Consider the following 552,145-nt stretch of genomic DNA (forward strand, 5'->3'; position numbering starts at 1 on the left):
GTGTTATGCTTTCATACGAGAGCATGTGCCTAATGCCTAATGTGCAGTGGATGGTCGGACAGGAGAACAGATGATAATGCAAAAATGTTCCGCCAACAATGCTGACCGGCTCTCCGAACGAGCGGAAACTCTTTTAGAAGTTTTAAAAGGATTAATTTAATTAATTGTTTAAGCACTAAACAAACATTGTGTTGTGCAAAATAATGATAATTTTGTTATGGAAACATATATGATATACGCTTTTCTAGGCATTCATTTTGTCTCTCAGTGGATTTAAGTATCCCGGGTATGGACAAAAAAAAATATTAAAATTTTATGACCCGATTATAAGCATGATTACTCGATGGCAAGAGTTTTTTTTGTATTCCAGCTTGCTTTTCAATGTAAAATAGATCAACGGTTTTTAATAGTATTCCTAAATTAAATACTTTTCTGTTTTAATATTAGAAACGGACATTTACGATTTTTTTTTAATTTTGAACGCAAACGTAGCAGTAATAAAAATCTTTTTGCGGTGATTTTTTCTTGTAATTATGTTTTTCACTGTAAAGTAATCTAATTTACTATTATTTGACTCCAAAAAACTTGTTTTGTTAGTTACACAAAAGTATTATAAAGGTTATTGTCATTTATCACTTTATTTTACTAAAAAATGGTTTTGTTCTGATAATAGAATTATATAAAATTATACTGAATTGTCTGTGCTGTCTATGGTAAACTTTTGAAGAAAAATAGAAAGAGTCATTTTGCGTAAACGCTATAGGTACTCTAGCGATCAGTTCTACATAAAATTTAAATACTTTATGTTCGTCAAAATGACATAAAAAAGGTTATTATTCAGGTACCCAAAAATCTAGGAAATCTTGATAAAATTGATCACAAATATATCACAAGAAGTCACACCCGAAAGGATCTCGTGGTCCCAGGGAGCATTACGGCAAAGTATCAAAAGTCGTATACATATCTGGGACCGAAATTATATAATAAAATCCATTAAGAATTAAATATTAAAACATGCAAAATGTCCTACATCGGTTCAATAATAACTAAATGGCTTGGGGAGGGTGAAGTCTGAAAAACTATAAAAATATGTCACTTAAAATTTTACATGGTTACCTTTTATTGTCTCATTTATTAAATACTTAATATATATTCCATTTGAATATTCAATTTTGAGAAAAACAACAATTTTACAGAATAAATTTTTAGCGATTTTAACAGCATTTGGTTCCTTAGAACGGGCAATCTGCCTAGCTAGGAACAAATATCTGACATATACATGTATCTAATGTAATGTAATAAATAAACTAAAATAAATATATTACAGAAAAAGAGATAAAACTAGTTTTATTAGGGTGTGTCATTTGGTGACATATATAGCATTACGTGACCCTAGTCAGAGTGATAACGACTCTCATTAAAAAAAAATTCTTGTCGAGCATTTAGACACGTGATGAAGAAGGCGGTATCTCGTATTCACTATTTAAAGATCCAAATTTTCAATTAAGTAAGGATGAAATGAGGTTTTAAGCTAATGACATCAGTTCCAACTGTTGCTTCTGCTGCCTTACACTGTTGAAGGTGTTGTTTCATATTTAATATGAACAAAACTTTTGAAAAAAAACTGAAATTATGCCATTAATTATGAAATATTAATCATAGAAGCGTTTTTAGCTCCAACCGAACAGAAACGCTGGTTATAGTGGTAACGGTGACCGGATAAATCATCACAATGATAATTCATCACATAGTTTATTTAATTTTTAAATGATAATATCTCAATAAACACGTACAAAAATCCATTTAAATGATCTTTCAAAATAAGATTTGAAGTTCATTATGAAACTTGTTAGTGACAGCCAGATATGTACATACATATTTATTTTAATCGTCTTTTTCCTAAAAGATAAAAATCATATTTTCCGGCTAAGGAATAAATGCGATTGAAATATTTGTGTGATAAAATGCCAAGAGATAGTTGCGTCGGGAGTAAATGAAACAGGACAAAAGAGAATATCGTTGAATAATACATTGTTCCCGATCTACACATATCGGCAGTCTGTCAATTCTCGCACCAAACCGCAGATACAGCAGTTATAGTCTTCTGTACTATAGTCATGTTCATATTCTTCATGCGTTTATTGTTAGACATATATATAGGCAAAGAGCTTTTGTAAAGTCCTCATTCTAGAATGCTAGTTCATTGTCATATTTCTCATTTCCTGAACAAAAATACGGGTGACTTCAAATGTAACTTAATTCCAAGAGAGAGCAAATTAGCAATGTTATCTTCTAGAGATAAATCTTTGTTATCTGTAACGATTCTCGACAGACTTATTATTACCTGTCGTAGAACAAAGGAAATAAAATTATTTACTGATCTTAAATAGCATTTCCACTCTATCATTTTCGTATTCCAAATCAACAGTCCATTAAGCAATTATTGTTTTGATTATATTGAGGGCCATTAACACAAATTTCACTATACCTACTTTAGCGCAGTTTGAATAATATTATTTACTATTCTTTGGGGATTTCAAACCGAATAACAGTACAGATAAGCCTTATTACAGCGTTGTATTTTATGACAGGAACATTAGCAATATATATAGATGATTAAACTTTTGGTGTTAGACATTTGAACACCGTTTTGAATGGAAATTTCTTAACATCTTGAGATTTTTGGCTAGCAAATTCTCAGTCAGACTGGAACTCGAAGATAAATTCTTTATTATGGACCATACATAAATTAAAGATAAGGATTATTTTACATAATAAAGATTTCTTAGTTTGAAGGGTTCCATTTTATTCATGAAAATTTTAATGTGTTCTGTAGAAAACCTTTATCATCCTTACGATTTGTAGGCTAAACATTTTCTTAATGTTAGGTATTATTAAAAGGGGTGGGGGGTCAGAGGGAAATGTCATTAGACACATTATGTAGTTACGATTTACATACCGGTAGAATTCCTTTGACTGGAATGTAGAACCATCAATTCAAATGTATTCAAAACCACCCCTGGTGCAAAAACAGGGCAAGATACACAATTCAACCCTTCGAAGCATTTTCCTCGTACGAATGTCACATCTGTGTTTGAATGGAAGCTAGCCAACTGGCGATTCATTTCACTGTGAAAATAATTCTCACCTGTAAGACTGACATGTAAATTAAAAAAAAAACTGAATATGAATTATGCAGCTTCAAATGAACTTACAAGTACAAAGTATTTGTAAGTTCATAAACTTGAAAATAAAAGGTATGGACGGGAAACGGGATGACTAATCACGTACCACTGTATCTCTACAAAAGAGCACACAACATTATCACAATATAGTTAGTTCCACCGCAATACCTTGATGTAATTGTTCCAAAATTCAATTTGGAACAATTATTGAAATTCGGAACAGTTACATAAGAATGTATTTAACATTTTTACATAAAACATTATCACAATATAGTTAGTTCCACCGAGATACCTTGATGTAATTGTCGCCACAACAAAACGAACGAGTACTTAAAAAGATGTTATGGACTTTCAAGATAGTCGAAAGTACTTTTTTAAATTTTTTATTAAAGGTATACTTGTGTTTACAAGACAAGGTTTTAATGTAAAGCAAAAGAGATAACAAATTATTATAAGCAATAATTAGTAGCCTGAAACACAAATATCAATTGAAAAAATTTTCCAGGTGAAAAAAAAAAAAAAAGCAATAATTGTTGAATGAAATACTAGTATATATTGAATTATTTGGTTTAAATTATAAAAATGTGGACCTAGCACAGTGGTTCCGTGCACCAGATCGGCAATCAGAAGATGCGGGTTCAATTCCCGACAACATTTATGTTTTCTCGGAAAATATTTTCAATTTATATTTGTGTTTCAGGCTAGTAATTATTGCTGATAATAATTTTCTATACCTTTTTTTAACTTAAAACAAGATTACATATACTAACAACACAAACATCTTACTTCCAAGGTAGTCCGAATCCTTCTTCTGTTTTCAAAACAACAGCACTCGAATTTGCACAAAATTTTTGAAATTGTTCCAAATTTCAAATAGTTTTCTGGCAAGGTGATAGTTTTTTTTTGGTTTTAGGCATTTCACCCTGAAAAGAGTGCTTTGTGCCGGTAACAGTTAAAGTGGATAAAAAATTCGGTTAATCTATTGGGAGAATAATAAAACAAATTAAATATTGGACTCATTTAGATCACTAAAACAAATTAATTGTTGAATTCATTCAGTTTAATAAATTTACATAAAGCTGTATGAACACGAGAATTGTTAAGAGATAAAAGGTATGAAATGTTAAGGGAGGACTGGTGTGTGATTTTAATAAGCCGGCGGTATATGTTCTTGAAAGATGAATGGTTTTTACAGTTAAAGAAAACGTGGTCGAGGGTTTCCTCTTCCACACCGCACTGGCAGACCGGATCATCCAAAACCCTAATTCTAGCCAAGTGAGATGCAATTGAACAGTGACCAGTTCTCATTCTCGAAATACATGAAATGAATCGTTTTGAAAGTTTTTTACAGTGAAACCATGGCTTAGCAGGGATATGGTTTTGAATTCCAGCATAGAAAGATCCAGTTCTTATTTCGGAGACTGCCCAATTTTCTTCCCAAGGTGATAGTTACCGAGAGGCAGGAACTGGTTAAATGATATTCCGGTAGGAACCAAGCATATTCTCGTTTCAAGACCCAGCAGTAAGCCTCGTTTAAATGTATGACTATTATTACATTCTTCATAAATATTTATTTAAGAAAATATTAATGTCAGAATTTTTTTAACTAAAACTTTAATAAATTATTTGATAGTCTATTTAATTATAATCCAATGAATTTCTTTGGAAATCATACATTTGAAAATATATTTTTAATATACTTCTCTTGCTCTGAGAATGATAACGTCAAATTAGTCCGTAAACCAATACTTAGTTTGCTGAACCTTCATAATTGCCGGATTTCGTGTCAACGTCTGAGCATATTTTAGTATTAGACACGTATGAGAGACCTCTTTAGAATAAGTAATATGAACCAGGCTTTGGGTTTATATAACAAACCCTATTTTAAAAACATCCTGAATTGACACAAACCACACGAGCGAAAAACAGGGTTAGTATTTGAATAAATGATGTTTTAAATTCACCCCCATACGTTTGACGTGATTTGGGTTGCAACAAATTTGAGATACCTCATGTTTAACGTGCCCATATCGCGTTATCAACAGGGTTTAGGTATCAAATATGTGATGTGTATATTGGAATTTTATTTTATATTTGTATTATATTAGAAACAAACAGTACAAATGAGTAAACAGTTTATTGGAGGTATTAGAGATTGGTACCAATGTCCTGTAGGTGATTATATACATTTTACAGTCCGGTGTTAGTTCTTTCTAGGGAATGATTGGAGGTGAAGATATAATATTTAAACATGTATGTCGTGGAGTTAGTGTGTGTGCTCGAATGTGTGTACCTATGTGTCTATGTGGATGGTTATGAGTGCGCATCGATTAAATTAGTGCGTGTGTGAAAGTGTATGTGTAACTATGTGCATACACGTGTATGTGTGTCTACACTATGTTATGCTGTGGATGGTTAAGAGTGCGCGTCGATTAAATTAGTGTGTGTGAACGTGTGTGTCTGCATTGTGTTACGAAGTGGATAGCTATGTGTGCGCATCGATTAAGTCAGTGCCTGTGTAAACGTGTATGTGTACCTATGTGCATACACGTGTATGTGTGTCTACACTATGTTATGCTGTGGATGGTTAAGAGTGCGCATCGAGGTTAGTGTGTGTGTGAACGTGTATGTGTACCTGTGTGTCTTTATTGTGTTATGAAGTGAATAGCTATGTGTGCGCATCAATTAAGTTAGTGCGTGTTTGAACGTGTATGTGTACCTATGGGTCTGCATTGTTTTATGTAGTGGATAGTTGTGAGTGCGCATTGATTAAGTTATAAGTAATGTTTTTCTTAAATGACGGTAGGGAGTCAATGCGTAGATAATTGAGTTGGGACAAACATTAATGAATGCTTGGAAAATACGGGAAATTGGTGAGTATTTTCTGCAGCGTTAGTTTTGTTCTTTAATATATAAAACAGTTTCGGTTTGGCGGGTATGTTAAGGTTAATTTTTATTCATTTATTTATTTATGTCTATTCTTCAATACACATTTTACAAATGATTACAGTGGTTTATATTGTAGTACAGTATTGTAGAAAAAAGTACAGAAAAAAGGTATACAAAATAAAGAACATAAGTTGATGTAGGTAAAACTGTGTGTGGGTGATATTGTATGTTACGTGAACACCTCACTACGAAAACCTGTGCCGAGGTGTTAACGTGTTTGTGATGAAGTGTGACATGTATTTATGTGTTGTAGAAAGTAATTTTTTTTTTCACAGACATATATTGAAACATGAAACGTGTAGGTATGTGTAGATTATTTAAATGCAGGAGTTCACAACAATCGAATTTAGAGTTCAATAATTTTAATAAAAAGGTTAGGTCATTTATTTTTCTTCTATTTTCTAATGTCGGAATATTTAAATGATTCAATAATGACTGGTAATTTATGTGTTCTAAAGGGATGTTAAGTTTAAAATTGACGAAGCGTAGACATTTTCTTTGAATTCTTTCAACATTATGAATATGTACATTGTAGAAGGGCGACCAAACTGTGGAGTTATGTTCTATCAGGCTTCTAACAAGGGATATGTACAATAGTTTTATGATTTGTAAAGATTCAAAGTTTTTAATTGTTCTTAATATAAAACCTAATGTTTTCATACCCTTATTCACAGTTTGTTGAATGTGGGCCGTAAAGTCTAGTTTCTCATACATTATTATGCCAAGATCTCGCATTTCCTTTACTCTTTCTAAATTTGTTTTATTTATTGAATAGCCAAAAAATTGTGATGTTTTTTTTCTGGAAAAGGTCAAAATTTTGCATTTTTCTACATTTAAATATAAATTGTTTTGTTAACACCAGTTATTTAGCATGTCTATATTAGATTGAAGAACTTGACAGTCGTTTAAAGAGGTTATATATAGTTATTTGCTGTACGATCCAGAGTGGAATATACACTTTACACTCGGTATCACCCTTGTTTAAGAGCACCATTCAGAATTGAAACGTTGCTTGAAATGGCTTAGTACATATTTGGTGACCAGATCTGAATAGTCAGATACTTCCTCACCTTCCTATTTTCCACCTCCTTCCCTTCCCCGCTACATTCAAAACATATCTCAATTTAGGATGCCATAGTCTCACTGGCTCAGCTGAGAGTCTTGTACAGTTTTACATAAAAAGTGACATTAGATCTAAAAATATTAAACGATGGAGGATTTATAAATGTTTAATCCAAGATCTTAAATTTTATTCTTTCGTAGAAACGCTTCGCCGTTTCTGCATCGGAATTATGCAAATCGTACAAAAGAGTTTATTTAGCAACTCAATTTTCACCTCAAGTCGACAAAATCCGACGCCTTTGTGAATGGCACTGTAAATTAACCCCCGTGGTCCCATTCCAATAATGTACACCCCTATGTAAAGTCGCTCGCCGTCAGGTGGGATAAACCTCGTGGGTAAGAAACGAGAAATTTAAATTGAAATTCCCAATAAAGTCAACGTATTGTCGAGTAACGTCCGAGGAACGACGGCGCCAATAATTTCGCTGGCATTCGGATCGCTTAGCCAACGGAAGCCTTTTTTAACCGTTAGAATAGGTTTTCTTTATGCCGTGAGAATTTATTGAGATAGAAAATACTTTACTAAAATGGTTTTTATTATTCTGTTGTGACCTCGGGACATGAAATATGGGTTGCGTTTGTTAAAATGACAATATGAATTCGATTTTCGAAGAATGCGAATTGCAAATATGTGTTGAAATTTGAAATAATAAATGATTTTTTTACATTAATCCCACACGGCAGGCCCTGAGGAAAAAAAATCATCTTTGGGATGCTGTTTGGAGGGACGTTTTAAGAAAAAAAGGAGAGCAAGTTATGGGAAGGAAAAAGGTATGAGGGATGGGTAGAAATCTAGGGATTAGTGTATCCAGGAGTTGCGGATGAATCTATCTATATCTCTATCTATATCTGTTTATTTATTATTATTTATTTATTTAACGCCTAGAGGGCTTTTACACGGTTGGTAGTATAATTTTAATTTGACAGATACTTTGAAACATAAAAAATTAGAATAAAATTAAATTTAATAAAAGCTATGCAACAAGTCATACAAACACAAGAAACAAAAACAGAAAATTACAGCTATTTGTAGGTTTACATGATGTATTTAGGAGTATTGTTGAAATAAATGTTTTAAATGATCCACAAAACTTGCCAAATTGGTATTGAATATGTCAACATCACCCAAGTAATGATTTCCCATGGTGTGAAGTCGTTGTATCGGAGAGTGGGCAATGTAGTTACGCTTATGTGTGCTGCTGTAGAATATTGTGTTTTGTCGTGTTGTTACTGTGCGTGTGTGTATGTTTATAAGTTGCAGGAGTCGAATTTAACAGTCGAATTCAGTTTTAAGTATTTTGAATAAGAACGTTAAATCGTTTATTTTACGTCTATCTTCTAATGTATGTATTTTTAGAGTATTTTATAAGAAATTGTTTTTTATGTCTTCGACAGGGATATTTAATTTAAATTTTATAAAACGTAGAAATTTTTTTTTGTATTCGCTCAATGTTGTTAACGTGAATTTTGTAAGATGGAGACCAAACTACTGAGTTATATTCAATTAGACTTCCTACTAGAGATACGTATAACAGTTTAATGGCTTGTAAAGAATTAAAGTTTTTAGTTGTTGGATTCATTCAGAATTGGAATTCATTTGAATAAATTGACACATTTTACACGTATTTGATATAACTCATTAAAATTTATAACTGATAAAATAGAATGAACAAGTTTATTTGAAATAAAGTGCCAGGTCGGGAGAGGCTGGTTTGGGGAGACCCTTTAACCTCTCCAACTGGCCTCTCGACCCATCGCCTTACGCCGCAGTGGGAGGGATATGTTCACATTATGTCCGTCACTTCTGGATAAACTGATCCCTAGATTCCTACCCAACCATCATACCTTTAACTTCTCCAGAACTTCCTCTCCCTCCTTTCCTTAAAAAAGGACACCTACACAGCATTCCAAAAGATGACCTGGGCCCTGAGAGAAATTATTTTCCTCAAGGCCTCCTGTGTGGGGTTAATGTAAAAAGAAATAGGTGAACAAAATCTAATGAGCCATAATTGTTGAGTAAAAATATTAGTAAACGTTGGATACTTGGCGGGTTTAAAATAAGCCAACGTAGCGTAATGGTAAGCGCAGTTGACCGACAGTCAGAAGGTTGCGGATTCAATTCCCGTGGGTGGCATTTATTTTTCAAAAAACTGTATGAGTGTTTGATTATAAAATAATCTTCGTTTAATAAATGTGTGATGTTACAGGTAGGTTCGTTTCAAAGAGACAATAATCACTTAAAATGATTATGCGTCTTGGAAAGCGAACCTCACACCAAAAATGGAGAGTAGATTAAAAAAAAAACAACTTATTGATCGTGAGTCGTCCGCAAGCAAAAATCTAATGGAAACGAATATCTTGAATAAACTTTCTTGGAAGATGTCTGAAGGGTTTTGATTTCATAAAAAAATGAGTGACAAATAGCCAAAGGCTAACACCGGGAAGCTTTTAATTTCGTCATTGAAAAATTAATTGATTTCGAATTATTTTCCCTTTGACTGGTCGTTAGCGTCATCTACTGATCTGAAGTTTAATTTCAATTAAAAATATCTCAGGATATCAAATTTGGGTGAAAATGTATAAAAGGTTCTTGTGCGAATTTAAAAGAGTTTTTGGTCGTTTGTTCTCATTAATAATTTAATATATTTGATTTCGTAAATTAAATAAATATCGAATACGTAATTGAATTGAGTCCATTTCGAGCAAGCATATTAATCAATGTCAAATTTTGTAAATACCGTAGCGAAGCAAGTTCGAAATGAATGTCTGGCCATTTTTTACCTCGGCACTAAGCGCTCGTTTAATTTTTATTTACTTCATCATCAGGAGCAAATTGCTTTAGCATTATGAAGTTTCTTTCCTCGGGGAAATCACTTGTACTCATCGCGTCTGGCGGCCAGCCTTGCATTATTTATTGTGGCAAAATAACCCCCCTAGTCCCATCATCCCACAAACACAGGGAAATAACATGATTCGCCTAAATTAATGTTTATTAGGGTCTACAGCTATACCTGTACACAAGTGTACAAACTCTGGTCTGGCGATGACCTCTCCACCTTAATGTGCATATTTGACGCTGGAATGCATATTTACATCTTTTTTACTTTGTTAGGAATATTTAGTCGTTCTTGAACATATCCATACAGACATTGTATGGATTTGTATAATTTTGGACAGGGCATCAATAACATAATTATGTTAATAAAACTTTTTATCTAATCGCGCTTACAGGGTTTTCCTCAAGATTATTATCATAACGGTATATTTCATTCATTAAGTTAAGCGCGCTTAACAATGGAAAAAAATAATAATAAAATTTGATTCACCCCTCCCGCTGTAAAATAAAATCGTATCTGGTTCTCAACTCCTTATGTTATCCTATGCTTGTAAAATATAATCATATTTGTTTCTCCTCGTTACAATTTTTGTGCCAAATAAAACTGAGTTGAAATTAAATAGACTGCGATCAAGGCGGTTACGAAGAAAATAAAAAAAACAAACACACAAAAAAACTAGTAATTATTGTACCTACAGCGAGGTACGGTTGTACATAAGATGTGTGTATTGTAATGGTGCTGTGTATTTCGTATTTATGTTTTAATATTTTTGTAATATTGCCGTTTTTGTTCATTAATCTATCTTTTTGTTTTGTCTATGAAGTGTTTTGGTTTTCCTCGCTTTTTATGTCGGGTGGAAGATTGTTAAATTCTTTTATTGCCTGGTATTTGTGGCGTTTTAGTCCAAAGCTTGTGTTTACCGTCGGAGTTTTAATGTTTTGTTGTACGCTTTTCTAATTAATCTGTTTATAGTATATATATATATATAGCCTTGGTGTTTGTTGAAGTTTGTTTTTTTGGTCAAAAAATTTGTACTTTTGTGTATAATTGGCGTATATCTAGTATTGAATATTTGTTCGGTGTTCATTTTTCATTTGTTTTAGTTTAAATATGTTTCTAACGTTTAGGAAAATTTGAATTGTTTTGAGGTGTTTATTTAGACGGCCTCCATGGTCAAGAGGTAAGGCTCTTGACTAGTAAGCAGGAGGTCAAATCCCGACGTGCGAAAGTAAATTTCATTTGATTAATTTGTGTTATTTTACAATTTATTCATTTAAAATAATAGTAAGTACCTGGTGTAAGACCAAAATTTAGAATTTAAAATTTGCTTGAAATGGCTTTGGCCGTGTTTAGTGACCAGATTTGAATATCCAGTTACTTCCACACCTACCTCTTTCCCATCTCCTTCCCCCCACTACTTTCAGTCTCACAAAATACCCAAATTGGTGATGCCATTGTCTCACTGGCTCCAGATGGTTAGGAGCAGTTGGGACACTTGTGCGGTTTGACTTAAATACACAAAGATAGTGATTTGTTTGATATGAAGTTTCCATGTGAAGTTCTGGTCAATTATGATTCCTAGATATTATATTTGTTCTGTTTTTTCTTAAGAAGGACAATCGCAGATGTAGGTGTTTTCGCGTATTTTTATGGTGTTAGTAAAAAGTTTTTAGTTCTTACTTGGTGAGCTTATCAATTGAGGAGTGGCTTTTATTATAAAAGTTATGATGAAATATGTTTTTAGTGCCAACTTAGTGAACTTTGCAACTAAAGCGAAGTTTTTCTTGTTAAATATATGATGAATTATGTTTTAGTTCCAATTTAGTGAACTTAGCAATTGAGGCGTAGTTCTGCTTGTTAAATATACGATTAACTTATGTTTTCAGTGCCAACTTGGTGTACTTAGAAATTTAGATGTTGTTTTTATTGTAAACTAGCTGTACCCTAATACGCGTTGCTGTAGCTCAGTCTATCTGTGCAGATAGAGAAACATTTATATAATACGGGTATGTAAAACAGACGCGTATTCAAAATTTGTGATAATTTTAAAATAATCGTTGAAGAACTTTCGAAGATTTAATATTTTATTTATATAGATAGATAGAAGATATGATGATGTACGTTTTAAATGCAAACATAATTTAATTTTGACGAATTTAACTGAGACGTGTAATCTAAATTAATTTATGTTCTCAAGGAAATTGTATTAGATTTGCAATCCTGATGTTCTGAAAAAATTGTCACTTTATGTCCCCGATATCTTCACCAGAGTGAGGCAAAATAGGCTGTTTATTTTTCCTAGAGGCAGGACCAACCTACCAACGATCATGCCTCTGGGGAGAATGACCTCACTATTAAACCTTTCTTCTGAAATTGACATTTTTCAATCGAATCTCAATCATTTCAAGAGCGAAATAATGGTATTCTTTAGCACTTGTCATTATTAATGTACCTATTATATTATATAATTAATGTTATTATAATCAAGCTATTAACTACAATTTGTGATATGTAATTGGTTATATATGTAAACTGTTTTTCACAGTAAAAAATTAAAAATTAATAATCATTTGAATACACAGGTTTACACACATACCAACATTCCCCCTAAAAGCCCCTTCGCATAAACTTTGTTTCCAAAAGAATGCATCATAACTTGAAACAAGATCCGAGATACGGATTCACTTAGCACACATTCTGAATGTCTGAAGAAAACTTGTCCACGGGTATTATAAGCTTAATTCGCCGTGAAGAAGAACGGCTAAGCATTTTCATTCATAGCATTGTCTCAGCGAATTGCTGGATTACTTTGTCCCAGCGCCGAGGGAAACCTGTCACAGCTACATGATCGAATGACTCAAGAAGCTTCCCGGCTGGCTTGTTGTATCCTGGCCTCCTCCTTTTACAGCGATTATTTAAAGTTTTAAATAAAAAGCTTTCTTTTTAAATAATAAGTCATATTTAGAGTTTAGGGGAGAAGTGGTATGGAAGAGCCGTTCTTTACCTAACATTTATGTTTTTTATGAAAACATAATTTTTTTTTGCAAAAAATATATTAATTTTTTCAGCTTAAATATCTTAAAAATATTTTATGTTAATCTTTTGGAAATAATAACATTTTAATGTTTCAAAAAACATCTAAATTTGGCTCTTTCATAATAAACGCATAATGAAAGAGTCACATGAAATTATCCACAGCAAGGTGTTTGATGGTTAAATGGTGTTGATTGCATTAATGAAAAATATAATTGTAGAAGGTAGATAATACTAAAAAATCTAAGCAAAACACGACGACACCATCCAAGTTACAAAAAAAAATATTTAGAACATTGTAATTATTTAAAAGTATGGGAAAAATTAGATGCAAGATAATAATGTCAACTATTCTGAATTTGAAATATGAGATCGACAAAACTGACGTATAACAATCAGGTCACAATGGACAAGTGGTTAAAGACGTTATCCTGGTAAGACAGAGATCCTGGATTCGATTCCCAGTTGACACAATTATCTTTTTATTTGTCTGTGTCTTGATATGTTTCATGTTTTGTTTAGATTATTTAGTATTATCTTCTTCTTCAATGATGTGTTACATTAATGGGTATTAACTTCAAAAGTTACTAAGGAAAATTTGTAACACTAAAAAATTGATACAAAATAATTGATACAAAATAATTATTACTTATTAGTTTACTTTAAATAAACAAACGAAATCGCTTCATTAGTAATTACGCAGGTAAAATAAAAACTATTTTAGCGAAAGTAGCCCTTTAGCAAAAATAACCTCGATGAGACGTTCAATTATTTTATAGTCACTATCAAATGACAGAAGATTTTCTATGGACAGTAATGCTACATAAAAAAAGCAAATTCATCATCCAAACTGCCCAGTTCGTAAAGGTAGCTACTGGGTCCTTTAGTACCCGGCTCCTCCATCCACTTAGTTTTGTTCATAGAATGCTGTCACTTTCTAACAGCGCACTTCAATACTATAAAATGCGAAAACCTTTCTAATAAAAAATAGTGTGATATTTTGGCGACCTGGGTGATGTCAAATTTGAACTCACATGTAAAAATGAAATTCCAGGAATTTCATTACTCATCGCACTTTACGCCTTCGGGCAAAATATAATATTGCAGGTGACCTTGAAATTATTTTTAATAAATTTTATGGTATGAAAAATTAAGACATGAAAAGTGTATCTAGCGGAAAGAAATACAATTCTGACTTTCCTCTGGTCCTTTCGATCGATATTATGGCCTTAAGGGACACTGTATGTTATTACTGCACAAGCTTTTGTAATAGACTCGAATTAAACGCACTGAGGGAACACTTAACTTGTACACTGCACAAGTTTTCTTAACAGACTGGTTATGTATAATAAATTGATAAAATTCACTGATGTAGGTATTTCACAATGTCAGACAGGTACAGGTAGTTGGGTGGGGGATTTCAGGACTATATGTTAAAGGGAGATGCATATAATTGCGTCGACAATACCTTTGTAGTTAAGTAATCAGAAGATTTGTTTCAACCCTTGAAAGCTCTGACGCTTGGCATCGCGTTTAAGAAATGTTGATAAATGCTAAATGCTAAATCACTATTTAGATTAATCTTTGCTACGAATCGGTATACATTATGAATACCAAAAAATATACTATGCATAAATTGAAGCTTTTTCTTTCTTTATTATTGATCAGAATTAAAATAAAATTATTGGTTGCGTTACAAAAAATATAAACGTAAACCACTAATAATTTTGTTTTTTCTTGAGGTAGCTAAGAACTCATATAAGAAACACCTTTAAAAAAATACCGTTTTATGGCTAAGATTATTTTTGATAATTATTATTGACTAACTTTTTTTCATTCATATAAAAATATTCAACAAATAAATAAAACTCACTTTGGCGCTTACGTCAAATATATCCAGACTCCGCTGGTCAAGCAATTGTCGCCTCTATTCGTGGTGATATAAGACGCAAACATTCTAGGATCTGTACAGAAGTCCGCGGAACGTGGCACGGAACGGAAGTCGGTTTGTGACAGTTTTTTCGACGGTTTTTTCTTGTCGGCATTATTTTGGTTACGAGTATTATTAGTTCTCAAACGGTGAGGGAGTTTTGTGTGATATTGTTATTATTCATGCCCAAAAATTATATATATTTTTTTATCTCAAAATACTTTTGAATGTATAGTTTTATTAATTATTTAACGAAATTAATGATTTACTTCTTGCGGAAAAAATGCTTTCCGTTTACATTTATGTTGACTAATAATGCGTTTTTACAGGTCCATAATTTATTGAAGATGGGGAATAAAACGAAATAATTTTGTAGAGAGGTTTAACGGAAATTTGTAGGTGGAAAAAGGATAAATTATTCCAATAAGCAATCTTATCAAGGGCGATGCTATGCAGCGGTTGTATCCCACAACTCTCAAAAACCACTGTATACATTACATAAACAGCTTTTAGGGAAAACTCCTGGAGGCAGACTAAAAAAATCAAAAGAAAACATACTAGCGACATGTCGTCTTAGTTTGCGATATTTTGGGAAGTAAAATCGAATTCAGCGACACATGATTTCAACTCTATTGATATTGAGAATGTTATATCATTTGAGAAATTTTAGGTTTATGAATATGCTACATAAATTCACAGTATAAGTATTTTTTGTTTTTCCAATTTTTTTACATTATAATAAAAGCAGGTATAAGTACATTTTTTTTAAATACATGTAAAGCTAAAATGTTCTAATTAGTGGTAATAATACCTCCCTAGTTGAGAAATTATCGTGATTAGAGAGGGAGTACTATCACAAGTTGATATTTCATTATATATTTAATAGTTGCTACAATTAACATGCATGTAGAATTATATACTCATGCACTATTTTTAGAAAAAAGAACTTAAGAATATTGTTCCTTGATAAATTCTAATACTGGATATTTGTTTGGTAATTTGATTGTTCTTCAAAAATTATTTGTAAATTGAATTTAAAAAATATATTAGCAACATAAATTTGATAAAAGTGTATCTATTTTTTTTTAAATAATAATAATAATACTTGGATGACTTGTATAGCGCCGTTTTTGTGCAAAAACACCTCAGGGCGCTAATATATGTAAGTGACATTTCAATGTAACGTATTATTAACAAATATTTTATACGTATTGATAATGCATACAAATAAAATCAATAAAAAAATATACAGTTATTATTAAACATAATTATTATATTAATCACTAATATCCCCACAGTTTGAGTCCATCCGGCAGTCATAGCTCTGCCGCTGTTGTCAAAATAAGATTGATAATAATCGTCCACCAGTTAAAAAGGTATTAGTAGGTATACCGAAGCATTGGCGAACGGGGAGGCCTGGTCGGGCGCTTCCTACGTATTGCAGGTACATAGTACGCGGCTACTGCAATTACTTGTCTCGTGCAGATAAGACCAAAAAATGTGCACATTTTATATTCTGTTGGAAGGGGTAGAAACCCAAATATGTTTGGCGTTTATATTCGCCTTAAAAATGAAGTTGGAAGAGAATAGCAAATATGCTAAAGGAAGATCGGTATGAAACTCACTTTTCTAGTTACTTAACCCTTGGAAAGCCAGCGAATCCGTTGCGGACTTCCTGGGGACTCACTGCACTTGTCTCGATTTTATGGTATTTTAAATCTTGAAAAATTTTAATACCATACAAAAAAAATGTTTTATCTTTTGCAAAAAAAATGTAACTCAATAATTCCGGATCAAATGTAATATTTTTTTCATTTTGAAAAGTCATCGTATTGTATCTATTTACAGGAAAGACTCATGACTATGAGAAATATGAAATATCTTAAAAATATTTTGGTACGTATTCATTATGATATATTTTAAGTAATCGAAAAACGACATTTAAATTCAAGTTAAAAATATCCCACAGCCTTTAAAATTGAAAAGTAGCCACGAAGAGGTCCTCGAGGTCGAGAGATTATCTGATGGGACTGAAAAGAAAACAATTTTTCATTGAGAGTTTTCGTATTTTTCATTCCAAAAGAACCATCGTAAAACGTGATATCGCCACAACGAACCAAGATGAGAAAGATTACAACAATGTATTCTATCTTTCCCTAACGAGATGACCATTTAGAATAAAAAATGTAATGATATCTGATTTTCGTGCTTTTTTACGAGCTATTGTTCGAAAATAACGAGTTTAAGATAAGGGAACTTTAAGAACTGTTCAAATTATTCAGTTGTTTCCGATCTTTTTTTATAAATGTATAAAATAAGAAGTATGTATCTGTTGGTTTCCAAGAGCGCATCATCAATCGCCTCTCCGCAGTGTCTTACTGAAAAAACAATCTTATATTATACCTCCTGAAATAACTTTAAAGGCGGGTTGTAAAAATCATGATATCTTGGAATATTTCCGCCGCCAAAAGTTATTCCTTCCTTTGGGTTTAATAAAGAGGTATCATTTTTCATTTACAAATATCACATTTCCACTTACAATTCGAATTTTCGAGCCGTTTCTACCGTTTAAGATGGCATAATAAAAATAGAATAATGGTCCCGAAAGGTGTCGACAGGTTACAAGACCTTATAATGATGTCTGTGGGAATTTCCTACACCGTGGTTAACTTGCTGGGGAAATTGGTTATATTTTCGGAATGAGAAGGCTATCAAGTGGTTACATAAATATCTCTGAAGGGGGATAAGTTATGATGAAAGTAGGGGAGGGGGAGGGGGAAGTTACCTTGACTGTTCCTGGTTAATTCTAAAAATATATTCATTAAATTGCGATGCGAGGTTTGTTGCGAGGCGAAGAATTCTAATATGAAATTAATGCCGCAATTATTTGGGTAGAAGTATTTTGTTTCGTTTCTGACTTAATCCAATTATTATTGGTCATTGCGGTCTTATACAGCATTATCACTAATATAACAAAATAAGGATACTTTATTAAGCAGTTGTCCTTTATCATTTTAAGAATCATAATTTGCAAGCTTAATAAGCTTACAAAATATTTTACAAAAATAAAACCATATTATAAAATATATAACATATAACAAAAGCAACGGAATTTATATAAAACTGACATAGGAACTCCTTCTAATAAAACAGGTATGGAAATAATAAAAAAAATATTGTGAAAATTTTGTTTTGTTCGTTTTAGTAAAAACTTTCGAATGGTTAGCTCTGGAGATTTGAAATTTGGAAAGCTTACCCATCTAAAATTTCAATTTGCTTCATATTTTCATAGAGAACGATGCAGCTTTGGGATAATCATCATACTACAAAAGAGTGGTGAAACTCGATGGAAGCCTGGTTGTAACTGCTGGTCATATTAGTATATTCTAACATTTTTTGTACGCAGAGCTCACGCGAGGACAATGTTGTCCCGTCCCAGCTCCGTGAACAATCACGACCGCACAGGACTGGACAATGGGACCATACAACAATTCGACCATAGTTCAAATGCGGAACCCTGCGAAAGTGGATCCACGAAGACCCAACGAGCTACTTGCTGGTTCGTGAAAAATATTATTTTATTCAAGATGTATTAGAATTGTTGTAGGACAAACTAAAAAATAAATTAGGAATTGGATGGGTCGCCGATCTTCACCGAGATTGTCTGCAATAATCCTAAGAGAATTACTAGAGGAAGATCCTCAGGAGTATAAATTGTACACGAGGATTTCACCAGAGCATTTTGAACTCTGCCTTACTAAGTCTCTTTTTATAAAAAAAATCATCGCGAAAATATGTTCTTTAGAAGTGTTAAGAATGAGTTAAGAAATCGTCTGAATAAAGTAATGGCAGATTGCACAAAAGCTCACTTAGTTTTTCTAGTTCAGTGTATTCCACATACATTCAGAAGTAGTTATGGATTAATCTTTCTAATTTTCAATCCACTGTGACAATTTTTCAGCATCGTGCACAATGCGTAATATTTTATTTTACTTAAATCTGAACAAGTGTTATTATATATTGTCAGTATGATATTAGTTCCTAGCAATTAAGAATGCTTGCTCTAAGGAACCAAATGCTCATAAAAATTGCTAATGACCTACGCTATGAAATAAAAAGGTTTCATCAAAACTATCTACTGAGTTTTTACTAAGTGCGTCATTGATAAGCAACTACATATAATGTTTATACGTTATTTAAGAGGTTTTCATAGTCGTCTCTACCTAAGCCAATAAACCAATTAGTAATTAATGGATGGATGGAGGACATTTTGAATGTTTTAATATTTAAATATGTGGGGATTTTATTACATTATTTCGGTCCCAGATATGTATATGTATTTTGATAATTTACCGTGTTGCTCCTAGGGAATATGGGGTCTTTTCTGGTGTGACTTCTGGTTATATATTTATGGTCAACTTGTTTGACCAACTGTAATTTTAACTGATAAGTTTGTTATCAAATCAGTGTTTTACCAAATCAGTTGTTACAAAATCATTTTGTTACCCAATCAGTATTTAACACATTTATTTGTTACCCTATCAGTATAAACCACATAAGTTTGTTACCAAATCAGTTTGATACCAAATCAGTTTGTTACCAAATCAGTTTGTTAAAAAATCAATTGTTTTAAAAAAAATATTAATCAATTCAAGAGTCTTGGGACGTTTTAAAAAACATTAAAACTTGATAATAATACTCAGCAAATCCTCTTTTTTCGATTCCAACAATTTACATTATTTTGTCGAAGTAGATGAAGTATGAAGTATTTATGGGCGGAAAACAGTTTGGCAGTATCGGCTTATTGAGTCAAGGCGATACGAAGGTGTCAGAGGTGTCATAAAGTTGGCTAGTTTTACGCCTGCTAACTTCAGATCACTCGTAAACTAGGGTAATAAAGGGCTATTCCCATTCGTCATCAACATTTACAATACAAGTTAACTTTACCGAAGATAATGAAAACGTAGCTATAAAAACTTCCTATTTTATTACGTGTACGGTTGTTCAAAATACACTCAAATGAGAACCAAAGTATTTTCGTTGACCCGACTAGTAATAAACATCACAAAAATACATCAAAAGTTTTATTTGACTTCGTGCTTTAAAAGAAAAGTATAATGCTAAATTAAATTAATAAATCGTAATTTTTTATTGTCATTTTAATGTAAACAATGTAATTTCTATTATGAAGCACTTTTGAATTTAGAGAAACAAACTTCAGCCAAAACATTAGACCGCAATATAATAACTAAACTTTGGGCATTATCAAATCCCTAGAGATAATTCTGGCCAGAATTATGAAATATTCAAATGTTAGAATATAACGAGGTCAGTAAATGAAGAAAGACAATGTCAAAGGAGTGCATAATTGCCTATTCTGAAAGCATTCTGGCAATGAAGTGTATAAAAAAATCGTAATGTTTTGATTTCTCGAAAATTTTAAATATGTTACGGTATTCAGTAAGCAATGCAATGTTTGTAAATATTTTCTTGTAAGATTAAAAAAAATGTTTTTAATTTTAAAGTTAACTTAAAGGTCAACATTAACTCAAATACAGCGATAGCAAAAAAATTGTATTTCATAGAAATAGGCAACTTGCATTAATTTGCAATCGTATATTTTTGTGAATAAGATGATTATTGAAACATATTTTTATTGTTGATACTGACAACAACTTACGATGAAATTCTATTATAACTTGGATAAAAATTATACTTGTTTTTAAATTATGCGTCGTGGCTTTTTTCTTTATTTTTTATTACATAAGCTCCACAAAAATCTCATTACACAAATCTACAGTAATATTCAAAGTTTGATGAAATTTTGCACACTTGACCTTCAAAACAAGAGAAATGTGACTGTCTATACGAGATCTCGATAAACCACCTCATTATTTTTTCCCATCCTTTAAAACAGAATCTTGAAACTTGATGAAATTTTGCACACTTGACGTTCAAAATAAGAGGAAAAGTAAAGTCTACACATAATTTTTAAATAACTCTGTATAAAGCCCGAGTGACGCCGGAGACTTCAACAAGTTTATAAATAATGAATTGCCTAAGTTTTTGCCACTTTGCACATTTTAATGAAATTTTCATTTTACCCGGTGTTCTGGAACCTTTTCTTAAGAGGACAACACAAGAGTCTTTCAGTCACTTTCTTGATATGTTATTATTCATAAAGAATATTTAAGAGACAGTAGATGCCAATGTCTTGTCACTCCCTCGACCCATATCCGAGCAGTACATCAGATTTTAATGGAAATGTTACGAAAGAAACTGATTTAACATATCACAAAGGTATTCACAAAAAGGTGAAATGGGATGACAGTGCACATGTTTTACATGAGTAGTATTATACTGCATTAACACAGATCATTTCTCTGGACATAGCAAGCTTTGCATCGGATAAAAGCGGTGTTTTTCTGGTGAAAAAAACTGACAGTATTTATTTGAATTCTTCCAGAGAGGCGAAATAATAGTCAATGAATTCAACCTTTACTCCTGTCACAACCCAACAAGATATTACTATTATTACCAGTAACTTTGTCTGTACTGTATCTCTATGAACCTTACAACTCTTGATCGATGCCGAGATATTAGAGATCTAGTCACGCGTTAAAAGATAATTACCAATTTTATTGATAGTAACCCGCACCTATTAAAAAATATTAATTTCAGATAAAGAGTTACTCGTTATCCATACACATTTTATGTTACTAAGAGCAATACTAATTTTCGTCAAAATGTATTTATAAGAAAAAGCTGTATCACGTTTAATAGATTACGCACAGGCAGCGATTTATTTAACACGAACGTCACTAAATTCATAACATTTAAAAAAAATGATTGAATGTGTCAGAAAACTGAGTATATTGATTATTTTTTTACTTACATTTTCTCTCTTCTAGTTTTGCGTTCAGTTTGAATTGAATTAAATATGTTTGAATAACAGAAAAACAGCATAATTGAATAACTGTCAGTTTAAATTGAATAACCATGCTTTAATTTATTGTTGTTATTGATACCCATTAAATGTTTAATTGTTAACCAAGAAAATATTAAAAAACACACACTTTTTGCACCTGTAAATAGTTGCATTTTATCATAACTGCTTATTTAATATTGTTGTGTTTTTTTCTATTTTAATTTGATCTTCAATTTTGAATGTCGTTATTTTATTGCTCAGTGATATAAAAATTCCTAACATTGCAAAATACGAATGTATAAAGGTAATAAATAAATAAAATAAATGATAACGCTCTTAAGGTTATTGTCTATTAAAACGGCGCTGTTCAAATTTAATTTATAAGTTATTATTATTAATGCATTTGTACAAAAAAGCCACGCCCAGTCAGTTAAATAGTTTGTCATGTTTGATTGAACTTGAAAAAAAGGAAGAAGCCAACCAAATTCGCATCGTATTTCAACATATGTACAAGGGCACAAAAGTTATCGAAGATGGTATCTTTTTGCAAATGTCGTTCTTATTTTGTCAAAGAGTGTTTCAAAGAAAAAATAAATTTCAATCGATCCATTGATATGAGATCGATTTGCAAAAATGAGAGCATCTTCCGATTGAGTGATTACTTTTGCCCCACCTTATAGGTAGTCAATACGGAAAAATCGTATTTACATCTGACATTTAGTAAAAGCAGAACATTGTATGTTAGCTAGAATATGTATTTAAATACGTTTTTTCAAATAATTTACTGGTACGTCAAAGAAAATAAATCTACCTACAAATTCATCAATTAAAATGTAATATTATTTTTTACATCATGCAATATGTTTCTCAAATTCTGAAAACCGTAACTCTTGCTTTCATGTTATAATTTATTGCTTGGAATGTTGTGTTCTTTTTATGCCGTTTGCTGAAATCTGTAAAGCTTTTTTTTTCGGCGAAATCTCGAGAATTTTAGAATTAGGGTCGGATGTGAAATGAGTATTACGTCTTCAACTCTGTAGCACAAAAAATATTTTATTTTAGAATATTAAACAGGGTTAGTAGATAGTCGAATTGAATAAATATTTCCTCTTTCATTTAAGCTTTCAAGGGGGATATTGCCTTGACAACTTCATTCATGAGATACGCTGCTTATTCTGCCGCTTATTCAGCGCTGATTTCTGTGGTATGTCAGGATAAACTCATCTTGATGGTATTAGCGAATTATTTTATTTATATATTTTTACTTTAGCTCCACACAGGAGGCCCTGAAGAAAAAAGATCCCTTAGGACCTATATCATCTTTGGGGATGCTGTGTGGAGGTGTTTTTAGGAATGTGAGAGGCGTGGGTAGGAATCTGGGGGTAATGTGTCTAGGAGAGACGGACGTAAGAATGCATCGCTCCAACTGCGGTGCAAGGTGATGGGTCGAGATAGTCCGGCTGGAGAAGTCGAAAGCTCTCCCTCAACCAATCTCACCCGATCCGGCCCGCTACGCAGTAGGTGGGCAATACCTAGACAAACCTTTCTCCATGAACCCGGGCATTCCTGCTAAGTCACCAAACGTAGCAATCCACTCGGGGTGACCTGCGGAAATGGTGTTGGTTATCAAATAAATTATTATCGGGGCGGCGGTAACCATATCTGCCTCTCAAATTTAAATATCTACTCAGAAGCAATCGATTTATTTTTATTTATCTTGGAAAGCTACTTATCTCGACACAGGACAGCCTTATTGAGATGAGTGGCTTATCTTTTACTTTGGTTCACTGAATAAAGAATAACACTAGAAATGCCTACCATACGTATTTGAATTAAAACCAATATCGCCACTATCTTAGTATCGTTTGGCACTTGCCATGTCTCTCTTACTTGTTTGACTTCGTACATCGCTATCCCACATGACTTTAATAATGATAGTGAAAAGCAGTTCTTTATATGAAATTAGAACAAAGATAGTCAGACTTTTACATCACGAAATCTATCCATATATTTTAATATTTTTTTTTTACTTTCTTCTATTTCCATTTATGTAGTCACAAAATTATATAACAAAAGGAAAGAATAAAGAAGAACGAAAGAAATTTCACGTGGGCGTTGTACGATCAGATGTACATTTAAAGAAAAAAACATTATTTAGTTATAATAAAAATTCACCGGCACAGTGTATTCACCATAAATTTTCAAGAGTTAGAAATGCTTTTTTTACTCTCAATACTCAATAAAAATAGTGTGAAAGTGTGTGTGAGGAATACTGCTAAATAAGACATAGTGGATGGGTAAGTTACGTATTTTTTTGTTATTTTTTTATTATTTTAATATAGATCATAGTTACATTAATACATACATATTTTGCAAAATATAATATTTAGGTTCATAATTGGTCATGTATACCTTATCAGAAAAGAGGAGCCTTGTGCCTGATAAGGGAGCCACGATTCTTACTTAGATTCAATGTTATAATATTATGTTATGTGTAAAATATAAATATAATATATATATATACATATATATTTTTTTAATATAAGTTTTTTTGGAAAAAAAGTTTGATTTTATTTATTTGTTCTTGTTGGTTCGTAATACAACGCAATTCGGAAGGGAGATTATTGTAGTTTTTTATGGCTTGGTAAATATAATGGTTTTGCATTTGAGTTGTTTTAAAGATTGGCGTAATAAATTGATTTCCATTTCTCATCAGTTTGTAAAATTCTTGATATTCTGTGTTATTTTTTTCTTTACACATTTTTATAATTGAAGTTTGCTTAAATATATCATCAATATTTGGTACTGGAAACAATTTAAAAAGCAATTTTGTTGGGAAAATAGAGTTTTTTTTAAAGTATTACCTTTATAATAATTTTTTGCAATAAAATAATAAATCAAAATATTTATGTTCCTTCGCATGCAATACTGGTATAAAAACAACTTAAATTTAAAAATTACTTATCTTTTTTGACCTTTTGACCTCACCAGTGAGACTTCCTCGCCCCAACGCGTTACACTGCAGTGGGAGGGATGGATTCATTTTTTCCGTCACTTCTGGACACATTAAACCCAAGTTTCTATCCACCCCTCGTATATTTATCCTTGCCAGAATTTCCTCTTAATCCTTTCCCTCAAAAGACCCTCCACACAGTATTCCCAAAGATGACATAGGCCCTGAGATAAATTATTTTCCGCAGGGCCTCCTGTGTGGAGTTAATGTAAAAAAATATATTTTTTTTTCCGTTTGAAAATATGAATTGCACAATTCGGGGTAATTTTGTTCATTTTAAGATTTTAGAACTTTTTATTAGATGTTTATAACGTTGCTTAAGCCTTTTCCAATATTTTATTCCATAAAAAAAAATCATTTCCTTTAGCAAACATGGTAATAAAATATAATTCCAAATACATTAATAAAGATCCCTTTACTTATAATATTACGAAAGCTTTGATGCTGGCCGAAGTTTTCGGATTTGTGAATATGAATGATTGAAAACAGCTGAGCAGTTCCATATTGATCCCGTAAAATTGTGCGCGGCATTCCGAGGATTACACCCCCTGAAACGATATTACTTCTCAAGATTTAGAGTCCCCAAACGGAATAGGGCTGAGTCCAGCTCGAGACCACTAAACTTTCATTTTGTAGGTCCGCAAGGAGACAAACATTAGTGGAAACTAAAACATTTTGCGAAACCTGATCTTAACTCTGTAGAACTTTGAACTGCGCTCATGTACACAGATTTTGTGTAGCAAAAATTATTTTATTTAGGAATCAGCACAGAAAATTAGTTTCATTATCCAACTTCGACAGGGGCTAAAATAAAATATAAATAAAATATTTTTTAATTCTTTTATTTTAAAAATATCGAAATTATAATATTGTTTTTAGGATCTAAAATAAAACCTTAATTAATAGCAAAGGTTTAAGATACCGGTTTCGCTTGTACAAAAACTATACCAGGGGAGAATCTATAAATATATATTTTTAACTCCTTTGAAATATAAATCAATGAAAGCCGTTAAGGCGATGCACTACGTCGTGTAATATTTTAAATTGAGCCGCTATCAATAACAACCCTTACGTAGATGGCGATAAGGTTAAAATTCCCGCTTAACACCATCCGCCTGTTTTGATTTATGCAAAAAAAAACATGGCCAAAAAGTACCTTTTATTTTATTTTGTGGATGTTCAGGCATAAATATTTAATTTTTTCCGATAATTTTATAAATAACTTAATTTGCCACATTATACAATAAAATCATAACCGAAAATGGGTTCGTAAGTAGGAGATTTTGAACTTTAAAGCAGTTTTCATATGCCTATAAATTATTTTTTTCTGGGCTTATAAAAAGTACTCGATTATTTCAAAGGTCAAGATGTGTTCTAATCGTAGTATTTAATTAAAGCATCTGAAACATTTCTAGGCGACCAAATTTTCAAACCAAAAACACATGATTTTGCATTACATGCCATTATGTATGACATCGCCTTAACGTGTAAGTTCTACGAAGGTAAAAAATCAATCAATAATATTCTTTATAAGTATACAATCTACAAATATACTTACTTCTCTAGAGCTTTATCGTAAAAAGATCACAATATTCTTATCTTTTCGACGTTCTTTTTGAATTTAATAAAATAACTTCGTAAAACGATCCTCTTCAATATTATCATAAAAGCAAAGCAGCATTTTCCTTTAAAACCTCAAATACTAAAAAAGCAATAAGGAAAAACGTTCTTCATGTTTGTCAGCAGAATGGTCATGGAAAGAAGAATTTAATATTTTATGTGAAAATATAATATCGTTTTCGTCTGACCACTGCTTTTAGTAAAACACAAGAATATAACAAGATAAAGAAACGCCTTTCCAGGAAAAGTCTTTTGTTATGTTTCGATATCAGATACTAATGGACGTCGAAGAAATCAGCTTTTAACATACTTTTATAAAAGCTATTTGTAGCTTGCTTTTTCTAAAAATAGAATAGAAACATTTTTATCCTCTGGTATTTAAGAATAAAAGATTCCTGTTTATAAAATAAAGGAACATGCGAAAATATTATTTTGATTATTTATTATTTTAAGTTTTTGATTATACAAAGTTTCGGCTGACAAAGCCGACAAAGCTGACAAAGTTTCGGGCATGCATGTTTGTTATATGCGTTCATAGACGGCGTTAGTTTTGGTTATTTTATGAAAATACACTTTTCGCAAGTAATCCTTTAAAATATTAAGACAAATTATTTTTTTGCATGCGTGCGTATGTAATACGAACATGAATAAATAGTTTTGTCCATATAATAACATTCAAGAAAGGTAAAAATACAATATTGTGTTGAATCACCGATTGAATGTACTTTATGTTTACCTTAACATAATTTTTCCGTCTGTTATTTCTGGTTCGAGGTGTCTGTTGATCGTTCTGGTTGATCTTCGAAATGTCACTTTTATGTCAAAACCTGTTTTTTCTTTTTTATTTGTACTTGAAATACAGTTACGTTTTATAACCTATTTTTAATACAACTAGTACACTGATAAACTGAATATGACACAATATTAGTAAAACATGTAGCAGTATCATCAAATCATATAGAAAATCGAACAATACTTCATAAGTAAGACAAATCACTAAAACTACATTACCAAAGCTATAGTAGCTTTTAATTTATAGGATTCAACAAAGTACTGTCATAGATTACGCTTAGTTCTGTAAATCTAGTCAGTAAATACATTATATTCCCAAAGTTGTTGCCTAGATCATGCATCCTGTTGGTTAGTGAGTGTCTGATAGTTGGTTGTGTATGTATTGCTGAAGAACTTTACATTTAGTTCTTAGTCGGCACATGGAATTTAACAGTGGCAACGATGGCAGGACTGTTAATTAAGATGTAAATGACTCTGTGTTACACAACCAGGTCTGACATAAATAATAGTAATATCTTAAAACTATGTTTTTGTAGATAGGCCCCTGTGATCCAAAACCCCGGTATGTAATGCCATATCTGAGGTCATATTTGTTGGGTAATAAGAGAGGTTGACTCTGGAAATACTGAATGGTCAATTAAACAGTAAAAATTGTAGTAGAGTAGGTAATCTCTCACATACCAAACTAGTAAAGACGTTCCGCAATCCTTGAATTCGGTCAAATAAACATAAAATTAGTATCCATATCGGAGTAATTATTGGAACTAGCTGATCATCCACACGCAGTTACACACAGTACATACTTAAAAATATTAGTGACATATCAATTTATAATATTTTCAGATGGCTAAATAGTTACTTTAAAATAGTGATTTTATCTTGTCAAATTATTTAAAAATGAAACCAGCATTCCTTTAACTCACTGACTATATCTGAATCCAGCTAAGGTTTTTTCAAATGAATGTGGCAATGTTTATCACAAATTGAACAATTTTTCTATTTCATGCCAAGCTTTTTAAGTTACAAATTCCCATCTTGCGAAAGCAATTTGTTGAATTTACTACTACGCTTTAAAAAACCCCTTAAAATAAAAATATCTTTGTGCTCTAACTCTACATATCTCTCCCTTCCTATCATGTAAAACATATTTGCTTTATCCATGTTCAGACACCGTCTCGTACAAGTACAAAATTTTTTGCTATTCTGACACTTGACATAATTCAACCTGATAATTAATTATTGTTTCACGCAAGTGATCAATCGTTTCGCATCTTCCTTGGACTTCTTTTTCACCAATATATTAATTTTCTCTGTCCCCTTCTTAATTTTACTCACTAGTCAACTATGCTCACATCGATCTCGCATTTCTTTAGGTTTTCCCGATATTTAACCTTCACGAAAAACAAAACTAATTTTTGACATGAGGGGTGACTCAGTTACCCCACGCAGTTCGCCATGTTAATGCCACTTTTTAAATTTATTCACAAATTTAATGCAAATTGCCCTTATGTATTAAACATTGAATGTGTTTTCTTGAAACTAGTAAATTTTATAAAAAAACCTATTTATTTATCAACGAACATTGATGATTCCAGAAGGCCGGGCCGGGTTGGTTAACTTACCGCGTTTATGAACATTTGGTACCTGCTTTAGCTGTACCCCTCACGCAGCTTTGGTAATTGCACGATTATGGGTATGCGCGCAATAAATATTGTTAGTGGTAAAAAAGTATGTTTTACTGCATGTCTATCTCTGTAGAGTCTGTGGTACCAATACATTTCAAAATATCGATACACAGGCTGTCCCAAATATCAACGTTTTCCTTTGGAGGACTAATAGGCCAACGGACTGGAATGTAATAATATGAATTTGAGCAAAAGTTCGTTAGTTTTCATTGAGTTATATAGATAGAGCCAACATTAGCGTTAGAAGTATGGGCCACACACATCGGTTCATTGACTGCTGTGAGCTTCCACGGGCTTCAGTCGGTTACAAGTGTTTGCCCGGCACAGGTATCCGACGGTTAAACGCCGGCGGTGGCGCGGCGAGCGTTCACCGACGACTCAGCCCGTTGAGTTGGTTCGCGGTCGGAAGGATTCGGGTGACATCGACAGCCACCACACCCACTTCCTACTTCTGCACGGGATTATACTGTTTTTGCTGGGAATATAAATCAGTATTAGTTTAAGAGATATTGGCACTCTTATGAATTTCGTGAAAATTGAAAATTGAAAACTTAGATCAGTTTGTCAAGTGCCACTGCTACAATTCTAAGATTATTCTAAGATATTTTTTATCACGCAAACCTAAATAGCCCTGCTATTGATCACGGCCCAAAATAAAAGTGGACACATCTTTGGAAAATAAAAACATTTTTGCCCGATTCACGAGTACTTTTTATATTAGCTTACTACCGTAAAAAAATTATCTGAGCTAACTTGGCAAGATAATACAAAAAACGCTCATTTAGTTTAATTTTTTTTTTAAATAACACATTTCGTATGCGAGATATTGTTGCTATTTTACTTCAAAACGAGCTAATTGTGAAACAAGGTTGTTTCACAATATGCTTTGACATTTTAATAAATTAAAAGCTTAAAGCTAATGATGAAATTGACAATGCGAGATTTATATATTTAAGTTGAGATATTGGAAAACTGCACAGAAAATATGTGTGAAATTCACGATGTCGGAGCTCACAGTTTGAGCTTTTTTGCTTCTTTCTACCAGATTATGGGTAGGGTTCGTAACTTTTGGGTGCACTAGAGTGCTAATATTTGAAAAAATGTCAGTATTCGTATTGTTGTTTTTTTAGGAAATCGGTGCAGTAAACTGCCAAACTGAAATTTCTCAAAAATCTTCGTCACATATAAAACATCATCAGAAATGAAGAATTTTTCAAACTTATCACACTGAAAAGTCACGAGCCGCCACTTGCGTCTTTACTGACTCAGTAAAGACGAACGTGCTCACGGGGCTTACAATGAAAATAGAAAACCACTTACTAATATAACAAAAATATTATTATACTAGTCGAACTTCCCGGCGTTGCACGTGTTTTACGCAGAGTTTTTCCAAATGAAATGTACAAAATTTCATCAAGGAATGTCAAAATTCTGCTCTAAGGGGTGGTAAAGGGAGATGGAGGCTGTTTGTTGAACTCTCGTGTAAGCAGTGACCTTCCTCTTGTTTTGAAGGTTACTGCAAGATGTAAGTGCAAGTGTGCAAAATTTCATCAATTTTAGAATAAAACTGTAAATTTATTTGAAAAAACATATCACACACTCACACACATACACACACACATACGAGTAAACTCTTTTTGATGTATGTATAATTTGGATATGTTGGTAGATAGATAGAATTATGTGAATCTTCACGTACGTCAATACTGAATTCGCGGTGCACGTATAACACTCGGCATGTATGGTATGGTATGTGTGTCGGTATGTATTTTAAGTAGTATATAATGACCATCTCCAGGATGGTATGACCGCGGCGAAGTAGCGGCCTCATTACACCCAATGCTCCGACCGGAGGAGCGGCTAATGGCCGCCCCCAGATCTTTTTGCCGCAATTAGTTTGTGAGTAGTTGCCGCCCGCCACCCGGGTCAAATGACAAGGTGGCTGCTTGCCGACTACCGAACGCCGAACGCCGAACGCCGAATGCCGAATGCCGACTGCCAGCCAAAGGTTGAAAGGTATTTACGTTTTTTCTCTCGCTAATCTCCCTTCGGAAGATATATTATTGGTTAGTTGAGCGTAGCCGTTTTCTTTGTGAAATTCTTACCAGTATTCGGTTGAAGACATTTCCTGGACTTATGAGGATTGTTATCGGTAGGTATTTAGCTTTAATCTTCACTTCACTTTTGTGGCCACTTTATTAGGAGAAAATTGAACTTACTGACTTAGTACTTACTGTAAGTACTTACTTATAACTGCGGGAGGTGATTCTACATGATGGTAGAAGTATAAAAGACAAATAACTTTTTTCGAAAATTTAATGTTTTTTCCAGTACAAAAATATTTTTCCATAGAAGAATATTTATTTTCCTATACAAACAATTCAACCTTTTTACCTAAAAACTACCATAAAACATTGGAATTTGGAAAAAAGTTATCATCTCTTTTACTTTTAAAATCATGTAAAATTACCCCCCAAAGTTAACGCGCTTTAACCCCGGACACCCTGTTTTAGTATCTGCTTAGGTGGTGGGTAATATTTCAGAGTATGTACCTAAGTATGAAAACAAATTAGTTTATCACAGAGCACCCACTTGAACATCATATTCTCACTTTTACAGTAAAATAACGTTTAAAACGATATTTCCAAAATTTGTTCACCATGAATTTGTTTGTACCTAAAAAATGTTTCAAGGTAGTTAAACGACGTTCTGAAAACAATAACTGATAAACCAATCGTTAATTTTTTTCATTTGTCTATCATAAATTGTACTCGTTGTCCTCTTGAAATAATATTTTTGTTCTACCAACACGACTCTTTTTTTCCAAAATATCATCTAACCCACATATTCTAATAAAGTAAATTATTTGATATAAAGCTAATTATTATAACATTATTAACTAATTTTCCTTAAACAATTTAATATATTTATTATATAATCCTTAGTTATTTTTTTGCTATTATCATTTTTATTGAAATTTATAAAAAATAAAATAATATGATCTAAGGGATGTTATGAATTGAAATTATTTTTATTTTTTTATATTATTATTTATCTAAATTTCACATTATCAATAATTCAAGTAATTGGAATAAATTTTTTTGCTAATAAAATAAAATACTTTTTTGTTTTAAAACCACGATATTTATTAATTTAAGAACCGACCGGTTTCGCTTTACTTAAGCATCATCAGGGTACAAATTAATACTAAACAAGAAGTACATAATGTGTGTATATATATAACAAAATATAGAGGGAGACAACATGATACAAATATAAGCAACACAAAGACGGTCATAAAATACATTAACATAAGTGCACAAGTAATGGAAAAACCGCTAGATAATTATGTAGACTAATGGGTTATATCAATAAATCGGGAGAAACAAAGCATCAACTGGCATGGTGGTAAGGAGGTAAGGAGAACTGGGATTTTTTTATGGGTTTATTGGAAACAGACCTAATATTGGACTACTTGATATGTCTAATTGATTATTAAGTATCTGACTTTTGGTTTTTACAGCTTTTTTAATTTCTAGTGCCTCTAAGTTGTTTAGTCTGTTACCATGCCCGTTTTTATGTAAGATGTTAGCACCGGTGCTATGACAGAATGTATGATCTTTATCGATCAAATGATTTGCGAATTCAGAAAACCCGTTATTATTGAGGCAACGAAGATGCTCCTTTATCCTAATATTAACATTACGTGATGTCTTACCGATATAGAAAGCCGAACAATTATTGCAATTTAATTTATAAATCCCCGAATGACTTAATTTATCGTCCTTATCTTTAGAATTAATTAGAAATTTACCTATATTGTTATTAGTATAAAAGGCCGGTTTGACTTCAGAAGGAAGGTTTTTTACACTTAAGGTAGAAAAGTGATTAATAAATAAAATTCGCCGCCATTGATAATTAATATTATTATCATTGATTTGAGGACAAGGACTAGCAAAGAGGAAGCGATTAATGGCTATTTGTTTTAGCTTTTTATTTAAGATTAAATCTATAAAATTTGATTCATAGCCATTATTTACTGCTATGTTTTTAATTAGTTTTAGTTCACTATCAAAATTACTATCGGACATTGGAATTGTGACTAAACGATGGACCATTGAATGGAATGCGGAGTGCTTATGTGAAATAGGGTGATTGGAGGTGCTGTGTATGACAACGTCAGTATAGGAGGGTTTACGAAAAATGTTAAAATTAATTCTGTTATTAACGATCGATAAGGTAAGGTCTAAAAAATTTAAGGTTGAATTTATGCCTATTTCTAATGTGAATTTAATCTTATTATGAAAAGAGTTTATAAGTTTGAGGAAGGAATTCAGTTGACGCTTAGTCCCTGTCCATATACACAAAACATCATCAACGTATCTTTTCCAGTACAAGACATTTTTAATAAGATGCGAGGTACTAGATAAAATTTTATTTTCTAAGTTATCCATGAATATATCAGCAATCAGAGGACTGGTAGGGCTCCCCATAGCTAGGCCGTCACGTTGCTGATATATAACATTATTAAATTGAAAATAATTTTGATTCAGGCATATATTAAACAAGGAAGTTAAATCTTTTATAAAATCTATAGAGAGATCGGAACTATTTAATAAATCAGAAATTAAACATTTACTCTCTTCTATGGGAACATTGGGGAACAAATTTACAACGTCAAAAGAAATTAGTGTAGAATTACTAGGGAGAATCATATCTTTCAATTCTTCTACTAATGAAAAAGAGTTTTTAAGGGTATGTTTAGGTGAAAAAACATTGGTATTTTGAAACAAATTAGTAATAACGGATGATATTTTAAAATTTGGGGCGTTACAACATGAAACTACTGGCCTGACGGGGCAATTATTCTTGTGTATTTTAAGGAACCCATATAATTTAGGAGTTTTGGGATTTTTAGTTAAAAATTTAACTTTGTGATAAATTTTTAACTAAATATTAATTAATATTTAGTTAAAAATTTATCACAAAGTTAAATTTTTAACTAAAAATCCCAAAACTCCTAAATTATATGGGTTCCTTAAAATACACAAGAATAATTGCCCCGTCAGGCCAGTAGTTTCATGTTGTAACGCCCCAAATTTTAAAATATCATCCGTTATTACTAATTTGTTTCAAAATACCAATGTTTTTTCACCTAAACATACCCTTAAAAACTCTTTTTCATTAGTAGAAGAATTGAAAGATATGATTCTCCCTAGTAATTCTACACTAATTTCTTTTGACGTTGTAAATTTGTTCCCCAATGTTCCCATAGAAGAGAGTAAATGTTTAATTTCTGATTTATTAAATAGTTCCGATCTCTCTATAGATTTTATAAAAGATTTAACTTCCTTGTTTAATATATGCCTGAATCAAAATTATTTTCAATTTAATAATGTTATATATCAGCAACGTGACGGCCTAGCTATGGGGAGCCCTACCAGTCCTCTGATTGCTGATATATTCATGGATAACTTAGAAAATAAAATTTTATCTAGTACCTCGCATCTTATTAAAAATGTCTTGTACTGGAAAAGATACGTTGATGATGTTTTGTGTATATGGACAGGGACTAAGCGTCAACTGAATTCCTTCCTCAAACTTATAAACTCTTTTCATAATAAGATTAAATTCACATTAGAAATAGGCATAAATTCAACCTTAAATTTTTTAGACCTTACCTTATCGATCGTTAATAACAGAATTAATTTTAACATTTTTCGTAAACCCTCCTATACTGACGTTGTCATACACAGCACCTCCAATCACCCTATTTCACATAAGCACTCCGCATTCCATTCAATGGTCCATCGTTTAGTCACAATTCCAATGTCCGATAGTAATTTTGATAGTGAACTAAAACTAATTAAAAACATAGCAGTAAATAATGGCTATGAATCAAATTTTATAGATTTAATCTTAAATAAAAAGCTAAAACAAATAGCCATTAATCGCTTCCTCTTTGCTAGTCCTTGTCCTCAAATCAATGATAATAATATTAATTATCAATGGCGGCGAATTTTATTTATTAATCACTTTTCTACCTTAAGTGTAAAAAACCTTCCTTCTGAAGTCAAACCGGCCTTTTATACTAATAACAATATAGGTAAATTTCTAATTAATTCTAAAGATAAGGACGATAAATTAAGTCATTCGGGGATTTATAAATTAAATTGCAATAATTGTTCGGCTTTCTATATCGGTAAGACATCACGTAATGTTAATATTAGGATAAAGGAGCATCTTTGTTGCCTCAATAATAACGGGTTTTCTGAATTCGCAAATCATTTGATCGATAAAGATCATACATTCTGTCATAGCACCGGTGCTAACATCTTACATAAAAACGGGCATGGTAACAGACTAAACAACTTAGAGGCACTAGAAATTAAAAAAGCTGTAAAAACCAAAAGTCAGATACTTAATAATCAATTAGACATATCAAGTAGTCCAATATTAGGTCTGTTTCCAATAAACCCATAAAAAAATCCCAGTTCTCCTTACCTCCTTACCACCATGCCAGTTGATGCTTTGTTTCTCCCGATTTATTGATATAACCCATTAGTCTACATAATTATCTAGCGGTTTTTCCATTACTTGTGCACTTATGTTAATGTATTTTATGACCGTCTTTGTGTTGCTTATATTTGTATCATGTTGTCTCCCTCTATATTTTGTTATATATATACACACATTATGTACTTCTTGTTTAGTATTAATTTGTACCCTGATGATGCTTAAGTAAAGCGAAACCGGTCGGTTCTTAAATTAATAAATATCGTGGTTTTAAAACAAAAAAGTATTTTATTTTATTAATTATGTCAAACCACAAAGTGATTGCTTTCTACAATAATTTTTTTGCTATTTAAAAAAAATAAAATCACACGATAAATAAAAAAAAAATAGTACCTATACGAAAATCAAGTTTTCATTGCTTGGAAATATATATGTACGTGTTTTTTGTCGTTTTCCACAAAAAGAATTACAAAATATTGTTAAATTTCCTCCATAAACCTTAAAAACATAAGTATCCATAATATTATTTTTTGAACGCGTAGTCATAGAATAGTAACTATTCATACAACTACTACTATGTTAGACGGGTAGTTAATCAGAATTTCAACAAATTCAAAGTAAATATTCAAGTTCTGTGAAAGTTCTATTCAAACTCTGTTATTATATTACTATGGACCAGTTTTTTAACAATTTGAAAAAAAAACAGAATTTGAATAGAACTATCACAGAACTCTAAAATTAACTTTCAAATTAGCTTATATTATACCTTTCAAGGATTAAATTATTTTTATAAAAACGACAAGTCTATATTTTCAAACTCCTTCGAATCGAATATATTGCTTTGATTATCAACATATTTCGGTTATGGTCATTAAAAGCCGGAACGACAAAGACACACGCGAACCCCTCTTAGTGTGCGTAGCCCATTAGATGGATTTAGTTTCGGGCCCGGATTAAGCTTGATGCTCACTGCTTACTGCTCGTACTAGAGATGGTCGATTCCCATATCCCGCTTACAAGGAACCGGTTTCTTTGCTGTCACTGGAACTGTCGATATTATTTCTCTGGAGTTCCAAAATTAACTGGACAAAGAACCGGTTCCACATCTCCGGTAACTAGAAACGCAGTGCTAACCCATTTCAGGAATTGAACCATCTCTAGCTAGTACGACGCCCTACCGCACATTTTGTCTAATGATTCTCTCAGTACCGTTACGCGGAGCCAGTGGCGTGCATTTCAAATGAATAGAATTCGTTCTCATGCTAACTGCTAACTTCCCCATTACCAAGTCCAGCCAGAGTACAATAACTACCAGCCGAGGATTACGTCGGGATGTTCATTTGCTTATTCACCAAAATTCCTAATAACTTTCATTGATTTTCATTTGCAACGTAAAACAATTATTATTTCCAAAGGAAATTTAAACAATATAACTTTGTTTTTGAGTAGGTAGGCAACATTTTAAAATGCAACGATACCTAATTCTTATATTTTCAGTAGATGTACATACATATTATGAATTTATCTCGCCGTTCTTACAAGAGTTGGGTGGTGTAATGGTCGGCAAAGTTTCATCTCAAGGGCCTATGTCATATTTGAGGATGTGTGGAGGGTCTGGGAAGAAAAAAAAATATGAGGGATAGGTAGGAATCTGATGGTCCAGGATTTATCCAGGAGTGACGGACTTATGAATCCATCCCTCCCACTGGAAGTCCGGCTGGAGAAGTCAAAAGGTCTCCATGAACCAGTCTCTCCCGTTCCGGCCCACCCATGCAGTCGATGGGCAAACGCATTCCCTGCCCGGGAACCCCTGATAAGTCACGAAACGTAGCAAACCACTTGGGGTGAACTATGGATAATATAATCAACTAAGGATGCTGGTCATCCAATAAATGGTTTCCGGGGCAGCGGTACCCCTACCTGCTTTCTAGATTTTGACTAAGGATCAAACATGATTTTGGTTGTAAAAAGTAACAATTAACCTAACCTAACCTAACGTTCATAATATACTTACAAATATATTGGCGTACATAAATATTATATTCAGACATTCTTTGTTATAAACTAGCTGTGCCCCGCCACGCATTGCTGTGGCTCTGTCTGTCTGTGCAGATAGATAAACAATAGCGCGTGTTGCTTTTATGTCCAACAAATGGCGGTGAAGAACTTTCGGAGATTACAATTTTGAGGAAACGAACATTTACAATTTTATTTATATAGATAACAGTTATTTTATAAATAACTAGCTGTAAGTCCACGGCGTTGGCCAGGCTCTACACAGAGTTTTCGAAATCAGACATTTCCTTTTTTTAGCTTCCTCTTGTTTTGTAGGCAATGAGTGCAAAATTTCGTCGATCTCGAAATAAAACTGTAGATTTATATAAAAAAAAACAATTCCGCGCTGCACGATCGTGTCCGCCACAGACACTCTTCTTCAATTAATTTAAATAAGTGGATGTATAAAATTGATTTATTTAAGTAGTATTCATGGTAGAACAGATTTCATTGATGACTTTGTCCGGCAAATAAAGGTGGTTTTAGTAACCTAAAGGCCAGTTGTTTCACTGAATTTCAACAATTTATCAAATATCAAAAATTTATTCTCAAGTTATGTTAAAGTTCTTCTCAAGTTGTGTTATCATTTCAGTTATGTGAAACAACTCACCAATAATTTTATCGAAACTCGAATAGAACCTTTACAAAACTTTAAAATTAACGAATTTTTAATGAATTTTTCAAATTTTGTGAAACAAACTGGCTCTTAATGTGCCTTATGGAGCTAGTTTAATTATCTTGCAGTAGTTTAGAAAAAAAATAGTTAAGTTTTTATTTATTATTGAAATGGTCCTTGTTAAACTCTTGAGAATGTGTAAAAGAATATCGCATTTACTTTTCCAGAATGGAAGCACGACACGAAATGTTTAATTGGGCTTGTAGACATTGTAGACCCTCCGCGGCTAGCGTGGGTCATCCCTTACAGCAGACAGCAGCGGTCAGGATCATCCCTTATGGAACAGCTCTCAGAGATAATAATATTAGCAGAAGTTTCACGAAACGGACAGAGAAGGGGTGAGCTGACCACTATTGCAACAAGACTCAAATTAGATATCGGTGGATAAGAGTTACTCGGAACCACAATGCTATTACAGGATGAAAGTCTCTCAAATGAACATACCTACTTACTACATATGTACAGGGCTTTCGGACAGGGGCGGAGCTACTTTGTTTTGAATTTGCGGAAAGTATAAATAATGGAACCCCACTAACCCAACCCACGACTCCCACTAAAAATTGTCTGAAAGTAACTACTTTTTTTAACAACACAATCTCTAATGACGTTCAATATGAATCTGAGATTAAATAGTGATAATAATTATCAAAACTCTAAAGTTTCTTGTCGAGATATAAAAATATACCAATATATGTACATGATTGGAGAAAACTATGAAAAATATACAAGATTGGAGATGAGTATGAAAAATAGACCAATACACATAATTGGAGATGACCATGAAAAATTTGCCGATATAAATGGGTGGAGATGACTATGAAAAATATACCAATATACAAAATTGGAGATGACTATGAAAAATATACCTATTTGTATATTGATTGGAGATGACTATGAAAAATATACCAATATACATGATTGAGGATGACTATGAAAAATATACCAATATACATGATTGTAGATTATTATGAAAATATGTATGTTAGCATTGATAGATCAGTAAAAAAAAAACACATTGTCATATGCATAGATCCACACACCAGGTACTCCGTCAGGGAAAGGGGAACAAACCAAGTTACGAGGAGCGGATAAGGTGCGTGACCATCTCCCTTTAATAATAAATAATAATATATTTATAATTTGTATAGCGCCGTTTTTGTGCGAAATCACCTCAAATTTATCAAAAAAGTAATTTAATAGTAAACAGGCGACTCTCATTGTAATATCACCATTTAGTCCGCGAAAATAAAATTTGCTTACGAATGACTAGTCCTTTTTACAACGGTGCACAAATTGGTGGCTGCATAAAAAACTTGACGACAAATCCAAAATCGAGTAAACATAAGTTCGGGCTTCTTTCCAAAATTTAATATTTTGTTACAATATTTAGTTAGACACTTTTACAAATATGTTGTCATTTTAGAATCGCTACGCAACCCGATTTGAAGGCGGTTTGATTTTTAATTTTTTTTAAAAATACAGATCCTCCGTAGAAAAGTCCCACAATGGACTGCGCTGCAAACCATTGTCTTATTTTAGCGAAGTTTATTTTTCTGCGCAGGGTCTGATTATTTCAATATGCGCTCTTCGGCCGTGAACGTGCTGATGGAAACGTACAACGTAATTTATTCAAAGCATTCTCGAACTCTCCTGGTGTCGAAAATATAGGATCACGTTGTTAGACTCCAGCTCATCGAAATGATACCCAGATTTCATCTTAGGGCAAGTCTATCAACTTGGATATCTACAGTCTTAAGTAAGTAAAACCTTTGGTACCCGTAAACCATAGAATGTTTCTTATTCCGACGTGGACCTAAAAAGTCCTAGACGGAGCAATTCGTGAACAATTGAAGCCGCGAGATAAGGAGAAGATATATGGAAAATTACAACTCCTACTTAAAATTTGTGACGTACAACTGCATTAACAAAACAGAAATAAAATAATAAGAGTTCATTATGCATCACTTTGCATGCCACTCAGTACAAAAGTTAGTCATACAAGATGGTTTCCAGGCAAGTTCTCCTCACCCTGGATTTGGCTTCAATGCCATTCATATAAAATCGCACTAATGCTCTGTCCAGTGCTTTTTAGGTTATGTTATATTCCAAATACCATTCAGCGACGCAACTGACAAAGGAATAATAAAAAGCACATATTTTATTTTCTCCTTCAAACCTTCCTTTTCTGAAAGTTGGACACCTGATAAGATAATATACAAGAAACCTAACTTATTGGACATTTCTCCTAGGAAATAATGATTTATATCCATGTTTATTTTGGTATCCCGTCGTGCGTAGAGGTTTTTTAGTTGTTACGAGAATTAATAAAAAAAAATCTGATTGATCGACGGTCCGCATTGCGACATAGCAACATCTCGACAAACGACCACGGAGGTTAAACATATTTATTTCGTCCCTTTTCACCAATCAACACTTAGCGAACGCCAATGTTAAAATGTACTTAATTTAGATTTAGTGAAGGATTAGGTACTCAGTAACTTTTTTTTGACCGGGCGGAGGCGTTCGCGCATGCATAACAAACTCTACCAACTTTCACCCGTTTTCCAATGGGTTTGATTGGCAACAAATTACGCGATTGTCTCTTTCACGATTGACGGGTTTTTGTGCGTGTCTCCTTGAACAAAAATTACCCTCATTCGTATTGGTGGCATCGATATTGTAAATTTGTGTGAAATTTAATCGCTTAATAATTGGTGAAAGAGAATTGCTACAATGAAGGTTGTAATATTCGATTAAACTTGACATTCATTGCACACATTAACGATATAACTAATAAGGCTTTAAAGATGCTTGGCTTCCTTTGGAGAACTTTAATTAATTTTAAGTCCTTAGATTGTATGAGAACCCTCTATATTTCATTAGTTAGAAGTAAGTGGAACATAATTCAACCATTTGGTTGCCTTTATATAAAGTTTACTCTAACAATATAGAACAAGTTCAGCAAAGATTTCTTAGGTTCATAAAAATTAACCTCAAAATTCCAATTGAATACATTAATAATGTTAGTTTGATGTACCAATTGCATTTAATGAAGTTGTCTTTCAGAAGAGTTGTGATAAACAGATTCATTAACAACTTAATTGACAGCCCTGACATCGTCGCCACTATTAAATTCCAAGTGCCGACTAGAAACACAAGACAAAATGAAACATTCTACTACAATACATACAAAACCAACTAGACACTCACTAACCAATAGGATGCATGATCTGGGCAAAAAAATTGGGGGTACTATTGATATATTTACTGAATCCATAAAATAAGCGTAATCTATTGCAGCTCTTTGTTGAATACTACACTTTGTAGTAGCGTTTGTAATTTGAGTGATATTGTATATAGTATTGTTCTAGTTTCTATATTATTTGATGTTACTGTTACGTGTTTAACTAATATTGTTCCATATTCAGTTTATAATTATTTATAACTTGAAAGTTATTTCACGCTTTAAAAAACTTTGGTATATTCTGGTTTAAAAATCCATGTAAATGTCCGACAAAATAAATATTTTAAAATATTTTGTCTCTGCCAAGATTGATATATTGTACATTATAAGTTAATGACTCATTGTGATACCACTTTATATTACCAGATATTATTAAAAGGTTTATTCCAATCTTTCCATGATCTTCATCGTTTCCTTTTTTCTATTTTTAAATACATCTACTTATATTTAGATTTTGTTTTCCTGGTTGAATGAATGAATGAATAAAACGATATCTTGGAAATTGAAATCAACCCAATTCTCGTTATCCGATCGAACTGAAACTCGGCAAATAGACTCTTTGTAGATGTCAATTAATTTTGCCGCACTCATACATACATACGCGCGCACACACGTATTTGTATTCAGTTGGCACTTAGGTCCTTAGTCCGTTTTTAAATTTTCCAGTCCATTTTTTACTCTCAGTTTAACCAATTTAAAAAAAAAAAACACACATTTAAAATCTTACAGCAGTTTAAGAGCCAGGACCTGGGGAGGAAGTTTCAATCCTCAGTCAAACCAAAAATAAACATTTATTTTATTTGAAATTGGCTATTAGCCAGCACAAGAGATGACGCAACTAGGTCAAATATAGATGTATTATGTAAAAAAAAATATAAATGTAAAATGTATAAAAAGTTTTTTTTTGCTACAAAACATTCGTATTGCCAGTAATATTACAGTCCTAGGTTACAAACTCTGAGGAACTAGCGTCATTGATCCCTCCGGCACCGGTGCGTAGTCGGGATACACGCCAAACGCACGCCCAACATTTGTACACGGTTGACATTTTTCACATGAGAACGGGTCGCTTCTACGATTCGTTCTTAAGTTCAACAGCTCGGCTATGGAACGAACTGCCGGCCTCTGTGTTTCCTCCCTCCTACAACATGGGACTCTTCAAGACCCACGTTCACTCCTTCCTCTCCACAAAAAGACCCTCCACACAGCATCCCCAAAGATGACATAGGCCCTGAGGGAAATTATTTTCTTCAGGGCCTCCTGTGTGGAGTTAATATAAAAATAAAAAAAAAATAAACGAGGCGATACTATATTGAAGTTTCTTATACATGCAGTACCTGTAACCTACAATATTACTTTTGTGTCTGCATACAGTTTTTTATGCAATACGCTTGAAAACGTTGCATTTGGATAAGATTCTCTCAATATTATTATTTATTAGTGCAGACTCGTGAAGAAATTTTGAATTCTAGACACATCAGTTCCAAATTTGATTTTGACAATGAAAATAATTTTCTGTAAAAATATTATATTACATGTACTATATTGCTTGTCGGAAATCTTAACACGAGAATTTTCAATTTTGAAAATGCCACTTAAATTCAAAGCAAATCCGAGTTGATCATATTCACAATCACAAATGCACAACTACTGAAATTGGTATTTTTGATACTGACGAAGTAGCGTAAAATAATCAAAGTCTTTCCTAGTCCAGCGGTTGTATAATTTTCTTCCGTAGACTCATTCCATAATAATTTCCTATACACCCGACTCTGTAACTTGTGTACTTTTATACAGTCTACTTAGGGAAGCCTCGAAAATCTCATCTGTGCTACAATGTTAATGAATATAAAAATGGTATTTTTCTCTGGAATTTTTCCATCTAAATTTCTACGAAGAAGCAGATGTTGTTAAAACAGATATAATTAGAGATTGACATAGTAACTACCTTATTTAAGTTCAGAATTAGTCTTGTCTGAAAATATTTTAGTACCTACGTATTTGTGAAACAATAAAGAGATTGGTTACTAAAAATAAACATGCTGTACTGGTAAGAAACAAATTTATTGTTTTGAATATGACTTGACGATAGACTTTTATAATTAAAGGAATTTCAAGAAAGGTTAATGATTTTATGGTTGAAAACATGGAGTGGTTGTGGTATTATCATTATGATAATTTGACAAACGGTATTTTTTTTATTTTTTTTTATGGTGAATACCTCACAAGAGTCCCAACTGCTCCCGCCTGGAGCCAGTGAGACTATGGCATCCCCAATTGGGGGATGTTGTGAGGCTTAGGGTAAGTGGGGAAGGGAAAGAGGAAGGTGGGGAAGTACCTGGCTATTCAGATCTAGTCACTAAACACGGCTAAAGCCATTTGGAGCAACGTTTCAATTCTGAATGGTGGTCTTACACCAGGGCGATACTGGTAGTATCTTCCACTCTGGAACGTGCCGCAAATATACTATATATTATTTTAATTAATTAATTGTGAAATAACACAAATTAATCAAATAAAATTTATTTGTGCACGCCGGGTTCGAACCCGCGACCTTCGGAATGGCAGTCCAATGCGTTACCACTGGACTATGCCGGCCGTCAAAGATATGTACCTACATACATATTTATTTTAATCGTCTTTTTCCTCAAAGATACAAATCATATTTTCCGGCTAAGGAATAAATGCGATTGAAATATTTGTGTGATATAACGCCAAGAGATAGTTGCTTCGGGAGTAAATGAAACAGGAAAAAAGAAAATATTGTTGAATAATACATTATTCCCGATCTACACATATCGGCAGTCTGTCTTCTTAACAATTCTCGCACCAAACCGCAGATACAGCAGTTATAGTTTCCCGTACTACCTTCCTACAGAGACATTCGTGTTGTTTCCTAGGATACGGTTAATATAATAAGCACAGAATATTATTGTTTGATATCTTAATATAAAAAAAAGGAATTCGTGTTCAAACGATTTTTAAAATGCGAAAGTAAATCAAAATATCTGCTATTTAATTATTTTAATGTTTATTTTTTTAATCTTCATTATAAGCACCCGGTAAACTGCCGAAGCAGTTTGTCAAGAGGCCAATTTCACAATATTAATTTTAACACTAGAGAAACCACATGATAGAAAATAGGTATAAAATACAAAGACAGATAGATATAACAAAGATAATATGCTCATAGGCATCGTGGTCGAGGGGTAAGAATCTCGACTAGCAAGCGAGATGTCGCGAGTTTAAATACCGGTGTGCGCAAGTTAATTTTATTTGATTAATTCTAATTGTTTCGTTAAATACAAATTAAAAATAATATATACATATTGTATTTGCGGCTCGTTCCCGAGTGGAAGATACTCTCAGTATCGCCCTGGTGTAAAACCACCATTCAGAAATGAAACGTTGCTCGAAATAGCTTTGACCGTGTTTGATGACCAGATCTGAATAGTAAGGTACTTCCCCACCTTCTCCTCTACATCTCCTTTACCTCCGCACTACCATCAGCCTCAAAAAATACCCAATTGGGGATGCAATTGTCTCACTGACTCGAGATGGTTGGGACTCTTACGCGGTTTCACATAAAAAAGGCACATAACATACTTAAACACACTCTTAGATTACGTCCATACAAATCAATGGATACTAATGAATTAACATTCTTTAAGAAACAGATGAATATTTACCACCACAAAATTTTTCGTGTTTAGATTACAATAATATTAGCAGAAAGATTTATTATTCAAAATGGTTTGACACCGCTGATACGTTTTATGTACTTTAGGATCGCTTTAGTATTTGTTAAGAAAAATATTGTGACAATATTTTTTTCACTCTAGTATTTTAGCCTGAGTTCAAACAAGAATCTATACCTACTTAAAATACTGAAAAATAATGTATCCACAATAATCCACATATGTCACTATAACTCGCACATACTTTTCAACAGTTTACCATATTTTTTTATTTGCTTACCTAGTAATAAATACTCATTTTGATGCTATATGTAAATAATTTTATTAACTTCTTATATATTTTTTTCCTTCTTTAAATTCTTTTCTTTTTTACTACATTTTAAACTTTTTTAATTCTCTTATATTCCAATCTTCTGATATATTTTTTCGAATTATTTTAATGTGTTTCACAACACTAACCCGCACATATAAAATATCGACAGTTATTTTTTATGGTGGCCGGATAAATCATAACAATGATAATTCATCACATCTTTAAAAAGTTATATTAAGTCATGGAAAGTGATGAAACAAAAACTTTATTAACTTTGATAAGTAGGTTAGGTTAATTAGGGTAATTCTACGGAAGGATCAATCCCGATCAAGTCTTCATCTAGCGGGCCATCGGCCTTGGACGAATCGGCAGAAGGTACAAACTCATCAGCATCTCCGACAAATGAGGAATATCTCGGGAAATCTAACCCGGACGAAAAAATAAAGAAAAGGAAACCAAGAAAAAATAAAGCTAAGCCACTGAATGAACCAATCAATTCTAAACACGTTGATTATCAGAGTGAGTGGCAGGTGCAAGCACGAAAGCCGCGACATCGTACATCCCTCATAATAACGGGCACTAAAAAAGAAACGGCGTTGCGAGCAATAGAGCGAAAGCATTATATCCACGCTTGGCGCTTTAGCCTAGATACCGATAGCACACACGTGCACGCATTTCTCAAAACCATTGAACCGGACTCCGAATTTGATATTGTCTCATTGAAGGCAAAAGGGAACTACACCTCCTTCAAAATAGGTGTCCCGGAAGAAAAGAAAGATACATTACTAGATGCCGCCAACTGGCCGGCAGGTATCGCTGTGTCTAAATTTAAATTCTTATCACCATCAAATAAAGAAGGTGGCACACAATCAGGTAAATCTTTACCTACCTAAAAATGGCAAAACTAGCGTTGAAATACCAAAATGTGCGTGGTCTAAATACGAAAATAGGTGAATTTTCGAACAACGTTATTTCACAAAATTCTGAAGTTATTGCTCTAACTGAAACATGGTTGCAAACCTCTGTATTCAACGCAGAACTGTTGTCCACCAGCCAGTACACAGTACATCGCCGGGACCGAGAGGGGCAACGAGGGGGAGGGGTACTGCTCGCAGTACGTAAACCGTTAAATTCAATAAGAGTAAGGGAGCTAGAAACAGATGGCGAACACCTCTGGGTAAAAGTCTGTAAAGATAACTTCACTGTGTTTATATGTGTAGTGTACTTCTACTGCACAGATGACAGCGAAAATAGACGTATTTTCTATGAACATTTAGACAATAAAGCCAATATATTATTAAATAAGAACATAATAATTTTGGGTGATTTTAACTTAAATAATAAACCCGAAGACGTCTTAACTGATTTTTCGTATTTCACAAACTCGAATGGACTGACGCAGTACAATAAAGTGAAGAACAGTAGCGATAACATTCTCGATCTTATCCTTAGTAATATAAATGTGTGTGACGTGATGAGAAGCGAGGAACCACTGGTGAATGAAGACCAGCATCACCCGACGCTGGACATTTCCGCGCGCCTATCAAGAGCGGTTCGGTGCAGACGAAGACCCCGCCAAAACGATCGCCGCACCCCCCGCGGGCCCCCGCCTTCGCTCCACAATTATAATTTCCACCAATTTAATTATAAGCGAGCAAACATAGAACTGTGCAATAATATTCTTTCGCATTTTGATTGGACATTTTTGTACACCATAAAATCTGTAGACGAAGCAGTGAAATATTTAAACAATGTACTGTTTAGTATTTTTGAATTATGTATACCAAATAACAAACCCAACATCACAAACGATGTATATCCGATATGGTTCAATAAGAGCATTATAGATAAACTGAAAAGAAAGGAATCGCTCAGAAAAAGATATCTATTGCACAAAAAGCAATCCGATTATCTGATATTTTCAGCGAGTAGATCCGAGCTAAAATCTGAAATAAAATTTGCTAAAAAACAATACATGGAAAATGTTCAGAATGGGATCAAAGACGACATAAAATTTTTCTGGAACTATATTAGGTCACAAAAAGTTAACCCAACCTCACCAACATGCTTGATTGAGGAAGGCGTAACTTTTACTAACCCTAACACAATTGTAAATAAGTTTGCTGACTATTTTCATTCCGTCTATAGTCAAGTAACCCCTAAACTTGAAACCAATTTCCCAACAGCATCACCCTGGAACGTTGGAGATATCTCACTCGGATTGACCAACATCCAGGAAATAGAAACTTGTATCCGGAATCTCCGACCTGATAAGGCTACTGGTCCGGACGGTATTCCTCCTTCAATAATTATAAAAATCTCTCCAAATATCTGTGTTCCCCTTGCGTACATATTTAATCTCTGCATCATGTCTTCCACATTTCCACAGTGTTGGAAACTAACGAGGGTCAGCCCCATTCACAAAGCTGATGAAAAGACTGACGTCAGAAATTATAGACCAGTTGCAGTACTGTCAACAATTCCAAAAATTTTTGAAATGATTATCTGTGATAAAATCAGTCCACAAATCACGCCTTTCTTAAGAGGTAATCAACATGGCTTCTTACCGAAGAAATCAACGGTAACCAACTTACTCTCTTTCTCTCGACGGGTAGCACAAAGCCTAGACTGTAGGCATCAGACGGACGTAATTTACACGGACTTCGCAAAGGCATTTGACCGAGTAGATCACGATATTCTAATAAAAAAGATGCATAAAATAGGTTTTAATCAACCCTTACTGACATTTTTTGCGTCATATTTAAAAGATAGAAGTCAGTATGTAAATATAAATGGATACGACTCCCATAAGTTCGCAGCTCTGTCAGGAATTCCTCAAGGATCGAATCTCGGTCCCATGTTATTCCTCATTCTGATTGATGACATTCAGGATTGCATACGTCACAGCTCATGTCTACTATTCGCAGATGACATGAAACTGATGAAGGAAATCGAATCAGATTATGATTATTCGAAACTGCAGGCCGACCTCGATTCAATCATGATATGGTCGGTAGAAAATAAACTTAACTTCAATATTAAAAAATGCGTTGTTATGACTTATAGTCGTTCACAAAATCCGGTATTCTGCCAGTATAGAATGAATGGTGAAGTACTTACACGCGTAAACATCATCAAGGACCTTGGGGTGATCTTTGATCCTAAGCTGACATTTTCAAACCACATAGTCCAGCTTACCTCGGCTTGCTCCAAAACTCTTGGTTTTGTAATTAGAACTTGCAAACAATTCAATAACAAAGAAGCAATGACCTCCATGTTCAACGGAGTGGTCAGAAGCAAGCTGGAGTACGCCAGTACTGTCTGGATACCTTATCAACTTAAATACATAAATATGATTGAACAAATTCAAAAAAAATTCCTAAGGTATGTTTACATGCGATCATACGGAATATATCCGAAATTCATGCATCACGTGGAACTGCTAAAGGAGACAAATTACCAAAGCCTGGAGACTAGGCGTAATGCCGGACTCATGGTATTTGAATTAAAGTTACTAAAAAACCTTATCGATTGCCCATATCTCCTGTCATGCTGTGGATTATTCGTTCCTGATAAATACTGTCGAAATCGTAGCCACGACCTATTCTGTATACCGCAGGGTCGGACAGATGTCATTGCCCGACATAGCATGACAAGAGGTATGACCTTACTAAATGCCCTACCAGCGGATATAGATGTGTTTAATATCACTATACCATGTTTTAAAAAATATATGTACATGTATTGTTAGTTTTTATAAAATTGTACCATAATTGGACTTACCTGTCTGTCGTACAATAATAAAAAAAAAAAAAAAAAAAAAAAAAAAAAAGTTAGATTAAAAAAAAATTTCATCGTTTCTAATGACTATATCACTTTTTAAAAGTGTGTTGAATTGTCACTGTGTTGAGTATTCATTTTTTTTTAAAGAAAGACAAACATTCCCGGGTTACGAATAACCTGACAATATTTGGAAATCTCCTACTACCACCACAGTAAGCTGAAAATGTTGCTTGTGTTGTGATGGAGGACTTAGCCAGCCGAGAAATTGAACACACTACCCCCGAGTGAGACCCAAGCGCGATGTCAACTCGGCCACCGACCGAGTTGGAACCATTTTTTATATTCTCCTTATATTCTTTTAAATTATATACTTTTTGTATTAATTTTAATTTCCATATTTTTCCATTTTTCATACTTGATTTATAATTATAATGTACTGTATATATAATCAACCATCACATCACGGGCATGTGCCTAGTTTGATGGTCTTAACACACCCAGAAATTTAAAAAAAAAAAAAAAACACTGAATAAAGAAAAAAATATAAAAAATATACATATTTAAATATCTTGATTTATTAACTATTTTGTCAGCGTTTTTTTTAGTTCAGTGCTGCAATCAGATTCGCTTTTTATTTGCATCGACAGCTTATTAATTTTAATTTTTGGAATGGACATTACTTCATTTTGACTAAGCCTTGAATTGTATGTATAATCTACATCGGTTGTTTGTATATATTATTACGCTTTAATTGTGTTACTAATAAATCAATTCAACCGTTGAACTAATCAGAATTAAATTATATTAATACAAGTAGTCTACATGAGAAAAAAAAATGAAGCCCAAATGAAAAATCAAAGAGAATGATTCGATTTGTAGATGAAACGATTAAGAATAATGAATTGCGTATGAGGACACCACTCGCATTAGGATCCTCGAATCCATGTTAAATGTACCTACATCTGCTAAGACAATCTTGCGGACAGTAGGGCTAATGTGAACTTTTGCTAGAAGATTGGACCTTCTCTCATGTTTTCCCACAACAGACGTCTCTAACCTTTCACACGGTTAATTTTTTTTCATATTTTATAATGATAAACTAATGTTTATAAGGATAACAAAAAAATATAAGCAATAATTATTGTTGGTTGAAGTACTAGTTAATTAAAAAACACTCTTGTTTTTTCAAAAATCTTCATAATAATAATCTAAAAACTTACCTTTTTAAGCTGTCGTACCCTCACGGACGTATATATAGCTTTGATAAGGGGGGGGTCCGCAAATTAAAAAAAAATATATAAGGTCATGTTTTCGTGAAAAAAATAGTCAGTCTTAATTAATCAGCCTTTATTTTTAAATATTATATATATAAATCATTCAGTCTCTGATATTTGAACTAAAAATAAATATAACATAATTATCGCTCCTTATTTAAATAAAATCGCTTCGTTTATAACATAAAAAAAGAAATAACATAAAATAAAAGGTGGAAAACAAAATAACTTTTTTTTATACCTAATTTGTTAAGGTACACTAAACAAAAATACTTTTTCATCTTAAGAACAAATAATTTGTTTTAAAATTGAAACACCTTTTATTTAATCACATAACCAAATAATTTATTCTAAACTTTGGTCATATTATAAGGCACTCTTTTTAATGAACTACAATTATAAAATTAAAATCAAAAAGTATCATCCTACCTACAATAACAAAATATTTTTAATGCAAATAATACTTAATGTATGAAAAAAATAAGCGTTTTCTCTCAAGCTAAATGAAGAGCTTTCATCTTAAGAACAAAATAATTTCTTTTAAACTTTGGTCGTATTATTATGACACTCTTTTTAATGAACTACAATATAATTAAAATTAAAAATTACCTACCTACCTACAGTAACACTAACAAAATATTGTAAATTCAAGTTATACATGAAAATAAATGTAGTTTTCTCTCAAACAAAAAAAACTGACACGAGATTCATTGTTTTACAACTACTATTAATTAAAAATTATCATTCCTTATTTCAAATAAATGGTTGTGCTTTTTTAAATAAGTTATAACTTCTTCGTAAATAATATAAAAAAATAAACAGTATCTAGGTATTACCTGTGTGAACATTATTAACGAATAACATAAAATAAAAGGTAGAAAACAAAATTACTTTTTTAGGTGCACTAATTTCTTTAGGTACCTACCTACACTAAACAAAAAATACTCTTTCATTTTAAGAACAAAATAATTTCCTCTAAACTCTGGTCATTTTGTATGGCACTCTTTTTAATGAACTACAATATAATTAAAATTAAAAAGTACCATCCTACCAACAATGACAAAATATTTTTAATGCAATAATACTTATTTGAATATAATGAAAATAAAAAGTGTTTTCGTGGCTCGCAGTTCAGTGCACCGAACATGTCCGACCGCAGGACGAAATCTCCCGAATTCAGTTTCGGTTTCGGCCGTAGTTTCGGCTGGATGGCGGCCGAAACCGAAACTAAGCCGAAACTCGTTTTTTGGCCGAAACTAGGCCGAAACCGAAACCGAAAGTTCGGTCGGACACTACTTTAAAGTAATACATTTAGTCTTTTACGTTTAATTGCTAACTGATTAATAATTTCTTCGGAATCAAGTTGCACCGCCAGATCTCGGTGTACGCTCATTAAAGCCAGACCAGTAAGTCTTTCGTCGCCCATTTTATTTCTTAGGTAAGTTTTTAACCTCTTTAATGTAGAGAAAGATCTTTCAGGGGTTGCAGTGGACACTGGGAGTGTGGCTAAAATAATTAGAAGCTTTTTTATTAAAGGGAAAAACTGATCATCGCAGTTATCGATGGTGTCGATCACAATTGCAGGTTTTTGTGCTACAGATTTCCAGCGATTGTGCCATATCTCATATTCACTCAGAAATATTGTGCCTTTATTTTCCCCACCCAGAAATGTTTGTGTAATCTTGTTAAGATTTTCTTTTATCCTGGAGTCATTACTGGTTTTTTCAGGTAGCAGCATTTGAATTCCTTCGATCGTCGATTCATGTGGTTTAAAACGAGTTCTGTAATAACATGATCAATGAAAGGGTAAAACACATTTCGTCGGTAGTATATTTCGGCAGTTTCTGCTGCAATATTATTGCGCAGGGTTTGCCTTCCAGTTATTCTTGGCATTACTATATCGCTTGAACTCATCTGCTGTGCTTGCTCAAAAAGAATTGCGAACTGACTTTCGTTCCGAACATTTAGTAAAGTCGTTTTTACATTTTTTGTATATTCGCAAATGTTGGTCAAATCGACATTGACTTTCTGCATTGCTTTGTTAAGGTTTGCTGTATATGAAAAAACTTTTCTCAGTATAACTAAAGAAACAATAAACTGGCTGTTATCCATAGCGATTTGAAGATGGTATGCTTGAGTAGCGACGTCGCTACTAGCAGCATCTTGAAGTGCCCCAAGTGTTTCGCATATAACGGGAACCATTTCTGCAAATCTTTCGACAGCCACGTGTTTCTCGGTCCATCGTGTCTCACAAAGAGAGATAAGCGTTGAATGAGATGAATTAATTTGATCCGCAATTTTCTTCAAAAGTCCGTCGCGAAACGGTGATAGGAGAAAAAAGTTTATTACGCTCTCAATGGTTCAGATACAGTTACGTATTATTGGTATCTCACATGAATGCGCTAAAACTAAGTTGAGAACATGAGCAACACAGTGTACGAATTGCGCTCTCGGGTATTGCTCTGCGATTATTGTTCTTACGCCCCGTAACCGGCCGCTCATCACTGCAGCGCCATCATAGCCTTGACCAATCCATTTATCCATATCCAAATTATATGATAAGAGATGTGATATAATAGTCGTTGCCAAAGCTTGAGCTGAAACATCTTCTACGTGGATGAATTCTAAAAAATCTTCCCGTATAACCGATTTCCCAGATGAGCAGTGTACGTATCGTAAACATAACGCTAATTGTTCTCGCCGTGATATGTCTTGTGTTTCATCAGCAAGTACAGTAAAAAAACCAGCCTCTTTGACCCTATTAAGTACTTGCGCTTGAATAGCACTACCACATAGTTCAATCACTTGATTTTGAATTCCTGGTGACGTATACATGGCTCTACTGTGAATGTTTTGTGTTAGTAAATGATTTTTAAGTGCTTCATCGCCAGATCGCGCACGAAAACGAAGAAGTGCTCTAAAACTACCATCATTATGTTCGGGTTCATTTATCCCAATTTCTCCAAAATCACGACTTCCTCTTAGTGCTATTTCTTGCCTTCCACAAAGAATAATTGTTTCAACAATGGCTTTCAATCTTTTTCTGTTCTCTTCGGCAATTTTACTGTTTTCTGCATTCATGCACTCTATAACATCAAACGTTTTTCCTTCCATGATCCTTGCAAAATTTGCTGCCTGCTCAACAGCAAATTTATGATACTTAGTATCTGCATGGTGATCAAAGCTCTCTAAAGCTTTCTTCCAGTAAGTAAATGGCTTACTAACCAAGGCTCCAAGTTCTTGCTGACCACGACCGCCATGCTTTTTTCCAAATAAAACACATACTTTGCAAAGTGCTCCCTGCATGACGTTTGAATATACAAGCCATGAGTACCTGGTAGTCCAATGGCGTTGAAAAGAAAGTTTCTTTTTACCAGTGATAGTGACTGGAAATTTAAATGTATCCGGAGGTGTCCAAAGCTCTTTTAATGCTCTCAGCTTTTCCTCGTCATTGCTTGGAGGATGACATACGTAGAGCGCAATATCATAACCCGTCCTGGCTGCGGCTGCGGACGTAGCCGAACACAAATCCATCCTGGCTGTAACAAAGACATATTTGACTAAAACAAAACAACAGCACATACCCATCTTCAAACAGCTTTTTGGTCATATTTAATTGTAAGAATAATAATAATAATTTGTGACTCTAATACTCTAATCCATACTATAATTAAATCGTAAGCGTTCCGTTTCTGTAAGTACATAAATATTTACAAAAAAAAAAACAATTCATACGCACTATAATTATGTTACTGAGGTCAATAAAATAGTTATTAAAATTTTTGTCTGTTTGTCTGTGCGTTTGACCACGCTAATCTCAGAAACGGCTTAATCGATTTGTATGCGGTTTTGTTTAACATTTTAGTCTATGTTTCATTCCAATCGGTTCATAAACTAAAAAGTTATGTTAAGAATAGGAATTTTCAACTAAAAATTAAGTCTACGCGAACAATGTCGCGGGCACCAGTTAGTTGTTAGTTAAATATAATTGTATTTCTTTCTGTTAAAAGGCGAAATGATCTTATAACACTTAGGTACACGTCGCATATACACTGAAATTACCATTTGTCAAATATTTTATGCTCACGGCAAAACATTTGTTTACAGAAATTCTCTGTGAATAAAAATAAGAGCAGGATAAAAGTTTTTAAAATTCTAGTAACTGGGTTCCTTCCTAATAAAATAAACAAGAGACTTACCTTTCTTCACTTCATCGTCATCAGTATCTGTGGATGGCCCCGCTCTATTTATTCCTACTTCTTCAATATGACAGGATTCCACATTGTCTTTTGATAAAAGTTCATTGGGATTTGGTCTCTCTTTCTTAGAAAAAAAACTCAAAAGAGATACCTGATTTGATCGTTTCATACTTTTTAAATGCGACACTTCTTTCTGTATTAAAACAACTGACAACTGCGCAACGCGAAGAGACAAAATAGACTAAACTAGATTCTAGCTTGGTATGGTGCGCGCGGCCGAAACGCGGGCGGCGGCGGCGCGCCGCGGCGGGGGCACTGCCCATTCCCCCGCTCCCCGCACTGTGGCGGACTTAAGAAACTATCGTATTCTACAATCGGCGCGGTGCAATGGGGGGGGTCCGGACCCCCAAGACCCCCCCCTTATATACGTCCGTGCGTACCCTTAAATTAAATATACCATTCCTAAGAGAAAGTCCAGTTATATTCAATTTTTCAATTAAGTCTTAAATCCTGTATCTAAATTTCGCCAATAAACAATAATTAGATAATGTTAATTAAGTGTTAATCTCAAGTGACCTACCAGGTAAGTATTGTACTGTATATTTTCTATATAAATAGTTAAGTAATAACATAGATCACTGTAAGAATGTATTATAAGTTTGTACAGCGCCCTTAAGGTGATTTTGCACAAAAACGGCGCTATACAAGTCATCCAATTATTATTATTTAATTATTATTATTTAATTATTATTATTATATTGAATTATTTGGCGTGGTCGAAACAAACCGAAGTATCTGAGTGATCTCAGAGCATCTGACCGGACAAGAGAAGGCAAGTGTTCAATTCCCGTCGGCGGCATTTATTTTTACTCGTGAGATATTTTCAATTTGTATGGATATTTCAAGCGACTAATTATTGCTTATAATTACACATTTATTCATGAACAGTTTTAAGAAAGTGCGTTTTCAGATTCATATTTGCGTATAGCACTATACATTTTTATGGTTTTTTAGAACTAAAGAAAAAAAAGATAAAATATTCGGTATAATGATGAAAATTGCGTAAATTACATTGTAAAATACTGTAGTGACATTGAATAAACTAAACTCAGAAGAAATAACTCAACGAGGAACGTGGAGATATCATTAATTAAAAATACACTCTTGTTTTTTCAAAAATCTTCATAATTATAATTTTAAAAAATATATCATCTCAAAGAGGCTTTAATCAACAAAAATTTAAATTATCTGTAGTTCATTTACCTCAAAAGTCTTAACTGCCTAATAATCTGGGTATGCAAGGAAATGAGTGTAATTTTGGAAGAATTCATTTTTTAAAAAGCAGTTTTTTTTTCACAATTGTTTTTTTTTCCCTAATTGCACCCCCTGCAACCCCTATGGACAGTTCGCTTTTCTACACTAAAGATATATTAATTTGTTAATGTCTCGCGCTGTAAAAGGCGGCTTCGAGAAAACGATGAGCGGAAAATCAGTATTGGGTATCCAGTTAAAAACAGGATTGCAGGCCATTCCTGATAAACTTTTAGTCAATTCCTAATATCTCGGGAGGCGAGTTTGAGTGTAACCATTTATTGAATAACCACCCTTTTGGTGACTAAGCAGGTTTGCCGGGTTCATCAGGTGAGGTGTGTTCATGATGCGACTGCCCACCAGCTGCGTGGCGGGCCAGATCGGAAAAGGCTGGTTTGGGGATACTCTTTGACCTCTCGACCCGCAGTGGAAGGGATATATTCATATTTCACACTGATCCCTAGATTCTTACCCAACCCGCATACCTTTTACATTCCCAAAACCTGCTCTCCTTACTTTTCTTAAAAAAGACCCTCCACGCATCATACCAAAATATGACATAGACCCTGAGGGAAATCCTGTGTGGGGTTAGTGTAAAAAAACTAAAATATATCGGAACACACGCTCATGTCACCGTCCGATGTTTTTTTCCTGCTTTGACATCACAGCCACTCTGATCTCCGTTTAAGGGCTTAGATTTTTAACTCTACACGGAGAAAAATAAGTAATACTGACTTATTAAAAATATCTTCAAATTATTGGTAATCCTGTTAAAAACAAGACTGCAAGCTGCTTCCTGATACAGTATTAGTAAATTTGTAATAGTATCTATTCACCATCCACCTTTGTCTTAATAATTTACAATGACGAAATGCGAAAATGTTAAAAAACACGTAATATATTGGTAGTTTACGTTTATCAGGAAACCTATCAATTCATTCGTTAAAAGCCTGCAATCCCGTGTTTAACAGGTTTACGAATAATTTGAATTAGATTTTTTATAAATTAGCAAAATTTCTAATCAATAAGTTTTCTCCGTTGATGTGTGAATGTAGGTATGAATTACCACCATTATATTCTTACGTTAAGTTGGTCCTGATTGCCGACCTCTGCTCCATACTAAGGGTAACCGAGTTATCTGACATAAGCGATTAATGAAGCGTAACAAGACGCAGGAGGCAATGGAAGGTAGTTTAGCCCTTTATTACTCGAGCGGCGAGCGACCTCCCCACCTACAATAAGGCCTGGATTATGGGATTTAAGGAACCCGGACTACCAACCTACTCAATAATCAACTAACCACGTAAGTAAGCTGATTCTCAACTCTAATTATTGAAATTATTTCAATGGCTAGCGAATTTACTTCGAAATTCTAGAACGAATCTAGTTGCTATTATTTTTCGATTTTGATAGATGAGCTGTACGTAACATTATATTGATTACATCAAAGCTACGCGGTGAAAAAAGATCCTGTTAAAAAAGTGATAGCACGCGCAATTCCTGATAAAATATTAGCCATCCCGAATAAATCGAGAACACGCGTTCTTTTTTCTAATAAACGACAATATCAGTACGTCAATATCAATACCAGTATTTGTATGAACACGTATTCCACAGTCTTCATCAAACATTTGCTTTTAACTGATACTTTGTTAGGAACTCTTAGGCCTGCACTCCCGTTTTTCACAGGAAAACGAATAATTTGACCAAATATTTAGAAAATCAATAGTGTTTTATATCAGTCAATCAAGTTTTCTCCACGCATAAATGGATTTTTCTTGAGCTATCATTAAATACTGGAATTTTTTTTAGAATATTTTTTTCTTATAACTTTCCATCTTATGCAGCAAAAAAGTCGGAAAAATTTTCTTTTATTTTTCTAGGAGAGTAACTATTTTTATAATAAAACATGAATTCCGTCCAAAAGTATGGAGCTTCGTTCTAAAAAAATAGATGGAAAGTTAAAGGGTTTATTTAAATTTTTCAATTGTTCATTGAAAAAACATCTCGTAAAATTGAGAACTGGAAATATTTTTCTAGAACATAATATTTGCAGAAAATAAGCAATAAGAGTAAGGCTCTTCATCCACGGGGATACGCAAGTATCCGATACTCTATGATTCAAGTATCTTGGCGTCTACCGCGGAAGTTCGTGTTAACACTCGTTGCTAACCAGAGATGTGCTTTATTTCAAATAAATCCATTTCAAATGGAAATGCAAAATGCAAAATGGGTATTTTCCATTTTGCATTTTAAATGCTTCTCTAAAAACCATTTTGCATTTTGAATTTTAAATGCTTTTCTTAATGCATTTTCCATTTGAAATGCTTTTTTGCCACATTCTTCGTACTATCTCCACTAATTTTTTTTCATAAGCCCCAAATATCAGTCGGTCCTTAACCTCGCTATGAGAGATAATTTACATTTGTCACGTTGCTTCCTGGTAGGAGCCCTGGCAATTGAATGATACCATTACAAAAAATACTGAACATGAAGCCATGAAGCTGTAATATTAAATGTTAGATAGCAGTTTCTATGTTTTTACGTTGGCAACATTAGTCCCGCGCAAATTTTTTGTGGTTTCATAATCTGTAGTCGTGGTGTTTTTGGATTTACCATCATGTAATATGTTTGTTCTACATTGATGTCCATTATTAAATGACAAAATTGTTTAAAAAATCTATAATTATTTTTATTGTTTAACCTGGGAAACCATTTTGCATTTTCAATGCATTTTGAAAAATGGTATTTTGTATTTTGCATTTGAAATGCTTTTCTAAAAACCATTTTGCATTTTGCATTTTCAAATGGAAAAGTTTTGACCCATTTCCATTTTGCATTTCAAATGGTTTTGGGTACCCATTTTCCACATCTCTGTTGCTAACCAGCCGGGCGAGGTTATTTCGTCGAGATCTTAAACATGACGTCACCTGTGTCAGACATTTTGAAACAAGCAATGTTAGAAACAAAGCTAGAAACAAAATAGTCAACAAAGAATGACAAGAATTAAAAATGATAGCTAAAGCCAATGCGAAGAAAATGTACTTAACAAGGTTGGCTCATACAGGCAATTTTCGGAAAAAAACTCATCGAAGCCCGGATGGAATACAAAAAGAACAATCTCATTTACTTTTCACTAGGTGTATAACATTGTTGAGAAGTGAGTTAGTTAAGAGATTCACAGATGCACTCATAGAGGGCAGTGCAAAAAGCTTGGAAGTCCGTAAGATGGCAGCTAGTGGCCTGTAGTCGCCAGGGCCAATGAGAATGCTCCCAGACAAACTTACTGTTCCCAGATCCCATTTAGCCAGTTTCTACTTAGGTCGACTATCGAGTCACCATTGTAATGCGCAGACTATTAATAAATTCCTGATTTATCACTAAGAACCAATTATTTTTAAATCTCCTTCAACGACGAGTTGGAGAAGTGTTTGTGGGAACACAACAAATTTTATTTATTGGTAGATGTAAGTTAATTTCCTTGCACTTATGTTTGTAAATACGAATAGAAATAAAGTCGATAAAGTTTTACTTTTTACCAGTAAAAATGTGGCAATCAGTAGGGAATGGAAGAATAGTTGGGGACACCCGAGGAAGAATAAGCGCTTCATCTCTGCACTGGAATGACATACGGAGTCGGATTAAAGTTGATTTAATGTATTTTTAACAGTTGAAAAATAGTGTACGATGGTGAAATCTTGAAAAATTTATGGAAAAGCAAGGTAAAATTAGGCTAATGTAATGACGGGAGAAAGGGGTATGAAGAAAATTTATAACGTGGAAGTGAATGGTGGAAGACGTCGAGGACTAGGAAGACATGGCGCAAACAAGTGAAATAAATAATTTGAAAAAAAAAATTAATTCTCAACAATAATATCACGTATTTCCACCTAAACTACACCCAGTTCACAGGTGCACTAGAATTCACATCCTCAAAACTTTACTCCAAAACATTCATAACTCCGAACAACGACGGGTACACGTCATCTATTATATATTTTTTTTGGTATATCTTTCTATGCACTCATGTTGGTTTGTACATACCACTACATACTTTAAAAATATCACCAATATAATAATACTTGTAACCACTGTTCATTTTGACAGCAACCTCTGGTCTGGAGCCACGAAAGAAAAAACTTGACTTTAGTTTACATAACAAGTATGAGAAGGGGAAATTAATGGGGAAGAGAGAGATGGAAAAGTACCTGACTATTCACACTTCTTCACCAAATACGGCTAAAGCCAATTCAAGCAACGATTCGATTCTATTTGGTAGTATTTCACGACATTCACCAACGCGATGCTGATAGTATCTACCACCACGATCGACTCTCTGTATAAAACAATTATTCTAAATATTTTCCCTGTCATATCCTTATAATGATAGTTTGATAAATTACACTTTCAATCTGAAAGTCTTTATAGCCAATATTTACAAGTCGCTAATAAATAACCCAAATTCTACATCATCAATGCATAAGTAACATTGCAAATATTTCTGGGATTTTTCCCTTTTACACCGAACATTATGTTTAGCATAATAATTAGTATTAGAATATATATTACCAACGCATAGCAAATAAATCATGGCAAACGCATTCAGAGTCGTCACATATATTGCAGAGCATTCAAATCTCCCAGTGAAAAATGGACTTTTAGCTACGTCACGACTTTCCAGCCAATTACCCCTCTACCCCCTCGATAAGCTTTGTTAATTATATTTTGTACCTTAAGCTGAAGCAACTGTTTGTTTGTGAGTGAGGTTATGAAATAATTCTAGTATTGACTTTTCTTGATTTCAACAATTTTTATTGGTGGCGGGTCTCGTGATTTTAGTAGCGATGTGAACGGAATGCGCGCGACTAGTTGTGGGCGACGTGAGTACACAACATAAGTATCGGATATTTGCGTATCCTTGTGGAGGAAGGGCTTACACTTAAGGAAAGATATAATAATGAACGTATGAAACATGCAACTGAGCATGAATGATATAGCACGATAGTGGGTACGCGAATAAAATAGTTGCCTGTTGTGTTTCGTATTACCCTACTTTTCTAGCGTGTAACTTCTTTCATACATTTACTAGTTAAACTCTTATTATAATTCTCTACCTATAAATATTGTTTTATTTTGTGTGGTATTTATCGCCACCAAACCAAATTTAAGAAAAATAATAATATTTCGATGATTTGTATTGCGCCGTTTTTGTACAAAATCACCTCAAGGGCGACCACATTAACTAACTACCTACATACATACACCAGAAGACGCATCGAACGTAATTAATACATCGTTTATACACTAACATCAGGTTTCCCGTTATGTTAATATTGAATTATCATGTGATTATGACATCTGAGCGAAAAAGTTTCTCCTTCTTTTACTTAAAAATATCCTATATACAGCATCCGAAAGATTAGATAGGCCCTGAGGGAGTTTATTTTCCCCAGGGCCTTCTGTGTGGAACTAATGTAAAAAAAAACGTTAATAAAATTTTTGTAATTCCTATTTGAGCAATTTGAAATGAACCTTTTTCATACTGCTATTCGACGGCATTTGAATAATTTACTACCAAAAATGCCCGAATGGATCGCAATAGTAACCTTACGCTAAAGCTATATGTAATACAAAAAAGTGCTACGTTAATTTAGAATATGTCGCTTTTACAATTAAATGCCTAGGTTTATCAAAACAAGTAGATGTAATAACTTTCGGTACTTGTGAGCGAAAATTGCACTTAGCCGCTTTGCTGACATTTTGCGTTCGAGTCAAATTTCAACTAACCGTTTTAAAAAAATATACTTTGACCAATAAAAAAAGGAGAACTTCAATAGACTACAAAAAAGCGGTTTATTCATGGGTTTCATATAATATAAAAAATCTAAATTAAAATAATATTATATTTTCTCAAAAATTTTGCTTTGTCAACAACGCACTTCCGTCTTTATCTAAACAATATTTGTTTGTGTTATTCTATGTAAGAAGATTGGAATCATAATGTAATACACAATAAATAAAATCTCTCCTTTGTACAAGTCAAGGTTCCTGCATCTACATTATAAAAAGTGTTCACAATATATAATCAGAAGCAAAACAAAATAATCTCATTTCACGCGAAGAAAATATCATGATTACCTGCCACAGAAACACTGAAATCTTTGTCAAAAAAATCCCAAACAAGCAAAACGACTGCGAACAAGGAAAAAAAATTTACAAAAATATTGTTGGAAAATCAAATGTGAACTTTCATATTACATGTTTCACATTACCTTTTGACAAATTTACCAAGATATTTCCATAAAGCTTCGCTAAGTACCACGTGAGGTATGTTGGTTCAGAGTTCAGATAGCAACAGGTAGTATGAAAAATAAATAGATGATATCACATTCCAAGAAGCAACATGCGAAGGTCGCTCGAACGAATTCCCGGAATCTTAACGGAAACGGAAAATAAACATGGTCTTTTCATTACGCCGGATATTGGATGAGTCGGATGAAGTGAATATCTCATTTTATTAACCCATAATTCTATGAATAACATGCAGATACATAGTACGTGAGACGACAAAGCCTGCCAGAACAATTTTTGTTATTGCGTTTCGTGAAAAATACTATTAAAAAACATTATTACACATATTTCAAATTATTGTTTGAAACCAGCTCAATTACGGCGTGCGTATAATATTTACTGTTCATAAATATAACAGCGTTGTTGTTTTAGGACGCTGTTATTATAAACATAATGAAATAATACAATGCAAAAACATAACGAAGTATCAACACGGACGATTTAACGATATTATAGTACACTTTTAATGGTTTCTGAAAAGTTAATTGATCTGAATTGAATAATACATCGTCAAAATTATGATTTCGATCAAAAAAATTTCGAAAGAGTTTACGAATTTGCGAAATAAACAAATTATTTTCATTTTAATGATAAAGTAATGTTTAGGTTTTTATGCATAGCACAAAAGGATAACACATTATTGTATATTATTCCTGACAAAGAATAAATGCCGCTGACAGAAATTGAACTGAGAGCTGCTCTAACCATTAAACTACATCGGGTTATTCCAAACCTGCCAAAAACTTCGTAAGTTTAAATGTTGAATGAAACATTATTTAAATTACTTATGCCTGCCAAAGTAAACTCGATTCTAGCCTTCTCAAAAACTGAACGAAAGTAAGTAGAGAGCCGCCGGATATGTTAGCGAGGAGGCTAGAGTCGAGTTTGCTTTGACAGGCAGTATTAAACTCAATAACCCCAGTTATTAGAGTATTGTGGCGTCGAAGTAATTGTTTACTTTGACGTTTGAATGCGGCTAATCTGTTAATCCGAAACGCAATACGAAAGTCTCCAATCTAGGAAAAATGGGACCCTTCGAGTAACAGCTTTTAAAATCATGAACTATTAAATTGACAACCCATACCTATTGGAATGCTATAAATTGTTTGTACCGAACGACTACCGTCAGGGACGATGCCACGACTTGCTCTGTATTTCACACGGAAGAATGGACGTTATGGCCCAGCATAGCATAACAAGAGGTATGGTGCTGCTAAATGATACCTCTAGGTCTCTTGACATTTTCAACATTGGCCTTGAAGATTTCAAATCGTTTTAGGCCGGAACTCTAAAATATCGTTATTGTTAAATGTTTCATTTAAGGCTTTGTATATTTTATGTGTATTGTAATAAGATTAAGTCTATCTGTAATGCACAAAAAAATAATAATAAATGTTTACAAAATGAAACAAACACTTAGTTTTAAACCACTTTATTTTGAGATATATTCGTCGACCGGTTTCGATTGGACTCAATCTTCTTCAGGACAATAAAATATAATACTAAATTATAATAAAGAGCAAGGTATAAGGTAAACATAAAAGAAAGAGAAAGTATGTAGTAGAGGGAGAGAACATCAGAGACTGGTTGGAGGAGGGGGTGGGAGAGGGGGTGGGGGTGGAGGAGGGGAAGGGGGAGGGGTTGGGGGAGGACGAAAGGAAGGGTAGGGGTTACGGGTTAGGTTGGAGCAAGGAAACAACTTTAAAAATCGGGCTGTTGGTTAGATCTATCTGTTTATTTAAAATTTGGGAATTATTTTTCGTTGATTTAGAAATTTCCAAAGCTTCTAAGTTATTCAGGCGTATTCCTATTTTATTTTTTATGAATTATTTGGACTCCCGTATTTTTATTAAATGTGTGGTTAGTATTGATTAAATGTTCGGCAAATTCTGAGAAACCTGTGTTTGAGCAACTGATATGTTCTTTAACTCTAATATTTATATTTCGCGCAGTTTTACCTATATAGGTTGCTGGGCAATCGTTTCAATTTAGTCTATAGATGCCAGAGTGGTTTAATTGATCCTCTTTGTATTTAGAATTAATTAAAATTTTTGGTAAGTTATTGTTAGCATAGAAGGCCGGCCTTATTTCTGAAGGAAGTTTAGATATGCAAAGGGAAGACAATTTACTTATTTACAAAATTCTACGCCATTGGGTGGCAGCATTATTATTATTAATAGTTGGGAGGGCATTATATAGGAATTTATTTTTTGTGATTCGGCAAAGTTTTTTTGAGAGGATTTTATCAATTAGACCGGAGTCATATCCGTTGTTTATGGCTATTTGTTTAATTGTAAGTAGTTCATTAGAAACAATTATTTTTAGATAAAGGGATAGTAACAAGCCGGTGAATCATGCTGTGGAAAGAGGAGTGTTTGTGTGACATAGGGTGGTTGAAGGTATTATGTATTATAGTGTCGGTAAATGTAGGTTTTCTATAAATGTTGAAGCTAATTTTGTTGTTAATAATGGTTAAAGAGAGATCTAGAAAATTTAAGTTGGAATTTACGCCTATCTCTAGTGTGAACTGGATTTTTGAGTGGAAAGAATTAAGGAGTGATAGGAAGGCTTTGAGTTTACGGTCTGAGCCCGTCCAAATACAAATTATATCGTCGAAATACCGTTTCCACAAAAGAACATTTTTTAACAAAGGGGATTTAGATTCAAATATCTTGTTTTCGATATTATCCATGAATATGTCAGCTAATACCGGGCTGATAGGCGAGTATATAATAAATATTTATTAATAACAATAAATTTTTATTCCGGTATGTGGGGAGGTTAGTGCAGTCCGACACATTCCATAGAGATACAAAAAAAATATGATCAAAAATAAAAAAATAGAACAGGAAGACAAAGAAAAAAAAACAGATGAATTGAACATAAAATAGAATAAAATGATAAAAAAATAATAGAATAATAGAGAGTTGAAGCTTTTAGGGAGCCGTGACTATATTAGGCGCTAGAATTTTTCTCCAGTGCTGGAGGATCTTTAAAATCTTTCCTCTAAAAACTTAAATAATTGTTTAAGAATTGCTTATAATAATTCTATTATAAATATTTAGATTGACTGAGATATCGTCAGATCCAATAGTTGATATCTCATACAAAAAAATTAAATATTTTTTTATAAGGTAAGAAGAACGTCAAGATGAAAGGTTATCAGCTTACTTCTTTCTAAAATAACGACATATTATTACAATATAAATAGTTTAATTTTTAAAAGTTGTCAATAACTGTCAGGGTGTCTTCACGGAGAAAGCTTACTGATATAAAATATTATGAATTTATTAAAAAACTCTTCAAATTATTAATATTTAAATATCGAAATATGATTAAAAACGGGATTGCAGGCCTTTAACGTATGAATTAAAAGGTTTCCTAAAAAACTTCAGTAAAACACGAATGTGTTTTCGCGATGTAGGAATATCTGTTCTTAAAAAATGTAATAATTTCGCAATTCATCAATATATAATATCAGAACAAACACAGGTGCCTCAACACATGTTCCTATATATTATGAACGTACTAAAAGCTTATTGGAAAACCGCCAGCAGTCGTTTAAAATAGGATTTTAATTAATCAACAATACTCGTTTTTCTTCGCGCACGAGTGATGAACGCATAAATGAATCCCTCGCACTGCAGTGCAAGGTGATGTGTCGAGATAGTCCTGCTGGAGATGTCTAAACTGTCAATAGTCTCCCTCAACCAGTTTCTAGCGATTGCCGAGCCGGCTCGTCACGCAATCGGCGGGCAAACGCATCCGCCTCTAAGAACTAGACAAACCTCACCCTATGAACCTGGGTATTCTGCTAAGTCACCAAACGTAGCCAACCACTTGGGTTGACTTATTGCAGAGGTGTTTGTTATTCAATAAATGGCTTCCGGGGTTGCGGTATCCATGCCCGCATTAGAAATTGAAAATTGTGTGTGCTTTATTATTATTATTTTTTTTGTGGTACTTACTTAAAATAAATAAAATAAAACACAATAATAAGTAGAAACTCGTAAGGTTTATATAACACAAAGCACGATATATTTATTAAGAACAACAAAATTTGTTAAAAATAATAATAATTGTAATCAAACATGCTTGAAAATAATTGAAGTCTTAAAATTGTCAACACCAAATATTTATATCGACAAGTTCGCACTGTATTCGCAAGGCAATGAATCCTTGGAATTGGTAAAAAAATTGAATAATTAATTAGTATTGAAGTTATTCTTACATTTTCAAAGATATCTATGGGACACATATTGAACTTTCTACAAGTCAAGAATGAATATTCAATTTATTGGAAAAACTTTTAAAGGTTATGCTGCTTTGTAATATCATTGGCTTATATCATAGAATAAAGAAGAAAAGTTCTTTATTCTATGGGTTAAACATATACACAATCGACGTATCTAATCTTAAATCATTGAAGATGAAACACAACAAGACGCACATGGTATAAGCCATGGCATGGTAGCACGGCCCACTCATATACAGGATGTCCCAAAAAATATTGTCAAGTGGAAGTACATAGGTAGGGGAACCCCTAGGGGTGACTAAATCGCCCCCGTGTATGTTCCGCGTTTTTTTTTTAGTTTTCGAGTAATGATTTTTTTTCGTAGTTTTTTGTGAAACCTTCACTTACATGAGTTTATTGGTCACAGAGATATGCAATAATTAGATACATTTCTTATTAGGCGAATGGTATGTCTTGGCGTAGTGGTATAATTGTGGGCAGATCTGATACCATTGCGCCATAAAAAATGTTAAATCACAAAACTTATTAAATAGCTTGGAGCACAAGGAATTGCGAGGCATCTAACTTGAACTCCATCGATTTCTTCATCTAGGGTTATTACAAACAGTTAGTTTACACCATAGAAATTATAAACTTTTATTGAATTACGATATGTTCATACAACTAAAGCAAAACTTTTTAAGAATATGTGGGGTTTGTGTTCAGCACCAAGGTCGTCATTTTTGTAATTTTTGTTGTGTTTCAATAATAAACAATTAGTGAATATTTTTATATAGTTTTATTATTATGCCTTCGAACAAATTTTATATATAAACAGATAATGAAATTGGAAAGCTTAAAAAATAATTCTGAGCGTAATTTTTGCAGTGACTTTTATTTAAACCTTTCAGTACTTTCAGCACGTTTGTTCAGATTCCAATGTATTCTGTGTATTTTAAATGCGCTATATACATTATATTTTTTAAATATTTTTGTAAAAATTATATTGTTTTAGAAATGAGATAAATTTTACCTTTATGTATTTAAAATATACACTACTTTTTCTAAATAATGATGTTTTAATATCAAACTTCAAAACGCTAAGAACATTTTTACTAGAATCGTAGGAAAATTGAGAGAACTTGATATTTCCAAAACACATTCGTTTTTTTTTGGGAAATTTGTAAGAAAACTGTAACTTCACCTATATTTCGTTCATGTAATAAAAAATAAGAAATAATTTTTAAAGTTCAACCGATTGTTTATTCATTTTGGCTATTTTTAGGATTTTATTAATGGCGTCCAGTATAAATATTTGAGACAAACTGGAAAGAATTGTTATTTTCCTTGCTAACGTAATAAAAATTACGTATTGACGCATGATAGTAAAAAAGATAAAAATATATTTTTTTTAAATGGAAGACCGGTCATACATGAAAAATCATCGGAACATAAATAGAGGGGGTGATTTAGGTACCCCTAGAAGTGTTCTATCCCTGGTCCTCAGCTTGAAACTGTTTTTTCGGGACAACCTGTATAAATATATTTCTTTCTATTGGCGTTATTATTTGTCTGCACTCGGACAACGGGCTGTGGGCTGTGGGCGTACTGCGGCATTCCGGAGAGACCTTTCCTCTGAAGGAACGCTGTAGATTTCCCGGGAGATCAGTCGTATGTTATTATCAAACCCATCTTCTTGCCGCGGTAGAGAATTCTATAATCAAACTGCGCTTTTTGAACCAATATTAATATTTTTCACATTTTTTTCCAGCATATTAAGACAGGTAAATGTTTGCTGTTTAGACACACTTTTAATAAGACTAATTACTAAATTTCGTTTAAACTTAATTGCTGTAAGAAAAATACACGAAAAGGAAAATATTGCATTGAAATAGTGATATAATCTTTTAATTCCAATCTCGTTCTATTTGGCAGTACCTACCGCCAAGTGTCTTTTCCAAGTGTGTTTTCTACGATTATTTTTGGAGAACTACATATGCCGTGTTACGCTACGTACTTCTTGTAATGTAATATAATGCTGTCCAAAAAGTTAGTTGAAGTATCCCAAAAATTAACCACTATTAGACGGAAAAATTGTGAGTATAAATTTGAACAAAATCGCAATTTACGAGTAAATCAATTATTTTCCATTTCCGGTAATTTCAATATCAGTTCTAATAGTAATTTAGTTGAAACGAATTATTGTTTTTGTTAATGATGCGTGTACAAGATTCTCTAAATATCAAATATTTACCAAAAAAATCTTACCAAAATTAAGCATGATAATAATTGTAATCAGAATTAGATATTACATGTAGTTTAAATAAGCAATTGCCAAACTAAATTCAAGACGTCCCCGTAAGGAACAAAATAAAACCTAGTAACCAATTTCCAACATTTTTTTTGGGCATGTCTACCTCTGCTTAATTTACATTCACACATAAACGGAAAAAACTTTTTGATTAAGAATATTGCTAATTTATTAAGAATCTCTTCCAATTATTCGTAATCCGGTTAAACATGTGATTGCAGGCCCTTAACGAATGAATTGACATGTTTCCTGATAAAATTACGAGTAAAATACCAATGTGTCCATTTCCATTTTGTCATTATATATTACTAAAACAAACGCAGGTGCATCAACAAGTGTTCCGACATTATTACAATTTTACTAAAAGTTTATCAGGAAGCGGCCTGCCGTCCCGTTTTAACCGGAATACTAATAGTTTGAGATTAATAATTCTCAAATTTTTCGTGTACTCTTCTATAATATCGAGTCTTGACTTGATCCAACGCAATGAATTCCTGGGGCGTCCAACTTCTTCATCCATCCACCCTCACATCACATCCGAAATCAATTTTAGAATTCACAAATCAACTTGTTCAAACTAGGAAAGCTTAATTTTGTTTAGATTGGTCTTAAAATTAAAATTCTTCATCAACAACCAAAGTCCCTGCTGAGCTCAAGACCGATAGGGAGAAGGAGCCTGGGAAGGCCAAGGTTAAGATGGAGCGACAACGTCCTCAAAGATTTGTCTGTCTTGGAGCTTCGAAACTGGAGAGAGCTGGCACGGGACCGAGATGAGTGGAGGAAGACTCTTGAGGAGGCCAAGACCCACCAGGGGTTGTAGAGCCAAAAGTGATGATGATGATGATGGTCTTAAAATATTATCTAAACTCTCCCATTAATCAATCTTACGTAGTTTGACTACACGTGCTTCAAAAATCTCGTTTCTACAGAATTAGGTCAACGTATGTCCTTTTTTTACCGGTTCTATGCCGCACTGTCATAATACACAAAGACTTACCATTTTGCGAATACCCAGTCTGCCTCCATGGTCGAGGGGTAATAGTGCAAATACCGGCGTGCACAAGTAAAATTTATTTGATTTATATATGTTATTTCACAATTTACTCATTTAAAAATAATATGTATTATATCCGAGACACTTTTCAGAGTGGAACATACTCTAAGTATCGCCCTGGTTGTAAGACCAAAATTCAGAATTGAAACTTTGCTTGAAATGGGTTTGGCCGTCTTGGAGCCAGGTAAGTACTTTCTTCCACATCTCTTTCCACAAGATACCCCGATTGGGGATTTCATACTCAGTGGCTCTAGACGGTTGGGACTCTTGTGCGGATTCACATAAAAAAATCTAGAAATATTATGAAAATTTATCATGTGCAGGCGGATAATAAAAAAATAATAAAAACTGTAAATCAAAAAACTTGAACGGAATTTTCGACAAGATAACCTACAATATATCATTTCGAACATCCTATTAACCATTTGTGGAGCAGCATAAATAAATAAAAGGAAAGAGCTGAGGCATAAAATATCAACATCCCTGTAATCTTTATGACTATCATTCCCCGAGTAGAAGTCCTTATTTAGGTCAGAGAGAGGCACTAGATAACGGACCCTTCCGAGGAAACAAAGAATATCTCCAATTCTGACTACATTCCGAATTCCTATGAAAGTAACCGTCAATTCCTTCGATTTCCTTTGATCTTTTGATCCTTTTTTTAATTTTGACCATCAAAGATGATTAACTACCATATCAAGATATCACTTAAAATATTCTCGTGTGATAGAGAACATTACCAACCAATAAAATATACAAATTGATCAAATGTAAGTTCAATCATGTATATCTACACTTTAACTTATTTCCATCAAATCTTTCATCCTATCCAAACCAACGTATTTTTCTGGTGACCAGTAGGTTAAGAAATGTATACATTTTTGCTATATTTTCGATTATTTTAACGGAATAAGTGTAGGTAAATAAATATCAGTGGCGCTCCGTAAATTTTCAGTGACCTAGAGTGAAAAGATAAATACGTACGTCATTAATAATTTTTATAACATTCTTTTTTTTTTCGAAATTTCAATTTTGTCTATGAAGATTTTCAGTTTGGAAAATCGTAGGATGTTGAGTATAGATATTGGTATTGAAAAAAAACAATGTTATTTTAAACATTTTACAGTTATCTTTGAAATTAAACCATCTCAAGGCGAAACTCTTATTACTTGATTTACCACAGGTAACCGTATTACTCCCTTTTTACACAAGTTTTTTTTTGCAAGTGGTTAGAAGTTCTATCACATTTGGTGTCATCGAATCGGCAATTGGCGCTATTCTGATTTTCGTAATTTTACAGCTGATTCTTGTTCCATCGGCGTTTGATTTAATTTTGATAACCCTTAAATCACCGGGTGACCAAACAAGACAATGTAAAATTTGACACAACGCTGATGTACTCGAAGTAAATTGATAATTGAGGACTGTTCAATTGTCAACAAAATTTAAAATGGAGGCGATTTTAAGTGCGAAGATATAATAAAATTCCTGTACCTTAGTAAAAACGTCTCGGGGGCGGTTATAATTCCAGACTATTGAATGCATTTTCCACGTATGTTTATCTGGTGCTATTCTCACACTCTTCTAGCGTTCTACCACCCCCTTGCCCCACCTCATAAGTTTTAGCAAAAGCAATTTCTCTCGATTTTGAATTTGTCAAACACTCGCGGTCAATGCGCATGCGACGGTGTGAGTGGATTAAATAATTGATATGCTCGTTTAAATCAAATCACCGTAACCTGTCGCTGACACCCGCATGTAAATACTAATAGATTTATAGTATTTATTTCGTTCCCGTATGTATGTTGAAAATGCACTGCCGCATATCAATTTTCCGCATGTCAGCGTTTTGATAAATTCTACGGAATGCGGTCACCCAGCTTAAAATTTGGGCATATGCATTAATATTCGGTTTGGGGCGAGTGGACCAAAGCATCAGGTTAGATTTTTTTAACATTAAGGCGAAGCTTAATGCTAGAGCACTATTTTGATGAATCTTTATAACGAATTAGTGTACATTATGAATACCAAAAAATATGCCTCAGATAAATTGAAGGTTTTCCTATCTTTTCCCTTGAGTAGAATACAAATAAAAAAATAAATTACTCGATAAAAAATAAAAATGAAATAAAAAAAAATAAAAAAAAAATTTCAATAGAAATGTATAAACGCGTAAAGGAAACAACTTTAAAATATACAGTACTATGCTTAGATTATCTGTGAGAGTTTCCTTTAATAAACTTTCTTGCTTTCTTATATAATTATTTATAAAAATAAAAAAACACACTTTTGTGCTTGAAATCGAACGTTTGTAGACTTTTTTGCCTATGATTTTAATGCCTATTACCTAAATTTGTGACAATATAAGGCATACCAAGAATATTCACATTTTCGGCTTGTAGCTTCCTCTTAAATCAATACAGGAGGCCCCGAGGAAAATGAATTCACTCAGGACCTATGTCAACATTCGGGACGCTGTGTGGAAGGTCTTACTAAGGAGACGAAGGATGCTGTGTGGAGGGTGTTTTTAATAAGACGAAACAAATAGGCTGAGGTGTTGAATTCAGGAATTTGTTCGAAAATAGAAACGACGTGTTCTCCATAAAAGTTCAGGCTACATTAACAATTTTAAATAATGAGAGTAGAGAGGATTGAATTGATTTCTGTTTATTAAAAAATGTGCGCAAGTAAATTTTATTTGATTTATTGGTGTTATTTCACAATTTACTCATTAAAAATAATGTATAGTTTATTTTGCGGGACGTTCCAGAGTGGAAGATTTAAGTGGTAGTAGGAGGGGATGGAGATGATGAAGAGGAATATGAGGGATGTACCTGAAAATTCAGATCTGGTGAGCAAATATGATTAAAATCATTTCAAGTAATTCTGATTCTGAATGTTGGTACTCGTATTTCATCAGTGCGATACAGTATCTTCAAATCAAATATACCACATTTTTACCTACTTTATTATTTTTGATGGTGTTTGTTATAAAGTGGATAATATGTACTCCCTCGGTAACAGACGACAATTATTCAGACCGGCGGCCTTGTTTATAAAATATGGTTTTTCATTCAGAATAGTCAGGAATTTACCTCTCAAATGTCGGTGTATCATTTTCTTACCACTCTGACGAAATTACTTAATATTACTGGCTGACAAGTAAATATTACTAATTTATTAAAAATCTCTTCAAATTAAAAGTAATATGCTAAAAAACGAGATTGCAGTCCTAATGAATGAATTAACAGGTTTCCTAGTAAATTACGCATATATTATCACGATGTCCGTAACGTTGTTCATGAATACGTGCATTATTTAAATCTTTATATTTTCGTAAACACGTGTTTCTAATTTACTAAATGTTTATCAGGAAACCTTTTAATTCATTCATTAGGCCTGTAATCCCGTTTTTAACAGGAATACCGATAATTTATTTTTAATAAATTAACTTCTTCATTTTTCTCCGTTTAGTGGTCCTCTGAGTTTAAACTAAAAACAGATGTCAGTTTGTTATTTTATAGTATTTTACTATGCGAGGTTTTATGAATTATTACAAAATTAAACATTTCCCTACCACATAAGGTTGCGGTAACAAGCATTCCAGATTCCAGAACCATCAACATAATTTTAAAGCACCCGTTTCCATATACACACTACTACTTCCTAACCACTAGTAATTATACTCTCTATTGTACTGGTGTTGCTATCACGTACTGCATTCAATCATGTTTGCACATTGCTCTTTTGAAAGTGGTGTTTTCAAACACGTTACGTTTACCCATATTAAATGGCTGTTTGTTTTCATGTTGGTAAATGGCCCTTGAGCTTTTTAAATCATTACAAATTCATTAGTCATCATTTTTTGCTCTATCATTTGTTCTGAGACATCTTTTATGTATTTCATCGTACGCGTCATTGTTCAGTTTTAGTTATTATCTCTAAATAGTATAAAACAAAGTAGTTAACCGCGTCTTTATATGTTTGTGCGCTTAGTTTTATTCTAAACTACCCAACGAATTTTGACAGGGGTTTCTTTATCACTTTCTTCTGTATTCGAGTATTTCTTCCGAAAAGTGTATATATAGTATACATATTAAATTCATATTATATCAACAGAAAGTAGAGAAAAGTCGAGCAATGCTGGGTACACATCAGCTAGTCAATGATATTATAAGGTAATCATTAAAAAATAAAAGTATTCCACCAGCTTTTCTGGACGGTAAGCTTTTGCAAATAGAAGAATAAACAAGGTATTTAGGATACATCGTAGAGCTGACGGACGACGATGACATCAACCCGCAAAGACGAGCCCCAGCGTAAAGTCGAATATGCTCAGTGGAAGGTTCCAGCTTCAAACCTAATACTAATTCTTACATTTTATGCATCCTTTTATATGTTTGAGTTTTGGATCAATTTTGAGAAGAGGAGCATGGAAAGGCTACGCGTGCAGTATAACAACGCCTATCGCATCATGTTTAGCATTCTCAGACACTGCAATGCTAACAACATGCTCATGGAAGGGTAAAAACCAGTGGTGATGATCTGGCTGGTAATAACACATACCATAAGGGATTATTTTTATTCCCTATGAAAAAAATGGATTGATATTGAATTCACTCTACAGGAGAAGCAACAACTTATTAACCAGCCACCAAAATACATATAAACAGAAAGACTCACCAGAAAATACCACTCGCAATTGAGTTCCACTCCTTGATCTTCAAATTCGGCAGCAGAAGGCAAATCAGCACAATAATATATTTGCATTCGCACTATGAGATTATAATATGTCAACCAGCTCTCAAGAGAGTAGAATTTTTAATAATGATAAATCAGCACATTGTAATTCAAACGCACTGACACATTATTGTGACAAAAAATATTTCAATCATTTTAGTCTTCAATAGACCTCTTTTGACAAACGATACAATCTGGATGAATCCATTTGATCAATGCAAAGGTGACTGTAATTCGTTATCACTCACCTGCAGAGCAAAATCTATCCAAAAATGACCAGAGATGTCTCTTTCGTCCATTACTTTCAATTTATAATTTTAAAATTTAATTAAAACCAATTTCACGTCGATTGCTTATCCAACCAGATTTTGCAGCCCTTGGAAGAGCCCGGGTAGCAGTTTTAAGGAAGAGGGCAAATAACTCCAAAAATGTCCTTGTCATGGAATTCCACCACAGTCTATGTTCAAGCATGATAGTGCACTGGAGAAAGTTATTGGCCCCATCAATCTAACGCTTTGAGGTCTTTTTTTGTTTTTCTTATAAAAAAAATAATTTTCTTGCTTGTACATTCTTATTTTTTACGTGTATGTATATTATTGCAAATGCTTTATGAGATGTTATTATTTTAATATCATTTTACTTTTGTTGTATATGCTTTATAGGATGTTTTAGATTGGGAATAAAAGCATTATTATTATTAAGAAACAATAAGGAAATACTGTTGCTCATTTCAAACAAGAGGTTTCTTTAAAGGATCATTATATACCTTACTGATTAATATTGTCAATTGTCACCCCCATTCCAGTTTAAATAAAATTAATTCCCATATCTGCTTCTTGTACTTCATTAATTCAACCTATAAATTTACACGCAATTTACCTATATATAATAACAATGTGGCAAAAACTAAATTTCGTTTTTCATATTGAAAATGATGTTTATAATTTGGTGTTCAATTCAACATTTTTTCCGAGATATGGCTCTATCATTGAAAGATCTTTTCACATTTGTGATTTGAGAAAATACATATTTAACCTCTTTCCAAGTAAACTAACAGTATTTGATATAGTCTGTTGCTAATGCATTATTTAAGACCTGTGCTCTGAATATTGCATTGTGGTGTCATATCACGTATTGTGAATTAATTACCATTGTACATATATAATTAATTACCATTGTAGATAGAGGTATATAAATAATTGATTCAAACAATAATGTCCAACACAATAATACTAAAAATTAATAGAACAGCTTGTTGTCATCGTTCACAGTGCTTTGTGTAAAAGTCCCGTATGGTCACTATTTTATATAAATGCTTACTGTAGTTTAATATTCTGTTTAGAATTGTCCTTTGTTGATTTTGAATGAAAAACAATATTGTCATTATAATGTATCGTCATTGATAAAAAATATTTCTTTACGATGATGTTTTAGATAAAACAAAATATAATGGGTACTACTGCCCATCTTAGAACAGTCATCATATAGATTAGACGAGTAATGTATATGTATTCAAATTCAAAGTCAATGAATGAACTCTCGGGTTATCGGCGATGAAATAGATTTTTTTAGGAATACTAGTTACTAAATTTGTGCAATAACTGTATTATTATTATAGTGACGGCCGGCATAGTCCAGTGGTAACGCATTGGACTGCCATTCCGAAGGTCGCGGGTTCGAACCCGGCGTGCGCAAATAAATTTTATTTGATTAATTTGTGTTATTTCACAATTAATTAATTAAAATAATATATAGTATATTTGCGGCACGTTCCAGAGTGGAAGATACTACCAGTATCGCCCTGGTGTAAGACCACCATTCAGAATTGAAACGTTGCTCCAAATGGCTTTAGCCGTGTTTAGTGACTAGATCTGAATAGCCAGGTACTTCCCCACCTTCCTCTTTCCCTTCCCCACTTACCTTCAGCCTCACAACATCCCCCAATTGGGGATGCCATAGTCTCACTGGCTCCAGACGGGAGCAGTTGGGACTCTTGTGAGGTATTCACTATAAAAAAAAATAAAAAAAATATTGTTTAATTTAACAAAATTTGAAAACAGAACAGACTTTGTCTAGTGAGGCGGGTAAAGAAAATTACATGTAACGTATTAAAGTCAAACATATTAAAAATTTAATTATTAATCAAACATATTAAATCACACATATTAAAAATTATATATATAATTATGTACATTTTTACAATCTAATGCTAATTTACTTCTTTCTCCTTTCTAATTTCCATCTTCTACTTTTTATTACAATTTTTCCAAAATTTTAGCTTCACTATAGTTACTAATTTCATATGTTTACACTAGATTTCATATTTCATACAAATTAATTACACTCAATTGGTCACCATGAAACAGGCAGCCGCCTAGTATGGTGATTCATTATATCTACTTTATGTAAATTTCATAATAATGTAACATGTATTAAATAAATAAATAAATAAAACGTAAAAATAAAATTAAAAAAAAACTAAATAAGAACACTAAAATAAAGGCACTGATAATGAAAAAAACTGAATCTGTAAATTTTCGAGAGTAAATGTCAAATGTGAAAACAAAAATTTATATGATTTAGCAAACAAAAATTGTGCATCATTTAGCAAACAAAAATTGTACATGATTTAGTGAACAAAAAATGTACATGATTTAGCAAATAAAAATTTTATGTGATTTAGCATACAAAAAATCGTTAATACATTACCATCCTTTCCGTTATGTTACATTTATGAAAAATATATACCCAGGACTATAGTGAAGGTATAAAATACTCTAATAAAATTTTGGATTTCAAATGATTTAATAGGTTTCCAACAGTACTATTTTTTATTTATTGTTATCAAGTTTAATTTGTAGGACGCCATTTTAATTTTAATTTTTTATATATTCAATAATATTGTTATTGGGTTTATAAAAACTGTTTGTTTTTTAAACTGTTTGTTTAAACAAGTTCTGCTTTGTAATTATTATTACGCGTGACAGCTGTTTTGCCCTCTGAAGGCATTATCAAACTGTGGGTAGCCCACTTACAGATGATACATTTACATTATTTCTAGATAGGTATTTTAATTTCAATTACTGATTTCCTAATTGATTTTAGAGTAAAATGTTAGAAATGATTAATGGTTACTACACCAGTAAAGTTTCCCCGATTACTGTAATGTTTCAATTTGACTGAAGGTCTTTATGTTAGTTATTCCCAAACGATGACTCATAGGGTTATTTTAATAGCATAATTAAGTACTTCATAATGCACTCATATTTGCACTAGGTTTGAAGATATCTAGTAGGGGTGAACTAACAAACAAAAGTAATTCGTTCACCCCTACTAGATATCTTGAAACCTAGTGCAAAAAAGTAATATTTTTAATCTTTCATAGGAAAAAATCACACTGTGGTTAGACATATTTTTGTTTGCTAAATCACGTACAATTTTTGTATGTGATTTAGACATAATTTTGTTTAAAAACGCTTTGTTTCTAATATTTTTACGATAGTGTAATCTCCCAAAAAGCCCCAAACTAAATATTACACTAATTGCTTAATTCTTCAGTCGTTTCTTTTTTGACTGAAAATGCCTCATCACTTTATCGATAATGTAGTTATAGATACCTGTAGTATGATGGTTGATGGAAATGCTCCCACTTTGTTGAGATAGGTAGCCTTCCCTCCTCACACTACCACCCCTGCAGCCACCCGTGAGAAGCGGGTAATCATTTTCTTTTTGTTCACCCACCTGACGCCACTGATCAAAAAATATAATTCACTACCGAGGAAATAAATCCATGGATAAACAATGCAAGGTATATAATGTGTGGCGATGTAGAGGCAATAAAGAAAACACTCTTACCTGATAATTTTCCAGACGAAGTTTTACAAATATCGCTCCGTATTTTATTTGGTTTAAGCTAAACGCATAAAACATGATCAATTAATCATGAAAAGATATATATAATATAATTATCTTATCGAATAAAACTGAAATTTCCCAGTAAACCTCTAATTAATGAATCTTATTATTAGCGCTTCGCTTTGGTTCATAATTAATTAAGACGCGAAGAGAATACGCATAGAGAGCCTTAATTACTTACGTGTTTCATGTTGGGGTACTCGTACATCATCTAACATTAAAACACGATGGCATCGTTTTGGTTCGGTCATTTATTTCTCCGTGTGCACTTAATATAAAACTCCAGTAATGACTTAAAAACCATAAAATAACCCTTTAACCGACCTTTAAAGGTTGATCAAAAACGGTTTGATTTGTAATGCTGAACTGGCAGAATGGAAAAGGATACGAACTTATCCAACTAAGCTTAACGAGAAAACCCTTTTCGAAGCATTAACATATTTGGGAAACATTTAAATGAACTTTTTTGAGGGGTCAAATAGATTTCTCAGCAAACCTTATAACAAGATATATAACACAGTATTTCTTTCATTCAGAATTTCGTGCAACCCGTAACACCTTCCCTTTTGTTTAAATGATATATTCAGATAATTTAATGTGTTAATTATTAAATGGATTGGATGTTTCATGTGATAAACATCAAGACCACAATCAGCTTCTAATATTTTTTAAATTTATTATGTATTTATTCCCGCCTTGAAGACTTTTACATTGTAATTATAACATAAAGGATCTGTGCTAGTGATAACATATTTTTATTGTCTTTTTCAATATTTTGTAATTATAACATGACAGATTTGTGCTATTGATAACATATTTTTATTGTCTTTTTCAATATTATATACATCACTAGCACAAATCTGTCATGTTATAATTACAATATTTTATTACCGCCCGAAGTTCGCACATGTTGAGTAAACTTACGAAAATCGCGTCCTGGTCAGTTTCTCTATAAAATTATCAAAGCAGTTATTCTTCTGTAATACAAATAAATAAAAGTACATTTTTCCTTACCAACCTGTCTTTTTGTAATGAAAACAAAGATTTTAGATATTTTTTTTACCTAAATGACACCGGTCAAGAAAAGACCGCTGGAAAATCGGAAAATTTCAAAAATACTAAGCAAAAAAAAAAAGAGTTTTTTCTGTTCATCAAAATGAATATAGAATACATAAATAAAACCGCGTATCGTTAAAAAAAAGTTGTCCTATAAAGGGTTAAGCGCCGCGTAATATTTACACCACGTTTTTTAGTAAAGCTGTTATATATTATTAAAATTAATATGGCTGAATTATTGAAATCCTGCTAAAGACGTGATTTCAATTCATGTCCCAATAAAATATTACTTTATTCAGAAGATATTGGAACAAGAGTTCATTTTCTAGTGACCTTTTCCTAGTAAGTTTAAGGACGAAATGTTTCAATATTAAAATTTTTTCTCCTAACGACATATTCGTGGTTTACCGATAGTTTATTAGGAAACTTGTCAATTATTTCGTTTTTTAACGAATAATTTAAATCCGGTTCTTACAAGAATACGAATAATTTGACCAGATTTTTAATAAATTAGCAATACTTTATTTCAGTAGGTTTTCTCAATTGGAACAACCTCCCAGTACCAATGTATTCATGTAAAAGTCTTCAAGGCGGGAATAAATACATAATAAATTTAAAAAATATTAGAAGCTGATTGTGGTCTTGATGTTTATCACATGAAACATCCAATCCATTAAATAATAAACACATTAAATTATCTGAATATATCATTTAAACAAAAGGGAAGGTGTTACGGGTGTGACATGTGTTTTTGTTTTAATGTAACCATTGCCATTTTAACTAGTAATAATTAGTATTTCCATCTTTTCTTCTATTAACCTACCGTTCCAGTTTAGATTTGAGAAAATTCTAGAATTTCAAAAGGTTACAATTTCAAGAATGATAATTCATTAGTGAGCATCTTTAATTATGTTTTTTTTTTAAAATTTATTGTTTACTATTTTTTTAGTTAAAAGAATTATTTCCAAATGATTTCGCAGGTTTTTCGATTATTATTGTAACAACTGTTTCGGTGTTCAAGGCAATTATCAAATTGCCAACTGATAATCCAGTTTAATAATGGCTTTGAACACTAAAACAGCTGTAATTATAGTTGAGAGTTGTGATTTTAGATTACGCATGTTGATTCTTATAAATCAATATCGAAATCCAATTTTCGATATCATCTTTTAGGTTATTCCAAATATCATTAACAGTATCAATAACAGATTTTGCTCGAGTCAGGCTTTTAAATTTTTTAAACCTGTTTTTGGGTATGTGCTACGGGAATAATACAACTTAAAATAAAACTTTCTTTTGTATTCATAAAGAAATTTAAAAACATTCTGGCCTTAACTAATCCAGTTCATTATTTAAAATGCCTTGAAAACAAATACTTAACTTTTACTTTCCTTTTGGGATGTTTTTCCAATTTAAAAATGTGTATAGACTTTCTTAACAAATTTATTCATAGAATTTTATACAAACATTGTTTTTGATTATTCTGACCGAATCAATTGGTTTAAAATCGCACTTGAAATTTTGTGCACGTGTGAAATAATTCGATGGTACAAAGGTGGCGCCGCTGATACGATCTGCTCTCAAAGCGAAACGAACTCAAAGTAGAATGTCCCTTCTCTAATCGAGCGTAATTTCACATATTATACAAGTGCGGGTCTTAGCTAGGCCAGTTGAGAGAACAGAGCTCAATGCAACGTCACGGCTATAAAGTCAAACAATTCAAGTGAATTGGTCAAGAATCACCTTTGCGTGGCGCTGGATCGCTATCCAAATGGGGGGATTATTTCCAAGATCACATATTGTACAAGTTCCTCGAATGGATAAAGTTTTATTCACTGCTGAAGTGAAATTGAAGTCGTTTCAACACGGTTAGGAAGGTTTTTATTTTCGGAAGAAGGAAATTTATTTTAAAGGTTACATTTTGAAATCGTAGTAATGGTGTACTATGTAACTGATTGATTTTTTATTACCATACACGGTGTGTATAAACTCGTAGTAAATACGGGCAAGTGGTAAAACTACATCAAATATAGAACCAAAAAAAAATAATGTCCTAAAAAGGACATTATTTTTAAAGGAGTTAAAATGTATCGGAGCAGAGTCTACGCTTCTATGTATTTTAAAAGGCAATCGACAGGTGATATTTAACGAGCAGATTAAATTTTCTTGAAATTTTACCGAAAAATTCCAACTTCTGGCTCGATTTCACCGGTTTCCGTTTATACTACGAGTTTCCGGACACCATGTACATAGGTATTTTTTCTCGCACTAAATTTGATGTAAAACGAATAGTTTATCTCAGCAAAAACTCATGAACGGTAAGCACTGGGGTCATAAAATTTATCGAGTTTTTTGTTTTGATTTTCCACAACATAATTCTTTTAGAAATGTTGTTCCCACCCACCATAAACCATAGATTTTTATTCATAGTATTTTCGTACCGTTCAATCATTGGTAGTTTTGTGGGTCACAATGGTATAGTTTTCGTGCTGCCTAAATAAACGTAGCCATATGTGGTGTTGATGCATTTTAGAAATCTTTTTTGCTGTCTTTTAATTTTTGAAAAATATTTAATATTGGTTCCACGATAACTTAACACAATGACAATTCAACACACTTTTAAAAAATGATATAAAGTCAATAAATGCGAAAAAACTAACATATAAACCACGTAACCTTTTTATCTAGTTTTTAAAATCACTTTTCATGACTTTATATTAAATTTTATAATTTGTGTTGAATTGTCATTTCGATGAGTTATCCTGTCACCAGGCAAAACATATTTAAACAAAACATAAATACGATGTACCTAAACCGGTAATAAATAAACAATTATGGTTAGCAACGTGTGTATTCTAACAACGCGTATTATAAATGGAATTACATGACAACACATTAATTTGGCACTAGAAAATTTATCTTACCTCTTAACTCTTAACTCTTAACCTCTTAACACTTTCAATTCATTGTATTTAGTCAATATCTGCGTCTGTAGCCCGGAGCCGGTTGACACAATCTTACATTCACATTATTTAGTACGTTATTCCTCTTCATTTGAGTACCAACTTCGGCTTTTCATTCGACCAAAAGTAGAATTTATCACCATACTAAAACATTTATTTCCCAAAATAAAAGACATTATTAAGATTCTGTTGTTTTGCACACTTCATCTTAAGAAACGAGAGAAAAAACAATAAACAAGAAACATCGTTAAAAGACAGAAAGTGTGGTCGTTAACTGGAACATCAGAAAAAGTACTTCACGAAATAAAAAAAAAGCTTTATTTGCATTGTCGTTAGTTGGTTTAGATGCCCTTGATTTATTGTTTTTAATGTAACCATTGCCATTTTAACTAGTAATAATTAGTATTTCCATCTTTTCTTCTATTAACCTACCGTTCCAGTTTAGATTTGAGAAAATTCTAGAATTTCAAAAGGTTACAATTTCAAGACTCACATTTTCATTAGTGAGCATCTTTAATTATGTTTTTTTTAAAAATTTATTGTTTACTATTTTTTTTAGTTAAAAGAATTATTTCCAAATGATTTCGCAGGTTTTTCGATTATTATTGTAACAACTGTTTCGGTGTTCAAGGCAATTATCAAATTGCCAACTGATAATCCAGTTTAATAATGGCTTTGAACACTAAAACAGCTGTAATTATAGTTGAGAGTTGTGATTTTAGATTACGCATGTTGATTCTTATAAATCAATATCGAAATCCAATTTTCGATATCATCTTTATTTACCTACTATATCATGTGCTAAATTTATTTATTATTGTTATATTATTACTATCTACTTAATCAATTTATTATCATTTTTTTTTTTTTAAACTTCCGATTTAGTTGTCCGGGTTAAGTCTTCCCCAAAGGAAAAACTTAACCCTTCCACTCACTTTTCCACAAATGATCAGCTAGTCAATCAACACTATGTAAGTGCATTATATAAGTAAAATAAATACAAAACAATACAAGAACTACAACACGTCAAATCACCAGATATCAAATGGGAAAAAAAAATTCACCGTCTCCAGATATTTTCATATCAGAGGGTTCGGCTCGGTAGAACTTCTAACAGGGCCTATAAATCCTACTGATCCCTCAACATAAATATTTAAAAAATCTTTTGTTATCCTACATGTATTCAAAATGACCGACTTTTGCATCTTTATATATAAATTTTTTGATAGATCTAATACGCCTAAATTTTTAATTAGAGAGCTAGGTATAATGCCAGTAGCCGAAATAACGAATGGTAATATTTTTATAGTCTGAGAATGCCAAATTCTTTTTATTTCATTTCCTAAATCTGTGTATTTTCTTATTTTTTCACTAACAGATTTTTGAATATTACAGGAATTTGGAATAGCAACATCAATGATATAAGTTATTTTTTCAATTTTGTCATGTAAAACTATATCGGGTCTATTATGACTAATCGCTCGGTCTGTTAGTATAGTTTTATCATAATATATTTTATAAAATTCGTTTTCTAAAAATGAATTTGGTTCGTATTCATAATATGGTACTACATTACGGCAGTCAATCAAGTTATGTTTAATTACCAAATTTTGGTGAATTATTTTTAAAACTTGATTGTGCCTAAATGTATACTCGGACGGTGCTAATATAGAACATCCCGATATAATATGTTCTATAGTTTCCGGAAAAGCCAAACATTTTCTACACAAATCATCAATTTGATTTGTATCTTTGATTATGTGCTTTCTATAATTTTTAGTATTAATGACTCTATCCTGAATTGCAAGCATAAATCCTTCTATTTCTGCGCTCAACCTGTTATTAGCTACCCATTTTCGCTTACTTATTAATACGCACTTATTGTTATTTTTTTAATTATCATTGCTATCCCTATTGTCATCGTCAGTATGGTCCCCATATTATTGTGGCTGATAAGCCAATACTGGTACTTTGTAATACTTATTTAGTTTACACTGGAATGGTTTTGTTTTCGTCTATAAATGTATTCTATTTTTGGAATAACTTAATGAGTAAAACCTCAAATTGTCCCATTAGCTCTATTGGTAGAGCGGTGCCCAGGCAAGGCGAATTCTGGTGTCGAATCCTAGATGCGACCGTATCTTTTTATAATTTCTGAAATTCCGTTTAAGAATCGCTAATATTGTATTCAATGATTGTAAATGTGTTTGCCCAGCTGTATGTTTTTAGTTTGATAAATGCAGTGTTTATTTTTTGTGATATTTTTATAGGTTTATAATTTTTATGTTATGTATATTGAGCTAATATGTATTTTATTATTTACTAAAATTGTAAAGCTGCCCATCTCAACACACAAGACTGCGGCTCTTTGCACAGACGTTTGCGGCTCTTCACAGATCAACTTCAATTTCACCTCCACTCAACCAGCCGCAATGAGATGGAACCGCCGAACGTACATAGCTCTTTCAGAGCTATATTTAGCTATAAATCTAAATCATCAGATCCAAAAAATGGTTAAGCTAGATATTCAAGCTCTTCATTTTATTTACAAGTCTGCTGACCCCTGGTCTAGTGAGATGAGCGGCTTAGGATTTTATTGTGTTTTACTATTTTCTGAATAAATAAATAATGAAAACTAAAATACTTAATGCGAACATAAATAAATTTGATTTACTGTACCTAAATAAAAAATTAAGTTAGCAGTAGTTAATTTTGATACAAAGCAAATCGAAGTTCATTTTATCGGCAGTATGCCCCGATTCAGATGTGGTAATAAATACGAGATATGTTAAAATATGCACACCTCTTACATCCAAGTTGAGAGCAACCTTTTGAACTTTGTCCAACAAGGCGTAGTTGACGTAACGGGGAGCAAACAACAGGAGTTCCTTTATAGCAATAAGATCCTTTGATCAGTGCTTAAGTTCAATCTTCATTTCCAAGAAGTAGGGAGGTAAATTAAAAAAAGGTGTATACCAGCGACAACCTCACGCCACTCTTGTAATTTCCTTTCATTAAAAAGGTCCTGGGTTCCCTTTTACGCCGAGCGCACTCTCGAACAATGGCGGTGCACGGTAGTTGAGTCGGATTAAACGCATTCACTTGCATAAGTCCCGAGGAAATCGCGTTGCAATTTTCGAGTAATATGCAAGTCGCGTGCCGCCTAAGTGAGAGAACCTACAACCTACGTATATTATATTCCAAGGCTCTGTTTTCTCACGTACTGCAAATTTAATTCAATCCTCGCAGGTGGTGTGTTGACGGTAAAATGCATACTTTATGCCACTTTACGGGAACGGAAAAGTTAGAATATACTTTCGACTGCTTTTCCACTTTTTAGACTATGTAGATGATGGAAGATTTCGACAGTGTGATTTTATTTTGCTAATATGCTAATATATATAAATTATATGTATAAATTTAACTGATTTTAAAGTAATATTTTCAATGAATTCCTTTGTATTGAATGTCATTATTTGAAAGTAGGTTAAGCCTTCTTAGTAATACCTGCGTTGATATGTTTATTTTCCTTCTTAAATCAACCCAAGTTGACAGTTACGGGGGTAAGTTTAGTGATTTATTCAACCTCACACGAAAGGAAATGTTCCGCTGAGAGATGTAAACTGTAGCATGATTTATGAACGAATACACGACGTTCTAATAATAACATTATGTTGATGGGTGCCCCGTAATCATTAACTGTTTCAGGAAACAACTACTATTATTTTGTGAACGAAGATTTACATTTTGCAAAAAATTCAGAGAAACAGCCGTTGCAATGTCAAACCAAATCAATATTAATGTATGATTTAGGTTAATTTATAACTGAATGCAATAATTTTTTTATGAATGAAGCGCACTCAATAATTAGTACGCTAAATCAGAATAAATTAGTAATTACCAGTGACTAAATAAACTATTTTTTTTTACATTTAATGGTTAATACAACTGTTAACAACCGTTACTTAATTTTACGTATTTTTTAAAATAATTTTCTACATGTTTATAAAATTTTATGAAAGTATGATATGATTATAGATTTTCACAGCAAAACGTACTGTCTTTATTTATTTTTGGTTAAATTCACTCTTTTTAGGAGGAATAGCCTCCTTTTTTTATTTATAGCTCTTTCGTCACATTTGTCTTGATGATGGACACTGTCAAGTAAATCACGATAAAAGTATATCTATTTTAAGTTTTGTCTTTTTAGCAGGAATAGCCTAATTTTTTAATGGCAGCTCTTTCGTCACATTTGTCTTGACGATGGACACTGTAAAGTAAATCACGATAAAAGTATATCTATTTTAAGTTCTGTCTTTTTAGCAGGAACAGCCTAATTTTTTAATGGCAGCTCTTTCGTCACATCTAACTCGATAATGGACACTGTAAAGTAAATCACGATAAAAGTACATTTATTTTAATGTTCTGTCTTTTAGCAGGAATAGCCTACTTTTTATTGATAGTTCTTTCGTCACATCTCTCCTGATAATGGACACTGTAAAGTTAATCAATATAAAAGTATATTTCTTTTAAAGTTCTGTCTTCTTGGCAGGAATAGCATTTGTTTTTTATCAATAGCTGTTTCGGCGTTCGAAGCTATTATCAAACGCCGGCCAGGCAACGTTGACTCGTCCATAAATACGTGCATAATGATAGAATATTTTTTGTTGATGAACATGTATAAAATGAGAATAAATGTATCAGAAGGTACCTTTTCATTTCATTCAACATGGAGAAGAAAAAAAAGAGATTATTTATAAAAACATCGTTTTATTTCATTGATAAAATCTTACATCATTCTATGTCTACATACATTATAATATTACACGATATGAAAATTCTAATTATTTAAATCATATCCTTTAAGAATATTCAGTGATATTCAAATCTATAGTGATTCGTTTCACTCGAATTTAAGGCAATAAATTAATTTAACAATAGATGATATGAAGTCGTTCCGAAAATACACATAATTATTTTATACAAACATTTTTATGAGCCAGTGAATAAATATTTTCACCGTTAATGAATTTTCCCACAATTTTAATTCATCAATTATCAATAAGCGAAAAGCTTTGTCACAGATGTTTGAAAAAAGCCAAAATTTTTATGATAAAAATCGTTCACAAAACGCTGCGTTGATTGTGCTCGTGAAACAGTATTCCTCTAAACCGACAAAAACTCATCAGTTCAGTGAAATATGCTCTACAAAACTCAATTAAGGTCAACATGCACCGATTTTATTACGAAATTTTTAAGTTGATTAATGTTTCACTCGAGCACTTGTGTGTGTCAATTCATAGCAATTGCGTTGTTGCGTCGGTAAAGTTTTCAAAGAGAATTTTTATCAGTATTTTAAACTCGTTTTACGCGGGTGTAAACAAGGTAATTTAATTTCATAAATTATTGAACAGATTAACGGACAGCATTTTCAATCCGTACTGTGTACGATTTTTGGCACTTTATTTTTACGGGATGCCGAAATATATGAAAAGTAAAAGAGCCACTTTACAATATCGCTTCGTTGCATTAAAGCATTCCCAATCATAACATCCTGAGTTCAGTGTCCCTATTAACGGCATCCCGTTTGGCGCAATATCAGTGTCTCACAAGTCCCAAAGAATTGGCTAGCTGGGTGCACTTAGCCATTACTTCTTCTTGGACTAAACTAAAGGACATAGCTATGAGTACCAGACCAAATACCAGATACGCACAGCACGCGAACAAGTGAACATGTTCATTTTTACTAGAGTCTGACGTTATTTTGGAACTATTTTGGCCGGGAGCAAAGTCTCCAAAACCTATCGTGGAGATGGTGATGAAACAGAAGTACACTGAGTCTAGGAAACTCCAGTCTTCCCAGACGGAAAAGATGGTAGCTCCGAGGCCCAGATAGGCTGTCAGGAATATCAGGACGATGGCCACCGGAACCGGTGGGTGGTGGAGATTGTCTTGCGCCTGGTGATGGGAGACACTTGCCGGGGTGCTGGGGCAGGACTTGAGCTGGTCGTCCTTGCTGGCTGCTTGGTGACCAGTTTGGGACCGCCAGATCAGGGGGATCTTTGATGGTGTGTCGTGGGTACAGTTGCTGGAAATACAAGTGGTATTAGCAACATGAAAACAATTAGAGAGATTTCACAATTTTTTCAAATTTGGACTGACAAAATGCAGTTATGCTAGTAATTAAAAATTCATAAAAATTATGATTCACAGTCCCTTGTATCTCACGTAGGTATATGCGATGACAAATAAATACCGAAACGGAATTATTTTTTATGTACTTCAAATGTCTTATTTCCTAAATCTTGACACCGTTAACTTAATTGATATCCCCTTTTTTAATAAGATTTACTAAACAAATTAGGGATGTACATATAAAATAGTATTTGCATTGTGTTGGTACATATTGCGAGACTTGTGGTTGGACGAGAAGTGTACCACTAGCAATATATTTTTAATTTCGTGTAGTTTTGTAGCACTATATTTTTGATTTTTTTATTTATATAAAAATAAAATACTATTTACACACCACTATTTATTCAAAACGAAACGACTTGTTTCGAAACCAATGGTTTCTTTGTCAGGAAAAACATAATATAATAAAAAGAAACTAATTTATTTATTTTTATCAAGTTTCATTTGTAGAACTCCATTTAAATTTTAATTTTTTTATATATTCAATAATAAGTGGGCTACTCACAGTTTAATAATGCCTTCAGAGGGCGAAACAGCTGTCACGCGTAATAATAATTATACAGCAGAACTTGTTTAAAAATAAACTGTTTTTATAAATCTAATAACATATTATTGAATATATAAAAAAAGGAACTAATTTGTTTATTTCACCACTAACATTTTTGATTTTTATTTTCGTTGTAGCCCAATGGACGAATACATAATGTTTTGATAAAAAAATAATAAATAAACAAATAATAAAACCAGAAAAATATGGCTACGTTTATTTAGGTAGCACGGAAACTTTACCATTGTGACCCACAAAACTACCCTTGGTCTCAAATAACAAAGGAGATTTCGTTACACTTCCTAGGAATACTAAATTACTAATAAAAAATTCACCATTCCCCGTCGGAGTCGTCCGTGTCCAGCGCGTCGTCCACGGAGTTGAGGTCTCCCTCGGGGGGCCCGCGGCCCTGCCCCCTCCCCCGCCCCCCTTGTCCTGCTTGGACCCCTCCGGCCCCCCCGCCCGTGCAGCACTTGCGAGGGGTGCCGGAAGCCGAAGTAGTGGCGGTGATCTGTGACTCTGCTGGAAAAGAAACAAAATTAATGGTGCGGTCTTATGAAGCAACCTTGGGTGGGTGTTTCTTGTATTTAGATCATTCAATAATAAAATACGTTCCAAATAATAATAATAACATGGCATTTATATAGCTCAGTTAAGTGTCATTTCACTTCAAGTGCGCTTAACTACTCGTATAACAAACTTTAAAAAATGGTAATTCAGTATTAGTGGTTCTTAAAAGTACTCCTACAGTGTGCCTTACCCAATAAAAATCTAATATTATAACACTAAATACACTGTTTATACAAAGTGATGACAAAACTTAGAATAACAATAACAGCAGGACAGGACAAAACACGAATATTAAAACTAAAACATAATATAAAACAGGAGGCAGTTTGTGCTCAGAAATGAGAATTTTCTGAGCATAAACTCTCCAAACCAGTGGAGAGAGAAATCGACGAAAGAGTTTCTAATTTTTAACTGGAATTTTAATATAATATTACGATAATTTATGAAAGTTTTAAAATCATAAATTATTAATATTACATGCATAGTGAGTTGAGAAATATCGAAATTCTTCCTTAAGTAGATAATACCTCAGGACCACATGTACAGCCTGCAACAATATTATCGACGACTGTCCTGTTTAACTAATAAATAATAAAATACCATCCAAAACAACTAGTTTCAATGACTTATTCTACATTAGACGGACGCGCACAAATGCTGGTTGGTGTCAGGGATCCAAACCGAATTGTTAAATCAAAATCAAAACCTGAAGGATTCCAACATATTTTTTGTTACATGCAGCACTAATATGGAGAATTATAAGCTGTTTTCCTATTAATCTATCCTAATAATTGCCGCTGCTTTTAGCGCGATTTCCATGGTGTCGGATAAGCTGTCAATATCCACGAACTTTTGGATAGTATCATTCGTTATGCAAAATAACTGGCTTATCAATAAATGGAGGTAAACTAACTAAGCATTTAGAATTGAAAAAAATATATACACGATCCATAGACGTAATTAATTCATTCATTCAAATTGATTCCGCTCCAGTCGGGAGAAACGAAAGTTGTTAGTTATCATGACTCAAAACCTGATGAACTAACTAACTCTCCTTTTTGTGTCAAAATGACAGAACACGTCTGTAGAATCATATTTGGATACCGAAGATACATTAGCGCATCGAAAATGTTCACGGAATTAGGACTAAATGGATTTGCCGGCCTCATGAGACACTGGAGCACTGGAGCCAGGATGCGGCTAATGGCCTCCGCCAACACGGTGGTGACCGCAGCCTACCAGCACCAAGTGCCACTCCTGAGTGAGCGCTGGGCCCAAGCTCACTCAAAACCACGCCCTACATAGTTGTCTTTAATTGATCATTTATTTTTCTTTGTAAAAATTCTTCATTGTAAAATAAATGTGTTTATCTTTATGGAACGTGTGGAATTGCACTACATCCTGGAATAAAATAAATAAAATTAAGTATGTATGTTAATTTTGTTATTTACATTTGATATTTTTAATTTTTACGTAGCCGTCTCACGTCCAGGAATGTTAATTTAAAGAAAATATCTTCAGTTATTGCACTATCGATATCGATCGTTTTGGCAATCAACAGCGCGACTGTGCTCGGGAAATCAGTATATAATCATCGGTAGTTACACCTATTGATCCGATATTGTATAGTTATCGATTTCATTGTGCCGCATTAATCTCTACTAGTGTAATCTTTCGATAAAATATTCTAGCTTTAAAAAAGAGCACTTTTAATGATTTGGGAAGCAAACGCTGAAATTATGAAAATTGTAATAACTAAATCTAAATCTGAGACGTTAAGGATTAATAATTGAAATAAAGTTCGTATTTACGGAGAACAATGTATCGGATAAGCTGTGATGTTCGCCTATTGGGTTTCAGGGTGTGAGATGCGAGTTGAGAAGGTCAAACTGACAGATAAACCTACCTATGAAAAATGTTTGATAAATGAAATAATTTTATTTAAAATTATGAAAATATGTAAAGAAAAATAAATAATATCATAATGCAATATCAACCAACATACTAATTCCGTGTGCGTTATTCCTGTGAGAAATTGTTCATGCTCAATGAACTCAAATTTGCTTTGAATTTAAATGCCTTCATTTCCAAATTTGGAAATGCCTGTATGAAGAATAATTCAGACATTCTATAAAGTAGGTCTATACCCACAATATAATATTTTAATAAAAATTGGAATTGCTATATTCCGTTATTACTAGCAGATCTGCTTTAGTATTGAAGAAAAACCTTCCTCTCGCTTAAATAATGTAGGCTACTAAATAAATACGGAAGTTATGAGGAATTCAACTGAAAATAATATTATGATTTTTTATAAAATAAAACATAAATTTGATTTCATTTACTCATAAAAAATTACAAATTTACAACTAATTACATCAACAGCGTGATATTTTTAGAACTCATTAAAATATAATTAGAATGAAAATACGTTTTAAAAAATCCCTAAAACACCCCTGGCGTTCGTTAACCTATTCGAATCGGAACGCCATCGTTGAGTATTGCGTAGATAAGAGACGAAAGAGCCCGTTTTCCTGATAAAATGGGATTTACATGAAAACTGCCATATAACATACGTAATATGAGTATTATATAAAAATCAATTTTTATACAAGTTCAATTACCCTTCAGTAAGTTTTCGAGATTACATGTAAATATTATTACTTCTATTTTCTTTATACTTAATATCTAATTTTATCATTCAGTTTAACTTTCCATTATTGTATTTTTTTAACTATTGGATAATAAAAATACCATTTTATTAGTTCTTAAATGATGTGTAAAATAACATTAAAAATGTTACTATCTTCGGTGATTTTAACTTTAACCCAACTGACGTTTTCCATTAATTTTGCTCAGTTTAAAATCTAACACAACTGAACACCGTTAATAACATAAATACACAAATGTTAAACTAAGTATTAAGTTACATAAAATCATTAAATGCTGTTATTTGTCGCCATGATTCTCGATTATACCAGTCAGAGAAAATATTAATCACCCTTCATTAACATTAACATTCGATTACACAACTAAATCACTTTAAAACAGATATATTGCCTCCGACCATAATATGGGTTGTATTTTCCAAGAAACCTCAGATCAAGCTTGATAATTCAGATACTACTTTCGTAGCTAGCTACTTACACAATCATTGTCGTCACTGTCGTCCGTTACTAACACCATATTTCTCACGAATACAATATCAACTCCGGGATTCCCCAGGGATCGAACTTAGAACCTCTTCTCTTTCTTTTATTCATCAACGACATCCGCAAGACCATTAACCGCTCAAAATATCTCCTCTTAGCTGATGATATTAAAGTTTTAAAAGCTATTAAAAGTCACATCGATTCCATTCTTTTGCTAAATGATCGGAGCTGAACAACTTACCCTTCAGCATCCATAAGTGCAGTGTCGTCAACTTTACAAGATCCAAAGATACAATTGCCCTAACATATTAATAAAGATAAAGAGAAGAGATTCGAGACCTTGGAGTGATTTTCGAAGTAAATCTCACTTTCAAATCCCACATACCTAACATTGTCTCTCGCGCCAACAAAATGCTTGGATTTGTTCTTCGTAATGTGAGATCGTTAACTACCGGAATCGCAACACGAAGAACATATTCGCAGTTCGCAGTATCCTAGAATATAGCTCTATTAATTTTTGAACAAAACCATGTCCTAGGAATGGTAAATGTACAAAAGAGGTTTATGTGTTATCTATAATGAAAGAATATACGTACTAATCATTCCTATATCCATCCTTGTTCTTAACAGGAATGCTCGATTGCAACACTTTAGAAGCACGCCGAAAATATGTTTAGTTAATATTTTCTTAAACTAGTCACTGGAACTATACTTAATCCACTTATATTAAAAATGGTTGACTTTTATGTCCCTAACAAGTATACACGTGGAAGATCGCATGCACTTTTTCACACTCCGAAAGCGAGAACTTCTGCCTATCAGAACGCGCCAATCAACAGAGCGACTCAACTGCTTAGCGATTCTGCATTGACCATAGACATTTTCAACGTCACTCACAGACAGTTCAGCAAACTATCTTTTGACATATATCTCAAAATAGTAAAACTGCCCCCATGGCCTTTTATATATATGTACCTCAAATTTGTGATCCTCTCCGTAATATATTGGTGCATAACCGTTAATGGAGAACATAAATGAATGAATAAATTAATAATAATTTAAACCATGATATGAACATGAATATAGACTAAGGATTGTTCTTCTTTATTTGATGGGTATTCTGCTTAAATTGTAAAATATTATATTTATTAAAAATACCACACATGTAGCATTTAAAAAAAAAGTGTCTTATTCCCCTCTTCTTTTCCCAACCGGATGATGGGAGATGTGTCGGCTCTTCATTGAAAGCCTAGGAGTGGTTATTTAAGAATTTTTTTTATTTTTGCTCAGTTTCAACTTACCATCCAGGCATTCCAGGCTCGCGTTGTGCGGAGTTTGCCTTCCACGTGCCAACGTGCCCGCTCTCGGGCTGCTGGGCGCACGCTGGAAGACGTGCGCGTATCGCGCTCCACCCGCCACGTGCACGATGTGCTGCTGCGTGGCCTGCGCGCCTGGCGTGCCCGACCCATGCCCACCCAGCTGGCTGCCGCCGACCGGGCGTGGGTAGCGCGATGGGGGCAGGAGAGAGTGCTGCTCGTGGAGTTGGAAATGGTTGTCCATCTGGTGAGAAGAAAAAACAATGAATTTAATCGAAATATTTTAATTTTTATCAAAGACAACTATTACGCTTTTTTTCCTTCAAACGGTCTTCGGAGCTTTTATTTTTTTTCATCTCGATAAATAAAATTAATGCAGGTATTTTGAGCATAATTAATGATAGTAGCGCAGACCCTTGAAAAATCGCATAATAGTATGAATTCTTAAAAAATCTGATCCAATTTGAAAAATAAGAATTAAAGTTATTTTCTGTATTAAATATTTTATTTTCGGTAATCCCACAACCAGCTTCAATTTTGAAAATAAAAATTACACTTAAATTGAAATCAAATTTGAGTTCACTGAACCAGAGTTGACCAGGACTGACACAAAAGCAAGATAAGTATTTTTAATTAGGTGTTTTTTTTATGAAGGGAATGTACGCATACCTACAAAAAATCCAAATGACCTGTTATTCACTCTGAATCGACGTAATAATTAAACATAAATGGATAATGTATCAAGCAGTATAAAGTACCTAAGTACTTGAAAACCCCTAACAATTAAGGAATTAAAACGTTTATTAAACGAGTCCCCACGGAGCGTCAAGTGCGTACCTACTACCTCACTATTTATTTAACGGTTAACCAATAAACAGAGCTTTACCTTAAGTACATACCACACACCTGTTAGCTATAAATTTAACGAAAGTCTATTAACGAAATGGCACGATTTAACTTATTACTACCGTCATTGATTACACAGATAGTGAATACGCTCCACATTAAAACTTCCAAAACATTAGAAAATTGCAAGTAAACACAACATAAAGTGTCGAAGTAGTTAAATCACTTCATCTTCGAAATATTCAATCAGTTAGATTTTTAAATTATCGTGTGTGCTGTGCAGTGCTGTGTTTTAAAAATATTAAAATAACAATTTTCAACTGGTAAACATACCAAACGCGCAGGCGCATTATCAGTCCGTCATTACTATCGCCATTGGTCGAAAGTGTCGTCACTTTTGAATAGTGCTAAACAGTTTGCGGGAAACAGGCGTTTGTGTATAAACTAATTACGAATAAAGTTAACATATTTTTAACTCTTTTTAAATAAATTTTAATATGGATTTAAACGAGAACTCTCTTAACTATATGACCAAGGCCAAGGATCTACTCTGTTCGCTGATAAAAATTATTAATGACCCCGGCAACAAATTTACGAAGGAGCAAATGGGTAAAATTACCCCGATAACAACGGATCTGTTAGGAACCACAGGATTGATGGCTGTTCGTATGGGAATGTTGGAAGGAGAATTGTCAACATTAAAAAGTGTAACGGATACTCAGTCTATTGTTACTAACCCGACAAATACTTCATCTTCAATAAATGATTTGCTCGCAGAGGCCGAGGAAAGAAAAACCCGGTCAAAGAACATTATTTTATTTAATGTTCCCGAAAGTATTTCAGAATCAACAACAACAATTATTAAAATGGACAGCGATAAAGTAGTTTCAGCGATTAGTGATATAAATAATGAATTAATACCGAGTGTGGTTAAGTCGTACAGACTTGGTGTAAAAAAGTCCAACAAAATTAGACCGATTAAGGTCGAATTCAATGACTCTGTCTCGGCTCGTGAGGTTTTGACCAGGAACGCAAAACTGAAAAACGGTATAAAGGCCAGTAACGACCAAACACCATTGCAGAGGACTCAACTTCTAGATTTACGCCAACAACTCGAGACGAGGAAGAACAACGGTGAAACCAATATAACTATCAAATATGTGAACTCTGTACCTAAAATTATTGAATGTGCGCCAAAAAACTGAAACAACAAAAAATAAAATGCTACTACCAAAATGTGAGAGGGATCCGCACTAAACTTCCCATGTTGCTGACTTCGGCGGCAACTATCAGCAGTGATATCTTCATTTTAACCGAAACATGGCTCGACTCAGGAATCAATTCCGCCGAATTAGGCTTCCCTAATTTCAACATCTACCGTATGGATAGGAATTCTAAAACAAGTGCCAAAACGAGAGGAGGTGGTGTAGCCATTGCTATCTCAAAAAATCTCAGTTCTTCAAAAATATCCACAAAAAACACATCCATCGAGCAACTATTTGTCAATGTGAACACTTCTAGAGGTAAAATAATAGTGGGATGTGCATACTTACCTCCGAATTCTGATGTCCAAAGCTACAGCAATCACTGCGACGAGGTTGAATCAATTTGTGCTAAATATCCTAATACTAAACTACTTCTAGTTGGTGATTACAATCTGCCACATTATGATTGGTGTAATATGAATTCTGTCAATTCTTGTTCTAATGTTAATATTCGTGTTATTAGAGATATGGCACTGTTCTTAGGTCTAACACAGTGTAATAATGTTCTTAATATAGGAGGTCGTACGTTGGATTTGGCACTGTCAAATGTGTCTGACATCTGTGTTGTGAGAAGTACCGAAATTCTATTACCTGTCGATGTTTACCATCCACCACTAGAAATATGCATGTCTAATCTTAAACCAATTCCTATCGTAAAAAAGGTAGTAGAAACTCGAAATTTCAAAAAAGCTGACTATGTTAAAATTTCAAATTTCCTTAAACAGACTGACTGGTCATTCTTTGATAGCGACGATGATATTAATGTACACCTTAAAAATTTTTACTTCATCGTTAATTCTGCAATTGAACAATTTGTTCCTTTAACGACTTACAGAGAAACTCTATACCCAAAATGGTTCTCAAAAGACCTGATAGACTTAATTTACCTCAAAAAATTATCTCATAAGAGATTCAAACAAAGTCGCCTGGCCATCGATTATACTGCGTTTCAAAAATTGAGGGCAGAGTGCAATAAGCTCTCCGCAAAATGTTACAAAAATTACATTAGTGATGTCGAAGGCTCTATCATGGACGACTCAAATTTCTTTTGGAAATATGTTAAATCCCAAAAAGAAAATGGTACTTACATACCTAGTAGTGTGTCATTCGATTCTAAATTATCCCAAAATCTTCAGGAAACTGTTAATCTTTTTGCTGATTTTTTTAGCGGCGTTTACATTAATGCAAGTGAAGACAGCAATATTTCGTGCTTTGATTTGGTTGAAACTCTTGATATATCTGACTGTAATGTAACCATAGACGATATTATATCTAAGCTGAAGAGTCTTGATTCCCGAAAATCCGCAGGACCTGATAATGTTCCGCCCAGGTTTTTAGTAAATTGTATGCATACATTGTCATATCCTATTCATAAGTTATTTACAAAGTCACTCTCATCAGGTGTATTCCCGGACCTTTGGAAGTTTAGTCTTTTAACGCCCATTTTCAAAAAAGGTAATAAGAGCGAAGTAACAAATTATAGGCCAATATGTATAATGTCTACTTTACCCAAACTTTTTGAAAGCCTAGTACTAGATAAGTTGATATCCCGAATCAATCGAACCATCTCTCCCCTTCAACATGGATTCATTAAAGGTAGATCTACTCTTACCAATTTGATATTGTACACGAATGATATTGTTAATGCCCTTAATGCATCACATCAAACTGATTCCATATATACTGACTTCAGTAAGGCATTTGATAAAGTAAACCACAAAATATTATTACGTAAACTAAAATTGTTGGGAATAAGAGGGAGCATGTTGGAATGGTTTAAGAGTTATCTATTAGGAAGGTACTTAGCAGTCAAGATAGATTCGTTTACTTCTTATACATTTGCTGCCTCGAGCGGAGTACCACAGGGATCTCACTTGGGCCCAATATTATTTTGTTTGTTTATCAATGATATTGTTAATATTTTTACTAATGTTAAAGTCCTGTTATTTGCCGACGATCTGAAGATATACAGAATAATCAAAGACGATGACGATCGCGCAATTTTGCAGTTGAACCTTAATAAACTATGTGCGTGGTGTTCTGTCAATGATTTGCAACTAAATTTAGGTAAATGCCAGATTATCAGTTTTTACAAAGGCAAAAATCCACTTAATTTTTCCTATTTTATGAATGGTGCTAATCTTCTTCGTGTATCACAGATTCGTGATCTTGGTGTTATATTCCACGAGAGTCTACAGTTTAACGAACACATCGATGAAATAACAAGCGATGCGATGAGAATACTAGGTTTTATTTTGAGAATGGGAGCAAATTTTAAAAGTATGTCAACATTAAAACATCTGTATTGCTCGTTAGTACGAAGCAAATTAGAATACAATTCCACCGTATGGTCACCGTACTACAAGGTCCATTCTCAATCATTAGAAAAGGTACAAAATAAATTCCTTCGGTACATTAATTTTAAAATGAAAATTCCAATCGAATTTATAAATTACAATAACTTGCTTGCTGAAACTAAACTTCTTAAATTATCTGATAGAAGAGTGTTAATTGATTTGCTATTTTTATTCAAAATTATTAAATCTTTAATTGACAGCCCTAATTTGTTGGAACTTATTTGCATTAATGTTCCTGCTAGGCAAACTCGCAGTAAAGATACTTTTAAATTTAACAAGAACCTCAACACTAATTATTCTATTTTTTCACCAATTCCTAGAATTCACAACCTTGCGAATAAATACTGTGAACTTATAGATATGTTTGGTTTTGACAATTTTGTGAGCTTTAAAAGGCAACTTATTTCGATTCTATCGGCTAATAATTAACTTTTATAGCTTTAATAATTTTATTACATCTTCTCCCATTCGAAACCTTTCAAGTAAATTATATCCATATTTGTTTGTTTTTTATTTGCTCTACTATACACTTATAATTGTATGCATATACCTACTAACTACTTTTTATACATAACACTATGTTCCATCTCAGATCTTATTATTTCTTATTCATGTCGATATTGCTAAATTCTATTAGTTTTTGCTTTTTACAGGTGCAACTCTTATTTTGTTATTTTTTTTTTTTTTTTTTTAAATCTCTGTTATAATGTTCTTTACCTCACGAGTAAGTTACACTCTAATTTATATTGGTTTATCGATTTGTTAAACTCACAATTAATACTGGGTTTAAACACACCCACTTACTTACTTTTTATGTTGAACTTTCTTTTACTTACTATTTCATGCTTGGGTATATTTTATATTGAATCCATCTTATTAGTGTTTTGCTAATTTGCACAAAATTTTATTATATGTGTTGCTTTCTTACAATTAACTCCATTTATCTTCTTATGTTCAATTATTGTAATCAATGTAAATGTATATTTTCATGTAAAAGCCCATTAGGGCGTAAATAAAATAATAAATAAATAAATAAAAATAAATAAATAAATAAATAAATTACTACAAGTTATTTCACCATCCTATTAAAGCCATGAACGTTTACCACAACAGGCTGCCTTCAGTGGAATATTACTATGACGTGCTAAAACGTAAGTACCCCGTCCGTACACGTAAGAACACCTTGCAGAATGGTAAATGGAAAACGACGGAATTAGTGTTTGTCCATGTCAGCACGTAAAAATATTACGTGAAGATTTCTCCCCGATAAGAAATATCTAGTAATACAATATTAGTTTTAAGTACCGTATAAATGTGTTTATGTAAGGGTATTGGAACAATATTAAAGATATCGATTTTCTTGCCATGGAAAATAAAGGTGCGATAGAAAACATTTATAAAGTGACCAGAATATGAGCATCGTGATCTTTTGCAATCTGGGCGATTATTCTAACGTCTAAGGGCCGAAACACACTGAGCGTATCTTGCACAACTTATTTTACGTCGTGTTACGCGTATACATCGCACTTCATAAAAATTATCCTTCATAGCCTCACCATGCTTATTTATATTATACGTCGTTAGGCCAAGAATAATAGGGCCTAGAATTCTCGCGCGAACTGGCTGGCCTTTTTATGGAACTTATGTTATTACGCGTATTATAAGCGGCTACTGCCAAACTTAAGGCGATGCACTACGTCGTGTAGTATTTTAAAGTGAGTCGCTATCAATAACAACCCTTACGTAGATGGCGATAAAGTTTAAATTCCCGCTTAACACCATCCGCCTGTTTTGATTTATGCAAGAAAAAAACATGGCCAAAAAGTGCCTTTTATTTTATTTTGTTGATTTTCAGGCATTAATATTTAATTTTTTTCCCGGTCATTATATAAATCACTTAATTTGCCACATTATACATAAAATCATAACCGAAAATGGGTTTGTAAGTAGGAGATTTTGAACTTTAAAGCAGTTTTCATAGGCTTATACATAATTTTTTCTGGGCTTATAAAAAGACTTATATAAAAAAAAAAATACTCGATCATATCAAAGATTAAGATGTATTCTACTCGCAGTATTTAATTAAAGCATCTGAAACATTTCTAGGCGACCAAATTTTCAAACCAAAAACACATGATTTTGCATTACTACGTATGGCGTATATTGGGTCGTCTATCACGCGCAGTACGCGGAGCAAAATACGCTTAGTGTGGCCGTTGCCTAAGTTTTGTTTGCTGTAACGCTATTGTCTAATAATATTTTTGACGGCAATTAAATTTCGTCAGTATATCCGTGGTAACACAAGTTGATTTTCCTTCCCGGTTCTTACTGCATCTTCTGGGGCTCTGTGTTCATCTTGTTAACTTTAAAAAAAATAATTATGTTAGTGTTTTAAAATAAATAAATATGCAATATTAAATACGCCTTTAATAGAGTATATTACAAAGTGCCGAAAAGCAGACGGATATAATTTAGGTAAAATTGAAATATTTTAGGAAATGAATTCATCTTTTATCACAAATTTTATGATGACGAATCCTTTATGGGGTTTGTCACCGGCCACGTATCATATGTGCTTTAATTTTCAAGATGATGATTCAAAGTATGATAGGGTCTCATTAGCTCAGTAGGTACAGCGAAGGTCCCGGGTTCAAGTCCTAGATGCGACAGTAGCTTTTTTTGTTTCAAATTTTTTGCAATTTAAGAATTGCTAGTATTGTCATAAATAAATAAATATTACAATTTGATGCTTTACTCAATAAGTTATTCTTAAATTAAAAATAAATATATTATAGCTTTGGCAATGCTTATTGTTATTTGTAACACCAAATAATAATTCTCTATAACCCTTTCACACCCGCATTATAGTTTCCACATATATAAAATATGTAATGCTTGATAATACCTCAGAAAATTATTTGAAAATTTTTGGTATTTATTTTTTTATTTTTTTTTGAAATTTTACTATGTTAATTTGGATTAACATTGGGCGTCAGAGGGTATTTTTTTTAAATAGTAACGTAAAATAAACATAACACAAAAGTAATACAAATAACTCTTTCATGTCAAAAATGCACATTTACAATGTAGTGATAATCTCTAAGGTACAAATAAATAAGATTTTTAAACTAAAATTCATTCAGAAATAAAGAAATAATCTAGGATAATAAATCTTTAAAAATTCGCCATACTAGTAGAAAACATGTCCGTCACTACCAGTGTTAATTTGAATGAACATTGAAATCCATTTACAATATTCTGGGAAATGACTGTGAACAGTGAATTGAACTGATGTTATTATTATAGAACACATCTTAATGCGTTAAAATATTTGTAATTCGAGTAGAAAATATTGATATCTCACCTTAAATTAAGTAATCAATGTCGGCAAAAATTCGATGAAACTCACAATCACCAGATGTCAGAATATTCATCGTTGTTGTGGCGGGAATAAGGATTTCGACCGAGCAGAAAAAATAGACGCCACAAAAAAGACAACAAGCTACAAGAAAACGAAAACATGGCTTTTCTAAATCGCTACCATTACGGTAAAAAAAATCACAAAGTTCATGTTAATTTGAATTAACACTGGGGCTGAAAGGGTTAAGAGGTGGGTATTAGGACTGCTGCCCCGGGAACCATTGATTGGATAACCAACGCCTCTGCCACAAGACACCATGAGTGGTTCGCTACTTTTGGTGACTTAGTAAGTGTGCCGGGTTCATGAGGGGTGAAGATTGTCTAGGTCTTGGCAGCGGATACGTCTGCCCATCTACTGTGTGGTGGTCCAGATTTGGAGAGGCTGGTTGATGGAGATTGTTTTACTTCGCCAGCAGGACTCTCTCGACCCATCGCCTTCCACCGCATTGCGAAGGATGAATTCAAACGTGCGACACTCCTGGATACACAGACCCCCAGATTCCTACCAACCCTCATCTTTTATCCTTCCCAGATCATCCCCCTTACATGATATATACAGAGTGTCCCGGGGTAAAGTGCGCTAACTAACACAAGGACGCTTAGGTCACAAGCTGTTAATTGTAGAGTTAGATAATTTGAAGAGAAATAATTCATAAAAAATAAAATTGAACACAAACTGATTATCATGGTAAAATAGGCATCTACTAAATTAAACTATGTTAAAATTAAAGTAACATCTGTTGACAATATTATATACATTTAAAATTAAACAGTAGTTTTTTGTTAAATGTATAGAAAAGTAAATGGAAAAATATTTTGTACGGTAAATAAACAATGACATTTAAAAAATAAAATATTTATTTTTTTTACTTCTACCACTATGTAAAATTATCTCCCAAAGTTAGCGCACTTTACCCCCTGGAAACCCTGTGTTTTAACTACTCATGAAGGAGGCATAACAATATTTGTAAATGCGGGTTCCTAGATAGTTAAAAACTTTAGTAATTCGGCAAACTCTAATGTTGTGGGTAAAACTAAGTCAAATGAAGAGTTGTTATCTACCTGCACGAAGTTAAAATGCGAAATCGCTTAATGGGGTGCATCCTTTCGAGTAACTCAGGTAAGAGAGTCCAAGGTTCAAATCTTCTAATGACTATACATCGGCTCTTAAATGGACAGTATTAAATTGACCGTTGGGGGCAGCATATATATATACATGTTTCCAATGGAAAAAATATATACTCGTAATATTACAAGCGAAAGTGTCAAATTCCATAAAGAGCATCATCATAAGTTTACATAATATCGTTTCTAATAGGAACTTACAATGAATCGATTTGATAAGTTACCGTTGGAATTGATTGTTTACATATTCAGGTGAGTGAACTATTGAATTATTTATTTAACCCGTAAGGCCTCTAGCATATTTTGTCAGAAGGTCGGAGTATTTCCGCTTTGCAATAAAATCTAAATAAATGAGATAATTCTGAAAGTATCAGAAAACTGTTTTTAAAATGTCATGAAATATTTATATTATTAGAAAAAAACATATAATGGTAGAATTATTATATTTTTAAAACAAATATAACTAGTTAAATCAATGGCTTTTTTTAACGTTTTTTCGTCTAAGTAGTGAAATAAAGTTACTGATACGTTTTATTTGACAATTGTAATATGAAAAATATTTTAACTTGGTTTATTTTTCGATTTATACAAAAATAATTGGGAAAAATCACAAATAATTTTGTCATCAAGTGCGATAGGTTTAATAATTATTTACATTTCAACTCTTCTGTGGTTAACTTCTAGATTTGAATATAAAGCGTGGTGTTTTTCTTTCTTCTTTGGTTATATCCCATTTTTAACCATGATGGTATGGGATACAACCATTTCTATAAGACCAAAATATGAGCTGTTTCTAAAAGCGAATAAATTAGCCTGAGAGATTTTCACGACCGGTCCGAATTGATCTACCGATATTTTGTGTCACCTAAATTTTTGCTTGTCGGAATCAGTATTCCATGTATTTTAATCAGATTTTATCTGTAAAACAATATTTAATGTAGGTTACTGGACATTCATTAAACAAACCTAAAGTAATGTGTACTAAGAACACTTCTTGTTTCAGGAAATATGTGGCTGAAGTTTAATAAATTGTGTGTTGTGGAACTATTTATGTTCTGTATCTTCACCCGCATAAAATATTCAGGAATTAACAGCATGGGTAGCAAAATGTCTTCGCAACTGCAATGGAATAAATCTTTCTTCTCGTGAAATCCACACAATGGTTCTACTTCCCGTGCAAGTAAAGCACCCCGGAGACTTTCAATATTACTGTTAATTTTATTTATGGCAAGCGATCTCTAATAACGGTTTTTACAAAATACCAAAATATGCTAAAAAAATCACTCCAGTGGGAGTTATTTAGCGTCATTTTTAACTTTATCATACCTCGACTGAGAGCTACTAACATTTTCTTCATTTTTATGCGTGATTGCAAGATTCTACTCAAAATTGTAACTGTAACAAATTGTAATTTAGATAGTGTATTGGATGTTCTTCCAAATTTATAGATCAGTGTTCAAAGCGCTTCCCCGTCAAGAAAAATGTCCTTGGTTCAATTCCTAGGTGGGACTGAATCTTTTTCTATTTACTTTTTTGAGGGTCGTTGGTATTGTTTTCAATGATTACACAGTAAAATATTATTGAGTTAAAAGATATGAAAAAGGATATTAAAGTAAAATATTAATTGAAAGAAGGGTAAATGATAGAAGCACCATTAATGAAGGACTGGATGCGGTTGGTGCTAACAAAAAAATGTTCAAAGAGCGAAGCTAATATTCTACAATGGAGTGCTGGTACCTTCCCTGATGTATGGCAGTGAAGCATGGAACTGACAGAGGAAGTATGAAAGTAGACTGAGTGCTGTAGAAATGCTAGGCTGTTGTAATAAAGTATAACGAGAAAGATTAAGAAAGAACGCTTAGATGGTTTGGACATACAGAGCGAATGAACGAAGAAAGGATTGGAAGGAGAATATGTGATGCGAATGTGAAGGGTAGAAGATGTCAGGGACGCCCGAGGAAGACATGACCCGATCATGTGAACCAAATACTTAAGTCGGGCCATGTCAAGAATCAGTATAACAGAAGAGTAAGTATGAGACGACGAATTAATGTGAATGAGGTCCGGCCTTTCTGCCTAGCCCTCCTAGTGGAAACGGCGTGATGGTTAGTTAATTTATTAGTTTGAAAATATAGCCAAAGTCATGTTAAGTAATGTTTTGATTCTGAAAAGCATTTTTATCGACCATTTTATTTTCTATTCTATGAGTTATTATATAAAAGTTATTGTTTTCAACAGGAAATTGGATTGCTTCACCTTGCACATAGTTTCCGAAGTACACCCGGCCTGGACTGATATAATTGAAGGAGACCCGGTTCTGAAGAAAAGGCTGCACTTACATCGGCGTTTATTGGACGTTATTTACTATGAAAATATCAATGAAACCAGTATGAATATATACCTATTCGCAGCATTATTTTTGATGACCGTCATTCTTTGCATAACATTACGAATGTAGAAGATACATAATGTTCCTTGTTTTTTGTACAACACATCCACTGAAATAAATAATTATTGTGTAAACGTTTTTCCAAAATGCTTTTTACTTTCTTTAATCCAAATAATTCTGTTAACCCTTTCTGCTTTTACATTATGTTTCTGTCAATGAAAAATTAAAGTCAATATATTTTAGGGATGTAAAGTGTATCAATACGTGACGCACGAGTTCAGAACATTTGAAAATATTTTTTGAAAATAGATTCACATTTGATGAGCTCCAAGAAAATTAACTCGCTTTTAACCCCCACTATTGACCGTAATTGTCAGATGGTCGGAGAATTTGTTTGTATTTCCACTTTGCAATAAAATTCAAATAAATTAATATTTCCGAACGTATCCGAAAACTAAAAACTGTTTTCAAAAGGTGATAAAATACGCTATTATATTTTGCAAACATGAACATGTTTTGAAAATGGCTTACTTTACGTATTTTCATCTAAACACTGAACTCACACTATTGATAACATAAAAAAACCCGCATGTTATTATAAACCTTTCATTGTTTTCTCAAATTGCGGTCGGAAACTTTGGTTTTGCACTTCGTCTATCTGTAAAATTGTTTGTACATTCCTTTTCCGATTCTAGATGGTGACGGTTTTAATAGTCCAGTAAAAAATTTTTTCCAAATGTTAAATCGTCCTGTGTATTTTGAAATTCTTACTAGGATTTTTTCATCATTATTATATTAATATACTGCACGAACAGAGTTTAAAAAAATAATTGCGGTAGTGGCGTTTCTTTGGACAAATTTTATTATTCTTAATTTGCATAAAAATATGAAATGAAATATAAAACGGTTTACTTTTAAATATACCGGTAGGTATTTAAGGATTTACAAATCTCGTGATTTCAGATGAAATTTTGGTTTTGATTAGTTAAATAAGAGAAAATTACAAACATTTTTTCTGACGCACTGTTCACAGAACTACTAATCGAATGAATAAAGCAAAATAAACACAGTTTAAAGGTGAGTTTCGAATAATTTAACTGTAGGTAAGTCAATCATGATAAATAACCCTGAGTCAGGTAATCGACTAAAAATTTCGACGGTTGTCTTTCAGGCGTTTTGTAGAATAGGCACATATCGTGGATAAACCCATCGTAACTTCCCCCTCTTCCTCTATAACAACACATGTAACAGAAAGAGAGGTTAGAATAAAGCTATAAACATATCCAAAGGGCAGTAAGTGTAAACCTATCTATTTGAATAAAAATGTAATGTTAGTTTGTTCAAAATCTTAAAACTTCGAAAATTATTCTCCGATTGCTTTGAAATTTTGACCAACGTTGCATTCGAATATGCTTGTGTTCTTGTATACCTATATTATATAAATTTCACCTGTGATTGGTAAAAAAAATGCTTTTTTGAAAACAGCGTAATCTATTGATTTGTTAGGCTTTTAAAATAAATTTAAAAACAGCGCCATCTGTTGGACGTAAAAGTAACAAGCGATATTGTTTTTCAGTTAGTTCATATATATAATTTTTATTATTCAATGAAAAGATACTTTATTTTGAACCACTTTATGATAATTTAAACATTGTGTCAACTAGTTTCGTATATTCATGTAGATACCTACCTAAGCTACACAGGTTTACATAAACCGTCAGATTAAAAAAAAAACAGTATCTACCTACATTTCTTCTGAATCCTAACATACTAATATTCGTCGAATTACTGTACGACACTGAATCGACCGTATAAACAAATATTTTATCCAACAAGCAGCCTGTTTACTATAAATAATTGAATGTAACTTAGGAATATGAAGTAAAGAATAAAAAAAAAACATAAAAATGTAGGTTCACCACAGAACTAATTTTGAACCACAGACCACAGGGTGTTTAGTTACTCTAAGTCTACAGTCTTTCTCAAAGTGGGCGATAACACCCCCTTGTAGGCGCTGGAGGCTTTTAGGGAGGCAGAAGAAGGCTCAAAAAAATTAAGGGGCGTTTTAACCCATTTCCTTCATAAGGATGTTAATAGGCATCTTTCAAATGATTTCAATTGAAAACTATGATTTTTTGTTATCTTGAGAAAAGCTGAATTCGACCAAGATGCTGCGCAGCATTTTAAGATTGGTATTTTAGCTATTAATAAATATAATAATGTGATACATTTTATAAATTATACTGTTTTTAATTCATTGTTTGCCAAAACCCCGGAAACATGCCTGTTTTTTCAAAAAAAAAAATAATAATTTAAAAAATGTGACACAATGTTAGCAAAAGACCAAATGTAATGTATTTTCCATTAATTAAGCGTTATTTTAATTAAATTATAATTAATTAACAAAAATCATATTTCATTTAATTTTTGTCAATAATCATATCATTGAAAGAATTTCAACTATAGCCAAGATAAATTTGCTTGGAGGGGTTACCTGTTTTTGGGTTTAGGCATCAATTTTCTAGACAGTGGTGAGAGGGTGGGTGGGCGAAAATTTTCAAAATTGATATTGGGCTCTCCTTATCAAGTTATATTAATCATTTCAATTTTCAAAAAAAACTCATGGAGGTAGTGGGTTAAGGAAATCTAGAGGGCCTATTTAATGCTGTATAGTTAACTAAAAAGAGAAATCGGCTGAAAGTTACTGAACGCGGCGACTTATGGCTGCTTTTTAAGTGAATTTGAACTTGATATTAACAATTTCGTCGAAATGCATCAAATTCATCTTTCACATCAGATAAGTTTTAAATTTAGAGCCTTCTTTTAATATTAATAAAAATACTTTTAAATATCATTAAGTATGAGTTTTAATTCCTCTCATTGAAACATTATTTGATCTCAGAAATAGGATATGGGTAGTGACGGTGTGATCTGTCATATCCAAACAATAATGAATGTTTAAAAATTATATTTGCAATGACTGTTTTAAAGATACGCAACAGATAGTAATGTAAAAAAGTTAAGTTAAAAATATGATAGGTTAAGTGGTCGGTGGTCGAAATAAGTTTGAGAACCTGTGCACTAAGGCGTGGTCCCCAACCTCCGGTCTGCGGACCGGTACCAGTCCGTGGAGCAAATGGTACCGGGCCGCGAAAAAAAAACTTATTCTGTTAAAAAAAAAACTATCATTACGCTAAGTAACCGCCGACACAATACCGTTGAACACAATTCATTAAAAATTATTAAAAACGTTCTAGAATATTAACTTTTAATTTAAACGCCCTCAGCAGGCCGCGGTAAAATTTTTAGACGTTGACTGGTCCGCGGCAACAAAAAGGTTGGAGACCACTGCAATAAGGTATCAAAAATTGTGGTCTCGCTTGCCTGTGAAAAATTCCAATCCATGAAAATACTAAGCTTTCATAATCTGCGAAATAACGTATTTAAATAACTACTGTATAAAAAAAAAAATTATGGTGTTCGTCAAATTTGTAGGTAAACCATATGTAAATATTTTTTCCACAAACTGCAGTTTAAATCAAACCCATAAACCATTATCTGCTTTGATACACACTTCAGAGGCAGATTATTCCAAGTAAACCCTCCAAGCTGAAAACAAAACAATAAACATGCCTATATTCATGGAAAGATATAACGACGAAAAATAATGTTTATATGGGCGGAGTCGTTTTATTAAAGTTTTTATCCTCGCTTTGTTTCTTACAAGCCCGAGAAAATAAATTCTCGAGTAGGTCCACTAACACGAATCTTTAATATGAAAAGGGTAGAGATGCTTATTTGTAGAACATTTACAATCATGTTTCGGTCTTGCGAGGGGTTATAGGACACATACGTTTATTTACTACTTGAGAGCTAGGTACCGCAGACCAGTGACGTAGCAACACTTTTAGGAAGGCTCGTTTTAAAAACTAGAATATTAAATTTATGCAGATATATGTGCACACGTTTTCTGTGTAAAATACACAACTTTGAGAGGGTTTACTACTTGATTCAGGAAAAACGTTTTTTGTTACCTCCAATGTAATGTTGGTAGGATTTTTTTCCGAATTTGAAGCTACCGTGACGCGATATTGTTTTTATGTTTTCGTATATTTTTTATATGTGCAGGTAGTTATAAAATGAATAATTTATTGATGTCTTAAGACGGGTTGTTTCACAGAATTTGAGCAATTTGTAAAATTTCTGTTATTATTCAAGATTTGTCAAGCAATTGGCGAATAATGATATAATAACAAAATGCAAATAGAACCCTCATAGAACTTATTTTTATTTTTTTTACTGGCGAATTTTTTGATACATACAGGTACATGTATAATAAACAAAATATAAGATATTAACAAAAGAAATCCCACAAAGGCGAAGACTGTGCGTGGGATTTCTTTCGTGTCATTTTAAATAATTTGTACAAAACTGTGGTGGTTAAATAAAGAAAAATATATATTACCTATAGATAGATAAATGTGATTTTACTGGAGTTTCGGCAAATTTAATAAAAACAGTTAAAGTAATTTTAATGTAGGCGGTAATGGCATATTTTAGGCATCGTAGGCGTAGTACAAATTATAGAAAAATGTTCACTCTCAGATTTTTTCTTACCCAGCTTTTAAAATTTATTTTATACCAGTTTAGGTTTTGGCACATGTTGATGGAATTCGGCAAGGAATTTAACAATTTTGGGCCAATATAGTGAATGTGTCTTTGGGCCGGCCTGGTTTTGCAGTGGGGCACTGTTTTCCATAACGTCAGTTTCCTGAAACAATTTATCGATGGGATATGTCTAGATCTTCTGGTGCAAAATCTTAATGATAGACTTCTGAACAATTTCTGGAGATTTCACATCATTATTGTATGTTCTTCCCAAGGCGATTATTCCGTGGGAAATGAATGAAAATACCAATGCAACATTAACAAGCCTCATGGTTCTTATGTTAACAATATAGCACAACCAATATTTAACAAAATAACCTTGAAAATCCACTTCTATATTTGATGAATTTTTCAAATTCTATGAAACTTTCCCGTCCTAAGTATTGCTCATTATGCTCATCCTTGATTGAATGTATCGTAAATACGAATAGGTTTTGATAATTTAAACTATGTCATCTTTTGAAATGCAGTATGGAGGGTGTTTTAAGTTAATTCACAGTAAAAAAAGTTTCCATAGTTAAGTTAAATCTTTTAGTTATAACCCATTAGTGTCGGAGGATACCATATGGAATCCAAAATAATGTTATTACTTTTGTTTAAAACACCGATGTAGCCGATAATGTACCGTATACATTTATCCAACCACCCGACACAAATATTCTCTCGAATAAGGATTCTTCGGATGAAGACTCTACGGATGAAGTCAAATGAGAATTAATTGGATAAATCAAATGGAGTAGGTACTTCAAAGAAGTTGGGCTGACAATTCTGTTGTCACGATTGCTTCTACAAGTTTTCTCAAAAAGATAAACTTTGTTTTCAAGTATGGTGTCCACATTGTATTTCTCAATACAGTGAAAATATGGGTGGAACTGATCTAACGCATAAATGTGTCTCAAATTATCAAAATAACATCATAATATAGTAAAATTTATGCATGGATACTGAATGTTGCGCACGATTTGTGGTTTTTATATAGAAAAATCACAATGAACTATAAAATCTGAATTTCGTAGAGAACTTGCTCAAATGTATCTTAAGTGTTTTGGCACACCTTCTATATATCCCAGAAGAGAGATATTGGGAATCTTATAGACATAAGATTCAACCGAATTTACCATCTTGACGTTCCACGCACATGGGTGCTAAAGAATCTTGCAAACTGTTTGTTAGAATGATGTGCAAAAATTTTTGTAAGTCGTTTATTAGAACGATGTGCGAAAAATGTGGATTACACAACACACATTCTTTATATTGGCATCACACAAAACCTTTGGTACGAAACAACAATGTTAATTTTTAAGCGGTTATAATATTGTAAAAAGCTTGAAAATATTTCATTTTAACCACTCGATTGTTCGCGTCAACAACTGCGTTCGTGTATTTTTTTTTCTTGACTTCATTTAAAGAAATCATATCTTCTGAATATTGCTATATGGCCAAGAAATTCACACCCATTTTACAGTCATAAACTCGCGAATGCTACCAGTCAAGAATGGCATATAATGGCGTGCGATCACTCAAGACGTTTTGCAAGCTCGGCATAATACGCCAAAAATCACTCAAGAGGTTAACAGCTTATTTGAGATTATTACGTTTTTTACTTGCTACCATATTTTTGCACCAATTGAACCCACATCCACATAGCTATACCGTATGGTAGGACCCATTTTTACAGCAAAAAATAACTTTCAACAACAAAAAATTAAAAGTGTGTTTTCACTTAGGTCTAAATGGTCAATAAAAAATAATTTGGGCGGTAGTGGGTTAATTCATTGTAAACAAATGAGAAAATGAGATTTGGTAGCCACAGAGATTTGAATGATTATGGAGTGTCTGGAAACAAAATTACTTCTTAAAAGCGTAGGTACTTATTACTTAAACACGTACACATTATAAAGAAAAAGTTTATCTTAGTTGAGGGTTAAATCTAGAAATTTAGTCCACCACTGTCTGCGGGTGACTTGACAAGCGGGAGACAAACGACGAGCTTTCTTGTCAACCCTACAAATAAGGGAAGTGGCTTAAACTAATATTCATTTTATTAAACGTTATTGCTAGAAAGTTGCTCGAAGATTTCTCCACGTTTTCTACTTTAGCGCCTTCAAAATGACATGTTGAAGATTACAGACTTAAGTGCCTTCATACAACAATGAAGACAACGTATTTATGAAATGGAACAAATAAAAAAGAGAATACCACACTTATTTCTTACCAAGTCATCTAGTAATTATTGTTGTTGATATAAGTGAAAAGTTTTCATTCAAAACATTACTAGGTATTAATGGAGTTCACATATTATTTGTTGCTTGCTACCTGTACAGTAAATAAACAAATATTAAATATTTGTTTATTTACTGTACAGGTACCTTTAAATACAAAATAAAATATTTGAATGGAATTTTGAGGAAATATTTTCTTTATTTCAAACGGCGATAGGTACATAATTTTGTATGTGGAGAAAAAATCTTTTATTATCCTAGACTCAGCGTAAAAAAGCAACAGGCTAGCAGCGAAAGTGGTTAGTAGGAGTAATATTTCAACCGGGTTACATCTTTTACGTAAGATGGGAGAAATAAGTTATTCACCCCGTCAATGTCAAATTATGACTTCATTAATGCAATCTTGATATTTGTGATTTATAAATAAGCCGTTGTAACCCATCCCCAACTCATAACAGTTTTATTTTCTTAATCAAAATTTTAAGTGGTTGACCCCAGATAATCTTTGGGTGATTGAGCAACAAATGCCTCTTTTTAATTGAAATATTATTTAAAGATTTTTTATTTTGATCCACGTGAAGAGATTGAAAAAAAAAACTTGTTTTCTTTAAGTAACCATCACGCCGTTTCCCCTCAGGGGTAGGCAGAGAGGACGGACCGCCAAACAACTCGGTCTTGGCACACACTTCTTGCCTCATTCACATTCATACTTTTTTTTCACTTGTGTATACTCTTTATACCTGGCGTGATAAAATTATAAAGAAGAGTGTCAATCAACAGATTTATTTCAAGATTTTTTTAAATTTTGCCAAAAATTTTTTTTATTAAGTCCAATTAACTTCCATATACTTATAAGATAAGAACTAGTCGATCCAAAACTTTTTAATTGACACAAAAATATCAGGACTCAGTCATTTAGATACTCGCTTATACCTAGATAGCATGCAGTTGGCAATGTTTTCTCAGAAGTAGTAGATCTGTTCAACTGCACGAAATAAAGTTATAAGAAGGCTATAATAACATACCTCAAACACAATAATCAATGTCAGGAATGATAATATTCTTCTGCATGGTTCCTTGATATCTTATAGTGTTAACTTTCATATGTATTATTGTATTAAAAATTATTATTTCTTATTTATAAGTATCATTGAATCGCTGACAGCCCTGAATTGTTAATGCCAAGTTGCGATGCCTATTCAGCTATTCTAAGTACATTATAATTTTGTGGGGAACAATAACTTACCTCACCTCACCTCATACTTCGACTTATGACAGGTCTTAAACAAACCTAGTATAAAGTAGTTCAACACTGGTATATATTTCTGTTGAATTATGCATTGTCTTACTACACTTATATTAATAACTTTATCACTTGCATTCGTGTCTTTGTTTACACATAATTGTTCTTTAATTTATTACTATTATTATCCTGTTTACCACTGTTCGATTATCACTATAAACAATTATATGGCGTTTAAAAAAAAAAATTAAAAATGAAGAAAAGGTCAATGTTTACATAAGATTTCGAAAAATCATCACTAACCTCTTTGCCCACCCTTCAAAACAGAATAAAAGCCGGGCAACTCCGGAACATTAACACAGTAATAATATAAAACATATTAGAAATGTGTAGTACATGTCTTTCAATTTTTGCAAATTCAACATAATTTTTTTTTCCTATCCTGTTCACGTAAATTCGTACAAGTACATAAATAAGCCGATTTTTATTGTTAACAATCCGTTCCCCATTAAAGATTTTTTTCTTACATTCTGAACTCTAAAATGACGGAAGAAACCTATTAACTATTAAGCATTACTTGTATAGGTAAAAAGTGATTTAACAGAATACTCTGTGCAGAAATCAAAATCTAATCCACGTGGCTGCAAGCACATATCGTTCTACCTATCAGGATTCTCATTACCTCGTTTCAAGGATCTTCTTTATCGAACAGTACCATGTTTCATTTAACTTCGCAATTCTATTCCTGTAATTGGCAAATTAGTTCTTCAACACCTTTGATAAATAATTAGACACTATAATATCTCCCCGGGGATTGGTTTGCCCGGTTAGCTGAGAATCCTCCGTAAATCCCGTAGCAATTAAAATGGCGTCTTTCCGTTCGCCGCCATTTGTGCAGTTTAGCCGTGATGGATGGTTATTGCGCAGCTGAACGGATGGGCGACAGAACGAGCGCTGTGCTGAACTCAGGTTATAAAAATGAATCATAAGAGACTTTTATGAAGGAATTTATTTATATAATATTAATATCCCTCAGGAGGAAGTAAATTCATTTTATGGTTTGAACTGTGATAGAAAATTATTTTAAACCACCCATTTTTAAATAAAATAAAACTCTTAAGAGAATTTTTGGGGCAACGTGTGCTACCTATTTTTTCACATTATTTTATTATTAATTTATATATTTACCCCCTAGTGGGCTCTAACATACATATTTATATAATGAAGTTTTTTAACTATTTTATGTAGAGTAAATGATAGAGCAAGTACAAGATATAGATGTATAAATATGTGGAAAATAACATAGAAAACACTGATTTTTACATTTAAAAATAACAAATTAAACATCCAACTAATGTTACATATATAAACAGGGAAAGATAGTGAAAAATTAAACATCCAACGAATGTGTCATATATAAACAGAGAAAAGTAGTGAAAAATTAAACATCCAACGAATGTGACATTTATGAACAAGGAAACGTTGTGAAAAATTAAACATCCGAAGAATGTGACATATATAAACAGGGAAACGTAGTGAAAAATTGTATATTCACGTGAAAAAAAATGAGTTTTGCTAATTTATTAAGAATTTCTTTAAATTAATTGTAATCCGGTTAAAAACATTCTGATAAACTTTCAGTAAATACATGTGTTCATGCAGCTGCATTTACCTTGATAATATATAATGACGAAATACGAAAATTTTAGGATTTTTATGATTAATTAAAAGGGAAGAATTGTATCTGATACAATGCGCGTGGATTCACTGAACTAGGTCCATTGGACATATTTGAGATTTAGTGTGTTTAGTATCGCACATACTAGTAAGTTCATTTGTCAGAAAAGCTGTTACCAGTTGCGACGAATACGACATTCCAGGCTCTTTTTTTGTGAAAATATACTTTCCTGCGCTTTTGATAGATGCACAAATCATTCTCGAGCAAAAACCATATCTGATGGAATATATTTACATTCGTATATGCTCAAAAATCACTTATTATTTCAAGAAATGCAATTATTCACATGGATTTTTGTTACATGCTCGGCCGTCATTGGGCCGCGGCATACAAAAACGACGGACGTTCATAATAATATAGCTGTTTCACCCATAGACAGATATTCTTTGAATGGCTATCCCTTTATAAAGCGTTCAGTTGCACGCAAGCTGTTATATGTAGAAATTTAATTTATCAGCGCATCGTTATTGCCTATTCTTTTCTTATGCGTTTCGTTATTTCACTTTGCATCTAGAAACTGGAACGTGCTTTATTTTTTGTTTGATTAGTACCTATGAACGTAACGCGTCTTTGTATTTATGTCAATGTTTTTAAGACGTGTTCCGACATCGTGATAATACATTCATAATTTAGTAACAAATTATCGGGATATCTGAGTTTATCGGGAAACCTATCAATTAATTCGTTAAGGGCCTGCAATTCCATTTTTAACCGATAATATAAAGAGATTCTTAATTATTTAGAAATATTTATTTTTTTCGTGCTCTATGGAGTGGTAAACTTGTTAATTTCAGCAAAGTATTTAGGAATAATTCGTTTCATAACTACGGAATCACTAAATACATAATTACATATACATCAACAAAATTCCCAAATCTATTACCATAATTATTATGCAGTCGATTTTAAAGATTATTTTAATGCATTGCTGTCCGAAACGTTGGCTAAAGAAGGAGTTAGCGCAACACGGCATAACACCCCAAAAACAAATAACAAAAAACTATTTAACCTAGTTTTAGTTATTTCACTTTTTTGACTTTATATCAACTCTAAAGGTGTGTTGAATTGTCATTTTTATGAGTTATCCGGTCACCATTTATTTGATACACTTGTTGCAATTTTATTTCTAATAATTATGTCTTTTTTACTTGATGTTAGTATTAGCAATGTGTACACGGAGAGAAATGAGTATAGATAATGTATAAATAATATCTTCAAATTATTCGTAATTCAGTTAAAAACGGGATTGCAGGAGAACAATCCAAATATTTTAGTATTTTGCTATCGTATATTATCAAGGAAAATACAGGTGCATGAACACATGTAACGATATATATTATCAGGGCAAATGAAAGTGCATGAACACATGTACCGATATATATTATCAGGGAAAATGCAGGTGCATGAACACATGCACCGATAGATATTATCAGGGGAAATATAGGTGCATGAACACATCTACCCATATATATTATCAAGGCAAAAGCAGGTGCATGAACATACGTACCGATACATATTATCAAGACAAATGAAGGTGAATGAACACGTTTTTTGATATATTATAAATTTACTAAAAGTGTATTACGAAACGGCCTGCAATCTTGCTTTTAACCGGATTGTCCATAATTTGAAGATAATTATTATAGAAGCAATACTCATTTTTCCCATTGTACCTATCAAAACGAACGCTTCTGTTTATTATCGAAACGATCTATTCTAATAGTGTTTATTAAATAGATATTTTAAAACAAAAAGTTAACTTTTGCTAATTTTCGTATAGCATTGCTATAACTTATAATAAGACCGTAATATTTATTATCTTGAAGACATGAATTATCAGCCGATAGCTATCGCTTACATTAATCATAAAGTGATTGATATATCGCCTTCATTAAAACTGATATTATTTGATAGCATTAATAACGTATTTTTACAAACCTCCAATTTCGTGAATTATTATTAAAAGACCCGCCTGTGTGGAAAAGGGCGAAAGTTTAAGATTGTCCAATTCCATTTAAAAAGTCGATGAAGTCATTACACCAATTTGATTTACAGCTGCGAAAGTCAGAGCTTACACTTCTAGTACGTGTCAGTTGAGAAGAAAATTGTTCTCGAGCTTAAAATTTGTAAAAGCTACTTATTATTATTTTACATCACGCCACCGCCATCTCGCCAAAATAATTCCCCCGCTGCGTGATGCGGAACAATTTATAACTTAATAATTCATAGTCATCATGAAAATATCATATTATTTGATATCTTAATTACAAATCTTTTATGAGAAATTGTTTTACTTAATAGGAGCTTAACTAAGCTTCAGAAAGAAATTTCAAATAGGCTACTTCTGCGGAACTTAACAAGCATGATTTATTTTTGTTCGTGAGTGAAATGACTCCGTGCTAATTAAAAGTAATAGAAATTAATAATTATTATTTACTGAGATGAGATTAAAGATGTAAATGTTGTCAGATTAGAAATACATAAAAGAATTGCTTTGTCAAGCAGTTATGTTGTTAGATGAAACAATATTAAAAATTTGGGGATTTGTTAAGTGAATAAAGCTGGAAAACCTAAATAGTTATGTTCTTAAATGTATTTGTCTCCAGTAACTCATAAAATATTTGCCTACCAACTTTAGCCCATTTTAATATGGTTTTATTACCCCACAAATTTTTGGAATAAATTTAAATATTACATCAACCATTTCACCACTAAATTTTGTTGTGTTTTTCAGTTTAAATAATAAATAAAACCATTTTGGGAACGGTATTTTAAACACGATTTCGATAAAAATATGTTTTACTAAAAAATCATTCTGATTTCATTATAGACCTATTTAATTAAATTGAATTACGAAAACTATAACCATTATATAATGATTGAAGACAATATTTAGTTGTATCTGGAAATTAAGTCCAGGACATGCTCATTGCTCATGCCTTGCATCTATGATAGTATATTGCCTCATGCCTATACTATCATGCCTTGACTATATTATCAACTTCCGTCATTTTAACTGTAAAAATACTTCTTCTAAGAACTACCAACATTATATTAATTTTTTAAAGCATTTTTTGGCTGCTATCTTTATGTATGATTGCAAGATTCTATCCGAATTTAATTGGTTCATTTCTCAGATACGTCCGAATCATTTTAAATTGATCGTTTGAGAGTGATTATTATTGTCTCTAATGATTAAATTTCACAATTTGAGGTTTTACTTAATAAGTTATTCCACCAAAAAAACTAATATATAGTAATTACAGATCAGATAAGTGTAAGAGAGACAGAGCGCTTGCTAAATGGGCTAGAACCAAAAGGTAGGACACTGACGACGTTGGTATTTATTCAAATCTACATGAAAAGCATTTCTAGTGTGATTATTTGTTTATCTAGTAGTGTTAACAATAATTTGTTAATGTGTGAATTTATGTTGATTTAGTCTTTATCTACTCCTGCTCTTGATTTATCCAAATCATCTCTTAGCAACAGAAAGCAATTCGTTAGCAACAATAATCAAAATAGCAACCACCTTCCAATAAACCATGGAGTTCCGCAGAGATCCATAATAGGACCACTACTGTTCAAAATTTATATAAATGATATATACCAATTAGTTTTAAAAGGTAATTTTTTAAATGCATTGATACTGTATTTTTTCTGCTGTAGTAAAGATTTAGTCATCTTACTACAAAATGCACAAAGAGACCTAGAAAAAATTAACAGTCGGCTGTTCCATCAAATATCCTAACTAGCTAACAAACCATTACGCCGTTTCTCCGCATGTGTAGGCAGAGAGGACGGACCGCCAAACATCTCGTCTTGTCTTGGCACACATTTCTTGCCGCATTCACAATCATACATCGTCTCATGGCCCGAGTGAGTATCTGATCAACTTAGCGTCTCCGACTTCTGCTACCATATCCTAACTTTGAATGTAAAAAAAACAGGATACATGGTTTTAAGCTCAACCCATAAAATCATTCCTCTTCATGTACCCTTAAATATTGAAAATACCATTAATAAGCGTATTTAGCCGGTTATCTTATCTGTTGTAAAATAAAATTAAAAAAGGTCCATATTATACCCTCGCACATTCATATTTAAATTACTTGATTGAAATCTGGAGAAACGCAAATGAAACACACATAAATGAACTACATGTAACACAAAACAAAAAATCAAAAAGCTATTTTTTTTATTTTAAATACATAAACAGCTATACTGCCTTTTATAAATATACATATAATAGAGTACAAAAGTAAGAAAAATAATATCATTACATTATAGTAGTTTTAAACTTAAAAATAACATACAATTATTTTGTGTATCACAACCAAAAATAACAAAAAAAGAACAATGAGAAAGATCATCATTTCATTTCAACATGTCCATATTGCGTATATAAAGTTACATTATGGAAAAATAATTTTTGAGTGCATGTTTATATTGCGCTAATTTTAAGAAATAAATGTCGCCGATGTTGACATGTTCATTTCCCAAAATGTGTAATCGACTGATTGGTGAGTAATAATGTGATAATGTATGTGTGTTATTATAGTAGAACCAAAGATATATCTTTGAGTAGAACGAACCCAGAAAAAAATTATATATATATAAATTTTAAAATTATATATATACATATGGAAAACTGTGATGATATAATACATGTCTCCTTATATACAAAATAAATAATAAATTCATACATACAAATACAGAATTCAGTAAAACGTCCCAAGTACACACGAACATACATACATTTAAACGTACATTTAACTACCATACATACTCACCATGGTAAGCAATCCATTGGTTACGAAAGGAACAACATATATTGCCTTCCAGACAACATCAAAAATTAAAAAAAGTTTAGGTACATTTAAAATAAAAATTTGAAATTTATTCTAATTTTTTTTAATGAAAATTTATGATTTTCTAGTTTTTCTTTAGTTTTAACACCTTTTTGAATAGTCAAATAGTTTTTTCGTGTACATATTTAATTGGATATAATATCATGGATGACATAACTCAAATACGTTGAACCCAATTTGTGAGGCGGGTATAGGTACCGCCGCTTTTGGAACCATTTATTGGATAACCAACACCATAAACTCTGCCATAGTTCGCCCCAAGTGGTTCGCTACGTTTTGGTGACTTAGCAGGGGTATGCGGATTCACGGGGTGAGTTTTTTTCTAGGTTTAGCAATTATTGCGTACCGGATCGGGAGAGAATGGTTAACCGAGACCACTTGACCTATACAGCAAGACTCTCTTTACCTATATTTATTTATTTTTAATATCAACGGTATAAAATATACCATATACCTACAGTAAATTATAAACAGTGACATCAGAAAAAATACAATTAACAGAAACTCTAGACGGATATAAAAAGTTAGAGATACAAGTACATGCAAAACTTATAGGTAGACTAGGTTAGATTAGTATTGATTGAAATATATGATAGTAAAATGTATGCATTTATTTCCAGGTTTTGGTTGAAAGTAGGTAAGTGCCAATCAAGCTGTTGGTTCACCTTATTGACCCAAGTTTCCTCAGTTGCCCCAGGCAGTTTATTTTATATTCATGTTTATTTAACTTTTTACGTAAGTATGAGTAGACTTACATTTTATTGGTCATGATTTAAAAGATATTCAATTAAAGCCTTTTTGTACCTAGCTTCTGTGCAGTTAAACAGATCCGCTACATCTGCGTACCTATTACTAATTTCATGTAATCTAGGTACAGGCGAGTGTTTGAAATGTTCAGTCTTAGAATTGTTACAATTAAAGAGGGCTTTAGAACGAGTAGCTCTTATGGGTACATGAAATTCAATGAGATTAATTAAATTAAGGCTGTTTACACTACCATTAACAATAAATATTTTTTTGAATTATCTTGCAAGCAGTTAGAGGGATGGGTTCATACGTCCATCTCTCATGGACTCACTGACCCCCATATTATATCCCACCCCTCATACGTTTATCCTTCCATGAACTTCGTCTACGTCCTTCCTCGAAAAGAACCTATACATAGCACACACATATGACATAGGTTCTGATGGATTTTTTTCCGAAGAGCCTCCTGTGGGCTACTGCAAATGCACGATGGCAGAGCTAAATTTGCTTTTATAGTTAAGACATTAACAAAATTTCCGTAAAACGAATATTATAAAAATAAAATGAAATGTAATACAAAATTCTAGGCACCTTAATAAATGTATACGTGTCATTTAATAGCTACGTTAATAATTGAGCCTTTCTAATTGAGCTATTGATTAAGTAGGCACTCGCCGTCCTGCACCCTTCACGTGTGAGCCATGAGCCTGAACATGCCACGCTAATCTGACGTCACGCAGCCCGTATTGTAAAAAAATACAATTAAATAAAATGTGATTTATTGTCCGGTATAAAAGTTGTGATATCACGAGGATAAACAAAAATTTCGTGTATTTTAAAGAACATTATTTTTTTTTAAATTTTGCAAACATATGATCACCCATTGATGGCTCTAGATTGGTCTATTAGGCTACCCATAGATGGCGTTAGCCGTCGAGAATAATGGGATAATGAATTAAGTGAGAACCGTCGGGTCTAGATTATTTCAGCTGCCTACTAAATAAGATATCAAAACCAATATCACAATAAACTTTCAAGTGTTTTGTTGAAGCCGGAGTGGAGAAGCAGTAGACTTAAAATTAGTTTGAAATAAAATTTGAAAATTAAAAATTAAAAAATAGTGGACAGAATAGACATAGACATCTCTGGTCAGTTTTGTATAGATTTTGCTCTGCAGGTAAGTGATAATGAATTACAGTCATCTTTGCATTAATTAGCTGGATTCATCAGAATTATACTGTTTGACAAAAGAGGGCACCACTATTCCTGTTTGGTCGATTAATAATAAAGGATTAAAATATTTTTGTCACAATAAAGTGACAGTACTTTAGAATTACAATGTGTTAATTCTTTTTTATTCTAAATTCTACTCTCTTGAGAGCTGGTTGTGACAGATTATAATTTCACAGTGCGAATGCAAGTATTACTGTGCCGATTGCCGTCCGCTGCTGAATTTGAAGATTAATGAATCGCAGCTAAACTCAATGCGAGTGATATTTTCGGTGAGTCTTCTGTTTTTATGTATTTGGTGGCTGGATTATAATTTATTACTTTCCCTGCAGAGTAAATTTAATAATAAACCCATTTTTTCATAGGGAATTAATTATTCCCTGATGGTCTGTGTGACTTACAAGCCAGATCATCACCACGGAGTTTTATTGATAAAGACAGTTTGTGAGAAAACCCTGGAGATACAATACACACTTGTTTTGGTTGTCTGCGCTGTGCGTTAGTTAGTCGTTTGTTAGTGAGTTTGAGTGGGAACAAGGGATATTTAAATATTTTATGGATTTGTCCATTTTTGAAATCACCTGTGTCTATAACAGCACCATGAAACAAATATTTTCATGAACAAATGTAAGATAAATGCACTATTTACTTCCCCACCTTCCTCTTCCCCATCCCCCTCCCCTCCCCAATACCCTCAGCCTCACAACATACCCCAATTGGGGATGCCATAGTCTCACTGGCTCCAGACGGGAGCAGTTGGGACTCTTGTGCGGTAATACTGTAAAAAAAAAAAAAAAAAAATGTTTTCTCCTAATCCAAAAAATAAAAAAATATTTTTCTTGCTTTAAAATTGTTTATAAAAGATCAGTTTCAATAAACTTTAAGTCTACCACCAAATATTTTCATCTGTAGTCATACGCGAAAAGAAAAAAAATTGTCATAGAATACATTTCCACTTGCTTATAATTTTTTATAAAATTTCTAAATTACGATGTAGTATTATTTTTAAAACTACGTATATCAATGTTCTTTGAAATTAATGTTAAGTATTAGAAAACAAACGTTTTAATACAGTAACTATGCTATGATAAATAAAATAATACAATTCAATGACTTATTTGGCCATGTTCAATTTTTTTCCACATAAAACACACAAAAATAAATGCATTTTCGATTCCTATCTGTTGTTTTTACTATTTACTACGAAACTCGGTAAAAACTAAATATTTAACTTCATTACTACATAGATAGTATTCTATTTACACATTGTGTAACTTATTAATTAGTTAGTAGTTGAAATAAAGATTACATTTCATAATTATAATTGCAACTTTCCACTTTAAAATACACCACCCATAATGGTAAAAGTTCGTACAAACAAATGAAAGTTGCGAATAAGCACAATATGTCATAATAAAATATTTAGTTCCACATTTGCTTAAAACTTTTCCCGCTGCTTAGTCGTGAAGAATAAACGTGGGGTATTTTGCGTTTTATTTACTTTCTGGAGCCGGAATTCTCGAATCATAAAACCGCAGTTAAAAAAAGTTAACGTCCCAAATACAATTATGGACCCGTAAACGTTAATAATGTATTAAGAGGTTTAGAAAGAACGTTGAATTCATAGCCGGTAGGTCCGCAATTTTGTTAGAAGTGGAACGATGAATATTTTTGCGTTTGCAAACTTTTAACTTTTAACATAGAACTTTTAACTAAAATTTAGACAGGTAGCTGACATTGTTGATACGATCCACACCCTTAAATGTTAGACAGGTAGCTGACATTGCTGACACGATCCACACACTTAAATGTTAAACAGGTAGCTGACATTGCTGACACGATCCACACACTTAAATGTTAGACAGGTAGCTGACATTGCTGACACGATCCACACACTTAAATGTTAGACAGGTAGCTGACATTGCTGACACGATCCACACACTTAAATGTTAGACAGGTAGCTGACATTGCTGACACGATCCACACACTTAAATGTTAGACAGGTAGCTGACATTGCTGACACGATCCACACACTTAAATGTTAGACAGGTAGCTGACATTGCTGACACGATCCACACATTTAAATGTTAAACAGGTAGCTGACATTGCTGACACGATCCACACACTTTTATATGGTGGGTTTGTGGCGCTACAAACGGATGACTGGGCATTTGTTAAAAGACGGAGTTCGACTACAAAAACGGATTAGGTAATAATTTAGTTTATTTGGTCGCTAAAGGTTGACGATTAAAATCTGTAGGGTTGAGTTAAAAATATTTTTATTTAATATTAGTTAGTTTTTCCCAACCTTCTTCTTCCTCATCTCCTTTCCCTCCTACTCCTTTCAGCTTCACGAATATCGTAGGGCCCTCACGATATAGGCCGATTGCTCATGCCGGAGTCCAACTAGCACCGGACAGTCAGGGGCAGTTGGAACATTTGTGTGGTATTTTGAAAGTGTTACTACATTACATGGCACTGCTAAGGTTTGTTTTACCGTCTCTTGTACTTACATTATCTCTCTTCAAATTACAGACTGCTATGTTTTGCCATAATTATATAGGCAAGAAATTATACTACGTATTTAATCCATACTCATCGACCTTTATCGGCTGCCATCCCGAGTCAGTGTTCCAACCTTGTGGATCTAGGTGGTTTTGGTAGTACAGACGCTCCACGTGCTAGCTAAAAATAGAAGTGCTGCCATCTATAATTTTCGTAGGATTTGTTGATGATGACCTAAAAGACAAATTTGACAACACTTTTCACTTTTATTGTCTAATTGGACAAGGAATTGTTCAAACTGACAAATTCAATGTTATTTTGCACATTAGAATTGTCCGATAGACTAAGAATAAATTGTCACATTGGATCTAGTCCCATTGATATTTTGCTTCCGATTTGTAAATTCTGACCTACATTATCATTGCATTTGTATGTACAAAGGGGCAAAACTTTACAAACGGACCGATTCGGTGAAGCCAGAAAAAACCCGCATGCAGGGTTTAGTTAAATTATTATTATTAAAAATGCATTTAATATCATATAATGGTTCCCGTGGGCGGAAAATACACTGTCTATTGAATGGGAAAAAAGCCAGTTAGTTTTCTCTGCTGCATCAATCAATTTTCTTTGACGTCTGCTTTTTCCGGAAAACTGAAATAGAAGGCTCATACTACATTAAGCACGAGACGTAGTAGCCTTCCATGTTTCCCCCTTCCGCGATTGAAAAAAATCCGTTTATAAAGGCTACCAAAACTGTATCGGCGAATGACGATAGATTTAGACGTTTAAGAGGAACGACTGCGCGGTCTTCTTCATACTAAATTTAAATTTGGATTCAAAGTTAAAATACTTGACCAAACTAAATAATATTTTTTTTAAATTTAAAATTATAGCAAATATTCAGTAAGAATATGTGCTGCTGCAATTCAAGAACTTTTCACGATTTTAATGGCAAATTCGACAATTTTTTGTAAGTTAATTAAAAATAATAATCTTTCTCTACCTCCAATGTTAATTCAACGAATTTAAATTTAAAAAAATTATACATCGCAAAAAAGCGTTTTGTGTCGGAATTTGAAATTTAAATACGACAAATTTGTGCTCCGAAGTAAATTGGTTGTTTGAAAATTAATTTTAAACCCACGAAAAGATTTTTTTATTAATATTTTTTATTTTTTTATTTTGTATTTCATCTATTTACATAGTAAAAAAGACAAAATTATTACTATTAAGTCACAGATAATTACCACACTTGCCTCTAAAATCGTGAAAAATCAATTTCTTCAGTTGCCAAAACTTTATAATTTAAAATAAAAATAAATAAGGTAGTCATATCCGTACTAGATTTTTGCTAAACTCTTTGATTAAAAAACAAATTATTCAGTTTGGTTGGATATTTTAGCCTAAAATTCAATTTTGAGTTTTGTTAGTCCTTATTTGAAACTAACGCACGGTAATAATAAAACAAATAACCGATAGGTACTTCTTAAGAGGAACGACTACGTGACTTTTTTCACGCAAAACTTTAATTTGGATTTGAGGCCAAAATATCCGACCAAAGTGTTAATTAGTATTATTTTATTTTATGTTTATTAACGAGCAATTATAATTTTAATCAAAGGTAATACAGGAAATATTTACTATTTTTTTATGGGCTTAAATTTAAATGACAATGGTGCCGATGATGCGTTGGCGCACAAATTTGTCGTTCTTACATAAATCAAAATTTTCATCTAAAAAACGCTTCTTTTACGATGTTTTATATTTCATTATGTCTGGTGCCAAAAATGATGTCCAGAACTATCGACCGATATCTAAATTACCAATCTTTAGTAAAATTTTAGAAAAAATTGTTCATGAACAACTATATAATTGCATCGAGTCTGTAATACTTGTGAACCAACATGGCTTTATGAAAAAAAGATCGGTTGTATCTAATTTTGCCATTTTCATTGAACATATTACTAAATCAATGGACGATCAAATCCAAGTTGACGTAATCTATACAGACTTCTCAAAAGCGTTTGATAAAATTGACCACAGTCTTCTTTTGTCCAAATTACTAGCTTTGGGAATTCATGGGGATTTATATAGATGGTTAGTCTTCTATCTTAATGGGCGCACTCAGGGAGTAACAATAAATGGCTTCATCTCTGAGATTGTAAATATACCCTCAGGTGTGCCCCAAGGATCTCACCTGGGACCGTTACTGTTTACAATTTTCATCAACGACATTATAAAATGCTTTAATTATGCAAATGTTCTACTTTTCGCTCATGATATGAAAATATTCCTGCCTATTAATTCTATAATTGACTGCTTTAAACTACAAGAAGATCTGTATAGGCTTAATGATTATTGTATCCTCAATCGTCTCAACATAAACACGTCTAAATGTAATGTAATTACCTTCACTAGAAATAAAATTAAATTTGACCATAATTATCATATAGCTGGCAAACTACTCAAAAAAGTTACACAAATTCGTGATCTAGGTGTTATACTTGACAGTAAACTTACATTTGAGGCTCATATTGATATGATTGTTAAGAAAGCCCTTAGAATGCTAGGATTCTTATTCCGCATTGGAAAAGAATTTAATAATATCATAACACTTAAAATACTGTATTTTTCTTATGTTCGCAGTCATCTTGAATTCGCTTCTCCCATATGGAATCCTCAATATAATATTTACATAAATCGCATTGAAGCCATCCAAAGAAAATTTGTCCATCATTTAAATTTCAAATTAAATTCAAACCTTGACGTAAACAGTGCGATGGACCTTTATGGACTTAAGCCAACAAAAACTAGAAGAGACTCCGTAGATATAATAAATCTCCATAAAATTATAAATGGCTTTATTGATTGTTCTCCCCTTCTATCTGAAATTAATTTTAGAGTCCCGAGCGTTAGAACTAGAGAAAAATAATTTTTTCATCTCCATAAATGTTCTACTAATATCAGACAAAATGCGTTTATATTCAGAGCCTGTAGTATATTTAATAAGGATTTTAATGATATGGACATATTCACATGTAATTTAAGAACCTTTAAAAGATATGTAATAACTAACATTAAATAATTTTAAATATTCTACTGGAAGTTATCATGTTGTTGCTTTGAATCCTTTCCAGTTACTTACCTTCCAATTTATACTCATGTGTTCAATTTAGTTGTAGGTATACATTTATTATATTGTTATTAATGCTATTGTGTAGTGCTTTTATTGATTGCTGCTGTGTTGAAATTTTACAATACATTATGTTTTGAATTTCAGCTGGTTATTAGTATAACAGTTAACTTTAAATTTTTGAAATTATTAGTTATTGGTATATCAGTTAACTTTAAATGTTTGAAATTTAGCTGGTCATTAGTATATTAGTTAATTTTAAATTTTTATTTATTTGTGTTCTTACATCTTCTATTATTTTTTATTTATTATTTACAATATTGTATTTTTTGTAAATCTCTCAGGCCACGGGTACAGAACGCTTAGTTTTTTTTTTAAAGAATATTTTTTAATATTTTTTACTATTATTATAATTTTAAGTGAAAATCTGTTATTGGATTTTATCTTTATTATTTAGTTTATTTTTATATATGTTAATAATCTGTTGATTTTCCCAAATAAAAAAAAATAAAAATTATATTGACATACTAGGTAAGTACATATTTTTTTAAAATTACTTTCAACTTACAAAAAAAATTGCCAAGATTGACTCTAAAATCATTAAAAATCGAATTATTTAATGACCTATATTTCATAATTTATAATATAAATAAATAAAATAGCACAAATCAATACGTTTTGATAAAAAAAACTGTTCAGTTTGGTTTGGTATTTTGCCCTCAAATCCAAATATAAGTTTTGCATGAAAAGGCCGCGAAGCCGTTCCTCTTAAAGATTAAAATAAGTTTATATCCATTTTCGTATCGGTCAAGAAGTTTGAAAAATAACCAATATACTTTAAGAACTTATTAGATAAAAATATTTTATTCTGCGTAGCGTTCCAATACTAGCTGCGATTTGACGGCCGATCGATGCATATTTGTATGTCATTCACTGGACATTTCTACTTGAAACTCATTAACTTCGAAAAAATTCGAAGCCTTATTTTCCTCTTACCTATGAAATGGAATATTATTTTTATAAATCTTATTTTACTATTTCCCAATTTGGTAATGGGTACTATGCAATCTATGAAACCACACTAAAACTAGCACAGACCCGTGAAGAGTCACTGATAGTAATAATATTTTTCTATTAAAATATTGTATTATAATGTAGATAATTTATATCTTGTATTAATTCTTCAAACATACAACTTCAATTTGGAAAGTGACACTTAAATTAAATGCAAATTCGATTTTCAGAATTCATTGTACTAGAGTTACACAAGACATAGACTTTTGAAGATTTCTCATTTCAACATGAATTTTAAACCATGTCCATAATCTGGGCGGAGACTCATTGCCTAATCAAGGCTCTTTTAGACGTGATTATCTTACGTTTATGATGATACGGTGACCTCGATCAAAAGCATGTCCACTCTCCTTTCCTATTGTAGGTATCCTGCAGTCTAACCACTATTCAGGGACATTGGGGGTCTAGATTTTTTTTATAATAAATGTAGAGTTGTTTAACCAAAAAAAATAGATTCCTTCTGAGAACTCTGAAGGAGTAACCATCTGTTACTTATACCAATACTCTCCTTTCGCATGGCATTCGCATATGTTTTGGGTCGACCAATTCTGTAGGTTTCCCTCTAAAATTTTCCACTGAATTTTCTACGATAAACTTTTTCTGGCAACTTCAACACTTAACCGAGCCACGTATTTTTGAATGAATGAAGAGTACTTTCCTTTGTATTTGATGTTTATTTTTAATCTCAAATTTTGTTACTTATAATTCCGTTCAGAACTTTTAATCTCTTAAGTTACTTAAAACTTGTCTAAAACATTTGACATCAATCAAATGAAAACTGGTCGACAGTATTACAGAGGCTAGGTTTGAAAGTTTTTCACTCAATAGACGAACATGACATCTTATCTATTGGCAAAGTGCCCTCGTTCTTAGAAACCCGCAGGATTCGAGTTTGGATTTGCCGACCATAAATTTAGGCGACATCTGTTGGTCACTGTGGTAAAGGGGTGGGTTTTTGGGGAAGAGAAAAAGAGGAGAGAGAAGGCGCGCGTTGACCCTCAGGACGTGACCCTTCGTTTAAAGCTTGCAAACCTAACTCATCCTTGTGATTTTCAATGCCTTCGTCCCGTATATCTAAAAAGGACGGCGATTGTGGTATTTTTTTAAGTTGCAAAGAAATCGGTATTTTATAATGTGTTTTTCGATCGCACGCATTCATATGCACATCCAATGTAAAGTCCTATATATACTAGTATATATGCGGTGGTCCTAAGTGTATTAGTCCTATACATTAAGGTGGAGTGAAATTTTTTTTTTGAGAATTTCGAAATCGACATAGTTGGGAAAGATGCTCCATATATTAACAATTACAACAAAAATAGTTAAAAAAATATATTCACAATACCTGGACATCGCTAAAGCTTTATATTTTATCATTTTCACGATTTTACCTAAGTATGTATAGCTCATATACGCGAAATAAAACACACATATTATTTGTATTTTACCATTTATTTTACAGATAATACATTCGTAAATTGTTAGAATGGAACAAATAGTGGAAATAAAAAATGTACATATATTATTTACCGCATTGAAAAACTTGAAAATTACTAAGGTCGGGTTGTTTCGGAGAATCTGAACAATTCATCAAATTTCAACGTTCATTTTCAAGTTCTGTGAAAGATTTTTTCAAGTTCTGTTTTTATTTCAGTTTTGTCAAGCAACTAGCCTACAATGATATACAAACAGAATTTGAATAAGTCTTTCACAGAACCCGAAAATGAACGCCGAAATTTGAATAATTTTTCAAATTCTCCGAAACAACCCGTCCTAAAGTTACTATGAACGGTACTGCATTTTGGTGTTAAAAATAGGCATAAAGTGTGGTGACTCTAACCTTGTTTTTATTAATCCATCTCGCCTCAAGGGTCCACAAACAGCGGCTGAGGCTTCTGTTACAATTTTCACACATCTCTCTGTAGCTTTAAAATTCTTTATCATTGGAAGTATGACATCCTCAATTATCGCGTGATCGGTAATGGCTTGTAAAATTGTCTCGTCACTTACAAATTTGGTTAGTGGTGGCTCGGTTATATTTTTCCACTTTATAACATCAATATAATCATCTGCTGAAAAATCAAAAACAGGCACTTTGAAGGTACGAATAAAGTCTGATTGCATTTTCATTTGCCGAGCTTTCAATATTCTTCTCAACGCCAACTCTCTTACGTATTTTCGGTTGTCGTTTAACATGGCTAACAATATATTTTCGTGATTCCCAAAAAAGCCATTACGCTGGATTACTGGATCAATAATATCTTTTAAATCACTGGGCAAATACCGTGAAAGCACTATTGTTTCGTGTAAATGCCTTGCACCGGAAAGACATAATGGTTTGGTCTTAATGTTGAACCACGTAGGTGCGTAAACTGTTTATACAAATGTCGTTAAAGTTACCATATTTTTTATGGTTTTAGAGTAGAAATGTAAAGCCGAAGAATCCGATTCGCTGTAATCACCCACCTTGATTTTACAATTTTACCGGGATTTTTTTTGATAAATTTTCATTGCAGAGTCAATAGTTTTACACATTTTCAGTAGATACAGCTGATCTGTACTTAAATCCTGTGTATTTGTCATACTTGGTAATGAACATTGAATGATTTTAAATTTCACGACAGGAAGTTGTTCACACTTATTTAAGGATTTACCAATAATTCCAGTAAAACTTTGCGGTCCAGTCGTGGTTCCGTCGATGTTCTCAAAGAGATGTAGCAAAATGAGTTCGTTTGCATGTAATTGACAGACAATCCACTGTAAAGGCCGTTTGAGATGTGATTCAAGGCGCCGAATAACACCTCCTTTGTACCCCGTATTAACTGCAGTTCCGTCGCATCTAATTGCAACAATTTTTTCCAAAGCAGTATCTTTCGAAGATAGTAATGAAATAATTCCATTACTTATTGCTTCAGATTTTCCGGTTTTTAATGAAATTTGTCCCATGTACTCGCTACCTGGTTCTTTTACTAAACTAACGTGTTCTTCAGTTATTATTTTTCGCCGGTTGTCCTCCATGCTTAAAGTTTTGTCCTTCCGTCCGTCGAAGTATAAACCAAATTCATTGGAATCGATTACTAACGGCTTACTAGTAAGGGCACTTTTCTTCATTCGAGCTCGACGAATTTTACTCCTATCCACAACGCGAGATGTATCGTTCTGTGAAATTAAGCCAACATCTTGTAATACAGCGGAAACAATTGCAGCTCCTGCTCGATCTGAAATACAATATCTGTCTAGTGTTCTGGCCACCACAGGGAAGTCTTTCACCTCATGGTGAGAATTATTTGGTTGTGCTTCACTTTGCATTATTTCTTGAGGAATTGAAGACGAAGCACATTTTTTTGAGAGTCTAAAGTTTAAACTACAAGAAGGAATAGCGTCAGTACCCCGATCTACTAGATAATGTCTAGCGGATCGGAAACTTCACCAAGATGATACGCGATACACTTCACTCTGTTTGATACGCGTTTGGGGTAGAAGGATTCGTTACTGTGTGGGAATAGTTTAACTGTTCCTACAGTCCCACTTTATAATTATATTATAAAATAATAATGTAATTATATCATAGGTAATAAATATACACTCAATTTTTTTTACATAATTATTAGCATTTCTACGAATCGGGAGAACATTATTGGTGTTTTCAGTGTTTTTATCAAAAATTCAAAGTGTTGGCGATGTCGTAATTATAAATAAATATTTTATATATTTTTTTTATTTAAGATAAGTACATAACGGAGCACCAATCCCGCGTATGCCGAATTCTATATTACGAAAAAAAAAATTCTCCATACTAGACCGCTCCACCTTACTATACATACTAATATATATGCGGTGGTCCTAAATGTATTAGTAATATTTGGCTAATTTATAAAGCGCCGTTTTCGTGAGAAATCACATCAAGGGCGCTGAATTTAATATAATTTTATACTCTTATTTTAATTGTATACTCTGTGGATCAACGATGTTTTTTAAGAATAATTTTATACTCTGTGGATCAACGATTTTTTTTTAAGATTCGATTTTACAATTACACATTACGAGGATCAACGATGTTTTTTTAGAATAATTTTGTACTCTGTGGATCAACGATATTTTTTTAGATTCGATTTTACAATAACACATTAATCTTAGTCCTTATTATACGTACAACATCGATAGCTCTGGTAAACTTCTTCCATAAATTACTTAAAGTAGACTTCTTGCAAAAATGTCTGCAATTGGTCGAATGAAATATTTAAGACTTTGAAATATTTACTACTTACTTTGAAATATTTACTACTTTGAAATATTCAACTACTTTATGAAATTTGAATTAATCCTATACATACTAGTATAATATATGCTGTGGTCCTAAATGTACTAGTCCTATACATACTAGTATATATGCGGTGGTCCTAAATGTTTAAGTCCTATACATACTAGTAAATAAATTAATTGTTTTCCTTAAGAAAGGGCATTTTTCAAATATTTTTATAATAATTTAGAATTTTGGCAATGAATGACTATAAAACTTTATGTAAGAGCCTTATTGTAAAGTAATGCGTAAACTATTTTTTTGTTATTTTCTTGGCAAACGCAACTATTTTCGGCTCTCAGCGTAATTTCCCTAATGACCTAAATAAAGTTTCAATATTAACTGTCACCTATCACAGTTTTGTTTTTTACATATTTTTTCAATCTCGCCGACAGTCGGAAAGTAAAAAAAGCCAAATATTTTTGTACCAAATTCCAATGTTTCTTTTCCTGTATAAAAATATTTTTTCCATAAAGGAATATTTATTTTCCCATTCAAACATGTAAACATTTTACCTAAAAAAACTACGTTAAAACGTTTGAATTTCGAAAAATTATCAATCTTTTTTACTTCTAAAATCATGTAGAATCATCCCACGAAGTTACCCCCCGGACACCCGGTATGAAAACGTTGATTTAGCTTTATTGAGAAAAAATTGAGTCCATCCACTTGCTGTGTGTTAAAATCAATAATCTACACGTGTTAAAAGTAAGTAAGCCATTTAAAGATGGTTAACCCTGCTCAACAACTAACAGTTGCAATAATAATACTTATACATAAAACTATACACAGTAAAGCTACTTCTTTTACTTCTATCGCCTCGCGTCAAAAACATGATTGTGTTTATGGTTTTGTTTACATTTTAACATACGTCTCTAAGCCCCCTAAATTATAAAAGCCATTGATATAACCAAGAATCAAGGGCGGCCTGTAATCATTACTCAAGACACTATTTAATTTTTTACGAAATATTTATATTTTAAAAGTTGAAATAGTGGAGATAAAATAATTTGTAGACTTTGTGTTTAGTTACTAGTGCACTGGTTTTCATTCTACCTAATATAATATAATGTTTTGTGCACTTATCACCCAATTGTAAACGAAACTCAACTATATTCTTTGAATTTTAATTATTGTACCTGTGGAGTATTTGTGATATCCTGGATAGTAGCTTAAGAGGCTATTCATAGATGTCACTGGGAACAGTATAGCTGTCGATAATGCAGGGATTGAGACATAGATAAATACGATTGAAATCCAAGGTCAGTACCCGGAATCATTCCTACCGCCAGCTAATTCATTCGTTCAAGGTACTAAATAAAATTCCAAAGTTTTTTACTGACATGAAGTTTTTAATTTAAATAGATGTTCGAAGAACGAACAAGGGTTGGAATAGCCGTACTTAAAAAGGCTATTCCACACAGATAAAGCATAAATGAAGTCTATGGCTTGTGACAGGCGAATGCGAAAACACAATTCGTAACGTTAATTCACAATCAACTTACCGGGTGGCGAATGGAATCTGCATGGTGAGACTCATCTGTCAGCACTGGGACGGTGATCGTGGTTCATTAGCACTCGTTATTTTAAATTAAATTGCGATAAAATACGTATTGTGATTATTCCGATAGATAACCGGCGATGGAGTTTGACAGGACGAATGGTTTTTGTGCGACTGAACGGCTCACGGCACTCCGTGGTTATAGCTGACGTGTGCGAAATTTAAACTGTACAGTTCGAATTCTGACGATACTATTGGTTAGCACACGGCCTGTCAAAGCAATCGGCGTGACGGAACAATAGATTTAAAAATTGAATGTCTCATCGTGGAAAAAACTTTTATTGATGTCAGTGAAGTTATAAGATACGTCACTGCGTCGTCGGCAAACCTCAGATTAAACTTTTCAGTTTAATTTATACTCTGTATAAGAAACACTAAACACCCGGAATATGCTTATAAGACAAAAGCTTCTAAGCACGACGGTAAACAGATTATGCAATGTGTACACTGAAATGTGAGACAAAGTCTACATATTGTTACTCTGCCTCTAATGAATTATTAAAGGGAAGAGAGTAAAGTATTCCAGACGTCTGCTGAATACATTTCTAATGGTCCCGTTGCTTTTCTACTTCAGATTGCTTATACAATTTTCCAATAAGAGGTGTTATTTTGAATAGCCCGCTATTTTGGTAGATGTTACTTTTGAAGCTATTATTTTTTGACATTTGACAAGTAGAAACTATGCCATTAATAAAAATGGAACAATACACGCTTCAACGACGTATTGAAATTATTAAAATTCACTTGAGTGAATCAAATGCAAATCATTTTGAGTGATGAGGCCCATTTCCACCTCGGTGGCTTCGTCAACAAACAAAATTGTGGCATCTGGGGCTCGAAAAACCCAAGTGTTATTGTTGAAAAGCCTCTTTATCCTCAACGTGTGACTGTTTGGTGCGGTTTATGGTCCGGTGGAGTCATTGGACCTTAATTTTTCTAAAATGAGGCTGGAGCAACAGTAACGGTGAATGAATTGCGCTATCGAGAGATGATTAATGATTTTTTATGGCTGGAATTGGATGGTATTGATCTGGACAACGTTTACTTTCAACAACACGGTGCTACATACCACACAAGCAACGAAACCATTGATCTTTTACGATTGACTATCAAAATAATCTCTTATTGGAAAGCCCTGTACAATAAGCGACTATGAAAAAAACAAGCGTTTAATACCGGTTTATACTATGCAATGACTTGATTCTGATTTCCGGAAAAAAATACCCCAAATACGATGGAATATTTATCGAATTTAATAAATATTTCGAATTACGTAAGAATATTATTAGAACAGATTTTGTTACGCATAGCTTCAAGGTGAGATTTACGAGAATCAATAAAATAATTATTAATTATCTAACATACTCGTTAGAAAACCTTTTTTTCAATATGGAAGGCGGGTTTGCAAGTGGTTTACATCATTTTTAATTTGGAAGGCGGGTATGGGTCCCGCCACCCGGAGAATTTATTGGATAACCAACACCTCTGCAATAAGTCATCCCATGTGGTTTGCTACGTTTGCCGACTTAGCAGGGGTGACCGTGTTGGAGGGGGGAGGTTTGCCAACATCTTGACGACGAATGCGATCGCCCACCTGCTGCGTGGTGCGACGGATCGGGAGAGACAGGTTGAGGGAGACCCCTTGACCTATCCAGCTGGGCTCTCTCGACTCATTGTTTTGCACCGCAATGGGAGGGGTGGATTCAAAAGTCCGTCATTCCTGGAAACATTGACCACAAGATTCCTACCCACCCCTAATACCTTTTTACTTTCAAGAACCTCCTCTCCTTCCTTTCCCTAAAAAGGCTCTCCACACAGCATCCCTAAAGATCAAACTGGGTTTTCAGGGCCTCCTTTGCGGAATATAAAATTTAAAAAAACACTGAAAACACATGACGGGGGTATAAATAACAGAATTTTCCGATGACAGAGCGTCCCTCTAAACACATGATCTGCCGTAATCTTTCACGTATATGATTAGATCTAAAGCACTGTTTCAATACAACATATTATGCATGTCTTAGCTATCATATTATGATATTGTACTTGCACAATAGTGTAATGTGTGTGTTCAAAGTTTACGCAAACTTTGAACCACTCAAGAAAGTTTCTGATTCAAACTCCGCGCGAACGCTACAATTTAGAAAATGATGTCTCGAGAATTTAAATTTCCGTAAGTTTCACACAAGTTTCAGACGAACAATAGTGGGCTGATCCACAATCAAACTAGTCTATATGTATTCACTTTAAAAGTCAGCCTTTGTGAAACCAACTCTCGGAGAAGTTGTCTTTTATTTAAACGGTAATAAATATAATAAAAGCGAAAGGTTTTAGAACCAAACTTCACACAAGAGAATCCATTATTTTCGATCACGTTTAAACTTAGCAGCCATCATTCCTTGCAAACTTTCTGCAGCTTCAAAACCTAAAAAAACTGATATTTGCTAAGTTTTCTGGAGTTTATGTAGAAAATAATTAATTAGTTATCGCATGATATAGGTCACTCTCGAAGCTTTAATTATCGTTGGATGTTTTCAAGCTGATAGTTACTCCATTCTGAAGTAATTATCATAGCTCGGGTAGATATCCGACTTTCCGATGATGACGTAGAAATGTCCGGTCGATAGGGCCTCAATCGTCGGGTCGCGTCAATAGCCACCCAGCTCCCGCTGAGCGGATGTCACGTCACGCTGTGAGTGTGCCGGGAGTTGTGGACATGTTAAATACGTAGGTACGGACTTGAAAGTAGATAGGTACGAAGTACCTATGCGTACAATGTACGTAGAAAGGCAGGTACGGAGTTGTAAGTGTAAACTGTGTATGTATTGTAGGTACGGAGTTATGAATAATATGTATTTAGGGGTATGTTTTTTCGTATCTGCACGTCGGCGTCGCATCACTCGTTTGCCGCACGTGGAGGGCTTGTGACGGGTTTATTATTTATGTGTTTTGCAAAAAACGGTCATTTAAAAGAGACTACAGATTTTTGAACATACGGTAAAAACGTTTTGAAGGATTAATACTCGGAAAGTTAGGAAGGTACTCGAAAGGTACCTATGACAGATGGTTTAAATTTGGTCATTGTAATGTAGTGAATTAGATAATTTTTATACAATTTGAATATTAATATTTTTTTTTTTCATGAGTCGTAATATTTCAGAAGTGGTTTTTGAGATTCAAATGCGATTTTGTTTTATATCATTGAAAAAGAAGATTATACGAATAAATCTAAATAAAACATGAAAAAGAACAAGACAAAAAAAAAAATAACGGTCACAACTAGGAATCGAACCTAAGATCTTTTGTCTTACCGGGACAGGTTATAAACCACTCAACCATTTATATTTCAAATTTAGAATTATCAACATTATCTAGCAACTATTTTTCCCATATGTATCCCGTAATGACAGTAGTATAGTACACATTATTCCGAGTTCACATATACAGATTAGAAAAAAACTTTCCGCAGTTCATCATTATTTAATAACCAGAATCTGTAAAATAATAAATCTTTTTAAGTTTTTTTCATTTGAACATTTGTTTCCCGAAACGGCTCATATGCGACAGGCCAACCCGGAATAAACCATTCTGAAATAAAGCAACCTAGAATAAAAGGTTTCTCGAGAATGTGAGATGTTTGTACGGTAGACGCACGAACCGAAGATATATTATGGGTCCACGCTTGCTAAGGGAATGTCACGCGAACAAATTGCTTTATACATTACGCCGTTTTTCACCCATACGCGCACCTTTTTATATGAGAGTCACATCACCTGAGTGTTAAACTAAAGTTATAATAACGAAGTTTTCCGGTTAAACTGTGTCAAGGAAAGATCTATTTAGATGGCTTCTTTATTCTTACTAACTTGAAGCAAGCGAAAACTCTTTCCTTAACTTTTATTTCCTTTTTTTACGAGTGACTTTTGGAACTGAAGAAGTCGAAGATGGTAACCGTCTCACTGGTATGATCAAGTATTACAAGCGTCCGGATTCTGGATATGTTCACAACTCTTCAAGCACTCTAAGACTGTGAAGGGTTGTAGAAATGCAATTTGAACAAAAGTTTTCCAATAAGGTAGTCTTTGAATGTTTGAGTTTGAGATTTGAATAAGTAGATACTCGGAGATAGCCTGAACTAGATAGCTATTGAGACTTTTATCTGGATGACAGGCAAACCTATCGTATCCGTTCTTGTATTACAAACAAATTTTTCGGTACAATCTAAGACAACAAAAGATAAGCACAAGTAAGACAGAGAGCAGGTAAGCACAAATACATTCCCCATTCATTCAAGCACCTGTTGATGTCTGAAGGTTTCTGGTTCAACTGTGCAATTGTTGTAATTATTAACCGAAACAAGGGGAGTATTAATTTTAAGCATGCCTTTTGATCTTAAGAATAGTTTTCTTTTAACAGCACTTACCCAAAGCACACAATTCTAAAGAAAAGTAATTTGAAGAACACGGTTATTAATCCACCCTCCTTCAACCATAAACTTCGTAAAAATTCACCATTTTAATTTGGGAGGCGGGTATGGGTACCGCCGCCCGGAATTTATTGGATAACCAACACCTCTTCCATAAGTCACCCCAAGTGGTTTGCTACGTTTGGCGATTTAGCAGGGGTGCCCGGGTTGGTGGGATGAGGTTTGCCTAGGTCTTGGCGGTGAATTGCGCACCTGCTACGTGGTGGAACGGATCGGAAGAGAACGATTGAGGGAAACCCTTTGACCTTTCCAGCCGGATTCTCTCGACCCATCGTCTTGAACCGCAGTGGGAGAGGTGGATTCATACGTCCGTCATTCCTGGACACATTGTCCACCAGATTCCTACCCACTACACTCCTCGTAACTTTTTCCTTTCCAGAACTTTCTCTCATTCCTTTCCTTAAAAAGACCCTCCACACAACATCCCCAAAGATGACAGAGGCCCTGAAGGAAAATATTTTCAATATCATCAATGTTAATTTTTTTTTACAGTATTACCGCACAAGAGTCCCAACTGCTCCCGTCTGGAGCCAGTGAGACTATGGCATCCCCAATTGGGGTATGATGTGAGGCTGAGGGTATTGGGGAGGGGAGGGAGATGGGGAAGAGGAAGGTGGGGAAGTACCTGGCTATTCAGATCTGGTCACCAAACACGGCTAAAGCCATTTCAAGCAACGTTTCAATTCTGAATGGTGGTCTTACACCAGGGCGATACTGAGAGTATCTTCCACTCTGGATTAATGATTTATCATCATCGATCCCACAACCATAAGAAAGCATTGGTAGCCTTTTGTAATTTCGAAGACTGCTTTCCTACAGTTTCCTATGCCCGAAAATGTTTACCCAACATAATTAAGGCGATGCCATACGTAGTAATGCAAAATCATGTGTTTTTGGTTTGATCATTTGGTCGCCTAGAAATGTTTCAGATGCTTTAATTAAATACTGCGACTAGAATACATCTTGGCATTTGAAATAATCGAGTATTTTTTAGATAAGTCCTTTTATAAGCCCAGAAAATAATTTGTTCTAACTGTATACTTATGTATAATTTTTTTTCCATATTTTGTTTTACCGCTTTTGCATATGTTTTAACTGTATAATTATGTATAAAATTTTCTTCCATAATTTGATTACCGCTTCTGCAATGTATTGGTTTTTGTACTGTTTTTGCAAATAAATAAATAAATAAAATAAATAAATAAAATAATAGTGTAAAGGCCTATGAAAACTGCTTTAAAGTTCAAAATCTCCTACTTACGAACACATTTTCGGTTATGATTTTATTGTATATATTGTATATATATAATGTGGCAAATAAAGTTATTTATAAAATGATCGAAAAAAAAAATTAAATATTTATGCCTGAACATCCACAAAATAATATAAAAGGCACTTTTTGGCCTATTTACTATTGCTATTTACGTAAGGGTTGTTATTGATAGCGGCTCAATTTAAAATATTGCACGACGTAGTGCATCGCTTTAAGACCTCCCAAACTCTTCACCGATTAATAATCAATACTGTTTTTATTACTAAGCCTTTATAAATCAGTTCAAGGACTGATAAATCTCGCATTAAAAAAATATCGTAGTATCTCAGCGGAGTTTACGCTTAATAATGTGTCGATTTGTCTATTCAGTGTATCCACTCGCAGTGTCAGGCTTACCTGCCACACGACTACCCACGCGACAGTTTACCCTTTGGGAAAGATATTGACTGCTTGGGCCTGGCCCGTCCCTTTCCGAGCCAGCGATATTTAATGACGGATGAAAAATGGAAATTGCTGTAAATTGCTACTTGAGTTTTTTTAGTGGGAGATTTAGTGCCGAATGATCCCATTCCAGGAGGCCTACATTACTTCACATGATCAATTGTTAATCTTTCTTTTTCTTTGAGATGAAAGCTTTATGCTCTTATTACTTTTTCACGTAGGTTTTGTGCATAGGTACATTTAAGGTTTCATGCGTACATTATAGGTTTTGTGCGTACATTTTAAGTTTTGTGCGTACATTTTAAGTTTTGTCGGGACATTATAGGTTTTTTGCGTACATTATAAGTTTTGTGCGTACATTATAAGTTTTTTCGGGACATTATAGGTTTTGCGCGTACATTATAGGCTTTGTGCGTACATTATAGGTTTTGTGCGTACATTATAGGTTTCGTGCGTACATTATAAGTTTTGTCGGGACATTATAGGTTTTGTGCGTACATTATAAGTTTTGTGCGTACATTATAAGTTTTGTCGGACATTATAGGTTTTGTGCGTACATTATAAGTTTTTTGCGTACATTATAAGTTTTGTCGGACATTATAGGTTTTGTGCGTACATTATAAGTTTTGTGCGTACATTATAAGTTTTGTCGGACATTATAGGTTTTGTGCGCACATTAAAGGTTTTGTGCGTACATTATAGGTTTTGTCGGGATATTAGAGGTTTTTTCGAGGCATTGAAGGTTTTTTTGGAACATTATTGGCTTTGTCTGTTAATTTTAGGTTTTGTCGGGACATTTTGGGTTTAGTCGGAACTCCGTGACAGAGGGCTCGATATCGTCGATCCTTGGTATGAATTTAGAGTTCTGACCTGGTGGTGGTTATGCGCAGGGCGACAGCGCGCGGCAGCCCTGCGTGCAAGGCGCGCGAGGAGTCCCCCGGCCGCCGCCAGCCACAGCAGGAGTAGAGGGGCCCCCAGCAGGGCATACAGCATGCCGGCGGCCTTGCCCGCTGCCGTGCGGGGAGCGGCACTGCCCCAACCTGAGAATAACACTTTATACAGTTAGCAATATAGTTAGTGAAGGAGGAATGTCTTAGAATGGTAACACCGCATCTATTTGTACCTATTTTATCAAAAAACACCAATTTGAAATTTAGAAAAATCAAGAATTCTCTCAAAAATTTAAACAAAAATTCTTATTTAAAACAAAATAAAATTTAAAAAATAAAAATAGAATTCAAATAGTTAGTCAAAATTAAAAAAAAAATATATGGTATTTGAGTTCATTGAATATGAATAATTTCGCGCAGGAATATTTCTCAACCGAAATTAGTTTTTTTGATAATGTGAATAGTGAATCAGGGATGTGAAAACAAAACGCATAAGCTTAACTAACCTAACCTTTCTTAACCTAACATTACTACACTAACCTAACCCAACCTGAAGGAAAAAAATACACGGTTTGAAGAACATTGTACAAGGAAAGCGATATTGTAACATGACGTCTGTTCATGGTGACGGAGATCATGAAATAGTCGACTCTTGGAGCTAAAGGTATCGACTCTACCTAGTAGCCTCATTATAAATTGTAGTATGTAGTGCCCCCACTTGTAAAATATTGTGAGCCTTAAAAGAGTGGGGGGAACAGAAGAAGGTGTGGAAAATAAGGTTTGGAAGTACCTAGCTATCCACTTATGGTTACTTAACCCAACTGAAACCTCTTCATGCAACCTTTCTCTTTTGCAAGGTTCTCATCGGGATGTCTAGCACGGATGATGGATATAGCCATATGTCAATACGATATTGACGAAATCCGTCTTATATGCACATTTACCGATATTTGCGAGTACGGTCAGAATAGATCCAACAGTCAGTAGACAAAAGCCGCTGCTTTTAGCGCGGCCTTCAAGGTGTCGGATAAGTTGTCAATGTACAAAAGTTTTTGGATCATGGCGTTCGTTATGCAAAACAACTTGGCTTATTAATGAAAGGAGGTAAACTAACTAAGCCCTTTGAAATAAAAAAAAATCATATACGTGCTCCAATTGCCTTAATTGATTCATCCAAGACGGGATCAATTGATTCCGTTTCAGTCTGGAGAAACAAAAGTTGTTATTTATGACTGAAGACTTCATGAACTAATTAATTCCATGTTTATTACCTAAAAGTACATACGGACTGCCAATGTATATTAAAGGTAGTATTTAAATTTTTAAAAAGATACACTTTTTGCATTTTTAACTTTTGCGTAGCCGTCTACATTTGTCACGTAAGAGATCCCTCAAACACATTTTAAAATCCCCGCGAAACAAAAATTCAACGCAGAACTAGGCGGCGCAGAACGGTGCGCTTGTATAACTGCGCACCAACACCAAACCCCAACGATTTTAGTGGCCGCCCGCCATCTCGCACTTCAACACTAGCCTTGGCCGCGACATCACATGCTCTTTTCAACTCACGACTTGGTCTCAGATGCTGTGCGTTCGGCTCCGGCCTGCTCATCTTAGCCCAAGCCTAGTCCGCGCACGTTTTGCGTGTGTAGACGATTACGACCTTGGTTTCCACTCTACAATGTCTGGAAGTAACACCTCGCTGGCCTAACAACTCCTGCATTCCCGAGAATTCTCATGTAAGCGTGTACTAAACCTTTTCCATTTTATGTGCCTATTTAGAAGCCTGTTAAAGACGTCTGCTAGACAAAGCCAATATGAGATAGAGATTTGTTCAATTCAATCAGCCAGGAATAATTTAGGATGTACATTGTGTTATACTATGTGTGTGCTTGTCGACCTGTAAATACGCTCATTAATCAATCCTATTTAGGTGTTTCATTTGACGAGAGAGTGGAGTTTTCAATTGTTGAATGTCCCCCCGCGTAAAGGCATAATCTGCCGACCCTACCTGAGCTAATAATTAGAGTCCCATGATTCTACCTCTGAAGCTGTACAGAGTGTACAGCCGGCTCCAAAACCCTACGTGGCTCCAATTATTACACTGGCGCCCTTTACACTGGCGCATAACGTGGGGGCTCCAAACTTTACACATTTATGAATGTCAATTTAAAATACCTTCAGAGTTGCTAGCGAAAATCGATTAATTATTTATTGCATTATCAATATTGGTCTGGCTACCATCAGTGCTCGGTAAATCGGTATAAAATCATAATAAGTTACGCCTATCAATCCGATATTGTCAAGTTATCAATTTCACTTTGCTAGATCCCTAGAGTATCTAGCACGGTCGATCGATAAAGGTTTTATCGATGATGTCGGTAACTTATCACCGTTGACAGCAGATTGCAAAAGAAACAGTTCACAAAGATCAAGTATTTATAATTTATTCGACGTAAACTGTTGTTTGTTTGTTGGCGATCTGCATTTACGCCCGGGAACGATGACAAGTCACCGACATTCTATAAAATCTTTATCGATCGACTGTACTAGATACCTAGGGCCATATCTATATCTACTGAATAATCTTTCACTCTAGAACGAGTTTTAAAAATAACATTATCTAGCTTTACTTTAATTTATGTGTATTCTATGGTGAGAAAATACCAGTTCCATGTTTAATAGGAAAAATCGTATTACTACATTTTGGTTTGTTTTTTGAAATATCACGTCAAAAAATCAACATTTTGTGCTCGGGTCTTCACTTTATACCCATCTGATTTAAATTGGAATCTGCCAGATATCCACAGCAACAGGAACAAGAAGATCTAGCTAACCGTTTTTCTTGCTAAAGTAATTATGACGGTTTTAGTATGAAATTCCGACAACATTAACTACTCGTGATATTGTGGAACACTTTTAGAAGAGACTCCTGAATTGCTGTCCTGACCAGACACTGATATTCTCTTAAACTACTGGAGAACTTTTAGGTACTATTCATAATGTAAAAGAAAGCTCTAAATAAAGGCAAGAGCGAGGGTCCTTAGAAATCGGATGAGATTACAACACAACAGAAAAAAATTTCTTTAAAATTAGATTACTTTATCCCTGCTGGTTCTAACGGGGACAACAATCCGTTTTCCCCTTTAAGACTAATATTTTATTATAAAATTTTAAATATTCTGCGAAAAAGGTGGATCAAAGGTTTCTGAGTAAGATTTAGATCACTGGGAGCTTATAGAAAAAAACGCATGAAAGAGAGAAACATGATGGAAAAATTATCACGAAAAAATGTTTCTCTTAACTTCAAGATCTTTTTCTGGGTCAGTCAAACAAAGGAGATCTCTCGTCATCGCGACGGAATTTACATGAATGCATTTTTAACCGAATGAAATGCTTTTAAAAATTTCTAACTATTCACTAAGACTGGAATGTCTAGTTTTTGGTCGACCAAAAGTATTGAAAAAATATTGATACATTCGAATTGTTTTTTTTTTTATAAAATATTATTTGGTTTTGTTAGCCTCTTTGGGTGCTTTACCTGTGCTGGGGCCCCTATTTTACAATTTTATGTGACAAATTATGTATGTAAAAAAATGGACTGTGTTGAAATTATGTGAAACTAATTTAAAGGAAATATTAATTTTTTAAAATAAAATATTTCAGGCAGTTATAAAACTATGCAATATGTATGTAACTATTGGCCCGGTTGTGTATAACGTAAGTGGGTATATTTTTATTCTTAAGATTTTTTTTGTAATACAGAGCTTTTTGTTCTTTAATCCGTATCTTAATTTTGTTTGTGAAATGTTTTTTGTTTCCCTCATTTTAGCCTTACTTATAGTAAATTCTCCATCGTTGTACTATTTAAACAAACTTACATTTTCATTGATAAATAAACAATAATTATATTATTATAGTTTAATGACTAATGATAATTATTTGAATAGAGATAACCAATTAATAAAAATATGTTAAAATATGAGATGAGGAAAGCATATCTCTCTTTGAGTTACGATTAACCGAAAGATGTTTTATATCATCTTAGTTACAAGTAAATGTTGTAATTTAACCTCTACCAGAGTGGAAGATACTCTCAGTATCACCCTGGTGTAAGACCATCATTCGTGATTGAAATAGCTTTAGCCGTATTTGATGACCAGATTTGAATAACCAGATACTTCCCCACCTTCCTCTTTCCCATTATTCACCTCCCGCTACCCTTAGTCTCACAACATACCCCAATTGGGGATGCCATAGTATGCTCCAGACGGTTGAGAGCAGTTGGCAGTCTTATGCGGTATTTACATTTAAAAAAATTAGTTAGATATTTTATTTCACGGAGGAGGGCTTAGGGGAAATCTATTTTTTCAGAACCTATATCATATTTGGGGATGCTATGTCTGTTTGAGAAGCAAAAGGAGTGATCCTGGGTCTCTACGATATCCATGTTGCAGGTGGGAGGAAACACAGAAGTCGGTAAATCATTGCATAAAACATTTGGAATTTCCGATATATTAAGCCATTCGGCAACAAACGAAAACATTTATTTAAAGTTTTGAATGCCGTATATGAAACCCGCTGCCCGGAGCCAATGGGGTTACGTCAACTCAAAGGTCTTTAAGGATAATTTAATGGGAGGAAAGCGAAGGGGATTAGTGCATTATTTTGAATGTTGCGTATTTTAGTCAAAGCGTCAAATTTATTCAAGCGCTTTAAATTATTGGAAGACCTACTAAGTAACTTTGACATGTTTGAGGATCGTGCTTGTGCCTAAATTTGCACATCTTAAAAAAAGGACACAAATATGCGCCCTGCCTAATTATCTAGGCACCGGAGATACTTCAGTGTCGAAAAATGAATAACACATCATTTCTAACGAATGGCTGGTGTCATGTTGGCCCCAAAAAGGAAAAAGAAATGTTTTACGAAATAATTACTCTATTGAATAATAAAGAAAAGCTTAAAATTTATTTCTCATGATAAAGCATAAATAACATATTTTAGACTACTCCAAAGATAAGATGAAGTTTGATTTTTCTTTAAACATTAATAATCAAAAAAATTTTTTTTTATCTTTCATTGGAATAAAAAAAAATCCCATTTCGAAATCTTCTTATACTTTGCTGAAGTAAATATAATATTTTACCACTCAATAGTGTTTTTTTTCAACATTCCTCTATTTATATTTAGGTAATTTTATAGTGGTTTAGTTTTTGGGTTTAATTTTAGAATTCATTTTAAATCTTAATTCAAATTTTTTGTATCTAATATCATAGTATTTATTTTCTTTGTTGATTTATTAACGCCTTGTTGGACTTTTACATTTCATAAATTTAATTGAAAACAACAGTATAACGTTATCAAAAAGATTTTAAAATAAAGCAAAAAATTCAATTCAAATATAATAAATTTTATCGAGTAGAATCTATAATACAAATTTATAAAGTGATCAGTGACGACATTTAGAAGATTAACAATTTTGAAAACAATAACCATTTCTTTACATAGTGCCAGACATCACTGGTTAAAGAAAGTCGAGTACGTCCTTTAAAACCCATATATATTCTTGTTTAGTTATTAGTTATTTTTATACTTATTTTCGTTAGTGTTTTTTATAATTTATTTTATTGTTATTCTATAATTAATTCAAAAAATATTTTACAAATATTTAATTATTTTTCCTATATTTTACACTGGTGGCAAGTTTAATTTGCTAATCATATATTATAATTTCAAAAAAATGTAATTCGGTGTAGTTTCATAATAATGTGTTTAACTGTATATTATTTGATTAATTAATTCCAATTATTTAATCTCCCCTTGTTACTACGGCAAATTGTTGACACAGCTGCATTACATAAATTTCACTACCACCCTTTAAATACCACGAAAGAGTAAACAAATAAATACATATTTTTTCCTTGTTGTTTGATTATTGGTTAGTTATTAAATTTTTTTTTTAAATTATTTTCAAGTTTAATTGAATCATTTAGTAAGTGATAGAATATTACGTTGCTGAGAAACGTTTACCATTATTAAAATAAGTGTAAATAAATGTACAGTAATTTTATTATATTACCTATAATTTCCACTCAAGCTTTCATTTGTTACCTATCTACCATAAAAATTCAATTACCAAATAATAGAAGCTTTTTGCAACTATCAAGTTATTGAACAAATAAAACCCCTTATCATGTATTTTCCTTGTATTTCCCAAGTTTTCGGAAAGGTTTCTTGTCAGGCTCGCCACATATTGGGATAGTCCCATAATCACCGCTATTTATCGTTCCCAAACACATCCAACATCTGATTTCCTCTCCCAGTCCCAGTCCCAGCTAGCTGGCGGGGATCCAAACAGTAATGGACCTGTATAACTTAGATACAGCGGGTAGCTTTATTTAGCTTCTGCCGAACCTTTTTTGGGGACGGACTATGATATCTTTTTATTGGATTTACGTTAAAAAAGAAATCTCAACGTATTATTTTAGAGATATTCCATTACAATAACAGTGACAAATTGAATAATTAGTTTACTTCCAATAATATTTTTGTGTTAAACGATAGTAAGAATTTTTCGTTGTAACTCATAATATTGATGGATCCAGATAATGAATAACAAGTGGAGATTCGGAAAGCAATCCCAGTAAACAACATTAAGAAAGGGACGCATATAAGGTTTGAACATGCTGAGCGGATTTTTTTTACATTAACTTCACAGAGGAGGTCCTGAAGGAAATTATTTTGCTCAGGGACTATGTCATCTCTAAGGATGCTGTGTATAAAGTCATATTGAGGAAAATACGGAGTGACCCTGGGTCTTCGAGAGATTATAAGAGGAAGGAAATACAGAGGTAGGTAGCACAGAGCTATTTAACTCAAGAAAAAGTCGTATAAAGGACCCGTTCTTATGTCGACTGTTCACAAATGTTGGTCGCACTTTGGTGTATTTACTGATGTACACCGGTGCTGAAGGGATCAAATAATAATAGCTCGGGAGACTCTGGTTCCTTGGAGCATTTTTCAATAAAAGATTCATCTTCAACGGAAGAACAAGGACAGAATTCTCACCTGACACCAGTGCTATAAAGATTAAAATACGTTTGTTAATATGGTGGAATCCACCAAACGAACCGTCTCGGCAAAAAGTCAAGTGTTTTTTAAGTGTATTGGGGCTCCAATGGTGCGCGCTTTCAATTTGTAGTCACAATTAAAATACTTTAATTTAATAATAACATCATTAAATTCAATTTTTTAACAATAAAAATAAAATACTAATTAAATGGAGTTCTATGAATCAACAACAGCAATAAATAAACATGGATTGTTTGCCAAGATACACTTCAATCATCATCAATCATCTAAATCAACGTTGACGACGAAAACCCCAACTTTCAGTTATCCTGAACTCTCAGATAGTATTGGACTAGACATGTTTTGTCCATATAAAGGCAGTTGTGTTAAGGACTTGCATCCTACTTGTAAGGAGTTAAGATTGTTGCATCTATATATATATAAATTAAAATGTTAATGTTCGTTCCTTCAAAATCTTAAATCTTCGAAAGTTCTTCGTTGATTGTTTTTGACGTAACGTTGCATTTCGAACAGCACCATCTGTTGGAAGTAAAAGCAACACGCGCTATTGTTTCTCTATCTGCACAGAAAGACTGAGCCACCGCAACGCATGGTGGGGTAGAACTATTTATTTTATAAATTGAAACCCTCCAAACATTCTAAGATAGGACTATCATCTCTCTGCCATTTGAACAGGGTTATTGTGAGTATTATTCCATCGATAAATCATTTCTTAAAAATTTGGACTAATATCGGTATGCTTTTCGGGTATAGAATTAAAACGACGATCTACCATTTTCATTAGAAATATTCACTAGATTAAGTAATCGTGAATACTTAAATACATTCTCCGGGTTGAATGAAATACCAGATTCGTGTATGGAGAAATAGTATTGCTTTTCACAGCGCTACTGTTACAATGATGGTCGCAATGCTCCGTGCAAGTGACAACTGTTTTACAAAGTGAGTCTGCAATGGCGTGAACAATGAATTATTGTCAGCGAAGAGCAGATGACTGCAATAATAGTCCATAAAGTGTGCAAAACAGAAGCGTGCGTCAGCAAAATTTAACACGATTCAAAAATCTTCTATTATTTCACGCCAATAAGTAGATAATATGTTTGAATACATTTTTTTGAGGAAAGATTTTGATACAATTTGCGTTTATTTATTTATTATTTTAAATATGAAATGGAAAAATTATAAATTACAGGATTAGGCTAAATAATGTATACATGGATGTATGCACAGTGATTTGTAATAATATGCCAAGTACGTCAAGGATAAGACGCAGAACAGGCGTGAATACGTTATGGACTAGTCAACATTAGTTTCTGACTAGGCAGTGTCTGTTCTAAGAAACTAAAAGTTGTTCAACACTTTTTTTTCCAGACAAAAAATCGATTGGTTTATCAATACGAACAAATTAAAAATTAAATCATAATTATAATAAAAAAAACAGTACGTGTTTTAAAAATAGATTGTTCTATTATTACAAACAACGAACGCATTTTAAAAATCGATTATATTATAATTAAAAACATTACTTGTTTTAAAAATCGAATGTATTATAATTACAAACAAAGAAGGTATTTTAAAAATCGATTGTATTATAATTACAAACAGTACGTGTTTTAAAAATCGAATGTATTATAATTACAAACAAAGAACATATTTTAAAAAATCGATGGTATTATAATTATAATGACATTTAAATTTAAAACAGAGTTCACTAAACTTGAGTTACACGGGTTAACACGTGGTTATTTACGGAAACCGCACTAAAAGTCCCAACTAAGGATGAGCCGTTCATGAGCGAGCCGCAAAATTGAGCTAGTTCTTTTAGATGAGCCGTATTCGTACTACTCCCCGTAAACCGTACCACGGCTCAATTGAACGGTTACCCTTTGTTTATCAGTATATATTATTAAAAAAAAAAATTATCAAAATATTAATTATTATTACATACAGAAAGATCTGAGCGGCTGACATCTGGACGTGGACGTATGTAGATACTTATAGCTACTAAAGACCTAGCATCTTATTTATCTTGTGGTACGAGGGGGCGTATCGGTACCAAGAGTCGTACGATCATTCATACGGCGGGAGATTTTATTTACATTAACCTCGCACAGAAGAGAAAAATAATTTCTTTCAGGGCCTTTGTCATCTTTTGGGATGATGTGTGGATTATTTAAGTAAAGAAAGGAGAGGAAAATCTGGGAAGAGAAAAACGTTATGAAGGTTGGGCAAGAATCTAGGGATCTGTTGTGTCCAGGAGTGACGGACATATATATATATATAGCATATATCCCTCCCACAGGGTCGAGAGACCAATTGGAGAGATGAACCCGGGACCCCATCAAAATCACCAAACGTATTGAACCACTTGGGGTGACCAACGGCAGAGGTGTTTGTTATCCAATAAATAGTTCCTGCGGTGGAGATACCCACACCCGTTTGCAAAATTGAGCTAGGAGCTAGGAGCTGTATCGGGGGAGCCGTACCGTGGCAGCCGTATCGGGCGAGTCGTACCGTGCGAGCACAGTATTCTCATTGCTAATAGGCTATGAGCTCACGGCTCCCGTTCATTTGAGCCGTTACGACGCATCGTTCAATTGAGTCGGCCCTTTGTGCGAAAACATTGCGTCGGTATCGTCGCTTCCGCTCTAAAGTCTTAACCCATCGCTAGTCCCAACTACCCGGAGTCAGTGGGAATATTGCATCCCCAATCGGGATATGTTGTGAGGGTTAAGAGAGAAAGGAGATAAGAAAGAAGAAGGTAGGAAAACGGTTGTGTAAAAAAATTGATATTGTGTAGGTTTACTTTTTATTAATCTTTAGCCGTACATCACTATTAAATGTTACCGAATATTACCACTCAACGTTTTTTGTCGCAAGGCAGCCGCTTTGTTTTATTTAAAACAAGGCTTTGTAGGGAGAAAAGTAAAAATAAGCCGATAAATATTTAAAACACGTGAGCTCTTACATAATGGACGCGTAACGCCCGTACGTCCGGGCGTGTATTGTGCGGGAATACTTCATTATTCACTCTAATTGTTGGAAGGCTCGTTCATTTACAGTATTAATTACAAATTTAATGGATCGCCTTCGTTGCTTACCTAATAACGACGAAAAAATTAGCGGCCGACTCTCGGCGGGCTGTTGTTGAACCGAGAGATGTTTTAATCCTCGGCCTAATTTGAATTCATTGTTAATGGCGCTATATTAACATTGAAAACAAGCTTGGACTTAGAAACGAAAATTTAGATTAACCCATTCATGACGAAGGTGCCATATGGACCTCGAAAAAGTGTTGGACCTCAATTAGTCACATCATGCCGATATATTAAAATGGCGATGCGAAATTCAGTTTTATGTAGTCTACAAGCATGTACGAACACGTTTGTCTTAGAGGCGCTCAGTTCGTTTGCATGTGCCGGCGTGGAAAGACGTGTATAAACGGAGTTTGAAAAAAAGTGCAAATTTTTCAAAATGTCAAAGCGAGTGAAGTAAGTAATCCAATAAACTTATGTGTAGATTTGATTTTTTTTTTCCAAAACCGTTTATGATCCGTAAAGAATGAAATTTACTAACTATTTATAGACATATTGTTACAAAAATAATCCTTATTGTATCAAAGAGAGTACTTTGAATTGAAGGTTTTGATTTTTGGCTCCATATGGACCTTTCGGCAGATCTCACTATACATAAATTGTAATTTTTCGCAGATTTCATTGTTTTTTCGTGTTTTTTAGGGGTCTGACTGTTGAAGAAGTGATGTTACTGCTTGAAGAACAATCGGATACGAATTTGGAGGATGATGAGGTAGTGGATGTGGATGTGTATGTGGAGCCGCCAAATGAGTAGTCTGATATCAAAGCGTACATGGGTATACTTATAACATCGGGATTATGCCCGATTCCATCAACTCGATTGTACTGGAGCAGCTCTCGCCCTTTCTACAATAAGCAGATTGCGTCCACCATGTCTCGTGATAGATTTGAACAGATACACAAAATGATACACTTTGCTTCACCAAATCAGTTCAATAGTGCAGACCGGATGTGGAAGTTACGTCCATTTACAGATAGGCTTATTGAATGGTTTATGCGAAACTTCCACCCAGAAGAAAATTTATGTTATGATGAATCGATGATTCCATACTATGGCCGCCATGGATGTAAGCAATACATAAAAGGCAAACCCATTCGATTCGGATATAAAGTGTGGAGCCTAAATACACCCTCCGGTTACTTGATCAATTTTGAGATCTACCAAGGCAGCAATCCCCGGATTCCAAAGGAGTATGGTGTTGTAGGCTTGTATGCTTCACCACTACTTATGTTGGTCGATCAATTGCCAGTGGAAAAGCGCGAATTGCTATATCACTTCTACTTTGATAATCTTTTTACGGGTATGCCATTGCTGTACTATTTGCATTTTTATGGATACAATGGCACAGGTACAATTCGAGACAATCGGATTCCCAGTTCATCTCCTATCCCCAAGAAGAAGGCAACAATGTCAAAATACAACAAAGGTGTGCTTTCTCCAGGACATACTGAAAGTGCGCAGACATCATTTGGCAAGACCCCCATCTACGTTACTCAATGGGTTGATAACGCTGTTTGTTCTGTAGCTTCAACAAAATACGGAAAGAATCCATTGGATCTAGCAAGCCGTTACTCACGGAAGGAGCAAAAAAAGATCAGTATACAGAGGCCATATGCAATTCATCAATATAACACGAATATGGGCGGAACTGACAGAATGGACCAAAACGTTGCATGTTATTGCATTACTGTTCGCCAACAGAAATGGTGGTGGTCCATTTTTACCTGGGCCATTGATGTAACCATTCAGAATTGCTGGCTTCTGAAGCGCAAAGCCACGGGCAATTTTAAATTGGGGCAGTTAGAATTCCGTGAAGAAATATCAAAGCATTACTGCGAGAAGTATTCTATCAAGAAATACTTCAAGGCACCCGACAAACTCACCAAAATAGGTCAAACGGCGATGCAGTATGATACCTCCGTCCCCCATTATCCTGGGCCAATACCGATAACTGAGACTAATAAGGGAGGAAAACTGTCTTGTGCATCTTGTAAAAGCAAGCAGCGCATCCGTTGCATCACATGTAAGGTCGGACTATGCGTGAAATGCTTCGAGGGCTATCACACTAAATAATATTGTTGAAAATTACACTTTTTGAACAATAAAGATGAAAAAATGAAATTTCTGACTAGTTATTTGCCGAAAGATCCATATGGACCTCATCCTTCTCGAGGCTCCTGGGGGATGAGGAGACGATTTTTTCAAATTCCGAAAAAAACGTTCTTATTCTACTTTCAAAACCAACCACTCTGTGAATTTTCTGCGCGAAATTCGAAAAAAAAATAGTTCGTCATGAATGGGTTAACGTAAAAGCGTGAAATGTCACGTGAATTGTTGTTTAGAAGGACTTTTTAAGCGTGTAGGTAATTTACCATGGTTATCAGCTTCTAGTTGTACCTTGTTTGTCAATAACATTCAATTTTACGTATTGAAGGATACAGCCTCGGCCCAATGCGGGCGCAAATGGAGCAGTCCGCTACGGGCTAATTGTATTAAGATGCGAACAGTAGAAGATGTAGTCAAATATGCCTTAAATAGGAAACTTCTATTGAAGACAAAGCTATTTGTAGAAATAACAAAATAAGATATAAATTACTAATATTTAACCGGAGAGTATTCGACCCGCTAACAGGCAGTGCCATCGAGAATGTGCTTATTTCCTGTATATATTGTAGGCATCCTACAGACTAACCTCTATGCACGGACATTGGGGGTCTAGATTCGTTATATAATAAATGTAGAGTCGCTTAATAACAACAAAAATTAAAGTCCTTACGAGAGCCCTGAAGGAGTAACCATCTGTTACTTATATCAGGTCGGGTAAACAGTGATAACCTCCAGTCCGGTTCCAGTGGCGCTGAATTGATAAGGCAACAGGGCGCTGATAATACCTTACGCATAATAGTCCCAACACATCACCCTTGAGATTATTTTCCATAAAAATAGCAATACAAGGAAATTATAATATAAATCATCCGAATATTATTGATTACAGTGATTAACTACCTGGGGGTTACCTGGTTTTAATCAAAAATTTACTCGCGCCTGGCGCCGTTCGACTCAGGAGATCTGAAGGGATATGAGAAAAGTAGACTCTTTATAAAATAAATAGGAGTTTTATAGTTTTTCGAAGCCGCAGATATTGTTTGCCATAACCTAGAATGAAATAAAAAATCATTTTTGGGTTATTATGTCGTGTTGTGAAACCTCCTTTAGCGAACGCCTCGGACAGCATTAAAGGGTCTATTATCAGAGCAGATGTGTATTCCTGACAAATCGGTCATTACCGAGAACTTAATTGAAACCGGCTACCTTAACTTATTTGTCCTTGAAGTCCTGGGAAGACCCAAAACGCATAGAGCGCCGTTAATTACGGAAGCAAATGAAATAAAAATCCTATTAATATTAGTAAAGACGACGGGACTAAGCTCAATAGTTCTTGGTGTCCGGTAATTGACAGCTACATCAAGCTAAAACCAGAAAACCATTTTAAATCAAACTGAAATACGCTCAGAGGTTTGGAACTGGTTAGCAATTCGGGGAGTTATGCAGATATTGCTATTTTTTAACCTTACTTACATTACGCTTTTATCCTTGATATATTGAAATATTGAATAAATCCTTTCCGCACACGACAAGCTCTACTCATAAAGTTCAAATACTCCAGCCACTGAATAGCAAAGCGTCAAAAACATAGCACCTCAGTGCAGACACAGATACAGAGGCCGCGCCGCGGTAAAATAGATGCATTTTCATGCGCGTGCATTCGGCAAAAAATCTCAGTTAACATGATACGACTGTTCTTTTTTCGATTCAATCGCCCGCACGAAATGGAAAAAAATGAAAGGCCCGCATTGCAGCCGGGTTTTGCTTTGTATAATATTATATATATTGCTCGCCGAATGGATGAAGCGGAAAAAAATGCAGGATCAGGTGAGAGACTTATGATTAGAGATCGACTGAATTTTTGGATTTGTTTTTGGGTATCAATATTCGGTTGGGTATTGGAAATACTGAAATGCTGCTTAGTTCTATATACTCACACCTAAAAAAGCGGCGGTTCGTAGAATATCTCATTAGGAGATTGAATCGGATATTAAAAAGGGAGTAGATATTTATTTCCCTAGAAAAGGAATAAGGAATTGTGCCAGAAATTAAAGATCTAGAAAATTAAATAAAAAAATTTAGGTTACAAATACAGTTTTAAATGCGAAAATCTTGGTTTACTCAAGAAACTGTTCGTTTTTCAATACAAAAAGTAATAAAGTAACTAATTATCAAAACATTTTAATTTTCCGAGATTTATCGGTCTGTTTGTTGGTACGGTTCTGGCGACAGTAGTAAATATGGACCTGAGAAATATGACGGAAGGTCCCATAGGTGCTGATATTCATAACGCACATATGGGATATGGATTCATTTCGGACATCGTTCGGACGGGTGCATTTTTTAACACGGTATTTGAATGGCACTCTGTTTAACTTTTGTTAAAATTATAATACGAGATTTATTCCTTATATTTTTATGGGAGTTCACTTCATAAACGCACTTCAAAGAAAACCGCCACTGCCTAGAAATTATAGCACTGTAGCTTTCAACGGAGGGAGTTGTGGAGACTCAAGGGGGGGGGGTTGGGGTTTTGTGGGGTAGTTTATGCCCCACGGACACCGCGGATTAAGGGCACCGGAAGCCGCTGCCTGGAAAGAGCTAAGATCAGTATATCCGCGGAACACGTAATGAGGCCTAACGAATAGTAAGTGAAAGCATTAGCTCCTCTTGACATTTAGACCTGAGCCTGAACCGATCAGCTCTTTTTAATGAGCCAATTATTATGTCTTAAAAAGAAAACAAAATTATTAACTTTTTTTAACATAACACATTCCAGTACAGGTATTTAAATATTTGAAACTCTTAATTGGTGAAACTGATTCCAATTAATTTATAATGTTAAACGATTTATTTATTCGTTTGGTAGGCCAACACTGTTTATAAAAAATATATAATTACCCGTGAAAAATTACGAGATTATAAAAAAAAATTAATTAAATTTTTTTTTTTTTAATCTACTACTGCGAATCGAACCCCGATCAACTGCTTGGAAGACAACTATGCTGACCATTACACCACTAACTATTATAAGAATGGTGGCATAAATTCATTATATGTTTAAAAGATAACAACTGTTTGATGCCCGAATGGCGATTAAAATGGACTGTAAAAGAGTTATAGAAAAGGGGAATGTGTTAGTCTGAAAATTCCCATAGAATGGTGAATCTGGTTAAGTGCCAAATCAACTATTGAACAAAGTTATAAAGATTTTTATCCAAAATCCGCGTAGAAAGATAATAGGAAATCCTAGAATCTCACAAAACTTGTCATTATTTTAAGGTGTTTTGATCTATAAAAAATTCTTTTAGCTTACATTTTTTTTATTCACTTTGAAATCAAATAACGTACCATAATATGATTGTAGATTTTTGTATCGTCACTTGCAAATATGTTGAAAAAATGAGGTGCAAAAGGTCTTTCGCAATTGTCTAATATCATAATTTTTAATTTTCAAAGTGATAGTACGAAGAACACATATTAAGCTTAACAAGAGAATTTTCCTCATTACATTTTTTATAACATTAGTGAGAAAAACATCTCTCTAAATACAAGTAGTTATCTAGGGGAACCTACATAGGAAACACATATAAAACAATTATATATATAACTAAACTATCTGGTAAGACATTGCAATTTACATAAATATCATTTTGCAAAAAAACAAGTGAGTTATGAAGAAAATAATATCAGCCCCCCTACCCCTCTTCCCTTTCGCATTTCCCTCCTCATTCCTTCCCAGCCATTTATATCTTTAAGTCTATTGTTATAATTTATTATTAAGTACACCCCGATAAAGTAAGCTTTGATTAGGAATGATATTGGTTATCTAACCACTGTAGTGTATGGTGTCATATATTTGCATTTATCATAGTATTTACTTAAAACCATTCCTCGAAATATTTATATTAAAACATAAAACTGCTTACTGTGGTTTAAAGCCAATGATCTGTTAAAACGTTTTTGCAAAATGACACAATAAGAAAATGGTTAAAACCAAGTGATTATTCATTTTGAATAAAAATTGTGCCACAAAATTTTGTGTTTGAAAAAGAAAATACCTAATTTTTATTGCGTTTAAATTTTTTCTGTAATCTCCATAGGTTGTTATGTGGTACATTTCCGACTTCGCCTCGAGTGCAAAAGCTAACAGCACGGGCTTTGTTCTTCAAATAGGTGTCTTTCAATTTATTTAACAGCCTCATTTCAAGTCAATGTTTTATGTCAAGTCAAGTCTCATTTAGAGGAAACATCGATTTATTGTCGTCTCCACCTCCGGTCTCCCTAAAGCCAGGTGAGTAAAGGAGATAAACAAGGCCAAGTAAATAAGACAAGACAAATATTGACGCTCCCCAGCTTCTGTTATCCTGTTCCAGTGCCTTGTTCCCCGCTCACCATTCCGCAAGCGAATGGAATCCGGGATACAACCGGAAACTTGACTCATTTCCGATGAACTTGTGTAGACTATGGAGTATAGAGCACTGATTCCCAATAGGGGCGATATCGCCCCCGAGGGTAATTGGGGACGGTGAAAGGCTACAAAGGGGCGGTGAAGGACTGCAATATCTGTCAGAGGAATACGAAAAACCATTTTCTTAATGAATTCAATTAATTCGTAGGTACACCATTGCAAGAATCTTGTATATGAACCGTTCAAGTAGTGATTAGGTATTATTGATGGATTAATAGTATATTTGTTATGTTGATAATGTTGTTTAAAAAAATCTTTTTGTCATTATTAGATAGCAATATTTCCGAGTTACAAATAATATCAGAACGTTGAAAATCCAACCATATCCTAATGGATATGATATGCTAATGGATTTAATAATTTAAAAGTGGAAAATGTGGCTTGTGCTATGATAGAGAACTAGTAGAAGATCGAACCCGCAACGCCCAAGTGGGAACCAACAACTACAGCGCTTACAAATGGTTGGTCGTGATATGTAATTTTCACCATTTTTTTTAGCTATTTTCGTTTATGCTGTCATCTTTTTAAGCGGGGTTAGGAGAGTGGGGGCGTTGAAAAAAATGAATATGGGAAGTAGGCGGTGAGCCAGATAAGGTTGAGAACCTCTGGTAAAGAGTCAATAGGCTGGAGCCCTCCTGTTTTCCAATACTATGATCTTATAATGTACCACCACTGTATTTACCATGGCCACTTTTCATTACTCGACTCAACAGGTATTTGAATTATTTAACTTTACGTTTAACACTCTCCCAAACTCTTGTCGCTGTTCACAGAATTTATCCACAGTTTTGTGAAAATACGTTTGGGAAAAATGTTTTTTGCAAGTTTCCTGATATGCTTGTTGTGATGCTTATTGAAAAGTGATTAAATTCATATAATATATATATATCTTTTAGCATCAATCGCCAAAGTGAGTGCAGGCTGTCTAAAATTGCGTTTGCGGGTGTGTAAGAAGTTTACTCTTGTCAACTCTTGGCATGTGTTTAAAAAAAGGTTTCAGTAACTCATTTAAAATAACCGCTACTTTACCTTTGTGCAATTAATGACAAGCTGTTTCACAGAATTTGACTAATTCATCGAATTTCAACGTTAATTATCAAGTTCCGCGAAAGTCCCATTCAAGTTCTGTTAATATGTATTTATTGGTCAGTTACTTCACAGAACTGAAATAATAACAGAACTTCAATAGACCTTGAAAATTAACATTGAAATTAGATTAATTGTTCAAATTCTGTGAAACAACTCATCCTTAGTATTCATTTTGTTAAAATATTATTCTTTGAAGAGAATTTCAGAAGAAAAAATAATAGTTTGGATTTTTTGGTCCTATTTAGTTATCAGTTTGCTGTACTTGTCTGTACCAGAATCTAGTCTATCTAAAATATCAAATGAAAAGGAGTTTTTAGATATAATAGTATAATATAATATAATATTTGACTTTATAAGTTGGTTCTATTGAAAAGCACAAAGTTTACACAGCTGATATCTTTTTAAAATTCATCTATGACATCATATTCTAACCATCGGTTGTTGTCATGTCTGGGGTGTCTTTGGCTAGATCCCCGGGGAGGACTCTAGTCTATGAGGCGCATTCAGGAAAACTCGTAGGGGTGGTGGAGTATCAGCATGAGCGGTAAGCGTTCGTCGCGGGCGCGGCACTATAATAGGGGTGACAGCGACGCGGAATCAGTCACGACCCCTTGTATTTTGTGGGTACTGTCTTCGGACAACGGTGCCCAAGGGACATGAAAATTCCTGATTGTTTTACGCCTAGTCTATCCCGAGTCACCTTCCAGCTCAATAGTCGGTGGGTAAGAGATTTTTTTTTGTGGGGAACTATTTTAAGGTCGCGTTTATCGCTGTCCTGTTGATAGTTTTGTTTATCTTATTCACACCCAGTGTGAAAAATACGGAACGGTGCCAGTACCTGACCATGTGACTAGTTGGGTTGGCAGAATGTAATGACCAGATTTAACGCCCTGGGCATCTAGCACGGTCGATTGATAAAGAATCGTTTCCGAGTATACGAACAACAGTTCACGTCAAATAAATTAAGAACTTTTGGTCGATATGAACTGTTGTTAGTTTGTTGGCGATCTGCAGTTATGCTCGGGACCAATGACAGTTACTAGCAGTGTCGATAAAACTTTTATCGATCAACAGTGCTAGATACTCTGGTGAATGAACTCGTGTTATCACAGCGTATTGTTGTGGTGATACTTCACGTTTCGGTGGTAAAATAATGCTGGTTCAATTACTGTTTCATGTTTATTTTACGGAATTTACGTAACATTAAATTATTTTACAATGTATCTCGCGTCAAGTTTCCTAGTATCGAAATATCATGATGCTCCAAACTTGCAGTTCGAAATGTCTAAAATATTGCGAGAATTGTGTAAAACCACCAACATACATGTTCCTGAAATTTCGCCAGGTAAAGATAGTTTCCCAACGTTTCTTCTTATTTAGCCCCCCCCGAACAATCAGCAAGCGGGAAGTTTGCTACTTGCCTGAAAGCTGGAAACTGAAAGAGGGATCTCCTTGCAATTTACGCTCTAAATTTCAATTTCGTGAGCGAGTGTTTAGATCAAGCATAATTTCAATATACTAACATTAACTTTGTTGCGCGTCTTGTATCTCATTCTATTTTTATTTGGTCATAGAAGAGGTCGACTTATTAATCTGCAAAGTTGTAAAAAAAAGACAACAAAATATTTTGTCGTATTTGGGAATTGAACCCATTAAAAAATATATTATTGCTCAAAAATTAAGTAAGTTTCAAATCCGGCTATCAAGTATGCTTTTCGTGAAGCGCGACGATCCATACGTTCAAATAACTAAAGTAATCAAGACCTCGACAAAACTGAATCAATTTAAATTACGCACAAGATTCCCAACTGCTCCCAACCGTCTGGAGCCAGTGAGACTATGTCATCCCTAATTGGGGTCCCCAATGTTGTGAGACTAACGGTAGTGTGGAGGGGAAAGGAGATGGGTAAGAGGAAGGTGCTATTCAGATATGGTCACTAAACACGGCTAAAGCCATTTCAAGAAACGGTGGTCTTACAATATGTCGAGAGCCTTACCCATTGACCACGGAGGCTGTCAAAGTTGTTTCAGTTCAGGGTATCATTTACAATATCATAAAAGTGCGACCAGAACATTTTTTTTTGCAATTTAATTTGCCTAAGTCGACATAATTTGAGTCTTATTACTATTTAAAAATACCCTTCTTAAACTGCAATTTTATTTCCGATTAACTCAACCAAAGCTTTAACCTACAAACATAATTTCTTTGAACTCACGCACAAAGTTCGTTTGCCGGAAGAGTTTTATTAGCGAATATAAAATGTGAATTAGTCACGTAAACGCTGTAATTTCTCACAACTATTATGTGCGGTCGAGAAAATAAATGCCTCCGTTTTGTTTTCATTTTGTTTATCATACACATAATAAAGTTGAATAAAGCGACAACTTGACACTTGGAATTAAACATTTTTTCTTGTTTCTTATCTTTACGTTTCAGTAATCATAATATAATGCAAAAGTTTCACCATTGTTAAATTGGTGCGAATCTAAAGTTATTTTAAACGTTAAAAAGTGATTTACTAATCATATGCTAATTTTCCATAATAATTTATTCACGTGAGTTTTTATTTATAATCGTGATTATTTATTCAACGGTTTTTTTCATATAAAAATCTTTTCAGAGGTCATAAATAAAGGAATGTGCAATAAAGTCGGAAATCCGTGTCACGCGACTCGGGCTGAGTCAAAGCCACGCTTAAAGCTCCGATACATTCTGGTTTAATAGTATTTTGCGACAATGTTAAAAGCTTTTCCCTTTCAAAACTGTTATATGAACAAAAATGGCGACGCTTTGGTTATCAACTATTTTCGTATTTTAATACTTGGATCACAAAAGCGATGATACGCCAAAATAAATTGAAAATAGGAATAGCAATACATTATGCACATGTGACAATTTTTATTTCGGAAAAATATATTCTGTCCCATTTCTAAAACGTATCTTTGTTCCAATAAATGTTAATGTATTTAGAAATTGTACAGGTTTCCAGGTTTCAACATCTTCATAGTAGTGCTCGTTAATTAGTTAGAGTTTGAAAATATATATCACTTTTTTAAAATTTATTTTGTACGCAGAGTACATTAACAGCATTATTAACAACAACAAAAAAACACTTCCCAACCGTTAAACGGTATTTTAGACACACGTTGAATAAGTACAGGGTTTTCCAATAAGAGGTGTTATTTTGATATTCAATCGTAAAGGATCAATGGTTTCGTTGATTATGTGGCCCGTAGCGCCGTCTTGTTGAAAGTAAACGTTGTCCAGATAAATACTATCCAATTCCGGCCATAAAAAATCATTAATCATCTCTCGATAGCGCAATCCATTCATCGTAACTGTTGCTCCAGCCTCATTTTCAAAAAAGTAAGGTCCAATGACTCGGCCGGACCATAAACTGCACCAAACAGTAACACGCTGAAGATAGAGAGGCTTTTCAACAAAAACTCTTGGGTTTTCCGAGCCCCAGATGCGAAAATTTTGCTTGTTGACGAAACCACCAAGGTGGAAATGGGCCTCATCACTCAAGATGATTTGCATTTGATTCACTCAATTGAATTTTAATAATTTCAATGCGCTGTTGAAGCGTGTGTCGTTCCGTTTTTATTAATGGCGTAGTTTCTACTTGTCAAATGTCAAAAAATGACAGCTTCAAAAGTATCATCTACCTAAATAGCGGGCTATTCAAAATAACACCTCTTATTGGAAAACTCTGTACAATACAATTTCTATTTCAAATAATTATTAGTAAAAATATATTTAGTTGCACTGCGAAAGAACTGGCAACATTGTGTTATGGCAGACTTACGCATGCGCCACGCGTAAGAGTTTCTTGGGAAAATGACAGTTTTGATTTGAGATGTGTAATTCAAATCATGTTTTTCTTCATAATATCTATTCTAATAACCAATTCACTGTTATTTAAATATTATTCAATGTATGTAATAATGTTCGTCTTACTATTTGTTAGTTTTTTTTTTGTTATTTTATTTGATTTTATGCCCATCTGTGCTTTTACATGGATTATAACCAAAGAAAATTTTTAGTGAACTGTCGAAAATTATTTAATTTAATTCATTAAAAATGTCATGTTTGGAATTTAGTTTCATGCTATCGGAAAAATCATTTATTTGTAGGACTGTTAATATTCTCGTTCTGAAAGCCTTAATAAGATATCATTCATATTCAAAGTGTTCATGTGAATTTATACAATGACCGACGACGCTTATTCACAGTGAAGAATAATTATGCGCTTGACCTATTCATAATTATACTTCCAAGAGCTTTAGAATCGTGTGCTCAACGAATTATCAATTATTTTTATTAAGGAAATAAAGTGATTACATATAAAATCGTATTAACATTATGTTTTTACATAATAAGATATTTGAATACTACTCTTCAGACGCGGTAGCTTGTGTTTGGAAAAGAAGTGTACAGTAAATTTCTAAGCGCCCTTGAGGTGATTTTCTCACGAAAACGGGGCTATATAAATAATACAATCATTATTATGTTTTATATTACTAAACAGGGTGGGGCAAAATAATCATCTTATTGGAAAACGCTATAATTTTGCGGCGCCAATGGCGCCAAATGTCAATTCGGTTTTGACATATTTGAAGTAAGCAAACGCAGAATACAAATCGACAAGACATGCATCGGTTTACTCCGCAAGAACGCGAAATAACAAGCAGTATCGATGTTTATCATTAAAAAAAATTACAGCAAAAGAACATCGGGTGATTACTTTTGCCCCACCCTGTAGTTATTTATAATAAGTACATAACAGTGAGACTGTGAAAAAAATTACATTATATTATGTTTGGTAGATGTGATTTAAGTGTAAGTAGTTAAAGCAGATAAGTAGTATACTTAAATAGTTTGTCTTAAAATATTTTTTCACAGTGTTCAATGTTACGTTTAATTTTGGAAAACTATACAACTCACCTTTTTTTACAATTTCACTAAATAACGTACAAAATAAACAAGTGAGATTAATAAAGAAGAATTCTCTATAAAAATGATTACATACCAGCATAATGTTTTATTAGTCAAAATAGAAGTAAAACTGTATATAGCTACGAGTACATAAGATAATAGCCTCATAATACAATTTGTAAAAATCTATTTTTTAATGTGCGTAATCAAATTAAGGTACTCAGAATTAGTGGATATCTTTATCCATCCATCGAATCACTCAGAGATTCACGAAAACTAATGTTAAATTTCGCGCGATTATTCACACATTTAAGAAGATTGATCATAATCTAACATATTAATATCGGTTATCTGTGCGTTAGTCCTGCGTGAAATCTGGTTCAATAAACTCAAATTTTCTTAAAATTAATGTGTAATTTTCAATATTGAAACTAATTGTGTGAAGAATTCAGACAATAATACAGTATTTTCTTACAATTTTAAAATTTTCTATCCTATATTTGAAACGTGTATTTCTTTTATTTACATGTTTTAGCGTCAAACAAAGAGACAAATGAAGACAGATTTTAAAAACCAATGAAGTCAGCGCTTTTTCCATTTTCGAGAAATCGTTATTTACTAGGTAACTAGCGAAATTCACTAAATGTGTTCATTGGATAGGTTAATTTATGGCTGTTTATCTAATTTGTCAACGAAAAATTATATTTATATTATAAAGAAAATTGGCGATATTTGTTTTTGAAAGGTATGGATTCTGAGGTAAATATTTTTATAAATACTTTCAGCTTCAAAAATTCTACAATAATTATAATATTCCGTGATTTATTACAGAACTGCGCTGGTTATTTTAGTGTAATAATGTTTTTGAATGCGAAGACTTTTGGGTTACTTGGAACGTCGAATTGTATTTTATTAGGGTTAAAAGTTTTACTGTTTTAGTAACTATTATAGGATTTTATTAACTACTACCATATGGGGTAGGCAGAGGGGGTAGATCATCACACGACACTATCTCGGAATACTCTCCTTACTTCATTTACATTCATTTATCATCTCATACATACTCTTCTGTTATTCTGACTCTGGACGTGACCGACTCAACGATTTATGTTTAATGTCTTGAGAGTATAATTACGTATTATAAGTATAATTCGTTCATAAATTTCACAGTTTTCCACGTGAAGTTACGAAACTAAAATATGACAAAAATTATTTTCTCGTCGGATTTTCATGTGACGAATTCATATATTTTTTAAAGGCTCATAACGAAGTTAAGTATCGTACTACGTGACTGCACTGTGCCGGTGTACCTGTGCACTGGGCAGAATGTGATGCATGACTCGGAGCAGTTTATTAGGGACTCGTCCCACTGAAAGAGAGGTACCTCCAATGCAACTGGCCGACGAGGAAGCAATTTCCTAGCGTAAATCATTTTCTCTCGTTTTGGTTAATAGCGTTTATACTTTACCTTTTGTATGGATCCATAAAAAGCAGATTTAATTATAGCTATGTTCAAAATTCAAATGCATTTTTTTGAAATAGTAGTTTAAAATATCATATTTTGGCTTATTCGTAAAAGAGCATTTTTGTGTGTCTTGCCATAGTTACAATATTAACACGTTTTTTTTTTAAAATGATTTGCTCTGCCGCATTCTGAAGAGCTCCTTCTTCAGCAGAACATTACAATTAACATAACTAACATCACTAACCAAAATGATGCATGACCTAAGCAACGACTTTAGGGGTATAATTGAAATATTTACACCATTTGTGGAATAAAGCATAATATATATCAGCACTTTGTTGAATCCTGCAAATTATAGTAGCGTTAGTAATGTAGTTTTAGTGATTTGTGCTGTTTGTAGTATTGTTCTTGTTTCTATTTTATTTTATATTTCTGTTACGTTTTACTAATATTATTTCATGTTTAGTTTAGCAGCTTAATGTTATTTCACGCTTTAAAAACTTTGTGTATAGTTTTCGATAGCACACTAGGTATATTCTGTACTTATAATCCATGTTAAAAAGCCCAGCTTGGCGTAAAAGTAAATAAAATAATATAATACAGAAAATACTGATAGGTATATCTATACCTGTTTGAGGAATGAACAAGGTTTGGGATCGCCGTATTTTAAAGGGCTTTTCCACACAGATAAAGCATAGATAACGCCTATGGCTTATGACAGGCGAATGCGATAACACAATTTGTAAGGTTAATTCACAGTCAGCTTACCGGGTGGCGAACAAAGTCTTCATCTCGAGAATCATCTGTCAGCACTGGAACAGTGATTGTTGTACGGTAGCACTCGTTACGTTGAATTGGATTGCGATAATTGCGATAAAATACGTTTAAGGGATTATTATATATAAATAATAACCGATAAATAACCGGCTATAGTACACACATTGATTTTGACAAGATGAACGTTTCGATGCGATTGTACGGCTCACGGCACTCCGTGATTATAGTTGACGTGTGTGATTTCAAACTGTACAGTTCAAAATCTGACCATACTATTGGTCAGCACACGGTCTATTAAAAGCAAATCGGCGTGACGGAAGAGTACCTATTTATAGTATTTAGTTGTTGAAGATCAAGAAATAAGATAGTTAGGGGGATTATAAAGCCGTTTACTAGAAATATGTATTGAATAGGACTATAAGATAAATGGAATGGAGTATTTTCACAAAAAATGAATACCGTTAAAAGTGTGAGGAAGATTTAAAGTTTTTTTATCCTGATTAGCATGTATTTTTAATATTTTCAAACAAAATTATTGAATTCACCAACGATCTAAAACTGCACATTCCGAAACATTTGCAACTGGCTATAACGTCATTATGACTGTGATGAAAGGCTTTAAATCACAGTGAAAAAAAACAGATAAACATAGCTGCAAAAAAATATGCAAATTATTTATGAAAACGGACATGCTAACGACATCTGGCGGAGAAAGAATTGATCCAGCTTGCTTGCAGTAGACGCCTGTAATAGTTGAAATTAAATCTAGGTTCCGGGACGAAAGCAGAGAGGTCGTAAAATCGTCTAGGACGACTGGTACTTCCCCTTTCCTAGGCCTATAAATAAAAATTGAATTTTGTCAACCAATAGATCTGAACAAAGAGCTATAAAATTTTGAGTAACCAATCAGTGAACAAAGGGGGGTGTGTCTACGAAAGACAAAGGATTGAACCTTGGACCCGACATTAAAAAAAGATAATTAATGGCTTCTTCTTTCCCACAGAAATTAGAGGTGAACGCACTTTAGGGTCAACATCGACTTTCAAGGTGACAAACTCCTGGAAATGTTTACAATAACTGAGACGTTTATGGGGTATCGAACCATTGAAATCGGGTGCTTGGAAGTCTTACAAGTTGTAAAGCGCACACACAAAAATGCAATGAAAAAAATTATAAACGTGATAGTATAAAAAAAGGACGGGAAAAGCGAAGGAAAATCACTGGCAGAATTTTCAACTGTAGTACAATTATTTATGATAGAAGGAGGGTGTCATGTTCGATAAAAATCGTACTAAAGAGAGGAGTGAGTGTTGGAAACAATGGAAATTAATCGTTATCAATTTAAGATGAAACGGACATATTGGTAAATCAATCTTGAATGAAAATCTCGCAAAAAAAATACACATTTTAGAAAAGTGCGGCGATCGAATGGAAGGTTAATACAGATATTTTGGACTGCTACGAGGGACGTGAAAATCGAGTAGCAGAAGAAGACAGTAAAACTAAACATAATAGCGATAGATTAGATTCAGGAAAAGTAGACATTTTACATAATTATTAGGTTAGATATATATTAGAGTTACCCAATATTACGGAGGGATCGAAACAAGATAAAAGGTTGGCGGTCTCATGTATATTTTGAAGGATAAACAATCAAAATCCGAACATGATTTTTATTTACGTTAAGGTAATAAACGATTAGAAAAGCGATTAACTTTAACGTGGACCTTATGGAAGTATTTAGATTAGACAAAAGAGATTAAAATTAATAGGTTTGAAATTAAACTAAATTTACGAGTCTAGTACCAAAATTTTAAACATAAACAGATGTCAATGCATATGTTTTATGTGAATCCTGGTATGAGAAAGATAGAAAATTGGGCGGAGATTGGGTCAGGCAATAAAAATGACAGATATCCCAGAGTCTAATTAGGTATATCTCCCATGGAAGTGTGGAAAACTATATATTAATTAATAATAAATGAAGTATGAAATTTCCCAGCAGACTACACACATCGGGAAAAGTGGAGAAAAGATAAAAGGAAGGGTAAAGAACGGAGATAAAGAATAATCCAAGTGGAAAAAAGTGATACAATTCGAATTTATCCGTGAAATTAATAAATACGACTTGGAAAATGAGTAATTATAAGAGTTATGAGAAATGACATAAGAATCAAGAAGAATTTGTGCAAGAAAACGTCGCGGATAAAAATAAAATTCAAAGATAAAGGAAAAACTCAAATCTGCGTCATGGAGATAGAAAGTACGAGTGGAAATGGAAAAGCTCATATAAGTAACAATAAAATTAAGTAGAATTTAAACAAATCGAAATTCAAAAATGCGTAGTAAAGATTTCGACATGGATTTAAACAATTTTCGCACGAGATGCATAAAATTGAGATCTGTATATATGTTATTGAGGACGGACCTATCGCGAATTGAGAAAAAAAAGGAACGCAAAATCATGAGATTCTAACTACATTTTTGTATGAACAGAGGACAAAGGGAGCTTGGGCGATTAACACAGACTTAACTGATTCGGACCCTATCGACTTAGATTTGTGAGATGGAAACTGAACACCGCCTTGAGCCGGAAAGCAGAACATCTTATGGAACCACAATCGATATTGATGGGAGGGATGTTCGGATTTGCGAGTTGGTAAAAGATAGGATTGATTACCAAAGGAAATTCAGATACGTCTTTTGGAACCTGAGAGGGGTATAAAAGATGGAACTCATCAGTCAGGAGGCAGTCGCGCCGAGGGTTTGAAAAGTTGTTACATGGCAGTACTACGTCTATTGGTAAAATTCTAGTGAAATAATCTAAGTGTTAAATTCTGAACAAGTCCCTGGACTTAGAAAGTTTTGTAAAAAGTCTTAAATTCAGTTTCTAAATTCTGAAAACCCCACCAGTGAAGTTTTGTTAAATCAGTTTAATTTGGTTAAACAGTGAAAATAAATATAATTTAAACTCAGTGCTTTAAAAGTAAAGTGTGAAGTGCTTAAAAGTGTTAAAAGTGGATAGTGCAAAAAGTGTTAAAAGTGAATTATTAAAATTTAAAAATAATTATTTCATTCAAAGTGAAAACATTAGAATTTAGTGGAGAGTTTTATCGTTAATCTAGAGTGAACGGGTTCGCGGATTGATATTTAAAAATAGATTATAATTTAACGTCAATTTGGTTAAAAAATAATAATAATAGTAATAAATACTTCATCTTAGGTTAAAAGAAACACAAAAAAAAAAAAAAAAAGGATTCGATAATAATAAACGTTTAAATCTTTGTTCTAAAATTAACAGTTAGAAAATATTTAATTTATTAATAGTCGAGTAAATTAAAAGTTTGCACAATTTGGAATAAATTTTCTTATCAATTTATATAAAAACAAATTTAGAATTAATAAATTGTTCAATTAAAATCCATCGTGCGTATAGCGACAGTGTTAAAAGTGTTTGTCGTTTTAACCGGAATTTTAATCACCAGTCTATCATTTCGAAAAAGAATTTGAAACAGCTATCATTCAAAAGCCTAAACTAGAAAGGTGTTATTAAATCAACGGGTTTTCTGAATTAGGATTTCGTTCGGAAGAAAAATTAAATATCAGCCAATTTATACGATTCAAGCGAGAATAAAAAAATTAAATAGGAATAAATAGTCGAAAAGATTTATTTTGAAATTAGTTGAAAAATACAATTAATTAGGTAGGATTTCTTCATCAAGGTTGTTGTGTACTACCCGACCGGAAATACCTTGACGTGGGTGAGTTTTCCTTTTATAAATAATTTTCAGGTCCCAGGAGACACAGAAGGGCTGTGAAGTGGAAGTATATCAATTGAATATTAAATTAAAACAACAAAACAAAGAATTACACATTAATATATGTATATTGTATATTTGTATATATATTTATAAATATAAAATAAAATATTGTATATAAGGAATATATATATGAGTAATGTAATTATATATATGTATTTTATTTATTAATCGAAGCATCGAAATGGTAGCGATTTTTAATACCTACCCGAGGACATATCTATATTATTGAAAAAGAAAATATGTATTTATTAATATTCCAGACTATGTAGAATCATATATTTTATATTTATTTATTAATATATGTACTTTTATTTAACATATTTTGACAATAGAGATATGTGTACTTAAATATATATTTATATTTATTCTTCATTTAACCTAGTAAATTTACTAAATTCGGAAAATGAAATAAATAGTTTAACTTCTATAAAGGATTTAAAAATATTTTAATAAATAGTGCGCAATAAAAGTAAAGAAGCACAAATGGCTTCTAAGGAATTTTAAAATAAACAAATCTCACATTTAGGTTAGTGTGTCAGGAGATGTTTATATTATTTGTTTACAAATAAAGAGCTCACTGGAGAATTGGGTCAACCGCATAGTTTGGAAACGACCTTGGCCATAATTAGTTAGTCACAAAGGATTTTATTAATTACCCGAAACAGCTGGAAGATGCGTGTTCTCAAATACTTATCAATCACAAACGACAATTGAAAAATCACGGGTTAGCCAGATTTATATCGAAATATTACATGAAACATTTAAATATCATTGATTAGATAGTCGCATAGATTTTTATTAGTTATCTGAACCAGCTGGAAGCTGCGTGCGCTCAAATACCTATCAATCACAAACGACAATTGAAAAATCACGGGTTAGGAAGATTTATATCGAATAATTATACGAAACATTTGAATATTATTGATTGGGTGCTCATACAAAACCCCATCAGTTGCCTGAGACCTTTGAGGGTCGAGTACTCTCTAATGTGGCAATCAACTACTTGAAACAATTGGAAAATCACGGGATAGGATGAACAAAAAAATTAATGTTGAACCCTGGAGGTAAAATTTAAAACAAATACAGTTCATCAATAGGAGGCAGTGGTCGCTCCTATAACAAGACCATTAACCAAATCCAATAGAGATGGCGATTCTCTTAAATAAAAACGTCAAAACCAAACAAACAAAAGCCTGGAGTTCGATAGCTCTCCAAAACAAACTATCAAATATGACCTTATTCTACTAGTATTTATTAGTATCACCTTATTAGTACGTATATATTCGGTTACCAGACCTAGGGCTTCGCAGAGTTCTTGGCGCGAGATCCGAGCTCGGGATGCGAGGTAGATAGCCTCGTATTGCGAGTTATAAGCCTTTCCCAAACTGTATGTATACATATATTTATTCGTATGTACTGTTTACTGGAGGATGCGGACCTGCATACAGCTTGCATTTTAGGTCTAATAGACCACTATCGCATCTTCTCTTAAACGTGGAATGAGGATTCACGACCCGTAAGTCCACACCAACCGTGAGTATATGATTGTATATAGGACGAAACCGGTTCGCCCTAAGTAAATTGTAGTCCAAGGAGGTGTCGGAATTTGGGGGTATCGGGACCCGGGGGGAAACTTGAATGCAGTACATGATGACGTGGAAGGCTTCTTGGGACACGATAACTTAGGTATCAATCAAGGAGCCGTGTCAAAGGATTGTGCAAATTTCTAGTCCACTCCCGATCATCTCGTTTACTTGATGGAGGATTGGAGCCAAATTATGCCAGCAAATGGGCTATTCCGAGTTCGTCAAATATGCAATTAACTAATTACATTAACCTACTAAATCAATCTTTACATGTACCTTATAGCAGCAGAATCATAAAGGAGTGGTGCCACACAGACACAAAAGTTCACCAAAATCAAATTTACTAACAATTAACCATTTGAGTTATATTAAATTACCTGTCCAAATAAACATGTATAATATCTTTTATCAGCGTTTAACTACGATTTTGTTAGGGTGCAGGGAATCAGAATAATTACAATAGGAAAGTTAGCTCATTCAGAAAATTCATTTAAGTCTAGGTTTGCAATAGAAAGACTAATTCAACTTTGAACTCAACACCTCGATCAGAACCAAGAGGGTTACCACAAAAATGAAAGTAATTAAAATCCTATATCATAAATCAAAAAAATTACACAACGTTTGATGGAATTTAATTACAATATAAATACGGGTATATTTGCGTTCAAGATCGTAAATAACGTATTAATTAGTTAAGTACATATGTCTATAAAGATATATAGTACAAGAGAGCTTTAAGTAGCTTTCTGTAGATATCAAAGAAGAGGGTCCAATTTTCATGGAGGCTTATGTGTTGTAGGGGAGGAATTTTCCATCCCTGTGAACACATATGCAAAGCCTTAGAAAAAAAAATTAAACATCGGTCATAGCCAAGAGAGAAGAAAATTCTATATTGTTTGAAACAAAATAAAAGAATGGCGAAAAGGCGAAAACATTACATGACATAGAAACCTCCAATGTCTGGTAAGACGGCTGTCACCAACGTCGCCTGACGTGATGTCAATGCCGCCGAATTCACATCAAAACGAACATGTCATTTTGGCGGAAATTCAAAAATGACACATTTTAAATCGTTATAGAAAATTTATTTGTCGACATAAAAAATAAAATAACTTCGTTTTCTTAATTTTTTTGAAAAAAACACTAAAAATACCCTACTGATTTTTCGAAATGGAAGAATAATCTCTTATGTTCTTTTTTTTTATTTATTTGAAGTAATTAATATTCTCATGATTTAAGAAGGCATTTCCGAAACTGGAAGAGCGATGTATTAAAATGAACTGAAAAAATATATATATATATTTTTTTAATTCCGGACAGACAAAATTTATCTACAAGTTTTTTAAAATTCTTATAATATTAGTAATATAAAAATGTTGTATTCTTGGAACGTTTTACGCACTTTTACCTCAGTTATTAATAGAAAAATAATCAGCGAGTAAATGGCGGAATGAGAGAGTGCGTAATAGCACCGGGCTTAAAATATTGGAAATAAAGGCATTTTAGTTTATAGTGTTTCTAGGACTTTGTGTAAATATAAGTCAGCGGAAATGTTATGAAACATAACAAATGAACTAATAAGCCTTAGAAAGCGTCGAGTTTATTATGGTGTCATCATTGTAACGCATGTAGTCTGCAAATGGATATCAGAGTTTAACATACACATCACACTAAGAAAAAAATAAAAAAGAGAGAGGAGTTGCTATTTGTATTCGCATAACTACTAACGTTAAGTTGAGATGCAAAGCGTATCTTAATTGTTATGAAATACTGATGTATTGTGTCTAGGTTAAATATGTTTTTATCTTACACATCCCGAAATAAGAGTTGGTACTATTATTTTACACAATAGGAAGTAAAAAATCACTCCATTTTTGATTTTTAGCTTCAGTATCAGATTCTTAACTATTTCTACATATGAAAAAGGTTCTCTTTGCTGATATTTTCTGTAGAAAGATTGTAAAACAATATTGTTAACATTTGTTATTCTATACTATATAAAAAAAAAACTTTTATAAAAGTTGGGTTATGAAGACCTCCGTGGTCGAGGGGTAAAACTCTCAACTAGCAATTTGAAGGTCGTGAGTTCAAATCCCGACAAATACAAGTAAATTTTAATTGATGATTTTGTGTTATTTCACCATTTATTAAATTAAAATAATATACTTGGGGCACGTTCTAGAGTGGGAGATAGTCTCAGTATCCCCCTGTTGTAAGACCACCATTCAAAATTGAAACTTTGCTTGAAATGGATTTAACGGTGTTTGGTGATCGATCTGAATAGCAAGCTACTCCATCACCTTCCTTTTACCCATCTTCTACCCCTTCCCACAACATTCAGCCTCACAAAATACCCCAATTGAGGATGCTATGACATGTCAGACTATGGCTGCGTTGGTTGCAGAAGGTTGGGAGCAGTTCAAACTCTTGAGCGGTATATTTACATCATTATTTTTAATGAAGTATCTGCATAACAGTTCGTAGTCTATCAAATAATTTCTTTTAAATGGACAAAGGATCATAATTGAGTTATAATGTTAACGTTAGCAGCTGATGAGATTACACGTTATACAATATGTCACACGTCATGCACACTGGTCGTCGGCATGTGAACAAATATAGCGCACAAAGGGTTTTCCCAAGCCACAACAATATCATCAAATCTGTGCTCTGTCATTTAGTGTATAAACTGAATACTAGAAATCACTCAGGTTTCAAATATCAGTGTTTTCGGACGTTTGGGTATTTCGTACATTATATTTGTTGCGTAGGATCATAGTTGTGTGAAATTACGGTACTGAAATAGATAAGAAATAAAGGTTATTATTCGAAATCGATGGAAACGGATTACATGAAATATCTTTAAATAAAACCTTCTCTTTACCTTAATTACTATAAAAGGAATCTGACTGCATTTGGGATATTTTCAATTTTAGCATTTTAATTTTTAATTACGTAAATCGAAAATTCACTTTCGTTGTATGGGATGACAGCTGGAATGATTTCTGTTGATAACATTTTCTTTTTTTGGTATTCCTGATACGAGTGGCTAGATGTTTTACCATTTACTGTATGCAAATATTAGGTAGGTACTATTTTGAAACAAATATTTGTATGTTACTAAAAAAACATATATTATTCATATTTAGGTATTATTATGATCATTGTTTTATTTAACCTAACCAAAAATAACCCAACCTAACCTAACCTATAATAATCCAACCTAAACTAACCCAACCTTACCTATAATAATCTAACCATGAATACAAATATTGAAATATAAAAGACAGTTTTGGTATAACCTCACTTTAGCAGATCGTGTATAATCGCACGGACAGCCAAACGCCGCGAAAGGGGTAATGATTTTTCATTATGCTGGCACGTCACGTAAACACGTAATTCGGTGGGTTCCTAGAACGGCGAGCGAGTGGGGTAATAAGAACTAATTGTTGTAGATTGTACTGGGTACCTGCACACAGTTACAGATATATCGGAGTGTCATGGATCGGAACACGAGAACCCTCATTAGGAAACATCTGTTACGCTGATAAGTGAGCAGATAATTGGGATATAATATATCACTAATGGGCGTATCACATTTTATGAACATTTAATAATATTCATCACGCTGGCGTTACGTATTGGAAACGTTTTTAATATGACAGTGAATATTATTTTCACGACTAAAATCACTACGTGATTCCGTTACGATTATGAAATCGTAATTTTTTATGTTTCACAAAAAAAACACGATTGCAGAGATCATTTGTTTTTAATTACATGAATACAAGAGATGTGCAAAATGGGTACCCAAAACCATTTGAAATGCAAAATGGAAATGGGTCAAAACTTTTCCATTTGAAAATGCAAAATGCAAAATGGTTTTTAGAAAAGCATTTCAAATGCAAAATGCAAAATTCCTATTTTCAAAATGCATTGAAAATGCAAAATGGTTTCTCAGGTCAAACAATTAAACTAATTATAGAATTTTTAAACAATTTTGTCATTTAATAATGGACATCAATGTAGAACAAACATATTACATGATGGTACATCCAAAAACACCACGACTACAGATTATGAAACCACAAAAAATTTGCGCGGGTCTTATGTTGCCAACGTAAAAACATAGAAACTGCTATCTAATATTTAATATTACAGCGTCATGGCCCCATGTTCAGTATTTGAATCAGTATTTTTTGTAATGGTATCACTCAATTGCCAGGGCTCCTACCAGGGAGCAACTTGACAAATGTAAATTATCTCTCATAGCGAGGTTGAGGACCGACTGATATTTGGGGCTTATGAAAAAAAGGTTAGTGGAGATAGTAGGAAGAATGTTGCAAAAAAGCATTTAAAATGGAAAATGCATTGAGAAAAGCATTTAAAATGCAAAATGCTAAATGGTTTTTAGAAAAGCATTTAAAATGCAAAATGGAAAATACCCATTTTGCATTTTGCATTTCCATTTGAAATGGATTTATTTGAAATAAAGCACATCTCTGATGAATACCAACATGTTTCGAAAATATTTTCAATTCAAAATTCTACGGTTTATTGTAAAATAGGAATTGCTTTGTCGGGCATGTTTAAAAATTCATAGGAATGTTCACTGAGTTCGCAATTTTTAAAATTGGTTTAAAAAAGTAATACATTTTTTTTCAAAAGGTTTATTTAATTAAAATTTATAGGATGAAAAGCACTTACTGATAAAAACAGTTAGCATTGATTTCATCAAACCTATTTTTTCATTTTCAAGTTACCCATCGTCTTCTCTATTATATTATATACTTAAATGAACTCGCTTTCTACGTCTGTCTGTTTATGCGCTGGTTATTTTAAGCTACGCAACGGATTTTGATAGAGTTTTCATTAACATTAGAGATTTTCTTCCGAAAGGTTTATATAAATATATATATTACATATTACATTAAATTTATAGAAAGTAGAAAAAAGTCGAACAACGCAAGTTACACTTCAGCTGGTTTAAAATTAATTGATTAAAATTTATCGAAGCATAGGTCATTGTTTGGAAAACAGTAAGACCGATTAAAATAATTGCATTGCAGTAATTTTTTATTTTCATTATTCTATTCATTTTTTCGTGTATTCTTTCTAATGACTACAGCGCTTTTGTTAAAAATGGTTACTTTTGTTTTAGTTACAATTTACAATCGATAATATTTCTTGTAATTTCATGCTGCATAATCAAGTTCACAAATATTATATCGTAGGTAATTGCTAACAGCTTCCGTATAAAGCTATCTAAAAATTAATATATTATTTAAAATCCATAAATTGTGAATTTTTGGTTTTGGCCTTTGAGTCGACTTACGGAGCTTTCAATTATGTGACAATGGACAATATTTAGGATTTTAATCATTTACTAAAAGCCTGATTCTTATTTTCAAGGCTCGTCTTTAATCCCCTAAACTCTGTAGGATCTACGACTCAATAATTTATTTCGCAAATGGGTAGAACAACAGCGTCCATTCCTCTCTAACTCGTCGTACAATAAAACCAGAAGATTTATTGTGACTTGTTTTGCTAGCGACAGACTTAGTGATGATTTTGGGTGAGAAGGTCTGTTGACAATCATGAATTCTGAAACGAAATAAAAGGCCTTCAACTATCTTAATGATTTTGGTCATTTAGTCATTGTCTTCATTTACATCAACTTGATTTTGACAGTCTCCTGGTCGTGGAATAAAACTCTCGACTAGTAATCAGGAGGTTTAAATTTTATTTCATAATTTTGTGTGGTTTCACAATCAATTCATTAAAATTAATTCAGAGTATTTAGATTACTTTCCGGAGTGGATGCATTTATAAAAATGTGAATACCATACAAGAGTCCCAACTGCTCCCAACCATCTGGAGCCTGCGGTACTGGCGCCTCCAACTAGGGTGTGTTGTCAGGCTGAAGGTAATGAAGAGGAGAATTAATAAGGAAGGTGGGGAAGTATCTAGTTATTCAGATCTCACCAAGCACGTTTACATATGATCACAATACTTTAAAGAACAATAAATAATAAAAAAAAGTAACTATCCGATACACGATCGAGCTGAAACTCGGCAGACAATGCACTCGGTGACAATGTATTCACGTACCCACAGGAGGACATATACGCATTTTTCTGAAATCGGATGACATTACAGCAGTTAATATAGGATAATAAAGATCCTACCCAGTTGAGAACTGGCTCAGTTGTTAGCGCCGTTGACTCCAATCCCTAAGGAGGAAGGTTCAACCTTCAGTCAAACCAAATATTATTTTTTTTAAATATAAAAGTTCACAGCAGTTAAAAGCTAGTCCCGGCGGAAGAAGGTTCATTCCTCAGTCAAACCAAAAACATGTTTGTTTTTAATTACATATATTAATAAAAATAGATGTATTTATTGGCAAGACAAGAACCTAAAAACATTTTAAACTTCACAAACTTCTCGCAATACTAGAACAAGACATGCACACCATCTACTAATACCAAAAACCAACACATCCTTTGGACAAAAAACTACAGATTCCAGCCTATAAAACTATACAATTAACTTCCAACACAATATAAAACATCTAATCTTACAGAATACAAAAAACACATAAGGAACTGGCTACAATCCTTTTAATATTTAATTTTTTATATTTCACTTTTTTTTTGTTATAACTATGGAAAAATCGATTTTATATTTTAATTTTTATTGTTTCTCTGTGTAACCAACTCCACTGTATTGTTTTAGTATTATACAAAGAATCTTTGGTATTATATAACTTTACGATTCTCCACAACACAGGTGAACTCCTAGCGTGGAGGACAATATACTATACCATTGTAATACAAATATATTTAAGAATAAATAAAATAAAAAATTTAAAAAATAACTTGATTTTTAGGGGTTGATTTTAAGGGTACTTGTTCGGATTTAGTAATAAGGTCGCCCATTATTTTCTATTTATTTTATTATATAATTTGATTATATAAATGTATTTATGATACTGAACACATTTTTAAAGCGCCGTAGGTACTGTAAAACCAGTTTAATTTGGAAATTTTTCCTAAGAACAATGCGACAGTTTGCTCGGGGTTGAAACAATTTTCCGGCTTTGTTGCCAGAGTAAGGTAGGCGGCTAACAAATGATGTCCTAACTCATCCCTCGCGAACACGGCATCCCCTAATAAATACAGGACGAAACAATACGTACAGTGGACAGTGAGCTGTACCCATTAACCTCTTGATGAATTAAGCAAATAAGGAAAGCCAATTCCCCTGAAAACGTTAACATTCTATAAATTACGAGTACCTTGGACACAACGTAAAGTAAATCATCAAAGCCATTATTTCAATATTTTTCATTGATTTGTGTATTTTTCATTGATTTGTGTATTTTTCATTGATTTGTGTATTTTTCGTTGATTTGTATATTTTTCATTGATTTATGTTTAAGGTGAATAATCAGTAAATTCAAACTTTTACATGGAATGTGAAACAGCACATGAGACCCAACTGCCCCTAATAGTGTGGAGTCCGAGAGACTATAGCATCCTCAATTGGGGTATGTTGCAAGGCTAAAGGTAGAAGGGCGAGGAAGTAGATGGAGAAGATGAAGGTAGAGAATTACCTGCCTATTCAAATTTGGTCACCAAACATGGCCAAAGCCATTTCAAGCAACGTTTTAATTCCGAATGGTTGTTTTAAACCGGGACGATACTTAGAGTGTATTATAAAGATACTATATATTATTTTAAATGAATCCATTGTGAAATAACACAAAATTCATGGCCTGGATTTGAACCCGCGATGTCTGGCTTGCTAGTCGAGAGCCTTACCTTGGTTTTTTGTTTACAATGTCGCATTTTTACATTATTTACTATAGAAAAACAAATAATTAAGCTATTTATATAATTTTAAATTTTTATGAATTAAAATAATATTTTTTTTTTTATATTTTTTTTTTATTTAGTTACTTTTTAAAATAATTAGGTACATTTTTGTATGGCACATGAAATAAAATATATAAATAAAATTAAAACAGATCATTGAAGTCCTCCTCACTAGGAGATCCTGTGCTGAGGGGGACTATATATGTTAGAATACGTTTTCAGCAACTAAGATGATGTTTTAAATATATTAGTTAGTTCTTCTTCCGATATTTCCATAAGCCAAGATTTGATGTCCTTAATGTAGATATTTTTCGTTTTCCTTTGTTTGATGTTGAGAGGGAGTTTATTATATAATTTAATTGGTAAAAATTCAGAGTTTCTTTGTCCAAAAGTAGAATTACATTTAGGAATATTTAGCATGTCTGTTTGCTTGGCTCTGGTTTTATGATCGTGAGAGGGGTTTGCCTCTGGTTTATTTTTTAAGTGATGAACTAGAATATTTTTAGCATAGATTTTTTGTAAACTTGGAACATCAAACAGATTAAAAATATCAGTAGTTGGCGTCCTTACGGGGAGCTTTAATATGGTCTTTATGATCCAATTTTGAGTTTTCTTTAGTAGTTTAATATGGTTTGATGATGCTGAGCCCCATCCTATTATTCCATATTCCAGTAGAGAGTGGCATAGCGCATAATATACTCTCTTTAGATCTGTAGTTGACAAGATATTTCGTAATTTTTTGAAGAAATAGATGAGTTTTGTTAGCTTTTTTGAGGTTCCTTCGATGTGTGCATCCCAATGAAGTTTGTCGTCAATTACGATCCCAAGATATTTAATTGTTTTAGTTTGGACTATATGCGGGCAAGAACATTGCGGATATTTATTTAGACATTCATGTAATTTGAGTGTATGCTCATTCGTTGGTTGACCTCTGTTGGTTTTAGAGAAAGTTAGATATTTAGTTTTACTCACATTTAATGTAAGGGAGTTTGCTATTAACCAGTTTTGGAGTACAGTCAGACCTTGCTCCGCTTTTTTATGTGTGCTTGTCCAATTTTGTTCATAGAATATAATGACAGTGTCATCTGCAAAGCTCATTATGTCTCCTTCAATGGGAAGACTCATAAGGTCATTAATATAAATGAGAAATAGTATTGGACCCAATACGCTTCCTTGAGGGACACCGTACTTGATTGATAGTGTTTTGCTACTTTTATTACCAATTTGTACATACTGCTCTCTTCCAGTTAAGTAACTTTTAATTAGATTTAGAGTTGTTTGTGTTATTCCATTTTTTTTTAATTTAAAAAATAGTATTTCATGGTCAATTGTATCAAAAGCTTTTTGAAGGTCAATAAAAACTGCCAAGCATTTTTTACCTTCATCCAGTTTTTTTATAATTGTATTTGTTACTTTAGCTATAGCATCACCAGTACCCAGGTTTTCCCTAAAACCGTATTGTGTCGTTGATAATATTTTATTTTCATCCAAAAATTTAACCATTTGTTTTTTTATTACTTTTTCCAATATTTTCGATAGTGTAGGTAATAGACTAATTGGTCGATAGTTAGATATATCATTTTTGGGACCGCTTTTGTATATTGGAATAATCGTAGCAACTTTAAGACGTGTGGGAAAAATACCTTTTCTTATTGAAAGATTTACAAGGTACGTCAGTGGGTAGATTAGCTCATTTAGTAGATATTTAATTGCTCTGTTTGATATCAGTTCATTTCCCGATGAGGTATTTGTGTTTAGGGAGGCTATGGTATTTCTTATATCTTCACTTGTTATCTTGACTATGTTAAGGGAGTTTTCTTGATTGACATTTTCATTCCATACTGTTTTTTCGGCAGTAAATGAAGATTGTTTGATTTTATTCGCTAAGTTCGAGCCTATATTGCAAAAATAGTTGTTTGCAAAGTTGAGAATTTTTTCTGGATGTTCTGCAAAAGATGTTGGTATCCTGTCAATGTTTAATTCTTTAATGTTTTTAACATTGTGCGAGGCTTTAGCGTTTGTAATTTCGTTTATAATCTGCCAGAATTTCCGGGAATCATTATTACATTCCTCGATTTTCTTTTTATAGAATGCTTCTTTAGCATAACGGATTACATTTTTACAAATGTTACGATATCTTTTGTAGAAGCGATGTAAATGGATATCATAGGGGTGGTTTCTTACTTTTCTGTGGAGTTCGTCTCTTTTCCTGATTGAGTTGATAATGTTCTGACTAATCCAGGGTTTAATATGAATATTTTTATGAGATATCTTTTTTTCTGTCGTTATGGTGTTTGATAGAATAATGTTCTGAGTAAAGTCAATAAAATAATTCCAAGCAGCATCAGTATCATCATTGCCAAGAAGGTTTGACCAGTCAGCAATTTGTAACTCGATTTTAACGTTTTCCCAGTTTGTTTCAGACTTTGCTATGACAGATTTCTTTTTTTGATTTATAGATGTATTTTTATTATTAATAGATAGAAGTATTGTGTAGTGATCAGTCAGTGTAGAAGGGTAAATAATGGTTTGAGTTAATTTATCAGTTTTACTAAAAATATGATCAATGCATGATTTGCTTTCATTCCATACTCGTGTAGGTTCATCAACCAGGCTTTTAAAACCATGGTGAGCTAGTGTATGTATGTAATCATATTTTTTTGGATTTCCATTTTCCAGGATATCAATATTTATATCTCTATTTATAATATAAATATTTTCATTACTTATTTCCGAATACTTATTTAACTTATAACGGACTGGTGTCACCTTGCAACGAGTATCTTCAGACAAATTTAAGTACTCTAGTCTAGGGTAATTACGAGGATAACATCTACATCTGGGATGATAAACATTGGTTCGAATCGAATGTTTTTGATATCTAATATTATATATCTTCTGTAAATTTAGCTTAACTTATATATATAGGAGTGGCTGGTGGGGCTACTTCCAGATTTGCCTTCAAAATGTCACTATCTAACAATTTCAAAAAATCACTCCCATATCCTTTTCCCAAACCTTAAAGCAGAAAAAAACCCATGAAACCCCAGTTAGTAGTAATACATGAAACAATAACTTTGTTAGCATCTTTAATTTTTTCCAAACTTATTGCCATTCGAAGAAACTACGGTAAGAAACCTTATCAGCAAAACGTACAAAGATAAAATTTATGTAAACAATTCAATCATTCAAGTAGAGAATTCCAGCGACATATGATGAATTTTTCAGAATCTGCCCTTATTAGTCATCTATGAATCCATTTGTATGTTTTACCACATTACGAAAGATTTTTTCAAATATTTATATTGTATCAAAATATTAAATTTTGAAAACAACACGAAAAAAGCTATTATAGCCTGAAAGTTTCCGAAAATGCGGATGATTGCGTGTGTTTTTTACTAAAAACACTTTTTTTTTTAAAGTTATTTTTTTAATTTTAATATCTAATATTACATCACAAAGTGTCTACCAAAATACATATTAAACATTTCAAAAACTAAATATTTGACAGTGTTTCGTTACGTCATTGGTGACAGGTAAATATAATTTTGTCAAGTTTTAAAATTAACTTTGTCATCAATTTGTCCTGAGGTCTCTAAAAATGTTAAAAAATATACCCTTAAATTATATTAATTTTGGCAACAAATTGATATTCACATAGAGTAAAAGTTGCCCCACTTGCCCATTCACGTGGCGATATTAATGCAGCCGACTGTTGACATCATTACATACTGAAGGATGTTGATAGGCAGATTGAACCGCTCCGAGCAGCGATTTGCCAACAACAAATTAGCACGTTTAGCAGCATGCAGATAGCGTGATGAATGTTCAATACGGGTTAATTAAGGTTCTGAAAGTCATTTGGGAAGATTGACACAGTCGCGTTTCCATTGTGGTTTGATTCCAGATCAGTAACTACTGAGTACACACTTGTATGCCTGTAACAAATTATGCTTTAAATAAAAATTATTAAACATAAATCCCTTTTTTCTTACTTAATTCATCTTTCGTTGATCTATATGTTATAGTGGCAAGTTTATTGACTGTAGATTTTGGACCCAGATATCTAGACAAATATATTTCAAAGTTTATGAAATGTGATTTGTTTTAATATTAAAATTCAAAATTACACATCTGCCCTGATGATGGACACTGCAATGCTGTCCAAAACGTTGGCTAAAGAAGAAGGAAGCGCAAAAATGACTCGGGCCAACATCATCAATAAATGAAGTATGGAATAAAAAAAAAGATTATGTACCTGTGATGCCTTTGGCCGTGAATCAAAATCATTTGATTTATCTTTGTTTAGTGACCAAATTTGAAAAGTCAGACCCCTTATTTATTATCACTTCCTCTATCATATCTCCTTAGCATCCCTTAAATTCTTGGTCCTCCCTCAGAACTTTCCTCTTTTCCCCATGAGGATACCATAGTTCCACTAGCTTTATACAGTCGGAACTCTTGTACGGTATCACATATCTACAACGATGCATTACAATTATCAGTTTTCATGCTACGTATTCATTGCAATCACAAATCAGCGACTATATTTGAATAACTACAGAAAAAAATACTACAGTCTCCACGTTTTTTTAATAAAATTATTTAGCTTTTATGCGCAGTTACTCACATTAACACGAAGAAATTATTTATGTAGGGTCGTAGTGTTAGTAGCCCTATAATTTTGTACAGGTACTCAGTAATTAACTTAATTAGGAAGAATAATTACATAAAAGGTTTTGTCTTCTCAGAAACAGCTCGTCGATTTTTTCATTATCATAAAACAAGTAATAAAATGATTACTAAATTCGTTGTAGATACACGCCTTTTTATAAAAGGCACTAAAAGTGTTAGCAAATTGGTCTGTTCACAACTTAAAATAATGAATTTCGGGTTTGTAAAGAAAAAAATCTTTTAATTAAATTTCTTCCAATCAAATTAAGATTCGAAGTGTATTGAAAAAGCGGAATTATTTAATTAATGAAGCTTCTTGATTACAAAAGAAATAATTCAGAGGTAATAATTAGGAAAATGACAATTCAAAAAATATTTTTTTGCATTATATATAATTTTCTAACGTGAGTTGTCAAGCCTTTTACATTAGATAAATAATTATTAACATCAAAACATAATGTTTTAGGAACGATTTAAGATTTTCATGGCTAAATGCATTATCGCCATTAATTTTTGGGTTATTATACCATATTACGTTTTTTCTTTATTTAACCAACGTTTCGAACAGCATTACATCATTAGGGCAAACGCCTTATGTTTATTTTTTTAAGCTTCGGTGGGATTTGAACTAGTAACCTTCTGACGAAATATAAGCTTCTTATACAATTACACTAGATAGGCGTTACAACACATCATATAACCTATGTAGTGTGAACACTAATTATTCATCAGTTGAATAAAATGGTAGGTACCCATTGAAGCACTTTTTATTTAATGATTTGTGATTAAATTATTTCGCTTAATAATTTTGTAACTTTGATTAAAACCGTTTAATTATTCAGAAGGGGGGTAGCTAATTAATAAACAAATAATTTGCAGCAACTATGATAATACCAACCTTTTGCAGCGCAACCTAGAACCTTCGAGGCTTCTTGTACGAGCAGCACGCATTACACCTGAAAGCTTCTAGACTCGCGACGAAAGACGACTGCAGTTCCCAATATTGTGGCAGTTCTACTAATGCGCGTGCCCATATATAAACTCCGCTGCGTTCACAGTCAGTTTAGTACCCAACAACTCACCGCGACTTGGGACACTCGCATCTCCAGACTAGCACACCGTTCAGCCTTTGCCCGCGTGGGATCGAGGATTGAGCCACATTTTACTGGGGGACTAGAAACGTGATCAACACCAGAATCGGGTCTCCGTCTGCTGCGCGTCAAGCACGCATCCACATCCCAATGTGATGTGACCTACGTGCATCCCATCGTAGTGCATACCAAAACAAAACGTCATCAGATGCTTTCGCCTTCGTATCCACATCTCGCCGTGATGTGACCTACTTGTTAAGCATCCCATCGTGATAGATACACACAACTGCACTGTCTACATAAAAGACACTGTGATCCCTACTAACATCTTTCATTTTTTTCTATCTACCGTTACCCACAAATCGAATATCATATATCCTAATTTAAAAAAAAAAACTATGAGTGGGATTACACGAAATATCAATAATGATTCCATGATAACTCAACACAGTGACAATTCAACACACCATTAAAAAGTGATATAAAGTCATTAGAAACGATGAAAAAAATTTAAACCCAACCTAACCTACTTAACCCAGTTAATAAAGTTTTTGTTTCATCACTTTCCATGACATTATAAAACTTTTTAAAGATGTGATGAACTATCATTTTGATGATTTATCCGGTCACCATCAATAATATACCATCGTTCGTATTGTGAATGTCAAGCTTGTTAGTAGTAAACATCTGATAGTATTAATGTCCCAGCGTCTGGACGATGTAGGCCCTCTAATTGGTCAAATTAAAATTGTGTGATTCTGATAAATTCTGCATAGGGGGTCTGCAGGCAAAAAATACCAATCTGCCCCTCAATTTTAAGCAACCGTAAGGTTCATTTCGGTTTGCAGGCGACTGGATACAAAAAAAACCAAGACATTAAAAATTAAGACACGATTTCATACTGAAAAAGAATCGCCACATGTAATACGATATTTCTTCAAAAATATCGTTTCTGCTCATACAATTTTTGGATAATATTGAAGAAAATATGTTTTAGAAAGTTCTTAATCCATTGGATAAATTACATTACAGTGAAAATTATCCACAATTACGTGATTACGTTTGACGTTTGACGAAAAAAGTACGCGCTCATTCAATATGGCCGCGGCAATAGCTGGCCGTCAGAGTGCACCTCTGGCGGTGTAATAACTAACCAAATAACTGGCGCGAATATTTAAATATGCAAAAATATTTGACCATTAAGCGTTTCATAAGAAGATTTCTTCTGGAAGTTTATTTAAAATTTGGAATGGCATTTTTAATTATAATTTTCAATTTTTTTTTGCCTATTAATTATATCTGATTTTATATTTACATGTTTTCTAATTTCTAAAATTTAAAAATTATTTATTTGCGATGCCTTAATCCAGATTGTTTATTTATATCTTAAGAAATAGGGTAAAAATACCGTTTGAAGAGAATATGTTTAATTTTTTTATTTAGTATTTCAACTATCAATTTATTAGAATAAGCGTTATTAAATGTTATTTGTCTTATGAATATATTGTTTTATGGTTACATGCTATTTTTTTTCAGGTCTTAAAATACTTCACACAGGATATAAAGCATCGCAAATAAATAATTTAGAAATTTTAGAAATAAGAGAACATGTTTATAAAAGCAGATATAATTAACAAGAATTTTTTTAATAAAATATCTTTTAAATATTTTCCCACTTAACTGGACTTTCATATTGTAATTCCTAATTCTTATAAACCCAGCCTACTCTTACCCCTCCCCCCTCCTTCTACTTGTTTTTTCCAATTGTAATCGATATTTAATTTTTGACTTCGGTGTATACTTCGTTCATGAAACATGTATTGGTTGTATATAATAAAGTTTAATCGGATAACATTATTTTATGTATTTTCGTTGTGTATCAATGCACACGTACATAATAAAATGTAAACATTATATTTATTTATTAATTGGACAATTTGCATAGCGCCGCTTTTGTGAGATATCACCTCAGGGGTGTAATATTGTAATAATCTACCTTTATATATAGATTTTTACTCTCCTGATGAAGGTGTATATAAAATCTAACTTTAAATTTTATTAGATACAGTAACAGTTTTAGGTAAAGAATTACCACTAGTTGGAGTAAAATTCACACCTTTTAATTAAACCGACTGCTAATCTCATCGCACAATTACCCTCCTTGTATTCATAAACACGGGTACAATTAATCAACATGTAAAAATCTATTATTTAAGTCAACTTTGTTATAACTATATTTAATTGTGACAAACTATACGATATTGATTCAACTTATAGACATTGACGGTTGTAACACATATTTAAGCACTGCAAGTCTCCTATGAGCTAATTATATCAGGTACGATACCAGTTAATATCAGTTGTAGACAATAATAGTAGTCAATAATAGTGTTACATTTGAAATAATCCATCACAAATACGTAAAATTTCATTTATTTAAACAACTGTCATTCTTATTATGCGTAAATTTAGCATATTATTATACATTAACTCCTTCCTGTTCCGTGTTTTAACTATATATACTGACCCTCTCTCTGTGAATGACCTGATATCTATCTATTATGTAACTGTTGTTAATATCACTTAAAGTGGGCAAATTCTAAGTAAGTGCCGCCCGCAGGGCCTAGCAGAAAAAAACCCGCGGAGCGGGTTTTTAACTGCTAGTTTTAAATATAATGCGCTACAATATTTATCTTTAATATAAATAAATGAATATTTTGTAAATGCTAATAAAACAAAGATAGGTGTATTGTTATCCATAAAAAATAGACTCAAATCAAGAAAACTCAAGTGCATACATACACACCTTAAACAATTATTCATCATGGTGTCAACCAAAAGTGAAAAAATCATCATTGGCTGTATCTACATTCCCCCATCTTCCGACGCCCAAGTATACAAGGACCACTACTTCGAAATCGAAAGAATCAGAAGGAAATTTCCTGCCGCCACCATGATTATGACAGGAGACTACAATCTGCCAAATGTCATATGGGACATAGATAACAATAAAACTTCTACGACGGACAACATCAACCATGGTTCTCATGAGATAATCGAGATATCCAATTTTCTAAATCTACGACAGTTAAACTATATACTCAATATTAATTCTCGTCTTCTCGACCTAGTTTTTTCAAATTCTTTATTTGTTAAAGTATTCGCATCTATTGAATCTATACTCCCAGTAGACAAATATCACCAGCCTCTACTGATCGAATGCAACAGTTCAATTTAAAAATAAATCCATCGGCATCAACAAAATTGAACTTCTTCAAAGCCGATTATAATCAAATCACTAATCTTTTATCTTCAACTGACTGGAACTTCTTGGACTCTGAAGAAAACATAAATGAAATGGTAGATAAATTTTACTCAATTTTAAATAAATCTATTGATTCGCTTGTACCTGTCTCAAAAATGTATGTACATAACTATCCAAAGTGGTTCAGTAACGATCCCATTAAAATAATTAGAGACAAAAAAATAGCTCATAAAATCTACAAATCAACACGCGATCCTATTGATTACGCTAAATTTAATGAACTCAGAAAGTCAACCAAAAAAATGTCCAAGCAATGTTATAAAAAGTGCATCGACAACTGTGAAGAATTAGCTCTTGCCAACCCCCATAACATCTTTAAATTTTCAAAACTACTCAACAACAATGACTCTGGTATTCCCTCTAACATGTATTTAGATAAAAAAAAACGGCCGATAATTCCCAAGAAGTTGTTAATCTGTCGAATTCTTCAGTAAAATCTATGCTTCTACAAACAACTCACCAATGCTCAACGCCACAACACCTAATAATAATAACATCGATTTCAATCAATGCATATTTGAAGAACGTGATATAAGAATAAAATTAAAATCCCTTGACCTTAACAAATCGGCTGGTCCTGATAACATTCCACAAATCTTCTTATCGAAATGCTCATCAGTATTGACTTATCCTCTAACTAAACTTTTTAATTTGTCCATAAAAACTGCAATTTTTCGGATAAAATGGAAAACAAGCTTTCTGTCTCCAATATTCAAGAAAGGTGATAAATCTGATATATCCAACTATAGACCTATCTGTATCCAGTCGTCAATCCCGAAAATACTTGAATCTGTCCTGCTCTCTAAACTCTCGCCTGAAATCAATAAAGTAATTTCACATCGACAACACGGTTTCATAGCAAAAAGATCTACTCTTACAAACTTAATGATATATCAGGAATATATAACTAATTCCATGAACAATTGTCTTTAAACAGACGTAGTGTACACAGACTTTAGTAAGGCTTTCGACAAAGTCTCGCATAAAATTCTTTTAAACAAACTAAGATCCCTAGGTATAACTGGGCATATTTTAAAATGGTTCGAAAGCTACCTATCACAAAAGAAAAATACCAGTAAAAATCAATTCACATTTTTCACATCACTTTGAAATCTTCACCGGAGTCCCACAGGGGTCACATCTGGGCCCAGTGTTATTTTCCTTGTTTATAAACGACATAACTTCTATCTTCGATGGAGTTATGATACTTTTATTTGCGGACGATTTAAAAATTTACAAAACAATAACTAATCATAATGACTGTAGCGTATTGCAATCAAATCTTGTGAGGCTACAAGAGTGGTGCACCCTTAATGAACTGTTTCTCAACATTGAAAAATGTCAATCAATAACTTTTACCCGAATCAAAAATCCCATTAAATATCAATTTAGCATCAACAACAATGTCCTAAAAAGAGTCGAACAAATTAAGGACCTTGGTATATTATTTGACAGTAAATTAACTTTTGTTCCTCATATAAATGAAATAACCAACAAGGCCATAAAATGCCTGGGGTTCATTCTGAGGACGATAAAAGGATTTAAAACAATTAATTCCTTCAAATTGCTTTATATTGGGTTGGTAAGAAGTAATTTGGAGTACAACTCAACAATCTGGGCTCCATTTTATAAGACTCATCAGCAAAAAATCGAAAGAGTACAACATAATTTTCTAAGGTTTATTAATTACAAACTTGGAATACCAATCGAAGAACTTAATTACACATGTCTAATGGAATTACTAAACCTAAGCGATTTAACTACAAGACGCACAGTGAGTGACTTAGTTTGCCTTTTCAATATATCAAATGGCAACCTGGACGCCCTCGATTTAACGAGCTTAGTTAATTTGCGTATACCTACCCGTGATACCCGTTTAAATGCTCTATATTTTGTCACCAAATCTACCAATAATTACTTCGTAAACTCTCCAATTCAAAGGCTTCATACACTTGGAAACAAATATAGTTCAATCGATGTCTATCATTTCCAATCGGTTTCCAAATTTAAAACCAAAATATTAGAACTTTTAAATTAAAACGATAAAAATCTAGCTATTGCACTTCTTATTGAATTATTTTCTCAAGATTGACAAAACAGGCTTATACCTACAAACTATCATGTTTAGATTTGCTTTGTGCTTGGTTTTATATGTCTAAAGGTGAATGTTATATTATTGCTTTACTATTCTATATCTATAATCTTCACAATATTTTTTTATATAAACTATGTAAAATGGCTGACCGATCGCCCTCGATTTAGCAGGCCACTACAACCAGTCAAACGCAGTATTTTTGTTAACAATAATACCAATAATTATTTCGTTAGCTTTCTAACTCAAAGGCCTCATACACTATGTGTCGTATTGTATCTTGTTACTGCTGCCAAACTTTACATTATTTATTAACTAATTTAAGTCTGTATAACTTAGGAGTAGGAATATTCCTATTTTTGTACTATTTACTTGCTGTTATAATATGTCAAATGGATATGGTTATATGTATTTTTACTATTACTTTTGTGAACTTGCAATCTTCAGAATATTACTTTTTATAAACTATGTATGTAAAAGCCCAATGGGCGTATAAATAAATAATAATAAAAACAGTTCTTACATGTTTAGCGGATTTAGAAAAAAAACCTTTCTTCTTCAATACAAACGTTTATTTATTATTTTTGAGTTTAACGTTTTCGTTAAGTTTATTTTCTTTTAGGCAAACCACAACATACATAAAAATACTGTTTACAAAACATGAAAATACTAATATTTTCTTGTAAAAACTCCTCATAAAATGAAACAAATTTTCAAAACAAATAATGGAACAAAGTCCACAATATTGACTAGTATACACAATATTTGAAGAATAACGTTTCAGTCCAAAATACATTTAGCTCAAATAACATTCTTTAATGAAGATTTTTTCGCTTGCCCACCTAATTCCCTGGTAAATAAAATTGCGTAAATATTCGCCCTGGCAAAATATTTATGCAGGGCAATCGGAAGGGGTGGCAGAAACCTTATTAATTATTAAATAGGGAGAGGGAGCGTTCACCAACATTGGGGGAACCATTTTAGCCTGGGAACTTAATATAGGTTCGGTCAACGCGCATAATTATATATATGAACGTAACGTTATTTCGTGGTAACACGCAAACGATGCTTCGTAGCAGAAGAAATTCGCGATACAAATAGGCAGGCTTTGATGCAATTAAAGTAAAGTTATACCGCGGATAGCTCCATTATTATCTCTCCCCTATCACTTTTTATGTTTACTTTGTTTCCTCTCGGAAATAATGATTTATTTATTATTACCATGCATTCTCAAAGTACCCAAAAGCCACTTACGTAACGTGTGTATTTCTTCTTTCTCCTTGTAATAGTTTGTGTTTACATGTAGTGAATAGTTTATATTGCATCACTTAAATGTGTGAAGTGTTAACCTCGATATATACTATTATCCTAGTGAGGTTAATTATTAGGTTTTGTTTTTTTCTATAAAAAATATATTTTATTTTTTTTGATGAATGTTTCCTTTGAAATTTCCCGCTAAATGCGTTATTTGTGAAGAAAAAATCTTATTGTAATGGTGCCTTACCAACAGTGGTGACCAGCGTGAGGGCGTACAGCAGGCTTCCAGGAAGACCCCACTGCGGGTCACGGTCCGCGCGCGCCCCCGCCACCACGGCGCGCTCAAACCTCCGCAGCTGCGCGTGCACCAGGCGAGTCCAGTTGCGCTCGTACAAGACATTCAGGCGCTCTGAAACAAACAGATATGCTTTTTTATTAACAGTTATTTATGGTCGAATGGCGCGCAATCACTGCGAAACAAACATATTTCGTTAGGTTTTGTCTTTTTTATGTTTGATAAAAACCATAAACGGGTAAAAAAATTTCTAGAACATTGTAGTTTTTTAAAAATGCTCTTTAAAAACTACGCTTGATTTCAAGATAAATATTTAACGGAGACAACTAAGTTTAAGTAAACATGCACAAAATAGATTTATAGGGCGTTAGTTTGGACTATTTTGATAATTTATGCTTATTATCTATCTTTCAAACATAACTTTGATTGAGAAAAAATTTAACTTTAATGCATATTTTACCATCTTTCACGGCATAAATAGTTATTTCTTATTGGTAGCCACTAAGTGGAAACTAAATGTTTTTTTTTCGTATTTTATCATATTTATTTACATCATTTTAAAATACGAACTAAAATTTATTAAAGCCATGAAAACTTCTGATGTATGAATGTGAATGAGACAAGGAGTGCGTGCTGGCCGAGTTGCTTGGCGGTTCGTCCTCTCTGCCTACCCCTGCGGAGAAATGGCGTGATGGTTAGTTAGTTAAAACTTGATACCTACTCAAACAAAATTTAAGCGTCAGAATGCATCGCGTATTATGTGCACAGATGAGTCGAAGCAATGAGGACCCATTTGAAATGGCTCTAGCCGTGATGAGCTAGTTGTCACTTTTATTAGGTCCCGATCACATCGCCTCTGTCACATTTTTCAACGTCACGTTTAGGGTTGGTATTTGTCAGCTTTCAGATAGTATCTACCCCTAGGCCAGCATCCCTCTTGAGCTGTTCCAGGGTGGTAATCTATGCAACATTAGTCAACATTACGGTAGCATACTTTGAGGCTGTTCTTTTATGAGCCTTTCTGAAGTTATACCATAACCATAAAACTTGAATGCACAAGTTGATGGGGTGCAAATGGTTGTTTGAAGTGTAATTTTTACACGGGTCTTATCGTTCTATTAACAAAATCTCTTTTACAAAAACCGATATTTTTGGAATTTTCCGACTTGGGTAGAATTTTTAAAGGCGTTATTTGAAAGGAATTGATAAGATTTTTATAAAGAACTGTATTTAAATATATACAATTCATACACCAGTATGTAGTCGTAATAATCAGAGCAAGTGCTGTTTTTCATACTCAATATTGGGGAACGTTTTTAATGCATTTAATGCTGCGTATCAAAGTGAGAAAAAAGCGCGAGCTGAGCCACGAATTATGGGAAAGAAACAGAGTTAAATTTTTCTCTTTTCTTTTTTCATTATTTTTTCTAAATGTTTTTTTTTTTAAATCAACTACATATGTATGCCGGTCAGTGGCTGAGTTGGCATCGCTTCACGGTTCCACCCAGCGTAGCACAATGTTTCGTTACGCACAAGCTAGATGGTAAAAAAAAAACCAATCAAGTACTTAAGTATAATCAAGTTACCTATCTGTGGCATAGACTAAATTAGACTAGACACGGCATATTCATTTAAAAATAACCCCAACACAATTTTGGTTTGGTTCACGAGCACATTTATGAAAAGGCCCACACATTTGTGTCGCAATGCGAAATGGGCACTGTGCATTGCGTTTTACCTTTTGTTGGTCTAGTCTAGAGTAAGCTATTTTGCTTCTCAGCTATGCTGGGCAAGTTCATTTTTTCAATCACAAAAATAACCCAGTTCCAAATATTTAAATTTGAATTATGTCCATATTACAACACCTCTGACAACAAATTCTCCGTGGTTTCGCTTACGAGTTTGAACGCTTGTACAAGGAGTTAAAACAGTTGGGTTATTAAGTTCATCTCCATATTTGTGACGTGCGCTACGTGGCGTTATTTTTAAAATGAATTTAACTAGACAGGGCTAATCTAGTATAATACATCACATAAATGATCTGAGGGGTATCTTTAACACTAATATATCGAAAATTATGTATTAAAAAACAATATAATTTATTATTTTATAAGCAATAATTATTAGCCTGAAACACTCACCCACATTGAAAAATCTGATAAAAGATACATGACGCCAACGGGACAATAATTGTTACCCTTTGTGCTATGCATAAAAAATCTTGTCTTAAAACATTAGCTTACCAAAAAAATTATAATTAATATAATTTATGTTTTCAAAATTACTGTTCAGCAAAAAAATATATAATTTTTAATTTTATTACATATTTTACCAATCTAATACTTTATGTCGTTTTTGGATTTGGTCATTGTATCTATTGGTCTAATCGTAGCTGGTATTGAATTGCAAAGTTTGCAAGCTATGCATTTTTATTTAATTTTTTTTATTTAGATACAATATTTTTTTACATTTCATAGTTATCCAGTAATGTTGGCCTCACGGGTGGCTTACCCATGCTTAAAATACCTTTGTCCATGTGGATTTAGCAAAAAGAGTTTGGAGAAGTTCTTTGTCTTTGACTTGGGTTTTGTGTATAAAATTTGTTGATTTGTGTAGTGTTTTGTTGTTTTGGTGCAAGCAACCAGAATGGTTCTTACAAAGAGCTGCTTTATATACATAACATTGATAGTAGTGAATATCATATCATTGCTAATAAAAAGAGAAAGTGCTTTCATGATGGGATCTTTTGTGCTTTCATGATGGGATCGAGTTATGAAGAGTCTGTTGTGGCTTGTATGGGGCGAATTGCACTGCGTCGTGAGTTCAATTCCTCGGCTGGCTAAGTCCTCCATCACGAAAAAGGCAATATTTTCTGCTTAATGCGTTGGTAGTAGAAGATTTTCAAATATTGTTATTACAGGTTATTATTAAACCGAGAATATTTGCCTTTCTTTAAAATAAAAATCCGCGAATTAATAAATTCATTTGCGCATCTTCGGGTTTTGGTCAGATAAACCAAAAACTTAATTTCTTTATTTACTTCTTTTGTTTTTTGCTTAAAAAGACCAGCAGGGCGATTTATATTGCCAAATTAGCAGAATTATACATTTCGAATAAAAGATAAAGAGTTTCGCGAGTCAGAATTATTACACTTAGTCACGGAAGTAATTCGTAAAAGCAAAGTTGCATTGAAAGTTAGAATAAAACTACTGCATCGCAAAAAATATAAATTAATCTTTGTACGTTTTAAAGAAAATAAAAACGTCTTAGAAAAACAATACCTTCTCAGAAAAAACGTAATCTTCAAATACCTAAGGAGTTATCTCATAATTAAAGTTCCTCGGTACAAATTTACGAATAATAGAAGGTTTTTCTTGATATTTCCTCTGACACTTAACAAATATGCAGATGCTTACCTTAAATGTGGTGTTAAGGGCCCACAGGAAGAAAGGATAAGATATACAAAGGGACGGAAAAAAGGTTTAATTAATTGAAATGGGCGGTGTCCCTTGAGCATTAAATAACTGCTTTTGTCTGTTTTGTTCTTGATCTCGCATTCTAATTGAAGCTACACAAAACACAAAACACGATACAATTCCCTAGAATAATGTGAAGCTGAAATAATTTAATAATTAGCCACATGCAAAATGGGCGCAAAAAGTCATTTTTAGATTGCGTTTGACTTTAGGTCATTATTTTTCGCCTTCGGAGGGATTGTGTCACATTTTCCTTTATTTAGTGAATAAGAATTTCTGTGATCTTATAAAATATAAGAACTCTTGATTTTTGCCAAATCAGTTTCAATTTTTTTAATAATAAAATATTATATTATATATAGGTACTTCATTGCTTATCTAAATTCTTCACACAACTGATTTAAACTTTACAAATGACACTTGAATTCAAAGCAAACTTGTAAGCCAGATTACAAGCAGGATTAACTAACAATTAATTAACTGACAACCGAAAATAGAATGTTTGATTATATTTTTGACAGCCTCCGTGGTCGAGGGGTTAGGTTCTTGACTAGTAAGCGAGAGGTCAAGGGTTCAAATCAAGTTTTAATTGGTTCATTTAATAATAAATACAAATAACTCTTTAAATAATATATAGTAGATTCGTAGTAGGTTCCGGAGTGGAGGTTATTCTCATTATCGCCCTGGTGCAAGACGACCATTCATAATTGAAACTTTGCTTGAAATGGCTTAGGCTGTGTTTGATGACCAGATCTGAATAGTCGTTTACTTTCCCCTTCCTCTTTCCCATCTTCTTCTCCTCCCCTCTACAAACCTAAATTAGGGAAGCAATAGCCTCACTGGCTTAGGAACAGTTAAAAAATCTTATGTTGTACGGTATTATTAAACCAACTATTTTAGTTTCTAATACTATGATTCCCAATGTGACACCAATTCGTCCAAAAAGATGAGAAATTCTAAGACAGAATAACATTTTTGGAAGGTTTTTCAGGACCACTTTATTTCACGTACGAATATATATAATACGTGATTCTTGACGTGTTGCACTTTGTTTTGTTTCTTTCTCTCTCCTTTTCTATCCTCTGTTTTTATACTTGAGCATTATTTATTTTTACCAATGTATTAGTGGATAAGTACCTTCTTCTAAATTCTTCCCTTGGCTCAGTGCTTATGTGTATTTCCCTGTCTGTTTCATTTTTGTTTCTTCTTGTTTTCTCTACTTATCCTCTATCTATGCGTGTACTGTTCTGTAAGTGACACTTATAATTATGATATTTTTCGTCGAGAGTCATTGCTTCAATAAGGTAATTTGGGTCTCTATCTTGTAATAGTTTAAAAGACTCAGTACTCACTTTATATATCCTTGCACATCGTCTGCATCTGTTTCTCCAGATTTGTTTGTTACATCTCGTAGCTATACCAATGGTTAGTTAACAAATGGTTTAAAATCAAAGTTTAAATATAGACCACCTTCCAAATGACTAATGTGGAAACAGTTTCCCCACTACAACGACCTTAAAAATTTAAATAATATAACAATTAGGTAAACGTTACATTGTAGAAATAATAACAATAGATTGACTATAAGTGGCTTCACTACAGTTTGATAACGCTTTTGAAAGGGAAAACACAAAAATTACACAGCAGAACTTGCTTATAAATATATAAACTCTTTCGGTTAAAACTTGGCAGTTCAAGAGAGAAATCCACATAAATGACGATGATTGTGCTAGTACTACCTTCAAGATCGTTAAATCGGGTGTGTAAAGAACAAGTAAACGTCAGTAACAATTCAGAAAAGATCGCATTTCCCGAACCTCTGTTTGATCCGGGATACTTTGAATTGCTAAGCTTCCCATCAAACGGGATGCTTCCCGGAAGGATTGATTGACTTTCCTTTCTAGCCGGGTTCGGGTCAGGGGGGGCAGAGGGTATAAAAGCATATAAAAATATTTCAAAGAATAAATGATGATTTCGCACTCTCGATCACTGTAACAAAGCATTGTATGAATAGAGTGGTCTCTTGTCACATGGTAAAGTAAATACGGTGAACCTTTCTCAGCAACCCTCAGAAACCTATCGTACCCATAATGAAGTCACAATGCAAGTCACAGGAATCAAGTCAATTTTCCAAAGATTTAAAACCATCGGTATTTACTCAAAAGTCTCTCTTCATAATTTTACATGTATTTTCAGGGAGCTGGAAATGGAAATCGCCGCTGTCAAATTCTCTAAGCCTGGAGTGATTTATTGAAAGTTGGGGATAAAGCTCCGGCTCGTGGCAGCGGCCGGCCTAACAGGCTATTGTGGGACGGTGGTTTACGCATACACTCTCTTTCGACTTGTTGAAGGGAAACACAGCCATCAAAACCACTTCTGTATGGAAATCTCGGGAAAGGAATATATCATCACTTCAGCGTATCGAATTTTGAATAAATATGTATCAATATAATATTGTAACCGGGTAAAGAATTGACGTCCAAGAATGAGATGTCCATAATAAGTCGCAAAAAATCAAATATATTTAGTTTAAATAAAGGTATGTAGGTACTCCGTGATTTATTAAAACAAAGATTATAAGCTCTTTTACACTTCAAAAAATACCATATATTTTTGTATATTGTAACGTCTTACTAAAAAATGGGTATGTATAATTTGTTATGTATTACAAAATCTACCTTAAGTTTTTCCCTCATATGCAGAAAAATGATTTTTGAATTGTGCCTAACACAGTGACAATTCAACACACTTTTAAAAAGTGCTATAAAGTCGTAATATATAATTAGAAACGTTGAAAAAAACATCTTTAAACCTAACCTAACCTAACTTATCTTCTTAACCAAGTTAATAAAGTTTTTGTTTCATCACTTACCATGACTTTATATAACTTTTTAAAGATGTGATGAATTATCATTTTGATTAGTTATCCGGTTACCATAATAAATACGTAGTATGTATAAATTTAAATTATTATAGACCTACATTTCTTGTCTGAAACATTGCGTAAATTGTCGAAAAGATTGTAAAAAAATCAACTCACGTATCATATTGAAAATAATAAATCACTTAGTCCTAGCCAATTTGGATCTAGAGAAAAACTAGGTAGATGCCATTGCAGAAATAACTTCAACTATATACCATGCATTGGATACAAAAAATGCCTTTGCTTTTTCTAGATTTACGTAAGGCATTTGATAGTATCACACATACAAAATGAATTAATAAATTAAGACAATGCCATACGTTGTAATTCAAAATCATGTTTTTTGGTTTGAAAATTTGGTCGTCTAGAAATTTTGGAATTTGGTATTCCGCAAAGGACTGTCATTTTAGTTTATAATTTATGTTAATCAAATGTTTAAGCTATCACTTCATAGTAAACTCATATCTTTTGCTGACGACACTGCAATAATTATCAAAAAAACATGGAAGGAGATTACCAATGCAGCCAATCAAGACATGAATGTTATCAAAAAATGGTTTGATAACAATCTATTAACACTTAACACAGATAAAACTTATAATATTCCTTTCTCTCTACAAGAAAATGTGCCAAAAAAAGACATTAAAAACCATTTTTTTGTAATTACTGAGAGAGTAAATAAAAATAAATAATAAATAATTGTAATATTTAGTTATTGAAGACAATATGAGCGATTTCTAAACAAAAATCTGAAACAGACAAATCAGAATAATAAAGATATATACAGATAGGGTCCCATTAGCTCAGTTGGTAGGGCGGTGCCCCGGCAAAGCAAAGGTTCTGGGTTTGAGTCCTTAACTAAACAATAAACCTAATTTTAAATATCTCGTAATCTTAAAAGATAAAAATGTGAAATGGAGAGACCATATCAACATCACAGTAAAATGGAGAGACCATATCAACATCACAGTAAAAAGGAGAGACCATATCAACATCACGGTAGAATAGAGAGACCATATCAACATCACAATAAAATGGAGAGACCATATCAACATCACAGTGAAATGGAGAGATCATATCAACATCACAGTAAAATGAAGATACCATATCAACATCACAGTAAAAAGGAGAGACCATATCAACATCACAGTAAAATGTAGAGATCATATCAACATCACAGTAAAATAGAGAGACCATATCAACATCACAGTAAAATGGAGAGACCATATTTATATCACAGTAAAATGGAGAGACCATATCAACATCACAGTAAAATGGAGAGACCATATCAACATCACAGTAAAAAGGAGAGGCCATATCAACATCACAGTAAAATGGAGAGACCATATCAACATCACAGTAAAATGGAGAGACCATATCAACATCACAGTAAAATGGAGAGACCATATCAACATCACAGTAAAAAGGAGAGACCATATCAACATCACAGTAAAATGGAGAGACCATATCAACATCACAGTAAAAAGAATAAGAAAACTTATCAATGTCTTCTATAACATATTAACTATAACTTTCAATTTGGTAGGCGGGAATGGGTACCGCCGCCCTGGGAACCATTTATTGGATTACCAACACCTCTGCCACAGGTCACCCCAAGTGGTTCGCTACGTTTGGTGACTTAGCAGGGGTGCCCGGGTTCATGGGTTAAGGTTTGCCCAGGTCTTGGTGGCGGGTGCGTCGGCCCACCTTCTGCGTGGCGGGCCGGTTGGGAGATGCTGGTTGAGGGAGACCCTTTACAACCGGTTACCGCTGTCCGGGCCGCTCGATAGTACAGGGGCCCGACCCTCAGGCTCACGACTAAGGGTGGGCTGCCCCATCAGCGAGTGAAAAAACCCCGCCACTGCTGTTGTGCCGGTTCGTGACCGGAGGGGACCCAGCAGCAGCGTTTGGGGCGCATTGGATGCCCTCTCCAGCCGGACTCTCCCAGCCTATCGCCTAGCACCGCAGTGGGTGGGCTGGAACCAAACGCTCATCACTCCTGGACAGCCTGAACCCCATATTCCTACCCACCCCTCATACCTTTCCTTTCCAGACCTTTCCTTTCACCTCCTACCCTTATAAAAAAAAAAAAAAAAAAAAAATTCATGAACATACAACACAACAATTTTAACATCGTTACAGCGGCGAGTAGCAGGCGTCCCCGGTGCGGGCCAAAACTGTTGGTAAATTTTGCCAACATTCGCGGCCTGCACACAAATTTAAATTCCGTCCATCACCATCTTTTGTCCCAACGTCCCAACTTTCTTTTCCTATCCGAAACTCAGATAGCCGAGCCGCCAGACTCCTCCTATCTGGACTGCCCGGGCTTTACCCTCGCAAGCAAATTCCGACTGAAAGGAGGAGTCTGCCTCTATAGTCGAGCTGACGTCAACTGTGTGCGACTATTGAGTCTGGAAAACTCCAGATTCGACGTAATGTGGGTGCGCGTCAATCTTGCCAGTACGGCGAGATTCTACGCATGTCTATACCGCTTACCGAACCATAGCGAATCAGACACTTCCGAGCTCTTCAAACATTTGAGCGATACTATTGATGATCTCTTGCCCCGCTACCCTTCGACCGAGTTTATTGTTCTGGGGGACTTCAACGTTCATAACGAACCATGGTTGAAGTTCTCAGGCCCAACGGACTCGGCTGGCCGACAGGCGGAATCCTTTGCCATTTGCTACGGATTAGAGCAATTGGTTCAGGAGCCTACAAGGGTTCCTGATGTCCAGACTCACCGCTCCAATCTGTTAGACCTATTCTTAACTACTGTGCCACACGGTTATAAGATTGACGTCACAGCGCCTCTGGGATCATCTGACCACTGCCTAGTGACGACATCAATCCCCGTTAGCCTCAGACCAACCAATGAGAGGCTGAGGAGAAAAGTGTGGCACTATAGGTCAGCAGATTGGTTCGGTATGCGGGCCCATTTCAACGCTTTTCCGTGGTCAGCTGTTTGTTTTCGGACTTCGGACCCTTCAAGATGTGCCCAGGAGATTGGTGAAGTCATCAAATCGGCGATGGATGGCTTCATACAATCGACTACTAAAGAAACTGGTGTGGGCTCAAAGCCGTGGTTCAGTCGACAATGCTCCGAAGCAGTCCGACGAAAAAACGCGGCTTACCGAGCCTACAACACATCTCGAACGCCCGAAAGCAGATCAGCATACAACAAATCGGCAAAGGAATGCAAGAGAATCATCAATAGGTCGAAATTCGAACACGACCTGCAGATCAGCAAAAAGCTGGCTGCCTGCCCGCATGGCAGCAGAGCATTCTGGTCGCTTGCGAGCTCAATAGGTCGAAATTTTTGCAAACCCAGTTTGCCACCTCTTACCAGACCTGACGGCTCACTAGCAAACACCGCCACCGAAAAGGCAAACCTTTTAGGGAAAACGTTTGCGGAAAACTCGACCCTCGACGACGGGGGTGCTGTTCCGCCGTCGGTTCCTCACTGCGGCTTCTATATGAAAAAGCTGAGGATCCGGCATCGGGATGTACTCCACGTCATACGGGGGCTCGATGTTAACAAAGCTAGTGGACCTGATGGAATACCTGCCCTGGTATTGCAGAGGTGTGCTGCGGAAATAGTTCCAGTTTTGACAAAGCTCTTCAAAATGTCCCTGAAGTGTGGCACTGTGCCCTCTGGTTGGAAAAAAGCGGTCATTCACCCTATTCCCAAGAAAAGTGACCGCTCCAACCCGGCCAACTACCGCCCCATAGCGATCACATCAGTTCTGTCCAAAGTGATGGAACGTGTGATCAACGACAAACTGCTCACATACCTCGAGAAGAACAAAATTATCAACGACCGTCAATACGGATTCCGGCGGAACCGCTCATGCGGTGATCTTCTCGCGTATGTGACGCATGTTTGGGGGCGGTGCCTGGAACGTCACGGTGAGACCCAAACGGTCGCACTAGACATATCCAAGGCCTTTGACCGGGTCTGGCACCGAGGACTTGTCAACAAATTGCATTCTTACGGACTTCCCGCATCCCTGTGTACGTGGATTGCTGACTTTTTAAGGGATAGGTCGATTCAGGCGGTTGCTGACGGTTTCACCTCTTCCTCGCACTCCATAAATGCTGGCGTCCCACAGGGATCGGTTCTGTCTCCGACTTTGTTTTTGTTGCACATCAATGACCTTTTGACATGTGCACCGATTCATTGTTACGCGGATGACAGTACAGTTCATGATAGCTTTTTGTTTGACAAGCCCCCAAAGGGCACACAAACTCCAACGGCTCGGAGGGCTTTGAAGCAGAGAATGGACGGTTATCTCGAGAGTATTTCCTCCTGGGGTACAAATAATCTCGTCGAATTTAATGTTTCAAAGACCCAATCCTGTCTGATTACGTCTAAAAGGGATCCAAATGATAATCTAGTCTCCTTCAACGGAAGCAATCTTCCGAACAGGCCTTCCATTGATATGCTTGGTGTAACTATAAGTGACCAGCTCAGGTACGGGGGCTCCATCGAAGCCAGAGTAAAGTTGGCCTCTCAGAAGCTGGGCGTACTGTACAGGGCCCGCAGATACTTTAATAGTACACAACTGCTCACCCTGTACAAATCGCAAGTGCGCCCTACTGTCGAATTTGGCAGCCATCTCTGGTCTGGAGCCCCTAAATACCTGAAAAAAACCCTTGACTCTGTGCAGAAACGGGCGGTCCGTTTGATAGATTCCCCAATCTTAACAAACGGACTGCAATCTTTAGAGCACAGGCGTCAAGTAGGTATGCTGTCCTTGTTCTATCGGTATTACAATGGAAGATGCTCTGAGAAACTAGCGTCATTGATCCCTTCGGCACCGGTGCGTAGTCGGGATACACGCCAAACGCGCGCCCAACATTTGTACACAGTTGACACTTGTCACATGAGAACGGGTCGCTTCTACGATTCGTTCTTAAGTTCAACAGCTCGGCTGTGGAACGAACTGCCGGCCTCTGTGTTTCCTCCCTCCTACAACATGGGACTCTTCAAGACCCATGTTCACTCCTACCTCTCCAAAAAAAGACCCTCCACACAGCATCCCCAAAGATGACATAGGCCCCGAGGGAAATTATTTTCTTCAGGGCCTCCTGTGTGGAGAAAATATAAAAAAAAAAAAAAAAAAAAAATTAAACAAGAAAACTGCCAAAACTGACTATTTTGTATTAATACAGCCCATATTGCAGTATGGTATTATTGGGAGGGAAGTGGCCTTTAACGTTACTTTACAGCCTTAAAATTATCCTTAAGAAACTATATGACTTCCCGAATTAGAAATATTTCTGGAATTTAATGTACCAACTATTACAAAATTGTATAAAAGTAACACCTTATATCAAATTTATAAAGAATATGCCATCAATAAAATTTACCACTTAGATAGCATAAGCAATGGAATTCAAAACACAGGGCCTAATAGCCATCCCAATGCTAAGAACGACCACGGCTCAACACGACTACTTGTTTTTAGGAGTGAAATGGCACAATATATTGGTTCCATGCTTCAACACAGTGACTATTCAACACACTTTTAAAAAGTGATATAAAGTCATTTAAAACGATGAAAAATTTTTTTTTAACCTAACCTAACCTACTTAACCCAGTTATTAAGTTTTTGTTTCATCACTTGATATTATTGTCCAAAAACAAAATTAAGGTAACGAGAAACATTGAAATTTGAATAATTCAAAAAGAAAATTAACTTCCTGAAATTGTACAATTGATATATTGTACCCTTAATAAACACATAAAATCTATATTAACTAGCATTAAAAAAAAGGTTATTGGAATAATGCTATGTTATAAATATTATAATACTTGTTATAATTATGTTTCTAGTTAATTTGAATACATTTTGTATATCGAATTATTTTTGTAGCTAATTTGAAGATTATGTTAATTTGTGTGTTGAATTACGTGTGTAGTCTTTGAATATTGTTTACACCTCACATTTTAAACTTTATTTTCTTTTTGTATATACTTACTCCTTCCATGAACGCAAATTCCTGTTTACACCTCACATTTTAAACTTTATTTCCTTTTTGTATATACTTACTCCTTCCATGAACGCGAATTCCTGGAGCTCATGGAGAAGTAGAATAACTAGGAAAAAAATAATATTAATTTTGCATACACAATTTAAAACCTTGTATTATTTTGTAATAAATATATAAAAATAAATGTCTGCACCACTTAAATTAACTTATGACAAATAAATTGCAAAATATTAAAATTCCCTTGATTGCAATAGCGTAAAATATGTTGTAAAGACAGTAAATTTTGCAGAAGACCAAAATTGCAAAGAAAGCCGGTCGAGGCCGTAGAATTCTATAGATACGAAACGGACCAAAGTAAAATTGGCCAGATGCTTGCTATTGAGTGGTAGAATTGGTTATTACTTAAATCTTCTTTCGATTACCCACAAAGGAGCAGGCTTTATTAATAAGATTTAAGACTGCCCGAGTAAGAGAGACCCACACCCTCGGGAAGGAGAATTAGAGAGAGAAGAAAATATTCAGTTTTTCAGAAAGTGCTTTAAAATTTATCCCGTAAAGATTAATTATTTAATAACCGACGTTGCTTTGTGTTACTTATTTATCTTGATAAAACACGGTTAACTTAATCAACGTTTTAATTTGGGTTGCTTTTTATTTACTTGCGATCCTCGGAGCGAAAATTTCAAAATGCTTTTACTAGTGTATTTGTCAATTGCTGGCAGAATTAAATAGTGGGGAATTTTCATTGTGGCCCACTCCGTGTATATTTCATTGAGCTTTAAGATTCACGTCTAGAGATTTAATTACTTAATTTTTTAATTGAAACTTCTTTACGCGCGTTATGCATTTTCGAGGACCGGAGTAAAACCGACTCATGACCGTCACGAAAAACCGTGATCATTTCGCTATAGGAGCCTAGCTAATATTATATACCTAGTTTATGTCACTCTCCAAACTCAGCTTCGCGGTCTAGAGGCAGAGCGCCCGACTCTCGTCGTGAAGAACCGAGGTTCGATCCCCGCTTTTACTAATTTTTGAAGTGAAACTTCTTTACGCGCGTCATGCAATTTCGAGGACCGGAGTAAAACCGACTCATGACCGTCACGAAAAACCGTGATCATTTCGCTATAGGAGCCTAGCTAATATTATATACCTAGTTTAGGTCACCCTCCAAACTCAGCTTCGCGGTCTAGAGGCAGAGCGCCCGACTCTCGTCGTGAAGAACCGAGGTTTGATCCCCGCTTAAACTATTTTTTTTTTCTTTTTGTGATTTTTTTAATACGAGGAAAAGTCATAAAATGCTCTCGTGCTGCGACTTTTAGATATTTTGACTATATGATATTTTGGTCGAATACGTTATAACCGCGGTCTAGAGGCAGAGCGTTCGACACTCGTTATGCAGGACCCGGGTTCGAATCCCATATTTTTATAATTTTTAATTTTTTTTATCACATGCTACTTATAAATATGTCAATAGACAGAAAAAAAGAGAGAATGAAATGAAAAGAGAGAGAGAAGAATACTAAAAGTTTAACTTCCGTCGTGCGTAGGCTTGCCACACACTGTATTTTTTTTAATTATAGTTTATTTACAAATAATCTTAAAAATGGATTGAAGTACATACTTTTATAAAACAGTCCTGTCTATCACAAGGAATAATAAATGTGTGATTCTGAGGTCAGCGGCAGACCATAAACCAATGCGGCCGACCGCAGACTTAATACAAGACATGATGATAATAATAATAAAAAATTATTAAAACATTTAGTATTAATTCCATCAAAAATGCTTGCCGCTGGCCAGTGACGTCCTGCTCACAACTGGTGTCGCGAGGAAAGCATACAGGGTCGAAGAGGGGCATTCATAATAATATAGCTGTTTCACCCGTACACATATTCTTTGAATGGCTAACTCCTTACAATGCGTTCCGTTCCTTTTACCTCTGAATGATGTTATTTTTAGCCATTTACACCTATTCGTTGTGGGTATTCTTACGTTTAATATTAGTATTACGCGTCTTTATATTTATGGCAATGACAATCTATCACTACATTTTGCTGTCTGCCGCCGACAGCTGTATCGTCCCTTTAATCACATTTTTAGTATTTGATAGGTTGAACAGCATTCTTAAAATCTTTCAGATATACAAGATATAAACAGATAATCGGAAAGAAGAACACCAAGCTTTGCATTTAAAAGTTTTAAACAAAAAAAAGGTGAAGTGACATAAGTGTTTTTTTTTTAATTTTATTTTATTATAAAGTTTACAAAAAAACCATCGGTAAGTGGGTATAAATATTTTGCAATTTTTGGGTAAAAAATATACAACTTTTCAATTGCATGTTTCTGTCCGACGTCCATGTGTTATATTAAAATAAATCTTTCATCTGCTTCCAAAAAACAGTTCACAATTTTTGGATACATTTAAAAACATTTTAAATTGAATGCCAAATATGACGGCGTCCGTGGTCGATGGGTAAGACTCTCGACTAGCAATTTTTAGGTGGCGGGTTCAAATCTCGGCATATACACGTAAATTTTATTTGATTTATTTTGTTTGTTATTTTACAGTTTATTCTTTAAGAAAATATATGGCTAGTTTATTTGCGGCACATTCAAAATTGTAAGATGTTCTCAATATGGCTCTTGTGTAAGACAACTATTTAGAATTGAAACGTTGCTTGAAATGGCCGTGTTTGGTGACCAGATATTAAGAGCTAGGTACTTCCCCACCTTTTTTTCCCCCATCTCCTTCCCCGCCCTACCTCCACTACCTTCGGCCAAAGAATCGACTGCAATTAAGGGTGCCATAAACTCAATGGCTCTAGATGGTTTGGAGCAATTGGGAATCTTGTACGGTTTTCACATGCAAAAAAAAAAAAAAAACAGTAAAAAAAGTGTTGTAATATTTAATGACATGACTTTTTTTTATAGAGACCCGAGGGGTTAAAGAATTTCCAATTCGACTCGAAGGCTATGAGATGAATTACAATATATATGTATAAAAATAGCATTTATGATTTATTCAATATTTGTTCGATTTTAAAGTGCACTTTGGCGTTTGCCTCATAAATGTATAACTCGTTACCAGGAAGGTACCTACGTTTAAAAATTTTCATTGTCGCGTTTGTCGGGACGTGGCGATACTCTAGAATAGATAAGTACTAACAGTTCCAATTTTAAACGAGTAAATATAAAATATTCGCTATTGCTAATTTATTTCTCGGGCGTCTTTGACTTCTTCTACAATTTACTACTGTATACCACAATGTTACTGTTAAAAAACTACATTACATCGACTTTAATATAATCAATTCGACTCCGTATCTCATTTCGGTGCAGAGATATTGCGTTAAGTATTCCTTGGGCGTCCCGTTTTTTTCTTCTATTCAAACCATTATTTCTAAACATTCATGGCACTATTAAGAATAATATTTAAAATTTTCAGCGACATAAATAACTTATTTTTACCTCTGGTTGTTTACAGGTGAAAAATATAATAAGCAGTAATTGTAGATTGAAGCACTAGTCTGTAATTAATTATTTGGTGTGTTGGAAATAAGCTGACGTGGCTCAGTGGTCCAGAGCATCTGACCGGACATCAGAAGGTGCGGGTTCAATTCCCGTCGGCGGCATTTATTTTTACTCGGGAGATAATTTCAATTTGTATTGATATATGATAGATATATTACTAATTATTGCTTATAATAATTTGTGACATAAATTACTTTCAGTGATTTATGATTTTGAACAATATCTTTATAGGTAGATTTGTCTGTAGCAGGTTCTTCTATAAAATGTATTGTATCAACTGTTATGACATTTCAAGCAATCGCAGAATGAGTTTCACCATATTATCAAATATTGATGAAATAGGTATTGTATTTTGCATAATTATTTTTGAATATTACATAATATGCGACAAGACTTGTGAAACTCACTCCGCGATTGCTTGAAATCGCGGAATGTGTTTCACCAGTCTTGTTGCATATTCAAGCAATATTACCTATCAAAGAAAGTATCACATTGTGACTTAACTTTACAGTTAAATAGAGTGTTATTGGTTCGATAGCTCTCGAAAATGTTATCTACGGGCTGCGAGTTTCTTGATGACGAAATGAACAGGAAATGGTACATACTGCGTGAGGAAGCCACCAGAATATTGAAAACTCCTATCTTATTGACGGTGTCTTCTCTGTTTCCTCGAAGGACAAAAACTCCAACTCGGATTTGAAATTGTAACTCGTTGTCGGATGCACGGTAGCAAATATACTGAGCACTTGTATGGGAGGTACGTTTGGATTAAATTAAAATTGTAAAAATAATAATCACCTTATGCACGAACAGTTATTTTGCTTTAAAACGTTTTATCATAATGTATACATTGCGTCAAAAAAATGGCTCACTTTATGTTGTTTCTTAGTTAAAATATATAAAAAGTAGATTTATTTTGTCATACAAAAGTATTAAACACGTAATTGTCACATCGCTTTTTTTCTTTCCATATAAAAATAATGACTAGAAAAATTAAGAAGTCTTTTCAAATTAAGTTTTATAAAGATGCAAATTTTAATTCTTCTGTGGTTAGCTTCGAGATTTTAGTATAAGGCATTCTAACACCGTTAACATCATATTTCTCACCACAACAGCGAGAAACAACGATTTCTCTGAGATTATACGAGTTGTTTCCATATGGAAAAAAAATAGCCTGAAGAGTTAACGTTATTTATAATGCTTATGCCTTTACGTAGGTTAGTTAATCACAATACTGTTCTGAAGAAGGTTAGGTATAACCGAAACCAGTTGATACAACGTGTAAATTATAATAAAGTGATTAAAAACAAATTAGTTTTCTACTTAAAGTAATAAAGATATTCATCGGAATACCCAGTTAAGCTATCCATTGATTTGCTGCATTTTAGTTATCATTTAAAGTTATTATTGAAAATTATAAAAGGAACCGGGTGACTGTTAAAGGAATGTGGTAAAATGAGAGAAAGCCAATGGACATATCGTCTAAGTGCTCACGTGAACTGTATGTAAACCGTCTACGCTCTATAAATAAATAATAGTTATTATCGGGAATGATTTCCGGGCTTCCATGCTCCTGCGCGCACAGAAAACCGAGTAAATTTGAAATATTACAGGGTTTTCCAATAAGAGGTGTTATTTGATATTCAATCGTAAAAGATCAATAGTTTCGTTGCTTTTGTGGCACGTAGCGCCGTTTTGTTGAAAGTAAACGTTGTCCAGATCAATACCATCCAATTCCGGCCATAAAAAATCATTAATCATCTCTCGATAGCGCAATCCATTCACCGTAACTGTTGCTCCAGCCTCATTTTAGAAAAAGTAAGGTCCAATGACTCCGCCGAACCATAAACCGCACCAAACAGTCATACGTTGAAGATAGAGAGGCTTTTCAACAAAAATTCTTGGGTTTTCCGAGCCCCAGATGCGACAATTTTGCTTGGTGACGAAGCCACCTAGGTGGAAATGGGCCTCATCACTCAAAATGATTTGCATTTGATTCACTCAAGTGAATTTTAATAATTTCAATGCGTTGTTGAAGCGTGTATCGTTCCATTTTTATTGATGGCGTAGTTTTTAATTGTCAAATATTAAAAAATGACAGCTGCAAAAGTAACATATATCGAAATAGCGGGCTATTCAAAATAACACCTCTTATTGGAAAACCCTGTACCTACTATATATAGGTATAGATATACCTATCAGTATTTTCTGTCTTTTATTATTTTATTTACGTTTATGCCAAGCTAGGCTTTTAAACATGGATAATAAGTACAGAATATACCTAGTGTGCTATCGAATTACACAGTATGGTTATATGCTGAAAAAAATAATTATTATTGATATCACATGTTTTATTTAACTCTTTCAACGATTAGAAAAAAAAAATATTTTTTTGTATAAAGGGACTACTGATAAAAACAAAAAAAAAATAAGATTATTACTATTTTTTCATTTTTATTTTATTTATTTTTGCAGATTTTAGGTGAAGTTATGATGTTGACAAGTAGACGCCATATTTTTCAACAGTAGTCCATTTATATGCGTCAAAAATAATGTTAGTATTGAAAGAAATTTATTCCTTTTCTTATAGTTGAAAAGTTAACAAAAAATGTGAAATCAACAATTTTATTTTCCATCATAATATAACATTTATAATAATTTTTCAAATTTACTCGGTTTTCGGGGTATGTGAACCATTAAATAAACGAAATTGTAGAGAATGCAATCGAAAAACACAAAACGAACAAAATAAGTTAGTTGTCAGCGGAATCCGGTATCGTTGCATAGTTTGTACTTTTCAAATGCCACTGGCAGATATAGTAGCAAAAAACTTTTTTCTAACTAGAAATTATATAACAAGGGCTTTAAAAGTGTTTGTTTATTGTTAAATATTCTACATCCAAAAAGAGAAAAACATTTTTTTCTGGAGATAAATCAAAACATATTTTTTTGCCGAAACCGCATAATAGTCCAAACTGCTCCCAACCGTCTGGAACCAGTGGGACTATGGCATTCTCAATTGGAGTATGTTGGAGGGGAGGGAGATGGGGTAGAAGAAGGTGGGGAAATACCTGACCATTCAGGCCTTGTCACCAAACACGGCCAAAGCCATTTAAAGCAACTTTTCAATTGTGAATGGTGGTCTAACACCAGAGTGATACTGAGCATAACTTCCACTCTGGGACGTACCATAAATATACTTTATATTATTTTAAATGAGGATTTGAACCTGTGACTTCCCGCTTGCTTGTCAAGAGCCTTACCCCTCAACCACGGAGGCTGTCAAAAATATAATCAAACATTCTAATTTCGGTTGTCATTGAAAGCAACATATCTTCCGCTCTGGAATATGCCACAAATATATTGCACATTTTAAAAGAATAATTTGTGAAAAAACAGAAATCAATCAAATAAATATTACTTGCGCACGGTGGGATTTGAACACCCTTTAAAAAAAAACCGAATTGAACATCCAGCTGGCCTGGACCGCGGGTTACTTATACGGGTTACTTACCGTTGTAAGTATGGATTCTATTTTTATTTCCGCTTTATGGTTTACGCTTTTAAACCTCCCCGTTAAATAAATTTGAAAACATTACCGCAGATCGTCCCCGAACAATAGAATTCATTATGACTCTCGCACGTGTTGTAATACAAAAATTTATTTCCGAAGACAAAGCGACAAAAGCTCTGCTACTAAAATAAAAACCAATATCACAATATCGTGTAAAGAGCCAGCAATTTACGATACGGTCGCATTTTTATTCGATACGTTAACAGTTTTGTGTTATGGAGGTGCGAATTGTTTGCTAACTAGATTAATACTTATAAAACCAAAGCAACATTTGCAGGTAGGTTTATTGGGCATTACGTAAGACTGAATACGTGTTGAAGACGTAATAAAACAAAACGTAACAAGTCATTTTATAGGGAACAATTTCTAGTATTATGTACAGTTGTCGTACAATTTGCCAAGCTAAGCTCTTTCATAAGAATAAATATTTATATTTGAGATGATTCATGAAAAAAATAAAAATGTTTATGATAAACATGTTAAATGGTACGCATTCCTTCAACATTGTAATAAATGCATGAGATCGTGCATATTAGATACAGGATTATGGAAAGTCAAACACTAATTTGGGTTGTGGGTGTGTCTGTCTGTAACTCTGGTTCAATAGACTCAGATATCTTTTGAATTTACTTGTCTTTTTGAAAATTGGAACTTATGTGTTAAGAATGCAAAAAAACGATAAAGCACATACCTATAGTATAATAATTTTTTTCACGAAAATATATTTTTTTTTTCGTTTTATATTTGGAATGTGTTAATATTTTGTTTTATTTTTTAGGGTTAATCATGATAATCATTTTCAGATTTCGCGATTTTACAAAGGTCTGCGCCCTTTTCATTACAAAAGGTAAATGTCTGATCATCTCTCTAATTTATCAAACATATTTTAATTATAAAGATTGCAAATATTTTCAGATTCCAAATCCTACATATATAATATCCAGTGATTTTTCACGGTCCGCCCAAGTTAAATATTTATTTATTTATTTAGAATTTAAGGCACAAATTCCATTTACATACAAAAGTTTTTATTTTATTTTTTTACAATACATAGTGCAGTATTAAATTTTAATGAGAAAAATTAAATAATTAAAATTAGTTTAAACAAAACAAATAAAATAACAGTAAAGAAAGAAGCAATGACATAAACCTGTTACGTAGTGACCTCATCAAAAAAAAGTGGCCTCAAAATGTGTTATTAGTGCAGCTTTATACATTACAAGGGGAATATTAAAAGTATCTGCGATTTTAGCATAAATGTTCCCAATTGTGTGCAATCTATTTATAACTGTGTTATATCCTGAGACTATGGTATAATTGTCACAATAATACATACTAGAGGACCTTGATCTAATGGTAGGTACATGAAATTGAATCAACACTAATATGTCAGGGCTATCCAATTGAAAATTTATAATTTTGTATAAAAATATAAGATCAAAATTTTTTCTTCTATCAGTTAACTTATGCAATTTCAATGAATGTAATAAAAAATCATAATCTTTTGTTTCTTAAGGAATACCAAGCCTAAAATTAATAAACCTAAAAAATTTGCGTTGAACTCTTTCAATGGTATTAATGTGATTATTAAAGACAGGTGACCAAATTGTAGAGTTGTATTCTAGAATACTTCTAACGAGAGATGTGAACAGAATTTTTAATGTGGTGATATTTTTAAAATCCTTGGAAATTCTTACTATAAAACCTAACATTTTCATAGCCCCGTTAGCGATAGAAGTTATGTGAGATACAAAGAAGAGTTTTTGATCAAAACAATATACATAAGCATAAAAAAAAACTTAGTAACCATCATGCCGTTTCCCGCAGGAGTGGGCAGAGAGGATGGAATGCCAAACAGTTCAGTCTTGGAACACATCCTACTCATACATCTTCTCATATATGTTAATCTGACTTTTGACACGCCCCGACTTAAGTATTTGGTTCAATTGTTCATTTGTTCATATAAGTATACGTAAATATTTTATCTTGTGAATCCCGGCACAAGAGTCCAAAATGCTCCTAACCATCTCTAGATACTGGATCTATCCAGTGAGACTATGGCATCCCCAATTGGGGTATGTTTTGATGCTAAAGGTAGAAAGCAGATGAAGGAGATGGGGATGACGAAGATAAAGTGGGGAAGTACCTGACTATTTAGATCTGATCACCATAGACGGCATAAGTTATTTCCGAATAGGTTGTACCAGGGCGATACAGAGAGTGTCTTCCAACTTCTCAAAATTTTGTTCTATTATTTGATTATTTCCTACAAATAATTATGTCTTCTTTATCATGTAGACTTCATGTATTTATAAGAACAAAAAATATTACATCAAATTTTGCTACTTTTTACTTATGATCAAAGAGAAAAATACTTCAAAAAAAGTTAAAATAATGAAAGAAGAATGTGTGAGGGGGGATATGGGTGGGGGGGGCACACAAAGGTTTTTTGCGATAACTTCATAAATACACCCATGTATAATTCTCAGCCAAACATTTATACATTTAATTCCCGCAAAAGGTTCAAATACCGTGAAGTCTTTGGAAAAATAAAGCGTTAAAAAAATTTCTGCTTGAACACTTCTAAGAAATACACATTTATTCTGTTTTATTTTGATATTCTCGTACAAAGGAACATTATTTCCTTTGACTGCATACTAGAATGAATGTCGTATTTTTAATAATGACCTGAAAAAATAAATCATAAGCAAACTCACGTATTTATTTATTATTTTTATATATTTATTATTTTTATTTATTTGAGGAGTGATTAAAAGAAATAAATATTGTTAAGTTATTATTTTTGAAAAGAAATAAGATAATGAAAGATTTTCGCGGCAGGATTTGAACGCAAGGATTTTACGGTAACCCATAAATGTGTACCTTTGAGAAATGTACACATTTATATAATCTTTTTGACTTACTTCATGAAGGGATGCTAAGATGAACAAAAGTAATTTGGAAAATTTAATAATTCGTTGATTTTTTTATCTTTTCTTAAGCAGATCTACAGAAAATGTGATACTCAGGTCAACACGTAGAAAAATTAATAATAATAAATTACCAATATATTATATGGGAACACGTGTTCACGAAAATCCGAATATTTTTGCATTCCGTCTTATATTATCAAGGCAAATGCATGTTTTCCAATGTCTGAATGATAATATAACATGACATTCGTGAACATGTGTTCCGACATCGTGATAATATATTCTTAATTTTCTAAAAGTTTATTAAAACACCTGCAATCCCATATTAACCGGGTTACCAATAATTTGATGAGATTCTTAATAAATTAACAACACTCATTTTTATCCGTACATATGAGCGATTCCAGTTCTACGTAAGGATACGTTTATTATCCCTAAACTTTAAATTAATGACTTTTTCGCTGTCATCTGAGAGAACTGGAATTGCAGCTAGTGAAAAAGTAGTTAATTTTAAGGGTAAAGACGAATCTGCAGTCACTACAGAGAAAAGTTACTGATATGAAATATTGTTAATTTATTAAAAATCTGGTTAAAGTATTTATTTTCTTGTTAAAATTGGACTAGAGGCATATAACGAATGAATTAATAACAATCTATCATTAAAACACGAATATGTTATGAGGAAGTCGGAACACGTGCTCTTTAAAATAATAATGTATTCGCATCTTGTCCATTATATTTATTCGGACAAAGCCACCTGCGTGAACATGTGTTCAGAAATATACTGAATGACTGATATTTTACTTGGAAATGGTCGTGAAGTCACATTTTAACAGTCTGTTGATAAAAATGCCGAGCTCATTGTTTTCCGTGTAGAATAGGTCGTTAATTTTTAGGTTAAGGAGAATTTTTCTATCATCCGAGAGAAATAAAATCTCAGAGTAACAGTCGTTAATAATTTTAAAGTTAAGGTTATATTCCTTATCCTTAAGTAGAACCGGTATATCCCCCTTTGTCCTACTTCAATAGTAAATCATAGCTGATATGATTTTTTCATCGTTTGCGTCAAAACCATCACGCAATCCATTACCTCTTATTCAAGTGGAAAAAAAATTGAAAAGAAAATTCATCCAATCCGCTGTTTCGACAATAGAATATTATGTTTCCTTAGCACGTCCTCCGCTGCTATCTGAGATAAATTATTACCAGCTTCTCGCTGTACAGAATTTTCAGTGAATACGTCTTAGTGAGGGCGAAATACTTATACCTGTTAAATGATCATGACACGATGTAACAAATCAGTCCAGTACATGCATGACGTAGATAATTGTTTCTTTTCGGTAAGTCCTCGACAGTGGAACAGGACGTTTCAAGTGGGATTAAAATTAAGGTATTTTTCTTGGTTCCTGTTACGACAAATGGATAACGTATTTGAACTAGTGTTCTAGATTTATTCAAGTGCATAATACCAACGCCTAGTATAAAAAAGTTACTTGATCATTCGACAAAATGGTCATCAAATCCAGCCGTCTGGATATAGTGAGATTGTGATCACCAATTATAGGGGTATGTTGCGAGACTTAAAGTAGTGGCAATTGGGTGGAGATAAGAAAGTGAAATTCGAGGAAGTACCTGGCTACTCAGATCTGGTCACCAAATAAGGCTAAAGCCATTTCAAGCGACATTTAAATTCTTATTAGTGGTATTTCACCTTTGCGATACTAAGTGTCCACGCGTGAATGGGCCGCAAATATATTATTTTTAATAAATTAGTGGTGAAACAACACAAATTAATTTAGTATGATTAACTTGCGCACGCCGGTATTTCAACCCACGACCTGCGGATCGTAGTCGAAAGCCTGACCCCTCGACCAATACAAACGTCGAACAAACAAAGTTGTCAAAAGAACAAACTACTATAATAGGTGTTCCTGCCAATCTAGGTTTAATAATTATTTGGCAAATATCTTTGTATTGAAAATACCTAGCGCTAACCCATTAGAAATGAAACGTTACTTGAAATGGCCACAGCAGTGTTGAAAAAAATTATCTAAATATTTAAGAACGTCCCAATAAAAAACCATAAAGTCTACACCAATTGAAAGATTCAAGTGGGATTATAGAAATAATTTTAATCAAAAGAAAATGTAATAAATAATAAAAAAATTATAATTTATTATAAATTAGAAATTTATAAACTTGTATGTATAAATGGCATAAAGTTAATAAATAAATTTGGTAAAAAATCATCAAACACACTAATTTTGGTGGTGGGTTTGTTTATCTGTCCGCATGTAAATCTGGTTGAATTAACTCGGATTCGTTATGAATTTAAGTGTACATTTCAAAATTGAGCTGATTGTGTCAGAATTCAGACAAGCGATAAAGTAAATATTTTAACAGAAAATTAAAATATTTTAATTTTCAAAATTGGAAGTGATGTGTCAAGAATTCAGACCAGCGACAAAATAACCACCCCTAACTATACATATATATACAAGAAAATTATTTTAATTCTATATTTGAAATGTGTGTGTACTTATTTTGATTAAATTTCTTATAGTTAATCTTGACAATGATTTCAGATTTCATGATTTTTCAAGGGTCAGGGGTTTTTAGCTTACATTCTATTTTATTATAAACCCTACAATAATTATAATGTTTTTTCCCGTGATTTTTCCCGTTTTGGTGCTATTTCATAATAAGTATGAACATTTTACCAGCAGGTAATCCTTTGAATACGCCTTTTATGGAATTATGTTTGAAAGGTTTTCATTTTGAAAATAATTTTTGTGAAAGCCTCAAAGATAAACGTGATTTTGTTTCTTGGGAAAAGGAATCTTTTTGATTCATGCAGATAAAGTGATGTTTTATGTTTCTCAAAGTAATCCGATTAATTATATCGCAAACATCGTATCTTAATCAATTTTTAACTCATGGCACCTGTTACTTGCTTACATAATATTTAGTCGAAGAACTGAATGATCACTACATTTAAACTTGGATGGTGGAGTATATGCTAAAAAAGAGAATATTAAAACATTTAAATATACTGGTATATTGTTAATATCTTCTTAAAATGGATTAAACTTCAAAAGGTCCGTGAAAAGTTATGAGTTACTTTAAGATAATTACAATGAATATTTAGCAGGACACTCCGAGATATTCTGGTGAGGGAGGAAACTCGAACTGAACTGCCAGCCTAGGGATCGCCTGCTATCGGCTGGACTCGTAATCATTCGGGTACATCCGACATCTTGTCTCTGTCATGTGGCTACATAAAACTAACCACAATAACTTAGACCTACACGATCTACCAATATCTGCTGGCCGGTATTGAAACTACAACCAAATAGCAATACTACAATACTGAAAGTCTTTTTGGATTTACTTCGAAGGTACGGTTTTTTTTTAGTTTCATAAAAAAGTAGTGTAATTTCAATAAACATACCATTTTCGATTGTCTGTGGTTCGTTAGTTATTCCTGCATGAAATTGTTCACATTCAAAGAACTCCAATTTGTATTAAATCAATGTGTACTTTTCAACATTTGAACTGATTGTACAAATAAGCGATAAACTTAGTGCCTATCCATAATCATAAAATGATTTTTTTAAACTTAATAATCCTAGTTTCTAATAGTTTGAAATGCGTATTTCTTTCCTTTAAATTTTTGACAAACTTTGTGATTTTTCATGTCTACTAGGTGTTCATCTGAAACATAAATTTCTAACGTTCTCTTAAATTAACATTTTTTTATTTTTGAAAGGCAACGATCCTGAGGCAAATAATTTATTAATATTTCAGCTTTGCAAATAGTACAATATTATAAAATCTTTTTTTTCCATTTCTCGTAAGATTTTATAATTTTAGAATATTCCCAAAAGTATTCAAATATGACATCACTTTGAAAGTTTGTTCAAATACAGACATGTTTTTTTCATTTACTTATGTAATTTTTTTAAACTCATAAAAATAGGAATGATCTTTGGGGTGAATTGTTGATTTTCAATGAGAGAAGGCATGGAATCTGTTGTGCATCGACCGCTTGGTAATTGGACGTGTCTTCCAACTGTGTACCCATGCTGACGGTATGATGTTTATTTTGAGGAGCATTTTCCATTGAAATATTAGTAGACTAATTGCAGAATTTCCACAATTCGTTCGTTGATCCATATTTCGTAATCCCTCATTGGAGGTAGAGGCTGTTAGGGTTAAAAATCATACGCCTTTTCAAATTTATATAATATTTAATCTAAAAATAATAGTTTACATGGTTATATATCTAAACCAATAACCCTAAAATCAAGAGGTCCAAGGCATCAGTTAAACACTCAAGTGTCACGTGTTTAATCTTCCGCTAGATATTATTTTGTCCATCATAGTACAAGCATAAGATAGTAAAAATATTTTCCGGGAGGTGCATTTGAAAATGAGTTATTCCGGTGTTACTCTCCATTTCTTGGTCACGATCCGAAGAATTACTAGAAATTCGCATCCTGCGGTTGGGAAACACAGATATGACATCACTGACAACACTCTCATCAGAGCTACTCTTACTCGAACTTGAATTAGAGGAGTGGAAATCGTCGCTCCCGCTGTCAGACATTTCTGAGGACGCCCTCGACGTTATATTTTTTCAATTAACTAAAATAAAAAATATAATAAATGAATCTGAAATTTAAACGGTTTACTACGATCTTACAACTATTAAGATAATATTAGAATAATATTTACCAACGCCGCAGCACCACACCCGACGTACGCGCGAATCAGAACACGACTGACGCAATCGACGGAAATCGACGATCGGCAATCTTCGTTAAAACACGAATCGACGAAAGTCGACGATTGGCAATCAAACGGCTAATAACAAAACGATACACGAATTTTATAATGTATTATATTCTGTCTCCCTCTGTTTTCCTATAAATATGCATCACCTCTGTCTTAGTTTTTAGTTATATTTCACATCCTGATGAAGCTCGACCGTAGCGAAACCGGTAGATGTAATAATAATAAAGTCGTGGTTAATAAACAAAGTGTTTTATTTGATTTAATACTTAATAGTTTCTTTAAATGAGTAATTGCTTCATCGTGCGCCCTCAACTTTCCAATTTTGTAGGTAAAATAAAAATAGTATTGAGAAGTGTTGTATTTTATTGGCAATATCGAAGGGACACTTTTAGATTTCTTCTTTAAATTGCGCTGAGATGTCTAGTATTTACCGTTTAAATGGAAAACAGGTAGAGGGTTCAGGAATCGACCGATTTGGGTTATTTTTAGGTTAAAAAAAGAAGGGCATGGGAAAACTGGACACCGATACTTCATATTACAGACAGAGATAATGATTAATAATAATAATAATAATAATATATTAATGACAACTGGTGACCTGAATTATTTTCGTCTCTGGAATTTTCCAATGAATGCTTTTTTTTCTGCTGGTGTAGTCTATGTGTAGACTAAGAATTTTTTTGCTGGTGTAGCCTATGTGTAGACTACGAATTTGTAGTTTTAATTTTTTAATTTTTTAGCCTGTGTGTAGACTACGAATTTTTGTGCTGGTGTAGCCTATGTGTAGACTACAATTTTTTTTGCTGGTGTAGCCTATGTGTAGACTACGAATTTTTGTGCTGGTGTAGCCTATGTGTAAACTACATTTTTTTTGCTGGTGTAGTCTATGTGTAGACTACGAATTTGGTCGTCGCGGGCTCAAACTCCGACGTCCACGAGTAAATTTTATGGAAAGAAAAATAATTTATTTTTGATTAGGTCACAAGTATTTTTTAATGTACGCAATATACGACAACATTTAATTAATTCGTGTTGTTTCACAATTCTTAACTGAACCATGTTCAAAGTTAGCCACCTTGTTAAAGTTAGCCATCCAAACAAAGTGAATTCTTAAATAATAAAGTGGATGCAGCAGATTTTCGAAAACGAAAAGCATACAATTTTCAAACACTTGGAGAAAAATGACTTTTGCTAATTTATTAAGAATCTATTCAAATTATTGGTAATCCGGTTAAAAATGGGATTGTAGGCCTTTAGCGAATGAATTAATAAGTTGCCTGATAAACTTTAAAAAAACTGTGAATATATTATTACCTTGTCGGAACACGTGTTCAAACACGTGTTACGACATCGTACTAAAAAAAGGACTACGCTTAGTCAATAAATCTTAAATTTGCCTATTTGGTCATGTTCAGATGTACTTAAATATGATCCTGACTACAACATGCAACCTCCGTGATACCAATTCGTTGTAGACAAATAAAGTAGCTGGGCGTGCCAACACATCCTAAAATTATTATTTTTCTTGGCGAGCTTCGGTACCTTTGTTCAATTTTTCAAGCCTGAAGACACTCAGGCGGAAAAGATGGAAGGTACTTGTAAAAATAAAATGAAATCATGAAAGTGAAAGGTTCCCACATCTTCGACTTCAAAACTCGGGTAATAAAACATTGTATTCTAAAAAAATGTATACCGTGGGTCTTAAAATGTTTCTCTGGGTCTTTTGAGATGGCCAAGTAGGCACTTGTCGACTGTCTACTCATATTTCTTAAAATATTGCCCCTTTATTTTATTTATGTGTGTTAAATTTATTCTGTCTATGGATTTGAAAATCTAACAAAGCAACTGGATTTTTGCTTTTAAGATTGGAAATTACCATGAAGTATCTTTTCTCTCTCAAGAATAAAATAATAAGAAAGCCACGCTTAGAAATAAATAGACAATGGAGTTAACCCGCAACGAGTTTATTAACTCTCGTAATGCAAACTCTATAAATAAAGTAAATTGTAAATTATCTCAACTCAGGACGTGATAGCATGACCATGTTTCTAAACGCAATCTTAATTGCAACTTGAGTCAAAACACATATATTATTCAAAAGCATATATATTATTTTTTTGCTATCTTCAGTCAAACCACTTTTTTTCTGGCCAACATTAAAATAATCACAAATTTAAAATTTCAAAACCCTTTCAATAAAATAAAGTGGCAATAAAATGAATTTTAAATTTTACGCGTGCTAAATACATTTTCATAGCACCAGTGATTTGGAAACATAAACATCTTATACAAATCCAGCATTATACATTTCCCCTTTCCAAAATTACAGTAAACGTATTTTTTTACATCGAGTGGCGAAACAATTTCTATGTTAAGACCCCTGAATTTTCAGGAATTTCTTTGTACCGACTTAGGCCTTTCGTATGATTAATTCCTCACACAACCTTTAAATTTGTTTTTTCCAGCACGTCAACTATTATTTAAAAAGCACAACAACAAACAAACTGTTTTAATTTGTTTATTATGAAATTAAATTCAAATCCTTTTGCATTCCAAGCGAAATAGCTGATATTGGACACTGTACCAACAACGTTGACAAGATAACGACATAGCTTATCAGTCAGTCACTCAGTAAATTAAACCAGAGATAAAAATTTGCTCTAAAACCCATTCGACTGCCATAAAAATGGATGCCTTTAATTAATTAAAAGCAAGCAATTTGCTTTAATAAAGTGTCATCCAAAATCAAATTAGTTCTACGAGGCTGTCAGTTGCCATGTTCGCTGTGCCGGCCGGCTGTGGACTAGGGGTTGTACGGCGTACAGCCTCCGCCTGGATTTATATGATCACCTGCCCAGACCGTTATCATACGAATGGCCCTTGTTTTCCGCGCCAGCAGTTCCGCTTTATTATGGCGACTATCACACTGTGCTCATACACTGTACACGAGCACGTGGAACTCCCCCGAATGGTTAAGTGTTAGGTAGATACTCTTGCCCTCGAGAGCACCTGTTTCTCTAATTTAATATGAATATACACTACCGGCAATGCTAATAAGACTTCTTTTCATTTGCCAAAATACATTTTTTTAACTATCTAACCTGCAAAAGTTTCATATGCTCGCACTCAGTGCAGATATTATGGTATGTCTCTTGGAGAAATGTTGTAAGATAGAAGCATGTATGGAAAAGAGGCGGTACCGCGAGTAACACGTTATTCAGATATTATGGCACCAAAGCTATGGTTTCCCAAGAAAGCGATGCTGTTATCTAGCGGCCGTGATTTAGCGGTTAATGACATCACAATAACATTTTCTATACAAACCAGATGGCATTGGTATCCTGGAGAGCGTTTATTGTGAGAGAAACGTCAAATAGCGGCGCTGCAATTTGCATGACTGCAGTCATAGCGGTGACAAATAAAAGAAAGAAAGATTTAGAACGTTATTTTCATGAAGCGGTGAACTTTTATGGTGAACGTTATATGTTATGTCTAGATCTTCCATTCTCCACCGCATTACATCGATCTAACTTTACTTCTTTGCACAATTGTTACGCCCGCTGTATCACGAATATCACAGCCGCTAGATAACAACACCGCTTTCGTAGAAGATTCCAAGATTCCTACCCACCCCTCTTCTACTGAGAAATTCCTCTGATTCTTTTATAAAAATATCATCTTCTCAGCATTACCAAAGATGACATAAGGCTTAGATGGAAATTATTTTCCTACCGGGGCGAATGTAAAAAAATAAAAATAATAATTTGTTATTCAATTATTTTAGTAAATAATACAACATTTTCAGCAACGTCAATATTGTACTTTGAAAATTCCTCAATGACGAAAATATTCGCAGACCGATTATAACAATAATAGGAATAATGGAATATTAATAAAAGAAAGAATTTTTTTCATTTATTAAAATATGCCAGCATTTACAATAGATACCCTTCTGTACGTACACGAGGCAAGACAATATTTCAAAATTAAATGTCAATGGTAAAAATGTTCCCGCACAAATTTATCAAATATTCAAAAATAATAATCACAAAAATTTTAAGTGAAATTCGAAGGCAAAAATAAAAGAATTTATCCCTCCATCCACCCCCACTTTCACATCTCTGATCATTATTTGGTAATATTATTGAAAGTAAGTACCTATATATTTGAACCTTGGTTAGGGAACGGTAGTTCCGAAACCGATCGGAAAAATACTTTAAATAAAGTGGTGTTTTATTAAGTGAAATTCTTTGCTTTTATAATAAACAACACGAACCATTAACTGAATATGTTAGTATGAATTTCAAGGTTTTCAGTATATTTTTTTCTTTCTTATTTACCAAACAAATGACTACGTTCTGTCAAAGAAATAAAAAAATTGGTGGGGTTTCTTTGAGTCTCTGTGTAACTCGGGTTCAATGAATTCTAGAAATGGGATTTGCGTTGATTTTCAAAATTGGCATTGATTGTGAGAACGATTCAATTAGGTAGGTTCCAAAATTAATTAATTAATTAATAATTTGATATTTGAAATGTGTATTTCTTTGGTTAAAATTTTGACATATTTCGAAGTGTTTCAAGTTTGAGAGATTTTTTTTTTATGTAACTTCAAACTTCGCAAATCCTACAAAAATATTATTTAAAAAAAGCAATATATAAAATATACAAATGTTATTTTATTATTAAACCATACAACTAGATATAAACTACCAGAAAAAAACAGGGAAACTATCCCATAATAATTGTTACTATCCCGTAATTTTTCACGGGTTTGAAGTGAAGTATTGTTCACAGTTTAATTTGAATTGGATTTTATTAATAATAAATAATATATGAAATCCAGTGTTATCGCAAATAAATAAAAAGTCTGTAAACTAATACCGATTAAAATAAATTTATTATTTCTTCTAACTCAGCAAACTTATTTTGTGGCACCATTTTAATTAAAAATTAATAAAATACTTCGTTTTAACCACTTTTATTGTTTATTACCAACATGTTTCATGAGCAACGCTCACTTCTTCAGGGTTTTTAATAAAACTAATTATAAATAATAGACATAAACAATGGTGTCAATAGATAAATAATAGACATAGACAATAGTGTCATTAAAAAATAATAGACAAAAACAATGACAACAATGAAAAGATAAAACGGATAGGGGAAAGGGAGGCAATATGGAACAATTTACAAAGGGAATAGGTTTAATATTGGGTCATTTAAAAATAATTTTTAATAATAATAAATTTTTTAAATTTATTATTATTAAATTAAAAATAATTAATCAATTTACGGACTTTAATCATTAATGTTAACCAAAATAATTCAAAAAATTAGTATTCACATCTTTTGATTTTTTAATGTTCCTCTTCTATAGAAGCTGGCGCTTGTGTCTAGAAGAGTGGTGAGCATCAAGATGAAGAATATTTAGTGTTTGTTATTATGAATATTAAAATTTATAATTAATAAAAAGATAGTTTGAACTTGAAAGATATTTCAAATTGTGAAAACTCAAAAAATAACTTTATTTTTGTTTTTTAAGGAACCTTAGGAGAGGTAGTTAAAAAAATATTACGTCCCTCGGAAAAGGCGTTTTGTTGTTGTTTTGTTCACCTGTCGAGTGTTTACTTTGGATAAGTTAGTATTGGAAATTGTATTGGAATTCGTAAGGCCACCAGCCAACTCGGAATAATCTATTATTAGAGGGATTCGAATTCCTTGGCGTTGGAATTGGAAGCATCCCCCAGAAGGTCCACAAACATCTGCCAGAATAAATATACCGAGTCAATAAGACAACATCACACGCCCCGTCATACAAATTTCTAGGGTGGAAGGTGATGAGAATAACACTCATCGATCTTAGAGACGGGTGTAATCGAATCTTTTCAATTTTTAAAATATCCATATGACAAATCTTTAATTAAATAGCAAAAACAAAATCGCTACTCGCGTCTGTCTGTTTGTGCACTTAGTTCTTTTAAACCACGCAACAAATTTTGATAGGGTTTTTACAATCATTTATAAAATTTCTTCCCAAAGAATTATTTATATAATACATGCATATTATATTTATAAAAAGTAGAGAAAAGTCAATGTTTTGTAATCAAGCCGAAAACATATATTTTCGGGCGCTAACGCTGGAGATACATCAAAATAAAGTACTACAGATTTTTATATCTTAAAAAAAACTACAGAAAAGTTTGGGATGGTATATGTCTATCTTCTAAGGATAACTCTCAGCAACGCAGTTAGCTAGAATAGAGCTAGAATAATGTTAAACGCTTTTGATTTAAACATGTAAATAAAGGACCAAGCCGAAAATAATTTATATACCTATTCCGATTAAAAGGCGTTTAATCTAAAGCTCTCAAATCAACCGTTAGCGCTGGTGTAGTCTGATATCACGCCAGTCATTATTGCCTCTGAAATCTGTAATAGTAAAGTCTAATTTGAGCACATATAAATACAAATAAGACACTATTTCAACACTTGAGAAAATCCATAGACCTACAATTAGAGGCGCTACTGGGTAAACTTGTTCCACTATTAGAATTAGATAAACGGGGTGCGTAGACCGGATTTTGTAGTTTTAGTTAGAGCGTTGGGAGTGCTGGAGGTCAGTACGAAGTAAAAAAGCGAAAACTGTTTTTTCGCTTCATGTCTCATCTAAATGATTTATTTATTTACTGTATATATATATATTTATATATTACATCAATGAGATAACCTAATTTTTTTAAATTTAAAGTATTTGTGTACCTATACTACTTTAATAGGAAAAAAAACCTAGTCTTCTTTTTGACGATTACTTTTCATTTATATTTCTCAATTCATTATTTAATAACTTCTTTACTCTATTACCACCATAATTATAAACAATTTTAAAAATATATTTTAATCCATTATCTTTTAAACTGTATCACACAGCTGTTATATCATCCAACAACATCAGCGCCATCTGCTTCGAGCTTTCTAGATTACCTACCGTTGCGAACATCCACCGAATGGGTATTCCAGTGAAAACCAATTAAGCCATGAGAAAAATAACCCATAAACTTTCACTCACTTTCTAACATTGATTTTTGTATATAGCCTCATACTTAAGTGAGATACTACATAGCTTCAGTCTATAAGATTTAATTTTTTCTATCATTCCCACATAGAGCTACAATTAGAGGTACATGGAGCTACAATTAGAGGATACTACGTACTAAAATCTCGTCGAAACTTGTTCTACTATTACAACGCAATAATCTGTGCGCTTAGACCTGATTCGGTAGTTTTAATTAGAGCGTTGGAAGAGTTGGAGGTCAAAAAGCGGAACCTTATTTTTCAACTAAATACTTTACATCCCTGCATTCCCATGACAAATTATTATGAAAATGACTATGTTTTGTTATGAATGGAAAATGATAGGCGTACTAATTCCACGAAATCTTTTGTCGAATATCTATTCATTCGGATGGATTGTGATCAAAATTAATGGACGTCACGATGGGATTGCGTAAATGTATATATTTTTTACTATGCTTTTTAGTTGTTGAAACCATCAGCTAATGGGTATATAATATGAAACATAATTTTATCAATTTTGATCATCGACTAATTTGTACGATGATTATAGTTTATCATCGTAGCATTGTACAAATTCATTCTGATGTTATCTGTTATTTTTTTTAAGTCCGTTGTCGAAAATAACCCTAAAGTTACATAAAGACAAAAAATGTTTTTTTTTGTGAAATAAAAGCCTTTTGGCATTTTGTCTATAGATTCGACCAAATAAATATTATGTTAAAACTATTAAAGAAGGTGCGACAGTCATTCATTCTAAGATGAATATAGGTACGTATTTTGTTCTCCAATGAGCCATATCTTTATCATTGTACTACACCTCTAAGGATGTTGTCTTTTATTGGCGTAAAAGGACTGCTTTAATTTGCATACAAATATTTTTCCTTGACAATATTTTATACCACTGGTATCACTGCTAGAACAGTAGTTGCTCACTATGACCGGCATAATTTATTCTGTATCTAGCGTCTTAAACCCGCGATTGACTACTCCCCACCGTCGTTACACCGCGAGTTCCGTGTGAATCCTCTGTAAAAATTATTCTCGAAAAAAATTTATCGTTAATAAATTCGAGAGTTTTAATCAACATCTCCACAGCAACAACTGAACACCGATTTACAGATTAGGAACTTTTGTAAATCGTGAGGTTATATTCCAACCTCCATGATGACAATAAAACTTTCTACATTGGTTTATTAACAAAAAAAGTTCCGCGAGGAATACCTTTATCGCAAATTGGAAAAGAATGTCAATGTTCTATCCAATAAATCAAATCACCATAGACTCTTAAAACACCTTATACGCGCCTGACAGTATCTACAATTACATACCCCTATTACTCAATGCATACGAATACATGCTTATATCTGTTTTATTCTATAGTGAATTGATAATGACAACTGAATCCAGCATTGTAGTACGTGTTCGTTGGCGTAGCTTTCAATCAAGTAACTTTCCAGTTATTATTATTGTCACATAGTAGAATACAACAACATTTCTGGTTATTTCGAGGCATCAATCGCCTTCGTTTGGGCAAGATATCTATTGGCGATTTGTTGTGAGAGTGACTGCTATTCACGCAAAGCGAGAGTAGAGGTATTCCCATGTGTGAATATGTCAGTATATCAGGTGATAAGATTGGGGGTTTGGTTTAATCGTCTGAATATTTCAATCTTGGTTTTGTTGCGTGAACATATATAAATTTTCTTTTCATGATATTCGGGTAGTGGTGAAATTTTCCGGAACATTAGTGGGAAGTATACATACCTACTCTAATAGCCGTTGTTCTCAACTGATCAACTGTTGAGCCGAAATTTTATCTCAATACTGCTCAAACGCACAGCCACGCTATTTGCAACAGAAAGGTGGCAATTGAGCAAATCAAATAATTTAAGGAAGCCAAGCTACTGGATTAACCTTGTCTCAGCAAATTACTAGTTATAAAAAGTTTCGATAGAGTGAAATGTATTCGCGACGCAAAGACACGATGGCATTAAAGTCAAGCTAACCCAAACTTATTTGATTAATTTATATTATTTCACAATTTATACATTAACTTTATGTTTATTAAATTAAAAATACAGGGTATTCAGGGGTAAAGTGCACTAATTTCGGGGGGTGTTCTACATGATTTTAGACGTTAGAAAGATAAATAACGAAATTTCAACGTTTTCATTTACTTTTTAGGTAAAAAAGTTGAATTGTTTGTATAGGAAAATAAATATTCTTCTATGGAAAAATATTTTAATATGGGAAAAAGAATTGGCATTTCGAAAAATATTATTTATACTTTGTTCACGTAGAATCACCTCCCGAAGCTAGTGCACCTTACCTCCGGACACACGTTAATGATGCGCTATTCTAATGAACTTTCTACAATATTTTTTTAATGTAAATACTGCACAAGAGTTCCAATAGCTTCCAAACGTCTGGAGTCAGTAAGACTATGGCATCCCCAATTGGGGTATGTTTTGAGGCTGAAGGTACTGACTCTGAGGAGACGGAGAATGAAAGAGGAAGATGTGGGACTACCTGGCTATTCAGATCTGGTCACCAAACACTGCTAAAGCCATTTCAAACATCGATTCAATTTTGAATGTTGGTCTTTCACCAATCTGACACTGACAGTACCTTCCACTCTGAAACGTGCAACAAGTCAGTATACTATATATTATTTAAAATAAATTGTGAAATAACATAAATTTGTCAAATAAAATTTATTTATTTTTCGAAATAACTTTACCGAGTAAAACCTCAAATTGTAATATTTAATTATTGAAGACAATATTAGCGATTTCTAAACGAAAATCTGAAACAGAAAAATCAGAAAAGGATACGGTCACATCTAGTCCTAGATGTGACCGTATCCTTTTCTCGTTTAGAAATCGCTAATATTGTCTTCAATAATTAAATAAAATTTACTTGCGCACGCCGGGATTTGAACCTGCGACATACTTTAGTTAGGATTGCTATCTGTCGACCACGGAGACCGTCAAATTAATCAACGATTATTGGGATTTTATTTTTTCAGAATTTTTATTTTTATTTTATTTTAACATCCTTTATCATTTTGATTGAAGTCGCAAAATATTGTTTGGTGGGATTCCAATGTAATTTCAAGAATGAAACCATTTTTTACTTTTTAAAACAGATTTTTTAACGGACTGTTTCACCTTCCTGCAAGTGACTTCAAGCTGTTCTCCAGCATGGGTCTCCAGGCTTACAGTTTATAACTATCTGAAAATGCACGTAGAAAGTCGAAAATAAATTAGTACGCAAGTTTAAAAAAAAAATCATAACATTTCATGCAATAAAGTTTCTAACATAAATACATTTTTAATTTTATTTCTCCTGCCATGCCAGTGAAGTCTCCGTGTTACGGCGGTTGATGTATACAGATTCAATAAATGCACTGTAATAATTATATTAAACACCTACCTACCTTAACAAACAGATAACAATCTTTAGAGCATAGGCGTCAGGTAGAAATGCTGTCCTTGTTCTACTTACAACAACATATGTACACGGTTCGACTCCACGACAACAACCAAGCTGTTGAACTTACAAGTTTGCTGTGGAACGATATTCCGGCCGCTGTGTTTCATCTTTCCTACAACATTCAAGACTCATATTCACTCCTTCCTCTCCTTAAAACGACCCTCCACATAGCATCCCCAAATATATCATAGGCCCTGAGGTAAATTATGTTCTTCTCGGACATAATTTTTGTCATAATTTGGTTCTTATTATTCTTGTGTGGAGTTAATGTAAAATATGTATATATATATATATATAAGTTGAATATATGCGACCATTATTTTCATACTTATGATGTCATATAGAATTGCCATTAGAGAAAAAATTGGGTCGGTACTAAATCATGAGAACACTTTGAACATAACCATAGATCAAATGGAAGCATCATCTGTCATTTGCCTTTTCCGTTGCCGTCAACCAAAATTCATAAAAAAATACACGCGATATTCACAATACCGAACAGTACACATTCACAAACAGTAATAAACACAGTTGTATAAAAATAATATTCAATTAATTATCAATCAATTTGCAATCATTAAACACATAACAGTATTTTTTTGTCAACATTTTAACTACAAAAAAAAATAGGCAACATTTTCACATCATTATTAACAAATAACAATGACAGAAAATAGATGTTTAATAATGTCCACCATCTTAAGCTGTACAAAAATCTGTACCAAATTAGAACGTGTCCTTTGTTTCTCAAATTCAAATATGAACAGACGACCAGTACGAAAACTGGACGAAAATCGTATCGTGTAAAACGCCCATTAGATCTATTTAATTTAATACACATTGGTATATATAGTTTGGGAGGCGGGTTTGGGTACCGCCGCCCCGGGAACCATTTATTAGATAAGCAACAACTCTTCCATAAGTCACCCCAAGTGGCTCGCATTGTTTGGTGATTTAGCAGGGTTGCTCAGGTTCATCGTGTGAGGTGTGTTCAGGATTCGCCTGCAGATCGGGAGAGGCTAGTTTGAGGAGACCCTTCGACTTCTCCAACTGGTATCTCGACTCTCTACCCATCGCCTTGCGCTTCATAGGGAGAGATATATTCATACTTTCTTCACTCCTGGACACACTGATCGTTATGTTCCTACCAACACGCATACATTTATTTTCCCAGAACTTTCTGTCCTTCCTTTCCTTAAAAATGGAACTCCATACAATGCCATCCTCCTCAAAGATGACATAGGCCCTGAAGGAAATTATTTTTCTCAGGGCCTCCTATTTGGGGTTAGTGTAAAAAAAGTTAACTTTTAATCATTTGAGAAGAAAAACTTTTTACAAAATCATCCGAGTAAATAATTGTCTTAGAATGTTCGCAAATCCACGATCTTCCGATTATGAAGACTATTTATATTGTAATATTTTAAAATTATTGTGATAAATCAATCTTGCTAATCCAAATGTTGGGAAACAAAAGGAATAATGCTGTGTTAGGTGGGTAAATGATTGAACATTATGTTCAAAAGTAAGTTAAAACGCTACAAATAAAATATCAGTAAATACTTAAAGGACGGGTTGTTTTACAGAATTTGAAAAATTTCAAAGTTTGTTTTCAAGTTCTGCGAATGTTCTATTCATGTTCTATTATTAGTTCTTTACTGACCTGTTGCTTCACAAAACGGAAATAGTAACAAAACTTGGATAGAACCTTCACAGAACTTGAAAATCAACTTTGAAATATGATGAATTGTTCAAATTCTGTGAAATAATCCGTCCTTAGTATTTATACATTAGTACAGATATGAATACTTCCCTCGTGATTTTTAGGTAAATTAAAATCCTGTAACTTTTCTTAAAATAATGATGAAAAATCGAATGAGAAATCACTAATAAACCCAATGAACGTACAAAAAGATCCAGAATTTCTCGAAAACCTTTTAAAAAGTGCGATCCAGAACTTTTCCGATTATAAATAAACGAGAAAGAATTTCCGTACCACGAACACACTCGAGGAAACCCAATGTAATTTATTTGCCACTCTATGAAGTTCGGTTTGACGTTTATAGGAAGAGGAAATGCCAAAGAACATTGCCTAGTTCTGCAGCTCACACAAAGAAAACGCCGTGAACAAAATACATAAATATATTGAATACTTTTAAGACAAAAAAATCGTAATACGTTGAGAAACACATATTACGTTTTTTACTCGTGCCGTGAACATTAGGAGTGTTTGCTTTGTTGAAAATAATAATAAAATATTATACATTACTCTTCATATTCTCAATTCAAGGGCAAACAACGAAGTGCCATTTCACAAAATTTGAGAATATATTCATAAATATATGTATTTCATAGCTTTTCTCCTTCATATTACGTTTTTTTCCTCGCTTTTTGTGGCGCATAAGTGGATTTTACAAGATTTGTATATATTATGATTTATGTGAGTTACTTTACTTTATTTGAGCGTTTTGGTTACGGATTTATTATTATAATTCAATAATAAACGGGACCTAGTCACTTCATGGCTTCTATATTTTTAATAAAGTATATTTTTGACAAAAATTTTAATCTTAAAAACAATTTGTAAAAACAGGTAACAACTTAGCCGAACTCTTTCATAATCCTTTAAATTTAATACTAAATATTTATATTACATTCTAATTATTAAAGTCAATGAAAATTCTCCATTGAACACAATTTTAGTTCATTGTTATCTTTAATTTATAATTTTTATGTAATAAGTCAACTTTAAAAAATTGTGTAAATTTTGATAATATTCAATGTCGAAAAGCGAAAATACAATGATTTTTATGAACACGTGTTCTGACATCGCGATATTACATTCCTTTTTTACTAACGTTCTTTCTAAGAAACGTGGTGAAAACTTTATTCACTAGATGAACAACCGTTTATTTGAAAACATTACTAAAATACATGAAAAGATGTATCAAAATCCTTTCATTTTTACCTATGAAAAATGCGTTTCAATGTTCGGCTATTTATTGTGACATAATTGAAAGTGGTTAGTTTAGTTATTGATAGTAATTATTGAATTTCTATGGGTAAGCTACGTTAAACTAAGAATTTTTAAACAGGGAATGGTTGTATCTGAAAAACTCTGAATGCATCAATACTGCAGCAAGGCTACATAAATCATTATTAAGGCATTCAAGGATGGTGTTCTTTCAATGTTTTTAAACAAATTATTATAGTTTTATCGTGAAGAAGACAAAGAATTGTATCTATATAAAAATCTTGTGTGTGTGTTTTTTGAAAAAATAACGCCTTCGTCACAACAAAACTGTCTCATTTAGGCTACAAACGCTTATAATGAGGAACGATTGTTTAGGACGACCTGCAGGCTAACGTCCTCTCTATTATGATCTCTAATCTCTCTCTGATGCTAGAAACCTAACTAATAGTCACCGCTAGTTACTTTCGCCAACATGGAGGGGCAAACCTGTATACTACCGAAATCTGTCATATAAGTTTACAACCTCTTTATATATCCTCTAAGATCTATCTACATCAGATCCATCTATTTCTTGCAGCTTGAACTAACACAACATATGATATGATGTAAAGAAATGCAAATGATATGGTATATTTTATTCCTTTTGGAAGATAGTTTTGTAACAAGTGTAGTTCAGTTTCAAACCAGCAGCCATTGAACACGCCTTTGAACCTCCGAGTTAGCAATGGAACCATCGCGATCCATTTACTATAATTTTATTTTCTAGGTCTTAGTCGCATTGAGCTCTGTCAAGACCCTGTGAACTTTATTTATTTTTTTAAATTTTTTTTTTTTTTAATTTATTTATTCATTTAACGCCCAGAGGGCTTTTACATGTGGGTGGTACAAATTTAATGACAGTTTTGAAACATAAGAAAGAAAAGAAAGAAATAATAAAAATAAAATTACATAAGTATATACGAGAAACAAAATTAAAAATATCAAGAACATAAATTAAAAAATACAGCGATTTGACTGGTTTACGAAAATATAACTTCCATTTAGGAATAGTATTGAAATAGGTCTTTTACATAATCCACAAAATTCGCATAGTTAATGTTAAATATATCGACATCACCTAAGTATTGGTTTCCCATAGTGTGAAACCGTTGTATTGGGGAGTTCGCAATGTAATTTCGCTTATGTGTGTTGCAGTGGAATAGTGTATTTTGTCGTGTTGTTATTGTAGGTATTCGTAAGTTTATGAGTTGCAGAAGTTCGCAACAGTCGAATTTAGAGTTTAGAATCTTGAATAAAAAAGTTAAATCGTTTATTTTACGCCTGTCTTCCAATGTGTGTAACTTGAAGATGCTACCTAAGATGTATGTGAAATGGTTGGTACTGTTCCATCAGACTACTTCTCACTATTTTCACGAATAAGGTGATCGGTGTTTAATTTAAAATAAAGTTAAAAAACTATGCTTATTTATTTCTCCGCTATTCTGTTTCTCAATATTTCGCATTGAGTAATCCTGTTTACTGAAATTTTGAATATTACGCGAAATAATCTCGTATCACGAAAATCAACCAGCGTATAAATCTCTAAGCACTAGCAAATAGTTGATTGATCAAAAAATAAATTGGAATTTGAAATGATGGGTCAGTAATAAACGCCAGTTCATTCCGCAATAATGAGAAATCTCGAGATGTTTGGATGATGAGTGAACTGACGCGAGATTTGGAATCGTGGAGTATTTTCCATCGAATCGAAATTGATCAAAAATCTGCCAAAACTTTATTTTTTTTCTTTATTTCACGAAAAAATAAATTTCCTCGAAAAATTTCCATTGTCATCTGCTTTAAATTAATTTTCCATTACAGCATGTCGAAAATATTGACAATTTCATTCGCTCTCATTTGACAAGCAGCCATTATTTCGCAGTTATTCTTTCAGTCGGTTTATAGCGGAATTTCCAAATTATGTCCCAGTTTTTAAATAATTAATCATACTATAACTAAAAGGAATACTTAAAAAAACAAATTCACTTATTTACCCTAACAAATAAATTACAATGTTATGAAAATTAATTATCACTTAAGTGCTCACTTAATTTCAGATGAAATAATATTATTTTATTTTATTTTTTAACATCGCCAGGGCTGTTATATAAATTGACCCTCATAGCAAATGGATCGCTTTCCATACCATTGTATATGGTGGTTCAATATCATTTTGTGATGTAATGTTATATTAGATCTTGATATCGAATTTTAAGTAAATTTTGTAAGATTTTAAAAATAATGATAATTGAAAATGTTACGTTGTTGTACAATTACGTTTCCAACCTTTTAACCACATTCAAATGTAATAATCAAATGTATTATCGATTTGATTATTATATTTAACTGTGGTTAAAAGTTTTTAATCAAATTTAATGTCGATTTGATTATTGCATTTAACTGTGGTTAAAAGGTCATAATCAAATGTAATTATAATTTTACAGAAAAATGTTACGTTGTTGTACAATTACGTTTCCAACCTTTTAACCACAATTAAATGTAATAATCAAATGTATTATCGATTTGATTATTACATTTAACTGCGTTTAAAGGGTTTTAATCAGATTTAATGTCGATTTGATTATTACATTTAACTGCGGTTAAAAGGCCATAATCAAATTTAATTGTAATTTTACAGCAAAATGTTACGTTGTTGTACAATTACGTTTTCAACCGTTTAACCACAGTTAAAGTGTAATAAACAAATCGACATTAAATTTGATTATTACCTTTTAACGTAATAATCAAATCGACATTAAAAATTTTTAAAAAACTAAAAAATTTGAAGTTTTATATATTACTAGCTGGCGTGTACCCGGGGTTGCTCGGGGATTTGTAAATTTTTTGGGGTAAAGTTTTGAGGTTGTGAATTCTAGAGTACCTGACAACTTACTGGGTGATTATTAGCGTCCAAATAATATAATTGTCGCCTGAAATACTAATACAAATTGAAAATATCTTCCGAGTAAAAATAAATGCCGCCAACGGGAATTTATTTTTACTCGGGAGATATTTTCAATTTGTATTAATATTTCAGGAGACTAATTATTGCTTATAATTATTTGTTATCCTTTATAATATGCATACAACCTTGTCTTATAAATATTAGTTTATCATTAAAAAAAATAATATAATTGCATTGTAATAAGTTTTGCTTAACTTGATCGTGCCATGAATTCCTCGGGCAATTGCCACTTCTTCAACCATTCACTTTGAAGTCATATATATCCTTACACCTTTCTCCTCGTTCATAAATTACGTCACATTTTACTTATTCCACTTATTCATCCTTGACTTATTCCACTTCTAGATACTATGGGAGTATCATAAAATTGTTATTGTTAATGCTTAAGAACTATATAATGTCAATTTTAAATCGACTCTGTATCTCAATCTAGTGCAGAGATAACGCGTTCGTTCTCGAGCGTCCCCGACCTATTATTCAAACCACTCTCTAAATAATCCTAGCATTAATAAGAACAAACTCTGAAATTTTCATTTTAATAGGAACGCGTTCGTCACAAACAAATAAATATTCAAGTTTATATTTATAGAAGATTTAAAATGCTTTAACCCTAAGGTTTTTAATGCAGACATTATAAGTAATATAACATACTTTTTATTGTTACGTTATGTTCCATTTTTAATTTCAAACTTGATCAAATCTGCCCGATTGCTGGTCGAACGCCACTCCCATAGGACTATCGATTTATTAGTTTAGTTACCGGGTTTACCAAACCTAGGCATGTACTAAAATCCTTCTTTAATATTTCTTCTTCTCGTAACCGCCATTATTTCCTCACAATATTTGTTCCTTAATATTAGAAGTGTCATAGTCACCCCCTTTCAGTATACTTTCCCCAAATTCTCTCACCCTCACAATACCAAAACAAATCAGTTCCTTTTGATTTCTATTTGTATTTATTTAAACACAACTTCAATAAATCTACGATAGAAACTCGATTACTAAGCCCAAGAATATTTTCGTCAAACTCAACTTCAATAATGGACCAACTTTGCTTTTCCATTTCAATAAATCTCTTCAACTTTACTTATAATTGACCAAATAAAAACAAACTGCTTTTGATATACAACATATCTCAAAATTCGACGCCAACCTTTCAATGGGTTACTACCTTTTAATATCTAAACATAACCTCAGTAAAAATTCGCTGGTTTAAGAGATATTCACACTTTTACGTATTAAAAGAATACTTATACAAATCCACAAATGCAAATGTAAATATTTTACAATTAAAATTTCTGTCAATCTATAATTTTGACTCTTCATGCTGTAAAAAAATGTACCACACTGACTTGGCATGTTATTGCAAAATCGGCTAGTTTTATGTTGGTTTTAAAATGGTGTAAGATTTAATAAGTTTTACTTAAAAAAAAAGATATTTATCTTTTTTACTTCTACCATCATGTAGAATCACCCCCCCGAAGTAAGCTCCGGATTTTACCTCCAGACACCCTGTATATATGTCATTTGTTTTAATTTTGTACGCATTTAATTAAAAATAATGTCATTTCGCCTCCCACCTTAAATACAAATGTGTAAATACAAAATATTAAGGTACATTTTTTGTCCAAAGGTAAAGCGCCAGTCGTTAAAATGCGATTTTATTGATCAACTGATGTAAAATAAATTAATTTGCATAAACCAATTTACTTTGTCATCACGGCCAAAAACCTGGTTAAATAAATAGGTATGTATTAAACATGTATCGTTAATAAATTTTGGGATTATTATGCCATGTTGCTCTTTCTCCTTCTTCTAGCTAACATTTCGGGAAGGGTTACAGTTTCCATCAACACGGCATAATAACCCAAAATTAATCACGATAATATCTACTTTTGGTCGTGATAATCTCAAATCGTATAATGGATGAAATATTGCTGATTTTCCATTTAAATTGACTTAAATGGACAAAATAAAGCAGATGCACTTCAGATTTGGAAAAAAAAATTCCAAAGTCATAAATAAAAAGAAAAAACATCTAATTATGACTATTAATGCTGTAAAAAAATGTACCACGCTGACTTGGCATGTTATTGCAAAAACAACTAGTCTTATGTTGATTTTAAAATGGTGTAAAGCGGGAGCACACAGAGAGCGATCAGGAGTTCCGAGTTCCGAGTTCCGCGTTCGGCGTTCATTAGAATGTACTGATACTATAACAACAACGCACACAGCGGGCAGTCAGACCGCGGCGGTCAAAACGGAACGTTGCGTTCTAAGAGTTCTTTTCCCGCCGAGGCAGAGAACGCCAGAACGCCGCGATGTCTGAGGTTACAAACACGGAAAAGTTTATTGAATTGGTTAGGGAAAGGAGTTTATTATACGATTTAAGGGATGTAAATTATTTATTCGTATATTTTGTTATTATTTCTAAATATTCTAATGTCTTTTCTTATCTTTAATAAATAAATACATACCTTAAAAATACAGCCAGCCTTTCTTTTGATGAAACACAGTTCCTTCAGTTAGTATTTTGTTTTTGGATATCGGGTTGCATGATGTTATACAATTCATTAAAACTATTAATCGACATTCGAAAATAAATATAGAATCGTTGTTCATCTTTAAGTAAATCCTGAAAAATACTAGTAAATTCGCCTTGTTCTTCTCGCGTTGTGTTGATTGGGTGCACCCAATACTTCCTTTTCTTTTTAGAAGCTGCTAAGCTCCACAAGAGCAATAATTCTTCATCGGATGATGAACTTTCTAGTGACATGTTGCATATGCAAAGACCCAAACGAAACTAGAACGCGAGAATTTGAACGCCGCTTGTGTGCTTTGGAACTCTTGAGCGGTCAACGGTCACTAGAACGCAGAACTCTGGCCGCTCTCTGTGTGCTCCCGCTCTAATAAGTTTTACTTTGTATCATCACATTAAAAATGTCTGAGGTAGTTGCATAAACTCTACTTCAAAACCTCTAAATAGTATGAAATAAAGTTTCTATCCACGTCTGCCTCTTTGTGCTCTTAGTTATTCTAAATTACGCATCGATTTGGTAGGATTTTCATTATCATTTAGAGAATTTCCTCCATGTTTATACAAAGTAGAAAAGAGTTGATGTTTTGTTATTATGTAACTAGTAAAAAAAATATTTTCGGGCACTTCAATTTCAAACGCTGGCTAAACCTTATGAGATGCATCAAAATAATGTACTACGGAATTGTACATCTTAAAAAGGCCTCAAAAGTTAAATCTGGTTAAAATGTCTAACTTATGAGGATAACCCACAGCAACGCTGGGTACACGACAGCTAGTAATATTATAAAACATTGAAAAAATAGAAGAGGGAAAAAATTATTGGTATTAATTGAACCAAGAAGCGAGCTACAAAACTTTTGAGAGCACTTAATTGTTATTTTATTGGAGAAAAATAACATCTCATCCGGGAGCAGAACCGGTTATCAGTGGAGCGAGTCCTCCGGGAGTTGGACCAAGTTTTAAGTTTCCACAATTCTCGATTATTTGACACACAAAAGACAAATGGAGCCATTATGTTCTTTTCACACGAAACAATAGGGAACCTTCAGCGGAGCGTTAAAACAAAGATACGGAATGCTGAAAGCTGTAAAAGAATTATTCCATTTCTCGCTGTAGGCTGTTATTTTAACGGAATCCCGATGTGGGTGGATTATATTTCGAGTACTTTTTGTGTGTTATATCACACGGTAAACTTAACTTTCCTGTGCTTGTGGAACTAAGGAAGAATCAAGAATTTAGTCGAAAAGTCTGTTTGAAGATTTGGGTGGAAAGACATAAGGAAAATTAAACTTTGGAATTATTTTTCATGTGAGTCCCATCCGCCTATAGCCATTGAGTCTATGGCATCACCGATTGAGGGTATGTTGTGAGGCTGAAGATAGAGGGGAGGGGAAGGTAATGGGGAGGGGAAGGTAATGGGGAAGTAGAATTGATTTATATCTGGTCGCCAAACACTGCTCAAGCGATTTCAAGCAATGATTAAATTCTGAATGGTGTTCTACCACAAGGGCGATACTGACAGTGTCTTCCACTCTGGAACATACCCGATCATTAACAATTGCTTCTGTTTACGGAGAATGTTCCCAATATAATAGTTGGTAAATATTATTTTTGTTTTTAATAAATAATCCATATAATTGAAATACAATTTCTCCCTCGATAGGTTTTCAATCCCTGTCCGTGGATAGTACATTGTTAATGGTACATTGTTATCACGGTAACATATTTCGTATTTCTTTTTTTGACCACAAAAGTAATATTGTACCCATTTCTACATCTGTTTGTATGTAACATGTCATTTCATAAAATCTGCCATGTTTTACCTGACATTCTAATCGATCGCAAGATCAACGACATCTCAAGAACGATGTGACACGTGACCATGATTCTAAAACTTTTAAAACGTAGGTCGGTTTCAACATATTTATAGTCATTTCACAAAATGTATGTCCGTCGATGTTCCTTTTTCGCATTTAAAAGTCCGGTTCATTTCTTTCACGTAAAAGCAATGAAAATAGTCACCTCCAGAGCTGTGGGTCTTTAGTATTAGATCTACTTATGAGTGAGAAGTTTTCGTTTCTGTTAATTCTTTTTCGTGTCTTCACCAAACCAATTTGCTCCGGTCTAGGAATTACAAAAGTTGATCCTATTTTCTAGGGATTTCTGATTAAGTTAAATAAATGAGATATTTTTTGTATGTTTTACTTCATACTTAAGCATTATTGATGCCAGTGGCGTGCAGTGATTTTAAATTAATAAAATATACTGCGCGTTACATTTTTTTCTACTTCAATGGAACATCGGTTACATTAGATAACTAGGTCAGACCCGTGAAAAATCATGGGATATCATAAATGTAGAATTTGTGACTGATTTTTTTTTTTTGCATTAGTATGATGGCATTTAAAAGGAAGATCAGAAATTTTCATTTAGAATGAACACAGTTAGTAAGCTTGGAAAATTACGACTTGTGAAGAAAAAAAATACACATGTTAAATATACGTAATTATCAATTAATTTTGTTATTTCGGTACTTACTTGTCTGAAAAATTATCTAATCACATTTCAAAAAAAGCAAATCAAATTTGTAGAGGTCATCGAACCGGAGTTACAGAGAGACCCACCACCAAATTATTATTTTTAATTAACGTTTGCAAAATAATGCACATAATGTAAAACTTGACACCGTTCTACAGTGGATAGTCGGGTATTAATACTTCGGAGTATGAACTTTGGTATTATTCCACAAAATGAATAGTAAGAGCTACTAAAGGATAATTATAGGTACCTACAGTAATTTTATTTCAAAATATTTTCTCCATTACAGTCTGAAAATAAACGACCCCACTTGACAAAGGTTTAAAAATGAAATTATTGCATTTGGGTGGGATTTAAATGGGTACAAAGCGAAATTCCTGTAAATTCGTGTAAGCGGCCGGCAGCCCGCATTTGAGGGAAATAAATTCCACCCCAACCTTAACCCTGTTGCGGGCATTTGGTGCCCGCTTTATTAAGCTTACAAAATTACATATCATTAAGAATTCTACGAAAAAAGAAAGCTAGAATAGGATTCCAATGTGGCTTGGGAGAAATTAACTAACTTTTCAAGTAATTACATTAAATAAAAATGTATTTAGATATTATATTGATTTTAAGATCAATTTTCAGTTTTTAAATTATATGTTTGGTACTTTGAACTCCTTTTAGTTGTTTGATATAATGATGGTATCAACTTTATGTCAAAGACAGCACTGAAAATTTAACAGTAGTGTAGTATTCTTGGGTAACCCAAATTATAATGAATTGGAGTATTTTGTTTAAAATATATTTCTAACCAGATTACAAACTTACCTTGTACCTGTTAATATTGTTGTTTGATATTTAACACGTTGTTCACCTTAGTCACTTCACGTGGTATACGAAATATGTTGCTGAAAATTTGCATCATTAGATTTAGTGTATGTATAATATCTTAGAGGAATTTAGTTTGAAACTCAATGATGGTTACCCAGTTAAAAACTAAAAAATAATAAATAATAAAAAAACTTAAACGTAATTAATTATTTTATTAAAAAGAGGGGGGAAAAGCTATTGCTTATTTATTAAGAATCCCTTCAAATTATTGGTCAGGTTTTTTGATGAACTTTTAGTACATTACGAATATATTATTATAATGGAAAATATAATAATATATTCGTCATGACAATATATCATGACGTAATGCAAAACTAAAGTGGTGAACAAATGTTCCGACATCATGATTAAATATTTCTAATTCACTAAAAGTTTAACAGGAAACCTGTTAATTTATTAGCAAAGCCTGCAAACCAGTTTTTATCCAGAATTAGCAATAACTTGAAGGGATTCTTAATAAATTATCAACAGTCATTTTTCTCTATGCACTTAAATTATTATTTATTTTATGAAATTCCTTCTAATTCCAAAATGACAAACAATTTATATAAACAGGGTAATGTGTTCGAACGTTTTACATAATAATTAATTCGTTGGGAAAGCAACCCAAATGAAAATTGGGATTGTTTGAACCAACTTGGTCATTTTATGGTTAAAGAAAACCCTTGCGTAATCTCAAAGCTTACGAAAAGATAAACTATGCACAATTTGTTCCTCAAATGAAGACGCATCTGTTCAAATGAAATCAAAACCAGAATATTCATATATTTAAATGCTTAAACAATTTTTCCTTTGCCCCATTTTTTTAGAAGAATTTGCTGTTTACGTAGGTTACTTGTAACAATTCATCAAAAATTCTATTTCTTCTTTCGCGGTATTTTTGGGTGAAAATATCGTAAAATTTCACTTTACCTTACACTTGAGATGTTTTACATATCTGTGTCATAAATTCAAGTCACTCTCAAAGATGGAAGGATATAGGCACCTTATATATTATTATGGAAAGTGAAAGTTGCTCCAAATCGTTGCAAAAGAGGAGGAATAGAGCGACTTTTCGGAGGTACCCGTTATAAATCAATCATTCTCTTTCTTGTCAATCAGAATTTGGAACTTCAACTTGACGTGAAGGTGAATGACGAAAATATTGTCGGTGTTAAGATACAGAAACAGATGTTAGTGATGTGAGGAAATGAATCGGAATATTAATTTCAATTTAATTTTAATCTTAATTTATACAAGTGGATATTTTAGGAAAAAGCCATATTTCAAAAAACCATGTTAACATTTCATAAAAAATTGAAATGTAATAATAGTAATAATTGGAATATTGTTTTTTTTGCCATTTTTTTTTAAATCATTCCAAAAGAGATGTTCAAATATATAATCGATGGCCCAGTATTAAACGGAAGCAAGTCCATAAAAAAAATCATAAATGACTATTTCAAAAGTTATCAAAAGGTTCGCCAAAAGGAGTTCTTCACAGTTTTTTAAATTAATAAAAGTATTTGACTCCTTGAGTCATAAAACCTGTACTCAGTTTTATACGAATCTATTTAGAATTCTTTCCATTTGAAACTGATGATTGTTCTTGCATTTCAATTTCGAACAGCAACATTTTAACACGTTTCCCTTTTTTAAACTAATTAAATGATCTTGAAAAACAAAATGTTGATTATCTCAAGACAACAGATTTGGACTTGTTGCAATTTAATATGGGGTCATAGATATTTCTTTAGCACTATCTTATTACTTACAAGACGCGCCATTGATGTGATTTTTCACAAAAACGGAGATATTAACATTATCCAATTATAATTATTATAAACTAGCCAAACTTTTACTATAACAAATTATGTCTACTTTAAATTATGGCTAATCCACTGGTTCGTCGATCACTATACAAAACTATGTGTACAATGCGTTTGACCAATGAACGTGGTATATATCCACCGGTTCGTCGATCACTATACAAAACTATGTGTACAATGCGTTTGACCAATGAACGTGGTATATATCCACCGGTTCGTCGATCACTATACAAAACTATGTGTAAAATGCGTTTGACCAATGAACGTGGTATATATCCACCGGTTCGTCGATCACTATACAAAACTATGTGTACAATGCGTTTGACCAATAAACGTGGTATATATCCACCGGTTCGTCGATCACTATACAAAACTATGTGTACAATGCGTTTGAACAATGAACGTGATATATATCTCTTCCTATACATAATATGTATTGGAATGTATAGGAAGATATTTTACAGAACCACACTTATCTTGCGCGTTACTAGAGGTTAACACTGTTTATTGTTTATTAGAAAAAAAATAGATTCAGTTTGCATGCAGGGGACACAATTTTAAATATATGTTATTGGAGATGCTGTTATTTAATCTTTGTATTTATTTAATTAATATATTTCTTTAATGAATGTGGTAAGGAAGGGAAAACCAAATTTTATAATTAGCCATACAACAGTGTACATCCCTCTGTAAGAGACAAATAGAGGTGTAAAGCTTGGAATAATGTTAATCCAATAAGAAAACTTCGATGAGGACATATTATAGTCGATAAGAGAATGGTACTCTCAGGTAATTATAATTAATTTAAGAGTCCAAAAAGGCTAGTTTTTTGTTTGGATTTGAATTCTGTTGGGTTTGTTGTGCATCTTAGTTCTGGAGGTAGTTTATTCCAAGCCTCTGGCCCTAAAAATTCGAAAGCGCGAACTCCGAACTTTATATTTGGCTTGCGCTTGTTTCGTTAGCTTGCTTACAGCTAATGATATTGCCGATGCTGATGTAGGTACCAGTTATCCATTACTGACTATTTGACCAGTCTTAAAAAATATTTTTATTTGAATTATTGTATTGATTACAGTTGATTAGAAATAGTTGAAAAGTATTTATATGTCAAATATGCACACTCTTTTTTTTTTAAATGGAAAGAGTTGTATTTTGAACGAAGATAAATGGAAAGAGTTGTATTTAGAACGAATAAGGAGTTAGCGCAACACGGCATAATACCCCAAAAACAAATAAAAAATAAAAAAATAAAGTTGTATTTAGAATGCAAATCTTATAATATGTATGCAGATAATCAGAAAGACTGGACAAGTCCAAATATGAAGTTAAAATCATCATAAATAAATATATTTATTAAGATAATTTATCAACTGAATGTTGATGCCACGGCACTAGCGAAAAATATCTTAATATCTAAGCCACACAATCTTCTTGCCAAAACACAAGCAGAAATAGATGAACAGTTTCAACCGTGAAATATTTCCAATTGCCTTTCTGATTTGCCCCATTGTGATTTCAATGCAATATGGCAACACAAAGGGGAAGATGGAGCAAAGCAGAGACAAAATAAGAATAAATATAATACTTCAGAAAGGGCGCAGGCGATACATAGAACACGTTACCCAGGTTTGAGCATCCGTTAGAGTAGGTTGCTCACTGCTTACGGGTCCGCCTGCAGGCTTTCAAAATGAGCACCAGTACTGAACGTTCCAACCGTAAATACGATACGAATAGCGTCAGATTTAAAGTCAATTTAGCCGTGTGAGCGAGCTCGTGAGGTAAAATAAATCTTTCCTGTAAAACTCTAAAAACCATTTGAAATGATGTTAAAAAAAATACCTCCTTCGTTAGTTTTTTTAAGTATAGTATATCCTACTATATTTAAGTATATCCTACTATAAATTCAAACATACGAAAAAAAATATTTTTGAATCGACCCATAATACAGGATATTCCAACAAATCCAATTATACTATTCCCCCAATAAAAACCTCAATGGCACAAAGACAATTTAACTTTCTTGCTCCAAAAATATTCAATAATTTAACGTTAGAAATAAAATCAATAGCCAAATACGACAGTTTCAGGAAAGCGCTCGGGGATTTTTTGATGTGTGATTGTTATAGTGTTAGTAGCCTATTCCAAGTACTCAGATAGAGGTGTATATATTGTTTATATGCGTGAGGATGCGTCATATGGTTGTATGTATACATGTGTTGTTATATGTATATAGGTACCTATGTCTGCTGCTATATACACATGTGTGCTTGCATGCACACATATTAAAAATTATATATATAATTATGTACATTTTTACAATCTAATGCTAATTTACTTCTTTCTCCTTTCTAATTTCTATCTTCTACTTTTTATTACAATTTTTCCAAAATTTTAGCTTCATCTATAGTTACTAATTTCATATGTTTACACTAGATTTCATATTTCATACAAAGTAATTACACTCAACTGGTCACCATGAAACTGGCAGCCGCCTAGTATGGTGATTCATTATATCTACTTTATGTAAATTTCATAACAATGTAACATGTATTAAATAAATAAATAAATAGGTTTTATGACACAGTGGGGCACTTTACAAAGGTAGAAAATAAATTCAAGCTATTGTTAAATTACCATCTATGGGGTTTTAAAAAATAAACAACAACTTTTCGTTACATATTTACGAACGTGGAAAAGAAACAGGTTGCTGGGATTCGTATAAAAATATAGTATATATAATTAAACAAAACGCTTCCGGCAACAAGTATCTAACCTTATTTTTTTTAAATCATGCCGTTTCCCTGCAGGTGAGGGCAGAGAGGACTGTCAGGAAAACAGCTCAGCGTACCCTCATTGCTTCGTTCACATTCATACATTGCCTCACACATACTCATTATTCTGGCTCTTGTCCAACGCAAGCATTTGGTTCACTTGATCGTGATAAATTCTCCTTACATTCCTATCTTCGTTCATTAGCTCTGAATGAACGAAGATCATTAGTAATGAGTAAGATTAAGAAATGGTGTGTTTAGGCATGATTCATTGCGTTTGCATCAGCCTTACACTCTTATCGAATCTTCACGTTTCTCGTAAGATCATGCATCATTTATTCACACATGCACCTCAGGGATCTTATTCCTACTGCATTCTGTCTACTTGCATCCTTCCTCTCCTTGTTCCATACCTCACTTCGCTGTTTCGGATAATTTTTCGCTAATGCAAGCCGTATTCAGTTCTCCATTAAGTTTCATGCATTTACCCTTCTTCATTATAAGTACTCATTATTGATGTTCATTATTAGTATTCATTATTAAAGTATTCATTATAAGTAGCTGTACCCCGCCACGAGTTCCTAATAAAAAGCATGTTTTTACCTGTCATCTATATAGTATAGGTATATAAATACAAATGTGTAAATGTATAAATAAAAATGTTCGAATGTTCGAATGTATAAATAAAAATGTTCGAGTGTATAAATAAAAATGTTCGAATGTTCGAATGTATAAATAAAAATGTTCGAATGTAGAAATAAAAATGTTCGAATGTTCGAATGTATAAATAAAAATGTTCGAATGTTCGAATGTATAAATAAAAATGTTCGAATGCAATGTTGTGTGAAATTTTCAAAACAATCGGTGAAGAACTTTCGGAGATTTAAGATTTAGAACAAACGAACGATTACATTTTTATTTCTATTGATTGTTTTGAAATCTTCCACTATCTTCTTAACTTTCTCAAATGATCATATTATATGGTTTTAATATGCACACATCTTAAAAATATCATTACTCCAGGATTCATACTACTTTTATCCTCCCTCTGCCATACATCAAGATAGGTTAAAGCAATATGTTTTTTTTTAAATAGTGCATAAAATGTTAAGTGAATTATAATTACTTTATCATTAAAAGGTGTTAGAATCTACAGACATACTGTAAATGTTTATTCAGAGACGAACAGTGGAGAATGCACGCAATTAAAGCCATCCTTTAAATCCACTCCATTGAATCTATGTAGATTTCCATTAAGAATTTACGCTTCGTGTCCTCCGATATTATCATTGAGAATTGAAATTAATTCAGGCAGAATGTTCTACAAGAGATGTTTTATATTTTCATTTCATTTAGAAATTTATATGAAGTACGTAATTGGTAGACATAATTAAGTCTGGAGAATTCGTATTAAAGTCCAATATTAAAAAGATGTTTGTGATTTTGATATTCAAGAGTTAGATTCGTGACTTTATATTAAACTAACTTGATTGTTATAATTAATTGAAGGTGCCATTTTATGTCGTTTTTCAAAAACTAATGATGTTTTGTATTTTACCAACACAGGTAGGGGCATAATTTTAAAAAAATATTTATTATTAAAAAAGTACAGAGAATATGATTTTATTAGTAATATGACACATTTCTATGACCATTTAGCTATTATAAACGTAAAATAAAACAGCAAGATTTTCTTTAAAAAAATATATATTCAACAAAACACTTCTTAAATATGCCATCTCACAAACTATAAGAAGACTTGTAACATATGTCATAAATAGCAGTTTTGCTGTTCTGATAAGGCCAATTCATTAATTACGTTACCGTTTATTATAAATTTGGCATCGTATCCACCAATCAATAGCTCGTGACTAATAAATACAAGCAGGAATTTGTTCCTCCTCAGAAACACTAGTAGACGCGTTTTTTCTCGTTTAGCAGACTTTCTTACTGCTGGTCTTCCCTCAGAAACCAGGTCAACTATCCACTTCTGCAGGACTTCTTCTATTTTTCGTGACACATTTCAATTGCCAAAGCTTAAATTTTCTCCCAACCATCGACTCCCTTTGACGTTCTAGATTTTTTGCTTTCAGTTCCCAAGTATCTTGTCGTCAGCCAGACTATCTTGGAATTGATTATTCTCTGTGGTAGCAAGTAAGGTCACAAAGTCCAAAACTTTCCTCATCATGTAACATTATGTTGGGTCGTCCGGGTGGCTTACCTTACCTGCTAGGGGATGGTCTTCATTGCCTTCTATCGGAAACGTTTTCTTAATTTTATGAATTTGTGAAATGACAAATGATCCATATAAATTAAACCAAATTTTGAATGTGAAATGTGAATTTATTAAGAATCCCTTCAAATTTTTGGTAATCCGATTAAAAACGGGATTTTTGGCCACAACGGATGAATTAACAGGTATTCTAATAAACTTTTTGTAAATTATGAATATATTATCACGATGTCGGAACACGTGTTAATGAAAATCGGAAAACTTTCGCATTTCGTCATGATATATTATCAAGGCAAATGGTTGTAGATTTCGAAGTGATATATTATTATGCACTTGCATTTGCCTTGATAATATATATTTTCATGATATATTGTCAAGGGAAACGAACGTGCATTTTGTCACGATATATTATGATGCTCGTACATTAACATCTATTTAAAAAAAAATTGTCTAAAAAATTTTTAAACAATCAGTTCCTATTTTGAGAATTACACTTAACAACAATAACGCACAAACAACCGATAAAAAGGTGATTCATATAAAGTTTTTTCTTGCGAGAAAAAACTGATTTGGTTTCAGTTTTAACAAAATAATATAATTTATTCTAACTGGCAGTCAACACAACGAGGTTATCTTATTACTAGTTAATAATATGTTCTCCTGATCAAAGATTCTCGGAAAACAGATCTTTTTCTTTTGCAGGATTGAGAAATTTTTTCCTAGGTTTTCTCCAGGTTCATATTATATTGATGTGTCCAGGACCCATGGGGGGTAAGTACCAATCGCCAACATCTCATCTTGTATGCATCGGTTCTTCTTTCCCAGCTTTCTTCTCTTTCATTTAATTATTGTAGGCGGCATAACTTAAAATAAATCATTTTTGTACCGAAAGTATTCAGTGTGTAAATTTTTTTCTAAGCTATCACGTTTACCTCATACTAATAATTGTATTTCAAGTTTTACATAACTTATAAACAACCATTCGCGACACATTAATGCAAGGAAAAAATTATCTTGTTAAAAAAGTGATGGCATGCTAGTTTTCTGATAAAATATTAGTCATTCAGAAACAAACGCGTGTTTTTTTCCAAATAAATATAATGACAAACATAATGACACATATATTTGTATATATATGATATATGTTTGTCGTTATAGGCCTGCGAATAATTTGAAAAGATTTTTAATAAGTTAACAGAATTTTTTATCGGTAAGTTTTCGTCTTGTGGTTGTTTATCAGTTGTGTAAAATTTAATACGCATTTATTTGTAAAGCTCTCAGTAGGTAGCACTTACGTATAAGTCTTTAAATTGTATTTCATTTCTCATCCACTATAATTATAGTCACAGCCATACTTTCATAATTGTAGAACACTCACCACTACACAATGTCAAGAAAAAATAATTGAAAACCTCTAAACAAGTTTTCTGCTGATTTGTCAAATTTCCATCTTGTTTAACTAAAATTTAAATAGCAGGAAAAAATATATTGCAAAAACCGCCAATTCATTATTTTAACACGAAAACACACATGATTTTAATAAAAAACGCAATTTGTTGGTTTTTGGCAATATTTGTACTGCCTACAATTTAAAAATCATTCAATGGAATGGGTCAAACGATTCATTCAATTATTTTTTCAGAATTAACTTTTTTAAAGCATGGCATATTGAATTTATATGCAGCCACAAATGTTATGTGCCGCAGAATTGTGCGCTCTATGACTTCGTTGAAATTTATGATTATGGAATTTTGAAAAAAAAAACAAAAATAATTGAATTATTTCGTCGATGTGAATAGGTTTGGTGGATATCATTTTGTGGTATTTAATATTTCAATAATGTAAATTGATATGAATTAAACATTCGGTTAGCAGAAAAGGATGTTAAATTCGTACAAGATTATGCCTGAAGGTATAACATTCTAACATGATTCTTACAAATTGGGACTAATTTAAAAATATGCTTAACGAACACAATATTTTGTGAAGACATTAATTGTAAGTCTTAATGCATGAAAGAGACATTCGTGTATGAAAAAGATAGCACGATTTATTTCATGTCTTTTTAGCAGTAACCTAATTTGAAGTCAAATGTACCAGTATTGCAACAGTAAAGTGTAAATAAGGTACCTACACTCGATTATTATTCCAAATCTACCGATCATTATAACACACAGAGATCATCCAACAATCTTTACCAGAAGAACACAGAAAGTAAAAAACAAAGAGGAACCAGTTGAACACAAATTGGTAGGTAAATTGTAGGTATCAACCCCAACGCGGTTGTTTTTTATTTCTTTCTTCGGTAGCCAGATAGTTTAGTGGCTTGTCTAAAATTATACAAGCGAGAAAGATTAACCACGTTCATGTTCTCAAGAATTTTACAACAATAACAATAATGTATTGGAACTGCGTTTACTACTTAGTAAAATTTACACTCCCACCATACGATGAAATAAATAAAAAACTAGTTGGTAGTCCTTACCTACCGATATTAATAATGATATAAATGGAATTGTTAAACTAGCTTTCAAACCCTCCTAATATTAAAACAGCTTTTTATTCAAGAAATAGTATCGATTTTTTTTAATTCTTCTATAAAAACTAGATGATAGTACAAACCTACCAATATTAATAATGATATGAATGGTATTGTTAAACTAGCTTTTAAACCCTTCTTATATTAAACCAGCTTTTTATTCAAGAAAAAAATCGATTTTTTATTATTTCTTGAATAAAAACCAGATGTTAGTACATGCCTACCGATATTAATAATGACAAATGGTATTGTTAAGCTAACTTTTAAACCCTTCTAATATGAAACTAGCTTTTTATTCAAGAATTAATATAAATTTTTTTTTTGAGAAACTCTAAAGATAAAGACCATAATTTTACTCATTCGGTATATATAACGTAAAATATAATGATTGTTCTTCATTTTATGTCAGGAAAACATTTCGTTTTTCGACATTAAAATCAAGGAACATTAAAGGTGTCAAAATTAAACTAACATAACCTAACAATATCATTGCAAAGAATCATAATTTAAAAATAATAGAAGGGTAAATATTCTTAATATTAAAAAAAAGGAAAACAACGTGATAACTTAGAAGCCTTAGAAATAAAGAAAACCCTTAGTAATAATGAGTCCATTATCAATAAACAAAAAAATTATCTTACAGTCCCATCTTAGACATGTTCTCTTTCACCGTTCTTTCTATCTCTACCCCCACTCTTCACTAATTCCTAGTCACGTCTCCACCCTCCCACACTTCAATACTTTATAATATATTATGTTCACCCGTTGTTTTGTAATGTTAAGTTAGTATATTTTACCCTGAGGAAGTAAAGGTTGTTCTGAAACCGGTCGGCGTATATAAAAAAATTATAACTCTTGCGTCGGGCCTATTTTATTATAAGGTCTTAGTATTTCCGCTTTGCAATAAAATCCAAATAAATGGAATATTTCTGAACGTATCCTAAAACTGAAAACTGTTTTAGAAAGGTGATAAAATAATATCTTAAATTTTAGAAAAAAACATATTTCTTTAGAAATGTAACTATTATGAATGCAAAAATTAAAAAAAAATTATTGTGGTTCACTTTACGTTTTTTGTAACTAAAATTACAGATAACAAAAACATACATAAAGACTTACTTATTTTATTAAACGAATATATTGGAAAGGTTTAAGGCCACCTCTTTTTTTATCGTTTCATATAAAAAAATAATTAAAAAAATATTTGGAACATAAACAGTCTTAATATTAATCAAATACATGGCAAAGGACGGAAAGAAACAGAACAATTGAATTGGTAATATACAACCAAGTATAGTAACAAGTATAAAAATCGAAGTAGGAAAAATGTAATTCTATATAAAGGATTATACAACAATATATGTGTTTATAAGTATACAGGATAGATAGAGTGGGAAACAGGTTTTGGCGTTGGGGGAGGAAAGGGATGAGGGAATGTTCGCAACTGAAATTAAAACAATGATAAATTAGCAATTTTAACATAAAATAAAGTACAATTAATCAAATCATAAAATGTGATAAAAAGAATTTCTGTAACGATAGTAACTAGCAGTGAATATGTCAGCATGTATGTGTATATTTGCAAGTTTTTGTTGTACCAATTGCAGGTTCTGTTAATAAATTAATTTTGGTTGGAGTTGGTGTTCCATTTGTCACACCAACTAATAGAAGAAAATGTTCTGTTTGCTATATTAAAGCGGTGGGTGGTTATTTATTTTGTTTACCAACTTCGGGCAGTCAACTTTTGAGTTAATAATTTTGTAAAGGAGCATCTGATTATACATATATGCAGTAAGATTTTTTCAATTGCGGTGGGAACCTTTGGTTTCATAAAGGTGCACATCTTCAATATTTTCACAACTTATTTGATATAAAGCGTGAAATTTTCGTCTTTCTAACAACGTTTAAATCATATTGCTCATGACAAAAGTAAGGGAGATACAGCGATTTATGTGAAATCATTCGAGTTGTTTCCAAAAGCGAACAAATTAGCCTCAAGTGTTAAGACATTTATTTTATTTTTCTCTCATGCGAGTAATAAATACTTTTGTGAGATAAGTTGTTAATCGCCATTGAGGTGATTTTCTTACGAAAATGGCGCTATAGAGATGATCCAATCTTTATTATTAGCATATGAGAGAGTGTGCCACGTACCTGCCTGCATTTATTTTCCTGCGAAGTCATGTTTTGTCATTTAGTTTGTCTGTATTTTTTTGTACATTTTTTTTCTGTTTCAAGATGGGGACCGCTTTAATGATCCAGGTAAGATTATTTTCTCAAATGTGAAATCGTTGTGTTTATTTGGATTTTCTTTTTTGCATTTTTTTTAAAATATTATGGCAGCCACAAAAAAGTTTGAAAAAATAATAACTTTTCAATGAACTAGTGACGTATCTATGGACAAATAGTATAATTGTTCCTCACTTGAAATGAAAAAAAAAGTTTTAAATTAAGAATTTAAGTACTTATTTATAAATTTCATGATTATGATAAAAGACAAAATTAGAAACATACCCTTTTGGACGCGAGGTCTACGACTGTTCATAGAACTACTAGTTAGTAGATAGCGTAAATAAACCACGTAGATAGTCATTTTGACGGGTCTGTCCGATGGTCGGCGATCGCGATTATAAATCGACGTTACTAGATACTAGATAATTCAAGTATGTACGTATAATCCATCCGATGTTTATGGTCGATAGAACTCTATTTGTGCGGTCAGACAGCTCAAGTCAAAAGAGCTAGGTGGCCAGTACCGGGTAGCCGCTGTGTTAGAGTGTACCGGGGCCGCAGAAGCGTAGTGAGGTGGAACTGTGATAATGCCGTGCCACCCGGCCGGACCGCGGCCGCCCGAGCGATCTCTCGTGTTATCCGGGCCGTATTGTGGGCACACACTGGGCAATATTATCAAGCAACCTACAACTTATTGTTCACTTGTTCGGCAGATATTGAATCAAAGCTTGTCTGTGCGGTGACTTCGTGCAGGTATCCCTGAAGCAAATAACAATAAGAACATAAGCCTGAGAAAAAGAGTATTGCTGATTTATTAAAATCTTATAAAGGATATCATGCCATTTCGTAATAAACTTTCATTCATAAATATCTGAACACGTGTTCATGCGGCGTTTGTGTCCTGATAGTACACAATGACGAAATGAATTTTTAAAGACACGTGTTCTGACATCGCCATAATACATTCGTTTTTTATTAATAGTTTATTAGGAAATCTGTCAATTCATTCGCTAAAGGTCTATAGTCCCGTTTGTACTTGAAAACGAATAATTTAAAGAGATTTTAAATAAATTTGCAATTTTTTAAATCAGTAAGTTTACTTCGTGTAAGTACATTCAAACAGCATTGTTATTTTTTTTAAATAATTGAATTCAACATTTCGTATATATCTCTAACTAATAATAAGTTTGTGAGGAAAGTATGCATTTATCAACGCAATTGAGTTTTAGCCATATTATGATTTTATCTAAATATATTGGCATTTTGTAGGTTAACCAGATGATTCGCTACGTTTGGTGACTTAGTAGAAGTTCCCGGGTTTATCGGGTGAAGTAGGTTTTGGCGGCGGATGTGCCTACCCACCAGCTGCCTAAAGAGAAATTTTATTCCTCAGAGCCTCCTTTGTGGGGTTATTGTTAAAAAAAATCACTCCGAGCTAATTGCACTTCAAGGTACCTAAAGTGTCGAGTCCCGCATAAAGTTGTGCTTTTGTAGAAAACGTTGTTTAACTCGAAGTAGAAAAATAGTCTCAAGAATACTGCAGTAAAAAGAACTGTCTTAGCTTATATCAAGGAATTTGAGGAAGTGAAATTACATTTCAGTTGATTAGATTATATTGGAAGCATGTTTACTGGATACTTATAGCACGTATCTCCAATTTATAAAAACATCCTGGTGAGTTTAATAATTCAATTTAAAAAAAATATATGTATATATGAAAAAACAATAAATGAAAATGAAAAACTATGACATCAAACATGCTGTTATTATTGATTTGAGATCATTATCCAATATATTTGGTGTAAATATATATCGGTCCCTCTAAATTCGGCTCACGACCCGCTGTGCAGCAAGCAAAAAATCAATTTGATAAATATCTACATTAAAATCATCACTAGGAAAACGGTAAATAAATTCGAAAACAAATATACCACTTAAGCCTACTGACGAAATAAATTTCTTTTGAGCTGTAACTAATATTTATCCGTACCAATTTTCATTTGTTAATTAATTAATAAAACCAACAGTTAATTAATTAAATAGTACAAATGTAAAATCGAAAGGCAAATACTTGATTGTTTTCTGATAAAATAATATTAAGGGAGCCGCTGGGCCGTGACAGCGACCCTTCGTAATAAAATAGGGCCTGCTAACAATGATTATTGTCGAAACATGAATATTGTTACCTAAATTATGGCTTACCGAAGTTTTGGGGTAAATGGACCCGAGAGAGGCTTTATGTGCGGATTCTGTTGACTCTGTTGCTTTATTATCAATTAGGTAAATATAGCCTACAATAAACTGGAAAATTAACTAGCAAACACAACAAATTCTTATTATAAAAATTAAAAAACGAAAATTATTTTTGTTTTTACTACTACTAATTGTAGTTAAAACAAATAAATAAATTGATATTTATTTTCGTTTTTCACAGTGTATTACTTAAAACATATATTTTTTAAAGATTTTGAAATACAGGGTTTTCCAATAAGACTTGTTATTTTGATATTCAATCGTAAAAGATCAATGGTTTCGTTGCTTGTGTGGCACGTAGCGCCGTCTTGTTGAAAGTAAACGTTGTCCAGATCAATACCATCCAATTCCGGCCATAAAAAATCATTAATCATCTCTCGATAGCGCAATCCATTCACCGTAACTGTTGTTTCAGCCTCATTTTAGAAAAAGTAAGGTCCAATGACTCCGCCGGACCATAAACCGCACCAAATAGTCACACGTTGAGAATAGAGAGGCTTTTCAACAATAACTTTTCCGAGCCCCAGATGCGACAATTTTTGCTTGTTGACGAAGCCACCGAGGTAGAAATGGGCCTTATCACTTAAGATGATTTGCATTTGATTCAATCAAGTGAATTTTAATAATTTCAATGCGTTGTTGAAGCGTGTATCGTTCCATTTTTATTAATGGCGTAGTTTCTTCAAAAGTAACATCTACCGAAATAGCGGGCTGTTCAAAATACCACCTCTTATTGGAAAACCCTGTATATTTAAAATACTCACTCCACCTTAATGTGTGAGGACGCAATCGAATCAAAGATAATGTATTCATTCACTTTAAAGCAAACGGCCTGAAAAATAAATGCAGCAAAATGGAAGGCGCAGAAATCGTTTCAACAATCACACTATGGTGATCCAGGTGCATATATAATTTATCAAATTTTGTGTCGATACACGTTGCTCAAAATTATGTGACCTAACCTAACTTATAATTTCTCCAAAGCTGACTATTCTAACATGAATCAATATCTTGCAAATGAAGACTGGTCATTTCTTCACCATAATAATACTATTAACTATAATCTTGAATTATTTTACAAAATTATTAATAAGGCCATTGAAAGCTTTGTACCACTTTCACACTTCAAGGAAGCGAAGTTCCCAAAATGGTTCAGTGGCGAGCTAATTAACCTAGTTATCTGTGAAAAAATTGCACACAAAATCTTTAAAGAATCGAACTCTCTTAACGACTACAAGATATTTCACAACTATAGAACTCAATGTAAAAAACTATCAAGAAATATATATATATTTTAATTATATAAATGGAATCTAAAACTCTATACCTTCTAATATACAAAACTTTTTCACTCACGTTAACTCTCTTAGAAAAAACAAACAAGGTTTACCCCTTTCAATGCACTTCAAAGAAAAGAGTAGTACTGACATGAATGTAAAAGTTAACTATTTTGCTGATTATTTTAAAAGCGTCTATGACGAAGATATCCCAGACAATTATATACCACCTTCGTCGCTTAACGAGAGCATACATATCCCTGCCATACACATCAATATAAACGACGTTATAAGTAAAATCAAATCCCTAGACAAAAACAAAAAGGCTGGACCTGATAATGTACATCCCAATATCCTGATAAATTGCATTACTTCACTGGCTGAGCCGATTTTTCTATTGTTTAATCAATCCCTTGACACAGGGTGCTTCCCTGATATCTGGAAACGTTGTTATCTAACTCCTATATTTAAAAAGGGTAATAAAAGTGATGTTACTAACTATAGACCAATATGTAAGCTATCCGTAATTCCTAAACTTTTTGAAAAACTATTACTTGATAAAATTTCACCATGTATTAACCATCTCATTGTTCCGAATCAACACGGATTTTTGTCGGGTAGATCAACTCTGACAGATCTCTCGTTATATGAAAACTATATATCAAACGCATTAGCTAACAGAACTCAAGTCGATTCCATATATACGGACTTTATCAAGGCCTTTGACAAAGTATGCCATAAAATTCTCCTGATCAAACTACGTAAGCTCGGTATTGACGGAAAACTTTTAGAATGGTTTGCTAGCTATCTAACTGATAGAGTATTACTTGTAAAAATCAATTTGTTCATTTTCAATCAATTTATAGCTACCAGTGGTGTACCGCAGGGGTCTCATTTAGGCCCAATATTATTTTTACTGTTCATAAATGATATTGTAAATATATTTGATGAAGATATTAATGCGTTACTTTTCGCAGATGATTTAAAAATATTTAAAATAATCAAAAGCGCTGAAGATTGTATCTGTCTACAAAATAATTTGAACAGGTTAATTAATTGGTGTTCTCTTAACAAACTTCATCTGAACATAAATAAGTGTTATTCAATAATATTTTACAGAATAAATCAACCAATTATTCATTCATATAAACTCAATAACTCAATCCTTACCTCTGTCGAAGAAATTAATGACCTGAGGATAACTTTCGACTCTAAATTAAACTTTATATCGCATATAAATAATATTAATAATAAAGGAATGAAAATGCTAGGCTTCATTCTTCGAAATTCCAGAGGTTTCAAGAATATTTCAACATTAAAAATTTTGTTTACATCCCTGGTTCGTAGTCAAGTCGAATATAACTCCTCTATCTGGTCCCCCACTACAAATTACATTCAGATTCAATCGAAAAAATTCAACATAAATTCCTAAGACACATTAATTTTAAACTCGGTATTCCCATTGAAAATATTAACTATAATTACTTGATGAAAAATCTAAATTTATTAAAACTCTCAGATCGAAGAATTATATCCGACTTAATATTTATGTTCAACATTGTAAATGGTAGTATAGACAGTCCTGATTTAATTAACCTCATTGAATTTCATATACCCACGAGAGCTACTCGTTCTAAAATTTTGTTTAAATGCAACAATATCAGGACTGAGTATTCCAAACACTCGCTTGTACCTAGGTTGCATGAAGTTAGTAATAGATACGCAGATGTGGCAGATCTATTTAACTGCACGCAAGGTAGGTACAAGAGGGCTATGCTATCAAATCTTTTCAATCAATATTAATTTTATCTAATTCTACCTTATTTGCACTATAGAAACTTATGTACTTGTATCTCTTGTTTACTTACTTACTTACCCTCTAATGTCATTTCACAATCAAATGCCACATATATTTGTAATTCTTTTTTTAAAATATTTCGTTATGGTATAATATTCTCGTTTATGGTATATTTATACCGTTGATATTAAATAAATAAATGATTCTTACAAATTGGGACTAATTTAAAAATATGCTTAACGAACACAATATTTTGTGAAGACATTAATTGTAAGTCTAAATGTATTAAAGAAACATTCGGGTATGAAAAAGATAGCACGATTTATTTCATGTCTTTTTAGCAGTAACCTAATTTGAAGTCACATGTACCAGTATTGCAACAGTAAAGTGTAAATAAGGTACCTACTTTCGATTATTTTTCCAAATCTACCGATCATTATAACACACTGAAATCATCCAAGAATCTCTAACAAAAGAACACAAAAATCATAAAATGTGATAAAAAGAATTTCTGTAACGATAGTAACTAGCAGTGAATATATCAGCATGTATGTGTATATTTGCAAGTTTTTGTTGTACCAATTGCAGGTTCTGTTAATAAATTAATTTTGGTTGGAGTTGGTGTTCCATTTGTCACACCAACTAATAGAAGAAAATTTTCTGTTTGCTATATTAAAGCGGTGGGTAAATATTTATTTTGTTTACCAACTCCGGGCAGTCAACTTTTGAGTTAATAATTTTGTAAAGGAGCATTATATATTCAGTAAGATTTTTTCAATTGCGGTGGGAACCTTTGGTTTCATAAAGGTGCACATCATACTACAATACTAAAACAGTGAACAAGCACAAATTTCGCTCCTACAAAAATCTAGTAAACTATATGTAAAGTGTGTTATTTGTGAAACTCGAATTAAAATATTAAATTCAACAATATACATTATCCCAATACAGTGAACAAAAGTGATAAAACTAAAATAAACATAATTTTGTGCTAATCGCCACACTCTGTTATATGTTTCGAGGTTATGTTAGTTGTCAATCCATTAATAACAACAGCAACGAAAGTTAACTGTAATTCAAACAATTTAAACTTAAACTAAACCATAATAAACCATAACAATTATTAAATCACGCCGTAACATTGCGACATTTTGTGAGGTTAAGTGATCATAACATAAAAAACAAAAAACAAAACACCAAATGAACTGAATGTGAACTGTAATCAAGAAAAAATAAAATAAAAACTCCAATTAAATAACAAAAAGTTGCTGAATTACTACAATTAAAACGAACAATTTATTTAAATTCTAAATTAATAAAATTTAACAACTCTTAAAAACAGTTCTATAGTGACATCTCTTGGCGCAAACACAAAGCTAATAATAATAATATTATTTAGCTCCATCTTTCAATAATTCTTGGAGGTATAACAATAATATTCTCATATCATTATAATAAATTTAATATAAACTCGACATTCCAAAATGAAGAATACGAGGGCAAACAAAGGCGCTGAAGAACCTTTACAATTAAATGAAATCGTAAACCAACTTACAAAAACCATCGTTGAAAAATTTAAGGAGTTAGAAAAAAACATTATGTGTAGACTTGACACAAAATTAAAGGAATTTACGGAACAATTAGAACCCATTATAAAATCAGTAGAATTCTTATCTACGGAAGTTGAAACATTAAACGGCAAAGTACTAACTTTAACCAGTAAAATCGCTAAAATTGACCCTCTCGAATGTGAAATTATTAATTTAAAGGAGATTATTAAGGAAGTAAATACCAAAAATAATCAACGAGAACAATTTGATAGACTGAGTAATATTGAGATTCACGGAGTGCCAACTTCTAAAAGTGAAAACCTTCTTAATATCGTGGAAAATATATCCCAGAAGGTTGGATTCCAAATACAAAAAAATGACATTGATTTTATCCAAAGAGTGCGACCATGGCCAACTACAACTCCAAAAGTTGTACCAACATCCACAACTACTTCCAATATTATCGTACGTCTTCTTCGGCGGGATTGCAAGGATGCTTTATTGACAGCTGCCCGTCGCCACCGGACCCTGACCACAGCAGACATCGGCCTTCCAGGAGTAGCAAGCCGCATATTCCTCAATGACCACCTCACACCTTCTAATAAACTTTTACTGAAGAAAGCAAGGGATCTGAAGACTAAAAACCACTTCCAATATTTATGGACAAAAAACGGCAACATATTTTTAAGAAAAAATGATGGTTCCCCCGTGATGCGGATTTCTTGCGAGGCAGATCTAAAAAAAATCTCTTGACATATTCTTTTTAAAATTGTTTCTCCATACTTCTTACTATTTTATTATCATTACTACTTTCCTAATCACTTTTACTATTTCTTTACAATTTTTCTCTAAACTTATATACTATTATATTTATCAAAATTTAAAGGTACTTTACATATTATATAAAATTACGATGTTCACAATACATCCATCTCAGATTTTATTATATTACATTTATCAAAACTTAAAGGTACTATTATGTACCTAAGTTAAAAATATTACTTCTGTATTGTTAAGTATTCTCTTTTTAATCATTTTTCACACACACTATGTACTTTATTACTTTTTATTAATTTATAGCTTTTATAAATATTATAAATGGAACTTAACTGGTTTAAATCATGTTCTATATTTTATGTTCAATTATTTTTTGTAAAACTGTATGTTTCCTAAATAAACTAAAATAAAAATAAAAAAATTATGCACAAATATCGATGTGTTCAATACGAGCCTCGCAGGATTCATAGCATTCCTAAGAGAGTAGCGTTCGATCGTTGCGGGAAACTTAGTAGAGTTAGTGTGTGTATTGTTTTTGTATGGGTTGAATCTGTAGTCTTTTTATTTTTATTATTTTGGAGATTTTCCTTTTCTACTAGTTAGTATTTATATTGTATTGTATTATTTATATTCATATGTTTTTCTACTTATATATAAATGAATCTTCTGTGGAAACTTTACTGGTTTATGCAACTTGGTAAAAATGATTTGTACTAAAATATATTTGTATAACTGTTTGTTTCCCAAATAAAATAAAAAAAAATAAAAAATAAAAAAATTTTCAATATTTTGACAACTAAAAGATTCGAATATAAAGCGTGGAATTTTCGTCTTTCTAACACCGTTTAAATCATATTGTTCATCACAAAAGTAAGGGAGATACAGCGATTTCTGTGAAATCATTCGAGTAGTTTCCAAAAGCGAACAAATGAGCCTCAAGTGTTAAGACATTTCTTTTATTTTTCTCTCATGCGAGTAATAAATACTTTTGTGAGATAAGATGTTAAGCGCCATTGAGGTGATTTTCTCACGAAAATGGCGCTATAGAGATGATACAATCATTATTATTAGTATATGAGAGAGTGTGCCACGTACCTACCTGCATTTATTTTTATTGACTGAGCGAGGTCCTGTTTTAATTCGACCGTTTTGCATTTAGTCTGTCTGTAATTTTTTTGTGCGTTTTTTTCTGTTTCAAGATGGGGACCGCTTTTAATGATACAGGTTAGATTATTTTCTCAAATGTGAAATCGTTGTGTTTATTTGGATTTTCTTTTTTGCATTTTTTTTAAAATATTATGGCAGCCACAAAAAAGTTTGAAAAAATAATAACTTTTCAATGAACTAGTGACGTATCTATGGACAAATAGTATAATTGTTTCTCACTTGAAATGAAAAAAAAAAGTTTTAAATTAAGAATTTAAGTACTTATTTATAAATTTCATGATATGATAAAAGACAAAATTAGAAACATACCCTTTTGGACGCGAGGTCTACGACTGTTCACAGAACTACTAGTTAGTAGATAGCGTAAATAAACCACGTAGATAGTCATTTTGACGGGTCTGTCCGATGGTCGGCGATGGCGATTATAAATCGACGTTATTAGATACTAGATAATTCAAGTATGTACGTATAATCCATCCGATGTTTATGGTCGATAGAACACTATTTGTGCGGTCAGACAGCTCAAGTCAAAAGAGCTAGGTGGCCAGTACCGGGTAGCCGCTGTGTTAGAGTGTACCGGGGCCGCAGAAGCGTAGTGAGGTGGAACTGTGATAATGCCGTGCCACCCGGCCGGACCGCGGCCACCCGAGGGATCTCTCGTGTTATCCGGGCCGTATTGTGGGCACACACTGGGCAATATTATCAAGCAACCACCAACTTATTGTTCACTTGTTCGGCAGATATTGAATCAAAGCTTGTCTGTGCGGTGACTTCGTGCAGGTATTCCTGAACCAAATAACAATAAGAACATAACACTGAGAAAAAGAGTACTGCTGATTTATTAAAATCTTATATAGGATATCATGCCATTTCCTAATAAAATATCATTCATAAATTATTTTTTTTAAATTTTTTTTTGCAATCTTTTAAATCAGTAAGTTTACTTCGTGTAAGTACATTCACACAGCATTGTTATTTTTTTAATAATTGACTTCAACATTTCGTATATATCTCTAACTGATAATAAGTTTGTGAGGAAGGTATGCATTTATCAACGCAATTGAGTTTTAGCCATATTATGATTTTATCTAAATATATTGGCATTTTGTAGGTTACCCAGATGATTCGCTACGTTTGGTGACTTAGTAGAAGTGCCCGGGTTTATCGCGTGATGTAGGTTTTGGCGGCGGATGTGCCTACCCACCAGCTGCCTAAAGAAAAATTTTATTCCTCAGAGCCTCCTTTGTGGGGTTATTGTTAAAAAAAATCACTCCGAGCTAATTGCACTTCAAGGTACCTAAAGTGTCGAGTCCTGCATAAAGTTGTGCTTTTGTAGAAAACGTTGTTTAACTCGAAGTAGAAAAATAGTCTCAAGAATACTGCAGTAAAAAGAACTGTCTTAGCTTATATCAAGGAATTTGAGGAAGTGAAATTACATTTCAGTTGATTAGATTATATTGGAAGCATGTTTACTGGATACTTATAGCACGTATCTCCAATTTATAAAAACATCCTGGTGAGTTTAATAATTCAATTTAAAAAAATATATATGTATATTGTGACGAATCAAATTTCGTCACAAATAAATTTGAAGGTTAAACTAAGTATGTCCCGCAGTGTGCGCCCAAAGACAAAGAAAGTGTTGACAGACGGGGGTTGTAAAGAAAGAAGTGAGAAGTGCGGGGTAGGGCGACAGGTCCTACGAGCTCAGGAACGAAGACAGTCAAGATCGAGGCGGGAGAGAGAGGAGATCGAGACAGGAGTGGTGGTGAAGTACGCGCTCCCCGCCCAGCGGTGTGATGCTGGGCGGCGGATGAAGAAGTTACAGTCGAGTTAGAGAAAGTGATTTTCAAGTGTTGTCCTCCGCCCGGCGACGTAATGTTGGGCGGGAGGCGAAGAAAGTGCGATGACCAGACGCGGCCGGGAGGGCCTGAGCTGCAGAACTGCAGAAGCTGCCACCTAGGACTTCGGCCTTACTAAGGCCATCGAACAAAATGAACTCAGTGACAACAGTGTAGCTACAGTGAACAATTACAATGCGAATAGTGAAGAAGTAATCCGAACCATATGACAACTAGTTAAGTTATAGATGTAAGTAGATCTAAGTATAATTTAGATTTAGTATTAACACTTGACAAACCCTATTAAAATCGAGACTTATAATTAATAGATGTTCATAATTAAATTCACCTCCCCGTTCCCCACCCAAGTGACACGAGTTGGCGAGAAGGCAGAACATACGAATTGGTAAGTATAAGAACAGCAATATATTTAAGTATGATTCTGAGCTAGATGCCGGAGGAGACGATAACGTGATTTTTTGTCACAATGGCGCCCAATGTGAAGCGGTTTTAGATATTTTACTATATATATCACTAATGTTATTGACATTCCTAAAACTCATCCCTGAAAACAAGGTAAATATTTGCATGTTCTTATTATATTTAATCTTCTGCACTGTTTCTCGCCCTTGTTATGTTTTGTCTCGAGTTACATACCGTTGTTTGGGTGTTTCGTTTTTTGTATGGCGTAAACAAAAATGTTCTGTGATGAAGTCAGATGCATGTCAAGTGCTATTTTTTGTCGGGGGGCAGTTAAATCATTATCAAACAAACTCGGCGTTTTGACACATTTGGGACTGTCGGTACCTGGAGATCGTTAATCCTCTCATCACCGATAGATATTTTCAGGAATGTTATATTTTTTAGAAAACAAGTAAGTCCGGAGATGTCAAGTGGCTAATTTTTTTGTTGTTAAAATGTATTAATGATAGTGATTTTAGGGTACCCATTCGAGTTCATTTTTTGTTGAGTTTTAGGCAGGGGTGTTTGACCCCGAGTAAGGATTATATATTTGTCCCGTTGACAAAGGTCATCAAATCAAAGAGGTGAGGTGAGCTGAGTCAGCAAATCTAGAATTGCTGTGTGTGAACGGCATAAGAATAACAATGTATTTTCTATATGTCATTCGGAGAAATTCATTTTCATACCACAATTTCGATCAATTTTATGTGTTCGGTAAAAATCCGATAATTAAAAATTGATGGCGGAAGGCGACCGATAGAGAGGGGAGAGAAAGGGTTAGGCGCATTCACTTAACGCGATTTGAGAAAAACAAATATCTTCGTTCGGCGAAACCGTACATTATCTTGTATCTAAAGTCTCGCAATGTTTCGGATAGTAGTCTGCGCAGATGAGAAAATAAAAGGGCGCGTGCGAATGTGATGACGAACTGCGTTAGTTACGAATTGGAGCACTTACCACCGACACGATTTGTGAGGTACAAATACTTACGTTTGATGAACTTAGTATGAGAGTACCTAAATGTCTCCATATCTAAAAAGTAATCTGCGTGCGTGATAAAAGACCGGTGTTGGTAGAGGTGCGTTCACGAGTTAAAAAATGTGAAATGCGAACGGAAACGTAAAGGAGCACTGAACGTTCCACGATTTGAGTGGTACAAATATGCATGTTTGACGAAATTACTATGAGAATACCTAAATGTCTCCATATCTGAATAGTCTGCATGCGTGATAAAAGACCGGTATTGGTAGAAGTGCGTCCACAAGCGAAAATGCGAAAACAAAAGCGAGCACTGAACGTTCCATGATTTGAGTGGAACAAATACGCGCGTTCGTTGAAATTAGTATGTGTGTACCTAATCGTCTCCATATCTGAAAAGAATTCTGCGCGCGTGATAAAAGACCGTAAATTATGTAAAAGTGCGAAAAATTTAAATAAAATGCGATGATGCATTGAAGCATTGGCCAGCAGGGATGATAAAATGTGACATGTTGAGGTTGCATCTTAAAAGCGGTTGAATGAGAGACAGAGTATCCGGTTTTGGTGGTTTCTCCGTGTAATAGAAACTATCTGGCGCTCAAATTTCCATTGTGTATCACGTCGGGAGATACACTACAACTCTGTTACCATATATTGTTTAGTTTTTTATCATTCATTTCATTTCAGATGTACTATGTATGTACACCAGATTTTCTTGTTTTTGTTATCGAAGATGTAGGCGTTAATAATAGATTAAGGTAAATGTGGAGTGAATAAAGATTAGTAACGGCTTCTTTTGCAAAGTACAACTAAGGTTTAGGTTTAAGTGATCAACGTGTATTGATAAGGAGTTATGCGTATGTAAGTATGGAATTCTATTATACTTCAGACATGCCAGCAGAACTGAGGGGAGATTAAGCTGAAGTGGTGAGTATGAATTCCCAACTCCTTCCCTATCCTGATTCTTTGAAAATTTTATGTTGTCATTAATAATATTGTCATTAATAATGTTGTCATTTCATGTTGTCATTTAAAATCTTGTCATTAGTTTTTGGTCACATGCTTGGGAAGAAATTTGTAAACAAAAATTGAAAGGTTTATATCTTCAAGTGTCTGGAGAGGATTAGATCGCTTGGTTAAAATAAAAAGTATTTATGTTAGTCGAGGTGTTAGTATTCATCGTTGATTTTAATGTGTTTTATTGTCACTTTTATTGTTTTCATGTTATTTTATATTGATAGGCTAAATGTTTTGACTTGAGTTTTGTTGTGGGTTTGAAAGAGCGTGTAGCGAAAAGGATTGTCGTTGAAAATGAGATATGATGAAAAAGAAAAAAAATAATGAGGATAAGTAATGATAAGAAATGTTAAATTTAGAAAATTGCATTGTTTATAATTCAAGATTTACCATGTTTAGAGTTAAGAAGGTTGTCATATGGGAAAAGGGAAATAGAAAATTATGTTTGTAGGAAACCATAATTTTCTTTTGTAACGAAGGGGGTGTTGTGACGAATCAAATTTCGTCACAAATAAATTTGAAGGTTAAACTAAGTATGTCCCGCAGTGTGCGCCCAAAGACAAAGAAAGTGTTGACAGACGGGGGTTGTAAAGAAAGAAGTGAGAAGTGCGGGGTAGGGCGACAGGTCCTACGAGCTCAGGAACGAAGACAGTCAAGATCGAGGCGGGAGAGAGAGGAGATCGAGACAGGAGTGGTGGTGAAGTACGCGCTCCCCGCCCAGCGGTGTGATGCTGGGCGGCGAATGAAGAAGTTACAGTCGAGTTAGAGAAAGTGATTTTCAAGTGTTGTCCTCCGCCCGGCGACGTAATGTTGGGCGGGAGGCGAAGAAAGTGCGATGACCAGACGCGGCCGGGAGGGCCTGAGCTGCAGAACTGCAGAAGCTGCCACCTAGGACTTCGGCCTTACTAAGGCCATCGAACAAAATGAACTCAGTGACAACAGTGTAGCTACAGTGAACAATTACAATGCGAATAGTGAAGAAGTAATCCGAACCATATGACAACTAGTTAAGTTATAGATGTAAGTAGATCTAAGTATAATTTAGATTTAGTATTAACACTTGACAAACCCTATTAAAATCGAGACTTATAATTAATAGATGTTCATAATTAAATTCACCTCCCCGTTCCCCACCCAAGTGACACGAGTTGGCGAGAAGGCAGAACATACGAATTGGTAAGTATAAGAACAGCAATATATTTAAGTATGATTCTGAGCTAGATGCCGGAGGAGACGATAACGTGATTTTTGTCACAATATATGAAAAAACAATAAATGAAAATGAAAAACTATGACATCAAACATGCTGTTATTATTGATTTGAGATCATTATCCAATATATTTGGTGTAAATATATATCGGTCCCTCTAAATTCGGCTCACGACCCGCTGTGCAGCAAGCAAAAAATCAATTTGATAAATATCTACATTAAAATCATCACTAGGAAAACGGTAAATAAATTCGAAAACAAATATACCACTTAAGCCTACTGACGAAATAAATTTCTTTTGAGCTGTAACTAATATTTATCCGTACCAATTTTCATTTGTTAATTAATTAATAAAACCAACAGTTAATTAATTAAATAGTACAAATGTAAAATCGAAAGGCAAATACTTGATTGTTTTCTGATAAAATAATATTAAGGGAGCCGCTGGGCCGTGACAGCGACCCTTCGTAATAAAATAGGGCCTGCTAACAATGATTATTGTCGAAACATGAATATTGTTACCTAAATTATGGCTTACCGAAGTTTTGGGGTAAATGGACCCGAGAGAGGCTTTATGTGCGGATTCTGTTGACTCTGTTGCTTTATTATCAATTAGGTAAATATAGCCTACAATAAACTGGAAAATTAACTAGCAAACACAACAAATTCTTATTATAAAAATTAAAAAACGAAAATTATTTTTGTTTTTACTACTACTAATTGTAGTTAAAACAAATAAATAAATTGATATTTATTTTCGTTTTTCACAGTGTATTACTTAAAACATATATTTTTTAAAGATTTTGAAATACAGGGTTTTCCAATAAGACTTGTTATTTTGATATTCAATCGTAAAAGATCAATGGTATCGTTGCTTGTGTGGCACGTAGCGCCGTCTTGTTGAAAGTAAACGTTGTCCAGATCAATACCATCCAATTCCGGCCATAAAAAATCATTAATCATCTCTCGATAGCGCAATCCATTCACCGTAACTGTTGTTTCAGCCTCATTTTAGAAAAAGTAAGGTCCAATGACTCCGCCGGACCATAAACCGCACCAAATAGTCACACGTTGAGAATAGAGAGGCTTTTCAACAATAACTTTTCCGAGCCCCAGATGCGACAATTTTTGCTTGTTGACGAAGCCACCGAGGTAGAAATGGGCCTTATCACTTAAGATGATTTGCATTTGATTCAATCAAGTGAATTTTAATAATTTCAATGCGTTGTTGAAGCGTGTATCGTTCCATTTTTATTAATGGCGTAGTTTCTTCAAAAGTAACATCTACCGAAATAGCGGGCTGTTCAAAATACCACCTCTTATTGGAAAACCCTGTATATTTAAAATACTCACTCCACCTTAATGTGTGAGGACGCAATCGAATCAAAGAAAATAATGTATTCATTCACTTTAAAGCAAACGGCCTGAAAAATAAATGCAGCAAAATGGAAGGCGCAGAAATCGTTTCAACAATCACACTATGGTGATCCAGGTGCATATATAATTTATCAAATTTTGTGTCGATACACGTTGCTCAAAATTATGTGACTATTTTCCACAGTTAAATTCTACCAGCCTTTTTAAAAAATGTGGAGTAAATATTACCCGGCGCGTGAGGTCAGAACAGTAAAAAACTTGACTTATTACCATGGCGTTTGCTTGGTTAAAACAGTATTAAACCACGCCGTAAAACGGTTAGGATGTTACTAGTTAGATTCTTACACACCGGTTCAACTTTGGTGTGGTAAAGCCGGCCTTGAGCCAAGTTTAAGACCGTTTAACCAAACAAACGCCATGGTAATAATTCAAGTTTTTGACTGTTCTGTACTTATGCGCCGCGTAATATTTACAATGCGTTTATAAGTTTAAGCGCTAGGCAAATTAGGGAGAGGGAGAGGAAGTTCTTGGAACGAAAAAGGTATGAGGGGTGGGTAGGAATCTAGGGATCACTATTTCCGGGAGTGAGAGACCAGTTGCAGATGTCAAAGGGATCCCTAAACCAGCCTCTACCGATTTGGCAGACCACGCATCTGGTGGACAAGAGCACCCTGAATACACCTCACCCGATGAACCTGGGCACCTCTGGGCAAGTCACCAAACATAGCGAACCAATTGGAATGACCTATGGCAGAGGTGTTAGGTTATCCAATAAACGGTTCCCGGGGTTGTACCTAAACCCGCTTCCCAAATCGATAGTTTAGCAGAAAGAAACCAATAAATGTTCTATAAAATTAATTAATCATATTATAATAACCTGCGTGGTAAAGACGCGTACTTAAGCCATAAAAGGTAAATAAACAAAAAAATTGTGTTGCCGTTTTTCTTTCGGGATTCGATCATAACTTTTAAATGTATGTAGATTACAAAATATTTTATGTATATTATCAAAAATTGGCGTTACATAGTGTTTCTACAGTAATTAAAAACAAAATAAAAAAATTGTTAAAGATTACCTAATGAAATAATATGTCGTTATTATGTTAAAGATAACCTAATGAAATAAAATGTTGTTATTATGTTAAAGATAACCTAATGAAATAATATGTCGTTATTATGTTAAAGATAATCTAATGAAATAGTATGTCGTTATTATGTTAAATATAACCTAATGAAATAATATGTCGTTATTATGTTAAAGATAACCTAATGAAATATGTCATTATTATGTTAAAGATAACCTTATAAAATAGTATGTCGTTATTATGTTAAAGATAACCTAATGAAATAGTATGTCGTTATTATGTTAAAGATAACCTAATGAAATAGTATGTCGTTATTATTTATTTATTTATTTTCACATATACGGCACAACATGTGCCATTCACATACTAAATTACAGAGAATAGTACAGCAACATAAGGAATGCAACAATATAAATGTAAGTATAATGGTATAATCAGTAAATAGTAGTAAGGTTAAAAGTATGAAAAAAAGAGATATTAATAAAATATAAGTAGCAATCTGTAGTATAGTATTAAGTCAAAGTAAGAAATTATATGTAATTTTATGTTAATGATAACCTAATGAAATATAATCGATATAACTTAATGAGTTAAACCAAGTTACCCAAGACCTCCAAGAGCTCCAGTCTAGCCAGGATTTGCTCTATCACTGAGCTAATTTGACCCTTCCGGGTCAGATTTGTCTGTATCATACTTCGACTAAGAACTACCAACATTATGTTCATTTTCTTAACGCATATTTAAATTAAAACTAGTGAACCTCATAATGCTTCGCTATTATTAATGTCTTTTCCGGGCGTCACCGACTTTTTCCACCATTCACTACTATACACTAGAATGTTACTGTTAAAAAACTACATTATATCGACTTTCATTCGACTCAGTATCTCATTCTGGTGCAGATATGTTGCGTTATTCCTCGTGAGTCCCCGAATTTTTTTATCATTTAGACCACTATATAAACACTCCTGATACTTAGAGAAGATACCTAGATACCTAAGAAAAAACTTTTCTTATAAGTGTCAATTTTCGAGTTTAACTAGAAAAATCAACTGAATTTTATATATCTACATAACGGATATATTAATCCAAGACATTATCTTGATCGTATTTAGTTCGGGAAGGATCTTGCAATCATACATAAAGTTTGCAGGAAATAAAATATGCAGTTAATTATGACCGAAGGGGATATGGTTCGAATTAGCGCAAAGCCCCGGCAAGGCTGAGGTCCTGGGTTCAATTCCTTGTTTCTATGTATGATATTTCTGTTTAAAATGTTCATTAGTAGCGAATATTGTCTTGACGATTAATCAAGAATTATCATTTAATACAAACTCGTAACATCAAGCAGTATCTGCAATGTAACGTTTCGATGAAAGCTTAAGAACTTTATTTCAGCTTTTCCGCCTGGTTTCTTAAGCCGTTAAAATACCGTGGCAACTGAACACCTCAACCTAAGCGCATCAGGTCTGTTCAATTTACGTTATGATCATCATTAAATTTCACTCTATCTTAGAAAGCGCAAAATGCTTTCTTAAAAAATATTCAGTTAACAAGAAAAAAATCTTAGGTAAAAACTAATCGACCCCTTTACAAAATCAGAGAGTGTGTGAGTCATTCACGGCTACGCCCTTCATGTCCTAAGGAAACCGAACCATCAATGTATTTTACAATATCAAAATTACAAGCACATTTGGCGATGTCACATTATGGACAATGCTCCTGTGATGTCATTACTACAAAAATAGTCTAAATTGCATTATAAAACTTGTACTTTGTAATTTTAAATAATTTATTTTGTCCACTGCATGGAAATACTGAATCAGTGGGGGATATGCCATGTACTTTTAGGTTACTTGTGACGACACATTTTGAACGACGTCATTACATTTTGTAGGCATGGTATTTTATGATCTTTACTAACCATATTATGTGTTATTTTAAGCCACAGTTCGTAATTTTAGTTCAATTAATACGTGAAAGTTGTAACTACGTCTTTTACATTATTTATTTTGTTTCCTATATGGAAATACTAAAACAGTGGGGATAATACTTTTAGGTAGGTACTTGTGACGTCATATTGAGGACGATATTTCCGTGACGTCATTAGTACCTAATTTAACCAAAAATCGTATGATTTAATATTTAAGGTGTACTTATTTTATGTAATTTATCTTGTCCTGTGGAACTACTGCAAAGGGGGGGATAATCCTTCGGTTGGTTTGACAGTTTTTAAGTTAAGAAATGTAACGCCATTGCGGTAAACATTATCATAATGTTAGGTATTCCAGCCACGTTACACAGCGAGCAGAGTGGCGCAGCGGAAGCGTGCTGGGCCCATAACCCAGAGGTCCGTGGATCGAAACCACGTTCTGCTAAAAACTCATTTTTATTTTTGCTTCTTATTTTTGGTTAAAATTATGCTTTCTATGTGGTGTATTGTTACGCTGCTTCTTACAGAAGTATTACAGAATTACAGTGTGCATCATCGTTGTTTTAAGAAACGTTAATTTTAGAAGTAGGTAGCACAGCACGCCATAATACCCCAAAAATAAAATTACTATAAAACCACAATATTACTTTAATAAGGGGCGTCTGATTTAAAATGCTCCTGGGGTAGTAATTCGGCCATTTTTTTCTATAACAGTTAGGTAAGGTTAGGTTAGGTTAGCAGTACAGATTTACACAATATGTTCAGTACACATATGAATTTATGCCGCCGTTCTTAAAATAGTTAATGGTCTGCATTGTTGCTTTTTTAACAAATTTATTTAATTTTTGATTTTATCATATTTCAAAAAAATAATCCCCGTGATCTTTAAAATATAAATAATAAACATAAATATAATACGTACATATTTAAAATTTGACACGTGGAAATTAAATTCTTTTAACTTTCGTAGATATTTTTGAGTGTCCCTTGGCAATACAATATTATTTTTAGGATTTTGTATACCATTGTTTATTCTGAGCCATCCATTGCTTATTTCCATTTTATACTTCTTCAGGGATTTCCAAGTTCCATAAAAATTAGAATACATTATGTTATCATTCTTACAATAACATCCGTTCTGCAAAAATGGCTGCCGATTTTTTTAAACAAAACGTGTTTTGTTTCGCAAGAAAATCTTTTTGTTCTTTGTTTTACAGTAAAAAATTCATTCATCAAAATATTTTCTTATAAAAAAAACATTCGAAAAGACCTACCAATTCGTATGCTTCCTCCACCCCCTCTGACGAAGAAAATAAATGGGTAGACATTTACTGAAAAATACTTGAAGTTCACCTTCTTAGTATTAAGTCGAATGAATTTTTTAAAAATGTTTCAGAATATGACCGGATAAATTTATAAAATGATAAATGGATATCTCGTATATAATAAGCAATTTATGTGAATCAGAAGTTTTAACAAATAAGTTGAATTTCGAACGGGGTATTTGATTTAATCTGGAAGCGAGGCGAAATTATTAGAATTGTTAATTTTGGTTGTGACCATTAATGACTTTTGATGACTTAAACTTTATTAATTCACTATGTTTGGCCTTACTAAGATACTCTTTTCGGTTGTGACTCTGTTTATAACACCGGTTCAATGAACTCCACAACCTTATAAATTTAATCTTTATATTAAAAATTGGAAGTGTTTGTTTAGAAAATTCAGATAAACAATTCTATACACCTACCTATACATTTAACAGAAAATTATTATAAGCGCTATTTCAAAAATTAGAACAGATATCCCGTTGTCGTAACATATTTAGATGAGACATGAAGCAAAAAAAGGGTGCAACGTTTTTTTTCCTCTAAGTAGTCCAAATGGATTTGTAACGTTCTCAATCGGAAACTACCGATTACGTTCCCCGCGCACTGCTACTCGCGTGTTAATAATAGACGTTTGTGGATAATGGTTTATGTTTGCAACTCAAATGTAAATTGTTAATCTAGATACAGGATTAGTCCATGTATTAATTTTAAAAATTTATAAATAAATTACATATCCAGGAATCCAGTAAAAGTACAATATTGCTCTAACCTTCACAATGAACTCTGCACCTGTAAATGTACCTACACTATGTGCCGTCCCACAGTAGGAAAAGATAGGACAGGAGTATGAACATAATAATATTTGATAAGGTACCAAGTAAAGGTAAAGTTGGTAGTAAGAGTATGTACGATATACGTTGGTTGTATCAGCAGTTGCGAGTTCGACCTCCGTTGTCAGCCCTGCTAAGTGCTGTTAGATCTATCTACGACACGTCTGCCCGGAGCACCCTACTTACCCTTGTAAGGTCTACCCCCGTCCCGTCATGACGTCACGTAGTGTGTTACATGCCGCCAGCCTCACATGCGCCGTACTTAATTAGCCCTGAACGTTATCGTAAAAGCCGGATAAATCAAAGTCACGATAAACATTTAACTAAACATTTCAACAATCGCGTTCCGATGGTTGACGTAGGTCGTAAGTTACCTGCTCTAAACACAGTATTAGTCGTATGTTTTTTTAAATGGCGCAATAGCACGTTGACATTTATACATGTATGTCAAGGTTTTGAAGTGAGTTATGTGAAAATATTATCGACAAAACATTCAAAAATTTTATAAAGGTGGAATTATTTCTATAAAGCTCACATGCGGAAAATCTTTGCACTAGGGTATTTTTAAATTATCACGCTAGTTACATGTGCAATTCATTCTATTTTTAATACACATAACACGTCTATTTGAATTTAGATTTTGTTTTCATGAATGTATGAATGCAAATATCCCTGTCGATGACAATGCATTCTGTTAACTTTTGGTGTCACTCATGCATACATATGGATATATACACAATTCTCTAAAATTGGATGCCATTAGAGCAGTCAATATACGAAATAAATGTCCTACCCAATCGAGAATTAGCTTATTCCAGTCCCTCGAGAAGATGGTGCAATCCTTAGTCAAAACTATCCAAAATAACCATATATATATGAAAATATTTAATTAAACACGACTTAATTACAATAGAACAAAAATTTATTTGACACCTTAAGTAGCATTTTAAGAAGCAATGTGATTTTTTTCATACATATAACTTGTAATATAATAGAAACAAACGTGTAAATAATCATTTTTGGACCATACTTTGCAATTTTTTTCTATCGAGGGAATTTTATGTAATTAATGTTTCGGCCCTACAAATCTTCAGATATTATCTTGAAAAATAACATGTATTTTTTTAAGAACTTAGAAACTTAAAGTGTTCAAGGGAAATATGTTATAAATCGGTAGAAAATCGGAATTCCGGCCCTTAATAAAACAGATGTACATAGTAAAAATACTTAGTTTAAGAAGACGTATTATAGTAAAAATACTTAGTTTTTTAGGAGTTCATATTTTTTTTGCATTTATACCACTTTGTTGGACTTTAAGCCTTGTTCGATGTAAGCATCATTTTCCTTTGGGTAGAAATTATTATTATAATCAAATAACACAATCTTTATTGCCATAGTTGCCTGGATGGTGTCCCCCTGAGTCCCTCTGGAGACGGGAGATGTCCAAATATCCTCCATAAACGGCTGCTTACACACATTTTTTTAAATCTTTTTCACTTAAATTCCGCATTTTTTGAGTGTATCTATGTATTATTATTTTTGTTATTCTAATATATTATTTCAAAATATGGAATGTATTGCATTGCACTATCCTTGCATACATTCTGGAATAAATATTTATTATTATAATTATTTTTATAAGCAATAATTATTAGCCTGAAACACTCATCCACATTGAAAAATCTCCTGATAAAAGATACATGACGCCAACGGGACGGGAATAATTGTTACCCTTTGTGCTATGCATAAAAAATCTTGTCTTAAAACACTAGTTTACCAAAAAAAATATTATGTTAATTCAGTGCCACCTATATTATAAATTATTTTAAAATTATTTTTGTAAATCTTACAATGTCAAGTGGGAAAGAGGTCATTTGACAATATCTTGAGGCAACTTATATATTATTTATATGTTGAAAACTCCTCGCAGTGAGTTCAAATGGACATCATTGCAGTAGTAGCAGTAGCTACGGTCTGAAAATCATTTACTAGATTGTGAGCAGACACTTAGGAGATATCTTCTTATACGTATATTTGTCTTTATTGTGTTACCAAGTAGCAAACTCAATGAAGCAAAATGTTTAAACGACCTCGTTTAGGTATATTAATCAAATAATATATTTACCAATCAGTTAAAAATAATCAAACAAGAGGTTATCGTAAATTGTAATAATATTAATAGTAAAAAATCATATTAAGGTCCATAAAGCTGTTCAAATAACGTGTTTCTTGGGCATAAGAATGTTCAAGTTCGTTACTTAATAATATGAGCACAAAAATTATTACTTTGCCCTCGTAATTTATCGGTTAAAAAACATACCACCTGTAATGCTGTTTATGGGGCGTAAGGCTTTAGTATTCGTAATGGTGCCTTCGTTCACGTGGGGTTGGTTAAGGCGCCGTTTAAAGCCATTGTTTACTCGATAACAATGAAGGAAATTTCTTCAGCCAAAAGTCTATTAATGGAAATGCTGAATACACACCTGTTAGGCGAAAACCGTTCACAAAATACTTGGGATATTTTGTAATTACGATTTTGCTTTCCAAAGTTGTTCATTAACAAGAACAATATTGTTTATCCCCTTACATTAAGTGATTGGAGAGTCGTAAATTACTGATGAGGAACATAAATGTTTTTCAGAATTGTTTTATTTGTTGTGAGAATCGGGAATTATGCGGAAATTCGGGAAAATTTCTTAAATTTCAAAGAAAACGGTATGATTTTTTACACTTTAATCATACTCTACGATCTGTTTTGGTAAAGTAAGAATGATTGATAATGCATTTACATTTACTTTTAAATTACTTAAATAATATTAAAAACCTCTTCCTTTAGCCAACGTTTCGGACGGCGTTACCGTGTCCATCATTAGGGCAGATGTATAATTAACAGATTAACATCTGCCCTGATGATGGATACTGTAATGCTGTCCGAAACGTTGGATAAAGAAGGAGGTAGCGCTACACGGAATAATACCTCCCAAAAAATAATTGTAATAATTTTGGCCTGTATTAAAATCAGTTTATTTTCTACAAAAATATCGAATATTAATTTGAAGGCGCTACTCATTAATCACGTTTATATTTGGAACGTTCCATACAATAAATTTACAAAGTTGGTTTTGTAAATGCTTATAAATGTCCAAACCTTTTACATTTTTATTTTATGATGATCCATCGAGATTTTAAATCGTTGCATTCCTAAGGAAAGAATAAGGTAAATTAAATCTTTCAAATTTGTAAATACATATCCCAAACATGTTTGTAAATTCAAGTAATTTATTATTATACTAGAAAATATATAATTATTAGTGGGCCCAGGGCAGACGTAGTCCTGCCACAGACCGTCTTTTATTTAGACCGCATTTTATATAGACCTCATTTTATGTAAACCGCCTTTTATCTGGTCGCGCTGTTGTCGGATATTTAATGCATTTGACATACATAGAATACATGCGAAAGTCACATGCATCGCATAAATTGCTTTGATGTTTAATTTGATATCGATCATTTCAGCAAATTGTTTTTATTGTTCATTACGATATAAAATGAGTAAAATTCTCTTAAAACTGCCTTGAAGTGTACCTCTTTGACAGTGTGATAAATTGCCGCATGAATACGAAGTTCGAATTTGTGTTTGTATGTATTTTAGATGAAACATTTTTTTTAAGATCTTGACAAAGCGCTACCTTGGGTCCGACACAATCCTATCTGTCAAGCTGGAACCAACCATCAGGTACAGTAACCGAGACTTTAACTCCAAACATCTTCTAATATAATAAAGTCAGACAAACGAGCGGGTGCAGGGTGGGGTAAACTGGCGCAGGAGGTGTAGTCGTAAATATACACACCCTTCTCCTACGAGTACTTTCCGAAAAATTATTATATCATTTTCCGTTACAATACAGACTATAGGTACGTTATTTTTTTGAAAGTGTACTGTAATATCACATATAAGTTTTCCGTCTCTTGATTTCATGGTTTTGTTTGATTAAACATTTTAATAGTAGTTGTTGATGATCTCATAGCAGAAATCACAAGTTATTTTAGGATGAAAATGAACTGGAAAATTTAATAATAAGTGAATAAAATAAAATTCTCCTCGCCTAAATTCATCATTTATGATTTCTAAAATGATTTATTATTGGTTTTTATTCATCTTAAAAATTGAAATTGGTCGGAGATAAATAGAATCATCATAATCGTAACCTCAACGTGGCCCAATCACACTTTGAAAAGATCCATGAATGTCGAAACAGCTGTCACAGTAGTAAAAAAAAAACTAAAATACTTGCAGAACTTAACGCAGTTTTTGATTTTCGTAATTTTATTTAAAGATCGACAATGTAATCGACTTATTAAATATTAAAAAAGGTTGATAATGTTTTCGAAGAGCGAGATAAAAGTTTCACCTTAAAAAAATAAAATGACTCAAAACACACAAATATCACCCACCGATGAAATAATACTCAATATTTTATTTTATTAATCTTCTAATGGTACGTATACATTTTCCAACTGAATCGCGAACCGAACCACAAAGTACGGGAAAAGGGACGAAGAAACTGCAAGCGGCGTTTCGCGGTATTTGCGGTTCCTTCGTTCCTTTCTTATATGTTGAGGTTCAGCTTATCAGTTCGGCTCTCGTATATATACGTAGCATAAGATTACAGGTCTTATTCTAGACCAAGAAAGAAAGGATAAGGGAATTATGTAGATTTGTAATATGAAACCAAACAACATACAGAGAGTGAAGTATTAACATAATAAGCAGATTTAGACTAAAAGCAATATATATGTGTCATAATATAGCAAAATCAAACCAGATATTTTTTCTCAATTCAAATCGGAACGGGTTGTTTCACAGAATTTGAATAATTCATCAAATTTAAACTACAATTTTCAAGTTCTGTTGTCATATCATTATGGGCCAGTTATTTCACAGAACTTGAATAGAATTCTCACAGAACTTTAAAATTAACTTTGAAATTTGATGAATTGATCATATTCTGCGAAATAACCCATCCGAGTTCGATTATATCATATTATGGAGAATAAATTAAAAATCTACTAATAAAATTGTTGCCACATTGAAAATCGGGTGTGATGGTAATCTGGGTGTATCCAGGATTGACGGACGTATGAATCCATTACTCCCACTGCGGTGCAAGGTTATGGGTCGATAGAGTCCTTTTGGAGAGGTCAAATGGTTTCCCTCGACCAGAGTCTTCTGATACGGCCCGCCACACAGTAGATGGGCAAACGCACCAGCCGCCAAACCCTAGACTAAGCTTACCCCACGAACTCGGGTACCCTCACTAAATCACCAAACGTACCAAACCACTTGGCCATAAAACCATAAATGGTTCCCGGCGCCACGGAAACCAAATTTAAAAAAAAAACAGCCCACCTCTCAAATTAATAGTTAAGTTTCTTGAATAAAGTAATGTTCTGTAGGGATGAAAAATAATTTTGTTTTTGTTAGTAAGCCGAAAAATGAAGTTAAAACATAAAAGGATACTGTCGAATATAATCGTGTGTCTAAATTTAAACGGAATTGATAAATGAATAGGACGCATAGTGTTGACGCAACTATCTTCCTTTAATATTGTCCTTGCAATTTTTCCCATTCTATTTTACCTACAAGTAACTGTCATTATCCGACTTTATCCACGTTTGTGTGACATTTTACAACAATAAACGTAACTGTCACACCAGTTTATTGATGAAGCCGGTTTGATGAACATCTCTTTGTGATCAGAGTTTTTTATTGATATCAACTCGGGGTAGAAGGCGGTGCAGTGAACATATTCGGTTCCCTTAGTGTGTTTCTTATCCAACCTGGATGTTATGGAAGCTTGTGTGTGAAATAAATCATATCTCCTGTGAGTGAAACCAACCATCAACATCTTCGAAGAACATCAAAGGGGTAAGTCGGATTCCTTCCTTACTTTATGTTCACCATCTCCAACTATAGTTGTGTCAACTCCAAAGTTCACAATTAATTTTTACAGTCCACTGTTGATTCGCCTATTGCGATCACACATTATATTTCATAGTATTGCACGTTGCTACGCATCCAGTATCTGGAAATTTGAGGGGTAAGAGAGGACTGCGGGTAGATATTACAAACTAGTTTTGAACTTCTGAAACTTTGTGTGCACACATACATTCAAATTTTTCCTCTTTTAAATTTATATCAGTAATTAAAATTTCTAAAGGTTGACATTAAAATGTTGAAAAATAAAAGTCACATTCAAACTTTAAGTGTGATTCTAATGTTATATTATTTTATTTAATAAAATATGGTATTTAAAATGAATTCACATTTCAGCTCTAAAATTCAAACCAGCACTGTTTTTTGTTCCGGAACATAGCGAATAGCGGAAAAAATGTCACTGCAAGCGCCTGATAAGGAACGATATAAAGTATTGAATAACCTATACACATAAATAACGCATTCCGAACAGCGTTGGTGGTGTTTTACGAAGGGGATTTCTCTGAACCATGTTAACACATGTGAATATCTTGCGTAGTATATTAATAGACATATAATGTGCACGGAGAAAATATAGTATTGCTAATTTACTAAGAATCTCTTCAAATTATTGGTAATTCGGTTAAAAACCGGATTGCAGGTCGTTTTTTGATTGGCGTTTAGTAAATTCGTACTAATATCGGAACACGTGTTCATGATTTTTTCTTGATAAATTATAATATCCGAATGCGAAAATGTTATGTTTTTTTATGAACACGTTTTCCGACAGTGTGATAACACATTGGCATTTTACTAAAAGTTTATCAGGAAACCTAGAAATTTATTGGTTAACGGTCTGCAATCCCGTTTTTACCGGATTGCGAAAAAAATTTAAAGAAATTCCTAATAAATTAGCAATATTTTTAATGAGTTATGTCATTCTCAGATGTTACCAAGTCTAAAAATAAAATTGTATTAAATTTCTTGAGAAAATTTTACGCCAACCAAGACATTCGTTTTACTGAAAATGGCTCTAATACGGTTGCATTACAAATTTCAGCTCGGAGTTCAGCCGCTCAGAGCAATTCTGGGAAAAGATTTCCCCGAGCAACAAGAAGATATGATTGTGACAGTAATTTCATGTCCCAGGAGATAATAGGGAAGTGAGAGACGAAGAGACAGCACCAGAGGGCATTCTATTAATGAATATCTCTAGAAAAGATGGTGCACGCCGGTGCGAAGTTTGAGAAACAGCGCTTTAAATTTTCCGAGTTTCTACGGAGCGCCGAGAGCCGAGCTGAGTCTATTGTTGCAGAAAACCAACGGGAGCAATTGTTCCGCGCAGGGTGCTGAAAAACATCATTTTTTTACTAAACTGTGAGGATTTCAAAATTCTGAATTGTGTTTAACGTTGATGGAAAATAATGAATTAACGTTTATTCAGTTAACAACAAAGAATATGCGCAAGGATGCATTTTGCTTGAGATCCGCAGGTTTCACGATTCATTCACGACAATAAATTATTCGTCGTGAATAGTTCTTACGTCTTGTACTTCTGAGTAGTACTAATGTTTATAAAATCAACGATCATTAATAAAAGTTTCGAAAGTAAAACAATAGTTGACTCGGAAAGTAAACTGTTATTTAAAGGAGAAAGTACGATAAGTTCGGTTTTTTCCCATGGCTGTTTCCAACAGCATTCATCTCAGGAATGATGGATATCGGTAGCTTTAGTTCTAGAAGGGATGTCATATAACTGCTTATAAGCTTCTGAACTTCTGATGCAATTCTGATGGCACTGGGAAGATTTAATAGGTTAATTAACTGCTTGGCAGAAAATGTGGATATTTTCCAAATGTCCCACAACGAATTTCAGCATGAAGCGTTATTTAACTTTTGGCTATGTGTACCTCACTCTAAGCTTTTTTTCGTCCCATGTGTATTGTGTAACCTTGTGTATTTATTATACGAAATATATATTTTTTTATAACTTTTATAAAGTTTTTAAAAATAAATAATAATTTATTGTACATATTGCACATTTCAAGTATTCAAGTGCAACCACTCTTATATATCTACCTATTATAAGGTGCTAGGAATATTACATATCTACCTATTATAAAGTGCTCACGATCTTATAATATTCAATAAGAAAGCGCTAGCTATTTTATATATAAAGTTATTATAAAGTGCAAGTGATCTTATATATCTACTAGATCTACTATATATTTATATACTAGATCTGAATAGCCAGGTATTTCTCCACCTTCCACTTCCTTATCTTCTTCCCCTCTCCACTACCTTCAGGGTCACAACATACCCCAATTGGAGGTGCCATAGTATCACTGGCTCCTGACGGTTGGGAGCAGTTGGGACTCTTCAAATTTCATATTAAAAATTGCTTATGCAGTACCGTGAATTAAGTATTTTGATTAATTTATAATCCAAAATGTTTCCGCATCCCTGAGCCTGCGCTCCACAAAACAAATGTCATCGTCACCACAGAATAACAAACTTACCCAGATTTCACACAAAACTCCTTTTCCTAAACAGTGCAGTACGCGGGGAAAGTTTTAGCTAGATAAGAACACCACTTCCGGACTATATTCCACCTGTTTAACAACGCCGACTAAAATAATGGTTGACTGCCATATTTACGTTCCAGCGAGCTTTCCTCGCATAATATATATACTGTTTTGCACTTCTAAGAACTTTTCTTAAAACATATCGAAAACTTTTTATGCCCAATTTGTATGTAGATTGCACAGAAATTGGTAAAATTACATTTTGGCCTAATAAAGGTTTGCTAAATACAAATAATTTTTGCAACAAAAATTTCATGTTTATTTTTACTAATATTAACAGTGTTACTACATATTGCTCTATAACTACATTCATGGTACGTAAAATACTTATCTTGTACTCTTGTTATTATATACAGGTTGTTCGGGGTAAAGTGCACTATCTTCGGGAGGTGATTCTACGTGATGCGCAAGTCAAAAATATAAGTGACTTTTTCGAAATTTTGAGTGGGACATTTCAGGTAAAAACGTAAAATTGTTTCGCCGTGTGGGAATGCATAATTCTTGCGCGTCCCGCTCCCAAGCGCTGTCTTTTCGCAAAGAATCTGATAATTTAATGTATCTAGCCGTGTTTAACTTTAAAAACTTGATTTATTAATCCAAACTTGTTAATGTAGTGTGTATTTATCTTAGTGCGCATTTAAATATTTACTTGAAAGCGTATCTTTATTCAGTGCGTGTTTTCTCTAAAGACTAACATTTATCATTGTATTTATTTGTGCATAATTTTAATTAGTGTGACAATGTCTGGCTTCACCCACGAAGAATGAGTAGATAAGCATTAGGTTTACGGGCTACATGATGTAAATCGCACATGGAGAGTAGACATTTTGAAAATTCGTTTAATTAGTCAAAAGTAATAACATTAGTAAGTAATTAATAGTTGAATAATTTTATCGTTCAACGTGTGACTGCATTTTTGTTAATTTTAGTGCTGTTCTCTTTTGAATTTGGTTTAAAACATACGTATATTGTAGCATAATTTTAAACGTCAAACACTCGGCATAATTTTTTGTTTACTTGCATTTCAATGGATACGGACTATTTACAAGGCTGCCACCTCGTTCTATGCAACATCACAGCGAATTTATCAAGTAAGTTTGTCCTCAAACTTAAAATTTTTCAAATTTACTAACAGTCATATAGTAAATTTCTTATTTTGAAAGGAAATTATATTGAGGCAAATATATTTTTATAAATACAGCTTCACAAATCCTAAAATTGTAACATTCTGTGATTGTTCACGGGTCTGCGCCAGTATATTATGTATTTAAATCTTAAATAAATGTTATAAGCTCAAAAATGCCTCAGAGAGCATTAGAATTTACTGTTTTCCTTGGATTTTTTTCTTCTGAAAAGCTTGTCAGACATGTATTTCCATAGAAATAATCAATATTTATAACGAAAATCAAAAGTTTTGATTATTAATCAGCATAGCTTTTCCTTCACTAAACACGCGTATTAAAGAACATAAATATAATATATTATGTTACTTATTACTATTAGTTAATTTTAGTGCTGTTCTTTTGAATTTGGTTTAAAACATAGGTATATTGTAGCATAATTTTAAACGTCAAACTCTAGGCAAAATATTTTGTTTACTTGCGTTTCAATGGATACGGACCATTTACAAGGTTGCCACCTCGTTCTATGCAACATCATAGCGAATTTATCTAGTAAGTTTGTCCTCAAACTAAGGATTTTTAGTAGTTTTTTTTCTATGGGAAAAAAACGGGAATTTAGGAAAAAGTTATTTATCTTTTTTACTCCTACCATTATGTAGAATCACCTGCCAAAGTTAGTGCACTTTACCCCCGGACACCTTGTATATTTATTGAACTCTTGTACAGCAGAAGTCTCTATGATAACTTGCATTGTACCCGTTTATACTGTTCATACTTGGCTTATTATGTTATTATTGGACTCCTGTATTATTGTAACATTGTATACATGTAAAAGACTTCATGGCATGGATATATGGTTCCATGATAAATCAACACATTTTGAATTCAACACACATTTAAAAAATGACATAAAGTCATTAGAAAGATGGTTTTTTTTAAACCTAACCTAACCTAACCTACTTAACCCAGTTAATAAAGTTTTTGTTTCATCACTTTCCATGAGTTATATAACTTTTTAAATATGTGATGAATTATCATTTTGATGATTTTTACGGTCACCGAATAAATAATAAATTAAATATATTATACCTACCCGTAAATAAAACAAAGTAATGAATACTTTAATTTATATGGAGAACATTAGATTAAAAAAAAAAAACATTTTATTTAACCAAATTTGTACTACGTATGGAAACGGCATATCAAAGTTTGTGTGTTTTTAAGTCAGTTGTAAACTTTGAAAATTGGAAATTCTTATGTTATCAGACAAGCGACGAGTACCTACCAAAATAATTGTACTAATTATAAATTTTGAAATCAGTATTTTTCTATGACCGTTTGACAGATGTGGATAGTGTTAAAAATAACTAAGGGATTTGGACAAATTTGGAGAAAAGGATGGCGTAAAACATTGTTCTCAAGGCGATGTCGCTATTTTGACAGTTATTATGGCAGTTTTAGTTCACTTTGGAAGTAAGCAGGCACATAACAATTCTCACAACATTATTTCCTTATTTAAAGCCACGCGTTCTTCTCACATACACCACTGAAGTTTTGACAAACTTGTTGAATTCCGCTGAAGACGCAATCAGATATAAATAGCGCTTGGTTTCAACTTAATTACTACAATATATTTGTATATTATGTTTGGCTTTGAGATATTTACAAAATATTAGCCGTCTTCTAAGGGTTAAAGAGCCTGCAGCGGAAGTTCACCGAAGTTCTTTTGCAGAAGAATATGGAACGGCTATGTAACACATTTGAAGTTTATTATTTTAACTCTACAAATGAACTTAAATAAATTTTATGAATGGTGCATCGTAAACAAATTATATCTTAATATCAACAAATGCCTAAAGATCAGTTTCCGTAGATCTAAAACCCCTTTATTATTCGACTACTCAATTAACAATGCCAATCTAAAAAGAGTTTTTGAATTCAATGACCTTGGAGTTATCTTTGACTCCAAATTACACTTCTTGAGCATTACCAGTAAGGGATAACAAATGCTTGGATTTATTCTCAGAATCGCTAAAGACTTTAATAACATAAAAACTATAAAATTACTATACACGTCTCTGGTTAGAAGTCAGGTTTAATACAATGCAACCATTCGGTGTCCTCATTTCAACTCTCATTGTTTACAAATTGAAAAAATTCAAAATAAATTCTTACGTTTTATTAATTTCAAAATTGGTATTCCTATTATTGAAATCAATTATGTCAATTTACGCAGTAAACTTAACTTATCAAAATTATCTGAAAGGCGAAATATATTTGATCTCCTTTTATTATATAAAATTGTTCATTCAAGGTTAGACTGCCATGACACTATAAACTTGCTATCTTTACATATACCTCCAAAATATACTAGACGGAATATTTTATTCTACAACAATAACTTCGATACGAATTCTGTGTTAGAAAGAATACATAGGTTGGGCAATGAACTAAGTGATGTCGCTGACATATTTAATTTAAACTTCAAAACATTTAAAGCCAAATTAGGCCACCACTTTTTAAATGTAAATAATGTATAAGAAATCATTATATTTTATTTCGATTTTCTTTTGTTTGTTTTATACTGTTGTTAAAAATGAAATTTGTAATTTTTATGTAGGTACTGAAAAGCCCAATAGGGCGTCAATAAATAAATAGATTAAATTATTGTGCTGAACCTTGTGACACCGATAGTTGTTGAACTTGCAATTTTCTTCACGTTTCTTAGATATGTATTAACCCTAGGTTTTCACAAAGCACTCTTTTCAGGGTGAAATGGCTAAAACCAAAAAAAAAACCCTAGGTTTCGGGTAGATACAGGAAGGAAAGGGTTATCTCTAAAAGATAGATATCGTAATTTTTAAAATTTACTAAAATTCCATTCGTAAATTTCTTATTTTGAAAGGCAATTTTATTAAAGCAAATATGTTTATATAAATAAAATCAAAAATTTTAATATCTTGTGATTTTTCACTGGTCTGCGTTTGTATATTACAAAATTTAAACATAAAAATTTAAGCTCAAAAATGCCCCAGAGTATTAGAGTCTTCTGTTTTCCTCGGATTTTTTTCTTCTGAAAAGCTTGTCAGACATGTATTTCCAAAAAAATAATCAGCGCATATAACGAAAATGAAAAGTTTTAATCATTAATCAGCATAAAATTTGCTTCCCTTTCCCTACGCGAGCTAATTAAGGAACATAAATATATTATATTATTAAAATAAATATCGGAAAGTCGAATTATGTTCTGTGCGTGCGAACCGTATCTAAATTTCTCTAATAAACAACAAACAGTGTTAATCTCAAGTGATCTATTAGGTAAGTATGATACTGTATATTATCTGCCTGTACAATATATAAATAAATAATAATAAAAACATATGTACATTTTAGCATCACGTTTATCAATCACATACATTGTACAGTTAGCTTTGTATTAGTGATCGACGAACCGGTGGCGGTGGTTGCAATCTGTGAGCCATAAATTGATAATAGTCTTACTATAGTTAATAATAGCATAGATATTGTAGAAATGTGTATTATATCTTTGTACAGCACCCTTGAGAGGATTTAGCACAAAAACGGCGCTGTAAAAATCATCCAAATATTATTATTATTTTACGGTTTCGTAATTTTATAAAGCGAAACCACAATCCCACTGGCGCAAAACAATGTTGGGTTTTACTAAACCCGACCTACGCCTACGTATTATATTAGTGGAACTGGCTAAAACATACCCACATATTAAAGTACCACCACATTATTTGATGGGCACCGGCCAAATTAAATACCTAATAATACGTAGCTGGACCGTATTAAGCATTACTCTATTATAACACACGTAGTCAGCTAATATTATGGGAAAATTAGTTATTTATTTTATTGTACACACACATTTAGGTAGTTACGAGAGCTTAGAAGCAATTTTTACAGGAAGCTTTAAATAACTAAACTCTACCTATTGTTTTCAGTAAACACAATTCGCATTGAAAAGGGTGTTATTAGATATCCGCTTTGAAAATTGAATACTACTCGACCGACTGTGGTCGAAAGTTCTCCATACTCTCCATACATATTTCGAATTATTAAAATAATTCAACTTCAATGAATTTTTTTTAAAAGTATAAATCATATCAAGCAAGCGATAAATAAGGTACAAAAATTATTATATTAATTAATACTGCTTTCTTTGAAAATTTTATTTCTTATTTTATTGTTCGACATGTGCTTTGGTGAATTAAAAATGCATAACTGGAAAACGCGTGTGGTTTTACTGAACTAGGTTTAGAGGACATAATTTGGCGGGCCGTTTATTTAGCTATTTCATTCGTGCACACATATTATTTGAATAACTGTCCCTTTCATAAGTAGTGCTATATTTGTTTGTTTGATTTGTAAGAATATAACGTGTCTTGTATTGTCACAGTGTCATTTGATAGATGTCGTAATTTTTCATGTTTACTTCATAAGTATTTTTTTAGTTTATATTCCCTACAATTATAATAAACCGTGTATTATGTATTATTATTTATATTATATATATGTATTATATATTCCAGAGGTCCCTAAACTTTTGTTATCCCGTAGACCACGAGCCGATTTTTTCTCTTTTGGGTTGACCCTGTGCTTTTTTAACACTGATTTTCTACAACTTTATCAACTTAACTGTGTTTTTGAAGCTGACGCTTGACAATTGTGCAAGCACAATTGGTTCAAATTTGCGCCGTACTTGTAAAGCTCTGGTAAAAGTTTGAACAAGCGTCTCTTTTGAGCTTACGGGCGCAATTCGTTGCCACTGGTATCACATGTGCAAGTTTTTACAAGTTACACATATTGCGACCAAAAACGAATGGACTGCCTACACAATTTTATGAAATATACATGTAATAAGTAATATCGATTAATACATTTACGGGAATCCAAAATTGTAGTTACGGCATGCCTAAATGGGATTCACTCTCGTAGACCCCATTTAAATCTCATGCACCCCCAATCAACAAATTATGTGACGGCATGCCTAAATGGGATTCACTCTCGTAGACCCCATTTAAATATCATGCACCCCCAATCAACAAATTATGTAACGGCATGCCTAAATGGGATTCACTCTCGTAGACCCCCATTTACATCTCATGCACTCCCAATCAACAAATTATGTGACGGCATGCCTAAATGGGATTCACTCTCGTAGACCACCATTTACATTTCATGCACCCCCAATCTCCAAATTATGAAATTCATTCAAACACCATAAAAAGACTTGAAATACATTCTTAAGATATGTAAATTTTATTATAGGTATTCGTAGAGAATGCCTAGATTATGGCTACCTTCTATACTTATGAAATTTATTAAAATTATCGGAATGAAGAATTATTGGCGAATTAATGCGTTTGTTTGAAATTATTAATTCTAAGTTGTTATTGAACTCAAGTTGCTACATTTAATTCTATGTTCCTGTCATTACAGTTACAAGACAGTATCTTCCATATTATTGTAGATTTTTTTCTACAACTTCACAGTATTATGCTGTGCCTATGAGACGAATCCAAAATTTGGGAAACATATAATCCGATGTTGTAGATATATTTAACTCAAAAAAGTCGCATTATAAGTTCACATTAATACATTTTATATGTTAAATAGAACTGATGAAAATTTGGTGAAATGTAAACCATGTAAACCGAACAGAATTTAAACTCTGGATTTGCAAAAATTTATGTGAACATATTGTATAAAATAATTGTAAACTTGCTGTAGCTACTCCTATATGCAAATCCTACAATATTTAATGATATTTATTATATGTACTTGGGTATTACATTGCTGCATTATTTTATCTTTATTCTTCATTGTCTGCAAAAGCCCTACGGGCGCTCAATAAATAAAATATATTTTTATATTTTTTATATTAACTCCACACAGGAGGCCCTGAAGAAAATAATTTCCCTCATGGCCTATGTCATCTTTGGGGATGCTGTGTGGAGGGTCTTTTTGTGGAGAGGAAGGAGTGAACATGGGTCTTGAAGACTCCCATGTTGTAGGAGGGAGGAAACACAGAGGCAGACAGTTCGTTCCACAGCCGAGCTGTTGAACCTAAGAACGAATCGTAGAAGCGACCCGTTCTCATGTGACAAATGTCAACCGTGTACAAATGTTGGGCGCGCGTTTGGCGTGTATACCGACTACGCACCGGTGCCGAAAGAATCAATGACGCTAGTTCCTCAGAGCATCTTCCATTGTAATACCGATAGAACAAGGACAGCATACCTACCTGACGCCTGTGCTCTATTGGACTAAGATTGCAGTCCGTCTGTTAAGATTGGGGAATCTATCAAACGGACCGCCCGTTAAAGTTTGAGTTTGAGTTTGCAAATCATCTTTTGAATGATGATCACACTTTATATAGTTTTAAATAAATACATAGTTTTGTTAGCTATATTCCATAGACCCTCGGTAGGCCGAAGTCGATCTCTGGGGGTCGATATAGACCACTTTGGTAATTACTGAACTGTACGTATTATAAAAATTTATTCTTTTACACAACTTCATCACTTAATGTAAGGTTATTTGTACATGATTCCGACATTTTGGTAATTAACACGATTCTATCGCCGGAGCTTCGTTTTCGAACATCAATACTATCAATATTATAAATCTACTGTAATATACAAGCCTCATATTGCCTATTTTGCTTAATAATTATTTGATACCTGCCATGGAATTTCGGAACGTAAAAACTTCATCACCATATAATTATTTAATGTAAGCTTATTTGTACATGATACCGGCATTTTGGCAGTTTACGCGATTTCTATCGCCGAGGCTTAGTTGTTGAACATGGTGACAAATATAACGCGCAGTTGCAGCTACCAACCAAACTGCACCGACGACATTACAAAACATGCAGCTAACTGCATAATGCAACGTTGCATGGTTAAATTTGGGATGTAGTATCTATTTACTATTGGCGCTAATTTGCAGTTTATTTAGTATTTGCACGTTTTGCCTAAGCTGTTAATTGAAATAATTAACACGAGAGATTATCTAATCTAATTTTTATTCTGTGTGATGCAACGTATTTCAGATAAAGTCCTGCATTTGATAGCTAAAAATCATAGTTTACTTGATGCTATAGATTTTTTAGTATTTGACACAAACGGTTCATGATAACTACAGTAACTGTTTAAGCAAACATACAGGTAGATTGCTTGGTAATCTTTTTATACCGCAAGAGACATCCAACTTCCCAAATTCACTTGGACTATGGCTTCCCCAATTAGTCGGGGTGTGTATATGTATATACTTAATGGAGTAGAGAGGGGACCAGATAAGAAAAGGGGCAGGTCGGGAAGTAAGCACCTACCTAGTCACTAAAAACTACTTAAGCCATTTCGAGCAACATTGGTACAATACCAATTTCTTACAGCATTAAAATACATTGTTTTAGTGATAAGAGCTTAAAAATGTTAATTGGTTTTCTAAAAGTATCATTATTGTTTATAATTTAATTCAATTTGTTTAATTTAATTTGTTTATTCATTTCAAAAACATTACGAAATTGTTTCAATGCGTTTTCAAAATATTCTTATAATAAGAATCCTTAGATTAATATTAACAGTGCGTATATCAACTATACCAGTGATAACAGAGCTTGCTTTTTAAAGGAAGCTTCATTGATGCAAAACATGTCGATATCCGAATTGATTCCGTTCAACAGCAAGATTGCTTTCCTCACAGGCATGACCATTGGCAAGTTGGTTCTGCAGGCCGGGAGATAAAATAGTCTATGTTGTTGGTGACGTAGATAACCATCGGGAACATAGAAATGAATGCTCTCCATGATGACCGAGTTTTCAAACCATCCACGAATCAGTCTAAAGAAATGTGTAGCAATGCGCACATATCTCCTGACCCGTAGATAGTTCATTCCGAGCATACCCAAAAGAAAGTCAGTGGAATAGAGCCACGGGTAGTAGCCATACTCCTTCATGTAGAGAAATCTCAAGAATTTCTTCTGAACTCTCTCCAACATGAGAGAATACTTTATCTGGTGTGGACTCCAAAACACCGACCCACTTTCAAGTCTACTCCGCACTAAGGAATTAAATAAATAAATACTATACTCACATTATATTATTTTAGAGGACAGTTCAAATGAAAATCTAAATCGTGTGACATGGGCGAGAAAACATAGCTTTTTGTAGGTTGAGTGATCTTTGAAACCGGGGACGACTTTGATCATCGCGGAAATGTTTATAGTTCTTGTTACGCACTCAGAAATTATCCGCTTCTTTTTAATTATTTTTTCGGACAACGTGAATGCAACAACACATTATGTATCATTTATAATGTAAAATAAATTAGTGCTTATCTTAATTTATAAAAAAACGCTGTGCTCGTACACGCTAACCGCCCAATCGATTTCAATGATATTTTCTGAATGTTTATGGTTGGTTCCAGCTTCAAACATAGGACAGTTTTGGACTCAATGGGTGGCGCTGTTGTTGAGATCAATTTTTTTTAAAAAATATTTACAACAATTTTTTTTTCAGTTTTATCATCTAAAAATACATACACCCCCCACCCCTTAATATTTTTAATGCGGTTTTACGGATTTTTTTTAGGAAAGAATAGTCGTAATTCATTTTTAAGTTGTGTAAGCTTTATCTATTCACATTGGCAAAAGACGGATTGATAAAAATATTGTTCGCCGAATTGCACTACTTACATTAAATTAAAATTCATGAATATAATTTATAACAACAATATTGTTTAGACTTTAAATCAATCTTTATTTTCCTCATTCACGACATTTAATTTTTATCGATTATCAATTAAGAAACTTTATGTAATGTATTACACTTGAATATTAGATGAATAAGAAATGTTTTCAATGGATTGTGTTCTTACGGCAATTTGTCACAATGTGAAAGATACATATTTCAAGGCAGTTTTAAGAGAATAGAACGGTCGCTGTCGCATTTTCACTTATTTTCTATCGTACTGAATAATAATCACAATCTGCTGAAATGATCGATATCAAATGATACGTCAAAACAATATCTATGATTGATGTGGCTGGCGCATGTATTCCATGTATGTCAAATGCATAAAATATCAGACAATAGATAAAAGGCGGTCTACATAAAATGAGGTTTATATAAAATGCGGTCCACATAGAAGGCGGTCTGTGGCAGGACAACATGTATCCGGGCCTACTAGTATACCTATATTATATAGATATGACAAAAAAAAAATGTTTTTTTAAAAAAAACAGCACCATCTGTCGGACTTAAAAGCAAAACGCGCTATTGTATCTCTATTTGCACAGACAGACTGAGCCATAGCAACGCGTTGCGCGATACTGCTAGTATATATACAAAACTACTAAAATATTAGAAATCCATAGACATATGAATATTAGTAGACCTGCCCTGAGTGATTAAAAGCGTATTATCCCCACTCCCTATACCGGTTCCATTGGAGCCGGCTGTGCTCGCGTATGGCCTCAAGTGAAATTTGAAAACGTGACGTCATCATTGTTGTGCGAACTATGGTCGAGGCATCATCGGTTCATTTTACGAAATAACACGGCAAAATGTTGACTTGTACTATGAAAACTTGTAAAAATAGATGTGAAAAAGAGAATAAACCCAATTGTCGTATTACATTCCATATATAAGCATTATTTTACTTTATTTTAAGCATATTCACATCGTATAATATGAATCAGTTGTTACTATCACATCGAGAAACGTCTGGACGCGAAACACAAAGCTGGTTGGTTGCTAGGAAGTAAATTATGAACATTTATAAATTAAACGAAATATTCGACTCTGAAAATACAACCGAATTTTTTTGCCGAATTTGGACTTCGCAAATTTGTTCATAACGTGGCGAGTAATTTGCGCTCCCATGTAAAAATGTCTATTCATTCAAAAGCAGATTTTACTTTTAAGAAGTAAATGGTGATATTATAATGCGAGATGCCTATTTACTGTCAGATTGATTTATTGACGAATCACAGTCAGCTTCACTCCCTTCGTTCTTCAACAGTTGATTTTACCCCTCGCCATTATCTTCTCGTCTATTAATTCCTATGTCTGTGTAGAAATCGTATTTTTTTTCAGATTGGCATATCTTTGTAATTGCTTATAAAAATTGTATTTCAAAGTCGCGCCACTCAAAGATGACTGATAGCTAGATTTTTTGTGACTCTCCAAACAATAGAAATATTAATATGTATTTCAATTGTTTAAGCAAGACCAATATATATGACAAAAAAATTCTCATTCAAATAATTTAATGAAAAAAGTTATTTAGTTATACAGTTGAAAATTAATCAAATTCAACCCATTTTACATTACCTACATTTTTTTGCAGAAAAATAGTTTTTTTTTTTTAATATTTTTATTCTAGATAAAAGAAAATTAAATTTTTCACTTATTTAACTAGAAATAACATATATATTACACATAAATATATTACACACTGATATTATTCACTTTCATTGTTTTGTTGATTGAGCATAAAACTGATTTTTTTTTTTTTAAATGTACCTATACTTTTTTCATTTTTAATTTCGTCTGGGAGGCAATTGTATATGTTGCTTCCCTCGTAACCAATGGATTGCTTGCCATAATGAGTATGTATGGTGTTTAAATGTATTTTATCGTGTTGCCGTGTAAAGTGTGTGTGTACTTGGGACGTTTTAATGAGTTCTGTATTTGTATGTATGAGTTTATTATTTATTTTGTAAGTAAGAAGACATGTATTATATTCATATAATTTTCTTAATTTTAATAGTTTTGTTTCCATATATAATTTTTTTGTTGATGTTCTAGATTTGAAGTGAAATAGTTTTTTGATTACTTTGTTTTGTGTTACCTGTAGTTCGTTTATATATGTTTCACATGTATTTCCCCAGATTTCAACCAAGTAGTTTAAATGTGAGTGTACGAGGCTATAATATAAACTTTTTTTAATTTTATTTGGTAACAGATATGATATCCGGCTGAATGCGCTAATTAAGGCGGTGATTTTATCTTTAGTATCTTGAATATGCTGTTTAAAAGTTAGGTGTTTATCAATAGTTTAATAACACAGTTGTTTATCATCAATAGTTTAATAACACAGTTCTCTCAATTTAATATAGGCTATGATTGCATAAAATTCACAGCCGATTTTTTATGAGTTTAATAATGATAATACAAAAATTAAATCATTTTTATAGTGAAACGGGAAATTTCTCCAGTAGTTATAACCATACCATGTTTACGACACAATTCCGCTCTGTTTTAATGCGGTTTACCGGTGTCAAATTTTTACGCTGACATATTTATATTTATAGACGGATTCGCAGGGGAAAGTTTTGTTCAGAATTTGTTTTTGTTGACCGGCACAAACCGAAATTAATTATCATAACTTATTCATGAAGATCGGATACCTTTCATTCTATTAAGCTAATACCCCCCTCATATCGCCAGTTTTAGGAGTTTTTTGGTAATATTTGTATGTGATAATTCACAATAGTCGAGAGCTGGTGGAGCTATGTTAACTGTAAACAGAAAAAATGGAGAGAAATATTGGAAGCATTCATTTCTGTTATAAGATAATTAAATCAGTTCAAACAACGTCATGTTTCTCACCTAAGCTTCTTTATTCAAATCTCCGAAATTTCTTCACATTTTGAAATTTTGGCACACCATTGCATTCGAATACCCATGTGTTTTTATATATCTATTTTATATAGAGGTCACCTGTGACTCTTAAAAATATGTTTTTTTTAAACAGCGCCATCTGTTGGACGTAAAAGCAACACGCGTTATTGTTTCTCTATCTGCACAGAATGACTGAGTCACAGCAATGTGTGGCGGGGTACAGCTAGTTCTAAATAAATATTCAACTTTATAATTATAAATATTTCAAACCGAATCATCTGGATTCAAAACCAAATACTTACCTGTCTACCATTAGCACAAGGGTTTATTAAGATTTCTTATCAAGCCTTTGTTCTGCATTACAATGAAAACACAAATAATTATTTTAAACCTGTATTTGTCAGTATCTTTATAATCAGCAAGCACTGTTCATGTTCAAGTCTTCAATAGGCAGTAAGTGAATTGTTATTTCTACTCACCTTTCTAAAACAGTCAATTGTCTCCGTACCACGGTTATTTTAGAAAAAAATAAATTATACAACCACAAACGAATGCTTCTCTGGAAGAGTAGTATTAAATATTGTCATTGTAAATTGTAAACATTATTACTTACATGAACTTTAATAAATAAAAATAAATAAGCAGCGTAAGCAGTAAGTTGCGAAATTTCGATGGCCTAATATTTCTCAATGGTTATTCCAATATACGAATTCAACTACGAAAAAATGGAAACAAATTAACCCAGATCGTGAAATTTATTTAGAAAATCATCGATTGGGTCAATTAATAAGTAGTATTTAGTAAGTTTAGTATAAAATATGTTTTATGCTTTTTTTGCTGATTCGAAAAATTCATACATAAACATGAACTATTTCGTTTTGTCGGAATAACTTTGAAGGTTATACCCATAAAAATCATGATACACATAAAGAGTATAAGTCAAAAATAACAATTTCTAAAGAGAACGATTTCAAATTTATAAACTGTTTATTGTGTTATTGGGTGATTAAGTAGCAAATTACTATTTTTAATTGAAAAACATATATTTTTTTTTATTTTGATACCACGTGAAAATTTGTCCCAGAGTTTGTTCAAATATTTGATAGATCGGGGCGTAAATTTCCAATAAAAAATGATGTTTACCAAATTCAAACGGGTTAGGGATCTTTGATATCAAGCGAGTGTAAGTGAGACAGAGCGCTGGGCTATTGGGTTAAACTGAACATTTGTTTCCATTCAAATTAATTTGAAAGGCTTTTCTAGGTTTCTTCTACATTTTATGCTTATACACATCAATGATGATCAACAAAATATGGAATAAAACAAAACACAGTATTTAAAAAAGTTAATGGTCAAACCTTGGGATCAAACCAAGTTCTCAATAATAGTTTAGTGGTTGCAGCGCTGTCCGTGATAAGACAGATGTCTTGGGTTCGATTTCCTTTTGTCTTGTTCTGTTTTATGCTTCGTTTAAATTTAATGGTCAAAACTTGGGATCAAACCAAGTTCTCAATAATAGTTTAGTGGTTGCAGCGCTGTCCGTGATAAGACAGATGTCTTGGGTTCGATTTCCTTTTGTCTTGTTCTGTTTTATGCTTCGTTTAAATTTAATGGTCAAAACTTGGGATCAAACCAAGTTCTCAATAATAGTTTAGTGGTTGCAGCGCTGTCCGTGATAAGACAGATGTCTTGGGTTCGATTTCCTTTTGTTTTGTTCTGTTTTATGCTTCGTTTAAATTTAATGGTCAAAACTTGGGATCAAACCAAGTTCTCAATAATAGTTTAGTGGTTGCAGCGCTGTCCGTGATAAGACAGATGTCTTGGGTTCGATTTCCTTTTGTCTTGTTCTGTTTTATGCTTCGTTTAAATTTAATGGTCAAAACTTGGGATCAAACCAAGTTCTCAATAATAGTTTAGTGGTTGCAGCGCTGTCCGTGATAAGACAGATGTCTTGGGTTCGATTTCCTTTTGTCTTGTTCTGTTTTATGCTTCGTTTAAATTTAATGGTCAAAACTTGGGATCAAACCAAGTTCTCAATAATAGTTTAGTGGTTGCAGCGCTGTCCGTGATAAGACAGATGTCTTGGGTTCGATTTCCTTTTGTTTTGTTCTGTTTTATGCTTCGTTTAAATTTAATGGTCAAAACTTGGGATCAAACCAAGTTCTCAATAATAGTTTAGTGGTTGCAGCGCTGTCCGTGATAAGACAGATGTCTTGGGTTCGATTTCTTTTTGCCTTGTACTGTTTTATGCTTCGTTTAAATTTATTAACATTATCCTCATCTTCAATGACCATCAAAGATGCCAAAAAAAGATTGAAGTATGCGACACAATTGTTCTTAGTGAACAAGTACCTACTAGTAGGTACCAAGATAGAAGGTTCAGAGATGAAATCTCATGGAATCTGAGCTTGAAGCTCCTTGGATAGCTACGACGTTGACCACGACCTTTAGGAACTCCACGGTCTCGCCCACATGTATGCAAGAACGTAGTCTCGTCTATATCCGCCCGAGAGGTCATCTCGCCCTACCACCGTGGTACACCGAAGGTCATTTAATAATCACTAAGCAGTATGAACCGCAAATATTACAAACTTGATATATAACTTGGTATAGCGAAAACGTACTCAGCGAAACACTTCATTATGTTCTTATCACGAAAATAATGTGTTATATTATCTTCTTTTTTAGTAACAAATAGAGATTATGATATCCTCGTTGGGATTTCTCGTGCTGAAAATTTCATATATTCACATATTATTAAAATTTTGTATAACTTGACCGGTCGGTGGCCGAGTTGACATCGTGCTTGGGTCCCACTCAGGCGTAGTGTGTTCAATTCTTCGGCTGGCTAAGTCCTCCATCACAACACAAGCAATATTTTAAATATTGAAGACAATATTAGTGATTTTTAAACGAAAATCTGAAACAGAAAAATCAGAAAAGGAAACGGTCACATCTGGGACTCGAACCCAGGACCCTTGTCTTTCCGGGACAATGCTCTACCAACTGCGCTAATGGGACCCTATCCTCCTCGGTCACTTTTAACTGTATCATACTTCGAATAAGAACTACCAACATTGTCTTCATTTTTTTCACCGCACATTTTTATTGGCAACTATCTTTATGTATGATCGCAAGATTCAACCCGAACTAAATGCAATCCTAGACAGCGTCTTTTTAGATAAACCTATCTTATTGTTTTTATTTTTTTTGAAAAAAAATGAAGACAATGTTGGTAGTTCTTATTCGAAGTATGATACAGTTAAAAGTGACCGAGGAGGATAGGGTCCCATTAGCGCAGTTGGTAGAGCATTGTCCCGGAAAGACAAGGATCCTGGGTTCGAGTCCCAGATGTGACCGTTTCCTTTTCTGATTTTTCTGTTTCAGATTTTCGTTTAAAAATCACTAATATTGTCTTCAATATTTAAATATTACAATTTGAGGTTTTACTCAATAAAAGTTATTCCGAAAAATAATAAGCAATATTTTAGCTTACTGTGGTGGTAGTAGGAGATTTCAAATATTGTCAGGTTATTCGTAACCCGGGAATGTTTGTTTTTATTTTATTTTTTTTAAATAAAAAAGTATAAAGTAGTTATAAATATATAAAATACTCTGTGCAGATCGAGAAATAATGGCGCTTGCTGCTTTTACGTCCACTGTGGTTCACAAAGCATGTTTTTACCAGTCACAGGTGACATCTATATGATATTTATAGAAAAACTTACGCGTATTCAAATACAACGTTGTGTAAAAATTTCAAAGCAATCGGTTAAGAACTTTTGGGGTTTTAAGATTTCGAAAAAGCGAATATTTTCAATTTTATTTATATAGATAGAGCATAGAAGATTGTTTTCTTCTGAAACAATTATAATTTATATTTCATGGTGTTTTTTTTGTTCAGTTAAGTAGTTTCTTATCTCCAGAGATGTGCAAAATGGGTACCCAAAACCATTTGAAATGCAAAATGGAAATCGGTCAAAACTTTTCCATTTGAAAATGCAAAATGCAAAATGGTTTTTAGAAAAGCATTTCAAATGCAAAATGCAAAATACCTATTTTCAAAATGCATTGAAAATGCAAAATGGTTTCTCAGGTCAAACAATTAAAATAATTATAGAATTTTTAAACAATTTTGTCATATAATAATGGACATCAATGTAGAACAAACATATTACATGATGGTAAATCCAAAAACACCACGACATATTATGACACCACAAAAAAATTGCGCTAATGTTGCCAACGTAAAAACATAGAAACTGCTATCTAACATTTAATATTACAGCGTCATGGCCCCATTCAATTGCCAAGGCTCCTACCAGGGAGCAACTTGACAAATGGAAATTATCTCTCATAGCGAGGTTGAGGACCGACTGATATTTGGGGCTTATGAATATAAGATGAGTGGAGATAGTAGGAAGAATGTTGCAAAAAAGCATTTAAAATGGAAAATGCATTGAGAAAAGCATTTAAAATGCAAAATGCAAAATGGTTTTTAGAAAAGCATTTAAAATGCAAAATGGAAAATACCCATTTTGCATTTTGCATTTCCATTTGAAATGGATTTATTTGAAATAAAACACAATTCTGCTTATCTCCCTATGTTTTGCATCCAGCTTTTTATTTGAGATTTAAATGTTATAATATTGTTGTGACTTTTAAATGATAGTGGGATTTTGTTGTAAAGTTTACAACCGTAGTATAGGATTTTTTTTGCCAAAATGTTGTATTTGTAGCTTTGTTGATTGTTGGAAACGTTTTGACCCTGACATCTAGTGTTTTTAATGTAGGTGTTGTTATTTCTTGTGATATGTATTTATGAATGTATAGGAATATTGTTTTAGAAAAGAGTTGTTCAATTGACATGATCTTTATTTTGTTGAAGATCTCGTCAGTGCTAGTTCTTACAGGGACTTTCAGAATAATTTTATTTATGGCTTGAGTGAGTTTATCACACTTCATTTACTAGATTAACCTAGTGTCAGAATAAATGTTATATCTTCATTCTATCGTAATAAAGACAAGATGATGAAAATAAACATTAAAGCTATGTAGGCCTATTATATATTAGCATACATATTAGCATATGTATGCCTACAAATTTGATTTTGATAGGTTCGTCTTTCGGATATTAAGTGAATATGATCCCTACTAATATTTAAAATGAAGATAAATAAACCGTTAGAAAAACTTTTTTAAACAATCACCCCTGAAGTTGCACGGAATATCTTAGCGTAAAAGATGATATGATTTTTTTACATTAGCTCCACACAGGAAGCCCTCAAGAAAATAATTCCCCTCAGGGTCTACATCATCTTTGGGGATGTTGTTTGGAGGGTATTTTTAAAGAAAAGAAGGAGAAGACGAAGAGGAAGATCTGGGAAGGAAAAACATATGAGGGGTTGGTGGGAATATGGGGATCAATACGTCCAAGAGAGACGGATGTTTGAATTCATACCTCCCAGTGCGGTGCAAGGCGATGTGTCGAAAGAGTCCTGCTGGAGAAGAAAAAAGATATCCCTCAACCAGTCTCTCCAATTCCAGTCCACCATTCGGTAGGCAAGCAGACGCATAGGCCACCAAGACCTAGACAATCCTCACCCAGTGAACCCGGGTACCAATGCTAAGTCACCAAACGTAGCGAACCACTTAGGGTGATCCATGGCAGAGGTGTTGGTTATCCAATGAATGGTTCTCGAGGCAGCGGTACCCATACGCCAAATTATTATTTTTGTAGCTGTAATGAATATGACGTACGTCTAAGTATATAAAAGAGACAGCATGATTATTCCGAATAGTATAAATGTGTAAGTCTTCTTTTGTTAATGTCTTTTTACGTGTAACTTCCTTCTAAGTAAGATCTAGCAGTAGTGCGACAATTAACGTGTAAATAGTGTACCCACACTCGTGTATTATTATTGTAAAGCTACTAATCACTTATTGTTCAAGATCATCCACCGATCTCTCCAGAAAAACACACAAAGTATTATACTACAAAGAGGAACCAGTCCGATACAAAGAGACCCAGTAAATTCACTACAAATTGGTGTAGTCAGTACATGCAAGCAACATGCCTCCCAAATTATGATTTATGTAGGTATCAACTATTTTTTAATTTTATTTACTTTTTATCTTTAATTGCTGAGCGTAGCGAGGTCCCGTTTTAAGTTGAAACTGGAATGTTTAACTTTTAACTCGACCGTTATTTACGGCATTTCATCTGTCTGGCCTTTTTGAACCTTTGCAGCGGTAATGTTTACGAAGTGAGCAGAATTGATGAAAATTACAGTTCTACCACCCCTTTGCAGCCAGAAAAAGACTAACAAATTTATTTTCTTATACCTGACAATATTCACTACATTATTCATTACATTCGATCAAAGTCACTCAATCGAAATTGATTGTGTTGTGATCGCGTAATTTTTTTTTGGCCAACCCCCTGATCAAATATCCTTCAGAGCGATCATTATTGACACTGGCGACAATGGAGTGGGAGAAATTGAATGATGGAATATTTAGTATTTGTCACTCCGAGAGCTAGTTTTTCAAGCGGGGCTGAAGAAAATTATTTCAATAGAAATTGGCCAATGAATTTGTGGACAGTGTAAGCGTTTGCATTCAATTTAATTTCCGATAGTTTTTTATATACAATTCCATGAAGGTAGGTTTTGTGTCATATGTTTACTATGAAATAAAGATAAAATTTTAGTTATTGTTTAAATGGTTGCCGTGTATTATAAACGTGTAGCTAGCTCATCATTATTCATTATAAAATAAAAAATGTCACTTTTAAAAATATTTGTATATCGTAGTTTTCAACACGATTGGTAAAATATGCCAACAGCATTCATCAAACGCAAAATGCTTTGAAATTTATTTTGACTATCACTAGCAAAATACATTCCTCAGAAAAATAATGAACTGAAAGCAAGTGTGTCGAAATAATGATGACACTATCATAAGATGGTAACAGGAAAACTCAAAACCGCCGCCCCGGCAACCATTTATTGGATAACCAACACCCCCGCTAGGGTGACCATCCTAAGTGATTTGCTAGGTTTTTTGACTTAGCAGGGGCGCCGGGGATAATGTTGTGATGTTTGTGTAGCTCTTGGAGGTGAATGGATTTCCCCACCGACTGCGTGGTGGGTTGGATTGGAAGGGGTTGGTTGAGGGAGACATTTTGACCACACTTTGCATCGCTGTGGGAGGAATGGATTCATAAGTCCGTCACTTCTGGACACATGGACTTCCTTATTCCTACCATTTTCATGGAATAAAAAGAAACGCATAAAAAATAATAAATAAAAATGATTTTCTCTTAAGTCCGTAAATAACATGACAATGGAAGAGTCCTGTCACCCATACTTGAGCGGACATTACTCGCTAACTCGCTAGCACTTGCAACCGAAACCGCATATTTTCTTAAGTGTAAATTTAGTATTTTAGCATTTCCGTAATCCCATAAATCCCGTAAATAAAAATCCCACATATCCGTGGGAACAAATATTGCTGAAATCCCGCAGAATTGAGTGCTGCGGGTTTGCAAACCCTACTGCAAACAAATATAATTCAAAGCAATTAAACACACTGCATCAATACAGAGAACTACGTTTTATTCGTGAATAAGAAAACATAAAACAAGAAAACACATATTGAATCAACAAGTATAATTAAAAAAAACTCGTTGCCAATCATACAACTGCGCAAATAACAAAAATAATTTCAATGGCGAGGGCTGTTATGAGGGAAATAACAGCAACTTTGAGCATCGTGTCTATAGTAGCAGCTTTGTTCCAAGGGATGGACCTCGGAGGTGTGGGCTCACTCGGTTTTGCAGTCACGTAGGCTTTGTCGGTGTGTTTTCTCAAAGAATTTAATTTTATACGAATGTAATTATGTCTGAAGACTCCGATAGAATCAATCATAACAAAAAATGAACCATTGTAGTCCGGAATCGCGGAGAAGTTGAAAATAATCTAAAAAAATAACATTTTTAGCATGTGACCGGAGACGGTGTTAGAGATAAAATAAAATAAAATTTTAGAGTTGACAATGGTTAAAATATTGTTAGTTTATCGAGCCCGTTCGCTCTCTTGGTAAGCTCAATTGGATTTCAGTAAGTATTATTAAATCTACCTGGAATGATAAGAAATGAAGAAAAAAAAACAGAATTCGTAGAAGTGTTTACGTATACTTCTAATATTCATGGTGAACACTGTGAAGTTATTATCGACAAAAATATACTTAATTTTATTAAATTATCACATTCTTGCGTCTCATAAAAAACATTATATACTGCATTTTTTCATTTGGGTCAGAAGAGTTTTTTCTACATTTCCACTACCTCAACAAACGCATTGTACTCTTTAGAGCACAGGCGTCAGGTGGGAAAGCTGGCTTTACTGTATTACTGGTGTTTAATATAAGATTGTCCGAGGAATTAGCATCCTTGATCTCTTGGGCACCGGTACATGGTCGGGAAATACGCCAAACATACTCGTATGTACACTTTTGACATTTTTCATTACATTAACATAGTGAGTTTTTTCATATATTTTTTATTGTATATAGGTAGCTAAATAGAATTTAAAAAATTAAAATCTCACCAGTTTTGTTGTTTTTTTTTGTTCGAACGGCATGATGATTTCCTGCCAGTGACTTCTATGCCTAAATTCTCTTACCATCAACGGGTCATTTTGAATTCCTCCTTCCCTCAAATTTCCGACTTTTAATATGAATTTAGGCATGAGTATTCTCATGAATATAGTTAAATAATTTATCTGTGAACCAAAACAGATTTTTTTTGTTTTTTTATGGAGAAACTGGCGTAGAATGTAGAACAAGCGCGGTAAACGGTGTGCTGCATCCTCTGTGCAGCTCTGTCATAAGCAAAACACGTGAAAAAAACTGCCCACAAATGATCTAGGTCTATAATATGCTAACCAAAAATGTGTGTTTTGGGTCTATTTTTTTGTATTTCAAAAAACGATCAAAAAAATCTTCCTAAATAAACCGAAAATCGGTACACACTTAGTACGCACTTTTTATTTTAGAAAAATTGTATCAGAGTTCCGGAAAAGGAAAATAGTGCATTTTAGTAGCTTTTTCTATTTCTTTATTTTTTATTTAAATGGTTTTTTTTATAACCTTGTAACCCTGTATATTTACTAATATCATTGCAGGTCAGCACTGACTCTGGTGAGTTTTCTGGGCCTAGTTATCAATCGCTTTAGTAATATAAAATCATAGAATTTACCCCTTCCACGTCTTCATTAGACTCTTCTTGTCCAAACTTGAAGCAAATTGAGCATGAGGATGACACTTTTAGATAGTAACCATTGGTGTCTACGTGCTCTGGAGGTAATACGACAGATTTGTCGAATTCGTCATACTTCCTGATCTCATATGTTCCAACGGTCTCCGGCGTACAACCTTGTCCTCCTATATCTGATTTCTTGGGGCAGAAAGAGTTCATCCAAATAAAATCCCTATCATTCTTGTCACATTTCACAGACCAAAATGGATATTCCGCCAGAACAGTTATTATTAAAAACATTATCCATTTTTTACGACAAATCATTTGTAATACTGTAAAGATATAATACGTTAACATATGGCAGCGTCTGTCATTTTGATGAATTTGTTTTTATTTATTTTGTTCTTGGAACAATTTTTTTAAGCCTAATAGTTAGGAACTTCTTAAATCATCGTATTAAATCTGATTTTAAATGTGTAGGGTGAAACTTGGTTTAAGCTACGTCCACACACTCAATCTTATTTGTACAAACCTAATTTGCACGAGTAAGCATATAGGAATGTTAACCTTAAAAAAATAGAGCTTATAGGAAAGGAACAAATATGTATTCAGAATAATCTAGAAATTTTTACATATGACCAGGGCCGTCTTAAGCCGTGAAGATTCCATTGGCATTCCGGTTTTGGAGTCCCATTTTGAAAGTCGTTAACCAACAGAATTTTTTTTTAAAGCATTGGATTACCACCGCGAGTTTAAATCACTATTTGCTAAGTCCTCATTACACAACTAACAGTTTTCGATTTCATAAAAATGTGAAATATTTTTTCTCATTCGTCCTCAATCAAACATTCGGCACCTAGCCGAGACCCCCTCCATATGGAAAATTTGATATATTATTTTCCGAGTTCTCTCCTCAATGTGTAAATTTTTTATAGCATCCCGTAAGACGAAATACTGTGATTTTAGAAATTAATTTCTTAACGGGGCTTTCTCTGTGGAGTTAATGTTAAAAAATAAAATTTTATCGGTTCCTGGCCGGAGCCCTCCGCCCGCGGGGTTGGCACCCTAGTGTAGGGTCTCTAGGGCCTAGGCAGAAATCCGGTCCTGACTGAGACGTCGCGTCACGTCTGTTACTGTCCCGAATTTAATATAAGTCACATTTATTATAAACAATAACAGATTTGTAGTTTTGGTGCCAGTTATAAACGTTTTTTTACAACAAATTGGTGTAAAAGGGTGGCGGACCTCCCCCCCTTCACAATTTGCCGAGGCCATAGACTTAATTAGACTAGATACGGCATATTCATTTAAAAATAACCCCAACACAATTGTGGTTTGGTTTACATGCACATTTATGAAAAGGCCCACGCATTATGACGCAATGCGAAATAGGCACTGTGCGTTGCGTTTTACCTTTTGTTGGTCTATTTTGCTTCTCAGCTATGCTGGACAAGTTCATTTTTTCAATCACAAAAATAACCGAGTTCCAAATATTTAACTTTGAATTATGTCCATATTACAACACCTCTGACAACAAATTCTCCGTGGTTTCGCTTACGAGTTTGAACGCTTGTACAAGGAGTTTAAACAGAGTTGGGTTGTTAAGTTCATCTCCATATTTGTGACGTACGCTACGTTGCGTTATTTTTAAAATGAATTTAACTAAACAGGGCTAATCTAGTACAATACATCAATGGCCGAGGCCCATGAACGTACACACTATGGTAATTTGTTGCAACCTTTGTAGCATCACATGTTGTGTTGCTAATATCTATACGCAGCTTTCGGCCGATTAACTTTAACTGTGAAACTGAGCCCTGGAATTGAATGTCAATAGAACAGAACCCATTTAACTCGGGTTCTTGACAGGAACGGGGCTCCAATGACGAAGCTCTAACTGCGAAAAGCTAGTTCTGATATATGAAGATTAATCTAAAGAAATCCCCAATGGAAATTATCAACAATAATAATAAATAACCAACCTGGGTTAGGAGTAACCATAAGATATTTTAAAATCTCTTCCTATCATCATTAAAAGTGGAAAAACGTATCCATACGGTTGGAAGCAGTAGTGTGGTATTAATTGTGCGGTACTGGCTTTAGCCAGCGAGACTATGGCATCCCTAATTGGGGTATGTTGTGAGGCTGAAGGTAGTAGAAGGTAGGAGAAAAAGAAGATGGAAGAGAGAGGTGAGGTAATGCCTGTCTATTCAGATCTGGTCACCAAACACGGCTAAAGCTATTTCTAAAAAAGAAAGCTTAAGCTGGAATTGTGGTCTTACACCAGGGCAATAATGAGAGTATCTTCCACTCTGGAACGTGCCGCAAGTGTATTATTTATTATTTTAAATGAGTAATTTGTGAAATAACACAAATTCATCAAAGAATATTTACTTGCGCACGCCGGGATTTGAACCTGCGATCTTCGGTTCGCTAGTCGAGAGTCTTCCCTCTTGACCACGGAAACCGTTATAATTGATGGAATTTTGCACACTTGAAGTTCAAAATAAAAATTAATTGCATCTGAAATAAGCTTATATTAAATAAAAATTACAGAATACATTATTATGGACTTGCTTGTTCAACAGTTTATTTCTAAAAATTTTACGTTAAAAATGTTCATATACTAAAAAAATACAATATGTTTTATTTGTAGAACTTCTTTCTTGTAAATTTTGTAATAAAACGAATAAACTTGTAACTAAATTCATGATTGTTTCGTTACATTATTGAACTAGCTCTTTAACTCGTAATTATTAAAAAAGCTTCATAATGTCAGAAGATTACCATTCTACGTTATTAGTAGGCTAGGAATACATAAAAAATATCTATTTGTTTTCAGAATCAAAAGGTTACGTCAACCTATTTCATGTTTGAGCGGAAATTGACACTCACTCAACGCAATGTACATATCCGTTACTTTCAAAATTCCCTACAAAGAAAACGTTATTTCACATTGACGGACTGCTTATTATTGCTTTAATTATACGTTTGAAGGTTCACAGATAAACATAATTTTGTAAACATTTTTACAATTATAGTATTAGGCCCACTTATTTTTATTATATTTATAAATGATTTATCTTTGTGCTTCCATAATGTTAAATTGATTTTATTTGCAGATAACCTAAAGCTTTTAAAGATTATAGAATGCTTCAATGATGCATTTTTAAGCAAAATATGCTAGTTGGTGTGAAATAAATAAATAATTCCTAAACTTGAAAAATGTGTTCTTTATCGTTCAGGAATCGAATATCTACGTCATATTCAATTAATAATAACGAAATTGTATTAGTACCAATCATCAAAGACTTCGGAGTTATTTTCGACGGGAAACTTACCTTTGATCGCTATTGCGAAACAATTTCCAATAAGGCCATGCAAATTCTAGGTTTCGTAATACGTAATACAAGGACATTTCATAACATTGAGTCAATGAAACTACTATACTTCTACCATGTGAGATCACAGCTAGAATATGCATCTCCTGTTTGTGGTCTCCAATGTATACATGTAACTTACACCGCTTGAAAATAGTACAAATGAAGTTTCTTAGATATGTTCAATTCAAATTAAGACAACCTGTGATTTATATCTGCTACAAAACATTAATGTCCAATTTAAAACTACCACATCTTTCTACTAGGAGACCTATTTAAGATTTTTATTTATTTATTTATCGTTTCTTTACATTGTATCTTTTTTTTAAAGTTATAATTTTTAACCTCACTAGAACAAGCCTGTGTTGAGGTTAATAATTTTACAATAAGATACTCTTATACTTTTTGAATTACTGATTAACTTCACAGACTGTCCTCAAATTTTAAGTGTTATTAATATTCGTGTTCCTGTTAAATCAACTCGACTTCACCATCTTTCCCACTGTGACAATCATTCACATCACTCCCCACTAGCTCGATTTCAGCGAACTGCCAATACATGTACAGACCTTTTCGATATATTTAAAACCTCCCCATCCTACATCAAAGCAAAAATAATTAGTTGTTTATGAAACTGATGTTTCCGTATTATAGTTGTAAAATATGGCTAACATATGTATGTATTATGTTTGTAAATTTTTGACATATTTGGATGATTTATATAGCTCCGAAACATGGAATGTATTGCACTGTACTACCCCTGCATACAATCTGGAATAAACTATTTTTACTATTGTAAATAATAATATAATGATAAGTTAAAATAATGTTGTTCTCACCTGCTCACCCTTCTCTAATGAGCACACCTTAGAATCTTAGATATATATTGGAGAAATACAAATTTTGACGCTGGTCATCCAATTTTAGCACAAAGACGGTACGTGAAGACGAAAATACATTTAAATATCGTTAAATCAATATTTTGACTCCTCATAAATCCGAAGACTGCCTGTCGCTTCGTTTCTTCATATATTATGATATAATTGAACGCGTCAAAATTTAGTAGGCATTGGCTGTTTAAAATAGCCCCACCTCCGGCATTTGACACCTTTTAGCTGTTGAGTCATCAAGGCCAAATGTAATCTACTAAAGCTTCGCAGAATGTATATTTACGGCTTCTTATAGGTACAATAGGTAAAGCTTTGCCTAACAAAGACGTTACTTAGTTGCATTGCGTTGAACGTTAAATATTTGACTGATTTGCCAAATTCAGTTTTAGACTATTTCAACATTCATTATCTAAAGATGATGTCCAGTTTAAATAACAATTAATTAATTACTTAACACACTAAGGTAAATATTGTGTTACGTTATTGAACACTGAGACATTAGTAAGTTGTAATTATAGTGTAGTGAGTGGTGATAAGTTGGGAATTATGTTGGGTTATAAGTTGTAGGAACCTACACATATTTAGTACCTATGCAAGTGGTTTTTCTCACTAATATCATCAAACATAATAATATCGGTTGTGGGTCTGTAATTATGTGAGCAGATTATTGCTCTGATTCAATGAACTCGGAATTGTTTTGAATTAAAGTGTTATTTTGAAAATTTGTAATTAATTGTATCAAGAATTCAGACAAACGATAAAGCACATACTTGTAATACAATATTTTAGCAGAAAATTATTCTAAATGTCATTTTAAAAATTGGTACTGTGAAATAAAACTATCCAGTGATTTTTCACGAATCCGTACGCGTATTATTGTACAGTAATTATTCTCATAAGTTTGAGAGTGGTATACTGTCTCAACATCTCCCTGGTGATGGACTACCATTCAGGACCGAATTGTTGCTTGACATGGCTTGATGAATTTGTTTGGTGACCAGATCTTAAAATTCAGGTAGCTGCTTTCCGACCTTCGGCTTCCTCATTTCTCTTCTCTTTTCACACTCCCTTCCGTCTCACAACGAACCACAATTGGGGTTCATTTTCCCGCTGACTCTGAAAAGTTGGAACGGAAGTCACATAAAAAAGATTAAAAAAATATTTACAGTTTGTGTTAAAAATTATACTAGTGCAGTATTTAATAACAGAGTTCACTCACAGAGGTCGTATTAGCTGATTTATAATAATTATATCAGTGCTAATTACATTAAAGTAGGTAATTGTAACGCAATATTCTGGGTTGAGCTAGCTTCATCTAATCAGTTGAGTTAATAATCAATGGATGCCAGCAATTAGTTTGATATGTATTTGCTATAATATGTTGGATTAACCCTTCCTTTCCGTCTCTCAAGAGATGATAGGGGTTCAAATGTTTTCCAAATATTAATGAGAAAATTAGCTTCTTTTATTGTTTTCAGAATACTTTATTGTTTTTTATTGTTTTATTGTTTTTTCTTCTTATATTGTTTTTCGAATCTTAATTCAAATACACGATGTACTCGAAGCAACAACAAAAACTTACTTCAAATACCGATAACACATACTGCGTTTGGTAAACGAAACTTTAAATACTTTGCGACAAGACTCTACAACATTCTTCCAGACAGCATAAAACAATGTGATTAACAAAAAAAATTCAAATATAATGTAAAAATTTGGATCAAAAATAAGAATAGGGCCTTCACCGGTGCATTCACCCAAATCCGCAGTTATTGAAGTCACCACATTATTGAGCGAATACTTCTTAATACAAGTATAGGTATGTTCAAAGGTATTAGGAACTAACACGAAAAATTCTGCCTCAACACAGGCTAGCCTAGTGAGGCGGTATTTGAGAAACCTCAACTGTTCTTTTATTTTCTTTTTACCTTCACAATATTATGTTTGTATTATTTTGTTAATTTTATAACCTTAAATATAAAAGTTAAAAATCAATGTACACCATAATATGTATGTATAGCTGTTGTAATGTTTAAACTTTCCTAAATAAAGATATTATTATTACTTCAATATACTATAAGGAATTCCAGTCAAAACGGTGAAAATGTGAAGGGGTGCGAGTGACGTCATACGTACCTCGGTTTTGTCGGTTAACAGTAAGGTCAATTCCACTTGGGTTGAAATGAAATCGACGAATCTCAATTTAAATATTTAACTAGATTTCCATAAATCATGAATTCTTTTTAAATAATTTGTAAACCACAGTGGTAACCCGTGTGTGAGTCTGCGCAGCGCAACTTTGCACAAAATTGTCCGCATTTTGCATCTGTCAGAACCCGCCAACTAATCACAGGGCGTTTATCCCTCTTTTTATCGGTTATAATCGTTTTAAAATGCGATTTATTAGTTCTACGTTTAGTTTTGAAGTTTGACACACTATATTTTTTAAAACATTAAAGTAAGTTTCGCGACATGTAGTTATAAGACATGCACGTAGAAAAAGGAATATTGCTAATTTATTAAGAATTTCGCCAAATTATTGGTAAATTGGTTAAAAACGGGAAAGCAGGCCTTACGAATGAAAACAGGTTTCCTGTCCGACTTTTAGGACGGGTTGTTTCGGAGAATTTGAACAATTCATAAAATTTCAACGTTCATTTCCAAGTTCTGAGAAAGATTTTTTCAAGTTCTGTTTTTATTTCAGTTTTGTCAAGCAACTAGCCTACAATGGTATAGTAACAGAACTTGAATAGGACTTTCACAGAACCCGAAAATGAACGTTGAAATTTGATGAATTGTCAAATTCTCCGAAACAACCCGTCCTTAGTATATTACGAATATATTATCACGATATCGGAACAAGTATCATGAAAATCCAAATATTATCGCATGTCGTCATGATGTAATCAAGGTAAGTGCACATCCACTATAATATTCGGATATTTATGAAAACGTGATAATAAGTTCGAATTTTTTCTAAAAGTCGACCGTTTTGCATTTCGTCTGATTCTTCAAAGATTCTTATTTCAAATGTAAAATCGGCGTTTTTATTTGGGTTTCAGTGTATTGTTTGACATCAGATGACGATATGTTCTCCAGTCATGAGAAGAAAAAAATTATTTCTCTCCCCAATTATTTTTCTTGAATGTTATAAAAGCCTCCATTTTCAACCCTCATAAGTCTCGAAAATGTATCTTAATTAGATGTTTCTCATTGATCATTTCTACATTAAATAGTCCCCCGCAGGCCATTCCAACGCGTGTTTAACAAGAGACTTTTTTGAATATCATTAAGAACTTTACAGATAATCTCCCTTTATTATACTTTGAACATATTCAGGTAATTCATAAAAGGTGAAGTCCGTCGGTGTGTTATTTTAATTAAAATGTCAGAATTATTTATTAATTACAAAATAATGTAAACATTTGACCTGGATAATCTATTATTATTCTTTAGAAGGAATTTCAAACTCACTAATTCACTAGCATTTCCTAACGCTTTTGTGTTTGTAAATATTTAACTCATACGTAAATTACTGAGTTTTAAAGTTCATGTAAATAAAAATATTTCGTTCGTTTTAGTACGGTGTGTGGTTTTGTTTACTGAGCGGAGCCCTGTTTTAACACAACTGTTTCACATTGCATTTCGTCTGTCTGTACGTTACGCTTCCGTTTCAAGATGGTGATTCTTTTAAGAATTTTTAATCAAAAGTTTTGTGTTTATTTGAATTGTCTTATCTGAATGAAGAAAGTTTGAAAAGAGAATTGACATTGAGCTTGTGACGTTTCTTCAAACAAATTTTAACAAGTATAATAATTAGAATAAAATGGTTTGGTTTTTAATACCACTTTACTGAATATATTTTTAATAAATAAAATCAACCGGTTTCGGTTCACCCTGAACCTTCATCAGAGTTATATAAAAACATATTAGGTAATGTGAAGATATAACCCTGATGAAGATTCAGGGTGAACTGAAACCGGTTGGTTTTATATTAAAAATATATTCAATAATGTGATATTAAAAACAAAATCATTTTATAATAATATGAAAATTACACCTAACTCAACATAACCTAACTTAATAATTACATTAAATTTAACTTCTTTTGCTCAGCACCATTATACCCATCAAGGAAAACAATTCTTTAATAAATTACCAGAAGAAATTAGAAGCATTAATGATAAAAAACAAATATTGAACTATATAAAAAACATTTTAGGGAAATCGTTAACAAAAAAACTGATTCCCCTAGTCTCACTTGAAAATCTCACAAATTATCCCACTACCCTATTTATCCTCCATAATTTATATTTTTTCTGCCTTCTAAATACAATAATTTGTATGTATTTTAATTTTGTAATTTTTTTACTTTGTAACCTAGTTATTATTTTTTCGCAAATGTACACTCCTCTTCCACCCACAAGCACATGTTTTTAATGAAAGTGTAGTATAAATTAAAACAGTATGACTTGTAAACATTGTATATTTATTGTGAAAAACACAAATAATAAACAAATACAAATACAATAAAAATAAAATAAAATAACTACGTGCTGATTATTAAATTTTCACATATTATAAAATTTAGTTATTATCATAGACATATGAATATTAGTAGACCTGCCCTAAGTGATTAAAAGCGTATTATCCCCACTCCCCATACCGGTTCCATTGGAGCCGGCTGTGCTCGCGTATGGCCTCAAGTGAAATTTGAAAACGTGACATCATCATTCTTGTGCGAACTATGGTCGAGGCATCATCGGTTCGTTTTACGAAATAACACGGCAAAATGTTGACTTGTACTATGAAAACTTGTAAAAATAGATGTGAAAAAGAGAATAAACCCAATTGTCGTATTACATTCCATATATAATCATTATTTTACTTTATTTTAAGCATATTCACATCGTATAATATGAATCAGTTGTTACTATCACATCGAGAAACGTCTGGACGCGAAACACAAAGCTGGTTGGTTGCTGGGAAGTAAATTATGAACATTTATAAAAGTGTCTTTACTAAATACTTAAACGAAATATTCGACTCTGAAAATAGAACCGAATTTTTTTGCCGAATTTGGACTTCGCAAATTTGTTCATAACGTGGCGAGTAATTTGCGCTCCCATGTAAAAATGTCTATTCATTCAAAAGCAGATTTTACTTTTAAGAAGTAAATGGTGATATTATAATGCGAGATGCCTATTTACTGTCAGATTGATTTATTGACGAATCACAGTCAGCTTCACCCCCTTCGTTCTTCAACAGTTGATTTTACCCCTCGCCATTATCTTCTCGTCTATTAATTCCTATGTCTGTGGTTATTATAAAATAAAATTTAGTTATTATAAAATTAAATTTAGTTATTATAAAATAAAATTTAGTTATTATAAAATAAAATTAAGTTATTATAAAATAAAATGTAGTTTTTATAAAATAATTTTTTTTTACATCTAACTCAGCTTAACCTTAGGTTGTAGCTATTTACAAATCTTATGATTTCAGAGGAAATTTTGGTTTTGATTAATTAAATAAGAAAAAATAAGAAACATACTTCATTAGTCGTGAGGTCTACTGTTCACTGTTTACAGAACTGCTATCAGAGTAGGGACTAGGCGTATCGACAGTCTCGTAATATTCTATTCGACAATGTACGTGTAGACAATCTTGCGGAAGAAGGTGACAACGTTGTTTCAAAGTTCTAACCGTTATCAAAGTCCACTGGCTTCCCTTTCATTTTAGATATTGGATATTCTATTGCACTAGTTTATGGGAACATAATAACATTTATGTAATAATACATAACTTTTTACTTGTACTGGATAGTACTTACCCAACATGTATAGGGAAATTATTTTAAAGAGGACACTTTTGAATTTATTCGTATATACAGGATTTTCCAATAAGAGGTGTTATTTTGAATATCCCGCTATTTCGGTAGATGTTACTTTTGAAGCTGTCATTTTTTGACATTCGACAAGTAGAAACTACGCCATTAATAAAAATGGAACAATTTACGTTTCAACAACGCATTGAAATTATTAAAATTCACTTGAGTGAATCAAATGCAAATCATCTTGAGTGATGAGGCCCATTTCCACCTCGGTGGCTTCGTCAACAAGCAAAATTGTAGCATCTGGGGCTCGGAAAACACAAAATTTATTGTTGAAAAGCCTCTCTATCCTCAACGTATGACTGTTTGGTGCGGTTTATGGTCTGGCGGAGTCATTGGACTTTACTTTTACGAAAATGAGGCTGGAGCAATAGTTACGGTGAATGGATTGCGCTATCGAGAGATGATTAATGATTTTTTATGGCCGGAATTGGATGGTATTGATCTGGACAACTTTCACTACTTTCTACAAAACGGCGCTACGTGCCACATAAACAACGAAATCATTGATCTTTTACGATTGAATATCAAAATAATAACACCTCTTATTAGAAAACACTGTATTATCGAAGGTTCAACAAATTTTTTCTTTCCGCAGTCTACTCTTACCCAGCAAATGCCTAAAAATACTGAGTGAGTAACGACTTTCATCAATTATTTCATTTATTAAAAACACAATTATTCATTTAAAAAATATATTATCATTGAACACAATGTAAGCAATTTTCGAACGAAAATTTGAAACAGAAAAATGAGAAAAAGATACGGTCTAGGAATAGAACCTAGGAACTTAACCTTGTTAGGGATCTGCTTACGGGACGATGCACTGCTGTGAATTTTTGCCTGAAAATCGCTAATACTGTTTATTTATTATTAAATATTATAATTTCAGATTTACTCGTTTAAAAAATCTTTTACTTGCAACTTTCTTTTTACTCTATATAAATAAAATGTAAACGTTCGTTTGTTCAAAATCTCAAAACTCCAAAAGTTCTTCACTGATTGCTTTAAAATTTTGACACAAATACGTATGTATTTTTTATATACCCTTATTATATAAATGCACCTGTGGCAGGTAAAAAGATGTTTTTTAAAAATACAGGGCCATCTGTTGGACGTCAAAACAAAGCGCGCTATTTATTCTCTGTCTTCAGAGACAATGCAATCCAATACACAAGTAAAGGTCCTTTAAAGTTAACGAAATGAATGTAATGTATTGCTGCTTAACACTAGTTACTTGTAGCTATGTATTGCTGTAGCTACGTGTATTGCTGCTTAACACTAGTTACTTGTAGCTATGTATTGCTGTAGCTACGTGTATTGCTGCTTAACACTAGTTACTTCTATCTATGTATTGCTGTAGCTACGTGTATTGCTGCTTAACACTAGTTACTTCTATCTATGTATTGCTGTAGCTACGTGTATTGCTGCTTAACACTAGTTACTTGTAGCTATGTATTGCTGTAGCTACGTGTATTGCTGCTTAACACTAGTTACTTGTAGCTATGTATTGATGTAGCTACGTGTATTGCTGCTTAACACTAGTTACTTGTAGCTATGTATTGCTGTAGCTACGTGTATTGCTGCTTAACACTAGTTACTTGTAGCTATGTATTGCTGTAGCTACGTGTATTGCTGCTTAACACTAGTTACTTGTAGCTATGTATTGCTGTAGCTACGTGTATTGCTGCTTAACACTAGTTACTTGTAGCTATGTATTGCTGTAGCTACGTGTATTGCTGCTTAACACTAGTTACTTGTAGCTATGTATTGATGTAGCTACGTGTATTGCTGCTTAACACTAGTTACTTGTAGCTATGTATTGCTGTAGCTACGTGTATTGCTGCTTAACACTAGTCACTTCTAGCTATGTATTGCTGTAGCTACGTGTATTGCTGCTTAACACTAGTTACTTGTAGCTATGTATTGCTGTAGCTACGTGTATTGCTGCTTAACACTAGTTACTTGTAGCTATGTATTGCTGTAGCTACGTGTATTGCTGCTTAACACTAGTTACTTGTAGCTATGTATTGATGTAGCTACGTGTATTGCTGCTTAACACTAGTTACTTGTAGCTATGTATTGCTGTAGCTACGTGTATTGCTGCTTAACACTAGTTACTTCTAGCTATGTATTGCTGTAGCTACGTGTATTGCTGCTTAACACTAGTTACTTCTAGCTATGTATTGCTGTAGCTACGTGTATTGCTGCTTAACACTAGTTACTTGTAGCTATGTATTGCTGTAGCTACGTGTATTGCTGCTTAACACTAGCTACTTGTTTCAAAGTTCAAACCATTATCAAAAACCACTGGCTTCTCTTTCATTTTAGATATTGAATATTATATTTAAGATATATTATTTGTTAAGCAGCAATACACGACATTTGATAAATTCCACGAATTTATTATTTAAACGAGAAATAGTTAAGTGCAAAATTGTAAATCGGAAAAGATTTGTTATTAATTTAATTTAGAAAAATAATGATGTTAACTTATATTAACAAGGGAAGTGAATCAATTATTGTCGTTATAAAATAATAACATGTCAACTCACAAACTTTTCAATTACATTACAGCTGAATTTTCGCCTGTGATGTTGTAGACTAGCGCAAACCCGTAAACCCGGGACATTATAATTGTAGAAATTGTGAAGCTGTAAGTATTTATAAAATATTTGTCTAAAGATCGTTACCGTTCAAAAACAAATAAATATTTTGCTGTTGAGAAAATAGAGACACATCAGACCTTTGAATGAATACCGGTTGATGTTTGGCCCATAAGATCGAAGACAAATACTATTACATAGTAAAAATGTAGGTACATAATTTTGAAAAAAATAGCATTTTATAATGATTTGCCTCACTAAAAACATTTTATTTTAAATTTAACTAATTTAATATAATATGATATCTGTTATTCAAAAAAGAATTTGTATTTTTGTGATGTAGGAGTTCGCTACAGAGAAACTGAGATCATTAATGAAATCTGAATTGGAAATTCCATAGCCCTTACAGAATTCTTGTTATAAAAGAGTAACAAACTTTTACCATCATGAAGTCGTAAAAAAATTTTAAAGTATTAACTACATGTTTCGATTATATCCATACTTATATAGATCTTCTGAAGTTTTTCAATAACGAGGAGTGTTTTGTTAGGAAAATCATTTTAAATGTAGACAAATCACTTGGTAACTCCATCCATAGGAGCTGTGTATCTGTCGGTATTTGTTAAAGAATATATTGTGTACTCTGTTGTAAAAGTCTCTATTGAGTGACACATACTTGACGGCAAGTGATGACTTTTTTCGAGGTTTATGATGACACGAGAAAAAGTTCTCTCACCTGTAACGATTGGAAAGTTATCTAGAATCGGGACAGATGTGATTTATAATACGCGGAGTCAAAAAAATGCTTCTCACTTTAGCAAAAATAATCATTTTTTATCTGTGAGTTTTTTGAGAGAATAAGAGAAACATTTATTTGTTTCCACTGTTGTATTGTCATGTAAATTATCTGCTCATAATTAGATATAAATAATGCAACACGTTATAATAATACAACAATATTTTAAAAAATTACAACAACACTTTCATTGGTCAAATGCATTATACATTTATATAGTTTTGTATTATTGATTGATGAACTGGTGGAAGCAATGTTATGTTTACCATAAGTTATAATAGATCATCAGCTAGAAATAAGAAAGGGCATTGGGAAAAACGTTTGTTCATTCCCTTGAAGCGATTTTTGTAATGTAGACACACAAGTACAGAAATCACGAAAAAAAATTACTCCCACAACTGGGGTATAAAATTTTCCTCCATTTACCCGGCAAATTTTCCATTCTACTGAGATCAGAAGCAGTCAAGTTGCTTTTTGAACTTCTGCATAGTGGATGTTACTATTTACAATTCAACATGTTGTTCATTCGTCGGGTGTAATTTTTCTAACTTATTCTAGGTTTACTAAGAACGCTATTTCAATAATTAAGAATTATTTTCTTGTTCTTTATGACATAGTTCTATCTCAACTAATAATAATTGCACAACGCTTTCAACCACCTCACGAATTTCTAGTAAAATTATTAAAACATAATATTATCTTGAGGGCCTTGAGTGTTAGAGTTGTATGAAAAAATAAAATCACAATATTATGTTTATGAAACAAGGTACAGTAAATAAATAAAATCATTCATATAAAAGTACATAGTTCAGATTCGATTACGTCAAGAGAGCTCACGCAAAACATTAAATTTATTTCAAATTAACCAAATATAAATATCTAAAACGTTTCTTAAATAAAAATTTACTCAAAATTGCGTACTTTTCCTTCTGCAAATCAATAGTACAATATAACATTATAGGATTAGGTGAAACCCGCTAAAACACACGCCACCGCTTTATATAGTACAAAAATTAATATTAATAACAATTCTTTCTAAATCATTCACATGTTCATCGGAACTTATGTTTAGCAAAATTAAAGTCTTTCTTACTTCGTACTTCAACGTAAAAACTTCTTAATAAAACAGCGATATTTAAACGTAATATAAAACTCAGACAATCAATCAACTCCTCGAGGCAACTCAACAACTTCAAGAGTTTGCTTTAACATACAAATATCGAACATAATAACACACCTCCCTCCACACACAAGCCTAGCTTTATTATAAATTTTAATTATAAAATTTAAAAAGAACGACAAACATTCCCGTGTTACAAATAACGTACAATATTTTAAAATCTCCTACTACCACCACAGTAAGCTGAAAATGTTGCTTGTGTTGTGATGGAGGACTTAGCCAGCCGAGGAATTGAACACACTACGCCTGGGTGGGACCCAAACGCGATGTCAACTCGGCCACCGACCTGTCTATGATGGTATATCTTATATATAACAGTATTTGAAATGATTACTATGTACATTGTAAGATATTTTCTGTAAATGTGCAAATAAAAAATCAAAAAAAAAATTCTTAATGAAAGAGATGTATATAACGGTTTGTGAAATGATTGCTATGTACATTGTAAGATATTTTCTTTAAATGCGTAAATAAAAAATCAAAAAAATAAATGTTTCTGAAAGAGATGTATTGAACTTCTTGTAAATTTGTCACGTGTAAAAAAATGATGCACTGTTTTATTAGTAATATAATGGTCAGCTAGCACGTAAATAGTTACGTTGCAAATTAATTTAAATATACAGTCACAATAATTATATAAACACATTTTTATGTTTCTATTATCTATGATAAATTTTATATTTCTAAATTCGCGGAATCTTTCCTACCCATCCACAACCTTCTTATTAAACTCCGATAGAAACCCTGTCTCACTGAAAAAGGTAAATTGTTAGAGAAAACCTTAATGTTATTGTTATCCCGGGAATAAGGTCTGTCTGCCTTAATGATAGGATAGATGCGAACAGCGGAGGTGGGATTTGCTCTAAACCAAATTAATTGCTGTCGGTAATAGGATATTTTAGCCACTTCCAAGTAGCGAGCATTGTCGGTCGCGTCTATTCACAAGTCTGCTACTGATGCTTCTGTGCACAGAATAGACAATACCTAGAAGTATTATTAATGCATTAGAAAATAGACATCGCCAATTTAATTTATACCTTTGGACTTCTAGGCCTTAGACAGGCCAATTAAATTGATCATCTTTTGATGAAAAAATTTCATATTTTTATGTTTCTGTTTTTGTTTTGCAAAACTATGTTGTACAGTGATATCACTGCGTTATGGTGGGTGAAGTTTACAGATTGAAATTTTTCATAATATGCATATAATATTTGTTACTAATTTATACAATTCTGATTTAGCCATAAATTTTTTAAATGATAATTTAATTAAGAAAATTGGATAATTAATGTGAGAGATGTATGAAAGAAGATTAGATGGTTAGAGTGTGGGATGTATGGGTGTAATGTATTGCAGATGTAACGATAAATTCGTTGTAACGATTGTTTCGAAGTTATTGGGTTGGTTTTGGTTTTTAAGTTGTCAGGAAGAATGTTGAAGATTTAAGGAGCTGAATTGTTCTTTTGCTGGTGCAGTATGTAATTTAGGTACATTGTATTGTTGGTTGGTTGTAGTTCTGTTGGTCTGATTGAGTTGTAAGAGTATTTTGTTACATCTATATTTAAGATATTATACTCGATGAAGAAGAATATCTTCATAGAGTATAATATTAAAATTGGCGATGTCTATTTAATATTATACTCGATGAAGATAATATTAAATAGACATCGATGAAGATATTCCTCTTCATCGATATTATACTCGATGAAGAGGAATATCTTGTGGGTCGCTTGTTGATAATACGTATTACCATTTGTTGTGCTTTTTGTAGACTTTCAATAATAGTTTGAACACAACCACCCCAAATGATGATGCCGTATCCTAAAATGGCGTGGCAGAGAGCATAGGATACTGTTTTAAGTGTTGTAAGCATTGACTAAATGGTTGTAAGAGTGAAGGCATTTAATGATATGTTAATACTTTTTTATTTGTTTATTTTTTTATTTATTGATTAAACAGTATACAAAATATAATAATATTTGTTAAAAATACTTCATTATAAAATTAGTTTTAAAAGTTTTCATTTTTTATGTTTCTCTTCCACATAAACGGGCGCTTGTGTTTAAAAAAGGAATGAGTATCATAATGAAAAATATTTTGTATCTATAAATAATTATGATTAGAGTAAAAATTCACATAAAAAAATTTACAACTAAACTAATTAGAAATTTATATTAATTAAGAAGATATTTTCATAATTTTGATATTTTTATATTGAATTGCTTTTTAATCGCTTTTAGTAGGCATTTCGTCTTCGATTATTCTGATAATTTCGGGTAGGCTGTTTGTGCAAGAAGTATTGTTTCCCTAGATATCAGTTGTGCAATTGAGGTGTTACATTTTTGTGTCTCAAATATATATTTTTGACGAGTACGATTTCAGTTTCACTGTGATTTGGTTTTTTTTGATCATTATTATAATTTTTGGACTAGAATTATTAAATTTTTATACTATTAATTCTTCAAAAAATAAGGTGTATTGAATAATCTCTTATAATAAATAGTTTTTGCACTATTTCAACAGGGAGTAGTTTAGTTTTGTATGCAAATTTATTTTATAATTATTTGAAAATGTTCAAATCAACTTCATCAATAATCAGAAGACAAAAAATCGTTACTTCACACGGACACGCCCTTAAAATACTAAAAAATGTAAGCTATACCGATTTGAAAGAAAATAGATGTTGTCAATTGACATGACTGGGCCCACACAACACACTTCTCCTAGCTTATCTCTTCAGTGCTTCTGTGTTTGGTGGAAACATGGGTAGAACTCAACAAACAACACACATTGTTTGTGAGTATATCATTATTTGAACAGCAAATAAGCTAACTGATTTGTTCCTGCTAAAATAAACACTCTATGAAATCATTGTTATAATAACTTATACTGTTGAAAACAAAGTAACATGATAATAACACACAACGCTACGGGTTATATGCGGGTTTTCATCGAGACTTTCACGAATTTACTTTGAATAAAAAAATATTATTTTTGCAGATTGACGGACATACTATTCACTGTTCAGAAGTTCTGATAGTGATCTTACAGAGATCATATAATACACCTAGTACTTAAACACCAAGCTAAAGGAAGGAACATAAAAGCTGGTAAGTCGTTTGAGATTCTAACTATTAAGCGTAAGAAGCACTATAATATGTATGATGCTAATTTTAAAAAGTAGAGAGTCTCGTATTGCTCTGTGTCATTAATTTCAATGTTTCAATGAAGTGTAACAGGCATACCATACTTCTTCACATAGAAGCCAACAAATGCAGCAATTAACTCACCAATTACTCGCGCGATCACAATGAAAAACCACTACGAAAAATTACTTTAACTTGGTATGAATTATGATTTCACAATAATTTTAACAGTAATTGAGTAGTTTTAAATGTATCTCCAAATAGGAATTAATTGAGATTTAAATTAGTTTATATTAATAGAATCTATGACATGTTCTGGAAATTTTTTCCGTGCATTCACTACTCTATTTGCAAGGAAGTGTTTCCTAGGAATACATTTTTTTTTGTTTGAAATTAATTAATTTAAAACTACTTAGGTACCACTTACCTTAATTTCTTAGTCAATAAAATTCGTGAGAATTTAATTCCTGATTTCTTATTTTCTAGATTTCTTTATTTATTGTCATTATTATACTTAACTCATACTACATATCATTTAGTAATAACTAACATGACATTAGAATATACTGTACACACAAAGCGATGACAACAGGTAGAAAATAAATAATAACTAATATGATACAAGAATATTCCATACACACAAAACGATGACTAGAGGTCAAAAATAACACAAGAAAGGACCATAATAACTAACATGACATAAGAATATAACTGTACACACAAAGCGATCACATGAGTTAAAAAAGAACACAAGACAGGACAATAATAACTAACATGACATAAGAATATAACTGTACACACAAAGCAATAACATGAGTTAAAAAAAGAACACAAGACAGGACAATAATAACTAACATGGCATAAGAATATAACTGTACACACAAAGCGAACACATGAGTTAAAAAAAGAACACAAGACAAGACAATAATAACTAACATTACATAAGAATGTACTTATACACACAAAGCGATGATAAGAGAAACAGTAGTACTGGTATAGCACAAAAAAGCACAAAGCACAAAACAAGAACATTAAAACTAAAACATAATGTAAGACAGGTGGCAGTTTTTTTCAGAAATGAGAATATTCTGAGCAGACATTAAACTTAAGGATGCGCAAAAAACGTTATAGATGGTTTGAAAGGGAGATGTGCAAAAACGAATGTTAGAGGGAGTGCGCTAATAGTAAAAAAATACATTAATTATGCGAAAGTAGTGAAAATATATAATAAAACACGACTCGTTTGAAATAGAGCAAAAATCTCTAGACAAATACTTTAGTGGCATTTAAAGATACACTGTTTTTTCTTCATATCTAATCGTATAACATATTAAATAACAGAACAAAACGTGTTTTTAATATTTTTTGTTTTTTTTTCTCTCGAGGGAATTTCATATAATTACCGTATCGGATTTACAAATGTAAATATATTATCTTTTAGTAATTACTAAGATGCAAGTATTGTTTGGACACAATGTAATAAGTACTTTAGCTTTGTAAAATTTGATATGCTGTTACCTTATAATCATGTACCTGTATATCATGTGCGTTAGTCCTGCCTAAAATCTGATTCAATCAACTTAAATTTACTTTAAATTTAACTGTCGTTTTCAAAATTGGAACTGATGGTGTAAAAAATTTAGACAACCGATTTAGAAGGTATCTAACTATAATATAATATTTTAACCGAAAATTATGTTAAAAATTGGATTTATAAGACCCGTGATTTTTCACGAGTTTCGCTAATTTTGAATACAATTAACTGTAAATGTATGAATAAATAAAAATACACGTATTACTTCTCCCAAATTTTCACTGGTGACTAAGGGATGTTTTAAATTAAGTCCCATCAGCTTTAAAACTTACATTCATAATGTTATCTCACGAAATATAATGTGTGCTCCTAAATTTATAATCCCTTGTTTAGTATTAAAGTAATATGGAGTTCCTTAAGAGGAAGCTACAAGCCGAAAATGTGTATATTCTTGGTAAACCTTATATTGTAGGTAATATGCATTAAAATTGCTTGACAAACTGAGTCTAGAAATTTCATTTCATCCGATTTCATGCACAAAAGTGGTTTTTATTTATTTTGCAAATAATAGGTATTATAAGAAAGCAAAAAAGTTAATCAAGTGAAATTGTCACAGATCAAAATAGCTTTTGGTATTAATAATGTACACAAATTCGTTATAAAGATTAGTCAAAATATTGATTTTGCATTAAACTTCGCCTTAAATTAAAAGCTAAGATTTTTCCTCTTTCGTTGCTTCTCTTTATTTGTTTAACACGGGTAAATAAATCGTATATTGATAATTTATTTCAAAAGAAAACTCGTGTTTACTGAATACTTACTTGTATTAATGTATGCTATTCATGCTTCACTAGTCCTAGAATATAAGTCCGGTATATTTTTATTCAGTTCCAATGAATAATTTTGTTACTATCATTTTGTGATTAAGTTTCCTCCGATCAAGAAAGGGAGAATTCGTTCAGTAAGAGATAAGGTTGCCCGTAATATCCAATAAACAATATGAACAGGTAAATCCCTTTCGTTTCTTCAAAGTTACTTCATCGAATATATTGGATAGCTTGAGACGCCTAACAAGATTTGCGATTATATCTGTTAGCATTACCAACAGGAATAATCTTATGAGGGGAGGAATCTATTCTTATTTAAGACTTAAAGGAAGACACATCTGTAAAGGTAGATGCTAATTTTATACTGTCTTTGAAAATTGGAACTCAGACGAAGGGTCAGGGTTTGATTTAACCCAATCCCCGTGAATATTTACAAAAATTTATGTATTTATTACGCCCTAGTAGTCTTTTTACAATAAATTAATGTAATGGCAATGGTAGAGAACTTCGTGGTACTGATTTATAAAATAAGTAACAAAGCATATTATTAATTCAACTCTTTTTCAATAACGTGAAAGCGTTTTCAAAAGTATACTTGTGATTTGTTTTGGATTATTATGCTGTGTTGCACTTCCTTGTCCTTTGTTCAAAGTTTCAGACAGCGTTACTATCTGCCCTGATGATGGACACTATAGTTTTGTCTAAAACGTTGGCAAAAGAAGGAGAAATCGTAATACGGCATAATATCCAAAAAATAAATTATACGAATTAAACAAAATAACAAAAAATAAATAAAAATAATACTTTGATTTCGTAAATATACTTATAATATAATTTTCAAACAAAGTGATTCATAAACTTACTGAATGGAAAAATATTTTCGTACGACAAGAAAATATTTTAGAAAGATAAGTTTAAATTTAAAATATTATAGTTGTAATTTTTGTTCATTTTTAAACGTAAATTTGAACGCAAATAAGTAAAATGGTTCTTGTCCGAACATGAGCTTTCCTTTCATTTAACCAAAGAATCATTGAACTTGCGATCGAAAATCAAAATCATTCACTCGTTCCTTCACAGTGCAAGCAACGTAATTGAAAGATGTCCTCTCAAATCCCACCTTCAAGGCTTAATTAAAGAAGCACTTCTGTTTCATCCTATTTTTGCTCCAATTCTACCCCTCCTTAATTCAATTTATTTCCCTACCCTCTCCCTTCCCCTGTTGAAGACACATTATAATTTTCCTAATCATTCACGATGCGGAAAACGAAACATACCTAGCATAATATAGGTTTGCTAAATACAAACATGATTAACAACAAACTGGTCATGTTTATGTTTATTATAAATATCAACACTTTGCTCTTTAACTACTTTAATTGAACCTTAAGTACTTATTTTGTATTCTTGTTATTTTAGCTAGACGATTATTGAACTCTTTTTACTAAGAATCTCTTTAAATTATTCGTGTTTCTGTTAAAACGGGATAGTAGGCCATTAGCGAATGAATTGAAAGGTACACGGGGAAAAATGAGCCAGTTGAAAAAGTGATAGCATGCGAACTTCCTGAGAATATTATTCATTCAGAATATATCGAGAACACATGTTCTTTTCCTAATAAATACCATTTTGTAATGCTACAATATAAGAATGTCAGAATTTGTATGAACACTTGTTCCTCCGTCCTTTTGCTTTTGACTGAAACTATGTTAGGTATTCTTTAAAATCGTTTGTTATAGCCCAGCAGTCCCATTTTTAACGGGAAAACGAATCATTTGACTAGATTTTTAATAAATTAATAGTATTATTTACAAGTAATATACCAATGTTTTGTCCCGATGTTCGAACTCGTGTTCATATGTAGCATAACATTTTCGCATTTTGTTATGATATATTGTATCATTATAAATTTTCTAAGACTTTATCAGGAAGCTGCTTGCAGTCCCGTTTTCACCAGGATTACCAATATGCTAAAGAGATTTTTTAATAAATGAGCATTACTCATTTTCTCCATATGCACCTGCATTTGGTTTGATAATATATAATTACAAAATACGAACATCTTACGAATTTTATGAACACGTGTTCCGACATTGTGATAAAACATTCGTATTTGTAATATCTACATAATAAATAACATTGTTATATGGTGTGCGATTTAAAAAACACAAAGGCTTAAAATACTTCCCCGTGAGTAAAATTTAAGGTTATAGGTTAGGTTAAGATGGTCTAAACGGCAACCCGTAAAATAATACAAAACATGGAAAACTAGAAGAAATATTGAACGTCAAATAAATTTGCCGTTCGATATTTACAATGTAGGAGGCGGGTTTGGGAGCCGCCGCCCCGGGAACCATTTATTGGATAACCAACACCTCTGACATAGGTCACCCCAAGTGGTTCGTTACGTTTGGTGATTAAGCAGGGGTCCTGAGTTCATCGGGTGGGTAATGTTCAGGATGTACGTATCCACCAGCTGCGTGGCATGCCAGATCGGGAGATGCTGTTTTGGGGAGACCCTTTGACCTCTCCAACTGATATTTTGACCCATTACTTTGCGCCTCAGTGGGAGGATATATTTATACGTCCGTCACTCCTGGATACACTGATCCCTAGATTCCTACCTAACTCTCATACCTTTAACCTTCTCAGAACTTCCTCTCCTTCCTTTCCTTAAAATATATCCTCCACTTTCCTTTCATCAGGGCCTCCTGTGTGAGGTTAATGTAAAATGAAATTCCAAGATGTTCTACAAATTAATTTAACGCAAATACCACTTATGAAAGACAAGTTTGAAATAACTCAAACATTTGATTATTTCTTTTATGGCTAATACTTAAATTTCCAAGAAACTACTGTTTACTTGAGCTGCCTAAATAAGAAGCTTCCTTATTGAACCCCTTTTTTAACTTCATAATGAATATCATAATGCCTTCTGTAAAGAATTAAAGCAGGGTTATTAATTTTAAACGCTTTCAGTTCAAAGGAACTTATTTCATTCACTCGTGTTTTTAGGTTCACAAAATTATATCTAAGTGTAATATTATTAATAATGTTATTTTACTTTAATTATTGGCATATTTCATAAGGAATTGTTATTTTTTTACTGAAATGTTGGGCTTTCTGCCAGAGAGCTGCAAAATATAACACTGTACCCGGCGTTGCTTGGTGTTATGATTTTTTTGGAGTTAAGTTTTGTGGTTATGAATTCTAGTGCATCTTGGTGCATTTTTAAGATGGCAATAACATCATCGTAATAATTGAAAATATTTTTTTTTTCACTTTATCTTGCCATTTCTGCCTTGGGTGTTCTCGATTTCTTCTACCTTTCTCTTTCACGTCATATATTCTCCTTACATCTCTTTCTTTCTTCTTTTTCAATTTTTTCTACCGTTCACTACTGTATACCACAAAGATATATTTTTGGTATACCACATTGTCACTATTAGAAAACTGCACTATATCGACTTTTATTCGAATCATATCACGTGCTGAGATAATGCGTTAAGTCTTCCTTGGGCATCCCCGACTTTTTCTGCCATTCAAACCACTCTCTTATCACTATTGACACTAATATGAACAAACTTTGAAATTTTCTTCGAAATCGGTCCAGTAGTTTTTGAGTCGATAGGGGACAAACAAAGAAACATTCTGTTTTATATACATCTTTAAATAAAAACTAAAATATTAAAATTATCCTCTTTGGCACCCACTCGGAACAGTACATCAATTCAAGCAGATGTACCTAACTGTATTTATAAAAAAATATATAAAATAAAACGGTGATAAAAAAAGCTTACGAACTCCAAATTTGTTAACATTTAATTTAATTTTATCTATTCTTCATTATAAGCACCCTTTAAGCTGCCAAAAGAGTTTGTCAGCAGAACATGTTCACAATATTAATTATAATACTAAAGCACACGTATATCAATAGTTCACAATATAGAAAATGGATACAGAAGACAAAGACAAGAAACGCTTTTTTTATTATTTATTACAAGTACCCGCACATCAAGACCAATCAGATTCTCAAAAATAAAAATAATTGTATTTTATGTTTTTGTATTGTATTTACTTATTTTTTTTAAAAGAAAGACAAACATTCTCGGGTTACGGAACAATATTTGAGAATTTCCTACTACCACTACAGTAAGCGGAATATGTTGTGTTGTGTTTGTGGAGCCAGCCGAGAAATTGAACAAACTACGCTTGGGTAGGACCCAAACGCGATGTCAAATCAGCCACTGACCGGTCAGTTATACTATAACACAGTCAAATACTCATAGGCATACACACGCTCAAAGACACACAACGTACTTGACCACTCTCATAAGCATATTCATAACATTTCATGCATACAATCAATGGAAACTTATGTATTTATAAACAATATCAATATAGAAAATCTCTTTCTACAAATTTATTTTTTTATTAACTTAATTATTTTCCACACAGGAGGCAATAGAAAAAATAAAACCACTCATCTTTTGGAATGCTGCGTGGAGGATATTTTTAAGTAATGGAAAGAGAGGAAGTTCTGGGAAGTAAAAAGGTATGAGGAGTGGGTAGAAATCTGGCAGTCAATATCCAGAAGTGATGTATGAATCTAATCTTTCCCCAGCGGAGCAACGTGCTGGGTCGAGAGAGTTGGGAGGAGGGGTCAAAGGGTCTCTCTCTCTCTCCCGGCCCGCTACGCAGCTGGGAAGCAGAAGCATCCACCATCAAAACCTGGACAACCTATGAAACCTGCTATGTCACCAAACGTAGCGGATCATTTGGGGTGACCTATGGCAAAGGTGTTATAACTGCATCTTCGATCACTTTAAAAACCTTTTCTTAACTTTAATTTTAATTTTATTTGACGAAACTGTATTCAGTCAATTCTGTTGGGTAATATTATGTCTTAGAAGCACGAACTTTATCCTGGAAAATACTTTTTAGACGGGGGGAAGGATTGATAGGCATAAATCAGGAAGAGAAGGAAATAAATCGGATGAATTCAATTTGCCGGTGATGGTACTGGAGAAAGCATTTTGAATGTAAAAATGTAGGTGAGGAGTAAATTCATGAACACCGGTTCTAGAATTAATTTTGTTCTGTGTCAGTCATTTTAACTTAATCAGTTTTCTTTTTTACTTACAACCATTTTGATCATCCTGGCGTAATATTATATTTGAAAGTATAAAGGGAGTTCGAATCACCATTTATAAATATTTTTACTCGTGCTCATGCTTGGGATTAGCGAACATTTATTTCACATACTCTTTTGTAGAATAAGAATTTATAAGAAAATGTATTTCACTTACTCTTTTGTAGAATACGACCTTGCTAAACTCTGTTCATAATCCATATAATTTATAACATACACTTTTATTGAATTTATAAGGAAATGTATTTCACTTAATCTTTTGTAGAATACGATCTTGCTAAGCTCTGTTCATAATACATATAACTTATAACACACACTTTTATTGACTTCATAAGAAATTTGAACAAAAGAAGTACGCATTTCACAAATAGAATTTTTAATAAAAATAATATGTTGGTAATAAAAATTAGGTTATTATATTATGTAGGTATCTTAAGTATAAAAAACTCTGAAGAAATTTATTCCAAAGAAAACTGGTAAAACATATAATATTACATCTGGGTACTTTCTCGATTTACCGCTTTAATTCAATCAGTTCCAATTTTGAAAGTGATACTTAAACTCAAAGCAAATCCAAGTTTGAAAGTTTATTGAACTTGAAGTTACAGACAGACACACAACAGAAAAAATAAAATAAATAATACCACATTAATTTACTTAAATTAACATTAAACTGTTAAATAAACCTTTTTGTATCTACCCAATCTTTTTCACGGTTATTATCATACAAAAGTATTTCAATGATTTTCAATACAATGCAAAAAAACTTTTCATAATAAAAACACTCTATTATTAAACACCGGTACAGCTTTTACAGATAAAGGGGATCACGGTAATTGTAGCGGGGCGAATATATTCCATTTATCCGCAAAAAAGCAGGTTTTGTAAAAGATTAGATTTGGTAGAACATAAAAATGCTGATGTTAAAAGGCTTAAAAAAATAAGTCCGAAAATGTATAGAAGATAGAAAAATATTCGACTTTTTAAAGGAATCATTATTTATTTCTGTACCCGAATTAAAGTCATTAAGGCGATGCACTACGTCGTGTAGTATTTTTAATTGAGCCGCCATCAATAACAACCCTTACGTAGATGGCGTTAGGGTTTAAATTCCCGATTAACACCATCCGCCTGTTTTGATTTATGCAAGAAAAAAACATGGCCAAAAATATCCTTTTATTTTATTTTGTGGATGTTCAGGCATAAATTTTTTTTTTTTCGATCATTTTATATTTAACTTAATTTTCCACATTATACAATAAAATGAGTTCGTAAGTAGGAGATTTTGAACTTTAAAGCAGTTTTCATAGGCCTTTACATAATTTTTTTCTGGGCTTATAAAAAGACTTAGAAAGACGAAGAAAAAATACTCGATTATTTTAAAGGCCAGATGTATTCTACTCGCAGTATTCAATTAAACCATCTGAAAAATTTCTAGGCGACCAAATTTTCAAACCAAAAACACATGATTTTGTATTACGACGTATGGCATCGCCTTAAAACGAAAATGAAATTATCTCCAAAAGTAGAAACCTTAAAATGTGATGGATTGCCTCTTTTATAAGAAAAAATTTGCACGTTTCCTTTAAGTTCTACATTAAAATAAAAAGTAAATAATTTTAAGTTAACATTTATATATAGCCAATTTGTCTTGAAGTGCTGAATAGATTTATGTATTAATGAAAATGAAGTACCTACCCACTTTCTCAAATTACATACCAAACTTATGTACCTTATTCAGATTCCAGTAATTTTGAGTCCGTTCAGGATTCTCTCAAAAGCACGATTATAAAACATAATTTTAAATAAGTTTTCCGAATTGATTGGAAATTCGGTTTGTTGCGAGGGTTGGCGAATGAAGAGGTACCTACTAACGTCAGCCCTTCATAATTTCATAGCTGTAATATTCGATAACAAGGTAAGGAGCTGAAAGTTAGCACGATTATTAAATTATCCCCGTCTTTCAAGGCGGTATCAATTAAAACTTTTGACTTAGATTAATAATTAATGTAAATAACAATCGAAAATGTTGATACAATTACCTATGAAAGTAACCGCGCAAAACATAAATATCCTGAGGTCGAACCTACTTAAAATTGATATCAGTTTTCGTGCGAAACTTAAATTTCGTAAGGTCATATCTACTTGAAACTGATTCAAAGGATCTAACTATTTTATCCGTGTTTCCTTATGTTAGTATCCGTGAAATTTACAAATCGTAAAAATAATTGGATAACTTGTATAGCGCTGTTTTTGTGAAAAATCACCTCAACGGCGCTGTACATGCCGCTGTAAATTGCGAATTCCTAGTCTCAATCTTATTTTATTATTTACAAACAGATTCAGAAAAACATATATATTATTTATAAACTGATAAAGAGAAGCACACTTACTAGCTGGTCACTTCAGATAAACACACTTTTATTAAAAAAGTTTACGACTTTGAGCGCAGAGGACACTATACTAAAAACACTGGACATTGATTGTACATTTGCTATTTTACCTGCCATTAGGTACTATGATATTAAATTTATTAGAAGATCAGTGGCAAGTGTAGAGTTGATAATTCTTTTAAGAGGCTGGAGAATTTATGACTCTTAAGGACTGGAAATTTTTTAAAGAAATTTAATTATTCATACTGTCATGGACTGCGAAGGCGAAAAGTTTTTGACTCTATGGATATGACCGTCTAAAAATGTGAGTTTTGAGTTTAGCTCTGAACTCTCTACTCAAAACTGATTCAGAGCATCTAACTAATTTATTTCTACTAATTTTTCCGTATGTTACCATCCGTGTAAAACTTAAATTTCCTAATGTCATACCTACTTAAAACTGATCTAAGTATTTCCTAAGTTCATACCTACTCAAAACTGATCTAAGTATTTCCTAAGTTCATACCTACTCAAAACTGATCTAAGTATTTCCTAAGTTCATACCTACTCAAAACTGATCTAAGTATTTCCTAAGTTCATACCTACTGAAAACTGATCTAATTATATTCTAAGGTCGTACATACTCAAAACAAATCTAACTATTTCCTAATGGCATACGTGCTCAAAACTGATCTAATTATTTTTTATAAACGTATATTTCCTTATATTGTCTTAATTAGTGCCGTAAAACACAAATTTCGTAAGGTCATACCAACTCAAAACTGATTTTAAGGATCTAACTATGTTATTTCTATTCATGTTTCCTATGTTATCTTCGGTAACTGTATAAAATTGATCTTTCGTGCGGTCATACCTACTTAAAACTAATTCAAAAGATTTAAATATATTATTTTATACTCACGTTTCCTGACTCTACTTTTATTTTAAAAATAAATATTTTCTCATTCTCAGTGGTGAAATTATTAATTAGTTCAGGAAATAAAGATTTGAAAGCGGGGAAAATGGTTCAGGGAGATATTTGAAAACTTCTTAGGTACTTCATTGAAAGAACACGAGTTCTAAAGGAAAGATAAATTTTTAACGTTATTTGAAAAAAATCTAATTGATGTTTTTTTTATATATCTATGATGAATTTAATTAATAAATTGATATAAAAAATCACCGCGATCTGCTTTACTTCCTCGTCATCTTGTTACCACTTTGAGAAAAAGATTTGAAATCTTGAAATGACTGACTTCAACTCAAAGCATTTTTGAAAATTGAAAAAGTTGTTGACAGTCTTCCCAAAGGAAAGATAAATCGCTCTAATTATGTTGCCATTATACGAAGTGAAAAGAATTTTCCTTCTGAAGCGACAAAAGTGATATTGGATCTGTTATTGATGACTTCAATTATTCGCTGTCAGTTTTTGCAAGGAATCGCCAGTCGCATTGCAATGGGTGACCTAGTTTTATTCAGGGAGGTAAAATTCAATAAGGAGTCGGTTATTTAATTTTCATTTTGCCAAGAATTTAATTTAACTGTGGAGGATTTCTCGTAGTTTAGGTATATTCTTTTTATATTTAAACATGACTGGTGGTTCCGAAATCACAGATGAAATTATTTGTAGATATTTCGTAGTGGGTACCTAGGATATATTTCCTTGCAATGTCTTATTTGTAGTATTCAGTAAAACCGGGTGACATTTTGTGTAAGGTTCCATGATAACTCAACACAGTGACAATTCAACATACTTTTAAAAATTGATATAAAGGCTCAAAGTTATGTCTTAGCAATTAAGTTAAGCGGAGTTTTTTTTACATAATAATAATAATAATACTTGGATGATTTATATAACGCTGTTTTTGTGCAAAATCACTTCAAGGGCGCTGTACAAATATATAATACACTTCTACAATGATCTACTAACTATATATGAAAATAATATACATGCAATATAAAATCACAGGTCGAACGCCAGTGATACGTGCAATAAAGAACGGAGTTAGTTACAGGTCACACAGTTATCAAACTGCTCAGTTGCTACAGGTTAATTGTAAATCCATTTAAAGTACTCTGTTGTCGGTGCTAACAAAATATGTTCCACCTTTCTTGTACATAACGTGATGTACTGCTTTGGGACGTGTTATTCATGTTTTTCATATCCTATGTATATGTTTAGTATCCCCAGAAGACTGCTGATTTACAGTATAAAAGACATACCTGGCGTACTTTAACCAGTAATTCCTGGCATTAGTTGGAAAAAAAATATTTTTAAAAAAAATTTAGCGATAAAAAAAAAAACTAAAACATATTTCACATGCCGTTACTGGTCACTTCCACAACTAACAACTCCCACACAACCCTTTCGGTCCAAAATCGACTGATTTTTTTAATGTTTTAAGATGAAAAAACAAGTTTTTACGCCAAGTTATCTCAAGAACCACTGATATTCCACAAAACGACAAAGGTATACATTCAGAATATTGCTAGAACACGTATTCTTTTCCGAATAGATATCATGACGGCATGCTACAGTATCAGTATTTGTATGAACTCCTGTTCCGCCGTCTGCATAAAACATTGGATTTTGATTGATACTTACGAACTCTTTCAATTCATTCGTTGTGGGCTCGCAGTCCCATTTTTAACAGGAAACGAATAATTTTACCAAATTTTTAATAAATTAACGGATTTCATATCAGTAAGTTTTCTCCGTGACCATTCAATTGTGTGTACTTGGTAAAACCGTGGCTTGTTGGTTGCAAAAAGTTTAGCCTATCTCAATAGAACACGATACCCAAACAAAGTAGTATGTCTAACGTAACCTAACTAAACTCTCACAGATTCAAATCTGATAAAGCGAGTCTTAAGAATGATATAATTCGATTAATATTCGAAAAGACTGCTTACTTAATAATGTCGTACCGCAACTATTTGTCCTTAAAAAAGTTTAAAAATTTATTATATCGACTGTGTTTTGATAAAACCCTTCAAGCCACATTTTTTGGGAATTTCCCATTTCAGTCGTCTCACAAAGAATAGTTTTCAAATTGCAGTATGGTGTATTAATTTTTTCTGATTTAGGCATTTTAATACTAAAAATTAAATTGATGCCTAATTTTTTTTCGGGTATTTCGAGACATCATAAAATTACTCAAACCTCATTTTTTTCAAAATTATAAATAGAATTGTAAAATTTTCATTCAAAAATTAAAAAAAAAACGCTTTCATATTATTAATTAACTTCAAGATTATTAGCACATTTTATGCATCTGAAAGTATTAGTTTCCACGGTCTCCTGTAAAGTTTTCATTTTTTAACTTTAAGGACTTTCCCAAACCACATTCATTATGTACAACAGCAATCTAATTTTGAAAGGCGTGAATTTTGTAATTTAAAAGAAATATAAAACTCACAGTCAACATAAAAATTGCTCTCACAATCTGAGGTGGCGATCCCAAAAGCGTTCGAAAAGAGCTAACAAAATATCAATACTGTGAATCGATCCGGGAAAAGAAAGTGATTTCAAAGCTGTACTCGAGGAAATTCTTAAGGATATTTGACTGTCTCTTGACAGAAGCACTTCAAGTCTACGAGAGCATTAAAATATAAATTCCCGATCAAAAGCGATAGTCTTCCGAGGAAACAGAATCAGAAATGAGCATTATATTGGAGCTGTTAAATTTATTTATCTAAGGCAAGTCGAAAATGCCTTAAAACACCCGTTTTCGTTTTGATCAATTTGTAATCCTTTTTGAAACATCTTATTTTGAAAATAATGAAATTATTATTTTGCCTTTTTGGCCGTTCATTACTTTGAGGGATAATATTTATTTATTTAGCATATTTTAAAACCCTTTGATGAGTTGAATTTGATAAGAGTGCTCTCTTGAATCTATACTCACAAAGGATGAAACTTAATTTATTCCTGTTTTTTTTCTTACACCGATAATTATTTATTCTAGATGTTTGATTATCATCAAAATGGTTTTTTATCATTTGTTAACTTTCAAAAATACATTTTTTTTCTATGAAGTCCCGTTAAACTGATTGATATCAGTTTTTCAACGGGTTCTTTTAACAATTACTTTTTAAATACATATAAAATTTTAACAAGTACATAAAATATACAAATAATTACTTTAGTAAAAAAAAATTCTTTCACAAAACCATTTTTTTAACATACATTTCCTTCTGTGAGTCAATTCACAGCTTTTTAATGAGTTTGGTAACATGTTGTAAATTATTGGAACGAGGTATTCTAGAGTTCTTTGACCGTATTTATTCAGGTATCTGGGAACTACAAGTCCATCGTTTGCAATAAATCAAACGTTTATAAGTCATACGTTTGCAGTTTATCATAGAAATCAAATTTTCTATCTTCTAAATGTTTTGTGTACTGTTGAAGAGCCAATTTTTGACATTTTTGACTTTCAAAATTTACAAATAATTGAACCTGTAATATTATGAAACGTATAAAGAATACGACAAAATATCTCAATAATTGTAGTACATAAAGATTATAGTACGTGCTTGGTTTGTTGTTAGATATTCCTATTCGCAAATTCATATTGATATTGGATATTCGTAAAAAATGTTAAATGTTACCTACGGATATTGTTAGCAATAATATAAATATTATTAAAACATCTGCAAAGGCACACCAAATACGTTTATAATATTTTAAATAATATAAATGATAATTCGTGAAAATATTTACAAAATTAACAACAAAAATATACACTAGCCGAAGATCCGGGCAGATATATTCCGATAATTTTATGTGAGTATTAATCTCGAGCAGTGAGAGTAATTTACAAAATTGGGGTATGTTGTAAGACTGTTGGTAGAGAATAGGGGAAAGAGCTGGGGAAGAGGAAGATGGCGAAGTACCTGGCTTTTCAGATCTGATCACCAAACACGGCCATTTCCAAGTCGTTTCAAGCAACATTTCGATTCTTACTGGTGGCCTTTCTCCAGGCGGCACTGAAAGTAACAGCCACTCTCGAACGTGCGGCAAATAAACTGTACATTATTTTAAATCAAATACAATTTACTTACGCACGCAGGAATTTGAGCCCGCAACCTCCGGATTTAAAGCTAAGTATCTTAACCACTCAACCATGGAGGCCGTCGAGGCAATTATCCACACCTTCCTTTCATTTGATAATAATAATCTAAGAATAACAAAATAGTATTCTTTTTAAATACCTAGCTACCTCCGAATATATTTAAAAAATATCGGAAAATAAGTTACACCAACACGAAAAAAATGATAATTACTCAAATTAATTCTAAATTATAATAAAAACACATAAATTTGTTTTTGACCACGATAGTTTTATTTTCACTCTACCGGTTTCGGAAGATCCCTTCCTTCGTCAGGAGAATATTTAAAACTAAAAAAAAAAAAACTGAAATTTTTTTTTTTTTTTTTTAGTTTTAAATATTCTCCTGACGAAGGAAGGGATCTTCCGAAACCGGTAGAATGAAAATAAAATAAAACTATCGTGGTCAAAAACAAATTTATGTGTTTTTATTATAAATTATGATGAGCCACAAAGTGAATGCTTTTTACAATTACGTAATTCTAAATTATTTGCCGGTGCGCACACCTGTAAATCTTTTGCTCGGTCAAATCGGATTTGTGTCAAGGGTGTTGCGCCTAATGGCTCGGCGTTTGTTCGTGATTTTTCCTCCCTCCCGTAAAAGGTCCTTAAATAGGCAATTTGAAAAACGGTCATTGTGATCCTTCGGGAGGAGGCGTGAGGTATTGTGACAGGAGCAGGATAAGACGAATAAAGGACCGAACACAGGAGAGATGAGAGAAGCAGAGCATGTTCCGCTCTGCCGACTTGAATATTGAATGAAATCGGGTTATTGAAAAAAGGCACTTTGATATTATGATGTGTCAAAAATACACATGTTTTTATTAAATTCATTTTGCAATCTTTGGTTCGTTTACATCAATTATTATCTTTATTGTTTTCGTCTGTCTTCTAAGAAACTGGGCGTCCTGTATAGGGCTGGCAGATTATTTAATAGTAAACAGCTGCTTTACCCTGTACAAATCCCAAGTACCTTGAAATTGAAACAAACAATTGAATTTGAGAACCATCTCTGGGCTTAAGTCCCACACTACTGGTTAAACCTTTTTGATTCTCTGCAAAGGAGGGCGGTCCGTCTGATTGAAAATCCATTGTTAACAGACTAATTTCCATCTCTAATTCACTGGCGATATGTAGGTATGCTGAGTTTGTTCTACATGAAAATTAATGGAGCCTGTTCGAAAGAGTTAGCAGCATTGATCTCCGGTACACCGATGCACATACGTGAAACACGACAGACACGAGCGAAACACCCATTCACGGTTGATGTTGGCTTTCAAGAGAACGGATCGTTTCTTCGACTCGTATTTGGAACGAGCTTTAAGACCCGCATTAATAAATCCTTTCCAACAGCCCCTACTTTAAGCCGCATTACAACGCTGCCCAACAGGGTGGTAACATAGTTCCCTTACCTTTTAGACAGGGGCGCCCTTGTGAGATGTCTTAATTTAAATATTAAAAAAATCAAATCCCTCAAAAACATCGTTTCATTTTTTTATTGTCAATCTGTTTAATTCGTATTTTTTATAGGTAACAAAGAGACAACCACATTTATAAATAAATCGTCTCTGTGTGACCTAATCACAGTTTGATGCCGAACCATGTATCAACGTAATAAAAAAAAACTGAGACGCCTGTAGAACTTAATAACAGTATTATTAAAATTGACTTGAGAGAAAAAAAAAAGATTTCACGTAATCATTTTGATGGTTCTAACTGGCCTACATTTGAAAGAGGCTCTTGGGATTCTATGTAATTTCTAGGAAAACCTTCACGAAATGAAATTAGTTTCTAGTAAACAACAAAAATATTAAGTTTCATGAAACACGATATTATTATATTATTTTGTTTTATAAAGGCACTCCGAAATTATGTTGGTTTTATTTTTTTATCTGATACCTCCCAAGAGTGCCCCTGTCTGTATAGTTAAGGCAGGAGAACAGTGACGCTACCCGGCTGGGCAACATTGTGAGGCGGTTAAGGTAGGGGCTCTAGGAAGCATGTATAATATTGAAACAGTTTTGTGATTATTTCACATTCTAATGCTTTTCAAATTGTGATTTCCCCTGTTATTTTCTTTTCCTAAAAGCTTTACCTTGAAACAATCAAGAACTGATGAAAAAAACCAACGCGATTGTTATTCATACGTAATAAATACAAATGAAATTTGTTTTTTATTCGAATTATCGTCATCGTTAAGAGTGCATGTAGTTTCGCTGCTCAGATCAATAATCTCATTAAAAATTAAATTAAATGGTGCAAAGCGCATCTCCAAGATCCAATATTATAGAGTAGTCAATTTTAAACCCTGTCGTGTCGTGAAAATAAAACATTAATGGTAATTTTATAAGGGGTACAGCTGTAAACTAAAGTTAAATGGATTGTTCAAGAAACCTACAAGACTCCAAAAGTTACGAAGATTATTTTATTTTATTTTATTTTACGCCCAGCTTTTACATGGATGGAGCTATCGAAAATTATACACAAGTTTTTAAATCGTGAAATAACAATCATCATCAGGTGGAAGCTTTTTTTCCTCTCCTCTCATATTCCTTGAAATAATAACACGATCAATTGATCTTCTTTTCCATTTACATACAGTGCATTTTAAATGGCGATCGGGCATCGAACAAAGTACTTTATTAACGCGGGTATTGAATATATGAAGAACGAAAAATAGTTTCCAATAGCTCATTTCACTTCCCGACTTAAAAAAAAACTTAAGAATCAAAGAAGCGGCCCGTTCTCATGAATCAACATCAATCGTGAACGGGTATTCCGCTCTTATTTTGCGAGTTTCACGAAGTGTACCGGTGCACTGGGGACCAATACTGTTAGCTCCTTAGAGCAGACTTCATTAAAATATCTGTAGAATAGATTAAGCATTCTCACATTACGTCTGTGCATAAGAGATGACAGCCTTTGTTCCAGAAGGAATGTTGCATTACTCGTGATGGCGTATAAGCTACTAAACGGTTTAGTATCAATACCAGACATTCTGGCTCAAATAGGATTTTATGTCCCGGATAATTTTGCGCGAGGCCGCCAACACAGGCTTTTGATTCTTCCTAGGTGCAGAACTAACTTACCAATGGTGATGCCCTTGGGAAGAATCACTAGGTTAATTAACTGCCTCGCAGGAAATGTGGATATTTTCCACATGTCCTACAACGTATTTAAACGTGAAATATTATCATTCAATACGTAAAATTGTAAATCTAAATTTGAAACTTTTTTCTTTGTCCCACTTGAAAATGTACCTATTTGTTATTCACTTTTTTGTAAATGTTAATTATCGATATTGCAATGTTCTGGTTCATACTGTTTTTGCAAATAAACAATAAATAAATAAATGACAAACGGTCCAACATACTGTAACAACGATTTTATTATTCAGTAAATATTCTTATATCTAGAAAACCTCATTTACTGAAAACAGGTTAGGCCGAGCATTTTCCTAATAAACCGATTCGATTTTACTGCCCACTTGTTGACATTTTGAAGAATGCTTTCTGGAAGGGTGAAAACGATGCCTAATAACGTATGTGCCTGGAGGCTACAGGACCCAGCTCCCACAAATGTCACGACGCTACAGGATATTGGAAAACGAAGTTAGCCTTTTGTCGGACCATACTTTACTAGGTTAACATCAAAGGCTGGAAAAAAGGAAGATATTTTAGAAAAATGCTTTACATTTTTTCATTGGTACACTAGCAGTAATTTTAATTAAAATGAACGAAGAAAGGATTGTTAGGAAAATACTTTACACAAATTTGAATGTATAGGAAGTCGGGGACGCATGAGGAAGACATGGCACGATCAAGTGTACTAGACACTTGAGTCGGGCCATGTGAAGCGTCATAAAAATATAAGAGTATATATGAGACGATGTATGAATGCGAATGAGGCAATGTATGAATGAGAAGAGTGTGATCCAATACAGAGTTGTTTTGCGGTCCATCCTCTGTGCCTACCCCTGCTCGTAAATGACATGGTGGTTAGTGAGTTAGTTATATTAGCAGGATTTTTTATAAAATGTTATTTGAGCCTCAATGGGTATAAAATATGTATTTAAATAAAATGGACTTTTATCAATGACTGAATTGAAAGTAAACTAAATTGATTGGACTTCAGTGAAATATTAAGAAATAAAATAATAAATCAGTAATAAACAATTGGGCAATATTTATACAAAGGAAAAAGTGATACCTTTTCTGTAACGATTTTAAAAAAATTATCAGGTTCACACACCTATAAATCTATGGGATAAATTTGGTAATAGATTTCGGAATGTTGTAGACATTTTTAGATTCCGTATTAGTGATGAAACAAAATCTTTATTATTACTTTTCCGAATCACACGAATTTACCAATCCGCAGTGCATATATCTTCTGTTTTTATATATTCTCAATTTTTTTAAATAGATTTTTATTATTCTTTACACCATTTAATTGAATTTGCTAATCTTATTTCTCATTTTAAAAAGTGAGTTTTCTATATTATTCAAAATGTACTTTACTAAAACGTTTTGTAACTTTACTTATTTTATATATCGTTACCATGTACTTGCTTTACCATTGTTATAATGTACAACAAATACCTAATCAACACAACTGTGTTACCAATTACATTTATTGCATGTAAAATCTCACTGGCTTGTAAATTAATAAAATAAATAAATAAAATTATTGGTTCGGTTTTGGATAATATGTGTACTGTATATTTTTTTGTAATATCGCTTTTTTTGTTCTTAAATCTATCTATCGACTTTGTTCGCAAAATGTTAATTGTTTCCCTCATTTTTTGTAACAAGTGCACAGATAAAAATAGGTATCGCAAATCTATTAAAAATCTCTTAAAATTATTGGTAATCCGGTTCGCAATGGTATTGCAGGTCTTATCGAATGAATCAACAGGTTTCCTGATATAATTTTAGTAAATTACGAATGTATTATCACGATGTCGGAGAGTAATAAAATAAAATTTACTTGTGCACTCCGGGATTTGAACCGGATTGATATTTGAGAGCCATGGCCCTCGACCATTATTATAATTAACTTTATTGTGATTTGTACAGAGTTATCGTTATAATGGCACTTGTGCCGTAAATTCTAAATTTTAAATAAATAAATAATAACGATTAAAATTTTAACAGTGTTTGTTGTAAGTTATAAGGAACACATTTTTTTAGACAAAACCACCAAAAAATCCTTCCCATTTGAAACAAGGCTATGATTGACCTTTAAAAAAGCCAATAAAACTCAGTAGACAGACACATATAAAATATAATAATTCCTATAGAATTTCATGTTGTCCGGTTTGGCTTTATCAATAATAAACCAGACATCAAAAGCACATCAAATTCTTTTTATTTTCCGGAATTTCACTTATGTCAACCTTTCGGTGGCGTTTTAGATTAAGGGACTTATAATAAATTTGTCTAACTGTCTCCCTCTAACCGGACAAACGAAACCTCTGGGGAAATAGCTTTTTGCCCTCCACCTCGGGTTAAATAGACTTCAACTCTTTGAGACTCAAACAAATTTCTCAATTTAAAAAAAAATTACATATTTATCACCGAGACTTATGTACCTACTGCCATTGCCAACAAAACAACGACTAGTCGGTGGCTGAGTTGACATCGCCTTTGGGTGCCACCCGAGCGTAGTGTGTTCAATTCCTCGGCCGGCTTAGTCCTCCATCGAAACATAAGCAACATTTTCCACTTACTGTGGTAAGAGATTTTCCAAATATTGTCAGGTTATTCGTAACCCGGGAATGTTTATCTTTATTTAAAAAAAAAACTCCACTCGTTGACTTTATAACTTAAATGTTTCAAATATTGGATGATAAAGAGATACAGTAAAACAGATGATAAATGTATTATTTCATATTAACGTTTCTCTATCAATTTTATGATTTATATAGTTCACGAGAAAATTTGTTTTTCATGATTTTTCACTATGATTAGATTGATCTCATATATCTCCTCATGCTTTGACAATTTACATAGTCTTAAAAATCTCTCGAATTTTACTTATTCATCACCTTGATTGGATAAGGTTCTAACTCTCATTTATTTATATGAGTTTTGACTGCAGAACTATTTATTTTTCTTTTTTATATAAAAAAATTTCGGAGTTATCTTATTTTTATTTCCGTAGACAGCTTTTAAAGATTCCATTCATATAAAACGGTTCCGACATTACTTTGAACATTTTGCAATCGCGATTTTGTTTGTATCTGACAATTGATCGATGTTAAAAGGCGTAGTGTAGTTCGTCACTTAGTTTGGATAGGGTTCTAACTTCGCCTTACTTTCGAGGTGTCAAAGTTAGCAAATATAAGTTATCATAAAATATTATACAATTTCTGTTTTTGTGTACAATATTATGGTTTTAAAATGTTTAAATAGGACTTGGCCTGTCTTGCAATGGCATTACGGAAATTATGTCTATGAATTATTAGGTCTTAGCGGGTTGCACATGACTCATCTGCATGTTTAGATATGTTCTAAAATGGTAAGTAAAAGTCCTTATAACATATTTTCTTTTAAAATATGTGAAACTAATATACTTAACAATAGATTTAACCTACAGTGGGTTGCCATATTAATAGGGACACCTATGGAAAATGTGTTTTCCACACTTTGTGTTCATAAAACAAAGATGTTTGTAATTTTAGGTGCAGTTATTATTATTTATTAACAAGGACATTGAATTTTGAAAATTATATACACCGTTTTTGTCCTTAATCTGCGATTATTTTATTTTTTTTATTATTTTTAAAGATTATCGAACGAAAAGTAAATATTACGTAATTTCGCCTTTAGCCGCAATAACAGCTTGTACACGCCGTGGTTTACTCTCAATGCACAATTTTGCAGTAATCTTTAGTTCAGGAGAATGATGCCACACCCGGATGAGGGTTTCGATGAGCTGCTGCTTCGTTGTGACCACCTCCTTGGCAATCTCCCTCTTGGTGAGCTCCTACAGGTTTTCAACAGGGTTCATGTTAGGGGAATTCCCCGGCAAAGGTAAAACCGGCACATTTTTTTCAGCCAGGAGTGCAGTGACAGTCCTGGCTTTATGACAGGGTGCGGAGTTGTGCATATAAACGTATTCCTGGCCACCAGGGAACCATTCTCCGACTTGAGGCAGTAATCGATTTTCCAGTATTTGTCTATACTGATCCTGCCTCGTAGTCCCTTGCACGATGTCGAGGCACCCCATCCCTTTGGAAGAGATGACTGACCACACCGTGATACTGGTAGGGTGTTTGATTGTCTCTAAAAGGCAGTCCGGATGAAATTTCTCTCCTGGGCGTCGTCGGACGAACGATGATTTATCCAACAAAATTTGGAATATGGACTCGTCAGAGAAGCACACCTAAAAAAAGGCCATAATCAAACTAATGGAATTTTTTTTAAAGTTTGATAACCACAAAATTGTTAATTACCATATTCAAGTTCTCTATAGTCATGTTTTGGTGTGCGTTGGCCCATTCCAGTAGTTTTTCCTCATATCTACTGTAAGGCGAGGTTTTTTAGCTGGCCGATGACCAATGAGGTTCTCCTCAGCCAATCTCCTCTGGACTCTCCTTTGGGAGACTTCGATATCATCTTCGTTGATCATCAAGGTCAGACGAGCCACACTCTTTTTGCGGTTTTGGAGACAGACGTCTTTGATTTTGCGGTCAGTACGAGGTGTAGTGATTTGTTTTCTGCCACATTTCCCATTGTGATTCAATTCAAGGGGCAGGTTTTGATTGATTTTCTAATTTATCCTGTTAAGACTTTAAAATACCTGTAATGGTTGCTATTTTCATTTGGAAATGTTGAGTGTTTAACAATAGTGACTTCACTTCCGCACATTTTCTTTGGGACGTGTCTGAAGACCTAGCCATACTGAAAAAACAGAACATTGGACTGAAACTGAACACTGAAATAAGATATGAAAAAAAAATACAAAATTAATAGATAATTAATAATTACTTACATGTTTGTACAGCTAAACTGTTAAAACTCTTAAATATAATTATTATGTATATTTATTTACCAGAACTTGAATCACGAATTTTCACAAAAATGCTGGCCACATGGAAAAAACCTTAAATTTTCAAGGAATGTGGCACTTTGCGAGTGTTGCCACTTCTTAAAAGTATCAGTGGTGATACCAGCAACAAAAATAACGAAGGAATGGCCTGGCCATCATATCCAAGTTATTTAGAAGTAGAGACAACGTAAACATAAAAATCAGGAAATATTGGAACTGTCCCTATTAATATCGCAACCCACTGTAAAAGAACTCGTCTTTGCAAACTTTGAAAACCAAACAAGTTGACGTTTTTTAGAAACCAGGTTTATTTTTTTCCATTTCTTTCATATGTAAATTATACGATTCGAAACACAAAAGACAAATTTACAAACAGACAAAATGCAAAGCGCTCCAGTTAAAACTCAGTCAAAAAGTTTATTTAATGTCTTCCTCCAATACAAGCGTGAAAATATCTCTTCCCACCATAACCGATAAGCGCGATTATATTCGTAAGTAAATAAAATAAGTTACCGATAAGTTTAACTTTCGAATAAGTTTTTCTGCCTGAAAGTTTCTCAAGAAATAGTTTTTGTCGGGCGCTGAAAGTGTTAGTCGTACCTTAATGCCAGCTTCGATATAGGTTTTTCTCTGAGATGGTTCCTCAGAGGGCGGCCGTTGATCTTAATGGCCACAAATCGGGACGAATGGACAACACTGGGACTCCATTTCAAGATAAACTTGGACCAAACAAATATGTTTGCAGACGGGAGTCATATAACTGCGGCCGAGGTGTATATAGTATATGACACTGTATTCTCATCATTTGGGAATACACACAACATTTTTCAAAACAAATTAATACTGCGTAATCAATTGTCCAGCTACTCGAGGTTTGAAAGCGGTTGGTGTAAATCATTTTCCATTCAATTTATCAAAAATCCTTTTGTTATATTGTAGTTGGTTGGGGACTGTATAATGTATATTTGTGTTTAAGGCACCATAAGTAAGCGTTCGAAGATGGTAAGAAAGGGATATATGTAAATACTTATGTTAGAGGGAGCGCGCTAATATTTAATTAAACGATAATAATTAAGCGAAAAAGGTGAAAGTATTTAATAAAACACCACTCGTTTGAATACATTGAATGTATTGACAAATGCTTTAGTCGCATTTAAAGATACACTGCGATTTTTTTTCATGTTTTTAACATATTAAATAACAAAAAAAATTCTTTCGGGAATTTAATAAAATTAACGTTGAACACATATTTTGAAAGACTAATATTTTATTGGTAAATGATCATGCAGTCACATTTTTAACAGTATCTTGATTTAAAAAACGCCGTACTTATTTTTCTCCGTGTAAAGTTGTGAAAAGTTGAATCCTTTAACAACCCAACAAAAATAAATAAAGTAGCACATTTCAACCTTTTGATAAAATAAATATGTATTATATCCTAATATTTTTGTTCCTAAAATATGGTTTCAAATACTTTTTAGAAATGCAACCAAGCTATTCATGCTAATAACATGAATAACTTGGTTGGCAAGCCTTTATTACTTGAACTCTTGTAAATACTACATTACGGATTGTTGACTTGTGGAGACTGTTTACAAAATAATTGTGTAAACAGTCTCCACTCCCATAAAATACTAAATACAAGCAAAACCACGATCTACACTAAAACCAACAACATATTTAAGATTCATTCGTTTACAATTCATGTTGAGGAACAAAGGCGTTTTTTAATGCTAGTTTGTGTGAAATTCGTTTTGAAGAAAAATAATACATTTTCCAAGTCGAATTTATTTCATAATTAATAAATAATTCTGACATTTCAATTGAAACAACACACGAACGGATTTTAGTTTTTATGATTTACCTGAATCTATTCAAAGCATAATAAAAGAGATTATCTCAGAGTTCTTAAGGCTCCGTGGTAAGCGTTCAAAAGAAGAAGAAGATGGTTTTCAAAGGGATATATGTAAATACGAATGCTAGAGGGAGAACGCTAATATTTAAAAAAATGAAAATAATTTCCCGAAAAATGTGAAAAACAACTCCTTTTAAATAAATTATAAATCTCCGGACAAATGCCTAAGTTCCATTTAATGATCCAATGAGATTTTTTCATGCCTACAATATATTAAATAAATGAACAAAACATGTTTTTAATAATTTTTTGGATCATACTTTACGATTTTTTTTATCGAGGGAATTAAATAATATAATGACCGTTTCGGATGTACAAATGTATAAATATTATCTTCAAAAATGTCGATTTTTTTAGGAACACAGCAACTAAATGTCTTCAAATGAAATATGTTATAAATGGGAAAAATTCGGAATGCGTGGGCTTGATAAAAAAAATCTCTCGTTGAACTAGCATTTTTTTACAGGAATTGCCTGCGGGCGACTCTTTAATGATGAACTGATGAATTAGAAACATTTTTTTTTGGTTGACCAAGACTTTTGTAGATTGAAAAGGTAGGTTCATAAATATCTGAAAAAGAATTAATAGAGACAACATTTGTTTTCTTCTAATGACTGGGGTACATGACGTCATCTGATGTTAAAACATTTTATTCTTATGTGCTCAAAGTAAGCGTTTTGGGTGATTTTTAGAAATACTTCATCAAAATGATTTTATGTGTTACTAGTCCACATCAGTGTAATATATAATTAATTAAATGAAAAGTTTTAACCACTTTCAATAAAGTGGTAAAGAACAAAGTAACTTTTCTTTTAATTATAATGCTGCGCCACAAAGTGATTGGTTTATTTGATAATTAAACAGAGAATTTACTAGGTTATAATTGTTTCAATTCTAGGATAATATTTAATGATAAAATTATTCAATTCTATTAGGGGTCAGATAAAATTAACATTGTTCATCTGAACATTCGAACTACAAAAAATTTGGACGACTTTCTTACATTTTTGGATGATAAAATATCTTTTGTAATGTTTCATATACTAATAATATTCACTGAATGCTTTATCGCCACACAAAGTTAAATTAAAATTCGCAATAAACCAAAGGCGTGGTAGTTAATATCGAAACTTTTGCTCTTATGACCGGTCGGTGGCCGAGTTGACATCGCGCTTGGGTCCCATTCGGGCGTAGTGTGTTCAATTCCTCGGCTGGCTAAGTCCTCCATCACAACACAAGCAACATTTTTAGCTTACTGTGGTGGTAGTAGGAGATTTTCAAATATTGTCAGGTTATTCGTAACCCGGGAATGTTTGTCTTTTTTTTTTAAATAAAAAAAAAAATAAAAAATTTTGCTCCTATTTCTTTTCTTTCATTATTTTTCTCCATTTTTTTCCTTCTTTTCTTCTACCTTTGGCACATTACTTTAGTACGTGATTTAATTAAATGATTTTAAATTTACATTTTGATATTGGGTAAGTATTAAATCACAAAAATTAAAGCCATAGTTTCGTAGACCAGGCACTGCTAAGTTAGAAACTAATGTTGAGCAGGCCATAATGTATTCACGCCTGTATTACAGCTTATCCTCGATGTAGTTGTACTTTGTGCACATGTCCAATATCCTAAATTATTATTTGGAATAATATGTTACGAATAAATTTTCAGTTTCAAATATAAAATAAAAAATAAAATCATAAAACTTCACACTTCATAAAACCACCACGTAAATCACAATAATTATGGATGTATGGGATTGCACTCACCTCCCCATAACCTCTAATAAAGATTTTATTATTATTTAAAAAAGATTCAAAGCTTTTCGAAGAAAAAATTCACCGGCATTTTAATAAGTTTTTCCGGGAAAATGCAAAGATACGGAGATACATAATCAAAAACAGCAACAGTTTTTTGTAGCTCTTGAAATAGGTTCACACCGTATCAATGATACGGTTTTTAAAAACTACAAGTAATGTTTTCCAATTAAACTAATTAATCATTTTCTTTGATTCTGCAAGAATATTATTATTAGTGGTACTCTTACATCTCAATTATTTTTCCTTTCAAGTCCATGATTGTGTAGTTACTGATTGCAAAAGTTTGCTTTGAGTTAAAGCGCGAAGGTTTGGCAGAGTTACCTACGTAATAATATAATGTTGAAGGTTATGATGGGGAGTTCCTTCGGTCTTCGCAAACCCTTAACGAACCTTCATAAAGGTCAATTAATGTCAAAACTGTAGATTAGGTATTTGATGGTTAATGGCATGGAACACAAATTACCAGTTTTACAGATATCAATAAATCTTTAATTTAGTATACATACTATAAACACGTATTTTTAATTAATATTTTATGTGAGCGAGTGTTTTAAGGTTTTTGTTTGCCTTAATATGAGTCGCATATTAAATCCTCTTCAAACTAGGTTTCCGTCGTTAAACAAGCATTATGCTCATACTTTGATTAATTATGGTTTTCCTCAGCGTGAATCTTCATACAGGTTCTCAAATAAATTTCATTTGAAGCTCATTAGCTTAGATGTAATAAATATTCGTAAGAATATCAGTATTTATATAAAACCGGTCTGAAGTAAAATATCAACGTTATGAAATTTGAAATAACACATTATCAGAATGTTTTGGGGTGAAACTTCCTTTTCTCACCCCTCTCTGTTCTCATCCTAGCAAACGTATTCATTACCAATATGATTAATGATGAAGGTCGGAAGCATTCAGTTGGCGGTGGATCGGCCCTTCTAGAATCCTTCCAGCACCTCGGGTTTAAATATAACCCACCCCACCCACCACCCACCGCCTAACATTCATAAAGATACATTAACATATTATTTGTGGCTCGCTCGTTTCATTTTAAATAATTAATCCATGTAGTTTAGCTTGACAGTCCGCAATAAATGTTTCGCATAAATTTGTTTTCGAAATAAATTTTGAAAACTTACGTGGACTTTATAAAAATGATTATTTTATGACACAACTTACGGAATGTAGGTGAAACATGGAATTTAAGAATTTTGACATAGTAATTCCTATGGTTAGACGGCTGGAGTTGGTGAAAGGTGTTTAAAGCCAGAAATGTTAGGGTAATATTTGTTGATAATATGAAACTTCAGTGAAAAATATTATGACTTCAAAAATACATTGATATATATATCAATAGGTTCCATGATAAATCAACACATCGACAATTCAACACACCTTTAAAAAATGATGAAAAGTCATTAAAAACAATGAAAAAAAAAAAAAAAACCTAACCTAACCTACTTAACCCAGTTAATAAAGTTTTTGTCTCATCACTTTCCATGACTTTATATAACTTTTTAAAGATGTGATGAATTTCCATTTTGATTATTTATCCGGTCACCATATCCATAAATTCTGATTCTGAATATTCTGGGAATTTCCCAAATTGCGGGGACTTACTATGATTTTTTTTAAATTAGGGATTTTGAGGGAGAAATTTTTATTGGGTAAAATGTGGAGATTCTGAGCATTTCTTGGTAATTCAGCCATATTGAAAAAATATATTTGGAATAATTTTGAGAACGCACTTTATATTAATGACAAGATGATAACATTTCACCAAGTGTTCTTCGATGTTAAAAGCGGGTAATATTAAGAATAAAAAAGTCCAATACAAAATACAGCGCAATAACAATAAATTTATTAATCTGTGAGGTATTTTATATTTAGTCTTTTTTTTAAATATAAAACAGAATAAGAAATCAGTAAATCGGTTAAACCGGTAAAAAATCATTTTAGACATAAAAATTTAAATTGGGAGGGGGTAACGTAGAATCACATTAATACGTCGTCTAAACGTGGTATGACCACAGTTTGAAAATAGCATTGTAAGCCGAAACAGCTGTAACAATAATAAAAACCAAAATACTTGCAGAACTTAATAATAATATTATAAAATTTAATATATTAAATTTTTAAATTGTGAGTTCTACGAATTTAACACAAAAACAATTAATACTGCTTTTTAACTAAAAGGTTATTATTGATGTATATTTTTTTATGAAATGCAGATGAAAATCGAAATTCTTCTACCGACTCAATGAGAAATTTATTAAGATTCCGAGAGAGACTGACTGTATTTGTTGCAAGTATCAAATGGCTCAATAAGATATTCACTAAGATTCCGAGAGATACGGACTGTACTTGTTGCAAGGATCTAACGGCTCAATGAGGTATTCACTAAGGACGGGTTGTTTCAAAGAATTTGAACAATTCATCAAATTTCAACGTTCATTTTCGGGTTCTGTGAAAGTCCTATTCAAGTTATGTTATTATATCACTGTAGGCTAGTTGCTTAACAAAACTGAAATAAAAACAGAAGTTGAAAAATCTTTCACATAACTTGAAAATGAACGTTGAAATTTGATGAATTGTTCAAATTCTCCTAAACAACCCGACCTAAGACTCCGAGAGAGAATGACTGTATTTGTTGCAAATATAACGACGATGAACTCCGGGCCAGTGTGAGAGAATGACAAATTATATATAACAATATGGGTTAATTGTGGAACGTATGTGATGCATATAATTACGTCAACAATCACTATAGAGTAAATTCGAGTTGTTCATTGATTTCATATCTACTTTTATTCGATGAGTTTTTATTTTCAAATTTAAAAAGAAATGTCAAACATTTTTGTGTTACGGTAAACTAGATAAAATATTAATTTCACATAATTGTCGAAAATGTTGCTTGTGCAATGATGGAATCGCTGGCAGAAGATTCAACCCGCATCGCAAGGGCGTAAACTATATCAATCGGTTACTGACCGGTCAATAATAGCTCTTCATATTTATGGTAAATTAACAAAAAAAAAAAATTCCAAATCTGACTATGTAAAGTGCCGTAGGGTAAATAACTCTCAAAACAGAAATTAGCTAAATATTATATTTAGTAAGCTGAACCTTCTGACCGGTCAAAGGCTGTGTTGGCATCGCGTCTAAGTCCCGGGTATGGGGAGTGCAATTCCTCGACTGGTTAAGTCCTCAACCACGAAACAAGCAACATTTTCCGCTTACTGTGATGGCAGTAGGAGATTTTTAAATTTTGTCAGGTTATTCGAGAACCCGGGAATATTTGTCTTTTTTTTTAATTTTAAACGAATCGGATACATTACCTTAATTTAATTTCTCAGGGCAGTATAAAACATATTGAGTTAGAAATATGGTAGTGAAATTTGAACACCATCTTGAAATCATAATTACATAATTGAAATCAAATCACAGAAATGTAATAATATTGCTTACATATTTTTGTACGAGAGAATTCCCTGTTTATTTGAAAGCAAATAATACAAAAGTTATGTGGAATCACTTAGGAGAAATGAAGTAAACAATGGATTTAAAATTAATTCAAAGACTTCAAAAGTTTCCCGCTGTTCGCGGAGTGTATGAAATTTCTTCTATTGAATCTCGCAAATCAAATGCCGTCTGCGGGATGGCTGGAGGCATTCGGTTATGCTTTTTATACATTTTATTTTAACTAAAGCAGGTCATTCGCGAAATTTCAGACATTCGATTTGCGGTCAAAATATTTGCGGAATTTCCGCTCTGCGCGAGAAATGACTGGGAAAATTCAGCCAAAGATGAATGTCTTCAAAAAAAACCTTTTCGGCACTTTCTTTGTAAAATGTATTTCTTTCGCCGAGTTTTATCGACTTATGCTTGGCAAATAAAAACATGACGGTATCAATACGCAATTCGTATTCATCGGTCCATTTATTTTTTAGGCTGAAATATTTGTTAGTGATATTGAGTTTATGTTATTTACACCGATGAATCTTTAAAATTGTAATAAACAGTAATATTTATTATTAATAATAAATATGAGTTTTCAACTTTAATGATCAGAAGAAACCGAGTTAGGTACATCGACATTATTGTACGGTAAGGAACCTCCATAGAAATTTAACCTGAACATTAGCAATGCCTGCCTAACGTAATTGATAGGAAAAAAATGTACAGTAAATTAGTGAGTAAAACCTCAAATTGTAATATTTGATCAAGATGGCAGCCAATAAAAATATGCCTTAAGAAAACAAAGATGATTTTAGTAGTTCTTAGTTGTAGTATGATTAGTTAAATATGTCAAAAGGGAATATTGTCGAATAAGCTCAGTGGTAGAGCAAATCTCCGACAAGGCTGATGTCCTTTGTTCAATTCCCAGATGCGACCGGATGTTTTTATTTTTTTTCTGTTTCAAATTTTCGTTTCGTGCTTATATTGTCTTTAATGTGTTGCGTCGAGAAAAATCTAAATTAAATAATTAATAATAAACCGCTCGACCTACTTAGTACCTACTCCCGAATTATGTACCTGCAGTCCAAACCGCAACGTAAACAGAACAACCTACATACTTCAAACACCTACTTGTCTACCAGGTGACAATATGTCACGAGCCCTCTTACACATACGAAAACTCGCCAGAAGGAACGAGTCTGCCGCCTATGCATAATTGCCACGCTATCGAAGGTTCCTGAAACATACAGTCTGTGCGAGTGCCTAGAATTTAGTTGCCATCCATCTACCTACTGCTACCGTCGGCCGTGTAGTATAAATAAGCCCGACGCAGCGAGTCAGTCAGTCAGTTAGTTATCTATCAGCCGTCAGTCTACGAGGCTCAACGAGTGATCACCCGCGCTCTTCTTACTAGCGCGAAGGACATATACCCGGCTTCGCCCGTACCATCATGGACTCTATCGGGACATCATCTTAGCGCCTTGTCCAGTTCGCCGTTCCTGGCAAGCGCTGCTCGGACTACAAGCGCCCTGGTTCCAGTGTCTCTGACCAGCGCTTCTTCCACGCTACCATGACCACCACGAGGACAAGCTGCATCCTCACTGGTCACACCGTTCCCGTTTAACCGCCTGCAAGGTCCGCCGCACCTTCGGCCGTCTCGTCAGCACTGGAGTGCCTGAAGACCTACGTTCTTCGCCAGTGCCTGACCTCCATCGAGTCCCGGTCACCAGCGCCCGGCGTCGACTCACTGACCCGCGCTTGACCTGCCATCATCAGCCAGCATGCGGTGTATTCTTCTGTCTAGCGTCAACTCTCGTCACGGCTACCTGACTCATCAATAAAACACATGTGACCTTCAACACCTTCTTTCATTTCGTGCCTCTCTCCTGATCCCCAAAAATGATTCAATAATATTTTTTAATGGTTGAAATGAACAGTTGTGCTGCCTTTTTCAAACAAAAGTTATATTTTAGGTTTATTCTTCAAATTATAAAATATACACCATTAAGGAATTCAATTTTTCATAATTTTTGAGACAACTTTGACATTTTTTGTTTAGTTAATGGTAATTATTAAAAAAATAATCTTGTACCACCTATTATACCAATATAATGAAAAAATATAAAATGATTACATGGTTACCTATCAATGGCTCATTTAGTAAGTACTTAATATATTTTCGAATTTGATAAAAAAAAATAAAGAAAAAACAACAACAACACAGCAATTTTAACAGCATTTTGTTTCTTAGAACGGGCAATCTGCCTAGCTAGGAACTAATATCGACCTACAATTCATAACAACACTGGTACTTATTTTTAATGCAGTTATTCAAATATTATTATCTTGTAATTTTTTGCTACATACATGTATCTAATGTAATGTAATAAATAAATACATATTTAAGAATCTTGAAAATTGTGTTTTTCGGGTCAAAATAATTACATATTAAAATTAAAAATTAATCGAGAAAAAAATATTTATTTAATGACCTATATGACAACATGAATAAACAAAGTTGCAAAAATCCATGCTGGTTATTTGTCACCCTTTGATTAAAAAATAAATATTCAGTTTGATCAGGTATCAAATTAAAATTTAAAAATGTGTGAAAAAGCCGAGCAGCCGCTCCTCTTAATTTTCTGTTCGTAAAATGAAAAACTTTGCATCTATTGTGTGTACCAGCATCGTGTAATGTTTTATTTTTGGTGGGTTTTCTATAGAAACAAACAATTTTTATACAGCTTAATATTGAGGTTAAATTACTTACTCTTACTCTTAAAGAAGCTTAAATACAATATCTGCATGGAAAAAATTAAGCAGAAGCATGCGATCCAAAAAAAAACGTACGAATATCAATTTTCAACTATGACAAAACACGAATGGTACAATACAGTAAACCCAGTGGATAAAATACTCTAAAAGTTCGAATCCCATGGCGAAGAACTACTGTATTCTCAGTGAAGTATTGCTTATGTTTCAAAAACATGTTTCCCAACATTAAATTGGGCATAAAAAGGCTTTGTGATATTTTCCTTGCATTTTTCCATGTCACGTCCAAAACATAACTACACTCATGCCATCGATTTTACCGCAAGATTACATCGCTCGGTCTTACATCTGTTATAATTCACCCCAGGAAATTGTTCAATTATGTCCGGCTGCGCGAATTGTATTTATTATCATAATCCACAAATTAATAGTTCAACAAAATTACCCCCTTGTGGCCTTTTTTGGTATAAACATTAGTTGGTTATGCACGTAAGCTTGTTACACACATGAATGTTCTCCCAGGCGTTAGATTGTTAAGTTACGACGTAATACATTACACTTCAAGGATTTATTCGGACTTAATCCTGTTTATTTTTATTAACTGCATCTAGGAAACCTATTAACCCAGTTGACTCAACTAATTTATGGTTTCAACTTGTTTTAGCAAACTTGATTGCAGGTTGGCTGTGTTGTATTTACTTACGAAACTTATATTTAAGTTTTCACATCTAGCAATCACTTTGTGGTTATAGATAATATATTTTGATAATAATAATAATTAGAATAATTTTAAATTAGGAACAACTTTTTCTTTTAACTTATTTTAAAGGTTATACCCAGCAATGTAATATAGTATTGTAGAAGAAGATAATACTAATAAATCTAAACAAAATATGAAATAAAACCATACACAGAATAATAAAAAAATAACGGTTAAAACTAGGAATCGAATTCAGGATTTCTTGTCTTACCGAGGCAGGCGTCTTAAACCACTCGACCATTGGGACCTATTTATTTTAAATTATTACAAAGTTTCCAATGAAATTGGTTTGTAAATTGGTTTTAGTTTCTCGGATAAACAAATCCATTTTTTATTTAAATGAAATACCTATTTCCTTTGTTTAAAACTCGAAATGTGGATTCAGGGACAATTTAAAAAAAAATATTTTATTAGTATTATCTTCTTCTTCGATAATATATTAAATTGATGAGAATAACCTCTGAACTCAGTATATATCAGCCAAAATTTTGGAAAATTTAGTTGCAAAATGATTTATTGTAATTCAGAATTGGAAATATGATATCGACAAATATGACGTTTAATAAATAGGTCCCAATGGGTGAGTGGTTTAAGACGCTTATTCCGGTAAGACAAAAGATCCTAGGTTTGATTCCTAGTTGTGACCGTTATCTTTTTATTTGTTTGTCTTTGGTTCTATTTCATGTTTTTTTAGATTTATTAGTATTATAATCTGCTTCAATGATAAAATAACTTAGTTTGAATACCACTAACAAAGCAACATGGAATGTCTCGTATATTCTCTGAAAGTCTTCGATCTAGAAGTCCATAATTTTATCCTCAGGATTCTCAAGCCTAATATTTTACTAGTGACTACAGAAAGCGGTAAAAAAATTATCACGAACACCTAAATATCATAGTTAAATATTCAAATGCTCGCCTAACAGTCAAGAGAGCAGAGAACTATTAAGTTCCAATAAAATAGCAAGTAATAAATTCATTATTTATTCATTCGTATTCTCCATAGAAGATTATGAATTTGACGTACGTGTAAGCACAAAAAGGTTATGGGTTATGTTTAAATACCAGTCAATACATCTATATATAGCAATAATATTAATAAATACATCATTTTTCAATAGATTATTATACATTGCACATTCCTGCATCACGTTTAGCTTTACAACATTGACAGCGGGTCACCGGTATGCTAGACATTCCGGACATGTAATGCAGCCGGTTTTTAGCCGTGCCTCTAATATATAATACATAAATATATTCATTTAACTAGTTCAAACAAAATAAAACAAAAAATCAGATTAACGCGATGCACTACATAGTAATTTAAAATCATGTGATTTTGGTTTGAAAATTTGGTAGTCTAGAAATGTTTCAGATGCTTTAATTAAATACTGCGAGTAGAATACATCTTGGCTTTTGAATTAATCGAGTATTTTTTAGATACTTAAGTCTTTTTATAAGCTCGGTAAAAATAATGTAAAGGCATATGAAAACTGCTTTAAAGTTCAAAATTTCCTCCTTACGAACCCATTTTCGGTTATGATTTTATTTTATAATGTTGCAAATTAAGTTATTTATAAAATTATCGGAAAAAAAATAAATATTTATGCCTGAACATCCACAAAACAAAATAAAAGGCACTTTTTGGCCATGTTTTTTTCTTGCATAAATCAAAACAGGCGGATGGTGTTAAACGGGAATTTAAACCTTATCGCCATCCTCGTAAGGGGTGTTATTGATAGCGGCTCGATTAAAAATATAACACGACATAGTTCATCGCCTTAAATAATACTAGTTACATGCAAAATCAAAACATTATGACAACATCACTTAAACAGGTATCCCTTTCAATTAGCATTTATAAATAAATTCTATCAATTGTGTTGTTGGCGATGTCGATATTAAAATAGACAGTGATATTTCATTCCAAAGTTTTGAATAGCTGTAACTACCCTCAAATACAGCAGCTTTATGTCTGTGGAGAACAAGATAATTGTCTCTTTGGCGTGTACTGCGCGCATGAGAGTCACTGAACCACTGCAGGCTGTCAACCAGATAAGCAGGAATCTTCGAATTTATCAAACTATACATTCGACACGTTTGATGTTACTTCCTTCGGTTCGATATATTTGGTATCTTATGCCGTTGAAGGTTAGGCAAGTATGCTCACGTCTAGGAAATTATATGCTCACGTCGGGCCATTATATCAATATTGGACACGCGCATGTAAGTTACACATTTTTTTGGATTTTCTTCAAAAAAGAGGAACCATAATACACTATATCCTAATAGTCCAAATATGTTGACAGAACAAGACTTTCGGTAATAATCTTACGTAATGTTGCTGATATGTAATCTCTTATATTATACAACAAATGAAACTATGTATGGCACTACTGTGAACTGTTTTTAACGTGTTTCTTACACTACAATTTACCATATTGTCCACCATTATTCCATATTGTGTATAAGTTAATGTATTATTTATGTTTGTAAAAAATAAAATACTTTGACACGACATTCCTCATTTTTTCAGCTTTTTTCTCCATATCGCGTAAAATGACAGACAGATCATTTTTCACGTGATACATTTTTCTAGTCGTCCGTCGTCAGTGTTCATTGAATGTAGCGTCTTCCTTATTTATCAAAATACTTCGCGCTTAGCAAATCTGTCACCTTTAATCTGCCGATGGTTATTATTTTTGGCAATTGTGGTGAATTTAGAAATCTGATATGGTCAGAACACAAGTACGTTTGTAAAGTATATTTATTTCTCGAATAGAAATAAGTTAATCTTTTGAGGTATACAAGAAAGTAGGGACTGAAACACACATTACAAACATAGCGATGATAAATTAATCATTCGGGTTATAATTACAACCAAAGTAGATATTCAACAAATTTTAAGGACTAGATATTCAACTTCTAAGTCATCTCTTTAAAACACTAATACTGATTGTAATTGGTACTAATTGATTGAAGAGCTGTTGGTAGTTGTTATTCATAAAAGTATACTTCCCGCGCTGGACAGGGCGTGGGCAGGGAAATGAAAAGTTAATTTAACGAACAAAAATATGCCAACGAAATTTATTTACGATGTGTGCTTTTCATGAAAATTTTTGTCAGTGATTATATTGCAAAAGAATCCCAAAATGCTTCCAATCGACTGGGGCCAGTAGTAACCCAATCAGGGTTTGTTGTGAGGCTTAAGGTAGTGGAAGCGAAAGGAGACGGGTAGGGGTAGGTGGGAGATTCATTTGCCTATTATTATCAAGCAAGGCGTCAGCAGTTAAAAAAAAATAGAAATATAATTATGTGTGTTACATGTCGAAATTACAGGCCTGAATTTAGAGTACCAATATATTACAGTTAGTGGCTGGGTTGGCATCGCGTCTGGGTCCCACCCAGGCGTAGTGAGTTCAATTCCTTGTCTGGTATAAGTCCTTCATCACGACAAAATCACCATTTTTCACCTGCTGTGATGGTAGTAGGAGATTTACAAATCTTTCTTTAAAATTAAGAAATTAAATTGCCAGAATTGAACAATGACGAAATTGTACACGGACGAAGTTACACATGGAGAGAATTATACCTACCTACTTAATTTACACCTATTGGTTACTGTTATCATTACACACGCCAAAAAATACAGAGTTTTTATGCGTATAAGGGACGTGGATGAACCATCAATGTTAATGAATTAGGAATCTGTTCCAATTAGAGGTAATCTGTATAAAAACGAATGAGTTAACAGGTTTCCTGGTAAAATGATTAGTACATTACGAATATATTATCACGATGCCGGAACACGTGATCATGAAAAGCCATGTAACAAATCCATGCACATGTAATATTAAAATAAAATTCGTAATTTACCAAAATTTTATCAGAAAAACCGGCTAATTCATTCGCTAACGCTTACAATCCCGTTTTTATCCGGATTACCAATCATTTGAAGAAATTCTTAATAAATTAGCAAGCCCTATTCATTTTTCACCATGTGTAATTTCTTCCATGTGTAATTTTGTCCGTGTCTAATTCCAGCACTGTAATTTTGGGGTAAGAATTTCACGCCTTTGTAATATCGTTCTGACGCCGATCCTTATGTTAAAAAAAAACATAATATCACAAAACCACACACATGCAAAGTTAGTTATCATTTATTAAGATTTAAACTGGTGGTAGATGGTGATAGAATTTTATTATTTTAGTAAAAATAATAATACATACCTATTACTTTTTTTAATCTATTTTGGTACGCTATTATTGAAAATGCTAGTGATTAAATAATCGAATTGAATAATTTAATGAGGTTAAATTATAAAATATTATTGTAGTACCATCATATATTGTATAGTTTGAATTTTTCATTATCTATAGTTTTATTACCACGAAGAGACATAATAAATAAATTTTTACTGCCTTTTATTGCCACCTATATGCAATCAATGGCTTTCTCTACTAGGAATTTATTTTGAAATTTTATCATAAGTTAATATAAACATTTTAAAAACAATATGATTTTTCTTTTTTTCCATATTATGTTCTCTTAAAAAATTGATTCCATGATCAAAGAATGTCATTAAATATATGTAACTAAAAAAATAATAATTAATGTAGATAAATCTGAAATGAATTTTTAAAATTGCCAAAATTTAGCAATTTCGCATAAGTAATGATAAAATAACGAAAATGAGTCTGAAACTATATTCTCTTGATTTGTACACGTTAACGCAAGTTAAACATAATTTATTATTTGAACGCCAATATTTTTTTACTAAAGTTTTCAGTAAATTTGTGTTGGTTTCATATTTAACGCAAGACGAGCAAAAATGATTTCATGACAAAGTCTCTAAACTGGAAAACACGCCAGAAACTCACAATCATCGATAAGGCATCGATCATTTACGTGATATTATTTTTGCCTTTGCAGTTTTTTCACATAAATGTACGACGCGTGTCAAAAAATTTCTGAAACTCGTTCATGAATAATGAGAGGCAAATATGAATACAAACCTACATAACTTTTGACTGACTTATCATGTTTAACATAAAAATGTCGGATATACGGGTTTGACAATTTTTAGTCGATTTCTTGTTTGATTAGACATTTTCACGACCAAAGTATTATTAATTTCTTCAATTTTAGGTTGTATACTGTGTTGTGCTTGTTCTTTTTCTGGCCAACGTTATGGTATACATCATCGGGGCAGATGTGTAGATTGTGGTGCAGTGTGATTTTATATAAATGTAGAAGTGATACCGTATTGCAAGTATTAATTCTTTGAAGGCTGGAATTTCAGTATAATAATAAGTAAGAAGTAATTTTCAGACGACACTGAAGTCATGTCATATCAAGGCGCCGCTTGTGTTTTCTCCCGTAGACGCCCTAAAAGACCACCCAATATCCACCTGTTCGGAGAAAACGTCCCTTGGCAAAAAACATTAAATATTTCTGAATTACCCTTGACAGTCAATTAACTTGGGAAAAGCATATCACTGAAACTCTACACTTAGCCAATAAAACCCTTGCAGCCCTTTACCCCATGATATACAAAAGAAATAAGAAATTATCTCCAAGAAATAAACTCTTTATATACAAATCCAACATTCCAAAATAAAGTCATTTGCACAGTCCTGGGAGCCACCAAGTGGATGAGGATTTCCCAGCTACACCGGGACTCTGAAGTTCCTCTCCTTAAAGACCACATCTTAAGTCTCGCAGAATCTTTTTGTTCGTGCATTCCAACCCATCAAAACGCGTCTATCAATTGTCTTGCTCAGAACGATGTATATATTAAAACTAAATATAAAAAACCGAAACAAATCCTACCTAAAGTTTAAATATCCCCCTGACTGCAGCCATGTACCATTGCAAAAAAAAATCACAAAACCAAATCGAATATTTTCCAACAACTATAATTTAAAATCATGATGAAAGAGAAAGGGGCCTTTTGGCCCGGAACTATGTATGTCACTATCTAAAAAAGTAAAAAGTGAAAATTTATGCGTTTTTCGGCAGCTAGTTTTGGTTTGATTCTTTGCAGCTTTTGTGGTGCTTTGGACGTCGGGGCCAAGCTTAATCATTTATAATAACAAATAATTGACGATTACACCAAACACACAACTACAAACTACACATCTGTATTCATTATGGACACTGTAATGCTGTCCGAAACCTTGACCAAAGCAGGAGGAAGTGCATCACGGCATAGTAACCCAAAAGTCAATCATGATAATTATCATGTGTTTTTTAAATTTTTTTATTTATCTTATATTCTAAGCCATTACTGAACTCGTGTAAGAATTAAAGAAATACTAAATGTGTGGTAGCCTTCAAAAAATATTCAGTCCCATATCTCATTGCATAGTTGATGCGACCTAACCCTTTCCCGCCCTGGTAAAGTAAAAAAAATACTCCTTCAAGACGTACTTCAAGAACTCTATTTTTGTTATTAATCGAAGCTATATTTATAACAATGCCTCTAAATCCTTAAGTATCCTTGCAGAGCATGAATTAGTAACATATATTTATGTGGATGATGGATTAGTACTAAATATAATACGCTAGTGAACACTTATGAAATACCAACAGAAAACAAACGATGATTCTAAACAAAATCACATCAATTGTTGGAATAATATGTTACGATAACGAAGCATCACTATTCATAGAATAAAAATTAAAACGGAAACACAAATATGCTCAAAAGTCATCTGTGTTGGAGCATCCTTCAAAGGGGAAAGTTAATGATACAAGAAAAGTTCAACAAGTGAACTGTTAAATTCCTAATTGACAAAAACCTGTACTGAAATAAAAAAAACTAGTACCTAAAGCTTACAAAACCTAGAAATACTTAAAGTAGTGCAGTAAAAAATTTACAGAAAGAGATAAAAAAAGAAAACAGATGGAAGTTCAAAAGAAAAGTAAACCCTGGAAGCAAGTTCTACAATATGTAAATGTATGGAATATTTTTTACATATTATCGTATGATTTTTTAAAATTATTATTATGTTGGGTATTATCATTGGCTGTGTGTTGTTTCATAGAATTTGAATAATTCATCAAACTTCAATGTTCTTTTTCAAGCACTCTTTTCAGGGTAAAATGCCCAAAACCAAAAAAAAAAAAAAAGCTATTTTTCGGGTTCTGTGAAAGTCCTATTTAGTTCTGTTTTGTTACTATATATATAGGTCAGTTACTGGACAGAACTGAAATAATAACCGAACTTGAAAAGAACTTCCACAGAACTTGAATATTAGTTTTGAAATTTGAAAAATTGTTCAAATTCTCTGAAACAACACGTCCTTAATGTTTTTCAGATTATGACTTTATTTCCCTGAAATCACTATGTAATGAGGTCCATTTTCCGTTGACTACCCTCGAGGGGCTTCGTGCCTTTGTGCAACGGGCAGTTGTTCTCGAGTATAAATGCCTAAGACAGGGCGTTTTCAGTTGAAGGGTATTACTGAATAAGGGGAATCATTCACTTTGGGAAAAATCGAAGGACCAGATGTTTCTTTGTTAAATACCTTTTCTTTTGTCTTACACTAATCGTTGAAGTGAGTAAAACGGTGTTCCCGCGTTGGTACAGTGTAAGAGGATATACCTACTACTCGCACGTGCGACTTGTGTGTTTTCAATGGCGACCATCAGAAACTTAAATAATAATATAACATTTGTATAGCGCGGTTTGTTCACTTCAAGTGCGCAGGTGCAATTAAATTCGCAAATATTCAATTGAGATCTATGTTTCACGAGTTTGTTTTTGCCCTATTGCGCAGATTTGAAACTTCATGGTCATTAAAAAAAACAGTTAAGTATTTGACCAAAAATTTTAATATCATTGAAGAAGAAGATAATAATAACAAATCTAAGCGAAACATGAAACAAATCGATGCATAAAAAAAGATAGCAGTCTCAACTGGAAATCAAACCCAGGATCTCCGTCTTACCGGGATAACGTATGAATAAAGATTCACGTTTTTACGGTAAAACAGAGAACCTAGGTTTGATTTCCAGTTGAGATAGTTGTCCTTTTATTTTCTGTGTCTTGTTCTGTTTCATGTTTCGTTTAGATTTGTTAAAATTATCTTATTCTTCAATGATAAATTACATTAACGAAACATTAGCATTCAATGAAAAGTGTTCCAATAAAAAAATAATATATCTAAGTTTAGTCTTACTTTCTCCAGCGAACTTAGTTATTATTGCTATAAAAATGGCTCGAAATGAACTAACTGGGGGCAATTAATTTATTTATTATAAATTTATTTATAATAAATTTATTTATTAATAAATAAATTAATATTTAATAATTAAATATTAATTAAATTAAATTAACCACTAATAATTAAATATTAATAATTTAATTTTTAGTGGCGACGAAACTCACGCTGTACGACGGTGACTGACTCATTATTTCGGACGAAACAATCATAGGCGAAAACGCGGTGCTCCACCGTCCACGGCTCCATGACGACAACTGGTAAAACAATGCTAGGAACTAACGATTCAAGTGGCACCCCCCTCCCACCTCTCTCGTAGACGGAGGTGGAGAGTACTACCCATCTCAAAAACGTCCGTCCTCTCTGCCGCACCCTGTACTTATGGACGTAATAAATGGAACACATTTTTTCTTCTTGTCTCACCTAATTTTTTTAAATTTTTTTTATATTAAATTTAAACATTGAACATATAAAATACAATATCAAATATATGTATAGTAAATTGTATTTCTTAGTCCTCTTCACTAGGGTGACTTGTGCTGAGGAGAACTAAAGTTATTCATTTCTGTTATGTTAGTTTTCTATGTCGTTTCTAATATTTTTTTCAGAGTTTTTTCATTAATCTCTTTCAGCCAGAAATATAATACATCAATGCGGTTATTAGATAAATATTTTTGACTATCGGAATTAATTACAACAATTTGTTTTTACTGACATTATATTGATAGGATTTATATAATTAAACAGATGAGAGCAATACAATCAACAGAAATAATAACTATTTTAAATTTAATTAGCGATTTTCGGTATTGTCGATTATTTAATTATCCTGTCCGGCAATTATAATTACATTTCGTAAATGAGTTCATCAGAAAAGCTTCACATTATACAGCGTGTCAGAATTGTTATTGTGAAGTTCCGTCGAAGCCTTAAACAAAAAGAGGTGCCTATTAAAGGTTTGCTAAATTTCACCCAAATTAACGAGACAATGACGTTGAGAGTTAACGTTTTGAGAACTTGAAGAGAAATGTATCGGAGTTTGACGAGAAAGTTTAAATTTCTGAAATCCATCAAAGAGAGCGGAAAATTTAACATTGTAAACAGATTAACTTTTCCCCGACTTGAACTCAATAATAAAATAAGATAACACGTATTCCAGGATGATGGATTTCGATAATATTAATTATCCATCAAATATATGTAATATTTTGGAAATTAGTTACATATTAAACACTGTAATAATACTTACTACTCTCTTAATAAGAACACGTCTACTGGTTTTAGTGCTACAATGCTTTAGCATTACAAGATATTTTTTTCATACCAATTCCCACATAGAGACGGTACTAAATTGTCAAAAATTGTGACACCTTGAACATAACCATACCCAATCATGAAAGCTTTTGCGAGCTGTGTCACGTGCTGCGCACGGTCGTTATCCAAACGATGTTTTTGTTTACTCGTCGTGTCGTTTGAACCTTTATTATAATGTTTTTTTTAGGTAACTATGCCTTAGCAAAATTACCTACCTGATCATATTATCTGCATCTATATCAGTTTCGTGTAATATACGAGGAGAAACCACCAAAACACGGCAACGCAGATGCTATAGCAATGGCAGTCACAACCCTGTCTCTATTCATTAATTAATAAAAGTATGAAACACACATAGGTATTTTTTATTCTATATCAAATTATCAAACATACACGTGAAATTCACAATACCTAACAGTAATGCAAGTTCGCGATCAGTAATACATACATATTGTAGTATTTTTTAATTAATATTTAAAATATAAAACTGTATAACTGTTACGTAAAACAATGAGAGATAATTGATGTCAAATTTTGTCCGCCATCTTAAATTGTACGAAAATCTAAGCCAACGTGTGCCACTCACTGTACCAACTACCAAAATATGAGACGTCTTTTTTCAACCCGAATCGCCAGGAATATGTAGGCAAACTTGATGAAAAAAGGATGGTGTAAAGCAATCCTTAGTTAGTCCAGTAATGTGTACTGTGACATATTCTAACCGACAAAATGATGTCGGTACACAATGTTAGAGTCTGGTATAAAAAAAAATCAGTAAGCCATGATGAAACATTTACGTCAACTATATATATATATATATTGTCATATAACAGATTTTAGGCGCAAAGATCCTACAGTTGCCAACTTGAGTAGCGGGAATTATCAGGCTAGTTGCTGGGTCAAACGTAACGCGCAAAAGATCCGCTACAGTTCCCCCCACCCCCGGCGACCGAGCTCCTCGTTCCTCCTTCTTACGCGCCGACCTCTGACCTAGCTGGACGTGTGTTCGTTTCGGCGCCCGCGTTCCAATTCGCACCGCTCGGTCGAGAAGCCAAATGTACGACAATGTCGCGCTTTGAACATCGACAGGCTGGCACCGTTTGTTTGAAACACGGCGCACAGTCCTGCAATCAACAGGATACCCCGACAACACCATGCTGTGAGTCTCTTACATTTCCTATTACCCTTGAATGTGTCCGCTAATAACCTAAATTCGTCCACGCTGCCTGTCGGTCTAGAGAGAGCTGTTAATTATTTCCCAGAGAGAGATTAGGGAACCCTTTGATGATAATTCTAGTTAGGATGTAACAACCTGTATTCTATTGTCATTCACCCATGTAATGTCCATTTTGCCGCTCAAATACAATGTTGATTTATAAAAACCTAACCTCTTTCATTTGGGGATAGCGGTTGTATGGGAGTGTTTTGTGTAGACGGTGGGATATGGATTCTTGAGCCTCGCGCTGACCCCGAACCCTGACTATGAGAGAGACGTCTCATGCCCCCGCATCTGAGCTGGCCGAGGGAAAGTCAGGGCCCCCCCCAGGTCCGACGCGCGACACTGGCGACCAACTTAGGGCAGAATTTTTTTAAACATATCCTTCCCGACTGCACAAAATTGCCTTTACGATTGCCCCCAATTTGAAAACATGTACTATGCAATTTCGTTGCCAAGCGCATTTTCGCCGCGAGAACTTGTTTGTTGTCAAGCGCATTTTGCCGCGAAAAAATAACGGTAGGAATCCTCTCAAACGAATAAAAGAGACGCACGAAATTCCCGCCAAAACGCTGTGATAACGAAAGTTTGAACATAATGTTTCTTCAATAACATAGATTCTGTGTTCTTTGTTTAAACAAAACAAACCCACTGTTTTAATTTCGGCATAAATTGCACCGTAATAATAACAGTCAGGATTTAGAACTGTGAAGCCAATTTTTACACCGGAAGTGATTTTTTTTAAAAAAAAGCACAATACACCCAACGGCCCATCGAAGCTGATTTCTAAAAAGTATATCAGCTACAACCTGTAAAACACAAATAATTCTTTATCCCGATTAATTATATAGGTACGGTGTTTGTCCATTTTCTTGTTTTTTTCAGCATTTGACTGTTATAAAAGTGATTTTAAGTGAATTGTTTCAAATTAACTTCAGAAGTGCAGTGTTTTTTTTTGCAAAGAAGTGCTTTCTCGACGCAATAATAAGAACGTGTGTTCAATCTCACGATTTAGTGCCAGTAAATGAAGCAAATATAAAATCTTTCCATCAAAAGTGTTTTTTCGCTTCTAAAGTGCTGTTTTTTGTGCCTTTTTCGTGCCTTTCCTCGAGTGCAGTGAATATAAGTGCGAATAGTGCCCACAAAATTAAATAATGCAAATCCTAAAGTGTCCCCCTGGCCAAATTTTCTTCAAAAAGACTTAGAAAAATTTCGGAGTTTTTTTCCTTTTTTAAACCATTTTTTAACAATGAATTCCAATCAAATGGCTACATCTTTGGACATGGGTGTCATTCCCAATGTACACAACTTATCCAAAGTACACCTACAAGCCGTCTTAAAAGACAGAGGAATATCACCACTAAACAAATCAAAGTCAGCATTGAAAGCATACGCTTTGTTATTCAACAAGAAGTTCATCAGGAAAATAAACCTATCCGTTGCAAGTGAAGACAAGGCACCCAATACCCCAGTTTTGGAAATCCCCGTTTCTAACAAAGAAACCAGGACACATGTTACAGTAAAACAAGACAATGCACCCATCACGGCACAAGAAAAAACATACGATCTCACTCCTTGGAAGATCAAATATAACGGTGTTTCTGATGTACTGGATTTCATTGACCGAATCGAAGAAACGGCCTCAATTAAAAATGTTCCATTTGACGTGCTGCAGAAAAACTTTATAGAACTAATATCTCCAGAATTAATCCCGTGGCACCGAATACAAAAATCAAAATGCAAGGACTGGAATAAACTCAGATCAGCCCTGATCACTAGCTTCGGCAAATCAGAGGCCCAACACAGAATTAAATTATCGTTACTATCCATTAAACAATTAGTAAACGAAACTGTGGCAACATTCATAGAGAGGGCCGAATCCATCAACATCAAACTTTCCCACCCTGTCCCGGAAGCCGAATTACTACCAGTTATAACTGATGGCCTCCTACAAAGATATGAAAACATTATCACCTCACAGAAAATTGTGTCGTTGGCCCATTTAAACGAAGTTTGCCTCATTTTGGAATCCCACCAAGACAGGAAAAACAACAAAACCACCACGGACAATATCACTGTACCAAGCCGTCCTTCTGGATTAAAACCAGAATTTGACAACAAAAAAGTTTGCTCCTTTTGCAAAAAAGTAGGTCACCTAGCAACCACTTGTTTCAAGCAGGCCAAATTTCTGGAAGCTAAAGAACCCAGAACCTTAAAGAGACATCGCTCCAGGGATCGTTCTCCTTCACGCGACGAACTGCGTGAAATTTTCAAAAAATCAAGAAATAACATGGAAAGGTTGCAAGACCCTCACTTTGTTAAACCTCAAGTGGATTTCTCTAAACCCCCACCGAATTTTCACGCAAGAAAACCAAAAAACTAAATAATAACCTCTCAGGTATTCATTCTGTACCAAGGTCTAAGGAATGGACTGATTGGTTATCACACATTAAATATTTTAACCAGACCTTAAATGTTTCTTCGGTTTGTTGCAAACAAGCTAAAGATGGAAGACCTTATGCCCTTTTCTCCGTTAACAATGTCCCCTTCTCTGGACTACTAGATAGTGGTGCATCTGTTAGTTGCCTTGGCAACAATGCCCACCTGCCTTTTGTTAACAACGGTTTTAAAGTTTTTTCCAAACCTACACTCGTGACAACTGCGGACAATACTCCCCAGACAGTCATCGGTACTCTGCAATTACCAATTAAATGTAACAATAACACAGTTACAATTAACTTTCTAATAGTACCCTCTATATCCCAGAATTTCATCCTTGGCGTTGACTTCTGGAAGGCTTTTAACGTTGCTCCACAAGTATTTAATACTCTTGGCCAAAAACCTCCGGTCGCTCAAGTTGGTGAGATTCGCACTATAATTCCTCACGAAAACCTAAGCACTGACCAGGCTCTCCAATTAAAGGAAATGATCAACAAATTTGAATCAATATCTTTCGAAAAATGCGGACTGGGTTTAACTAATTTGGTAAAACACCACATCAAAACCAACGGCCCACCAATCAAGCAACGCTACTACAATTTAGCCCCCCAAAAATTGAAACTTTTAGAAAATGAACTTGATGAAATGTTGAAAATGGGAGTGGTAGTTCCCAGCAGAAGTGCTTGGACCAACCCAACCCTTTTGGTTTCAAAAAAAGACGGCTCTGCACGCTTTTGCCTCGACAGTAGACGATTGAACTCTTGCACTGAAGCCGACGCGTACCCACTGCCTTTCGTTCACGCAACTTTAGACAAATTACGCAATGCCAAATTCATTTCTTCCATTGATCTAAGCAAAGCTTTCTGGCAAATACCTTTAGATGCGGAATCCTGCGAAAAAACTGCTTTTGTTGTACCTGGTAGGGGAATGTTCCACTTTAAAAGGCTACCTTTTGGTCTAAAAAATAGCCCCGCCGAACTACAGAGGCTGATGGACAAACTATTCGGCCCTGAAGTTGACAACAACCTATTCTGCTACCTTGATGATCTCATCATCGTTAGTGACACCTTCGAAAAACACCTGTTAATGCTGGAAAAAGTTTTTCAACAACTTAAATTTGCTGGTTTAACCATCAATTTAAAGAAGTCTGAATTTTGTAAGTCTCGCCTGCGTTATTTGGGATTCATTGTCGACGAAAAAGGTCTGAGAACAGATCCTACTAAGGTGGAAGCAATGGCAAATTTCCCCCGACCCAAAAACGCGAAAGAAGTCAAAGGTTTCCTTGGACTTACAGGTTACTATAGGAGATTCATTAAAGACTTTTCCACTATTTCGGCCCCATTAAACAAAATTACTGGTATCCGTAAAGGTATCAGCAACTTTCGTTGGTCTACTGAAGCCGAAGAAGCTTTTACGACTTTAAAAAATGCTCTTCAAACAGCCCCTGTCCTGAATTGTCCTAATTTTGAACTACCTTTTACCCTCCACACGGATGCTTCTAACGTAGGGATCGGTGGAGTCCTAACTCAGGAATTCCCCGATGGCGAACACCCGGTAGCCTATTTTTCCCGCACCTTGAATAAACACGAGAAAAATTACGGAATCACCGAAAAAGAGTTACTGGCAGTATTGGATTCTGTTCACCATTTTCGCGGTTACATAGACGGTAGCAAATTCACTGTAGTCACAGACCATAGTAGTTTGAAATGGTTGATCTCTCTAAGTAATCCCTCCGGCAGACTCGCTCGCTGGGCTTCTCGCTTGTCCCAATACACTTTCGATGTCATCCACCGTAAAGGTGCGGACAATATTGTCCCAGATGCCCTGTCAAGAATTGAACTTGCCACATTAAACATCGATACAATTGCCTCTACCCCATCCACAAAAGATGAATGGTATCTCAAAATCTATGAAGGGTGCAAAAACAATCAACAAAAGTTTCCCAATTTTATTATAAAAGAAGGACAACTATATCGCAATTGTAAGGCCCCACTGTCCATCCTTGAAGATTACTCTTGGAAACTCGTTGTGCCCCTCGAAAAGAGAAAACAAGTAATCATCAACAATCATAGTGCCCCCGACTCTATACACCCAGGAACCTTCAAGACGTATAAAAAGATTTCCTTGAAGTATTACTGGCCTGGTCTTTTCAAGCAAGTTCGCAACTACATCTCCAAATGTGAAACATGTAAAGCTTACAAACATAGTACGGCACCCCCTGCCGGCCTAATGGGAAAACCCAAACGTGCTGATAGACCCCTCCAATCGTTATCTATGGACCTCGTCGGACCTTTTCCCAGGAGTTATTCTGGACACATGCATATACTCAGCATTGTGGATATCTTTACCAAATTTTGTTGGATCTTCCCCTTAAAAAGAGCCAACGCCGCCGCCATTGTCAAACTTGTGGAAAAACACATTTTCATACCCTACGGAACACCCAAAACCGTAATAGTTGACAACGGAAAACAGTTTATAGCACAAGAATTTAAAGATTTCCTTGCTAAATACGGGATTAAAGATATTTATTATAATACCTTGTACACTCCCCAAAATAACACTGTCGAAAGGTATAACCAGACTATTAACACAGCTCTGGCCATTTTGGTTAACAAAGACCAACGTAATTGGTGTAAGAATTTAGATAAAATTCAAGCTGCCATGAATAACACTGTTAACCTATCCACTGGTTACACCCCCTTCTTTTTAAAACACGGTATGGAACAGGTGGTACATGGTTCATTGCACTGGAACACGAATTTCCCCACGTCAACCACCTCCACAAGCAATCCTGCCGTTGATTACGCTCATCGTTTGGAAGAACTTACTGCCATTTATAGTGAAGTTACTGATGCCCTATTGCTGGCCCACCAAAAAAGTGCGGACAGATATAACCTACGTAGGAAACACATCACTTTTAATGTAGGCGATGTTGTCTGGAGAAGGAATAACACCCTCTCTCAAGGAGCCCTGTACTTCTCTGCCAAGCTGGCACCCCGTTTTGTCAAGGCCAAGGTTGTAAGAAAAATATCGGACTTAGTTTACTACCTGTCCGACTCCTCTGGCAAACATACTGGTAATTACCATATTAAGGACATTGTAAAGTCTGGAAGTGAGGAGACAGTTGAAACTGCCCCACCACCCCAGCAACTTTAAACTAACCCATTGTGTATTATCACAAACTATTGTAAGCTTATGAAGTCTTACCATAATTAGGCGTGTAAAGTGTCAACTACATGTCAACCTATTCGTCAAAAACGAGTTTAACCTACCTTTGTAAATAAATGTATATTAACATATTATGACCATGAAGTATTATTCCTGTAATAACGTTCTTTCCCTCACGACAATCGTTTTCTCCCTTTTTACGTTTTATTTTCTCACCTGTTCTGAAACTGATCATTTTAGAATAGAGACACGTTTTCGAGTTACAATCGCCGGGAAGTCGCGAACCCGCTTTTGCTTCTCAACTCCTACACTATGCAATGTTTATGTCATGTCACCCCATTTTCGTTTCATTTTTGTTCCCTTCGTCGTGTTAGAAAGAACCACCCCACTTTTGTTTTTGTTCCTTGTAAAATAACGATTGGTAATCACTCATAAGAGTGCCATCCAAAAGAGTTCGGATTTTGTAAATTCCAAAGTGTTAAATACCGACCCCTTTTTTAAAAAAAAAAGAAAACCTGTCAAGTACAGCCATTAATTCTTTCTTGTCCAATTCAACGTTACCTTGAGTATGTAAAACCCTATAGTGGTCTCAAAGGCAAAAACCAAGTAGCAATTAATCACATAATTGTCTTCTTTGTATGTATATAATTTTTTTCATTTTTTTTCAATTTTTTCCTTTCAAAAATTGATGGCGTCCTACCCAAGCTCACATTTACCAAAAATCGGATTTTGACACATCCATTTTGGGAAATTGTATTTATAAAAGAAAACCAAATGTCGGTCCTATAAAACCACATACCATAACTGGATTCGCTTCAACTAAAAGTATGTAAAACCCATTAAGGTCTTTTATTGTATGACGAGATCTCGATTTCTTTTCTCTACTGTTACGTCACGTATGTCTCGTACCTCACGTTTCAACCCTACGGGACAGGTTAGTAAAACCTTACGGTTATCCTGATCTTCAAACGCAAATAATTATATCACAACGTAAATCAACAGGACTTTGTTCGATCATCGTTGCATAATATAAACATCCAACCTTTGTCTCACCATTTAACCAAGTGTTTGCAACCCAATTGCACGCTACAATGAACAGTATGTAAAGCCATTATGGGCCTGTTCTCACCCATCGCACGATGTAAGTAGAAATACCTCCTACCATCATCTTGCACCTTGTAACAAATGAAGTAACATTGAAATTGTTTATCTTCTCTATTGTTCCATCGTACGCCTCTCCAGGCTACGGAGTTAGTCAATCTAACAAATCTTTGCAAACAGTATCAAATGATACTGCTAGCTTTTGTTGAATTATATTTAAATGTAAAATTTGTCACGCGATAGGAGAGATCCTTAAAAAATCCACCACTACACGAGAAGTTCGTTACAATTACTTAATACTTATAACCATGTGTTATAATTTGGTCGTGTGACATTAACTTGCCATGAGTACCGCCTTTGTGTATAATTTGGTCGTGTGACATTAATTTGCCATGAGTACCGCCTTTGTGTATAATTTGGTCGTGTGACATTAATTTGCCATGAGTACCGCCCTTGTGTATAATCTGGTCGTGTGTCATTAACATGTCATGAGAACCGCCTTTGTGTATAATTGTGTACAACCCTGTACACGAGACGTGGAGACGTAATAATAATACTTACCGTGATTCGTGTGAACGACATAATATCGACATCGTCATCTCCTTTAAGGAACTGTTTTTACACTCTTTGACTTCTGTCTATAATTGAGTTGTACCTTGCATATACTGCATACTCGTACACTATACGTGAAGACGTTACAATACTCACCATGAATCGTGCGAACGAAATAATATCAAACCTTTATATGTGAACTACGTAAGTATTTCACAGAAACCTCTTTGTTCAACACCAATGCCCGTGGACTTCCTGTTTTTGCTGCTTTCCAAAAAGAAAAGAAGCCCAGGAATATCTACTATCCCAAAAGGACTAGTTTTCAGCTTCACTGTCAATTATGGGGCATAGTGCCGCAGGAGTTAATCGATGGGCACAAAACCACTAAACTCGTCGTCTGGGAAACGAATAAGAAGAATCCCAGGTTTGTGAAATTGGAACTAGGGTCTGTCTTTTCTCACAATCATGTAGAAGTTTAAAACGACCCCTAATCTTTTGCCAAATACACGCAAAAGATTAGCCTCTTTAGTACAATGTGTATTCAAATACTGTTTAAAATTAATCCACTTTATTAGAATGTAAAGAGTCAGGATGCTGGTTGAATATGTTTCACTCTCACATAGAGGTTGAATTGGAAATTAGTCCAGTCTCTAGCAAATTTCGTAACTCAATTCCCGTCCTTTTTCCTCCCACTCCCTACCCCCATGCCCTCAGGCATATGTATGAAGTGGAAAATCTGTTGTCGACCATATTTCGCCCTCACTTCAAGTTCGAATCGGTAATTGAAATAGAAAATTTACTGAAATCAAACACAGACTAAAACAGAATCAACTGAACTATACCAAAAAACAGTACCTTACTTATTTTAAAATTACTTAAAAAATATATATATACTACATTATACTTTGTTGTAATATTAATTTCTTATAATTAAATTATAATATGTAAATGACATCCTCAGCACGGGAGATCCCAGTGAGGATATCATTATATCTATGTGTTAATAAGAAAAGAAGACAATAAATCATTATTATTATTATTATTATTAATTGTTCCGGTCACCAACAGGCTTCCTACCTCACCTTTCACGTATGTTGTTTTTTTTTTTTCTCTCCTCAACGAAACACATTCATGAATTTTGAATATGTATGATACGCACTTGGCGTATCGTCTGTCTTTTCTGACAACCTTTATTCATGAATTAGTTTCCCTGCTGTCGCCGTGACTCGTTCACGAATTTTTTGTCTTGTTCTTTGAAATCCTACGAAAATGTTACCACCTGTATGTTAACATAGGCCAAAGAAGGCCGGTTGTTTTTTCAACCAAGACAGTTTGTCATTCGGCAAACGCCAAGTCATCCTAATAAAGGATAATGTTTATGTAATCAAAACTAGTTAGGAATCTCTCTACCTCTCTCTCACACTCTTCGTCACTCTCTGGACCGGCAGTTAAACCTCGTTTGTTTATTTTTTCTGGACACATTTTGTTTCTCTCCAAACTTTTCTTCATTGGTCCCTAGGCAGGTAAACTTCAAGAAATTTGCTTTAATAATAATTCCCCCCGGATTTAAAAAGAAGCCCAGGCGGATGCCATCTCCAGCAGCCAAGCTGAGCCTCACCTCCTAGCAGCCTGCGCTGTGGTTACAAAGGCCCCTCGACTACTACTCGCTACACACTTGTTCCATCTTGTTCCATCTTGTTCCTGAAAGCACAGACAATACCACTCATATGTATGACGTTTGTCACACCACTGCAAGCCGAGTTGTCCCACTATACTTTATGACACTCTGAACTACCTTTCGGACACGCTAGTCCCGGAGTTCAAATTTCTTGCCCTCAATGCCAATGCCAGTTATACCGTCTCTTGCTCTGTCATGCAGTGACACATACCAGGTCATGGGTGAAACATAATTACCCTTTGCCCCTCCAGTAAACACAAACTGCGCATCTCTAAAAAGTTATCCTGAGCTACATTATGCTCCGATAACCAACACATACGATCCGTGCCCACCATAATAGCACATAGGACTCGTACTGGCATAACTACGGAACCTGGACTACTCTCTCCAATGACCACTGTAACCATAGCCGCAGCCCCGCAAACCACAGCCCCACTTCGCAAACATCAACGCCCACAACGAAGCAAAGTGTTCTTTCCAAGGCCTAAGTGTACTCCTGAGTGTTATCTCAATGGGTCAGATTACAGTGATAATGTAATCTTTTAGAGTCAGTGAAATCTCGTTTCCTTCGCAACTCTTCGAAACCAAAAAACCAACGCAACGCAAACTTAGCTTCCAGACCAATGAAACCCTAGAATCACACCTTAACATTCCGTCTTTTGTTTTTTTCAATTGTATAATGTTGTCTATTGTTTTTTCAATTGCATAACCATGCCCTTTTGTCTTTCAATTGTACAATTTTGTCTTTTGTCTTTCAATTGCATAACCATGTCTTTTGTTTTCTAATTGCATAATTTTACTTGTTGTTTCCACACCTGCTCTCTCCCCAAAATTATTTGCTCCAAACATGCTATGTACCCTTCCTCATTTCTCCCCACAAATATTGTTACCTAGCCTATGGCATAAGCTAGTCATTATGTTTTAGCTAGGCATCTCTCTGGCCATCCAAGTCTCTCAAACTAAGGGCAACTCTTGTTTTGTCAAAAAAAACCCCAAGGGAGGCACATAGAGGATCTTTTAACCCTGATGCTCCATTACCACGTCGCCCTTTTTACGAGCGCGGGGGGAGGTGTCATATAACAGATTTTAGGCGCAAAGATCCTACAGTTGCCAACTTGAGTAGCGGGAATTATCAGGCTAGTTGCTGGGTCAAACGTAACGCGCAAAAGATCCGCTACAGTTCCCCCCACCCCCGGCGACCGAGCTCCTCGTTCCTCCTTCTTACGCGCCGACCTCTGACCTAGCTGGACGTGTGTTCGTTTCGGCGCCCGCGTTCCAATTCGCACCGCTCGGTCGAGAAGCCAAATGTACGACAATGTCGCGCTTTGAACATCGACAGGCTGGCACCGTTTGTTTGAAACACGGCGCACAGTCCTGCAATCAACAGGATACCCCGACAACACCATGCTGTGAGTCTCTTACATTTCCTATTACCCTTGAATGTGTCCGCTAATAACCTAAATTCGTCCACGCTGCCTGTCGGTCTAGAGAGAGCTGTTAATTATTTCCCAGAGAGAGATTAGGGAACCCTTTGATGATAATTCTAGTTAGGATGTAACAACCTGTATTCTATTGTCATTCACCCATGTAATGTCCATTTTGCCGCTCAAATACAATGTTGATTTATAAAAACCTAACCTCTTTCATTTGGGGATAGCGGTTGTATGGGAGTGTTTTGTGTAGACGGTGGGATATGGATTCTTGAGCCTCGCGCTGACCCCGAACCCTGACTATGAGAGAGACGTCTCATGCCCCCGCATCTGAGCTGGCCGAGGGAAAGTCAGGGCCCCCCCCAGGTCCGACGCGCGACAATATATAACTTGGAGAAGGCACCACTATATATATATATATATAACTTGGAGAAGGCACAATTCCATAAAGCCTTAGAGACATTACGCTATTTTATACGCGTATAAATTGAGCGTGTCTTGTACGTATTGTATGTTGGGCTGACACACTATGCTATAATCTTCCCCAACTTGACCTAATTTATAATTCACACACAAAACCTTGTACAGTGTGACCTTAAAACGGGGTACACTTCTTCTTTTCGACGTTTGTAAGAAATTTTAAAATATTACACTAAAAGTTATTTAAAGAAAGCTTCGATTTTCTGTCTAAATTGTGGAAAATATTTAACAACTGATGAAAAATTTGTTTATATTCGCCTTGACAAAGGCATTGTAAAGTCCAAACCACCCCGGAAAAACTTACTGATATGGTCCATTATGGGTTTTTCCCAGTTAAAAATGGGACTGCGGACTTATAACAATGAGTTCCTAATAAATTATCAGTCAAAAGCTAGTGTTTTATATGGACGGCGGAACTTTGCGTGTTCCTTCAAATACTGATTTTGATGTTTACATACTGATATTGTTGCATTCCGTCATGATATGTATTATGAAAAGAACACGTGTTGTCGATATACAGATGTGACTAATATTTTTAAGTTGGCATACTGTCACTTTTTTAATTGAACCTTTTTTCTCCGTGCAATTGTCATATCGTGCCAATGTATAAAGTGATGTGAAATTTCTTTTAAATTTTATGTTATATATTATTTGTGAAAATAAATTACTCTAATCATATTGTAACAAATATTTCTTTTTTAAGGCCATGGATCTTATTATTTCGTTCGAATGTTTCCAACATACTCTCAAACATTTCAAGAGATTTCTTCGTCTAAGTTGAGCACAATCTCCCTTGACTTATGTACTTTTCTTGTCTTACCGCAAGGAAGAAAAAACTATTTGCTGGCCAAAAGCCACGAAAAATATATCGACAAAAAAAGCAAATCTGACCTTCTACGTTCAACTCTTATCGATATAATAGAGTCGGGAAAATTCGGATGGAAAACTGAGCCGGCTTTAAAATAAGTGTATAAAAAAAAGAATGCTCCCCTCGCTATTTTTTATTTTTTTTCGGATCTAATCAGATTTTCTTTGGAAGATAACTTAATTTTTCAATCTGTTAGATCTTTTGCAAATCTTTACGACTATTTTTCCTCGGGGGATTGAGCAAAATATTATTTCTCATTCTCGTAGAAAATTTTTACGATCGCGCTATACGGAATCCCGGACAAAATGAAACAGGGCGACTTACGAAGATAGGGCAGTTGAAGCGAAACGACTTTCCAAAGTTTTTTAAATGCAAAACTCTAACGTCAACTCTTTTTGCAATTGCAGCTGTAAGTATCTTATTTTGCATGCAATTAATATTCGTTTTACAACTCCGGAAATTTTTTTTACATTTACTTCTGGAAATAAAACGCAGTTTTATTTCCATTCGCTAGGAATTATTAGAATCCCTTTCTAAATAAATTTCTCTCTACACGTCATTACAATTTTCCTTCAATAACGACATAAATACTTTTAAGTGACGAATATTAACAATAAAATAGAAATTCGTCTGTATGAAGCAACAAAATCTCAAGTTATGATTCAAATGCAATCTAGACAGTGTCTTGGTTAAGTATAAGTATAAGTATATTTTTATTTTAATGTGCGACATATATTAACTTCTCTGCAAGTCGATGAGAAATATTTATGTTTGGATTAACTTAATGAGTAAAAATGTCGAATTGTAATATTTAATTGTTAAAGACAATATTAACGATTCTTAAAAGTAAATTTGAAACAGAAAAAGGTACGGTCACATCTAGGACATGAACCAAGGACCCTCGCCTTACCGGGGCACAAGGTTGCCTGGTTCAAGTCCTAGATGTGAGCGTACCTTTTTTTAAATTTTCAGTTTAAAATTTTCGTTTCGCTAATATTGTTTTAAATAGTACGATTTAAGTTTTTTAATCGTAACGTAATTCAAAAAATTAAAATCTCTTATTTTATTTAATACTAGCTGAGTGTACCTAACGTTGCTCGGGGACTATTAAATGGTTCGTGGTTCTAGTGTACCTGACAATTGTGTGCATTTCTATGGAGGAAATAAAATTATTTTATCGTATTGTTTCACTTGATCGTGCCATGTCTTTCTCGGGCGTTCTCGAGTTCTTCAATCATTCACATCCAAGTCATACATTCCTGTTACGCCTCTTTCCTTGGTCATCACGTATGCCTTATTTTACAAGAAATAATTATTTAATTCATCTTATTCTCGGGCGTCCCCATATTTTTATACCATTCACTTCACGTAGTATGTCGTACTCATTCGACTCTGTATCTCATTCCAGTACACAGATAATGCGTTAAGTCTTCATCGCGCGTCCCCCACTTCTTCTACCATTCAAACCAAGTCTCAAGTCTTCAAGTCTCTAAGCACTCCTGGCACTAATAAAAACAGTCTGAAGTTTTCACAAAATCGGCCAAAAATTTTTCGAGTATATTCACACGTTTATTTATATATATAATATAATATATAAATAATAAATTAGTTATTAGAAATTGGATTTAAACACTTTAAGTTAAAAATAAATATTTTATAACTTAACTTAATTAAATTTCTCACGATTATTGATCTTTTACCAACACACCCGAAAAGCTGATAAAAAAAATTTACTTTACGCGGAAAGGATTTTACTAATTAGGAAACTTATTAATTCATCAATTATATATTTTTAATAAATGAACCATCATCTTTTTTATAAATCCTTAGGTAGGTACTATAATAGCATTATCGAATGCGCCCCTAACTACTTAACTATTTATAGATCTATCAACGAGATGTTTTTTTGGAAAATCAATTAACAATTTTCGAGAACAGCTTTGAAATCTTGTAATCTTTTTGTTCGCATAAAACAAATTGAATTTTTTAATCATAATCTCCAAGGAATCGAATCAGAGGGGGTGCAGCTGCCAGGCGCGCGCGGTGTGAACGGGAAATTCTCCCTATAAATCTCCATCAAGTGATTATTGAAAATATCGAATGCCACCACAACCACGAAAGTCTTACACGGGCTCGGCCTTCTCTTTTAGGTGCTTTATCGGCATGTCGTTAGAAAACATGAGTTGCAATTTATCCAGTTCGGAGTAGATTACAACAAACATCAGATATTACAAACTTTTTAAGTGGTGATAAAGAAACTGAGTGGTGTTAATTTTTTATCACATGGTATAATATCACCCCTGGGAGCCAGAAAACCAAAATAATGGTTGAGGGAGGTAGTTATACATCATATGCTCATTATACATCAATTTATACACACATTTCATGCATACTTATGTACATACATGCGACCACTGTACTGAGATAATAATAATAATATATGTAAAATTGGTATAGCGTAGCTTTTGTATTGTTGTCTTTTTGTCCTACCCTTCCTATTATACTCCTGCAGCTTTCTGTGCACACTGCAGTCAGTCTGTTACAATAACCCGCACAGCTCACTATAAAAACCGCAAACGCGCGAGATCTTATCTTGCTTACCTTATCATATCCGATTTCTTGCAAAACCGTTATGTGTTCAGTGCCATTGCTGTGAGGAGAATAAACAGGAATAAATCGAGTGCCCTTATTCCTAATGGTGAGTCCTTCCTTCCATACAACATATGATTGTTTTATGTGAAGTGGTAATTACGGTAACATTCAAGGTCCTTCGACAAACATTTTTTTACTCCTAAAACAACATAACGTAACACCTTTTACACACCAGGAGGTATAACAAAGGAAAATAACATTTTTGCACGGAGAAAAATGAGCATTGCGGATTTATTAAAATCCTGTTAAAAATGGGACAGCAAGTCGTTTCCTAGTAAAATGTAAGTACTTTCCGAATATATAGCAACACGTATTCAGTTTATGCACCTGCATTTTCCCTATTAATATATAATGACGAAATAAGAAAATATAATGATTTTTATGAACATGTGTCAGTGCATTCCTTTTTTTACTTAAAGTTTAACATGAAACCTATCATTTTGTTCGTCAAGAGCCTGAAGTCCCGTTTTTAACAGGATTACAAAAAATTTTTACAGATTTCTTATAAATTAGTAATATTTTATATCATTAAGTTTTATACGTGTGGGATTCGGGTAGGATAGTTTGGGTACACATAGTTTTTATTTCATTAAGTTTTATCCCTGTGGGATAGTGCAGGTACACACAGTTTTTCAAATTATTAATTATTACAAAAAATCGAATTAAAAACAAATCTATCCGAATGATATACAATAAACTTTGAACTGAATATATATGTTTAATTGAAATTTGGTTGTATTTTTAAAAAATGTGGAAAATAAATAATATAAATACGTTTTTTAAACGAAGACAAACATTCCAAATATTTGTAAAACTGCTTCTACCGTCCGACTAAGTGGAAATGTTCTTTGTGTGGTGATGGGTGTCTTAGCCAATCGAGGAATTTAACTGACGATGCCTGGGTTATAACTCGATGCATTAATTAACTTAGCCAACTACCGGTCAGTCAATCAATCAATCAATCAATTGGTCATTAAAAATCATTCTGAGGTGAATATAATAATCATGATATGAGCCTGTTCTTCGGTACAAAAGCTTACCGATATCTGCTGGCATGCAAAAACAACGAACAATGAATGAATATTTTATACCGTTTTAGTCTACAGCAGATCTCCGCGAGAATTATTATTGTGTAGTGGATGGCCGGATCAATTTATCGGAAATTCTCAATGCAAATCGCTCCTGAAACCGAGACCATTAGTTATAAGCCCACCCGGCCAATGGCAGGACAATACGGACAATAAACCATCGCACTGTTGATAGTTCCCAAACACGCAGCACCACTAGAACTACTTAAACTTTCGATAAAGGACTTTGCATGACTGTTTTTTTGGCTATTTCACCATTTAAATACTCAGAAGGATAAATCAAAATTCGGTTGAGCTAGAAATTCTGATCGGAGAAGGCAGAGTGATAGTATTAATAAACAAAATTTCATTATGATTGCAAATTTATTATTTTCTTTCACTTGCGCGACAACATCCCCTCATACTTCTACCCTCCTTACCAGTCCCAACCTCAATACCAACCTGTTTCTATCCAGACATAGTTATAAACACATATTTTTATATTTTTTCTACAATGTATTATATAATATATATGTACTTTCATTTTGTTATTCTTTATTTTTTTTATATCTGTAACTTATTTTCGCTTTTTCATATTTTAGTTTACATCCACAAAGTACTTTGTTTGATATTTATACATCAAATTTTCTACAAATATTAATAATTGGTATGTTTTCTGTCATCTTTTTCCGCACAATCTTGTGAGTAACGCTTTTTATAAAGACTGAAACACGGTAGAAACAGATAGGTAGTAAGTTACACTGAAAGAACACACCTCAAGTAGGTACCCTGATTGAGAACCTACCCTTTTAGAACTAGGAGAAAAGATAATAAATGTTGGAACGTGTAGGATGTAGGTAGGTACCGTATTAGGTAGTAGGTAGAAAATGCTCTCCAATTCCAAACAGGTTTTGTTGACACTTGTTTGGGGTTGTTGGGGTGTTTCTTTGTGGGTGGGTAGGTGTTTAGTGGTATTTTCACTGAAACTATCTCTTTCATTGGAAAGTTCTATTTAGGTGTCGCTGTAAACATTTAGAGCCATGTAATTACTCATCTCTGGGGCGAGTTTCAATACCTATAAAATTAATTACACTTTTGATTAATTAAGCCTAACTACATTTTCAGAATGTTTATATTTTAGATAATGAGAAATACTACACAATCCATACAAATACTTCGTTGTTACATAATATGTAATTGTAAGGAATGAGTTAGGAAATAAGTAACAAATTTTAATGCAATAATTATTAGGCTGAAACAAAAAATGCCGCTGACGGGGATTAAATCCGCAACCTTCTGATTGCTGATCAGCTCTACCAATTAATTTAATAATATTTGACAAGTCAAAATATTTCACCATTGTAGACATAATATATCTCGACGCCATCTAGTGGGAGATTCAGCACTAACCAATACTTTCTTACAATAATAAAGTTGGCTGTTTTCTGGTGAAAAAATGTAGTAAGCAATATTTGTTGAATGAAAAATAAGCCGACGTAGCTTAATTTTGAAGAGAAGCTGACCGTCAATCAGAAGGGGCGGGTTCAATTCCCGTCGGCAGCATTTATTTTTACTCGGTAGATATTTTCAATTTGATGGGTGTTTCAGGCAAGTAATTATTGCTTATAATAATTTGTTATCCTTTGTGCTGTGCATAAAAATCTTATCTTATAAACATTAGTCTAAAAATATATTGATTGTGTGAGATAGTAAAAGCTTTCAAACGGGAATACATGTTGGGATTTTTTTGTCTGGAGTCTCTAAATTTCTTAAAATATAGATAAATGTATTTAATTTTAGTTCATTTAATTTTAATTGGTACGTGATATAAACTTTGAAATGTTCAACTGAAAATGTTATTGTTGTTAATATTATTATTATATTTAAAAGTATAAATTTACGTATTTTATTTTAACAAAAAATAACTTTAAAAACATGACGTGATTACTTCAATTTGATCATTTATACTTACCCACATATCCAAATCACGGACGAAGTTGGGAAGCTTGAGAAGTATTTTATAAACTAGTAGTAATTTGAAGTTGATTTAAAGCAAAAATATCCCATTACAACTGCAAAGTCATTTTCGAATGCAGTTACTCATATTTGCAGGTGAAAAGTTTACGAGCACAAACTATCTCAAACTTTCAAATAGTTAGCAAGTTTCTGAACCGTAAGACTGATTTTGCCATTCAACTTCTAATAAAAGTTATCCGACTAACTTGGAACCATTAAAACAGTCCATTCACCAACTGGCCACTGTTTCTGAAAGTCGTTAATGCAAATGTATGCAATCAATTCGGGTTAAAATGCATCAATCCACTTGCAATCCAGATTCCAGATCAATCCCAGTTATGGAGTCGTAAGAGCCCCGGCTGGCATTGCACTGCGCTTTGGAGACAACTAAGTCAATTAGCAGCCCTTACAGGCAGGGAGGAATTGGACACGCAATCAATCATAAATTTCCCTAAATTTCATTCCCGAATTTATGGTAATTTTGAGTCAAATGCTGCAAAAAAAATTTAGTCAAATTATCGAATGCAAAATCTGTCAAGTTTCCGATTATGAAATTATCAAAATACAAATAGGGTATTTGTACGGCTACCCTCTACATGATTTCGCTAGAAAATTAATGATTAAAAAAATTGTATAAAAATTCACTTACGAAACATTTATATAAATATGTAAAGAAAAATATAATTTTCTTTAATTCAAGGCAATGCCGAGCTTGTCTCGTCATTGTGGCTGTGTGTGTCGTGGACTGTCACTGGCTGGATGTGCGCCACAGTACCTACACAGTCGACTCGATATTTCGTAATCTATGGTTTAAGACATAGTAAAAATAATCTGTGGGTTGTGAGAAAGCAGATTGATGGGAATAATTTCAATAATTTGTAATTGCTATCGTGATTGTGATTAAGGAATTGGCATAACAATTAATAACATTAAATGTCGTTTCTTTCCTTACAGGTAATGTTTTGTTACTGAATGCTTTTCTTTATGTAAATCTTGTGAGATTAACAAAATAAACCTCTTCTTTCCTTACAGAGAAACTCAATTGTGTATTAATTGACTGTGTCGTTCAAATCACAAGGAAAATATCATTATATATATACAGTGCATTTGTTTCCTACGCCAACGAACTTCGCCTGTTGAAATTTATTAATTACGTTTAGAATAAATTATTCTAATAATTAGAACAAATAACTTTGTTTTTATATCCCACGTTACTGTTTATATATTAAATTTATAAAACCGACCGGTTTCGGTTCACCCTGAACCATCATCAGGGCTATGTAAAAACATGTTAATTTAATAACAGAGTTATTCAATGATATAAAAAATCTCAAAATATCTTGCTAGCATAGTTATATTTTATCGGTGAATAAGTTATAATTAATTATAATTTGCAATAAAAAAAATCAGCTAAAAAAATGATTGATCACATTTCAACAAATTAATTAACATTTAGTTATTTAATATGTAAATTTAAAAAAAAAAATAAAAAATATAATTCTAAGAATTTAAACACGAAAGAGGATGTATCCAAGTAACGATAGATTTTTTCAGTATTGTCAAAAATCATTTGATTAAATAAATTAATACACATATATATTAAAATTAAATAAAAAATTGCAAGACAAAAGATGCTTGGTTATAAAAGATTGTATCATATTATATTACCAAGCTTGTTACGTTCTATAAACAGAAATAATTTAAGTCGAGGTTTGAAGTGATGACGTTAAAAGGAAGTTCTGCAAGTGATTAATGGGATCCAAAACTTCAGATTAAAATCGTCAAAGGAGGCGTCAAGTTTCTCCTTGTTAGTGAGGGTGACAATCCAGTTTTTCTATTCATTTTTTTCTTAACTAATTGTCTATGTTTCAAAGTGTCCAAGAAATACACTTTACCAGAGTGGTATTTATTTAAATACAGGTATAAACATCAAGTTTGCTTTCATTGCGTACTTGGAAATAGATTGGAAGTGAAAAAAAACGCGTCAAAAGATGTATCACAATTTTTTTAAATATATTTTAAAAAAACATATCACCGACATGTTTTTTTTTACTTAACGAAAGATAAATTTTCCATTTACATCGTAAGATTTATATTTTTACATTCATTTACAAAAAAAAAGAAGACCTGGTCTACTACGATTTCTAGTCGCGCGAATGTTCAGTCGCAAAACAAAAACGCGACTAAACAACTTGCACTGGATTTTTGTCGCCGCGACTAATCGCGCTACTGATCTGGAAATAAAGTACGTACAAAGTGCGACCCTGTTCCTAACTTCAGATTGCGGTTACTGTATAATTAGTCCATCACCAGAAGCAGGTTGTATTCACTGTTCTACTGCTGCTATAATTGGAGAGGTCCCGTGTACCGTGTATCGACTCTGACAAATTGCTGTTTGTTGTATTATAGCACTGGATTGTGATTTCAACGTTATTAACTTCTTGGAATGGCAAGGCAGGATACTGTTGATAAGAAGTTTTCCATGAAGTGCTCCGAATCTTTTAAGCTTGCTTCCTTGTCGGTGGTCATTCGGTTCTTATAGATTTAGCCTAATTAATGATTGCTCCGATTCCGATAATTCATTGCCTTGTTCTCCCTACCTCTCAGGCCTTTTGTCAAGAAAGGCACTTTGAGCAGCGTAGCTAACTGATGGATTCTTACACCGTCTTCATAATGGTTTTTTCCTCCCCCGATCTGGTTACATGACCAATCCACGAAGGTGGACTCGCTTTCATGCTACGGGGGATTAAATAGTGAAGTTTTTTCTTAATTGATCACCTGAGAAATCTATCATGAATATTCTTTATCGAAGAAAGTCTTTGTCATGACTGCAATTTGAGAGTATATTACGTTCGTCAAGCAATACACAAAAATGCTTATTTAATATTTAAAAAGCATTTTTAACAAGGTAACGTCAGTTTAAATATTTGTCATCTTGTCATCAGTCAGTTCTATGGGCTAAATAGTTAACTATTCAAAGGGATGATGTATTGTAATGCGCTGCCGAAAACACTAAAGTCTGCACAAATTGGTAAATTCAAGACGTATCTATTATTAAAGTCTTCACCAATTGGTAGTTTCAAGACGTATTTTAGGAACCACATTAATCAAGAGAAAATAAAGCATATGAGTTATAAGTTATAATCAATAAGTAATTTGTAAACTTTTATCTACAAACTACTAATATAAAATTAATAAATAGAAATACGTTTATTTTTAACCATATTGAAATAAATAGAATCGTCCCTTTAATTTTCAATACTTACACATATGTTTTTTTTTAACATTCCTGATAATTCAAATAAAATATCATGCATGTTTTCCTACCAACTTGTAATATGTACGTTTAAGCCAAGTATTTGTCTCCCGCCAATACTCCTAGATTTATAGTAGTTTTATTTAAGTTAGAAAAAAGTAGGGAGAAACTCCGTCGTAAAATAATTGACATTCTTGCTTTAATTCAGTACGTATTTCCATTTTCAAACAATGTAATGGTCATGAATGCAATATTAGAACTATTTGCAATGATCAAGAATGCGATAAGCATTGCAATACTGGTTTCAAGTAATTGAACCCCTTTGACATTAATTTAAAGGCCTCGCCCGACGTTTAGGAGGCAAGATGCATAGATACGATTATTACGATCCATTGGGAAAATTCCTGTAGGTTAATTAACAGTTCTCTGTACCACAAAGCACAAGTTGAGGTGTGTTCGGGATGTTCAAATGAATGACTAAGAGATTAGTCTTAGATTAATACATCTAAAATATAAATATTTTGCAACGTTTTGGTTTTTCTAGGCAAAAGAAGATTTTGGAAAGGTTTTTTTTTTCCATATATTTGTCAAGATCATTATCATCATATTTTATTACGCATGTTTTGATGTTATTAATTTGTAAATCTTTGTGTTCATTGCTGGCTGAATAAAACGGAGATCAGTTTGCAGGGGAGTTAAAGATTCGTGCCTTTTACAGAAAAAACGACGAACGGAACAGATGGTGTGTACTTCTAACATTACAAAATCGGAAATTCAAAAACTTGGTTAAGAAGTCCCATTTGCGCTATTCGTATACTTTTACTCCAGCAAATTTCAATTATTTTTTGTTCCTTATCTAAAATTTCCAAGAGGCCTTCTTTACAAATCATCTTTTTTTGCAAGCGTGAGTCAATCGTAAACAATGCAAGAGAATTTGAGATTGTTTTTAACGAGTTTATGTTTTGTTGTTGTTTAAAGTTGTAAATACGCTACAGACTAATCCATCAATACAATACATTTTATGTTACAACCACAGCTTCCAAGATGATTATGACAAAAAACTTTTTCGTAATGCGTATCTTTTCACACATATTCATAAAAAAAATCTACCGCAAAGGGAATATTTTTAGGGGTTGCGTTTAAAGTTTAAAGGCAAAAGGGGGCTTCTCGCTCATCACTTTATCTTATCGAGAATAATTTTCTTCAGAAATAAAAGGAGCTTCACGGCCCAAAATAGAAGCATAATTAAACAAAATCAACGTGCCATGAACAGCAATATAACAGGGAAATAATGGGAACAAAATAATGTATTGACAGAATTGCCAGAAACATGTCTTTTCGCTTCCTGAAGAATAGATAATTTAACGCAAGAGTAATCTCCCAAAGGTAAACCCCGAATATTTGTAAGATAAATAGGTCCTTTTACGTTTCTTCCAAAAGTTCACCCGCGTAGAAATACTTTCCTTTAATCACGGTAAAACACAAATTCGTACTTCGTTGCTTGTTTTGGACAAATATGCGGAATATTTTGACTGGATTTTCCCAACCGCGATAATCCGATAAGTCTAGCGCGAATTTGAGATTGATGTCATGTCAAATATTGGATTTGATTATCTCGTAATAAGATTATGATGTTAATGTTTAATTAGTAACATCGCCGTGTACACTGAAATTTTCCGCAAACCTGGATAAGTGGATAATAATTGGCTTTCAGCACACAAGTATTATTATATATAATTATTATCAATCTATTTATACAACCTTCGTACTATATTACCCTATCAAGAGCGGAAAACAAGCCAGTTTATTATTATAAAACAAAAAAGTATTAAGATGAATTTCTTATAAGCAGAACAGTGATATTAAAATTGTGTAGTAATAATAATAAATCATTTACAGGACTTTATTATAAACCGTAAATATTAAGGACGGGATGTTTCAGAGAATTTGAACAATTCATCAAATTTTAAAGTTAATTTCCAAGTTCTGTGAAAGTATTGAAGTTCTGTTATTATATCAACATGGGCTAGTTGCTTCACAAAACTGAAATAATAAAAGAATTTTCACGGTCCTTGAAAATAAACTGTAAAATTTGATGAATTGTTCAAATTCTCTGAAACAACCCGTCCTCTGTTTGTCCGTTTTTTATGTTCGAAAAAAAACGCGAATACAACTCTCCACTTTTTTTTAAACATGTGTAAAATATTTTGCAGCAAACAGCGAAGAAAGTGAAACATCTCCAGCCCAGTATGTTTTTTCGAGAGCAAATTTTTCACATATTTTTAAGAAAATGTGTAACCCCTTATTGACTGCATCATCAATACGATGTCATCTGCGTAACTCACGTTGTTAGCACACTGTTTTCTGATACGGCAGCCTACCACATCATCTGTTGGTGGGTTCATCCATTTATTAGTTAAATAGTCATCTGTAATTTTCCTACATTTTTCAGTGCTAATTAAATATATTTTTTAATGTTCCATATTCTATTATTATTATATAAAATTCATTCAATTACAGTACAATCTTCTCATTCTGACACTGTTCACATATGGGAAGATAATTTTACAAAAAAAATCTTGTAGACTGTTTATAGATGAATTAAATACATCAACTGATTCAGAAAATTCATTCAAAGCACCATTCTTCGTATCATGCTAGAACGTCTGTTCTGCCGAATAGTATCTTGAAAATGTTGTGGCGACAATTACGGCTGAAGTTTTCGGGCACGTATAAGCCATAGCATTCCAAGAGGACTGGACTATCAAAAGATTTACGAATTATATTAAAATTAATAAAATTATATTTAATTGCAAGATTTGCATAACTTCTGATTTCTTAGCTAAATCTATGTGTTATATGTTCCATGCATCCGCATATAAGCGTACGTTTTCTGGATTTTTTTCCAGCATTATTTATTTTATTTTGATGGTAAGCTGGAGTATAGCTTACTTCTTTTAACGCCATCGAACTTGGCTATCATTGCATCCGGGTCATTAAACTGTTTGCATGTTTTGATGATAAACTCGAGGAGTTTGTATCATGCTGGAGTGAGCCGTGATATGTGGTCCCAAAACGTTATTTTGGGATCAAAGACGATACCGAGATCTTTAACTTCATTAATTCGGCAGAATGTTTGCCCTTTAATACTGTACTCAAAAACTATGGGCTTCTGCGAGTGAGTATCGATCAACGTTACACATTTAAAAATATATATAGTTAAAAGTTGAAATTTTTTTTCTGACCATTTTGTGACGGCATTGAAATCAAAATGAATTTGTGTGCAGTATTGGTAAGAAATTATTTACATCAGAAGTTTGAGGTTATTCGCAATGTCTATACAGCAACAGAGAACCAAGGTTTGACCCCTGGGGAATACCTGGCAACGCTGGGAATTGTTTAGATTCATATCCATTTATTAACACATAGCTACTGGTTTCTGAATTTCAAATAGGAGGCAACTTTAAAGGCAGAACGCTTTTTCATACCGTCCTCTACGATAGCACCTTTGTGCGGTCTGCAATTTTCAACCCAAATTATCATCGCGTGTCTGGATTTTGCATATTTTTGCTACTAAGTCATTTCACCTCTTGGGTGTCTATCGTCTGTTTCATAATCTTGGGTATTTTTGAGTCTGAATACTGATGTTGCACTATTTTGGAGTGCTTCAATCAAATATATGTAAATAGAGATTGTTTATGTTTGCGCCTACAGGGTTTTCACTATCCCTGTAACATGTAATTTCTTTTTCGATGGACTTGCAAACATTAATTTTACATTTCGGTATCACGAATTATTAAAAAATACTTATTTTTTCAGTATTTAAACGATGCCAGTCTTTTTGCCCGATTTTGACGGCACAGGTACCCATTGCTGTTGATATAACATAAGCTGTTAAACACCAGGTAAATGTAAGATAAAAAAGTCGATATCTCTTGGGAGTAACCACGTTTTTTGAAGCACTATAATATCATATAATTCACAGAAATCATGTTTTCAAAGCGAACCAATCTGCAGTTCACAGACATTATTTTATGTTTATTGTTTTCAGTTTTTTTTTAAATTAAGTTGATAAGTTTAATTTACTTAAATTTAATTTAATTAAGTTGATAATTTAATTTATTGTTAACACATTTTGGAATAGGTAAATAGTATCACTTCAAAAAAAACTTTTCGATTACAAAAGACTTTTGTTCATCAATATTGATCAATGTGACATCTGACAACTAACACCAACACGTGTAAGTTGTTGGAATAATTTAACAAAAAACAGTTTCCATTTTTACTCTAACTATATACGTAGCTAGGAATAAAACGCGGTTACAAACGCAATTAGTTTTCAAAGGGTTTAACTTCAATTTGTTTTGTTTCGTGATAATATCGCAATCACGGTCTCGAAAATTGCTACTGTTATAAAAGCGAGATTTTGTTACGAGTTAATTTAGACAAGATCTAAAAATCTTTCGTTCAGTTAGAACAGCCCACGCGTGCTTGTTAACTTAATGTCCCACCTTGCGAATATATTTCATTAATTACACCTTGAGAGGGTTCTTTTAAAAACGTGTACACGTCCGGGTGAGGTATGGGACTGCATGTAGGGCCAGGTAAATGCGGAAGAAAAATTATCCCCGGAGGAAATCTGTCCCTGAAAAGGTTCAAGCACTCCTCAACAATGCAACAATAGACCCGAAATAAATAGCACAACCATTTATCTTTCTTTAAACATTAACCACCAAGATTCTGATCCACAAAATACACCTTTGAAATATGAGCAATTTGGAAAATATTTTGCAATATGAAATGTGTATTTATTTCATGGCACAAATAGTACATTGAATGAAATGTTCTACTGCTTGAATATTGAGAAAGTATAACTCTGATTGGAAAATTGTTTTGCAACGGAACACAAGTGCGTAAAACGGCTCGACTTAGAGTCAAACGCAAGGCAGACTGCGAGTACTACAGTCAAATCAATACGATGTCACGTAAATTTACTCCTGAATTTGGTCAGTAATCATTAGGATTAATAGCTCATGAAATTGTTGTCAAATATGTAATATTGAGGCTTGTGGGGCTATTTAACTGGAGAAACAAAAACTTTGAATTAGAAGGATTTTTTCAGTTAATTTAAAATCATTCACATATCTTTTAATGGGATGAAACCACCGACACATATTTCTCAAACTTAAAAGGAGAAAACTTACTGATTTGAAATATTGTTAATTTATACAAAATTTGGTCTTATTATTTGACAAGATTTTTAAGACACTGGAGGTCTGTAACAAAATATTTGATTTTAATTTAAAAACAAGCTATCAGTAAAGCACGATTATGTTGTGAGAAAGTCGAAGTAGGTACGTGTTTTTCAAAATAAAAATAGTTTCGCATCTCGTCCATTATAATTATTCAGGCAAGGGCAGATGAATGAACATGTATTCATATACATTCTGAATGACTTTGTTGGGTTTTGATTTTATTGGGAAATGATCATGCTGTCACATTTTTAGCAGTATCTTGATAAAAAAAATCCGTAATCATTTTTCTCCGTGTGCCACAACCTTCAAGAATTAAGTATTTAATATCAAATTCCCACGCGGATCCTGAAGCAATAATGGAAAAATAACTGATTTCATGTTAACGTGTATGATATTTCGATTAGATAAAATGAAAAAAGTGTACACACCGAATTAGCAATATGACCAACTCCTTCGTTTTTGTTCTTGTTTCCTTTCAAAAACCTTCACAAACCAAAACGAAGTACCCAAAAGGCAGCTGTTACCTTTTATTTAATTTCTATGACTTTTTTCCATACAGAGCGCATGGGTTATTTTAGTAATTATATAGAAATTTGCTATTATAACAATATAAGAATACATGTCGTGTCCATGGTGTACTTTTGTTTATGAATTAGATAGTAAATATAATTAATAACAGAAAATAATAATATAAAAACAACAGATATTATTTTTTTTATAGTGAATACCTCACAAGAGTCCCAACTGCTCCCGTCTGGAGCCAGTGAGACTATGGCATCCCCAATTGGGGGATGTTGTGAGGCTGAAGGTAAGTGGGGAAGGGAAAGAGGAAGGTGGGGAAGTATGTAACAAATAGAAAAAGTTGAGGTTTCTCATAACCTGCCTCACTAGGCTAGTCTGTGTTGGGGCAGTTATTTCAAAGTTAATAATATTTGTGTTTTTTATTTTATTGGATATTAACAGTACATTTTACTAAAAGTAATATGGTTCTAAATCAAATTATACATAGTTAATATACCTATTAACCTGTGGTGTGCCAGGAAATTCCAAGCTCAATTTAATTCCAAAATCAAACGTCAAGTGTCCACTAAAAATTTTTTTGTGTCGCATTAAATAAGTATATGATAACAATTCTTCCAGATTTCGGTAGTTTATACAACTGTTGTTACTAATAATATTATTTTGTACAAGAAACCTGTAAAAAATAATGCTAAAAATAAAATTATTCATTATGACGTAAAAATTTTGACATTTCTTACGAAATTAATTTTCATCACTTTTCTTGGGTTAAATATTATAAAAATTACATCAAAATAATGTAGATAAAACTATCTTTCTGATGATACCTCAAATCTATTATTTCCACAATCAATTTATTTCAAAAATAATGAAAGAAGACGCTTTGACACTAAAAACGCGGCACATATTTCGTTGGCATTCCACAGAAAAATTCTTTGTAAAAAATCTGAAAAGCTAGAAGTCATTCCGGTATTTGCTGCGTAAAAAACGAGAATAGCCCAAGCGATTGTGACCTTGTTTTTCATACAAATTCCTTATACATAAGGATCAAAATCGCAAATATTTTTTTTTTTTTTAATTCGTAGATAATGTAAGGCACTCACATATGCATACCTCTTTAATTTTTTTTTGTTAATTTATCAGATGTGAGTAATGATAATGAAGAATACTAAATAGGAAGAATGTGTGTGGAGAGTGGAAGATTTTTTTTTATCAATAAGTACACAAATATCACGAATTGTAAATGACTATAAATGAAAGTTTTTGAAAATCAAATGTAAATATTTTTAAATGATTTATCATTTAAAAATTTAATAAAAATATTCATAAATTAATTTTATACATTAGAAAAGAATCATCAAAAATGTCCAGGCTTAGGAATTTTTCGTAGTGGGTATATGTTGTGATTGTGCGAGTTATTTGCTGCATTAGTGTTGTTGGCTTCTGTATGAAAAAGCGTAGTATGCCTGGTACGCCACAATGGAACATTTAAACTAATGACAGATAACAATTCGAAACTATCTATTTAACTATTTAGCAGATGATATAAAAACAACAGATCTGACAATGTACGTTTTTTTATTAACGTTAACATATTATTTGTAGTTAGGAGTTGATATACGTATATTATTCAATATGGTAACTCGAAATAATTATTCTCGGTCTCTCTAATTTATTTGCTTGAAAATCATTTCATTTACAGATATCCAGGTCAATTAAATCTGATATGGAAGTGATTAAATTGAAAATGTAAAGACAGCCTTAATTAATAACATAGATACTGAATCAAAACATGAATCCTTATTCCTGGGAGAAGACCGAAATGGCCCATGTAATAATATTAGGCCTTCGAAACAACGTTTGTATTTCCCATAAACTAATTATTACGCAAATTTGATGAAATGGATCATCTTCCCCCGCTAATGAAGCGTTGTATCCAGATTGATTTCGTCGAGTTTTGTACCCGCCGATGTAAAATATAGGTACTACAGACCTGCCGATAAAATATCAGCTCTTAGAGATATTCAATATTTTTTATTATCGGCTGGTTTTACTTCGCAGATTTGTTCGAGTTTCAGCCATTTTTTTCCAAATATTTCATAATATGTAACAGAAATGATATGGTGTTTTGTTTTTGTTTTAAGAGTTGAATTTTTTTCAATTCTCCTTTCCTTGCGGTAGAAATTGTGACGATTTGAAAATTATATTATATTATGTAGTGACATTAAGATTATAGATTGAAAAAGCTGAACAATTTTCTTTATGTCAGAGTTAGCCGTTAGAGAGTTTTTCTCAACTTTTTAACTGATATGTGATACAAAGGCGATTAAAAAATACAAAAAATATAGTTGGCAAAGATAATTTTTTAAGAAAAATGTTATTTATGATAAAAATTTAAGAATACTTCGTGCCTAAATTTGTTGAAAGACACGCGAAAAATATCCACTATTCCTGCAAGTCTTCACAGTACGTAGCATCAGCATCCGTAAGTTAGTTCTGCACCTGGAAAGTATCATAAGCCTGTGTTGGCGACCTTATGTGAAATTATCCGGAACATAGAATACCTACTATTTTAGCCAGAATGTCAGGTATTAATAATAAACCGCTCAGAAGCCATCAGCAGTAATGCGACATCCTCATGGCACTAAGGCTACCGATACCCAGCATTCCCGTGATAAATGCTGTTGGAAACAGCCATAGGTAAAAACCGAACTCTCTTATGTAGAAGTAATGAAAACATTTATTTTGTATTTTCTCGACCATTAGTACACAGATGGTGTATTCTGCCCTCCTATATGAGATTCACTCTCGATAATGCTACGCACTAAGCTAAAGTAAAGCAGCTTTATGACTGCAAAGTTGATCAGTGTATGACAAAACCCAACATATTTGTGTCTGATTAACAGATCTTTCAATATAAGCATGAAATATTAAACGAGCGTCATAAACAATCACAAGTCATCGTGTTCTTCAGAGACGTATCTTTAATTTTATGAAAAAAATACGGTAGGGTCTCGTAAAACAAATAATTGAACACTTTTTGAAGTTAAAATGGATTTTATGATCAGTACGTTCAATAATAATGCAATAATATCTTCCTCTAGATGTGTTCAGACTTCTGATATTTTCAAGAAGAGTTTAATGTCATCAGCAAAAAGTGAAAAGCGGAAAAATTTTGTTTTTATTTTTAGTATAGATAATTTTTTATATAAATTATAACTTGAAACTCCATAAATGACCATGTAATATTCTTTAAATGACAATAAAATAATCTTGTCAAGCTGGCTTGTTCTAGACTGTCTACTGTGGGATGGGGAGGAATTCAAATATTTTCAAGTTATTAGCTTTCGTTTTTAATTTTGACATTGAAACTACGAGGCAGAGTCAAGATATGAGACTTTTGAAATGAAGACCTATAAAATAAAAATAAATGAATGTTTTAATGTTGCTTAATCACGGGATATTAGGTCATATGGATATTCGATGTAATTAGTTTTTTTTTGGGTTATGAAAGAATTTTTGTTGTTGATTTCTTTGAAATTGAAATTCATATCGTTGCCACTTATCATATTCATGGAATTGAAATTCATTACGTTGCCCAATTCAGCTTTTTGAAATGCAGAGTTTAAGAAGTTTCTTGAATAGGAAAAATAACTAATGACGTAGTTTTACTTTGTATGTCTCTCAATCATCTTTAATCTTGAATGTATCTCAATCAAGAAGCGCAAAACTGAAAACTAAAACTAAAAAAATCTGCATTCTTTCATTAATAAATGATGTAATAGAAAACGGGGATTTCATTACTTCCTTATGTCAGAATTTAAACAATTCATAAAACTTCAAAGATAATATTATCATAAGTCCTTTTGATATCCTATTATTATCCAAGAACTGTGATGCAATCGACCCACGGTGAAAAAAATAACATACCGTTCGTCCTTAGTGTTGCACAAAAAAGTAAATTTGTTCATATTTTACGAGCTTTCCGATTTTATTTTATGGTAATTCTGTTTAAAAATTCTTCTTCGGATATCTAACTAAATAGTAGTGGAACTAATTATATAAGTACATTCAAAAGTTGCAAGTAAATGGCATGTTTCGGATGATAAGATTTGCAAATATGTGAAAAAAATATTTCGATCAAAGGTGGTTAATTTTAATTTATTGCGTTATAGGATATTGATTTAATTTCCTCGATGTAACTTACTAACCATTAAGTCATTATCAATATGTGTACATACTGTTCTGTTATTTCAATACTTTGCATGGCACGACTCGCACATTTGGCTATTTTGATCGTGACATGTCTGTATGACACGTCTTCATCCATCACTTTACACGTTATCTATTCCCAACACTTCTATCTTCATCTATTCGCACTAATTCAGTCTTATGTGGTTTTATGCCCTCTAAGACCTCTTGGTAATCTAATCAACTAATTTAATAATGTTTCTAGAGTTCCCACTCGAGTTTTTTTTGGGCCAGTGCGTATACCCAAAAACCTAATACAAAATGTATGCAACGTTGTGAACGTTCTAGAATACAAAGCTTTACAGAGAATATATTTTGTTATGCGGGCAAGAGACTAGTATGACAGTCGCTACTGTCCGTAAACTATGTAATATGTCTAAAAAAACACTGGAAACCTTTAAAAAAAACAATTCAAAAAAGCTTTGAGAATCGATCTCGATCCGCCCTAGAGCTACCTGGGAATCGTAAAAACCTGATAACGAAAACATATTCACACCTCTTTAGATATTTGATCACTTATATATTTTTTTAAATTACGGCGAATAACTCTTAGGACGGGTTGTTTCGGAGAACTTGAACAATTCTTCAAATTTAAAAGTTAATTTTCAAGTTCTGTGAAAGATATTTTTAAGTTCTGTTTTTATTTCAGTTCTGTCAAGCAACTAGCCTATAATGATATAATAACAGAATTAGAATAGGACTTTCACAGAACCCGTAAATGAACGTTGAAATTTGATGAATTGTTCAAATTCTCCGAAACAACCCGTCCTTAGTAATTTTGCTTGATTTTTGATCATTCAAATCAAACCTTTAGTTGGTAGAAAGACGTTCTTTTAACTATCAAAGCGTGCCGTATAATTTAATACCATTAATTTCAATGAAATTATAAACGACCAACCCTCATTCCGTTGTAATATAAGTACCTACCTATCGAAATACCTCAAAACGGAAGCCGTAAAAATAAAACAGAACAAAGAGCAAAGGAATAAAAGTATTTACTTTCAGCGAAGGAAATTGTTTTGGGATTATTCAATCCGGGTCGGGAAATTATTTTATAAAACAAGAGATTGTTGTTTTTGTAACAAAACATTTTTTCATCCTTTTTCCGTTGTTCAAATAAATAGATGCACTTATTATATTTATTACTATACCGGGTAGCCCAGAATTAATTCATAAATAAATCCCATAATACACAAAGGATACCCATGACCGTCTACGGGGCCATATTTGTATGACATACTTAAATACATAATAAATTAATGAAAATGAATAACTTTGTACGCCACTATTTAATCAAAATTATCGACATGTTTCAAAACCGATGGAAATAAGGATAAAAACATAATTAAAATTTATAAATATAAACAATAGACAAAAAAGTACATGGAGATAAAAAAAATATATTACACTGAGCGGTGATTATGTAATTAGTTGTTATTATTAAAATATGTCAGGTGCTTCTTAACTCTATGTGGTTGGCAAATTCAGACTTATTATTATTCAAACTCCTGAGTTAAACTAAAGTTAAAAAGTAATTGAGTAAATGTGGTTGGCAAATTCAGATTTATTATTATTATTCGAACTACTCAGTTACTTTTTAAATTTCGTATTAAAATGTTGTTTGCAAATTCAGATTTATTATTATTATTCAAACACCGTAGGTGCTTCTTAACTCTTCCGAGAAGTAATTTTGATTAAACGAATTAATATTTACCCCCATTTGTTTCAAATATTTTATCTTGTAATATATTTGTATATTAATATTATTATTAAAATCTGGTTGGATAATATTTTTAATGTTTTTAATTACTAAATTAAAATAATGATTATTTAAAAATACACCTTTTCTCAACTTCTTTACATTATGTGTAAATAAAAATAATATCTTATAATTTTTGTTTAATACAAATTTATCCATTAATTTCGTACTATTACCGCTATTGATTGCAAATTTGTTTACTGATTTTTTTATGTTAAAATTATTTAAATAAAAAGGATATTTTTTCTATACTAATCTTAAAGTTTTATATTTATGTGGAAAACAATTGCTTTGTGGTCTGACATCATAAATCAAATGAAAACGACCTTTTGGGCTTCACTGGAGCAGCAGAGTATCGAAATGAAAGTAAAGAAATACACATTTTTACATAGATCCATGTGATTACGCAAATGAGACGGAACAACGAAGATGGGAGTTCTACAAAGGGTGGGTAAATGAAGGGATGGAAATTCATGGAATTCACAAAAAAAACATTAACGTATATTTATTATTTGACCATATTGCTTTTGTGCTTTCAAATATTGTACATGTTAACCTATATCCAATACTGATAGAGAAAATTAAAGAATGTTTAATTTTCTACACGGACATTAAATAATCAAGGAATATTAATTCATAATATATCTTTTAATTTTTAATATTTAATGTCATATTTCTAATTTTCTGTTTAGCGAATAAGAGAAATGGTTATTCTTAAGATATTTGAGTCACGAAATTTACATTTGTAAATATTCGAGCTACTCGTATCGCAAAAAACAATATCTTATACAATAATAAAGTAATAAAACTTCCGTAACCGTTAGTGAACTCACTTCGAAGTTTTTTTGTTTTTTTTTTTTTAATGTTAAATTTTCTCTTTGGCTTTCATTCAAATTTTCCCGAGAAATGACTAATTATTAATTATTTAAATATTCAAAATAATAGTAGCGATTTTTAAAAGAAAATTTGAAACTAAAAAATTAGAAAAAGTTAGGTCACTTCTGGAACTTGAACCCAGGTCTTTCGCTTTCTCTACCAATTGCGCCAATGGGACCCTATTAACTTCGGTAATATTTAACTGTATTATACATCCAATAAGAACTACCAACATTATCTTCATTTTTCTCATCGCATTTTTTTATTGGCTGCTATTTTTATGAACGATCACAAGATTCAACTCGAACTAAATGCAATCTAGATAGTGTCTCGGATAAATTTTTCCAATTTTTATTTTAATGTGCGACATCTATGGACTTTTCTGCAAGTCCAGTATAAATATTTAATTTTTATATTCCAAATTTTCTTTTAAAAATTGCTAATATTTTATTCAATATTTAAATACTAAAAAAATGAAGTTTTCACTTATTTACATCTTGAATTAAATTTTATTTAATTTCTCTCTATGTACAAAAAACGCTGCAATTAATTTACTTAAGTTACTTACTAGAAGTATACATCTGTTTTGTTGACAAATGAATTTGAAATTGCAGACATAATTATTATAAACTGAAAACCGCTGGTTTATGCGATCTCAGAACTGTAGTAGATTTTGTTTAAATATTTATTTAGTTGGGTTGCCAGAATTAAAATCTCGTGATCGCTGTGTCCACGGAGTAAAGAATACGGCGCAAACTGAAATGAAGTTTTAGTCGGAGGGTGCATTATGAGATTCACACTTAGCTAATTATTCCGTGCTTTCGAATAAACAAACTTTAACAACAACTTTTGGACTTAGCTAATATTGTTAGAACTCTGAAAGATTATTGTATTATTTATAAGTTTAACTCATGAAAAGTTACAGCGAAATCCTTTTTACTAATGTGATTTTTTCACATTAGCTCTCCACATGAGGCACTGAAAAATAAATATTCCCTTAGGGCCTATGTCATCTTTGAGGATGCTGTGTGCGGATTGTTTTTAGGGAAATGAAGAAGAGGAAGTTCTGGGACAAAATGTATGAAGAGTGGGTAGGAATCTATGGTCAAAATTTCCTTAAGCGATGGAAGTCTGAATCCATCCCTCCCACTGTGGTGCAAAGCGATGGTTCGAGAGAGTTCTGCTGGAGAGGTCAAAAGTCTCCCTCAAACAGTATATTTCTATCCGGCCCGCCACGCAGCAGCTGGGTAAACGCAACCGCCGCCAAGACCTAGACAAAGCTATGATGTGAACACCCCATAATGTGAACACTTATTAAATTTATTGGTACTAAGCGAAAAAACACAAAGCATGGTGTAGGTATGTTAGTACAAATAGGGTGTAACAAGGCAATCAATCATTATGTAGCAGATCTACGTATCTCATTTTTGATATTATGACACCCTTAAATAAAATTTGTCCGCCCATCCGGTCACATCCGCAGAACATTTTTAGAATTCGACGAGTAGCCCCCGTCCCTGTTCAGTGGAGGTCACACAGACCCCGGCTGTGAAGTAGTCACAACGGGGTCAGGACGGTCTCGACCGCAACCTCCGACCCGGTACCCCGCATCCCGCATCCCGCACCATTCCACTCACTTATTATTCACATTTCCTTGCATCACCCACCGCCCCCACCTGAAGTCAGTTCAGTCAGTGACAGCAAGCAGCCTTGCAGTGCGAATTCCAAGTAGAGCTATGCGTTGACGAACTTTAACTACTTTATTATTTCAATTGAATCTTAGAATCATTACTATCAGAAGTGGATTTTAAAGTAAGATTCGTTTAATTCATTTATTTATTTAATATCAACGGTGTAAAAATACCTGAACCCATCAGGCCTTTGGTATATTGAGTGTTATATTTCTTAAATATGTTGTCAGAGAGTAGGATAATTTGGATGCATTTTGGCTTCGAACTATAAAAACAGATATATTTTAAGACAAATGTATAAAAAAAGTTTTTTTTCTTCTTAATTTTTGTCTTTTCATATAAAGATAATTCATAAAAAATAGAAAAAAAAATAAAAGAAATGCTCTTCTAACCAAAAGATTTTTTTTTAATTTTTAACAATTTACCACGTTGTGAAGTTATTATTTATGTTATATCAAATTACTTACATTACGTCACTTTTTTAAATACAGTTATTTATTTTTAAATACATTTACTTTCAGTTCAATAATACAATATTTAATCAAAAAGATCGCATGGCAAAAAAAGATTTTTAATAGCGGTGCGTTTTTACGAAAAAGTGTATAATGGTGGAAAAATTATGTCGATGACATATTTTGCATTTGAAAATTAATTAGAAAGAAAAATGAACATGTACTTAAAGTTTCTAAATAAATTACATAAAATATTCAATTGACACTATAAATAGGAAAAATAAGAATAATTTAACGTTAATAAGTAATAAAAGTGGGTGTGTCAAGCCTACGCAAGACAGAAGTGAAACTTCTTTTGTTAAACCGTATGAACCACAATCAATTACGTATTTCACTCGTATTACACTCACGACGCAGTATACTAACCAAGCAGCTGATGCTTGGCGTGGCGCAGTTCGCTGGTGTCTGAGAGAGAGGAAAGAAGAGAAGAGAGAGAACGTTCGTGAGCGGCTCCCCCACCTCAACAAGCGCATATGGTGAGAGAGGGACAGTGAACGGTGAGCGGTGGTGGGGGTACCCGCATTTTCGTGTCGATCCTGACTCGGTTTTACTCCGTCCATCGAAAATCCATTACGCGCCTAAAGAAGTTTCACTTCAAAATTAAGAATAATTATTGAAGACAATATTAGCGATTTTTAAATGAAAATCTGAAACAGAAAAATCAGAAAAGGATACGGTCACATCTAGGACTCGAACCCAGGACCCTTGCCTTGCCAGGGCACCGCTCTACCACTGAGCTAATAGGACCCTATCCCTCATATCATACTTCGAATAAGAACTACCAACATTGTCTTCATTTTTTCACCACACATTTTTTTTATTGGCAACTATCTTTATGTATGATCGCAAGATTCAACCCGACCAAATGCAATCTAGACAGCGTCTTTTTATATAAACCTCTTATTTTTTTATTTTTAATGTGCGAGAATTTATTTTTAATGTTTGATTTTTTTTTAATGCTTCGCATATTTAAAAAAAAATATTATTATTATTAATCCGAATTCCTGTAATATTCAAAAATCTCTTAAAAAATAAGAAAATACACAGATCTAGGAAATGAGGTAAAAAGAATTTGGCATTCTCAAACTATAAAAATATTACCATTTGTTATTTCGGCTACTGGCATTATACCTAGCTTTTTCATTAAAAATTTAGGCGTATTAGATCTTTCAAAAAATTTATATGTACCTAATGATGCAAAAGTCGGTCATTTTGAAAACATGTAGGATAAAGAAAGATTTTTTAAATATTTATGTTGAGGGATCAGAAGGATTTATAGGCCCTGTTAGGAGTTCTAAAGAGCCGAACCCTCTGATATGAAAATATCTTGTGTTCCGTCACGCCGCGCCGTTTGCTTTGACAGGCCGTGTGCTAACCAATCGTATGGTCAGAATTTGAACTATGCAGTTTAAATTCGCACACGTCAGCTATAACCACGGAGGGCCGTGAGCCGAACTGTCGCAAACAAACCGTTCGTCCTGTCAAAACACCATCGCCGGTTATCTATCGGAATAATAACTTAATACGTATTTTATCGCAATTTAATTTAAAATAACGAGTGCTAACGAACCAAGATCACCGCTCCAGTGGTGACAGATGAGTGTCACCATAAAGATTTCATTCGCCACCCGGTAAGTTGATTGTGAATTAACCTTACGGATTGTGTTTTCGCATTCGCCTGTCACAAGCCATAGACTTCATTTATGCTTTATTTGTGTGGAATAGCCCTTTAAAGTACGGCTATCCCAACCCTTGTTCGTTCCTCGAACATCTGGAGTCGGTGAATTATTTTCCCATTTGATCTCTGGTGGGTTGACGTGTTATTCTTGTATTGTTTTGTATTTATTTTGCTTATTTTTCTTGCATTTGCATAGTGTTGATTGACTAGATTATCATTTGTGGACAAGTGTGTGTAAGGGTTTAGTTTTTCCAATGAGGAAGATTTAACCCGGACGTAAAATCAGAAAAAATAAAAATAATAAAAGAAGTAAAAAAATAATAAAATAAGATGGGTTTATCTAAAAAGTACCGTAAAAAAAAACTACCGGCTTTCCACTCTACGATTAACATATCAATTACGATTCCTTTGTCAATTCTTTATTACAATTCTGAATTTAATCTCATAAAACAAATAACGAATGATTATTCTCCTAAATTGAAATACGAAATTTTTAAACATGATTAAACATGATTTCCAAACTGTATATTTACTTATTCTATTTCTGAATAACGATACGTAGAAGAATATAAATAAAAAAATACCCGGTACGACTTAACCGGCGTTTTATATGAATGACAAATTGAAGAAATACAAATAACAAAGACAGCGATATTTGAACTAAAAAGAGTCTATAATCTCCTCCATCGCGAAACATGTAGACTGTATATAAAAAAAACGAATGTAAACTATGTGACTTGTCTTTTAAATAAATAAAAATATAAATTCTTCTCAAGGCCTCCGTAATCGGGGGGTAAGGCTCTCGTCTAGCAAGCTGTAGTTCGCGAGTTCGAATCCCGGTGTGCGCAAGTAAATTAAATTTTATTGATTGGAGTTATTTCACAAATTATTAATTTAAAATAACATTTAGTATATTTGCGGCACGTTTCAGAGTGGAAGGTACTCTCAGTATCGCCCTGGTGTAAGATCACCATTCAGAATTTAGATGGGTTTGGCGGTGATTGGTGATCAGATCTGTATAGCAAGGTATTTCCACACCTTCCTCTTTCCCATCTCCTTCCTCTCTTTCCTTAACCTTTCAATTAGGGATACCACAGTCTCACTGGGTTCAGACGGTCGGGAGCAGTTGGAACTCTTGTGCGGTTTCACATGTAAAAACAAATTATAAAAAATTAAAGAAAATGCGGTCGGAAAATGTGGCTTTATAAAGATGTACATTTTAATTTTCTGCGATTAACTTCTAGATTTGCATATAAAGAGTGGTGTTTTCTCTTTCTAACACTGTTTAGATCATATTTATAGCCATGGTTAGTAAGGGTGATACAACGATTTCTATGATACCATTTGACCTATTCTCAGAAGCGAACAAATCGACTCTACGGGTAATAATCTGTTTGTTCGAAAAACTGAACAAATTGACGTTAGGGGTTAAACAATAATTGCATCTCACTTATAATTACAAGCACATGAAAATTAATACAATATTTTTTTAATTAACGCTTAAATGAGGCATACAATCTGACAGCCGGCATAGTCCAGTGGTAACGCATTGGACTGCCATTCCGAAGGTCGCGGGTTCGAACCCGGCGTGCGCAAATAAATTTTATTTGATTGATTTGTGTTATTTCACAATTAATTAATTAAAATAATATATAGTATATTTGCGGCACGTTCCAGAGTGGAAGATACTACCAGTATCGCCCTGGTGTAAGACCACCATTCAGAATTGAAACGTTGCTCCAAATGGCTTTAGCCGTGTTTAGTGACTAGATCTGAATAGCCAGGTACTTCCCCACCTTCCTCTTTCCCTTCCCCACTTACCTTCAGCCTCACAACATCCCCCAATTGGGGATGCCATAGTCTCACTGGCTCCAGACGGGAGCAGTTGGGACTCTTTTGAGGTATTAACTATAAAAAAAAATATAAAAAAAATAAAAATACAATTAAATCAGATAGTTAAAAAAAATACAAGCTCTATAAGGATATAAAAAATAAGAGATACAAGTACATACAAAATAAGAGATACAAGTACGTACAAAACAAAAAATTAGAGATTCAAGTTCTTACAAAACAAAAAGTGGACATAGGTTAAATTGTTTACATTGATTGAAAATATATGACAGTAAAGCGTTCTTGTACCTATCTTCCATGCAGTTGAATAGATCCAACACCTTTGTGTACGTATTACTAACTTCATGTATTTATTTATTTATTTAAACGCCCATTGGGCTTTTACATACATTGTTATTAGTGTTATTACATTAACTATGTGACATTGAAAAGTTTCCGTACATATATAAATAAAATAGTTATTATATCTGTAGTACATAAATGTTTTACAAATAATACAGAATACCATTATGGAGAACAGTTTTTTTTTTCTTTTTTTACTTACTTAGAAAAATAAATGGATTGAAATTAATCAGCATTTATAGGGACTTAAATCATATTCGAATTGTTATTTAAATTACAATATTAATTTGTAAAGTTAAAACATATATATTAAAGTTAAAAAGTCATAAAAGAAGTCATAAAAGAAAAGAGTGAAAAAACAGAAGCTAAAAAATGGGTTTTTTACTATGGAGTGGAGAAGTCATACATATCAGCAAAGTGTTTATGTAGATTTCGTTTGAGCACTGCTACGGAATCTCTAAATATATCAACAACATTACCAAATTTATTACCAAAATTTTGTATTCGATTTAACGATATGTGCGCATGATAATTAGATTTGAAATTGTTACAGAAAAAGGTGGAATTTTGTCTCGTATTTTTGGAAGGTACAAATAATTTTATTGTGGCAAGAATTTCAGGGCTGTCGATTCTATAATTAATAATTTTATTTAGTAGAACAAGGTCGGAGATAATTCGCCTATCTGATAGCGTAATCAAATTTAGTTGATGCATGAGTTGGATATAATTTATATTTTGGATTGGAATATTTAGTTTAAAGTTAATAAATCTTAAAAATTTGTGTTGTACCCTTTCAATATTGTTGGAATGTACTTTATAAAACGGGGACCAAATAGGCGAATTATACTCTACTTGACTTCTTACTAAAGATGTGTACAGTGTGTTCAAACATTCTAGTGACTTGAAGTCACATGCGGTTCTACATATAAACCCAAGCATTTTTAGGGCTTTATTTGTGATTTCATTTATATGCGGATTGAATGTTAACTGTTCATCAAATATAACACCCAAGTCCCTGATTTGAGTGACAGCTGTCAATTTTACATTATTAAGCGAATATTCATAAATTGTATGATTTCGTATTTTACAAAAACGAATGACCTGACATTTTTTAATATTAAGAAACAGAGAGTTGATGATGCACCAACGATATAGTTTATTTAAATTAAGTTGCAAAGTATAACAATCGTCTAAACTGCGTATTGTTTTATATATTTTCAAATCATCTGCGAAAAGAAGAACTTCTACATCTTTAAATATGCTAACAATATCATTAATAAATAACAAAAAAAGAATTGGTCCCAGGTGAGACCCCTGAGGGACCCCACTTGTGGCTTCGAAAATGTAAGATTCCACAGATTTTATTTTGACACATAGCTCTCTTTTACTAAGATAACTTTCAATCCAACTTAACAGATTACCCTTGATACCCAACATACTTAATTTTTGTACAAGAATATGTCGCCTAACTTTGTCAAATGCTTTGGAAAAATCAGTATATATTGAATCCACTTGATGCTTCAAGGCAAGAGAATCAGTTATGTAATTTTCGTATATGATCAAGTTACTTAAGGTGGATTTACCTGTGATAAAGCCATGCTGGTTGGGTACAATAATATTATTAATTTGTTTACATATTACATCTAGGACTAACGATTCAAATAGTTTGGGAATAGCGGACAATATACATATTGGTCTGTAGTTCGATACATCGCACAGTGGGGCCAAATCGCCAAAACGTGGCGGAAACCCCGAAAAATGAATGTTCGATTCGGGGTATTTCAAGGAATGAAGCGGGTGGGGGAAGGGTTCGTGCATCTCACTCCGAACGGATAGGTCCCTACCTTCGGGATCTGTCAAACCATTTCAGTTCGAAGTTGACCTTTGTCAAGAGCACACGTGTCGCTGTCGAAACTAGTCAAATTTACCCTCGATTAGTGAGTTCATAATTAAGTAGTGAAGTAAAGAATTACAATTCTACAAAATGGAAACGATTGCCTCAGGTATGTAGAAAATATTCATATACTAATAAGTTTTAAATCTAATGGTTATCCTATTTATATTACACATATTTCGACGCTTGTACAAAAATAGCATGATTTTCTGTACTTGTATTTTCAACTAGAGCAAAAGTAGCATTTTTTGCAATATCATGCGGAATTACAACTCCCAGACTATAGAATAATCAATTATCTGATGGAATTGACAAAAATCAGCTGCCTAAATCTGCCTATTCTCTTGTATAATGAATTTTTCTTCGAGCGTGTGCGTCCCAAATAACGTATCACAACATGGCGGTGCACCGCGGTCGATGTAGCGCGCGGTGCGGCAAGCTTCAGAACTATTTTTCCCATGCAGCACGCTTACGATATTTGATTATTTTTCTGTAATTAATTTGTTGCTAATGCTAAAGTAATATTTTTCATACAGATTCGGATGAAGAGTGTGTGAAATTCACTCGGCAAGAAATATTCAACATCGTTAAACACCGGTTGAATGATGGCCTACCTGAAATAATCCCTTTTCTGGAGGAACAACTTTCCGGAAAAATTGATCGACCGTTGCAGGTACCTGAGGACATGAGAGTCTCGCTTTCTATATTGTTTAATCAAATGAGAACAAGGTGGCAAAAAGCTAACAGGACAGAGAATCCCTTTTTGAAACGGAATAATGAATGGCTGAATGCATCCGTTTCATTTCCGGCACCTATTGTTAGTGGCAATTATCAAGCTGACTGTGATCTGCCATCGACTAGTACGTGCAGTGGTCGTCCTTCTGGGGATTTTGAATTATTGAGCAAGAGGTCGAAACGCGAAAGAACCCAATCAGTTCGCGAAACTTTGACGCCACAAGAGTTAGCTTATGCTACTCAAATGAGCCTGCGCTCTGCAGGTAAATTGGATGCTTCAAAGGTTCTTTATGAAATAACAATGACAAGTCCATCGAGAGCTTTGAAGTATCGACAGGCTTTCCAATTGACCGCGACAAGCGAGAAAACTTTGTCCTCCGAAGCCGCACTTTCGTTATATATTGAGTACAAATTCACAAAGAATCAATATCAGGGATTGAGAATAACAAGTAATGAGAATAACTGCAAGCTGTATCCTTCATACAAGAAATTGGCAGAAGCGAAAAAACGTTGCTATCCACCTAATACTGCTATCACCATTACAGAAAGCATGGCTGAAGTTCAGCTACAAGCTTTATTGGATCATACAACCGACCGTATTTTACTATGCCAAGAAGATATCATTCGCAGTTTGGATCAAGCGAATGTTAGCCACATGAAATTCATTTTCAAATGGGGTTGTGACGGAAGTTCAGGACAAAGTGAATATAAACAAACATTTGAGGATGAACGCGTATCAGATGCGAATGTATTTTTTACATCGGTAGTACCCTTACAACTCATTTCTGTGGATCCAAAATCAGAGGCAGTAGTCGTGATTTGGAAGAATCCTAGACCATCGTCTCCTCGATTTTGTAGACCACTGAGACTACAATTTTTGCACGAAAGTGCAGAATCTACGGTCAGTGAGGTGCAATATATTGAAGAGCAGATAAAGTCACTTGTTCCCTTTGAGAATATAATATATGGGAAAGAAATCTCGGTTTCGTACAATATGGCGTTCACAATGATCGATGGCAAAGTATGCAACGCAGTCGCATCCATAAACTCTACGCAACGATGCTATTTATGTGGAAGTACTAGCAAAGATTTCAATAACATCGATGCTGTTTTGCAAAAAGAAGTCAAAGAAGAGAATCTGAAGTTTGGACTTTCAATATTACATGCTTGGATAAGGTTTTTTGAATGCTGCTTGCATTTGTCGTATAAACTTGGCTTAAAAAAATGGCAAGCACGCAGTGCCGAAGAAAAAGAGATGGTAGACACGCGCAAGAAGATCATTCAAAAGGGATTCAGATCAAAACTGGGACTTATTGTCGATCGTCCGAAACCTGGTTACGGAAATACCAATGATGGAAATACAGCTCGACGCTTTTTTGAAAATTCGAAGACATCTGCTCTCATAACATCATTGGACATAGATTTGATAGAACGGTTTCACGTCATCTTACAAGTCATTTCGAGTGGACATGAAATCAATTCTGATAAGTTCCATAATTATACGCTGACAACTGCGAGGAAATTCGTTGAGCTGTATCCATGGTATTATATGCCTACTTCGGTGCATAAGTTATTGATTCACGGTCCACAAATTGTAGCTCACGCATTGCTACCAATCGGTCAGTTATCCGAAGAAGCACAGGAAGCGAGGAACAAGGATATTAAAAGATATCGCGAAGACTTTTCCAGAAAGTGTTCGCGAGTAAAAACAATGGAAGACGTTTTCAAGCGGCTTCTGGTAACTTCCGATCCATACATCTCCAGCATCAGAAAACTGCCACAGAAGAAAATGAAAAGTTTATCAAAGGAGGCAATAGGATTATTACTTTCTCCTGAAATTCAAATCGCACCACGACTGAACACGGAAGACTCTGATGTGGATTCTGACTCTGAGGACTTCGAGAGCGATACTGATTCGGATAGGGCATAGGGTTAATCAGATTAAGTTTTGAATTTTAAGACAACAATGCTTCGATATATTTTCGACTGATATTCTGTTATTTAGTTTAATAAACAATGACGTTTTCAGTATGTTAATTGTTGTAATTATTGATCTCCTACTGTCTATATATTTTCGGGTTTTCATGCGTCTCGTTGCTATATTGGATCCACCATTGTGTTTGGATAATTTTTAACTTCAAATTCGTAATCAGCGACCTCAAAAACCCCTGAGTGATGAGTTTTGTTTGAATTAAACGTCGTTTCGGGGTTTCCGCCACGTTTTGGGGGTTCGGCCCCACTGTGCATCGCTTTTATCTCCCTTTTTATGAATAGGCGTAAGATAGCTTTTTTTCCACTGTTTTGGAAAACACCCTGACGACAAAGACTTATTAAATAGTAAAAATAATGGATAAGTCAAACTGCGAACACAAGATTTTAAATATATTGGAGGGAAACCATCCGGTCCAGCGGATTTATTAGTATCTAATGCTTTTATAGCCTTTTCCATAGCGTTTATTTCAATAAAACAATGGCTTAGGTTAAGTGATTCTTCAAGTGATATATCATTTGGGATTTCATTATCGGTAATATTATCATCATAAACACTTTTGAATAAATCTGCAAAAAGATTGACAATGCCTTCGGTATTATCCGCACAATTGTTATTCAGATACATAATATTTGGTAAACTACCATCATTTTTACGCTGAGCATTAGAAAAGTTCCACAATTTTTTAACATTATCATGAACCTCCATTTCTATTAAACTAATATAATCATTATAACATTTTTTAGACAATTCTTTGCACTGCTTTCTTATGTTAGTAAACATTATATAATCATCGACGTTTCTAGATTGCTTATATATTCGGTGAGTTTGTTTTTTAGTATAAATCAATTCTTTTAATTCTTTTGAAAACCATGTAGGGTAAAGGGATGCAATAAAATTAACTTTTGGAACATGACGTTCTTTTGAAGTGTTTAGGATTGAATAAAATTGTTGGACTTGATTCACAATATTGTTTTCATCTTCTAGAAATGACCAGTCTATATGGTCAAGATAATCAATTATATTTGGGTAGTCAGCTTTTTTAAAATTGTACGATGAAGTTTTTAATTTCTGCAATTTTCTAGACTCATTTGTGATAATAATATCTAACGCGGGATGGTGTTGGTCTAAAGGTAACAACAATTCATCCGATTGTTCTACCACTGTACTTAAGTCACTAGAAAATACTAGGTCAAGCATTCGGTTATAAGAATTATGCACTTTATTTAACTGTTTTAGTCCTAGGAAAAAAGACATATCAAGCATTTCCTTAGATTTGACACACTGCACTTCTGTTTCGTTAATAATCACTTCATTGTTCTTATCGAAAGACCAGTCGATTTTCGGAAGATTGTAGTCGCCTACAATTATAAATTTGGCTTTAGGATATTTATATTTTAGTGTTTCTACATCCTCGATGTGGTTCTTGTATATTTGCAGATCTGACATTGGTGGAATATAAGTACAAGCGATAATGATTTTTGTGGATGAAATATTTAGCATTACAAACATCTGTTCAACGCTTTTGTGTTTAACTGGCAATTTTTTAGATGAAATGTTTTTAGATATGCACACCATTACACCTCCTCCTTTTGATTTGTTGATTTGTTGTTATTTATTCAAATATCCTTTGTATACACACTAAACGGCACACACATCAATGAAGTAAAATATATCAGGGACCTTGGGGTAACACTGGATGTTAAATTAAACTTTATCCAACACACTGATGACATCATTAACAAAGTCAAAAAAATGCTGGAATTTATAATTCGCATAGCAAAACCCTTCCACAACATAAACACTCTATATTCCCTTTACACCTCATATATTCGCCCGCATCTGGAACACTGTATACCGATCTGGACTCCTTTATACCAAGCTCATATCGAAAGAATACAAAGAATTCAAAAAAAAAATTAAACACATAAATTATAAACTAAACTTACACTTCTCAAATTATACCGAATCCATTAAATTTCATAATTTTAACTCCCTCCAAACACGACGTCTAATTTTTGATCAAATCTTATTATTTAAAATCCTAAATAATTGTCTGGACTCACCAGAACTTACCAATTTAATAAATCTTCAAATTCCGTCTAGATCAACCCGACAATCTGATTTATTTTATCTACCCTTGTGTAGAACAAACATTCGAAAAAATTCACCAATTCCTCGTATATGTGCACAATATAATACAACATTTTACAGCATTGACATTTTTGGTAATAATCTAAAGAAATATCGATATGAAGTAATGCGTACGATCGATTATTAATATAAGAGTATGGAATGTATCGGCAGCATCTCCTATCCTCTTCCTATTTTCCTCTTCCTATTTTCCTCTTCCTCTCCCCTTCCTTTAACACCAAATTAATTTTAAGATACTAAAACTTCATTTCTAATGCACTTTAACATAAGAAACTTCTGTTGCTTGACTTCAGTTAACTTGTATATTTATCTCGTATATTATATAAAAGCTGTTTGTTTCTTACAAAATAAATAAATAAATAAATCACAATGAAAATTGGTGACCAAACTTAGGTACATAATATTATGATTATTTGACATTTAAATGGATATTTTAAAGATTAGTAAGTCACGGTTGAAATGAAATAGATTTTTAGGAACTTCTGGCAGAATAAAATGTTAAATTATTTTCCTTTTTTTCCCTAATTTTAATTCATAAATACGATGATGTGAACTCAAGATTAAATAATTAAAAAAATACATGCATATTTATTTGGATTCATCATCAAAAAGAAAATATTAATTTGCTAGTTTACAATATTGTGAAATTAAATTAATAGCTTTCTAATAATTAAACACAGCGTCAAAGAAAACAAATACTACACACTTTTGCCTTTGGAAATCTCAACCGTCATAAACATTCACTTCAACCCACTCTTTAAGCTATAATTTTTATTTTTCTTAAAATAAAGTTCATTTAAAGACTTAAAATAAATTCAATCGTGACCTTTAAATACAGGAAAAGTAGGAATATCCTATTTAAAAATGTAAAACGAACCCTGAAATAATATATCCAACAAAAGTAATTTCAACTTATTAAATCCATAAATACAATCTACGGTAATCTTTGGGGGGTTCAAAAGTTACTCTGTCAGGAATTTTAACTCTGCAATCACGATCCCAAATATACTCCATAAATTTATATTAACCTTTCGGTTGGGCTTTTTAAATAGCAACAATAGTATATTAAAGTATAAGTGGATAAACAGGTCTTTAAAACACGCGCGATTTTTCGAGCACGACGGCGTAGCCGAGTGCTCAAAATAAAGCAAGTGTTTTAAAGACCAGTTATCCACGAATACTTTATGCTATTTTTTTTTATTGGTACACTTTGAAAACATAAATATTGATATTATTATTAAAAATTTGGAAATAAGAACTATTAATGAATTCGTGATGTGACATCACAATATCTTGTTGTCATGGAAATGAAAAACACAAACATTAATTTGCAATCTGTCACATAAGATTAATAGTTGACATCACAGTTTTTACTAGTTATTGTGTGTTGTAAAATGAGTTCTAACATTCATAATTTAAATACCAAAGCAAAATCGCGGTTAATACCTGAAAAATCCAAAGACGTTTATAAAAAAGAATATGAAAGGTTCATAACATGGATGGAGGAGCAAAACGTAGTAGATGTAGATGAACGAGTTGTGCTTGCTTACCTTCAGAAAATGTCGGAACAGTACAAAGCATCGACTAAGTTAAAAGTTGACATTTAGACTTCACATTTTGTTGATTTGTTGATGTTGCCATGGTAACTTTAAAAAACGCGCGTTCCATAAAGTGCGATTTAAACACGCTAGAGCGTACTTTAAATGAGTAAAAAAGGGCACCAATAAAAAAAACTTTATTGTATTTTCCAAGTTTATTATATTTAAATTTTAGTATAGGAAGGTTAACGTTATTTTGAAAATGTCTTAGTAACTAGTTTTTTAATACTTCGCGATGAAATTTTAGGTTAGATCAACGTTTGATATTTAAGTTCAATAAATTTGTCTGAAGTCATAAAATCAAAAAAATGAATCATTTAACTTACTTGTAAAATAATTTTACTAACAAAAGGGCATTATTTTTCAGTAAATATTTGTAATTAATGAAATATATAGAAATAAGCAGTGGCGACTGATGAATTTTATGTGTAGGTGCAGTGTCCTTATATATCTTTTTAAATGGCATTATTGATGTTGTTGTAGCCAAAAAAGTTTTTTTTCGAAAATTAGTCTTTTTATATGTTTAGGAAATCGGTGCAGCGCACTACCAAACTAAGCAACATCAGTAACTGACAATATTATCGAATTTTTCAAACATAGCTTTCTATCACAATCAAAAATCACGAGCCACCCTTGGAAATAATTAATAATAAAGCAAATTTCGGAATAGTTATTACATCTCCAAATGCAGCACACAGTGAAAATGTATCATTGAACTAAAATACTTCGCAAATTACATGGGATGATACTATTTCCTTCTGTTATAATGTACCTAATAATGAACTCAGTTACTGAAGGAAGTTTATTACTCTCATTTAGAACACGGACTCTCTTAGCATAAGTAATGAAAGAACTCTCGATATGCCCGTCCACTACTCATCATTACTACAACAATATAACAATACAATCCACATAGAAATGATTCCTTCATAGTGCATAACACTGTTTTAAAGAACTGGTATTTGATGAACGAGGCGTCTTTTCAAGTGTCATTTTCAAGGCTGCGTTCAAAAGATTAGTTTTATTCTTATCAGTACATTGCTTCAATTTAAAGCACCTTCATTCTTTCCCCGTCCCTTTTTCGTCAATTCCTCAATGCAAATAATAAATATTTATTTTTACAAATAATAACATTCGCACCATGCGAAAAGCGTATAACTCTTATCCATGTACGAATCTGGGTTTCTTGGAAAAATTTCCATCTGGTAATAAACCAACATTTATACTACTATGTATTATATATTATATTGCTGGTTTACGAACTGCATCTAAAGATCTTAAAGATTGCGTTCGTTTGCATAACTTAAATGTGAATGCAACTTTTAATTGGATTGCGTAGTGTATGAGAACCCACATTCTTTATAGAAACTTTCATCTTTTCCGACCCTCCTCTCTCCCACCCTGTAAACTTTGTTTATGGGAGCTTTGATAATAACGCATAACTTGCTGAAAAACGAGTGTGGTGCTGTACCTTGCAGATGAATGAAGTTTCAAGGAAATAAAATGTGAAATATTATCATCACTATGAAAAAATATTATTAATTCAATTTAAGAGGCTGGCAAGGGTGTCGCCACCCGGCAACCACTCATTAGATAACCAACACTTCTGCCATGAGTTACTCCAAGTATTCACTACGTTTTATGACTTAGCAGGGGTGCCAGGGTTCATTGGTGAGGTTTGTCCAGGTCTTGGCGGGCCGGATGTAGACGAAAATTTCACTTGTCTCGACCCATCGAATTGCACCGCAGTGGGAGTCCGTCCCTTTTTGACACACTGTCCTTGGTTTTCTTTCCACCCCTCATATTCTTTTCCTTCCCAAAACTTCCTATCCTTTCTTTCATTAAAAACCATCCACACGGCATTCTTAAATATTTATTTATTTATTTAATTAATTATTTATTTATTTAATTATTTATTTATTTATACGACCATTGGGCTTTTACATACATAGTTCTTAAGAAAAATATTCTGAAGATTGTAAGTTCACAATAGTAACAGTAATAATACATTTAACCATATCCATTTGACATATTATAACAGCAAATAAATTGTAAATGCATACAACAATTATTTGTAGGTATAAACCTCTTGAAAAAAAATTAGAATATGTATTGTTAACAAAATATAGAGCGTTTTACTGGTTATCGTGGCCTGTTAAATCGAGGGCGTTTGGTCTGCCATTTTACAAACATATTTTAATATAAAAAATATTGTGAAGATTATAATTATAGAATAGTAAAAGCAATAATATAACCTTCACCATTTGATATATAAAAGCATGCAAAAAGCAAATGGAAACTTGATAGTTTGTAGGTATAAGCCTGTTGTAAGAAAATAAGAATACGCCTACTTCTAAGGTATAAAGATGAAAATTGTTTATAAAAATGGTAAGTTTAGTCATACTAGGTAGTAGTTGTATTAACATAATATGTATGCGACACATAAAAGCTAGTGTATATATTTATTCATTCATTTAATTATCTTTTCACGAGCTAGCGGGCTCCATAAGCCAGCCAGTTCGTAAATTGATAAATAAATAAAAATAAAATTGTTACTGAATGATAGCAGTAATTACATGTAAAAAATAATGCAGTTGTAGTAATTGCAAGAAGACTACACCTATAATTGTGTCAATCTTGAGGAAATAATTCGATAAGAGGTTCAATAGCTAGATGTTTATAGTTTTATTATAAGAGTTCTAATATATTGGTTTTAAATTTGGAAACCGATTGGAAATGATATACATCGATTGAACTACATTTGTTTCCAAGTGTATGAAGCCTTTGAATTGGGGAGTTTACGAAGTAAATATTATAATATATATTATAAATATAATTATTGGCAGATTTGGTATCAAAATATAGAGCATTTAAACGGTTATTGCGGGTAGGTATACGCAAATTAATTAAGCTCGTTAAATTGAGGGCGTCCAGGTTGCCATTTGATATATTGAAAACGAAAACTAAGTCACTCACTGTGCGTCTTGAAGTTAAATCGCTTAGGTTTAGTAATTCCATTAGACATGTATTATTAAGTTCTTCGATTGGTATTCCAAGTTTGTAATTAATAAACCTTAGAAACTTATGTTGTACTCTTTCGATTTTTTGCTGATGAGTTTTATAGAATGGAGCCAAGATTCTTGAGTTGTACTCCTTATAAGTCTTCAGGAAAAATATTTTTTCTCAGTGCCTCCTGTGTGTTATCGTAAGAATTAGCTAATTTTAAATGATTTATTAACCAAGTCATATTCAAATACATTTTCTTGGTTTAAACCACAGACTGCTAGACTCTTGGCTTAAAACACCGTAAGACTGTTAGACTCTGCTAAATAAAATGTGAAAACAATGAAATCCTTGTGGCTTTTGTGCGTAAAACCCCGTTTGATCGTTTTACCGATTGAGGAGATTCAAAAACAATGCTGGGCAGATGTAAGCAAATTTATGAAAGGAACACAATCATTCACATAAGATGGATTAAACATACAGAGGCGATGAGAGAAGAAAAGATAGTTTGGGTAATAAATGACTTGTAAGTTAATGTAAATGGATGGCAAATGAATGTATAAAATTGTTGGGACGTTTCGGGAAGACATTACATGATCAAGTGAAATCAAAAAAGAATGTCCCCTTCACTTCTCTTCCTGTGGCACAACTGTACGAAATCAAGTGACTTAAATAGTTGAATAATTACCACATCCCATGTTGACCTTTACTTACTCTCCTCTGTCGAGAGACGAAGAATCAAGTGAAAAAAAACTTAAGTCTAATCATGTTAAGGCGATGCACCTCGGCATGTTACATTCAGAATCGAGCAAAGTCAAACACTCCTAATGCGATGGCAACTAGGTTGAAATTCCTGGTTAAAACCAGCCGATTAATGCAAAGAACACATCGCCATGTTTTATTTTATTTTGTATTTCAATGTATTTTTTTTTAAAGTTAAAAAAGGCTTTTTAAAAAAAAAGCTGCACAATAGCAAAGGCCAAGGTGTGTTCTACTCACAGTAATTAAATAAAACATTAACATTTTTCTAAGATACTCCTTTGTAGTGCACTGCCTTTCGAAAATATAAAGAAGATGTCAGAATGTTCTCATAAAGCTTGGGTAAAATTCCACCCTCTTTGTCTATACTTACAGAAAATGTCGTAACAGTTAGTTAAATGAAATCACTTTGGAGAAAAGGTGCAAAAATTTACTAATAAATTTTTATTCATCCACCGTGTTTGAATATGGATGGTGATAAGAGTGTATCAACTCAAGTTATAAGTGTTGGGGTTTTGATTTGACCACTCGATTTAATTAATACAACTCTTCAAAATATTAATATGGAAACGTACATGGACTTCTTACTGCGGTTCAACTAGTTGACTCTACCTAGATTTAACTGTTTCACATGTTTTTAGGTTCTAAAAATTTGGTACATAATGGCAAGCGATTGAGACGTTTTAGCACACTTTCCATAATATGTCAAAAATCTTCAGATTGAAATCTGAAATTAAATTAACACCTGTCTCTGGACATTATTTACGACGGCTAATATATTGTTTACCAAAATAAGGTTTTACTCTCTAAAAACTTTACCCTTAAAACGACAAAGAGCACCAAAAAAAGTTTAAAGTCTAAGAATAAAATGCTATTCAAAATGTAGGCAAACTTAACTTTTTTTGAGGAAAACAAACTTTTTTTAGAAGCAGATTTCATTAGAATAACAAAAAGGTCATATTTAGATAAAATTTCAGGGTAAGTTAGGGTTTAAATTTGGATTAACACTTTAAGATCGTTTTCTGTGCGGTTTCTATGTAATCGATAGCCGAGTTTGTTGCTCCTCCCCAAGCAATAACTTCATATTCTATTATCGATTGGCAAAATGCAAAAGATATTGTTTTCAATTCTTTTATTTTATATATGTTTCTTATGTTTAGAAAATGTGTATTGTTTGAGGAGTTTTTTTTAATTTATGATTTGTTTGTTGTGAAATATCCATCTAAAGTTATGATCAATTACGATTCCTATATACTGAATTTGTTCTGTTTTTTCTAGAGGAGGGCAATCGCAGATGTTGGTGTTTACACATTCGTGTATTTTATGGTGTTTGTGTTGTCTTTTGGCTATCCCGTGCTATTTATACTGTATCTTGTGAATTTTGTTTTTGAAATGTTTAGTGTAAGTATGTTTGAGTCTAGCCATGTTATATACATTATTCCAATCCTTAGATTAAAAGAGTAAAACTGTGTCTTTAATATAACAAATTATTTCACCGTCTACTTTCATGCTGAAAGTTCATTTATGTAAATAGTAAAAAGAACCGGCCCTAGTATGCTTCGTTGTGGAACTCCACATGTAATCGGCAGTGGTTTACTAGTATGGTTGTTAATTTTGACTTGTTGTGTTCTGTTACTCATATAACTTTTTAATAGTTGGAGTTCCTTGCCTTTGATATCCATATTTAGTAATTTTTTTAAAAGTGATTTGTGGAAATTTGTGGATTTGTGGAAATTTATTACTTGTGAGAAAATGGTATTGTTTTTGGTGTAAGGCACTGTATTTGACTAACATAAACTTAAATGTATAGGTAAAGTTTTAGTATACAATAGGGTGTTAAATTTTGGTGAACATTTACCCATTTTGGGTTGACAATGTATTTTTTTTAAATGTTACTTTTTACTCCATTTGGTAAGCAGTTGAAAATGAGCCATTATTTACATTAACCATGCGTGTTTTCCATATGATTTTACAATTCTGTGGACATTGCCGTTATTTTTTCTATACGCTAGAGATTTTGTGTAAATACCATGCTTTTTACAAACAAGAGAACGATATTATCAAATCGCTGAATACAAAATAATATCTGTGGAAAATTTTGCTACTTTTAAAATGTACGTACTGTTTTTATTTTATATTAATACGCCATAGTCACGTTAAAATACAATGTTATTACAGGATAGTTAATATCAATTACCACGAGACGAGCTTTTGCTTGAATGGGGCAAAGATAGGCACGCTTACAAGTAAATGCTCTTTGGTGTATATCTGTTTGTGTATGTAAATGTGTTTGCTTTACACGTGCACTAGCTTCCAGATACCATGCAAATTAGTCTGGAAAATATAAACATGCCCACGTAACACTCAAAGGAATCGTGAATGACTATCAAACTTTATGAACGGAAAGAAAGGGGCGATAAATGTTTGAGCTTAACTTTCGATGTCTGCGTACAACGCTGCTATTTTAAATATAGGTACAGGTAGAAGCCTTTTATTCTATTTTCTGTTGTATATTTCTTTCAATTTTATTATTTGTGTTCGGGCTATTTTCCAATAATAACAATACATAAAACACCAACTGAGATGCAATAGAAATGATAGAAAATAATGGTACATTTAACTGAATATAGCAATGAAAAATTGCAGAAGAAAATACAAAGTTTTGATGAAATCCATAAAGCATCATTTCTGCATGATGGTTTTATGCAAAAATAGTTAAATATTAATCTTTATAATTTTTCAAACCGAAATAACAAACTTTCACAAAAACAAAATGTCGCTGGTGGTCATTTGATGACCTTGTCGCACGTAAATTTTTACGAAACAACTGGGTCTAATTGAATTATTATATATGTAGGTACGAATAATTTTAATATCATTTGACTTTTTTTCAGAACAAGTAACAAGTTACACAAGTATGTTGCATAAGTCAGAAACAAGAAACTACAGTAAGTGACTTGATGATGTCATTCATTATAAAGTAGACATATCCTGTCACTTAACAACAACTAAAACAAAATAAAAAGTTTATTTTTCTCCACATTTCTAACACTAGTTTTTTTTATGAACAGATATCTGACAAATATGATTTAAGATTTTCACGGCCAAAAGTATGTTTGTTATTTGTTTTTGGGGTGTTATGCCGTGTTGCGCTAACTCCTTCTTTAGCCAACATTTCGGACAGCATTGCAGTGTCCATACTGTCCATCATCAGGGCAGATGTGTTATTTTTCAATTTTATGTTTAAAAAAAAAAAAAAAGATATCTGACAGGTTATTTCATTAAGAGGTCTGCACTCATGCACACCTTGGTGATATACCATGATTCAGAATCAAAACGATACTTGGAATAGATTTAACTGTATTTAGTGAACATATCTAATATACTTCACAACCTTTTCTCTTATCTAACGCATTTCCCTCCCATTGCTTTCAGATTCATAATGTACCCCAATAAGGGGTGCCTTCGTCCCTTTGGCTCCGGGCAGTTTGAATTCTTATGCGTTATTTATTTTTTTTGTAGTCCATTGTTTTTGAAAACTTTAAGCAACAACTAAACAACCTTGCGCTTTCCAGTAATAGGGGTGGATTTCGTAAACAAGCACTTTAAACCATCGATTTTTACAACCATAAGAAGACACAAAAATACATAGGATACAATGAACAGAAATGTGGTAAAATTTCCACAATATTAAAGGGTACGGTGTTTACTATGATAAGACCTAAATTGTAGAAAGTAGGTACCCATATCAAACTGTGGCCACGTAATATCAAAATAAGTAGATTAACTACTAGGTGAATTAACCAGATACCTAAAGGGTGAGCCCGGTCCCGGTTGCGTAACACGACAACATTATGTTATTAGTAGTTGTTCCATGATGAAATATGAGTTTCAAAACGGATTATAAGTAACCGTTTAGCTGTCTGACCCTATCTGCTATACATCTACGTGTATAAATTGCTGAATATCAAAAATATTTGCTCTGAAACTTAGTGGTATTAAAAACATCGATAAATTTAGTCACCAAATCGTTTTTTTTAACCGAATTACCGCTCGACAAACAGGATCTTTTTTAAAACCGCTTTTCTTTCAATCGCTTGATTTTTTTATTAAATGTCATATTTAAGATTGTACATGCACGATCCCGGATGTTTCAAGTGATCTTTGTAACAATACAAAACCGCACGAGCTCGAATACTTTCTCGTTCTTTCCTATCACTGCATTTCTGTCTACAAACAGAGGTCATTGTAGATCTCCAATTGGATAAGCAACTCACAGTATACCAATCAGTCGCTCATCCTCTCGCCAATTATTGATGGATGTACCACTGGGGTGACCTACGCTGAGGCGAACTAAAGTTTTTTTTTTTTTTAAATTTTTATATGTCATTTTTAATGTGTTTTTCAAAATTGTAATCTCCTTCAGACAGTTTTTTTTATTCTTGATTTGTAAATAGTCAAATTTTCTATTCGATTTACTTCGAATGTGGTTATATGACCTGGCATATTTTTTATGTTATTGTGATTTGACACTGTTTGATAAATACACGGTATTGTAGAGGATTCTGTATTTTTGAATAGTTTCGGGGTGTGATCATGCCATTATACAAAGGTAAAGGGTCACGTATGGAATGTGGGAATCATAGGGCTATTAGCCTGCTAAGTTCAGTTGGCAAGCTGTATGGTAGAATTTTGATTGAAAGGGTAAGAAAGGAAACAAAGGATAAAATATGGGATGTGCAAGGTGATTTTATGAGTGGAAGGGGGTGCATGGACCAAATCTTCTCATTGCGTATGCTCACCGAGAAGTTTCTGGCAAAAAACCAGAAACTTTTCTGTGCCTTTGTAGATTTACAAAAAGCATACGACCGAGTCGACAGGAAAAAGCTATGTAAGCTGTTGTCCAAGTATGGAGTGAATACGAATCTGGCTCAGGCAATTACGTCTCTGTATAAGGGAAGCGTTGAATTTGTTAGGGTGAACGGTGAGTTTACAGGGTGGGTTTATATCACAAAAGGTGTTAAACAAGGCTGCGTAATGTCACCACGGTTATTCAATCTATACATGGATAATTGTATGCAAGAATTGAAAGAGGTGGGATTGGGCGCGAATTTGAGTAATCTGAAAGTATGTTGCCTGTTGTATGCTGATGATGCGGTGCTGATTGCTAATAGTATGGATAATCTGCAGTCTCTCGTGTCTAGGATGAACGAAGTATGCATGAAAAATGAGTTAATGATGAATGTAAGTAAGTCTAAAGTAATGGTGTTTGAAAGAGAGAGTACGAAAAAAGTGTGTAATGTAGCTGTGAATGAGGAATACTTGGAGCAGGTGGATGAGTTTGTGTATTTAGGAAGCATGTTAACGAGAAATGGGAAGGCTGACAGAGATATTGAAAGAAGAGTAAATGCAGGTAACTCCATTAATGGAGGACTGAACGCAGTTGCCGCTAACAAAAAATTGTCCAAAGAAGCGCAGTTAGCAGTCCACAGTGGATTGCTGGTATCTACCCTGATGTATGGAAGTGAGGCATGGAACTAGCAAAGAAAAGATGAAAGTAGATTGAATGGTGTTGAAATGAGATCCCTGAGGCGTATGTGTGTAAAACCATGTATAATCGTGTGAGGAATCTGGAGATCCGCAAAGAGTTCAAGGCTGATGTAAGCGTAATGAGTAGGATCAAGAAAGGGACGCTTAGATGGTTTGGGCATGTAGAGCGAATGAGCGAAGAAAATAGTGTAAGGAGAATATACGATGCAAATGTGAATGGTAGCAGAAAAAAGGACGTGATGGTTAGTTAGTTAGTTTTCAATTGTATATTTTTAGCATATAAAAGTCTCATCTATACGTTTCCTCGTGCAATCTCCTCTGTAAATTTCTTGACAAGTCCCGTCTCAATTTTGATTATTTAGCCACGTCTTTTTGGAATGTCCATAAATTCTTCTCAATTCTATTCAGCGGACTCATTGTATCTCTCTACCTTGTCTAGTAAATAACATTATTTGTTTGAACTCAAAAGGTCTCTATTATCTTTGGAGATGCTGCGTAGTGGATCTTTTTGAGGAAAGGAAAGAGTAAACATGTATCTTAAAAAGAGCAATGTTGGGAGGAAACTCAGAGGCTGGCAAATCATTCAACAGCCTACTTTATTTTCCAAAAACGAGTTGTAGAAACCATCCGTTCTCGTGTGACAAATTTAAACTGTGTAAAATGTTGGGTTTGCGTTTGGGTCTCAACTGTATGCCATAGGAATCATAGATGCTAGTTCCTCGGAGCGTCTTCCATTTAAATACCGGTAAAACAAGGACAGCATTCCTATCCTTTAAAGATTTCAATCCTATTCTGCACAGACTGAAGCGATTTTCAGGTATTTTGGGGCTCAAGACCAGAGGTGATTTGTACAGGGTTAGCAGTTGTGTACACTACTCCCATCTTCTGAGAGACTAACTTAATTTTGGCTTCGATGGAGCCCCAGTGCCTGAGCGGGTCACTTAGAGTTAAATAAAGCGCATCAATAAATAGCAATTCTAAAATAATTTCAAAACAATCATGACACTTCACATAAGCCAACGAAATACATTAATTGTTTATCGTGAAAGAATTCAGATTTATTAAAAGTTTGATAAATTTCACCAGCGATACGGAAAAATTGATCTTATTTCGAGCCCACCTGACACTGTAATCTCTTCACCACTACACGTTTTGGGAACTAAATTCAACCTAAAATGAAGCTATCTGTTCTCGGGATGCAAATGTTACCTTGTTTGCTATGAAGCAAATTGCGGTGGAGTTTCATTATAAGTTGTACATCGATAACGACTTTTGTTGGCGGCAAGTTCCCGCTTTGCAACTCCCGCCGCCCTTTACGGTCTGTAGATGTCCTCTCAATTAAACCATTTCTACACCGACCGACAAAAGGAGCCGGGAACAAACCATTAAACTAATCCATTATTGGTACTTCGTACCTGAGACGTTTCTCATTAAGATAAGGAACCGATTGTTAAAAGTAATATTCGACTGTAAGAGGCGTTGAAAATGTTTGTCGCAAAACTCTGCTAGTGTTTTGGAAAATGAAAAGAAAAATTGGTACCCCACTTTTGCAAAATTTGTTTGGTTTGGCAAAAAAATAGCTATTACCCGTAGAGTCCATTTGTTTGCTTTTCGGAAGAGCTCATATGAGCTCATAGAAATCGTTGTCTCCCTTACTGTAGCGTGCAGAATATGATATAAACGGTTTAAGAAAAAGAAAATAACCACAGAAGAATTAAAATGTCTGAAATCCAAAAGATCCGACCCCAATATGTGGAAAATTTCCAAAATTTTGTGATTTTGTGTTAATTATTTTAATATGAACGATAAAAAGTGAAGTGGCGATAATGTTTATAATACATTTGTGTAACAAATTATGTATTTTTTGCTATTAGTAATTCTAGTTCAGTGCTTATATATATTTTTTAAATGTGTGATTTACAAATAAATAAAATTTATATGATAAATTAATAAAATTTATTTTGTACCCGCGACCTTCAGTTTAGTAGCCAAGGTTCGTAACCACTCAACCACGAAGCCTGTCAAAAATATACGTAAAAACGATGTGAAGTTTAAAAGACGTTTGTATAAAAAATTAATGCATTCTCAATATGAAATATTTGGCAAGTTTTTAACGAGTTAATTAAAAACGTAAAGAGTGAGGTACCTATTAAAAAAGGTACAAAAGGTTAAATGTACGCATTTAATCTATGACTTTTGACCTGGCATTGGTCGCGCCTAAAAATTCCGCGAGCAATCAAATGGGAGCATTATGCTGTCATATTTGAAAGGACGCGTGTTACATAAACAGTTGAAAGTAATAGAGTAAACAAAAAGAAGGAATATCTGTATATTTTTTTCGTCACTTTTTTGCGTTCATCGTTCAAGATTTTTAAAATACATCGATTAGAAGTACGTGATAACCTCGATTTTTTTGTTTAATTAAGAGAGATGAGGTTTTGAAATGGAGGAAGAATGAATTGAATAATCTTCAGGATCTAATTTTTGTAATGTCTTAAATATGCACAGTTAGGACGGCTTGTTTCGGTAAATTCGAACAATTCATCAAATTTGAACGTTCATTTTCGGGTTCTGTGAAAGTCCTTTTCAAGGTTTGTTATTAAATCATAATAGGCTAGTTGATAGAACTGGAATAATAACACAACTTTAAAAAATCTTTCACAGAACTTGAAAATTAAATTTTAAATTTGAAGAATTGTTCAAATTCTCCGAAACAACCCTTCCTTATATTTAACATGAACCTATTTGAATATTTCAGAAATATGAAAATGTGCTTAAATTATTGAATTTTCTTAATAGATGAATTAAATATGTTCCTGAATGTTGATCACATTTACATTGATTGCCTGATGAGCAGTTTACTCACGGCTTGCGGATTTGCCACGCGAATTTCAGAGATATTTATTTATATTTATCGTTACAAATGACATACCTAGTTAACTTTATATTCTTATCGTCTAAAGTAACAAATGCATATATTTGAAATGGAGGCAAGGGAAACAGTTCAAAATCTACTTTGCGTAAAAAATGTAATTATCAATAAAGAACACAATGGAGTGGTTAAATTGCTCATAGAATCCCCAATATCAATGTTCTGCAAGTTTTTCTGACAATTTTCATCTACTTCCACGTACTTAATTTATCTCACTTGACACATTTTAATTACATACTTGATGTAGGGGGTTACACAGGTAATGATTGCCCGCCTATGCAAATGTTGAAGTTGAATGGGTATAGGTTAGGTCCAACCCACAAAATTACAAGAAAAATACTGGCATATTATTTAATGAATTACCTACCAAATCTCTCAATTTTTTAATAGGAATATTACACTGAAGCTTTGTCTTTTTTTAAATTAACAAATAATATAACTAAATATATAGTGATTGCCCACTTTAGATTTTTAAAATTAATATAGCTAAATATATAGTGATTGCCCACTTTAGATTTTTTAAATTAATATAGCTAAATACACAGTGATGGCCCACTTTAGATTTAAAAAATGGCGCTAAATACGTAGTGATTGCCCACTTTAAATTTTTTTAAATTGCCAAATACACAGTGATTGTCCACTTTAAATTTTAAAATATTGCTAAGTAAACAGTGATTTCCCACTTAAAAGTGGGCAATCATTGTGTATTTCATAATTGTATAATTTTCATCGGATGATTTATCATCGGATAAAAATTATTGGTGAAATGACCTGAAGATGGTGCACATTTATTTTATTATTATCAATAATAATAGGTACATAGGTACATAAAGGTATAAGAAATAACTGCAAAATTTAAAAAAATCGTCGCCAATCATAAAATCTGATTTTATGTACTTTTGAATAACGTGGCTGCTTTTGCCGATATGGCAGTTTGTCGATATTCAATATAGAGATATCTCTTATTTATTTACATACGTTGGTGAGTATAGGACATTCAAGGTGGGAGAGGGCAATCACTCATTGCGGGCATTCATTGCCTAGTTTACCCTAATTACATCTTAAAATCCCTTAGTATTACTTTCTTGATTATCTCAGTTTTCCATTGTTCCTTTTTTCCAGTTCGCTACTCATTTTTTATTCCACACATTAAACTCGTATTATCATTTCTATCGCATTAAACAAACAAACTTGCCTCCCACGTTTTCCAATTCCAATTTTCTCTACCATACATGATAACGGTCTGTATAAAACGTTACGTGTCGACAAACGAGGTAACATTGTTACCTAAATGAACATTTATTACTTTCGACGCAACTATCTATAGAGGCAACAATACCTACATGACGAGTAAAATAAAATAACTTTGATAAAAAAAAAAATTTTTTGTGAGGTAGGTGAACTGTATTGATCAGTATTATGCTCTTGGGATAAAAAGATAAAGCGCGAGTAAGATTCGATACAAAATCAAAAGCGAAATAGACAGCTCCCTATCTGCTGAGGCATTGTCATCCCTTCACGTTGATGGATATTCTTTATTTATTTTCTCTTATTATTACAGAAAAGAACTTATTTCTGGGAGAAAATACAATATATCCGAAGGATGTGTTTATAGCTAATTTAATCAGTAGATTCCAAATTATTATTTGTAATTTCAAAAGGTTTCATTATATTAAAAAAAATACACAAATCAACTTACAAAGTAAAGTCTAAAAAAATTTCTGAAATATTTTTACCATTAATAAATAATATCGATCTTCGAAGGCTTACATTCCCTTTCACCTCTTATTACGCCATATTAAAAATAACGGAGCCGAGATTTGAATTTCTAATGATATATTTATGTTATTTTTATCAAAATTCCGCAGCATCCGCTTTTTTTCTAGTACATAAATTTTAAAGAAGACACTGGGGATTGCCTGGCTATATTTATTTCTATCGATTCAGTACGTGACTTTCTCGGGGCTTTGCGATGGAGTAAGAGTTAAAAAATCCGCGAAGAAATCGCATCCCTGAGGAAAACTTTGTAGTTTAAAGTGTTCTCACGATTAAGTCTATCGTGAGAATAGCAGCTTCCACTAACTTGTTCTCCTTCAATGGCACTTTTGATAATGCAGACGAGTTTCTATCATTTTATGCACTTTCCCTCTAAAGCTGGGGTATTTAAGCTCGCTGCAAACTCAGTAGCGGAACATCGCTTAGCTGCTGCTTGACAATCTACACTCTACGAGGGGAAACATTTAAAAACAGACAACAGCGGATCTCATTTTCCATTTTTAAAATAGATAGATATATACTCTACGGCATTCCTTATTTTTATCAGAATTAAATAGTGAAGTTTTAAATAACGTCAAGGTTTTTTCATTATGCCTGAAACTTTCCAATCATTAACCAACAATCGATCAACCATATTAAAGTTGTGCCGCAACAAAGGGTGGGTGGCTTTGAAGTCAAACTTTTATTTTCCACTGTCAGTGCTTTATAAATGAGAAACTATAAATTACCACAGTCGAAGCCTACAATCTACCCCTGGACACCTTTTACTCTGTCATTTAAAAGCGTAATTCTAGAAAATATATAGACGCGTAAGGTTTATCGCTTAGTTTGCATGATTCTGCGAAAGTGGAATTCCGATTAAAATTTATTTACTGATTCGCTAATATTCGGTTCGTTTTACATCCGTTTTTTGCACGAAACAAAATATAATCATGTCTCCGAAATCGAATGCCAGCGGAACATTGAACATTGCTAAACATAGAGACCGTTTAAAAGCTCCTTATCTTTCGGAGTACCGAAATAAATTATGAAACCATTTAAAATTCTCTTTATTTGTTTTGAGTAGCGAATAAGCATTGAGATAGTACACAATATTAAATTTATATTTAATAAATATTTGGATATTTGAGTAAACGTCTCTAAAAGGATAAAATGGAATGATTAAAGTTAATAAAAAACCAAAAAATAAATTTTAATAATTTTAATTCGTAGAACTCCAGTTAATATATTTTTTAAATAAAATTAATCACATTTAATAACGTGATTATTAAGTTCTGCAAGTATTTCGTGTTTTTTTAAATATTTTTGTGACAGCTGTTGCGGCGTTCAATATCATTATTAAACTGTGGCTATGCCACATTGAGACGACTTATTTATACGTTTCTATTTACCCCTACCCAATATTTTTTGTATGATGTTTAAAAGTGATTTATTAATATTTTCAATAGAAAACGTTTTACTTAGAAGATCAATTATGTGAAAATCACCTTACCGTTAAAATCCTATTCTCTAGTATTGATGGATTTTTCTGGATACTTTAAAGTAAAAAAAAAAAAATTTAAAAAAAATTAAAAAAAAATAAATAAAAAAAAATAAAAAAAAACAAATACAAACTACTTTCATACTTCGTGGCTTGGTTATAAAAGTTTCGCCCGATTTTCAAAAACTCTTTTCTTATTTTTGAAAAAAACAGCATGGCGTCTTATCATATTAAAAATACGCCACATATCTAGAATAGTACAAAACAAAGTTCGCATATGTGCGCTTAGTTCTTCTAAACTACGCAACGGAGTTTGATACGGTTTTCACTATCATTTAGAAAATTTCTTCCGGAATGTTTATAAATACATATATAATACATGAATATTATATAATTATTGAAATAAAGAAAAGTCGAGCAACGCCGGGTATACGTCAGCCCGTGTCTAGATAAAAATGACTTGGCCTAAACCAGATTAAATAAAAAAAATTCAAATTTTAAAAATTATAATAAATTTCGGTGTACTAGCGTTTTAGTGAGGCAAACATTACAAATGTTCTGCTTTCTATTTTAGATGTTGCAAGGAAAACAAGATAAATATTATATAAAAATAATACCAAACAGGAACATGGAACACCTCATTGCCTTACCCAGTGTCCCAAAAAGTTGATTTCTTTTAATCTAGACAAAGATATAATCGTGTATAACTCGTAATCGAAAATCCATAACCAATAATTAATGACCTACGACCAACAACAATTTCTAACTAAGAGCTTATTTATATGTATATATACATACAGAATAAGCTATGTAGTTTAGTATTAATGGGTGTGAAATTATACGCAATATGACAAAACTTTCAACTGGCCGAACTGGAGATAGCTTGGTGTTTTAGGATTTGCTTTGCCCGGTTAATATTGGGAGTCCAAAAGCTCCCGGTGTCTTTTTGTAGCCGAGTGTCGTTAATGGTCGCCATTGTTGCCACGGAGTTGCCATTTTAGAAAAGCAAGAAGTTTTCACTGATAATATGACCATATAATGTTTCTTTCAGAGTATAGTAATGAAATATTTTGAAACGTGCAGGTTGTTTAATATTGAAACAGTTATATGACTATTCCAAATCCCAATTTCCCGTTCAAATTGTCATTCCTTTCTAGTTATCCTTCTTTAAAGTCTTACCTGGAAAGAAAGAAGACAAAACTACTGGCCTACGCTAATGCCTTAACGAATGACTTTGCAGGTTTCGTGATAAAATTTTAGTAAATATCCAATATAAAATCCGAATATTACCAAATTTCGTCATGATATAATAATCAAGGCAAGTGCACGTCCACTTTGTTATTCGGATTTTTATGAACATTTATTCCGACATCGTGACCAAACATTGATATCTTACTAAAAGAAGACAAAACTACTGGCCTACGCTAGTGATATTCAAATTTTTACTGTAACACACATGTTCGTTTGTTTTCAATGAATTGCAATTTGTAATAAGGCCATTGAATCGTTTAAATTGCATTCCTCAAATTCAATATCATCGTTTGGGGAAATTAAATGGAGTCTTATTGTGGAAATATAATATTAATTGTAATTATGAGGTGTGCACCTATAAGCTTTAATTGATCCATTAAATTGAAAGTTCAATTATGTCCAATTTACCAATTATGTCCAGCGCGTGCGAACCGTATCTAAATTTCTCTAATAAGCAATAAACAGTGGTAATCGCAAGTGCCCTATCCGGTAAGTATGGTACTGTATATTATCTGCCTGTACCAAATCTCTTCTAGCATCACTTTCATCAATCAAATGTACATATACGAGTTTGTATTAGTGATCGATGAACCAGTGACGGTGACGATTGATAATATTTTGACTAGTCTATAGTTAATAATAAGGTAGATAATTGTATAAATGTTTAATATGTTTGTACAGCGCCCTTGAGGTGATTTCGCACGGTGTTATAACAATCATCCAAATATTAATATTATGGAATTTTCAAAAAAACAAACAGCATCAAAATAAGCTAACATCATCATTGGGTAAGGCTTCCTTCATCTCTCCTCGAATCCTCGTTGATTTTAACTCGATGTTATGTTTATAGATATTAGCAAAATATCGATCAACAATCTGTTTAATTCGAACATTTAATAAATATTATCAAAGTAATATGAAATAAAAAAGAAATAGAATATACAAAGAATTTGACTAAGAAACGAACTCGAGTATTACCTGGTCCCAAATGTTTTTATATTGTTTCAATTGTAATTAATATATCAATGAATCGTTAAACCTAAACGAGTTTTTTTTATAATAGAACATATTTATATACGTATACAGCTCGAAGAACTTATCTGTAAAGCATTCAAATCATACATTTCAAAAATAGATCTTCCCTGGTTAGTCCTTCCTCCAATTCAGGTCATTTCAGATATTAAAAAAATATTATTACAGATAGCTGTAATAATATTTTTAGTATAAATACCTGCATATCTACAAAGTAAACATTTTTACAATGATAGCCCTACTAATTACAGTAACGACACGCCAGGATGCATAGATAATTGTATTACTTTAAACATGTCCATAAATACAATATTATATTATATTCAATGTAATTTTATTTTTATTATTTCTTTCTCATGTTTCAAAATTGTCTGTCATCAAAATTGTACCACCTACATGTAAAAACCCAAGGGCGTTAAATAAATAAATAAATACAAGTATCTGATATTAAAATTTTCAATTTGACAATTTTCAAATAAACTTTGACACTACGCTGAATTTGTTATATCTAAACATTCTTGAAATATTTTTTTACGTGATTATTCGTAGAAACACGCAATTAATTGTGTAAACGTTTTTCAATATTCAACGGATACATTTTAAAAAATGACCTTAAAGTTTATGCATGAATCGATCCATTATTGATTCTTGAAAATTGAACACTAAGGTTCCTGGAAGGTCGTTTCTTAAACTCTGTTCTAAATTTTGAGGTAACATTAAAACGTTAACGTAAGCTCAATCCATTTCCCATTGTATTAATGTCCGTTTGTAATATAATATTGCTAAGCCATATCGATTACTTGGGCCAGGAAAACTTGTCTGCAATCCCAACCATAGTTTGATCAATAGTTTTATGAGGGTCGTATATCAACTTAGATTGTTTAAAATGTCAACTTGCTGGGAATATTGAGGGCGATCACAAAGCGGCACTTAACTAACGTCTGCCGCTAACTCGGCATTGTCAATTTAGTCACATTATTAAAAAAAAACTTTTGTGTTTCGTGTGGAAAACTGAAAATAAAGCGATGTTTTTTATGCTTGCTAATCAATCATAATGTTATCCATGTTTTATCGAACAAGTTTTTCAACAATAAAATACATGTATTTTTATTTGTGTGCCGTGAAAGGAAGTGGTTTTATTGCTATATAAATGGTGTGCGGAAGTAGGAAATTGGAGTAAGAAAGGAAACGGATATACGAAAAGCGTTTCTATTTCGCTTATTAAATATCTTTATTTGCATTGCTTCAGAAGAGTATTTATACCTAAAGTAGGGGGTTTCTTATTGTTATGATTTGTTTGAAATACATTTTCACCGTGCTTATTAAACTATAATATTAGGTATTTAGAATGATGGTAGATATTCATATACTCTATTTATCCAAGCATGTACTATGTATTGTATTGTTGATGAATAGTTAGATTTAAGTTATTGATTTTTAGTTTATGTGATTTTAAGATGTCTCTATAGGTTGCAGTAGTTACGCTCCGTGACAGAGACAACATGTCGGCCATACCCGAGTGGTAACGAATACAACCGATGCTAGCCGATTTTCATGCGAGCGTCTCAGTACGAGTTCACTCCGGCAACATAATAACTTAGAGCCTCCAATAGAACGGACGTAAGTCCAGTAAGATTTTACACGATAATAAACTTATTCGTAATCTCAGATGAACCAAAGGAATTATTAAAAATCTCCCGATCATGAATATGTCTAATCAAGAAAAGAATTAACAGTACACTTCATTTATGGTTTATCTTTATATTGTATGTTAAATAACTCTGAACTTGATTTATTTTTTCGCTACATCCATTAAAGATCCTCTATAAATAGTCAGTGGGCAGTAATTAAGCAATTAGATTAAATCTAGCGAACGGTTTACCCGCTATTTTTTTACCAGGGGAGTAGTACTAAATATGAATCCCAGACAGTAACAAAATGCGAACATAAAACATATTTTAAAAATATGTTCCAGTGAAAGAGAGTAATAAAGTTGTATTATTATTAAATACTTAGGATTTTTAACACATGGCCTCAGCCACGGATGACTCTACCACGGAGGTCATCAAATTTGCATGTTTTTACGAATTGAAAAAGTTTTCAAGATGAAGATATTGTACGCACAGTTATACTCTTAACGATGGAAGAAATTTTACATTTCCTCGAAAAGTCAATTAAAAGTACAATACATTAAGAAAATTCCCATAAAATATAAAATATTTCCACCGTTTTAGCAGAGAAATTCGTTATTTCAGAGTTCCAGACCTGAGAAGGGAGCTGAGAGGGAGGAGGGTTACAAGAACACTACACATTTACTCCTCATTTTAACGTCTTCATGGAAACTGTTAAAGTTCATTATGCCTCGGAAGAGGTGGAAAATTTATAGAGCCTGAAAAAGTCGTTTAAAAGTTATAACCTTCAAGTACGAAGAAATACATTACTTTGGAACATACATATTATTATATCACAAATTATAGCCAATTTTCTCCTAAACTTTATGGCACATTCATCAGAATGAATATTATGTTTCCTGTTTTTTTTTTTTAATTTATTCGTCTTTTGTAAATTTAATTTGCTTTTTGAGTGTTAGTTTTCGGTTAATTTTATAATTATGCTAGGCTCTTTCCGTAGTACAATTTATTTACAAAAATGTGAAATATCACCTGTAAAGTGCTTTATGAAGCAAGTTAACATGTAACTTGAAACTGTAATTAAAATTCCGTTTACGGTGCTTAATTCTCATTTACTACTACTACAATAATAATTACGTAAACGAAAATTGGCATTCAAGTAAGTTTTTAGATTTTCACGGCAAAAAGCATTTGTGTTGTTTGTTTTTGGGGTGTTATGCCGTGTTGCGCTAACTCCTTTAGCCGACGTTTCGGATCATCTTCGGATCTACCGGATCTGCCCTGATGATGGACACTGCAACGCTGTCCGAAACGTCGGCTAAAGAAGGAGTTAGCGCAACACGGCATAACACCCCAAAAACAAACAACAAAAATTGGCATTCAAGTTTTTAGAAATGGATTTTAAAAGATTAAGATTTGTGGAAAAAACACAAAAAATACACAAATGATAAAAATTAACACATTTTCATGGTTTGAAACATAATTTATTACGGGGTTGGATTGGGGTGCTACGGACTAGCTGCGCAGAGAAAATGAGTGTTGCTAATTTATTAAAAATTACAAATTATTGGTAATCCTGTTAAAAACTGGATTGCAGCCCGTTTCCTGATAAGCTTTTAGTTAATGTGAAAAAATATCGGAAAACGTGTTTATGCACCTGCGTCTGTCTTGAATGTAATAACAAAAAGCGAAAATGTGAAGATTTTTATTTTATTTTCACGAATCCATCACAGTTATGAGAGTGAAAAAAATGAGTAGTGCTAATTTATAAAGAATCTTTTCAAATTAATGGTAAATCAGTTAAAAACGGGACTGCAAGCCTTAACGAATGACTTAACAGGTTTCGTGATAAAATTTTAGTAAATATCCAATATAAAATCCGAATATTACCAAATTTTGTCATGATATAATAATCAAGGCAAGTGCACGTCCACTTTGTTATTCGGATTTTTATGAACATTTATTCCGACATCGTGACCAAACATTGATATCTTACTAAAAGTTCAAAATCAGGAAACTATCAATTCATTCGTTAAGGGCCTGCAATCCCGTTTTAATCGGATTACGAATAATTTGAATAGTTTTTTTAGTAAAATATATTTTTATAAGTAATTTTTCTCCGTGTGTACCTATCTAGAGAGATGGGTTTTGAGTAACTAAGAAAATTCGTAAGCTTGAGGAATATATTATTTGGTATCTTTACTTTGCAACAGCTACAAAGTATTTTATGTAAGTTCGATTAAGCGAATTGTGATGTTTGGTCTATGGTATTTTTATATGTGCGCCGTTAATGTTTACTATTCAAGAGACTTTCGTCCATAATGATGCAGAGAATTTTTAATACTTTATAAGGGTTGATATTCAGTACCCTGAATTTTGTATTAGACTGGAATCAAGAATAGCAAACCTGGGAGAATTCCGTTTGTGTTTGAATGATTTAATGTTTATTTGTAGATATCCAACAGAAAACACTATAAATGAAGCCTAACATCTCATTATTTTATGATATAGTATATAGAATCTGATATATGATATAGAATCTAGGCAACAAAAAAATCTTTGCAGATGGATTTTTTTTTTAAATATTATTCGACAGTAAAATTACGTCTGCGTTTAATATGTAACCTTTTAAAATAGAGTGTAACCTTTTGGTGACGACCCATCGTACGATGGGTTTTTTAGTTCCTTTATTTTTTTCAAACGTTTCATGACATCTTACAATAAAATCCAGATAAATTTCTAGAAATTATTACGAAATTTGTTTTATTAAATTAGGTAACAAGTGTTCTATTTTTGGGGGACATTGTGCGCTAAGGTTCTTTGACCGTATTTATTTAGATATCTGGGTATTACAAGTCCTTTTTGCTGCCGCTAATATAATATGTAACGCGAAATCCCATTTCTTGTTCCGCTTAGTTTGGTACATTGGCGCAGCCTTCTCAGCCCATTCAATTCGCTGATTATCTGATCAACTCAGCAATGTTCTGTATCAAAATCAATACGCAATCGCATTATAGTAACTGCTCTGTTGAATAATTTCACGGGCCTCATTCTCCACCGCTGGCAGTAAACTATGGGGCTATTATTTTGGGCATCTAAAGCACTACCGGCTCCTTGGTCCTGAGTATTGCCAAACTTACCACTGCTACTGGCAATCGGTTGAGGCAGTGAGAGAACGGGGGAGGATGGGAAGACGAAGGTGTTTGCAAATTAGATCAAGCCAGTGAATGTGAACATGTCAAGTTGATCATTCGATTCCAAATAGTGGCACAATACAGTATTTATTGAAGGAACACGTGGAACAGTTGTTTTGAAAAAAAAACACCACCAACATATAAATATCGAAGATTTCTGAAAAACGTAGTTTATTTTCAAATCTATCAATCTATATGTAGGTACTGTCAAACCAAATCGTTAATATTATTATTGAACGTAATATTAACGATTTCTAAACGAATATTAGAAAAAGAAAAATCAGAAAAAAATACGGTCGCATCTAGAACTTGAACCCAGGACCATTGCTTTGCCGGGGAACTGCCCTACCAACTGAGCTAATGGGACTCTACCTCTTTCGGACATTATTTTTTAATTATAAACTAATGTTTATAAGACAAGGTTTTATGCATAGCATAAAGGATAACAAATAATTATAAGCAATTATTAGTTGCCATCAGAAGCCACGGGTTCAATTCCCGTTGGCTGCATTTATTTTTACTCGGGAGATATTTTCAATTTGTATTGATATTTCAGGCGACTAATTATTGCTTAAAATTATTTGTTATCCTTCGGTCATATTTAACTGTATCATACTTCAAATAAGAACTACCAACATTGTCTTCATTTTCTCACGGCACATTTTTATTGACTGCTATCATTATGTATGATCGCAAGATACAACCTGAAAAAATGCAATATAGTGTCTTAGATAAGTATATCTTATTTTAATTTTAGTGTGTGACATCTATTAACATTTTTTTTGCGAGTCTATGGATGAATATTTTTATTTTTGGTATAACTTAATGAGTAAAACCTCATATTGTCTTAAATTGTAATGTGTAATTATTGAAAACAATACTAGCGGTTCCTCAACAAGAATTTGAAATAAAAAAAAGGAAAAAGATACGGTCACATCTAAGGACTTGAACTCAAACCCCTTGCCTTGCCTTCCATTGTTCTACCAACTGAGCTAATGGGAGCCTATCTCTTTCCTTAAATATTACAATTTGAGGTTTTACTCATTAAGTTATTCCAAAAATAAAATTATTTTAATTCTTTTCATTTTAATTTTTTCATTTTATTTTATTTTCTCTCTTTGAAGTTCTTATTTGCCATTGATTCAAAGTAAGGCCGACATGTGACATATTTAAAGTAAAAATAATAAAATAATGTAAAAATAGTAAAAAAAAATGTAACCAGCAGTAATTGTTGAATGAAACACTAGTATATATTGAATTATTTTGCGGATAAGATATAAGCCGCCATAGAATCGAAAGGACACGGGTTCATGTCCCGTTGGCGTCATGTATCTTTTATCAGGAGATTTCTTAATGTGGATGAGTGTTTCAGGGTAATAATTATTGCTTATAAAATAATTGTTACCCTTTGTGCTATGCATAAAAAATCTTGTCTTAAACATATTTCAAGCCTGTTCAAGGAGAATATTCTACGTTTTGAATAATGAAAAGAATTTGATATTTGATTGGGTTTTTGGTATTTAAAACTCCTGTAAAAAAAAATTGTAACAACAGCATTCAACAGCTGACATAACGTTGAGTATAACGTTCACGACTTGAGGTGTTTGAAAGAAGAAACAAATCTCTGAGTTCTTGTTCACCAAAAAATACAATCAAAATCGTATTTAAATAAATCGTTCCCCCGGATACTATCTTTAAACTTATGACCTCTCATATGACCATGACAAAAACATTAGTTGTATTATTTTTAGTGCTTCGGCCTTCAACCATTGATATATCGAGGATTTTCAAAAATCACTTTAATGTGCTACTTCTCAAAAAAATGTTTTATTTTTCACATCTCAAATTTTTAATTTTTCCTTTATCAAATACAAAACAAAGATGGAATAAAAACGCAGCCTCCAAATCGCCGTAAGCTTGCTTTATTTTGCTCAATTTTTCGGAGTGGAATCCGTGAGATACTAGGCGGAGTATATTTGAGTCTCTTTTTGAAATAAAACTGGGCAGGAAAATAAAGCCAAAGCTCAAGACGCCGTTTGTATGTATTTATACCGTGGGCACAACTCTGCAGTGGGATAGAGTTTATTATAAACCACCCTGTATAGGAATGGTACGATTGTACTGTTGTAGAATATCTTCTTGTTAAACAAAACGAATATATATACAGGGTGTGGCAATTCTAGTAGGTGCGATTTAATGGTGAAGCGATTCTTCTTCGGTCGTGTCGTTGAAAAGCGGATGGTACTTTGAATGCACCGTATTTGAATTGTAGAACTACAGTCAGTAAATACAGCAGAAGGAGCTTTTCCACAACCGTGAAATCTCTCTTTCTCTCTTTTCCCTCGACTCCTCAAATAATGTTCTTTATTTAAAATAGACATTTTAACCTGGCTCCTACCATTGTTTGAAGAGTACAAATTTACAGAACATATCCATTATGGATATTATATTGTATACGGAATCGGCGAAAATCATTTACTTCCTAAAAGATGTTGGCGAGCTCTATTCGCATCCATTGCGGGTAATTTTTCTATGTCTTTGTCTTGTGCAAAGGCTAATGATTTAAGAAGTTTATTTTTTATCTTACAGCGAATAGATATTAGTAAAATAGTCGTGGGTTATGGAAAATTCCAAATGCTATTTAAATGCTTGACAAAAATCGTTGCACCTACGAGAAAAGTTAAATTAGTATCTAGGTATATTACAATGTTGCTGGGCAAAAAAATGCGTACACGTAATGTTCACATATTAACTCTATTATATTCTTCTAGAACGACTCGTTTTAGCGTTTATAAAGGCCGTGCGTTTCGGCAAAGCCAGTAAATGTGGCAAAGTGCCATATGTTGTTACATCAAGTAATTATTACCTACATCCTTATTAACGAAATATTGATAATATCATGTTGGCATGTTTCTAAATATTTTCTGTTTTTATTTTGACCGAAAATGTATGCAAATTTTATATATCCAGTAGTTGGCTTGTAAATATGCATAACTAATGCGGTTATTTGGAACTTAAACGTAATTTAGGTATTCTCAGCTGCTACCAGCTACCAGATTGGAAATTCCTAACGAAAACTTGCATGAACGCATGGAGAAAACTAACTGATAAAAAATATTTCTAATTTATTAAGAATCTCTTCAAATAATTCTTCATCCGGTTAATAACGAGTTTACGGGCCTTCAACGAATGGATTGATAGGTTTCCTAATAAACTTTCAGTAAAACACGAATGTATTATCGCGATGTCGAACACGTGTTTTCAAATATATTTTCGCATTTTGTCATTGTATGTTTTAAGTAAAAATTCAGGAGCATAAACACGTGCTCGGATATATTAGAAATGTACAAAAAGTTTAATTGGAAATGGCTTGCAATCCCGTTTTCAGCCGGATATTTAGGGGTAATTTTTGAAAATATAAATTTTTTCGCTGTTTTTCCAAACAAAATCTGTACACGCCACTACCCGTCACGTAGTCTAGAATTTATAATTTATCTACATATTTATATTTTGATCATTTGTATTGTATCACTGTCAACATAGTTATAGAAAAGTAACACCAGGTGAAAACAACAGGCTGTATTTTTTTAAACTTTTCTTCATGCTGTGTAGTAATAATTGTGTGGTACCTACGGCTGTGTGCTAAGCTGCTGGCTAAAAGGAAGGATAGGTCCAGAGGAGGAAGGGTGGACAGAAGGGTGAAAGGGTGTTTTTTGTTTGGATAAATAGTATTCCAGTGGCAATCTGATCCACATCCAATCACTTATCCACTCCGAAAACGTGAATCTTCTACCTTTACGAGATGAAGGCAGACTGTGTGATTTAGACCCAAATAGCAACTCAAAAATAAATGTATGGACTTAAAGATAAAAATAACTTTTTGTTTTTCGCTAGGAAAAATTGTGAGGAATAAAAAATTTAAAAAATTGGTCTTAGTAATGAATACTAAAATAAATGTTGTGAATGTTACAATGTTTCTATGAAAATAACCGAGGAGTCAATCCTTACCTTTTAAGTAGGGCATTGGGAAACCAGAATAAATTGTGAATAAGTACATACTGCCTAAGAGTTAATTAGTTCCGCGACGAAGTTTTTCCGTTATCACTAAAACAACTTCTTGTTTTCCCTTTTCTAACACTTCTTAAAGTAAGCAACTGCTAAGTGAAAACGTGGGTCAAACTTCCGGCCCAAATCAGCCCAAATGGGAACCATAAAAAAAATATATTATTTAATATATTTTTTAAATTAACTGAAACATTTAAAAAGTTTTGATAAATAACAATTAATTGAAAAACGAAAATTTTTGCAGATACTTATACACGTTAGGAGGCTGTGTTGAATGAATGTCCCGGCCTTGTAATCTCGGAGGTTTTGGTGAAAATCGATGTGAATATCGCGGCTGATTGTAATTTTCCCTTAGCTGGCGTGAAATAAGCTTGCCTTGATGTTGAACTCAGAAATCGGCAATATATATAAGATGGTTTGGTCAAAATATAAAAATGAGCGTCTAATCCTTAATAATTATAAAGATAACAATTATAAAGAGTTGTGGGGTATAAGTCACCACGACTAAGAGGGACCTACTCAAGAGCAGATCACTCCAATGTTACCCAAATGTATAAAAGATACCTCACCAGTGTTCAGCCACAGATAATTTTTATTCTATGATCTGTGAATCCGCCAGAGCTCCTTAACTTGAGGCCCTACTCCAGGCGGTGGAAAATGAACGCACCAAGCAGCACGTAGCTCATCACTGCCACGGGGGCGGAGGGGCCTACCCACGAGCAGATATTGTTCAATGTTATCCTAATGTACATAAGACAACTGCTCCGGCTCTGACTCCAGGTTGTGGAATATGAGCGCCCCCAACAGCACGTAGCTCACCACTGCCACGAGGGGCCTACCAACCAGCAAATGTTTTCTAATGTTACCCAAATATAAAAATGATAACTTCTCCCGCTCCGACTCCAGGTGGTGGAATATGATCTCCCCAAACAGCACATAGCTCACCACTGCCACAAAGAGCCTACCCACAAGCAGATGTTGTCCAATGTTATCCCAATGTACATAAGACAACTGCTCCGGCTCTGACTCCAGGTTGTGGAATATGAGCGCCCCCAACAGCACGTAGCTCACCACTGCCACGAGGGGCCTACCAACCAGCAAATGTTTTCTAATGTTACCCAAATATAAAAATGATAACTTCTCCCGCTCCGACTCCAGGTGGTGGAATATGATCTCCCCAAACAGCACATAGCTCACCACTGCCACAAAGAGCCTACCCACAAGCAGATGTTGTCCAATGTTATCCCAATGTACATAAGACAACTGCTCCGGCTCTGACTCCAGGTTGTGGAATATGAGCGCCCCGAACAGCATATAGCTCACCACTGCCACGAGGGGCCTACCCACGAGCAGATGTTGTCCAATGTTATCCAAATGTAGAAATGATACCTGCTCCAGCTCCGACTCCAGGTGGTGGAATATGAGCGCCCCGAACAGCACGTAGCTCACCACTGCCACGAGGGGCCTACCAACGAGCAAACGTTTTCTAATGTTACCCAAATGTATAAATTGTTAGGAGAAAAATTGCATTGGTATTAGTAGCACACAAGCTGCTAAACGGGCAGATTTGCAATCCTGATGTTCTGAAAGAATTGTCACTTTATGTCCCCGATAACTTGACTAGAGCGAGGCAACATAGGCTGTTTATTTTTCTTAGAGGCAGGACCAACCTACCAATGATCATGCCTCTTGAGAGAATGACCTCACTATCAAACCTTTCTTCCGAAATTGACATTTTTCAATGGAATCTCAATCATTTCAAGAACAAAATAATGGTATTCTTTAACACCTGTCATTATTAATGTACCTATTATATTATATAATTAATGTTATAATAATTAAGCTATTAACTACAAATTGTGGAATGTAATTGGTTATATATGTGAACTGTTTTTCACAATAAAAATAATAAAATAAATAAATAAAAATGATAACTTCTCCCGCTCCGACTCCAGGTGGTGGAATATGAGCTCCCCGAACAGCACATAGCTCATCATTGCCACGAGGGGCCTACCCACGAGCAGATGTTGTCCAACGTTATCCAAAAGTATAAATGATAACTACTCCGGCTCCGACTCCAGGTGGTGGAATATGAGCTCCCCGAACAGCACATAGCTCACCACTGCCACGAGGAGCCTACCCACGAGCAGATGTTGTCCAATGGTGTCCCGATGTTTATAAGATAACTCACCAGTGATCAGCCAGAGCTCCCGCAGACAGTCCTCCCTCGAGGCCTGCACGCTCGCTTTGCGCTGCTGCTCCGGCCCCGACTCCAGGTGGTGGAACATGAGCGCCCCGAACAGCACGTAGCTCACCACGGCCACGAGGAGGCCCCCCTGAGAGCAGAGCACTCGGAGGCACCACCCTCCTGCCGCCATGTCGCACTTCTGCACCACTCACACTACTTCACTTTTAAAGTTACCCGAGTTCATTGCATCGTAATTTTAGCTTTTTTTGTTATAATACATTAATTAATTAATCACATATATATTTAGAGTTTTTAGCGGGTGTATATGATAATATTATATGATTAAAAATAATTACACGCTTAAATGAGACATATTTTTTCTTTCTATGTTATTTTTTTTATGTTTTTTATCACTTTATGTCTTAAATACACAAAGCCTACTTATTTTCTTCGATGATTTTATAAATCACAATTGAAAACCTTGAATTTTTTTACAAAAGATATTTATATTTAATATTAAAGATATGTTTAACGTGTGTGATTTCCACAGTAAAATTGTGTTGGTGATTTCCAAAATTCATTTAATTAACCTTGCAAATATAATTTGAGTATTTATTTCTTTTCGATATTAGAAATTAGTCAAAAAATCGTTTCAGGTACCTCTTTATCTTCACCTTTCACGTTTAAATCATTACCTATAGCCACTAGCCCTAAAACATGTTTTCCGAAAATATTTATATCTTCTGATTATGTTTTTTTTATATTTTAAACCAAACTAAATCTATATTCTAACAGAAAAAACTTTATTCTGTGCCAATCGCGGTCGACATGTGCCATTAAGGCGACACAAGACTATTTTATTTTTTATTATCTCTATTTTAAAGGATTTGATATTTATAAAAAATTGCCGACAGATGTTAAAGAAACTAAAAACCTTGCTGCTTTTCGTGGGTTATAATACCTAGATACTATAAAGTTTTAGATGTACTGTTTACAGTACATCTAAAATAATTAATAATTATTAATTATAATTATTTATTATAATTATTAATAATTAATAATTATAACACTAAAACTTTAGTGTTAGTGTTATAAAAACAAGTTGTTTAAAGGTTTATACTATATATAAAATTGTATTTTTTATAACTAAATAAAAACATACAACAAAAAAAGACTAATAACGATGGGTCGCGCGAGGCCCAATTTTAATTAATTCCGACGAATTCGTAAAGATAATAAGTTTTTTTTTTCAGAGTGATCCGAGTCGATGGATGTAAATTGTTTATAATTAAGTTTATAAAAACAGTGGCGTATCGTTAAAATATTTTTTGTAAAACGGTTTGAAAATTTTATAAAACGTTTTAGTTCTATAAAATCAGCGTTAAGTACCAGAATTTTATTTTTCTATCTGGTAACTTCCCGATGGATCTATCTAGAAACATCAGGATTTTACTTTATATGTTTTCCCATACGATCTAAAGATGATTTCAGCAGGACAATTTTCAAACTGAAATTATTTTAATATTGTAAACAGAACAGAACAATTCGTGAAAGATCTCAATTCAACACAATCACTTCACAACACAGCAATCTATAAATCAGTATATTTGCTCAGGAAATCTTAAATATTTATTATTATTGCATTTAATTATTGCATTCCAGGTTGTTACGCTCCTTAATAATTTATAAGTATGTAATTTTATTTGAATAAATGTTAAAAAAAATATATAATTTTTTTGGCATGGACCGTATTATACATATATGTTACATTGATTTATATGGGGAAAATTGTTTCGCTTAGCGAGTGTTTCACTTAACAAGTAAGATTCTGGGACGAAATAAACTTGTTATGACAGGTTTCACTGTAGTCGTTTATGGAGAATATTTGGCTGTCACTCGTCTCCAAGGGGCCCTCGTGGGGGACTCCATCCATAGCAGCCATAGCAATATTGATGGTATTCTTGGAGTTCGTAGTCTATTATAATGACATTAATAATTTTAAGGTGAATAGCAATTGGTTATTATTATTCCTTATTAGAAAATGAATTTATAGGTGTTTGGTAAATCCCTGAATTATTAAGGAATTATACTATTTTGGTTAATTTAAATCGCTTTGCCACAGTATAAAAAACTAAAATAGTAGCGGAACATAATAACAAGATTATTAAATTTCATTTACACTTTTATATATTTTTTTTCATAAAGAAATAATAACTGTTTAAAATTTATGCGCATATTAGAAATCTATAGAGTGAATAAAAATAAATAAAATAATCAACCTACCCATCAAGTGAATTACTTACTTGAATAACATTAGGAGACGATGTATAAATGTGAATAAGGAAATGATTGTGTGCCAAAACCGAGTTATTTGACGGTCCGTCCTCTCTGCCTACTCCTACGGGAAAATGGCGTGATGGTTAGTTAGTTAGTTTTTTTAAGTACCTTTGTAACTACCTCTTTCTTCAGAAACCAAAACGACGTGATATTATTATTTGTTTGTATTAAATAATGTATGTACACGAAATTGGTAAGTACCATAAATAAATGCATTCGTTAGATTAATAACCTTTTAAAATAATGATGAATCATCAATCAGTGTACACGCTTATTTACGGCTAAAAAGGAAATCTCTGTTTTCTCTCGCTTTCGAAAAATAAGACACCACAAATATCTATGGAAATATTCCAAATTCATCCCCATTAATATAAAATAACTTTTTCACTTGTTTCAAACAAAGTTTCAGGCCTATAGCATTAAAGGCTTACGGAAAGTTCAGCGCCCGATTTGCTAAGTGTTTATCAATGTCAAAAGGTTAAACATACAAAAAATATGCCTTTACTTTCTGCTCATTCTGTTACATCGGATATTTTTTAATCATTTTAAAAATAAATCTCAAAGGGCGGCAGATTAATGGCAGGTACTGCTGGGGGATACCTACTCGTTTTTAGTAAATCGCTCTGTTTAAAATTATATGTGAGAATTTCTACTAATCGAAACACGAGAAAATCATTTCATATACATGTATAATATTTTCCAAAACCCCTCAACAATGACCGGACTAGCAAAAGAGGAGCAACATAAAAACGTTTCATTTAACAAATATTTATTTGTTTAGAATTTACGGCACAAGTGCCATTTACATACAAAGTTTTTATTTTATTTTTTTACATATACATAGTGCAGTATTAAATTTTGATGAGAAAAATTAAAGAATTCAATTTATTTAAACATAACAAATAAAATAACAGTAAAGAAAGAAGCAATGACAATAGTCTGTTATGTAGTGACCTCATTAAAATAAGTGGCGTTGAAATGTGTTATTAGTGCAGCTTTATACTTTACAAGGAGAATATTAAAAGTATCTGCGATTTTAGCATACAAGTTCCCAAGCGTGTGCAATCTATTTATAACTGAGTTATATCCCGAGACTGTGGTATAATTGTCACAATAATACATACTAAAAAATAATTAAAAAAAACAGTAAAGAAAGAAGCAATGACAATAGCCTGTTATGTAGTGACCTCATTAAAATAAGTTTCGTTAAAATGTGTCATTAGTGCAGCTTTATACTTTACAAGGAGAATATTAAAAGTATCGATTTTAGCATAAAAGTTCCCAAGTGTGTGCAATCTATTTATAACTGAGTTATATCCCGAGACTGTGGTATAATTGTCACAATAATACATACTAGAATAATAACATATCAAATAATAAATAATACATCAATAACCTTGATCTAATGGTAGGTACATGAAATTGAATCAATTAATATATCAGGGCTATGTATCAATGTTACTGTGTAAGTAGGTACCTACTATTAAAATAGATATAAATATTTTGGCATTTTAATATAGAGTTAAAAAGATTAAATAAAGGAGATAGAAAGTAACATGATTATTCTCTTTAGGCTATTGAGAACAGACGAAGAAACCATTTCCTTTTGAGGAAAATTTTGATGATCAAACATAAATTAAGAAAATCAAATAATCGCTTTAAAAATGAGAATATTATAAAATGTGCTAAGGAATTTATGCCAAAAATATTTGATCCATTTCGATTTTATTAATAAAGTTTTTAAGCCAAAAATAATTATTCCATTTCGACAAAAAAAAAAATTATGTTATTTTGTTTTATCGATTACTCGAAGTTTGTAAATAAAAATTACTGAGATATTGAAAGAAGTCAAAATCGCTTGATATTTTCACAAAAAAAATTATCTATGTAAGTCGCTAATCTTGAAAAATTCATAACGAGGAACCTAAATACTAACCCGTAAAAATTGAAAAATATTTTCCATACCTTAACAGTGATACTTATTTTATCTAAGTAATATTTTCCTTGGATCCATTTTCCTCAGTAAGACGAAACGCAAACATTGTAATGAACGGTTATACTAACACATCCTAATTCCCGATAGTCTCTTAAAATCATAACTTATACTAACAGTCTTGATGTGAGCTTATATCTGTCATGGAACTTACTCCAGCGTAAGGCAACACGAGTATATCATTCCATTAAAGTCCACCCTTGCAACTGTTTCAACTCCACCTCACGCGGATAAACTTCCCTGCTGAGGAGAATCCGGATTCACACAAGTCTGACATTAATTTAGCCAATTCACAGTTGCACAAGTTGTGGAGTGCATGGCGACGTGGGTGATTCCATTTCACTGGCGCTGGGTGATGTTAGCCGTACGAGGTTAATACTTTAAAAGCTAAAAGCTACAAACATTAGAGAAAAGTACCAAGATTTTTTTTAATGAATTAAAACAGTAACTTTTTTTCAAATTGTAATGACAAATCAGAAAGTATCTATTTTATATGAAGAAAAAATATTAATCATTACAGAGATTGGATACACAGAGAAAGGCAACTAAATAATAACGAACTCCAGTAACACGAACATAATGATATCCCTGGTACATTAAATAATTAATTTTGATTCTTCGAATAGCTTAACTGCCATCATCTATCTAAGTCATTTATGATGGATATGTTATACATTGAATTTATTATTTTTATTTTAATATGTGACCTCTAGAGTGTCTTTAATGACTAAATATTACAATTTGATGTTTTTCTTAGTAAGTTATTCCACTATAAAAACATTGAAAGATGTAATGGTTTCTTATTAGATGGATAAGTTAAAATCACAAAAACTTTCCAATAAAATCATTCACTCAATAATATTTAGTCTGCCACAATACGAACAGAATCTCCCATTTAGTGGTCGAACCACACCGCTTGCAAATAATAAATCTTTAACCAGGGTTATTAATAAGTGGTTAAACCACATCGCTTGCAAATAATAAATCTTTAACCAGGGTTATTAATAAGTGGTCAAACCACACCGCTTGCAAATACTAAATCTATAAAAAGCGTTATGTTTTAGTGGTCAAATCACACCGCTTGCAAATAATAAATTTATAAACAGGGTTACTAGTTAGTGGTCAAACCACACAACAGCAGTTACACGTAGGTCTCGATTTCAAATCCCGATGGCGGCAATAGGTATTCGTTTTAATACGATTTTTTTAAATTTGCATATGCTTACATCTTTATAACTTCACACTGATGCCTATGAAAAGGTGAAACCGGCTCAATCAATAATTTAAAAAAAAATGTATTAGTTTATACAGGTGTTCTATTCCTTTACATAAAAGTCACATGAGTGTGGAATTACATCATGAATTATTATCAAAGGTTTAAAAATAGAAAATAATAACTTTTTTTTTTTTGCCTAAATAAAATAAATAACTTTTTATACAACATTACTTAATTAAAAAGGATCGATATGTTTTAAAACTAAAGGTTACTTCGTCAGGATAAAAGTATTATGAAAATTTAAAAAATTAAGATTGACTTAAATATTACAATGAGCGGTGATTAATTAGATATTATTGAAAAAAAATTGTGTTTTTTTACATAATAAAAAATTCTTAATAGGTAGTTATTGCGTTTATGTACCAAACAAAAACTTTTATAAATTAACACAACAGAATCAAGGAGTAGGTAACTAAGATATATAAAAACATAAAATGGTTCCATGATAACTCAACACAGTGACAATTCAACACACTTTTAAAAAGTGGTATAAAGTCATTAGAAACGATGAATAAAATATTTTTAAACCTAACCTAACCTACATAACCCAGTTAATAAAGTTTTTGTTTCATGACTTTTCATGACTTTCTATAACTTTTTAAAGATGTGATGAATTATCATTGTGATGATTTATCCGGTTACCATTGTAACGTCATTGCTTTTTTCCATTAACTTTGAGTAAGCATGGTTTTGACGAAAGAATTTACCTTTTGTTTATTCAAGCGCTTTAGTATTTATTGCCTTAATTTCCAACTACAAAAATACCCTTGAACACCTCATTTTTAACATGGAATTTAAATATCCCCACATATTATAAATCGTGGCGTTAAGTAAGGCTTCCAGTGGCGTAAAAAATGCATCATAATCCTTCATTATATTTCGTCGGAATCAGGCAAGTACCCTCACAAATCCCAGCATACATTATGGAGTACTTACATGAAATAAAGAGGAACAAGCCTAGATAGATCCCGGATGTGTTTTATTTCATTACAGTGAGCGACGAGCTGTTTGTGTGCACCCTGTTGTATCGTGTAACACAGTGTAACAACATGCCTTTTCGTTTTCAGTTAAAACAGATTACAAAGTCGAGGCAATTACGGAATAACATCTGCTACAGATTTTTTTGCACTCATTATTTCGGTGTTTCTATTTATAATAAAAAATAAAACACGAGAGAACCATAATACAAACAAAATAATATTTTCCAAAAAAATTAATTACAGCTAAATGATTGAAATTCTTCTGTTTAAATAGATTTTACCTACTTCAAAACATAAAATTATTTGATTTACTCAAAAGTGGCAAGCCATGCTAGCCACAAAGGAAAAACACGCTAAATGTCGTACTTTTTGAATAAGTAAATTACGTAAATTCCCTCTTCTCATGAATGATATGGAAGTTTCGCGGCAAACACTAGTAAAAAGTCAAGGAATAACATAAATACTTATTATTTTAAATAATAAAATGATTTAGATTTTTTCAGAAGATTTTAAGCGCCATTATAGAAAGCGAGATAGTAAACGTAGCAATACATTAGTATAAGAAGGACAACCTACCTCGTACTCTCGTACAGCTTTTCTTATTCGTCTTAGCGTATCGTGTCGTCTCAATCGCACCCATGGTTTAGGATGTAGTATACTTTGCAACTTTTAAATGCAAAAACCCTCTATCTGTCTTTGTGATACATGAATAGCGTTTAAATTAAGAATTTACTGAAAATATAAGCGTGTTTGTTACTCGCCAAATTTTATTTAATTTTTGTGAAACAATAACGGTTCTAGATGTATTGTAATGTCATTGGATTTACTTGTGATTTTCAAATGTGGTGAGCGTGTTTTTGAAGCTAGGAACATTAAATGTCATATTTGAAGATCATGATATTGTAATGAGATGCAGTATCCTTTCAACTTCAAGTATCCTTGCAGGTATAAAAGGTATCCCTCCAGGCGTAGAAAGGGGATACGAAGAAAATTATTAGTAATTTTATTACTACATACTTGTTCACCGTAGTCATCGACCGTTCGGAAGCAGATTGACTCTTATGGTAATGCGTATTTTTGATTGGTAGAACCCCAATTTCCCCTGTGGAAAAAGTAGAATAACTTGACCGATTAAGGTATCTAGTATCGATATAGGATTTATCGACAGTGTCGATAACTTGTCATCGTTTCCGAGCTCGACTGCAGATGTACAAACAACAATTCACGTCAATTAAATTAATTACACTTAGTCGTTGTGAACTGTTGTTTATTCGTTACCGATCTGCAGTATTACTCGGGAACAATGAAAAATTACGGATATTATCGATAAAACCTACATTGATCGACCGTGCTAGATACCCAGCCACATGAGATCAGAGTAACCCTAAGTATGGCTAAAGTTCAATGGTTACATATACGTAAAAATATAAGAAGAAGTTGGGATAAAGAAATCTCTGCTAAAAAAATGTCCACACAACATGAAATGTGAGAGCGTCAATTCAAAAATAGAATTTTGAGCGGTTAGAGAAAAGGAGGCAAAGGTTTATGAACTACCTGGCGATTCGGATCATCTGGGCATCCTTGCCATCGAACCTATGGACTGTTCTAGTATATAAAAACAATACATAATTTGTTTAACATTAGCTCCACACAGGAGGACCAGAAAAATAAAAATAACGAAATTTTCTCGGACCGTATGTCATCTTTGAGGATGCTTTGTGGAGGGTCTTTTGGGGAAAGCAAGAGAGGAAGTTCTGGGAAGGAAAAGGTATGAGGAACCGGTAGGGATCTGGGGTTTAATGTGTCCAGGAGCGTTGTATGAATCCATCCCTCTCACTGCGGTGCAATGTGACGGGTCTAGAGAGTCCAGCTGGAGAATTCAAAGGGTCTTTCTCAACCAGTCTCTCCCGATCCGGCCCGCCACACATTTATTGGGCAAATTCATCCGCTGCCAAGTCCCAGAGAAACACCTCACCCAATGAACCGGCACACCCCTGCTTAGCACCAAACGTAGAAAACCACTTAGGATGACCTGTGGCAGGGGTGATGGATATCGAATATAGTTCTCGCGGGAGCTATATATATATAAATAATTCTACGTATAAATTGATTTGAAAGCTTTCTCGACAGAAAACCTCAAGCTCAGGATAGTTCCGACTAACCAAATTCAAACTAGCTACTCTACAATCAACACTATAAATAGTTAACGATGTTTTGTCGGGATATTGCAAAGATCAATCACGGCAGTAAAGAGACATTCAATTATTATCGTACTAGCGCCGACTCGTGAAAATCAAGGGATGGACAAACAGGCGCAATCGCGTTCCACTATCATCATACGAGTAGCAGTGCACAGGGACCGGATTAAGTAGCTTTGGGAGCGTTGGATGTCAAATTGTAAGTAAAGAAGTGAAACTATTTTTTTGCTTCATGTCTATTATAAAAATGGGATGGTTTGAATTTTCCACAAATCAGTTTCCACAAGCACCAATTTTAAAAATGTCGATTTAAATCATTTCTGTCAAAAATGTCATATTATAGCTAGATGTCTACTTTATTTAATCCTTCAAACAAACACTTACATTTTGAGAAAAAGGTGAAATTTAAGGCGAAAGTTTTATAATATAGGGTTTTCCGAGAAGAGGTGTTATTTTGCTATTCAATCGTAAAAAATCAATGGTTTTGTTGCTTGTGTGGCATCCAATTCCGGCCATAAAAAATCATTAATCATCTCTCGATAGCGCAATCCATTCACCGTAACTGTTGCTCCAGCCTCATTTTCAAAAAAGTAAGGTCCAATGACTCCGCCGGACCATAAACTGCACCAAACAGTCACACTTTGAAGAAAGAAAGGCTTTTCAACAATAATTCTTGGGTTTTCTGAGCCCCAGATGCGACAATTTTGCTTTTTAACGAAGCCACCGAGGTGGAAATGGGCCTCATCACTCAAGATGATTTGCATCTGATTCACTCAAGTGAATTTTAATAATTTCAATGCGTTGTTGAAGCGTGTATCGTTCCATTTTTATTAATGACGTAGTTTCTACTTGTCAAATGTCAAAAAATGACAGCTTCAAAAGTAACATCTACCGAAATAGCGGGCTATTCAAAATAACACCTATAATTGGAAAACCCTGTATTAATTTATCTTTGATGTATTATGCCGTGTTACGCTACCCCATTTTTATCCAACGTTTCGGACAGCATCACAGTGTCCATCATCAAGGAAAATGTGTGCCACATCTGCCCTGATCATATTAAACTATCATGGTATATATGGGTATATTTTTGTGTGATACTGCAATATCTTTGGATACTGCAATATTGTCCGGTATACCATCCTTTCTTTGGATAATGTTGTCAGCATGAAGTGGAGGAGAAAGGAAGCATATAAGAAGAGGGTTGAAAATTACGTTACTATTCAGATATGATCTCAAAACAAACATAGCTAAAACCATTGCAAGAAACGAGCAACATTTTGAATCTCAATAGTGTCCCTTCAACAGGCCGATAATGAGAATATCGTATTGAAATTAATTAAATTTTTGCACACATGATCTTGATATCAAGCCTGAGCCTGTCCAAGCCTGATATCGATAATCCCTGTGAAAAGCCCGTGCAACGCCGGGAGAAGTCCGGTCCGGTATATTATAGTATACTAGATGAAGTAGCCTACTATAATATACCGGTCTTCATCATATAATGATGTAATAACAGAACTTGAATAAGACTTTCACAAAACCCGAAAATGAATGTATAAATTTGATGAATTCTTAAAATTCTGTGAAACAACCCATCTTTAAACAATTGGAAAATACCTATAAATATAATAATGTATCTTCTATGCGGTTCTATGCAGAACTCAATAAATGTAAGTACATTTAAGACGGGTTGTTTCAGAGAATTTGAACAATTCATCAAATTAAGGACCTATTTAAGTTCTGTAATTATTTCAGTTTTGTGAAACAATTGGCCAATAAGAATAACAGAACATGAATAGAATCTTCACATAACTTGAAATCGACTTTTAAATTTGATGAATTGTTCAAATTCTGTGAAACAACTCGTCCTAAATAACTGTATAGTTTTATCTCGGCCGACTTCAAACACCAACAACATTATCACAGTTTGGCATATTTTGAGTCAGTGTTGTAACAGGAGTGTGATATTTGAAATACCTAATAATATACGTAAAATATAAGCTTAGGTATATGCTCAAGCTACTGTGTTTCAAAGCTGGGATCTCTGGGCTCAGATCAAAGGCGTTTTCCGCTTTGCCAAGGAGGTTGTCAACGGTGAATAAAAATATAATAACCTAGTAACTATCAAGCAACATTCAGAGCGTAACATTTATCAGAGATAGATCCAGTTGGGAGACATCGCGAAAGATAAAACAAATTGCTCCACTTTATACCATAACTAAGATGTCCTCATTTTCCTCTTTATCCTCATTTTTCCGATCCTTCTTATTCCCCGGACGCAATAAAATTGTCCCTGCAATATGGCATACTTCCGGGAGCATGATGTTACGGGTTCGATTTCCGCTAGACGCTTCAGAAAATGTGAAATTCTTCTACATGTGGAGTTGCTATACTGTGGTATTACATGATATAGTTGGATGTACAGTGTACAGGGTGTTAAGAGACGTAGGTTAAAAATCAGTACGAATTTTGGACAGTTAGGGCTGGGTGGGGTGATGTGAGGTTGAGTGGTTACTCGATTGAGTGACCAGTGGAATGCGAAACATTTTTTGTTTTAGTTTTAAAAAAAAAAGCGGTAACAAAAAATATCAGAGAGTACGAATTTCGTTCACATTTTTGACTCCAAATAACGTCAGCAATCACTGGTTAAATAAGTCAGGTATGTTTATTAACACCCTCTATTTTAATAATTATTTGAAAGAACGTTATAACTATTTATTTTTTCGAGTTATAGGTATTTATTTTGTTTTTATTTCAATGTGACACTTCACAAGGGGGCACGTGCCAGGGGAGCTATGTCGCCTCCGTTCAGGGCAGCGATGTGACGCGGGTTAAGGTAGGAGCTGTAGGAAGGCATTAATTAATGCGGGTCTTGAAGAGGCCCGGATTATACGAAGGAGGCAAACAGATGCCGTTAGCTTCACATACGAGCCGTCTTACACAAAAACGAGTCCAAATTAATAGTGAGCTGTTGTTCCGCTCATGTACGTCGAGTTTCACGCATCAATACTGCTAGTTTCTTAGAGCAGTCTCCATTAAAATACCTGTTGAACAGACTCATAATGCCCACATTGTATCTGTGCATTAGATGCACAGATGTAGCATTAGATGGCAATCGGTCTGTTAACAATGGATTGTCAATAAAACGGACCGTCCTCCTTTGCACAGAATCAAGTAAGTTTATCAAGTAATGTGGGGCTCCAGCCAAGAGGTGGCTCCCAAATTCAATTTTTGGGCGTCTTTTAGATTTGTATAGTGTTAGCAACTGGTCAGTATTGAAGAATCTGCAAGCACAATACATGACGCTCAGTTTATTGGAACTGAATCTGTCCACGTTTCATAATGAATTATTGGATTTACAATTTTTTCATTTTATTTTTAATTATTTATTTATCTATCAATGTAAAAGTTTTTACGTGTATTTTTCGACATCTGTCTTACTAAGGTACACCTGTGTCGAGACAGACGTATTCAGATACTTAAAGAATATTTACATGCATAACTAAATCAAAATACAAATTACAAAGTTATATTATACACTCTAAACCACGGAGACAGTAGAAAGTGTAGGTACAGGTACGACAATATTATAGATGTATATGAAAAATAAATGCATTAAGTTGGAGGACGTAGTTACAAAGGGGCTATTATAAAATTATTGATTCTAATATTTTATTTTGGATGTAAATTGTTGTTATTGTTTACGTGTAATTTGGTTTACAGATGTTTGTGATAGTGGTACGCCCAATACTTGTTTTCCATTTCTTTATTTCATGTTTGAATTTGGTCATTGACTCTATTTGTCTAATCGTGGCTGGTAGTGTACTGTATAGTTTGCAAGCTGTGTGTTTAAAATGTCTTTGCCCAAAGGTGGTTCTAGCAAAATGAGTTTGGAGAAGTTCTTTATTTTATCGTTTGAGTTGGTTTGTACAGTGTTTTGCTGTTTTGGTGTAAATTAATCAAGATGGATCTTGCAAAGAGCAATGTCCATAACGTTGACAATACCAGAAGGTCGTTTGTTTTTTTGCGGAATGTATGGTGAATGCTACGTGAATAAAGCACAAGAGTCCCAACCGCTCCCAGTTATACGGAGCCATGGTTGTCCATGCCATCCTTGATAGGAGTATATTGTGATGGTGGAGGGAAAGGGGAGGGAAAGGAAGTGGGAAAGGGAAAGGTTGGGATATACCTAGCTATTTAGGTCTGCTCACCAAACCCGGTTAAAGCCATTTCAAGCAACGTTTGCAGTAAATATTTGTTTTTAAAATATCTACGATTCAATAAAAAAATCTAAATAATTGTGTTTCTTGCAACAGAAAAATCATTTCTTATTTCAATCATTTTTTTCATCTTTCCTATAAAATTTTATCGTACATTCAAAAAAATGCTCAAAAAAAATATACGAGATGGAAAAATATCTTAACAGTTAAATGGCGATATGTTGGTAATTAAATTAAGCATTATGTGGTGATTATTGGGGGAATTAGGCCTATATAATATTACCCTCATAATATCCCGAGAAAATTTGCTGAGGTAGAGAAAAGTAAGGACCGGCGCATGATTGACAAGCCTTCATTCCGTCAAGTGTTTCTTTTAACGAAGAGCGATTACGTTTTTTAGCGAGTTCAACGTTTACGAGAGCCTTTTCTATAGACTCTATAGAGGCGGCTTAGCCGGCCTAATGGGAGGTTAATTTAACCACACTGATTTAATGAAGAGCCCATTATTTGATGCCATTAATGATATCGTGAGATTAATGACGTTTTTTTTACTATATTTTAGTTCTTGTAACCTGAATTTTGCGTTTTCAAAATGTAATTTTATTTATTTATTAACGCCCTTTTTCGGGGCTTTTACATGAGAATATTAAGAAATATACATTATTTATTGTACAAAACTGAATTGCTTCATTAACAACATTTTATATTTGTTTAAACATAAATTGAAGATGTCCACTAACTTGGTATAATTGTTTCCCTCCATTAGTATTCTGGGCAAAGAGGAATATATATATGGTAGTTAGTCCCAGAATTTCTGCACTGAAATAAATCCTGACTTCTAGTATTGCGTTGTGGAATCCTAGCAATACCGGACTATCAACTAAATCATTTAGAATTTAATATAGAAATACCAAATCAGTGAAAATTCATCTGTATGACAATTTGAGCATATTCATATAATTTAACAGAGTGTTGTAGTTAAACATAATTGCTGGAATACCAATTTTAAAATTTAAAAAACATAAGAATTTGTTTTGTATTCTTTCAACAGCTTGTACATGTATATTATGATGTGGTCCAGACAGAAGAATTGTACTCAAGTTGGCTTCTTACGTAGGCAAAATATAACAATTTAATACACTTTATGTTGTTAAAATTTCTGGTTAGCTTAGTTATAAACCCCAACATTTTTAAGCCCTTATTAGAAATTTCTGTTATGTGGTTAACAAATGAAATATTTGATTGAAAAGTGATGCCTAAGTCTTTGATTTGAATAATTTTGATGTGAATACCGCACAAGAGCCTGGACCCAATAAGACTATGGAATCCCTTGTGTTTTGTGACTAAGAGGAGTAGAGAAGTGAAGCAGATGTGGTAGAGGAAGGTTGGGATCTGGGTTTTCAGATCTGATCACGCCGGGATTCTAATCCTGAAAGCCATTTCAAGCAACGTTTCGATTCTGAATGGCGGTCTTTCACCAGGGCGATGCTAACAGAATCTATTGTAAACTCTTAGGCCCTTTGTACACGGAGATATTTATAGGCGACTTGAGTTTTGTGAGCGTAGCGTACGCGCCGCTCGTGAGTATCCGCCATACTATGTTGCTCGTATTCTTACATGACGCGACGCGTCGACTACGTGTTCGACGTCATTTGCCCGCTACTGACAGTGCTGGTAGGACGCTACGCGAGTTACATTCGTATCTGCTTCTCGTTGGAAATAAATGACGTCTGAACATCATTTGAATGTTAAATTTATTCTGGAGATGAGGATTGCAAGTCCTTCGTCATTTCACAAGCAAAATTTTCCACTTATAATGATAATAGTAGGAGGTTTTCAAATGGGAATGTTTGTCTTTCTTTTTTGAAGAATTGTGTAAATATGTAAATACCTATAGAATAAAATTTTCCATTGCTAATGAAGCAATCTTATCTAACCTAACCTAACCTAACCTATTCATCCTAGTTTCCTTTCCATCACTTTTCAAAACTATCTTGAATTGTCACTGTCCTTTTGTCCTAGTTGCCCGGTTATATACATAAATTACCCTGCTTAGTAAAAGAAAAATGGAGAGACCTTTTGAAAATTTTAATAACCGCGTGTTCGAGTGATTAATTTTTATTTTAATGACGAATATAAATGTGTTACGTGTTGATTGTACTTTCCACGACATTTTCTTTATAACAACATAAACAATGTAAAATCTTGCCTCGGAACAGACTTTGTCCAGTAAGGCGGATAAAGAACCATTAAAATAAATAAATATTACAATAAAATGAACGCCCGGGTTGCCGGCATTGAAAGTTGATTTGTTGTTACAGTCGTTTTTGGTTGAACCCCACGAAAATGCGTTTCTTCAAGCACAGCAAAACGTGACAACGTTTTTGGCAACCCTGAAATAAAGTCAGAATCTCAGTGCACAAAATATGCAAAAATAAATAAAGTGAGAATCTTAACGACATAAGTCATGAAGTCGTGTAAAAACAATATTCGACGCGCGGCCCGGCATAATGGACGGACCCACGGTCGACTTTGCCTTAGCAGGCTAGAAAATCGATCTTTCCGTGTGGTTTGTTATTATTATTTCTGATGAACGTATTACTAATCAAATGTTTCTAGAGGGATCCCTCGGGAAGTTACTTATTCAAGTAATAAGATAGTAATAAATTATTTTGCTTACCGCTAATTTTTTTAACATTTTATAAAATTTTCAAACCGTTTTACATAAAATATTTTAATTGTAAGGTCCTGTTTTTATTAATATTTAATATAAATAACTCACATCCATAGGGACCCCTCTAGAAGCATTTGAGATTTTACTCATACGTTCATCAGAAATAATTAGTAATTATTAGTTTCAACCACTTTCATTAGGTACTTAGATTTAAATATTAAGTACTTAAATCCAGAAAATGTTAGCATTTCTCACGAAACAAGTTGTTTTTTTTTTAAATAATTTTGTAGCTAAAAATATATTTAATTGATGATTTGTATCTTTACCATTATATAATAATTGCACAGTGAAAGAAAACATGAGTAGTAAATTTATCCGAACTGGTAATACTATTCACAAGAATCTGTTTTCAATAGTATAACTACGAGAATACACATTTACTTTAACAGTCGTTCGCCGTGAACTAAATGCAATCGTTTCAATAATGTCCTGGAAATTGTAAAATATTCTTTGTATCTCAGTAAACGACAAGCGACTAAAAACGGGATAAAGAAGTATGCGAGAAAGATAAAAATGGCCAGCGAAACGAATAAAGACCAAAACCGGAAAATTTTTGAGAAAAAGTCCGAAATGAAAAATAACATAATTAAATAAAAAGTCATTTTGGTTATGAGTGTAGAAGGGTACTAGCAGGTACCAAACACATACTTTAAATTGTCTGCATTGGTGCATATTTTAACAATTCCGACAGCAAAATCCTACAGAAACATCACTAAAAAACCGGCTTCTATGTCTTACCTGCTTAGTCTTAAAATGGTCAGGGCTTTACTAGTAGACATCCATAGAATAAATAAAAAAAACTAGAAGTGTCTTCCATGCAAATTTTAATGAAAACTAATGTTCCATTTAGCCCAATATGCTAACACCCACCTGACATCGTAAATCTCCATCGTATTTGAATTTCATAAACTCTGTTTTGTGTTGGAAATGTAAGCCTCGATTGGGCAATTAATATGATCATGAAACATGCCTACATGGCATTTCTTCAGTTCTTCCTTAACATGTAATCTAAATAAGTCTAATGGAAATAATCTCCCAACAAGATTGTCTTAAAATGCAAGCTGATCTGGATGTACTATCTGATAAACAAATTAAATTTCAACACAAAAAAATGTGTCACTATGTTTTTCACTCGCTCTCTAAATACTGTACTTTAAGATTATAAGATGAAGGGTGAAACACTATCACGTGTAAATTCCGTAAAGGATCTCGGTGTCGTCTTTATCCCGAACTGAAATTCTCTGACCATATATCGCAGCTCACTCAGTCTTGCTACAAACTTCTTGGGTTCGTCATTGGGATATGCAAGCAGTTCAATAACCAAAATGCTATGTTAGCATTTTTTTTTTTTTTTATTATCAATATAAAGTTTTTTTACAGGTTTTTTTTTCGAAGTCTGTCTTACTAGGATAAACCTGTGTCGAGACAGACGTCGATAGACGAAGATTGTTCGATGGCATACTGCGAAGCAAGCTGGAGTATGCGAGCGATGTTTGGGCACTGTACCACCAGAAGTACATTGATATGTTAGAGCAAATCCAGAAGAAATTCCTCAGGTATGTCTATATGCGGACGCATGGAACCTATTCTAGGTACCCTAGGTATCCTAGCAGACCTGAATAGCTAGGTATATTCCTACCTTTCCCATTCCCACTTCCTTTCCCTCCCCTCTCCCTCCACCATCACAATATACTCCAATCGAAGATGGCATGGACAACCATGGCTCCGGATAACTGGGAGCGGTTGGGACTCTTGTGCTGTATTCACGTAGCATTCACCATACATTCCGTAAAAAAACAAACAACCTTCTGGCATTGTCAACGTTTTGGACATTGCTCTTTGCAAGATCCATCTTGATTAATTTACACCAAAACAGCAAAACACTGTTCAAACCAACTCAAACGATAAAATAAAGAACTTCTCCAAACTCCTTTTGCTAGAACCACCTTTGGGCAAAGACATTTTAAATACACAGCTTGCAAACTATACAATACACTACCAGCCACGATTAGACAAATAGAGTCAATGACCAAATTCAAACATGAAATAAAGAAATGGAAAACAAGTATTGGGCGTCCCACTATCACAAACATCCGTAAACCAAATTACACGTAAACAATAACAACAATTTACATCCAAAATAAAATATTAGAATCAATAATTTTATAATAGACCCTTTGTAACTACATCCTCCAACTAAATGCATTTATTTTTCATATACCTTTATAATATTGTCGTACCTGTACCTGCACTTTCTATAATTATTGTCTCCATGGTTTAAAGTGTATATAACTTTGTAATTTGTATTTTGATTTAGTTATGCATGTAAATATTCATTAAGTATCTGAATACGTCTGTCTCGACACAGGTGTAGGGTACACCTGTGTCGAGACAGATGGACAGATGTCGAAAAATACAAGTAAAAAACTTTACATTGATAGATAAATAAAAAAATTGTAAATCCAATAATTCATTAAGAAACATGGACAGATTCAGTTCCAATAAACTGAGCGTCATGTATTGTGCTTGCAGATTCTTCAATACTGACCAGTTGCTAACCTATCCTAGGTTCCATGCACCATATCGACTTACTTGAGGAAACTAATTCTGTGAGTCTGGAAACTAGGCTGAAAGCAAGTTTAGCTATTATGTCTTTCAAAATTAGAAACAATTTTATCGATAGCCCATTCCTCTTGGGATGCTATGATTTATATGTACCAGACCACTACAGCCGAAGTCGATATCATGACTTATTCAGAGTACCAAAAGGCAAATCCTACGTCCTGGTAAAGAATAGCATAACGAGGGGAGTGGTGCTGTTAAACAAACTTGCAAAGAATTTGGATGTAAGTGACTGTTCTCAAAATGACTTAAAACAATTATTGAAGAGTCACCAAGTTTAGTGCTGATATGATGAAAAATTGTACTGTAATTGGAATAAATATTCTGTTGTACAGTAAAAAAATAAAATAAAATAAAATAAATAAAAAATAAGTCGTGTTTTAAATTTTACATAACTGATAAACATGAATATTGGGTGTTCCGTAACGCCGATCGCTTTTGACAGGCTGTGTGATAACCAATCGTATCGTCAGAAATTAAACTGTATAGTTTAATTTCGCACATGTCAGCTGGAATCACGGAGGCCGTGGGCCGACCAGTTGCACAAAAACGGTTCGTCCTGTCAATATCGATCCCCGGTTGTGTTATCGGAATAATCGTAATACGTATTTTTTATCGCAATTTAATCTAAAATAACGAGTGATAACGAACGACAATCCCGTTCCAGTGTTGACAGATGAGGCTTATGCAGATTTCACCATCATTTCACCGGTAAGTTGATTGTGAATTAACGTTATGTATTGTGTTTTTGCATCGCCTGTCACAAGCCATATAATTCATTTATACTTTATCTGTGTGGAATAGCCCTTTAAAGTGCGGCTATTCCAACCCCTGTTCGTTCTTAGAACAATTGGGTAACTGGTTGTTTTTCACATGGAGAAAAATGAATATTGATAATGTATTAAGAATCTCTTCAAATTATTGGTAATTCGGTTAAAATTTGCAGGCCTGATGAAATGCGAAAATATTCAGATTTTCACAAACACGTGTAATATTAATATTAATATTCGTAAATTACTAAAAGCTTATCAGGAAACCTGTTATTTCAAATACATAATTATTTAAGTAAATAATTTGAAGGGATTCTTAATAAATAAGCAATTTTCATTTTTCTCCGTACAGTTGTGAAAATTTTTAAAAACTATTGTTTTAGCGATGAATTGACAACTGTACATTGTACAAACTTTGTTAGTGGGTAAATTGAACCAATTTGAATATTCGAAAATTTTAACAGTGTTATCTTTCTAATCACCAAAATATTCTTTATATACAAGCACTGCATCTCTGTCAGTAATGTGTTTGCACAAACATTCGCTGCAGTAACTTTACTGACTATAATAGCAGCGTTTTTAAATGCCAACGTAAAGTCTAAAACCTACCGAAAAGCGGTAGAACTGCTTTGATTTACTTAAAAAAATACGTAAAAAGTAATTCGATCTTCTCTATGAATGTTGATGATACAAGTTCATTAATTTTGAATTCACGGTCTGGTAGATTTTTCTGATGAATTTTGTTCGGGTGGGACAATATTTAGATAAGTAGGTACTCGTACCTCTTCGATTTTCCAATAATATTTTCTGAAGGAAAATTGAATTTGTGTAAGGAATTTAATTAGTGGAATCGTGCTTTGAATTGAGTCTCTCATTTGATTTCCTGGTTGATTTGTACGGATTTTGATAACTCAGCAATAATAAATCATCAAGTTATATTTTCTCATTTACGTTTTTATTTTACTAAAATTATTATTACTTATTTATTAAGAATCTCTTCAAGTTATTGGTAATCCGGTTAAAAAAAGGATCTCAGGCCGTTTTCTGATAAACTTTTAGTAAATTCCTAATATATCGGAACACGTGTTCATGCACCTGCATTTGCCTTGATAATATATAATGACGAAATGCTAAAATAATAGCATTCTTATCGATTCCGACATCGTGATAATATATTCTTATTTTACTAAAATTTTATTGGGAAACCTATCAATTCATTCGTTAAGGGATTAACCGGATTACCAATAATTTCAAGAGATTCTCAATACTCATTTTTATCCGTGTGCTACCTGTTATGAGGCTTAATTTAGGTGGGAATGGAAGGAGGCGGTATAGAGGAAGGTGGGAAAACAAACCTAGCTATTCAGATCTGGTCACCAAATAAGGCCAAAGCCATTTCAACCGACGTTTCGATTCTAAATGGTGGTCTTTCATCAGAGCTTTTTCTTACTTGATTTTGTGGATTCTTAACTAGTAACTATTAACCCGCGACCTCCGGATTAGTAGCCAAGGAACGTAACCACTCAACCACTTGAGGCCGTCAATTAAATCAAAAAGGCAGAAAAGGTTGTGCAAATGCAATGAACTCAGCAATGTGAAGTCAAAATCAGAAACAAATGTCCTTTTCTAGTTTTCCCAGAAATAATTAATAATCTGTTCGCAGATATCAAAAATATTTAAAAAAATCATCATAACAAAATATCATAATTCATTTGTTACGACAGTAAAATAAAAATATTTAATACTAAACCGTGAAAAACCATGGGAACTTTTTAAAAAACTGTGTTTTCAAAATAAAAATAAGAAATAAAATTACCACGGCCAAGAATCAACCCGCGATCAAATGCTTGGAAGACAACTATACCGACCATCACACCACCTACTGTTATAAGACCGGCTACACACAACTGAAGTTATGTTGTTTTGAAAAACATAGTAATTTCGATTATCTGTGATGATGTGCGCTATGTGAAATATTCCTCAGATTCAAAAACTCAAATTTGCTCTTAAATTTTGAAAAAGGGAATAATAAAAACTGATGATTGTGTTAAATCTGATTAGCGATAAATTATGTACCTACCCATAAGCAGCAAATAATTTACTATTTATTTCTATATTTTAAATGTGTATTTATTTTGTTAATAATTTTGACAGATGATTTTCAATTTTACTAACGGTTTTCATTCGAAAGGTAAATTTTTGAGGTCTCACTAATTTCCCAACAAAAAATATGATAATGTAAACATTATATAAAAATATGGGCAATATTTGTTTTTGAAAGGCAATGTGATCTTGAGACAAATATGGTATAGCTTCGAAAATCCTCCAATAATTATAATATCCCGTGATGTTTCACGGGCCTGTGCTAGTAATAATAATAAATAATAATATTTGGATGATTTGTATTGCGCCGTTTTTGTGCAAAATCACCTCAAGTGCGCGAGAGTATAACATAAATTAGTAAAAAGGATTTCATTTCATTATTATTTCATGATTTAAACACATATTTTCTCAACATCAAAATATTTACTAAAACAATGTAAAAAGACATTAAGTAGGCACCCAAGTCATGTTTGTGGTCGCACATTATAACTTTATGGGCCTACCCTAATATACATCGACCAACAAATTATTCAGACAAAATCAGCAATATGTTATACCCCAGCAGGGTACACCAGGGTGGCCCTCGCCGCTTACCAGAGACAAACTAGCTGGGACAGGGGGTCATAAATTAAAAGGGTCAGAAAAGCCTCTAATAAGGACCCATCAAACTAGCTCCCAGGCTATTCCCAGGACGATAAAAACCTTTATTCTAGCACATCCTTGAAGATTTTGTGTCCTTAAGCTTTATGTCGTTGAACATTCAAAATAAAAGTCTTTTCATTCGAAAAATACAGATAACCTGAACGTATTTTACATCACTTGTCGGATTGTGAAATTTTATTTTATTTACAATTTATCGAAAAAATTTTCGTCCATCAAAATTGAATCTTCTTGCTCTATTTAAATGTGCTTTGTGTTATTTTACTTTAATATTATTTGGGATCATTGTATTCAAATTTTCAAACTATTAATTATTTAATAGTTTGAAAAAAGCTCCACCAATAAAATAGATAAATATTGAAGAAAACTTTTTCGTTGAAAAGTTTAAAGTTAAATTTTATTTGTTTTTTCGTAAAATAAGTAGTTTGAAGTTACTTTTAGTTAGCATTGTTTGTTGAACAGGAACCCCAAAACTTCCACCGACTTTTCAGTAAGTACACAGAGTAACACTTCCGACACTCGAATGCTTCAGTATAAAGTTTTCATCGTTTTTCTGAGCTCGCGCCGCGCAATCAACCCGGAGAACATCCGACAGCAAACTGAAAGAACATAGAAAGCAACCAGTGAACAATCTTCCGCCTGCATTTTCGTTGTTGCGCAAACCACCCCTGGAAAATACCTACACGTGTGTTTCTACGACAGCCTACTGATTACTGACATCTATCGGTTGTTTTTTTCAACAACGCATTATATTAGTCTAATCCTAGTTTCAAACCTTTAGCCACCTAGCGTATTGTCGTATTACTAGAAAATTCCGAGTTGTCAAAAAATTGCCTTCGTCGGTAAAAACGCATGGATTAAATTTCTTCGGTCGCGGCAGAATTTGCACGCTGCCGCTAATTTTGTGATACGTCAAGACTTTCATCTTAAACTTACATTATTTTGTATAAGGATACGGATTTTTTGATTCATCTGTTTAAGTTTGTGACCATCGGAAGAATCTTTCAATCATGGCGACTATACTTGATAAGATTTCGGGGATCGAGGCTGAGGTTAGTGAATTTAGGTTATCTGTGTAACTTCTCCCGTATTGCATGACTTTGTTCCATGTAATTCTGTTATCATTATGTTTATAATGTGTTAAATGTATTAATGTGTTTGTTTTTGCAGATGGCCAGGACCCAAAAAAACAAAGCAACAGCACAACATTTGGGTCTCTTAAAAGCAAGGTTAGCCAAACTCCGACGAGAATTGATTGCCCCAAAAGGAGGCGGCGGTGCAACTGGTGATGGTAAGTCATGCAAATGAAACTCTATTATACACTGAATGACTACTTATTTTCTTCCAAATTATCAAAAATAGTGTCTCAAACTAGACAACAAACTCAACAGTACTGATTCACTGAAGAAACCACAACACACTCGTCTTCACAATATTAGATCTCACACGGCAGTGTCAGATCGTTATTAACCTTCAATCAAGGTGGCATGCGGTCTGTCAAAATTTAACGATGATAATCAAACAATCGTCCATGTAAATAAATAGTGCCGTAAAATGTATCCACTCAAGTGTTTTTTTGGCATACTATGCCAAGTTTGCAAAAACGCTTTGAGGGATCGCTTGCCATAATGTGACAAATAGTGAAATGTAGGTGGATTCATTGACTTAAAACCGCAGTAAGCAGTTTCATACGTTTCCATATTAATATTTTGAGGAAGGGTATTAATAAAATAATATGGTACATGTAAAAATATGACACCAATCGCTCCAATCGGATCCACAGTGCACACAAATGTATTAGCCTTGTGCTTTGATACTAAAAGAAAAAATGGAACTTTTGCATAGTATATATCCCCTGACATAAATAGTTGTTTCTTGTATTGATTAAGTTGAAATCAAGTGCTGTTTATTTTATTTTTTTTGCGTATTAAGCGCGAGGCGGATGTGAACAAGTTTATCTTTATTTTTGTTACCTTCAACGTGTTTTGTTTATACATTGTAGGATTCGATGTGGCTAAGACAGGAGATGCTCGAATAGGATTCGTCGGCTTCCCTTCAGTGGGTAAATCTACACTACTCACCACACTAGCGGGGGTATACTCAGAAGTGGCAGCGTATGAGTTCACAACCCTCACAACTGTGCCCGGGTGCATCAAATACAAAGGAGCTAAAATTCAAGTGAGTTATTGTCTGCATATGATAGGCGACACATTATGCTATACGCATCATGGCTTGGCCTATTTCAGCATATCGCTCACCATACACTACCAATGGCGAATGATCATTTACTTTTCAAAGATCATTAACTAATGGAATTGCAATACGGAGAACATATGAAGCACTTGTCCGCAGCATCCTGGAATACAGCTCCATTATTTGGGCCCCTTCTGAACAAAACCATATCTTAGAAATAGAAAAAGTACAAAAAAGGTTTATGCATTACCTGTATATGAGGGAATATACATACTATCCATTCCTGTATCCATCCTTGTCCTTAACAGGAATGCTCGATTTCAATACATTAGAAGCCCGCAGAAAAATATTTTTAGGCAAACACTTTTTTAAGTTAATCTCTGGTACAATACACAATCCGCCTATGTTGAAAGAGGTTAACTTTTATGTCCCTAACAATTATACTCGTGGGAGATCCCATGCACTCTTATATGCTCCGAAAGCGAGGACTTCTGCCTATCAGAACGCGCCAATAAACAGAGCGACTCAACTGCTTAACGATTCTGCATTAGCCATCGACATTTTCAATGTCACCTACAGACAATTTTTATTTTTTATTTTTTTTTTTATTTAATATTTGTATGTTTTTTACAATAAATATACAATTATACATATTATACAGTGTTATCAAGGTAAATAATAATAGCTTTTCCTCACCATAAAGAGACGAGGCTCTTGTGTTTGGTGAGTGAATCCTAGCTCAATTATATGGAATCATGTAAGTAAGTAAATAATATATTTGCAAAACCAAAGGGATAAGTAAGAAATAGGCAAGATTTATCAATAATACAGTTTCAAGATTTGAAGGAAATAATAATAAGAGTAAGATATGGACTTTTATAGTAGTTTTAGGTAATTTTTTAATTTTATTTTAAATTCCTGAATATCTTCAATATTTTTTAGATATAATGGAAGGATGTTAAAATATGTTATACCTAGATAGAGATAGGTATTTTGTGTGTGCTTTGTATTAAGTTTTGGGATTTTGATAGTTTTTTGATATCTTGCTGATGAATTGAATTGTAAGTTATTTAACTGTATTTCTTTATAAATTTGTAGAATTGAATATTTTTTATATATATTGTCTATTGTGGGAACATTGAATATTGAAAAGAGAATCTCAGTAGGAAATTTGGATGGTTTTTTCAATATTACTTTAATTATCAATCTTTGAACTATTTTAAGTGGATTTAATATATTGTTATAAGTTCCTCCCCAGCCAATAATACCATATTGTAATATAGATTGTACAATATTAATGTACAATTCAGTAACTATCTTTTAACACATGTCACAAAATAGTAAAACTGCCTCTGTAAACTTTTTAATTTGTAATCTTCTCCATGATATATTGGTGTATAACCGTTTTATGGAGAACATGAAAAAATAAATAAATAAATATGCTGAAATAGGCCAAGCCACGAAAATATAGCGCACTTATAACTTAGTCTGTCACAGGCTTAAAGATTGTTAAGATATTGTTTTCTTAGACTGATATGATTTGAAATTTTCACGGCCAAAAGTATTATCATGATTAATTTCTGGGTTATTATGCTTCCTCCTTTAGCCAACGTTTCGGACAGAGTTACAGCGTCCATCATCAGGGCAGATGTTTAGATTGTGGTAAAGTGTGTTTTTATGTATTTAGAGGTAATACTATGTTGGGCGCGTTAATCTTCTTAGGGTTGGTTATAATAATTAGGCTTCCGAGGTTGAGGCGAAAGACTCAACTGGCTATCCGGAGGTCGCGGGTTCAAATCCCGGCATGCGCAAGTAATTTTTTATTTGATTATTTTATGTTATTTCTCGATTAAATCATTTAAAAAATTCCTGAATGGAAGATTCTCTCATGCAAGACTATCATTCAGTATTGAAACGTTGTTTGTAATGAATTTAGCCGTGTTTGGTCTCCAGATCTGAATAGCCAGGTACTTCCCCACCTTCCTCTTCTCCATCTTCTTTCCCAACCTTTGACCACACTTCAACCTCACAACATACCCCAATTGGGGTTGCCATGATCTCACTGGCTCCTGACGGTTGGGAGCAGTTAGAACTGTTGTGCAGTATTCACATAAAAAAAAAATTAATATTAAATTAATGCTATTTTTGGAATTTAGTTTTGCTGTAAGTATCAGACACCAAGAACTATTAACTCTTAAACCCTACCACTCTGGGAATGTAATTATTCCTACCACGGGGTACTGAAGTACCCCGCGCAAAAAAAAATTATAAAATAAAAGTGTTTGATATTTTTTAAAATATTATTCTTATTATGGCAAAGTAATAAGAAAAGACAATAAAATTTATTAATAAAAACTAATATAAATTTTTGTCGTTACATGAAGGACAGATTTGGTATTGATGGTCAACACAAATATGGCGGCGACAAGTGTTACAGACAGATCGAGATTTTTTGTCCTTTGTGCGCGGACAAAAGCAGCAGCGACCAGGTTTGGGATTATCAAGGACCGGTCTATGATCTTCACTATGCATATTCAAGACTGCACGTATATTTTCTCTGATATCCCGGGGTAAACTTGGCCATTGTAATTTTGCTCTCATATGAGGCTTTATGAGTGCCATTGACAAACTCTTAAGAAATTCACGCCGCTTGGTTATTTTCTCTTTATCAATGTTAGTTGACAGCTAGAATATGACACAAGAGTTGACACCAACGGCATTTAGCAACCCGTAGAAGAGACACATGGGCCACCTTTTGATCTTCCTGGACGTCGAGTACTTCTTACAAAGTTGTTCGAACACATCCACCCCTTTGGTTTTATTATAGAAATGTATTATTTCTGGAAGGTACACTTCATTATCCTTGTCAGGGCTGTCATACACGGTGGACAGCATAATTACAACTTTATTCTTAGCTGACTTCAGAGGACAATACGATAAAAGTGTGAGAGGTCCGTCGTAGGCAAACATTGATGTGCGTTTCTCTCGATTTTTAGTGTCCAAGAAAACAGGAGAAATTTCTCGTTTATTCTTCTTTACAGTTCCAACTAATGTTATCCCTTTTTCCAGTAACTTCTTGGCTGTGGGTATAGACGTGAACCGTCTGTTCGAGTCTGGGATGCCATATCTGAAAACAATACAGACACCTCATTACACTGCATACACTGTCATTACATTCATAACACATTATTAGTCCATGAATGTCTCGTTATTGGGCGCAGGCCCTCCCTATAAACACTGTACTCTAACCATTATCACAAAGTAAAGTAAATCATAAATAATGTGTAAACTTACCAGAGAGATGTCGAAAAACAACTTCAGTAATTCAAGTAAAACTGGAAGGAAGAACTAACACTATTCCTACCACGGGGTACTGGGGTACCCCGGAACACCTGTGTACGCGACTGCACTTGCCGGGCAGTCACGGCTTACTGACGTACTTACTCGCCAATTATTGAGAGTAGATTAGCTAGAACGATTTTTGCAACAGTGGAATATTGTTAAAATTGTTGATATTTTAAACACCAGGGGGGTACTCCAGTACCCCAGGTAGGGTTTAAGAGTTAAGCTGATCCATGTTGTCTATGTGATGACGGACATTGCAACCCTGTCTGAAACATTGGCAAAAGAAGGAGTAAGCGCAACACAACATCAAAACCCGTAAATTAGTAACCTGTAAGGGCCAGTAAGAAACTACACTAAATTAAAATTAAAATTTGTTAAAGCCAACACACAGAAAATACCATTCAATAAAGTGATATTTTTATTTTTGTCTTTAACTAACCCAGTAGAGGTAATATCCTAAGGCAACATGAATGTACAGGGAGGACACTGCGATTGCAGTGTTTTGTTCCTTTCATGGGCACGATTCTTCAACACTGCAAATGCAGGGCTCCGGCCCAAAGGCCCAGTTGGCATCCGAATTGTTTGGCTAAAAAATTGTCCTTCACATCCGAATTAATTTTGTACCAAAAGTTTTAAGTGCAGTGGTGTACTAAATCTTACATAACTTTTAAACTAAACATGCAAACGAAACAATCTTTTTTTAATTTACTTGTGCATTGAATCAAGGTATGTAAAAAATGTATGCATTGTTTAAAAAAAATAATAATATGATTAAACGAGGATATGAAATTATTTTTTTTTCAAAAACCAATTTTTTTTCTTCATTTTTTTCTTCATTTTTTTATAATTGGATTAAGAAAAGTTGTACATTAATCATAATTATTACCATAATATATTTTTTTTGCTATTTGGGCTCTTGTTAGCAGCCCAACATGCGTTTTACGAACAAGCTTGTCAATTCCCGAACCACACGCCATTTTGAAAAAATTCAATGAAGCTGAAATATAACAAAATTGCAATCGTAAATATCAGGAAAAAATTGTACCAACGGAGTCCTGCCAATTACTACGAAATAAATGCTTAATTATCTACAGAGCGATTGGCATTTTAAATTTTAAACACAGATGTCAATAATGTATACCTTTTTCGTTTTTAAGCCGACAGACATCAGACCCTCAGTCGTTTGATTTTAAGACACATCGCCGTACACACGCCGGGACGGCGTCGTTTGAGGCCAATGGGTTAAAAATACTTCTTCTAGGTAGTTCGGTAAAACTGTGGTGATATCAAAATAGCAGATAATTATACTAGAAGTCAACATAAAAGCGTTGGTTAGCCATTTGAAAAATTTATACTTCTGGTTAAACCATGTTAATAAAGCACTAAAACCTTTGTTTTTTTTATGAGTACCGCACAAGAATCCCAACTGCTCCTAAGCGTGCGGAGTCAGTGCGATAATGACATCCCCAATTGGGGTACGTTGTATAAGTGAAGGTAGTGCTGAGGAGGAGATTTATTTATTTATTTAAACGCCCATTGGGCTTTTACATACATTGTTATTAGTGTTATTACATTAACTATGTGACATTGAAAAGTTTACGTACATATATAAATAAAATAGTTATTATATCTGTAGTACATAAATGTTTTACAAATAATACAGAATACCATTATGGAGAACAGTTTTTTTTTTCTTTTTTTACTTACTTAGAAAAATAAATGGATTGAAATTAATCAGCATTTATAGGGACTTAAAATCATATTCGAATTTTTATTTAAATTACAATATTAATTTGTAAAGTTAAAACATATATATTAAAGTTAAAAAGTCATAAAAGAAGTCATAAAAGAAAAGAGTGAAAAAACAGAAGCTAAAAAATGGGTTTTTTACTATGGAGTGGAGAAGTCATACATATCAGCAAAGTGTTTATGTAGATTTCGTTTGAGCACTGCTACGGAATCTCTAAATATATCAACAACATTACCAAATTTATTACCAAAATTTTGTATTCGATTTAACGATATGTGCGCATGATAATTAGATTTGAAATTGTTACAGAAAAAGGTGGAATTTTGTCTCGTATTTTTGGAAGGTACAAATAATTTTATTGTGGCAAGAATTTCAGGGCTGTCGATTCTATAATTAATAATTTTATTTAGTAGAACAAGGTCGGAGATAATTCGCCTATCTGATAGCGTAATCAAATTTAGTTGATGCATGAGTTGGATATAATTTATATTTTGGATTGGAATATTTAGTTTAAAGTTAATAAATCTTAAAAATTTGTGTTGTACCCTTTCAATATTGTTGGAATGTACTTTATAAAACGGGGACCAAATAGGCGAATTATACTCTACTTGACTTCTTACTAAAGATGTGTACAGTGTGTTCAAACATTCTAGTGACTTGAAGTCACATGCGGTTCTACATATAAACCCAAGCATTTTTAGGGCTTTATTTGTGATTTCATTTATATGCGGATTGAATGTTAACTGTTCATCAAATATAACACCCAAGTCCCTGATTTGAGTGACAGCTGTCAATTTTACATTATTGAGCGAATATTCATAAATTGTATGATTTCGTATTTTACAAAAACGAATGACCTGACATTTTTTAATATTAAGAAACAGAGAGTTGATGATGCACCAACGATATAGTTTATTTAAATTAAGTTGCAAAGTATAACAATCGTCTAAACTGCGTATTGTTTTATATATTTTCAAATCATCTGCGAAAAGAAGAACTTCTACATCTTTAAATATGCTAACAATATCATTAATAAATAACAAAAAAAGAATTGGTCCCAGGTGAGACCCCTGAGGGACCCCACTTGTGGCTTCGAAAATGTAAGATTCCACAGATTTTATTTTGACACATAGCTCTATTTTACTAAGATAACTTTCAATCCAACTTAACAGATTACCCTTGATACCCAACATACTTAATTTTTGTACAAGGATATGTCGCCTAACTTTGTCAAATGCTTTGGAAAAATCAGTATATATTGAATCCACTTGATGCTTCAAGGCAAGAGAATCAGTTATGTAATTTTCGTATATGATCAAGTTACTTAGGGTGGATTTACCTGTGATAAAGCCATGCTGGTTGGGTACAATAATATTATTAATTTGTTTACATATTACATCTAGGACTAACGATTCAAATAGTTTGGGAATAGCGGACAATATACATATTGGTCTGTAGTTCGATACATCGCTTTTATCTCCCTTTTTATGAATAGGCGTAAGATAGCTTTTTTTCCACTGTTTTGGAAAACACCCTGACGACAAAGACTTATTAAATAGTAAAAATAATGGATAAGTCAAACTGCGAACACAAGATTTTAAATATATTGGAGGGAAACCATCCGGTCCAGCGGATTTATTAGTATCTAATGCTTTTATAGCCTTTTCTATAGCGTTTATTTCAATAAAACAATGGTTTAGGTTAAGTGATTCTTCAAGTGATATATCATTTGGGATTTCATTATCGGTAATATTATCATCATAAACACTTTTGAATAAATCTGCAAAAAGATTGACAATGCCTTCGGTATTATCCGCACAATTGTTATTCAGATACATAATATTTGGTAAACTACCATCATTTTTACGCTGAGCATTAGAAAAGTTCCACAATTTTTTGACATTATCATGAACCTCCATTTCTATTAAACTAATATAATCATTATAACATTTTTTAGACAATTCTTTGCACTGCTTTCTTATGTTAGTAAACATTATATAATCATCGACGTTTCTAGATTGCTTATATATTCGGTGAGTTTGTTTTTTAGTATAAATCAATTCTTTTAATTCTTTTGAAAACCATGTAGGGTAAAGGGATGCAATAAAATTAACTTTTGGAACATGACGTTCTTTTGAAGTGTTTAGGATTGAATAAAATTGTTGGACTTGATTCACAATATTGTTTTCATCTTCTAGAAATGACCAGTCTATATGGTCAAGATAATCAATTATATTTGGGTAGTCAGCTTTTTTAAAATTGTACGATGAAGTTTTTAATTTCTGCAATTTTCTAGACTCATTTGTGATAATAATATCTAACGCGGGATGGTGTTGGTCTAAAGGTAACAACAATTCATCCGATTGTTCTACCACTGTACTTAAGTCACTAGAAAATACTAGGTCAAGCATTCGGTTATAAGAATTATGCACTTTATTTAACTGTTTTAGTCCTAGGAAAAAAGACATATCAAGCATTTCCTTAGATTTGACACACTGCACTTCTGTTTCGTTAATAATCACTTCATTGTTCTTATCGAAAGACCAGTCGATTTTCGGAAGATTGTAGTCGCCTACAATTATAAATTTGGCTTTAGGATATTTATATTTTAGTGTTTCTACATCCTCGATGTGGTTCTTGTATATTTGCAGATCTGACATTGGTGGAATATAAGTACAAGCGATAATGATTTTTGTGGATGAAATATTTAGCATTACAAACATCTGTTCAACGCTTTTGTGTTTAACTGGCAATTTTTTAGATGAAATGTTTTTAGATATGCACACCATTACACCTCCTCCTTTTGATTTGTTGCTTGTAATGGGGTCACGGTCAAGACGATAGATGTTGTATTTATTGAGACCTAATTCCGATGAATTGATGTCCTCATTTAACCATGTTTCTGTTAATAACAAAATATCATGTGGGAATGTGGGAGAAGTTATTTTAAGATGTTGTAATTTAGTTCTCATTCCGCGGACATTTTGGTAGTACCCAAACAATTTTAGGTGCTGTTTAAGTTTTTTGGCACGTTTTTTATTATTTTTGGAACAGAGTTTATGTACTTAATTGTTATGTTTGTTTCCCCTTCCGCTTTTCTCGTTTCAAACTCTTTCCAAACATCCGTCATTTGTTTCCTTTGCAGCTCCGTGAGATCTTGTTTAACTTTGATGCCATTTTTCAGTTTATATTTATTTATGATTATTTGCTTAGCTTGATATGAATCTTGGAGTTCTACTTTTATTGGCCTGATCTTGTCAGTTTTTCTTACGCCAAGCCTATATATTTTAGAAATATTTATCTGTAGTGTATCATCGATAATTTTTAACGTTGAACATACTTTGTTGTTGTCATCAGATATCCTGTTGGTTTGATTCTCGTCTCTACTTTCAGGTACGTTCAGCAGAATTAGATTTTTCGAACGTAAATTCCTTTCTGTTATCTCGGTAATTGCGTCACATATTTCCATTGAAGTAGATTGAGTAGTTCCAGTTATTGCAGGTTGGTTATTAATAATATTTTTGTATGCGGATAGTTCACCCTCCATAGTCCCCATCTTCACTGCCATCTGTCCCGCGACGCCCAGTAACTCGGTAGTTTTTGGCATTATTTTTGCAAGTTGTTCTTTATTGAACTTATTAGATGAGTCGGTAATTATTAAATGTATTTGGTTAATAATTTCCTGAGCCTTCGCCATACATTGATTAGCATCCATTTATCCATCGGCTTGCGGTTAAACAAGCAGCCTCCAAACATTGCCTACCGGAGAAAGGATAAAGGAGGAATTAATCTTAATACTACAGTGAGTTTTTTTTAAATTTTTTTGCTTGATTGCCAATATGGCGAAGAGGCTGGTGGGGAAGTACCTTACTATTCAGATCTGATATCAATCAAATACCAATTTTGAGCAAGAATTATACATATATGTATACAATGTTCAGGTCTTGTCGCATTTCTTTATAAGACTCAAATTCTTTGAATTCCTTATTTAATGTTTAATCCTCTTTTGATGAGCGTTGAAGTCTGTCAGTTGGCTTTTATGTATAATAGCAGTGCGAACTTTTACCTTAACTTTTTATTAAAATTATGTACATGTAGGTACACTTAGGACGGGTTGTTTCGGAGAATTTGAACAATTCATCAAATTTCAACGTTCATTTTCGGGTTCTGTGAAAGACTTATTCAAGTTCTGTTTTTATATAATTGTAGGCTAGTTGCTTGACAAAACTGAAATAAAAACAGGACTTGAAAAAATCTTTCACAGAACTTGAAAATGAACGTTGAAATTTGATGAATTGTTCAGATTCTCCGAAACAACCCGTCCTTAGTGTAATTTGATGACACCTCTTAAAAGCCGATAAGTATCATCGCTGATGTAACAACGGCTAATAAATAGGGATTATTGTTTACCTAAAGGTCATAATGAAGTCTGCTTTTCCTTCTTGCCCAAATGTTTATTTTTGATTGGTGGATGCTAATCAAATGGTTTTATTTTCAGTTACTCGACTTGCCTGGTATCATTGAGGGCGCCAAGGACGGCAAGGGTAGAGGTCGTCAGGTAATCGCCGTGGCACGAACCTGCAGTTTAATCTTCATTGTGCTGGACGTCCTCAAACCACTGCAGCACAAGAAGCTGCTGGAGCACGAGTTGGAGGGCTTCGGCTTGCGGTTAAACAAGCAGCCTCCAAACATTGCCTACCGGAGAAAGGATAAAGGAGGAATTAATCTTAATACTACAGTGAGTTTTTTTTAAATTTTTTTGCTTGATTGCCAATATCCCACTTTTCTGTACGGTGTAGAACAGGGGTAACTTAGTCACCACTCGTGTAGCGGCTGTAAGAAGGGATTTGTTAATGTCGGTCTCGAAGTGCCAGAATCCATCCATTCTTATGTATCTGACATCAACGTTTAACCTTTTTAATGCCGGAAGGTATTAGAATAGCTGTGCACAGCTGGTCGTGAATTTTTTGGCAAAAATTAGATCACTGTAAAGTCGGTAATATGTATTAATAAACTGTAATATTATAGATGTCTTTATGTGTCATTTATGTGTTCCATCTTATCCTAAATAAGGTGGAACACATAAATGTTCCATCGTTATTCTAAATAAATAAATTCATAAAGAAGGGCAAATTAATGCGCTAATCTTGTATGGCCGGCCTGCCGTACACGGCGACGAAGATCCCGTGAACCCACTTACGGCACAGAACCGGTTAAAGAATGTTTTGTTTGAACATGATACAGTGCTTATTTCTAACAATATTTAATGTCTGCATTAATGAACGAGATTAGACTAGAACATTTAGATGGATTGGACTTGTAGAGTGAATTTACAAAGAATAGAGCATTGTGATTCTCAAGTGAATAGATTAAGAAGTCGGGGATGTTCTTGCAATATGTAGCGCAGTGGTCAATCAGGTTAATCAAATACTCGAATAGTCAGATTGTCAAAATAGTTTTTATAAGTGTAGACGAAGCAAGGAGCATGTTCAAATGGAGTTATGTATTAGTCTGTGTCCGCTATTATTACCCACCTATATTATGTCATCTAGTTAAGAAAGGTGACCTTATAATATAGGTACACTCAGCACGGGGAAGCCACCCAGTGAGGCCAACATTACTGGATAATTATGAAATGTAAATAATATTGCACCAAAATAAAAATATATGTGTGTGTGTATTCCAGTGTCCACAAACAGAATTAGACCTGGACCTGGTGAGGTCCATCCTGTCTGAATACAAGATCCACAACGCCGACATAACGCTGCGCTTCGATGCCACCAGTGATGACCTTATTGACGTCATTGAAGGAAACCGCGTCTACATCCCCTGTATCTATCTACTTAACAAAATTGGTAAGACACTTTGAATGTTAATATACGTCTTGAATGTGAAACAATAAATTTATAGGGAAACTCCTACTACGTGTTTTATTATGCCATTTTATTATTACAGGTTAAGCATCAAAAAAATGACCCGAATTAAAAAAAATTTATCGTTTGGACCTCATATATTATACATTACTTTCGGTTTTACAAACATACATACTATGTTTTCCTCGTTCATATTATGTATTAAGTTTTCAAGGGTTTTTCTCATGAAAAATTCTATGTTTTTTACCACTGTTTGGAGTGGAATTTACTTTCTGTATAGCCTTAGTGAAAAAACATCGGTATCAAAATCAAAACCGAATTAAAACGTTGCTTGAATCGGTCATGACTATGTTTAATGACCAAATCTAAGTAGCGAGTTCCACTGGCTTTAGTATCTCTTTTATGCATGTGAATACTGTACAAGAGTCCCAACTGCCCCCTACGGTCTACTAAGGCATTCTTGATTGGGGTATGTTGGGAAGCTGAAAGTATTAGGTAGGGGAATGAGATGGAGAAGAGGAAGGCGGGGAAGTACCTGGCTATTCAGATACGGTCATCAAACACGGCTGAAGCTATTAGAAGCAAAGTTTCAATTGTGAATTGTGGTCTTTCGCCAAGGTGATACTGAGAGTATCTTCAACTCTAAAATGTGCTGCAAATATACTATATTACACAAATTAATTAAATAAAAATTTCTTGCCCGCACAAGTATTTGAACCGGGAACTTCTGGTTTTGTAGTCGAGAGCCCCTCGACCGTAGAGGCCGTCATTTGTTTTATCAACAAACCATATACGGTTTTTTATTATGTTGGTAATTGTTTTAGATCAAATATCCATTGAGGAGCTGGACGTTATATACAAGATCCCCCACTGTGTGCCTATCTCGGCGCACCACCGCTGGAACTTTGATGACCTGCTGGAGAAGATGTGGGAGTACCTGAAGCTGGTGCGCATCTACACCAAGCCCAAGGGACAGCTGCCCGACTACAACTCACCCGTGGTGCTGCACAGCGAGCACACCAGCGTCGAGGACTTCTGCAATCGGTTGCATCGCTCCATCATCAAGGAATTCAAAATGTAAACACTTTTTACTGTTATTCTTTCTCCACAAACTAATCAAAGTTCCCTGACTCATGATAAGTAATAATGTGGCAACTGGAAATAGTTGCGTTGACCCAGGAATTTCAGACAGAATCGGAGCTAATTTTATGACTCAGAGAACACCGTTTGACAGTTTTTGCAGCTATCCAATGTGAAAAAATTTTAATTTTGCAAGACAGTATTTTTATCTCTAATGTTTAATGATTACTAACGAACACAATAAATAAAAATAACCTTCACTTTCCTACTTAAAAATGCATTTTTTCACTCTCCTGTAAATTTTTAATATTATGTACTGTCAAATTTGAGGTATTGAGGGCCCAACGACGATATGTACATAATTACGATTTCTTCTGTATTTCACTGGATGCATTCTTTAATATCTTTAACGATATTATTGAGCAATTTCAGTATGCATTGCTTGCTTTTACATAATATTTTTTTAATGATTTTATTTCACATTAATGAAATCTTGAACTATGCATTCAATTTCATATATGTATGTATGTACAGTAGAACCTCGTTAATTCGAAATCCAGCGGACATCAAAAATCAAATTTCGAATTATCGAATTCCCACGTAATTCGAAATTTTATGAACAAAAAAAAAAAAAAACGGCTGAAATCGAGTTCCTCGGCCGCCCCTTCAGATTAAGGTGGTATCTTTCGAGTAAACTCGTATTAATACCAATTATTCCCGTTTAAATCGAATTTTTGCTGCCAATTTCCGTCTCGACCTTCAAGTTCAGTTATTCTAAGCAAATTCATAAAAATACCACACATTTCCGCATAAATCAATTTATCGCGGCCGATTAACGTCACGGCCGGTCCTTTTAACTCGGATATTCTAAAAATACGATATATTTATGCGTAAACCGAAATTTCGCGACCGATTTCGGTAGCGGCCGATCCTTTAAATTGAGATATTTGAAGTAAATTTCGTAAAAAATACGTCAAATTTCCGCATGAATAGAAATTTTGCGGCCGATTTCCGTAGCGCCGGATCTTTTAACGCAGATATTCAAAGTAAATTTAGTAAAAAATACAATATTTTCCGCGTAAATTGAAATTTCCTAGCCGATTTCCGTCGCGCCGATCTTTGAAATTCAGATATTCAAAATAAACTCGTAAAAATGCAATATATTTACGCGTAAATCGCATTTTCTCGGCAGATTTTCGTCGCGGCCGGCCTTTTAAATTCAGATATTTGAAGTATATTCGTAAAAATATGTCGTATTTCTGCGTAAATTGAAATTTAGCGTTCGAATTCCGTCGCAGCCGACCCTTTGAATTCAGATATTTGGTGTAAATTTATAAAACTACGGCGTATTTCTGCGTAAAACGAATTTTCTCGGCCCCTCAAACTCGGATATTCGGAATAAATTGGAAAAAATACGACATTTTAGTGTAAATCGATTCCGATTTACAAAATAATAATACTTATTAGGGCGATGTATAACCACGTAAAAATACACTTTTCGGCATTTTACCATTATGGCTGTCTTTTAGATTCAGATTTATGAAATTTTATGATTTATTTTTGCAAAAATCGAAGTTTTTCGAATTACACAAACAAATTTTCGTAAATAAATTTTGAATTAAGAATTAACGAATTTCGAATTAAAAAACCATTTTCTATGAAAAACATTTTCTGTGGATATTTTTTTGGCGAAAATTTCGAATTACGCGTTTTTTCGAATTATCGGGGTTCGAATTAACGGAACACTGTACTTGAATATGAATTATTATTGTATTACATTTAGTCACAGTTTGTGTCAGATATTATTTGATTGACTATTGATATAAAATTTTCCCATTCTTTTCATTACAATTCTAAAACAGTTATTTTACAATTTTGTTATTTATTAAAATTTTTGTTATTTTATGTGTGTGATTATATTTTCTATGTTGTCTACCTGTCTTGTACGCCAAAATTAATCGTTTTCTTCTATTTTCCAGTGCTCTGGTCTGGGGCTCATCTGTGAAGCATCAACCCCAGAAGGTGGGAATAGAGCATGTCCTCAACGATGAAGACGTTGTGCAAATAGTGAAGAAGGTTTAACCAATGACTGAACGGAATCTTTTGAACATTTAATCCAAGTGAAAATTAATTACATAAGTGATTTTGTGACATTAACGCTAGTTCTATGATTCTTTCTAAAACATCACCAGATAAATTCTTTGTCATTTTTAAACAACTGATCAGCTTGTATGAAATTGTCAAAACAATTATATTCCCTATTCCCGTGTACATTTTAAATACCCACATAATTGTTATAAAATTTCCATTAATTAATTAATTACTTACAACCAAAAATTACACTCTTGGTTGTTTTTATAATTTTTGGTTTTCTTTGTGGTTAAATCTATCTATCCTCTTAATTAGTGCCCTTTTATATTTTTTGGTGCATTTTGTAATTTTTTTTTTTTTACTTTAGTATGTGCATGACCCTTGCTCATAAAAAATAATTAACAAATCTTTTGATACAAATAAGTTTGTAAGACATAATATTTTAATATTATTTAGCACAAGCAATGTGACAAAAAAACTAAATTTGTAAATACTATTGTTATTTCAGTTCTTGCAATATTTAGCAAAAGTAACAGACTGAATAATGTATTATTTCAAAGATTTAAGGAATTTTATTAAAATGAACTGAAATATAATTTTCTCGTTTCCTTCGTTACAATCTTTTTGGAACTTCGTTACGCAAAATTTTCCAGAATAAGTAAAATTTGTACTTATGTAAAATTTTATCATTCGCATTAAAAATACTTTTTTTGAATTTATTTATAATTGCATTGAAAATAAAAAAAATATATTTTCTGTGAGCTTTGTGTTCATTGTTTGTTTAGTCATTTGACATGGTATTTATTACCTACACCTAAATAGGTTAGCCAGTGGGTTTTTCCTTGCTTTACATGGCAGAGGTTTTCAAACTTTTTCTAAAGCAACACCAATGTGATGTACATAGTTGTGACACATGTGCATAACCCTGCTGATTCACACAAGCGTGAAATTATGGTAAAGTATTTTCAAGAGTTTAATGTTTTGTTTAATTTCATGAGCTATTTTATTTTAGTTTTTCAGTGATATGTTTTAATATTTCACAACACAATAGTTGAAATTCCCTGGTATATGCCATCTTTACCAAGAAATCTCAAACCATAATAAACGCCTTTTGTATTTCCGAGAATACCTGCAACTAATAATATTTTCCAAACACACAAACACTGACTAATAAATATTTTTGTTTATAATACAAATGTACAAAAATAACTAATCTAAATAGAGATAATATAATATATATACCTACATATATTACTTCTTAACATTATACAGGTTTTCCAGCAGTGATGTTTTTGACGAAAAATGATGTTTCAATGTTGTAATAATACATTTTTACATATTTGTTTAGGAATGCATTGTGAGAACAGTGGATCTTTTTTTTTGTATCTAAGTATAAACATTTGCAAACATATTTTTGGTACTAGACATGGAGAATAATGTTCTTTGTTTTCCCATGTTTTTTTTTGTAAAGGATTAATCATTAATGTGTATTCATTTTTTTTTTTAAATGATTCGCTGTTTAGGCCTTAGACACATTACTCTGTATTATGCATGCATAAATTGGGCGTGACATGTACGCATTATATGTTGAGCTGACACACTACGCTATAATCTTCCTAAGGAGAGGAGTCAGATCAATTGGGGGATGCCATAGAATATCTTTTTTTCACTTTGACAGATGACAGCCACGTAATTACGGCTCTCCGTAAATTGTTCTGACCCCTTCTGTCATTGGTAGGAGAAGGGGTCGTATAATTTACAAATAGTCTGGTTAGTTAGTAGATCACAGCGCATATCGTCGCCACGCCCACACTTAGAGCACATCATCTTTTTGGGTGTGGCAGGTCTGTATGGGATTGTATGGCGAGCAATATGGAGTTACATACATTTATATAAGTTATATAAACGCTTTGAAATTATAGTTCAATCTGTCACCCCCTTTAAGCAGTGGTAAGAAAAGTAAATCCACGGAGTAATGAAATATACAGAGGTGAACTAAAAGTTGCTGGGAACAAACTAACATGAGCTGGGTAGTGGGGTGATTGTGGGTGTCTATCTTTCAGAGATTTGCGAATAAATGTATTGGATACTCTCCAGGCAACTTGCATTGAAGTTTATTAAGTATTTTAGTCTTCGATAATGAAATATGCCTACTAACAGCCATCCCTTTTTACAATGGTGCACGAAATCCTCACCTTCCTTAGCCATAACTAAAAATCTCAGATCTCGTGAAAATCGTTTTACTACATCACAAAACTGAACATTTTTTTTTTTTTCAAACTGTCCTTGAAATGGCCTTGTATGCCGAAGCTGCTGTAACAATAACAAAAACCAAAAAATACTTGCAGAACTTAATAATTATATTATTAAATTAGATTTTAATCGAATTTTTGAAAAATTAAATGGAGTTCAAAAACAATAAATAAATGAACATTTACAATTTTGATAGTATGAGTATTAATCACTGACATCTTAACATCTGTTCATAGTAACCTGAGTAAGTTTAAAATTATGTCAAATAAAGGTTACTTGTGGAATGTAATGCGATATTTTAGTAATTATTGTCTTTACCATTTACAGTAGAACCTCGTTAATTCGAAATCCACGGGACATCAAAAATCAAATTTCGAATTAACGAATTCCCACGTAATTCGAAATTTTATGAAAAAATACCCCGAAAATCGATTTTCTCGGCCGCCTCTTCAAATCCGGGTGGTATTTTAGCTGTAAATTCGTATTAATACCAATTATTTCTTTATTTTCGCGGCCGATTACCGTAGCGGCGGACCCTTTAAATTCAGATATTCGCAATAAATTCGTAAAAATGCTATATATTTACGCGTAAATCGAGATTTCGCTGCCGATTTTTGTCGCGGCCTACCCTTTAAATTGTTATATGTATTCGTAAAAATACGATATATTTCCGTGTAAATCGAGAATGCGCGGCCGATTTCCGTCGCGGCCGACCCTTTAAATTCAGATATTTTATGTAAATTCGTAAAAATATGATATATTTCCGCGTAAATCGAATTTTATCGGCAGTTTTTCGTCGCGGCCGGCCTTTTAAGTTCAGATATTTGAAGTCAATTCGTAAAAATATGTCATATTTCGGCGTGAATCGAAATTTTTCGGCTGATATCCGTCGCGCCGTATTTTTAACTCGGATATTCGAAGTAAAGTTAGTAAAAATACGATATATTTCCGCGTAAATTGAAATTTCGCGTCCGATTTCCGTCGCGGCGGGCCCTTAAAAATTCAGATATTAGAAATAAATTCGTAAACATACGATATATTTACGCGTAAATCGATATTTCGCGGCCGATTTCCGTCGCAGCGTGCCATTTAAATTAAAATATTTCTAAATATACGATACATTTACGCATAAATCGAAATTTCGCGGCTGAGTTTCGTCGCGGTCGACCCTTTAAATTCAGATATTTGGTGTAAACTCGTAAAACTACGACAAGTATTCGCGTAAAACGTATTTTCTCGCCCCTTCAAACTCGGATATTCGAAATAAATTTGAAAAAGTACGACATTCCAGTGTAAATCGATTCAGATTTACAAAATAATAATACCTACTTATTAGGACGATGTATAACCACGTAAAAATACATTTTTCGGCGTTTTACCGCCACGGCTGACTTTTAGATTCAGATTTACGAAATATTATGATTTATTTTCGCAAAAATCAAATTTTTTCGAATAACACGAACAAATTTTCGTGCGCGGACAAAAATAAATTTCGAATTACGAATTAACGAATTTCGAATTAAAAAAAATTTTGTATGAAATAATTTTTCTGCGGAAATTTTATTGGCGAAAATTTCGAATTACGCGTTTTTCCGAATAACGGGGTTCTACTGTATATATTTACACAGTTAGAATGCACATTAATTGCAGAGTTATTCTGCAAAATTTTCCGATGTCGATGAGCCGGGATTACATATTCTGTTCAATAAATGCGTGAACCCCTCTGGTGCCAAAATAGGTTGTCACATGGTACGCAAATTTGACTTGGTGAGGGCTTGTCTATTTATTCTGACTTCAGTGAGTGAATTTAAATAATGGATTAGTGAATTTAGACCTGCAAAACAAACTTTTTCTGCAGTGTTTAGATAGAGAGGAGACAGGTAGAGTAAAATGTTAAATGGCTGCTCCGTGTAATAGGACTTGACTTTAGAGATGAATGCTTCTCTCATGACCAATTTTATGTCCAATGTCATAAGCAGAGGTGTAAAATACCTAAGTTTACAGGAGAATGAAAATGATCAAAAAATTAATCTATGGTCATAAGTCGAAGGTTGTAACCGAAAATCAAACAATCAATATTACAACAGCCAGACTAGGATTGGCTATCAATATTGCAACACCCAGACTAGGATCGTTATACCTATTATGTATTGCAGTTGGCTACAGCAGAAATCAAATCTTTGATTAAACAGAAATTTACTTTAAATGCATGGACTTTTGTACCTACTGTACCAGCAATATGCATGTTGATGTGCTTTACCTTGTAATGATCTGCCCTTTCTACTTCAAACTTTTCCTTCTCTTCTTTCTACGATAAATTTTCTGTAAGTCCCATAGGAAACTTTTCCATAAGGCTTTGGTTATGTATATCCGGGGTAGGAATATCCTCCCTGTGGTCTTTATAAGCCTTTCCTCCTCTCTTTATTACACACCCCTTCAAGTGTGTACATCCTAGTTTGTCCACGTGACGTACGACCTTGAACGTACTCATTTCACGTGACGGTTCAGTATAAAAAGGCTTCACCGAACGTTGTGTTGGTTTTTTGTTTCTCGGTTTAGAATCCTAGTTATGTATGTATGTGTGGTATCCCTCGGTTCTTTTGAGATAGAGTGAGTTGAATCCATTACCGCTGTGTTTTAAAACCATTTCATAAACCTTATCTTCTAAGTCGCCTGCTCCCCCAACTAGCTACGCGATTCTATCCATCGTAGGGTTATGTGAGTATAATAAAGTGTTAGATTTTATATATGTGATATACATACGATAAATTTATGGTGTTAGTTGTCGGCGCCATCCATGTATATATTTTGGGAGGGGAAGGAGAGGAAAGGAAATGAATTTTTTTTCAAGTTAAGATTGACTCCTCCTCTTACCAAACAAAACTGATGGATGATAATTTGAGCAAGGCGATCGATATCTGCGTGTCTGGATATCACAACCGGCCGGGTCTCCCCTTGTTCCAAATCGGCAACCTTCACGCCAGAATAAAGAAAACCAGGTCTCATCACCAATTTCAGAATTGCCCCAATCTCAAACACCTCCAGGAAAATCTACTTTACTGAGTGTAGAAGGGGAAAACCATGACATCCCTTGTCACGAATCTAGTCGCGAAAATGTGACACGCAAGGTCCTAAGTTACGTGCCACCTCCAGAAAACGTTGTAACTCCCACGCCGTCGGGGATTTACATCCCTTTCTAGGTCAATACATAGGTAACACACGACGATCTTGTCGACATTTTGCCTGCTTATTAACGATAGGTTGTGTGCCTACCCATTCAGCCAATTATCATGTGAGATATATGTAAGGTCTACTCGAAATGCCAAATTTGGGATGAGGACTGTCTGTATTTTAATATTTGGTTCCAGTATTTATTTTATGAGGTTACTAGCATCCTCGTGTATTAGGTATGGGTAACTTCTACTGATTTTAATTTTTTATTTCTACCATCTCAGACCTAATTTTATTATACAGAGTCATGAACAACCTTATTGGCAGCCCTGCCATCGTTGCTGCTATTAAACTCTATGTACCGACAAGAAATACTAGACAAAATACAACATTCTTTTGCGACACATATAAAACCAACTATCAGTCAAACTCACTTACCAATAGGATGCATGATTTGGGCAACAAGTTTGGTGGTATTATAGATATATTCCATGATTCCCTTTATAATCTTAAATTCAAATTAAACCAACACTTTGTGGAATCATACAAACTATTGTAATAGATTTAACGATTAGATATGTTATTGTAATGTTTTATATTATATTTTGTTCTTTGTTATTGTTAAATATTATGTTGTTTAAAATGTTTCTTTACGCCATATTCTTCAAAAACTACTTGTATATTTTTTTAAAATTCTTCACTTTTATAACTCTTAGTATAAATTCTAACTCGATAACTTATGTAAAACTTATTTATAATCTATGTAAAAGCCCCTATGGGCGTATAACAACAACAATAAACAATACCTATCCTCTCAGGTAAGGTATAAACGGATAATTGGTTTGATTTTTTGCATTTAATTTAAAGAGGCTGCCTACCTCTCGAAAGATACCTGTTGAGAAAAGTTGTTCGGTTGGTAGTTTTATTTCGGAGATTACCATCTCCCTCTTTCGACTTTAGATTTGTTTTTGTGCATCCCAATTCGTAACTTAGAAAGTCAAATAATAGATGAAAAGTATTAAATTAGGAAGTCAAATAACAGAAGAAAAGTTTTCATTTCGTTCCGTCTGGTTGCATCCGATCGCTTTCAATTTGGGACGGCATACGCTAGCAAAACTTCCCCCTTTGACTGACTGTACCTGCGTCTTGTCCTATATATGAAAAGGTCGTTGACTCGTCTCTCGCTCACAGCTGATTGACAATGCGTCTAGCGTATCCCTTCTTATGGGAAGATTATTTGGGTTGCAGGCGTTGCAAACTCGGTTCCTGTACCTCGGTTGTATCCTATTATTAAAAGGGTCCTCTGAAATTTAATAAATAATATAAAAAACTCACCCTGTTAGTCACCTCCAAATCCTCGTGTGAAACTTACCTGGTTACACTATATAGCTAAATCACTTTAATTTTCGACCTCCTCCCTACGCTTATAAAAGGGCAATTAAATATTCCTGTAAATAAAATTGTACCTCCCTAATCTGTTAGGATTCGAACCCACAGTTAATAATCTATTTGATTCTCTGGTTTTCGGTCTCCGTGGATAGAATGCCATCTCGCCAAATCAATAACTTAGCCCGATTAAACACTTCCTGCCTTTAAGTACATTCACTCTGCTTTAAAAACGCAATCATTATTTTTATTATTTTCATGTTTTTAAGACAAGCAATCTAGTTCGAACTGTATACGAAATCACGTTTAAATCAACACAACTTTATAACACAATCGCGATTGCACAACACCTGGCGCCCCTGAGGTGGGTTTTTACAAAACGGCGCTCTACAAATTATCCAATTATTATTATTGTCATTATTATTAATTGTTTTCTCACTGAGTCGAACCACTTTCACTTCACACAAACACCGGATCAATAATCTTTCACTTTAATTCAATATTCCGCAATATTCTCTAATACCATTTGAATTCAATAATTAACTGTAATTTCAAACAACACTTCTGATTTGTATCCATTTCTCGGGGCTGTCAATGCACCCAAGTTCAAAACTCGACTGCCCGTCCCTGCGCCCTGTCCCGTGTGAATGTGTTTACTCCAGCCCTGTCTGTCAATAAAATCTCCCGTCGTTGTCTAAACAAAATTTTTTTTGAGCACGTTCGTTTCGTTTATTTTATGTGAGTGTCCAAAACATCACAGCCTCCCTTTAGTTCTAAGCCCAGCGGGAAATCTCGCTTCTTCGTGTTAGTCGATGGGATTAGAAATAACTATAGGTAATTTACGTTTCTCGAATACCTCTGTATTTATTTTTTATTTTTTATTTTAAATTTTATTTTTAATTCTTCCAAAATGTTGAGCGCCCCTGTTCTTCGGTTTTTTCTTCGCAACCTACCATCTGTTTATTTTTTGGTTTCCGTGATTATCGGCTTGTTCTACTGGTGAGTTTTTTTCCGCCCTCAGCTTTTTCAAGTGGTTTTGTGTCTCTATGGGTAGAAATTCAATATGTCATGTCACACTTGTTTATTTTCGAATTTTAAACTCTGAGTTAATTGTTTAAACAGTGTTGTTTCATCTCAATACGTTATTTGTATTATGTTCGAGTGTTATTTATTTCCATGTTGATTTGTTTTTATTTTGTGTCCTCGGCTGTGATCCGATGGTTTTTTGTCCGTCTGTGTTATTTATGACTTAAACATTATCTGCCTTTTAGATCTGGAATAAACAATAATTGTTTACAGTTATTCTAATTCTTGTGTTATAATTAATCCGATTTCGATGTTTGTTTATCCTTTGGCTTCGTTGTTTATGAACATTTTAGATGTTTTTTGTCGTCACAATGAATTCAATGTTTTCCGGGTCTGTCTGTTTATTCTATTTTGCCTTTGAAGTACGATGTCTCTGTTATCATTTTTGACGATAGGTACCATTTCTTTTGCTGTTAGTGTGAATTAATAAGGTTTATGGAATCCATTTTTCCCTCAACAACAGTAATGAACTCAAGCCAGCTTTTAAATCTATCTCTCCCTGGTCTCGGCAACAGATGTAATGATCTGCCCTTTCTACTTCAAACTTTTCCTTCTCTTCTTTCTACGATAAATTTTCTGTAAGTCCCATAGGAAACTTTTCCATAAGGCTTTGGTTATGTATATCCGGGGTAGGAATATCCTCCCTGTGGTCTTTATAAGCCTTTCCTCCTCTCTTTATTACACACCCCTTCAAGTGTGTACATCCTAGTTTGTCCACGTGACGTACGACCTTGAACGTACTCATTTCACGTGACGGTTCAGTATAAAAAGGCTTCACCGAACGTTGTGTTGGTTTTTTGTTTCTCGGTTTAGAATCCTAGTTATGTATGTATGTGTGGTATCCCTCGGTTCTTTTGAGATAGAGTGAGTTGAATCCATTACCGCTGTGTTTTAAAACCATTTCATAAACCTTATCTTCTAAGTCGCCTGCTCCCCCAACTAGCTACGCGATTCTATCCATCGTAGGGTTATGTGAGTATAATAAAGTGTTAGATTTTATATATGTGATATACATACGATAAATTTATGGTGTTAGTTGTCGGCGCCATCCATGTATATATTTTGGGAGGGGAAGGAGAGGAAAGGAAATGAATTTTTTTTCAAGTTAAGATTGACTCCTCCTCTTACCAAACAAAACTGATGGATGATAATTTGAGCAAGGCGATCGATATCTGCGTGTCTGGATATCACAACCGGCCGGGTCTCCCCTTGTTCCAAATCGGCAACCTTCACGCCAGAATAAAGAAAACCAGGTCTCATCACCAATTTCAGAATTGCCCCAATCTCAAACACCTCCAGGAAAATCTACTTTACTAAGTGTAGAAGGGGAAAACCATGACATCCCTTGTCACGAATCTAGTCGCGAAAATGTGACACGCAAGGTCCTAAGTTACGTGCCACCTCCAGAAAACGTTGTAACTCCCACGCCGTCGGGGATTTACATCCCTTTCTAGGTCAATACATAGGTAACACACGACGATCTTGTCGACATTTTGCCTGCTTATTAACGATAGGTTGTGTGCCTACCCATTCAGCCAATTATCATGTGAGATATATGTAAGGTCTACTCGAAATGCCAAATTTGGGATGAGGACTGTCTGTATTTTAATATTTGGTTCCAGTATTTATTTTATGAGGTTACTAGCATCCTCGTGTATTAGGTATGGGTAACTTCTACTGAATACCTATCCTCTCAGGTAAGGTATAAACGGATAATTGGTTTGATTTTTTGCATTTAATTTAAAGAGGCTGCCTACCTCTCGAAAGATACCTGTTGAGAAAAGTTGTTCGGTTGGTAGTTTTATTTCGGAGATTACCATCTCCCTCTTTCGACTTTAGATTTGTTTTTGTGCATCCCAATTCGTAACTTAGAAAGTCAAATAATAGATGAAAAGTATTAAATTAGGAAGTCAAATAACAGAAGAAAAGTTTTCATTTCGTTCCGTCTGGTTGCATCCGATCGCTTTCAATTTGGGACGGCATACGCTAGCAAAACTTCCCCCTTTGACTGACTGTACCTGCGTCTTGTCCTATATATGAAAAGGTCGTTGACTCGTCTCTCGCTCACAGCTGATTGACAATGCGTCTAGCGTATCCCTTCTTATGGGAAGATTATTTGGGTTGCAGGCGTTGCAAACTCGGTTCCTGTACCTCGGTTGTATCCTATTATTAAAAGGGTCCTCTGAAATTTAATAAATAATATAAAAAACTCACCCTGTTAGTCACCTCCAAATCCTCGTGTGAAACTTACCTGGTTACACTATATAGCTAAATCACTTTAATTTTCGACCTCCTCCCTACGCTTATAAAAGGGCAATTAAATATTCCTGTAAATAAAATTGTACCTCCCTAATCTGTTAGGATTCGAACCCACAGTTAATAATCTATTTGATTCTCTGGTTTTCGGTCTCCGTGGATAGAATGCCATCTCGCCAAATCAATAACTTAGCCCGATTAAACACTTCCTGCCTTTAAGTACATTCACTCTGCTTTAAAAACGCAATCATTATTTTTATTATTTTCATGTTTTTAAGACAAGCAATCTAGTTCGAACTGTATACGAAATCACGTTTAAATCAACACAACTTTATAACACAATCGCGATTGCACAACACCTGGCGCCCCTGAGGTGGGTTTTTACAAAACGGCGCTCTACAAATTATCCAATTATTATTATTGTCATTATTATTAATTGTTTTCTCACTGAGTCGAACCACTTTCACTTCACACAAACACCGGATCAATAATCTTTCACTTTAATTCAATATTCCGCAATATTCTCTAATACCATTTGAATTCAATAATTAACTGTAATTTCAAACAACACTTCTGATTTGTATCCATTTCTCGGGGCTGTCAATGCACCCAAGTTCAAAACTCGACTGCCCGTCCCTGCGCCCTGTCCCGTGTGAATGTGTTTACTCCAGCCCTGTCTGTCAATAAAATCTCCCGTCGTTGTCTAAACAAAATTTTTTTTGAGCACGTTCGTTTCGTTTATTTTATGTGAGTGTCCAAAACATCACAACCTACAGAAAAGGAATACATAATTATTTTATTATTGTATTCAAGTTCCGAGTATAAAAACATCAAGGTGACTGTTTAGTTTCATTGATAACTTTTCCTTGAACAAGTAAACATGTTTAGATACAGTGCAGTGCTGAAAATACTTTTCTCTGAATTATGCCTGTGTTTAGTTTTAACAGATGCAAATAATGCACACATTGTTTCAACACCTCTCGGTAATGTGGCCGGTAGCACCCTGGTATCCAGTAATGGGAGAGAAATATTTTCTTTCCGAGGAATTCCATATGCTAAACCACCAGTTGGGAATTTGCGATTCCAGGTAAAATGTTTTTTGATATTTTCATGTTAAAAATTCAGAGCTGAGCTGAAAAAAGTCTGGCTGTATATTTTGGCTTTCAATTGGAAAATTGTTTTGATTCTGAACAGTTATTGATATATCGACATTTGAAAGTATGTAGATGAATTCGAACGATGGAGGAAGAAGAATGGCAGATGCTTCCCCTGTATCCGTTTGAGTACAATATTCCGTTACCTAACCTAGCTCAAATGTGAATTATTTTTTCCCAGAATTTGAAACGGGACAGTTAATTTATTGCTCAGCTTTCACACAAAAATAACTGTTACGGCTTCACTCCATGCTCAGTATTTAAAAAAAAAATTATTTGAATTACCGAATTTGGGGGGCGATTTTATATGATTTGGTTGGCGATAGGCATACCTTGTGCACTTACTTTATATGCAATTTTTTTACAATTTAAATGTTTCCAATTCATAAAATTCCAAACGATTGTGTGACCATTTTCTTTGCAATCTGTCTTTCCGAACGATAAGAATCAGCAGCATTGTTTGTCCTAGTAAAATTTTGAAGCAGTGCTAGTAAGCCTAGTCCTTGGGCCTAGTAAAATTTTAAGGGGAGGTGCTGAAGAAAAATATACTTGTAAAGTAGGCCCAAAATGGTTGGGAAGCTCTGCCTTAAACCATTGCCCTACTGTTCCATCCTTCGAGGCTTCGAACCAGATTCCATATTTTTGCAGACACTAAGTAATTTTACATTTCAATCTATTCCAGCCCCCTCAGATGGTAGAATATTCCAAAGAAACAATTGACGCTACTCGAGAAGGTCCGGCATGTCCCCAAAACGATTGGGGATTGGAATCAATGTCGGAGGATTGTCTGACACTAAATGTCTTCACAGGGAATTTGACATCACACCCTGAAAACAGAAGTCCAGTTCTTGTGTATCGTTTATGGAATCATAAACGTCAGACGACTATTTAAATGCTCCAACATTAATCTAATCAAAAGTGTAGTAAAAAGTTAAGTGGATCACTTCAGTTTATGAAATACAGTGTAGTTTTTCGCGCACTATCATCGCGTGATCTTAGATCCTGAACTGTAACACCCGAAAGTATCAAAATAGTGTTTTGAAATTAAAACAATAAACTTCCTACTAGATTGCACAGTTTAATCTCATTAAAAATTAAAATCATATAGACTGTATTTCGACAAGAAGCTATACAAAACAAAGAGAACAGTAGTAAATAATTCACAGTTTTTCGGTGAAGATAAAAAGTGAAATAACAAAATAAAAAAGTGCTAAAAACGTTATAAGTGCAACAATAAATACATGTTTTTACCCAAGAACATAAACAAAATATAAACAAGTACTAAATGAACTTTACACAAGTATATTTAAACGTATCCCACAACTCTCGCCCAAGGCTCCATAGCTCAGTGGTCTAAAACGTCAGCACCGCGCTATTCTGTCGATCCAAGTTCAAATCCCAGACCGGCGAACGACTTTAAAACAAAACCTTTTTTTTAATACATATTAATAATAAATATTAATAAATAATACTCAACCCAGAATATAAAACTCTCACTTGGATTTTAAAAACAGCTTCACAATCAGCTACCATCACGGATTCAAACCAAAACACAACCTGTGTAACTGGTTTTGCCTGCCTATAGGCGCTAGAGAGTGTGCCAGTGTGTTTGCCTACCAACAGGCGCAACCCTCAAAATACATAACCGGTGTAATTGATTTTGCCTACCTTTAGGCGCTAGAGAGTGCCATTGTTTTTGCCCACCAACAGGAGCAATCCTAAAAAAAAAAAGGACAACACAACATGTCTAAATCTCGCAGTAAATTCTCCAGCGCGAAGAAAACCACATCTTCACCACAAACTAGCACTATGGACTCACCGTCGGCGACACATCAATCTATGATTAATATAGACAGTGAATCAATATTTGAATTCATCAATACGAAATTCGAGGAAATGAAGACAGTAATGCTCAATAAAATTGAAACAGAGCTGCAAGAAATAAAAAACTTCACGAACTTCATCAATGACAAATATGATGACATTTTACAAAAACTTCAACAAATCATGGACATTCCAAACACCGTCAACAAAATCAAGGAGGAACTAGCGGATAAAGAAATCAGATTATCTACGGTAGAAATCCACCTGGCGGATATAGAACAAGCAGCCCTGCTGAACTCCATAGAGATAAACGGCCTAAAATTACAGGACAACATATCCCCAGTCCACGCTGTTACACGGATCGCTGAACTCGCAGGCGTTACGATGTCCCCAGAGGATACATACAAAGTCACAACAAACAAAACAAATGATCAAACAAAAATAACAATTAATTTTAAGGATACCACAAAAGCACAAACCATGTTAGCATCCAAACACAGTGACCCGATAAAAAAATTCAACGGAGAAGGAGCCAAATATGTTTATCTTAATGCGGCATTAACCCAATATTACAAAAATCTGCACTGGAACACCAGAAAAAGAGCCCAAGAAAAAGACTACAAATATGTTTGGGTAAAATCAGGAAAAATTCTCGTCAGAAAATCCAAAGACTCAAAGGTTATGGAAATAAAACACCTAAACGATATATCTAATAAACTGACATAAACACGACTTTACATCTAACACAACCTCACATCACATACTTACACAAATACACACCAACATGGCAGATTACATGGAATATATAGATTCGGACAATCAACACTACTGTGAAAGTACAAATGATATTAACCTCTGGACCAAATTCACAAAAGAAAAACATAGAATCAATATATTACACCAAAACATTAGATCGATCAATAAAAATTTTGATGAATTTTTTATATACCTCCAACAGCTTGAAAATAATTTTGATGTCATTGTACTGACAGAATGCTGGTTGAATGACAACTACATACCAAAAACAATCAAAAACTATAATACACACCATACAAAAATACACAAAAACCAAAATGATGGTATAGTTATATACGTCAGTGATAAAAATAACACAACCATTCAAGAAATAAACATAATCGACTCCAACTGCATACAAATTACATATAGAAAAGAAACATGTATCCTAGCTATGTACAGATCTCCATCCAAAAACAACATCACAAATTTCTTAACTGATCTTAACAATACATTAAATGATCTCAACAAATACAAAAATATCATCATCATAGGAGATCTTAATATAAACATTCTACAAAACGGACACCCACAAAACATAGAATACCTAGCAATACTAGCACAACACGGACTGGAGCCAATAATAAAGGTCCCAACACGGGTCACACAAAACACTAAAAGCTGCATAGACCATATAATGATCAAGACAAAACTAAAAACCAAAACAGTAGTACTTGAAAGCACAATCACTGATCACTACATGAATATGATAGCAATAGACACCGAAAACACTACTTCGAAATAACATAAAATATTTACAAAAAAAATAATTGACTACTCAAACTTAAAAGAAAAACTCCAAAAAATAAACTGGAATACATTATACCAAATAGATAATGTCGAGGAAGCCTGGAATACATTTACAAATACGCTAACGCAAGAAATAAATAATTACACTACAGTAAAACATATAAAACTTACACACAAAGCAAAAAAAATTAAACTATGGATAACACAAGGAATATTAAACTGTATTCGTAAACGAGACAAAATTCACAAACAAACTAAACAAACACCGTATGACATGGAACAACTTAATTACTATAAAAGATATAGAAACATATGCACGAAAATTATTAGAGTAGCTAAGGAGATGTACTACAAAGAAAAACTTAAAAAAGCAAACAATTACCCAAAGGAAATATGGAAAATATTAAAGGAAATTACATACACACAAAAATACAAACAAAAAAATACTATCGAACATCTAAATATTAACTCCAAAAAAATAGATGCCAAAACAAATATAGAAATGATGGCAAACCACGCAAATAACTTTTTTGCAACTATAGGGAAAGTTTTAGCGAATCGTAAAAAACACAGCACAAACACACTAACACAAACAAACAGATCAAACATCGATACCCAACCAACACAACACAGATTTATATTAAAAACAAGTTCGGAAATGGAAATTAACAAAATAATAAATACATTAAAAAACCAGATTGCTCCTGGATTAGATGAGATAACAACGGATTGCATTAAAATAATAAAAAATGAAATATTAAAACCTATAACACACCTAATCAACCTTAGCATAACACATGCCTGCTTTCCTAATACTCTTAAAAAAGGACTGGTAATCCCTATGTATAAATCCGGAGATAAAATGGAAATAACTAACTATAGACCAATTACTTTGTTAAACTCTCTATCAAAGATTTTCGAAAGACTATTAAAAAACCAAATAATAAAATACCTGGAAGAAAACAAATTAATCTCGGACAAACAATATGGATTTAGAGAAAAAAGAAGCACAAAAGAAGCTTTAGCAAGTACAATAGATTATATACATAGCAACTTAGATCAAGGGTTTAAATGCATAGCGATATATTTAGATTTGGCTAAAGCCTTTGATTCAATATCCCACAAAACACTTTTTAAAAAATTAGAAAATATGGGTATCAAAGACAAAGAACTACAACTATTAAAAAGCTACATGAGCGACAGAACACAACAAGTCAAAATTAATAACTATACTAGCAAACCACTGCCGATTACACACGGAGTTCCACAAGGAAGCATACTAGGGCCCGTTCTTTTCATAATTTACATAAATGAACTTTGCAGCATGGAAATAGATGGAGAAATAATTAGTTACGCAGACGACACAGTTTTATTATTTAAATCTAAGGATTGGAATAAGGTTTATAACATAGCGAATCTAGGAATCACGCAAGTGAAAAAATGGTTGGACTCAAATACACTCACACTAAACATATCGAAAACAAAATTCACAACGTACAGCATAACTAACACAGGACAGCCAAAAAACAATACAAACACCATAAAAATACACGAATGCATAAACACCAACATCTGCGATTGCCCCCCTCTAGAAAAAACAGAACAAATAAAGTATCTAGGAATCCTAATTGACCATAATCTTAGATGGACACATCACATCAAACAAATCACAAATAGACTCCTCAGAACAATACACATTTTCCTAAACATAAGAAACATATATAAAATAAAACAATTGAAAACAATATATTATGCACTATGCCAATCAATAATAGAATATGGAATAATTGCTTGGGGAGGAGCGACAAACGCAGCTATCGCTCAAATAGAAATTGCACAGAAAACGATATTAAAGGTAATACTCAAAAAACATAAACTAACCGACACAGACCAAATATTTAAAAGCTGTGACGTACTTGATATACGCCAATTATATGTTAAAACACTACTAAACTACATTTTCGACCAAAAAAACAAACCCCAACAAACACAAAATATCACTAATAGACCGGTCAGACAAGCGTACAAAGAAAACATAAAAACTCCGACGGTAAACACTACCTTTGGACAAAGACACCATAAATACCACGCTATTAAAGCATTCAACAGTCTTCCACTTGAAACAAAAATTGAGGAAAATAAAAATAAATTCAAACACAAAATAAAAAAATGGATTAAAGAACAAAAAGACATTATTACCAAAATACTATAACATAAAAGAATAAAACATATACACGCAACACAAAAAAAAATATAAAACACACAACACACACAAACACATATATCATTATAAATGCCGATTTACATTCTCTTTTGATATTTTTCTTTTAGTGTTATAATTATATTTTAATTTTTAATCTTTATTTTTTATTTTAAATTTATCTTTATTTTAATGTTGTTTTTCTTTTCTTTTATTTTTTTTAAATGTATAAATTCTTAAATTATAACATGGGGGCCTCAGCACGGGTAAACAACCCAGTGAGGCCAACATTACTAAATTGAAATATAAAATATTGTAAAAAAAATGTATCAATAATAAAAAAAAAAAAAAAAAAAATATTCATCCCGGTGGATTCTATGGTCTTTCGGGCCAAACTATATTTTCAGGCCCTCAAAGACTTCTTGATTATGATGTTGTTTTGGTTACCATTAACTACAGATTGGCTTCACTAGGTAAATTATTATTGTCTCTTTATAGTGATATGATTTGCTGTGGGCTTTACTTTCCGCATAAAATTTACTATCAATACATTTGTTCAATTGCAAGCTAGATATGTATGTTTTTCCCTAACTAATAAATAATGTTCAATTCCACAAGTTTACTAGCGAGAAACCCCCGACAAAAGAAAAGAAAGGGTCAAGTGACTAATGGGTTGAAAGGAGAATACGAAACTAATGTAAAGAAATATTATTTTGATGCGCTAGGGGTTAAAGTATAATAAGGTATGTCAGGTTACCTTAAACCTGAGTAGCATTTCTAATCTCTGCTCTTTTTAGGTTTTCTAAGTACGGGAGATGCTTGGGCACCAGGCAATAATGGCTTGAAAGACCAAGTTATTGCACTCAAATGGGTAAAACAGAACATAGCATCATTTGGAGGAGACCCAGATAAAGTTACGATTATTGGATACAGCGCCGGTTCTATGAGTGTAACTTTGCATATGTTATCGCCAATGTCGAAAGGTTGTTATAATAAAATAATAATAATATGATAACAATTTTTTTTAAAGTTTCATTCAAATAAAAACTGATTGTGTATTGTTTTGGTAGGTATATGCAGGGAATTAATCCTTTTTAATAACTTTTGTGCTAACATTTGTTTTACAACAGGCTTATTTCATCGAGCTATTGCAATGAGTGCCACACCAACAGCACAATGGAAAGTTCCCTCAGATCAATTGAATTTGGCAAAAAAACAAGCAAAACTTGTAGATTGTCCGTCTGATACCTCAAAAGAAATTTTACAGTGTCTGATGACGAAGAATGCTACTGCAATATCAAATACTTACACGCAATTTTTTGTGAGTACGCATTATAATATAAATATTTTAAAATTCCATTTCCATAGAATAAAATAAGTACGTAATATAATATTTTTCACAAGTAAGAAACACAGTTTTTTAGTAAAGTAATTAATTTTTTATTATGTATTTTTAAGGAATTATTATTTACTCTCACTGGCATATTTTGAATATTTGGTAAATATATACATAACTGAAGCACTTTTATAGGCACAGATTATGGAAATTACACTTCATTTCATCTTAATTACTACAAGAAACAACAATTTATGTTGGGCAACTATTATACAACATGCATTAAAATTCCATTCTTATTCAATCAAAATTAAAAATTTCCCTCATAAAACGATTCCCTTGCTGCCATTTTGGATTTATTTTGAATGGATTTGACATTTACGAAAGATTCGTTTCAACATAAATTTGCATAAATTACTTAATAAACTCAAACTAAGAACTTGATAACCTATTTTGTGCCTGCAAATAGTTGTATCTTGTAGTAATTGTTCAAATGAAGAGTAATTTCCATAAACAGTGTCTAAAAGTGCAGCGGTTGGGGAAATAATAATTTGTTTATAAATTGTTCATCGTTGACAATAATTTTATTACTTCATACTTCTTACAGTACCTAATGTACAGTAACAGTAATTAATGAATACAAATTTCAACTCCTTACAAAATTAGCAATTTTATTTATTTTTATTTAAGTACATAAAACAGGCATGGTGCCCAAAAATTTATATACATGGATGTTTAAATACATAATAATAACAAAAATAGTAACAAAAGGAAAATGTAAGTAATATTAATATTAATCTATTATAATAATATGTAAGCTAAATATGCAAGTAAATAACAAATAAGAATGGGTAAAAGGTAAATACAAATATGTTCATAAACGATTTGTTATTGACACACCTGTACTGGTGAGACACTGATTAGGTAGGTACAATGTTGCTTCTCTTTAAATAAAGGGCTTCATCACAATATCAGCTATGAACCTATTTACTGGCAACGTCATTCATTTTTTTTTTTTTTTTTAAATATTTTTATTTATTTTATAAAATACAGTATAATGTTTAAATTTACATAGTAAGAACATATTTCAATAAAAATTAACATGTTTACCTTGTAATGTTTTCGCCTTTTCACCATTTTCTTTTATTTTTATTTGTTTAAAACAATATAAAATTTTCTTCTTTCTTGGCTATGACCGATATTTAATTTTTTTTTCTCTAAGGCTTTGCATATGTGTTCGCAGGGATGGAAAATTCCTCCCCTACAACACATAAGCCTCCATGAAAATTGGACCCTTTTCTTTGATATCTACAGAAAGCTACTTAAAGCTCTCTTGTACTATATATCTTCATAGACATATGTACTCAACTAATTAATACGTTATTTACGAACTTGAACGCAAATATTTCCGTATTTATATTGTAATTAAATTCCATCAAACGTTGTGTAATTTTTTTGATTTATGATATAGGATTTTAATTACCTTCATTATTGTGGTAACCCCCTTGGTTCTGATCGAGGTGTTGAGTTTCACAATTTTATTGGTCTTTCCATTGCAAACCTAGACTTAAATGAATTCTCTGGATGAGCTAACTTTCCTATTGTAATTATTCTGATTCCCTGCACCCTAACAAAGTCGTAGTTAAACGCTGATAAAAGATATTATACATGTTTATTTGGACAAGTAATTAAATATAACTCAAATGGTTAATCGTTAGTAAATTTGATTTTGGTAAACTCTTGGGTCTGTTTGGCGCCACTCCTTTTTGATTCTGCTGCTAAAAGGTACATGTAAATATTGATTTAGTAGGTTAATGTAATTAGTTAATTGCATATTTGACGAACTCGGAATAGCCCATTTGCTGGCATAATTTGGCTCCAAATCCTCCTGCAAGTAAACGAGATGATCTTGAGTCAACAAGAAATTCGCACAATCCTTTGACACGGCTCTTTGATTGATACCTAAGTTATCGCGTCCCAAAGAGCCTTCCACGTCATCATGTACTGCCTTCAAGTTTCCCCTCGAGTCCCGATACCCCCAAATTCCGACCCCTCCTTGGACTACAATTTACTTAGGGCGAACCGGTTTCGTCCTATATACAATCATATACTCACGGTTGGTGTGGACTTACGGGTCGTGAATCCTCATTCCACGTTTAAAAGAAAATGCGAGAGTGGTCTATAAGACCTAAAATGCAAGCTGTATGCAGGTCCGCATTCTCCAGTAAACAGTACATACGAATAAATATATGTATACATACAGTTTGGGAAAGGTTTATAACTCGCAATACGAGGCTATCTACCTCGCATTCCGAGCTCGGATCTCGCACGAAGAGTTCTGCGAAACTCTACGATTGGTAACCGAATATATACGTAAGAATAAGGTTATACTAATAAATACTAGTAGAATAAGATATTATTTGATAGTTTGTTTTGGAGAGCTATCGAACTCCAGGCTTTTTGTTTGGTTTTGACGTTTTTATTTAAGAGAATCGTCATCTCTATTTGGTTTGGTTAATGGTTTTGTTGTAGGAGCGACCACTGCCTCCTGTTTGATGAACTGTATTTGTTTTAAATTTTACCTCCAGGTTTCAACATTAATTTTGTTCATCCTATCCCGTGATTTTCCAATTGTTTCAAGTAGTTGATTGCCACATTAGAGAGTACTCGACTCTCAAATGTCTCAGGCAACTGATGGGGTTCTGTATGAGCACCCAATCAATAATATTCAAATGTTTCGTACAATTATTCGATATAATCCTACTAACCCGTGATTTTTCAATTGTCGATTGTGAATGATAGGTATTTGAGAGCACGCATCTTCCAGCTGTTTCGGGTAATTAATAAAAATCTATGCGACTATCTAATCAATGATATTTAAATGTTTTATGTAATATTTCGACATAAATCTGGCTAACCCGTGATTTTTCAATTGTCGTTTGTGCTTGATAAGTATTTGAGAACACGCATCTTCCAGCTATTTCGGATAATTAATAAAATCCTTTGTGACTAACTAATTATGGCCAAGGTCGTTTCCAAACTATGCGGTTGACCCAATTCTCCAGTGAGCTCTTTATTTGTAAACAAATAATATAAACATCTCCTGACACACTAACCTAAATGTGAGATTTGTTTATTTTAAAATTCCTTCCACTCGAACGATCGCGCGTCAAAAAACTTTTTTCTCCGATTGCTCGCGGTTTTTTGGCGACGAATTTGAATATTTTCCGCCAACATTAAAAAAATCAAACCTCCGAATTTTAATACGGAGACATAAAACTGATTGTAGTGCTATACAGCCAATGAATTCACCTATATTTTTATAATTATTCTATATTTTTAGAATTGATAGATAAATTATTAAAAAATCTTAAACTTTATGAATGCGCGAAATTAGCGTTTTTGTGATTTGAAATTGCCGCCAGTGGCAGTTTTAAATATCTTTATAGAATATTTTCTACGTTTTTATGTTCTCTATGGCCTGTTTGATAACCACAGATGCAAGAATATAATGGGAAAATAATTTTTTGTACGTTATGCTCTCTTCAAAAGTTTGGTTAGAAAATAATTTTTTAAAATTTGAGTGCGTGACGTGTCAAAATTGAAATCACTGTATTATACTATATAATAAATTTACCACAAAAACTGGTATTACGTTAGGAAGATACATTAACTGTCTACAATTATTAATAAGCATAGTCGCCGTGTTGGCTTTATTTTATTCATTTGATGAATTATACAGAGAGCCTATTTCACGATGTCAAAATCATGGTGCTACTTTTTAAATAATTGTAAATTAGAACTGGAGATTTGTAACCATGTTTTTATATAACGTGCAAAACGAGGAAATAAGGCTTAAAATGAGATATACATCATAGATATAAACATTGCCAATATTTCAGGGGGATACTTTGAAAGTTGATGAAATTCACCAATATTTGACGAAAAATCACTACTGACAGCTACCTTAAGGTCAATCTACATAGGGTATATCGGAATATGTAAAATGATGATAAATTTGTATATATATATCAAACCTTTGTATGACCGTAGAATGGCAAATAAAATCATAGTGATAATTTTATATCTAAACGCAAAGGTATCGAAAAAAAATGGATGAGGGGAAAATAATTGATGGAACCAATAATTGATTTATTTATTAAGCCCTAATATCCTTTTAAATCAATATTACAGTTGTATGTAATATTGATTTAAAAGTAACTTACCAACTCTCACTGTAAGAGTGGAACGCTGTCAGGAAAAAACAATAATATTGTACCAAGCATCTAAATACGATTACTTACTTTTGTTTAGTTTTTCTTGGAGGTGCGGTAGGGAGCAAAATGCGCGCCGCCTGCTTCTTGAATTTTCGGCTTTCCAGCTCTAGCCGGATGGAAGCAGGCAGGGCCCTAACAGCCTTTAGGGCCTTGACGCGATCCTCTCGCACCAGTAGCAAAGCAGGGTCGCTGTTTAAATAAATACAAATATATGATGAGTTCAACGGCCACAGCAAAGTACTTTCATAAAAAAACATTAAAAAATACTAACACTCCAGACGAGGCTGCAATTGCAGCTCTGCGTTGACGTCCACGTGCAGGTAGTCCGGCACCAGCTCGTACCCCACGTCTCCCTTTTCCTCTGCCTCCTCTTGCAGTCAGCACCGCTCTATAAATTTTAAATTGAAAACACTTAATGTAAGTACTTAAATGTTTAAATTTTGTTTAATATTGCACTAATATAAAATTTGAAAATAATTATTGGGTTGTGGAGTGATCCCTTTCCCTGGACGACAGCTGTTTCTGCACAAATTTGGTAAAAGTAAACAAATTAATTAATTATACAACTAAATTACTAAATTTTTATTGTGTGACGAAGGCTTTACACCATTTTACATGTGAAAAAGAGTCAACTTTTTGACATATGACTTAAAATAATTGGTTAGCAAATATCTGTATTAATAATGAACCAATTCAAATAAAACTTATATATATCTCTTTGTTTTGAATCACTGTGATGGAATATCTATATTTCAAATGCGCGAGTGCAGTATTTAAGACATTATTGTAAATCAAAAACAGATGACGTCTTCAGTTGACGTAATCTTACACAAAAACTTCAACCAAAACAATATAATACAAACAAACGAATTAAAAACGCATTTCAAAGATAGATAAGTCAATCATGATTACACAGATATATAATTATGCGTTAAAAACCCAATAAATTAATTACTTACGGCATTTTAGGAAGAGTCCAAAATTTCGTGAATGTTGAAAATTTATAATTTTGTTTTTGACAGGACGCCATAAAAAAACCGCGAAAACTCGTTAAATAACACTTCAAAGACAACGGATAAGTTCATAGACAAAGAGAATATATTATCAGCTATTCGATAAAACAAGTAGCTGGCCATGGAAACGTTTTAAATAATTACAATAAATATTTTACGAATGGTAGAAAAATCGGTCCATTTTTGGACCGATATCAATCGCAGAAAAATAAAAGTGGTCGATTTTTCGACCGAAATCGTTCCAGTGGTTAGAAGTCATTTGTGCCTCTTTACTTTTATTGTGCACTATTAATTAAAATATTTTTAAATCCTTTATTGAAGTTAAACTATTTTTCATTTTCCGAATTTAGTAAATTTACTAGGTTAAATGAAGAATAAATATACATATATAAGTACACATATCTCGATTATCAAAATATGTTAACTAAGAGTACATATATTAATAAATAAATATAAAATATATGATTCTACATAGTCTGGAATATTAATAAATACATATTTTCTTTTTCAATAATATAGGTATGTCCTCGGGTAGGTATTAAAATCGCTACCATTTCGATGCTTCGATTAATAAATAAAATACATATATATAATTACATTACTCATATATATATTCTTTATATACAATATTTTACTTTACTTTTATATAGATAAATATATATACAAATATACAATATACATATATTAATGTGTAATTCTTTGTTTTGTTGTTTTAATTTAATATTCAATTGATATACTTCCACTTCACAGCCCTTCTGTGTCTCCTGGGACCTGAAAATTATTTATAAAAGGAAAACTCACCCACGTCAAGGTATTTCCGGTCGGGTAGTACACAACAACCTTGATGAAGAAATCCTACCTAATTAATTGTATTTTTCAACTAATTTCAAAATAAATCTTTTCGACTATTTATTCCTATTTAATATTTTATTCTCGCTTGAATCGTATAAATTAGCTGATATTTAATTTTTCTTCCGAACGAAATCCTAATCCAGAAAACCCGTTGATTTAATAAAACACCTTTCTAGTTTAGGCTTTTGAATGATAGCTGTTTCAAATTCTTTTTCGAAATGATAGACTGATGATTAAAATTCCGGTTAGAACGACAAACACTTTTAACACTGTCGCTATACGCACGATGGATTTTAATTGAACAATTTATTAATTCTAAATTTCTTTTTATATAAATTGATAAGAAAATTTTTTCCGAATTGCGCAGACTTTTAATTATCTTTATTCTTAATAAATTAATTTCTTTTCCGAACTGTTACTTTTAGAACAAAGGTTTGAGCATTTGTTGTTATTTCTTTTCGAACTGTCTAGATTGTGTTTATTTTAAACTAAGACGTAAATATTTATTACTATTATTATTATTTTTTAACCAAATTGACGTTAAATTATAATCTATTTTTAAATATCAATCCGCGAACCCGTTCACTCTAGATTAACGATAAAACTCTCCACTAAATTCTAATGTTTTCACTTTGAATGAAATAATTATTTTTAAATTTTAATAATTCACTTTTAACACTTTTTGCACTATCCACTTTTAACACTTTTAAGCACTTCACACTTTACTTTTAAAGCACTGAGTTTAAACTGTATTTGTTTTATTGTTTGATTTAATTTAACTGACTTATTAAATTTCACTGACTCTAGCACTTGTATTTTTCACAAAATTTTCCTAAGTCCAGGGCTTATTTAAAATTTAACACTTAAAGATTTTTCACTGTTAATCCTACCAAAGACGTAGTACTGCCACGTAACAACTTTTCGAATCCTCGGCGCGACCGTCTCCTGACTGATGTGTTCCATCTTTTATACCCCTCTCAGGTTCCAAAAGACGTATCTGAATTTCTCTTGATGCTTAATTCTATCTCCTATCAACTCGTAAATCCGAACACCCCTCCCATCAATATCGATTGTGCTTCCATAAGATGTTCTGCTTTCCGGCTCTAGGCGGTGGTCAGTTTCCATCTCACAAATCTAAGTCGATAGGGTCCGAATCGGGTAAGTCTGCGTTAATCGCCCAAGCTCCCTTTGTCCTCTGTTCATACAAAAATGTAGTTAAAATCTCATGATTTTGTGTTCCTTTTTTTTCTCAATTCGCGATAGGTCCATCCTCAATAACATATATATAGATCTCAATTTTATGCATCTCGTGCGAAATTGTTTAAATCCATGCTGAAATCTTTACTACGCATTTTTGAATTTCGATTCGTCTAAATTCTACTCAATTTTATTGTCCCTTATATGGGCTTTTCCATTTTCACCAGTACTTTCTCTCTTAATGCCGCAGATTTGAATTTTTCCTTATCTTCTTGGATTTTCTTTTATCCGCGACGTTTTCTTGCACAATTTCTTCTTTTTTTCTTATGTTATTTCTCATAACTCTATAATTAATTATTTTCCAAGTCGTATTTATTTATTTCACGGATAAATTCGAATTGTATCGCTTTTCTCCACATGGATCATTTCCTATCTCCGTTCTTTACCCTTCCTTTTATCTTTTCTTCACTTTTCCCGATGTGTGTGGTCTCCTGGGAAATTTCATACTTCATTTATTATTAATTAATATATAATTTTCCACACTTCTATGGGAGATATACCTAATTAGACTCTGGGATATCTGTCATTTTTATTGTTTTATTCAATCTCCGCCCAATTTTCTATCTTTCTCATACCAGGATTCACATAAAACATATGCATTGACATCTGTTTACGTTTAAAATTTTGGTACTAGACTCGTAAATTTAGTTTAATTTTAAACCTATTAATTTTAATCTCTTTTGCCTAATCTAAATACTTCCATAAGGTCCACGTTAAAGTTAATCGTCTCTCCAATCGTTTATTACCTTAACGTAAATAAAAATCATGTTCAAATTTTGATTGTTTATCCTTCAAAATATACATGAGACCGCCAACCTTTTATCTTGTTTCGATCCCTCCGTAATATTGGGTAACTCTAATATATATCTAACCTAATAATTATGTAAAATGTCTACTTTTCCTGAATCTAATCTATCGCTATATGTTTAGTTTTACTGTCTTCTTCTGATACTCAATTTTCATTTTCCTAGGACCTTTGTAACAGCTAAAATCTCTGTATTATCCTTCCATTCGATCGCCGCACTTTTCTAAAATGTGTATTTTTTTTGCGAGATTTTTCATTCAAAATTGATTCACCAATATGTCCGTTTCATCTTAAATTGATAACGATTAATTTCCATTGTTTCCAACACTCACTCCTCTCTTTAGTACGATTTTTATCGAACATGACACCCTCCTTCTATCATAAATAATTGTACTACAGTTGAAAATTCTGCCAGTAACTTTCCTTCGCTTTTCCCGTCCTTTTTTATACTATCACGTTTATAATTTTTTTTCATTGCATTTTTGTGTGTGCGCTTTACAACTTGTAAAACTTCCAAGCACCCGATTTCAATGGTTCGATACCCCATAAATGTCTCAGTTATTGTAAACATTCCCACGAGTTTGTCACCTTGAAAGTCGATGTTGACCCTAAAGTGCGTTCACCTCTAATTTCTGTGAGAATCGAAATGTCGTTAATTATCTTTTTTATTGCCCGATCCACAGTTCATTCCTTTGTCTGTATTTGGTGTACGCCTCTCCGTTCACTGATTGGTTACTCAAAATTTTATAGCTCTTTGTTCAGATCTATTGGTTGACAAAATTCAATATTTATTTTTAGGCCTAGGAAAGGGGAAGTACCAGTCGTCCTAGACGATTTTACGACCTCTCTGCTTTCGTCCCGGAACCTTGATTTAATTTCAACTATTACAGGTGTCTACTGCAAGCAAGCTGGATCAATTCTTTCTCCGCCAGATGTAGTTAGCATGTCCGTTTTCATAAATAATTTGCATATTTTCTTGCAGCTATGGTTTATCTGTTTTTTTTCTTCACTGTGATTTAAAGCCTTTCATCACAACCTTTACAAGAGTCTAAAACTCGTGTGTAAAGGGAAAATAATAAAAACTTAACATACATATGTAAATAGAAGAAAAAAATAATCATAAAAACATATAAAGTGAAGAGATTTTAGTTTTTTTATACAATAATTTATAAAATAATTTAGTGAGATATCATCGTCATTCTAATTCGTTAAATTATTTATTGTAGTGAAGTTAATTTTATTTTTAAATTTATTAAAATCCGGTTCTAATCTCATCTCAGTCGTTAATTTATTAAACCATACCCTCCAGTGTACGTGTAATAGTGTTGTGCAAAACTGGTATGCATTAATGGAGTCCATAAGCGACCCATTGTATTTTGCCTATTGCTCTCGACACGAACCATGGCATGGTGTGACTTCTTATACAGATCTTTGTGGATTTAAAGTAGCGTATTTTTCGTATACCTATGTATTTTTTAGTGATGGGACTTGAAAATCTTGGAAAAGTTGTAAGGTTGGGTAGTCTGATGGTTTTTTTATTAAAATTTTTATTAACAGCCTTTGAGTGATTTCCAGCGGTAAAAGTGATGATTTGTAAGCTCCCCCCCACGCAACGATACCATACTGTATTATTGAATGGGCTAGAGCGTAGTAAATATTTTTAAGAATTTTTAAGTTAAGTATATTTCTTAGACTAATAAATATGTAAATGAGTTTTCTTAATCTATTTATGATATTGTTTATGTGAGTTTTCCACTTAAGTTGACTATTATTACACCTAAATATTTAATTTCATTTTTATTTCCTATGGATAAACAGTCATTATTTTGGCAAGTACATTTTTTTGATATGCATTTTTTTTAATGTATTTTAATATTTAATGTAATAAAAGGGTTTATTTTGTTTATACTAAAAATTATATAATATGTTTTTTCAATATTTAATGTTAATAAGTTTTTATCAAACCATTCTTTTAACGTATTGATATCATTGTTAGCAATTATTTCAAGTTCATTCAATGAATTCGCTTGAAATATAATTGCAGTATCATCTGCATATGAAATGAGTTTTCCTGTTAATGGTAATTTAAAGATATTATTAACATATAATATGAATAGAAGAGGGCCCAATATGGTGCCTTGTGGTATTCCAAAGTCACTTGTGTTCGGTTCACTGAGAGTGTTATTTATTTTTACATATTGACTTCTAGAGTTCAGGAAACTTTCTATCCACATTTTGGCATTATCTATAATTCCTATTTTGTTAAGCTTGTAGAGTAATTTTTTGTGACTTATGCTGTCGAAGGCTTTCTTTAGGTCTATGAATATTGCAAGAGATTTTTTGCCTTTGTCTAGTGCTTGATGTATTTTTGTTGTTAAATCTATGATTGCGTCCTGTGTGCTTATTTTTTCGCGAAATCCAAATTGTTGGTCACTCAATAAATTATTAGTTTCAATAAATTTTAGCAGTTGCTTTTTTGCTACCTTTTCAAAAATTTTTGAGATATTTGATAATACTGATATAGGTCGGTAGTTATTAATTTCTTTAGTATCATTATTGTTGTAATTAATTTTATATTATTAAATAAGTACCTGCCTATGTTTCAAATTGTATGTTTTTTTTCAGGAATTTGTATTTGATCCTATTCTAATTTGGACCCCTGTTGTAGAGCCGGATTGTGGCCAAGAAAGATTTCTAACAGATGATCCTGCTAATCTTATAAAACAAGGAAAGGTTGCCAACGTTCCTCTCATCATTGGTATGACGGAATATGAATTTGCCGGTCCTGCCTATAGTAAGAAGTTCTCTATGTATTACTGAAAATAATTTACAAAGAAGTACCTTACCATATCTTTTTTTTAAGTTCATCCACATACATATTACAGTATTCTCTCAGTAATCTGCCGCTCGATTGTCCTACAACTTGTCACGTCTGATGTCCCGTCTGATGTCCCGTCTGATGAGCATGGACCCTTGTCAATCACCAGGGCTATTATGGGGCTAAGGCAAGGAGACATAATGTATATAAGCATTGAAGAACCTTGATCATGTTTGAAGGTGTTTGGAGAGTCCGCCAGCGGTGAGCAGATTGCGCCGGGTAGAGATTCGTGGGATAGAGTGCGAAATAGTGCGCGAGGCCATCCTCAATCATTCAGCATCCATTGAACGTTTAAAGGGACAATGATGTTTCATCTTTGCATCACCTCAACAGCATACTTGGCAATCCAGTGCAGTCTCCAAGGAATTACCCCTCAATACCACTCACAAATAAAACCATGTTTTATTTCAAACAACCGATTGTATATTTTCATCTCTTCAAGCCACAACAATCGAACAAGCACAGGCCGATCTCACACAGGAGTCGAAACGTTGGTTTTATGTTTTGTAAATTTAACGGAAAGTCTCCGAAGGATAAGTTCAAGGTATCCGCGCGATCTTTTTCATTATTTTCCATATCACTTCTTTTTCGCCAAACCCCACGCGCACCGCCGAATCGTCGTCCCTCGTATTGTTCCCCAATCTACCTACCCGCGTTATTTTTGCTCGCTCGTCCAACCGATTGCAGGGCAGCCACCCGAAAAAAACTCTCAACTAAACAATAATCGGGCACTACCCTGGCAATCCAAACTTGCACATTCTTTGACGTTACAAACTATATTTTCTATATACAGCTATATCTGCTGTTATTTTTACCAGTAGAAAGCGGAAAATCAAGCTCTTTAGTATATATCAAATTCAGTAGACCGCCTCGAGTCTATACTCGAGCGCCAAGCTTTGCAAACCGACGGGTTTGGTTAGATATATAGCTTGCTAGATCTGACTATTTTACCAGTCATCAGGGTTCATTACTGTTGTTATAGGTCATTTCGATAACTCCTCTGTGTTTTCTAGCAAATGTTCCTAGCATGTCTGTTCATTTTCGTTCTGTCACGTTTTTGCTTGAATACATTCTCAAAATAGTAGCCAGTTTTTTGGGGTGGTGGATACTATATAGTGAGAGAATACTGCATTATAACAGTTTGTCGGTATTTTGAATTATCTGTGAAATAATATTACTTATACTAGTTAGTTTATTACAAAGATTACAATACTTGTGTCCTATAATTTTGAATTACTTTTAGCTGTAATAAGAAATGAAACATTGATGAACAGAATGAACCAAGAATGGGAAAAAATTGCCCCAATTAGTTTCTTGTACGAGAGGGGTACTGATAAATCAAAAGAAGTCAGTAGGAAACTGAAAGAGTATTACTTAGAATCAAAAGATTTGGAAAACGACGAGAGATCTATCAAAGGTTTGAGAGAGCTCTACGCAGATAGAGTTATCGGCTTTGAGGTGCACAGATATGCAAATCTGATAGCGGAATACACAGATATTCCAATGTATTACTACAGATTCAGTTACAAGGGAAGATACAGTCACTTCTATCTTTCAGACAAAAATGATACACTTGGTAAATGGTAAAATCTAATCTAAAATTCTTTCAAGGTTGCTTGGCTTGTTCCATTTTCTCTCCATGAGGATAATTTAAAAAATTAACTTATTTTTTATTCATTTATCCGTGATTTAGGTGCGGTCCATCATGATGAGCTGATCTATTTATTTAATTTAGACAGGATTTTCCCTAAAATCGAAAAAACAGATCCAGAATATAAAATCATTCTTCGCTTGACTAAGTTATGGACAGATTTTGCTAAATATGGGTAAGCACCTACCTTCAAAATTAACATTGCTTTGTTATGGGTATAAAAAACATTTTAAAACAATTTTTGAAACTTAAAATCTGAGTTTATAGCCTTTTCAATATTTATGTTTCAGAAATCCAACACCTGCTACTGCTCAAGATAATCCCATATGGCCAAGATATACCAGGTCTAAACCGCACTACTTTGATATTGGCTATAATGTAACAATTGAAAATTGTTTGTATTGTGAGCGATTCCTGATTTGGGATGAGCTTTTTCCCCTACATTAAATAATGATTTTTGTGCACAGTTTTGTTTCTTTTAGCACAACAATAGAGTAATGTTTTTGTGCCATGTAAAAATAACAGACACCGTTGTATAAAATTGCTGTAAATAATTTACTTATTTATTTAGGTAGGTACCTACCAACCTAACCTACATCTATATTTCAACTTTTGTGACAATTTTTTTTCTTGGGTGGTCATATCGTAAACATAGTATACCTACTTAAACATTTACTTGTATTAATTTCATACATAAATAAAATATTTAAAAAAATTGAGTCTGTTATTTATTTTAAATATTTATGACAAATATATATCATGATCCACAGCGCTTCTATTAATAATGATGTACAGAAAACACATATTGGCCACACCGTTTAGGTGAAATAAATCAATTTTGAAATGACGTCCTCCTCAGTTATGCTGTAAAGCATTTTTTGGAAGGTTCATTATTTATCCAGTATCACTACATTTAAACTGGGAGTCTCAGTAAATGTAAAAAAAACATCTTGTACTATTTATTTTGAACACTAGGAACTGCTGATGTCACTGACGACAATGCATAACATAAATAAACCATTCCCCACAGATCGAAAATCAAATAAAAGTTCTTTCAAAGAGCCGTTTCACGCCTTCAGTACCTACGTATCTGAGGATAAATAATTATTTCAATTTTAATCATATTATATAGCCACACTGTTTGATTTGTGGCAACACTCCTATTGGCAAGCGAGATATTTGACAGTTCAGAAAATATGCGGGAAGCCTGAATTTGTAAAAATTCGAAGAACTGAGTAAATATGTTTGATAATTTAACTGCAGAACAAGTAAGCACTAATTATGTATTTATAAATTAGGTACCTAACATGATTCAAGTGAGGTTAATGTAGGTTTGTATTTAGAATCAACATTATCTTGAAAACCAAAAATGAAATGGAATTTATAACCTCTCTCCTCAATTTTTCTTTCTTTTTGAATTCAGCAATGAAGAATACGCGGACATCTTTAGTAAACCTTAAACTTTTAATTTCATAACTTACCTTTATTTTGTAATAGTTTTGGTCGCCTTTCTATTACGAATGTCGAGATAAAGTAGCGTAAACCTTCCTAAATCATATCCTTACAACCCCACTATGCCTATTGAGACTTTTAATTCATCTAAGCTATGCCTTCCTATAATTTTTATGCGATCATAATAGATATATCTAATACATTGCTAATTTTTGTTTTTGCTTGAAGAAAAACCGAATGACAGTGCACAAAGATGTTCGGTCTATTTGCCAAGAAACAACGCACTGCGTAGGGTTGGAAATACAGGTTCATGCAATGGAACTGATAGCAGAACTAGTGTGGAAAAAAATGCAAGTTATGGGAGCGGATTTAGAATGTTTTGCAAAGTAAGTATCCACTGATTTGTGAAGATAATACTTTCATAAAAAATATGAAAACTTTGGTAGTATACCAACTGAAGTAGTTTATTTTTTGTTTTTTTATTTCTATACTGTGTTTAAATTTTCAGACACGCAAAAAGGAGTACCATAAATGCAGACGATGTCAAACTACTGGTTAGAAGAAACCCGTCATTGGTAATATCAAATTCTGTAGAATAGTTGTAATACCTCAAACTTCTGACATTTCCCATACATTCTGACAGAAGTGTATTACACCAGCGCCTCCTAGTGGCACGAGTTGCGAGGCTTTGTTTACTCTCATACATTTTAATGGATTTTATGCATGATTATGCCATGCTGCACTAGCATCTGCAGTGGTTAGAGTTGCCATCCAATTCTAGTAAATACTGCCAATATTGTACTGGAATTAGACGTATTCTAGGGTATTTGGTAATATTCAGAGATGTGCTTTATTTCAAATAAATCCATTTCAAATGGAAATGCAAAATGCAAAATGGGTATTTTCCATTTTGCATTTTAAATGCTTTTCTAAAAACCATTTTGCATTTTGCATTTTAAATGCTTTTCTCGATGCATTTTCCATTTTAAATGCTTATTTCAACATTCTTCCTACTATCTCCATTCATCTTTTTTTCATAAGCACACTAATTAACTTAACTTAAAAATGTAACTTAACCGTAAATGTATAATATACCTCCTATGTATATATGTCAGCGACATGTCATTGGTACCAATTATTATACTAACTTTTATAACTTTGTAACTATTGTCATCTATGTAATTATGTACTGTTTGTTTCTGCAATAAACAAAAATAAAAATAAAAAAATAAAAATAAGCCCCAAATATCAGTCGGTCCTCAACCTCACTATGAGAGATAATTAACATTTGTCAAGTTGCTCCCTGGTAGAAGCCCTGGCAATTGAGTGATACCATTACAAAAAATACTGATTCAAATACTGAACATGGGGCCATGACGCACAGTGGGCTGAAAATCACCTTTCATAGACATAGAGACTTGAATTTTCAAGGGTATTTTTTTCGGCTAGAAGTGGATTCTGCTGATCATTACTATGTTATAAAATTTCGTATGAAGCAATTGCATGTACAAATGAAGGAGTTATCATTTTTTTAAGAAAAAATTGTATGGCACTGACATTAAAAATGAGATTATCTCTGGAATCATAAGGTTGGCCATTATATCCTTACACACAGATATACTACTATTTATTTGTATTTTTTGACATACTTCGTATTGTGGCGCAACTTGCGATTTTTTATTTTTTCAATCCTCAAAATTGAAAAAAAACACTTTTTAATGTTGATGATTCATTTTAATTCTTAAATGCTTTACATATGAGTAATTTAAGCATTAAAATGAATCATCAACATAAAAAGTTTTTTTTTCAACTTTGAGGATTTAAAAAAAAAAAATCACAAGTTGCGCCACAATACGAAATATGTCAAAAAATACAAATAAATAGTAGTACATATATCTGTGTGTGAGGATATAATGGCCAACCTTATGATTTCAGAGATAGCCTCATTTTTAATGTCAGTTCCATACAATTTTTTCTTAAAAAAATTATAACTCCTTCATTTGTACACGCAATTGCTTCGTACGAAATTTTAAAGCATAATAATGATCAGTAGAATCCATTTCTAGCCAAAAAAATACCCTTGAAAATTCAAGTCTCTATGTCTATGAAAGGTGATTTTCAGCCCACTGTGTGACGCTGTAATATTAAATGTTAGATAGCAGTCTCTATGTTTTTACGTTGGCAACATTAGTCCCGCGCAATTTTTTTGTGGATTCATAATCTGTAGTCGTGGTGTTTTTGGATTTACCATCATGTAATATATTTATTCTACATTGATGTCCATTATTAAATGACATAATAGTTTAAAAATTCTATTTAAATATTGAAGACAATATTAGTGATTTCTAAACGAAAATCTGAAACAGAAAAATCAGAAAAGGAAACGGTCACATCTGGGACTCGAACCCAGGACCCTTGTCTTTCCGGGACAATGCTCTACCAACTGCGCTAATGGGACCCTATTCCCCTCGGTCACTTTTAACTGTATCATACTTCGAATAAGAACCACTAACGTTGTCTTCATTTTTTCACCGCACATTTTTTATTGGCAACTATCTTTATGTATGATCGCAAGATTCAACCCGAACTAAATGCAATCCAGACAGCGTCTTTTAGATAAACCTATCTTTTTTATTTTTAATGTGCGACATCTGTTGACTTTTCTGCAAGTCCAGAATGAATATTTATTTTTCGGAATAACTTTATTGAGTAAAACCTCAAATTATAATATTTAAATATTGAAGACAATATTAGTGATTTCTAAACGAAAATCTGAAACAGAAAAATCAGAAAAGGAAACGGTCACATCTGGGACTCGAACCCAGGACCCTTGTCTTTCCGGGACAATGCTCTACCAACTGCGCTAATGGGACCCTATTCCCCTCGGTCACTTTTAACTGTATCATACTTCGAATAAGAACCACTAACATTGTCTTCATTTTTTCACCGCACATTTTTTATTGGCAACTATCTTTATGTATGATCGCAAGATTCAACCCGAACTAAATGCAATCCAGACAGCGTCTTTTAGATAAACCTATCTTTTTTATTTTTAATGTGCGACATCTGTTGACTTTTCTGCAAGTCCAGAATGAATATTTATTTTTCGGAATAACTTTATTGAGTAAAACATGTGACCGTTTCCTTTTCTGATTTTTCTGTTTCAAATTTTCGTTTAGAAATCACTAATATTGTCTTCAATATTTAAATATTATAATTTGAGGTTTTACTCAATAAAGTTATTCCGAAAAATAAATATTCATTCTGGACTTACAGAAAAGTCAACAGATGTCGCACATTAAAAATAAAAAAGATAGGTTTATCTAAAAGACGCTGTCTGGATTGCATTTAGTTCGGGTTGAATCTTGCGATCATACATAAAGATAGTTGCCAATAAAAAATGTGCGGTGAAAAAATGAAGACAATGTTAGTGGTTCTTATTCGAAGTATGATACAGTTAAAAGTGACCGAGGGGAATAGGGTCCCATTAGCGCAGTTGGTAGAGCATTGTCCCGGAAAGACAAGGATCCTGGGTTCGAGTCCCAGATGTGACCGTTTCCTTTTCTGATTTTTCTGTTTCAGATTTTCGTTTAGAAATCACTAATATTGTCTTCAATATTTAAATATTATAATTTGAGGTTTTACTCAATAAAGTTATTCCGAAAAATAAATATTCATTCTGGACTTGCAGAAAAGTCAACAGATGTCGCACATTATAAATAAAAAAGATAGGTTTATCTAAAAGACGCTGTCTGGATTGCATTTAGTTCGGGTTGAATCTTGCGATCATACATAAAGATAGTTGCCAATAAAAAATGTGCGGTGAAAAAATGAAGACAATGTTAGTGGTTCTTATTCGAAGTATGATACAGTTAAAAGTGACCGAGGGGAATAGGGTCCCATTAGCGCAGTTGGTAGAGCATTGTCCCGGAAAGACAAGGGTCCTGGGTTCGAGTCCCAGATGTGACCTTTCCTTTTCTGATTTTTCTGTTTCAGATTTTCGTTTAGAAATCACTAATATTGTCTTCAATATTTAAATATTATAATTTGAGGTTTTACTCAATAAAGTTATTCCGAAAAATAAATAAAAATTCTATAATTATTTTAATGGTTTGATCTGAGAAATCATTTTGCATTTTCAATGCATTTTGAAAATAGGTATTTTGCATTTTGCATTTGAAATGCTTTTCTAAAAACCATTTTGCATTTTGCATTTTCAAATGGAAAAGTTTTGACCCATTTCCATTTTGCATTTCAAATGGTTTTGGGTACCCATTTTGCACATCTCTGGTAATATTGCTGTTCTGTTATCAAATGTTTTACACTTTCACAAAACTATGAATATATTAGATACGCATGAGACAGGACATATTTTCCTTCTTCTCTTATTTTAAAACTCTTGTCAGATTCCCTAAAAAATAAGGGTGGCAATATTTGCATCGTTCTACAAGAATCCCACTGTAGGCATATGAGTCAAAATACTTTTTAGAATTAAACAAAATAATCCTAAATAAGTGGAATAATGTAATAGAATATTGGTTTCCAGATAAATTGACATGATTTATTATTTTTAAATAAAATTAAGTAAGAATCTAGCTAGTTGCTGTTTCCTGCGACAATAATAATAATAATATTGTTTTTACTGTAAATCCAATCTGACACTGTGTAGACAATTTTGACAAAAAACTGGTAATGAAACACTGGAGCGATTTGTTAATTGTTAATTATCCTTGGTATAATATGAATAAAATGTTATTGTATAGACCAAGATTTGAAATTTTTTTTTCATCTATTGTTGGAATAAAACTCCATCTGTTTGACTGCTAAGCAACCATTTTACTTATCAGGTTATCGAATACCTCATCCAAAATTGAAGTAAATTCTTTTTGCTTACAATTAGCACCCTTGAGGTGATTTTTCACGAAAATGGCGCTAAATAAGTTAGCCAAATATTAATGTCTTAGGATGGTTAAAATCTAACCCGAGATTTAAAATTTTATTTTAGAAAGCACACATTACAAAGCTAGCAGAAGAAAATACAACAGCTGCAGTGCCCAAGGAAGGGAAAAGGAAGAAAAGTTCACTTCCTGGCACATCTTCTACTACTGTTGTTACGGCTGCTACAGTAGCCAATCCTCAGCCCAGTACTAGTTCTACTAAGACAAGCAACATTCCCGCCTTTCAATCCAGTGAAGATGACTCGCCGTTCATCAAAATGCTGAATAGTAAACTGTTGAAAAATAAAGCAGAAAAGGAAATGGAGCTTGATGACACTGTTGATCTAACTTAACGTTAGCTAAGTTGGACTCGTTTTTTACTTTGTTTGTTTTTTTTTGTTTACAATATTTATAAGAACTGTTATAAACATTTTTACCTACAATAAAATCTATAGAAATAAAATTGTAGATGTTTGTTTGTTCAAAATTTTAATCTCCAAAAGTTCTTCACCGATTGCTTTGAAATTTTGACACAATGTTGCATTTGAAAACGCCTGTGTTTTTATGTACCCATATTATATATATATGTCACCTGTGACAGGTAAAAACATGTTGTTTTAAATACAGCGCCATCTGTAGACAAACATGCTTTTTAGAAAAACAGCGCTATCTCGGATAAACAAGCTTTTTTTAAAAACAGCGTCATCTGTTGGACGTAAAAGAAACACATGCTATTGTTTCTCTACCTGCACAGGCAGACTGAGCTGCACCAACGCGTGGTGGGGTACGGTAATTAATAAAAAATAATGTTAATTCAATACATTTCTTGTGGCTGTTTTTTTTTACAATTATTTATAAAACCATTTGATTTTCAAAGTTTATCTATGCAAATTATTTATCAGCTTCAATCTGGGAGCTAAGTTGATTAGCCATGCAAAATGGTCGTCCAATATGAATGAATTTATTATTTAAGCTCTCCTAGGTTGCTAGGTCCAATGTACAGCTAGATTTGTTAGCTGTTTCACTTTCGAAGGCATTTTCAAAGCAACGCAGACAATAATAATTAATGGACATATAACCATTTCCCAGCAGTATTAGAAATATATGATTGCCAAGGGATGGGGTTTTCGCAAATGAAAACGCCTAGATGAATGTTTCTGTAATTATTTAATCAAAAATTAATATGGGTAACCGGTCATCTCTGGACAGTTGCAATTCAACACACTTTTGAAAAGTGATATAAAATCATGGAAAGTGATGAAAAAAACAAAATTAAATAGGTTATGTTATATACCAGGTATAAAAAATACGTATGTTTCGGGACTTTCTATTCACTTTTCAACAGTGTTGAGTTGCCACTGTCCTGATTTGTCATAGAACGTTAATATGATATGTAGGGATGAAGGTATGTAGTACAATTTAACCCAACAATATAAGGATAAGCGTGGTGTAAAAATTACGCAGCACTTGTTTGGTTAAAACGGTCTTAAACCAGGTTTAAGGCCAGCTTTACCACACCAACGTTGAACGGGCGTGTAAGAATCTAACTAGTAAGACAGTTTTTATCATGAAAAACAGTTATGAGCTCTGTTATATTATCTTCTAGTCCCCCAATGAGGTATACAGATAGTTATCCCCATTTCCACTACATTGCCTTGGATTGATGGTATTCCAGGAAGCCTTGCATAGTTTCTGAATATTTATTTGGTTGACATTCTTGAAAAAAACACATTTCTAATTGTTTTTTACTCAGAGGTCGCCCTCTAGGTATTAAAAAAATGAAGTTGTGATTACTGACATAATATTTGAGTGAGAAAAAAGCTTCACCGATTATTACAAAGATGTCGCTGAAATAAGCATTTCTTTCGAAATGTACTGGGTTCATCAGATTCATGTTTACTGTCTATATCTAATTATGCTCATGATAAATGTGATGCACCTACATTCTCAGATTATTCACGTTTTACTGTCAATTTATTATTATTAATTTGGTTCGGTTAGGTAATGTAGTTTGTGTTTGGCTTAGTATGGTCAGTTTTGTTGCTGAACAGCGTTAAAAAAAAACAAGAAAAATATGTAATCATCCACCCGCTTTCTATGCGTTTAATTTTTTTTTCATTAAAACATCATACTTTATCATTCTATCTTTTTGAAACTTTTTCATATCAGTACATTTAAATGTGACAATGTGATCATAAACATATATTCCTCTTGACAGGTACCTATGTACCTACTACCTAAATTCAAATGTGACAATGTGATCATAAACATATATTCCTCTAGACAGGTACCTATGTGATCATAAACATATACTCTTCTAGACAGGTACCTACCTAAATTCAAATGTGACAATGTTATCATGAACATATACCTACTCGTTTAGACAGTTACCTACCACGATTAACTTGGTTGTCTTAATAAATAATTTTACTTATATTTTCATCTTACTTTTTAATATTTGGATTTGTATTTTTAATTCCTATTATCTTTTTTTTGACTCAGTATATTCTTAATTTTTATTTTTATTGTGGTTTATATTATCTATTTTTTTCCTTGTGTTTTATTATTTGTTTCTACAAAATATTATTTTCCTAGTTCTTATACATATTATAATTTGTAATATCCTTGATATTAGTGTAAGAGTACCATCTAATCACCCATATATGGTACAAGATATTTGTTTATTAGTTTACCCATGGATGGCGTTTAGCTGTCGAATATTATGTATGTGTATAAAAATCAGGTAACTCAGTAACCTCAATATCGGGGTCCACATTATCAATGCCAATGGCCCTTTTTCAATGTTTCATTTAATAAGAGAGTTTGTGAGAAACCCCGAAAATACCTACAACACAATTTAAATCATGTACGACTACCATAATACGGAAACGTCTAGTATGGTAATTGAGAAAATCACAAAAAACTTTGGGCTTGGAATACGTAAATACAAAAGGATTGAGAGAGTAGGTACTTACCACGCTTTTGTTATTATTAATTAATAATAATACTTGGATGACTTGTATAGCGCCGTTTTTGTGCAAAAACACCTCAAGGGCGCTGGGTTAATTATTGCCTGCTGATGGTAATAAATAATAATATATTATACTATTTAGGTATTTAAGGCCTTGATTAACGACCGTGAGTTCCTACTCAGATACTCCGAAGAAAGGAATACTGCGATTCCAACTGCATTATTGTTCTGCCTACCGTTTTAATGGTTTACGAGCGGCGTGTTGCAACAATAATTAAAGTACTACAACGGCCAATAAACGTGATATGTGGCCGTGTTTAATAAGCAGATATGATGCTGAGGACATTAAGGCGTGCATTAAGAAGTTGCAATGGGTCGGGACAATCGCATCCGCGATGTACGCAGTTCTAGCTGTTACATTTGATGGCAAGCCAAAACGCAAATGACATTCGCGCAATTACGTCGGGAACATTATCGCAATGAGTACGGCATTACAGTTGTTAGTTTCCACATTGTATTATGCTCTACTTAACAACAAATGATCCATGCTTGAGATGCAAAGGCGATTCACACATTGAATTAGCGAGCCGAGCTGTGTAGAAAGTTAGGATGAGATAATGTTAGATCGTTAGGTACGTACGTAGATATAGAAATTATAAGTGTTCCAATGACGTACCTAAAACATGAATAATTATTTACCTTGACCACACCGCAACAAGATGAGCGCTCTCATAAATATATTTTTTATTTTTTTTACATTAGCTCCAAACAGGAGAAAATGAGGTAAAAAATCTCTCAGGGACTATGGAATCTTTGGGGGATGCTGTTTGGAGGGTTATTTTAGGGAAAGGAAGGAGAGAATGTTCTTGGAAGGAAAAGGGTATGAGGGGGAGGAGGGTAAGAATCTGGGGGTCAATGTGTCCAGGAGTGACGGACGTATGAATTCATCCCTCCTACTGCGATGCAAGGCGATGGGTCGAGAAAGAGTCCGGCTGGAGAGGTCAAAGTAGGTGGGTAGACACATCCGCCGCTAACACCTAGACAAACCTCACCTCATGAACCCGGGCACCACCGCTAAGTCACCAAACGTAGCAAAAAACTTGGGGTAACTTATGGCATTAGTGTTGGTTATCCAATACAATTTAAGAGGCGGGCATGATAAATCCATGCCCGCCTCTTAAATTGAGAATTTATTATACATTATATCAAATATAAGTACCTACCTTAGAGTAACAATATACCATCGAAGGTCCCACAGACAGACCTCCTCAAGGTCCTCAAGAGAGTAGACTTCTGTAATTGACCCAATTTATCAGAAAATGTAGTCTTCTGTAAGTGACCCGGTATTCTGTATGCCAATTTTTCAGAAACAATAGTTTTCTGTAATTGACCGGGTATTCTGTATGTCAATTTATCAGAAACTATGGTCTTCTGTAATTGACTCGGTATTCTGTATTATCCTTCCTTCACTAACAATTTTTTGTGATTTCCGATTTATTATGTAATATCGTCTTAAAACGATGTAGCACTATAGACTGTATGTAGGTACGGTTATAATACTCATTCATAATACAATACTCTTTCTTAAAAACCCTAAAAAATAACAAAAATGCTGACCTGTAGAATTGAAGTTATATCCACTTATAATTTCGATATGGCAGGTAATTAATTATCCGTTTTACATTTCGAATGTTTTATTCTCTTCAGAGAAAATGTATCACCATGTTTATCGTGTTTTTGCAAAACGTTACACCTATAAACTTGACTATTTTTACGCCTAGCATTTTTTTCAAATCTAATACAAATATATAATATTATATATGTATATCTTATACTATTACTTTATGTATATTTTATCATGCAATTAATTGCGACTACCAACCCATCAGCCAACAATGGAAAATTATGTATCTATTATTATGTGCAATTTACGTTGACGTATTGTATACAATATGATACATTATTATACCAGTTAGATTAAGTACATGTTTATATCCTAGCAGGTAAACTTCTATTGCAGTAAGTTTGACGATTTAGAAACTTTAGCTAAACCCCACCAAACAAAACGAGAAAAAAACTTGTTTTATTGAATCGTTTAACCCTGAGAAATTCACTGAATAGAAAGAAATTCATAAAATGTGTCAGCCGGCGTACATTTTACCCATGGCTTATCGAGGAGTACAAGGTTAGTGGCGGTCGGCATTCCAAGGGTTAAAAAAGATGAAAATCTTTTCCCTGCTCACAAATAAGAGGCGGAGGAAGTGTGCAACATTTCAATTAATATTATATGTCAACTAATATATTATACCTCATAGCTAACTGTTTCTGAATCAATAGATTATCTATGGTCGTTTCAAAGCGCTCATTCAAGAAGCCATTATCACATACAATGTTAAAATTTAATTACTCCATAGAAGTACATAGGTTCGAGAGGCACAGTATTTTGCAATTTGCATACCTGTGCCATCATTGACACTAAGATTATTAAAAATTAGAGTATACCTGGTTACGAAGAACGAAAAGATTAATAATTGTTTTTTTTTTAATGTTAGTATCCTTATAATAGTATGTATCTATCTGAATTAATTAGGGGCAGTGTCAAAATTAATTCTTACGATAAGTTTTAAAATGGGTATTTGTTAGAAGTCAACTTGAATACAACTCTCCCGTCTGAAACTCATATTACAATATTTATGTACAAGCTATTGAAAGAATACAAAATTCATTCTTATGTTAAGTTTTAAAATGGGTATTTGTTAGAAGTCAACTTGAATGCAACTCTCCCGTCTGGAACACAGATTACAATATTCATGTACAAGCTATTGAAAGAATACAAAATTAATTCATTAGAATACAATAATTAAAATGGGTATCCCAGCAATTTTGTTCAACTACAACACTCTTAAATGAAATGAATATCTATGCTTGAATTGTCTGACAGAAGTATTTTCACTGACTTCGTATATCTATATAAAATTCTAAATGATGCATTTGATAGTTCAGATTTGCTTGCATTGATTAGCTTTCGAATTCCACAATGTAATACTAGATGTTGGGATTTATTTCAGTGCAGAAAATCTGGTACTAACTACGAGGGGGCGTAATTAAGTTCGCGGAATGGGTAGGTAGGTGATTAGTGAGGGTGTCGCTGAATTAGGTACTAATTGAGCAACTCATTATTAGTATAAATCCCGAGTTTTATCGTAATTAGGTCATTAGTCTTTGAGCTATCGTCGACCAAACAAGTCAATCAAGGGGAGAATTGTGAATATGGAGAAAATCGAGTTCCGCGCTGTTATAAAATTTTTTAACATGCAAAGAAAATCAGTTCAGATCATACTGGAAGAGATGTCATCCGTTTACGGGGATTCTTGTCCAGGTAAAAGTATGGTTTACAAGTGGCATACCCTATTTAAACAAGGCAGGGAGTCGCTTGAAGACTACCCACGGACAGGAAGGCCCATCGAGGTGACCACTCCGGGAATGAATTAAAAAGTCGAAATAGTAATAATAGAAGATGACCGACTAAAGAAAAAACAGCTCGTAGAAATGGTTGGAGTATCAGATACAACCATTTTCAAAATTCTTCATGACCATCTTGGCATGACTAAAGTCAGCGCAAATTGCCGAGAATGCTCACGCCGCCGCCTCAAAAACAACAGCGCGTGTAGTGGTCTCGTGCATTTTTGGACCTCTGTAGGGTATACAAAGATGGAGTGTTGGCTCAAATTGTTACTGGTGATGAAACTTGGGTTCATCATTACGAACCTGAGTCTAAACAGGACTCTTTGCAGTGGCACAAGAAAGGCACACCACCACCCAAGAAGTTTAAAGTGTCACAATTGGCTGGGAAAATCATGGCGACAGTTTTTTGGGACTCAGAAGGAATCCTGTTGATCGATTACAAAGATAAAGTTGTTTTCACAACCGGAGTTTACTACGGTTAAATTCTAGAGCATTTAAAGGAAGTCGTCGAGGAGAAAAGAATAGGAAAATTGACCAAAGGTGTCCTCCTTCTGCACGACAACGCGCCTGTTCACAAAAGCCTTGTTGCGATGGCTGCCCTGAAGAAGATGGGCTTCGAAATTTTGCCACATCCACCCTACAGTCCTGACCTGGCTCCCAGCGATTATTACCTTTTTACTTGAGAAAAGAACTTGAACTTGAAAAAAGAACTTCGTGGGAAAAAGTTTAAGGATGCAGTTTCAGCGAATTTTTTAGATAAAGACAATTTTTTCTTTTTTGAGGGTTCACATAAGTTAATTTTAAAGATCTGAAAAATTTATTAGGGTAGCTGGTGAATATATTGAAAAGGAAAAATAAATTTGGATATTTATTTCCACTCCTTACCCCCCATTCCGCGAACTTAAAAACGTTCCGTACCATGTATTATACAGTCAGCAGACATCTTTAATTTATCACTTGGCAAATAAAAAAAAATTGTTACTTACTTGTAACTGTTACTTTTACTATTTCTATGTAAAAGTCCCTAAACAGGGTGTTAATAAAGTAATAAATTCATAATAAATGAACAATTCACTTTCGCTTTTTCCACTTGACCGTTTCCATAAATAGCAATAAATTTGCTTTAAAGCAATACCCAAGAGGTGTGCGTAAGAAATCGACGATCGACCTCTTCCTTCTCACACGTCTTGAATGATATCAAAAAGACAGAAGATACTAAACCAATGACGTCACGTAAAAATTAGACGTTTGATGACTACCGGTCACGACTGTTCCAATCAAGATTATTCCGCACACAATGCTTCAGAACTCTGAACGAACATTATTCCGCACACAGATTTTTTTCCGATCCATTATTATTATTACACACATTTTAAACGGATTTTTTGTATGTACATAATATTATTTGACTTGGTTTTCGACGCTCGAGAGCAAACATTATAGAAATGTGATTGTTTACAATTTGTGGAGGTTAATCAAACTGCGTTTAAATGACTTGGGTCTTATGGCAAGGGTTGTGAAATAATTTTAATTTGAGATTTTTCGAAAAAAATATGCTCAATGTAATTAGTATTTGAAAGTATGTTGCCTAATAATATTTAACATTGGATAAATACGATGTAATATTCTTTCGGAGAAATCGATAATATTTGGCTGATTTATTTCGTGAAAAATCACCTCAAAGGTGCTGCACAAATATATGTATTGAATTCATAATAACAAGTAACTTACATCTAAGAGTTATATTTAGTAACTTAATACTATGGCTTATTACTACTGAAGGCTTAAAACTAGTGACTTTTATCTATTGACTCACGACTAAGGCCTATAACTACTGACTTAATTACATACCTATTTATTTACAATTCTAACAAGTTAGAGACTTACAACTAACATACTTTTACATTTAAAAATACGTGTTTCTGGTTTTCCCCACGTTGTCAGTGAAAATTCAATAATAATAACAATAAACAATTAGAAAAACAACACTCTGTAGGTACAGGTGCAAATAGGTAAAATTCATTTACCATTATTTAGAAGTAGGTAATGAATTTCTGTGAGTCGAATTAGTTGAAAATTTTATACGTACATATAAAGCGTTGCCCGCGTTTTACACAAATGTAGATGTAGTTAGTAAATTTCCACTAATTTTAAACGTCAAGTGCGCAAAATTACATCAAGAAGTATGAAAATTCTGTTGTAAGGGGTGGGAAAAGGCGATGAGTGTGGTTTTCCAAAATATCATTTAGAAAATGATCTCTCTCTCGTTTAATTATTATCTGTAAGCCACGAGAGAAAACTACGAGGCGTATCCAGAAAGTAAGTGTACTGAATTTTTGTAGCTCTCAATTTTTTTTAAGATTCCGCAAAAAAACTATTTAGCGATATCCACCAAATTTCTCGTTTTAACTTGTCTTCGCTTAGCTCAAACTTTATTAACTCTTTTTGTTGTTGTGTTGTTTTATGTTTACATATTGTTTTAAAAAATATTTATATGTTTTTCATATTCTCCGTAAAACGGTTGTATTCCAATATATCACGGAGAAGATTACAAAAATGAGGTACACGTGAGAGTAAAAAGATCATGAGGTCAGTTTTACTATGTCGCGAGGTTCCACCATATCTCAATACAATCACAATTCGACACACCTTTACAAAGTGATATTAAGTCATTAAAAGCGATGAAAATAAAAGAACCTGGAAACCTAAACGACGTAACATATTTAACCTAGTTTTTGTTTAATCACTTTTCATGACTTCACTTTTTGGAGATGTGTTGAATTCTCATTGTATTATGGTTTTCATTTTGTGACATGCGTCAAAAGACAGTAGATAATAATAAGATAATAAATAGATACCAAACTGCATGTACCTAAGTGATGTTGAGAATGTCGATGGTCAATGCAGAATCGTTAAGCAGTCGAGTCGCTCTTGATTGGCACGTTCTGATAGACAAAGTCCTCGCTTTCGAAGCATAAAAAATGCATGGGATCTTCCACGAGTATACTTGTTGGCACATATAAGTTAACCTCTTTCAACATGGTTGGTTATGTCAGAGATTAACTGAATTTTTTTTAACCCTCTGCCTGTTGTGTACATTTTTATTTACATTAAAAAACTAAAATAAAATGTGTAACAATTGGACTTCTGCATCTGATGAAATTAAAAGTGTGATTAATAATGTAAGCGATTATACGGGGTCGAATTAATTTGAATAACTTGGCTAACTTAACTAATCAATGTATCCGGATAGAGCAGAGATTCGGTGTTAGTGTCTCGGTCACAACCTAATCTATTCATCCGGATAGAGCAGAGATTCCGTGTTAATGTCTCAGTCAAAACTTTATTTATTTATCCGGATAGAGCAGAGATTCCGTGTTAATGTCTCGTTCACAACCTAATCTATTTATCCGGATAGAGCAGAGATTCCGTGTTAATGTCTCGTTCACAACCTAATCTATTTATCCGGATAGAGCAGAGATTCCGGGTTAATGTCTCGTTCACAACCTAATCTATTTATCCGGATAGAGCAGAGATTCCGTGTTAATGTCTCGGTCAAATCTAATTTGTTTATCCGGATAGAGCAGAGATTCCGTGTTAATGTCTCGATCACAACCTAATTTATTTATCCGGATAGAGCAGAGATTCTGTGTTATTGTCTTTTTCACAACCTAATCTATTTATCCGGATAGAGCAGATATTCCGTGTTAATGTCTCGGTCACAACATATTCTATTTCATTTTCTTGTCTTTCTCCATTTCATGTCCTTTCAATATTTTATATTGTTTCAAGAAATTGTAATTACTAATTAACATAATTGTAAAAAAAATATTTTTTCAATAGAAATGTATTAACTCATAAAGGAACCGACGTTTAAAAAATAAATTATTATGGCAAAAATTAGCTGTGACAGTTTCACTTGATTAACTTTTTTGCTTTCTTATAAAATTATTTACAAAATAAATAAAAATCAGTCGAACGTTTATAAATAGAAACTAAAATCGAACGTTTCTTGTTTATTTATTTTATTTATTTATTAATCTTAAGTTAGCTCACATCTTCGTGTGTGCTAATAGTTTTATAAACATATAAACATGTACATTGTTTGGCAAACATAATCTTTCTTTAATATTTCAATAAAGTCACAAGAAAAGAAACATTAATAATTGAGATAGACATATTTTCTTAATTCATTTTTGAACTTATTAATATTTTCTATCACAGCATAGTTTGTCAAGCGATTTTAATGCCTATTACTTACGATATAATGTATATCAAGAATATACACATTTTTGGCTCGTAGCTTCCTCTTAAGTCAGAGCCACTAAGAAAATATTAGAATTATCTTCTTCAATGATTATATTTTAACAATTATAAGCCTGAACCACAAATATAAATTTTAAAATTCTTCCGAGAAAAAATAAATGCCGCCGACGGGAATATTTTTATCGGAAGATTTTGCAAATTTATATTTATGTTTCAGGCTAATCATTATTGCTTATTATAATTTGTTATCCTTTGTGCTTTGTATAAAACCTTGTCTTGTAAACATATATTTACCTTAAACATTAATTTATTATATTTTAATATTAAGCAGGTACCCCTCGTCCAGCGTCTTCTGTACAACATGATCGAGCTATAACTATCCATATAAATATATAATGGTTTGGTAGGTCCGCCACATTTTTCCAACGTTTGCCTGTCTTTATAATTAAAAGTTATTGATAGGTTTAAATTAGTCCATAAAATAAATGTGATGTGCCATGTTATTAGCATACTGGACACAGCCTCGGCACCGAGAATTACTATATATAACTTATGGAGGGTTCTTATATTTTTGACCGTAAACTGAAAGCGTAATAATTAGTTTTAATCGATTCTACTTATTTATTTCGTTCGATTAGTTATGGTAATCAATTGATTCGATCCATTTAGTTTAACAATTGATTAATCTTTACTTCGTTATCAGGAGGGAATAATTTATGAAATGTCATATCATTAAAATGAACAAAAAATAATCAACATTTTTCCTTTAGGTGTTTTCGTTTTACGTTTTGTGGGACCGGATTCGCCTTGATACATTTCGTCGGACTTTTAGGTAGAGTACTATGAAATCTTTTTGTATTTGGCTTTCTCAATAATATCTTCCTACCTGATAATTTGATCATTATATTTGATGGATATTTAGGACGGGTTGTTTCGGAGAATTTGAACAATTCATAAAATTTCAACGTTCATTTTCGGGTTCTGTGAAAGTCCTATTCAAGTTCTGTTATTATATCATTGTAGGCTAGTTGCTTGACAAAACTGAAATAAAAACAGAACTTGAAAAAATCTTTCACAGAACTTGAAAATGAACGTTGAAATTTGATGAATTGTTCAAATTCTCCGAAACAACCCGTCCTTAGCTTTCACGTACAAAAGTAATTGATTATTATTAGTTTTTTTAGTCATAAACTTATGTTATCCTTTGATTATTATATTTTTTTGTATCATTAACGCCTTTATAGATTTTATATACTTATAACCTGTTGTATAAGACATGAAATATAACATGAAACTAAATGCTTATGGGTAGGTTTATTTTATAGTCAGCAAAGTATATATCAAGTTGAAAAGATGTCGACATGAAAATAGTGTAAGTAAGGAACAGCTCTTATGAGCGTGTAAAACAGCAAATAATATAACATAAAAGTTAAAAACATGGGTAAATAACAAAGCAGACAATGAGATCTTGTAATAAATACAATATTGTAATAAAAAAACACATAAATGTATTTATATAAAATATTTGTAACTTTCTAAATATAAAAATGAGGTACACAGAAAATATGATTTAAGATTTTCACGGCCAAAAGTATTTTTTGGTATTTGTTTTTGGGGTGTTATGCCGTGTTGCGCTAACTCCTTCTTTAGCCAACGTTTCGGACAACGTTACAGTGTCCATCATCAAGGCAGATGTGAGACGTTGGCCAAAGAAGGAGTTAGCGCAACACGAAATTACACCCCAGCAACAAATAACAAAAATACACAGAAAATTGAGGGTAGGTATATAATGGAAAAACGTAATTATCATGTAAATTTTAACTTATAATGTAAATGTAAACTTATAATGCAAATGTAAACGTAAACTTATAATTTAAATGTAAATTTATAATGTAAACTTAAACTTGTAATGTAAAAATTTAATTATAATGTAAATGTAAATTTAAAATATAAATGTAAACTTACAATGTAAAATTGAGAAATCATTTGGTTTATAATATACAAATAAAACTGGTAAATAGTGTTGGTTTGTGTAGTATTTTTTAATTTTGAAATGGAGTCTTAATGATTTATAGGATTTTGATAATCTTTAAATTTATTTTATTATTAATTAACGCCCCTTTTCGTAGGTTTTACATGAATATCAAGAAATATACATTATTTATTGTACATAACTGAATTGCTTCATTAACAACATTTTATATTTGTTTAAAGATAAATTGAAGATGTCCACTGACTTGGTATAATTATTTCCCTCCATTAGTATCCTGGGCAAAGAGAAATACAAATAGTAGTTAGTTAGTTAGTTATTCATGAGACAACTTGTAAAATTTGTCACTATTTTTATGAATAAATTTACACTATGACAACCAAATTATAAGGTTTGGGTAAATTGTAGCTTTTTCAATCGCTTAGTTAGTAAATCGATATATTAATATCAATAATTATATAAAAAAAATATAAGCGTAAACATCTAAGAAATGTAGTTTTTCGTGAACGCAAATAAGAAATAACTTCAATAATACAATTTTATGGCTAAGATTATCTATTACCGTTTCCCTTGATTATTTTTTTTGTCTTTCTAGTAAAAATTATTCACAAAATAAATAAAAACCACTTTTGTTCTAGAATCGACCGTTTCGAAACTCCAAGAGATTTTATGCCTATTCCTATCTTTGTGATAAAAGGCTTACTAAGAATACATACATTTTTGTCTTGAATATTCATCAGAAATGTAAATCAGATGAATATTATTCAGAATGAAATCTCACCAAAAATTGACGGTAGGTACTCAACATGGTGCTATACCTAATAAGGATCTCTAGTTCAAGGGTTTTATGATATAATGAGCGATAAAACAGAGCTTTTAATTAGTGTTTGAGAGTGAAATTTTACTTACCTTATAATTAGTTAATTTGTCGAAAATCCATTAAAACTTCATGGAATATTTATATTTTTTCAATTGTGTCTGGCTTTCACCCTTTAAGGGTATTCTAGGTCTTCATTTCAAATTATGGAGAGAAGAAAGGTGAATTTATAAATCAATGTTGTTTAAATGGGAAAATTTCAAAATTATATGGAAGATTGGAATCGAATTCAGACATAAGCAGTTTTCAGAAAACAACAGTGCTGTGAAAGACAACCATTTACGGAATCGAAACGTTGCTTGGAATGTATTTTGCCGTGTTTGGTGACCAGTTACAAACAGCCAGGTAGGTACAAAATTTGGCCTTACAGCATACTCCAATTGGGGATGCCTTAGTCTCACTGGTTCCAGAGTGAAATATTCTCTAAGTATCGCCCTGGTGTAAGATCACCATTCCGAATGAAAATTAAAAAAAATGATTTTTGGATTTCGAGCGATCTATAAGTAAAAACCAATTAAAATAGTCACGAAGTATCGTGTGAATGGACAAAGTTACCAACTACCCCCATTATTAAATAAATCATAAAATAATATATACCAGAAAGAAAAATAATCACTGCAGCAGATCTGACATTATTATATCCATCATTAAAATAAACCTACAAACATTATGTACCGCAGTAGCCCGCTTCCTCAAATTCGAGCCGAATTTTATCGCTAAGATCAAATCTTAGGAAGAACGTAATATTTTTTGTCCGACGTAAACCGGTTTCGCCCATACATACACACTGATTGCTGCTACTGTATCGGCTGGTGGTTGATTAACTAAATTAAAACGCCCCGAAATCAGAAAAAGCGGTTTCCAATCAGTAGTCAGTAGCTGGTTGAGTCAGTTAGGCCGTGTAGGGCTGTCATAATCATTGTTATTAATAACTATTATTCATAATTGTTTTGTTTTACGGTCAATGAACTATTGAAGTGTACTTTGAAGTTTTTAAGACAAGATTTACTTTTGACTGATGTAATTGACACTCACGCCAGTGACATCGGCTGTTAATGATAGCTTCCTCTTGAGGGTACCTAGGGTAAGGATTCGCAAATGAAACAGACTTCACCATGAAAGTGTGGCGTTAGCGAACTACTCTACTCAGTGAACCGGCTCTCCATACGGATCCGAAAGATCCGGTTCGCAAAGATCACCCTTCACGGTTCGCGGATCTTTGCAAACGAGTGAGCTGGTGAGCCGAGTAGTTCGCGAACGAGTGAGCCGGTGAGCTGGTGATCCGTGGCGGACCTAGAAACCGGTGACCAGGTGATTGTTCAACGGATCTCACGGCTCGCGGGTCTCAACTGATCCGGATTGATAATATAATGATTCATAGCATGCATGCGCACTTCAGATGCAAGCATACTATGGCGTCGTGTTTATTAATAAAGTAGGTAGGTAATTAGCTATCTACACACAAATCTTACGATTTGAGAAGAAATTATAGTATTGATTTAAAATAAGAGAAAACCAGAAATATAGGTTTTTGGATGCGAGGTCTCGCTGATCTCATGTCTTGAGAAATTTCCCTAGGAAGATCTAGGAGAAAAAAAAATTTTTTTTAGAAAAATTTTTTGAGAAAAAACATAAAAATGTATAAAAATTCTGAAATTTTAACGAAATGAAGTTAAATTATCTAGACAGTCCCATTCCCCCCCTTAAGTAGCTGCTGCGTGCTCAGACCTCTACTCTAGTAGGCCATACATTTTCTCTATGACGCAAAAAATAAAAATAAAAAAATGCTGTATTATCTATAATAATCTAAAAAATAAGTAATTTCCAATTTAAATCTTGTCCCTTGATTTTTACTATGGTTTGCCAAGTAATTGAAACACTATATCATCATATACAGAGGCGTTTTAAAATGTTTTTAAGGTAATTTACTTAGAGGCAGCACACGACCTTACGCGACGCATGATAGTTTGGTACCATGAAAAAACCACTCACTAGATCGATATTTTTGGGCTTTTTCTATGAAAAAAATGTTCCTAAAAACCATAGATTTGCCAATATATAGACAGTACAATCCTCACTCAGAGCCTACTTATTATACTAAGCACCAATGAAAAACTCTGAAAGTTTATTCCATAGACTTTCAGATATTCACAGTTTCATCTGTCGATCGGAATTATACCCCCTGTTTAGTACTAAAACAACGAAAGCACTACAATTGAGTTACTTTTTGCTTGACAATTAGATATTTTCACGGCGCGTCACAAATAGATATCAATCATCGTTGATGTCAACCTTATTTTATTTCTTTATAAGCCATTTTTATTAAGATTATACATATTAGATATCGGAAATGTGTAGGTAACCTCAATTATCTAGTTTTTAAATATATTTTATTACATTTAAGTAAGGAAATCCTTTTATTTTATTGTAAGGAAATTTTTCGCCGTCGATTTAAATTTTTTTTTTCATTACTCAATTCGACGAATACAAATATTGTATTCAGGATTAATATTAACTTACTAACAAAACTATAATATGGATACAAGTTGACAGTACTTAAATAATACAATATAGTACATGAAAATATTGATTTCGTGTTTTCTATTTGTATCGTTTTCACACTCATTACATAATTTTCATTATTTTTCTTTCCATTCAAATATCGAACATCAAAATATTAAACATGCAATATAAAACATCCAATTTTGAAATCGAACATCTTTGCTTTATTCTCAAAAATAGAACACATTCAACTATTGAGCAAAAATGTTGTACGAAAGTACCTGCCCAAATTTCGTTGCCATATGACGTGGTAAGTACCTACCTATATAAAATAAGTATTATTTTCACATTCATGGTACGCAAGTCATGCTTTTCTGAAAAGCTATATTCTAAGCACAACCCTTTATATGGTCACAAATCTCCATATGCAACGAGAATTTAGTGATTTCGCTCATGTAATAAACAGCAAAATAGTTGGACTTACTACCATTTTACTTACTACTCCGAATAAACCTAGCATGCATAATAATTCCCCTCTGATTAAAACTAATCAAATAAAACCGTTAAAAATAATTACTTTTTTTTAAAGCGGTAAACATCGATAGATGGTTGTTGTCTACATAATTTTTAATCACGTAATAATTAAAATCGCAACGTACTGCATAATTTGATTAGAATTGAATTAACCCCTTAGGCGAATTTGTTTGGTTTTGCGAACAAACAGATATTTTCCGTAGAGTCAATTTGTTCGCTTTTGCGAACAGCCCATGTAAGGTTTCGTTGTGTCTCCCCTACGCTCATGGTAAGAATGGTCTTGATGTTGGTGTTGGAAAGAGAAAAAATCACGCTTAATATTCAAATCTAGAAGTTAACCACAGAAGAATTTTAATGTATACATCTATGAAACCAAAAGTGCCGACCGTTTGACGTTTTGAGAAAAATATGAAATTTTTATTAATTATTTTTATATGAAATTACAAAAAAAGGAGTTGGCAGTAATATTTGTCTGATAAAATACGTTTTTTTGCCATCTGTAATTTTAATCAGTGTTTAGACAAAAAAAAGTAGGGTTAGCCATTTTCAAAACTTTTTATGTTTAATGTTTCGTTTAGTATTTACTAGGATGATTTATGGGAAACACTTTTAACTGTTATAATATGACTTTATTAATCTTTAGATTACATATGAATTGTTTTCAGAGATATCACAGACAGTAATAATATATTTGCTACCTAAAGTAGCGATGTGATATACTTGACAATTTTTTTATTTTTTTTTTATAGTCGGAGGCGGTTTACTTACGTTCCCCGCGAGCACTTAGGCCATAGGCCCATTGTACTATCTCCCATTTTACCTCATTCCCTTGCCAGTAACCCGGTCCCTTTTATGAAGTTCACCAGGGCTGTCATTGGATATGTGGCGATGTCTTCTGGTTCCACACTGTGTCTTCCCAGGTATCTGAGCCTTATTCCCAGCAGAGCGGGACATTGGCACCATAGGTGAATTGGAGTCTCTTCCTCCTCTTCACATTTCCTACAGATGTTGGTGTTTTCCACTCCCAACAGTTGCATGTGTCTCCTGAGATGGCAGTGTCCCGTTAATAGTCCTACCAGTTCCCTCAGTGACAATAGTGATGTGACATTTTATTTCTAATTTTAAAAATCACAAAAATTATGTGTCTTTTTATAACAATAAAATTTTAAAGCTATTTACCACGTTTCAAAAACAGTTTTTAGTTTTCGGACATGTTTAGAAATATTCAATTAATTTAGATTTTATTGCGAAGCAGAAATACACACAAATTCTCCAATTTTCTGAGAGTGTCTTTAAAAAATATAGCTGTCAATATGCCAGAGACCCAAGGGGTTAATGAAGTAGCTAGTTTAGTATCTACCCATCAGCATGTCCAGTGGTCGATGCTGCAAAGAATGTCGTTACTATTCACTCTCCCTGCCGCATATAATAGGAACATAATCGTTTAATTTTTAATTATTATTTAGTTCGGCAGCTTCCGTACCAATCAGCCGAAACATCGTTCGAATATTCCATTAACATATTTTACTCTACATTAATTAAATTTGGAATTACCAATCCACGAGGTTCGAGGTTCTGGGTCCGTCAGTGATCGCGTCCGGTGCGGAGGCTGGGAGGTTTAGGGGTGGTGTGGAGGAGAGGGGAGGGACCGGGAATAAGCACACGCCAAGTATTTTGTACGGCCTTTGATAAACAACGCTGCTGTTAATAAATATTGTTCGGACACTTGAAAATACGTCCATTGCAGGGAGGGATTTGGGTTGTTAGACCGATCTTGGTTGGTTCCATTAGATCGATCGGAACTTCGAGGGAGCGTATTATGTTACCTACTTTCTATGATTTATTCATTCGACTGGAATATTCTAAACAATACAAGGATTAATTAAAACTTCAGTTAAGCTCGCCCCAGTATAAGGCAACACCTCGATAATAATACATAAAAATTTACTTATAATTCTGGTGTACCGTTAAATATTACTAATCAGCAAAGTATTTCCGTTTGTTTTTAAATAGCTTAATATTTAACCTAATTTTAATGCAAATGTGTATTTTCGTTGTAGATTTTAACTAAATTTATAATACTACGTGGGATGTGGTTGGCAAATATGCGTAGATACGTATTTAAAAAAACTGCTTTAGACAATTACAGCCCTATTTAATAAAGTGGTGTAAAAATTACGCGGCACGTCAGATCAGAACAGTGAAAAACTTGACTAATAATGACATTTGTTTAGTTAAAGTGGTTTTAAACCAGACTCAAGGCCAGCTTTACCACACCAACGTTGAACCGGTGTGTAAAAATCTAATTGGTAAGACCGTTAGTGTTTGTAAAGGGTATGAGGTTGAATCATAAAATGGTTTTAAATCATTAAAAAATAGTAGATTTAAATAGAGTTGATCCATCAAAAGTGCAGTTGATGATGGATACTCTAATGCTCTAATGCTCAGAAACTTTGGCTAAAGAAGTAAAGAACGCCGTGAAAATCTTATCAGTATTGAAACAATTAACTTTTTCATAGAAGAAATAATTTATCTAACCACTGGAGTGATTATTGGTGTGTTATATAAATATTTACCAAATTATTTAATTAATACCATTCCTCAAAATATTAATATTAAAATATATAAAACTGTTTAGCGAAGTTAGCAGTCGACAACGGAGTGCTGGTACCTACATTGATGTATGGAAGTGAGGCATGGAGCTGGCAAAGAAAGGATGAAAGTAGATTGAATGCTGTTGAAATGAGATCCCTGAGGCGTATGTGTGGTAAAACCATGTTTGATCGTGTGAGAAATGTGGAGATCCGCAAAGAGTGCAAAGCTGATGTAAGCGTAATCAGTAAGATTAAGAAAGGGACGATTAGATGGTTTGGGCATGTAGAGCGAATGAGCGAAGATAGGAGTGTAAGGAGGATATATAGAGGAAATCGGGGACGCCCGAGGAAGACATGGCACAATCAAGTGAATCAGATACTCGAGTCAGGCCATGTCAAGAGTCAGAATAATAGAAGAGTATGTATGAGACGATATATGAATGTGAATGAGGAAAGAAGTGTGTGCCAAGACCGAGTTGTTTGGCGATCCGTTCTCTCTGCCTACCCCTGCGGGGAAACGGCGTGATGGTTAGTTAGTTAGTAAAAACTGTTTACTGCGGACTCCGGCTAGATTTCGCCGTTTATCCCATATTTTTTGGTTGTATAAATATGACAAGCAATCTCTCAAAAAGTTTTTGCAAAATATGCCAAATGGTCACTCCAGTGGCTGAATATTTTATAAAAATATTCTGGACCATCAAAAAAATTAAGAAATGAGAAACAACACGCACTTATTGAGTAATTATCTAGGTACCTTTTTTATAATGTGATATTACTGATAATCCACACATTTGTTTAACATTATGTAGATGTTTACACATTTGTATGTATGTTAATGCTTTACGTATCTTAATTTACAATTCGCGTGTCAGTGGAACAAACAAAAAAGATTCTTAGAAAGATAATGCGAATGTGGGCTACCTCGCTACTCCGCTCAGCGCTAATCTCCGAGTCCCGCTCTGCGCCGCGTCCAGTAAGATTTTTAATTAAACTCTGACAAGAAAGATTTCACCTAATTGATCGGATCACTCGGGCCAGGGAACGTTGCCCCCGTACGCATAAGTGTAAATTAAAAACATATCTTGGCCCCATATCTCGTGGACACGGTTCATTACCATAAATAAATTAATTCCTCATTAGCATATATAATTACTGGGTTTCGTTCTTTACCTACCGTACGGTTAATTGTGTTCCTTGGGCGACGATCGATCGCCTCTGAAGGCTTTTGTAATCTCGCAGCTCGCAGGATCTTGTGAGACTTAATATTATCTTTGATTAAGTGTGTTATACTATTATAAGATCAGGGATGTTGGGTTTATAACGTGCAAGATTCATCAAATCGTCTTCATAAAACAGGTTGTACACAAATATATTACAGTACAGAACGCAAATAGAGAATAATGAGTATTGCTAATTTATTAAGAATCTCTTCAAATTATTGGTAATTCAGTTAAAAATGGAATGGAACTGAACCTTAACGAATGAATTAAAAGATTTAATTTAAAAATTTCAGTAAAATGCGAGTATATTATCATAATGTATTAAAAAAACGTGTTTATAATAAACGTGTACATAAAAATCCTAATATTTTCGAATTAAGTCTTAATAATTCAATTCTTTTAATCAAGGAAAATGCAACTGCATAAACACGTGTCTCCATGTATTAGGAAATATATAAACGTTTTTCAGGAAATGGTCTGCAATCCCGTTCTTAACCGGATTACCAATAATTTTAAGAGATTCTTAATACATTAGCAAAACTCATTTTTCTGCATAAACATACTGTAAATGAGAAATGTTCAAAAACATAAACATATACAAGTAACAACACATCATGTAGTAGAAATAAGTACTAATTTAAGTCACTAGTCATACGTCTAAGTATTTGGTTGCTAGCTATTAGCCAATTGTAAGTCTTATTTAAAAGATATTTTTACAGAACGTTCTATAGCTTTTATTAAGAACAAAGCTCGTGCAAAAAGGAGTAGAAACGTATGAAAATTAACAATTATCAAAATGTACGGAAAACAACGAATTCAAATTTAAAAAAGCACGGTGAGAATACATAAAGAAAGAGTACAATGAGAATACACATAAAGAAAAGTATAATAAGTAAAAAAACGTTTTTATATTGTAGAGAACAGAGTATTTTTTTGTTATGTTTTGGACACAGCCTTGAGTCACATTACACGCGTACATAAAGTTTGTACACGTTGACACGTTGATTACATTAAGGGCGGCTAAATTTTACATCTCACTCTCTTATTCAATAGTTCGACGTTTGAATGACGTGTCAACTTTTCTGCAACCTTTTTTCAATAACATTGGTCTCTTTAACACCTAGGTTCGCCCCTCCTCTCATCATTAAGGCCTCCGCATAGCATTACCTCCACAGAGCATCCTCGCAGATCACATGGGCCTCGAGGGAAATTATTTTCCTAAAGGCTTCTTTTTTGGATTTGATATACGCAATATTTACGTAATTTTATTTATTTATTTGCAATATTTATTAAGTCGACATGCATCTACAAAACTCACACGTAGAAAAATGAGTATTGCTCATTTAATTTTTTCAAGATATTTCAGGCTATTAATTATTGCTTAAAATAATATGTTACCCTTTGTGCTATGCATAAAAACCTTGCCTTGTAAAAATTAGCTTATTATTAAAAATAATCATAAAAATCTCTTCAAATAACTCGTAATCCCGTTAAAACGGGACTGCAAGCTGCTTCCTGATAAACTTTTAGTAAAATCGGAACACGTTCTCAGGATTTGTATGAACACGTGTTCCAACACCGTGACAATTCATTTGTATTTTTTACTAATAGTTTATCAGGAAACCTATCAATTCGTTCGTTAAGGGCCTGCAGTCCCGTTTTTAACCGGAATAACGAAACATTTCTTAAAGAGATTTATAATAAATTAGCAATATTTTGTAACAGTAAGTTTTCTCCGTGTAGTATTTTTAACTACATAGTACTACATTTATACCTGATTGTCAACATTTGTTTTCATTTACCCCTTGTTTATAAATTAAGTTCAGACTCAGGCAATCCGATATTATTTTTATTGTGATGTTTATTAAAATTGCATTTGACTGTGAGAGCAATCGCGCTTTGTGTCCAGAACGACGCGAGGCTGCGGAGTGGACCAAGTAAGTGCGCCCATTGCAATTGACAATTTTTGGTTAACTTAATTATTTATAAAAATCTGTTTTTCGCTCCGCGCGCTCGTTGTTGGAAAACTACAATAAAATCTGCGGCCGTTTATTTTTCCATTTCACTTCTGTGGTCAAACCGGTGGATGTTGAAAGGGTGTGGGGGAGGGAGTGAGCGATGGAGGAGTTGGGGAAAGGGGGAGTTTTTCATAAATTTTCACGAAAAGTTTTGTTCGGTCGACAGATGTCGTTAGGGATGCCTCGCTGTGCTCCTGCATCGCTTTGTTCATCAGATTTTTACTGATTTAATTTTTCCACATTCGTGGAATACTATTAGTCGACAATGGAAACATTGCTGATGGCTACCTATAGTAGACCCAGATAGAGGTCGTACGTTCGTCATCGGTGATCGTTCTTTTCCTTTTCATATGTCTTGTATGTAAACGAAAATACAGAAGATACTAGGAAGATAACGTCACGTACGTCCCCTCTCTGGGACAACTATATTTAATTATTTTGTTTTTTAATTAACGCAAAAAAATGTACAGTAGACATATTTTTTAGTATTATTTCACCTGCCATGTTAGGGATGTCACTGTGTTACGGTAGGTGAAGTTTACAGTTGAAATTTTTCACAATATATCAATAAATAAGGTTAGCGTAATACTTTTCTTCTGCATTGAATTTCTATATAAGTAATATAAAATTTTACTTCTTGATTCTTATTATGTATATTAGGGTGTCCCAAAAAAATTAAAGTTGTTATTTTTGAACGCATACCCTCTAATTTTGTTTTAATAATAACAAAACACTCATAAAAAAAAATTCGTTTACTTTGGACAACTTTAACCCGTGCCGACTTGCATCGAAAGATGTCAGTACTTGTACATGACGCCAGCGAGCAAACGTGTTGATGAGCTTGTAGTAACTTGCTATTTTGTTAGTAAACGAAAATCGGCAAGATGTTGTTAGATTTACGCACTTCTAAAAAGAGTATATTTTTAATAGGAGTCGTAAAACACCAAATATCGGGTTCTAAACTGCCATCTAATGGACAAGTTCTTGAAGTTTTGTTATACAATATCCGGAAAGTGAATTTAACTGTCAATATATACCAAATATAGCCATAGTTGGTATTAAAAGCTGTGTTTGAAGTAAAAAGCAGTCAAGTGACTATAAGCCCTGACATACCACTCTTCAAAAAGTTTCGAGATAACTGTAAAAATGTTGATCCCGATAAAATTCAGTGCTACAGAGAAAATCTCACATTGCACCTAACCGCTTCAGAAATCGATGATATGCTTGACTTTTACCGTACTGCACTGACAACAAAAATACTTGGAGATGACTATAGAGAGTTTTTAGAGCTCTGTGTGATAGTTTTAGGAAGAGATACAGCGAGAAAATTTAAGATTCGGCCTCCAGGTGCTCGATGGATGGCAAAGGCGCTTTATTCCTTGAAAATATCATTAATTTGTGTGCAATTTAAAATTACCGGTAAGGATAAGGCGGCACTTTTAGACGTTTGCCTGTTCATAGTAACATCCTATGTCAAGCCATGGTTACAATGTATTATAGCAGTTAAAGCACCTTACCAGGACTTGTGCTTTTTGAAATCGATGAAGGCTTAAGAAAAAATTGATGAAAACATCTCAATGGCAGCTTTATTTCTGTTCAGTAAGCAGTTATGGTATTTGACCGATGAAGGATCTATTTTATAGCTGTTTGACGACGCTGTGGATCAAACAACTAAAATAAAAATGCTCGAAATATCAAAAAAGAAAATTTATCAACCCATGACAAACGTTATATCCCATCGAAGGAAGATCTTGATGGTAAATTGTATGGTAAGTTTATTAAGTAGTTTAAATTATGCTTTGTATTGAGGTTTTTATTCATATCATAATTTAGTGACTTTTGTTTCAGAGAAAAATATTTACGACTTCATTTCAGTCAAGAGCAAGTATTTGTTTGATTGTCTAAAAACAGATGCCAGTTTTCTTAACGAATTACCTACGATGTGGTCAAATAATGCTTCGTATCAAGAAGTCAGAAAGAAGGTGTCGCCGCTGAGGGTAGTGAATGATACAGCTGAAAGAACTGTTAAGTTAATGCAAGATTTTCATGGCTTAATCTCACGGTCGAAGAGGAACAAAAATATTTTTTGTTACGATGCGTTCAGGAACACCGGAAGATTTATCCTGACTGTAAAAAACAAACTATGAAGAAAAAATTTAATCAATAAACCATTTTTAAATATGAAATACTACGTAATTGAACATTTTTGCATTTTTAAATTTTATTTATCCGACAAAAATTAAAGTTGAAAATCCTTCCATATTAACTCTGTACTATATGTTTGGCATCAAGTCGGCACGGGTTGCCGGTGTTTAATCAAAATAATATTTATTATATGAGTTATTGGGATCAAATGGAATAAAATAAGAGGGTATGCATATTTAAATTCATGAAAAAAAAATTCTTCCTTATGTCCTGGGACACCCTAATGTATATCCTTAAAAAGTATCACTATAAGCTGTAAACTATTATGTTTATCACATATTTGTAAAAGTCCATATGGGTGTATAATAAAAAATCATATCATTACTATTATTATTAATAATGTATCTTTATTTAAGAAAGTTTGCAGATTACAACTATTAATGCATATTATGGTATATATTGTGCATTGATTTGTAACTTTTTTTAAGGTTATAAAATTAGCAGAAAAATACAAAAATAATATGATGAAGGTAAAAAGAAAATAAAAGTACAGTTAGTTGAGATAATAATAATGGGTGTATAATGTAATTTATGATAATATTAAAATATACAATTCATACAAAGTTTTAAATGATAATTTAATTTTAAAAATTGGATAAGGAATGTGAGAGATGTATGAATGGAAATTAGACATGTGACCGCTTTTCCAAACAAAGGTAGGAATCCATCTTCTGTCACAAATTATAGAGCTTCGAAATGTTCTTTTAACTGTCGAAATGTTTCTACAAGTCAGCCATAACGTTGTTTTTGACATGTTTTTCAATTCTCAGGCGGAACAAATACAAAACAAAAAAATTTGAACAAGTGATCAAAAATCTTTATTAAACCATATTTTATTAAAATTAGCCCAACACAGGAGGCCCTGAAGAAAATTATTTGTCATCTTTGGGGATGCTGTGTGGAGGTTATTTTTCAGGAAAGGAATGAGAGAAAGTTTTGGGAAGGAAAAACGTTTGAGGGGTGAGTAGGAATCTACGGTTCTGTGTGTCCAGAAGGGACGGACGTATGAATCCATCCATCCCGCTGAGATGCATGACGATGGGTCGAGAGACAATGGGTCTTCCTCAACCAGCCTCTACCAATCCTGCATCGACCACCAAGAACACACCCGGGCAGAACAGAACCGCTCTTGCTTAATCACCAAAGATAGCAAACCACTTGGAATGACCTATGTCAGAGGTGTTGGTTATCCAATAAATGGTTCCCGGGGCGGCGGTACTAGTTATTTAAAAAAAAGCTTAACCAATTACTAAAATACGTGTTTTAAACAACTGATAAATCAAATAAAACCATTAACCATACAAATAAACCATTCACAATTTTTTTTAGTTGCGTATAATAAAAAAAAATAATATAAGATATAATTAACTTGCTTCTAACTATTCGAATTTTTGCATATTATGAAACTCAATCCTCTGAAAAAGCGTATTGCATATATAAAATTATATAAATATTACTCAATACAGACTAGATCCATCTCTACCCCTCATTCCCACCATCACATCCCCATAGGCTAATGTGGCCCTTTTCGCTTTTATATTCACTAAATTAACACCCAAGGCTAATTTGTTCGTTTTAGGACAAAATTATATTATGGTCTCAGAGAAATCGTTTTGTCTCCCTTACGTTATGGTTATGGTGAGAAATATTTTCTCAAACGGTGTTAGACCGAGAAAACACCAGACTTTGTATTCAAATCTAGACGAATTAAAATATGTACCTATATGAAACGAAAGGTTACAAACAAAAATTGAAAAAAAAATTATGAAATGTGAATTTCTTTGTCGAATAATTTTATATGAAACGCAAAAAAATGAGGTGAGCATAACCATTTGTAATTCATTTTTCTAATAAAATGCGTGTGACTTTATATACTTTTTCATTATTACTAATTTTGGTTACAAAAAAACATAAAGTCAGCCATTTTTAATTGTTTTTATATTTAAAAAAATATTAATTATATCGAAAAATTATAAATTTTTCTAATAATAAAATTTGAATGCACATTTCATCCCGTTTCAAAATCAGTTTTATTTTACGGATACATTCAAAAATTTTCTATTAATTTGCAGTTTATTGTGGAAAAGCTTCTACCTTCTCACAGAATATGTCAGAGGCCTGAGGGCTTAAGACACATCAGTAAAAACTTTTTATTGGTTGAGTAGTCATACATATTATGATGTATGGTAATAAGTTGAGTATTTTAGCGATAGATGGCGCTAGTCATAAAGCTTACTCCAGAGTCCGACATATGTCGATAGAGTGTAACAATTACTTGTGGGAACAAGCTTCTCGAACCAGAGAATTACCAACCCTCGGGTGTAGTACAGTGTAGCCAAATCTAGACCTATTATTTGTAACGTTAATAAACACAATTATAAGTAGAACCTTTTACTTTTTAACAAAGAGTTCCCAACACTTAAATCTGCAAGGAAAGGCAGATATAACACATATACTACCACACATTACAAAATATTATAACTGTTGGTTTTCCAAATAAAAGGAAATAAAACGATTCAACCATGTAGATCTAAAATTATACAGAAAACGTTTGAAATTGATGACCAAATTTAACGATCTTGGCTGAATAATTAGCGCAATAATAATTGGTTGTGAAAGCCTTTCGGTGTCATGGACTGACTGCACTTAACCGGCGGCTGATATAATGAGACAAACGTGTGACTGGTGATTGTATCCTGCTACTCCGAATATTCATACTTCCTATTGGGAATGTATGGTGAGCGTTGTCGAACGATATGCTGAAATAGGCCAAACCATAACCTCCAAGATTATGGCGTGGTCGGTCACTGGCATTATAATTCAAAAGATTCTATGAAAATATGTTTTTTGCCTTCAATTTTTTTTTCCTATCGCATAATGTCAGCTGGAATTCCTGCATTCATCTTAAAGAATGTATTTAAAAAAAACAATGATTGGTACAAAAGAACTAAACTTCACATTTAGGTATACTTTTTATCGACGCCTTTTTAAAATCGTACAACACTGTTTAATTTCACAGAAATTTGCATAAACAGAGTGAAATTGCATGCGGTTTTTGGGCGACTTAAAAATTTAACACAAATGAATTGCTACTCCGCCATGCACAATTTTATCAGTTATCTACACTGAAATGCCCCAACAAATAAATAATAATTATATTTAACTTTGCGGAGAAATATTTGTATTTTGATCTCCAAATCGCTTTTAGCACGGAGCCCTCTTGATTTTAATATTAACCAGACTAAACCACTTCAACTAACAGGATGAAAAAGGGTGCATTATTAATTGCGTATTAATTTGATCACCACTTCCCTTGACAAAATGTTGGTGTTTTGTCAATATTCAATCCCGAATATTTTTGCGTCATTCGATTGTGACGTTTTGATTCGTTTACCCTCAACGAAAACCTACCCTGTTAGGGCTGGCGGTACCTACCCTACATCCCCTGCGGTCACAGTGGCACAGGAACGCGCGTGGCTATTGTAATAACCAATCATTCTGTCATTATGTAATTATATATTTATTTGTCACACTAAAAATCTCTCGAATGGAACGCTATAGACCCAAAATTTTAACACGCGTCAATGTTTCCGTTTTCTCCCAGCGTATTCTGTAGCATGTTTCTGTGAAGTTTCCTTTGAAACGACATTTAGACTTGGATAATGCTATGAATCGGCAAAACAGAAGATATTTGTGGTATACATATTAAAGAATACAAACTTGGTCGAGAGAACGTTCTTTTATTTGACTTTCCAAGAACACATTTTGAAGATTTTCAGTCTCATAATCTACTAAGGCATTAAACTGCTAAAAGTTAGAGATACATTTTCTGTTTTCTCGCGGCCTATTTGGCAATGAGCCAATTATCCAGAATGCACATTTTTTTAATGCACTTAAACTTGAACCTTTTAAGTAATTATTTTAGTCAAAAACATTGTCTATGGATATTGGTGTTGATGTGTACAATATAAACGATAGTACAATTCTGGAATACTTTCTAATTTTGTTCTACAGTATTTATAACTTTTCAATTTGTTTTTGTAGTTCTCATTTTCACGAATCGCATATGCGTTGATAGGTATACCCTTTTTTAGACTTTCGCCTTTTCCGACCGTTGAACCGAATTAAGGTATTACAGTCTCAATTTTCCAAAGCCAGTAGAAATGTGTTATTCCCATTTTAGCAAAAGTTGCAAAAGCTGATCTGGGATCTGATATGAGGTAACAAGTATAACCATAGTCCTCAAGATTTTCACATTATTCAAGCAGACATTCTGTTTCTTTTTATGAATAACCTTTTAATCTAAAATTATAACAAAGGCTTAAGTTCCATTTCACCGTTAAGAGTTTTAAACTATCTGTATGATGCTGTATGGTGTGTGTGCCATCAGGGCTTGTCAATTATAGTTTAGATATTCTATCTACATTTTAAAGTATATGTTAGTTACTTATGTATAATAAAGCGATTAAGATTGTCAGATTTGTATCAGAAGATTGGAGATACGTTACCTTAATTTGAGTGGTTAAGTGGTAAGAATATTTTGCTTTATTCACAGTGTTTGCTGGTTCAAAACCAGCATTTCAGTTATTTTCGTATGCACAATGAAAATAATTAGAATATGGGTCACATATTTACCCTTTGTTCTCTTTAAGTTTTGCTTCTGTACGAGAGCCTAATTTCCAATCGATTTTTGCTTGTAATGACTTTATTTTGTTTAGTGATCAAACGCAAATGTTAGTGTACTTCTCAACGTCCCCCTAATTCTTTCATTATCCTATTTTATTCAGTTGGGATAGTTTTTCAGTTATTTGGAACTTGTGGTGACGTGAATGTTTGTTATTAAAACCTATAAATAAATCTTGTGAAATAACCGTTTGTTTGTTTGTCGAATGTCACATTTTATACAATTTTCGAAAATTTTTAAATTTGTTTTTTTTTTTGCCAGCGAGTAATATTTCCACTTTTGAAATCAAGTGATATTAAAAAATCATAATTATCTTAAGTCTGTCTCAAGTCTTCTATATTTTTAATATTCTATATTTACCTGAAAAAAAGTTATTGAGATTTAAAAAAATATATTTTCTTGTTATCTGTACACACACTTAATATTACTTTTTTTCAATCAAAATCGTCATGCATTACGTTTAAAACGATTTCCTTCTTAATTCAATTATAGATTTCTTTCTTAATTATTAAAGTTACAATATGTGATATATCGCCTAAATTTAATTTTTTACCTGTATTGTCTTAGTACTTACTACTGCTATTATACGGGCATGAGCCTAGTTTGGCAGTTGACAAAATCACCAAAACTGTAAATTTTAATAATAAAAAAAGAAAATGCTAGATTTTTATTTTTACTGTCGTGAATTTTTATTTAAATTTTAACCTTGATAATTATTCACGAATCATTAATTTTTTAATATATGTATGTTTGATTTTATTTTTATCTTATGAAAAATGAAGCAGACTACTTGCTACGAAGAGTCCAAGCTATTGTAGCGAGTATGGCAAATGAATAAAATGTAAAATTTTTGCCTCAAACAAAACATAATTTTGAACAAACACACACTTGAGAATACTTACTTTAAATGAAGTAAGACACTCCTTTAGAAAAAAAAACTCAGATTAAAAAATCCTTGAAATTCGGAGCAATTAGGATATTTAGCGAATCACCAAAGGATATCAAATTAGAAGACAATATAAACAAATTTTAACTTATTTTGCGTAAATATGTAATTTATTTTTATTTTTAAGTACCCCAAAATATGTAAATGCCCGTATCATGGTGATAACATAAACAAATACCAACATATAACACAATGGACGGGAATGACACAATGACACATATGACACGGGACGAGAAATTCTAAGCAAATTAGATTGCCAACAAGAAAAAAAACAAGCACCCAAAAATCTCTGATGTACCAGGCCGTTCAACTCTATAACAAAATCCCGAAGGAAATTGCTGTGATAGAAAATATTAATAAGTTCAAAAATGAATTAAGAAAATATGTCTATCTCAATTATTAATGTTTCTTTTTTGTGACTTTATTGAAATATTTAAAGAAAGATTATGTTTGCCAAACAATGTACATGTTTATATGTTTATAAAACTATTAGCACACACGAAGATGTGAGCTAACTTAAGATTAATAAATAAAATAAATAAATAAATAAATGATATGCATTTATGTAGTAAAGTTGATAATTAAAAAAAAATATATATATATTGATTAATGCAAAAAAAATTTTTAAACACTATTTATTTAAAAAAAACTATTGTATTTTAACATAGGTAACTACGTAACTATTTAAAAAACCACAAATAAATATTTAAAAAATCCATTTGCAACCTACCTACGATTGTTTATGAAATGGATTGTTCTCGTACCGTCATTTGAGTGCCACTGACTTTCAGGAGCACTGCAACCGATCTGCTCATTAAAATATGCAAATTCAGGAAGGTCGGTATTCACACACATCCACAACTAACTCAGCCCGCGCAGGCCTCCCAATATGCTAAACTTCCTCAGAACATCCCTATACTTACATAGGTATTCTGAAAAAAATTACACCCTTTTTTAGCAGTTTAAATAAAACACAATTAAATTTTATTTGAATGTATGCACT

At 33.2% G+C, this 552,145-nt stretch overlaps 4 protein-coding genes and 1 non-coding gene across 5 annotated transcripts; 4 read left to right on the top strand and 1 right to left on the bottom strand.

The window, feature by feature from the left end:
* Positions 1-88,100: 88,100 nt before the first annotated feature.
* LOC149420241 (uncharacterized) lies at positions 88,101-445,499 on the bottom strand. Its single transcript, XM_089636326.1, has 6 exons — positions 445,313-445,499; positions 193,360-193,521; positions 142,332-142,501; positions 94,553-94,811; positions 89,865-90,048; positions 88,101-88,875 (listed from the first exon to the last, which is right to left on the bottom strand). The coding sequence occupies exons 1-6, from the start codon at positions 445,497-445,499 to the stop codon at positions 88,386-88,388; spliced, it is 1,452 nt and encodes a 483-aa protein (XP_089492452.1). The 3' UTR covers positions 88,101-88,385.
* On the top strand, positions 273,820-273,891 carry TRNAM-CAU (transfer RNA methionine (anticodon CAU)). Its single transcript has one exon. It is a non-coding gene; the product is annotated as a tRNA-Met (tRNA).
* Positions 445,500-468,067: 22,568 nt separating the features above from the next.
* Positions 468,068-484,234, top strand: 128up (GTP-binding protein 128up). The gene is made up of 7 exons (XM_089636062.1): positions 468,068-468,257; positions 468,376-468,496; positions 469,208-469,383; positions 478,992-479,231; positions 480,180-480,348; positions 481,191-481,443; positions 483,426-484,234. Exons 1-7 carry the CDS (start codon positions 468,216-468,218, stop codon positions 483,526-483,528), a joined length of 1,104 nt encoding a protein of 367 aa, XP_089492188.1. The 5' UTR covers positions 468,068-468,215; the 3' UTR covers positions 483,529-484,234.
* Positions 484,235-494,518: 10,284 nt separating this feature from the next.
* On the top strand, positions 494,519-514,954 carry LOC149420244 (juvenile hormone esterase-like). The gene is made up of 9 exons (XM_089636547.1): positions 494,519-494,776; positions 495,526-495,697; positions 500,769-500,885; positions 501,210-501,395; positions 501,543-501,733; positions 512,578-512,746; positions 514,074-514,406; positions 514,524-514,656; positions 514,772-514,954. The coding sequence occupies exons 1-9, from the start codon at positions 494,570-494,572 to the stop codon at positions 514,926-514,928; spliced, it is 1,665 nt and encodes a 554-aa protein (XP_089492673.1). The 5' UTR covers positions 494,519-494,569; the 3' UTR covers positions 514,929-514,954.
* A 155-nt stretch (positions 514,955-515,109) lies between these two features.
* Positions 515,110-521,315, top strand: LOC149420245 (centromere protein S-like). Its single transcript, XM_089636548.1, has 4 exons — positions 515,110-515,749; positions 516,162-516,319; positions 516,442-516,508; positions 520,939-521,315. Exons 1-4 carry the CDS (start codon positions 515,723-515,725, stop codon positions 521,221-521,223), a joined length of 537 nt encoding a protein of 178 aa, XP_089492674.1. The 5' UTR covers positions 515,110-515,722; the 3' UTR covers positions 521,224-521,315.
* Positions 521,316-552,145: the final 30,830 nt, after the last annotated feature.

Source organism: Hesperophylax consimilis, chromosome 10 (assembly GCF_061612785.1).
Source record: "Hesperophylax consimilis isolate HC1 chromosome 10, BYU_Hcon_1.0, whole genome shotgun sequence".
In the NCBI taxonomy this organism is placed as follows: Eukaryota; Metazoa; Arthropoda; class Insecta; order Trichoptera; family Limnephilidae; genus Hesperophylax; species Hesperophylax consimilis.

What these genes read in the sequence shown, in the direction of transcription:
- LOC149420245 (XM_089636548.1), top strand. Translation starts at nt 515,723, where the DNA reads ATGTTTGATAATTTAACTGCAGAACAA. An exon ending in GATTTAGAATGTTTTGCAAA is followed by an intron (nt 516,320 to 516,441) that starts GTAAGTATCCAC and finishes TTAAATTTTCAG; the next exon opens with ACACGCAAAAAGGAGTACCA. An exon ending in TTAGAAGAAACCCGTCATTG is followed by an intron (nt 516,509 to 520,938) that starts GTAATATCAAAT and finishes ATTTTATTTTAG; the next exon opens with AAAGCACACATTACAAAGCT.
- LOC149420241 (XM_089636326.1), bottom strand. Translation starts at nt 445,499, where the DNA reads ATGGCGGCAGGAGGGTGGTGCCTCCGAGTGCTCTGCTCTCAGGGGGGC. An exon ending in GGAGCTCTGGCTGATCACTG is followed by an intron (nt 193,522 to 445,312) that starts GTGAGTTATCTT and finishes TGTTTGTTTCAG; the next exon opens with AGCGCCTGAATGTCTTGTAC. An exon ending in CACGCTGGTCACCACTGTTG is followed by an intron (nt 142,502 to 193,359) that starts GTAAGGCACCAT and finishes TGTTATTCTCAG; the next exon opens with GTTGGGGCAGTGCCGCTCCC.
- 128up (XM_089636062.1), top strand. Translation starts at nt 468,216, where the DNA reads ATGGCGACTATACTTGATAAGATTTCGGGGATCGAGGCTGAG. An exon ending in TTTCGGGGATCGAGGCTGAG is followed by an intron (nt 468,258 to 468,375) that starts GTTAGTGAATTT and finishes TTGTTTTTGCAG; the next exon opens with ATGGCCAGGACCCAAAAAAA. An exon ending in CTATCTACTTAACAAAATTG is followed by an intron (nt 480,349 to 481,190) that starts GTAAGACACTTT and finishes TAATTGTTTTAG; the next exon opens with ATCAAATATCCATTGAGGAG.
- LOC149420244 (XM_089636547.1), top strand. Translation starts at nt 494,570, where the DNA reads ATGTTTAGATACAGTGCAGTGCTGAAAATACTTTTCTCTGAATTATGC. An exon ending in AGACAAAAATGATACACTTG is followed by an intron (nt 514,407 to 514,523) that starts GTAAATGGTAAA and finishes TCCGTGATTTAG; the next exon opens with GTGCGGTCCATCATGATGAG. An exon ending in ACAGATTTTGCTAAATATGG is followed by an intron (nt 514,657 to 514,771) that starts GTAAGCACCTAC and finishes TTTATGTTTCAG; the next exon opens with AAATCCAACACCTGCTACTG.